The sequence below is a fragment of the Carettochelys insculpta genome, chromosome 9 (assembly GCF_033958435.1).
Source record: "Carettochelys insculpta isolate YL-2023 chromosome 9, ASM3395843v1, whole genome shotgun sequence".
Classification (NCBI taxonomy): Eukaryota; Metazoa; Chordata; order Testudines; family Carettochelyidae; genus Carettochelys; species Carettochelys insculpta.
The window spans coordinates 56,777,952-57,354,667 of NC_134145.1; the positions used below are offsets into that span (position 1 = coordinate 56,777,952).

Below are 576,716 nucleotides of genomic sequence, written 5' to 3' on the forward strand. Positions count from 1 at the left end.
CGTGCACGCGTCCCTACCATTCACAAGGTTCAGAAGGGATTGCTGGTGGGAAAGGGTCTTGCAAAACACCAGGGCGAGCCAATGCCACCCTGCATGGTGAAAGGCAATGAGAAATGGTGGCCCATGAAAAGAGTGGCAAGTTCTCCTGGCTGTGCCCAAGCATCGGGGCCTTGGTCCGGACTGGGAGATCTACAGGAGTCAGAGTTCAAACTCTAGACATTTGTTTTGGCGACTGTCCTGAAGCTGAACCAGGTGCTGCTGCCTCCTCAGGCCAGGCTGTAGGGATGGGCTCCTCCTGCCTATGGCTCTTCATGGCCAGAAGCTTCTTCACGCAGCCAGTTCTCTCTCTCCTTCCTCCTGCACTCCAGGGACGGATACCAGAGCATAAGGCTTTCCTGGCTCAGAGGCACCTTGGGGTGACGCTGGCCTCAAACCGTATGGTCATGAGGCAAACGTCAGCAAATGGCCAAACCGAGTCTGACCAGCTGCACCCAAGGTGCCTGTGTTCAGCTCAGCAGAGTCATAGGCAGCTGGTGCTGGCAGGCTTGCCTTCCCTCCCACACCCCCCAACCTGTCAGGCCAAGCCCTACTACCCACAGCCAGACATGCCCAGTCCAGAGAGCCTTCTCAAAGGTCTCAAGGGTTCTCAATGGAAGGTGTGTTGTAACAGCCTGGCGGGAGGTTGTTGCGGATCTCCTCCAGGTTCCTAATGTCTGCCAGGATCTCATTAATGCTTCTCTCCAGGGTCTGGAGCCGAAGCCTCTGCAGATTGGCTGTTGTCTCCAGCTCGGCCATCTGCTCTTTCAATCGGCTCTTCTGTGTCCTGGCCGTAACAAGGTTGAGTTCAAGCGTTCTCAGGGCCTGCTCATCCACAACATCCACCCGATCTGTTTCCAAGGAGGAAGATAAAGAGAAGAAAGCAATGAACAGATGCTGGGAACTGGGTCTTTCCAAGCACACCTGCTCCTTCATCTCACACTCCAGCTCTTGCCTAGGCCAAATGACTTTTTAAAAAATGCATGACAAAGACTCAGAGTGGGGGACACAACACAAAACAGGAGAGAAAGAGGAAGCTGGGAAATACTGGGAGTTCATTTCTTTATCCTTGGGTGACATTCTTCACAATCTCTGCTCAGGAGGTCACTATTCAACAGGTACTAAACTGTTAAATTCCTCTCGGCTTGTGTGGGGTGGAGGGAAGTTTGGGTCTGAAATCAAGACCACGCCTAGCAATGAGGCACATCAGGGAGGTAGAGACGAACGTTGGCCACACAGTGGGGGCACCGGACTGGAACTCAGGAGATCAGTATTCAGTCACGGAGCCCTGGCGGCTCTGGTGGGTGTGTCCTTAGCACAGCTCAGCCGTGCCTCTGCTACCACAGCCAGGCTGCTATTTTTATTCGCAACAAGCTCACAGACCAACTGCAAGTATGTGACATGGGTGAGACACCCCTACCTCCTAATGGAGATACAGAGCCCCCGTTGTACAATTAGGTAACCAAGGCAAATACTTCCCATCTCCCGCCCTTTGTCATGTGTGTTTAAATGATGAGCAGGGCAGAAACTACCTCCCAGCACACAGGGACAGGCCAGATCCGGCCCACCAAGCCTTTTGGTTTAGCCTGCAGCCTGCCCTTCCCACCGCAGCCTGAGGTGGCTCAGAACGGCTGGCGGCTCCTTCTAGGCCTTGCGCGCCCATTGCGAGGGAAAGGGGATGAGCCTGCACCTGCCCCCAGCCCAGTCATCGCAGCTCCCATTGGCTGGAAAGAGAATGGTAGCTGGATGGATTCTCCAGCTGTTTTGAGCAGCCTGGAGCCTGCCTCAGGGTCTCCCAGGGCTGCTGGCCAGGATCCCCCTAGGTAAGTGACTCCTGGCCAGCCCCTCCATCCCCACAGCACCCCAGCTCCTCCCACACCCCAACTCCCTGCCCCAGGTCACCACCCAAACCCTCTGCATCCCCCCAGGTCACAAGTCACTCCTAGACCCCAAACCCCCTCCTATACCCTTCAGCCAGGTCAGCATCCTCTCTCCTACACCCACACCCAGCCCCCAACCCAGCTCCCCAATCCCCTGCCCCAGGTCACCACCCATACCCTCTACACCAGGGATTCCCCACCTATGGGTCACAATCCAACCTATGGGTCACGAGCCAACCTACAGGTCACATTTAGATTTGTTAAGCGTGGCCAGCGGGGCAGCTCCAAGCTGCATGTGGCTGTTAAAGAAGTCTGCGGTTTCTTAACCCTGCTGCCTCCAGCAACTACCAACAGAGGTAGCTGCAACCTTCTGTCACTAGAGATAGCAATTAACTTATGCCTAGGTGCTGAAAGCTCAACACTTGAGTTAATTGGTTTTAACGACTGTTACCTGCTGGGAGCAGGAGGGCTGGGGGTCCAGGTGAAGAGGCTGGGGGAGGGAAGGGAGTGTCAAAGTCTGGGGGCTGTTTGGAGCTGTGGGGGGGGTCTAAGGCTGGGGGCTGTTTGGGGCTGTGGGGGGGGTCTAAGGCTGGGGGTCTAAGGCTGGGGACTGTGGGGGGGTCTAAGGCTGGGGGCTGTTTGGGGCTGTCGGGGGAGGTCTAAGGCTGGGGGCTCTTTGGGGGGGGTGCTGGTGGCTTGGGGTTATTTTGTGTTCAGCCCCAGGAATATTTAAAAAGTGCCTTGTGGCCCCCAGTTAAAAAAAGTTGCCCCTTCCCCCCCCCGCTCCTTACACATGACAAAGGCTGCTTCTGTCTCTCTCTTATTGGCCGTGATCCCAGGCAAGCCACTTAATGGTCTCTGGCAGTAATTTTTGTCCACCCTCCCCCCAGCTTCTCTCTTTCCCCCTTTTGCCCCCCTCATCTATGTAGCTGATTTCTCAGTTTCCATTTTTTGTTTGTGATTCCCCCCCCCCCCCCGCAGCCCCTCCAGCATCTCAGTGGGGAGTCTAAGCTGGGGGCAGTGGGGAGCAGTTTGAGGATGAGTCTGTCCCCTACTGCAACTCAGATGAAGTATAATAATAAAATAATAAACTATAATAAATAGATGGTGTTATTATTTTATGAATGTATTTTCCCTATTTTATGGAATAGCCATTAATATATACATGTGAGTGGGCACGATTTAATATTCTTGTCTCAGGCACAAAATTAGTTAGTTATGGCACTTTTCCCGGCCCCCCTCCTCCTGTTTTTGAATTGCTTTGGGTCATCAAGGCTACGTCTACACGTGCACGGTACATCGAAATAGTCTATTTCGATGACTAACGTCTACATGTCCTCCAGGGCTGGCAATGTCGACGTTCAACTTCGACGTTGGGCAGCACCACATCGAAATAGGCGCTGCGAGGGAACGTCTACATGCCAAAGTAGCGCACATCGAAATAAGGGTGCCAGGCACAGCTGCAGACAGGTCACAGGGCGGACTCAACAGCAAGCCGCTCCCTTAAAGGGCCCCTCCCAGACACAGTTGCACTAAACAATGCAAGATCCACAGAGCCGACAACTGGTTGCAGACCCTGTGCATGCAGCATGAATCCCCAGCTGCAGCAGCAGCCCGAAGCCCTGGGCTAAGGGCTGCTGCACACGGTGACCATAGAGCCCCGCAGGGGCTGGAGAGAGAGCGTCTCTCAACCCCTCAGCTGATGGCCGCCATGGCGGACCCCGCTATTTCGATGTTGCGGGACGCGGATCGGCTACACGTGCCCTACTTCGACGTTCAACTTCGAGGTAGTGCGCTATTCCCATCCCCTCATGGGGTTAGCGACTTCGACGTCTCGCCGCCTAACGTCGATTTCAACTTCGAAATAGCGCCCAACACGTGTAGCCGTGACGGACGCTATTTCGAAGTTGGCACTGCTACTTCAAAGTAACGTGCACGTGTAGACACGGCCCAAGTCTTCCTGAATTGTCAAAATGGAAAGGGTTGGGACCTCCAGCTCTGCACCCTCCTCCTGCACTTCTGCCCCAGGTCACCCAAACACCCTGTGAGAACCCACACCCTCTCCTGCACCCCAGTCCCCTACCCCAAGCTCCCTTCTGCAGCTCCCGACCTCCACCCCAGACCCTGACCCCCTAGGAAAATGTAGCCCTGTAGCCCACCCCCGTCTAGAAGGAGGTGGTTACACACTCACCCATCAGCTGTAGAACATCTTCCAGAGCACGCAGTGTCTCTTGGACAGCCGCCCCAGCACTACGAGCACTGGCGTGGACGCCCTGCGCCTCCTGAGCAGTCTAAGGGAGGCAAGAGCAAGCCAGTCAGAGCCAACCGCCTGAGCCAGTCAGAGCCAGACACCTCCTTGGGGGTCACCCCAGGAGGTCGGCAGTTGCCTTGAAGGCAAAGGGATGGGAACACACTTTCTGTGCAGCAGAGGCATCCGCAGTAATCTCCTGTTCCTTCCTTGTGAGCTCCCTCTGTGCTGCTCTGGCCTCGTCCAGTAACACTGCAACTCCCTTCTCCAGCGCCAGGGCCCTGTCGGCCGTCCTGTTGGCTTCCAGCTTCATCCGCGTTAACTCCTAGGGAAGCAAAGGCAGCCAGAGTAGGAGACACCTGAGAGGCACAAAGGCCCACGAGGATTCATTCATGAGAGAACAGTGGCACCATATGCCCTAGTGGTTGACTTTTGGACGTGCTATGCACCCACGACTGTCACTGAGGTCAGTGGGAGCAGCTGGTCCTTGGCACCTCTGAAAGTCAGCCAGAGCTGAACGGGCGGAATGACGACCTAGTTCACAAGCCGGTTTGATGGGCCCATCAGGCCCAAGTCGGATCAGAGTTACCCACTTGCATCACCATCGTGTTCTTTTCCCAACTAGTTTCATTTCCTTTCAGCCGAGCTTTGTAGCTGCTCTTGGAATGCCCCCTCTCTGACACACGCCGCGGAATTACTCCAGGCCCGTGAATTACTCCGTGTGACGTCAGGCACCTCTACGCTGGAGCTGCAAGGGGCAATTCCCAGCGGGGTGGGACATATGGGCACTATTTCTCCCCAAGCTCGCGCACTAACATTAGCAGTGCAGCCACAGCACCTGGGTACTCTCTCTTCCCGCCTCCTACATAGGTGCCTCAAGGGGCTGGCTGAGCTAGGCCTTACGCCTTCCACCTGCAGAGCGGTCTTCTCCTTAGAGGCTGAACCTGCAGCACTGGTGCCAGACCAGCACCATACAAAACCTTCCCCTCCACAGTGGGGGCTCAGCCGTGTGTATTACCTATCAGGACACTTCCAGGATACACGCAAGTAACTGGCCCTCTTCATGTTGACCAAGATCTGAGCTGGACTTAAGGTTTGAGTCTAAGCCAGAAAGAAAATGGCTGCTCAGTGCCCCTTCTCCATTTATGTCCATCACTCCCCCTCCTTACGCCTGCCATTCCCCAGAGCTCTGCCCCTGACCTGCTGGATACCAGCGGTGAGCTCCTTTGCGTCGCTGGCCATGCCTCTGGCTGTCTTTGCATTTGTCGCTGCACTGCCCAGGGCTCCTTCTGCTCGGCTAGTCTTATCTCCGGCGTTCTTGACCATACTGCTGATGAGAGGGAGTCTTCTCATGGCTTCTTCGGCTTCTCTTCTCCTACCATCTACCTGCAGGTGAAAGTCTAAAATGGAAAATACACAGCCTGGTCAGATCCCAGAGGGGAGAGAAGGACGTTCCTGGGAGGCCAGGCTGGGGTTTGTTGAAGGAGCAGCAAACAAGAGAGTCCTGGATGCAGAACTCCCAAAAGATTGGCAGCCCTGGAACTGCTTATCCCATGGACGAATGCTTTCAGCTAGAGATTGAGAAAATATCCGAGGGGGCCAAATTGGAGAGAAAGGCTCCTCATATCTGAAGTTACAGTGCGGGAGATGGAGGTTGGATATTAGGAAAAACTATTTCCCCAGGAGGGTGGTGAAACACTGGAATGTGTTAACCAGAGAGGTGGTGGAATCTCCATCCCTAGAGGTTTTTAAATCCAGCTTGACAAAGCCCTGGCTGGGATGATTTACTTGGAATTGGCCCTGCTTTGAGTTGGACTCAATGACCTGCTCAGGTCCCTTCCCACCGTATGACTCTATGATCCCCTCCGTGTCACACAGCCATGGGGCTGTTGAAATGCTCAGGCAGCGCCTAGAACAGTCCTTTACCCTCTGATGCTGGGAGGACGCTACATTGGAACAGGCCGTGATGGTCGCCGGCTGGCGAAAGAGCAATGTGGAGCTTGCAGAGCAATTGCTTGGAACCAGGGCCCGCTGCTGAACACAGACTCACCTCTGAGATTCCTCAAGATGAGTTCCACTTCATAAAAAGTGGCATTGCCGGCGCTCAGGGCCTGCTGTGCGCTGCTCTTGGCAAGGGTGGCACGGGACAAAAGCTGACTGGAAGCCTGTAATGAGCCAGGAGGGACCCAAGGAGACAGCAGATCAAGCAGAGTGCATGGGAGTCCGTACAGACCACACGGACGACAGCTCCGTCAGGGTCCCTGCTGCCAAGGGGGGATGGCGTCTCTTACCAGTCTCTTCCCTTCCCCGCTCTGTAACAACTGCCTGATTTCTTCCTCCCAGCTGGCTGAGTTGCTTTGCAGGCGCCTGTATTCTGCCATGTACGTCTCCACCAAGCCCATGAAGGTGTCTGCCTTCTGCCTGAGCTGGTTCACCTCCTCCTGAAACACCAAGGAAAGGAGAGCTTGTGCTGATCACAGGTACCCAGTACTAGGGTGACCATATTTTCTTACGCTGAGTACGGGACACCTGGTAAAATGGCTCTTATTCAAGCCCGTTCACTGGCAGTTCATCAGAACCAGGATCAGTCCATCAGAACTAGGCATTACAAAGGTTCAAATTAACGTTAGTTGACTGGGCCACTGCTAAAAAGAAATACTCTGTAGCTGGCGTCTTGATTGACTTTCTGTAAGGCTAGCGCAGGGGCGGTGACGCATACCCACTCCTGTACGCCTCTTACATGGGGGTGGAGGTGACCGACCATCCTGACCCACCCTCCAGTGCTCTGCACCCTTCATGCCTGGCTGGACTGCTGAGATGGACCCACCTCCCCCGTACCACATCTTCCTCAGACAACCAGTGAGAGGCAGGGTAGGTCATAGACTCCCCTCCCCAGATTTGCATCGGGGGTCGCAGGAGAACATGACCAGGAGCCGCCCTTTGGCGCTGTGTGTGAGGGAGGAGAGGGGAGCTGCTTCCAGCTGAAGCGAGTGGGGATGGAGGTAGGGATGACCTGGCCCATGTTTTTCCAGAGCATCACGCCCTCCCTCACTCCTGCTCCCTAGGGCTAGAAGCACCTTGTCCCTTCCTGCCTGCGCAGTGTAGAAAGGCAACAAACGCCTCCAAGCTGCTACTGGCCACCCACCTAACCCAGCCACCTCCTGGCTACAACGTGAGCAGGACCCGGTTAACACACTGTGCACCAGGGTACCCGACTGCTGGAGCATCAGCAATGAGAGGTGGCTCAGCAGGGGAGGATGCCCAGGGGACAGAGCAGCCCTGCAGTCCCTGGGGCAGGACCTAAGGCTGGGGCAGTGCCTGAAGAGGGTGCTAAGTGCCCCAGCCTGGGGACCTACAAGGTCGAGATGCCAACAGGCTGGAAGTAGCTTCCTCCCATCACTGCAGAGCTTAGCTGAGGGGCAGAGACGCTTCCTCATGCCAGCGCTGGGTGGGGCTTTGGCACACGGAGGGCTTGGCTCCTCCTGGCCGGCGTCCTGAGCCGTTGGGGCTTGAGCTTTTCCTGGTGCCGGCCTAGCTAGAGGCAGCGTGGGGAGGAAGGAGCTGGCCAGCCAGGCTGCTAGAGAGCTGCATGAGCCGCCCTGCCGCAGGTTCTCCACGCCGCGCTGTGGGGAGCGGCAGGGCTGTGGTGGGGGTGACAGACATGACAGGGACGGGGGGAGAATGTAAAGGGCAGGAGAGAGGACAGGTGCCAGCCATGGTCTGCCCGCACTCGCCAGTCACCGCAGCAAGCACTCAGCACGGGCTGCAAAGGGGGTGGGGGGGACCTGCAGCCCAGCAGGGGGAGCAGCCAGCCCCACACACTGAAGCGTTGTCTGACCCACTAATCCTCCTTGTCAGCCTCTGGACCAGCAGGTGGCTGGGCTGCTGGTGAGCGAGGCAGCAACAGTGGGCGAGAAGAGACAGAAAACGGGGAAATCCGCCTGGTTTTTAGATGCCGGGACACCTGCGGGAGGCCTAAATACAGGACTAGCCCTTTAAAAGCGGGACAGCTGGTCCCCGGCACCGACTGGCTGCTGGTCTCACTGGGTGGAAAGGGCCGTGTGATTTGCAGGGTGATAGCAGGCCCTGCTCCTCTGCAGCCTGCGGGACCAGCGAGCAGGGGTGAGGATCCACCACAGTGAGCCTCGTGATGGGCAAAGACAGAGGGGGAGGCGGGTTAAAGGGGCCGGCGGGGGGCTTGCTATAGGAGGTGTGTGTGCTCCCAGCCCTACACCCCACTGGCCTGGGACTGCTTCAGCCCTGAGCTCACTGCCTCACTGCCTTCTACATCCCACCCCACCCCACCTCCTGCCCTGAGCCTCCTGCGCTTCACCTCACAGGTAAGTTTCTTGCAGATACTGTCCTGTTGCAGCTTCTGCCCCAGGGGGGTGTGATATGACAATACCTGTAAGAAATTTCCAATACTTTCCCCCCTGCTTTCCAGCCACTGTGCTCATGGGAGGAAAGGAGACGGGGACCAAGGGGAAAGACGAGCGAGGTGAGAGGAACGTTATCGGCTCCTTCCCAGCAGGACACTGGGAAGGCCGAGGGGGCAGCAGGAAGGTGATTTGCATCTATAAGTGCTCCGAGTTCTCTGGGGTCCAGGACAGGAGAAGTCCTCACCTGGAAGGACCCGACGTTGATCTTTGATAGGCGAGACACGAAGCTGAGGAGCTGCAGGCTGCCCTGATAGGCCTTGTCTGCTTCCAGGGCAGATCTGCTGGCGTCGGCCTCCAGCTCTTGGGCCAGTAATTTGGTTTCTTCATATCTGCAGAGAAGAAAAAAGAAAAGCACCATAATCTGTAACACCCACTCACATGTAACAGCCTGTGAGACAGACCAGCTCCTCACTGCTCAGCCATTTACCTCAGCTCCGTAGCCTGCAAGCTGGTTGGGGCCTCCATCTTTGCAAAGCATCACCTCCGCTTCCCACACCGAAGAAATTCTGTGTGTTTAACACAGCCACCCCCAACCCCGTCAACCCTGCGTCACAAGCTCCTTCCAGTCACAGCTCACCCGTTGGCCAGGTGTTTCGAAAGCGACAAAAATGGATGGGCTGACAAAATCATGAGATGCCTTAAAGGAGCCTGAATTTCAGAGGTGGGTGCTCAGGTCTCTCTATAAAACAGGGCCCTTTAAGGTGCTGCAAGTTGGGCACCCAAAATCAACACTGGCTTTGAAAATCCTGCTCATCCCACTGTGATGTTTCCCTACAGGTTGGTCCCCTCAATCCCGAACCAGCTGTGCAGCTCTTCTCTGTTGCTGCTACCACTTGTCAACACACAAACCGCTGCAGCTGCTTCAGTGAAGATGCTACCTACGTCAATGGGAGGGGTTCTCCCATCCGCAAAGGTCAGCAGAAGGCAGCAGCGTGGTTGACACCAGAATTCTCCCATCAGGCCAGGGCTGCGTACGCCAGGCTTAGGCAGTGGCAGATTAACATAAGGGCAAAAGGAATAGTTGCCTAAGGGCCCGCAGGGAAGAGGGCCCCCACTTCCATTTTGTTGAAACAATTTGCTTTAATGGAACAAAAGAAATGTGTCACGTTGTTCTTCTTTTAAAAGTACCTGACGCGTAATTTTATTCAGCATCATGAGTAAGAATAAGCATGAATAAATTTTAAAGCATAAATACAGATGTCACATTAACATTTTAATATATGGGTGTGGGGGTCCTTGACTGTGTTGTCCCAGGGCCCCACTGGATTTTAACCTGCCCCGGACTTAGGTGGTTTCACTGTGTCGAATTTGGAGCAACGTAGTTATACCAATCTAATTCCCTCTTAACAAGCAGGGCTATGTCTGAAACAGACCAAAACCAGCTCCGGTGGAAACCCATTGACTCCGGTGGATTGTCTGCCCAAGGAACAAAATTGGCCCCTCAAGTTTAAGGAAATTGTACACCCTCAACATCCCATAAGGAGGATAATCTCTCCTCCTCCCGCCATGGGAGCCAAAGTCATAAATGTGCTGTGAACCTACTTCCTCAGCAGCTCTTGCATGGAGTTTGATAGGATGCCTCCTCCACTCACAGCTGAGCGCACCAGCTGCAGGGCCTGTCCCGAGTCGTCCACCGCCGCCCTGGCTGCCTGTTCAATGGTATTGGCTAACTGCATGTGGCTGGAAGACAGAAGGGGTCCCATGAGACTTGGGCCTCCAAGGGTTGCCTCCCTGCCTCTAGCCACTGGTCTCCTCATTTTATTCAGGTGGGTCATCCTGAAAGCCGTTGTAACCGGGTCAGGCCCAGGGTATGGGAAAGAGAAGGTGGGTGCAGTGGTGTCTTTTATTTAACGCATATAACAGCCAGCCACAAAGCGGCCTTGGAAGCTTGGCTCACCTCCAACAACCATGCGTTCAGTAAAAGAAACCACCTCACCTACCTCGTCTCCGGGGCCTTCCGGGAAACAGGGAGAGAGCAGAAAGGGCATCTCATCCCTGCAGAATATGAGCTTCTTGGCAGTGGGGTTTATTCTTTGTGCATCTGTTCACAGTCACTGGGCACTGAAGCAGAGGTTGTCCTGGCCCAGAACAGGGGTGCGCAAAGCGGGCGTGGGGCGTGTAATTTCATCAGGGGGGCACAGTGCAATCGGCTGCTCCGGCTTATCCACCTCATTATTAGTATCCAAATGTGTTGCTGTGTTTGTATAGTTATATTCACATGTATACACCCATGAATACGCTCACCCCTTGCTAGACAAGCACAACTGGCTCCCAGCTTTCTGCTTGCAGGCGAAAACTTGTAAGAGGGACACTACATTCCCATCAAAATACGTGCAAAGGTCTCTGATTGGTCCCTAGTGCTCCTAACTCGGTGAAGGAGCGGCAGCAGGTGATGCTGCTTTTGAAAGGTAAGTGAACCTTGGATTATGGGGGGTGGGGGCGGGTTTGGAGAGGGTTAAAGCCTGGGGGCAGTTTGCGGCCACGCGTGGGAGGAAGGGTTAAAACCTGGTGGCAGCTCCAGTGGTGGAGATGGCAGCTCATTCCTTCATGCTGCAGCAGCTGTAGCTGTGGGGGGTGCAGCAGGTTGGGGGGTTCAGGGACCAGGACAGGGTGGGTGTTGGGAGTGAGCCTGGCCAGGGGGTGTGCAGGGAGTCATGGGCCGGGAGGGTGTTGGGGGAAGGCCAGGCCCGGGGATGCGCAGTGAATTGCAGGCCGGGGGTGCCGGAAGCAGGCTGGGTGAATCTCCCCACGTCCCAGCCAGGGACCCCCGGCTGGCTCATATAAGCGGGGGAAGTCCACACATTTTGCAAACAAAGGTAGAGATGTACTTCCCTCCTTTTAGTGAGTACTCGTAAGTCACACACTCATTAAACAAGGGATGAGTGTAAAGCTTTTACCTTCTACAGACTTGTTTTCTTACCCGGGCCAAAAGAGTTCTTTTTTTTTTTTATATGAACATAACCGAAATTTCCATCGGTTTGGATTACATCAGACAGGTTGGGGGATCCTGCTCACTGCAGGGACAAAAATCAGGGCCTGACATAAAGCTACCTCGCCTGCCAGTTGGATCCAGCGATCAGCTCACCTGTTTGCTAGTCTGGCAGCTTCTTGCGCCAGCATCAAAAACCTGTTGGCCCCACCAGGGAGATTGGAAGCTGGAATGTTCTGCAGAGACAGAGAAGTTAATTGCACCCTCACCGCCCGCTGAGCGCACGCTCGCTCTGGTTTGATGCTGGCAGGAGGGAGGGATTGATGATGGTTGGCGGGAGGTAAGAAAGAACGCATCGCGCCAATGCATCTCCCAAAGCACCCTCGCCAGCTGTTCCGGCCTGCAGGCACCCAGGCAAGAGCAATGTTAAGAAGCCCCAGTCATGCAGCCAGGGTCGGGCCACAGCTCCCCTGACTTCTGCACCCACAACGTTATTTTCACTGTGCTTGCAGCCTCCCTGCAACAAAACTGAAGGAGGCTATGGAGAAGGAGGACCCCTCCTCCCACCCTTCTTCAGGGTACATCTCCACGGCTCACAGCAGCCTGGGGCTCAGAGCTCCAGCCCGCAGAGGTGGCTTCACCCCATGGCACTGCAAAGAGCTGTGTAGCCGCTGGAGCTCAGGGAGATAGGGGCCGGGGATTTGGAGAGCTTCCTGAGCTCGCATCAGGTGCTGAGAGACCACCCTGGAGAGCAGGAAGTCAGTGGATGAGGATCACACTGGCCCTTGCAGCAGTGGAACAGGGCATATATGGGGCTGAACTCACCAGCCCATTCAGGGTCACTTTGCTTTGCTCCAGGTCCAAATGGGCCTTCTCGAGCAACCTCCTCGTGTCCTGCACCTGGGCCTGGTACCTACGCCCCAGGGCCTGCAGCCTCTCCACAGTTGCACTGATGCCGGCCAAGCGGCTCTGGTAGCTGGAGTCTTGTCCCGCCATTTTGGACAGCCGGCTCTCCAGGGACATGTCAGCGGCTGACAAGAGAGACCCAGAGAGGGTTACTGGGCTGCTGGTGAGCCACTGGATACCAGACTGGAACCGAGCACCACCCCACAGATAGCTCAATGGAGGGAAAGGTAGCTCGGATGTGCTACAGTCAGGCTGTCCTAGAGCGTCCCTCCACCCCCACACTGTACGAGCTCTCCTGTCCCGACTCTATATCAACAGATGGGGGGGACACTGTCCCAGAATGTCCCCTACCCGCACACCGTACTGTCAGTCAGGGGCTGTCCCAGAGCGTCCTGCCATCCCTACACCGTACTGTCAGTCAGGGGCTGTCCCAGAGCGTCCTGCCATCCCTACACCGTACTGTCAGTCAGGGGCTGTCCCAGAGCGTCCTCCCATCCCTACACCGTACTGTCAGTCAGGGGCTGTCCCAGAGCGTCCTCCCATCCCTACACCGTACTGTCAGTCAGGGGCTGTCCCAGAGCGTCCTCCCATCCCTACACCGTACTGTCAGTCAGGGGCTGTCCCAGAGCGCCTTCTGTCTCCAAACTGCACCAAGAGGCGGAGGTTTGTCAGGCGCGTGCGCGCGCGCACACACACACACACGCACACACACACACACACACCTCTCCATAGTCAGGGATGGGGAGAGGGAAAAGCCTATCCCAGAATTCCATCTCTGGAGTGCGTTATTCAGAGCTACAGCCCTGGCCCTGCACTCCAGGGTCCCTGCACTGCCTGCATTCAGCCTCCAGGAACCCCGCTGCTGTCCCCCCAGGTCCCATCCCCGGGGAGGTGCAGGCCATTACCTTGTAAACTCAGAGCTTCTCTCAGGATTTCTCGCAGGGTCTCCTCAGTCAGTTGCATTTTCCTTTCCAGCTCCTCACTGGCCCCTGCCACACTGCCAGGCTGCAGCTGAGACACCAGCACCTCCAGCTGGTGCAGCTGTGTCAAGTACTGATCCACCTGGAAGCAAGCCAGAGAACTATGGGTTACAGAGGCCGAGAAACAAAGACTTGGGCCAGGTCTGCTGGCAGCAGGAGGTGGGAGGAAGAGTCACCTCCGGAGCAGTGAGGCCAGCAAATCAGGAATGTTGCCTGGAGGAAAAGTCCTTTCCATGAATGCGAATCCTGGTCAGAGCGCCAGGTTAACAGCCCTGGTGGCTGAAATCCTCCATTACTGGACCAGGCAGCGTCAGCTCCCCACACACAGCCTGGGCAAAGTGCTGCAAACTTTTCCCAGCTGGAGCATAACTAGTAGCAGGAGAATAAGCAAGCCTCTGCGGCTATCACCTCCCAGGCAGTCCTTGACCTGTTTCTGGAAACCATCCCCAAGGACATCACCCAGGGCCCGTCAGGACCATGGTGCTAGGGATGTGAACATTGGCCCTCTGGAGACCAAGCAGGCCACCAACAGCTTCCTGAGAGTACTAACATCTGGTCATGAGAGCAGGAAAGTAGCGAATCCTGAAACCTGAGCAGGAGGTTGGAATGACAGTGAATGTGTTCTGCTCCAAGGGGAGGGAAGTCCCAGGTTCCTTAACGTCATCCCCTCATAGCAGCACCCACAGGGAGGTGCTAGGTCCTAGAAGGACCTCATCTTTTCCTAGTAAGCTGGAAGTTCAAGAGGTGGAAAGAGTACCAGACACTACAGACCCCAGATCTGCACTGAGCTGTTTCTTGGAGAGAAGAATCTCTATTTCTGGGCCTAGCTGAGGTGTTGGGGCAGGGCAGGTGGTTAATCTCCTTTGTATCTGGAAAAGTGAGTTTGCTGAACCTTATCTGTGGATTCGCCTTGACAGCTCCTGGGTTTGATCTCTGGCAGGAAGGCAAAGGAATGAGTGCAGGGGGAGGAGAGGTAATTTTTGCTGAAATCTTGTGCTGGAGACGTGACGGCGGGCAGAGCAGGCAGATCATTCCAGCTCATATACCAGGGTGAGGGGCACCTAGCTATCAGATGGAGAATCTTACCTGTGTTTTCACATGGCTGTAGCAGGCCGGGCAGTGTGTGTTCTCACAGTTGGGCCCCATGAATCCTGGCTTGCAAACACAGCTCCCGTCGCTTCGGCACGTCAGAGGGTCAGAACCCAGCGAGTTGCAATTGCAGGCTGCAGAGAAAGCAAAGCAGCCATAAATCAGAGCAACACTGAGAACTAACGAGCCCAAGGGAACACAGTGGCTCTCATAACACATGCCTGTCCTCACCAGAGCATCTCTCCCTCTTTCTCCCATGTCTTCCACTTCTGCTTCTGCCGAGTTCTTCAAAGGGCCATAACTAACTACGTCCGCAGCGACCTGTCTGCCCACCTCCCATTCTGGGCTCAGGAGAGGCCAATGAATGAAACTCAGTCCTACTGCCAGAGTCCCCGAGCACTGACAGCATCCAGCTACCTAACACTCTCCTGTTTGAATTCAAGACACTGCCCTGCTGTCCCTCAGAAAACAGAGCTAGCAGGGCTGGCTCTCAGCACTGCAGCATCTCCACCTGCCCCCACGCTCTGCTACAGCAACCAATCCCCACTCTCACACCAGGTCAGGGATCTCTGATCTGGGGGGGGTTCCTGTTGAACCCAAACCCTGGAAGCCAGCTGTCAGATCAGTGAGACCAATGCTTAACTTGACACTACTCAAAGGCGTCTCAGGCAACGTTCCCTCTCGGGTTTCCACCCATGGGCAGAATAAATTTTGTTACGTGTACCCAGGCATGCGTGGATGTGCACCACCAGGAGAAACATACACTGCTGGCTTTGAGCGCTCTGCTAATCATATGGGTGCATTTCTCTCTCTCGTGAGTGGCTGCCCAAGGGCTCAGCTTGCAGGGAACATTGGTCTTGGGTCCTGGCTCCTCCCAGATTTCTGCAGAGGGTTATCCAGCACCTTCTCGGAGGCTTTAACCCAGCTGGTACTGACATGCCCCGCCTTGGTACTCTCTCTCTCTCTCTCTCTCTCTCACAGGAGTTCACTCACAGGCCCAGGCTCTCCAGCACACACTCCAGCCTACGCTCCTACCTTGACACTTCTCTGCTGGGTTGGGGGCCAAGGGGTTCCCATAGAACCCCTCCTGGCACTGCTCACAGGAGAAGCCAGCCGTGTTGTAGAGACATTTCCGGCATTCACCCGTCAGCCGGTCACAGTTCCCCACAGCACTGGGGTCTATGTTCCCACTACACTGGCAAGGCCGGCAGGACCTCACGGGACCGTTTTCTCCCAAGGGGTCTCCAAAATAGCCATCTGCACAGAGTTCACAGTTCACACCTGGGGGAGACAAACAAGACAGAGGCTGGTTACCCTCCAGAACTAGAGGGCCCTGAAACAGCAGCCAATGCCCAGCAACTGCTCCCCTGTCCTCAGAGTCAAGCAACACAGGCACTCGGCGTTCCTGGGATCTACGAGACAATGAATTTCCCAGACTCGGTGTGGGGAACTCGTTCTCCTCGAGCAGTTAGGAGAAGCCAAGTTAACTCCATGGAGCGTCTGACCCAAAACAGCCCAGAAAGCAAATCACTGTCCATCCCAGCTGCCGGGCCGGAGGACAGTCCATCCCCAGGGAAATGCAGGCCAGGCAGCGGTACCTTGAAAGGGAGCCAGTTCTGGCCCACTAGCTCACAACACTGGGAGCTACTCTTGTGTCTGTCTTGACCCAGGGACTTCCTCTCTCTGTGCTTCTGCCTCCCTCCCGCCCCCTTTGCCAGTCTTGTCTTTCTGTCTCTCCCTGGGTGTGTACCACCCCTGCCCAGCGGGGGCCTGATTGCACCTGGAGCTGTTGCACGCTACTGGGGATGACAGAGAGACAAAGCAGGGCACCGATGGGGCTGTACAGACATGACCACGCTGCAGCCCGCGCAGCCTCACTCCGTACGAGCCAGGGACATTCCTGGCGAAGACATGTCAGAAAGGAAACTGCCTGCTGGCCGGTAGGAGACTGGAAGTGTCACAGGCCACAGGCGGGCTCGAACCTGGGAGCTCTGGAGCTTCGTGCAGGAGTGTCTCCAGTTTGAGTTAAAAGCCACCTGGCTCTCAGCGAAGGGTCTAGAGGAGGCTCCTTCTTTCTCTCTGTAAGTGGTCTCAGTGTCACTGCCTGGGACAGTGATCCACACCCCTGGCATGCGGGTTACAGAAGGACCCTGAAAAGGAAACAAATCTCCACGTAACCCAGAGGAAGGACATTACCAGTGGCTCCTGGAGGGCAGTTACTGCACACGATCTCCTGGCTCCCTGGCACCACTGAGCAGCCCTGGCCATTTGGGCAGCGGCAGGGCTGGCAGCTCTGTGGCTTCCAAGGATCACTGTAGAAACCCAATGGGCAGCTGTCACCGGGGTCCGGGGTCTCATCTCCCGCGTAACAGTCTCCTGGGAAAGACAGGAGAAGGTGTCACGACAGCCAGTGCGGCTTGAGCTGGACGTGGCTCCGGTAGTCTGGTTCAGGCTGCAACAGCCTGGCACTGCCACTCTACATGTGAGAAAAAGAACCTTCCTCCTAGCCCCAGGCCACCTCCTGCCATCTGCATCGCCCCATGTGAGTCAGCTCATGCCTGTAACCAAGCACAAGACCCAGCTAAGACACTTCCTCCTAACCCAACTCAGCCACCTGTATCCTGGTGCCATGCGTTATAACTTGGCAGCCCCTCTGCAGCATTTGAGAACCTTGGCACCATTCTCCTCCAGCATTCAACAAAATCCTTTGGAACTTGGGGCAATGTTTACTTGCCCGGTTCTCTTAAGAGGTCCCATGTCTAGACAGGTCTCTAGGGGGCAGACCCTCAGGCTATTTAACTGTACACCCAGCCCCAAGAATGACTAAATAGTCAGCATTCTGCTTCTAGACTGGAGGCAGAACACTGCACGGAGTACAAGACGCTGCTGATAAAGACACATGCATGTGTGCCGGTCTTTATAACGCTGGGCAGCATTCTCCAGAATCCAGCACTTTTTGCTGGCACCCAGCACCTTCCCCATCACCCAGTTTTATCCTCTGCAGCCTCAGGATGGAAGCGGGTTGGGAAAAGGGAATTCCTGGCATTGCAAAGTGGGCTTGCATTCCGAATCAGAACGAAGAGCCACGATTTGAAATCGTCCAGTTCAGGCCAGTTGAAATGCACCATTTCGATGGTGGGAGGCGGGGGAAATGATAACTCTCTGATAAAGTAAGAAAGCTGTGGTTTTATGGTTTCAATAGATTTCATGGGGATATTCTGCAGTATATTTTGCAATGTATTTCTATTGCAGGATTAAATGCAGGTACAGCTGACATACTATTCGAATTCATGTTTTAATATCACGCAGGTTGCAAATTTCTTATCCGGCACCCTCATCCAGCAACATCCCTGGTCTGCCCCAAGCTGCCCAGAGTCGGGCTAGCTGACGAGATGCTCCCACTGGTGGCAGGGAGCCCTAGGGGGAACCCAGTTGGGGTCAGGGACCCCCACTGTGGGGAATCTCCCCAGGCATCCTGCGGACAGGGATCTGGTGGTGGCTGGGAGACGTGCCCCTGCCTGCTCTCAGGTGAGCCTGGAGGCCTGATCTCTCCTGGTTCATACCCCTCGTTCACTCAGGTCCCGAGGGAGCCAGGCCAGGGAGGTACACCCTGTGTTAGGAGAGCGTAACTGACATAGGGCAAAGCCCAGCTGAGTAGCCCTGATAGGGACAAATGAAATATTTCAACATCAAAACAAAACAAGATTTTCCCTGCCGAGAACATAACCAAAATTGAGAGGGTCCCGCACAACATTAAGGTTCTGGCAAAACCTCCTTTTTCCCCTGACACAAAACTGTCCTGTCTACACTCCTGGGACCAGTTCTCCTGCCGGCACAACTGTCCCCTGACTGATACCCCTGGCACCTGTCACACAGGACTCTTCCCTGTCCCAGCTCTGCCCACAGAGTGGAGGCCCCTCTCTCGGCTGTCCTCGATGGTGGTTTTCCTTACCAGTGTCTGGATCGCAGTTGCCTGCCCCCTGGCAGTCACACAGCACACAAGTGCTGAAAGGCCCAAGGTTGGCAGAGTCTCTCTTGTACCCAAGAGCACACTGTTCGCAGAACTGCCCCTGGTAGCCAGCAGGGCACGTGCATTGTTCCACCCAGGAAGCCAGGGCTCCAGAGCTTGGCTGTGCAGAAACCAGGGTGACGTTATCGATGTACCCAGTGCCTGATGGAGGAGATGACACATTACATTGCCAGCCAGCGGCTGCATCCTGAACCCCTTCCCAGGGCTGTGATGACAGACCGGAAAGTAGCAGGTGATTCTGTGCACGCTGCTCTTCTATTCAGAGAATGTGTGCGGTGGTTAGATGAAGAGCTGGGATAAAAGAGTCTCCGAGTCCCAGCTCTGCCACTGACTCATCACATGGCCTTGGGCAAGTCACATCCCCACCCACACTCTGTGCCTCAGTTTCCCCAGCCTGAAGTAGCGTGCCTTATTTACCCCCCTCAAGGAGATGCTGTTAGGCTTCATGTTTATACAGTGCTTTGGAGAGGACAAGAGCTATGGGAGGTTCTCCCCAGACCCCAACCCTCCCCCCACACTCACTGTATTCTCCATATGTGGCTCGGATCCGAAGGGCCGTCAGATTGCCGAGGAGCCTGCGATACTCAAAGTAACTCAGCGCGGGGCTCCATCCGCTGCTTGGCCGCTCATCCAGTCTGAAAGTCAGGAGGGAAACAAAATTAAAGATCTCCAGGCGGTCGCTCTCTTGCAATGCCCCCCAACCAGGAAGAACCTGAGCACTGAAGTTCAGCCCCCTACAGAGTGTAACTGACATAGGGTTGCCCTGATAGGGAGCCCTGTTCTTCCTCCTTACCTACCACTCCCTGGGACTTTGAGGCAAGAAGAAGGGAGAGCTGATACACTTGCACCCTGGAATCAACCCCTCAGCCTCTCTTGCTTGCAGAGGGCCCAGGGCCCCACTGACCAAGCACCAGGCCTCCTGGCCTCCTTAGGGATGGATGGACTCATGCACCGGGGACTGAAATGCAGCCTGTCCTGGCTGTGAAGGCTCCTTTGCACCACTGCACTGGGAATTGACTAGGTGAGGGTGGGCCTGGCAGCAGGACAACCTGGGAACCTCAGCAAATCTGGCACGCGGTGGTCCCGAGAGCAGCTGCTCTACAGCCTGGGAGGGTGAGCTTGCCCCCAGCATCCTCCTGCTTTACCTTAACGTGTACGTCTTCCTGATGCCACAGGGCAGTGTCTTCCCATAAGGCAGGAGGGGGGCGGTCACTCGGAGGCCAGCTCCTTCCAGGACCACATCCCGGGGAGAAGGACGACGACCCCCTCGGTCCACGCGATAATCGAAGGACAGAGTCTGGCCGTAGCTCACCAGCTGGTTCCCGAGGAACTTGGCTGTGAGAGGAGATAGGAGACCCAGAGGGAGAAGGTAAAAGGGTCAAACCCTCTCAAGAGGAAGTCTCAATTTCTGGAGCCAGCTCCAGACACAAGGAGTCTCTAGCTCCCCAGACACCTGCATTTTGGAAGGTTCCAATATTTCATCTATTCTGATCACCCCCACCAGCCTGAGTGATGGGGACCCAGAAACGTTCCGGCAAAATTGATGGAGCAATTAAATACCTCTGTGTCTAGTGATAGCCCAAAGAATGGAAGTCACTGCCCAAGTCACTCCAGCGGCCCAGTGCAACCCCCAGGCTGTGGTACAGAGCATCCCAAACTCCCTTGCATCTGACAACACTCCCCGCCCCCCACCAAATGTGGTTCCCAGGCCAGTCAGGGCTGCTGAGGCCCCACACGCCAGGTCCCGCTGGTGCACAAGGGCATGCCAGAGCCAGGCGCAGTTGGGAAAGGAACAGCCAGAAACCCACGTCTTCTCAGTACAAGCATCAAACTCCTTCTTCCTTTCAAAAACCACCTCCCCGCACAGTGGCCTGCACCTGGGGTCATGGAAAAGGGCCGACCCCCTCATCTGTCACTCAGTATGAAATAACCAATCACAGCACCAGGAAGCCAGCAGGTGGCGAAGACTGAGCAGGCCTGTGTTACTTTCTGCTGGTTTTCTAATGAGATTGCCCAGCCCTGAGTGGGTGTGAGCACCACAGCGCAAAGGGGAGGGGTCTGTCTGCAGGACCGCTTCTGTGCCACTGTGTAACCCACACGCCTAGGTGTGGTCACTGTCCCATGGAGTGGCACCTAGCCCAGTTACGCAGAGAAAGAACAAGTCTCCACTAACAGCCTTAGCTCAGCGCCAGCTGGCTTTTAGCTCAAACATACAGGCTCCTGCACTAAGCGCCAGAGGTCCCAGGTTCCAGTCTGCCTGTGGGCGGTTACACCCCAGTCTGTGCAATACACTGAGAACAGCTTCATGCTCCGTTTCTTTGTCTGTTGCTGCTCCCCGAGGTGTGTCTCCCCACCGCGCTCCCTTCCGTACCCGGCGCCGTGAAATAGATGGGTTCCGATCTCCTGGCTGTGACGTACGCGTGCCGATGGCGAGAAGACCACTGGAGCTGTACAGGTGACCCGTCCATGCCCGTGCCTCTCCAGCCCTCGGCATCTAGAAGGCAAAATGAAGCCGTTTGCAGCCAGGAAACGAGCGCAGAGGAAAGGCTGTTTGTAGGACTCAGCAGTCGGGTCAGTCAGGGTCAATCAAGTCTGCCCTGCACACGACCACACTCCCTTGCCACAGCCCAGGGCGGCATTCTTAGGACTACCCACTTCCTGTATGAGTTGTGTGTCAGTGACCACCTTGATAACCATCACCAGCCCAGTTCTCTGTACACTAGCTGCCTGTTCCCGGGGATATCCTGACTGACTCGGGGATCACCTGCCGAGGAGGAGGAGGTTGTGTGTGTCCTACCGGCTGGTGTGTCCTCCTATCATCTGTAAATCAGCCCATGAGTAAATGCTCCAAGGGAAGCTTGGGCAGCTCTGAGGTCACAGCTGATAGCCACATGGTGCTCTGACGAGCTCAAAGGGAGCACACGACTGAATTAGAAACCGCTCCAAATAAATTGCTCCGACTAGTGAATGAGATCCCGCCCTGTGGCCGATCCCTGGCGGGTGCAAACCTATAAAGCAGGCTGACGCCAGCTGGGGACCCAGCCCACGGATTCTTTTAAGAAGACTGGCTGTCAGCGTTCCCTGTACTCTGAGCACCTGGGGGGCTGCCCAAGAGAGATTCAGGTGCTGCCCAACTGATTAGCAGAGTGCCCACTGGTACCCGCATGGTTTTCTACTGGTGGTGCACATCCACCCACGCCTTGGTGCACGTGACAAAATGCATTCCATGCCTGCATGGAAAAGATCAGACGGCACGACGCCGGCTGCCCTCCCCGCACACGGTGATTCATCTCTGAGAGGTGACAATGGCAGCCGTGAGCAGAAACGTGAATATCTGCACAGGTCAAGTGCTGCTCTCCATGCACTTCAGGAAAGGTAAACACAGCCACAAAGTTCCCCCAGCACGCCATGGACTGCAGAGCGCTAGCTGGCCAGAAGGGAGGCTGAGTGGTCACTGAGAAATGTCACTGTGGCATAGTAGGCTGAGCCATGGGGGTGGATATCAGTTTCTCCATCCCCAGCAGGGAACATCCTGGAAAAGGAAAGCCCCCACAGGCTGGGGAGCAGGAGGTAACAGTGCCACAGCCCCCCAGCAGGCAAGCACTCGGGGAAGCTAACGCAATCACACAAGGACCAAAACAAACAAGCAGTCATGTAGCACTTTAAAAACTAACAAAATAACGCGTTGGGGGATGAGCTTTCCTGGGATAGACCCATTTCTTCAGATCTGGAAATTCACAAGACCAGCGGGTCATCAATACGGAGATCGGTGGCAGACCTGGATAAAACTGCTGGGTGTAGTAACTTCCTTTTGTTCAGGCTAAATTGACAGAGCAATTAAATACCTCTTTGTGCAGTGATAGCTGAAAGAACTGAAGCCACCGCCCAAGGCACTGGGCGATGTCTGAGCAAGAAGGCATATGGCTCTAGTCGTTTCCTTTGGAACAGATTGCAAGTACGGGAATGAGGCTTCAGTTGGTTACAGCTGTGAGTGTGTGTGTGTGTGTGAGCGGAAAAGAGCCACGGACAGCGAGAGGTTTTACCTTGCTGGAAGGTGGATGTGATTTTATGGACGTTGTAATTTTCTGCACTGGCACAGGTGGCGGAGTGGCCATAACAGAAGCACTGAGAACATCCCTCGGGGTTTTTGGCATCCAGATTGTAGTAGCCCTGCTTGCACCTGCCAAAGAAATTGCACCAGTCCACTGGGCTTTAGGGCACATTTCACATCAGCACAGAGCGTCCGCGCGCCAGTTTGCCTGCTGTACGGGGTGAGCCTCCCCATGAACACCGAGACCCAGCCAGCGTCAGCCACTCGCTGGCCACCCGAAAGCTGATGGTGCAGAGCGCAGCTGGCAGAGGTGACAGCTTTTGTGCTCAGGAACACCCCAGCTGCAGAGAAAATATTTCACTCACAGTCACAGCTCCTCCATCGCCACCCGCCCCCTGCTCCAACCAGTCACTGGGTGAACAGCTGCAAGCAAGCCACCGTGAGCTCCCTTCCCAGAGGCCCGGTGGAAGCAGAGATGGGCGGATGCTCTTGGCTGTACATTAAAGAGCTCAAGACTCCTGCCGCCCAGCAAGGGTCACACCTACCCCTCTGCAACCAGGGCCAGAATTTCTAAAGCATGCGCTGGGTGCTGGGCTCTCTGGCCCCCATCATGGGTGCCGAGCACTTGCAAAAACCTGGCTCCCGAGCAAAGGCTCCTTATAAACAAGTGTCCGCCACCGCTGGGGCAGATTTGCCCACCAGCCCCTGCCCTTCTCTGTCCTGGGCTAAGGAACAGCTTTGAAGCACCGCACGAGCCCCAGGAATGTACTGCACCAGGGCTGGGGTGGATCTTGCTATGCGGCAGCACCTGCCTGGACTTGGCTCAGCTCCAAAGGGCCGGGAGTAATAACAGCTCCTTGCTGGGTGTGAGATAGCGCAACGGGCTTTGAAGAGCTCATCTACAGGCACTTTGTTCCCCTTGCACCCCCCCACCGTACACACACGAGGGAGAGGGAGTTCTTAGGCTCTGCTGCTAAGGCAGTGCGTTACTCTGGCAGGGGATGCTGTTGGGGTGCCCCAGGATACTCTGTGACCTGGGGCAGAGAGACGCTGGGCGCCTTCCCCCAGAGAAGGCCGGGGGAAAGCACAGAAGGCTTCGGCCCTGGGGCAGCCCTTTGGAGGTCGAAGGTCTGGCCCAACAGCTGAGGGCCAAGCTCTGGGAAACCCAGGGGGTGACAGGCTTTGGGACTAGGAGTCACACTCCATGGAAATGGCTCCTGGGCCACACGGTAATGGGCAGAGCCCTTCGGGTCCCCGGTCTGCCCTTTAAGCCCTGCTCTGTGGAAAGGAATGACACCAAACTGGAACCGACCTCTGCCCCATGGGCTGGTAGGGATTTTATTCCCCTCGTGTTGCGCGTGTCGCCTCCTGTTTCCCCAGGCACAGCATCGTTGCATCGTTGCAGCTGGGAATGTCAGTGTGGTGTTTTCTGATGTGCACACAATGACCCTGTGCTCTTTGTAACCTCGGCACCCAGATGACACTTCCCCCCCCTCACCCTCCGAAACAGGACAAAGGCAGGAGGAGGGGCTGGCTGGTTTGAATTGGAACTGGGCAGGTGGGGAGAGAGCAGTCTTGGCTGACTTGAGAGGGAGAAAGGAGGGCCAGGCCTCTCCCCGAGCTGGATTACACTGGCAGCTTCTGATCTCTGCGCTGACAAGCCTGTTCTACGCTGGGTCGAGCTCACCTAATAACCCTGCTGTTCTCCTGCTGAATGGGAGTCACGGCTGACTGCGGGTGGGGTGCAGGGCCTGGGGACCCCCCCAACGCTGGGACAACTTACCTGTCACATCGCTCTCCTGCGACATTTGCCTTGCAGACGCAGCGACCTGAGTCACAATGCCCCATGCTGCCGGCCGGATCGCAGTCACATGCAACGCTACTGAGAAGGAAAGAAAGCGTCTCAGGCTGATTCCACTTCAGCCCAATAACCACCTTCGTCACATGCCAACAGCTCAGTGTACACAGCCAGGGAGCAGTCTGGCCTGGTTAGCCCATCATGGACAGGGACTGTATGAGGTGACGTACTGAGAACCCAGGAAGTGCCATACGGCAGTGGTTCTCTGCCTTACCGCGGCTAGCTGGGTCCCACCATGCACCTGCCTCCCCAGCCATCCCCGCTTGGTAATACAGCAAATGCTCTAGAAGCACGATTTCAATTTGTGCTTAACTCGCATTAATGGGAGTGAAGTACAAATCGAAACACACACACACACACACACACACACACACACACACCTTCCACCCCTAGCTGGGAGAAACCGCAGCACCAGCAGCTGTGTGCCCCCCAACTGGAAGAAGCTGGGGGCCTTGTAGCTGCCCCCCTTTCCCCAGCTAGGGGCATTCCAGGGATGTCCCCAACCCCCCTGCAATTTACGTGAAATTCGATTTACGTGGAGGTTGCCCAGGACACGACCTCTGCGTAAATCGAGGGATTACTGCACTGACACAGCAGGGTGGTCATTGTTCCCGATACTTGTTCTCGACATGGAGGTTATGAACTCTCCACCTTGGATCAGAGCTGAGGTCCTGCACTCTGTCTCTGAGAGGAGCCAGCACAAAACAAGAGAGAAAAGTGCAGGAAACCCCATAAGGACAATTCTGCCTTACCCTGCCCATAGTGGTAGTTTCTTCTGAGCTCCTGTCTCTTGCAGTCTGGCTTGTGCGCAGAAGCAAGAACCATTATGTCCCCGTTTTATTTATTTGCAGTATGGTACACGTTGAACCTCTCTCGCCCAATACCTTCAGGACCCGACTGGTGCCAAACAAGAGTATTTGCCGGACCAGGGGAGGTCAATATTGTCTAGCAGCATTACCAACACTTCCACTGCTTACTGGGCTCTTAGAAGACATTTGCGGGTAAATTACAACTAAATAACATTCAGAGACAGGACTGGTGGATGGAAACAAACCTTATGAGACCACGGGAAACTTGGCCACACCCGTGGTAAATACTCGTCCAGCCAAGTAAACTCATGCTGGATTACAGATGTTGCCAGAAGAGAGTGCTGGATTAGAGAGGTTCAACCTGTAGTGCCTTAGGGCTCTGCTCGGAACTGCTGCTCCGTTATGCTGAATGTGATACAGAAAATGAATGGCCGTTTCTACACAGGCCACTTTCTTCGAAAGTGCCATGGTAATACACAGCCCGAAATATGCTAATGAGGCACAGATGCAAATTTCCTGTGCCTCATTAGCATAAGGTCACGTGATTTGGAGTCTGGAAGACCGTTCTTCCGGACTCCAAAACGCCATTTAGAAGCGCGGCCCCAGGGGAGCTTCCAGAAGGAAGTCCTTCTTCCGGAGGCCTCTTCTTCCCGAAAATTTTTGGGAAGAAGGGGCCTCCAGAAGAAGGACTTCCTTCCGGAAGATCCCCTGGGGACTGCGCTTCTAAACGGCATTTTGGAGTCCAGAAGAATGGTCTTCCAGACTCCAAATCATGTGACTGTATGCTAATGAGGCACGGGGAATTTGCATCTGCGCCTCATTAGCATATTTTGGGCCGTGTGTTACCATGTGTTTTATTTATTTACTGCTGCTGTTCATCTTCTCCGTAGGCAAATAACTAACTACCCTTGTTCTGAACACTTAAATTTGTGGCCTCTGCAACCTTGTGGGGCGGGGGGGGGGGGGTGAGTTCCGCAGGTTAAGGTGCACTGTGTCTAAATCTCTCTTTCCATCAGATGTGTGTGTGTTGTCCTAGAGGTTTCAGTACACCAGACGGAGCTGAATAAACAAGTGCTGGACATGGGCCTCCAGAGGCTGTGAAGATCGGGGATGTTTCTCTTCTGGGAGGAGACCTGTTAGGCCGTGAGCTCTGCATGGAGGTGGACTGGAGTGTTATTACTCAGCACCTCACTTTCTGTCCTCCTGGCCAGCATGATGACTTCTAGCACGGCTATGATGTAAGGGAGAGAGGCCTTCGCCCCCATATCCCGTCACCAGAAAGGGGAAGTGCAGCTACCACACCGTGCTACCCATGCAGACTGCCCAGAAATAAACTATCTCCAGTCTCCACACAGCTCTGGAGAGGACAGTCCGGCCTGCAGAGCTCATATCAGGTACTTACGCCTCTGGTCTGCCTGCCTGGCACCCAGCCTCTGAGAAGGAGTGGAATCCCGGCTGGCAGCTGTCACATTTATCGCCCCTCACCCCAGGTTTGCAGCTGCACCGGCCATAGTTGTCACACTGCAGGCCGAGAGAGCCTGTGGGAGCGGGAGATGGAGAGAATTCAAGAGCCTCGCCACCACAGCGCTGGTGTGGGTCAAGCACACCCCTGAAGGAATTTAACACTGACGGGGGCCACAAGGAATAATATGAGTGGGGGGAAAAGAATCTCATGTGAGGCAAAGCTCACTGTCCTATTGCAGGAGCAGCTCAACTGACTGACTCTCCAATCTTCAGAGGTTCAAAAGGTGGAATGCTGAGGGGGTCTTTGGCTCCACTCAAGGTGCCTGCAGGGCTCAGGGTTCAGTTCCCCCTTCCTGCTGGGCAAAGGTGCCTACGCCTCACCTCATTGCAAGGCAGAAGTCAGGTGCTCCACCCCAGGCCTGGTAGGTGGAGAATGGGAGGAGATGGGAGTCACCATGAGCTGTGCTTTAAACATAAAAGAGCGGTAGGTGGCACCCAAGCTGCAGCTTGGCCACTCCTGGCCTACTGTCAAGCCATTTCCCCCCCCAATGGGGGATCTCCAAGATAGGCCACTGACGGCAGGTGTTTCGTATTAATAGGGCCATTGCCCTTACTGCTAAACCAGCCCACGAGGAGAGCCCTGCAAATCTGCGGACAGCCGCAGACCATGTTTGCAGATCACCGATCAGATGCCAGGACAATTGTGCACCTGTGGAGGGCGCTGACCGTGAGGTCACAGCGTGGGCCTGTGACATTAGTTCTGCTGTGGAAACGGTTACCACACCCACACAGATGATGATGGCATCTGGCAAAGGATAAACCAAGGTAGCAGATGATGGATTCTTATGGGATAAAGATTCCCTGTCCCTACAATAACCCTACTTACACCACATAGCCTGAGGGAAGCCCAGAATCATATCACAACTGGTTTAAACTGGTATAATTCCAGTGACTTCAGTGCAGCTGGACCAAGTTACATCAGATGAGGATCTGGACCAGGATCACTGACCAAGCTTCACCAGATGATGTCAAATCACACCATCTTCTTGAACTGGCTTTCTCTATCCCCAGCCAAGCCCCTGCCCTGCCTGCTTGAGCAACTGGGAGATAGACCAGAGAGGTGGTGGAATCTCCCTCCCTAGAGGTTTTTTACATCCGTCTGGACAGAGCTGTAACTGGGATGCTTTCGTTGGGATTGGTCCTGCTTTGAGCGGGGGTTGTACTTGACGCCCTTCTGAGATCTCTTCCAACCCTAGGATTCTATGACTACCATAGAGAAGGGCTGCTGGATATGAAAGAGTTTACTGTACTTGTAAACCACTATCATGTTCCCTCTCAGGCTTCTCTTTTCTAAACAAAACAAGCCCAATTCATTCCGTCTTCCCTCATCCTGACAGTCGTTCATGGCTCATTAAAAATGATACTGAGAGCGTTTCGCTTAGTGCAGATGGTAAAGAGAAGAGGGAATAATAAAAACAGTAGCTCTGATCTCGGCCTGGTAGACATCCTGCTGTCTTGTGTGCTCATTGAAGGCCAGGCCTGGCCTGGATCCAAGCCCTGAAGCTTTCCATCAGATCTATGTTCTTCCTGACATTTCCAAAGGGGGATGAACTTGCTTGACTCACTGAATAGCAATGTAACACAGGGTGATATGTTTTTTCATTAAGGTTAAGAGCCTTATAAGGCCGAGCTGGTCTCATTCAATCCTCCTCTCTCCATCTGGAGCATGTTAATCCAGGGCGTGGCCTAGATTCAGATTCAGGTTTTAACCACAAAGTTCGGCAAACTAAGCATGATGTGAACAATGAATTCGTGCCTTCTAAGTGCTCACGTTGGGGTGACTACTTTGCTAAGGGCAGGTCTCTGGAGCACAGAGTCATGGAACGCTAGAACTGGAAGGGAGCTCAAGAAGTCATCAGATCCAGTCTCCTGCCCTCAGGGCTGGAGCAGGCACCATCTAAGACCATCTCTGATTGATGTTTATCTAACAGACTCAGGCAAGGGCTATTTGGGATCCTCAACAAGATTTCTCCACCTCTGCTGGACCTGAATGGCAGAAGTTCATTTGTTCTATTGACTTGCCTGGGGCTGGCTGGGATGAATTAATTTAGGGTCTTTGCTACCAGTGAGCCGTGCCCATAGAACGCCTTGTGCTGGCCTGCAGAGTTCCCGTATCATATTATTAAAATGTTAGAAGGGAAAGGCACTGCCGGGGGTACAGCCAGTGCAAGACACAGCCTGCTGAGATAGGTGGGACCCGCCCCACCTCCCGCTCTCTCCATAACGGGGCACTGAGGGTGTTGTTACTGCAGCGAGGCTGTACTGGATATGTGGAAAGATTTCAGCAGCAGAGCACTGTGCAGAGTTGATGAAAACTACGACTTCGACACCGTGAGCATCCCAGCAGCATCCGGACGCGCAGAGCTTTCCGGTGGCTGGAGGAAAATTAGAAACTGAGCCACCACACCCTGCAGCCACAGCTCCTTTCCACAGGGATGAGCCTAAGGCCTCGGCCCAGGTGTTGCATCCGGGCTCACCCCTCCGGCCTGACATCATGCAGGAGAGGCAGCAGGGCACATTTTTGTGACCAGACGCTCCGGGTCACAGCATCATTCAGGCGTGGCCCAGCCATACTTCAAACCAAATCGCGCTGCCACCCTGGGTGCCAGGCTGCAGTTCCACACAGCGTGGGAGCCCTCCCAAAGGGCAAGCCCTGGGCAGGCTGTCCCTTCTTCCCACGACCTGGCCAGCGCTGGCCACAGCAGACAGAGCTTGGGAGAGACATGGCTAAGGCCCCAGTCAGCTTCATCTGCCAGAATCAGGCAGGGACCATTTTAATTGGCACCTACAAAACAGCTGTTTGATTGGCTCACTTCTAATCCAGCTGAGGCTCCTTTGTGTCTCTCAAACTCCCATCCCCGCCACCTCCTCCCATGTCCCCACCTCGCTGCTCCGGTACCTGTGGGGTCGCAGTTACAGGGCAGACAGGCCTCTCCATCCCGCCTGTGATAGAACTCCTCCTTGCACCTCTCGCAGTGAGCGCCATCGGTGTTGTCAATGCAATTGAGGCAACGGTATCCATTGCCTGTTTCTCGGAGCAGGTCCCTGTCAAAGAGGCACTGGCCAGACTTCCCGTTGCAGTCACAGACTGAAAGAACAGAAGACATGGTTGTGACAGGGCAGACCACACTGTCTATGGGAATCTGACATAACTGCAACGTGCTTTATGCAAGATACTTCACCTGAGCTCATTGAAGGGCTGAGATATATTGAATCTGATTATCTCTTTTGCATGCATGAACCATTTTTGCAGATCAAGATAGGAACCTCGAACTACATGTCTGTCATTGCTGATTTGCTGCTTTGGGTCACACCAACTGTTCACACTTCAGGGCTGTGATGACCCATTAGCAAGATTTCCTGAGGATGTGAGGGATGGCTTGTGTATTATGGACACAGGGGGTCTTGCAGACACATGTGACCATGTCACCTGATGCTGGGATCCAACTTAGAGGCTGTATTTTTCTACAGGAGCAGAGGGAAAGTTTTGACTGAACACAAAGGAGTCTCTCACCTTTACAGCACTTTTTTTTGAGGGTGGGGGAGAGATGCAGATAACCCAGGTGATCAGTTCACCCTGGTACCCCACCCCAGACAAGTGCTGGAAACAACTTAACTGGAGGAAAGACCTGTGCCCAGGCTAGAAAGGTGTCTGCAGTGTGACAATTATTAGAACAACTTTGCGGGTGAGATACGACAAGTAACTAGTTTCTTTAGCATACAGTAGAACCTTGAAATATGCACACTCTAGTTGCATGACTCAAAGGTTAACACAACTGAGTTGGAGGGAGCTGGTGCCTGGCTCCAGGCTGCCTGCCACTCCGGGGAGCTGGGGAACCGACCCTTGCACCAGTGGTCAGTTGTCAGTTGCTGCACTGGTCAATTTCCCTGCTCCTGTCAATGGCAGTCTGACACTGGGCTGCCACCACTGACCCAAATGGGGAAACTGCTCCTGTCAGGGACAGAGAGAGTCAGGCTGCCGCTCCTCACAAGAGTGGTTTCCCTGCTCCTGTCAGGCTGCAGCCCTGACAGGAGCAGTACCTTGACTCTTGGCTGCCACCACTGGGAGGAGCTGGGAAACTGACCAGCACAGTAGCTGGTCAGTTTCCCTTCTCCTGTGAGCAGGGGGGGCAGCCCAGAGCCAGGCTTTCTGCCTGCCACTCACAGGAGACAGGAAACTGACCAGCACCTCTGCACTGGTCGGTTTCCTGGCTCCCCCCAAGTTATGTGAAATTCAACTTGTGCAGGGCTGTGCAAGAACACAACCTTTGCCTAAGTCAGGGGGTCAACTGTATGAAGCTTACCTTGAGAGTTCTGTTTTATTTTGCTTAATAACCCTACGTTCTACTGCAGGATCTCTTTTATTTCCACTGCAATCTGACCTTTTATCGGTGCTTTTTTGGTGCTGATACTTGCCCGTACTGAGTACTGGCACCTTGGCAGCCCCAGCTGCAAGATTGGCTGGCCAGGGGGAAGGAGAAGGGGAAACCAGCTGAGTACCAACTCCTTTTTTTAAACACAAAAAAGCACGGCCTTTTATATTTAATAAACTCACTTTTATTAATAAACCCCATGTAAATAATTGGTACCTGGGATGGGAAGAGCCTGTACACATTTCTCTTTGGCTATGTCTCCACCGCAGAATTTTTCAGAGAGAACTTATTTCAATGCTCTGCCATCAAAATAAGTTACTTCTGAAAAGAGCAGTTGCACGGCGAGACCATTTCGAAATGGCGCGTTCCCGCCAGACAGCCCAATTTGGAAATAAGAGCAAGAATGGACAGCCTCCCAGGAGGCCAGTTAAGTCCTAATGGCTTCTGCTTAGTACACACTGAGCCCATTTGGAAACTGAAAGGGGAGGAGGTTGGTGAAAGTCGTTGATTTTGGTGGAGTTACTATTTCGAGTTAAAGGCACTGTTATGACTGAACAACAAGCTGTGTAGTGTGGAGGCAAAGGCTGGTGGCATGTTTTGTCTTTCTGCAAAAAGGGTTTTTTTCCTTTAAAAAAAAAAAAAAAGCGTAGAGAAGCCCTTTGAGAAAGGAGGCAAATTTTATGAGCTTATACAGTACAGATCTCGATACAGCAAATGATGGATTCATACATGGTTTAGCTTCCAGAAAGGCTCTGTACTTCCAGTCTGGGCAAATTTCTCACATTGGACTGCTTAAAGTGTGTGTCTGCAGCCCGGAGGATGTGTCTGTGCTGATGCAGGCTGGAGAGCAGAGGTCAGCAAGACAGAGTTACAAGGTGTCCAGGCTCAGTGGGGTCTCAGTACATCAGGTGGCAGTCCCACAGGGGTCCTGACCTGTCACGATGGCCACAGTTAAACCGAAGGCCCTTGGGAGCACTTACACAGAAGCGGCCACATTTGGGAGTTTTCACAGGCAAACCTCTGGCCGATGAAGGACTCCAGACAGCGAGTGGGTATCAAAGCCCTCTGCTCAGTCCAAAACAGGCACGGCATGGGCAGTGCAAGGTCCCACTAACATCCCTCAACCTTCCTGACTCTCTGTGCTGCAGAGGATAATCTGCAGAGGGTTGAGAGGCAGGTGCACCAGCCAGGGCTCAGGGCTTCATCCCCGACAGACACCTCCTGCAGATCTGAAGGCCACACACCCCCCCTTCCCCACAGGGCAGAAGCCCCTAGCCCCAGACCCCTGCTGCAGGGCAGAAGCCCTGAGCTCCCTTGCCCCAGCCTGGGAGCTGCACTTTCCCTGCAAAACAGCTGCATGTATCTTGTGAGCTGTGATTTGACCACCTTGGTTTGTGCGGGGTTCTTTGGTGATATGAACTCCCAGAACTGCGCTGAGGCTGCTGTAGGTTTTCTTCAGAAAGCAAGTAGTAGCCTGACACCTCCCAGCGCTTACGCTACAGGGCGCTCTTGGTTTGGGATCTCATCTTATTGAACAGAAATATCCTCCCTGTCAATTTCTAGGGGCTGTATTGGAACACACAGAGGCTGAGCCACCGTGAACCAGGGGAGCTCCTCGGAGCTGTGCAGGTTTATACCAGCTGAGGTGTCCCCTACCCTCCAGTCTTCCTGAAACAAGCCTGAGAGAGAGCAAAGGGGATTAGTATTTAGGGCAGAGGAGAAATGAATTTAAATGAGTGACTCTCGTGTGTCTGAAATATTTCCACTGTGTGAACCGCAGGGAGAACGTTGTTATTTATAGTGAAAAAAGAGGGGGAATGGCAGAAATACGGCCAGCACAAAGCCACCGGAAACAGAACGTGGTGCGGCGTTTTTTCCGTGTTACCTGGGGAGAAGCGTCAGCCGGGAAGGACCCAAGCCACAGAGGAAAGAGAAGCAAAGGAAAGAACGCAGCACACTGGACAGAACAACACTCGGCCAGCTGGGAATCCGTCACCCTGCAGCCATGAAGTCAGGCTCCGACTGTGCCCAGGCCCAGCCAACGGAATGAGCTCTCCCAAACGCACGCGCGCGGCGGCACAGCTGTCTCTTCACTGACACTGGACCCGGGGATGGCCACAGAGACGACTGCCCCGGCGGCTGTGGTGTCCCTGGGAACAGCTTGCAGATCGGCCACGGCTGCTAGGCAGGGCCTGCTGCTGCAGGGGGAGTGGTGGCTGCCACAGGAGACTGAGCGGAAGAGGGTCCCACTGGCAGGTGTCAGAGGAGCGTGTTGGTTAAACAAGGAGAGATGCGTCCCCTGGGTAAGGACAGCTGGGAAGACCGGTGTGTGCAGAAATCCCCACCTGCCCTCCCACGCCTGGCAGCCTCCAAAAGCTCCTGCAACCAGAGAGTGGTGGGAGGAATCCCAGGCACCCCAGCAGCAGCAGTGGTACATTTGGCCCAGTGGGCTGCCAGCCCCCGCCCCAGGTTCAACCACGACACTGGAATTCCAACCCCCCTCCAAGACACCTGCGCCCATAGGGAAAACCCTGCCGGGATCTGCTGACGCTGCCAGGCCACCACGAGCTGGGCTCCCTGAAGCCAGCACTCGGCCCAAAACTGCTGCCAGCACACTGAGACCAGCCCCCCCATGCCCAGCTCCCTGGAGGCCTGCGCTCCACACCCGCTACTGAGAGTTTTCTCCAGCGGCCAGGGAGGAGAACTGCTCCCCAACCTTTCTGCAGCTCCCCCAGCCTCCACTAGGGGCAGAAAGATTGTGCTGAATCCATGGTCCATGCGACCTGGAACCCCCGGTGCTGGCTTGCAGCTGCCACAGGCCGGGCAAAGGGAGAAGGCACCCTGACAGCAGGCCTGGTGAGAGCGAGGGGGAAGCTGCAGCCTGGGAAATCCAGTGCAGCTTCATCCCCAGCCAGGGCTGCTGCAGCATGAGAGATCGGTAAGCCAGGGAACATCTGATACCGAACACAGCAATTGCTGGCAAACCCTCTGTAGCAAGGTAAAAGGGCAGCTCCCTGACTCAATGCAAAACCCCTTCAGGCCCAGCAATCTCCTCAACCAAGCAGAACAAGCCAGACCCCCAGAGGTACAAAGCGCCTTCTTCCCCTCTGCAGTCTCTGAAGAGCGGCTGCTGCTGTAACCACAGGCAGACTCGAACCTGGGACCTCTGGAGCTTAGCGGAGGAGCCTGTCCAGTGTGTGCTAAAAGCCAGCGGTCCCTCAGCTCTGGCTCCAGAGGAGACTCGCTCTCTCTCTCGGTAAGTGGTCTAGGTGCCACGGCCTGTGACAGGGAGCCACACCCATAGGCGTGTTGGTTACACTGACATCACCTGAAACATGTCTGTAACTGTACGTGATTTCACATGTCATTGCCTGTCTCCCTTCACGCTGCTGCTGCGTGTCTCCGTTCTCCGTGACCCCTTCAGAACCAGATGCCGGAGTCAGATGGGCTTCCTGCTGAGATCTCTTGCAAATCTGTGCTCACTGTCAGAGCCACATCTACCTGCCACTTCCACACACTCCCCGCTTGTGGCTCTCTCTGTGAGTAACTCCCATGGACTTCCAGGCTTGAACACTCATCCCCCCCGCCACCAGACCCAAACCCTGCCAGATGGGCTGGGTCTGGCTGGGCATGTTCAGTAATAACAGTTAAGCATCTCGCTGGCACAGACTGACAAGTCCGCCCGTCACACTCTGGCTGGCTCGCCCTAACAAAGCCCTCCTGCTGGCTGCGACCAAGCCATCGTGCAAGTGAACAGCACGGTGAAAGCAGAGGGAAGTTCAGCCGTGCTTATTGGGGTCTTCAGCCACGGCTTTACTTCTAACTGTTGCCAGCAGAACTGCGTCCACAAGTGTTGGCTCCAGGGCTGCTCCAGGGCTGGAGCACAGACAGAAAAAATATTAGCGGGTGCTTAGTGTCTACTGCCTGCCTGGTGCCCCACCCATCAACTCCTCCACCTCCCTGCCAGCACCCACTGACTGCCGAGAGCAGCTGATTCAGGGTGGTGCATGAGGCCAGGAGGTGGGGAAGAGCAGGGATGGGGGCAGAACTGGGCGGGGGCAGGACCTGGGATACTGTGAGGGGTTAACGATATAATTGGAGCTACAAACTGGAAGGGACCTCAGGAGGTCATCTAGTCCAGTCCCCTGCCCTCTTGGCAGGACCGAGCCACATCCCTGACATCTACTTGCCCCAATCCCTAAGTGGCCTGCTCAAGGATTGAGCTCACCACCCTGGGTTTAGCAAGCAACCCCCCTCGCAGAGATGGCACAGGACTGGTTGCACTGTACTTTCCCTGCTCTGGTGGGGCTGGAATAAGCTATTGGGACACGCACAGCTTGACCAGTATCAGCTGCACCCACGCCACCGCTTTGTGTTGAACTGTGGTGTAAAGTTTTGGCCTCAGGCTGCACTAATAGCCCTGGGACTATCCCACCTCATAGGGGCCCAGATCCCAGGCACCAGCCCAAACATCTGCACTCCTTACCCTGAGCCCCCAAGTCACCAGCCACAGGCGTCTGACTGCAGCACAGACACGCCCCAAGAGGATGCGGCTGGGGTGGGGGAACGTGCTCACAAGTGTGTGAAAAGGACAAGCAGGGGACAGGGGCTTGGAGGAGGAGAAGGCCAAGGAGGAGCCTGTGAGCACAGCAGGACCCAGGAGAAAGCCAGAGAGAGCGTAGGGGGTTGGGTCCTGGGCATGAGCTAAACCAGCTCCTTGTGTTGCTGGTTCCGTCGGCGTTCGGAGAGGCAGGACTTGGTACGGCCGCACATTGCCCCGTCTTTGGCTGCGCGTTTCGTCGGTGAACAAAACTGCACCACAGAAAAACGTCGGACGGTCTGCGTCTCCTTGCACAAGTAGAACGTCGCAGGGCCCCGCAGGCCAACGAGCCGTTCAGGTTGAAAAGGGGAAGCGGTATTAAGGGAGGTCAGCAGGCTGCCTTGGGAGTCAGCATCCCACCCCCACGGCTCTCCGGGGTGCTGACCGAGTGGTCCGCGATGAATGTATTTCACATCGGTGATTTCCAGGAGGAGCCGAGGCAGAGTTTCATGCTGCCAGATGAGGCCTCTGGTGACCTGGACCTGCCCTTCCTACGCGCATCGCTCTGGCTGGAGCGGGACAAACCCAGGGCCGGGGAGACGCGACAGACTCGTCACCCTTGTCTGGCTTCCAAGCAACAGCCGCAGAGCTGGTGGAGCATCCCAGGCCTCTGCTGGCAAAGGCCTGAGTCTGGGCTCCGGAAACACACACCTCACAGGTGGAAAGAAGCCCCCAGTTCCCATTCCCACACCTAAACTTCACAGGGGAAGCCCCAGGGAGCGGAGCCACTGGCTAGTGTCAGCTGCACAGAGCTCTGTGTAGCTCATGGCCCTCAGCCCAGCAGGTCGCTCCTCCACCCAGCACAGCAAGATGAATCTGTCTGGGGGCTCAGCCTTTGCCAGCCAGCACCCAAATCCAATCCGCTCCTCTGGCCTCTGCCCCTCCCTCCAGCCCACCCATCCATATCCAGCACTCAGCTGGACCACCACCTATGAAAACCTCCCTCACCCGCTAACAATGAGAGCGCCTCTGATCCAGGACCAAACGCTCCCCACGTGAAGGGGCAATGAGGGCTGCTGAGCCTCACACGTCTGACTTTACTTAAAGGCCATGGTGACATGACCCCGGATGATTGACCCAGAGGTTCAATCTTCCAGGGTGCAATTTTGCGCATCTGGTAGGGACGCGTGAAATCAACCTATCAGGGGTTGGCAGTTGACCCCTGTACTCTTCATGTGCCATGAGGTGCAAGAGAGGTCAACGGGAGACACTCTTCCCACTGGCCTTCTTCAGTGAGGATGGCCAGTTAAATGGATTGCAGATATGTCTATTCTAGCTATGCAATTGCCGTTGCCATCAAAGCTTGTGCTCCAAAATATCTGTTAGTCTATAAGGTGCCACAGGACTTCTCGTTGTTTTTGGAGGTACAGACTAACATGGCTGCCTCTCTGATACTTGTCACTTGCGTAGTGTAGACATAACCTTATGGTCCTGATCCATCCAAGGATGTTTCTCCCACCAGAAACGCTTGAGAACCAGCCTTTAATAGATACAAAGTGCAGGTAGCTGAGATCTCCCTCTTTGGCCCCAGTACCCACAGGGGCACGGGCAAATGTCACTGCCTAGAAATCCCCAGCCAGCAACAAAAGAGGCACGAGCCACACGTGACAAACGACTGGCACCATCACATATAATTGCACGTGGAAAAACGAGTGCCACCCTAGTGCCCAGTGCGTTATAAACATGACAAGCATGCCAGCCGCCACTGAACGGCACACTGCACTGCTCTGTCAGGCGCCTGCCTACAACGCAACTTACACGTCTATTGCAAGAGGTTTTGTTGAGCATTTTGAAAAACCAGCATGTGACTGTCTGCAGCCCAGCGAGATTTCATATTTAGCTATTTTGATTTAAATAGACCGGTTATAAACAAAAGAGGCAAGCACGTTAACTGTGAGAACATGGCTGGTTGACGAATGCAGGAGAAGGTGCCAATAACATTAACATCAAGCTACCTTTGATTAACTGATTCAGGAAGTTTGCTGTCGATTAATTACACTCAATACAAGTCTGTCAATAATTTGCTACTGGTTGTCACTTTATAGCAACTACAGTGATTGGTTCAAAGTCCATATATACCGAACATCTCACTGTTCTGTTTCACTTACTGCAAGAAAAAGAAAGTGAGGATGATGGTTTATTCGGAGATTTTGTTTCATCTATAGTTACGTTTCTTATAATAATCTGATTAGTTCTGCCCCTTAAATGAATCTGATGTGTTTTTCGCAAAACAGGTCGTTTTTCAGTCCTTCTTTCTTTACTTTTTCCATCGTCTCTTGGTGCATCTAATTCACATTAAAATAATTAAAATTACAGACCCGTGCTTCCAAGCCAATGAGTCAATATACTCACAGATGTTGCCATCCTACTGACAACGTTAAGCATCTCTCTATAAACAGTCTTAGGCTTGGTCTGCTTGAGACTTTAGAGTGCGGTGCAGACATGCACTTCTAGCTACAGCAATTGCGGTAACTAGAATCAATGTACCTGCAATCAACTGTAAGGTCTGTCCTCACTGAGGGAGGTCCATAGCAACGTTACTTCTATCCACCTCCCTTATTTCTTGCATAAGCAGGAGTATGGGGGTTGACTGCGGACCTCAAAGAGCTCAGGTTCACGCGCCTTTACCAGATGCACGAAATCGAATTCTGGAAGATCCACCGTGCCCTCAGTGGCGTGTCATTCCAGACAACGTGTGTTCAAGTCAGACACTGTCACACCATTGTATATCAGATATAGTAACAGCAATGCAGCCACAAAATCAGTCCGCCTTGCATCGTCCAGAAAGATCCTACCAATGTCAGTATATGTCTTGTAACCCTACACGCAAGTAGACTGCAGTGTAGCAAAGTGAACCCATTAAAATCACCTGTTCAAACTTGTATAGGTATACAACCAGCATCATCGTGCAAAATCTCTCATAACATAGAAAATTGCTAGTGGTGTCGTGGCACGACCGGTAACTACACAGAGTCACGTGCAAGCTGGGAACACTGGCTGTGCAGATACGGTCTAACATGAAACAGTTTGAAAGGCAAATCTCCCCGAGATCTCGATTCTGTGTTACGAAAACGAAAAAGCACGCTTCGCCCAGGTCTGGCGCTGGCTGAGCTGCAACTGCTTTGAGCTGCTAGATTAAGACAATATAGTGTAAAGAGCACGGTCAGGCCCCAATTTCTCTAATAAAGAAAGCAACAGAATAGTTACCCGCCAGCTTGTTATTTAAAAAGGGCTCCTGGGCTCGCTCTGGTCAGCATTTGCCTGTCTGAGTTCCTTCCAAGGAAATACCAATATAAGTTGAACCTGTCATCCAGCACTCTCAGGACCTGCCCAGTGCCAGACAAGAGCATTTGCCAGAGGACGGGAGGTCAATATTTTCTAGCACATTACCAACACTTCCACTGCTTACTGGGCTCTTAGGGGTAAATTAGAACTAAATCACAGCACAGAACACTGAGAGCCAGGACTGGGGGTTGGAAACAAACTTATGGGACTGCGGGAAACTCAGCCACACCCATGATAAGAGGTTGTTCAGCTAATTAAAATCATGCCAGGTAACGGAGTTTGCAGGACGCGAGTGCGCCGGATCAGAGAGGTTCGACCTGTAGTAGTATCTAATGTTTACTCCCCATTAAAGCAGCATGGCTCTCATCCACCAGTGCCTCTGAAAAGGCCCAGAAGGAGGGGAGACAGGTCTCACCTGAGGGCTCTTTAGCATTTAAGGTCACTGAGTCCCCCTCACTTAGCGCTGATTTTTTTTTGTAGTTTTGAGTGGAGTCAGTTTCCTAAACGAAGGCCGGCAGATGTAATCATATCAGACTCACCTTCTCTTCCGTTGGTACCAACGGCTGCAGGCAGGAAGAGAGACACACTGAGACAGCTCAGGGTGAGCAGCCAGGGCAAAGTCATTTCTGAGGGCCCTGGGCAGCCCCCGAAGGTGTGTGAACACACTACACAGCAGATCAAAACACGGGCGGCCTGCGGGGAGCTTGCAGCTGGCTTAAGAGTGTGCTTTGCTTTCTCTTCCCCAGTGATTTTATCAGCTCCTTTCCCTGAGACACTCCCGAGAGGTATGTCTCAGTCTGACTCACCTCCCCTGGTGAGCAAGGGAAAGCCCAGCCCATAGGAAGCAGACGCACACACACCCAGCTTGCATAGGTGTCCTACACCAGCCAAAACAACAGCAGGCACCCAGGGAAGAGGGCGATCTGGAGGGACACAGACTTCAGCAGCACCAGCTTCCTCCCGGTCACTGCCAGCTGGAGCTCCGATCCTCAGCAGAAGCCCCACAGAATTAAATCAAAGCTGCTGTAGATGCTGGAAATCTTGCGCTGTAGTCAAGCCTGTGGCTGAATCAAGAGGGCTCAGTCTCAGTCACTGTCCTGTCTTTGGGATGTTCTTCAGGAACTAATCAGTCCCACGGGTCTCTCAGTCACTTCCAGAGGCTCCGGTCGAGCTCACGCTCCCATTGTGCAAGGTGCTGTACAGACGCACTGGGAGCAAGCATCCCTGACCGAAGAGACTGCACGCAAAACAGATGACCCAAAGGGCACGGAGAGGTCAGGTTCTGTTCTGCAAGCCATGGGGCCAACCCCAATTTCTAATTCAGATAATTAATGTTTACGTCTCCTTCCGAACCTCTCAAGCTGCCCGCCAGCCTCTGACAGCGTAAATCCCTGGTGCTGGTGCTATGCTATGCAGTTCCTCTCCAGGAGACCAGGAGCAGCAACCCACATGATGTCACTGCCCGGCTGGAGTGCCCCTTGGCCACAATTCCCTGACGCTGCTCTCAAGTGAGCTTTTATTAGATTTGTTGTCCCCTTTAACACCACAGAGCTTAGCACAAACAACAAACCCAACTCACCAAGTTGCTGATGGCAGGTGGATTTCGGCCACCCAGGACAGCTTTATCTGATGGGTTTTAAAAGGGGAGGGATATAAACAGTCCTAAAGTGGTCATTAACAGATAGCTCTTGCCGAACTGTCTCGCGGCTCAGTCACTCATTTGGTGAAATGTATTCAGTATGGAGATATACATGTCTCATAGAGCCGGAAGGGACCTCCAGAGGCCATTGAGTCCGGTCCCCTACCCTGGCAGAACCAGCACACTCCCTAACAGGTTTTTATTTATTTTTTGTGTGTGTCTATTGGCCCCAGACTCCTAAATGGCTTCCTCCAGGATTGAACTCTCAACCCTGGGTTTAAAAGGCCAGTGCCTGACCCACTGAAGATTCCTCATGCGCTGCAAAATACCCTATTTCCGCCACTACTTCCTCCACCCAGCTACAGAGCCAGTGTAACACCATCCACCTGCCAAGACGGAACTGACCCCTGCAGTGCATTTTCAATTGCCTGGTATAGCTTTAAACACCCCTACCAAAGGGGCTTCTGAGATGGGAATAACCCAGCTCCTTGTCAGGAAGCATTTTCTGATATTTAACCAACACTTTGGCAGGTCAATACTGAAGGAGAAAGCCAGCGTAGGAGATGCAATTCCAGCTATGGGAACGGCGTAACTGGAGCAGACATATCTGAAGCAGAATTTCTGCAGCATCCCCACAGTTGGGGGAGTTGGGAAACTCTCCCATCGACTTCCCCTACTCCTCACGACTCCTGTGGAGTATGAGGGTCAACAGGAATATGATCAGTAGTCGATTTAGCATGTCCCTACTAGACCTGCTAAATTGATCCCCAAGAAATCGATCTCCCATTAAGTGTAGACATGCCCCCTAAGTCACATTTCTCCTCCCTGTCCCCCTTTCCCAACACTCTACCCACTTTCTCTCCTTCCTTGGGGTTTACCTCCTTCTTACACTAGCTGGACACATCCCTCCCTCTTACTCATCATTCATGCTTATTTACTTAATCTTTACTCATCCATCTTTTCCCACCAGGACTAAGTCATTATGTCTGGGATCCTGGCATTCAACGAGCGCAACACACTAACCAACAGATAAGGTTTTAAACCCTTGTTTTCCAGGCAAGCCATTTAATGTGGGCCTGGAAGAAATGAAAATACACAACACGCTATTTATACAGACCCTAACCTCGGACAGCGCTGTTGGGAGACAGTCTTAATAAGCAACATGGAAAAGAGTTTCGCCTCTGCTTTGTTACCGGCTGGGGAACTGTAAAAGGAAAACGATCTCTGATATCAGCTGCAAAGTGTGCGCTCTCTTCCCCTGCCCCTTACTCTCTTCATGGCCTGTGATACACAGGAAGTATAACTGAATAGTCCCTTCTGGCCTTTGGCTGTCTTTGCAAGGATCTTCTTTATTTAAAACTAGCAGCCAAATCCCCAGCAGACTCTATAGGTTTGGCTTAAACATTCGTACTCCAGGAGGAGCATTGGGCATCTACCAAGTCTCCTCCATCTCACTCTGCCTCGGGACAAAATTTCTAGCTGGCCCCAGGAGTATCCCAGCTGTTTTCCTTCATCTCAGTTGATCTCCATGTTGCCTGAGGTCTATACGTTCGATCTTTTGAGCTGTGCCTACACGTGCACGCTACTTTGAAGTAGCGGCACTAACTTCGAAATAGCGCCCGTCGCGGCTACACGTGTCGGGCGCTATTTCGCAGTTAACTTCGACGTTAGGCGGCGAGACGTCGAAGTCGCTAACCTCATGAGGGGATCGGAATAGTGCCCTACTTCGACGTTCAACGTCGAAGTGTGGACCGTGTAGACGATCAGTGTCCCGCAATGTCGAAATTGTGGGGTCCTCCATGGCAGCCATCAGCTGGGGGGTTGAGAGACGCTGTCTCTCCAGCCCGTGCGGGGCTCTATGGTCACCGTGTGCAGCAGCCCTTAGCCCAGGGCTTCTGGCTGCTGCTGCTGCAGCGGGGGATTCATGCTGCATGCACAGGGTCTGCAACCAGTTGTCGGCTCTGTGGATCTTGTGCTGTTTAGTGCAAGTGTGTCTGGGAGGGGCCCTTTAAGGGAGTGGCTTGCTGTTGAGTCCGCCCTGTGACCCTGTCTGCAGCTGTGCCTGGCACCCTTATTTCAATGTGTGCTACTGTGGCGTGTAGACGTTCCCTCGCTGCGCCTATTTCGATGTGGTGCTGCGCAACGTCGATGTTGAACATCGACGTTGCCAGCCCTGGAGGACGTGTAGACGTTATTCATCGAAATAGCCTATTTCAATGTCACCACATTGAAATAGGCTACTTCGATGTAGGCTTCACATGTAGACGTAGCCATATAATTGTGTCTTGAGCTCATTGAATGCCAGGATCCCAGACATCATGATTTCATGTACCGCAGGCAGACAACAGGAGCGGGGGAGGGAGGGAGATGCCCTGATGACAGACGTTCCTGCAGTATCAGGGAATTGATTAGACGGAGAGATACCCAGTTTGTCCTCATAGGAAACCTCTCTACTGTATTGGCCATCTGAGCGTTATACAACGATACTATTCCACATGCTGCTGCCAGGTCATAACTCCCCTGGGGAAAGAGGGGAATGAAGAACTAAGTTTGTGTCATGAAAGAACTGGAGCTGTGCTGCAGAAACGTCCGAGGCTGTAGTTTGACCTGGCATTTGCATTGTTACTGTATGAATGGACTGGCTTAGTTCAATAGGGGGCTGTAAGGAAAATTAAGAGAACGGGAAGAAAAATAGCCCAAGATAAGCCACTTTGCAGCAACTGCTTAAAAACACAATGTCAGAACTAAGGAGGCCCCCTCAGGAAGACCAGAAGGTCTAAAGGACAATTGCTAAATACAAAAAGAAAGATGCTGTGGGGAGCTAGGGAAGGAGTTTGGAGAGGGGGGTGTTTGGGGAAACCATTTGTCATTGCATAAACAGTCCAGTTAATGTACACAGCAGAAGGGCGTTGCTGGCCCATGAGGGCATAGATCACATTAGCTGATGGGTGGGTGAACGACCCTCTGAAGGCAGTTTTCTGCTCTCTGAGCAACATCTACAACCCTGGGAGCACTAAGTGGCACCTGGCCTAGGGGTCCTGTAGGTCAGCTATAAGCCCAGCAACTTCCTTGTGGCTGGCATGTGAGATCTCTAGTGAGATCCAGTAGCCGTCTGGCAGCCATAATCATTGCAAAACGAATGTGAACAAATATTATTTCTCCTTCTTGTACGGCATATCGCCGACTGGACAAGCACCAGCTGCTAATTAAATGATTGCCGAAACCTCCAGGCGGGAGACCCCAAGGAACCAAACAATCAGCCTAATACCCAAGGGTTAGTTTGGTACCACAGGTAACGCAAAGCAAACCACAGCTTCTTCCAGCCAAGGGGCAAAGGGACTGCCTGAGCGGACAATCACAGTCACATCTGGCTGCAAATCGCTGGAAGGGCTCTGGGTGAGCATTGGGCAAAGACAAAAAAGGATTTAGTTAAGTCAGTCGAGGTTGTAGAACGGGCGGGCGTAACAACTTTCTTTTACAGCCACCCAGCTCTTTCCAGTACTTCTACTTGCTTCCACTAGACTCTCTGTACTTTGCTACACAAACGCCCTTGTTTAAACGCACAGAAGTGCTGGGCGTTCAGCAGAGCAGTGATTTATGGGAGACAGTGACACGACAGGGAGGCGGCCAGGGTGTCGTAAAAGCACAGGAATGTCCAAGAGCATGACTGCCTCCCTACTCAGCCCCAGGGACACCTTTCTTTGTGCTATGGTTCAAGTCGAAATCCACTGCCTCAGGGCTGGGGCTGATCACTCAGGAGCCGTGCCCTCCCAGGCAGCTCCAGTGAGCAAGCTGGCTCGGCTAGACTGCAGCTGAGGCGTCAGCAGTGCCAGGACGTACAGTCATGCCCGGCCTTGCCTCGCCTACGCCCTGCCTGGCGGCCACAAAGCACGCACAGGTAAGTGAGATAAGGGAGGAATCTGTTTCCTTTCTTCTGCCGCTCCTTCATTCGTCTCTCGTCCCCGCCGGATGGCCAAGGAATTCTCAGACCTCATTCCTGACAGCTGTCACTTGCCCCTGCAACTCCAGGCCGCTTTCTGCCAGCTTCCACCATGGGGGATCTCTGGAGGATGCTACTGATTGGTCACAGCTGTACAACGCTCAGGTGGGGCTACATGCATGAAGTATGGCAGTGGCAGGCGCAACTGGGGTATGGCCAATCAGCCCCCAGCCCAGTCCTGCTTGTGCCATGAAGCTGCTTGTGGGACCCCAGGTCCTCACCACCAGCCAGCTCACATTCACCATCAACAGCTGCCCAATGGCTGCCCCCCAAAGGAATCCTCTTCCAGCCGGCAGGATAAAGGAGCAGAGCCGGGCTCCCCAGATCCCCTTCCCCTGTCCTGATGAGAACCCGCTGAGGTACCAGCCCAGGGCACTGGGTCTTGGAGGTCTCCTGCACTCCCACAAGAGCAGCTCTTTGGAGCCCCGAGCTCCCTCAGACAAGCTTCACACCCTGCCAGACATCTCTGCCATCAGAAGCAGCCTAAGTCAACCAGCTCGTCTTACCTCAGCACAAGGACCTCATAACACCACCTCCGGCCAATGCCGGTAATACATTGCCATCGGCTTTGCCTCATTGACTCACTGCTGCCAGGCCACCTGTCCTAATCCTCCCCTCCCTCACCTACAACCCTCTGCCCTCGCAGCCCCTCTGGTCCCCTGTGGCATACTCCTGTCCCTTTCCCGTTACACTCATTCCTCAGGCAAGTGTAACCACCCCACCGGCAGACTCGAACCTGGGACCTCTGGAGCTTAGTGCACTACAGTTTGAGCAAAAGGCTGGCTGGCTCAGCTAAGGCTGTAGAGAAGAGTCAGTCTCTCTCTGTAAGCAGTCCCAGTGCCATTACACGGGACAGTATACCACACCGTCGGAACGGTGCTACAGGACGGCTTTTTTATTGTGAAGCTACAGACTAACGTGGCTCCCTCTCAGACACCGACACGGCTTTCACACCACCACGCAACAGTACGTGCGCCAAACGCAAAGTGGAACCACCAAGCACTCCAGTAGAGAGACCCCAGAGCTATCCTAGTAGCGCAAGGGGCAGACAATGGAGCAGGACAGATTTCCCTTAAAGAGACGGAGTGGCTTGTCTCAGGGCACTTACCCAGCAGCAGTGAGAACACACACAGAGTGACCCTCACATACACATTGCAGCATATAATCTGTGTCACAAAGTATCTTTCACTCCCCCACACCCTGTCTCTTTCTGTAGCCTCCAGCCCCACCGCTGCTGGGCGGGTGGGGGGCCCAGAGCCAGCCCACAACCAGTGCCAGAATTCATGGAGTGGCCCTTCTGTGAAAATTACCGCCCACCCCTCAACCAGATGATCATGGTCCCTTCCTAAAGGGTTTAGAGTCCATGAAACATACGAATGCATGGAAGCTGGGGAGATTGGAGCTGAAGTTTTCTCACCACTGATCACGGTGGAAGTCCCTTTGAAGAGTCCAGGGAGTGTCAGGGTCACTGCAACTTCCTATTCTGTAAAAACCAAATTTTAAACATCAGAACCAAACTTCCCCTTTAGCCCAGAGGAGGGTGTTGTCCTTGCAGCTCAGAGTCACTTCTCCAGTCCAGGCTGAGCAGACCTGACCTTCACAGTACGCACAAAAACACACCCCTTATCCTCCCCTAGGTGGTGATCACCCCCACTCACTCAGCCAGCTGCATGGGGGAGCTGACAGATTTGCTGGGAAAGGCACGGGGGTGGCTCTGCTCTCCTGGAAGGGGCTGGGCCTCAGCTTCCAGCTGTCCACTCTGCCTGGAGTGTGCTGTGCCCACCCCCTTCCATAGCCAGCCCTCAGAGCCACCCGGAGGGTATCGTGTGACACTCTGGTGGTGATTTAAAGGGCCTGGGGCTCCCGTCACCCCCCATACCGCAGTAGTGGGCACAGGAACCCTGCCAGGCCTTTGGGGAGTTGTCCTCTTTACCTCCCCAGCCCCAATGGCAGGCTTGCAGACACGTGGTATATACTTACCCTTCAATGGCAAGGAAGAAACTGCTTTTATTTTTCACTAAAAGAACTAAAATTCTTTCATATGCCCCATGAGAGAAAGAACTGTCACCAGTCACGTGTGACTGACTTTGGGGATTTGATTTCTAAACTTAGATGCTTTGTTTGAACCATGGCCAGGACAGGATTTTTGTTGCTGGCAGAGACATGTCTTGAAGAAGGATGCCTCTGTAACAAGAAAGCCCTCCTCTCTGCCCCTTGAGGGGAGCAACCACACTGGCATGTTTTCAACTTCATAAAAGAGCCTTGTAATGAGGAAGGATGAGAGAAGAGGAAGTAAAGATGTAAAGGGAACACTGAGATGGGAAAGCCTCTCTCTCTCTTGCAGGAAGATGGCGTAGTTCGTTCAGAAGTAACTACCTCCTGAAGTTCCACGAGAATCAATGGAGTGGGAAAATGTACTTTGTTACAGCCGGATTGCATGGGCAAGTTCCCTGCCCCACTGTTGTAATTTACAGGAAAGGGCTAAATCTCTCCTCAGCTTGTCATAAATAGAAATTCAAAGCAAGTTTTTCCTTTCTTTTTCTTTTTTCCAAATAAAAGTTTGAACACTTAAATTTCAGCGAGGGATAGAAAGATTTGAGGTCTTTTATAATAGGAGCTGAAGTATTTTACGTGGCTTTAGAAAGATTGATTTTGTTCTCTTAGCAGTAAAATTAGTCTCTGAATTCCATTTTACAGCAGACCCTCACAGCTACGAGCACCTCGAAAACACAGGCTGTTTGTAACTGGAATGTTTGGAACGCCGAACAAAATGTTATGGTTGTTCTTTTGAAAGTTTACAACTCAACATTGACTTAGTACAACTTAGAAACTTTAACATGCAGAAGACAATGCTGCTTTCCTTCTATTTTTAAGTAGTTTACATTTAAGATGGCACTGAATTTGTTTTTATTTGTTTGGTGTCCGCTGCTGCCTGATTACTTATTTCCATTTCCAAATAAGGTGTGGTCGATTGGTCAGTTCGTAACTCTGTTGTTAGTGACTCATACGTTAATTGACTTTTTTGAGGGAGGGTTGTTAAGTAACAAGACACTCATTTTTGTAGGATTTGCAGGATCTAAGGTTTTTGCAGGTGAGAGTGGGTGTAGCTATTACAGGGCTGGGCAGGATTGAAAAAGGTGTCCCATGCAGGGCTTTACCATCTATGTTCAAACCAAAAGTACATCTATACTACCTAGTAGATCGACCCAGTCAGGGTCGATCTTCCAGGGTTCTATTTCATGTGCCTAGTGGAGACACTCTCGCAAGGAGTAAGGGAGGCCAACAATAAGTCAATCTCAGCTACGCAATTGCTGTAGCTCAATTGTGTATCTACAATCAACTTCAAAGTCTACTGTGGACCTGGCCCAAAGCAAGGCCAGCTGAGGTACACAGTTCATACATGAACTAGCACTCATTGTCTTGCAAAGTTCTGAGAAGGTTAACATCCATCCATCAATTCCCATGACACCAAAAAGTCATCTGTCATGATTCTGATCCTAAGGTGAGATCTCTTCACTGCTACACATTCTGAGAGACGATTTAGGGGAAGTCCTTTCACAGCAGCTAAACCAAAACAAACTCGGCAGAAAAAGAAGGGGCCGTACCGCGACCCACATATTAAACTCATGAACCTTCAAAAGGCCAACCTTACACGCCAAGTTACCACGCACTTCCCCCAAATAAAGAACACTCAAAGAAACTCACAGTATGAGGGGTTACAAATATTCAGACTTTAATATAAATAAGAAATACTGTTTTATACATAAAAAACTGCAAGAGTTGCGCTTGTTCACCGCCCGAGACAGCAAGACCACAGATTAAAGCAAAAGCTGAAATGAAGGCACATATGGAGAAGGCCACAGGCAAGAATAAAACGAGGGAACTGTCGTGTGTTCCCTGTCACAACCAGCATTCTACCAGCAGCCTTCTTGTCATCACATTAGGCAAAGAAATAACTGGACCTATACAATGAGATATTGGGGCTGTAATGCAGTAGTGTAGTAAGAGGTTGCTTATAAAGATCTTTTTTTAAAAAATAAAAATCTGTTAAAAACAGCTTAAGAAAAAGTGAAAAGCCAGAAACCTTAGGCCTGAGATCAGCCAGGGCATGGTACTGCATCTTCGTATCTGGTCTTCCCACAGCCTTGGCAGAGAGGTGACATGGTTAGAAGGCAGCCACAGGACTGGAACAAGCCAGCCAGGAAATACTGATAGGAAAGTCCTGCAACTCCAACAGCGAAGGCAACTCTCCTTCACTGGCAGCTTAGGGGCATTTCCAGGCAGGGGAATTCCAAGTCAGTTTTTGGTGAATTTGTAACAAACTCTCGGTAAGAAGCAGGAGATGCGAGGGCTGGCGGGAACTGCTCTCCCCTGCCCAGCAGCATGATCAGAGCCCCAAACCGAACTCTCACTTCTAGCACGGATAGGAAGGCTATGGAGTCAGCTCTTAAACCTCCGCTGGGCCCATCAGAGTGCGACAAGACCCAGGAGCAAACCCACAACCATCACTACCAATAGTCAGAGACTAAAGGTAACTGGTCTCTGATGAGTTATACACGTCAGAGTCCTTTTGGGGGGGGGGGGGGGGTGGGCTGCGCTTGACTCTGGAAGAGAGGCTGGGTGCCCCATCATTGGACTGCATACACAGGCAAGCCGGTTATTGTTAATACCACAGAATACAGATACTGTAAACACAAGGGAGAGAAGAGAGCAGGAGACTGGCCAGGGGAGATGCCAGACCCTGAAGGAATAATAAATGGCTGAGATATATGGTGCATTTGAGGAGAACAGACTGTGTCATTCTGGAAAGAGGACTGAGTATATTTACACACACACACACACACACAAAAGATAAGACTTCCTCGCTCTATAATCATGATAAAACAAACAGACACAGAACAAAAAAAAATCCCACATTCACACAAAAATATCAATTTGAAATAATTAATAGCACCAGTGTGTGTCAGATAACAATTTCTTCCCCGCTACGCAAACGTACAAAGTTGCATAGTGTTTAAGGATAGATATATATATGGATCTCAGAGGCAGGGGGTGTCAGACTGATCTAATGGGAAAACTCAAGGGGGAGGAGTTAAAGGCATCTCCTCCCCCACCCTAATAAGGTAGCTCAGCTAGGTGGGAGCAGGTGACATTGATTTGGACAGAAATTCCCAAGTGGCAGCTGTGTGAAATAATGCGAGTGCTGGACATCTGCCACCAGAGCAAGGTCTGAGCAATCTGTGCTGCAGCATTTTAGGAAGAGTGGGAGATCAGCAGGAAAATGGGGATAGGATGGGTTTTGACTTGGACAAAGACAACCCTGGTATTGTAGTGTAAAACACCATCCCCTGACAGCAACAGGGTGGAGAGACAGACCCTTACCGCTCTATATTAATAGACACTTGTGTTCTACATGAAGACATCAGCTTCATATGCAGACAGGTTAACTGGTATGAGCTCTCTGCTTTCTTCTTCACAAAGATCTTAGTGGCTTTTAAAATATCTTACTCTCTCTGTAACCCTGGAAGTTCTCTTTTCAGACTCCTGCTGACTATTGTGGAGATCAGAACGGATCACCTGCAAGCTTCCTACCTGGAGGAGTAGATTACGCAGCTGTTCACAGACAGGAAAGAACATTTCTGTTTTACAGGCCAACAGACCTATCACCCCGTTCCTCTCCCTTTCCTCCCACAAGCTCTTCTCAGAGGCTGTATATCTTTCTCAGTAGAGGGATATATTGCACTCCAGAAAGATGCTAAACCATTTGGTAGATGGCTACCAAAATTTTTGATTGGCCATTCATTTACATAGATTATTGTAAAAGGGGCAAGAGATTAGTGTTTTTATGAGTGCAGCTATACTGGCCATTATAATAATACTTTGATAGCCACCCTTTCCTTCATTGAAACAGCAAACTCCAAGACTAAGGCAGTTTTAAGGTGTGAGGGAGAAGAGGAGAAAAACAAGAGCTAGCTTGCCCCACTATACACTGGCTCACGTGGTCGTTTCTGCACCACAGTAAGAGTAGTCCAAAACATTTCACATCCTTGTGCAAATCAAAGGGAAGCAAGAATGAGAGAGGGGCAGAATGGAGTGTTGAGAAAGAGAAAAGTTATTTTAATAAACCCCTTTGATGCCCAAAAATGGATATTTAATTTGATTCTCTTTAAAACTTCACGACTTTTCCTGATTTGGAAAGAAACAGCAACTGTGAGCAGTGGAGAGCTGGGGATTTGAAGAAGGTAATCTGTGTGTTAAGGCACTCCATAGCCAAACAACTGCTCCACCAGTCACGGGGGGAAGGCCTCCACCCCACCCCCAGCACACCCTTAGGGTTTCTCAATGGACGGGGTGTTGAAACAGCCAGACGGCAAGGTCTTCTTGATGTCTTCCAGGTTGCTAATGTCCTTCAGGATATCCTCAATGTCCCTGTTGTAGGCCTGTATGGCTTCGTCCTGCCGCCTGGCTGCATCCTCCAGTTCAGTCACTTTCCGGTCCAAATCACTGTCTTTCATCTGATCTTTGGCTGAGTTCAGGGTGCCCTCAATCTCATTCAGTTTGTTCAAGTCCACTGGGTCCAGTTTCCCTAGAAAACCAGCAACATACACAATGAATTCCACTAACACTTCATGAGACTGTTGGCTGCTCAAAAGCATTTACCGAGGAGAGTGCAAATTATGGATTAATACTGTGGAACCTCCTTATGGTGAAATATCTGTTTTCACAAAACACTAACACGAATGGGAATTGCCACTGGGACTTTCAATTCTGTGAAACAAATCCAGGCTACACTTTGCAAGGTGGAGTTTCAGGTTAAGTGGGTTCATCTGTATTTGGGTGCAGACACAACACTTACCTGAACCCACTATGAATAAACAGGAAGTGTACCACCCAGTCTAGATAGTGCTTGGGTGACAGCTGATTTAAAAACCATTCTAGCTCACTTCATACCTGTAGGTCAGTTCTTCCACTTTGTACCAGTTCAGGACCCCTCTCTCTGTTTTTAATAATACATTTTAAATATTTCTTTGACATCAGCTATAAAAAGACAAACTCCATCTTCCACATTCTTAACACAAGCTTCGCTACCATAGCTTATCAGGTTAAGAGATCCCTATGAATTGCGCAGCTGTGCAATATACAGTTAATTACTCTCTACTAACTCTACAATGCACTTCTACGTGTGTTGCTGGGCAAGGGCTTTGTAAACATAGGAGGGATTTAGCGAATCCTGGCAAGTCTCAGGATGTAGCAGAACATGTATTGTCAATAGACAATCTTCTGCCGAGACATTAATGGCAGTGGAACTCCATGGTGGGGAGTAAGGAGGAAGAAGAGGGTTTAATGAGACAGAAAAATACTTTCCGTTGTAATTAACTAAAATCTTGTAACCTTCAGAAATCTGAAGTGGGAAGGAGACTTTTTTGGATTGGGGGCCACATAGAAATGAGATGCAAAATAAAACAGAATAAAGAATAAAATAAATCCCATAAAATCCTCGCTGACGTGGCCCCTGACTGAGACACCTCCATTCTGTCATGGGTTCAGGGTTCAGTGTGTGGGAGGGGGCTGCTGGGGAGCAGGTGTGCGGTCTGGATAGGAGGGTGGATTCAGGAGCAGGCTGGGGGTGGGTGGTTGGGAGCTGGGTGAGAGAAAGGGTGCAGTAGCAGGCTGGGGGAGCGGGGTGGGAGGTAAGGTGCAGACGTGGGCTGGGGGGTTCAGGAGCAGGCTGGGGGTGGGCGGTTGGGAGCTGGCGGGTTCAGGAGCAGGCTGGGGGTGGGCGGTTGGGAGCTGGCGGGTTCAGGAGCAGGCTGGGGGTGGGCGGTTGGGAGCTGGGTGAGAGAAAGGGTGCAGTAGCAGGCTGGGGTTGGGGGAGCGGGGTGGGGGGTTCAGGAGCAGGCTGGGGGTGGGCGGTTGGGAGCTGGGTGAGAGAAAGGGTGCAGTAGCAGGCTGGGGTTGGGGGAGTGGGCTGGCGGGTTCAGGAGCAGGCTGGGGGTGGGCGGTTGGGAGCTGGGTGAGAGAAAGGGTGCAGTAGCAGGCTGGGGTTGGGGGAGTGGGCTGGGGGGTTCAGGAGCAGGTTGGGGTTGGGGGAGCGGGGTGGGGGGTTCAGGAGCAGGCTGGGGGTGGGCGGTTGGGAGCTGGGTGAGAGAAAGGGTGCAGTAGCAGGCTGGGGGAGCGGGGTGGGAGGTAAGGTGCAGAAGTGGGCTGGGGGGTGCAGTAGCAGGCTGGGGTTGGGGGGGCGGGCTGGGGGGTTCAGGAGCAGGCTGGGGGTGGGCGGTTGGGAGCTGGGTGAGAGAAAGGGTGCAGTAGCAGGTTGGGGGAGCGGGGTGGGAGGTAAGGTGCAGACGTGGGCTGGGGGGTTCAGGAGCAGGCTGGGGGTGGGCGGTTGGGAGCTGGCGGGTTCAGGAGCAGGCTGGAGGTCAGAGGTCGGGGTGGGAGGGAGGTGCAGGAGGAGGGGACAGGAGTGCCGGGCAATGCGGCGGGTGGAGTGCTACCTCTGTGTGCTGCCGCTGCTGCTGCTCCCTCCCCCAGCTGAGGGAACAGCAGCAGGGAAAAAAGCATCCTGGGGAAGTTTTTCTACCCACTCCCAGGCACCATTCCACTGCTCTGACTGGCTGGAACTGTAGCCAATCAGAGTGCCTGGGGGGAGGGAGGAAGGAAACACAGTGTCCAGGAAGCGCTGCACCTACCCCGTCATGGGCATGATCAGTGGCAGCAGAGGCTGCAGCACAGCTGCTCCCTGCCCGGCAGAGCCTGCGGGCTTGGCCTGGCCACGGCTTGCTTGGTCTGGCTCAGGGCTCCCCACTCCGCCACAGGCCAGATGCTGGGGAGGGGAGCCTTGAGCCTCGGGGTTGGACGCAGGGAAGCCGCAGTCTGGATTTGGGACAGAGGCTGGGGCTTCCCAGCTCTAAAGCCAGCTGATGCTCTTCTCTAAGCTTGAATCTCCATCACAGAGACCCTGGCGGTTGTACCCTTCGTAGGGGACTGTGGCCGAGAGAGAAGAGGGTGAGGAAGGGACGACCTGGATCTCTCTCATGCCTTCATTTTCACAGCAGCTTTTCTATTCCTCTTTCCCTGAAGGAGCCAGCACATGCTTGTCAAAAGGGCTCTAGATTCCTCCAAGCAGCAACATTAAGACCGTAAACTTATTTATCCGAACAAGAGCTAGAAGACTTTTCATCATTTCCCTGTTTTCCTCCCCTGCTGGAAGACCATCACTCTGGAGACCAACATGTATTTAAGTCTCCAAAGGCAGAAAGAAACAACCTGAGCAGAGGAAATGAAAGAGGATAGAACTCCAGCCTTCTTTAGACCGTCTTCAGCGCTTTAAGGGCCAACAGTCTGACACTGTGAAACAAAGTCACATCCACAATACTCACACAAAGCAGCAATGAACACAGCACACTACACAATGAGCCTTTGAGGTTAACCTGCAAAATACTGATTCAGAAATAAATAATTTAGGGGGCCATTAGATTCCTGGCACAAGAGTTTCAGGTGAACAGAAAACCTAATCCAATCACTACTTTCTTCCAGGTTCTGCAATAAAACAACACTGAAGAACAAGGCATAAGTATTAGAAGCAGAATTCTGTGAGAAGTGTGGAGAATTAAATTAGATGCATACTTAGCTGGTCCAAAAGGCCATTAATCATGGTGAGTAAGCTGGCAACAGAGGTCTTCGCTTTTCTTGCATTGTCATCTGCCTCTTGGGCGGCCTGAGAAGCCTGGAAGAAAAAAAAAATGGGTGTAAATGCAATGAAGTCAGAGAGGTCAGGATCAGAATGGATTTGCCTTTCCCCATCTTAGAGCTTCCCAACCCAGTGCTTGCCATCCTAGAGCACGCAACTTGCCCAACAAGGATACAAACAGCCAGCCTCGTACGTCTCTGAACATTGTTTTGCATTCCTGACTCCTCTGTCTAGGACAATAGCCCCTAATACAATTTTCGATCTGTGGATCGAGAGAGAGAGAGAGAGAGAGAGAGAGAGAGCGCGCACATGTGCACGTACAGAGCAGGAATTAAATTGCTTTGTCTTTCCATGGGAAACACTAATAATGAAGGAGGCTTGCACTGGACAGCAGAGATCACATTGGGCTACAATCACTCTTTCATTTACACATCAGGGAAGTCTTAGGTCATCAATGCGGTTTCCCAGCTATCAAAACACGGCAGTGCTCTGCAGTTAAAAGCTACAAGATGCATTACATTCTAATCTGCTTCCCCCCACCATTCACTTACAAACCTAAGTAAAAAAAAGGTCACGAAATGTACCGAGACCCAACCCAAAAGTGTTTGGAACAGGACAGTACATTGGATACCATGAATGACAAAGCAAAGATGCCCTGTCTCACCACTGACACCTGTATCTGTAGCAATGAGAGGTTAGGTATAAGGCTAAAGGCCGAGGACAACAGTCAATGCTTTGTTAACATACCGCAAAGCTAAATGCCTCAAGCCGGAACAAAAGTAGGTTAAAGAAACCTGAGCTAGGTAGATTCTGCCCAAAGAAATACAACAAGAGACAGAGCTGATAAGTCGCAGGGCCTAAAAGCACAGAAAAACACCTAAAAGCACCCAGAGCTAGGCACTTAGTGATACACATAAACACATCCTGCTTAGTAACTTACACTCCCCATAGATAACAGCTTAGCACCAGGTACATTCCCAACCAAGTTCAGGAACAGGTCGTAAAGACAGCATGATGGATAGTGTTGTTTTGATGGTATCACCATTATCCTCCAAGTTAATGGGTAGATCTAGTTACATTAAGGGGTGTCAATGTATTACAATAAGGGGGGTGTACCTGGATACCTAACTTGTATATGCCTGTGTATAAAGGTGTGTGTAACAGGGGCTGCAACGAGCAACCTAGGGGATGACGGAGCCTCCTTGCTGTCAACTGAGTCGCGTCCACTGTCACAGCGTATGCATCTACCAGTGTAAACGGTTGAGTCATATTGGAGACTCATGAGGGTGTTGGAGACCATACGTCAACGACAGTAAACCTGGCTCCAGTGCCTTTGTTCCTCGCTTGATTTGTGGGTCTTGGGGTCTCTCCGAGGTCCGCAGTGTTGGCTAACCGGGAGTCTATGCTACTGTCCAAAGACAGCGCATGCACATGGCCAAAGTAGTTAACATCAACGGGAGCAGACTGGACGTTCGAGCACCGTGCAGGCAGGGACGCCTGACTACACTGGTGACCCAGACTGCCAATCTGGTGAGTAAGCAAGCTGTGCTCTGTAGGAATCGTGATAAACATGACTGAAAACTCGGAGCGAGGGAATCCCTATATAACCCCTCCCTTAAAATCCCCACAGTGTTTGATGAAATATGGACCCACTGGATTGCCAGACTGGGGTGGGGGGGAGGGCGGGGGCACCCTTATGAAAGTGGGGATACCAGGACTGGCACATGTAAAGCAATGACAGAAACTGAAGCTCTAAAGAATAGCAGCAAAAACAGAAAGTACAGAACTTTGCAAATGCTGGAACAGGCAGTGTGATACCTTAAACAACATACTACTCTACCTGCCTCCAAGGCGAAGGGAAAGATCAGAGAGAGAAAGGAGGTAACATCCTCGATAAATCACTAGAAAGTGCTAAGCCTGCAGACAGGGCAGCAAACATTCCAAAGAGATAACATTTTCCTCCTTGAAGTGATTGAAAACAGCTGTTAAGAACTTGAAAAAAAAGAAATGTGCCATCCCCCTGTTATACAACAGGCTGCTTATGTTTTTAAAATGCTGGTAGAGATGGGACAGAAGTTAATACAGGCAGCCTTAGCCAAAGTAAAAAACTGAACATGGGACAACTGTAATGGATGCTGCACTGGGGAGATGTGGGATGGAACCCCTATCCTAAAAGATGCATTGGATGATTATCCGGTAGTCGACACTGTACAAATTCAGTGCATAACAGGAACAAATCAAACCAACGATGTTAAAGAGATACCTCTTCAGGTTGGTGCCCATACCATTCTGGAGAAGTATGCTGTTTCTGGGAGAGAAATTTAATTGGAGCAGAAACTGTTAAACAATTGGGAATAATACTAGATTTTCCAAATTCGTGTATTAGACAGACTACCATGGAACCAAAAGAAGTATCTAAAATTACCCTAATCCCCATGGAACTTGCTACTCCAACTGCAAAAGCAATAAAATTGAAAACAACCCCACCTCCATTGGAATGTCTGAGCAGTAAACACCTTAGAATACCAAACTGGTGTAAACCCCAGTAACATGAAAAAGGGATGTGTCCCCATATCTTAAGTAACATTCCATATCCCTGAAAGCTAAAGAGTCACTGAAACAAGTCATTAAAAATTGAAAAAATGAAAACTAATCCCCGGTGTTCAGCACCTAACATGGCACCTATTTGGCTAGTCATAAAAAAAGATGGAACATGAAAATTAACCATTCACTACAAAGGGTTAAAAAAACCCATGAAGCGGGGAGCTGCTGTAATAGCACTCCCTGAAAGAAAGTGCTTCACAGTGCTTGATATGGCAAATGGATTTCGCAGTCTCTCTCTAAATCCAGAGTCCTGGTATTAAACAGCTTTTGTATTTCAGGGTGTGCAATACTTCTGGAACATTTTGCCTATGAAGTACTATGACACACACAGAATCTTTCACAATGTTGTAAAAATATGCTGGAAAAGAAAGAATTGTTGCAGACAGGAAAAATAGAGTAGTATGTGAATAATATCTCGGTGGTCAGTGAAACAGAGCAAAATTAAACTTCTAAACTGTTGTCAAAAGTATGGTGCAAAATTTAACCCATCTCACTTAAAAAAAAAAAGCCCTATTGCATACTATAGCAGAAACTTAATGGCTCTTAAAAATAAATTGAGACTCTGTAAACAACTTGCTACCTATTGGACACTACAAAAAGCCTAAAACCACATTATGTATTACAATAAAAAAAAAATTGCATGTGGCTACACAATCTCATAGGAGACAGAAGCATTTGTTTTTTATTTTCACAGGTATTTACCAGCCTGGCAATGCATGTTGTCCAATGCAGTTTGGGTTATCCAATACAAAGGGACTCTGATACAATGCAGATTAACCCAACCTATGAAGTGGTCCAGAATTTATAAACTGAGACCTTACCACCTACCACTACGACACAGATGGCAAGCCAAACCCATCCAGCTGGAACTGTTTTTCAGTTGGTATGTAAAGCAAAAAGACGACAACAAGAAGAACATATCCACAAAGTCATGCCACCTGATCTAAACAGTGCCTAAGACGGGACAGTTGCAAATACGAAAAATTCCTGGACAAAATGTAACAGAGGAAGAATCATTAAAGAACTGACTTTACTAAAAGTACACAGGAAACATACGTTTGTTGCTGGGTGTTACATTATGTTCTTAATTGTGATTCATGTGTTTTTATTGTTGTTGTTATTGTTGTTTTGTTTTTGCTTGATTGTTTGTTTTTTTACTGTTATCTTATAGACAGGTTCCAGTAATAACTCTAAACTTCACACACCTCCTAAACAGACATACATAAAATTACGCAGCTACAAAATTGGCCACAAATATTGTACCATACAGCCATCATAAAGCATGTACAGGAACAAGGAATACATAATATTAATTCCAAAGTTTTTACAAGTACCTAAATTTTACAGAATGCCTCAATTACATCATGAGGATGGTAAACGTGTACCTCACGACGACCATCCCTAAATGGATGGATGCAGAAGCCGGTTGCAAACAGTGTGGGACTGTGGTAAATAACACATATGTACAACATTTTCCCTCTGTGTGTTTAGCCACAGACACTGGCCTCGATCTAAATCAGGCTTAGTGCATTAAACATAAGGGATGGTGGCCGTGTGAATGCTATTCTACGATTAATACTAATACCAGAAAAGGCTGGGTTCTCATGGTACACAAGGAATTAGTACAAGAGGTGGTACGAATACAAGATATAGTCTGTGCCCTTGGATACTCAAATTTTTTTTGTATACATGTATTGCTACTAATACTGAATTTTGTGTACCGGTTACCAGTACAATTCAAATTGGTTCTCATGCGTTTTGGCCATCAAGCAGTGTTAACACTGCTACTAAAATGCTCTTCCTCCCTATAAAACGTTACAGCTGGATAAACAATTTTCTAGCCCAGCAAAGGAGGGCCGAATATCTCATAGCCACACTCACATCTCCTATACCTAGTTACACAGCAATATCCTACGCATATTACCTAAGCCCCTGTAACAGTCTATATCCTTATATAACCAGTTACAAGCATTTATGGGCACTTATTTTCACAGCGAAGAGCTTTGTCCTCAAAGACCCATAAGAGCCAAAGCCATCTCATGTTATCAAATGCATTTACCCCACCTTGTGGTTATGGTCCCAGGCCTAACATTCCCAGGTCCATCATAAGGGACTAATCAAAACAGGCAAAAAAAAAAAAAAATCCGACCATCAGTCACACAAGGGAATGTGCACATTTTGGGACAGATGGGGCATGAGTGCATGGATGGGGGAAGAACGGTGTGTTCATGACAGTGTTTAGCCCACTGGGTTACCTTTCAGTCTATGCATTATGCTTTTCCGGGGTGATGGGTAAACATCCTCCCCATAAAAAGACAAAAAGTGGGTGAAAGTAGCAAAGAGAGGCTTGGTGTTAGGCTAAAGGCCAAGGACAACAGTCAATGCTTTGTTAACATACTGCAAAGCTAAACGCCTCAAGCCTGAACAACAGTAGGTTAAAGAAAAACTGGGCTAGGTAGATTCTGCCCACAGGAATGCAGCAAGAGACAGAGCTGATAAGTCACAGGGCCTGAAAGCAAAGAAAAACACCTAAAAGCACCCAGAGCTAGGCACTTAGTGATACACATAAACACATCCTGCTTGGTAACATGCACTCCCCATACACTCCCAATAGATAACAGCTTAGCACCAGGTACATTCCCAACCAAGTTCAGGAACACATCGTAAAGACAGCATGATGGATAGTGTTGTTTTGATGGTACCACCATTATCCCCCAAGTTAATGGGTAGATCTAGTTACATTAAGGGGTGTCAATGTATTACAACAAGGGGGGTGTACCTGGATACCTAACTTGTATACGCCTGTGTATAAAGGTGTGTGTAACAGGGGCTGCAACGAGCAACCTAGGGGATGACGGAGCCCCCTTGCCATCAACTGAGTCGCGGCCATTTTCACGGCGCATGCATGTACCAGTGTAAACGGTTGAGTCATATTGGAGACTCATGAGGGTGTTGGAGACCATATGTCAACGACAAAAAACCTGGCACCAGTGCCTTTGTACCTCGCTTGATTTGTAATTCTTGGGGGCTCTCTGAGGTCCACAGTGTTGGCTGACTGGGGGTCTACACTGTTATCCAAAGAGAGCACGCACACGGCCAAAGTGATTCACATCAATGGGAGCAGATTGGATGTCCGAGCACCGTTCCAGTAGAGTCTCCCAACTACAGTATCAACTCTTCTGAATATCCCACCCACTGCATTCAGCTCCCAGAATATCTCACCATGCCTGCCATCATCATATCCTGATCAGCCTCCTCCTGCTTCCTCTTCAGCTCCTTCTCTGCAGCTTGCAGCTGTTTCAGCATATCATCCACTTCTTTGTCCAGCTTTGTCGCATCGGAAAAAGCCTTGTCGGCCTCAGACTTTGTACTAGCAGCATTCTAAGGACAATGTAGATAAAATTTATGAAAGGGTGGAATATGCAAGATACAAAAGAAAATTCTTCACCTCTTCCTTTTGTCCACAACATCCCAAAGGGCAAGAGTGTCTGTTGTTTGAGGCATTCTCTGACGGGAGGAAACCTCACCCATACAATTCAGGAGAAGATTTTATACCAGCTAGTCTCAGTGCCTGGAATTTACACAGTGGGTCACCAAGGCCATGCTAGCGCACTACGGGTATGTCTACACTACAGAGTTATTCTAGAATAGCTTATTCCAGAGTTATTATTCCAAAATAACATAATCCAGAATAATGTGACTACACCACAGGGAATCCCCAAATTAGCAAATCTTATTTCGAAAGAGTGTGTCCACACACAAGACAGCCTATTTCAGATTAGAACCCCTACACCAGCTTTGTTTCAAAATATGCTCTTTTGAAATAGTTTATTTCGAAATAGAACCTATTCCGTCTCCACAGCCCCTATTTTGAAATACTTATTTCAAATAGGTGCTATTCCTCATACAATGAGGTTTTCCAAATTAGAAATAATACATCTGATATTTTGAAATAATTTCACCAAGTTATTTCGCAATAGCAGCCATTATCTCAAACTAACTGTGTTGTGTAGACACATCCTATGGGCTTAACACAATTCAGTAAGTTCGTAGTCCCCTCAGGACACATGGGAGCAGAAAGAAGGCTCCTCCTACCACCCTCACACTGTTAATTTCACTGTTTCATAAAGAGTCCTATGACAGTCTCACCTTCTGGACAGAATTAGCAATTTTCTCAGCATCATCTGCTTTGCTCTTGGCTTCCCTGGCGTCGTCAGCAGCATTACCAAGCGCCAGCTCTGCTTGCCTTGTCTTGTTATTGGCCTCAGCAATGGTTCGGGTAATGGCAGGAATCTTCTTCAGTGCCCCCTCAGCAGCTGTCTTGTTATCATTCACACGCTTGTCAAAATCTGGTTTAAAAGAGAGGGGGGAAAAAGAAAAAAAAATCAGCCACTGGTTGGCTCCCTGATCTACAGGATACTTGCCAGGCCAAGGAAACTCAGCCAGCAGCCTGATCTATGCTACTTCTATATGGAGGGGAGAAAAAATGAGAGGAGATGGGGTAAACAGACCAATGTCTTTGAAGGGAGTGCTGTGGTTTCTGTTCCTGCACTGACATGCGGGTGGTACCACTGGCATTAACCCAGGATGTTCTGATTGACTGCACAGGCAATCAGGGCACAATTTAAGATATAGGAATAGCGGATTATATTTATTGGTGGCTTTCTGCCTCCTAGCAAATGCAGTGCTCCAAGCTTCCAGAGCATGACGACTGCTGATCGGGGGGCAGAGGCACAGTATGCAGAACACACAGTGATGCTAAATTTTAAGAAATGGAGACTAGCAGTGTCGGCTGATGGTCACTGTTGACCAAAATGCCAGTTTCCAATGGTGAGAACTTACAACACACAGCTCCTAACCCAGCCTGCCTGAAGGAGAAGCCCGATCACTATACAAGCCAGTTTCCAACGGTGAGAACTTACAACACACAGCTCCTAACCCAGCCTGCCTGAAGGAGAAGCCCGATCACTATACAAGCCATGTACACAAGTCTCTCTCATACCTCTCAGGTTACTGAGAATGTCATTGGCTTCCTGCAGTGTGTCCCTTCCCTTCTTGGCAGCTTCTTCAGCTAGAGCTTTGGCAGCATCAGCTCGGGCCAGCAGCTGGTCAGCTGTCTAGAGAGATACAACCTAGGTCAGCAGAGTCTCCTCTTCTGTATGACTTTATCTACCCATACCCTAAATATGGCATCCCAGTGGCCCAGCAAACCCCAGCCCGGTACAAAAGGCGGCACTTGGCACTGAAGTTCCCTGAAAGCAGTGAGGCTGTGCAGCTGCTCCAATGCAAGCGTTTGGGGCTGCTGAGGCCGAGAGAAAGGCGCACTCATGCAGCTACAGCAGGGGGCTGCCATGGCCGGGGAGAGACACCTTCTCAGAGCCTCCACCCTCCCTTTGCCTGGCAGTATGGACCTACTATAGCCAGACGACACGTCTCAGAGGCGCTGCCACGGCCAGCAGAGCTGGAGCTGCTGCAGTGAGAAAGGACTGCGTGGAGCTCTCTCCTATGGCGCAGCCTGTACCCAAATCTCCTCATTTCCATCCTCATCCCAGATCCCACATCCCCAGCCTTCACCCCTGAACCCCCAATCTCTGCCCAAACCGAGTCCCCTTCTGCACCCCAAACCTCTCCTCCCTGGCCCCAACACAGAGCCTGCACCCCCAGGCAGAGCTCTCATGGCCCCCAGTCCTGAGCTACCTTCCACCCCTAGCCCCCATCCCTGCCAAAAATGGTCCACGCGCAGAATGAATGTTGTTACACGCACCAATATGGAGGAAATGTATTTCACTTCATCTCCATATTGGTGCACATAACAAATTAGAGGGAACACTGCTCAGCACCAAAGGTAGACTATGCTGCTTCTGCAACCACAGAACGCAGTTCCTTGAGGCGTACCCATCCATGATCACTTCACAGAGCAAGCTGCCGCCCTTGCCCTCCTGTGAGGATCAGACCGCCGCTGCATTGTTTTATCTTGTGTTCACCCACTCCACCCACCTTCATGTCCACAAAACCACTTATTAGCAGCAGCAGAACAATTGTACCTCTCAGATCTGCTCTGTAGTTTGCTTCCTTAGGGTCACTTCAGGAAGCAAGAGCCTGTGCACTGCAGAACTAACCTGTTGTTCAGTCCTTCCTTTCTCCAAGAGGTTCCTTACTTCCAGTTCCTTCCCTTTCATGTCTTCTCTCAAGTCCTCATAATCCTTCAACTTCCTGTCAATGAGCTGACCCAGCTCCTCCGCTTCCTTCTTGATCTTGTTTGCCTCAGTCTGTATGTGGAGATTGGAAACAAAACCAGCTTCTGTGAACATAACAGAACTTCTTAGCAGGGAGAGAGATACACTGTGTGCTTTCTAGTATGCAAAAGAGACAGAAGCTGCAGTTAGACTCCTAGTACTCTGCTATTACTAATTTATGGTCAAAAATTCCTAACAGGATCAGGGCCTCGCTGTGTTAAATGCAACACGGGACACAGAGAGAGAGAGGGAGAGATCCTGTGCAAGGAAGCTTACATCAAACTCTCTTCTAGTGGGAAGTGGGGGAGAGAATAGTTTAGGGGGCTCAGCATTAGGTCACAGATTCTTGCAACCTCAGAAAGTAGGTTCAGATCACACCAGAGGCTGACTGTCTTTCAGCCTTTGGAATGGAGAAACATGCAGCTTCCTGCGTGTGCACCTCTCCGATGAGGGCTCACGTGTTAAGGACTTGACTCTTCCATGCAGACGAAAATGACATGGCACTTAAACATGCACATTTGCTTCAGTATTGCTTGCAACACTCTAAACAAGGCATTATTAATTGATCACATCAGTTCAGGTTTGCTGCCAGTGTTCTTTGAACATGCTGTACGTGTTGCTTGACTCAAGATACCTCTAGGCCCGTGGTGTCCACAACAGGCAGACTGGTGAGATTAGCATAAATCTGCAGGGCCTTATTCCCAGCTTCCTCTGCCTCTGCAAGCACCTTGTTAGCCTGCTTCTCTAGGTCTCGAGAAATGTTCTTTGCTTGATTATACCTAAAAAGACAACAGAACATCCCATTAACCTATGATTTCATTCTCTTTCTGAATCAGCGTCTGAGGGACAAAACTCGCACGGTGAAAGTGAAAACAGAAGCTGATATAGGGAACACATGTGAAACTTACTGCTTAAAAGCAGGTGCTTCCCCACCAGCCAACGTATCGAGGACATCTTGTTGTAAGCACCATCCCTTCCCCACTCAAACCCAAGGGAGAGTAAAGTAATAGGCTTTTTATTACTGACTCACTTCCTGTTGAGCTCATCTATGTCATTTGCAGTTTGGTTCTCTCCTGCGAGAGTCTTCAACAGCAATGTATAGGCTTCTGTAGCTGTATCGTTTGCTGCCTTTGCTATGCGCACAATGTCGTCAGCTTCTTGTCTGTGTCTGGGTAATATTACAGACGGAAAACAATCCAATTAGAATTACCAACCAATTTTATTCTCGTCTACCCATTCCCCTTCCTCTCCCAGTAGCACAGTTAGGGTGCTAATAAAGAGGGGCTGTATCCTCAACCTACTGCCCCTGAGGGCAGTTGCAGGGTACTGCTATGATTTTACATTTCTACAGAATTGCATTTAGGCTGAAGGTTGCCCTCATCAGTAATACGCTGCTGCAGCTCTGGTGCTTACAGGTCCCAGAATGCAATGCCCCATCGCTGGTCTAAGCAGATGCAGCTTCATATTGCACAAAAGGAGGCTCACTCTATTTCAGGCCAACTTAGGTTAGCCTTCTATTTCTGAGCAGGGGCCCACACTGCCCTCAATAAGGCAAAACTCAACCGCCTTACCTTTACACTAGTACTTTATATGGACATTGGGCCTTACCGTTCAGCCAATTTACGAGCCTCTTCTGCCAAGAGAGTCATGTTGTTGGGGTCACCACTTGAGTCTGGCGGAGTAATGGACTGAAAGCAAAATCAAACATCCTTTAAAAAGTTTTTCTTCCTCTTTTGTTGCTTGTCCTTTCAATTATTCAGTCATGACTTATAGACTTACTGTGACTTTAAAACTAAAAAGCATTTCCTTTCATCTAGCAATATTTTTCTTGTTGGTTTGTTCAAGACACACTAGCAAAACTTATCCTCAGATTTATGAGGTTAAACACACAAGGTCACAATCCAAACTCAGTGGTAGTTTGTTACGAGAGACACGAGGGAGAAATATACTCTGAACACAAATAAGTTTATTCTATAAACAAAAATGGAAAACGCTACATTAGGGAGTTCACTTCATCTCACGCCTTCACAAAGCACTCACCACATTGGCAACGGCCACCTTCGCCCTCTCAAGCATATTAGAAGCTACTTCAATCAGCTCCTCGGTGCTCTCCACCCGCTCTCGGGCTTGGCTGGCAAGGCCTTCAGTCTCCTGCACTGTATTTTGGATGTTCTGTAGTCGGCCAAGTTGGCTTGCCAGAGTGCTGTTAATTTCCTTGAGACGATCCATCAGGCCCTGATCCACGTCTGAGGCAAGCGACAAAAAAGGGAAGAAGAAAAATTACACAGGGAGCATGGGCTGCAGAAATAAAATACTCGGTAAGTTGCTGCTGTCTGCAACATGTTGGTAGGTTAATCCCTTGTTGAAAGAGGGCGAGAAGAGCCTTTTAATGAAAGGGTAATCAGTTGAAGATCCAAGTTATTGTGAGAATGTGCACAAAACCCACAAGAAACGAAGACGCCACCACCTACTAACGCTCCTGTTGGATATTAAGCAATTCTGAATGCAAGACCTGGCACATAAAGAGGGTGGGGAGCTGCTTTTCAAATGAATTATGTTAAGCTCATGTTTTTTCTACCCAAGTGTTGGATCTGGACTCTGCAATGGCACAGGAGGTAGAAACCTCTGCATGACCTCCCCAAACCCTGCCCTTACTCTAAAGCTCGTAAGTAAGATGCTATTACAGTTCCCGAAACAGCGACACATCTTATGACTATACTAGAATACCAAAACACAACAGGGACACCTAAGGAGAAAGTTAGCTTAATGAGGTTTCAGGATTTTTAAACCAGACTGTTAGTACTACCTTAATAGTCTGTCCTTTAAACACACAAGTACACATTCTATGCACAGAGAGATTAATTTTAAAAAACGAGAGCAACACGAAGGCTGAGCAACCAAATACAAACTAACAAAAGTCCTTGAGAAAATCCCAGAGTTAAGGTTTCTTTAGCAATTTTCCCATGGCCACATTACACATCCTGTAGGTCATCATGTCAACATAAAACAAGTTTTAATTTATTAAACAACATTCAGGTAGAAAAAACGAGAGAAAATATTATGTGCACACGAAGTGTTCAAATTAACACAGTTGCAGGGAATTCACAGGTTATTTTGAGTACATGATCTCTCAACTTTAGGGGTGAGGTAACAGTTTTTAAGTTTAATTACCACTTTCTTTATTTCAGAGAGAACAAAAGCAAACCCCTCAGAGTTCACCTTGCTATTGAGGTTGGACCTCCCTGGTCTGGCACCCTCAGAACGTGAGTTGTTCCAAACTGGGGATTTTGACAGACTGGGGAGGTCAATGCTCCTTGGCTCCCCTCCATACTATTCAGCCACCAGTCCAGGCCACCAGTCTGCACTTTAGGCCCTGCATGCAGCCACTGGTTCCCCTGCCACCAGCACTGCTAGAGTTTCCCAGCCCCAGCTGGGGGTCCCAGCTGAGGCTTCCTGGCTGCCACCAGCTCCCTATTCCCTACTGTCAACTTGCCAGCTTGGGGTCTTCCCAGCCCTGGCTGTGGCTCTGTTCCTGGCCCCCGTCACCAGCTTACCAGCCCTGGCTGCATCTCACTCCATGGCCGCTATCGCCAGGTCTCTGCCACCTTCCCAGCCTTGGCTGCGGCTCACCAGCCTCCACCAGTTTCCTAACCCTGGCCACGGCTCTTTAGCCACCACTGGCTCCTGGCCCCAGCCATGGCTCCCCAGCTGCTGCCAGCTTCTCAGCACCCAGCGGCCTCTGCCACTGGTCCAGCTGCAGTACCAACAATATCCTGGCCATTGCCGCCCTGGCCAGAGCACCCAGACACCAGGCTCACAGTTGATCCCTGCTCCAGGCCACCAGGGCTCTCTGGTCCTGCAACATCCATCCCCAAGTACATCCTGAGCATGTTTTGAAATGGTCATGTCTCCTGAAGCAAACTACATGGCAACAAGAAACAGCTTTACTCCCCTAAGTGACAAGGAATATTCCACAAATTATTAGCTCCATGACACCCTTTGTCTGATCAGTTCAGCCTACCTTTGCTCTTCTGTGCATCTCGGAGCAAGTCCATGACATCCCTCTCTGCCTCCTTCAGTCTATCCTCAAAGGCCTGATCAGTCACGGTTTCATCTCCTGTACCGAGATTCGCTATAAGATCTTCCAGTTCCTGCAACCTCTCACGTTGTTCTGCCACCTAAGAGAGGAAACAGAAATAAACAGCCTCCTGTAGCCCTCCAAAAGCTGACACACAAAGTAACTGTCAGTCGTTTCAGCTTCCAGCAGGTGTCGCTCAGACACAGTGTGGGAATCTCCACGCAAGTGCATCTAGATCCATGTCCATCTCTCTCCCCTAAGAGCTCAGCCCAGCAAGCAGCAGAGAGGTATGCTACTTGGTGTTCGCCAGTAATAGGAGACAAGCGGGGCTTACACTGCAGGCCTTACCTTATCTCTAACCAGTCTATAGCATGCAGGACACTCTTGACAGCCAGGCCAGGACCGATTGTAGAAATAATTCTCTTCACACTGGTCACAACGGATCCCCACAAACCCTTCCTTGCACTCACAGCGACCATCCTCCTTGCACTGTAGGGAGTGAGAGCCCTCGGTGTCACAGTCACACGCTGCATGGAAGTTAAAACATGGGACTTAGATTGGCTGGGAGAAAGAGACAGGCCAAGAACTGCTCTGAAAGAACAGTAGTCAGACACCAGCATACAGTTCAAGGCCTGACACCTCTGTACATTGTATCAGTTAAAGCACAAGATGCAACTTCTTAGTCAATGTCTACAGTAGGGAAAGTAAGTCGATGGCAGATACGCAATTCTAGAAGCAGCAATTGCATAGCTAGAATTGAGGTACCTGCAATCGACTTGTCCGGCCATCACCGAAGAAAGTCAGCTGGAGTTTTTCCCCTCAACGTCCCTTACTCCTCCTGTCTCAGGAGGGGTCCAGGGGCCGATGCTGACCCCTGACAGGTCCATTTCACACATCCCTACCAGACATGCAAAATCAAACCCTGAGGGGGTTGACCTGCTGGGGTAGTTTAGCCATAGCCTTAATCTGTGACACTATTCACTCATGAAAGCTCATGCTCTAAACTTTTCTGTTAGTCTATAAGGTGCCACAGGACCCTTCGTTGCTCTACAGATCCAGACTAACACGGCTACCCCTCCAATATTCACACCAGACTCTACTTACTACCTTTGCCAATGCCTCACAAGCTGTGCTTTCTGTATCAGTCCATCTCATTAGACTGAGCTGCAAATAGCTAATTTTCCCTCACGGTAACAAGGAAGTCAGAAAGATTTAGAAGGAGCCCTATATTTGTGTCCCATTTACACTCTTCTTCTCAGGACTGAGTCAGCAACTTAGGGCCACATTCCAGGGTACAGACGTAGGAGCTTAGAGAGCAGAAAACAGAAACTGTTCTGGAAAAACACTCAGAGCAAGTGTTTACGCCAAAGACAAGCAGATGTCTACAAGTAAACGCAATCAGAGCCCCTGAGACAGAAGAAACAAACACTTACAAATAAATCAAGATGCAAACACTCCCCTGAGACCAGGTCTCACCTAGTGTCCAGGATGTGGACGCAATAAGACAGCTCATTTGTCATGTTAAACACGGGGCTGGGTGAAGGGAGAAAGCAGGAGCGGACAGGTCAGGAGCAAGGAGAAAATGGAGACACAGTGCTGGTTTCCGCTTCTCCTCCTCCCTCACCACTTACGTTTGCAGCCTTCAGGGCCGAAGCCGAAGTGGTTGACCTCACATTTCTCACAGCGCTGCCCAGTGATGCCTGGCTGACACTCACACTGCCCTGTTTGTATGTCACAATGGCCATCGGTGGAGCCCAGTGGATGGCAGTCGCACCTGTTGGAGGAGACTGTATTTCAAGTGACAACAAAAAAACCACAGCGAAACCAAGACGCTGCACTTGCATGTTTGATGCGAGGCTCTCTCAGGTCCTGCGCAGCCTCACAGCTCCCATGTGAAGTGGTACTGCTGCGTCTTTCTCACGGATGGGGAAAGCAAGGCACAGAGACTGAACTGTGCAAAATCATGCAGGGACTGAGCTAGGAGTGGGACCCAGAACTCCCACCTACCAGCCTTGTCCCATAATCACAAAATGGTTTCTATTTATAAATTACCCTTCTCCATAGAACCCTCCATGCCTAGTCCTCACCTCGCCTACCATCGTTTGCAGAAAACCCCTTCCATCTGTTATGGATGCTGAAATAAGGGCTCAACACAGATCCTGCAGAAAACACACTGCCACAGCCACAGGGCACCCTCACCTGTCACAGCCACGCCCACTCTGTAGGTTGTAGAAGCCAGGGTCACAGGCACTACAGTCCCTCTCAGTCACGTGCGGCAGGCACTCACACTGCCCAGTTACTTGATTGCAGCTTTTTTGCTGGTTCACTGTGCCATAAGGATTACAACTGCAAGCTGCAAGAGAGGGAAACGGGGACAAGTTCCCAGTAATTAGCTGAATGCTATCACTGTAAGTGTCGGTAGACCGGAGCCTCCAAATGTGGTATGTGGCACGTGAACGCAAACGGTAGGTTGGACCTCTTTACACAAGCAGGGCCCACACTGTGTCAGACCACTGAACAGGACTACAGCAAAGGTGTTGCAAGCCATACGCACCAGTGCAGCATAAAATCTCCCAATGCAGTTGGGCAGGTCTGCAGGCAGCACTAAAATCAGAGTTCTGATGTTCAGCCCATTATGATGTCAGGTTTGTGGGGCCAAACTAGGCACTCCTTCCAATGATGTACCAGTTAGACAAAGAGGGGGCTGCGGTAGCCATGACAATGGGTCTGATTTTCACACTTGAAAAGCTGAGAAAGGCACTTACCCTTGCATTTAACCTCAGGGCTGGAGGCTAACGGGCTCCCAAAGAACCCATCCTTGCACCGATCACAATAGAAGCCAGCTGTGTTATAGATGCACTTCAGGCATTCCCCTGTCAAGCGGTTACAGTTCCCCACGGCATTGGGATCAATGTTGTCGCTGCACTGACAGAGACGACAAAGCCTGGCAGGGCCATTTTCACCAAGCGGGTCTCCAAAATAACCGTCGTCACACAGCTCACATCTTTTACCTGGGAGTATGACAAATGTGTGTCATCAGCCAGCAGTTACAAGGAAACCTGTATTTCCCAGCAGCCCCTCGTGCACGGTGCTCTCTCAACACGTTTTAGCAGGAAGATCTTGGGCTTTAGAAAACCACAACTGAGGACTGAATCACACCCTTCAAGACTTAGAGCTACCTTTGCATTTTCAGCTAAAGGTGATTTATAAGCCTCTGTGTCACTCCAGAACACACTGATTTGTTCTTAAGAAATATGCCAATGAGACAGAAAAGCACTCCTTTCCGCGATTGATTTTTCTCAATGTTCCATACACTTTAAACATCTAAAACAGTGTTTCTCAACCTTTTTGATATCAGGGACTGCCTTGATGCCTTCCTAAACAGTGCCAGGGTGATCTCAGGGACCAGCACTGGTCCATGGATCAGTTTTTGAGAAACACTGGACTAGAAAGCCACCAATTTTGCAATCTACATGTCTTGTCAACATTTGGCTCTTTAACATCACTCCTCCAACCTGTTTCAGATTTCACACACTAGTTAAGCTAGACACCAGCACAAACTAACTTCCAAAATATAAAATACAAAAATTGACACCCCCCCACCCTTAAATTCATTCATTGAAACAACGCAGATTGTCTAAAGCAAGACGACCCACCAGGCACTTCCATTACAGAGGCTGTGAAACTGCAACAAGGACAGAAGACTGCACACAGTATATGGCCCTGTGGTAACTCTGGTTCCTTCCCCTAGGCAGTTATCAATACACAGCTCAGATCCCTGACTTCCAAGAGAAGCACCTACAAACTCTTTCTCCAGTTAGGCTAGGTCTACACTGCAGCATTAAGTCAATTTTGAAGCAATTAGTTCAATTTTACAATGTCATTGTCCTCACTGCAAATACCATTAGGTCAATTTTAAGGAGCACTAAGGTCAACACTCTTACATTGACCATCTGAGATGGCTTCATGCCACATTTGATTTTAAGAGGTTGAAATAAGTCTAGTGTAGAAACAGTGTTCTTTAAATTGATTTTATTGGCCTCCAAAGGTGTCCAACAGGTATTCCACAATGCCCCACAGTTGTCCCTTCTGGCCGCTTTCACCTCCACTGCTCTCAAGGTACACAGGAAGTAGGTAACAGGAAGCCCAGAAATTTGAATTAATTTTCTTCCCTGACCAGTGTGGCTAGCGCACCTCAGGAGCCATCCATCGCATTGCATCTAGACACATCATGCCATCATGAGCACTCAGGATTCTTCTGATATGAGTTTGCAGGTCACAAGAGAGCTCCAGCATGCAACCATAGAATCATAGAAGAGTAGGACTGGAAGGGATCTCGAGGGGCCATTGAGTCCAGCCCCCTGCCCTCATGGCAGGACCAAGCACTTTCTAGACCATCCCTGAAATCTCTGGATCACATAAGAACATAAGAATGGCCATACTGGGTCAGACCAAAGGTCCATCCAGCCCAGTATCCCGTCTGCCGACAGTGGCCAATGCCAGGTGCCCCAGAGAAGGAGAACAGAAGACAATGATCAAGTGATTTATCTCCTGCCATCCATCTCCTGCCCTTGTACTGAAGGCTAGGGCACCATAGTTTACCCCTGGCTAATAGCCATTTATGGACCTAACCTGCAAAAATTTATCGAGCTCTTTTTTAAACCCTAATAGAGTCCTGGCCTTCACAGCCTCCTCCTTTTATATCTTTATCGTCCAAGGGCCCCACTGCTTTTTTAGCGGGCTTCCTGTTTCTAATGTATTTAAAAAACATTTTACTATCATTTTTTGAAGTTTTGGCTAGCTGTTCCTCAAAATCTTTTTTGGCTTTTCTTACTACATTATGACACTTAATTTGGGAGTGTTTATGTTCCTTTCTATTTTCCTCATTAGGATTTGACTTCCACTTTTTAAAAGCTGCCCTTTTCTCTCTCACTGCCTTTTTAACATGGCTGTTAAGCCATGGTGGTTCTTTGTTACGTCTCTTACTGTGTTTTTTTATTTGGGGTATACATTTAAGTTGGGCCTCTAGTATGGTGTCTTTAAACAGTTTCCATGCAGCTTCCAGGGATTTTAGTTTAGTTACCCTACCTTTTAGTTTCTGTTTAACTAGCTTCCTCATTTTAGTGTAATTCCCCTTTTTGAAATTAAATGCCAGAGTGTTTGACCGCTGCGGTGTTCTTCCCAACACAGGAATATTAAAAGTTATTATATTGTGGCCACTATTTCCAAGCGGTCCAGTAACAGTTACCTCTTGGACCAGATCCTGCGTTCCAGTCAGGACTAGATCGAGAATTGACTCTCCCCTTGTGAGTTCCTGTACTAGCTGCTCCAAGAAGCAGTCATTTAAGGCATAAAGAAATTTAATCTCTGAATCCCATCCTTAGGTGACATGCACCCAATCAATATGGGGATAATTGAAATCTCCTATTATGACTGTGTTTTTTATTGTGATAGCCTCTTTAATCTCCCTTAACATTTCAGCATCACTATCACTGTCCTGGTTAGGTTATCGGTAATATATTCCTAATGCCATATTCATATTAGAGGAATTAATTGTTATCCATAATGATTCTATGGAACATTTTGATTCCTTTAGGATTTTTGTTTCATCCGATCCTATATTATCCTTCACATATGGTACCACTCTGCCACCCGCACGACCTGTTCTGTCTTTCTGATATAATTTATATCCCGGTATGATAGTGTCCCACTGACTGTCCTCATTCCACCATGTTTCTGTGATGCCTATTATGTCAACTTCCTCCTTTGATATGAGGTACTCCAGTTCACCCATCTTATTAGACAGACTCCTAGCATTTGTGTAAAATGCTCATTTCTGTTTGGGGAGAGGAATCAGTGCTGAGCAAACTGCGAGTCAGCAAGCGAAATGTGGACATTTATAAAAAGATTTTGCACGGCATGATCACAAAAGATTAGTACCAGGAGGCTCAACAATGCCAGGAAAGTGAAAGTGCTCTGGCAGAACTATCAAAGTCCAAGAAGCCAAAGGGCGATCTGGGTCATCTTCCAAGACGTGCCAGTACTACGAGCAGCTGGACACCATTCTTAGGAGGGACTCAACCATGGTTCTCAAACTTAACTGAGACTCATCAGGAGGCTGTACTCAGCGCTCCTTTGGGAGCCAAGAGGAGCTGAGCAGAGAGGGGGAGCAGGAGGCAGAGGCTGATGAAGAGGACGATGAAAACAGTCATCAGCAGACACCCGATGAAGTTTCTCCTCCCAGCCTGGAGCTCTTCATCACCCTCAATCTCAAGCCAGTCCTCTCATCATCGACATCTGAATCTTTGGGGCCCAGTAATGGTTCCTCTGTTGAGTATTTTTTTTTTAGAATGCTACAAGTGGGTTGCGGCTGGGTTGGGGTATAGATTTACTTTTGTGGAGCACATTTTTTAAAATGCTACAAGCAGGTTGTGGCAGATGAGGTGGCTCTATGCCCCTCAGAACAGCTTGTAAATATTTCTGGGGATGGAGCACTTATCCTTTTTGGAGCTCTCCATAAAGATCTCAGCCAGGTACTCTTATTTTTTGCACGAGATTTTTGTGGAAGCCTGACTTACTGCAGCTCCCATGATAGCACACCTTGCCATGCCAGGGAACCACTAAGTAATCTGGTACCATGTCACCACACAACATTCTGGAAAATTTTCCAGCCCTGTGCTCACACAGTATGAGCATATTTTCTTTTTCACACTATCGTTCTTAGGAGACTGATGTCTTTTTTGGAAATCTAGAAGAAGCACGGGAATTTTGATAAGAGTTTTTCGCACTGCTCCCAGGCCATTTAAATTTCCCAGGACTGCCCTGCCACATCACGTCTGGCAGGCTCTCTTGGCCTTCTCCCTTCCTATCATGCTGCTGGCTTTTTTCTCTGCACAGGACTGATGAGGACCCGCCAAGAAAGGTTTTTTCCACAGTTTACAGTTTAAAGGAAGTGCCCCCTTGACCCCCCCAACCTGCCATGCAGCTGTAAAGATCAACCCCTCCTCCACCACATGGCTGCCGGGCTGTGCTGGCCCTGCTCCTGGACACAGCCTGTCCAGTGTGGGCTTTCCTTGCTTTAAATGGTTTTTTCCCTGCACAGGATTGATGAGAAGCCAGCAAGAAACGTTTTTCCCCGCACTTTCCAGGAATGACCCCCACCCGCCTGCCATGAATCCAGCGAGCTCCAACCACCTTCCCCACCCCACACTTTACAGGGCTTTGATTTAACCCCCCTCTCCTGACTTCTTAAGTCAGCAACATCTTATTATGTCTGCAATGAGACAGCCTGGATAAACAATAGCTTGTTTTACACAGGTTGATTCATTGTCATCCTTAAGAAGCCAAAAGTGGCCTTGGAAACCAAAAGTTGCAGTGATTTGTCAAAGAGAGACACATTCATCCTATATGGGTAACACTTTGTGTTACATTTTCAAATGATATCTAACTTTTGAGCTTCCCTTTCTTCAGCAGGCAGCTTCAATGGGGGAGACAAGTCTGCCATGACTAGGAGAAAGAAAAGATCAAAACGGCCTTATCCTGCAGCAGCTGGAGAAGGCTGATGGAGAGAGCGAGAGTCGCTCCTAACCATGAGTGGATACTGCAGTGGCAGCAGAGCATTGTGCAGTGTTGCCAAAGCATGCTCAAGTACAGGAAAGAGAACTTGGCAGAGCTCCCGACTGCTGTCAGGGAACAAACTGAGGTCCTCCGTTCCATACTGAAGCTGAAGAGGGACACCCAATGCAGGACACATTATATGAACGCCACACCCTGCTGCCCAGGCTACCCTCAATATACCTCAACACCCCCCCTATTCCCAGTCAGGGATCCCAAACATGGGGGCTGGGGCACCAAGGACAGTCTCCCGCTCCATCCCCATGACTTCTCCCCACTGCAAAAGGCTATTCCACCACACGTGACATTCCTTTTTCCTACCTCTTAACCCTCACTGCCAAATGAAAATATTCTTTTTTGTGAAAACTACAGTGTCATTGATTGCTTCACATGGGGTGGGGTGCAGTTATAGATGCTTTCATAAAGGTTAAGCGCACATCGTTGTGGGGGGGTGAGGATGGCATCACAATAGTTTGACTCATGTGGCGGTCTGCTCATTCATAAAGCCATCAGAGCCTCCTTGGCTGTGGCTGCCTCTGCATTGAGAATGCCCTTGTGGGAGGCTGCGAATAACCCTTGCTCGTGGCATCTGCTTCTGCAATCCAAGCTGGCATGAAATTCTCTCCCTTTCATTCACAAATGTTATGGAGAATAAAGCACACTGCAACCACGGTGGGGACGCTGGTTCCGGAAGCGTCTAAACAGGTCAAAAGTCTTCTGAATCTGTCTTTTAAATGGCCAAAGGCACACTTCACCACCGTTCTGCACTTGCTCAGTCTGTAGGCTGAAGCACTTCTGACTGCAGTTGAAGGTGCCTGTGTATGGCTTCATGAACCAAGGAAGCAGAGGGTAAGCAGGGCTGCCCAGTATCACTATGGGAATCTCCACATCACCAGTTTTGATTCTTCTGGTTTGGGAAGAAAGTCCCATTGAGGAGCTTTCTGTGCAGACCTGAATTTCTAAAGATGTGTACTCCTGTACTTTTCCCAACCATCCCATGTTGATGTTGGTGAAACGACCTTTGGGATCCATCAACACCTACAATATTATGGAGAAGTACCCCTTGCAGTTAAGTCCAGGTGGTCCAGGGCCAGGCTGAAGATGTGCAGACCATCCATCACCCCACCGCAGTTAGGAAACCCCATGCCAGCAAAGCCACCCAATATGTGCTGGACATTTCCCAAAGTCACAGTCTTCTGCATCAGACAGTGAAAGATTGCACTGGCTACTGTACATCTGCCTACCCCAAATTGATTTGCCACTGACAGGCAGCTGTTGGGCATTGCCATCCTCCACAGTGCAACTGCCATTCGCTTGTGAACTGTCGAAGCAGGTCTCATTCTGGTTTCGCTGTGCTTCAGGAGGGAGGACAGAATATCACAAAGTTCCATGAAAGTGGCTTGTGCATGCAGAAGTTCTGCATCCATTTCTTGTCATCCCAAGCCTCCAAAATGATGTGGTCCCACCAGTGAGTGCTGGTTTCATGTCTCCCGAAATGGTGCTCTACTGTAAGCAATGCATCCAGCAGTTCTGCATTCCTAGTCTCCAGTTTGTCAATTTCATCATCTGAATCATCCTCTTCCTCCTCAGCCAACTCATCCTCCTGCTGACTTTGTCTAAATAAATACTCCATGACACTTCAGGAAGTGGCCATAACACACTGTGCAACAGCTAGAAGCAGCTGAGGATCCATGCTAGCAGCATTAGCTGGGGCAGGGGCAGGCTTTGGGAAAACAGCCTGAAAAAATGGCAAAAAAATCACTTGGGCTGGCTGTTTGTTTTCCAACAGCAGAGGGGCTAGGTGCTTTGCATTCTGGGATGATGACAGACACCCACAAGCACTTGCAGCCCACTTTTTTCCATAAGCCACTGGCACAAAACCCCAGAATGCAACAGGCACTGTGGGTTAGGTATCCACAATGCATTGCTCACGCACTCAAATGTAGGTAAGGCAACGGAGATATGCTAAGTCGACTTTCTGAACATTTGTGGACACTCAACTTTGATTTTATAAAATATAGCTTTGAAAAGTAACTTGATTAAATTCAACTTTATTTCGTAGTGTAGACATAGCCTGACACCCTCACAATAACTCCTTGAACAAAAGAGCTCTGGTATTGACCCCCACTCCTTTACACCACTACTTCACATAGTCCTCCTAGGTTGTTTAATGGTGGCTCTAATCCATCAAACCCCTTAAGACAGGGATGGAAACCACAGGTTTGCCAAACAGAGAAGCTGCTTCCCCCACACAAAGTTAAAACTTTTGCTTTCACCTGCAAACATGTTGTTCTCTTCCATCATGGCAAAATCACTTACCAGCAGGGGCACTTAGGGAGGGAGGGAGGCAAGAGGAGCAAACCCAAGAGGTTGGGCACTGACGCACAGGCCTGCCACATGTGGCAGTGATAAATAAGGATAAGCCTGAATCTTCAAGGCAATCTGGATCTAGATCTGAACTTAGCCAATAACAAAACAGAATTAAAAAATATCTGCTGCATGTCTCTGCAACTCCTCAAGCTGATCTTTATATGGTATATTCTTGTGTATGACCAAACACAGCAAATTAGTGCAAGGACTGAGACAGCTATCTAGCCATGTAAAAGAGGCATCTACTTTTGACTCCCTGGTGTCGAGCCTAAGTTCTACTGAAAGCCTGCCACTCTGAGTTATCGTTATGGACAAGAAGGGCTTTATTTAAAAAGGTTTACGCCATCATCTACTTTAAGTTCTACTATCTAAAATTAGAGCAACGAAGGGTCCTGTGGCACCTTATAGACTAACAGAAAAGTTTAGAGCATGAGCTTTCGTGAGTTAACTCACTTCTTCAGATGCTTCAGAAGTGAGTTAACTCACGAAAGCTCATGCTCTAAACTTTTCTGTTAGTCTATAAGGTGCCACAGGACCCTTCGTTGCTCTACAGATCCAGACTAACACGGCTACCCCTCTGATACTATCTACAATTAGACACATATCTGCTGACACACATTTGTTTCAGGCTGCAAAAAATAATATGGACTTCTACAAAAGTTGACCTGCCCTGACGAAGTACTGCAGCCTGTGACTACATAGGCAGAACCAACCTGCTGCACAAACCAGTCTCTACCAGTCTGGCAGATGGAAGACATGCCCTCTAATGTTATCCTGATTTGAACAGAAATATTTAATAGCTCTCATGCCTGTCCCATTTTCCTCCCAGCTCCACGATTACCAGTGCCCAGTGTTAGAAATTATCCTGGTTTTGTGTCTCAAATATTTTCAGACTTTGCTCACTCTAAATCTCAGCATCTTCATTCAGGAAAGAGAAAAACCTCTGGCTTTTTTTTCAGTTCATCAGAATCCCAAGAATTATGGCAACAGAGATCCTGAATAGTTACCAAGCTTTCTGCTACGGAAAAAAGGAACCACAACACACAGAAGTGATCAGTTCTGCTTGTCTCCCTTCACTGTGCAAAGCAGCAGGCCATGTGTAAGAAGGCCCTCTGTGGTCAGGTCTGAATAAGAAACAATACCTGTGGTACCAGCAGGACAGTTGGTGCATACCACCTCCTGAGTCTTCGGCACTACGGCACAGCTGGAGCCCCCTGGACACGGACACGGCTGACAGTCTGAGGAACTGCCTGTAGTTGCATCTCCGTAATAGCCATCACTGCATTTCTCACAGTTAAGGCCTGCAGTGTTATCTCTGCAGTTGCAAGCACCTGTGGTGGGGGGAGGTTTAATTTGCAGGTGGGGAGGAGGGAATGGCAGGGGAGAGAAAAATACCAGAACATGCTTTTAATATTGTTCCAGTCATTATCCCCATCCCATCCCTCACACAGAAAGAACAACAAAAATAAATAAATAAATAAACCCAGATCTCCTCCTGCTGCTTCCTCTCCCCATCTTCCTCCTTACCAGTCTCTGGGTCACAGCTCTCACTGTGCCCATTGCAGGTACACAGCACACACAGACTGTACGGCCCAAGGCTAGGTGTCTCTCTCCTGTAACCTGGGGCACAGTGCTCGCAGAATTGACCATGGTAGCCTGCCGGACACGTGCAGCTCTCCACCCAGGTCGCAGGTGTTCCAGGCTCAGGACGAGCGCTCACAATAGTGACATCATCCAGGTATCCAGCATCTGGAAAGAGATTGGGCAGAGAAGAAGTTAATTATCCCCACATGACAAATGGTCTGGTGTGAGCCCGATACAGTATATTTACACACAGAGAGAGAGAGGCCACTCAGTGTCAGAGATGTGGCTGCTGTTACTACAACAGGAAAGTCACCAGATGCTTTGGTTATGTGAGAAGAATGCCACGTAACCCAGAGAAAATGAAGGCCAGAAAGCAGAGTAGGCAGTTCCCTAAGCATGAGATACATGGGTACGCAGAGAAGGCAACTTGCCAAACAGTTGGCATGCAAGACATAGCTGGGTACAAAGAACATAATTTGTGTCAATACATTTTGGCAGTAAAAATCATGTCTTATGTGGTTCCAGTCAGAAACCAAGCATGGTTCCTAACCTTCCCTGTTACAGGGACAGACAAACCCTCGTGATGCTTTAAAATGTGTGCATGGATTCTTGTCCAGACCCAGTTTCTTACAGTAACAGAAAGAAGAAACTACAAAGACATCCCTGTGCCCACTCTCTTTTGGGCTTTTCTCCTCCAGACTCCCCTCCCCACAGTACCGTAAGTCGACTTCCCTTAGTAATACCACTGAGGCAGAGTTCTACGTCAGGTGTAAATGATTATGATTAACAATATCCTATGCTGATGTAAGGTTTTTGCTCTAATGTAGTGGATCTAGAACTACAAACAGAACCGCGGCTACCTGGGGATATTAGCTGCAACTGGAATTCTCCTGAGATAAGTCACACCACACATTGACTACTCTGTTTGATTATCAGCGCATTCCTCTTGTGTAAAAAAAAAATCACTTAAAATTCTTATAACTTCCAGTTCTTCCTTCAGTTCATACTTCTTATTTTAATCAATTTGTTTTAGCATGAAAAAATCTCTCAGCAGTATTCCAGGCCGCTAGTGTTTGGTCCCTAATCAGAGACAGTTCCCAGAGCCCCTCTTCACACACAACTCCCAGTCAAGCGTAAACAATGGTCTCCATCAGTTTTGTGTCTTCCTGTATCTCTCTTCTTTATGTTACAAGTGTAATAGCAGTAGAGTGGGAGCCACACAGCTATTAAAAAAATCCTGGCATCTCTGCTGCCACCTCCTCCAGACTTCTGAGGCACATCTGAGCTATACCCAGATTTTCACTAACCGGGTCTGTACGCAGCTGGCTGTTCCATGATAAAAATTCTGAAGTCATTAAACAAATAAAAGCCCAAAGGAACAGAGACAGCGGATCCTTGACCTCCTACAAGGAATTCATATCACAGTGGCACCAGGTACCCTGCAGGTGGCCCACAAAGCAAGATGTCACTCACGAGGTAGACCGAGGAAAAATATGAGTCACGGACTGCCAAAAAAACCAGCCTTAGGTATTTATAATTAGGCTCTGAGATACTCTGGGCACTGTCATTCTGCAGCAGTGAGACAATCTGCTCCTCTCCCATACACAGCTGTTGTGGAAACCGCCCCATGCCTCATCCCGACACCCACTTTCCCCAGCAGCAGAATGACTCACTTCTCTCACTGTACGTCCCACGGATCTTGACAGAAGTCAAGTTGTAAAGCAGCTTCTGAAACTCGAATGCGGTGAGAGAAGGCCTCCATGGGTAATCTGTTGCTTCATGGAGCCTGTCAAGAAGAGGCATGTGTCATTTTCTAGGCTTACAGTTTTCACTTGCTGATGGCTGTGCTCTTCCAATGGACCATTTGAGCAATTATATGCTGTTACAACACATTTAGCATGTACCTATGTAGTACTAGGAGGCCAGGTGCACTGCATTCATCTGATGGCAAGATTATGAATTTCATTTTGAAAAAACACCAACATTAAGAGTACTGGTTTTCTCACTGTGTCTCTGAGAACTGTTCACCCCAGGTTAGATTCCTGTTACAGCAATTACTTCCCCTCCTCCCCTGTCAACCCTGATTCTTCCCAGGCTACAGGGAAAACTTCCTCACCTGAAGGCATACTTCACCGTGTTCTCGCTGGGATAAGAGTTGCCCTGAGCAATAAGAGGCACAGATACTCTAAGCCCAGCCCCTTCAAGCACCAGGTCCTCTGCAGAAAGACGAGTGTCCCGCCTATCCACCCGAAAGGAGAAAGTCAGATTTTGAGCATAACTCAAAACCTGGTTGCCCAAAAACTTGCCTGAAACAAAACAAAAACCACACGTGATGAGGGAAGAAAGTGAAGAGTTGATATATGGTAGCATGGTGAGCTTTTACAGAGAACTCTGTGCCTGAGTCTGCTTACCAGGTGCAATGAAATAGATGGGGAAATAACTGTCTGAAATAACAGAGATGTCCTCAGTCACAGCACTCCACTGGAGTAAAACTTCAGAGCCATCTCGCTGCTCAGCATGCCACTCCTCCTCTCCTGAAATAGAGACATACAAGAGGAAATGCTCCATAAAGGCATAATATCGCACCATGCACTTATCACTGTGTGTGGCCCCAGGAATTTTTAACTTACATTTTAAGCAATAGTGCTAACCTGTGTTAGAAAGCTGCGTGCCATTGTCCCCCCCGCTTACAAAGAGAAATCACTACACTGCCAGTTCAAACCCGGAATTTATAAGAGCTAACAATTAAAACAACAAGAAGCATTCAGAAATCACATTTGGCCAAAAAACACATAGAACTCAAAACCTAAAACTTTTGGCTAGGTTCTGAAAATGAGGAAATGGCTTCTCCTAACTGCTGGTGCTCTGCATAGAGAGAAGTGTTTATATCCTCAGTACACACACATACAAATATTTTACACCTGGATACCTGAAGTCAAGCCTATAAATCCATTTTTGGACACAAATAAAAATTGTCTGACGTTCGAAGATGCTGAACACGGCAACTCCCATTGACTTTAATGTGTGTTGTGGGTACCCAGCACTTCTGACGGTAAAGCTATATATTTAGGTACCTGAAGTTTGACTGCTTTGGCAGCAGTAATCCCGCACAGGTAAAGAGGAAGAGACGGAGAAGAAAAGAGTTAAATTTTAGATTAAAGTCTACAGCACAGCCTTGAAGCCGAGGGAAGATTTGTCTTTACCAGTCCGGAAATTGGAGACGATGTTGTAGACACTGTAGCCAACGGCATTGGTGCAGACTGAGGAGTGACCAAAACAGAAGCAAGGGGTACAGCCCCTTGGATTGGCTGCATCCAGATTGAAAAACCCAGGTTTACATCTGAAAATGAGCACGAGAAAGAACTTTTTTCTTCATCTTTTCTCAAAACACACAATGACAAAAAACACTTCTGAGACACATGCAACAGAGCTATTGAAAGGGCAACTTACCTCTCACAGTGGAATCCCTCCACGTTGTCCTTGCAGGTACATCGCCCTGTTTCAATACTGCAGTCATCTGTGCTGCCAGCAGGATTGCACGAACACCGCCTAATGGAGCGAGTGGAGAGGAATGAGAAACCCATTACGAACTGCGTAGAGAACCAAGAAGAGAAGAAAGCATACAAGAAAACTCACTTTCCCCTCTCTTCAGTAGCAGCTCCTTTAACCAGCTACTTGAACTACAGGAAAAGAATCCCCTACCTGCACCCAGCCTCTGAGAGGGAGTGGAATCCTGGCTGACATCGGTCACATTTATCTCCCATCACACCGGGCTTGCAGCTGCACCGGCCATAGTTATCACACTGGGTGCTAAGAGAGCCTGTGGGAAACAGGAGAAAAAAAAGGAACTTTAACCGAGTGTGTGATTATATTAGCTGTTGCAGATCCAACTGTGTGCTGCGAGAGCTTTTGGGGGATACATAGGGAGAGGGAACAGAACAGTGATGTCTCTCTCCAAGGTCTAGAATGAAAACTTGCCAAGAGCCTATGGGCAGAATCTGATTTACATGAGTGTTCATAAAAGCATAACCCCGTGACATCACTCAAATGGCATCTTTACATCTGTGCACCCAAAATAAAGCTGAGCTGACCTTGCCTTTGTTTTGCTTCCCCTTCCCTCTCTCCCCTCTTCCACGTCTATTCTCCTTTTCTCCTCAGACCATTTTTGCTCTTCTTTCCTTTGGGTTTTCCCACTTCTGTTTCTTCCATTCACCCAGTTCTCTCTGCAGCTCCAGTTTATGCCATGCCTTCTCATTAGCCTTCCCTCAGTTCAGCTCTCTCTGTCCTCTCTCTCACCCTACTGTTCCCAAGTTCCTTCTCTCTCCCCAGTAGCCTTCAGTTCACCCTTTGCATGGGTAACTCCTGACCAGTTCCTTTCACACACAGATTTTCTTCCTTGGTACACTCACTTCTCTGCCTTCTCCAGTCCCACCCAAGTCTACAAGTGCTGCTACCTCACATCCAGATGATACCCAATGCGCTTCCTCTCCTAGGCCATGTTCCGGGGTAGACTGTCTATATGTAGGTGGTCTTTTGTCAGTCAGCCTGGGCTCTCTCCACCTTTCCTGCACTGTGAGATAGACTCTTGAGCATGGGCAGCTCTCCACAGTCAGCTTTTTCTTTTGCTATCTGTGTCAGGAAGAGGGGTCATAAAGGACACTGTGCTGGAATAGCTCATCCTCCTCCTCCTCCCCATCAGGAGGCAAAATGACAAGAGCACTGAGAAGGAACTCTTGGACTCGCATACCAGGTCACATTGGTAAACTTTAAATGCTAAGAAACTGCTTTTCATTACACTGGCAGAATCTGAATGTCAAACCAACAGTATTGCAGAGGATTAGCAGAGGGACACGTGACCTCTGAGATTCCAAAACAAGTGTCATATTTTTAGCAAGGAGCTGTCTTAATGCTAAACTTCATAAAATTGCATTTGAATGATAATTTCAAGCTTAATTTTCCTTGTGAGAGGCGCAAGCATGCTCCCTGAACTTGGCTGTGAAAACACAGTTTACTCAGCTACTTTAATTCTTTGAAGAGAGAATGTTTTCTCCCAACCATTTGTTTGGCCAGCAGTTTGGGAAAGGCTGGTGTTCTACTGGCTAGTGAGTTAACAAATACGTAAAATACCACACATTTTCATGTATAAAAAGGAATAGTTTCTGCCTTCCCCGTCAGGCTACACCAAAAGGATGCGACAACAGCAAGTGAAACAATTATAAGAGGATTAAAGCAGACAGAATAATTAAAACGAACCTTTCCCATATACAGTCAAAGTTCAAACTCCCTGTGTGATTCAATCTGTAATTATTTATGAGAACAGGATAAAAATATCCTAAATCAGCCCCACACACTTTTAATATACACGGAATGCCAGCATATCCTGGGCTACAAATCAAGAACTTAGTATTAAGTTATGAAGACGCTTGTAATTTGCCTCTACATACCTGAGCAATCACTTCTCTTCCCACATCCCTGCACTGGCATTTACAGTTGGTCTGACCTAATCTTATGTCAGAGGTTGGCAATAATTTTTGACGGGTGGTGGGATGGGGGATGGCACACACATCAAGAATTTGGTAAACAGTCGAAGACCACATTCTTCCATGACACTAACAGGGATGATGTGCGTCTGGGATGGAGATTGGGAGCAGGAGAGAGCTCAGGGTAGGGGACTGAGGTGCAGGAGAGGATTCTGACCTGGACAAGAGGTGTGGGGGTGCAGGATCTGGGAGAGGGTTGTGACTTAGGGCAGAGGGGCAGGGATTTGGGTTGTGACTTAAGGCAGGGAGGGTGGTATGACCTGGGGTAGGGGATTACGGTGCAGGAAGGGGTATGGGTGCAGAAGAGGATTCTGACCTGGAGGATGTAGGAGGGGTGCAAGATCTGGTAGGGGATTGTGACTGGGGCAGGGGTGCAGACACTTGAGCTGTGGCCTAAGGCAAGAGGGGGTTGTGACCTGGGGTACAGCGGGAGTATGGTTGCAGGAGAGGATTCTGATCTGGAGGAGGGGTGTAGGAGTGTGTGCAGCATCTGGAAGGAACTGTGAGTTGCAGCCAAAGGGTTTGGTTTGTGACCTAGGGCAGGGATTTGGGAGTGCAAGAGGGGGTGGGGTGCCAAGTGCAGCCTCTGACCAGGAGGCACTTGTGTTAGGATGCTCGTCAGCAGCCCCGTGGGACCCCCCACACAGGCTCACTGCCTGCTGCACCCCTGCATGCTGCTCAAAGTGGCTGGCTACACAGTCTCTGCACACTACGTACCCTTGGCAGAGGGCCTCTGTGCATTGCCTGCCCTGTAAGCCTGGGTCAGGAAGCTCCCATTGGCTGATTTCTGGTGTGGGATGAAGGAACATGGCAAGCACAAGGCCCCACAGCTGATCTCTTTGAGCAGCATGCAGGATCATGGCTCGAGACTTCCACTGGGCTATGGGCTGGCAGCAGGCCGGGTTTGGTTGTTTAGCTGGGCAGATCCAGCTACGGACCATATTTTGCCTATCCCATTTTATGGTAAGGCCCAGCAGGAATCTACAGGAGGAGGCAGAGAAGAAAAAGGCATGGTGTGCCTTTTGTGGTTAAGAGTTTCTTGAATGCAGAAATCACTTCCTGGAGTTCATAGGGAGATTAGTCCCTCCACATGGACTCAAGGCAACTAGTCAAGGTCTGTGACAGACCTAATTTACTTCAGGTGGTATACTTTGGACCAACTCTTAATGTGCACTGCTTTTTCTTTTCCCCATTCCTCCTCTTACTTGTGGGACTGGTCCCTGTACAGGTCGAATAACTTGCCTGACTACTATTAAGTTTGTTCTTACGACAATTTTTTCTTTAAAAAAAAGAATCCAGATGAGTATTTTGACTTTCCTTTAAAATATTTTTTTTAAAGTTAGTTTGGTTCAAATTTATGGAGCTTTCACACACTACCATATGTCTTATTTCATTCACTCTTTAATAAAATAAGATACTCAAACTGTTGCTTTTGCATACCCAGAAGATCTGAAAGAATTCTGCTGGACTACAACAGCTCCAAAGTTTTACTCCAGGATGTGTCCAGGGCCCCACCCTGTGATACACAGTAAACGCCCTAGAATGCATTTGAAAAAGCAACTCCTGTACACGCAAAAAGAATCTACTAAACTCTATTATCTTGGTTGCTGCACATTTTTCTTGAAGCAATCACATCAAAAGATGAGCCAGGGACTTAAAAAGTTGAAGTTGAAATCCTATGAAATACTTGAAAGTAGTTTCTCTTTTAAACAATTCACAGAAGGGCAGATTCTGCCTTTCCACCTACCAACAGGGTTACAGTTACATGGTCGACATCCTTCCTCACTTCCAAGGCGGTAGAAGTTTTCCCGGCACCTTTCACAGTTGGCCCCATCAGTGTTATCCAAGCAGCCAATGCAGTGACCACCATGGCCCGTGGAACGGTACAGTTCAGCATCAAAGTAACACTCCCGTGATCGCCCATTGCAGTTACAAGCTGTGGGGAAAAAGCAAAAGTTTCAGTCAGTTCACACTCACATAATCCAGAACTCTATTCTGGCAACATCCATAGTCCAGCATGACTTTAGTTAGCTGGATGACCACTTATCATGGGCGTGGACAAGTCTCCTGTGGTCCCACAAAGTTTGTTTACAGCCACCAGTCCTGGCTCTCAGTGCTCTGTGCTGTTATTTAGCTCTAATTTACTACTAAATGTCTTTTACAAGCCCAGCAAGCAGTGGAAGTGTTGTTAACGTACGAGACAATAATGACCTCCTGTGGGCGGGCAAATTCTCTTGTTCGGCACTTATCAGGTCCCAAGAGTGCCGGATGAGAGAGGTTCAACCTCTACGTCAGGGATTTCCAACCTATGGCTCACCATTAGATTTTCTAAGGGTTGTCAGCTGAGCTGCATGTGGCTCTTTAAGGAGACATTTGTGACTGCTGCTGCTGCCACTCACTCCTCTGGCTCCAAGTCCCTGTCCTGACACAATGCAATGGAACTCAACTTCATTTGTTTAGTGGCCAGCAAGAAGGATCCAGCAGTTAAACCAATTAAATTGAGCCCCATTTCAGTGCAGCAGGGCAGGGAACTACTCGTGCTTCAGGCGGGGGAAGGGAGTAGGAGAGGTGGGGGGAGCTGCAAAGAGGAGGCAGAAGCAGTGGTGGCCCGGTGAAGGAGAAGAAGGGGGGCAGCAGTAATGCTTGTGTGAGGTAAGTGGAGGGGCTGTGAGGGGCTTATGCCTGGGGCAGAGGGGTAGTTTGGGGCTGCAAGGGGTTTAAGCCTGGGCGTGGGGGGATGGATGGTTTGGGGCTTCAAAGGGTTTAAGCCTGGGGGTGGGGGGGATGGTTTGGGGCTGCGAGGGGTTTAAGCCTGGGGGCAAAGGGGCAAATAAAGAATTATATTTTTTCCCCCAGGGGAGAACCTCCCCTCCCCAATTCTGAATTGCCTTGGGTCACAAAGTCTTACTGAACTGTCAAAATGGGTCACCATCTTGAAAAGGCTGGGAACCGCTGCTCTACATACATTACTATATCAGACTGCAATGCAACAAACCAGAATGAGTCAGGAATTAGTCTGGGGTGAAGGAAAAGCAGACAACAACGATGAGTCAGAGGGGCTGTGTTAGTGTGTAACAGTGATGTAGCTACTGGTGGCACATGTAGACTTAATCAACGAAGACAGATAGAAGCTAAACAACTCAACTCTTACTCTCATGATCAATGAAAGCAGCAGCAGAGGCCAGAAGTATATGGTTTCCTTCCCTCTGCTAGCTGGAAGGTGTTAATCTTAAATACTCTGCTGAAAAAACACACTGCTCTGTATACATGTCATGAGGGACATTACAGTTTCTACATGCACTCCCTGACCAGCTGGGCTACAGCTTTCCACCCTTCAGGCTGCCTTCCCACACACTCATGCTGTCCCAGGCACACAAAACAATGAGGAAAGATAACAGTGACAAAAGCCTTCCAGAAAGGTCCCCGAGAAAAGTTTCTTCTCCCCCTTGTGCAGACAGATTTCAAACTCCCTATGTCTAGAGAGTGAGGGGGAACAAGACAGCGGTTTTACTGGGCTGCCAAATCAAATCACACTACTTATCTCAACCGCTGGGACCTTTTAATAACCAAAACACGGCCAGACAGAAAGCAGGTTCTCTGTTGGACTGTCTTCCACCATTGTGCCGCACCCCTCCCCTCAAACTACAGTAAAAGCTCTTATCCAGTCCTCAACTAATGGATATTTCTGATATCTTCCAACATAAATCTTCAATCTAGTAACCAGGGCTACGTCTACACGTGAAGCCTACTTCGAAGTAGCTTATTTCGATGTAGCAACATCGAAATAGCCTATTTCGATGAATAACGTCTACACGTCCTCCAGGGCTGGCAACGTCGATGTTCAACTTCGACGTTGCGCAGCACCACATTGAAATAGGCGCAGCGAGGGAACGTCTACACGCCAAAGTAGCACACATCGAAATAAGGGTGCCAGGCACAGCTGCAGACAGGGTCACAGGGCGGACTCAACAGCAAGCCGCTCCCTTAAAGGGCCCCTCCCAGACACAGTTGCACTAAACAACGCAAGATCCACAGAGCCGACAACTGGTTGCAGACCCTGTGCATGCAGCATGGATCCCCAGCTGCGGCAGCAGCAGCCAGAAGCCCTGGGCTAAGGGCTGCTGCACACGATGACCATAGAGCCCTGCAGGGGCTGGAGAGAGAGCGTCTCTCAACCCCTCAGCTGATGGCCGCCATGGCGGACCCCACAATTTCGATGTTGCGGGACTCGCAACTACTACACGGTCCCTACTTCGACGTTGAACGTCAAAGTAGGGCGCTATTCCTATCCCCTCATGGGGTTAGCGGCTTCGACGTCTCGCCGCCTAACGTTGATGTTAACTTCGAAATAGCGCCCGACACGTGTAGCCGTGACGGGCGCTATTTCGAAGTTAGTGCCGCTACTTCGAAGTAGTGTGCACGTGTAGACACGGCTCAGGACTAGTATAACCATCCAACACACTATGCAGTTCCATATTCTGTATCTGTTTTTATGTAAGAGAGACAGAAGACAAGTAACCAAGGGATTTATTCAAAACAGCAGCTTCCAGGGTGTGTCACAGGGTCATTACAGAGTTAGCCTAAGCCTTGCCTTCTACACCAGGGGTCTACACAAGGGGTGAGCAACCTTTCCCAGGCAGAGTGCCAAATTTTGACCTTTTGACCTCCATGTACTGTGGGAGTGCTGCTGATACTTTTTAAAGTCACTAATAGTCCTACTTAAAAACAGTTTCATTAATAAATAAATTAAGGTGCAGAGCTTTACTATATAGGTGCTGGTTGGAAGCATTAGCTGGTCTTTTGTTAATCCACATGTGGCATAGCTTTGAACAAACTCCTGGCTGCATGGCGGAGCTCCTGCCTCACACGCCAATGAAACTCTGCTCACGTGCCACTCTTGGCACTGGTGCCGGGAATTGCTGGCCCCTGTTCTACACCAACCAACTGATGCTGATAATGATGACCCTGACACACTGCAAGATTCCAACGTACCTTCTGAATCATCAGCTAAACTATACTGAACGTAATTTAATCTTAGTGTTAAGTGTATTCTAAGTGATCTGGGTATATGTCATACTTTGCCACAGTCATAAGAGAATCCGCTGCATAGAAAACTTAAGCGCTTCAAAAAACTATCCACTCTACAGTGCAGTATTATGACTAGATTGGTGAGTACCTGTATACTATTTTATACTTAATTAATTTGATCATACAGTAGGATCTCAACATTCGCAAGGGTTCTGTGTTCAGAACCCTCACAAATGTTGATCTTCTCGAATGTGGGGGCAGGGGGTGGTGGCTTGGAGCGACAAGGAAGCGGTGGCTGCCACAGGCGCGCCTGCCCTGGGAAGCAGCAGCCTCAAGCACCTGTTCGTGAATAAATGAACTCACAAACATTAAGTTTGCAAATGTGGGGACCTTACTGTATTCAAATTCTTTGAAAATGGTTATTCCATTGGCCAAGTACAATTCTCAGTTAAACGGCACATCCCATTCTTCCATCATGTCAGATTACAGAGTCTTTACTGTACGACGAGCAACGGCTCCTAACCGGAGACCACACAAGTTAGCTTACTTTTAAGAGTGACATCAGAATCACTGCACCTTTGTAACAGCCTGGATCTGAATGAACTCAGAGTACTCTGGAGATCAAGAACTGTGACTGGAAAGTGAAAAGGTCACTGAATACTGGTTGAACTCTTCAGTTACAAGACTACTGCATTCATCAGGACCTAAAGTATACAGTACACCAGAAACAATCCCACTTCTTCTGTCCTCTAAAGCCCTCTCACCACCACATCCATGTGATTTTGTGGTACGCAGCTACTGTATGCAGCAATTCTACTCTCCAGCAGGACTGCAAGAAAACATGCTGTTAAGGATCTGTCAGTGACACTGGTGAGATTCCATAAGTAACAGAAAGAGAGCCGGGCTAGTCTATTACTATCAAAATAAAAGCAGTCCAGTAGCTCTTTAAAGACTAACAAAATAGTTTATTAGGTGATGAGCATTCATGGGGCTATCCCATGAATGCTCATCACCTAATAAACTATTTTGTTAGTCTTTAAAGTGCTACTGGACTGCTTTTCTGTTTTGGTGAGACTCATAGCAACCCTGTGAGGTACTTCTACTGCTAATCACCAAGATTCAGCCTTCAGATATCATTGTGCACTCTATTTCCAGAAGCAATCAAGAGAGAGCTGTGTCATTTATCGTGTTTATTAAGAATCATGAGACACTTGGGTATATTTCTTTGCGTTCTCCTGAGGAAGAACAGTATAAAAATCTCTGTTAGAGTGAGATGACTTATGCTGAACCATGCAGGACCAGAAACAATTCACTCTTCCAGAAAAGAGACTCCTTGTGGGTAGGACTTAAATGCACCCCTAAAACAAAGTATCAGCCTATTTAAATACATTGCTGGCTCAGTTCCACTCTGGGTTTGCTCAGCCAGTTGTATTTTTATATTAGACTGAGGTAAAGTCCTCGGCTTGTTTGCATAGCGCTTAACACAATGGTACCTGAATCCTTACTGGGGATCCAATGTGGTGCCACAATACAAAAACATACAACATACCTGGATTAATAGATTCTGACACTAAAAGGTCTTGGGCTCATATGTTATATTTCCATTACATTCTGGATAATCAAATGAGGTGTCTTACGTTTTAGTTCTGTCTCAATACAAGAGGGAGGCCTCATGAGTCTGGTCCTTTTCCTATGGAAATTTGGGGTTTCACTGTGATAGGGTCTCTCCACAAACTTCCACATTATTCAAATGCTTCGCTTAAAACTATCAACTTTGTAGGGGCTGAGTAGTTTCCAAACGTTATAGACAAGACTTCCAAAAGCATCTAAGTGACTCATAGACACCAGTCCCAGTGATGAAGGGAGAATTTTCTGTAATATTTTATAATGCCTATGCGTACCTGAGTTTACCCATGCTTTGTCTTGCTACGCAGTGGGTCAAAAGAGGGTTAAATTTGCTTTTGGGGCAGAGCAGGAGACAAGGCTGTTAGTGTGATGAATGCATCCTTAAGCAAACAGCTGCAGCCTGCTAGAAATAACCCCTATCAACGGAGAATCTGCAAAAAAGACAATAGCAACCCCATGGCCAACACACTGCCACCTAAGAACCAACAACAAAGAGGAGGAAGGCTTTCTCCCTCCTCTAGGCAGGGAAGCAGAGCAGAGGCCCCGGCTCTAGGACAAGGGACCAATAGGTATCAGAATACAAGGTTAAGAGTTAGCTTTTAGAGGGTCTCACCATAAACTGACAAAGAGCCAGAAATGGAGTCCACAACAGGCTGGTTAGCTTTTTGCACAGGCTTGGCCAGGACGCATTGCAGCTTAACCTCTGCCCCTCTTTGCTGACCTAAGGACTTTCAGATTCACTGTGCCAGGTGACTAATAATTTCTCCTCTGTTTTGAAGAGGCTGTCTGGTGTTGCTGCAAATACTAAGTCTCAGATCTGCAAATACTGAAAGCATGGTGCCCTGGCGGAGTGCAGGAGAATCCTCCTGCAGGAATCCGCCTTGGGTGAGTTCCCTGCAAGAAGTAATGGAAAGAAAGGGTCACTGGTGCCTGAAGATCCAGTCTTGAAGGCCACAGGCATGTCCCCATGGAACTGCATGGACCAAATGCCACAGAACCACGACAGATCCAGGGAAAGTCAATGAGAGACTTGGGCTCTTAAGTCATTTCACTGCTTTTGAAAATCCCACCTATCTCATGTGCTGTAACTACACTGAGCAGTTATGCAAACACTCATAGGCATAAAAGCGTTCAGCAGCTGTTTAACGTGTGGACTCTAGTGTGGACAGAGTAAGAAAGGAATTTGAGAATGGACAGGGGGAGGAGAAAGGGAGAGACTGAAGAGTATTACAAAGACTTGCGGTTGTCTGACACTTGCAGTATAAGCAGTGGAATATACCACCGAAAGCTTTTTCTTGCATGAAGCCACTTACACAAACATTCATTGGCGCTTTCTGCTGTTGCTCTCCTCCACGGCCGATCGTTGTAAAAGGGAAGGCACCTCTCACAGTCCACCCCAAAGGTGTTGTGTTTGCAGTTACACGACAGCTTTCCAAACTCATTCTTCACACACTCGCTTGCGTGGCCATTACACTTGCACCTGCAGAACAGGATAAATGAATACACGGACTTCAGCCATGATACCTCTTAAGCTCCCGAGGTCCAGGCCAATATCGAGACATCTTCAGCCCCAGAGCAGGCCAGTACCCAAGAGACTGAAGACTCTGGGAAGCCTGGTAATTCCCCTAAAATATGAAAGAACGTTGGAGGAAAACTTGACCTAAATGTCTGGCAAGGATCACTCTAGTTTTTATCGCAGATCTAAAATTCGTAAGTCAATTAAAACGAAAACGACCATCACCACAAGCATAACATCAGTTGTGATCATTTTTAATATTAACATGAAATCAGTTTAGTTTCAGTTTGGTCTACGATCACGTCAGTGAATACAAACTAAAACACAACTGGCAACGATAATGCAAACGAGTCTTAGATCTTGGCAGAAGTGCTGTGTATACTACTAAAAGATAATGTCCCTATGATATAGCTATTTACTTTTGACACAAGTGAAACAGCTCTTTCAAGCTATTCAGTACAGTCTTGGTTAAGCATGATTACAGGCTTCATAAAACACATTTCACTGTGCTTCTGGGACTATGTATAATTAATGTCCTTAAAGCAGTCTAATGATTAAAGCACTACACCAATATAAAGGTGGTTTTTTTTAAACTAGTAAAGATTTGCTCACCTGCCACCCACAGCAAAATCAGAAATTGCATAGTAATATGACTTCAGAACTTTTGGATCATTAAAAACTTCATCTCCAAAGGTGTTCAGACGATTAAGGGTCACTCGGATGTCAGTAGCCGTTACCCATTCCTAATGGAGATAAAACCCCCACCAAAAGGAGAATCAAGCCATGATGCAAAAAGCTCACTAAATTCACTATTGCATCCTTGTCATTAGCACTAGTTTTCACATAAAAATAGGGTTGCTATCAAAAGTCACTCTTGAGGACCACCCAAACGATCTTCGCTACTAAGCTCCTGAAAGCCTGACCTAAAATTTGCAGTTTGGATGTTTTCTCCTTGCAAACCCCATTTAAATACATTTTCTGGATTCCTTTACAAACTCTACATGCCTTCTCCAGTCTTTTACTACTACATGCTAAGCAGTAGGAAATATCTTGAGGAAAAAAGAGAACAAAATACAAGTATGTGTGCTTGCAAAACTGCACAAATCTAATGAACACAGTTCCCTTCCAAAACAGCCCAGCAAGAGTGGAAAACAAATCTTAGAGTACAATAAATTTGCAGCCAAACATCTCCAGACAAAAAGGCACAGATGCACACATCTGTCTGGGAGAGGGAGAAGAAACATGCTTTTTTCCCCAAGTAACTCAGAATATGCAAATACAGATCAGGCAACCGCAGTTTCTAATCTCAATCTATTTTCCTCCGTGAACTGCTGGGCTGTCCACTGTATCCACCTCCTAACCTACCAGCATATCAGAGATGCAGATTTAGTTTCTAGCAGGGTTTCCATAGTGCATAGATAACGTGATCTTGCATGCCTCTTATTTAATTCCTATCCACATACCTGTAACACAGGACTGTTGTCAAAGTTGTAGGCACTGGGCCGCCCCTCTAATGTTGAAAAAGCAACATTGCCGCCTGTGAGTGGAGAGATGTCACTGAACTCATCTGTACAGAGTGCCTGCTGTTCATCCTCCCCAGTCCGGATAAAGCCTCGGTTCAATTTCTGGTAAGTCTTCTCGCAGGACCCACTGTAGTACTGGTAAGGCACCCAGGGCCCATCTTCTCTTGTGCGTTTGTAGATGGCAAAGCTCTCAGGTCGGCTGGTGTGAAATTTCAGGCGTACATATGTGATGTCAAAGGCCTTTCCTGCAGACAAAACAAATCAAATATCCCGGAGATGAGACTCAAATGGTTCATATGAGAAAGAGAGAGAGTTAGTTCTGTACACTGTATTTTGTTCTTTTAAACAGGGTGGTACCAACCCTGTCATGAGTAATGAAATATAACATTCAAGACAAAGTCCTCGTGAAAATCTCACCTCTGGGAGAACACACAAAAAGGCAAGTTCAAATGTCACCAAAGCAGATCTGTGAGAGCCATGAGTTCCATCTGCTTGATAGCTTTGTGCTGCACTTCTGAACATTAATCTAATTTCTATATTATACCATACTAAACATCAGACCACAGTGCCTCAAAACTCATGTGACCTCCAGACACATAAATGGTTGCCTACCAAGGCCGAGCAACATTCACATTTGTTTTCATGGGCGTCTGAAGAACTGCAGCAAAGTCTGATAAAACAAAAAATCTTAATGTCTCAGGATTAACTACATCTTAATTTTGTGGGTTATAAAATCTAGTCTAGTTATGAATCCCAGACTAACCACTGACAAATATTAATGAGTCCAAAGAGAGCAACTAGTTCACAAAACCCATTCCTGAAACCTACTGTCACTTAGAAATCAGGAGTTAATTGATTGTTATTTAGAAAAGAGGAGGTCAATGCTTTCAACATTGTTCTCTTGCAGCATGCACCTACATAGCACAGGGGTGGGATGCTGCTGAATTTGAAAGGGAGCGTCCGGGCTGGCACACATGGTACAGTGTCTAGAAGGAGTTGTGGGTGCTGGCTCACAGCTGGGGCAGGGGCTTGAAGTGCACGAAGGGGTATGAGGTGCTGGCTCCAAGCAGCTGTGTAGAATGCAAGCTCAGGGGTAGGGCAGAGATTTGTGGTGAGTGAGGGGGCACCATCTACTTTGGGCACAGCCCTGGCCCCACACCACTCCTGGAAGAGACCAATGTGCCCCTGGGGTCCCTGGAGGGGGGCACATAGCTCTGTCTGCCTCCCCTCTCTTCAGGCACAGCCTCCACAATTCTCATTGGTCACAGTTCCCTGCTCCCCAGGCTGGTGCCGGCAGGCTGGAGCAGAATGCAGATACCTCTGCTCCCTCCCCGCCAGACCGTGGGAGTGGGCTGGCCACTTCTGGAAAGGGCTTTGAACCGGGGAAGGCAGCAGCTTGCCTTAGTGGACAACAGAGATGGACAGGGGGCTGCACTAGGGTACATGTGAACCTTCCTTGGCTCATGGGCCTTGCAGTGAAGAACACTTATCTAGCACATACTGAAGAACCTGCCCTGCCTCACCCCACTTCCTGTGCACTTAAAAAGCTCATCCCCTGGGAAGCACAGAAGATCCTGGACAACAAGCTCAGAGTCTCTGAAAACACTTTTTTCAAATTAAGGATAATTTAGGGATTTACAAATGAAAGCTGCTGCTCTTCCTTTTGCCACCTTTTTCCCCTTCACCCCCCAGTAAAATGACCTTCCCACCCCGTACTTATCTCCCAACGGGTCTGTGCCAATCAGCAAATAATCCTCCCTAACGGATTCTTTCCGGTGACCGGAACATCCACCCCCACAGTGCACACATGAGCCACCCAGGGGATTCACACTTCTCAACGTTCTGCCACATTCCTTGCTTTGGTCTATGGCATTCCTGCCCTGTACCGAAGATGAAGTGCAGATGTTTCAGCGAATGCCATTAGAACAGAACACTCCAAACGGACTAATACTCTCTCCACTAAGAGCTACAGGGTGTGAAGGTGGCAAAACAGAACAATAGGAATCCAGCCTTCGTTCACCCTTTGCCAAGTCAAGAGATTCTGTGGAAACCTCCTACGTGGAGAAACATTTTTAACTGCTCCATGTCTCTGGGGGTGGGGGGTGAGAAATCCTTTCTCCACTGGAAATGCAGTCAGGAGCTGGACTGTTCAGAAACATAAGTACTTTTGTTAACACAGTTGTAAGGAATTTCAGCCAAGCCTTGAAACTTCCACCACTCCACAGTGCAGCTTTAGAGGACAATAGTTACTGTATGCGTTGGCTCCTGTTCCCCAGCCCGGGTTCCAAGCAGAGAAAAATGGAGTTTATCAATGGTCTGTCCACAAATGAAAGAACTGTTTCTCTACTACTCAGCCACTAGAGAATGGGCTATAGTATGGGCTCGCTTGCCCTGCCACTGAGAACATCACCACCTCTGTGAATCTGCACACAACAAACAATGGTTAGTAGCAGAGAAGTGGCAGTTATTCGTCAGTGCTCTAAACAGTTAAAGTGATAGGGACCATTAAAATACTTCAATCACCTTCCTCACTGATGAACAAATCCTGGAGCTAAATATATGCTGGGTTTTGAATTAACTGCAAACCGACAGCTACCACATAGAAAACTTAAAGCTACACACATTAAAACACACAAAAGGAGTTTAGATAGGCGGTATTAGACATATTTTGTCCACAAATACTCTTGGATGTTCAATCTATGCTCTCCAGATATATACTACCTTTTACCATCAACTCCATCTCTGATACCTCTCCAAAACTATTGCTCAACAAAGCAGTACAGTAACCCCTCAAGAAGCGTGATGCAGATTTACACTTAACTCGCATTAACCTCCAGGATGCAACCTCGGCGTAAATCGAGGGATTACTGTATTTGTGGTAACCACGGATCCTGTCTTTAGAATGGAAACTCTGAAATGGTTTTAACTGATTGAGACAATAGATATCCTAGGCCTTATCTCCATCTGCTTTTGCACTGTTTTAACTTGAGATCTCTCTAAATCACATTTAGTTATATTAAATTAATGCCTGGTCCATGCCTTCACTTCCAGGCTACTCAGGAACGTGAAAACTTTTGCACTTTGAGCACTGTGGTACACTGACCTAGCCCTTATAGGGAATTGTGTCACTCAACTTACTGACCTGCCAAAGAGGTGATTAACTACAGCCACAGGCAAATGCCTCCTGCTAATGTATGAAACATCTACACCAGGGATGGTGAATATATGTTGCATCCTGCTCTTGAGGCACAAGGCTTGGGGCTTCTCCCATCGCCCTGCTGTAGCGGTGCGAGATAGTGCTAGAATTAGGCTGGAATGGCAGCATGTACCAGCTTCACCTGGGGAAGTGAGAGTTCTGAGCCAACCCAGTAGGCTCTGCAGGGAAGAGTGCCTCTGTGTGCTACATGGAAGTGTTCCCTGCAGGCACTGCACCCCAGTCACTTCCACTGGCCAGCTTCCTTGCAGCATGCAGAGCCACACAGAACACAAGTTCTCCTCCCAGCTCTCACCAAGCTGAATGCCATCCCCTAACCCCTCCCGCCCAGATTCCTCACACCTACCTGCTTTGGCACCTCTTCTTCCAGGCCCCATTCTCCTATCTCCAGCCCGCTCCTGCACCCTTCCTCCCACCCAGTCACCTCAACTCCAACACATTCCTGCTGCCCCATCCCTGTCCCCAGACCACTTCTTTGTCCTAATTCCTGCCCATACCTCGCACTCCCTCCAGTCCACTCACCAGCAGCCTGCTCCCATGCACTGAACCCCTCATTTCTGGCTCCACCTTGAGATTGGGGGCCCTACCTGTAAGGGTGGGTTTTTTGCTTCTTACTTGCATGGGGCTCCCAACGGATTTTTCTGTGGGTCAGTGGTCCCAACACAAAAAATGTTCCCCCCCCTTGATTTACATTATGGTGTGAAAGACACCTAGCTACAGTTATAGCTGTAGTGCAGACATACCCTGAGTAGCCACCAGTTTAAGAACATCTTATTTCTTCACTTTAAATTAAAAAGCTAGTAACTTCAGCCGAATCAAAATAATCCTGTCTGAAATGAAAAAGGCTGAGAGGACAAACTCATTTCCATCAATTTAACTAAAGTGTTTTGGTTTTGGTTTTTATATCTTACCACAAGTTAAACCCCAGCATCTTTCTTACACAGATAACCACTGTAGGCTGCTAGTGACTCCAGAAATGTTTTTTGCTTCTGACATTCTGAGAGAAACCAGGCATTTCATAAATGCAGTCCTCCTCTCACATTACCCGGCGGATCACTTCCGCTCGCTGAAGAGAGGCAAATACACCAACGAAATGGAGAGCTTGGAGACTCCAGTTTCTAAGGTGAAGCATCTCAGTTAAAGCAATGAGGGGTCCTGTGGCACCTTACAGACTAACAGAAATGTATGAGCATAAGCTTTCGTGGGCAAAGACCCACTTCGTCAGATGCAGGTAGTGGAAATTTGCAGAGGCAGGTATAAATAGGCAGGCCAGAGCAAGGCTGGAGACAATGAGGTTAACTCAGTCAGGGAGGGTGAGGCCTACTACCAGCAGTTGATCTGGAGGTGTGAACACCAAGAAAGGAGAAACTGCTTTTGTATTTAGCTAGACTTGCTCTGGCCTGCCTATTTATACCTGCCTCTGCAAATTTCCACTACCTGCATCTGACGAAGTGGGTCTTTGCCCACAAAAGCTTATTTCTGTTAGCCTATAAGGTGCCACAGGACCCCACGTTGCTTTTGCAGATCCAGACTAACACGGCTACCCCTCTGATACTTGACATCTCAATTAAAGCTTTTTTATCAGCATCAGTGCCAACAAGAGCACACACAGCAGTAGTCACCCATGCGCAACAGAATCAGACAGAAGGGAATGCAAATATTTGATCATTTGTTGTGTCTCAAACCAAAACATTGCCTTTTAAAGTAAGCACTAAAGTAATGGATTTTGAAGAAAGTAATTGAGCATCAATAGAACTTCTCATGTACCCTTACATTTTAAGGAAGATCACATTATGGGCTTAGAATATACTGAACACCTAAGTAATCTTGCTTACTCCAAAATATGAACACAACCAATCTACTGACTTAATGAATAACACCAAGAAAGCGCCATGAAAGGGTGCTCTTAAAACAGAAGACTATAGCTAGTTTGACCTGACCATAAAGGTCTTCATTTCAAACGTCAAAAGCCTGTGTAGATATACATCAAAATAAAATAAAACTGCAATACAGGATAAAAAAGGAATGAGACTCCTGCAGACTTTGTACCAGAGAGAAAGCGAAGAAATAAGTGAACGCAGTACTTTCTGGTATCAGTCTTAAAGGCATACACGTTTTTTTGAAAGCCAACATAAAACTTCAAAATGTATTTCTACAAAATGATATCTAATTGTGGTCGCAACCAGAGGACACCATCATGCTAGACACTGTGTCCACAAACAACAAAAACAACAATTCTTACACCATGGTGTTTACAATCTAAACAAACTATCTGTGACCCAAAGCGGTAGGCATGGGATTGAAAGGCAAGTCAACACCTGACTTCTTATTCCTGTTCTGCTACTGATACATTGGTAGTTTTCAGTAGGTCACTTAAACTGTCTTTTATTACATATGCAAAACCCAGGAATAACCCTGATGCCACAATTTAAACTGTGCTCATACAAGCTAGAACCTATAAGGTGTCGATAACCAGATCCTGATTAATGTTATCCAATTCATTCTCTCCTCAGTGCAAAGTTCCAGAAAGACACATGCAAGCAGCTTCTTTCTCTATCACATCTATTTTCTATTAACTTGAATGGCTATTCTATACAAAACTGCTGCCAGAACTTGTGCGATCTAGCAAGAGTGAAATAATTAGCAATGTCATAAGTGCACAGAGCGTATCTGGAATACTACAGATAGGCAACCGAAAGGAAGACCACAATACCTTGATGTTGATCTGGGGAAAGTGTGGTATTTGATGAGGAGAAAACGAGAATTGCTTAAGCATAAAGTAGTCTGGTTTAACTCAGGTTTTCTACTTCTGCCAAGCGCCTATATTTCAGACAATCAATTCCAAAAACAATACTCATAAAAAAATAAGTGCTTCAAAGTAACCAGACATTTGAGATACTTTGTTCTTTGGATTATTTCTTGAAAATCAATTTTACAAGATTCCAACATTGGTTCAGAATCTGGTCACCAGGCCAAAGATGCCTGAAATCCTTCAACAGGCCTAAAGGCAAGAAAGCCAAGATGGATTCTTACCCTTTTGAGCCGAGGCTGCAAAACCTGGAAATAAGCCTCACCACATTCAGCTACAGGAAGAACTTAATGGGACCTGCATGTGGAACTCACAGGACTATCAAGATTCATGAGGCAAAGAAACCAAGAGCTCTTTTAGGAGTAAAGTGAAATAAAACAAGCAAGAACACAACACAATTGAGGTCTGTCCAAAGAAACTAAAAACTTCAGACACAATGTTGAAAATGCCTCACTCCTTTCATTTGGATACACCTATGACATCACAGGGACCAGGAGAATCAAGTTCTCCTACACTATTACATTCCCCTTGCACCGAATAAAAGCAATATTCAGCCACCATCAAAAAGATTATTTCTGGTGGCAACAGAGAAGAAAGGAAAGTGATATTTGAAAAGAATACTGAGAATGAAGGAGAGTGGAATTCTGTGTTGAGATGAAAATCAAAAATAAAATGCTCTAATGAGCTTAGCTTGCAGCCAATACTTCCCAAAAAAAACTTACAAGATCCACAGCAGAGATCTTCTAAAGTGAAACAAATCTGCCATGTGGAATAGCCATGTTTCTGTAATTTGCCAAAAGGTTCCCTTTTCCTCACACTCTTACTACTCCCCTTTCCCACGTACTCAGAGGGCTAGCTGTGTTAGTCTGAAGCTTCACAAACAACAAGCAGTCCTGTTGTACCTTAGAGACTCTCAAATTTATTTATTAGGTAAGGAGCATTCATAAGTAAGACCAACTTACTCATGAAAGTTCATTACCTAATAAATAAATGTGTTCGTTTTTAAGATGTAACAGGACTGCTTGTTATTTCCTCGTACTGTTTCCTAAAGACTGCAAACAGACATCTAAAAAAATCTAGCTGCAAAGTATGCAAATAACCACCCAGTAGGTGCTAAGATGTTTTGTATAGTTACATACTGGTCTTAGGAGTAAGATCACATTTCCCAGTTCCACCCATTATTCCAAGGGAGTATACAGAACTTATAAACTATTCTACACACTGAAGAGACCAGGTGAAAAGAAACCATTTATTCCACAGGAAGAGTACAACACTGTGCTTGTCTTCACCAGAACATTTGATGATTTTATAACATTCCTTTGAGGAGTCACACTAATTAACATATTCTTTAACTGGACTCTGGAGTCAGTGTACACTGAAGGGGTATTTAACAATGCGTAAAAGTGGTCCTGGAAAAATCCTGTTGGAACTACCCAGTTTCCCGAGGACCTGATGATGTGATGTTAAGACACACTTCTCCCTCTTTACATTGACTGCAAAGGTGTGCTAAACATGACTCCCCAGGGCTGTATTCTAACTTTATTTAATGATCTAGTGAAGTCTTTTCTGTGATAACTAATTTACATCATGTTATTACTAAACTAAGATCTTTCAATAATAATGTAGGGCACTGGAAAGAGGCTTTAACTTCAACTTAAGAAAACCCTAGCCTGTGCCAGGTGCCTTTAATAATACTAGACTGGAGCAAAGGTGTTTGATTTCTAGCTAGGGGTGTGAGCATTCACTGTGCAGGAAGAATGTCAGCTGTTCATTAAAGAAGATCACTGAAGTGTGAGACCACATATGGTGGAGGAGGAGGACTGGCTAATAATTAGGTGTGCACCACCATGGAAAATGCAAGGAAAGCCCTTAAACGGGCTTGGATATCAGAAAGTGTTAACACCTATCTTCTAAAAATTAGGTCTCCTTGAGGTGTCCAGATGTCAAACAAACCTATAAACATTAGTCATTTTTGAAAATGTAGGCCCAAGGTGAATAAAAATATCTGTATTGAAAGAGTGAACAAACACACAGGCCTCGTCTACATCAGTTAGGTTGATGTCATGCAGCCCATGTAGACCTAACTCTAAGCATCCACACTACAATAGTGCTCCTCCCCCAACAATGTAAGTCATCCACTACAGTGAATTAATAACTGCACCTCCATGAGAGGTGCAACGCTTAACTTGATGTAGCTAGGTTGACACAGTCTCAGTATGGACACTGCATGGTTTACATAGGTGATTCCAGCTATCAGCCCTAGGTAGTGAGGCCCGGATGCTCAGCAACTCATAATGCCCCACACTGACAGCTGAACTGGTGCAAGCACTCTTGGTGAGGATGCACACTGGCAACAGAAGCTGCTAGTGTGGACATGCAAAACCAATTTAATTACTGCAGTGGCTGTGTAGCAACATAAATTGACATAATTTTGAAATGCAGATCTGCTCATAAGTCTAGTTTTGCAACTCTCAACTCAACCACAGCCCCCAATTCTTATGCTTAAACAAATGAAGACAGATGCCATAATGAAAGGAGACATCTAAAAACTTACGTTAAAAATAAAATTAGTTCTGTTTAGCTCATTCCTGTAGCCATTTCTTGTAAGGATTTGCGACTTGCCCCAGAGTTGCAATTGCATCTCCTTTAATTCATCTGAAAGAGATTTCTCACTCTCTTCAAAACAACTCATTTTCCCTGAGGGTACAAGGAGTCTTAAAACTGCCCTATGGAATCTGAGCTACACTATTCAAACATGGTGGGAGCAGGACCTGGGCTAAACAAGGTATAACTAATGTCTCTAAACAATTTAAGAGACCAATAGCAGTTTTAACATTCCAAATGCCAAAAAGCCTTTAAAAAAAAAAAAAAAAGCTTTATTTCAAATCTCCATGGAGGTGAGTGGATTCCCCTCTTTGGGCATACGAATAAAGCAACAAGATTAGCATTGGATAAAAGGAGGGCTGTGTTCATTTCATAAAAAATGAAATTCTTCAACTGCAGGCATATGCTGACACAGACTGCCATGAACCAGAGCTTTGAACCCCTGAATCATCATTAGAGACATTGTACATGTAGTCTTTTACTCTCTAAGTGCAAAATTGAGGAGTGTTTGAAGATAATGGAAATATGCAACTAGTTTTGTGGGTATTCAGATAGGGCACTACTCAGAGAACGTTTCCACAAACAGACTCCCAAAACAATATTACCATGGAAGAGTAAGTAGTAACAAACCTCTACCACCATTTAAGGGATTGAACGTGGTTATCAGCACTTAAAAGGTGATGAGAAGGAAAATTTTGGCCAGCCCCCTAGAATAGCAGCAGTGATATCAGGAAATGCAACATGCTGAAAACTGCAAATATGGAATGGAAAATGCAAACAGATGCTATTAGATCTTTTAAAAGACTCTCACTTGTATTCAGAGTTAGAAATACTTACACACAAAAGGCCTCCTTGTACCCTGACTCTTCAGAATGGATGGATAATTCACATCATGAAAACATCCCGCCAGCTGGCACTCTTGCTACAAGTGCTCAGTTGTGACCAGATGCCTTTACGAGATAAGTATAGACTACCATTCTCTTCTATTACCGATCCACTCATCCTCACCATGCCATACTTTGAAAAATCAGTTTCCTTTTACTCTTCCTGCATACTGCAATGTGTCCTCCTGGTAGATCCAATGCTTTCGCTAAACGCTTCTAATGGGAGAAAGGGTGAGAAGGATGTACTTCAAATAAAACTGGACACCTTTAATGATTTAGAAAGACAGTTCATGCCTAAGATTCAGGCCCAAATCAATATGAATTTCTTCAAAATACAAAGGCTATGCCACCACTCCTCCCGTCTGAGAACCTGACATATATACCTTCCCCTTCCCCACCCTCTGCAAAAGCCAACCCCTTACAAATCTATCACACCACACATTCTTTTAATCAGAACGTGCTCTACTCCAGATCCTCTATAAGAATATATGCCAATCCACAATAGAATGTCTCTCTACCTTTTTGTTTACCTACTGGATTCCAGCCAAAATACTTTTTTCTTTCCTTTGATCTGCTGCCAACAACCTGAAAACACAACCCACTTCAACAGGAATTCCCTCAGGAGCTGGATCTTGTTGGACATAAACAAAAGGCAACCGAGTCAGTCAAAGTCTTCCTGACCAGAATCCTGTCACGGTGACTATCTGAACTGCTTACTTTTTAGAAACAATTAATTGTTAAGGCAATATATTTTAGCACAGATGGGACAGAGAGGTGCAAGAGAGTTCCTACTGCTACCTCTAAGACCAGAACAGTGCAACCAGATTCTGCATGCATCCAGCTAGTAGATCAACCTTCAGCACAGAAAGGCTGATTTCTACAGTGGGAGGGGAAAGGAAATAACTCTCCGTGGCTGTCTACACTTGCTGTTCATGGAGGCTTACCTCCCCACTTCCCCAAAACACAAAGTTTTGCGATGGCAAATGCATATTAACACTGCTTTGTCAGCAGGAGTCTGTTCTGCTGACAAAGCAAAACCCCCTTGTTAAGAGTGGAAACAGTAATTACGCACACTAGCTATGTCTACACTAGAGCGATCTGTCAACAGCAATTACTGTCAGAAGATATCTTCTGACAAAACTTCTATGAACAGATCGCAGCCACACACAAAAGCAGATCACTCCATCGATGCACACTGTCAACAGGGCAGACAACTGGAAGCACAGCGCAAAGGGCTACCAGGTGACCCAGAAGCCCTGTCTTTGGACAGAGGGCTCCCCAGAGCATCCACATGGCTTTTTTGTTGACACGTTCTGTCGAGAAAGGTGTTCTGCCTCATGGTGTCCTGCCTGCCGGCCGACAAAAGTGGCACATTCTGTCGATTTACAGTCGACAGAACATATTTTTATTGTGGATGCTCCATGAATTTTGTTGACAAAACGCTCTAGTATAGATGTAGCTACTGAGTTGTAGTGATAGGGCTGTGTCAACACAGCCTTGTCACTAAAAACTGCATAATATAGCCATATCCCATGTTCACTGAATCCCAGGTGACACTACTACACCAATGAAAAGGGACCTGACTCTAGTCTCTTGAACACCATAATTTTACAACAGCTTTAGTACCAAGACTTACAAAAAGCCATATATGTAAACAATCTTCCTGCAAACATATCCTTAAAATATTCTAATTATTAACATCTTCAGTACTGATAATGAAGGTCTGGAACATTGGTCAGTCAACTCAAAACAGGCCTGGACTGATTCAATGGAATAAAAATTTAATGAAATCAGTGAGGCATCGGGAGCTGAAAAATTTAACTGTAAAGAATAAATATGTTACAGGGGAGCTGGTAATGGGACACCTCTGATCACCAGCTCAGTTCTGTCCCACAACAGTAGAGGTAATACAGTGGCTTACTATCCAGCTGCTGCTAATCCAGCACCTTTCACTGATGTCTAAATTAAACAAACAGTAAGAGTTTATTTTAGATGTACTGACCCAGAAGGAAGAGAGGCTGCACGCAGCATAATTTATGCCGCTTAGGTATAGAGCAGAACTAGGAAGGGACTGTTCCAATGCCATGTCTACACTAGGAGAGCTTTGCTATATAGATCTGCTAGCAAGGTGCTCCTAAAGTAATGGCAGCTCATACCAACAAAGCTGCATTTAATCAGCATATTTCAGCCTTGAATGAAAAACTTATCCTGGCAGAAGTGCAGTTTTTAACTCATATAATTGTCTCTATACTAGTAGATGCTGCTGCCCCAGATACTTTGGTCAAGGACTACACCTCTTTGAACTGAGAAATGTAGGTGGGTCTGCAGACATCTGTAGCGTAGACCAGTGGTTCTCAACCTTTCTAGACTATAGAACCTCCTTCAGAACTCTAAAGTGTAAGGGATGCTGTCAAGGACTTAGGCCTAGGATTTCATGGGGCTCTCTGTGACGTGTGGCTCCAAGCAAATGCTCTGCTTGCCACCCTACTAACACTGGCCTGGCACTTCCAACACCCATAAACCTGCTCTGTGATCCCCAGGCTGAGAAACACTGGGACATACACTTGGAAAACTTTTGTATATCCCAGGGGTATATGAATCCCTAGTTGAGAACCTCTTGTATAGATATACTCTAGAACAATGTAATTTGTGCAGAGGGAGAGCTGGTATTGATTCAGAAAAGCCAAAAGCCAAAATCTTAACTAAAAGATATGAGTCTGCTCTACACTAAGTATCAAGACAGTAACCAACCAGCACTGGGAGAGACCACCATCCACTAATGATTCATTGTATACCTGACTGAGGAAGAGGGAAGGGAAGGGAAGGAAAGGGAAAGGACATGTGAGAGAGTGCTCATGTTAACCAGCTTGAGTTTATTCACATGACAAAGTTTTTTTTAAAAGGCAGATTTATCAAAAATATGAATAAGGCAGACAGGAAACAACTCAAAAGCAAGCAAGTCAGAGTCATTTTCTTAGAGTGCCACTGACATACACGTCCCCACTTCAATTCATATCTAAAGGAAGAGATCTCTTCATTGTCTCTGTGATCTACTGGTAGAACACAAGCAGGATTGAGTTGTGCACAACATTCAGTCACATCAACCTACTTTCTGCACTGACATAAACTTCGACTAATTGAGATTACAGCCTTTATGGGTGACCTCTCAAGCCAGATCTGAGGCTGTGTTGACTTCGGAGAGTCAAATGCTGCTCCTTTCTAGAACCAGTTGTATACAAAACCAAACGCAGCGGAAACATGGCAATTCCACTTTTCTGGGGAAGAGGCCCATGATGAAAACACTCTTTCATGCCATCTCCACAGCATGCCGCTCTGCCTTTCCTTGGGGGACAAGAAGAAGTTTAAGGGTCTCACAACATGGGCACAACAGAATGGGGAAAAGCAGAGATAAAACCAGCGTATCAGATAAACCAAACACCACCATCTCAGGTGTGCGCAGGGGCACTAGCTGCTGCAATATAAACTAGAGAGCAACTACTTCACACAGAGGTGTTTGGTGATGTTAGTGCATCCCTTTCCAAACTTCAGCATCTCAGATTCAATGCACAAAGGCTCAGGCGTTGTGCAGGGGAAGTAGCATTTTGAGTAAGAGAGATGTGATGTGCTATTCAGTCCCAACAAGGTGCAAAGCAGGGATTCCCAGCCTCTGGGTCCTGACCCAAACATGGGCTGCCGTTAGATTTGGTAAGGATCACTGGCTAGGCAGCTGTGAGCCGCATGCAGCTCTTTAAGGAGCCACTTTCGGCTCCGGACACTGCCGCCTGACTCTTCCTCCGGCTCCCCGTCCCTGCCCTGTCACGCTGAAATGGAACTCGATTTAATTGATCTAACAGCCAGCAGGAGGGATCCAGCTGTTAAACCAATTAAACTGAGTCCCATTTCATTACCTGCAGTGCAGGGTAGAAGGCTGCCTGCACTGCAGGTGGGTGAAGGGCGTGGGAGGGCTGGGGAGAGACATGCAGAGGAGGTGTGAGCAGTGGCCCAGTGAAGGAGCAGTTGGGGGAAGCAGCAGAGCTTGTGTGAAGTGGGGGCGTGCGGTTTGGGGCTGTGAGGGGTTTAAGCCTGGGGAGTAGAGGGGTGGTTGGGGGCTGTGAGGGGTTTAAGAACACTCCCACCCCCGGGTCTGAATTGCCTTGGGTCACCACAAAGTCTTACTGGATTGTTAAAATGGGTCACCATTTTGAAAAGGTTGGAAACTGCTCATGCAAACACAAACCAAATGCTCACAATTTAAAGTGTCAACTTTAACACTGGCACTAATGATGGCAACATACAGTATTTTGGGAGATAGGGCACTGGTTGTGAAAGTACCATCTGTTTTCAAATTAACTCCAAAGTCTGTTTTCAAATTAACTCCAAAGTTAGCTCTGCAAACTACTGGATACATTTGTCTTGGAAATGTGTGCGCACTTCACCTTCCAGACAGATATGCTAAATTATTGACTAACTGCCATGTTCTGGTTCAGTATGGATGTTAAAAAAAGAAATTGGAAATACTTCCACTGTTATTTCCCTGAATTTTATTCCGGATCACCACCACCACTGAATTAGCAGAATTAATGTGAGCATCTCTCCCTCTTTCTTGTTCTGACTACATCTCTCCTCCAGAGCACATGCACACAAAAGCAGTTTCTCCACACCTCAGACAACATGGAGAACATCTATGGAGACTGAAGGACAACAACTAGGGTACTCCTAGGGTCAGTTAGAAGTTTTGTCCCAAGACAGAGTGAAGTGGAGGAGACTTGATGACCGATGCTCCACCCGGAGTAAAAGGATTTAAGTAAGTAGTAGCAGTATTCCCCCTGCCCACTCCCCCTTTTGCTCTTAATCGTCCCTCAATTCTGCTCTTTTCTCCCTGCGCCCAACTTCACCCATCACTCCTTAAGTTTGACTTCATCTGTCTCTACTTTGATCCTACAATTCCCCCGCTCCCCGCCAGTCAGAAATATAGTGGGATTGTACAGTAGGACTGTATCTCACTTCCTCAAGCCTTGGTACAAAATTCAGCATCCCTTACTCAAGGCTACAACATAACTAGAGCACAGAGCTGAACAATCAGGCACAAGACTTCTGGATAGAATAAACAGTGAGTGGAGCAGGGATGGTGGTACTTTATGCTCTAATGCTGCCAATGGGAAGGAAAAGAGCAGTTTAAGATACTGGAACTCCAGGATTATGGCTGCATCCCTGCCCATAAGCCACACAGAAAAGTAAGTGGCTAGGTCAGTACTGTATATAAGGGTTGAATCTCTCTGATCCAGAATTGTCTCATCTGGCAACATCTGTAATACGGCATGATTTTAGTTATTCAGATGACCACTTATCATGGTTGTGGCCAAGTTTGCCACAGTCCCATAAAGTTTGTTTCCAGCCACCAGTCTTGGCTCTCAGCGTTCCATGCTGTTATTTAGCTGTAATTTACCTCTAAATGTCTTCTAATAGCCCTGTAAGCAGTCAAAGTGTTGGTAATGTGCTAGAAAATACTGATCTCTAATGGTCCGGAACATTCTCTTGTCTGGCACCGGTCAGGTTCAAGGGTGCCAGACAAGAGAGGTTCAACCAGTATTGAAAAAATTAGGAGTTTACTTCAAATTGGTTAACTTCTGCAAATTTTCAATTTGTGTAACATACTCAGCATTCTATCGGAACGAACTAGGATGTTTCCCTTCATTAGGATGAAGGGACCACTGGTGAGCCCACAATAATTTTGAGAGGAGAAGGTCATTCCATTCCCTAGAAAACAAAGCTGGGGGAGGGGGTGTCACACCATTAGCAGATGATGGGACACAAGAAGGGTGTACATACACAATTCACACCAGACTTGAAGTACCAAGGGTTGGTCAGAGAGGCCGATATTTGTCAGGCAGAATGCTGAATTAAGGACACTTTCTACTCACTTTCAATGGGAGTCCAGGGGTCAGTTAGAGAGTTCATCCCATTTTCCAAAATGAATGACAAAATAACGCTCCCCTCAACATACCCTGTCTGAATAAAATGGATTTTAATGGGCCACAGTCTATGAGATAATCTTTCTGGCCATGCTCTTGCACTGATAGTTAGAGTGCTTTGAGATACTTTAAGCTTTGAAGGAGGAAAAAAAAAAAAAAAAACAAACTAGCCTGCTTTCTACATGGGGCACTAGCAGAAGATAGACAAACAAATTCCATTCCAATTTGAGTGGAAGCATTCAATGAAATATCATTTAATGGAAAATAAGTGCATTATGAAACATTTATTAATTAACTTTAATTTCTAATGCCTGCCCAAAGGGCTTCGAAATGCAACCGTCATTGCAAAGAGAAAAGAGGAGGCCTGAAGAAAACAAAGTCTGCACAGGTCACCACCAAAACACAAAACACCCAAGCCTGCAACACTTCACTAAAGATAATTAGCAGGTGGCCTTTCACCCATATAACTTAACAGGTTGAATTTTCGAAGCGTTCTGCTTTTATGCAGAGAAGGAAGAAGGAAAAGTTTAGGACTCTGGGAATTAGCATGGCCTTTAGCACAGTGGAACTAAACTGAATTCCCATCAGACCTATTAGCTCATACATTCTTCCAAACAACCCAGAACAAAGACACTATTCACATGTGCACGTAGGCGGTTTAGGACAGCAGAGGACTGTGTAGTGCATTATTGCATGATGATCCAACATTGATAAATCATTATGGGTGTATACTGCAGCCCTACTTCCAATAAAAATGCTTATTTCCCCTGCACAGGCTGAAGGCAATGCAACATTGAAGAAGTTTACATTTGCCCCATCTCAGGCAGGGACAGAAGAGCCACATGCTTCATATCAGAGGGTGCAGGCAGATGATTTGAAGGCCAGGAAGTGATGACTAATACAGAAAACTAAGAGAAGCCACCTCTTCGTTTCCTTATTGTTTGAACAGCTTTTACATAAAGATCCCACATTTTGAGTCACCTAGATAGTCAAGAGCCATCAGATAAATACTATTCTGCACCAGAAACCCTTACTTCCTTTCTCAATCCAGAGGGCAAATACTGACTTTAAAGGGATTTCACATTACATAGCGGTACATCTTCCTACTTTACAGAAAATCAGGAATCCAAGTTCTACTTTTACAAGGCTCGCTATTCCCATCACATATCCAGGTCGCAAACCATACCACTTCTAGTATACAATGATCAATAGGTGTGGGTGCAAGCTTGGTGCATCACTCAGCTGAAACTGCAGGTGACCATAAAAAGAACAAACTGCTCCTCCATTTAAAGGTGACACCTATAAATGCACACCAACAAAAAAAAAAGAGGTGAGCTTCTTTTCAATGTGGTTACTTAAAAAAGTGGAAAGGTTATCTTTGTAAAATGATACCATTCTGAAAATTAAAGAGGAACATGCCTTTTGTTTTAGTCTCTCAGAATTAAAAGATCGTATGTAGGACAATGAAACAAAGAGCTGTACTTCTTTTGTTACTGGCATTCTGCAAAGAGAACAACTAGTTTCTTATTTTAAAAAATCATGCCACCTTTAAAAGTAACATCTGAAGCCAGTTGCACATTTAAACTTGCCTGAGGAAAGTTGGTAGCATATGCACAAGGCTTAACTGCTTGGAATACTCAAACCTTAAGACAGAGATATCACTCAGTCATATCTAGAGCAAAGATAAAATGACAATCGCTGCACCCCACGAAGGACCAAAACTCACTGGCACCATACCACAGGAATTTCATTAGACAGTTATTAATGGAATTATGAAATACAGTGCTACTCTCTCCACTGTCATCCCTGGGGCCACATCAACCCTCTTATAAACACACACCACATACAGATTCCTTGTTCCTTAGAACATCTGTAAAGGCACCCTACAACCACCAGACAAAATTTCTTCATAGCTTTAAGCTTTATTTCACAGCATCAGAATGGGAATTATTTTAAATGACTTACTAAACCGTCTCAAACCAAGTTAGATTAAAGTGTCTTTATGAGAGATTTAAAAAAAATAAAAACATGGAGAAAACTAAATACTCTCAAGATTGTATTCCAGAATTTCTTGGGTGTGGAGGCAGAGAGAGAAAGAACTTGGAGGAAAAGAGGAGCTCAATTCTGTTACAAAATGATTAATGTTATTATTCAGATTTTAGAAGTGGCTGATGTCAGAAAAGTCAATGTGATGGCTTCTCCAGCTACCGATACCTGTCTGCTTTGCAAATATATATTATTTTCTAACAGTAAAAATGCAGTTCACTAGAGCATAGTAGATATTTGTACAGTTCTCTACAACACCCTAAAGAGTTTGGTGAGCACTGCAAAATAGCTATGTTATTGTCCTTGTCCTTCAAAAAACAAGAGCATCTGTTGATTGAGGGTTTAAAGTCAGAAAAGACAATTAGATTATCTAGTCTAATCCCATCTGACCACAAGTTATTAAATTTCATCACGTTACTTCTGTACCGAGCTCAATTTATTTCTGGCTAAAGCATTTCTTCTTGAAAGGAGACTAATCTTGATTTGACGATCTCAAGAGATGGAGAATCCACTCTTTGGTTTCAACAATTAAATCATCCTCACTGACAAAAATGTGCGTGTTACATAAGAACATAAGAATGGCCATACTGGGTCAGACCAAAGGTCCATCCAGCCCAGCATCCCATCTGCCGACGGTGGCCAATGCCAGGTGCCCCAGAGAAGGAGAACAGAAGACAATGATCAAGTGATTTATCTCCTGCCATCCATCTCCTGCCCTTGTTCTGAAGGCTAGGGCACCATACTTTATCCCTGGCTAATAGCCATTTATGGACCTAACCTGCAAAAATTTATCAAGCTCTTTTTTAAACCCTAATAGAGTCCTGGCCTTCACAGCCTCCTCGGGCAAGGAGTTCCACAGGTTGACTGTGCGCTGTGTGAAGAAAAATTTCCTTTTATTAGTTTTGAACCTACTACCCATCAATTTCATTTGGTGTCCCCTAGTTCTTGTATTATGGGAAAAGGTAAATAATTTTTCTATATTCACTTTCTCCACACCATTCATGATTTTATATACCTCTATCATATCGCCCCTCAATCGCCTCTTTTCCAAACTGAAAAGTCCCAGTCTCTCTAGCCTCTCCCCATATGGGACCCGTTCCAAGCCCCTAATCATCTTAGTCGCCCTTTTCTGAACCTTTTCTAATGCCAATATATCTTTTTTGAGGTGAGGAGACCACATCTGCACGCAGTACTCAAGATGTGGGCGTACCATAGTTTTATATAGGGGAAGTATGATATCTTTTGTCTTATTATCGATCCCTTTTTTAATAATTCCTAACATCCTATTTGCCTTACTAACTGCCGCTGCACACTGCGTGGATGTCTTCAGAGAACTATCCACTATTATTTCCAATTTGAATTGTGTGGCTTCAGCTTGCAGGTGTTAGTCTCTGTAATTCCTTCCTCAGCTACATTAAGGCTACATCTACACTACAAAATAAATTTGAAATTATACCGATTTTGTAACAGTGGATTTTATAAATTCAAATCTCACTATCCTCACCTCCCCACATGCTCCTCACAAAGTCAACTTATTGCTGCCGCATTCAACTGCAAACATTGATTGTTGCAGCAGTGCAGGGTGGCACCTGTCCGACAGTTCCCTCATCTCTGTAGCATTCTGGGTATGTTTGCTGGTATTTGACATCTTCCCACATTGCATTGCTCTCATCCCCCTCCTATGGCAAGCAAACATCCATTTTTCCTGTCAGAAGGAAGAAAAAGTAGGGCATCAACAAAGATGGCAAAATTAACAGAAATCTCTTTCTTCTGCAACTGAATTACCAAGGATTTTATAAAAATCAGCAGGTGTGTGTCTTCTCTTCTGGACATCCATTGTCCCCACTCCCTTGATTAGATCTGATCCCTGAAAATAATACAAGGACAATGCAAGAGTAGATAGTGAAGATATGGAGGGGGGAAGAGTTGCTGAGGGAAGGGTTTTCGGGTTCCCAATTCATTATACAGTGTCTGTGCACAGTCTGTGTTCTCAACTGGCCCTCCAGCCACTCTTCCCTGCGTGGAGGGGTGCAAAGTTAGAAGAAAGAAGACAGAAAAGGCTGGGAAAAAAGATTTTTTGTTTTCTCTCTTTACTATACAGAAATTGTCAACACGGAGGATGGCAGCAATGCCCCAAAAATCTTGGCCACCAGGGGAGACCTCCTCCTAGCAGCAGCAAGCCCCTGAAAATTTTAGCTGCCAGAGCAAACTTCCCCCCAGAGGAAGCTAGCCATGCGGGTCCTTGCTGGCGCAGGAGGTTGGGTGTGTGTTTCAGTGGGGGGCCAGCTGAAGTAATTCCCCCCCGCCCGTGAGGCAAAAAGGCCCCAAAAATCTTAGCTGCTGGGGGATACTCCCCCCCCCCAGCAGTAGAAAGGCCCCAATAATATTTTTGCATGGGGGCCAGATAAAGTAGTCCCCCCATGTGGCAGAAAGGCCCTGAAAATCTTAGCCACCGGTGGAGGCTTTCCACCTCCAACAGCCCACAAGCCCCTGAACTTCCTTCCCACTCTTGGAGCCCTAAGCACACACAAGCTGGGACATGGTATTTCCTGGCAGCATGGTCAGCAACGAATGGCAGGCAAGTCCTTTTATTGGGTCGGGGGCTACCCACGTGATATAGCCGAGCACAGGGAAAGACCCTGACTGCGTGGTTCCTGTGCGGGAGTGCTGGGGTGGTGGTGCACACAACTATAAACAGCTGAGAAGAAGATTCTCGGCCTCTTATGCAAACACAACCCCCACAATAGCCTTGCTACCACGTGGTCTGATGGGGCAGCCACTGGTGCCACGCAGTGCAGAAAAAAATACCAAGTGTGGAGACGGAACCACAAACTCTGTGCTGGGGCAATCTGTAATGGGTAGATGTCCTCACAGTGCTAATAGCGAAGAAAGACAGACTTTTCTCAGTCTCTCATATAAACATGTGCCCAAAGCCACAGGTTTCCTGGTCCTGATTTGAAATTCACAGTCTTTCTGTCACCTAATTTCTGAGCACCTGGAGAGCAGTGGCCAGAGCGTCAATCTTGACGCTATACCCAGCAAGTACCGACAATATTATGATATCGATATTAGTGCTCCCTAAATCCAGCTAATGGTATTTACAGTGAAGACAGTCGTGGTAATATTGAGCAACCTGCCTCAAATTCAAATTTACCTCACAGTGTAGACATAGCCTAAGGCTGCGTCTACACTGCATTCCCCTTTTGGAGGAGGAATGCAAATAAGGGAGACTGAAAATGCAAATGAAGCACTGATTCACAAATCTCACACCTCATTTGCATAATCTCTTCTGATTTTCAGAAGAGACTTTTCCGAAAACAAAAACAGCCATGTAGATGGGGTTCCTTCAGAGAAAAAAACTGTTTTCGAAAGCACCCAAAGCCTTTTCCAGAAATGTGATCGTGTGAGATTATGCAAATGTATATTGGACAGACTGGGCAAACTCTTTGCCAAAGAATGAATGAACACAGAGCAGACATCAGGAATCCCAACACACATAAACCAGTCAGTGAACATTTCAATGGAGTGGGCCATTCTGTTAAAGACCTGAGAATTTGCGTCTTAGAACAAAGAGACTTTAAGAACAGATTACATAGAGAAAGTTGTGAACTGGAATTCATATTCAAATTCAACACATTAACATGTGGTATGAACAGAGACAACAATCACCTCACGCATTACAATGAAGCGGGTCTTTGCCCATGAAAGCATATGCTCCAAAATATCTGTTAGTCTATAAGGTGCCACAAGACTTCTTGTTGTTCCCTTCCTCTGACGCTCGTAATTATCTCAGGCAGGACACTTAATATCTCCCACCCCTCAGCCACCTCCTCCAGTACTATGTACTTGATTTGTCAGTTTTTGTCGTCTTTTTTTTTTGGACCTCTGAACTTACAAAAGTCAGTCTGTACTGGAAATGAGATTGAGTTGATGAAGAGAGTCTGTCCCACAAAACCTCATCATTGAATAAATCATTTTGTTAGTCTTTAAAGTACTACATTTCTGCTGTTCTATAATTTGATTTATGGTCACTTTCTCCCAAGCTGCCCTCCACTTTCAAAGTCTCAATTTCCTCCCTATTTGTTAAAATCAAATCTCGATCTGCTTCCCCCCAGTGACTTTTTCACCTTCTGAAATAAATTGTCATCCATGCAGTCCAAGAACTTTCTGGATAGTCTGCGCCTCACTGTGCTAGTTTCTCAACATATGTCAGGATAGTTGAAGTCCCCCATCACCACCAAATCCAGTAGTTTGGATGATTTTGTTAGTTGTTTAGAAAAAGCCTCATCCACCTCTTCTACTGGCTAGGTAGTCTGTAGTATCCCCCGTAATATGACATCACCCTTGATTTTTTACCTCTTTTAACCTAACCCAGAGACTCTCAACATCTTTGTCTCCTGCATCCAATTCCACCCCGGTCCAGGTATGCATGTTTTTAATATGTGAGGCAACACCTCCTCCTGTTTACCGTGCCTATCCTTCCTGAGTAAATTGTACCCTTCTATGCCAATATTCCAATCATGCATATTATCCCACCAAGTCTCCGTGATACCAATTATGTCATAGTTGTGTTTATTAGGATTTTAAAGTTCTTCCCACTTATTACTCATACTTCTTGCATTTATATCTAGGCATCTAAGATACTGATTTGCTTTTGCCTCCCAGTTCTGCCTGGTCCCCATTTTTTCTCTGTTGTTATAATCCATGATCCCTCCTCTTTCCAATCCAAATCCAAGTCTCCAGGTTTTGTACTTACCTGTGGGCTTTGGTCACCTGTCCCCCATCGAACATAGGTTAAAGCCCTCCTCAATAGGTTAGCGAGTCTTTATCCAAATGCTGCCTTCCCATTCCTCAAAAGGTGAATTCCATCCCTGCTTAGCAGTCCTTCATGGAATAGCATCCCATGATCGAGGAAGCCAGAGTGCTCCTGGCGACACCATCCTCACAGCCAGGCATTTACCTCCAGGATGCACCTGTCTCTGCCTGGATCCCTACCTTTAACAGGAAGGATTGAGGAGAACATCACCTGAGCCCCCAACTCCTTAACCCGTACTCCCAGAGCCCTGTAGTCACACTTGATCTGCCCAAGGTTACACCTTGCAGTATCATTCGTGATGACATGGATGAGTAGCATGGGGTGGTAGTCAACAGGCTGAATAATCCTCAACAGTGTCTCTGTAATGTCTTGGACATAGGCTCCTGGCAGGCAGCTTACCTCCTGGGATGGCATGTCAGGGTGACAGATGGGTGCCTCCGTCCCCCTCAGAAGAGAGTCTCCGACCACCGCTAACCTACATTTCTTCCTTGGAGTGGTGACAGCAGACCTTCCAGCCTTGGGGGTACAAGGCTTCTCTGCTTCTGCTGTAGGGAGTGATTCCTTATCTCCTGTATCTCTGATATCCAGAATGGCACAACAGTTTCCCAGTATCATGGTGGGAGGGTTGGGAGCAGGAGTGGAGCATTGTCTGCTGCCAGTGTTCCCCCTGGATCATTTCCACCTCCACCGATGGTGTGTCAGTACTCTTTTGTGGTGGGACAGCTATCTTAACCTCAGTTGTCTCCACTGGAATAGTGTCCAGGAATTGCTTGTGGATACAGATACTCCTTAGCCTTGCCACCTCCTCCTGTAGCTTTCCCACCTGCTTCCTGAGAGATTCCACCAGAAGACACCTTCCACAAGGGATGGTCCACTCAGCCTGGGCTTCAGTAAGTGGAAATTGCAAGTCACAGTCCTTGCAAAACCACACCAACGTCTGGGTGGAGGCATCCTTGGTCAGGAGGTCTGTCTGACTACAGGCGCAGTGATGGCAGAGGTGTTGCAGGTCTTCCTACCCATAGCGGATCCCCCTCTGTCACATTCCCTGTATCAAAGTCCCTCTTAAAACTCCCCTGTCTGCAGCCCCCTGCCTGCGCCGCTCCTGTGGTTGCTCTGACTCAGGCTTTTTGAAGCTTGCAGACCTAGGTCAGGCCTGCCTCTCCCTAGTCACACAGGGGAAGGCTGATCCTGAGGATGATCAAAGGCAATCAAGGGAACAATGGATCAGACAAGGTTCCAGCCCTCCCTGACACACAAACCCAACTACCACAGACACTGAAACTGCAATCACCCACAATCCAAATTCAAAATTAAAACAGTCAAGCAAACTCTCTCTCACCAAACGCTACTTCACTCACCAGGCAGCCTCTTAAAACTCCACTGTCTTCAGATCCCTGTTTGCTACATACCTACAGGCTACAATCAGATGACTTCTCAATCTTTGATTGAACTCTTTAAGTCTATTCTTGTAAGGCATCTTTTGAATAATTTTGGTGGATCTTGATACTTACTTGAGACAAATGGATTACTAAAAAGCTGCAGTATTATAACCATTTTACAACTAGGGAAGACAGCACAGAGTTCCACAGATATTTCCAAGCTACATAGGGAGACTGCATCTGAGATAGCGATAGAACCCAAAAGGTCTACTCATAGCAACCTACTTTGACAACTAAACGCCATTCTCTTTTTCTCGCTATGAACATAACGTGCCATAATTTAAGATGTCCCAGAAACCTAAAATATATTAGTCAGTGGCAGGTATGAAACATGAGGGAGAGCGCCCTGGTGAGAAGCCCAGAATCCAGAACTCCCTGTTGTGAGACACAATAGAACCGTTGGCGTTACTTGCAGAAAGCAAAAGACAAACATCCAAATTTTGAGCCACTGCACTGCTGCCATAGCAATAAGAGCTAGAAAATTTCCCACATAAAGCAGTTTTGGGAGAATGTGATTATTTTCCTTACTCCACTCACAACTTGAAACCCGCCACTGGAAAATTTTTAGGTGTTTGCAAATGAAAAGAAGTTGAAAACTGTTATATTAGGAAACAGAAGACAGTATGGTCTCTAAAATTTTGCTCTTTTCCTTTGCATCCTTTCCTTTACAGTTGAGTTTCTGCCTACAACCTTCCCCAGGCATCCCCGGTCCACAGATTTACAGAAGCAGAAAGATAGCATGAAGCTATATACTAACATACAGAGTTGTACTGTGAAACTAAAGGCTCTATGGTGAGACGTTTTATTATACACAGTTCTTTCACTTTGAGAATGCACTAATTCTCCTCAGACATTTGAAGTGCTCACGCGTTACTTCTCTCTTGTTCATATGCACACTCACCTCCCTCAACACTTGAGCAACTCCACATAGACCATCATCCTCAAACCACCACCAGTATTACTTTCTTTAACCATTCCCTGAGAAAGCAGGTTTCACAAAGCTACTCTCGGGCTTAGGCTACGCTATGGAGAAACGTCGCAGAAAGATAGGCAAATTGCGACTTTGAGTATCTTTTCCTGCTTTTCTGTCAGGAGGGGCTTCTCTGAAATTTGGCCCATCCACACAGTGCCAAATGTTGGAAAAATACCATCCCTTCTTCCTCGTCAAACAAGGTTTACAGTGATGTGACAGAAGGCATCTGCTTTGCCGGAAGTGTTGTTGGATGTGGCGGGCCTTTTCCGAGAGACTTCTGTTATCCCTGAAAAGGGCTGCAGTCTAGCCCTTGCCTTGGAGAAGAAGTACTTAGGTAAGGTACAAATTCATTTGAGAAAGCAAGCTTGAATCAGTCAGAAATTGTCTCTTTCTAAGTCTTGATCAGACTGTATGGCGGTAAGAAAGTTTCGTGCATAATCTGAACTCACACAATACCTTCCAGCATGTATGACTGTCACTCACATTCAGTTATCATAATCATGTACAGTGGCGCCCCACTATTTATACAGGAAAACAAGACACACATACTGAAAGTATTTGTGAAAATCGCATGTGTGTATAAAAACAAAACAGCACAAGGACATAGAGATGTAGGTGTGCAGATGGACACAACAGATAAAAGAAAGGTAGAAGAATTGAGAGGTATGTTAGCAAAGGAAAGTGACAAATCAAACAGGTTTAGTACACATCTTCCCATGCTGAAAACAACGCACCCGGATTATCTTGGAATCACGCTAGCCAGGAAAAGAATACAGAATTCTACCTATTGGTACTTCAAAGGGAACCTTAATTCCAGGCTTCCCAATGCCTCCAGCTGCGAACAAGGCTTTTGTTTTAATTTTAATTAAGTCCTTTTTGTTTTCTTTCAAGTTAGGGAAAGACTAGAATGGATCTGAAGTAGCTTTACTTCACGCTCCAAAGCACATCTAATTACACCTGTAACAAACCTAAACCAGGGAAGGGTCTGTAGACCACAAATTTTTCTTCTCAGGCCAGAGACTCCCTGCTTGCCTAGGCATAGAGAAAAAGGCCTGGAGCTGACAGATCATACCCTTTGTAAGTCCTTTGTTATGGTTTTGTGCTGAAAATTAGATTCATAGACTGGAAGAGTATGTCACTGCTACCCTCATTGAAAATATTTTAAAAGAGCAAAAGAGGTAGCCATTTTTAAATGAGATCTCATACCTGGAATGCCACTTATGCATCAAATTAATTTCCTCCTAATCAGACCCCAGCGCCCATCGTAATCATTCAGCACCAGTAGCTATCATATAGAAGCCTTTACACCTCAGGCATCTCCTGTGCTGTATTCTCCTATAAGTAAATTACTACGATGAGGACCATCTGGCAGAAAGACACACTGAAGTGTTCTCATCTAGATGCCAGATGAAGAGATCCCAGTTATGCTACTAGGAACTATGCATATCAAAGAGGGACAAAGCCCCTGAATTACTGTAGAATCTATATTTTGTCTGCTTTACTAAAAGTACTTGTATGTACCAAATGCATTGCAGAAGGAACGGAATTTCTTCCAAAGCTCTCCAAGAAACAAACTGCTAGCACTCCTACCATTTACATACTTGTTCCTCGTGGGTAGTGCTCTGGGTACGTAAAAACCTAGATCTTGGTTTTAATAAAAGAGCCTGGAATAGGAACAGCTGCAAAAACACTGCATGAACTGCAGACAGCACAAAATAAAACCCAGTCACTTCGCAGAGAATAGTCTGCCAGCCACTAGGATTATTTTACAGAACCTTCCTAGTTGTGCTACTGTAGCACAGGGCCTCCTATGGCCACTTTTACAACACACATCCCTTTTAAATAGGATCTGAAAGGCAAGAAACAAACCAGAGCACTTGCTAAAGATCTTGGGGTACATGTCCTCCGACATGCTAGACAACACCAGACTGAGAGACTGTTTCATGCCTGTTACGCTTGCAAGTCTAAATTACTTTTGTCAGAAGATTGCCGCCCCATTGGCAATACAGCACAGCTAAGGCAGGCTCCCTGCCTGCCACGTCCCATGCTGCTCCCAGAAATGATCAACATGTCCTCACGGCACTTGTGTGTGTGGGGGGGGTGGGTCTGTTCACCGCCGCTGCCTGTAGGAACTGCCCCCACAGCTCCCACTGGCTAGGAACAGGGAACTATGGCTGATGAGAGCTGTGGGGACAGTGCCTGCAAACGGCAGCAGCACACGGTGTTACCTGCCCTGTATCCCCCATGAGCCACTGCTAGACATGCTGGCCGCTTCCAGGCGCCATGCGGAGGTACAGCAGGCAGGAAGTCTGCCTTAGCCCTGCTGCACTGCCACTTGGAGCCACCCACGGACAGCAGTGCCGGGCCAGGGCACGCACCCACTCCACCCCCACATTCGCGGCCCTCCGCATGTTCTTCTGCCCAGAGGTTGCCCTCACGCCAAAAAAAGGTGTCCACCCCGTTCTAAACAGTCATCCACAGAACAGAAAGCCATGTTATTGATCAATACTTCTGAAGATATAGGCCCAAACTCTCAGGACAAAACTAAGCTACAAATTTCAAGTGACACAAGTTATGTCGATGTACAGCCAATTCAGCGTTTGGGTCAGTTTTGCATGCTCATGCTACCCCCTTCCTCTCGTGTCAGGAGTGCATGGTTTTACCAGAAGCACTTGCACCGATGTAGCTGTCTTTCAGAAACTGTCGCAGGCTGACCACACGGACAGTGACATTTGATGTGAGCAATGCAGTTCCTATGACACTGCCATTAATCAAACTACATCAAGCTAGGAATTATACCTCTCAGAGAGGTGGCATTATGAAGTCAGTATAGTGGGGGAATTGTAACGGTGGGAGCTACATTTTAATGGAGACGCTTACAAAGTTAGATCAATGTAAGCTGTGCTACATCAACCTACCTCTGTAGTACAAACCAGGCCTCAGAGAACCGACCCTCTGTTCAGACTGTCGGAAAAGAGAGAACACCTTAGACACAAACAAAATGTTTCCACCTTTTTGCCTTACACCAGAATGTGAGGGCCCCACAGCCTGTAACAAGCTGCAGCAGTAAATTGCTTGCGTGAATGTGTAACAAATTGTTATCTTATCTAGAAAAGCTTTTTATTTAAAAATATGAATACCTTCTGCTTTATTTATGACTTGAAAATGCCATCTCTAAACCCTAAACATTCCCCTGCTTTAATGTGACCAGAGCACTGTAACACCAACCACAACAATTAATTAAACACCCTATCTCGAAAAGAATGCTCACAGGGAAGTTTAGTTCATGTCATCTCACACCACCCAGGGCAATGGAAACCCCTGATATTCAGACACTATTATTCTATGAGTCTTTAAACTAGGTTCCAAACAAATGGGGATGCAAGACCCTCTAAATCAATACTGCTATGAATATACTATTGTAAAACCTCCAGATTACACTGGAATTCTTTTCAATGAAGCTAGCTGAACACTTCACGTGGATTAGCTTTCAGAAAAGTAAACATCAACAGGAAATTAATTCAGTATAAACTACATAGTTTCCTTGCTTTTCAGATTATTTCTTTTTCCCAAAGATCTTTTTAATATGCATGGACATTGCCTTTTATTCCTTTTGAAGGAGGTATTTGTAAAAGGTTGATATTTTACCTACAAAAAGATTCAGTAATAACAAGTTTAGTATTTGTTGACTTTGCTGGAAGATCTCAAAGCATAGATATCCATTGAATAACAAAAATGTTGGATGAGAAGGGACCTCGAGAAGTCATCAAGACAGTCCTCGGCACTGACCTAATGTTCCATCCTCACTGAAACTGTGAGGGCATGAGTCTTTCATTCTTAATTCTATTCAGTGAAGTAAAACAAGTATTAAAAAGGACAACACTTAAAATTGTCTGGCTAAAATCATTTTGCCTTTCAAATCACTTAACATTAGTCTGAGCTCATGGGATGTCCCCATTGCACTAATCTCCAATCAGGTTCTTATAACCTAGAACAGGTCTACACCAGAAACTTCTGAAACTATACTGTAATGTTTATTAAGAGGACAGTTTCTTTAAAGATTTTTTTATACAATATCAGCCACAAGCCCTAGTGCACACACAGATTTACAAGCAAGTAAGTCCTTTTGCTGGTATAGCTTATTTTGATTGGAGAACTAGTAATTTTGTCCTGGTGCAAAACTTTCTTTAGTGCAAGCCAGGCCCTAAAGAAAACCTGAATTTCTAGTGTAAAAAGCTTGCTGATTTTTTAAAAGCCTTTAAGGTGTCCTTTATATACCACAGAAAAAAAGGGAACAAGTTCATTTTCCCTCTCTGCCAATTACCTTTAAAAAAACCAGAGGTCTAGAAAAAAATATATTAGTTCTTTACTTTGCTCCTTACACTGAATGCCATCCATTGAAAATATGTCCAGTAAATAAGGGCCTACTTGAATTGCAGGATGGTTGCCAAATGAGACTGAGTTGCGGACATTGTAGGGAAAAAAAAATCACAGAAAAGTAATGGTGGACCTCATTATTTAAAGTAATGAAGTCCATTATACTTTTCTGCAATTTCCACAGTTGGCCACCCAAAGCTGAGCATGGCTACCCAGGGCTAACAGTGGGTACTTCAGCACTCAGCCCCAGAGCAGGTGGGGATTCGACCGTCAAAACTAAAAAAATACGACTACGACTGTCAAAAAATATTTCCACTACGACTGTCAAAAAATATTAGTGGAAGACTAATATTGCTGAATCCACAATTTCTACAATACTGCAAATTAAGTAGGGCCTTACCAATAGGTTTCTATTGGTCTTTCAAAACATTCACAAAGCAGCAGCAGAAATAACTGAAACAGAAAGTCAGACTGAGCAAAAAAAGTAAAAAGACAAAATGTGAACTCCTTTTAACGGGCACAGCAAAGTTCACATACCCTGAGCGCTGAGAATATAAACATTTCCTGTTCTGACCAAAGACTGCTTCCTTTTCACAGTCAACTGCGATTCCATCTTGGGCCTAAAAGGTGTTTAACTAATTTTTAATTGAACTTAATCTCTGGAAAGCCAGCACAGGTCACTGGATAGGTTTACTTTTTAAAGGGCACTTCAGTTTTCAAAGACCGTTAAGGAAAACGCTAGTTATTCAGTCATTCCTTAGTCAACAGACCGGACAATAATGCCTTCAAACTTAAACCACATTGACGAACACATCCAAAGCCTCCCCCAAACTAGCTGTGTTTGAAGTGATGCTCATTTCCCCAACCAATTTTCATGAAGCTCATCTTCAAAAGCAGGTGGGAAAGCAACCCAAGGCTGTTCCCAGCCATTTCAAACATGCACCAAGGTCTTAGGGGGAATAAAGCCACCAATGCAAAGATGGTGCTTGGCAAGTGAGAAAAGCAGCGCTCACTAGTTATATTCAAACACAATATGTCACTTCAGAAAGTTTGACTGCTCGGGACTTGCCAAATTATATCCTTCAAAAAAAGCAGAAGTAACCAAAATATATTTTCCTTTATTCTAGAGAGACAAGGAAGGTGACACCAACTTCTGTCAGTGAGAGAGAATCTAGGGAGCCTCTACAGTCTATTCCAGACAACAGACTGCACCTGTGGTCTGGAACCAGACAACAAGCATGTGCGAAAATCCAAGTCAAACCTCACTACTTCTGCAGTACCAAAACAGGCTTTTTACACTTGATCATTCAGGTAGGTGCTGTTTAAAGGAACATTACCAGTGGGTAACCATGCCTTTACAGGCCTAAACTGTAACCACGTGGACCCCCATCTGCAGAACAAAGGAAAATGAACCTACAAACTTTTTCCCATTTGTTTAAATGACACTGTGGTACTTTTAACCAGTCAGTCCAATCTCATTTCCTCTTCTAGGCCCAACAATGGAGATTTTTTCATTTCCCGGGATACCCAGTTAGCATGTATATTCCTACATTGACAGTTAACTCTACTTATAAATTGCAGTTAAATCAAATACCATTAAGAACACACATAAAAAAGCCTTTGAAATAACTCATGTAGCTATGACCTATCTGTAAGACTGTTACAAAGGTAAAAAATTTGGTAAGCTGTAGCTCCTATGTAAGCAGCTAACAGCATCTCATTCTGCAGCACTCACTAAAACCTGTCCATTTACTTCCTTGGAAGCTAACAGCATATCACGTATCTTAGCTTATGCCAGTGTTGCCAGCAACCCTCACAATATGCCCCAACTTCTTTAGCTTTTTTGGTGATGCCGAGTGTCAGAAAACATAAAACACTACAACTGGAAGGGACCTCAAGAGGTCACTGAGTCCAGTCCCCTGACCTCATGGCAGGATCAAGTACTACACAGAGCATCCCTGATAGCCATCTAACCAACCTGCTCTTAAATATCTCCAGTGATGGAGATTCCACAAACTTCCTAGGCAATTTATTCCAACTTTTAACCACCCTGACGGGAAGTTTTTCCTAATGTCCAACTTTAAACTCCCTTGCTGCAGTTAAAGCCCATTGCTTCTTCTCCTATCCTTAGAGGCCAACAACAAAAATTTTCTCACTCTTCCTTCTAACGCTCTTTTAGGTACTTGTAAACTGCTATGTCCCCTCTCAGTCTTCTCTTGTCTAAACTAAACAAACCCAGTTCTTTCAACCTTCTCTCACAATTCATGTTCTCGTGAGGTTTAATCATTCTTCCTGCTCTTCTCTGGCCCTTCTCCAACTTCTCCACGTTTCTTGAAATTTGGGGCCCAAAAATGTTAACAATACTCCAACTGAGGCCTAATCAGTGCAGAGTACAGAAGAAGAATGACTTGATGTACAGTTACCACCTCATTTCTCCATGAAAACTCAATAAATAACTCCAGTTTTATTTTCCTATTTCCGAGGAGCGGCAGTCAGTGGGAGCCACAGAGATGGTTCCTGAAGGCAGAGCCTGCTCCCAGGACTGGCATGGGGCCAGGGCAGGCAGGGAGTCTGCCTTAGTCCCGCTGCACCACTAATAGGCAACTACCTCAGGTAAGCAGTGCCCAAAGTCCTCACCCACTCCCAACCCCACCATCTCAGCCCTGAGTCCCCTCCTGCACCCAAACTTCCTCCCAAAACCTGCAATCCAACCCCTTGCCCCAGCCCTGAACCCCCTGGTGCATCCACTCTCTTTCCCAGAATCCACACCTCCTTCCTCAACCCAACCCCTGCTTAGGGCTCTGCCTCTAAATCCCTCAGTCTCAGTCCAGAGCCAGCACCTCCTCCCACACTCCAACCTTCTATCCCAGCTAGGTAAGAAATGAGCAAAAGTGGAAGACAGCGAGCTGGGGAGGAAGGGATGATGAGTGAACACTGCAGGCCCTAAGGGGAGGTGCAGATCAAGGGTGTTTAGATTTGTGCGACTGGACAACTGGCAACTCTAAATGCAAAACAGGTATCATCATTATTTGTCATACATGAAAAGAGATTTAAAAAGGGGAATGGCAATTTGTCAGCACTAGACCAGACCAAAAAATACACATGGAAACCAACCATAATGTCCTGAATGGGAAGGGCTGCACATGTATGTTCCGTCCAGAAGACTGCCAAGCTGATTACAAACAAGATCTGCCACATCTGTTCCATTTGCTTGCTTAGTGCCTGGACAGACTGATAAAGCACAAACTGTACTATTATTTTTGTTTGCCTTCAGTTTGTTTGTTTTTTTAAATCACAGCTGCAGTTAGAAGTCTCTCTCTCTCTCTCTCTCACCACGGAAACCCCATTGGGCAATGGATTGCAGAACACCACATAAATTATATTACTCTCTTCCAGCATCATGTGGTGGTATTGCACATGTTCCAAAACTGCTGGTTATCCCAGATCCCACCCATCAATTCACAAAGTCAAAACCTTCAAAGTAAAATTCCAAGATTTGTTTTCAGGCAAAATACAAATATCAAGCATGACCAGCTGCAGGCCTTTTCCCTGTGCCCCAAGAACACAGATTCCCAGGATTATATAGCTAACTGCATGTGCTCCATAAAGCCCACCTGCAAAAGCTTACAGACCCCTCCAAAACACAAGAATTGCACTACCACTCCAGCAACGAAGGGTCGTGTGGCACCTTATAGACTAACAGAAAAGTTTTGAGCATGAGCTTTCATGAGCACAGACTCACTCCATCAGATGCTGGTCTTGGAAATCTGCAGGGCCAGGTATAAATAAGGCAGAGCAAGGCTGGGGATAACAAGGTTAGCTCAGTCAGGAAGGGTGAGGCTTACTACCAGCAGTTGATCTGGAGGTGTGAACACCAAGGGAGGGGAAGCTGCTTTTGTATTTAGCTAGCCATTCGCAGTCTTTGTTTAAGCCTGAGCTGCGGGCGTCGAATTTGCAGATGAATTGTAGCTCAGCAATTTCTCTTTGGAGTCTGGTCCTGAATTTTTTTTGCTGTAGGATAGCTACTTTTAAGTCTGCTAGTGTGTGGCCTGCGAGATTGAAGTGCTCTCCTACAGGTTTTTGTATATTGCCATTTCTGATATCTGATTTGTGTGCGTTTATTGTTTTACGTAGAGACTGTCCAGCTTGTCCGATGTATATAGCAGAGGGGAATTGCTGGCACATGATGGCATAAATTATATTGGTAGATGTGCAGCTGAATGAACCCACGATGGTGCGGCTGATCTGGTTAGGTCCTGTAATGGTGTTGCTGGTGTAGATATGTGGGCAGAGCTGGCAATGAGGTTTGTTGCATGGATAGGTCCCTGAGTTACGAGTGACTGTGGTGCGGTGTATAGTTGCTGGTTAGGATTTGCTTCAGGTTGGCAGGTTGTCTGTGGGCAAGGACTGGTCTGCCTCCCAAGGCCTGTGAAAGTGGGGGAGTATACCACTCCAGACCACTTGCCCAGCTTCTCTAGTATTTGGTCAATTTCAGAGGACAACATGTCTTTGCCAAACAGGGTATCAGCAATACTACCAAAGAGGAAATTTTTCTGGCTGTTAGGAGCTGGTCTATGCCCCTGAAATGTGGGGAATGCGGATTTATATCACTGTTAATCTATTAATGTGTCTTGGAAGTTCTCATTAGCCCTAAAATTGCTTATGCCTTTTACATATTTTCCTACATCTACACTTACAGGCTTACATTGGCAAAACTCTACTAATACAGCTGAGCTGCGTAAGAGACTTCATGCAGCTACATTATGCTGAAGGGAGAAACGTCTTCCCTCACCCTAATAAAATCACCTCAATGAGTGGCACTGGCTATGCTGGAAGAGGAAACTCTCCCACTGATATAGTGTTGTACCATTAGAGCTTGTACAGGCAAAACTTATGTTGCTGGGTTTTTTTTCCACTCCCCAAGTGACAAAAGTTTTGCTGAAATAAGCGCTTGTGTAGACACTGCCCAAGTTTTTGTCCTCAAATATATTAGGTGCATCCACCCTACAGGTGGGGAACATGACTCCCAGCACAAGTAGACAGACATGCCCTAGCTCTACTCAAGCTAGTATGTTAAAAGTAGCAGTGCCAGTAGGGACACCACATGCAGCGATTTGAGTTAGCTGCCCAAATGCATATCCAGCGAGTCCCAGAAAGTCTGCACTCAGAATAAGTCTACACTTAAAACATTAAAGTGCTGCTGTCCCACTACTCTATGTAAATCAACTAACCACGGAGCATTTGTAACTTGCTCTGTGTGTGTGAGTGTGAGTGTGAGTGTGAGTGTGTGAGAGAGAGAGAAAGAGACCCCAAGCCACACATTCCAGTGCAATAAAGTGGCAATGTAGACTAGCCCTTAGGCTAGCTGTCTGAGCTGCACCCAGATACATTGCTACTTTTAGCACACTAGCTGGAGCAAAGCTGGTGAGTGTGTACACCCCGTTGGCAAGTATGCTATCAGCTGCACCACAGACACACTCACTATGCCACTAAGTTCCACGGCCTAATTATGAGCGTTAATTTTTTTAGCAATTTTTTAGCATTTGTTATGGGAAAATAGACGAGAGTGTCAGACTGACCTCCGTGCTGTCTCTGGTTCACATAAATTGACCTTCTCTTTGCCATCATTTGCAAAAAAACATTATGCATTTTTCATTTCATTTACATTTTTCTCCTGAATTTTCAATCTTGCGTTTCCATGTGTAATTTTTTTCTTTCCCTTCTCCAAACCTTTTCTACTTTCAATATGTCCTTTTGGAAATGGAGTGATAAAAGCACAAGTCTAACAATTTACACAATCCCATGGTATTTTAGGGATTGTGTCCATCCATTTCATGTATGTGTCTATCCATTTCAGATATGCAGTAATTTAAAAAAAAACAAAAAACAAAACTAAGTACCATTATGCACTGCATAGTTGTTTTCATTCACCTGCCTACACTGGCCACAATGCATAGGAAATTTAGAACTTATAATTCACCTGGGTCGCAGCAGTGACAAAAATGTTCTAATCCAGTTTATGTTACAACTGCCACCACTGCTACCACCAGCAGAGCTAGAAGAGTTAAAGTTAATTTAGAATCCTTTCATATGCATGAGGAGTTCAAACAGATCCTTCCAATGCATGCTACTTTGTGCTGGTTTATAGTGATTTATTTGCCAGTGTTGCCTAATAACCTAGCTTTGCCAGGTCTTTTGAAGTTCCTCAATTCTCTCTAATCTTGACTAACATAAAAAATTATAATTTGAACATTTCACCCCTTCTCAGTTCACCTTTTCCAGACCACTAAATATATTAAGCATACCTTCCAGTACAGATCCACAGGGCATTCCACTATTAACTTGTGCCCATGATGGAAACAGACATGAAATGCTTATTTTGTTCCTTTCACAATCAGCTTCATAATATCATTTCAGACCATAACTGACTCTCACGGGGTTTCTATCAAAAGTTTTTTTTGAAAGTCCATGGAAGTTATGTTAACAGATTATCCATCTTGTTTATTCACTGAATTACGATTAGCTGGAGAAACAGAATGTTCCTTTAGTGAAAAAAAACAAAACAAAACAGTGGTTAGTCTTTATACTGCGCTAATTAAGACATGTTATGCCTAGTTTTAAGTTTCCCCACCCCTGGACAAATTTATCTGACGGGATGTTTTATGCTTCACAGCTGCCACGTGCCCTTTGAAAGAATCAGTGACTCAGAAAGCACACACCTTGGGAGGGATTCTCGGCAAAGATGAATTTAAACTATCCTGTATCCAGCACTGGTCCCAGTGCCCAAAGACACATGGACTGAGAAGCTCCAGTCCCATGATGAAGTAGCAGACACAGCTGCTGTCCAAGGAATGTGCTGAACAGTACAAGAAAGGAGACAGTGCTGCAGCCTGTTGAGATGCAAGGAATCTTAAGATACCAGAAGATCCTGTGGCAGGATTCTCTCTCACAGCACTTTGGGGATCTACCAGATGGGGGAACGTTGTCAGGTCTATGCCTAGTTACTACTTTAATACCCCTAAATGTACTAGCTTCTCGTACCCACAAGTGCTTACTGGCGTTACAAGCCTCCGCTGCTTGGGCTAAGAGTGATTTAGGATGGAAGGCATGTTGTACATTAACAAACTGGTTGGGTTTGTCACAATAAGTTAGGGTTAGGACAGTTTTTAATTCACACTCAGGAAGGCTAGAAATAAGATTTAAAACGAAAACAAACAAAAACAAAAAACACCTAAAGCCCCCAAACCACTGCACAATTGGACAGCAAATTCCACAGCTAAGAAATCACGGAATATCTTGGACACTCCCATTTGCCCCACTGTATGTTCTTTTTGCCTGGTTATCCTTTGCCTCTGCATATTCTGCCCCAGATGTTTAGTCTTCTGCTTTCTCGGACACTTCCCCTGCACTTGCAGCTCTGGTCCCACTGGCAGATCCTGGCTCTTCTATTGCTGGAGTTCCCCCCCTGGCACCTGGCAGCTCCAGTGTCCAAGAGCAGTTCTTGTCTCCTCTCCAATAACTCCTAAAAGAGGCAGATAAACAGGCTCCTCTTCTCACGCTTCTTTAATTGCTTTTACAGGCACCCGCATTTTCTTTATAATGAAGAGCTTGAATGCATTGTAGATGTTCCTGGAAGGAAGGAGAGGGTGCAAATACCAACACACTCTGCCGACTCTTTATCAGCTACCGGCAAGTACCTGCAAAATGCAGCCTCAAATGCTGGACTAATTATTGTCCAATGGCTCCAAATGTTAATGCAGGTAAATAGGGATGCAACACTCAGCATCACTCTTACCCATCTCACAGAGCTGGAAGGGACCTTCAGAGGTCATCAAGTCCAGTCCCCTATCCTCAGGGCCTATCACCACCCCCAACAGATTTTTTTTTTTATTTAATCTACTTACCCCAGATCCCTAAATGGCCCCCTCAAGGACTGAGCTCACCACCCTGGGTTTAGCAGGCCAATGCTCAAACCACTGAGCTAACCCTCTACCTATAGTGCTAAATGTATCTGGATTAGCAGACAGGTTTTCCACACACTAAAACAGTTTGTTTTTTAGCTCTATGAGGCTGGGCTTTTAGAAGACCTTTGGAGTAAATTACAGCTAAATAACAGCACAGAACACAGAGAGCCAGGACTGGTGGCTGCAAACAAACGTCACGGAACCATGCAGACTCTTGGCCACAGCTATAATAAGTGGACATCCAGTTAACCAAAATCATGCCGGACGAGAGAGTGCCAGATGAAAAAAGGTAAACCTTTACAACCAAGTTGAAGGCTACGTAATAAGGTGCCAGAAAAATTCTTCAGTGTGAAAAGCAGTGGTGTGTTTGAGAACACTGCCCTTCAGAAGGAGAGCAACAAGTGATGAGATGAAAGGCTGACAAATATCAATCACAGCAATTTAAGAGTGCAATCAGGATTCAAATATCATTCAGACATTTTAACAGGTGGTGAGTTAGCCTGAATTGACAAAATAAAAATGAAAGCAAAGACTTAACAAAAGCAGCATCAAGTTCTGCACAAATCCCAGCCCAAAAAAGGCAGAGAATTTTCAGCCCGCAGCCTTTGAGAACCGTCCTGAATGTTAGGGTGATCCTGTCCTCTAGAATGAGGAATGTAACAACAGCTCAAAGTTCTGCTCTGACTTTCAGAGCACTGCAAGATGTTTACTAAAACAAAGATAAAGCAAGACCTCACTTGAGCTCTTCCTTCCACTCATCATCCTCTTGTCTGCTCTCTAGAGGCAGAAAGAGAGTATCTTCCCACACCCTATTTCATTCAAATATACAAAAAAGGACTATATGAGTGCATTTGTATTGAAACAGATATCCAGTATATTCACTACCCACATTACACTCTGAGATGAGCAAGAGAAACTTTAATCTGACAGAAGCACACAAACTGCAGAGCTAAAGCAAGAAACCATCCGTCCTTCCTCCCTAACTCCCCAATCCCTAGGATGTAGACTGTTCCCTTTAAAATGGGAACAAATCTATCAGATAAACAGCAAAGAGAAGAGATGAATTCTACAATCAGCCTGATCTTTACAAATACAAATATTATGGTTACGCATGAACACTGCCTATTTAAGGTGTAAACATTTTAAAATTCTGCAGCTGTAAATGGAGAGAGATGGCATGGGGCTGTAAACCAACCAGCTAATGACATCATATTTATGATATGAAATGTAGCAAATCGCCTTAGCACAACTCCTCCAGACAGCACCTGTGCAATCTCTCTTTAGCGGCTCTTGCCAAATGCCAGTAAGCATTTGGTTTGTTTCTTTGTAGTTTTCTGCACTACTTAGAAATAAAAGTACAATTTAAGGAATGCTGACCACTCCCCTGCTTTTTCATCTGGTTCAACAGATGACATACTGTGTACCAAGTCTGCGGGTAAGCTTCTGCCCTGCACAGGCCCCTGCATGATCTGTTCTGTTCTGTGCAGAGCCTGCCTTGAACTGCATTACTCGGACATCTCTTCCCAGATCTCTTGTCATCAGTTCACAGCAACAAACCCTGCAAATAACAGAACTCGTCATCTTTCCCATCTACCTTTCAATACCACAAGCCTTCCTCGTCCTTAAGTTCACACTTCGGTGTTGCCCTTGATTCTTTTTCCATTGCCCTGGACATTCAAGGTATCACTATATCCTCCTGCCTTCTTTTTACATGCCCAAATCCATCCTCCCTTTTTCCCATACCTTAACAACAAGATATCTGGACCACTGCAACCTCTGAGCAGAAGGGGACAACCAAGTTGAGACTAAAGAAGTAGATGTAAAGACTCAACAGGGGTAGCAAAGCCTTGAAAACCAAAACAGTTGCCCACTGAAAGTACAGCTACCTAGAAAAGGTCTGCTTCTGAAACATCCCATTCAGATGGCAGAGGCGACTCATATCTCTCAGAGTTATAGTTGCAGTTAGTGTTTACTGCTTTTGCAGATATCCTAAATAGTTTTAACACTATCTTCTTTGCAACCTTGAGGTTTTTTCTTTTAAACAAAAGCTCAAATTCTATTAAATTTTGCAATGGGGAGTAAAAGTCTTCCTAAATTCCACAGCTGTGAAACTGAAACACACATAGGAGCCCTGCATATAGAATCTGTCTCAGAAACAGCAAGAAAACCCAGCTCTGCAGGCAACAGTTTCCTACTGTAACCACATCAGTGGTTTCCAAATTGCAACTTGTTGAATGTTCGTGGGTCTTACAAAGCAGCTGGTCTCACAATCCTGGATCTCCTTAATTTCAGCTGCTCAGCTGCATTAAAAAGCTAAAAATATTACTTTTTCACATAAGCAACTGCTGTAATTGCAAACTGGATGTTATGCGATCACAAGCTGGAAGAGAGATGAAGTGGTTCACACGATCATAACTAAATGTGGACCAGATGAATAGGCCACACTCTCTGTTTAGAAACCTGAGACAGATGCAGTCCATTCTGCAAAGACATCTGGGCACCCCCTGACTAGCAACACTTTCTTCCAAAGCCACTACAGTAGCGTACTTTATTAGCTTATAAGTAATGCTCAATGATCAGGGCCACAGCATTCCAGTTCCTAATTAAGAATTAATAAAAACATGACCACTAAAGTTTTCTTGCCTCACTCAGGCCTGGTCTGCACTAACATAGGCCATCAATCTAATTATGCAATTTCAGCTACATGAGTAACATTGCTGAAGTTGATGTGCTCTAATCTACTTACCACTGTGTCTTTACTGTGGTGTGTCGATGGAAGACGCTCTCCTGCTGACTCTACCTACTCTTCTTGTTCTGATGGAGTACTGGAGTTGACAGGAGAGTGCGGGGCTGTCAATTTATCAAGTCTATACTAGACGCAAGAAAAACTGCTGGATCAATCACTGGCAGTGTAGACAGGGCCTCAGGGTGTAAATGGACTATGAATAGGTTACCCTACAAACAAACTGAGAACAATTGTGTATTCCTGTGGAGTAAGGGAAACCCTATAAAGGCACACACGCAGGTCCAAATGCATATGGCACAACAGAAAACAATCAAAACCAATTTCTGCAGAATAGATGAATGATCAATCAAATCCATTTGGTCTCTACCACTCAGTCTTCAGGATCCACACCCAGGAGCAAAATTTCAGCACTCTGCCAGTGCTGGATTCTTAAGAAAGCTCTAGTCATCTCTCTGCACAGGTAGCAAGTCTGACTTCAGTTTAATGGCTGTATTTCAAGTCATTAAAAACAGAGGTTCTCTGATTTTCCTCCCTTCCCCAAAGCAACAAACCTCCAGCTCAAACGCTTCCTTTGCGCACTGGTCCTGCGCAATTGAAAAATGGGTTGGGAAATTACTCGCCTTGTGCAGTAAGGATGGTCCTTTGAAATGTGTCCCCATGGGTGCTCCTCTCTGGGTGTCGGTGCGTCCTTGCACTGGTGCATGGAGATTCTTCTACAGCTGTGGTTTCCTATGCCGTGCATGTGCAGTAATGCCTCCTGGTGCTGTCTGGTGTGCACAGGGCACACAACCCACCATTCCTTCTCTACGCTAGCAACTAGAACAGGACGCTCCAAAGCGGAGGAAGGAGGGAAGTGGAGCACCCACACGACACACATCTCAAAGAACCATCGTTAGCACACAAGGTGAGTAACTTACCCTTCAAGTGGTGCCTCCATGGGTGTTCCACTCTGGGGGACGAAAAAGCAGTTCCAACGCTTCGGAGGTGGGTTTGGAGCCGAGTAACAATTACAGTCAACAGAACTGCTTGACCCACTTGAATGGAGGAAGCAATGGAAGAAAAGAGACAGGACACCAGGTTGCCACCTTGCAGATGTCCATAAGGGGTACGTTCTTGTGAAAGGTGGTGGTGGAAGACACAGCCCAGATAAAATGGGCGGTGACAGCACCCTGAAGCTCTCTTCAGCCAAGTGTACAGCAAGTGTGGAAACAAGGTAGAGAGCCACTTGGACAGTCACTGAGACTAAATGGACAGGCCAGTGGATTGCTCTGCGAAGGACAGGAAGAGCAAAGGAGACATGTGCCAAGGCTTTTTGTGATCAGTGTAGAAGGCCAATGCCTGGAAAACAACCAGAGTGTGCCACGCCGCCTACACTGGATCAGAGTGAGGTTTCGCAAACAACGCAAATAAGTGGATAGGCTCATTGATGTGAAATGGAGAGGGAACCTGAAGGAGGAACTTATGATGAGGGTGAAAGTGACTCTATTTTTGGTAAACACTGTATAAGGAGGTTCAGCCATGAAAGTGGAACGGTCCCCAACCCTCCTGGCCAATGTAATGGCAACTAAAAATGATACTTGCACCAAAAAAAATGGAGCCAGGAACACATCACCAAGGGTTCAAAGGGCAGCTTCATGGGGCAGTTGAGTACATGGTTATGACCTGAGATAGGGACTGGAGAATGTGCTGCTGTGAAGGTGTTTTGCAGACCCATCAGAAAATGTTTGGTGACAGGATGGACGAGGAAGGAGATCCCATACTCCGCTCAGTGGAATGCCAGCATGTCGTGACATGCACTCGGATAATACTGAGGGCTAGGCCTGAGTCATGCAGGTGCAGCAGGTAGTTAGAGGAGAACAGGAAGGGGCGTTGTGTGAGGAGGCATAGGATAACTAGCACCCAACCACTGAGAGAACCATGTCCACTTGCAGAGTTACGTGTGGGCTCCTATCTACTATTAATAAGAACAATTTTTAACCCCTCTGAGCATGTAATTTTGGAATTCTGGAGCAATGAAGGAGCCCCATGTGGAGGTGCAGCCTGAACAGATCAGGTAAGTCCTGAGACAGAAGGCGGAGTCAAGGACGAAAGGGACACGGGAGTCGCCACTGACAGCCAGTACAAGTAAGGATACCAAGTTTGTCTTGGCCACACTGAGGATACCAGGATGAGGCGAGCCCAATCCAGTCTGACCTTGACCAGAAGCTTGTGAATAAAGGGAAGGGGAAGAAATGCGTAGAGAAGGAGAGCATCCCATTTGATGGAGAAGACATCCCTGTGGGAGTCTCTCCCCAGACCTGCACTGGAGCAATACTGGTGACACTTGGTTGACTCAGATTGCTAACAGGTCTTTGCTCGGTTGGCCCCAAAGTTGGAACGCTTTCTCAGTGAAGGATCATTTAACGTGGACCATATGAAAACCCAGATGGGCCTCCCCCATCCCACAACAGAGGTACCTCATAACAGAGACATCCGTAGTAAGGGTAACAGATGGGGGTGGTGGGTCCCACCAGCGAGAATGTTGTCTGGACTTGTCCACTGCTGAAGGGAGATGAGAACATGCAGCAGTATGGTCACAATTTTAGACAGCGTGTCTCTGGCCAGGGCATAGCACATGGACAGCCAGGACTGAAGGCACTGCATCTTAAGTCTGGCCAGCTTGACTACGTATGTAGTAGTGGCCATGTGACCCAGCAGCTTGAGGCAAATGTGTACCACGATGGTGGGAGACAGTTGCAGCACCAGGATGAGATCATGTGGTGCCTGGAATCTTTGAAGGGGCCCTGGCAGCAGTAGTGTTTATGTAAGCCCCAATGAATTGTAGGGACTACACGGGTTGAACTGTGGACTTCTCATAGTTTATGTAGATGATCAGGCTTTGCAGGAGGTCTGTGGTGGCTGTCACCGTGCAAAGGACCTCTGGGAATGATGTCCCTTTTATGGAGACAATCATCCAGCAGGAGAAGAGGATGCTCCCATGATGATGCAGGTGGGTGACCATCACCACCAGTTTTGGAGGACACACTTGGTGTGGTGGAGATCCCGAATGAGAGGACCTGGTACTGATAATGGTGGGGCCCCATCATAAAGTGAAAAAATGGATAGTGATGCGGAAATAGGCATCTTGTAGGTTGAGAGCAGAGAACCAGTCATTTTTGTCCCCTGCCAGAATAATGGCTGTGAGAGTCACCATCTTGAACTATCAACACAGATTGTATTTGTTGAGCCGGTTGAGGATGGGCCTCCATTCCTCAGTTTTTCTTCTTTGTTAGGAGTACATGGAGTAAAACGCCCTGCCCCAAAACTCCACGGGGACCGGCTCAATAGCACCCAGACAAAGGAGGTTCTGTACCTCTTGCTTGAGGAGATACTTGTGAGAGGGGTCCCCGAAGAGGGTAGAATACAGGGTCGGGGGTGGGAGTGTAGAGGTAAATGGGATAGAGTACACCCGGGCCATAAGCTCCAGGATCCACTTGTCCAACGTAGCAGGAGCCCAGCAGCAGAAAAAATGGTGTAGACGGTGGTGGAACAGATGGTGCCAATACTGTGTGACAGCTGAAGCAGAAAGATGTCTCAGGCTCCTGATCACACCCTCAAAACTGCTGCGCAGGTTGCTGAGGGTGGGATGCCGTGGGCTGTTGTTGCAGTTGCTGGTGCGGTCTTTGCAGCTGGGATCTGTTCCATTGGTGAGGCCTAAAGCATTGTGGTTGCTGCCAGAACTGCTTCCATGGTCTCTTGACAGGGAGAGTACTGGGACCGCACGAATGGGGGTATACACCTGTAGTGTAAGCATCCTTCATAGAGTGAAGGACCTTGTCAGTCTTCTCTGTGAACAGATAAGTTTTGTCGAAGGGGCGGTTCTCCACCTTCTGCTGCAGATCCTTAGGTATCCCTGAGGGCTGAAGCCATAACATGCGCCTCCTGACCATCGTGGAGGCCGTGACCCTGGCTACCATGTCCTCCATATCCATTGTGGCCTGGAGCGCTGTGCTGGTAATGGTGCGCCCTTCGTGGATTACATTCATGATGGCTGGGCATTGCAGTTTGGAGTAGTTCAGGTGGTTCATAGTCGGCTAGCATGGCTGCATAGTTTGCCACCCGCAGGAGCAACATGCCAGAGGAGTAAAATCTTTGTGTCCCATTATGTCCTACTTCTTACTCATTTCGTCCTGAGGAGTGGAACAAAAGATTTGGTTTTACTGCAGACAGTGTCTAGCACTAGCGAATTTGGCTGCAGATGGGCAAACAGAAACTCTGCATCCTTAGAGGCCACAAAGTATTGTTTGTCGGTCCTCTTGTTAGTGGGAGGAATGGATGCTGGCATCTACCAGATGACATTGGTAGGATCCGTGATGGCCTCTTCCATGGGCATCACAATTCTGGAGGAAGAGGCAGGCCACAGGGTGCAGAGGATTCTGTATTATTTAACTGGCACCTCCTGCAGCTCCTTTTCCTGGGCCTGAGATGCCTGCTGAAATAGCTCCTGGAACACCTATGAGTCGGCTGTAGGGGGAGGTGAAACCAAAAGCACTGCGTCATCTGGTGACGACGAGGAGTGGGGCAGCAGGGATCACCCTCCGAAAGGGAATCCTCAGCCCCAGAGTGCTGTGATGGTGGATACAATCGCTGACGTGGTGGGCTATGGCAACATGGGGCAGTCCCTGGACACTGTGGATGGTGCCAGCAGAGTATTGGAGCAGGGTGACTACACCTGCCAAGGTGACCACTCAGGAGCTGGCTCTTGAGGGTATGAGCAGTGATGTGCAAATCATGGTGGGGGTGGCTGCGGGTAAGCCATGGTAGGTGGTGCATCTTTCCAGTTGGAGTGTGTGGGGTTGGAGTGTTGTGATGAGAAGATGTTCCTGCAGTCAGAATCACCACTTCCTGGGATAGGCAGTTTGGCCCCCAAGCCATGCGAGAAACCTGAGCATCTAGACAACCATGGAGATGTGGGTGGCATCAGGGACACATGGTGTGGTGAGCTGGGCAGTGCTGGGGCTGTGTGCATTCTTGGTGGTGACTCTTCATGGCGCCGCTCAGATGCCATGTTGCGGTCTGGTACCAGGGGCTTCGGCAAAGCAGTATCTCAGTGCTGCTCTGATGTCTTCTCCAGTGCCACGTGAGAATGCGGAGATGCCTTGGCCCTGGACTTGCACAGTGTGGAGTCTGGTCCTTGTGCAAGTGATGTGGAGACTTTTAACCATGCCTCTTGCATTCCAGGTCCAGCACTGAGGGCAGAGTCTTGGTTTTTGAGGACCTCTTATGCCCAGGGATAGAGGCAGCCAAAAGCAGTGGTGCCAATTGTGTCAGAGGTGTCAAATATTGGCGGCTCAGCTCCAAATATGCCACTTCAGCAGTGCCAGCTGTAATGGTGCTGGGGATATCATGGAAGTTTTTTCAACTGGCACAGCCCATTAGGATGGCACCAGAGGCCAGGAATGCGTGGGAGAAGGGCCTGCCTTCATAGATGTGGTGCCAACAAAGGTAGAGGGATATGCAGAGTTCATACCCCTGGTCACCTGTGTCAGTTTTTCAGAAAAGGGCTGCTCTGGGGCCAGTGGTTGGAAGGACTTTTTGTACATACAAGTCTTGAGCCTGTTGGCTCAATCCACCCTGGCGCTTGCTGTAAGGCTGGAGCAATGGGTGCAGGACTGGATTTGGTGCCCCTCATCCAAGCACTTGATGCAGCAGGCATGGCCGCCGGAGTCATGTTGCGTATCGTCTAAAGCCAAGGAAGTCCAGCATGGCAAAGACACAGCAACTATTTCTAGCACTAACTAAACTTCTTTTAAACTCTTTGGTTTTTGTTATTAGAATATCTAACAAGAGAAAGAACTTGGACAAAAGTAGAACAACGCTAAATTAACTAGCTCTTTTTGTCTTTCAGGGAGAGAAAGAAAAGCTTCGTCTGCAGCCGAGGATGGCAGAGAAGGAACAGTGGGGCCCATGCCGCATGCATGCCAAATAGCACAAGGAGATGCTACTGCACATGCACGGCGTGGGAAACCACAGCTACAGAAGAATCTCCAAGAGATGGCGCTCGGTCGCACTGACACCCAGAGTGGAGCACCTATGGGGACACTACTCAAAGAGGAACCAAACTTTACCTACTTTGACTTTTCCCGTTGTTCCCTCTTTGTGATTTTACACAAAACAGTCTCTTTAGGAAATAACTAATAAGCAGGACCAATGCCAGAAGCCCTGGAAGAGAATAAATGTCACTGTTTTCCAGGCCTGGGCCCACCAAGTGCCCCAGTTAAACCCTTGGTTTTGGAACTGCAGAATGCACAGTCTGGGTAGTGAAGAGGAAGCAGCTGCAGCCAGCTAATCTGATGCTGCATAAGAGAGCCAGCAGTGGGAGTGCATCTCCAACACATGGGCTTGTTTCCAAACTGAAGTTCTAGGCATTTTTATTCATCAAGTTAAGAGAGCCCCCTTGGATTTCATAATCAGGAAGGAAAGGAAATTTGGGAAGTCAGAGAGGAAAGTGCTAAATGGAGCTGACTCAGACCATTGTCTAAGGAAACAGTTTTGAAATGTTTAAAGAGGTACTCTGTTTATCTGAAAACAAGTGTACTTCATCAGTTTGTAATCTAGGGGTGCAGGATGATACAGAACAAAACAGATTATCAAGCTATTTCATAAGCATTGTCCAAAATTTCCTGCAAATTAAGGATGCAATAGTAACCTGATGCTCACATCGTCAAGTGCAATTGGATTTCTGTTTGATGCTACAAAGGTTTATTTTATTTTCAACACAAAAAAACATTTCAATCTGTAGCCAAGCATACCTTTTGAAACGGAGAAGGGATAACTGGTTCAGACCAACATTCAAAGTTTGTGAATTTGTTTTTATTCGCATCTTGTTCTCAGATCAAAACCAAGCATGCATGCACATCCATGTCCCCACGTGCCCATGTATAGCTACCCTGTGTATGGATGTCTCTCTCTGTAGGTATAACTTGTTTGTTTGCATGTAGGCTTGGATGTGGGAGACCAGAATTCAGCCCAACTCAAAATGAAGTTTTTCATCCCAGATTGCTCTGAATCAGGGACTCGCTCTCTCACTCAAGCCCAGGGCCCTAACCACCTGGCTAGAGAACCCAGTCCAATCAATCTGTTCAACCCTGCCCAACAAAAACTTTATGGGACCCATTACATCTCTGTGAAACATATCAGCTCTGGTGAAATAGCCCATTTGTGTGCAAGTTCACATTGCTGACAACAGTGGCACCAGCTTTTCTCATTAGGTTACAAAGGAAACATTAGGAAACCCTGTCTCTGTCCCCCCACTCTGTCCCCCCTACCCCCGGAAACAAGTGCAAAGCCCTGTGATCTTTCTACTCATTGCAGCTGCATAGTAAACAGTCTTGTAAATGCAACCAAATGCACCAGCTATAAAAAGCAAGTCTGTATTTGTAATTTATACTATCTCAGCAGGCACAGAAATCAAATCCACCCACTAGAGGTATCCTTCCTGAGAAATTCTCTACTGTACAATGGTGCTTTAAAGGTGCACTAGAGTACACTGCTCTTTAGAAAATATAGAACAGAGTCAATATTTAATGAGGTTACTGTAGCAACACAATGAAATCAAAAAATGTGTTTTCTTACTAAGACTGGGTTGCAGAGGCCCATAAAAGGCACTAAGCTCACTTCTCAGTAGGCTGAGCCTGCATTCCTAATGTGAGAGTCTGACATGACTGAACTACTGTCACACTTTCTTGAGACAGGCTTCATCCGGGAGTTAAGGACCTAGACACAAAATCCAGAAAATTCTGCACAATAACAAGTAACATGAAGAAATCCTCTGCTTTACCATAGCTCACACATGAAAGGTAATCCTAGCATTGTGGAAGCAATGCCAGGAGAAAGGAGGAGGAGGAAGACAGCACCACACAGACTTGTCATGAAACGGCTGTATTCTGTATTCCTAGACAGACTATAGACTATCAAATTTGTCTGCTACTTCCTTGAACCACCTATAAGGAAAAAGCCTAGAAATCAGCTGGTGATTCTAACCTACTCTGTCTCATTTCCACCTAACACTATGGACCACAAGGAGTGTGTCTAAATCAGACTATTTTAAAAGGTATTACAACCAAAATGGAAGACACAAAGCAAAACAACTACTTTAGTTTCAAGGAAGACCTCACAATGATGGTGACATCATTAGCATTCAAAAACTAAAGCAGAAGTCCATTAAATCCACTCCAAGGATTAGGAGCCTTTTAGAAATCACACTTTATGTTCCTGGTTTACACAGAACCTGAGGGGTGCAAGGACAGAAGTTTATGCCAAAAATACACCCAAGATTGCTTCTTTAAAAATATCTCAAGAAAGTGAAAGAGGAAAACACGTCAAAGGCACATTATCAACAGTACTGTCAACATGTAAGTCAGTCTTCAGATAATACATGCTACCATAACAGATAAATTAAACCATCCCACGGATAATAAGAACACACATTGAGTTTAGTAACAGAGAGGTAGCAGTGCTGGTCTGCATTCTAACAAAACAAAATAGCAGTCATGCAGCACTTCAAAGACGAACAAAATGATTTATTAGGTGATGAGCTTTTGTGGGACAGATCCCCTTCTCCAGATTGTGATGTCATGCAGAAACACCACGTTCTCATGCTCTTTTCAGTACACTTCTATTATGTTTATATTATACCCAGGCAACAATTTAGGCAATCTCAGGTGTATTTTTGGCAAAAATATCTTTCCTTGCACCCCACAGGTTCTGTGTAAACCAGCAAAATCAAGCGTGGTTAAAAGCAAACTAACAAATATGCAGGACTAACATATCTGCTCATGACTAGATACCAGAGGTGCTACAACAACAAAAATAGGAAATGAATAATGACACTGAGAAAAAAGGTAAAAAAAAAAAAAAAAAAGTGATAGTTGGTTATTGTCAACTCTAGGATCCCTGTCTTTGAATAAAGCAGGTGTTAAAGACAGTTTAAAACAGGTTAACTGACATGTTAACTAAACATTCATTTTCCTTATCTGGACAAAGTAATGGGGACAAAGGAGATTGAAAAAAAAAAAAATCACCTTCACACACATATACACCATACCAATTCACTTTTCACACTTATGACTAAAGTCAAGCGCATCATCAATTTAAACTCATAAAAAGATAGTCACACTTGACCAGATCAAAAGTCCATCTAGCCCAGGATCCCATCTTACAGCAAGATCAATGCCTGGTACTTCATTTGGAGGCAACAAAATGGGTAATCAGTGGAGCCCTTCAAATCTGTGGGTATCCAATTTTATACCCATGAATGCAGATGTCAGTTCTTCTGCTGATCACAGCGTAGATGCAGATACAAATTTTGTATCCACACAGGACTCTGGCAGGAAAAGACAGGCAGGCAGCTGTGAAGAATCGTAGTACTGATCTCCACCTGGCCTGGACAGGAAGATGTGGGGGAGGGACAAGGGTCAAGTAGAGAGTCCACTGTGGCTCCCTAGAGCTGTCCAGCCAGCTCTTACTGTAACTGGGTGGCATCTCTGAGCCACCCCTATAGCCTGAGGCAGGCTAGGGAGAGCCTGAGTCCCACTACCTGCCCTGGCTAGGGAACCCAAGCAGCACCTGTGCAGCTCCACGATTTCTTCCCATCCCCCAGCCAGGACAGCATGGAGCCCAACTGGGGGGCTGCAGTGAACTCTCCACCTACCCATAGTAGATGCATGCATGTGAGACAGCAGTCCTTAAAGTGCTACGTTTCTGCTGTCTTCTGTTGCATGTTTGGGGAACAGGGAAAAATCCTTCTCTGATGCTTTCAAATGTCCCCCTGCCTGACACTCAGCCCCAGGTGATTGCCCCCACATGCCTCCCATTCACAAGATGATTGGGATGGCCCGCAGAAGCTCAGGGACTGGAGCAGCCACCTCAGTTCCTCCTATGGATGGGACAGCACTGCTTGTTGCCTATTCCCAGCTTCTGGCAGAGGCTAGGAATACCACCCTTCACATCCTGGCTAACAGCCGTTATAGACCTATCCTCCACGACCATATCCAGTCTTTTTAAACCTTGCTATTGCCTTGGCCTTCACAACATCCTTTGGCAAAGAGTTCCACAAGCTGACCAATCTGGGTTTATATCTTCCTATCTCAGGAGGATGGGTCAGTTCTCATAGGTCTCAGGAAAAAATGGAAAGATGGGAAGAGCCAGTTAAGCTCTTTCAAAAGCAGGACAGCCTATTGATTAGATTACTTTGTTCTCTCACATGATCTTGTCTGTGTGTGATTTAAAACTGGCAGACAGGACTGATCATCAGTAATTGTAACAAAAAGAATATTACTCAAGTGCAAAGTTATGAAACAAAATAGTTTATCTGGAAAGAAGAGCTCATGCCTAAAATGGACCTCAATGCAATGTCTTTAGACACCTCCCATTCAGTCCTGGCAATTCCTATTTCTGGACATCCTTGCTTCAGGAAGCAGTACTGTGATTAGGATACAAACATCTCGAAACAGTTATGAGTAACAGACAGATTGTTTCCCAATTTTCCTTTTGGGCTGTTGGCCCAGCAAGGCCGAGAGACAACAAATAAAAGCACTTTATTTTTGAATGTTTGGGAAAAAGAGAGAAAAATCCTACTCCGATGCTTTGAAATGTCTCTGAATAATCCCCAAAATTAATGGTAGAGAATTTAGTTTGGTGAAGAGAGGCAGGTAAGAGTCCTAGCCTACAGTTAAATGGATCTCATTCACAGGGAGCACTGCTCCTTTAAGACAAGGTTTGCACACAGGAACTGAAATCCCAGAACAGATCCTGCCTGACTAATTTCACTACCAATTGTTTCTCCCTGCAATCTAAAATATTTTACTCACATCTAAGATGTCCTCTTTAAGGGTAACTTATTAATTTCCAATGAATAAGCTACCTGAACAGCTCTGAGAGGATGGCCCTGGACTTCAATACAAACTTCTACCAATATAGTTACACCAACAAAGAGTGAAGTGATGCGATTTACATAACTATACCTATAACTGTGCCTTTCCTGATATCATTTATTTCCACTGGGGGTGAGGGGTCAGGGCAGAGGCTGGAATAAGCCACACAAGCAAAACCTACATCTACTCTAGAAGCACTTCACTGAACAAATGGTCTCTCTACCCACTATCCTGTCTTCTGACAGTGGTCCATACCAAATCCTTCAGAAGGAATGAACAGAACAGAGCAATTATAGATAGAGTGGACCTGTTGTCCATTCTCACTTTCAGCAGTCAGAAGCAGAGGGACACGGTTCATGAGGCTGCACCCCTGCACCTATTGGTTAATAACCACTGAAGGGCCTGTCCTCTGTGAACTTATCTAATTATTTTTCAACCCAGTTATCCTTCTGACCTTCATAACATCCCTTGACAAGTTCTGCAGGTTGACTGTGCATTTGTCAAGAAGTACTTCTCTTCATGTGTGCTTTAAACCTGGGGTTTGCTCATTTGAGTGACTCTTCATTCTTGTGTAACGTGAATGGGAAACCAATACTTCATCATTGGCTTTCTCCACACCATTTGCGGGTTTTCCGGAGCTCTACCACATCCCTTGTTACTGATCTCTTTCCTAATATGAGTAATCCCACGTCTTTTTAGTCTCTCCTCAGGTGGAAGCTTCTCTGTATTTCTTCTCATTTTAAATGTATTTATTTATTTAGATGGGACAACTGGAACTGCACATAGTCTTCAAGGTGTGGGTATGCTGTGATTTTATAGAATGGCTTATGGTATTTTTCTGTCTGATTATCAATCCCTTTCTTAAGGATTCCTAACCTTTGTTAGCTTGTTTGACTGCCACTGCACACAGAGCAGATTCTTCAGTGAAACCCCTGGACTTAACTAACACTGCACAATAGTGAGTAAGCAATATGTAACAGCAGAAATTAAACTATTGACATTATCAAATATAAAAGACAAGCACACAAACAATAAATGCAAATCTAATATTTATACTAGTTATAGCTGTCACTTACATAATCTTTTTCATTACAACCTTTTATGTTCATTTCAGCTCCACTGCACTCCTGGAAAGTATCCACTCTGTCCTTTTACCAAAGGAGAAACCAAAATAGTTGTAAGCTGCCTAAGGCTATACAGTAAGTCAATGGCAAAACTGGAAATCGCACCTATATTTAGATGCCCAGGTATATATTTCAGACAGTAGACAGCACACCCTCTGGCTAGCTAAAACTATTTTGAAAAGACCACAGGACAGAGAGAAAGAAAGTGTTTGAATTATAAACACAAGAGGTGGGGGAGAGAAAGCTTGTTAAGTTGGTAAGTTACATTCAAGAGAAAAAGGGAGGAAAAAGGAAGGCTGAAATATTATGAATTGTACAACTTCTGCCCTGCCTCACCACCAAACACTATGAAGAGAGAGAGCAAAAAGAAACATTTAAAAAACCTATAGGATCCAATTAAAATATGTCTCCTATTCTCTCTGGATACCCAACTTTAGAGCCAGAGTTGATAACTGTTTTCTGTACATCAAAGCAAAAAAGAGATTAGTACAGATTTCCATGCTGGTAAAGAACTGCAGATAGGAAGCAACACTGAAAGATGCGGGTTTGCAAGAAAATAATAAAATAACCACAAATCAGAAATAGAGTCTAGCACATGAGGACCAGAATACATCACAGGCAGTCAATTATTTTTGTCAAGGTCTGAATTTCTTTTATCAGCTTATTGTCAAGGTCCAGACTTCAGAAACATTTTCCACATCACAATAATTATGGTAATTATAAGTAAACAAAACTATTCAAAGGCATCTGCTAGTCCAGATATAGCTTTTAGTCCACCTATTGACAACCTCTGCACACAAACCCACCAACTCAGCCACCTCTAGTTTCAAGACCTGCAGAATATGGAGGAGAAATTGGAGTAGAATGCACAACTAATTGTGGGATGAGGTTTCATCAAAAAGGCAGAGGAAGGAAACCACAAATCTTTTCAAGAACTAGGACTGGGAGGCTGTAATGTGTCCACTAATCTTACATATTATTTATCAGTGTAAGACAAAACTACCAAACTTGGTCCTAAATTTAGCATAGAAATACTGTGACCCATATCACTGAACATTTTGTAAGTTACATTAAAGAGAGAAATGAAAATCCTAAAAAGGTTTTATAAGCAGCACGCCATTCATTTATAGCTAAAAAAGTTAAGAGTATCAGAAAAATATTTCCTCCTTGACAAAAGTTAATCAGTGTAATTATTTTTAGAAAATGAGGGTCACTCACGCTGCAATTAAAAGAGTGCTCTTGAGTAACATGAAAGTGGTGTGTAAATCCAGAACTATTTTTAGTGACCTTTTTGGAGGTTAAGGTGCTCAAAGCTGAAACAAGGAGGCAATAAGTTATTCCAAATATATTTTACTCATAAGTCTCAAAATCATGATCGGGCAATTCCCCCGCTACCACAATATTCCAGTGTAAATACAGAGCATCCTTAGTCACATACCACTGAAACAAATGAAACCTGAAGCTTCACTCTGTAGTTTAGGCCAGAGAAAGAGCAAATAAGTGCTTGTTTTCTTACTAATGTTGAAGTTATGCCATTCTAGCTTGTAATTAGAAACTTTCCATATTACAATTATTTGCCCACTGAGTTGAGAAGATAACTGCTATCCAGGCTGTATCCCCATCTTCCAGCCAATGCCTGCAGCAATACTTCCTGCGGTTTCTTTTTTTACGTGGCACCAAGAAACCTATTTGGAGACTTTCCTGTATGAAATGACATTGTGTAGACTACATTGCTCAGTTCCCAATTCCTCAAAGTCACCTGCCAGCTTTGTCACTCCATCTGGAAATCTGAGCTTGCTCTGCACCTGTACTGCTGGTACTGAGGCTTTCGTTTTTATCATCCTAGAAAAGCTCCTTCCTCTCCTTCACATTTCCCTTCTTAGGATCTGCACTCCTAGTTCTTTCATCTGCCTAGTGAGCCTAAGCTATTAAAAGGTGGGGGCTTATTACTTTATTGCTTCAATCCCAGCTTTTTTTTTTGAAAAGGGATTCATCATCCAGCCACAGCTTGTTATACAAACCTCTGAGGCTTGTGTATGGTCTTATATAGAGTGCTCAGGGGATTTTCACTTTACTTCGTAAAAATTTTCTTCTAACCACTAAAGAGGAGATCGCTATGTGCGGTCTAGAAAAAAATTAAGTCCAATTATAGCCCTCTATAGATTGCGAAGGGCAATAAAGCAAGCTCTCAACAAGACAAACAACATTCATGAACCCAGAAACTACAGGCTCTGCCATAGAGAAATGTGACAGTGAATGAGGCAATACATAATTAAATTCTGGAACTTGTAGGCAGTTGGAGTGACAGGGGTGGGGGGGCCAGTAACAGTTCTGAGAAGAGAGTAAGATCTGATCTTATTGATAAACCATACACAAGGATCATCATCACTTTTTATTAGTTCCTAACTACTTTGCAAATTACATTGATAAGCAATAAGTGTACTAGAAGGCTGTGTCTACACTTGCATTCCTCTTTTGAAAGATGTATGCAAATGAGATAAATCAAAAATACAAATGATGCACATATTTGCATCCTGGGCAACTCATTTGCATATTATTTCGAAATAGCTTCTTTCGAAAGAAGAAAACCAGTGTAGAAGCTGTTCTTTCGAAAGTAAACCCCATCTCTGAAAGAATCCTTCTTCCCATAAAAAAAAGGGAAGAAGGATTCTTTCAAAGATGAGGTTTACTTTCAAAAGAGCAGCGTCCACACTGGTTTTCTTCTCTCAAAAGAAATTATTTCAAAATAACAATATGCAAAAGAATATGCAGATCTGCACCTTATTTGCCTTTTTAATTTAACTCACTTGCATACCTCTTTCAAAAGAGGAATGCAAGTGTAGACGCAGCCGAAGTGAAACAAGCAAAAGGTCCTGCATACCATGTAGTAAACTGACCATGATTCTGCAGGAAGGCCCCTAATTTCTGTTAAATCCACTCCAGGAAACAAATTCTGTGGTCATTTCAGGTAAGAGAGGTAAAGTTTTTTTACTGATAAGAATAAGCAGAGTCTCCTTTGTATTATTTTATATTACATATTGGAGAGTTCATACACTTTCATATTTAAACTGTTATTCTGTACAAGTTGCTGAAGATTTTGACAGACATTAGGGAAGAGTGGGGGCTTAGAAGAATGCATGGGAAGAAGTGTCTGATTGTGAGTAATGTATTAGCTGGGTATTTGTATTAAACTAACCAGCAGAATAACCAGAGGAGGTAAGTACTTCTGGGAGGAATTTTTGGGTGGGTGAAGAGGACCACTTTGTCCTTGTAAAAGGTTGAACACAGTGATTTGGATATCAGCGCACTGAAATATTCCACCCTTCATACCTAGGTGATTGACAGAAGGAAAGCTACTTTCATTGGCAAGTGCAACAAAGAGCAGGTGGCTATCGGCTCAAAGCGTTCACCGATTAGGGCCCTGAAGCCCAAAATGAGGTCCCATGCAGGCCCTGATTCTTTTGATTGTGTCTCCCTCTCACACCACCACCTTCCTGCCAATGTTATGAAGTTTTTTTTGTGTTTTTGAGTAAGTGTTTGTTGCAGGTTGCCTACTTTTACGAGGGACCTGAGGTGTGCAGTGCAGCTCTTGATCCACCTGCCCACCAGGAAGGATGTGTGACGATAAAGGCGGCAGATGGCTGGGTGGAGGATGGACCCATTCTGTTGGGTTCAGAGTGAGAAGACAGGAGGAAGACAATATGGGAGACATCCGGACAACTGTAAAGGTTCAGAGAAGCAGGTCTGGGCCAGCTGGGTGCTAGTGGTATAACCCGGCCCTTGTCCCGCTTTATCTTGACCATGATTCTCTGAATCACAGGGGTCAGTGGGGAATGCACACACTGAAGGTGCATTCCATGTGATGTTGAATGCATCCCCCAGTGAACTAAAGTCAAATCCGTGTCCGGAGCAATAGTGGAGACAGCATGTGTTGGCCCTTGTAGCAAACAGAGACATCGTTGGAACCCCCATCTGCGGCAGATGGTGGATCTGTTGATTTCCCACTCATGACTGGGAGGGAAATTGTGGCTGAGGTCATCCGCAGATTGAAGAATAGTGTTCTGGTCACAGCTGTTGTCTGTTAGTTCTGAGCTAAGGGGTGACCCCTTATTAGGCTGTTGTCTAGGTAGGGAAAGATGGTTACTCCCTGAGACATGCAGCGACCAATGCCAGGGCCTTTGAGAAACCCATCAGTACTGTGCGTAGCTCAAAGGGCAGCACCCTATACTGGAAGTGCCGTTTTGCCATCACAAATCTGTGCGATGGGTGGACAGTGACATGCAAATAAGTATCCTGTAGGTTGAGAGTGGACAGCCAATCCCCCTTCTGTAGTGCAGGGAGGATCATGGCTAACATTACAATCTTGAATCTTTGACAAAGAACATACTGGTTTAGATTTCTGAGATCTAGTATGAGTCTCCAACCTCCTATTTTCTCCCGTGTGAGGAAGAAGCATGAATAGAAGACCCTTCCCCTCTGCTCAGAGGGTAACTCTTCTATGGCTCCCAACTGTAGAAGAAGTTGTGCGGCTTGCACAAGGACAGACTGATGAGAAGGGTGCCTGACGTACAATCACAAAGACCCACTTGGCGGTAGCGATCGCTCGCCATGAAGGACAGAATGCTGCTAGCCATGAGCCGAAGGTGGTATGTGGCTCATCCTGGAGCCCATCAGCTGTGTGGCTGTCCGACAATGGATCTAACGTTCAAAACAATTGATGAGGCAGCCTGTGTGACTAAACTGTCTATCTTGTTTATTTTTGCAGCCACATTTTGGATGCTGAGAGTAAGCAAGATGACCCATGAAAGGATCGAGACATTCCGGAGGAAGATTCTCAATGGTGTTTGGACCTCTCTGCAAACACCCAGACAGTTGTTGGCAGGACACACGCGCATTACCACTGCAGATGCCAGAGACCAAGTGGTAGTGTCTGCTCTACTCAGAGCTGACTGTAAAACTGTTCATAAAATGAGGGAGACCTCTCTCGTGAGGGCTTTGTATTGAGTTTTTTATATTTTTTTAAACTGTTTCAGTAAAGGTTGTGAAACTGGTCAACAGCATGGTGTGTGTATTTTGCAAGCAATGCCTCGTAATTGCTGATGCCAAATTGTAGGCTGGCCGATGAATAGGACTTTTTTCACACACACACCCAGGGGCGGGGCGAGCCCTCTCCTCCTGTCTCCCTTTCGGTAAAGCACTCCTTAACCCAAGGGAGGGCAGCCGCGTGGGTGCAGCTTGTCAATTTTTCTGCAGGATCTCCCAAGGTGTTGGGCATTTGTTAGCTGTGTCTACACGTGCACGCTACTTCGAAGTAGCGGCACTAACTTCGAAATAGCGCCCGTTGCGGCTACACGCGTCGGGCGCTATTTTGAAGTTAACTTTGATGTTAGGTGGCGAGACGTCGAAGTTGCTAACCTCATGAGGGGATCGGAATAGCACCCTACTTCGACGTTCAACGTCGAAGTAGGGACCGTGTAGACGATCCGCGTCCCGCAACGTCGAAATTGTGGGGTCCTCCATGGCAGCCTTCAGCTGGGGGGTTGAGAGACGCTGTCTCTCCAGCCCGTGTGGGGCTCCATGGTCACCGTGTGCAGCAGCCCTTAGCCCAGGGCTTCTGGCTGCTGCTGCTGCAGCGGGGGATTCATGCTGCATGCACAGGGTCTGCAACTCGTTGTCGGCTCTGTGGATCTTGTGCTGTTTAGTGCAAGTGTGTCTGGGAGGGGCCCTTTACGGGAGCGGCTGGCTGTTGAGTCCGCCCTGTGACCCTGTCTGCAGCTGTGCCTGGCACCCTTATTTCAATGTGTGCTACTGTGGCGTGTAGACATTCCCTCGCTGCGCCTATTTCGATGTGGTGCTGCGCAACGTTGATGTTGAACAGTGACGTTGCCAGCCCTGGAGGACGTGTAGACGTTATTCATCGAAATAGCCTATTTCGATGTCGCCACATCGAAATAGGCTACTTCGATGTAGGCTTCACGTGTAGACGTAGCCGTTAGCTCCAGGGGGTTTCCACTTATCTCCAGGGCTTGGCCCCATCGAAGCACTGCCAGAGATCTCAACCCCCTGTGGGCTATGCCCGAGTGGGGAGTTGTTGCAGTCAGTTGGTGTGAGTGTCCGTTCTATCTGTCAGATCTGGTGTTGTTGCCTTCTCGCTCTCCTGGATCATCCAGTCAGCTTCCGTAAAAGAATAAATGCACACAAATCAGGTATCAGAAATGACAATATACAAAAACCCGTAGGAGAGCACTTCAATCACCCGGGCCACACAGTAGCAGACTTAAAAGTAGCTATCCTACAGCAAAAAAAAATTCAGGACCAGACTCCAAAGAGAAATTGCTGAGCTACAATTCATCTGCAAATTCAACACCCTCAGCTCAGGCTTAAACAAAGACTGTGAATGGCTGGCTAAATACAAAAGCAGCTTCTCCTCCCTTGGCGTTCACACCTCCAGATCAACTGCTGGTAGTAAGCCTCACCCTTCCTGACTGAGCTAACCTTGTTATCCCCACTCTTGCTCTGGCTTATTTATACCTGGCCCTGCAGATTTCCAAGACCAGCATCTGATGGAGTGAGTCTGTGCTCATGAAAGCTCATGCTCAAAACTTTTCTGTTAGTCTATAAGGTGCCACAGGACCCTTCGTTGCTGTTACAGATCCAGACTAACACGGCTACCCCTCCGATAGTTTGCTACAGCATGGGCAGCTGTCTGTGTTGTGGTGAGGACCCAGACACTGCACGCAGGGAAGTGGCTGTCAGACAGACGTTGAAACTGAAAAGCAACAAGTGGAGCACTTTTCAAAACACTGGCAAACCAGGCATGAGTGAAAGGAACTAGCCTGGCTGCGCTGTGGAAAGGAGGTGTTCAGACCAACTGGAGCCGCTCATTATCTGCTTCTTTTAAGTAGCTGTTTCAGTCTGCGACTGAAAATGACAGTCCGCAAGTGACACTTTTAAAACCGAGGGAGCAGGCAGAGTGAAAATGATTCGAGTAGCTATGCTGTGAAGCAGAACCGTGCTGCAGCTGCTTGAAAGAAACCGCATTTGCAGCTTTTCTCTGCCGTTCCTTGAAGGTTAAGTTAATCATTTGATTTTACAATTTTTCTTGCTTGCTTTTTCCCCAGGTGACTGAGGGAGGGACTGCTGCTGCGACTGAAGCCAGTGGTGATCAGAGCAGAACCGCGCAACTGGCTGCCCACGCATGTGCAGTAAGTGTCACAGGTGTCTCATGCCTGTGGCCTGCACCCGTGGACAGCTGAGGGAGAGACATGGCTACGTATAAATCTATGGCCAGTGGGCACAAAGGCACTGATGCACCTCAAAGAAGAATCTGAAGTTATGTTCAATTTCAAATCTAGGCAGTTTGAGAAAGCGAGACCTGATCTACACTTAAAATTTAGGATGACAGAGCTACAGTTTCAAGGGCCTGAAAAACCGACTCGCCTTAGCGTCACCACTGTGCCAACCTAACTCCAACGTAGACATAGCTAAGCTGACATAAGAATGCTTCTGGTAAACTAGCTAACAGTGTTCAGGAAAGATGAAGCTCCTATTGGGACAGAAAAACCCAAACCATTGCTATAGTCTGCATTTATCCTTTGGTGTTACAGAGACACATAGCTAAGCCACTCTAGCACCCGCAGGCTAGACCTGGTATTGATCACTAAAAAGAATGCGTCAGTGCAGATGCTATGTTTTCACTAATGCTGGGATCTATACTCCAGAGATTAGTGCATTGGGGTGGGGGGAGGGTTGGGCAGTCAATTTACAGGGTTTAGTGAAGACCTACCAAATCAACAGCAGATCGCTTTTCAGTCAACACCAGTACTCTACTCCATAAGTCAATGGGAGAGAGTGTCTACCATCAACTCAGTGTGGTGTAAACACTGCAGTAAGTTAACTCAAGGTACATTGACTCCAGCTAAGCTAGTCTTTTAGCTGGAGTTGCGTACCTTAGATTACGCTACCGGAGTAAGTCAGCCACAGCCACAAGACCCTTGAGTCTTAATTGTAATTTACTGTTGTTCCAGGCAACACCTCAGATTGCTACAAAAAAGACTAGAAAAGAAAAATATATTTCAGTTTACTTTTTGCATTTGACAGCACTTTGTATATTATTAATTTCAGTTTCCTCTGTATTCTCAAGCTAGTGCGTTCTCCCAGTTTGTGTTGGTTCTGCACACAGCAGCAGGTGCAGCAAAATTTTATTAAACAAAAAATGTAACTGTAAACCCACAAAACTTGGCAGGGGGTCTCAGAGCAGGTGTACTTCCAGAAACTACTTTTAACTCTTTGCTTTCCACACAATAGTCTTTTAACAAGTGGGGAAAAAACCAAAAACACACAACTCATCAGGAATCCTAAATCCATTTTAATAGAACAGGTAAATGTTATTGCCATAGTTAATGTAAAAAAAAAAAAAAAAAAAAAAAAAAGTATGTCTTGTGGGAGAGGCTGCTAGTCTCCGGTAGCTTAACAGTCACCCAAAAGTTTCTTGGTAGTCAGATCATGTAACTGGCAATGATCTAGTATAACTTAAACCAATATTAATATCTAATATCACTTTAGTTCAATATGGAAGATAACAGCCCCTAAATGTCACAGTATGTTCACATGCCTGTAAACAAGCCTTCATATGCTCACTTTTTACTGCAAAACCAAACAGCAGAATTATGCTCTGATGTTCAGGCAATACACTTTTAATCTTAACACATTTGCAAAGTTGATGTACCATAAGGAAACCATATGTACAACATTAAAATATGTAAAATACTGGAGCCTCAAATCTCTCACTCCCCCAACAGGAAGGAAGTGTTGAGAGAAGTTCAAAATCCCATAACTAGAAACACAGCAACCACTGTGTGGCTTAGCTGCTCCAGTGACTTACAAAGCTAAACGGGAAGCCAAACCCACTTCAGAAGCTTTCAGGCTTCATAAAAAAAAAGAGGCAGAGACAATTCTCAGTCCCAGGGGAAAAAAAAAAAAAGAAAGAAAAAGAGGAAGCTACATTAGAAGATTCCTTTGCAAATTCATATCAAAACTAAGTTTTTGATAATATTTCTTTTTAAGTAATACTTACTTAAACACACAGGCCCACCTTTTGCTTTCTGCCACACCCAGGTATGCATCTACCACAAGAAAAAAAAAAGTCACCTAGCTTTATATTGCGTCAGCTCCCGCTCCCTAAATGCCCTCTCCTCACAGACCTCGAAACTCTACTGAAGGTAAGTAGGTAACGTTCTTGCCTCCTGCACAGCTAAGGCATGTAATGGATAATGGCCAGGCAGAAAGGCTGTTCAGTGCAGCACTGGATTCCTTTAAAGAACAAGTACCGGGGAAGGAATTTCTGCCATGCTGCATATTCAGATAAAAAATGTGTAGCTCAAGGGGTTTTCTTGTTCATCATCCATTACTAAATGGGCGGGGCATATACCAAAAGAAGACTGCAGAAAAGCTCTCTGGTATTCCACACTGCTTAGTATATACCCCCCAAAGGGCTCAAAGATTATTTTAAGCAGGCAAGTGGAAGTTACATATACATTCTCAGGACAAAGGAAGATAATAGCAAATTGGCTGTACATAAGAAGAATTATCAGGCAGTAATCCAGTTCCCTTTTCCAAAACTAGAAATAAGATATCATAAATTTTTTTTAAAAAAAAGTTACTCTTGAAAACATTTTCTGGGCTTAACTACCTCATTGGAAGATGAGCTCTGCAAATTTACCAGCGGCAAACGAGTTGCAGGGAATGCATACCCAATACCCACAGACTATACACATGCCAAGTTTAAATCCAAAGGAATGGGATTTAATAAAAGTGCTGACAACCTTAGAATAGACAACCTGCAATTGTAACAATTCTGTAGTAACTGTTCTGTTAACTAAGAGGGAAAATTGGGTACTAGAGCAGACAGATGGAAGCAGAAGATATCTTCTATCAGTGCATTTAACTCCCTTACATACAGAACAGACTCCTCTATTGGAGTACATACCACCCATCGCTAGAGAAAATCCAAATCCATGGTAGGTGTCACAGTTTTAACAAAACAACAAAATACAGTTTTCAAATTTGGATACACAAATTAGGTCACACACAATTTGACATCTGAGCATCTTGTTAGAAAACTGGTCTCAGAGTTAGGGATGTAAAATCCCATTTAATTGGTTAACTTAACATTTAACTGGTTAACCAATGAAAGGGGTTGGGGAGCAGCCTTCCTGATGCAGACGAGGGCTACTCCAGCCAGGCAGTGCGCTGGGATCAGGGCTGCTCTGGCTCACCTGGAGCATGCCTGCCCACAGCACTACCATGGGTGCAATCATGCCAGCATAGTTGGAGCAGACCCTGCCCACAGTGGCCCAACCCATGGGCAGGGGGGCTACTCTGTCATGGCTGGATTGCCCCCCTCCCAGGGTGGCCATGCAGGCTAGAGCAACCCCTTGCCCATGACAGGCAGAGGTGGGGTGGGTGGGGAATCTAGTCTCTACCGATTAACCATAACTGGTTAGGATGAGGCTTACTGGTTAACCTTTAACATCCCTAATCCGACTATCACGTCATCTTCACGTATACCCCTTCTTTCAAAAAAAATGTTCACTTTGATTTTCCAACTTAATTTCAATTAAAAAACAGCCTCCAAATCTCCAAAACACTTTTTGGAGGAGAAAGTCAGACTGGTGGTCATGTTATCTGGGAAGAGAGGGTGTGGATGAATAAGGGAATTTTCACAGAATATAAAGAGCTGGGAAGTGTTACCTACTAGGTATACTGCAGAACTTGAAACCAAGGTTCCTACATTCTTTCCCTAGCACTTCTACGGAATTGCTTTCCTTCCCATACTTAGACAATTACTTAAACTGCCTCAGACTTAATTACCCCAGTTGTAAAAAATGTGACTAAAATAGAGTTGGCTTCCTCAAAGAAATATTGTGAGGTTGCATGCGTGTATAATCTTGAAGATTCTTACATAGAAAGGGTATGTTTTGCTGTCTTGCTGCCCCCCTTGTAATATTTTAAACACTGTTAAGAATCTAAATTTTACAAGCACCAAGTTATATTAACCATTTTTCTGGACCAAAGGAAAGGAGAGAAAGAAAAGGGAATTACATTAGGACAGCGATGTGTGAGACAAACAAGTCAACATCCCTTCACTCTAACACACTGAAGGACAAGATTAAAGCGGTACCGTACATAATATTGCAATTAATATATCGTACCTACTTTCATTTAGAGATATTCAATTTTATGCACTTTGTAATTTTATGAACTAGTCAATCTTGAACGAGATCTCAAAAAAGGGATTTTATTGTATTCACTTTCTGACTGCTAATTCAGAAGATCAGACATAAATAGCTTCTCTTAACTGAATGGGAGTTCTCTTGCTTATAATAAAAAACCCACATTTTTCAAGATAAGAAGAAGAGACTATTGAACTAATAGTTTTATAATTTCCTGAGTATATGTTCTTTCCATTAGTGAAGCTGCTTCTGTGCTTTGAGGAAGTAATAAGCAATTCTGTCCCAGACAGTGCTTCATCTCTCTGGTCATTAACTCACCTATAATCTGGCTCCATTCCCTATAAGGCAATTATGTGACACCTGCTCTACAGGTTCAGGTCCTCCACACCAAGGTATTAGGGGAAAGGCAGATATGCAAGCCAAGTGGTCTTAACATGCCCCTCAAAGGTGTGTGAAATTTTGAAATTTAAAACATTCCTACTATTGCTCTTACTACCTTAGATTGAATTAAAGTGTACCTTTAAATAAAGATATCCATAGTGAGATTCTCATTCTTTATGGGCCGTAGAGAAATCTGAATTATTTTCATTTCTTTTCCAAGGATAGCCAGCAACCACTGCATAACTTTGATGAGGAACTGCTACATTTATGAACACCCTTCTTGGAAGCACCTCTCTTCACTCCAAAATAATTTAACAGACCTTAATGCCTTCTGCTTAAGTTTTCATGATGAAAATTACTCTCAAATACAGGTCTGCCCCACAGCACGCCCCTTCCTCCCTCCCTCCCCCCCCATGGGAGAAATTAGAATCAACAAGTTCAGTGGCAATATTTTAGATAAACGCATTCCTTTTGCTTTGAAATTGCTGGCAGATGCAGCCAAAGGAGGTAATTCTACAAATTCACGGCTAGCTATCTACATTCAGCTGGAGAACCACATGATTAGTTTGTACTTAGGACTATCATTAAACAAGTTTCTTCAACATGTTAGGACATGCACCCTCCCCTGGAGAAAGGTATAGAGCAAGCTTTGCTGAGTTATGCCAATTATGCATGGGAGTATTTATTTCAGATCCACAATCAAGTCTCCACACTTTCTCTCTCCATGTCCAACGTCATCCAGAAAAACAGAGAATCATCTTCTGGAAGGTTTCTTCCTGAAAGCTGCATGTGGCGTCCTCAATGCCTTGACAGATTTGCTGTGATGGGAACTGAGGAAACTACAGCATCCGGATGTAAGAACACACAGGGATGCCTGGGCAGAACAGCTGTGTGTTTGCAAGAAGGACAAAAAGCAGTGGGGCTGCCAGCATTGTTGTGAATTTGAAAGACACTTACTATTTAGTTAGACACTGTTTAAACTTTCTGCTACATGGTGCTAATGACAGAGATTAACAACCCACAACTATTCATCCTGCTGAATGACCTCCCTTCACAAAAACACTTTCTTTATATTAGCATTCAAAACTATGCTCACCCATGGGATTATAACATTCAAAACCTTTTTCTACTGCCTAGTATTATCTTCCAATTAATATGCACTTTCACAAAAATCTGTATATAGCTCGCCAAAAGAAATAGGAAGGCTCAATTACTTAGATGCATGTGCCAGAGTGACAATGTTGTGCAAGGAATCCCACAGAATACATATACCTAATCTAGTGATGGGGAGAATAAATAAATAAATAAATAAATGGGAGCAGGGGAGAATTTAAAAAAAAAAAAAAAAGAGAGAGAGATGATGTAGTTCGAGAACCCAACTTACAAAATAAGTAAGAGGAGTTACATGCCTGTTACAAAACATACGTGTGTGTGGTTTTTAAAATCAGTTTGATCTGACGACTGGGAGAATTAGGATGTAGTCTCAAAGATCAAAATTAAAAACCTAGTCAAATACTGGTATAATACACATCTTATTTAGTGGGAGATAGTTTGATTAGCCAGAAAATATTGTAAGGTGCCACTGACCTAAACTACTTACATCCATTTCAGAGCTGACTTGGTCTTTGGCATGTACACAACTTTGCAAGGACTGTAAACAAACTTTCAGCCTTTAACAGCAATTCCTATTCCATAAACAGATATGACTGCAGCTGCATCACAGCTGTTCCAAAATTTTCAGATTCCATTGTTGGGTGCTACGAATTAGTACTGAAACGTGATTTGACTCCAGAATCTATAAACTGTAACGGGTACAAAGATTCCTTAAATGTGAATAACTCCAGAGTCCCGCGTCTGTAAAGTATAAGCCTTCACTATTCCTGTTCCTGCTTCATCTTCACAGAACTGAAGCATGTGAATTGGACATCTTTGATTCATGGTGTCTTCAGATACTCTTTCCCAACATTACGTATGTATTTTTTAAAATCACAGGCAGCCAGGCTTTGTTAATGTATTTGGAGATGAGCTGAGACTATATTAGTGGATCCCAAAAACAAAATAGCAACCAAAAATCAATGTGTTATTTCCTAGGATGTTGTGATCACTCTAGAATATGTAGAACTCAGTAAAGAATGGGTAGAAGAGCTTTGAAAAATGAAATTGTAATGAATTTAGGACCAATGCCAGCAAGGATCATGTAAAGCAATCATATACCTACATTTTGCAGAGGTGAACTGAAATGCAGCGAGATTAATGCCCAGTATCATACAGAAGCCCGTGGGAATACAACTGGAAGATCTCCATGATGGAGTAATATATTGACAGTATGACAGCTTAAAGCAACAAATTCACACTGAGCCAAGTACTTATCCACAAATCCATCAGCACAGAGTCTCAAGCAGAATGAAAGCCAAGGAAAATTCTCCATCCTCCAACAAAGTACATTTTCAAGACACACATACCACTGTAGTCACTTTCAGCAAGTTTTTTGTAATAGGACACAATCTCAAATCCCAATTTCAGCAACTACAAACATTTGAAATCATGAGGTGTTATTCCTGGCTTTAAAAAAACAGTAATAGACAAGAACATCAAATATTATTTATCACACCTAGACACTTCTGGTCTATACTCCTCTAGATCATTCCTTCCTTCCCAGGGCACTTGTCATTATTTGACACACCAATCTGGTACAAAAAGCTCCAGACTTGCAACCTGGCAAGGCTATACGCACTACATCCAGTGGCCATAGCTTTCAGAAGTCCAAAAACCTACCTGTAATGTCCTGCTTTCACTTAGACTTAGAGAAAGTTACTAAAAACAAAAAAGAAATCATTATGTACAAGCCCTGTAACCATTACACAAACATGCCCCCCACACCTTCTTAACAGAGTTAAACCTCTTCCCTCTTATCAGAAAGTCAAAGAGAAGCTCATAAAAAACTATTCCTGCAAAACTAACTTGCAAAACACCAATATGCTATTCACTATGGGACTGCTGTGTTGCATGCTCTATTCTGGTTGTGTAGAACCTCTGTTGTCCGTGAAAGGGAATCTCCCACCTATCTCCCAGAAGAAGTTCACATTTCAGAAGGAGAGTCAAACACAGTGAGAGAGCAAGCCCCTCTGAGTGTGAGAAAGAGGCAGTGTATACATACAAATAAATGTATGTATAATCAGTCTGCTTAGAAAACAGAAGAGCACTGACTTGTGTAATGCCTATAATTTAATCAGTTAACTGATGCCTGCAGAACACTGACGGAGTGGAGGAGACAGGGCTCTGAACAGAAATCCCACAGTCCTAAACTTTCCTTCCCAGCCCAGCCAGAACTGTTGCTAAAAGAGGAGTGGAAAATACAAAAAGTTGGGGAAGAGATCATTAGCCTTCAGTTAGTAGATGCTATGAACTTTTATTTGTATCTTTTAGTTGAACTTTTCTCTCAAAAGTCAGGTTTTTATTTCTAAAGCCATAGTGATTTATTCTGAGATATTTTAAAAAGAACCCATCTGAGCAGCTTTATACCAACTGAACTTTTCTGGCCCGGAATGCTCTTGCTGGGCAACATCCATAATCTGGCATGCTTTTATTTAGCTGGATGTCCGCTTATCACGCATGTGGCCAAGTTTCCTACAATCCCATGAAGTTTGTTTACAGCCACCAGTCCTGTCCTGTGCTGTTCTTTAGCTGTAATTTACTACTAAATGTCTTCGAAGAGCCTAGTAAGCAGTGGAAATGTTGGTAATCCTGCTAGACAATATTGACCTCCCGCGGCTTGGAAAATTCTCTCATCCGGCACCAGTCAGGTCCCAAAGGTGCTAGTTTAGAGAAGTTCAACCTGTATATTGGTTTCCATGTCTTCATCAACAGTAGTTTATCAAGGTGAAAAGGTGCTGAATGGAAAACCACAGGGCATGGTATTCAATACAGTATTATTATGTATCTTCATTAGAGATTCCAGAGCAAGACTGGCTAAACAGAATATTTACAAAATTCACAGAAGATATTACATTGGGAGGAGTTACAAATACCATTGAAGATAGAGAGAATACGAAGGGACTCTGATGTATTAGAAATGTGGTCAAAATGGAAGCCAACAGATTTAGAGAAAACAATATGAAATAGATACTCAGTAGAAAGGAAGACCTCTGGAAAGCATTACAGGTGAAAATTAGTAACCGTTATGGTGGAAAGAATACAATGGAGTTACAAGTAAAATTACAACTAAAACACATCTTCAAAAATCAGTTCAAAGGAACCATAAACACCAAGTATCAGAGAGGGAGCCGTATTAGTCTGTAGCTTCGAGAACAACAGGAAGTCTTGTGGCACCTCATAGACTAACAGATATCTATACATATCTATACATCTGTTAGTCTATAAGGTGCCACAAGATTTCTTGTTGTTCTATAAACACCAAATGCGTTTCTGGCACTCTATCTAGAAGCCTCAATTGGACCACAAGCATTGGGACACTTATATCCCAGTTATATTTTACCCTAATTTACTAACATGAATCCTCCACTTTAACTCTATTGTAGTCTTTTTTGTCTAGGAATTAGACATAAGCATCACTTAAGATACTGCAGCAGAAATAATAACCGTACAGTGTGACAAAGAGACAGATCTTTCCTGACTGGCTCACGTGATCTACAAATTGTGATTCTCAATGCAGTGAGTCTTTTGTCTTCCTCCTCATCCTTCTGATTGCTGACATGGGTGAAGGTGAGGGATTTTTCCTATTTTGTCCCCAATGAAGTGCCCCAGTGCTCAACTCAGTTATTGTTCATGCCATTCACAAGAATCAGCTAAATAATTGTAAACAAGAGGCCTCCAGAAGGAGAACGTCCTAGACCACGGTTTCCCAAACTAAGGGGAATGCCCCCCGCCCCGGGGGGACATGCGGTGATCCAGCCCCCCCACGTTACTCCCTCCACCCGAAGAAAGATCTGGCCTTTGCTTCCAGCTCTCAGCCCCTGCCATTTTAAGTGGGTGACCCAGTGCAGCTGCTATTAAAAGCAGACAGCTGGCAAAGACCCACGTGGAGGTAGCTGCCTTCTGCATATGAGAGTGAGTGTGTTTTGGTGGGGAGGAGCAGGAGGATGGGGTTACATGTGGGGCTGGGGGTGCCTGGCTTTGTAGGAGGGCAGGGGAGGGGCTCAGGTGGGCAGCTCACAGGGCTTGTGGGGTTCGGGCGGCTGGTCAGCTTCTGGGCCTCAGGTGGCTGGCCCCAGCAAAGCAGGGCTTGGGTGCTGGCCCCAGCAGCATGGGGCTTGGGTGGCTGGTGGTCAGGTGGACGCCTGGCCCCAGTGGCTGGCAGGTAGGCGAGCGGGTGGCTGGCTCCAGCAGTGTGGGGCTCAGGCAGGCAGCTGTGGCAGTGCAGGTCTCAGACAGGCAGGTGGCTGGCATGGGCAGCTCTTGAGGCTGGCATGGGGCTCGGGCAGCTGGCCAGCTGGAGGTGCACCAGGCAACCACAAGGGGCCAAGAAAAACTATTTGTGCTTCTTTTAATTTTAAATAACATTTTTATAATCAAGATTTCGTGTTTATTTTAAATTACACATTTTTTTTTGTTGTTAATGGGGGGTTGGGTGATGGTAAGGAAGAGGTGGGGGGTGTGAAGGTTTCTCAAAAATCTAAAGGGGGGCATGATGCTGAAAAGTTTGGGAACCACTGTCCTGGAGAGAGGAGAACTAGGCAGCAAAAGCCTGTGAGGAGAAGGGATTGGGGTGATACAACAACCAAGAGATATGCCAAGGAGTAGAAAGAAGGGTACCAGCACATCAAGAGCAGGCACAAGAACAGAGATTGGGAAGCAAAACATCCTCGGCACAGGGGCAGAAGAGATGGGAGGGGAGAAAACAAAGGGCAAAAGACAAAGAGGAGCAAGAGACTTACCACGTTATGGCCAGTTAAATTCCAAAATATTTCCCAATTACTTTTCCGTTAAGCAATAGCTAAGAGTGCTGGATTGCAAATCGGATAGTTATTCAGTAGTTAAAATGGGGGAACCTATGAAATGCTCTCTCTGTTATAATGAGCACAATAAAAGAGTTGGAGAATCTCTGTGATAAAGCACATACAACAGCTGGAAGCCACTGTTTGACGTAACAGAAGATAGCCGGTAATTGCACTAAACTGCACTCAGTAATTGTCACAGCCAGAAGAGAGTACTGGATAAGTAATAGCGAGATATGGTAGGGTTCCCAGGCATAAAATGATAAACTCAAACCAAGCAGGAAGAGGAGTACAACACCATTATACTTAACCACAATGTAGTGGGGGGGGGGGGAGATAGGGATATTGAAATTTAATCTGTTAACCAATAAGCCTCACCCTAAATGAGCAACAATTACTGGTTATGGTTAACCAGTATAGGCTGGAGCAGCCTCTCACCTGTTGCAGACAGGGGGCTGCTCCAGACCAGCAGGGGCATTGTGGGCAAGAGCGTTCCAACCAGGCTGGAGTATCCCCGTGTGTGGCGGCCCTGGGGCTGGGGAGGAAGGAGCAAGTGGGGAGCAGCTGAGCTGGAGTGACCCCCTGCCACACAGGGGAACTGATTAGGACGGGGTGGAGCGGCCCCACCTCTAGTGCGCCTGGGGCTGCCGAAGATGGGAACCACTCCGCCCAGGCCAGAGTGCCCCTGCCTGTGGGGCTCCCAGGACAGGTAGCTGAAGACGGGGGCTACTCTGGGTGCACTAGAGTGCCTTGGGCATGGACCCTGTGGTGTGAAGAATATTACTTGAAGTTCTCCATGAAAGCTTCCAGAAATACTCATCTATAAAATAAACCCCTTCTCCTTCACAGAGATCCAGAATTCATGACCTAGCATTTAGACCGATTCCCTGCACACTGGCTCATGTGCAGAACACTCAGTAACAGCTAACGTTTGGAAACTATTTCCAAAAGAATAGTGAACTCCTCCACTGACAGTCCTGAATATGGCTGCACATGGGTCAGAACTACAGGCATTAACACTACTTAAAGCATTTATTTGATGCCTCTCCCATACAGTATCTGAGAAAGGTAGCAACACAGAAACAAGAAGAACTTGCTGGGCTGTAGCCTTGCACTGTGGAATGGCTGTGCTCCCTTTAACTCTTCGAGCCTCGGTTTTCCATTGCAATGCTTTGTCAGTGACAAGCAGAAACCATCTCCAAACAGTGAGATCACTCAGCACAATGGCCTACAGTAAAACCCCTATGTACATGATTTCAACTTGCGCCTTACTTGGAAACAGACCTGGGAAACAGCTGTTGCACTGTTCAGCTTCCTGGCTCCCAGGGGTGGCAGGGAGCAGGGAAACTGACCAGCACACTAGTGCTGGTCAGTTTCCTAGCTCCTGCAAGGAGGGGAGCTGTGAGGCAGGCTGCTGCCTGGTTAGCAGCTCCCAGCCAGTCCCAGGAGCCTGGAAACTGACCAGCACAGCAGCATTGGTCAGTTTCCGAGCTCCCCTGACTTGCGCTAAACTCGACTTACACATGGTTGCCCAGGAATGTAACCCACATGTAAGTTGGGAGTTTACTGCATTGAGCCCCACACCCAGATAAACTGCATGAATGTTCCCAGAAGCACTCATGAATCACAAAGAGAAAGGCACTGTCTAACCTCTTCCAGCATTGAACCTCAGGAATATACCATCTAATTTATTAATAGACTCACCACTCCACCAACAGAAAGCAGTTATATACCATATTCTTGAGGGAATTTTGCACCACTATGGTATGTAGAATTCTACAGAATTCCTTGCTTCCCCTGCAGATTTTTGGACTGACACTTGGGGCTGGGAATGGGTTCTGCTAAATTCTTTAAAGTTTAAAAGGGTACTGTGGCAAAATAAAATTGGGCAACGCTGCTTTAATCCACATGTTTGGAGAACAGAAGTGCAGGCACATCTGCTGGACTTTGTTGACTCCCAGGGCAAGATTGAGCAATTCTCTTGGCTCAGCCTCACACAGATGAGTCACTGAATTGTGGCTCCATTGATGGACGATGGCTGTTGATGGTTGTTTTGGATCTGTGGAGCTAATATCTGGCTGATTCCCCCAATTACCATATGGTTTACTGACGACCAAACAGCAATCTCTTAATTTCACACACACTTCTTATACATATTTAGATAGATCAGTGACTTTCCACTGATCACAACCTTTCCCTGAACGCCTCACCTCACAGTACATGCTTTATGTTAAGATCACAATTATAGCTACATAAGGGATATGTGGGTCACAGGGTGCTCTTCCAAAGCAGAGGTATATCACACTTTACCACAGTTTCAAACCGAAATGCTAACCATCACAAAGCAATAAAGAATCTTCTAAAAACACATTACATAAACACATGATATTTTTAGAGAGTCATGAGGTGGAGGAGAGTAAGGAGAGCAGGGATTCTTTACAGAGGAGATAATTTTTTTCAATTTAAATAATCAATGCTAAATTTCTCATTTAAAAAGTAAGTTACAATTAACAGAGGTGTTAGTTTAGACATTGCCTTAAAGACAGAGAGACAATATATATAAGAAAGGATGGAGGCAACCTAGAAAAGAACAATGGAGTGGACTAGAAAGAAAAAGGGAAGACATTATTCAACTTACACACAGTTTCCTATCCCCCCCCGGCAACTTTTAACAAAGAAAAACTATCATGGTTTGTGGGCGTAAGAAAAACCCCATCTTGCAATATTTTAAAGAAATTCATTCCCTGGGTAAAAGAGGAAAATGTGTTAAATGTAAGCAGTGCAAAGAGAGACAGGGTCTAGTTGCAAGAATGAAACATAAGGAAAAGTGCTTATTGAGAGACAATTATGTGGATGAAGATATGGATATGGCTGAATGGAACAACTAGTTAGGAACTTAAATAATTCACTTTGCAATGCATCATTCTTCAAAACTGCCTCAATGCCACATGTGTGATTTGACACGTAAATTCCCAACCTGTTTACTCTTTCGGATGTTGCAAGAAAAAAAAAAGTTTAGTTTAGCTAATCCTTATGGCTTGTTTAATTAGTTAACTATGTTTAGAATTTACCACTCAAGTATACAATACAGAAAGCTGCTTTAAGAGAAGTTAGAATTGCCAGTTGCCATCGAGTGGCATTTTAGTTTATATTACATAATAAAAATACATGCCTCTTATTTTGGAACATTATGGCCATAGACCATAATGGTGACATCATAAGTCTCTTCCCTATTTTACTTCAGCAAAATTCAGCTTTTACGGGGAACCCCATTCCATATTTTTCCTCAAAAAACCAGAACTACCAATTAGTTCCAAATGGGGCTTACTTCAAAATTAAGTGCACTCTAAGCACAGTCAGTCTGCGCTTTTGTGGTAATTTGCAGAGATGTCAACAGATTAAAAAAATTAATCATGATTAATTACACTGTTAAACAACAATAAGAACACTATCTACTCCTGAAGCCCTGTGGGAAGCGCACGGGGTCTGGGGTGGGGATAGGGGGTCTGTTTGCATGAAGATCCAGGACTCACCCCCGCACCCTGAGGTTTCTCAGGAGAAGGGAGCGTCTCCTAGCAGCATGGAGCAGAGCCCCAGCAATAGCTCATAAGAGCACTTAAATAAAGCGCTCAGGCCACCCACAGCCGGAGACCTGCACAACCTCTGCTCACAGCAGCCGTGAGAGGAAGGGAAAGTGCCCACCCCAGGGAGCTACCCCCCAGCTCTCCCACCGGGCCCTGTACTTCTTACTATAGAGCTATTCCAGATGGCCTGGCCCAGCCCTAAGCTCTGCTGCATGAAACTCGGCATGTCATCCATGATGGTGGTGAGTGGGCAGGGAAAGAGGTGACTCTGGGGCAGGTGGGGAACAAGACACACAGACCCCAAGAAGCAGGAGGCCAGGCCACTCAACTGCATGAATGCACGGAGCACATGGTCCCACATAACCCAGTGCCCTCTCACCTTGAGCCCAGAGGGCAGGCCCCCAATTCCCTGCAGAGGCTCAGCTTCCCCAGCCCTTGCAAATAGTCTCTAGAACACCATGGAGCACATGGCCCCACAAACCCCAGCAGCCCACCTGCTTGAGCCCAGAGGGCATGCCTCCCTCTCCACGCAGGGGCTCAGGAGCTGCTCATGCTGGTTTCCCTTCATCTGTGATTAATGTGTGTTAATTTTTAACACACCAATTCTGCCCTGTGTTAATCGCAGGGGTTAACGTGCGTTGACAGCCCTAGTCATTTGATTTAAATAAATTTTTGGTGCTTTAAATTAGTGATCTGTATCACTGATATAAATCAATCCCCCTTGAAATTTATTTAAAAAAAATCAAAGTTCTTCCATTTCTTCTTCCCAGACTCATTTTTTTAACATGACTGTCCTTCTTACAGATTTCACAGTGCAAAATTCATTGTCTGTTTTATTTTACTTCATGAGTATTTAACTCAGCACAGCACGCAACGGTGATAATGCCTGTTTACATAACATGAAACTACGGCAGATCCCAGGAAAAGCAGCAATTTAATACTACAGAACTCCAGTACTGTTCTCAATTAAATCAGTGACATTTCTGCAACTAACAGCTCTCCAATCTCCTAGTACAAGAAAAGTCAAATTTTCGGCTGTCAGGTCAGCCCTACTGTTAACTTTGCCAATCTAGAAATTATGCTAAAGAGATTAATTGGACTACAACAACAAGACAAAAACAATTAGATGCTTAAAGACAAAGGCATTTTCAAGGTTTCTTCACACATCCACACCCTTTACTGACTGTAGACTTCAAAGTTACCATTTATATTGGTCAAAGGAAAGGATGGCCTTGGTTTTGTTTGTTAAAAGAAGTTGCCTCTCATATTTGATGAAAGAAATGCACAACATCAGTACTTAGTATAAGCATCACAGCTCAAACAAAATAGTTTCTCCAAGTGGGAAGCCTGATATAATGAATCCATGAAATCCTTGCTGTTCACTGGGTAAACTGCATTGAAGCTACATTAGAATCCTAGTCAGCTGTCAACTGAAGCAGAAATTGTTTCTCTTACTTTTGTTACAGTTTGCTGGTATCTCCTCAAAACTCTTACGTCAACCATCCATACTGCTTTTATTACCACATCTACTTAATTAAAAAAGCGCTGTAAGCAGTTTCATTTAAAGCTGCTCCTTTCCATTGCTTTAGTCACTCCAATGTTAAAATATACCCGCCTAAACCTCATACAGAGAGCTGTGCATTCAAGTATTTCTCTTCCCCACAACCCGCCCCTATATCCCACCTTTGAATGTGCTGATTACTTTTCAGCACATGGAGGAAACTGTGTAGATGAAAACTTTTCATAAAAATATAGCATATAAAGAAAGAATGCCATAACTTCTGGTGTGATTTTGGGCAAGTCCGATGGCAGGGCTACACCAGATGTGCTGCCCTAGGGTAACCAAATTTATCCAGTTTCACTGAAGATCTTTAATGCAAATACATATCAACAATTTTAAGCTTTGCTTAGAATCAACTTAGCTTAATCTGTTAACTATTTTAACTCACCCTCTAATTTAAAACTGAATGTAATCTAACTGCATGCCACAGCTGAGGTAACCATACAACAGTTTCTTTAGTTACAGGGAAGTTGCTTACCTAAGTCCATTAACATCCGTGAGCCATAATACTGTGGTGATGAGCATGACTGAAAAGCTTACAAATAAAACAAAATTTGTATACAGACAGTCGGAGAAGGAACTGTCTCAGACAGTGTGGTACAGCACTATCACAATAGGGCTATAAGCCTGGATGAATCTTTTGGCGCTTATCACAACAGAAATACAGTATACTTCTGACTATCCAAATAGCCCGAGGGACACCGATTTTATTTATTCAGATAAGCAGGAGGTCAGATAATTGAGAAGGCAGAGGCCATTCAGCAGTGGAGTGCAGTCTTCCCTGTAAGCTGAGCTCTTGAGCAGCCACCCAGGAGAGATTCAAATGACATCTAACAGACTAGCAGAGCACCCATAGCTAGCAGCGTTTCTACTGGTGAAACTCTGTCCCTGGCCAGGCTGCTGGCAAGGCACCAACCCCATGGGTGTCAGCTCCACCTCTGGCCCTGCCAGGGTTCTGCGAGCACCAGGTTCAGCCCCAGCCAGGCTGCCGGCGTAGCCCCAGCCCCACAGGCACTGGGTTCAACCTTAACCAAGCTGCTGCTGCAGCCCCAGCGGCTGCTGCCTCCAGCCAGGGACACCAACCCTGTCGGGATCTCTAATTAGCCTTCCTACCCAGGGTCTCTGGTCCAGTAATGTTCGTGGTCCAGGACCATAGATGTTGCCAGACCAGAGAATACAGGTTCTCAGGTACCCAAGTACCCCTGACAGGTGCTGAACGAGAGAATTTGTTGGACCATGCTCAGTATCAACCAGTATAGGGTGGGCAAACTGGAGGGGGGCATGAAATTTCAAAAGCGGGGGGGCGCAGCATTATCAGCTCCTCCCTCTGTCTCACAGGCGTCCTCCCTTGCCCTCCCACAGCCTCTGTAAGCTCAACTGCCTTGTGCAGCACTTGCCTGGCTCTGCAGTCCCTGCCATCAGCAGAGGGCCGGCCTCATTTCTGGTTCCCTGCCCCTCAGGGGGTCCTGCGCACTCTCCCTGCAGCATCTCTGGGCTAGACTGACCTGTGTTGCCAGCCCTCCTGCCCCCTAGGGGTCCACTGTCCCCTGGGAGCGCTGGAATCATTTCCGCTCTCTCAGACCGAGCAAGCTGGGAGGCATGTATGGCAGAGGCATCTGAGTGGGGGTAAGGGTTAAGGTGACCATCCGTCCCATATTAGGCAGGATAGTCCCATATTTGGGACACCAAAAAGCCATCCCTACTTATTTTTTCAAAAGAGACTAATCATCCCGTATTTGGGCCCTCCCCCCGCTGGCTTTTCTCGCCAGCAGCCGTGCAGGCACAGCTGCTGGCCAGAGAGCACTAGGTCACTTCCCTGAGCCTTAGGGAAGTGTGGGTGGCTGCTGCTTTCCTGGGCTTCCTGGGGAGTGCTGGGGGCTGCCGCTTTCCCAGGCTCCCAGAGAGCGCTGGCTGTTGCTGCCTCCATGCCGGCTCCCCAAGGCTTGGTGGAACTGGGAGGAGCCACCCCTCCCTGTCCCCTATTTGGGACAGGGAGATATAGTTGCTCTCTAGTAAGATGTGTGCTTTTACTGAGACAATCCCTTTGTTCAGCTTCCCAAGAGTATTCAGCTTTTTTTCTTTTTAAGTGCAATTATGTTGCTCTTTTATTTTGTTCTTTTGTTTATCTTTGCCCAGGAGGGTGGGGGGGGGGGGTAAAAGCAGGCTCTTTAAAGAGTAGGGAGATGTGGGGTCCCCCCCGCAACCCCCAAGCTGGACAGAGGGTGGGACAGGCTCTTGAAACAGCAAGTTTTTAATATATAAAAAACACTCTCTCATTAAAAAGAAAGTTTACATATAATATATAAAGCACTCTACATCTCATTAAAAATTCTGAAATACATTACTGTTTTTACGCATGGTGTCAAATTTCAGAGGGGTAGCCGTGTTAGTCTGGATCTGTAACAGCAACTAAGGGTCCTGTGGCACCTTATAGACTAACAGAAAAGTTTTGAGCATGAGCTTTAGTGAGCACAGACTCACTTCATCAGATGCTGGTCTTGGAACTCTGCAGGGCCAGGTATATTGCTCTGGCTTATTTATACCTGGCCCTGCAGATTTCCAAGACCAGCATCTGATGAAGTGAGTCTGTGCTCACGAAAGCTCATGCTCAAAACTTTTCTGTTAGTCTATAAGGTGCCACAGGACCCTTCATTGCTGTTTTTATGCATGTGTATTTGCATTTATATGCTGAGTAATACTGTTTTTACAACCTACATACTTATTTTCTTATATGTGCTGAAAGGATTTTGGTTTTTTTTTCACATGAACATAACTGAAATTTCCATTGGTTTGGATTTTATTAGACAGGTTGGGAGACCCTAGCTAAATGCAGGGATAAAAAGGGGGGCCCCGGCATAAAAAGTTTGCTCACCCCACTCTAGCACATTACCAATATTTTCACTGCTTAGAAAGCTCTTAGAAGACATTTAGGGGCAAACTACAGCTAAACAACAACACACAATACGGAGAGCCAGGACTGGTGGCTGCAAACAAGCTTTATGGGGTCACACCCATTATAAGTGGTCATTTGGCTAACTATATTCATAATGGAATAAATACGTTGCCCCAGAGTGTGTGCCAGACGAGAGAGGTTCAAACTGTTGTTCAATTCAACATGCCAACAGTTACACTCTCATGCATCTGACAAAGTAAGCTCCAGCCCATCAAAGCTCATGCCCAAATACAATTACTACTCTTTAAGATGTCACAGCTCTCCTCATTGTTTTTGCTGAACAGACTAACACAGCTACCCTTCTGAAATGCTCATAACTGCTTTTAAACTAATGACAGGGCACAAACCCTGGTTCTGAGCATATGTAAGTCTGTGCCAAATTATACTTAGAGTAGCTTTACAGTGCCAAGATTGTAGCTCCATCTCTTGCACCACCCCAATGTCTGCCTTTGCTCCAACTCTCCCTGCCCAGGCCCTATGCATTCTCTACCTCCCGCATGCCTCCCAGGGCCTGCCCCCTGCCCCGAGGCTTCACCTGCCCACCATTCATACTGCTCAGCCTCCCTCTTACCTATTATGTGGGTCATCAGAGAGAAGAGGCAGAGCTAGGGTTGGACCATCAGTGAAGGAGCAGAGCAAAGGCAGGGACATTGGGAAAGATCTGGTGTGGAGTGGGGAGAGGACCTTCAGGAGGAATACAGGCTGGACTGTGGCCTAGATGCCAGCAGAGGGAAGTTCACCATGTCCTGTTTAGAGACTTTGCCTCTTGTAGCCTCTTATACCCCTCACCCATGATTTGTAGGATTGGAGTCTGAGAACGTACACAATATTTCACTTTACAGACATCAGACTGTCAGGAGGTATAACACTCAAAGTTAAGAATAATGGTCTCAATTCTGCTTTTGTACTTTCTTCTGCGGCAATTTAAGAATTGAGGTCAGCTGCAGATTTGAAATTTCTGTCTTGTCAGTTTGTGCTGAGATTACTATTTTATTTATACTGTTTGAGACCCAATCACGCTACTCATTTTCGTGAGACGTTTTAATTAAGATGCAATTTGTATTGCAATTTGCCACTATCAGGAGAAACTGGCAACTCAAGGCTTTAAGAAACCTCTCTCTCTCTCTCTCTTTGGGGAGCTTGCAAGGGAATAAAATCTACCTCTTTACCTACTACATGAAGCAACATTTGTATTGGCAAACTAAGAAATCTGAACAGCAAACGACAGCTAATATTACAAACTATAAACACAACAGCTTTAAGGTGTCAGATCCAATAATAAATCCCAACAGCAATTCATAGTAAGCACCACAAATAGCAGCTATTTGGTACAGCAAAATGCCACACAATCCCAACTCTCTCCATCCTAAAATAAGCGTTCAGCCATGCATAGTATTTCCAATTGCCTCCTGTAGTGGCACCAGGGTCCCAAGAAAGGAGCAGGAGAAAGGAATTAGAGCAAATATAGAAACCGTTAAAGGTTCTGTGGGTGGTGAAGGAAATAAACAGCTTTAAAGCAACTTTATATAACTGCACTGAACAACTGCTGGCCATTAAAAAGCCGATCTTTTAACTACTCATGTTGAAACCTGCAAAACGTAAATCAAGCCTTTGTGAGACTAACTAAAATAGAGTCCCCTCAGGGCTCCACAAATACCACAGTGAAGTCACTGAAGTGCTCAGCAAGCCATTCCCAGACCTTCATTTAACAAAGTCTCCACAGGATTTTCTGACAAATTGCATAGTATGTGTCAATTCTCTCAGATGAGAGATTTCTTCCAGATTAAATACTATTTACTTCTTTGACAAAACACCTCCTACATAACAGGTAGATTATAGGTCCAACTGATACCTACTAAAGCAGAGAAATTCACATTAAAGAGGCAAAATTGTGCAACTCAACACACTGCACTTGCATATTTGAGGTAAATGTAACCCCACACTAAAACAGTTGTTAGTCACTTTCAGTTTCATATCACTGCTTTACTTCATAGGTGAAGCACATTTATCTAGCATTTGGTTAAAAGAAATGATGTGAGGGCCAAGACCTTGGCTCTCAAGCTTCCAACTCAAGTGATTTATAGACAAGTTAACTCTACAATACCCAGGTTGTTTAAAACTGAAAATGACTGATCTTCAAATATATTAGCAATAGGAGGCACAACTATTCCCAGATAAAAGACACTTGTACCCTTAAAGATGCAAGAACCTTCTTAAGATAAGGGAAAAGATACAAGTCCCCAATGGGTGGCAAAAGAATGACTAAAAATACTGAGGTAAAAGCCATATTACAGCTAAGATTTCACATCTCAAAGTGAGAAAATTCAAAGACTACAGCAACAATTTCTAAACCACCACCAAAAGCAGTAGGTAGCAGATAGCAATCGTATGATCTTTTGATTGTGGCTTCCACAACAACCCTGAGGTTTGAATGTTACAGCTTTGGCATCTAGTATTTCAGCTATTCTATTAGGCTAATTTAGCTGCTTGTGCATTCAGTTGTCTTTGGTATTTATTTCATAAGAAAAAACATAAGCGTCAATACACAGACTTAAGTTTTTAGTAAGGTAAATGGGTCAAATGCCAACTGGAATCTCAAACGTGTTCCAAAAATAAAAATTAAAAATGGTTGTCTCAGGCTTGCGTAAATTGAGTTTAAATCAAGTTGTGTTGTATATGCGGAAGGACAAGCTGCTGATCCGTATTTAAATATCCTGTCAGCAATGAATGAGTAGCAACTCCAACCTCAGGCTGAACGTGAAAACTGGCTTCATGCCTAGCTTCCCTTGTAAATGCCTTCAAATGGCAATCATGGCCCAAACTGTAGTTCAAGGAGCGAGCATACGTAATCAGTGATGGTTACGTTCCTCAAAATAAAATTCATGGCACCACTAGCTGAGTAGTCAAAAGGAAAATGTAGTAACAGAGTGGGACTGTACAAAAATAATTATTGCTTCTAATAGGCACTGCTATTTACCAGGAAATGGAGGCATGCTGTTATATTTCAGTCTTGCATCGAATACATTGGAAAGCTAGGCACTGTTTGTCTATGCCAAGGGTGGGTAATAATTTTTCCATGGGGGGGCCCTCCTAGATTTTGGCAAGTAGTCAAAGGCCGCATTCTTCTATGGAGAAGATGTAGGCTGGGACAGAGGCTGAGTGCAGAAGGTGGTTGAGACCTGCAGCAGATGACTGAAGTGCAGGAGAGGATTCGAACCTGGGGATTACAGGAGGGGGTGCAGGGTCTGGGAAAGAGGTGGGGTGGGGGCCATTCCAGAGACAGTCTATGGTAGGGAGGTGCTTATGTAAGCTGCTCGCAGTCAGCAGCACTCTCAGGCAAGCCCCTGGGCAGCCTCTGACCATTCCCTTTGATTCTCTACACTGAGGAGGAAGCCTCCCTACCGCACGCTAAATGTCTTAGTTGCTATTGGCAGGAAACCAGCCAATGGGAGCTGACAGAGGCACCATGTGAGGGTCACATGCACATACCCACAGCATCAGGGCCCCCCTGCACTCACACTCACCATCTGTGCCACACCACTTCCAGTGAGTGTGGGGGCAACTCCAGGCTGTCCCCCAAGCAGCATAGACTGAAAGCAATATAAGCTTCCTAAGCCTGCGCTACTCTCCAGCAGCATCACTCCGGGGGGGGGCGGGGGGGGGGGAAGGAAATACCCTGCACTCATCGTAAGTGGCACGGCACTTCCACAGAATGAGGTGGCCTAGAGCAGACTGGAGGAGGCAGAGCAGAGGTGAGACAAGGAAGGAGCAAGGAAAGGAGCAGGAGAGCAGGACCATGTGGCTGGTGGCCCCTGCCCTTCCCCAGAATCTGAGCTGAAAAATTGTGCTGCACCGCCTCCCCTTGCCCAAAAGCAATAAGCTCTCAGCCTCCATTGGCCGGTTTTGTCTGCCCCCACCCCCCAGCAAAATCAGCTGTCACTGGCTGGTTACAATGGGAGCTGAGAGATTTTGCTGGGATTGGGGGCAACATTCAAAGCTCTCCCCACTCTGCAGCCATAGGAGTAGCCGTGGGCCAGATTAAAAGCCTTGGTGGCCTACATCCAGCCCGCAAGTTGCATCTTGCCCATCCTGCTCTATGCTATGCATTTCAGCCAGGATTGTAAAGTGTCACATTATCTCTAAATGGATTTGTCTCTACAAACAAGGTAATTAATACACAGTTAACCGTGGTGCTAAACAATTGCACCCTTAGCAAGGACAGAGAACTTAATTGTGCCCATGAAAAGTATATAAACAAGCTTCTCCAAGTTGTGTGTGTGACAAGTCACAGGAAACACATCACCATGCTCCTGGTGCCACTCTTCGTGCATGTCATTTGGGCGCTACTGCTTGTTGAGATAGTGCAAGATAATAACCCAAACTGTCCCAGATTGCATCGGTGGTGACGCAGAGGACAGTAGTGCTTCAATTTACCCGAGGGTTACATTCCCATGCATGCTCGCTTACCTCGAATTTCCTGTAAGTCAGGGGTGGTGGTGGTGGAGGTATTTTCCCCTGGAGGAACACGCATTCTGCAGCTGGGGAAGCAGCAGGAGCACCTAGACCTCCTTTTGACAGGTAAGTCCTGGGTTTGGGAAGGCGGCTGGGGAAGGTGAAGCCTGGTGGTGGGTTGGGGGTGTGGGAGGGGTTAAGCCTGGGGTGGGTTAGGGATGCAGGGGGTGGGGGTGGGGTTGAGATGGAGCAATGCTGGCGGGGGGGGACAGCTGAACCAGGGCAGGAGGGTTGAGCGAGAGCCACGCTCCGGGGCGGTGAGCTGGAGCCATGCTCAGGGGTGAGCCAGTGGGGGGGTCTGAATGGAAGCCTTGCACATTGGGGTGGTGAGCTGGATCCGTGCCCAGGGGATTTGAACCATGGTGGAGGGGGGTTGAGCTGGAGCCCCGCATTGGGGGGGCGGGGTTTGAACTGGAGCCACGAGTGGAAAGGGGAGGTGAGCTGGAGTCACACATTTGAAGTTTGAAACAAAGCGGGGGGGGGGGGGGGGGGGGGGAGCTGAGCCAGAGCCATGAGTGGGGGTGGTGATCCGGAGCTGTGCCCAGGTGGTGGACCGGTGGGTGGGTTGAACTGAAGCTGTGCGTGAGGGGTGGTGAGCTGCAGCCGGAGTCAGGTGCAAGGGTGAGCAGGGGGTTGAACTGGGGCCAGAGGGAGCGAGATTTGAGTTGAGCTTAACCTCATGTTAATGAGAGTTAAGTGCAACTTGAAATTGTGCATTTTGAGGGTTTACTGTATTGTGTACCTGATTACAAAAACCAGGGTGAAGTTATAATGTAGGCAGGGACTCTACTGCTTTAAGTACCGACCAACGTGCTGTAAGTGCTGCCTCCTTATTAGAAGGTTCAAAAGGTTCTGTGACAGATGGAAAAAGTAAGAGTGTATGAACAAAGTGAAGTGACAGTAGCAGCAAGACCCCAGGGGAGAAAGCAACAAGGATCAGTGTGGGAAAGTTAGTAGGAAGCTGGGTAACTGGAGCAGGTCCAGGAGACGGAAGATTAAGGGAAAGAGAAGAAAAGGGGAGAGAAGACTGGAGGGGAAATGAGAGTACAGGAAGATAGGCACAGTGAGAAGTTCCCCTGAAAAAGATACGTGAACACAGTGTTCTCTCAGCACTGAGACAACACAGAAGGACTCAGCTGCTGCCCAACCTTACTAGCTTATGTAGCACTTTGAAGACTACGTGACTGCTGTTTTGGTTTGGTTTGTTAGAATACAGACTAACATGGCTTCCGCTCTGTTACTTTAGCTTAAATATAAATGAATCTCAGCACTCAGTTTCTTTTCTTGCTCCCTCAGTAAAATAAACTCTTTCTTTAAAGGAACTAATTATATCTTAGGTGTTCATATAAACTGGCTCAGTGGCAACATTAACAGCAATTAAGTACTAATTAATGTAGGTAGGAAATAAGGAATGCAGATAATGATTTCAAGAGAGAATCATAATCAGATGGATTGGTTTTACCCAACCTTTTCATTGCTATCACTTTAAAAGGAAAAAGTACTCCCACACCATCTCTTTCTAACATCCATCCCATTTTTCAATTGAAAATTAATGGTAGCTTAGGTATAACCTTGATCAAGTCATGATCATTTATAATGTGAAAGCAAAATAAATTCCAGACAAGTAATCTATATACTTGGTGTTTTAGCAGTGCCATTTTCAGAAAACTGAAAACAATTATGAGCCAGTTTCACTGGGAGGAAAAAAAATGGTCAGAAAAATGTAAATGATAATTGGGAATAATTTGTTAACTTCTTGGCTTACTAGGTGCCCACAAGGTCAATCCTATAATTGACAGAGAATCTACTGGTTTTTCAAAATTACCTGGTTTAGAAGGAAAGTGAAGGAAGTTATAAAAATAATATGCAACAAATGGAAGAAAGAGAATGAATATAAATTAGGAGTTAGAAATTGTAGAAAAATAAGGCAAGCAAAAGGACACCAAGGAACAGCTATGTCCAGCAGAGTTGAGGACAAAGCAGAGCAGTTTCAAAAATATATTAGGAACAAAAATAATCCTGACAGTGATATTGTTTCATGAGTAGATGGAAGCAGTAAAACCAGTAACACTGAACAGACAAAAGTTAAGTTAAACCCATGAACCCCAAGTGGGACATAGGTCATCCACAAGGCTCCTCCACCTGGTTCTCTCTTGGGCAATGTCTTCAATCTAGCCCCATGAACATCCCAGTTCTTGTGCTTCCGTGACTGTAGATCTCCTCCATGTTATTAGGGGTCTTCCTCAGTTGCTTTTCCCCCAAGGATTCCATTTTAGGGCATGTCAAACAATGCTGGATGGGGATTTCCTCAAAGTATGTCCGAGCCATCCCCATTTTCTCCTTTTTATTTGGATCACCACTGGCTCTTGGCCTGTTCGGGTCCGCAGATGTTCATTTGAACAGACAAAAGTATTCAATATATATTTCTGTTGTGTATTTGGGGAAAAAACAGATGTAGTTTCACCATAAGGCAATAACACACCTTTCATCCCACGAAGAATATGAGAGGATGTTAAATATAAGCTGTTAACATTAGACATTTTTAAATCAGCCGTTTCAGGCAAAACTCATCCAAGAATTTTAAAACTGGCTAAGGAGCTACTGGGCCATTAATACTCATTTTCATCAAGTCCTGCAGTTGTGGGGAAATTCCAGCAGAGTGGAAGAAAGCAAATGCTGTGCCAATTTTTAAAAAGGGTATACAGGATAACCTGAGTGATTATATGCCTCTCAGTCTGACCTCAATCCCAGCCAAGATGGAGTGACTAATATGAAACTCTATTATTAAAGGATGGTAATATAATTAATGCAAATCAACATGGATTTAGGGAAAACAGATCCTCTCCAACTAACCTGAGATTGTTTTCTTTTTTATGAGATTACAAGCTCTGTTGACAAAATGTAACAGTGTTGACCTAACAGACTTAGACTTCTATGTGACTTGGTACCACATGACATTTTGAATTATACAAAATAAACATAGTTTGCCTTATATGGATTAAAAACTTGTGAATTGATAGGGTCTCAAAATATAATTGTAAACGTGAAATCATCAAATTGGGGTGTCTCTAGGGCGATCACACAGGGATCTGTGAAGAGCTGTATATTATTTAACATTATCATCTGTGACCTGAAAGAAAACATAAAATCATCTCGAATAAAGTTTCCAGATGACACACAAATTGGGGAAGTGGTAAATAAAGAAGAGATGGGTTACTGATTCAGAGAAAACTGGATCACTTTGTAAACTGAGTGCAAGCAAACAATATATGTTTTAATACAGCTAAATACATATGCCCATCAGCCAATAAACCACACAAGCTATCAAGCTATACCTAAAGAAGGGGGGATTTTATCCTGGGAAGCTATGACTCTAAAACACACTTACAGGGTTGTAACAGAGAGGAAGCCGTGCTAGTTTATGCACTATCAAAACAAAAAGCAGTCAAGCAGCCCTTTAAAGACTAGCAAAATAGTTTATTAGGTGAGCTTTCGTGAGACAGACCCACTTCTTCAGACCAGAACAGACTCAATATTTACACGTTGTGGTGGACATTCAGCCAAACACGAGCTCCCAGCATGACACTGTAGCCAAAAGAGCTAATGCAGTCCTGGGATGCATGAACAGGGAAACCTCAAGTACGGCTTGAGAATTTTTACCTTCCACACATACTCACTGCTGGAAGCTCCTGTGGTCAGAATTAAAGAAGGATGATGATAAACTGAAGAGTCAAAGAAAACCCACAAGAATGACTGAAGGATGACTTTTAAAGGGTAACCTCTGAGGCACACACATGAAGCAATAGGCTTAAATTGCAGCAAAGGAGGTTTAGGCTGGATATAGGAAAAAATCCTATCAGGGTGGTTAACCACTGGAATCAATTGCCTAGGGAGGTTGTGGAAACTCCATGACTGTAACATTATTAGACAAACATCTGTCAGCGATGGTCTAGATCAGGGTTTCCCAAACAATGAGTTGGGACCCAAACATAGGTCAAGATTACATTTCAAAAGGGTCCCTGGCTGGGTTGGGCAGCTCTACAGGTGGCTATTAAGAAGCCAGTCACACTCCTTAATTGGTTATCAACTTCTTAATTGGATTAACAGCCATCAGGCAAAACAAAGCAGCAAAAATGTAGCACTATAAAGACTACCAAAATTATTTATTTGGTGATGACCTTTCATGAGACAGACCCACTTCTTCAGGCAGTTAAGCAAATAAATTACATTGCGAACCATTTCAGGGGCACAGCAGAGAAGTGTATACCTGAGGAGCAGCGCCCAGCTCATGTATGGTGGGTGCCCCAGTCTGAGTTTGGGAAGGAGAACAGAATTGATCAGCTCCCTGGCTTCCAATATCTGCAGGAGATGGGGTCCCCGCAGCTGACACTGCCAGCTAGGGCTCTGCACCCCAGCTGGCCTCCAGCCTCACGGGTCCTTTGCCTCCCCTCGCTCCCTCCAGCCTGCGAGTAACTCCTAGCCCCTGAATGTGACTCTCCTAGCCCCCTCTAGCTGGAGTGTGACTCCCCTATCCCCCTGCAGTCCCTGAGTGAGACACCCTTAGCCCCCTTCAGAGGATAGGAGTCACTCAGGCTGAGTATGACTCCCCTAGCCCCCCCCAGCCTCTGAGTGACTCCCCTAGCCCCCTGCAGCCCGAGTGACTCACCCTTGGAACCCTTCAGCCTGAGTGACTCCCAGCCTGAGTGTGACTCCCCAAGACCCCTCCAGCCTCTGAGTGTGACTACCCTAGCCCCTTCTAGCCTCCTCCAGCCCGAGTGTGACTCCCCTAGCGCCCTGCAGTCCGAGTGACCTCTAGCCCGAGTGTGACTCCCCTAGTTCCCTGCAGCCCGTGTGACTCTTAGCTCCTGAGTGTGACTCCCCTAGGACCCTCTAGACCCCTCCAGACCTTCAGTGCAACTCCCCTAGCCCCCTCTAGACCCCTCCAGCCCGAGTGTGACCCCCTCACATTCTCCAGCCCAAGTGTGACTACCCTGGCCCCCACAGTCCCCTTCAGCACAAGTGACTCCCCTAGCCCCCTGCAGCCCAAGTGTGACTCCCCAAACCTGACTGTGGGGTTTAAGCCAGGAGAAGCAGTTTGGGGACGAGTGTCTTTCCACCACCACAACTCTGACTAACTATAGTATATGCAGTGTTGTTATTTTATTAATATATTTCCCCTTTCTATGAAAAAACTATTATGAATAGATAAACATGAGGGGGCACAACTTTATATTCTTGCCTCAGGCACAAAATTAGCTAGTTATGGCTCTGCTCTCCCCCTTCTTCGCCCCCTCCCCCATTTTTGCATTGCCGCAGATCACCAAGTCTTCCTGAATTGTCAAAATGGGTCCCTGTGTGGAAAAAGTTGGCAACCGCTGGTCTAGATAATGCTTAGTCCTGCAATGAATGTAGGGGACTAGATTAGATCACCTCTAGAGGTCCCTTCCAGTCTCAGATGCAATGAGGAAAACATGACAGATCCAAAAAGACTGATCTATTTAGCTTAACAAAGATAACATTATGGGGTGACTTCATTAGAGTTTATGAGTAGCTACAGAGAAAACACATTTAAGAAAATGGGTTTTCACTCTAGCATGATCCAACGAATGGAATTCAAGCTAGATATATTCTGACTAGAAGTAAGGTAAGTTGTTAAAAAGAAACAGTGACAGTTATCAACCCCTGGACAATTTATCTCCATCAGTGACAATGTCCTTTTAAACGATGTGCTCTAGGAATTATTTTAGGAAAGTTCTATGGCTTATGCTGTACAATTCATCTGACTAAATGATCACTCTGGTGCCTCCTGGCCTTGGAATCTATGACTGTGACTGTGGTACCAAATAAACAATTTTTTAATTTACAAATTAACCACTGAAAAATAAAAACATGTTTTATATTGAGATTTGCATCCCAAACCGTGCTATGTACTACAGTGTACAAACTGTTATCATACCTGGTGCCTCCTCTCCCCTGCAGGCTCATTATTAAATGCTTACCAGGCTGCATTGCACTCTAGAGCAGGAGTGACCAGTGGGGAGCAAGTGAAATTTCATAAGAAGGGAGCAGCATGATTGGTGGCTGGGGCTCACACTCACCTATCTCATTAAACATGTTGAAATGAGTTACTGGTTTTTATGTACATGCATCCACATTTATATACTGATTAATCAAGTTTTTATATTCTACCTACTTATTTTCTTACACATGCGGAAAGGGTTTTTTTTGTTTTTCATCTGAACATAACCAAAATGTCCCCATTTGCATCCCATTAGACTGGTTGGGTCCTGACTGGGCCCCACTAACAGCAGGGATGAAAAGTGGGGCCTGACATAACAAGATTGCTAACCCCAGCTCTAAAGAACTCTGCCTCTGAGAAAAGAAATCTGAAGGGAGCATGCAATCACTCCTGTCATGCACAGACAGTGGCCGTGTCTACACTAGCCCCAAACTTTGAAATGGCCACGCAAATGGCCATTTCGAAGTTTACTAATGAAGCGCTGAAATGCATATTCAGTGCTTCATTAGCATGCGGGCGGCCGCGGCACTTCGAAATTGACGCGCCTTGCCACCGCGCAGCTCGTCCCGACAGGGCTCGTTTTCAAAAGGACCCCACCTACTTTGAAGTCCCCTTATTCCCATCAGCTGAATGGCCATTTGCGTGGCCATTTCGAAGTTTGGGGCTAGTGTAGACGTAGCCAGTATGTGGAATTCATGTGAGGATGAGTGGTAAAGGTGCTTTGAAATCATCTTTGCATTTTAGGTTGAAATTGTCTTACCTGGTTTCTACAGTTACAGTACAATGAGCCAGAGATACACAGTTTGATGCTTACAATTTAGCTATTTATAAACAAAATTTCTACCACCATGTCAGGACATACTGAAGACTCAGTCTACAGCAAGGTTACTGCTCTTCAAACTTTTAAGTTAATTCTAACCGAAAAACAAGAAAATTAAAAGAAAAAAGAACCTGCAAGAGAAACTTGAAATTAATGTTCAATCTCAACAATAACTATTTTACAACACTTCCCCAACAACATATTTTAAGGATAAACTGTTTTTAAGAAAGAAGACATTTAACAAGAGTTTCTTGGATGTGCTGTATATTTATAGATTCCAAGACCAGAACAGCGCACTGAGATCATAGTCTAACTTACTGTATAACACTGGTCAGGCGACTTCCCCAAAATAATTCCTTTTGAAATGCACATGTAATGTTTTGTATTAGAGCATCTGTATTTAGACACACTTCACCTTGATTGTCCTTGGAAATGTGTGTTAAACTACAGTAAAACCCCAAGTTATGTGGGGGTTGTGTTCCTCACAACCCCCAGGTAACTCAAATTTTGCATAGGTCGGGGGAGAGGCACCCCTCCCTTCTCCTCTGAGCCCCTGGGAGCCTGGAGCGAGGCGCAGCAGCGCCTAGTCACTTTCCAGGCACCTGCTCAGCCGCAGAGAGCCAGGAGTCAGGCGCTGCTACACCTGGCTCCTAGCTCCCTGGGGCTGAGGGGCTTCTCCCTGCCCGCCTCCCTCCTCTCCCTTCCCTCCTCCTCCAAGCCCCCAGAATCCAGGCATAGCAGCACCTGGTCAGTTTCCTGGGTCTCCGCTCAGGAGCTGGGAAACTGACCAGGTGTTACTGCACCTGCCTCTGGCTCCCTGGGGGCTCAAAGGAAGAAGAGGGGAGGAGGTGGAGGGAAAGCCCTTCAGCCCCAGGGGAGCCTGGCGTAGCAGCACCTGGTCAGTTTCTTGGTTCCCCGCTACTTGAGGGAGCCAGCGGCTCCCGGCGGCTGAGTGGCTTTTTCTCCTCTACCCTCCTCCCAGCAGCGGCATGCCTCTGGCTCCCCCCAGCTGGGGAAAGCCGGGGCAATCCGCAGGCCTGCTCCTTTCAGCTCTCCAGCACTTAGAGCCTTCAGCAGAGTACTGAAAGGAGCACCATTGTGGCTTTCCCCTGGCTTCCTCCAACTGGAGCCTAGGATTTTGACATTTGCATGAATACGATTAACGCATATATCAAAATCGCATAAAGAGGGGGTTTACTGCATTTATGACAATCAATCTGCTCCCTCTTGTATTTAGAGCGACACGCTGAGTACATTTCCTAGATCTGAAAGATTTATCCTATCTCAGTGAAGAGCTCCATGTAATCCCAAAAGTTTGCCTCTGTCGCAAACACAAGTTTGTCCAATAAAAGATATCCGCTTTCCCACTTTGTCTCTAATACAGCTACACCAACACAGCATGCAGATAGTGTGCACAGAGGGATGTTCATATGACAGTGGTAATGACCAGCATGAAATGTCTATGAAATCTAATGCTGACTTGATACAAAGGCTGACACAGAAAAGTTGAGAAAGCAAAGATACTGTTGTAGGAAGAGGATTTCTTTTTGATAAACGTCATGAATAAAAACTCTAGACAATGTATAAAAATAAAAAAAAAATAACTACATGAAATTGTAATACCCTTAATAATCAACATCTTCCTTCTATTAACTGTATCTGAATTGAGCCATCTGCACATCAGGGGTGTCCAATACGTTTGTCACTCGCCACATGCAGCGAATAGGACACCGCTTTGTGGCAATGCAGCTCTTGGAGCCTTCAAATGCAGCTCCTCCTGAGAGCTGCATGTGAGGAGCACCATTGGCCCACGCCAGGCATGTGCCCCACTGCTTGGTGGGAGAAGCACATGGCAGCCGCTCCAGTGAGTCAACGGCATTGAATTAGAATGGGGAGGCAAGGGGAGCCTGGCTCTGGAGGAGGGGAAGGGCATTTATTTAGAAGGGGGTTGGGAATGTCTGGCTCTAGGGGAGAGGGACATTTATTTAGATGGGGGGGGTGAATGTGGCAAATATGGAAAGACAACAATCAACAAGTGTAGTGATCTTTGAATTCCTATTGGATACCACTGCTATACAATAAAACCCATTACTAAATGCAACTCTATGGCCGTGTCTACACTAGCCAAAAACTTCGAAATGGCCATTTCAAAGTTTACTAATGAAGCACTGAAATACATATTCAGCGCCTCATTAGCATGCGGGCAGCCACGGCACTTCGAAATTGACACGGCTCGCCGCCACGTGGCCCTTCTAGATGGGGCTCCTTTTCGAAAGGACCCCAGCTACTTCGAAGTCCCCTTATTCCCACGTGCTCACAGGAATAAGGGTACTTCAAAATAGCTGGGGTCCTTTCGAAAAGTAGCCCCGTCTAGAAGAGCCGCACGGCTGCGAGCCGCATCAATTTCGAAGTGCCGTGGCTGCCCGCATGCTAATGAGGCGCTGAATATGTATTTCAGCGCTTCATTAGTAAACCTCGAAATGGCCATTTGCATGGCTATTTCGAAGTTTTTGGCTAGTGTAGACATAGCCTATGAGATTGGGTTTTTTGGCCCTTGTGGTAGTTCCCTGCATAAAAGTGCAATTAATACAAAGGAACACTTGGAAGACAGTGACATTTTAGTGGCCACTGCAACAAGTCAATGCCTTTCCTGGGGGACCATTAGTACAGGACACACTACAGTGAACTGTATGTGCATGTCCTTGAATGCAAGATATTTAAAAACACAGTATTTATTAATTTGGGGACATGAGAATTTTTAAAAGTATTGTGATCCTTCCATTTTGAAATTGCAAAAAGAATGATAAAACATGAAATGACTAACTTATGTGGGAGAAGTTTGATCAACCTAGACATTTACCCTCATTCAACCCTATGACTGTTAAAACAGAAGATTTTAAACTAAGTCTTCCTTTAAGTTACTCGAGCACCAAACAATATCTGAACCATTTAATAAAACACACACACACACACACTTCCCTTTCCCACTTTCCTGCACACCAAGACTGATTCAGGTGTTTAAGCTATTTGAGTGAAATTTCAAAAGGATAAAGAGTTTGCTTCTAGGCTGAAACCAAGCTTAAGAAGTTTTAGTTTGAAGATAGTCAACTGAGTGTTCTCAAAAAAAAATTAATTTAAAAAAGGACACCCTGTTGCTGAATGCTTAGATTTAATTTCCAGTTTCCTCTTTTAATTGACAAGAAACATCACCTTAGTAAAATATTTGTATATCATCCTCAGCACACTTGGGCTAGAGCCACATGATTGTAGAAGACTGCCCCCCTCGCAGTTGATCTGGGGTTTCCATTTCGTAGCACTTTGTAGGGTCAAAGTCAATCCCGGAACTCTTCATTAGCAGGGAGGAATAAGGAAGGTCAACAGGAGAAATGCTCCCGTCCATCCGCACTCCTCCTTGTAGACAGACATCAAAGTCATCATCATCATAAACAACCATGGGCTCAGTGCCCGTTGGTGTCTGATGCCTCCGTCGCTATTTCCTCCCATACTTCCCTGTCCTGTGCAGAGTGGCTTAGCTTCTGTAGACTAGCTCTGCACCAATCTACTATATCATCTACCCATTCTCTGTGGGGTCTGCCTCTCCTATTCAAACTGTCCATTATGCTGAATATGACCGCTGATAAGTTGATTTTAGCTATGCATTTGCATAGCTAAAACTGAATATGGGGGGGGTCAACTTCTATGTCTAGTGTCGACGTAGGCTTGGAGTCATATAGGACCTAATCACTAAAGAGCTTTTCAGACCACACTTACTTCAGTCACTATTGAAGAAGTTATGTCACATTTTAGTGAACCTCACTTTTTTCAAATAAACTTTACTACTTCCTGTTGCTTTTTTCACGAGTCAAAGAGCAATTTTTTGAATTTTATGGTGCTAGATCTCCCAGAGTAACAGACAGCACTCTTACCACATGGAAGCTTGTTCAACATGAACAAAAAGTAGAATTACTTAACCTCACCCAGAATCCTTAGCAGTCACCCACTCCCTTTAAAGCAACAGAATAGTGAGCACATGAGTACAGAGAAAAATACAAAATGTTTACTGCAGGAAGTATTTATTCTATATCCTTTGTTTTTCTAGTCAACCTTTACCTTTTTAAATTTCAAGTCTGAGGTCTACAAGCTGATCCTACTTTGTGCATAAAGAATGAAGACAGTTATTGCTCTGAGATACTGGAAGCAGAGATTTACTGAAAACCCATTTAAGCATTTCTTTCAAGCACAAAGAGATCTGAATCTACAGATTAACTGGCAAGCATTTAGCTTTGCTGATCTTTAAGCACTTTCCTAGTTTTCACTTAGGATTTGTTTATACAGATCTATCAATTTATGCATGCAAAAATTGCCAAAACTTCACATGGTTTCATTTTAAAAATGCAACCCAGAGGCACAAAAAGGATTTCTAGCATGGAGGTAGAACATTTGCTAAGAAGATTCCATTCAATTAAAATCCAAAATCAGTTAGCACACTCAAATAACAAGGAGTCCTATGGCACTTTACAGACCAACAAACATATTTAGGCATAAGCTTTCATGGGATGCGATTCATTTTGTTTGATGCCTTATACTACATAAGCTCCATCCCACACAAACTCAGGTCCAAATAAATTTGTTAGTCTTTAAGGTGCCAAAAGATTCCTCCTTGTTTCTGCTGAAACAGACAAAACACAGTCACCCCTCTGAAAGTAAACATACCTTTTGACACAAACCAAAGAAAGGAAGACTCCAAAGATGTTAGATAGCCTGCCTGTATACAGCCTAAGTCACTAGCAGGAATTTATTACCAGCTGGGGCAGACACATTTACCTTTGTTTCCTGTATGATGGGATAAAACTTTGTGGCCCTTAATTAAATTTGAATATCACAAAGCAGCAAGTTAACCTCGTGACAGAAAATTCTTTGAAGTGCCAGATATGCACACGCTAATAGTACAATATTATGCTCGGTCCGATCCATCCCTCTCCTCCCTCCTTCTTCCAGTTTAGTCAGTTTTGATCAGTTTTCATTTTTTCCCTTTTCTTCAGTATGACTAATCTGTTCACTGGATGGGAATGGGCATAAGTTGCCATGGAGATCGCCAAGTTTCAACACAAAAGTTAAGGGGCAACTGGCCCTCATCACATTATCTCAGGGAAAACTCAGACAGGGTCCTTATTAGCAGGCAACAAGGAAAGAATAAGGGTAGGACAAAGTTTCTGACAGGCTGGGGTAGGTCCATTAGATTAGAAGGGGTGGTACTAAAGAGGAAGCAGAGTCCTTGTTTGGGAAAAGAAAAAGAAATCATGCAACTCTACTACAGGAAACAGGGAGTAACAGCTCTTCTTAGTTTAGGACAGGCAATCAGAAGGAAAAAAATAGATTTCTTATTTAGGAATTATGTTGAGAGAGGCTGGTCCGCATACTCAGAAGAGAATCTACCACTGGATATTTTGGGAAAAGAGAAGAGAAATAATGAAGCCTCTGGTCATGCAGGAAAAAGAAAGGACAATAAGGGCTTTCTGATGATTTAGGTACAAGACGGTTATGCAGGAGATGGCAAAAGCAGCAGTGCATACAGGTGAGTCTTTTCCTGCTGCAGGATGCAAAGGGAACAGTAGTGTTCATCCACCACAGGGACCTCCACACAAAGTAGTGAGAAGCGGCCGACTAAATAGGAGTGCTTAGGTAAAGAGTTACCATTCGTTTCAGTTTTTACTGAGGTTCTAGGAACCAGACACCCTGGGAGGGTTAAACTGTCCTATTCCCAGCACTCCTCCTCCTCTCCCAACCCCACCTCTGCTCTTCAGTGAGCAGCCTGACATGCAAAGCTGCATCCCTCCATCCTGCCCAGGGAGCTGCACCCCAGCGGCGCAGGCAGCAGGGAAGAAGGGGGGGGGGGGGGCAAAAGTACAACTGCTTTCACTTGTGGGTACTTGAGTACAACTACCTGGGACGCCCGTGCAACACTGTTACTCAAGTACTTTTTCCAGCCGGGCACTGGTAACTTGTACGTCAGCACCCATTCAAACACATACACCCCCCAGCAGCCGCATTTTTGCTCAAGTAACTTTTGGGGTGCTTTCCCCACCTCTGCCGAGCAGTGAGGGGGGCCCCAGAGCGGCGGGCGGGTGGGCGGGCGGACTGGAGGACGACTCCCTCCCGGGAGCGGGGTGGCCGTGACTTACCCAGATGCAGGGTGAGGTTGATGGCGCTGGGGTACTGCACCCCCGCCAGCATGGTCTGGCTCTGCCACCAGGTGGTGTCGGCCTGGTTGTAGTCGGTGAGGAAGGCGGCGCCGTGCTGCAGGTGGGGCTGCGAGGCGTCGCACAGGTGGCAGGACTTGGTGACCCCGGTCACGCCGGTCTGCACGCAGTACTCCTCGGCCGGCGAGCCGCACGTGTTGGTGGCCACCACGGTCACGTTGAAGGCGGCGTTGACGAACTCGGGCATGCAGCGCTGCGGCCGCCCGCTCGCCTCGTCCGTGCACTCGTCCATGGCGGCGGCGCAGCGCCTGGCCAGCGCCAGCAGCAGCAGCAAGGGCAGCGCCCCGCGACCCATCCTCGCCCGGCGCGCGACGCCGCAGTCGCCGCCGCCGCCCGAGCGGCTCGCGCCGAGAGCGGACTAGGGCGCGAGAGCCGGCGGCGGTTGGGCGGGCGCGCGCGCGCGAGCGGGCTGGCGGGCTGGCTGCGGAGAGCTGCAGCCCAGGGCAGCGAACGCTCGGGCGGCTCCCGCTGCTCTGCGGCGGTTCGGGCAGACGGGGAGCGGGCCCGGCCGGAGGAGGAGCAGGCGGCGCAAGGGGGTGGGGGCTGGGCGCGCGGTGCACGCTGGGAGACGGCCGGGGCAGGGGGACTTGGGTCTCCGGAGCGCTGGGTTGTTGCCGTGGTGACCCCTCCCCACCCCGCCGTCCTCGGGCGGGCCAATGGCGACCCGACGGAGCCGGGACGGGGTGGAAGCGGCGCAACCCCCAGACCGTGTCTCGACGGGGGGCTGCAGCCGGGAGAGCCCGCAGCACAGACCGGGGGCGGGGGGCTGCAGTCCCACCCGGGATCCGCCTCCCAGCCCGAGGTGGTGCCGCCCCGGGCAGCGTTACCACGGCCCGGGGAAAGCAAACAGCGACCAGACGCTCCCGCCGGGTGCGAACGGCCCTCTCTGCACCGCACCCCGCGGCTGAGCCCGGCGGGGGGGGTCCAGCTGCACCCCACGAACAAGCCGCTCCAGCGGGGCCCCAGGCTGCTGCAGAGACCCTCCCACTAGACCAGCGTCTGCCACCAGCCGGCCCCCTTCTGCTGCCGCTTAGCAAGGTGCTCTCTGGGCCCAGGCTCCCTTGCTCTCCGTGGGGCCCAGGCTGGCAGATCACACCTAATGTCAGACGATCACAGGATTTAAGGATCACTATGAGAATGACCAGGACAGACTTCGATCCAGGGTTGTTGTAGCTATGCCTGTGGCAGGCTAGGAAAGAGAGGAGTGGGGGAGTGAGGTGAAATCTTGAGGACCACCTTCTGGTGTGAGAGACAGGCTGTTGAGCCACACACAGCTCTTCCTCAAATCTGGGAAACTTACTCGGCCAGTCACAGCTAAACACAAGATGGAGTGGATTTAACTTTTGACACTAACTCTCCCGGACCTACAGAAGACCTCCCTGTAAGCAGGAAAGGTGGTCTCTCTCACCCCCAGAAGCTGGCAATAAGTCCTTGCTTCCCATTCCCGCTGTTACCTTTCTGGCACAAAAAAATATTTGGTCTGATGTAAATTTATACTATCATTAGGATAAATCAGTGATAATTCCACCAAAGCACCCAGCTACCTAGAGGTGTCAAGTTACGAAAAAAAGAAGTAAAAAAGCAGTAGGTAGATTTGTAACTAGATTTCATTAGAAAGCTGACTGATTCTCACTCCCAAGCTCCTGGAAAGTAAAACAAAATCCCAGTGTGCTTTCAGATTTTTTAGAGTTAAGTCTCATTGGCAACGAGTAACTGACTTAAAAATCTAGACAAAATTTAAGTTTCTTTATGTAAATAGCTTTAAGTATGTTTCCTGGCATATTTTTACAAAATTTTCATGTTTGTCTCCCTTAAGTAGTGCAAACATCTACTCATGCAAAATTGCAGTCGCAAATCAAGTTTTTTTTCCACTTTGGCTTTTGTAAGAGATAGTAAAAATTTAAAGAGATTAATATTATAAAATGTATAAAACTTGGCTTCTTGGTTAATGAAGCCAGTGCAAAAGCATTGAAAATGACCCACACATTCCTGTTATTCCTTCCACTCTCCTAGTAACCTAGGATGCTAAATCTTAAACTGAAACTTCAGGATATTCTGTCCCAGAAGCTACCAGATGAGTCAGAGTGATACTAATAATGTATGATTCAGCAGGATGTTGGAATGTAGATAATGGGAGTATTTTAAAGGGAATCTACAAGTAACAAAGTAAACAGTCTGGCTAAATTTTACAGTTAGTATTCTGTACCCAAGGGAAAATGTATTCCATTCCCAGCCTCTTTATTTCCTCCCTTATCCCCGTACCAAAAAAAGACTAAAGTGAAATGAAGCTTAACAGCAGGAAATACCTCAAATGCATTTTAAAGCAGCTAAAGCCATCAAGCTTTTAGGGGCCTGAACTCACCCTTATTTATATGATTTATTAAACTTGTATTAGTCTCCCTCACGTGTTACTTGAAACTCCACACAGTGACAGGATTTCTGCTTGCAGGAGTAACTGTACTTTACTGAATTTTACCAGGGTATTGGACATCCAAAAATTTATTGTTAAGGAGAGCAGGGGTGGGGGAGGTGGAACTACACTAGTGCTCCAATCTTGTCCAGCAAATACTACTTTCATAAGAGGGGCGGGGCACAGCACGATCGGCTGCTGAGTCTCAGGTTCATCCATAACATTGAAAATGTTGAACTAGGTTACAATTTTTATGTATGTGTATTCACGTTTATATACCCATTAATAAAGTTTTTACATTTCTAAGTGCTTATTTTCATACACATGCCAAAGGGTTTTTTTCATATGAACAGAAGCAACATTTCCATCAGTCTGGCTTACATTAGACAGGCTTGGGGGGGGCCTGCTAATTGCAGGGATGAAAAGTGGAGACTTGTAAATAGTTTGCTCGCCCTGGCTCTAAATGATCATAAAGAATTGCAGGATTATATGTTTGATTGTCAAATTGCTGCATTCTCTTCCTCTTTTGAAAATTACAAAAAACTCATCCTCCTGGACATTATCCTGTCTGAACCCAGATCTCTGTAGTGCATGGAAACATCAGCTCTGCAAGACCTGGCTACAGACTAGGTTCTGATTTATTGCTCTTAACAATGAGACAGCTATCACAATAGGATCTCCCTGCAACTTTTCAGATTCAGGAATGCAGACAACTCTTGTGTAAAACCAGATCTCCTGCTATGTAGGAAAATGGTATTTCTTTAGAGATTTGTTTAGTAAACAGGAAACATCACTCAACTAGATATGATCTGGTTCACAATGGAAAAAACCTGACTTTCTGTATATCACATTTATACTTCATTGCCATGTCTGCTGTGGGGTGAGATGCTAGATCTCTCATGCCAATGCCATGTTAATGTTGCAAATATTCCAGCAGTATTAGTTTCCCCAACATAGTACCATGTGTATTTCAGTGTAATATACTTGTCTTTTGTTAGTTAAAATGAGAATATTGATTTTTATATCAATTATTTGGGTGTAACAGCATGAACGAAGGCCTAGATTGTGCTTGGCCCTGCACAAGTGTCCAAAAGAGGAAAGATATAAGATATCCATGTATAGGAACTGATTCTGGCTAGTACTGCAAGCCTCCAGGTATAAAATAGAAACATGGGAAATACTCAAGGTTTAGTGAGCATGATAATAACACACACACCACAAAATCATAAAAAAGTGACAAATTGTGAACATCAGCCTCAAGGTGTAACAAAATACTGTGACTGTCTTTGTGGCTAAAATGCATTTTTTACTACAGATTAATAATACAATAGTTATACCGCTGTAAAAGCCTAATGGAGACAAGACACTAGTTCTACCAAGATGTAAATTAAGCGAGGCCAGCTCTTGTTTGGGCACCAATTGTGGGAAGATGATAGAGCAGTTCCATGGGCCGCCACTGTAGGAATCACAGAGTTGCCTCTCATTTACCCTGGGACTTCTTGTGTCTTCAATGCCAACATCGGGGGAACAAACATCTGAACTATAGTTTTCAAGTTTGATATATTGTTGTGCTAAATAAGCAAAACCATAAAATAGACATATTAAAATAGTCAGTTTAGATTAAATCAGGTTAGCATCAGGGTGATTAAATCATATCAGATCAACCCACAGTTCGTTATAAACTTTGAGGCTGGGTCTACACTACAACTAAATATCAATCTGGGTATCTGTAATTACATATTTACTGATTTGGGTCACACTCACTGCTGACACCTCAGCAACAATGAAAGTGGTCACAGTGCTTTTGGCCTATCGGCAAGAGACAATGAACTGTAAAATATCTTATCCTTCCTGGGAACCTGTGGGTCAGGTGGTGAAGAGTGGCTGCAGGACATGATCATGTCACCTGATTCTGGAACCCATCTTGACTCCTGTACTTTTTCATGAGGAGAAGGTCAAACCTGAAATAAAGGACTCTCACCTTCTCCAAATCCTATTTAAGGGTGGAAAATGAGGAAATCCCAATCATCTTTTCTCCTCAGCTACCTTGCCCAAGATGTGTGTTGAAAACTAGGTGTACGTCTATACGACTTAGTTTTAGTGACAAGCCTTATCGCTAAAAGTCACCATGTGTGAACACTATCTGTTGGCACTTTTGCCAACAAAATGCTTCCAACCCCAAAGAGCAGCTTTTGCTTTGTTATCATGAGAGTGCCCTTGCGGACAAAGGAGCATTTACATACAACTTTGTCGTTCATGGGGGGAGGGGCGAAGCACCCATGAATGGCAAAAGTTTTGTTCGAATGCAAGTGTAGACATAACCTAAGACCCAACTTGTGAGAAGGAACTGGGCCCAGGCTGGACCTGTGAAGATTATTAGAATCACATTTAGGGTAAAATGATTCATGTAACCAGTTTCTTTAGGGTATTAGGCTTAGGTTGTGTTTGATTATTTTTCTAAGTTACCTACTTTGTTTTGTATGCTACCTCTTATGACTACTTAAACGCTATTTCTTTATATTTAAAAGCACGTGAATAATTACTACCTGGGGGAGCTAGGAACTTCTGCATCTCTCTCTTTACTTTGAGAACAAGGGCAATATTCATGAGCTTATACATTGTACAGAAATCTATACTGTAAGACAGATTTGTTTAGGGTTCAGTTCCTGGAGGGGTGGTGTACTCGAATACTGAGAAAAAGTCTCACACTGTACTGTGTTCAGTTTGTGTCTGCAGCCTTGGGAAAGTGGTCCTGTCCCTGCATCTCAGCTGAACTAGATTGGAGAGCTAAGCTGGACAAGACAATTTTACTGGGTGCCCAGTCTGTCAGGGGAAGCAGGCTCTGTGGGGTCTCAGCAGATCAGGTGACAGTCCCAAAGATCATAGTAATAGCCACTCTTTTCTGTCCTTCTTTCGAGTATAGTGTTACATGAAACATTGTACTGTGATCCAAGATGATATAGTAACAGAGAGGTAGCTGTGTTACTCTGTATTCTAACAAAACAAAACAAAACAAAAAAACGAGCAGTAATGTAGCACTTTAAAGACTAACAAAATTATTTATTCAGTGATGAGCTTTCGTGGGACAGACCCACTTCATCAGACCGATTTCATTTCCACTACAGACTGACAGACGACCAAAAAGAAAAATAATTGCAATAAAAACTGACAAATCAAATAGGATATCAGGAAGGGGGGGAGGGGATGTTAATTGTCCTGCCTGAGATAATTACGAGCATCAAATGCAGGGTAGCAGTCCTTGTAATGCGTGAGGTAGTTGATGTCTCTGTTCATACCACATGTGACTGTGTTGAATTTGAATATGTACTCTAGCTCAGAAATCCCGTGCTTTAATTTGTTGTTAAATTCTCTGTGTTGCAGGACACGAATTCTCAGGTCTTTAACAGAATGGCTCACTCCAGTGAAGTGTTCACTGACAGGCAGACATGGCCAGAAACCAATGGTCACGGGAGCAGGAAGCAAAGATTTCAAGTCAAAGGTCACAAGCAAGAAAACAGTGACTTCTACCTTTCATTTAGTTTATTTAAAATTGGTGGTTTGGCTTTTGACTTCCCTTGGAATGTTTTCCCATGTTTTTCCAGGTTACTTGAGGTGAATCACCACTACCTTCTCACAGCAGGAGGGAGCCCTGTCTGTGTCCAAAAGGGAATTCTCTCCAGTCATTAGCATTCAACCATGAGCTCCTTGAGCTCCACTCTTTCCCCTTGCAGGGTAGCAATCCCAGTTTGTTATGTTTGAGTGCCAGTCCTTTATCCCTCAGACACTTACAATGTGTGATTGTTCTGCTGCCTCCATGGAAGCGGAGCACTGCAGTTCACTGGTTTTGCTGCAGTTCAGTATGCATAACACAAGGCACTTAATTTTGAAGTTTAATAAAGTTTAACTGTCTAAAATAGAGATTGAAATAAAAGCAAATATAAGGGTTTGGAAATTAGGTTACAAGTAAAATAATGTAAAAAAAGTATAGCCTATAGTTATAAGTTACTTTCAAATCAGGTATTTCTCTAATAATTCATCTTTACAGTGCTTATTCCGCTCAGAAAGCTGGGCTCCTCCACAACAGAATCAGTCTTGTCCCCTCGCCTCTTCTTTATACAGTTACAAATCTCCATGGATGTCAGGACGTCACCCATTGAGATTTTCCTGGGGTTCTATTGTCTATGTATGCTCAAAGGTTGCATTTTCCTCAGACAGTAAACAAAGTGTTGTCTCCAGGGATGTCCATTGTTCTCAACTCCAACACTGCACTAGTCCTAAGACCCCACCTTGCCTCAGGAGACAGGCCTCTCTTCAGTAATTCTGCAAGCTACTGTTCTTTGTTTAATATGCTTAGGAACTAATTACCCTACAAGCATCGAGAACAACAAGAAGTCTTGTGGCACCTTATAGACGAACAGAAATTTTGGAGCATAAGCTTTCGTGGGCGAAAGATGCATCTGATGAAGCAGGTCTTTGCCCACGAAAGCTTATGCTCCAAAATTTCTGTTCGTCTATAAGGTGCCACAAAACTTCTTGTTGTTCTGGAAACTACAGACTAACACGGCTACCTCTCCAATACTTGTCACCATACAAACATTGTGCAGTAGCAATGACACTCAGGTAGTTCTTAGCTCTCAGCAGAGATTACACATGAACCCCTTTGGTGAAATAATGAAGATGGGTTGACAAAGGGACAGTATACCTACTTGGTCGTGTATGGGTCATATTCCTTCTTTAGAAATTCTTTGGCAGAATGGGGCACTGTTCTGAAATTCATGGCATCATCCAGTCAGATTTGATAGGGTCATTATTATGCAAACCAAGAATGTCCCCAATCCAGTAATTTGGGGCTTGGACAATGGGGCCAACAGCCTCATCAGGTCCCTGGGCAAGGGCTCTGCTCTGTGCTCCAAAAAGGATGGGGCCAAGGGTGGAAGGGAGGGGGCAGAGGGCAGCAAGTCCTCAGCACCACACATACTGCAATGCCATCCCCCCTTCCCCAGCCCCCAGCACTGCCCTGAGTGTGCCATGCAGTGCTCCAGCAGTCATTTAAAGGACCTGGTGTTCCAGTTGCCACAGCAGGAGCTGCACTGAGGGGGAGCCCCCAGCTCATTTTTAATCACCAGGCCCTAGGGCAACTATTCTATCTGCTCCCCTCCCCCCTGTGTCCCCATCAGTGGGCCTGGAAAAATCAATAGATCCAAAAATAAATGAGTCAGCCAGCCACTCCATAGGTATTTTGAGACATATGAGATCATGGGTTAATTCTGCAGATAAAATCTCATCCTACAGAGTCCCAACTCAAAATAATTAAAAAAAATGCAAAGTTAGCAAAAAGATGGAACTGAAGTACCAGGCAAACAATTCTATATCCACTCAGCCATGTACAAACAAGAACTCTTCTTGCTCTACAGACAGAAGCTTATAACTTTAAATCAAGATCAGATGACCTTCATATGTTCTACTTCAAATGGCAATTAACTCAGGGAAATCCTGTGGGGATCAGACTGCATGACCAGAACAGTCCTTTCTGGCCTTATAACCATGAGCTTCCTTCCTCATATTTGGTATTAATCAGCTCAAGATTGAACAGCATTTTTGATGCACAGAATTGGGGTACAAGGCTAGATATTAACTTTGTCAGAACCAGAAGTCCTTTCTTTACAAATCTGTAACATTGCAATTCAAGTATTTATTTTAAAGCCTATTTGCCTCACAAATGATAAAACCACACTAATTTGTAAATCTCCCTGACTGAAGCAAGCTACAGCAAGAGAAAAACCAACAGTGTTTGGGGCATTCTTTTCATTTAGTCTAAATATAGATTCATATATTTTTAATGGACTTGCAAAGGAAATTAGTTAAAAAGTTGGGCCATTTTTAGTTATAAAGTGACGATGCTGAGAATAGCCATATTGCTAGCCAAAATTACAAAATATAATTCCGGATATGTTGCTTAGTCCCTCTGTGCATGATTCAGAAAAATTTTCTACACCCAAACAGGCTACAGAATAAAACTCTAAAAAGAAGTGCTTGAATCATGCTAATTATTCGTAAGTGGAAATGTAAGACATGACACAAAAGACAAGAGCCCTTAACAGGATTTGCATGATTTTCTGCAGTGAAAGGTTAACACTGATGTCTTTTTATTGTTCCTGTTTTCAGCATTAATCTGAAATTCTTTTTTCTAGAGCATACGTAAAATGCTTTTAAGCACTATCTGTCTCCCTCTCTCTATCTATATTTATAGTAAAATATGAGTTCTTCTCAAGCTCTTTCCAAAACAGGGCAATGGAGGGGTGTGACTTTCATTCTGTTAGGAAGATATGCCAATAGCTCTCTCAAACAGCAAGTAAGGCAGGATGTTAACCTGAGAATTTCCCTATTGTCTTCTGCTCACTATTGGTCTGCCCTTTGTAGAAATGGTTGTCAGAGCTGCAGTCCCCTGCTGCTAGTCAGCATTCAGCCAGTGGATTTTCTCCCATCATTCTAAGGAAAGATTTTGTGTTGCTGATACCAGATGTCATGTTTCGTCTTGTAAACCAAATGTCTTGCCCCTCCCTGAACAGACACACAATTTCATCCCAACACTAATAAATTCTGAGGCATAGTTGTGTGTGTGTTTAGAGAAAGGTCAAAATAGTTCAGTCGGATACATGGTGCCATGAAAGATTAATCATAACTTTAAACACAAAGCCTGCCTTAAGCATGTCTTCAAATAAGCAAATATCACATATCAGTTGTGCAAACCAGTTTAGCTGACAGATACATTCCATACTAAACAACACATAGTAACAATGTAACAACTCTGCTTAACTAAGTGAAAAGTGAAGTAAATCCAGGAATTACAAGAATAACCATCTGCCTGAAGCCGTATCAACTAATGCCACATACCACACAATCATTTGACTATGTCTGGAAACTATCTTGCTCTTGATAGGCTGTGTCTACACTTGCCTTCCTCTTTCAAAAGAGGCATGGAAATGAGGGAAATCAAACATGAAAATGAGGTACAGATTTACATATCTGGTGCCTCATTTGCATATCCTTCTTTCAAAAGAGCTTGTGATGCAGCCACTGGAGTACTCCGTTAGTTAAAAGCCAAGACTGGCTATTCACTAACCACCAAGTATTAAGCAAATGTAAAGTGTAAAAAGAAACAGAGAAAAAAACCCCAAAAGAAGAAAAGGAGGATATGAAGAACAATGTAAAAACTACGGACAAACTACTTTTTTGGTTAAAAATGACGTTGCTATCCATCAGCTTTCAGGAATCTAGGGTATGCCAAAGCCAGCAACCCAAGCTGATTTGTGGATTTTGGAAAAGACTTTCTAAAAGAAGGCAATATTTTGTTCTTTTTTGAAAGAGAGTAATAAAATGTTCCCAGACACAATGCTGACAGTAATTTAAAATTACAGGATGGCAACCAGTTCAGTTCACCCCATCTACCACCATCTTCCAAGCAACAGCTCAAACCAAATACTAATACCCATACACCTGGCCTATACCTCAAACATCTTACCACTCAGAGAACAGATTGAACAGTATGCCCTAAGATTCAACCAACCTAGGTGCTCAAGAATCCTAGCAATCTTACAGAGAATGTCCTGCCAGCCACCCTTTCTGTATTTTATTGAGATGGATAAAGCATGAATGTCTATTTGTGTACCAAATGCAAATACATATGTCAAAAGAAGGGACGGCACTTCAGTGTCTCAGTTTAAAATGTGAGGATAACATGTTCCTATGTCATATGATCGTTCATTAATGAAAGTCTGTAGAGAACTTTAAGATCTTCTGTGGAAAGGAGCTTTTGAAATGCATATTATTCTTAAAAGTATGTACAAGTAAGACTAAATTAAAAAGTCAGTGACAGATCAGCCCACTTGCTTATAATCATGCTGATCATTTTAGGAGAGACAAAGTACAACTATAAAAGGTCACTTGGAGTGGACAGTCCTGTATTGGGAAACAAAAAGTTTCCAGCAGCATGGTTTATACCATTCTCTTCTCTGTCTAGCATATTCAGCAAAGGAAATGAATGTGGTAGTGGGAGATGAAGCCACATTCTGCTATGCCCTCCATCCTGTGGAGACTTCCCACAGCCTACTCTATCCTTCTCAATGGACACAATCATAACAACAGTAATTGCAGCAGACACCCACACACAATCCAGCCAATAAATTAAACAGAGACAGGGAAAGAAATCTAGCCCATCCTTGTTTAGAAAGTCTCCAGCAATCACAGCAAAAGGATAAAGACTTGGAAAGTTTGAGTGGCAATATGCAGATGTTCTCACAAGTGCATTTGAAAACCACATCTCAAACATGAGGAAACTCCTTTAAATACTCTCTCAATTAAAAACCATCCCCCATAACCTAGTTGTATTTCTTCTTTCCTCCTAACTGAATACTGTATTTTGTGAAGTGAAACAGAGTATGTGAGGCTAGATCCGCAGCTGATGTAAGTTTGAATAGGTTTCTCAGAGTCACTGGGGCTATGCTCATTTAAAGCAGTGGAGGATCTCACACCCTACATCTTGCTTAGTAACTGAAGTTAATTTGCCCAAGCAGCTCTGTGTCATGAGGGCTATGATTAGAATCCAGTTCTCACAAACTGGGTGGAACTTCAGACTTATCAGAAAACATACTGATAAAAAGATTATTTGATTTTTCCAAGCACTGGCATAAAGGCACACCTGAAACAGGAGCCAAAACTCTCAGAGCAGAGGCATATTGAATTTTAACTTAGAAAATAAACACAAACTGAAAATGAATTAAGTATTGATATCTAAACTCTTTCCGTATGCAGTGCAGAAACTACATGGTGTATGTAATACACATTAAAGTTAGCATAGTGGTTTCAAGTCACCGCATTTATATGGGTCAGCCACTTCTAAAGTAATCTTGGGCCTTTGACTGCCCTGCAGCGAGCATGTGCAAGCCTGGCAAATTCACGTCTGGAATGTCAGTGCAAATTTTCCCCTAACTCAGGGGTACACTTTAGATCTACCAAGAATAGTAATAATTGTTATAGATCAAAGAACAATTTTAGCTGCTTAATATGCATACACCAAGATTTTGTGAGAGCATAAAGTTAAGTGTACTCCTATAGATAAACTACAGAAGGAACCTGATGGCTGTACAAACATAAAATAATCTATAAAATTTGCTCTAAGTGTGATTTTGTAGATTACACAAAGTCAATCTCCACAATAACCACTGGTATGTGATAAAATTTCTGTGTTCCTTTTAATAAGCTAGCATCTGCTTCTTGCCAAATGATGTACACTCCAGAGACATGGAGACTTAAACTGGTTGCTTAATGGAATGGGTTTCATGGGTATTCTGAGTTTCTTTTTAGAACCTCCCTCTGTTGGAGGAATGGATTAAAAAGACTAACAATAGGATATGCAGCCTTTTACCTTTAGGTCCTTGGTTTAGATACAACCCACCTTGGATGTGATCAAATGTGAGTACTGATGGTGTAGGTGTAATAATTGAGAGTTTCAATCTTCCTGTTCAACAAACATTCATATTATAAATTCTCAATCACGGTATAGTGGGACTACGTGGAACCTTCACTGGCAATCTCAGCAGAGGCACAAAGTTTTTGATAGGACTTGAAATTGCCCACGTTCTATTGTTTATTTCTATTTAAATTAAATAATGAGCAAAAAAAAATCTGTAAATCAAACCAAGATATTGTGCATGTCCCTGGAGAATGTGTGCTAAAAATGTTATTAAACTTTTAGGGCCAAACTGTGGAATATGCAATTTAGGAGGTGTGGCACAAAAGGAATGCAAGCAGAAAGAATGCAAAGGTGACTTTAAACCACCTTTATTCAGCTAATTCTGAGTTATTCTACATCCTATTGTTATACAGCAGTCTTTCAGGGCTGCTCCCTGTGGGCCACTGCAGTGACACACAATCTCCAGGCACAGGTCTGCCTTAATTATTACTCTCCCTTCAACTCAATATGAAATTCCCTCTGCCAGAGGGCCTCCTATGGGGATGGTAAGGAATTCCTAAGAGTGTATTTTGCATCCCTTGAGCAGTCCCTTTACTGTACAGTATACCAGTGCAAAGGGTTGCAGAGCAGGGGAGAATTTTCTTATGCATATGCAAAATTGAATGAAACTTTTGAACTTACAATTTAGACTCTGGTTGTTGTCTTTGTCACTAACCTACTTTCATGCCCAGAGGAAAAAAACGTTAAAATCCCCAAGTGCAAGAAGACCATGTCACAGAAGTAGGAGAGTTTAATCCTTCTAGCAGGGTTCACTGACATACACCCAACTATAGAAACATTCCTCTCATACTTTTACATTTACATTAGTGGGTGGGTGAGGTTCTCACTATAAAGACCAGAGACTGTTTACACAGCTCTATTTGTAAAATGGTTGAGAACTGTTCTCTCTTGATGTATAAAGTTGTGTGAAGGCCTTTTGCATGCATTACCCCAGGCTATTTGATAAGGGATTGATAATCCATTCTGTTTACACTAATTAAGAAGTATTCTCAGTAGACCAGAGGTACCTAACTTCCAACCCTGCTAATATAAACAAGTGTGAAGGATGGTCTTTGGACACTACATTGAGTAGCTGTGTAAAAGAACCCAGGCTTTCTGATCATGCTGCTCTTTAAACCAAATAAAGAATTTTTTAAATTTTTATTAGAATTGCACTAGGGTGTTGGCTCAGTGTTTCATTAGATGAAGAGAAAACAAGAGATACTGATGGTGACAAAAGTTAGAGATGAAGCAGTTGGAGTTGATAAAGATAAGAGAAAGCAACATTCTTAAAGGGGCACCTGGTTACCATAAATAGGTTTAAACATTTTTCTTTTTGTAGTTACTGTTTTCCATCTGTTTAATTTCAATTTTATTTTGTAAATGTTCAGTCTTGAATATTATTTCATATTAACCTGGAGGCTCTCAACCTTTCCAGACAACAGTGCCCCTTTCAGGAGTCTGATTTGTCTTGCATACCCACCAAATTTCACCTCACTTAGGCTGCGTCTACACTAGCCAGCTACTTCGAAGTAGCCAGCACAACATTGAAATAGCACGTGTCGCGTCTACACGTGCCGTGTGCTACTTCGACGTTCAAATCGACGTTAAGCGGCAAGATGTCGAAATTGCTATTCCCATCAGAAGATGGGAATAGTGCCCTACTTCGACGTTGAACATCGAAGTAGGGTGTGTGTAGATGATCCGTGTCCCGCTACTTCAAAAAAGGGGGGTCCGCCATGGCGGCAATCAGCTGAGGGGTTGAGACGTGCTGGCCAGCCCCTGCAGGGCTCTATGATCTCTGCGCCCAGCAGTTCTTAAAGCCGCACGGACCTGGAAACCCCGTAGCAGGAAGCTGACACCATGCATACAGCAGCCGTGCCACGCCACGAGGTGTCCCTGAACAGCCCAGAGGGACACCATGGCAGCCAGCCAGCCTCCTGAGCGCCCCCAGATCTCCCCCTCCGGGCCATCCCAGGGATCCCAGGCATCCAGCCGGTGGGGTAGGAAGCGGGGCCCCTCCTGGACTGACCCTGAGCTCTGTGACCTGCTGGGGCTCTGGGGTGAGGAGGAGGTGCTACACATCATGGGGAGCACGCGGCGGAACGCGGAGACATTCGCCCAGCTGGCCGAGGGCCTGGCTGCCTGGGGTCACCCTGCCCGCACTCCTGACCATGTCAGGAGTAAGGTCAAGGAGTTGCGGCAGGGTTACGCCCTGGCCCGGGACTCAGCCAGCTGGTCTGGGGCTGCCCCCACCGCTTGCCCCTATTACCGGGAGCTCATGGCTCTCCTGGGCCTCCGGGGCACCTCCTCCCCACCAGCCACCCTTGACACCACGGCCGATGAGCCCCAGCTGGTCTCGGAGCCAGGGTCAGGTCCAGAGGCCAGCCCTGCCCCCACCCCAGGGCTAGAGCTGGGACCCTCCACCCCAGCCACCGAGTGGTCCAGCGAGGACGGGGAGCTCGTGCTGGACATCCCATCCCGCAGCTCCAGCCAGGTGTCCGCTATATGGGCATCTCATGATCCTGGCAGTGCACCATCAGGTACGTACCCCACAGGGCACAGACCCCCTGAGCATGGGGCAGGGGCATCACTTGAACAGGGGCCCCACACATCCCCACAACACCCCAGCCTGCCATGGCGTGGGCACACCACGGTGCAGGGACGGTGCCACAGCCACCATTACCCAGCAGCACCTCCACCCATGGACATTGCCGTGCCCCACCCCCGGTGGGAGGGGAGAGGGGCAGACCACTGGAAGGGGCCACCCACAGGATCACTGCACGCACTAATGGGGGATGGACTGGGGGGGGGGCACAGGCCCCTGGGGGAATGCGGGGGGTGGGCCACGGGTCAAGGCTGGGTACTCGCGGCCTCCCTTCCCCTTTTCCCCCTATTTCTGCAGCCACACCATCCGTGGTCCCAGACAGCGCTCCGAGACCACCGGAACACCAACGCCTGGGGTCACCGCCTGCCCCGGGACGGGCCCACCCCTGCTGGGGCCACCGCAGCACCACATATGACCCCAACGTGTCTGTGGCCTTCTGGCGCCAGGCGGACCTCATGGAGCGGAGCCTCCAATTCGAGGAGCGGGAGGCCACCTGGCCCCGGGAGGCCTGGCGGGAGTTTATGGCCACCTTCAACTGGGTGGCCAACACCTTTGAGGAGCTGGTGGCCTGTCTGGCCCCCTCCCCAATGTCCTCCGTGCTGCCCTCCCAGCCGCCCTGCCTGCTGATGTCCCGCCTGCTGCCCCGCCTAATGTCCCAACTGCTGCCCCGCCTAATGTCCCACCTGCTGCCCCACCCACCAGCTCCTCAGGGCAGGAGCCACCCGGGGCCAAGTACCCGCCTTGGCCATACCTCCCCGTCCTCCTGGCCCCCAGCCGGACTCACCAGGGACCCCGGCTGAGAGGGGGACCGGCCAGCCGAATGCAGTGGGGCTCACGCCCTTCCACCCCTGCCCCAGAATGATGGGCCGATGTGTGGCCTGCCCACGTCTCCCCCCTGTTCATAGTTGTCCCCACCCTGTATATAGTTATTTATAGTTGACCCCCCCGTACATAGTTTATTAGAGATGTCCCCACTTGTATATAGTTATTTTCATTGAATCTGTTTTATTTGCTAATATTATATGCCGAAAAGAGGCAACATCTTTGTTCCTGTAAATAATGATAGTTTTATTTTTCCAAAAACCTGTGTCCAATGTGCTTTTGGTGAGGGTGGGGTATGGGTGCTGGGGTGGGGTGCAGGGATGGCCGGGGGGTCGCTCACTGGGCCCCCTGGTCAAAGTACTTCCTTAGGGCCTCCTGGACCTGGACCCCATCCTGGTGGGCCTGGTGGCTCGGGGCGGCGGCTGGCTGGGGGTAGGCTGTTGCGGCCTCCTGTGCCCAGCCCTTTACAAAGGCCTCTCCCTTGCTTTCCATCAGGTTGTGGAGTGTGCAGCAGGCCCCCACAACCTGGGGGATGTTTGGGAGGCCCAGGCCTAGGCGTGCCAGGAGGCAACGCCAGCGGCCTTTCAGGCGCCCAAAGGCTCACTCGACCACTTATCGGCCATGGTTGAGTCGGGCGTTGTAGCGCTCCTGGCTATCAGTGAGGTGGCCTGTATAGGGCCGCATAAGCCAGGGCTGGAGGGGGTATGCCGCATCCCCCACAAGGCAGAGGGGTACGGTGGTGGTATCCCCCAGAGGGATCTCCCTCTGGGGGATGTAGGTCCCCGCCTGCAGTCAGCAGCATAGTCCTGAATTCTGGAAAACACGGGCGTCATAGGTAGAGCCGGGCCAGCCCATGTAGATGTCCTGGAAGTGGCCACGGCTGTCGACTATGGCCTGTAGGACTACAGAGTGGTAGCCCTTCCTGTTGATGTAGCGGCCACCACTGTGGTCTGGGGCGTGGATGGGATGTGGGTCACATCAAGGGCTCCAAAGCAGTTGGGGAATCCCATGGCGGCGAATCCCTCGACGGCCGTGTCCAGGTCCCCAACTCAGATGACCCTCTTTAGCAGCAGGGCATTGAGTGCACGCACCACCTGTGGGGAGGGAACATGGGTGCCTGTGAGGGTTTGCAGAGTGTGAACCCCCTTCACCCAGAGGGTTCAGCCCCAGGCCTCCTTACCTCCATGAGGACAGCCCCAACTGTGGCCTTTCCCACTCCAAACTGCTGTCTCACAGAGCGGTAGCTGTCTGGAGTGGCCAGCTTCTAGACAGCTATTGCCACCCTCTTCTCGACGGTGAGGGTGCACTGCATCCGGGTGCTGTGGTGCCTGAGTGCGGGGGTGAGCCACTGGCAGAGCTCCATGAAGGTCTGCTGGCTCATGCGGAAGTTCCGCAGCCACTGGTCATCATTCCATTCCCCCATAACCAGGTGCTCCCACTGCTCGGTGCTGGAGGGCTAGCTCCAGAGTCGGCGGGGCACCTGGCGGGGGTGGGAAGAGGGCCCAATGGTTGGGAGCATCTCCTGGTGCTCCTGGGGAGGGCTCCCATTCCAGAAGCTGCTGGGCGGCTGCCCAGGCAGCATCTAGAAGGGGACCTGCTCCGCGGGAGGCAGCTTGTAGGGCTTCTAGCTGCTGCTGGACGTCCATGTCTGTGGGCTCGAGGTCTGCGAGGCTTGTATGACCAAGGCAGGGCTGCTTGTGCGGTGCAGGCCGAGCACGTCTGGGAGGGTCCCTTTAAGGGAGCGGCTTGCAGCTGCCCCGGAAGGGCTAGTATGCTCTGTGACCTGTCCATGGGCTTTCCTGGCCCCTTATTTCAAAAGAGGGGGCCTGTGTGTGTGGACGCTCCGCGTTTCCTTCTGGGGCGGCTCTTTTCGATGTTCCCCAGTGCTACTTCGATGTTGAATGTCAACGTTGCCAGCCCTGGAGGACGTGTAGATGATAATCATTGAAGTAGCCTATTTCGATGTTCTTACTTCAAAACAGGCTACTTCGACGTAGTGTCCTAGTGTAGACGTAGCCTTAAAAGTACTTGCTTATAAAATCAGCCATAAAAATACAGACTTGTCAGAGCATGCTATTACTGTAAAATTGCTTACCTTTCTCATGTTTACCATATTATAAAATAAAATAAATAGAAATATAAATATTGAACTTACATTTCACAGTATAGTTTAAGAGAGGTAGCCATGTTAGTCTATCTTCACAAAACAAAAAAGGCAGTTCTCTAGTACCTTAAAGACTAACATCATTTATTAAGTGATGAGCTTTTGTGAGACAGACACACTTCTTCAGATCTGGAGAATCCTGAAGATTGCTCATCACCTAATAAATAACATTGTTAGTCTTTAAGATGCTATAGGACTGCTTTTTTATTTCACTCTATAGTATAAAGAGCAGCATAAAGTCGGTATATGCAATTTTAATTTACAGTAACTTCACCAATGCTTTTTATGCAGCCTGTTGTAAAACTAGGCAAATATCTAGATGAGATGATGTACTCCTTGGAAGACCTGTGCATAACTCCAACAGTACACATACCCAGAGCTGAGAGCTACTGTGCTAACTTAACATTGCTAAAAAAGAGATCATAAGTAAGCTGATGTGTTGGTGTAACAGCACCCTCTCTAGCCAAGCAGAGAACTGCGCCCGAGTTCACTCAGTCTGGCAGAACTGTCAGTCAATTCATTGGGGGTCTTAAAATCTCTTCTGTTCTTAAATTCCTCAAAAGACTGGTAGGGTAATGCAAGCAGCTAAATGCACTGAGTTCCAGCTCAGACTCTGTAACATAGACAAGCTGAACCAGACTTGACGTGAAGGGCACTGGCTCTTAATATAGACAGAACAAAATTTAAAAAAACTGATAGATTTCTCATGGTTCTTGCTGATTGGTCCAAGGGTGAGCCATTATTGTCCCAGAGAGTAGCAAAATTAACAACTTAATGTATAGTGCAGTGCTACTCCTCCAGAGGGATACCACTCCCAGGACCACCGAAAGCACACTCCACAAGGGCTGTGGCAACGTCAGCGGCCTTCCTTCAGGGGGTTCCTCTCCACAACATTTTCAAAGCAGCTACGTGGTCTTCTCACAACACGTTCGTGAAACATTATGCAATTCAACACTGATAGACGGGGGGTGCTGCTCTTGCATCATCAGTGCTATCATCAGACGGTGACTCCTGCCCTCCTTCTGCACTTAGAGGGTACTGCTACACAGTCACCTGATGGGGAACACTCATGGGGACCACTCAAAGAAGAAAGTGAAGTTACTCATCTTGGTGCAGTAACTGTCATTCTTCGCGATGCGTGTCCCATGGGTGCTCCACAATCCCTCCTCCTCCCTGCTTCAGAGTCTCTCTTTCAGATCTTTCAGGCTCCAGGGTGGCCTCCAGAAACTGGCAGGAGCCGCATCACACGTGTGACCAAAAAGGCATGAATGGCGAGAGGCTGCAGCTGCGCATGCGCAGTTCAGCTGACTACAGCTCTAGAAAGTTTTCTGTTCTGTGGCACCAGGATGAGCCATGCCTGATGTGGAGCACCCATGGGTACACACGTCTCGAAGAACGACAATTAATGCACCAATGTGAGTAACTTCGGTTTAAAAAGGGACCCTGATGACCAGTGCTGAGAGTGCCATCAAAATTCTGGTTAGCACTGGACTGACAGGCTCCCTACCTGACTCCCTGGAAGTGGTGACATGTCCCTAGGCTTCTAGGAGGAGGCAAGGCCAGGGGCTCTGCGTATTGCCCCCACTTCTTGAGCCAACTCTACAGCTCTCATTGGTCAGTAACCATGGCCAGTGGAAACTGTGGTGGTATCACCTGTGGATAGAGGCAATGAGGGACAAGTTGCTGGGAAGACCTCTTGAAGGTGAGAGCTAGCCAAACCCCCCACACCTCACCACCTCCATCTACTGCCCCAACCGTAAACCCCTTCCCACACTTAAACTCCTTCCCAGAGCCTGCCTTCTGCACCACCTCCTGCATCCCAACTCCCTGGCCCAGGCCAGACCCCCTCCTGCAGTCCAAACCCATCATCCCTGGCCATAACCCAAAGCCTACACTCCAACCCTCTGCCTCAGCCTAGAACCCTGACTCTCCCTACCTTGAACCCTTCATTTCTGACCTCACCCCAGTGTCTGCACCCTGAGCTGGAGCCCTCACCCCTCTTGGATGCCAACCAGCACGGTGAGCTTGAGCAAATGAGGGCTGGAGAGAAAGAACAACAAAGGGAGGAAGGTTGGAGCGAGCAGGTGAAGGGACTTGAGGAAGTGACAACGCATGGGTGTTCAATTTTGTGTGATTAGACATTTTGTGTGACTAGAAAGTTGGCATTCCCTACCTCCACAAGCAGCAGTTCTTGGGCTACCCCCTTTCCCAGCACCAGCCACACTCTGGAGCCCATCCTAACCCAGAGACTCCCATCGCCCTCAGCAAGATTAAATCTTAGCCTCAGGTATAAGTCTAAGACTAAGCCTATTGGAGACCATAACATCTTACTCTTTTTCATTACTCTCAATAAATTAGCAATTTAAAATATTTAACCCTTTTTGAGATTACCTGCAAATATTTGACCAATGTCTGACTGGTCAATTGATCAACCATTTTTGGATTGGACAAATGCCCAGCCATGGTCTGTCAGCCTTCTTCTCTTTGCCGGGTGCAACTCGTGGGGGAGTCACCGACAGCACATTATTGACAGCCTCTCCTGGCATCATAATTCACAGTAGCCAGGAGAAGCCATGTTGGGAAAGTCCTTCTCAACCCCTGTAGCCAAGAGATAAAGCATGCTCAGTCCAGAATGAATCTTCAGATAATTTAGCTGCCAAACTCTAAAAAGGTAGCGACTGAGCCTGATTGAACTGCTGTTTTCAGAGGCTCATAACACAGCCAAGTTTGAGTAGATTTTTACAAGGACAATAAAAAGTATTTCTTTGATACCAAAACATACAGGTATTAGAATTTTTCAGTTAAGTAGTTATACCAGTTCATAACAACATAGTTTTGTCTAATCCCAAAAACAACAGAACAATTTTTAGCAGAAAATTTCCCAAATAATTCAAACCAAGGAAGACACTTGGCTTGGAAATTTTCAACCCAAATAATTAATGGTTTGGAAAATGTATTAGCAACAGGGTCTGTGGCAGATTCAGTCTTGCTCCTGGGCCCCAGCCCCTTGTTCTGCTCACAGTCCCACAGGTAACATGGGGTTCAGACTGCAGTACCCATGTACACTGGCCACAGTTTAGACTTCTGTCACGTGGCTGAAGGGGGCTGGGTAGGGGCTCCCTAGTCTGCCTGGGTTGGGCAAGTAGTCCTCCCCAGCCTTCAGCTGCCCCTGGTGGTCACCTGGGGGGAGAAGAGTCCAAACACTCCCTGTGAGAACCCTCCACCTCCCCTGCTGTCTATGGCAATACTGGCATTCTTCTCCTTAACACTATAACTTTCTCTCACTTGCACCTTCTCTGTTATCATCTCACTCCAACATCCTCTTCTACTCTCTTTCTCCCAGCATGGATGGATTTTTAAGCAGTCCGGTGGCGGCCTCAAGTGAGCTCAGCTGGCCGTAATTGATTTATAGCAGCCCCCTCTCCTCTGCTTCCATAGGTCAGCTGTTCCTTGCTGCCCTGAAGTAACCCTCTGCTAATCAGCCAGGCTATGTCTGCTTGTATAGTGCTGCCTCTTTCCCCTTCTAAACTAGCACTCTAATCTGACCCTGTCATAGGTATTATGAAGGAAAATGTTAGGCAAATTCATCCACAGGCGTCACTAATAATTTTGCTTATAGTCAAAGAAAGTATGTAAATTTTGGTTCTAATAAAGAGGTGTAATTTAGTAGTGTGATCTTAACTTGTAGCATTATGACCCTGATGCTTACTATCTCTGGAGCCTTGGACAAGACTCCATAAACTTGAACTTTGTCTTTATTTTCCTATCTGTGAAATAAGACATGCTACTATTACCTACACTTAGGTCTCAGATATTATGCCCTAGAACTATTCTGTCATCTTGGACAAATCAGTTCACTTCTCTGTTATCTATCCTCTCTCTTCTGACAGTAAACTTTTCAAGGACTGTTTTTTGGTTCTCTGTGCCTTAAATATTGAGTCTGTTCTGGTCTGGCTATGGTCTGAAGAAGTGGGTCTGTCCCACGAAAGCTCACCTAATAAACTATTTTGCTAGTCTTTAAAGTGCTACTTGACTGCTTTTTGTTTTGATAGTGTATAGACTAGCACGGCTTCCTCTCTGTCTCTCTTACTATATGTTTTTATAGTACATAACACAAATTTATCTTGACTGAGGCCTCTACAAATTTCAATACTAACACAGGTTGAACCTCTCTAATCTCGCACTCTCTCATCCAGCACATCCATAATCCAGCATGATTTTAATTAGCCAGATGTTCTCATATCATGGGTGTGGTCCCATAAACAACATTCCCGTGGTCCCATAAAATTTATTTACAGCTACCAGTCCTGGCTCTCAGTGTTCTGTGTTGTTATTTAGCTGCAATTTACCCCTCAATGTCTTCTATATATGGCCCCTTTTCATCTCGAGAGACAAGTGGTTAGCAGCGGCAGTGAGGATCTATGGGCAATGTTTGAGTCTGCAGCTTCTCTCATGGCTTATCCATCCAGTATTGAATTTGCACAGTCGATTGCAATAACCATATGTCAGTCTACTTCCGAATTCTTGAGTCTGAGAACTTTTCCTTCTAAGACGAAGTTCTTTTGCATGGTTTGCACATATACTATCGAAGGATGATGTGCCCTGTCGTAGCAATCATCGCCAGGTATTTCAATCTGATGATGTAGATTCCCAGGATTTTGCATCAATGTTGAACTTTTTCATGGCGATTTTGCATGTATCCTTGAATCTAAGCTTTGCTCTCACTCTTGTTCTCAACCCACATGACAGCTCACCAAAGAGGATTTCTTTCGGAAGATGTTCGTCACTCATTCTTCTCACATGACCAAGCCATCATAGTCTTCTGCTGTTGAGGATCACTGTGAGGCTGGGTATGCCAGATCTTGACAGGACATCTGAATTTAAAACTTTATCTTGCCACACTGATATACATAACTCTGCGGAGGTAGCGAAGATGGAAGCTGTTCAGTTTTTATTCCTGATTCAAGTAGGTGGTCCACGCCTCATAGCAGGATACTCAATACACATGCCTGGTAGATTAGTATCTTTGTTTTCACTGTCAGCTTAGCATTGTTCCATGCACATTTTGTAAGTCTGCCAATAATAGTACCCGCCTTCCCGATTCTGATGTACAGTTCTTCATCCATGGATAGGCTTTTGGTGACAGTAGATCCAAGGTATTGGAACTGTTGGACCACATCTAATGGGATGTTACCCAGAATGACATGGGGCGCTGAGGTTTACCTTGAGTGAATATAACTGTTTTCTTCATGCTTATGTCAAGGGAAAACAATTAGCGATCAGTGACTGTAGCATGTCTTCATAGTGAGTGATGAGAGCTGCATCATCTGCGAAGAGGAGTTCCCTAATGAGGATTTTCTTGACTTTAGTTTTGGCTTTGAGTCTTGCCAGGTTGTAGAGAGACCCATCTAATCTTGTGTGGAAAAATACATCACTGCGTGAGTTTTGAAATGTGCAATTTAGTAGAACGGAGAAGAATATGCTGAAGAGGGCAGAGGCAAGAACACACCCTGTTTGACTCTGCTGTTCATTGCAAACAGTTCCAATGTAGACCCATCATATTGCACTGTTGCTTTCATGTTTTTGTGGAAGGATGTTATGAGCTTGAGTAGTGTTACTGGGCAGCCAATCTTGGTTAATATGCTGTAGAAATGTCTTCCAAGAGCCCAAAAAACAATACAAGTGTTGATAATGCTGCCAGACAATATTGACCTCCTGTTGTCTGGCAAATTCTCTCATTTGGCACCAGTCAGGTCCTGAGGGTGCCAGACAAGAGAAGTTTAACCTTTATAAAGTTACACAGTTATTCCAAGTTCTTTCCTGTTTTGTATTTTCCTGTCTTGTCTGATCTTCACTTATGAACTCTTTTGGGTAGATCTGTTTTCATTCTGTGCTTACTTAAGCCATGGCTGAGCTCTTTGTCAGGGCCTACTAAAGAAAGAGAAAGTGGTAGCATGGTCCAGGTGGTCCCTTCTACTTCTGTAGAAGACCCAGCTCTGGTGAGTAGCTGAATGAGTCCCAGCTCCATGACATCATTCCTTCTTGGTTTGCCTTGACCCAGTAGAAGCCTCTTCATGGACTGGGGAAGGAGCTCTAAGCATAAGGAGGACTTCAATCTGTGAGTGCAAAGGAATGCAGTCAAAGGCATGGTTGCCCTCCATGACCCTCAACCCCTACTGATGATCCCAGAACAAAATAACATTGATTTTATTAACATTCAATTATTTGTTAAACTGATTGGCATCCAGGGATGGATCCCATGGAAGCATGTCTCTTACAGGGTTATGTTTCTATGAGACTTGAGGAGTTATCTGAAGTAGAAGACTGCCATATGGCTGGTTCTTTCATCTTTGGCTCTCCCAGGATCTGGGAATTTAAGAGACCATTCTCATTCTGCAGGGGCTAAGTGGCTAATATTCTGCACTGTGAAGGAATAATGTGTTGGAAATGCCATGTGTGGAAACCCCCAGAAATTCCTGTCTCCATGTGTGTTTTTACTAAGACAATTTGTCCTCAACTTTAACATGAAAAGTGCTATGTGAATGCTAAGTAACAATAATAATTATAATTAAGAGTGGAGAAAAATCAATATGTGTCAAATGGAAAAGGATAACAGTTTTAGGTAAGCAAATAACAACATAACCAGACAAAACAATGCATACAAGAAGATTCACCTTCTGTTCCATGCTACAGAAAACCACAGTAAAATCTTTCTTGTAGTAAGGAAGAATCTTGTGTGCAAAACTGGATTTCAGTGAGTTTGGCCTCTGAAGGCATTTTCACGATATATCTTTCAACCTCTGCTTGTAAAATAGAATACACAAGAAAAAATTAGAAAAAATAATTCCTCAGAATATTTACATTCAGAATCGCCTAGAGCCTTTTTTTTTTCATTTTGCTGTCACATGAGAAAATGTTTAAAGGTCTTTTGCCTCCCTTTATCCCACCTGGGTGGAATGGTCTTACTGACACAAATCTCAAATACAGATGTATGGTGATTTGCAACAAATAAATTCCACTCTTTTAGATAGACAAGTACAGGACAGTAAGAAAAATGTAGCTATTTGCTCTTCATAAGTTGACTTCACATGGCTAGGTCTTACTTTAAGTAACATCTGGATATTCACACATGAAGTCCAGGATGACTAAGGATGGACAAATGCATGATTGATATCTTAATTATTCCCCTGAAGTACATTATTATACTAGACAGCTAACATTTTTCCTGTACTGATCCCAAATACTCTCTAACAAAATGTCCTTCCAGATGGCAGTGTGAGACAGCAGATGTTCTTGCACAATGTTTCACTCATCTTTCCCTAACAGCATTGCCAATTTATTTAGCTTCAAGAGTGTAAACATAAGTGAGTCCAATGAGGAAATTGTTCATTAAACAGGAGAATGTCAGATAATCCCAGAAAGTTCTCATTCTACATTACAACTTCAGATAAGGCTGAGTTTTAAAGCATCATCAATTTCTGAAGTGCCAATAGAAAAGGGATAGTCAAAATACTACACCGTATGTCAAACACAACCCATAAGCTGTCTCAATCCCTAGAACACCATTGTGGGCTGCTCTTGGTTTTCAAAGATTTCTGATATGGGGAGATGAAAAATCCAGAAAATATTTATCGAGAAGCAGAGATGCCTAACAGGGAGCACCCTGACATTTGTGGGTTCTGAAATATAGATGTTGCTAGGTCTCCACATGCTTCGTTTGCATTGAAGAGATGACTGTAGGCTGGGAAGGAATGTCTGGAAACTGCCACCATACTTTGGTGGTGCTGAAACAGTATGTGCCATGTCCCACAGGTGATGGCACACTGAGCCTTGGCACCTCATAAACCACTTGGCTGAGGCTGTGGTGGAGAAGGACCCCAACAGGCTGCAGCATGCTTGGACTTGGTGTTGCAGTCTTCCCCAGAGGGACGCTAGTGAGCCACGTAGCCTTGTTGGCTCAACACCTCTGGCTACTAACATCACTCATACGCTTCAGGGCAGCTGAGCCGCATCCAGACCACACTCCCAGCAGCTAGAAGGGCCATGGAAGGGGAGGGCCCACGTTCAGGCTCTCATCCGTGGTAGGGAGGCAAGAAGAGAGCAGGAGCCTGAGCTCGGTGCCTCAACGCCGAGAGTCCCCAGATCGGGAACGTGGGCCTCAAAGCAGACCCGAGGTAACCCCAACCCCGGCCACGCGCCTGCCTCAGCCCGCCCGCGGTTAGCGTGCAGGGAAGCGCACAGGAGGCGGGGTCTTGTCAACGGTCGGTGGTCACGAGCCCGGTCCCCCATTGGCTGGGTGTCCCGCGCCGGCCACCCATTGGCTGTAGTTCGGGCCCGGCGGGTAACGGCCTAGGGCTGCGAGGCGCGTGGCTGCCTGAAGTGATGGCCTCGAGCGGCCCCGAGGAAGAGGCGGCCGCGGTGGACCCGCCCTCGGGTGAGAGCTCCCGCTCATGGGCCGCCGAGCCCTCGTCAGCTGCGGGGCCGAGCCAGCGGCCGCTCCTTCCCAGCCCAGGCGAAGAAGAGGTGGAGGCCGACCCGTTGCCGGCCCTGTACCCGTCCCACCTGGGGGCCGTCCCGGGGCGGGACAAGGTGGCCTTGTACTGCGACAAGCTGCTGCGGGGCTGCAAGGTAAGGGATGGGGCGCGCTCGCAGGCCGCCGGAAGGGGCGAGGCGCTCTCGGGCGGCGCAGCTCCTGCGATGTCCCAGCGAGACGAGCCACATAACTGCCGCGGGGAGGCGAAGAGAGTGGGGAGCGCAGGCGGAACAAGCGGGGAGGCGGTGGACGATGGAGAAGGCAGGAGTCAGCAAGGGGGGCCAGCCTGACGGTTAGAGAGCCCCGTGCAGAGTGCCGTGGCCTTTACCGGCCGCAGTCTTCTGGTCCTGCTAGCGCCTGTCATCTGAGGCAGGCAGGATGGGGGGCAATCTCTTCTGGTGGACCAGAGAGACGAGTGTGACAGATTATATGGGTCCCAAAGAGGGGTTCTGTGTGGTTTGAATTTCTGACCCAACAGAATTCGGGCCAATAGAAAATACTGTGATATCCACCATGTCTTTTATATGGGTTATTCACTGTGTCAGGGTAGTTCGGTGTTTCTCAACTTTTTTTTTTATATAGTACCCCTTAAAAAAAAGAGTACCCCCAGATTGCTCCCTAAAGGTACACATTCCCCCAGTTGAGAAATTTGGATCGAAGGTAATTTGAGGTCTTGAAACAAGTGCCATTCAACCTTTCCAGATTGCTGTACCATTTTCAGGAGTCCGATTTGTTTTGAATACCGCCAAATTACACCTCACTTAAGCACTACTTACTTACAAAAACATGCAAAAATTTCATAGAAGACTATTACTGAAAACTTGCTGACTTTCTACTGTCTCATTATTGGAACAGAAATATTGTACCTATATTTCAGTGTATGGCATATAAAGGAGTAGAAACAAGTCATTGTCTCTGGACTTTTCAGTTGTATTGACTTTACTGGTGTGTTTTTTTATATAGCCTGTTGTAAAACAGGACAAATCTCTAGATGAGTTGATGAACCCCCTTGAAGACCTCAGTGTATTACCAGGGAACTACATATCACTGGTTGAAAAACACTGGCATAGTTTAAAGTGGGCTTAGTGCAAGAAGCAGTTGGGATTTTCTCTCTGTGTAAAATAAATTGCCCACCTGAGGGAAAAGTAGAACACCTTACAGATGTAAAATAACCTCTCTGCCCTAAACTGTGCCATGTATCACTCAACTGGTGTTTATTTAAAAATAAAAAAGGGTGGTGGTTCATAGTTGTGTACAGAGCCTTAATCTTCCTATGTATTTTAATGTTCTGGTAAATTACCCTTCAGAATATTGAAGCCTTGACAGAATTAATCAAAAAGCTATTCAGTGATCCTTACCTGTGCTGTTTTGAGAAACTAATACAGTAGTCCCTTCAATTATGTAACAGTTGCGTTCCCACACACCCTCGCATAACTCAAATTTCGTGTGCGCATGCGTGGGGGGGGCAGCTTCCCCCCGCACCCCCCGGGGTGGAGTGGACGTTCTGCAGCTGGGGAAGCTGCAGGAGCACCTGGAGCTGCTTTTGAAAGGTAAGTCCTAGGACTGGGGGGCAGTTGGGGAGGGTTAAGCCTGGTGGTGGGTTGGCACTGTAAGAGGGGGTGGGGGGGTTAGTCCTGGGGTGGGTTAGGGCTTGAGGGGGGTATGGGGGTGGAATTGAGCACACTGCATAGGAGGGCCAGGCGCAAGGGGATGGTGAGCTGGAGCTGTGTGGCCCTGCAGGGGGGTGGTGAGCCAGGGCCATGTGGGGGATTGAACCGGGGCCGCGTGGGGTGGGGTGAGCTGTAGCAATGCGGGGGGGGGGGGGGGTTGAACCGGGTCTGGGGGTAGCGGGATTTTGAGTTGCTCTTATTAACATTAATGCAAATTGCTTATTTCGAGGGATTAGTGTACCTCCTTCCTTAGTTATAATGTCTATCTCTGATAAACTGGAAAGCTATATAAAACATCCTCTTTCTTTCAAGAGTAGCAGTGTATTAAAATTTAGGAATTTGGTTATTATTTATCAACACATTCACTCACTACAGTCCACTTTACAGTAATGAAATAATAGAACTCTATTTAATTTAACAATGTCAATTAACTTTTTAAAGTATTTCCCCCAACTCTTTTGCTTGTTTTCCTTTCCCCCATTCTCTTTCCTTGTCTTCTGCTCTTGGAGTGATGTATCACATTCTCTGAATTAATGTGTTTTATAGTAATTTATTTTTAATTAAGAGTGTAATGCCTTTAAGAGAGTGAGAATTTCTTCTTTGTTCATGTAATAGGCAGAAGATGCCAATGAAGCCATGAGTAAATATCTTTTGGAAAAACTGAATATGAAAGAAAAATGGCTTGGAGTCTGGAAGACCAATCCAGAACTCTTCTTCATTAATTCTGAAGATGTCCCTATACCTTTTGTTGGAATACTTGTTGAGGTAATTTCCTTTTTTATTTTATTTCACTCTCATTACTTGTCATTAAAATAAAACATTAGGTTTTTAAAGTTCCATAGAAAAATAAAAAAGCAGTCAAGTAGCACTTTAAAGACCAACAAAATAATGTATTATTATTATTAATAATGATATTAATAACAACAACAACAAATAAATTATTTTGTTGGTCTTTAAAGTGCTACTTGACTGCGTTTTTTTGTTTTGATAGTGTATAGACTAGCACGGCTCTCTCTCTGTTACTATAGAAAAATAAGCGAGGCTCATAGCATCTTGCCCACCACTTAATTTTTTTCAAATTTTTCTAGAAGTTCTTTAACATCTGTGGTTTCAGATCTCTATCCAGAGATCGGTATTTAACTGTTCAGGTACTTCTTGCTCTTGGAATGAGATATGTTCACTAAAATTTTTAAGTGCAGAAGATGACATGCTTTGAACTCCTCCCCCGAACCTTGCATGAGCCAGCCACAGGCAGCCCTGAGCTGCAACAGAGGGTAGCCAGAAGAAGAATCCAGCACTCCAAGTGAATTGCCTCTCTCTTCCCTCCTCATGTGGTTGACAGCGCTGCCAGAGCTTTAAAACCTCGGAGTTGTAGTTTTCCTCTGATATCAGCTTGACAAATTTCAAATTTGTAGCCCATGCTATTGAGATACTTTGAAGTATTCAAAAATAAATAAATTTTTAATTCTCGTCTTTTTCCCTCCAATCTTTGGTTCAGCTACTTCTGAGAACTTTTGTTCAGATTTAAAAGTCTTTTTTTTTTTAAACCAGACCTGGAAAATTTCAGCCTGAAAAGTTGTCAAAGTTAAAGACAACTCAAAAAGGTTATTTAACATGGAAATGCTTCACATTAATATTGTTTAGGCAACCTTGAATATATGAGGATGAAAACATAAAACAAACAGAAATTGCAGAGCTACTGCTTAGAACTGACAGAATGTGACATTTGATTTAGTTTTAAATACCAGCTCTTACAGCTGTGTTTTCTAAATTAAAAATAATTTCATAATTTTCTGTTTACCTATTCTGTAGCAAACAAATCATTTTCTTAGATTCAAACTACTGCTTTTAGGTAAAATTAAAGGAAGATGTCATTTTTCTCTAATTATTTTTAGTTTTCTAAAATGGACCAGTTCTACATGTGTCACTCCCATGAAAGTTAATATGAACTTTGTATGTAACATGCTAACAAAAATAGACAATGTTTAAAAATTGTTTGTGTTTCTTTGTCATATCTTAGGTTACCTGCAAACCACCTCAGAGCACCTCATCTCACTTGAAAGCTTCTGTATCTGTTGCTAAACCATTTTCCTCAAATATTGCAAATATTCCAAGAGAGCTTATTGATAATGTTTTGGATGAAATGGACCATTGTGTACCTCTTCTGGAAGTCTACCCTGTTGAGGGGCAGGATAGATTAGTCTTTGATATTGCTCAGGCTTTGGATGTTGTGAGGTATTTCACTATTTCTCCTATACTTTAGCTATATAGATAGGCTAAAATGTTGACTGAAGAACTGTACCTAAAACACAGAAGGATTAAACGGATTTACTTTGCTTCACTAATAGCATAAGAGTATTCACAAAGTGGGTTTAAAATGCAATAATGGTGGAAAAAGTATTTTGATGAAGTCCAGTTAATGCCCCCCAAAAAGCCGTTGCAATTTGATTGGATTTATTTAGCCCAGGAGTGAATAGCTCCTGAACTCTTTACCTTTTTCTAACTTGAAAGGTGTTAACTCTTTTATCTTAATGTGTTTGATATATTCAAGGTTTGTGGCACAGTAAATTAAGTAATGTCATTCAGGAATTTTCTGATAAAATTATTTTCTTTAGAACAGGTTAATCTGCAGAAACCAAAACTGTTTGCAGAAATGGATCTTTTTCAATTGTTCATTTCAACTTGAAAATATTTTGCCATTTCCTTCTAACTTAACAATGTAGTGTCACCAAGTTGGACATGTTTATGGAACTGATTGCCTAATGCTCCAGTTTTTTCTCTGCTCAAAGGACTTGGAGAATCCCCTAGGACTGAACACTAAGCAGGCATTTGTTCCATTGTGCACGTCTTACTCTGCAGTAAGGGAAAAGTGTGTGTAGACTCTCTGCTGGCTACTTTGATGTAGTGCCAATCTTCAAAGTTAGTTCCTAGTGTATATGCAGCCTTACAGTTTTTTCATAGGTGATCCCACTTCTCCTTTAAATGTTCAGACATATGGCCATTTCCTTGGCAGAACAGCACTGTGGCTTTTTTAAGTAATTTTGTAGTATAGCTACGTGGACTTCAGTAAATTCCTGAATCATTTTGAAACAGATGTTTTGTCTATTTTAAACAGCTTTTGGACAATAGTTCCCACAGGTTCTCTTTTGGCTTTCTTTCATTAAAATTTTCACATGTTGAAAGGAGGAAGGAGACAACTAAAACAAACAAAATAAACCCATTCTCAAATAACTTTTTTTTTCCTTGTGGTTTATTCTTGATGGTTCAAGTTTTCCTCCTGTTTATGTAGATACGTCTTATTGGCTAGTTGCAATGGATTACTGAGCACCAGGTGCCCATAATGAAGAAAGGTCAAATTTATTTACTTTCGTGTCTCTTTACCTTCTCTGGAGTGACCATCCAGTATTCTGTGAGATTTTTTTTCTAGGTTGTCCCCTAATTTGCATCAGTTTCCAGATGGAGGGCAAATGTCTAAGTTCTTCCTTTTCTCTCTGTGGAATACTTTTGCAGAGAGATGGAGTCTTATGATTCCCTCATATTAGTATCTTCCTTTGGTGTAAGTGGTTTCTTCCATTTCCCTGGGTTATAACTGGAATTCCTAATTTATCATTTTAGTATGAGTAGTTGGCTGGGGAGTTACAGGGCAATCACTTCTCTTATCAGCCTTAATTGCTAGCACTACATTAAAAAGCTAGTGGATTATTTTTATTTTATTATGAAGGTTTTTTTTTCTAATTCTTCAGGCTTGGAAGATGAGGAAGAATAGCCTAATTATAACAGATCATGGAGCACTAGGTGCCCATTTCAAAGAAGAAAAATGAAGGATATGTAACAATTTTATCTTTTGGACAGCTGTAAGCAAACATATATGGGTGAACTTACAGATGCACTATTGAGGTTTTTAACTAAGGCCACTGGTGAAGCAAAGTGAGAACTCAAATTACAGTAATTTTTTTAGATTTTTTTCAGATATTTTTGCTGGGAAATAAAATTTTTGGTGGTGCAGCTTTTTGTGAAGAGAAAATGTTTTTCATAATTCGAAGTCACTATAGTTAAAACTCACAAGTTTGATTGGCAAAACAAATGTGACATTTTTTTTTCTTGCTTCTCAAGAACGAATGTGGTGGCAGTATCATAATGCCAGTATATCTTTTAGGTTTTTCTACGATTTCCTCTGGAGGGACTGGGATGAAGATGAAAGTTGTGAGAGCTATGCAGCACTGATAGAAGAGAGAATTAAACTGTAAGTGTATTAACCTCAGAAAGGGAGTAAGGGTTTTGTGTGAGATTTTTGTTCAAGAAGGTTTGAGAGGGCCTCACTTTCTCAGGTCCACTCATAGTCCTTCAGGACACTACTCATCCTGTCATTGGGTCTCCAACAGTCAGTTATCACTTCCCAGAGATGCTGCATTGGTGCTTTTTGCCTTACAGCTAAGGCATACCTGAGTCCTACCCCTTTTGGGGTAATAAAAGCCAAAAATGAAGGAACACTAGGAACTAAAAACCAGGGTCATTGAAGGAATCTTCAGCAGGATCCTGCCTTTCTATTCAGGGCACATCTTCATGCAGCCAGGCCCTTTGGTCAGTCTTCCTGAGCCTGGTCATCTCATCTTTTTGTAGGCTCATCCAGACAGCAAGCTGAAGCCAAACTTGCCTCAGCAAGGGAGAAGCAAAGCCCTGCTGCCTTTTGGGTCAGCCCACACTGAGCTGGGACTCCTTTTAATTCCTCTCACCATAGCTGATAATCTCCCGCAGGTATAGCAACATGGGGCCAGTTGGGTCCAGAGTTGTTCATTAACCCCCTCATCAGGATGGGGCCTGTGAGAAATCCTCTATGACAAAAATATAGCTTCTTATTCTTGTTTTCACAGTTGGTGTGATATTGAGAATGGGACTATTCCTACTCCAATTGGTCAACGTTTTAGAAAAAATCTGGAGAAGTATAAAAACATTCATTTGGAATTGATTCAGTTCCAAAGTAACATTAAGGAAGAACCTACAGCAGAAGAAGCTATTGAATGCTGGAAAAAATACTATGAATTAGTAATGCTATGTGGCTTGCTGAAGATATGGGAAGACCTTCGCCTCAGGTAGCCTCTATCAGTAGTAGTTCTCAAAGCTGTCGATTGTGCCCCTAGTCTTTGTGTCTGTAGTTATTTGTGGCCCCTGCCACACAAGTACATTTACATCTGCTCAGCTCTGGAGGCAGAACAGAGAGCAGTGACCTGGCCAGGCACCCACCTCTGAAGGCAGCACCATCAGTAGTACAGAAGTAAGGGTGGCAATATGAAGGTGATGAAATTTGTCAAATATCACTCCAACACGTGTCCTCCCAGGGCTGATAACTGGAGCTTTGCCATTGCCTCCAAGTGAAGGGTTGGTGTGGGAGGAGTGAAGAGAGCCCATGCTAGATCCTGGGGAGAGACTGGAGGTGAGATGAGCCCTGGGATGGCTGGCCTCCCGCTGTTCTCTTTATCCTCTCTCTTTGCCTCCTGGTGTGCACAGCCCTTCTATACAAGCCTGAGCCACCTAGAGCTGGTAAATGGAACTATTTAAAAAAATGCACACAGCTTGCTCCCCGACACAATTTTGGGTGCACCTTATGGTTTGAGAGTAATATAGTTAATGCTTGAGGTCCTATAACAAAATCCATTGTAAACATTGGAATTCCGTGGTTGTTCTTTCTAAATTTTAACAGACATTATAATTAATTAGAGTGTTAGGTAAACTATGCATTAGAAAAAGTTTCCTGCTAGTTGCTGATATTGAGGTATCCTCCCTAGTGGAGTTATTACATTAACTGATCGCTATTTACTGTCTGCTTGTTAGAAGTGTCAGTTAATTTTGGGTGCTGAACTTGAGAAGCCTGAAGTGTGGTTTTTTTTTGGTTTGGTTTTTGTTTTGTTTTTTTGTGTGTTGGTTTGATTTTTACTACTTACCATTTTAAAGGTTTTTCTTTATATATTGTAAAGACAGTGGCCATTGATTTCAGTTGCAGTTATATGTGCTCAGCACTTAATGGGAATGAACCCACATCTGTCTCAAACCAGCCACTTAAAAATGAAGAATGAACAGTTAGAGGCCACCTGTGAAAAATTTTCTTTAAGTGGCAAGCTTGAGTCAATAGGAACTCTGTGGCAGAGTCAGGAATAATATTCAGTTCCCATAATGGCATTCAGATGCCTTAATGATAAGATAATATTTCTCATCCTGTAGTTTTCTGCCTCATTCATTATACATCTTCCAACTTACCTGCAACAAATGAGACAGCAGCCCTACAACAATCTCATTCAGGAAACAACCTTGATCGATTCCTACAGCACAGTATGTCCTGTTATCTGAAGGAGCTAGGAGTTCTGTGAGGAAAAAAAATAACACATTTAAATTCTTTTTGACAACGTGCACAAGGAGACTGAATTAACATTTGCACAGCAAAACTCAATTTTAACATTTTCTAATATCTGAGTGCTTGAGTTAACAACATTACTGCTAGTTTAATGTCATTTTTAATATAAAGTATTCTTAAGCTTAAATTTTAAAAAGATTCTATCATGGGGGAACATTTGATTCCTGCCAATAGGTCAAGAGCATATTTGGGATCTTTTGGATCATGGCACATCTCTCTGTCACTTGAGCTAACAATAATTGATATCAGCAAGATAAAAGATAAACGGCTTTCTGTGGGACTACACTAGATGGGGATTAGAGATGTATACTTTTAGTGGGTTTCACAGGGATTTACTTGACAGCAAAATAATGTTGAGACTTTGGAATAATGGATTTAGTTCCAGGTTCTGATGGGAAGTGTGGTTTAGTGGTTCCAGACACTTCAGCTCCTGCTTTTTTTCCCATCAGGGATGCCTATCCCTCTCCATCATCTGTTTCAGTCCTGCTTCTAATCCTCCTTCTCCCTGCTCTGCATCTCTTGAGGATTTAAGTTCTCATTGTTTTATAAAACAGAAGTGGTTTATTATGGGAGTTACTGAGGGAGGAAAAAGTATGATGCATAGATAATTTTGAAGAGTCCCTTTTCTATTCATAACCACAGTTAAAGGCGTGCTTACATTTTGTAAAAATGCATGAGGATTTTTTTGGGAGCGGGGAGGTAAGTTTTTATCTGAACACTACATTTGCTCATTTTGGTGGGGATTGGCTTTTAGTAAACCCTCAAGCTATGCGGGGGTTGCATTTCTGCAACCCCTGTGTAACTCGAATTTTCGTGCAACTTGAGGAGAGACAGGAACCAGGCTGCCACCTGGTTCCTGGCTCCCCTAGGCTTGCAGGAGCTGGGAAACTGACTAGCCCAGCAGGGCTGGTCAGTGTCCTGGCTCCCAGAGTGGCAGGGAGCTGGGAACTAGGAAGCAGCCTGGTTCCCATCTCCCCACTACTTGTGGGACCCAAGAAACTGACCAGCTGGTCAGTTTCCCAGGTCCCACAAGCAGTGGGGATTTGGAAACTAGGCAGCAGCCTGGCTCCCAGCTCCCTTCTGCTTGCTGTGAGGGGAGGCTGAGCAGGGCAGCAGCCTTGTTCAGTTTCCTGGTTCCAGCTAGTGGAGTGGAGCTGGGAACCAGGGGCAGCCTGGCTCCCCTCCACTCCTTGGAGGCAGGAAACTAACCAGGGCTGCTGCCCTGCTCAGTTTCCTGGCTCTGCAAGCAGAGGGGAGCCAGGCTGCTGCCTGGTTCCCAGCTTCCTGCCAGTCCAGGGACCAGGAAACCGTTCCTGTCAGGGGCAGCAAGAGTCAGGCTGCTGCTCCAACAGGAGCGGTTTCCCGCTCCTGTCGGGGCAGCAGTCATGTTAACTCAAGATGTGCAACTTGATTTTGCGTATCTCTAGGGTTTACTCTACTAAGAAAATTATGTTGCAACAAAAGATGGAATCAAACTGTTGATCTTGCTTAGAAAATTACTTTTAAAAATGTCTTAAAATATTTTTGACTGGCCAGTACTGGTCAGTACTTTTTGAATGGATTACACTGGAACAGTGTTTAAATATACTTGTGTTTAGGAGTTTTTTTAATGGTTTTTGTTTGTTTTGAAACATGGGTCAGAGACCAGAACCCTAAAGACAAATTCGTGACATACATTCGTTTATAGGATTTTGAAGATGGCAGATAAGTGACTTGTCTCAACAAATTTGAAAATACCAAATGGCCTCTTTCTGCATATTTTGCATTTAACACTGTGACAGTTTTCTGGTCCTGGAGATGTCTGGTATGTTTGTCATGGATGAAGATGATGTTTAAATACATGTATCTGCAATAAATTCAGCAACCTTTTTTTTTTAAGGTGAACTATTTTACATACTGTCAGAAATGCTTTGTCTAAAAATATATAGATTTTTCTCTAAATTACAGAGCTCACGGACCTCTGACACCAAGGATACTGAGGCGGAGGAGAGGATACAGAGATGATGAGAAACTTGTAACTCACATTGTAGCTAAAACAATGACAGCAGAAATGGTGAGGAAGACTTTGATTATATTTTTGTGAGTCAGAAGGATTAAATATGCTATACAAAGCCAAGGCCAAATGATTTAGAGGATAGTAGTAACAAAGCTGCCTTAAAAGAGATTGTTTTCAGAAGTGACCGCTAAACTTCTACTTTCTGTTCTAACTGAAGTGGTCACATAGAATCTTCTCTCAGTGCATGGAGTGATAGAGAACATAAATCTCTAATCGGTAATCAGTCCCTTAGTCTGAAATGGTCTGTTGGTGTGTTCAAACCCACTCAGGTAGCTTGCTAGTGAGAAACTTTGTTGTCAAAACTCCTCATACATGAGTGATAGAATCATGAACTCGAGAGGTCATCAAGTTCAGACCCCTTCTCTTGTGGCAGGACCAAGCACCATCTAACTTAGTGTTTCTTAAACTTTTTGAGACCACAGAACACCAAACAAAAATAATCCTCCCCACTCCTGTCCATAGGATGGCTGGATTGGCTGCCACAGGCCCCCCCAAAAAGCACAGGGCCTAAGATGGCTGCCCAGTTCATCCAATGAACTCTGCATATGCTCTGTCTTGGACAATGAGCTGTACTCTCTAATCTCCCTTCCCCTTCCTCTCAAGCTCTCATAGACTGTCTGCTTGGTATGAACACATGAGGGTTGAGTTTCCCTCACTCAATACTCTGTTCTGAGCAACTCCTACCTCCAATGAAGAGTTGGACCAAGAAGGAACAGCAGTGATGGGAGTCTCCACAGCAACCTGCAATAGGTGCATTCTTCCTTGGTCTCCACGTGGGCTGAAGATTTTCTTCTTGCAACACAACTTGGAAGGGGAGCTACTGGTGGGGATCAGCTGCTACTGTTTAGCGAACTGACTCCAAACATGCAGGCTACTCTGTATTGAGCAGCTAATTCCAAAGTCAAGGTGGAAGGAGCAAGAGGGGGCTGGGTATGGAACAGTCTCATGGAGGAAAAAGTTTAGTTATGGAAAAGATGGCAGCTTGGATGAAAGGCCCGTATTCATTTTTCCACACCATTTATGCTGCTCTGTGCAGTCAGGCAAGCTCAAGGCTGTTCCACAGGGGATTGGAATGGGCAGAAAGGTGGGACTCCACATCCAACATGCAATCCTTCATGCAAAATGAACTCTGCAAAGGTAAATGAGAATGTGAGAAACAGAACAGTGCTGCAGATTTCAAAAGATTGGCTGTTAATTCAGAAGTTTCATGGTTTTTTGTTTTGCCTTAACTCTGTAGTTGCTACTCCCTCTGTCCTGTACAGGTTAAGGATTTTTCTGTTAACACACTGCTTCAACAACATGATGATTTAAACATGGCTTTGGATAGCTGTTACAGTGGTGATAATGTGGTCATTCCCCCTGGCGAATATAAGGCTGCTAAGCTCTCCATGTTAACCGAGGATATTGTTATTCAAGGTCAGCAATGCGTTCTGCTTACTTCTATCTTTATGTGTTGTAACTGTATAAAGCAGCCCTTCAGATAAGCAATTATTACAAGTTAAATAGAGGGTGAAGAAGGGAACTCACTGTGACTGAAACTGAAAACGTGACAGAATAAGTTATGCTAGTCACCCTAAAATAAAATACTGTGTAGCTGAATGCAGTATATAAGGAATTCAGTGACATTCGTTAAGAATCTACTGATATAGTGGTCTTGTTGGTAAATGGCAGCCTCCCTAGTTAACAAATGAATAGGGAAGTAGTAAATGGGATGACAAACTTTTTATATCCATTTTTTGACGTTAGCAGCTATTATTTTTTCCTTCAGGTTACTTAACCAAGAAGAAACAGAGAAGTAAAACCAAAACTCAATAATTAGTGCCAAAGTATATGTTCCTCTTCTGAAAGCCCTCTGAAAAAATTTCCTTGCTTGACCAACACAATAGTATTGATGCATTTAATAACTGGTTTAATAAGACTTTGTGGCCCTCATTTTTAATGAGGTGTAAACTGGTCCATCAATCATGCATATATAGTTTAGTGCAAATGTGAAGTTTCAGGCACAAATTAAGTTCACATGTCTGTGAATTGCAGGTGTAATGATACATTTGAAAATCTAAATTCTGTCATGTACACCGGCAGCTGATTTCAGGTGCAGAATTTAAGGTCTAGATCCTTTATTGTTTTTGACATTTAATAGGTTTTTCACTCTTCGGTACCCTTAACATTATATTTTTAAAATACTCTCCATCTCATCTTTCAACATCTTAATGGCATCTTAAAGTGATGTACCCGGAAGTACACTTTTTCATTTTTGTAAGCCCCTACATCAGAAGGTATTTGAGATCCAAGTCACTCCATAACTTGATGGATTTTCATTATTGTCACACTTGAATAAACAGTTAGTCAATAGCACTTGGTAAACTTATTTGGCAACAATCCAGGTGAACTCAAACTTCCTTTTGTATCCCAGTCATGGACACTGAGTTCTAAACTTCCATTTAACCTTCCAGAATATTCCTAAGCTGGTTTCTCTTAAATCTAGTTTAGTTAGGCCTTCCCGCCAGGAGTGTTTATTTAAAATTGATGAGAAACTAAAGAGTCTAGTAAATGTTCCTCGCATGGCACACCCAAACTGGATCTGTAACTTTGTGTCATGCTGTCTGAGTATTTGTCTCCCCAGATCTCCAAAATGGTAGCCTTCATCCCTAACCATCTCTGCTTTGCTTGCGTTAGGTGAACAAATGTATCCCTGCTACATGAACATACACACCCTTAGCTCATGCTGATATGACTTTGTCCATGAGAAAGACAATTAAGGCTATTGTTTACAGCAAATTGTTGGCATAAATTATGTTGCTTGGGGGTGTGAATAAATAATTCTTCTGAATGAGAGAAGTTACATTGACATAAGTGCCATTGTGAACAACCCCGTGTCACTGGAAGAGCTTCTCTTGCTTAGCAAAGCTTCTGCTACTCATGGACTGGAGCAGTTAAGCTAATGGTAAAGCTCTCTCTCTGTTGACTTAAGAGTGGCTACAGTAGTGATTTTACAGTAGTATGGCTGCACCTCTCAAAACTCTTAGCGTAACCATGCCCTTAATGTTAGCTGTTTTATGCCTTTTCCTTTGGGTAGATTGTGTGCATTTGTTTTAATTCCAGAGTACCAGAAGGGCACTTTGCCTTAATGGGATTTATACCACAGTATAACCAGATTCTATCACCTTTCCTTCAATGTGTTTGAGATTCTACTTATGAATGTAATGGCCACTTACGAATAATGTAACCATCACTAGCTTGTGAGAATAAAACATGTACTACAATATCAAATATTCTGCCTAAATAGTGAACTCTAATGATCACCAACAGGCAATCTCTTGCATTCAAACACTTCAATACATTGTTTCAACAAATCTGTTGATCCTTATTTGCTAAAGACTAGTGTTACTGTATAGATAGAACTATGTAATTTAAAATGCAAGATAGAATGATATATCGTGGTCAGTAATAAACTCAGAATAAGTAACTAAAGAAGTTAAAGGTTCTTTTGAAATGGCCTTGGCCTATTCCTAACTTGAAATCTGTGGCCGAACTTTTGGACCTTTCTGCAAATCATTTTGCTTCTGTTGTGGCTATATCAGTGTTGTCTCATAACACCAAGTGTTCACAGCACGGACGGCAAAAGACTATCCAGACTGTCTTCTCAGTTCATTTACTTATGCAGTTAGCTGAAGATAGTAGGGCCTTCTTTCTTTGCTTTGAATGAATGATTGGCTTCTGTTGTTTTCATCCCACACTTAGTGTTGCATTTGGTAAATCTGTTGTTCCCTTGAACATTTTTTTATTTTTGATTTATTGTTAAAATTTTTTGATTCCAGCTGATCACACCTCCAAAGATCCTGACAATAAAGGTGGATTTAAGCAGTGTGTGTCATTTCCTTCCTGGTTCATTAAAGCAGATATGCATTTGCTGTTTGTAGTAAGCCTGTTCGGCAGATGGCTGCACACTGTGTGCAGGGCCTTCAAATCTTAGGTTTGCACCAGTAGGCAGCAGAGGTTTTGTGCTGTCCTCATCAGGGAGGCTTTAAAAGCTCAGACTCTGGTTCTGATGTTGAATCAGCTGTCCTGTGAAAGAATAGAGTAGACCTCTTTCAGTCTCAAAGCCATAAAAACAAGGAATAAATTCCACAATAAAAATCAGTTCAGAACAGATCACGGTCCATAACTTAAGACTATGACTTCTCTGAGTATTGAAGTCTGAAGTGCAAATAACATCAGCTCTGACCTGTGAACCTTTGATATAGAGGTAGATGTATTAAGAAACCTGCTGATGTAGGTTCTTCATTGGTGCCTAAAGAAACCTGGCAGAAAAGGAGGTATCTAGTGGTGTTGGAAGCAAAATACACACTAAATGTGGATCATATAGGAGCTCTGCTGAATATTTAAATCCTTAGGACCTCTGCTGCATGCTTCAGTCCTCAAGACTCTCCATTGGTGGAACTTCATAAAACAGGTAGAAGGAAGTTTCGTTTCTGTGGACACATTGCAGAAGCTGACTGTGGGAGATCTACCTCTGGATCCGTTTTCTAGAATGGAGCAGAAGGGGATTCTACAATTTCTATTGCTACTAACTACATGGGTGATGCTCACTTGTTAGCAAACTGCACTGCAGCTGTATATTGCATTACTGAATAGAGTTCCCTGAATTTATCTCCACCGTGCTACTGATTTCTCCATATCATCAGAACCTTTGTGTTTTGAGCAGTGACTTACAGAACTGAGATTGAGGAAAGCATAGTAGTATTCTGCTATTTCCAGCTGTCATTTTACCAGCATGTGAAATTTGTTTCTCATTGAGAAGTCCTGGTTCAGGACAGCATGGCACATGCAAATAAACAGATCTGGTGAGGGAACAAATTTGGATAAATAATAGCAAGTTATTTGTTGTAATTCATCTGGTACTTAAGTCAGGGAGAAATACTAATTTAACACAAACATTGTAACCATTGACCAAACAGCAAAAAGGTATTCTCTGCTATTGAATAGTGTGGAAAAGTATAAACAGTACTTTTCTTTTTTCAACTAGGAGCCGGAAGGCCAGAAGAAATTGTGATTGTTTCGGAGCCTACTCATGAAAGCTTTGTGGTATCTAGAGCTCAAAATGCGAAACTAATGAACCTTACTTTAGTACAACAAGGGACTGTTGATGGTATTGTGGTGGTTGAAGCTGGTCACATGACTTTAGCAAACTGTGTATTGAAATGTGAAGGAACTGGAGTCTGTGTGCTTACTGGAGCTTCTCTGACTATTACAAACAGTGAGATTACTGGAGCTCAGGTACTGACTCTGCTTGCCTAGCAAAAATAAATCTAATACACAAGCAAGTATAAAATGTTAGTGTACATACTGAAGCTGTTTTTTGAAAACAGGACAAATACTGTTACATTGAAAGTGGAAATACCTCAAGTTGAAATTTGGTTTTGAAAACTTAGGTGTAATTTTCAGTTAACTTCCAATTAGCTGTAGCAAATTTGTTCTCAGCTTTTCAGGGTAGCAACCTTGTTTTTATTTGTGGTAACTAGGGTAGAGTGCCATCCTCACTTATGGAATTAGTGTTAGCTGGGATTTTACTGAGTACTTATTAAACAAGAATGTGATGTAGAGACTAAAATACATCCCTGAAGATGTAATTTTAAAGCAGTAAATGCTAAGCAATGAATAGTAAATGTTTCCACTCTACCCTTTATTCCATAATTGCATAGCTTTAGGGATTTTGTCACTACAAGAATCTGCAGTGTTCCAATTTTGACATCATATATTCATGAGAAATTGAAAAAGCACTTTTTATGTACTTGACTGTACTTTGCTATTCTCATAGCAATTCTTTCTTTGAGAATTAATTTTTTGTTTTAATGTACAGGGTGCTGGTGTTGAGCTGCACCCAGGAAGTACAGCCATTTTGGAGGGTAACAAAATTCACCATTGCAATAATTTCAAAACCAGTGAGACTTCACAGGGTACCCTAGGTGGAATTAATATAAAGGTAAATGTGTTTAGCAGTTGTGACTTGCACTTCTAAAAAGTAGTAGCTGTTCTGTTGCAAATGTAGTAGTTAGAGGAAGTTAATGAACTGAGGAACGTGTTTATTCTAAAAATGGCATTTCTTCAGTTAAAATTTCAAACTTCAGAATCCAGTGGCTGAATCCTTGTCTTCAGCCATGAATGTGGAATTTCATGACTCCCATTAGGCAATCATTAGCGTCCCACTTCATTTCTCAGCTTCTTAGCCACACATAGCAGTTACTGATACGCTGTGTGCCAGGGCTCTGACTGAGTCATTTGGTACCTAGGAGAGGTGATGGTGCAAGGACTGGAGCAGAGAGGAAGGTGGGGGCACTGGTCATATGCCCCTGCCCCATTCCCTACTCCACCCCATACCTTGTCCCCTCCCACCCTTGCTCTTCCTAAGCTGCTCCCCACCCACCTGCTCGGCTCTGCCCATGCCCCTTTCTGTCCACCCCTGCTCTGCCTGTGACCAGCCATTCCCCTGCCTGTGCTCCTGATGCATGTGGGCCAGTTGCTCCCACTCTCCTGCAGCAGAACAGACTAGCAGCAGCATGAGCTAGGAAGCTCACACTGCTCATCCTGCGCTGCTCCAGGAGAGACCCCAGCACTCACTTGAAGTAGTGTGGCACTTATGGTAAGTGCAGGGGAATGGTAAGTGCAGGGGAATTGACACTGGGGTGTTTGTGGCCCCCAGTGCATTGCCTATGGCTGGTATCTTCTGTGATGGTTGGAAGGAATCCCCTGTCCAGATTTCTCGGGAACTGGCCAAGCATTCTTTCGTCTGAGGCAACAGCATTGGGGAAGAAGGCAGTTCCAAGATCTACCATAGTATTACACAAAGATAGAAAATTAAAAACTTGCATTGTGTAACAGATACTTTTAGTAATAGCCAGGGATGGGTCTCGAGAATAAAGAAAAATTCACAGAAGCCTGTCCCGTCTGACTAATTTGGTAGTCACTGAGACAATTACAATATGACTATTGCTGTAGAAGTAAAAATAAATCTGTAAGTAATAAGTGAACAAGGAAATCTTGTAAAATTTGATGTTTAAATTCTCAACAAAACAGTTTTTCACACTGTACTCTTCAGCATCTGTACTAATGATTTGAACATGGTGAATGGATTGCAAACTAATAGTTACACTTTGTGAAAGTTACTTAAATATAGTAACAGTAGGATGTGGGATGCTTCAAAGGATGTGAGGTGTAATTTCAGTAGATTAAATCTGTTTTACTACTAAAAATCAGTATTTTTAGAAGATAATATATTTGCTGAGTCTCTTCAGTTTGGATTATATTACTCCTAATAGTTATGAGACAGACTACACAATGGCTACGTCTACACTTACTAAACTTTGAAATGGACATGCTAATGGTCAAATCGAAGAATACTAATGAGGTGCTGAAATGCATATTCAGCGCCTTATTAGCATGCTGCCGGCTGCGGCACGTGGCTCGTCTACACGGGGGTCCTTTTCTAAAGGACCCCACCAACATCGAAATTGCCTTATTCCTTTCCAAAGGATGCCCCCTGTAGACGAGCCTCATTAGTATTTTTCGATTTGGCCATTAGCATGCCCATTTTGAAGTTTTTAGTAAGCGTAGACAGGGCCGTTATGAATAAGGTATTGCCATTGAGAGAGGAATACCTAGAATTATCAAGCAAACCGAGTTTCTTTTGAATGTGAACAACACAAGCATTATTTTATGCAATGTTTAATTGTGTAAAAATACAGTGCACCCTTAAACTAGTTTTTTTTTTTTTTTTTGAATCCTTAACAGGTTGTTCCTGTCCCTAAACTGAAAATGAAAAATAATCACATTTATAACAACCATGGCTATGGAGTGACCATCCTTCACCCTATGGACCATCTCTCTACTACAGGGGGGATACTGGAATTTACTGCATCAGGAGATGCAGAGGAAGATACACTTTCCAAACTAATGCATGAATTGAGCCTAGAGATGCATAGTAACACGCTAGATGATGCCAAAGGTCTCAGCATAGTTAACAGTTAAACATGCATTTGATGTATGTTTTGGTGTATAACAATTGTTTGACTAAAGCAACAGTTCTCTATGTTGAAGATTTAATTTTACATGCTTCTTTGAATTAGTTATGGAAAATGAATGGAGTTACACATAGTGCACTTTGCTAACTTTTAGAGCATCTAACTGTAATACACATATTCCATCCTGGGTAACATTGTGGTTCCTTTGACCTACTAGTCTAAATCGGCAAGGGGTATTTTTCCTCTCAGCAAACCAGGAAAGGTCATTTTATAACATTGAACAACAGCCTGTGTATGCAGATAGTCCGAATCCCTGTTTCTTTGGTGTTCTTACGAGTATACCTCCCCTGGCAACCACACGAGCACTAACATAAGAACATCCTTGCATAGTCATGATCTAGACCTACTCTGAGAAGAATTAGACAGCTTTGACTAAAATGATAGTGCTAATTTATTTGCATTGAGCCTTCTTTTGTGGTTACTATCAGTAGAGCAGGGGAAACCTCTTACCTGGTAATTTTGTAGCAAACTCTTCCACAGTTCTGCTACATATGGACTATTCCCTGATTGAAGTTTGCAGAGGCATTGCAAAGCTGTGCTAGTTGCATGCCCTTCTCCAGTCTGCTCTCAGATGATTAATTTTAAAACTGTGTAGAAAATCTTGTAAAAGTACTTAGTAGCAATAAATAACTGCAGTGCCAAATACCTATGCACTTCATGAATGGAATGTGGAGATTCCTGTGCAGCAGACCAGGAAGCCCAGTAGCTGAAGCTGCTGGTGGACTCATGCACTGGTCCAGCATGAGCATCAGCTCCTGAATCTTCTGAGTTATCATTGACAGAGCAGTATTGCTAAAATCTTCGCAAGGGAACCCAGAATTTTTCTTTGTTTATCACAAGTGTGTGTATTGTGACATTTAGAATATGGACCATGGCACTATATGATGTGGAACAGGGCTTATCTAGAAACAGTGAATACACTGGGATCTGGGTCTGACCATGATTAAGACTAGCATTTTTAGTAAGCCATTATCATTCAACAACTTTGTTGGACTGGTCATGTGGTCCGAATGTCTGATCAGCGCCTCCCAGAGCAGATTGTTTTCCAAGTTGAACAAAAGACAGATGAATGTTGGGGGCCAGGGGAAGCTATTCAAAGAGATGCTGGAAGAACACATGAGAAGTGTGGCATTGGTGTTGACGCTTGGGAGAAACTTGCCCAGAACTGTTCCCAGTGGGGAGCGGTTATCGGCAAAGGGGTGGTGCAATTTGAGAGGTCCCCACTGCAGTGCAGACAAGGCGATGTAGAGAAGGAGGAAAGAGCAGCAAAAACTGCCCCATGCACCTCCAACAGCTACCAGCATCTGCCCCCTTCCAAGATAAGACTTGCGGCTCCAGAATTGGGCTGGCTAGCCATCAACAGACTCACAAATAGGATGGTATGAAGATATCCTACTCTATCAGTTGTCCACCAAGAGAGGAGACATAATTGATGCAGGAGAAGAAAAAGTCTGCTTGCTAATGCTCCAATATGAAAGTATGTGTAAAGATTGGTAGAAGCGAACCAACACAGTGCTGGGTGGAGGCAAGATCAGGTTAAGAAGGGTGTACCTAGCACAGGCTATACTATAGCTTTTAACTGACTCTGGAACCATCAGACAGGAGTTGGGGGAGACTGAGCAGCAGAAAGATGTACTATACAGGATTTTTTTCCAAAACACAGATTATGTTCTCAGAGTAAGACAATTTAAATTTCATTTTCATTGCCTATCCTTTGAGTCAAGCCCAAGTTACGGCATCAGTGGTGATTAGCAAGAAATCAGTCCCTTGCCTTCTCCAATCTTGCTAAAACAGGAATAAGAACTTCCTATCACTATTAACAAGAGAACCTAGAGGGAATTCTTCACAGTATTCAGATATCACTTAAGCTCAGTATGTGAGAGGACAGTGTGCAAAATCTGTGTTCTTCCTGGACTACACATAGTTTGGTTTAAACTCTGTGTGTTTTTATATACTGATCTAATTACAAAAAGTTTCCTGTACTTCTGTTTCAGCATACATCTGCAATAATCTAGTACCTTAGGCTACATTATCCTGTATACTAAGATAGAGGACAATAAAAATAGGAAGAAAGGAGCAGCATACAGTAAACTAGGGGAAAAATAAGAGTGGATAGTTGGAAATGGATAGTCTTCAAACAACGTTACCAGTTTGTTGCTTCCAGCCCAGGTGGATAATTACTGAACTCTGCCATAATCTAAAGATTTCTGAGACTAATACGAGGGGAAGGCTTTTTCCTTTAGGATTGAATTCCTAAAACCAGAGATGGAAGCAAGGGGAAGGTTATGTTACTCAAGTTGTGTTCATAGCTCTTTGAGACAGTACCTGATTACGAGCATGAGATATTTATCCCATGTTCTCTAGCCTTGGCTGTATTCATTAGCACCCAGATACACCTCAGAGTTTGCTGGATTCTCCATGCCTGTCCCTCCAAGTTGGAGTTTAGCTCCCCCTTGCAGCTGGTCAGATACTGCTGGACTCAACCTTTGTTCTTACTCATGGTGCTAAAACGCTGCCACAGTTGGTAGAATGGGAAGATGATAAATCCTCCAGTCATACAATAATTATTTTACTGTTAAAGTGTTAACATACCAAGATATCTGCTTCGATTAATGGGTTTTTCATGCCTCTGGGTTAATTTCAGAATCTGCAGACATCTCTACAGCAACCTCCAACAACTTTCTTGGGAAACTCCTGAATCTGGGTGAGAAAGGTAGAGTTACTAGGTAGAGCTCCTTGTAGCCCAATGGAGCACATACTAGTAGAGCGTTGGGCAACTTAGGCCAGCAAGTAGCCCATCTTCATCTCAGGAGGCTGCAAGACTGTTGTAACCAAGGTGGTCTCCCAGGATAGAGTAGTTATGCTAACTGCTTTTGTACCTAGAATTTGCAGGATGTGCTCATTAAACTGTAGTAGTGCTTTGATTGGATGGCACCTCATTTCGCATGCCCTTGCTTTAGTCACTACATGGATAGAAACAAGGGGAATCTGGCAATTCTGTGCATGGGCAATAGTAAATGAAATTTCTTGCAGGCTCAACTGAGAACCCTGATGGGCCACAGTTTGCCCTAGTAGCCTGTCAGCAGACAACTAAATGCATGTACATCTGCAATAAAAGATCATTGCATCCTCTGGCACTGCATAAGGGCCTGTTTGCACAGTGCATTCTAAAGCAAAGGAAGAGATTCCCCACACATCAGCTTTTCAGGTTATTGACTTGAAAAGTCATACCCAGTTGTTTCTATGTTCACGAATCATTAAGCGTTCAAGACCAAATCATCACAGAATCCTTGAAGTGGAAGGAAATGTGAGAGGCCATCAGGTCCAGTGCCCTGCATTTCTGGCAGGACCAATTTATCCAAATATATTATCTAAAGATAAGGCAGTACAATACCCAAGAGACATACATACCTTCCTAGGAAGCAAAGTCTTGCAGCCTGTTCACCTTGTTGCAGAGCTGTACTTCAAAAACCTGCATTTCAGTTAGTAGCAATGATTTACAAGTTAGAACTCTTTACGCATCACTTTTGTGAACTCACCAGTTTATGCCAGCTTTGTCCTTAGTATCTTCCTGTACTTTTCCATATTTTTTGGATTGTTACACTCTGAGTTAATGAGCTAGGAAATTGCTTCCTATTTTCTAATGTCAATGCCTAAATTGGCTTTGCAAGGTGTAGTAGGATACTGGAGTGAACAGAATGGTGGGAAGAGCACAATACTTAAGGAAACTTTCCAACATGCAGATACAGTATTACATTAATGTTGTGTTGATAATACCTGTTAGTGTAGGTTTATTCACATCTAACCATACATACTAACAAAATCCTGTGATTTCAAGCCTCTGTTTCTGTCCATTCAGTGTAATTGTGGCCTTGAATCAGCAACAACCAAGCTCTTGCAATTCTGAATAATTGTCGATGTCTGCTTCACATGTACATTTATATCCTGGAGATAATAAAGAGCAGTTTCTCCCAAATTTCTCATAACCCATAGAGAGAAGCTAAGCCTAAAAGTGAGACACATGCTCACGTCCAGAACCCAATCATAATTCAGAAACAAAAACATGTTAAGTCTTGTAAACAGAACACTTTATTAAGAACAAAGTATACAGACTGTGGGACTCAGAATTTTACATAATATCACCACTAGTTCTGAACAATGGATTTCAAGTTGCAGTGAACAGGTAGAATGACTGACATTCTGTATTAGAATCAAAGAAATTCCTAAAGGAAACATGCACATTTTTGTAGCGTATAAGACAGACTCCAATTGATTTCAATAACCACCACGGCCCCTTCCTTGGCCTCCATACCCACCTCCATAATTACCTCTATTCCCACCACCCTGATACCCTCTATATCCCCCACCCGAACCACGATACCCTCCACCACCACCTCGATACCCCCCACCACCTCTATAACCTCCCCCAGAACCACCCTGGTATCCTCTTCCTCCAGAACCACCCTGGTATCCTCTTCCTCCAGAACCGCCTCGGTATGAGTTATATCCGCCACCATAGCCTCCACCTCTATAGCCAGAGCCACGCTGGTTAACTCCCCATCCTCTGTGTCCACCACCATTGTCGTATCGAGCCATTTTGGGTGGACGAGGACCATCTCCAAACCTAGGAAAGAAAAGTTAAGAAAAAATTAAAACACCTACAATTATATAAGGCTTCACTGTTTTCCTTACCAAAGTTGAGAATTTAAAAAATATAAAACTTCCACTTCTCTCATGCAGTACAACAGTGTCCTCAAATCCCATCACCAGCTCAGACATCTGTTCCCTGTAAAAGCTTCAGAAAAGAGCAGTCTGGAGTGCAAAGTGCTGGGCTCCCTATTTTGCGATATGTTAAAAAAAAAAAGGCAGCTGGTCCCTAATTTTAATGAGTTCCCTAACCTCTATACAGTTGAGTGTTCCTCCCGTTGTTAAACTACATACCTCAGAAATAAGGAGTGAACCAGGTTATCAGAGGCAGGGATTATAATGGGATGAGTCAGGTGGACATATTAAGACTCTTTTCAATTGTTTATTATTTATCAAAGTTTCATTATGGGGCTGAAGTTTTCCATGACAGCCACTTGCTTCAGGCTGAATTTCAAACAAGGTGGCTCAGCTCTTCCCATCTGAGGCTACTGCTAAGACTGCTCTAATGATACACAGAAAGTAGTTTCTCTTCTGCTTCTATAACAGGATCATGAAAATTAAGGTCTCTGGGGTCATTAACTTTTAGCCCTGTAAATTCACAGAGCATTTGAGAAAATGATGGGAAAGGGCCTGCAGGAGAAGGAAGAGAGGACTAGAAATAAGATGCATGTGGCAAAAGAAACATGTGGGGGTGGGGAGGAGAAGAAAGCGTCAGCCTGTTCCTCAGAGTAGAAAGGATACTGACACAGGAAGCCCCCATTCTTACAAAGCCTGCAGTACTAGGCCTGACACTGAACAGAGAAAAGATTCTTTGTTGAAACTTTCATGTGTATACATCAGAGCACTGCAGTTCCCTTTCCCCTATACACAGCCATGTTCAACAGTGGTACTGAAAAGCACAAATGGATAATATATTACGAGAAGTAGTGATACTGGAGTGTACTGAGACCAACTATTTTCAGATTTTTTTTTAAACAGTGCAGAAGTGCTTCTTGCAGTGCTGACTGAGCAACATAGGTAATTCACAATGATTTAGGAGCCTGGAGCACTTTGATATCCATCATTATTTATACAACCTGGATGAGAAACTTCGGCACCCAATCTCTACAAGAGAAATCCCAATCCTGAGGTGTACTTTGCCCACACTGAATATGTCTAATTATGTTAGTTTTTTACTCTTTAGCCAGCCATTAGGACCAACGGAAATCCTACCATCACACAGAGCACTTAAAAATGATGTACTGATCTCTTCAAGAAAATTTTTTATGGTAAAGTGGAGAAATCAAACACTAACAACAAAATACATTTCTCTTGACTGCAGCTGAACCAGCTCCAACTGCAGCTCCAGAGATTTGGGAAAAGTCATCTTTACAGCTAAAATCTGTTCTGCATAGCAAGCAGTACAAATTGATGTGAGAGGCATAAAACTGCAGGCAGGCAATCTCAATACCCTTAAGTGGGTGGAATCACACGTGCTCAGCGTATGTAAAATTCAGTAGACTAATCAATGCCCACTACTGCAAATCCAAATTAACTTGGCAGCTTCCAGAATCTTCAGACCATATGATAGACACCAGGGAACCACACCGCCCTCTTAGATTACAGCTAGTATATTCCAAATTTGACAGTAGGGTTAATTAGCTTGCTCAAATGCTTAATACCAAGATCAGATTTCTGATCTGAAGTTTATTGCAGGCCCGTGAAATGATTACTCTCTGCAATGGTAAGCACTCTGTGCATACTAAGTTGCTATAGTTTAAACATACTCAAGTGTTTGGTAAGACTTCTACTTCAAGGCCTAAGGGCTATGTTATTTCAATTTCCAGAAGTTACCATGTCTGCCCCCAGCCTCTCTTTTTTTATAATTCTGCTAGTAATGAGTGGGTGACATATGTGGTTGTAGGAAGGAATTACAGTCAGTGTACTTTGAATTGCTTGTATGTCATATGCATTTCCCCAAATCATGCATGAACAGAGCAACCTCTTCTCAATTCATCTGTGAAACAGAGCATGCACTAGGATCTTCCAGGTCACAGGGCAACCAATCAACACCAAACCTCATTAACTCATATAGGAGCCACTGTTTTACCCTGCTTTCCTCCTTCTCTGTCAACCTTCACCTACACTCCTTGCACAGTCGCTTATGATTAAGACATGATTAGCTGAAAACAATCAATATAAAAAGCTGATCACTTCCTATCTACATCAGACAGCCTGCTTCCAAGCTAAAACCCACAACAGGAGCTCCTGCTGGCATAAAAGTGACACATTTTGACCTTTGGAATGTTTGGACATTGCAGGTTACCAGGAATGTTCTTTTCCTACTCAAAGGATCCAGCTGTATACGTGAATGGATCAAGCTAACCTGGTGTTGCCAGCCATAAGGTTGATACCAGCCGCTGAAGGCCGGGAGATTTGGCGAATGACATTCAGCATTCTCTCATTCACAGGGTCCAGCTGGCTAATGATTTCAGGATCTTTAGTTACTTCAACAACGAGAGCTTCCATTGCTGCACGCAGGGCTGTGACACAGGCAGCTGCATCATGAGACAGCCGCAGTTTAATCCTAGAGCAGGAAAAACCATTTCAAAATTAAGACCTCTCTAGATATAGAGCTGCACAGGCTACAGGAGACAGGCCATAAAGAACAAGATATTTACTGCATCTTGTACCATCTCAGAAAATATAACTTCAGCACTAGGAGTATGGGTAACAGCCTAACAATGGGAAGTGATGCTGGCTAGAACCAGAAAAGTGTGATTGGCAATATATGAGATTCCCCAGCAGAGAGAAAGCAGGAACTAATTAGAACAGTGGCTAGGCATGAATCTCACTTTGAAGATTGGGAAAAGACACTTACTTGCCAAAGGTCACAGGAAGTCAGTAGCAGAGCCAGCACTCCTGACCAAATCCTGTGTCTTAACAAGGAGGTTCTTTCCTCCTAAATGTCTAGGAGGTGGCGACCTGAATTCTATACCACCTCTAATTTAAATCTCATCAGGATAAGTAGTTTTTGTGGAATTCAGCCAATGCCGCACGTTTTCAATTTAGGAACATAATTTATAAAACAGGAGCTGCCAAAATAAGCTGTTCCCCTGTCCTCACACAAAGCAACAATAATACTCTGATGAATTTCATCTGTTACTGCACAGCCTGACCTACATTTCCCATTCCAAACATACTTATATAGAAAGGTTACCAGCTGTTTCTGCTCATAATTATCCACGATCAACTAGGAAGCTCATACCAGTCATCCACAAGAATGATCTCTCCATCAGATAAGACTTTCTTGGAAGCAAACAGAAGCAGCTGCAGCGGGCTCACCAAAGTCATTCCTTTGGCAGAGATAGCTCGTGTTCGGATCTGCAGGTAGAAGAGGAACATGGGTTCCTATTCCAAGAACTGTAAGACACTGGTTTCCTTCCAGGGACCATGGAAGTTAGCAGAATTTATTTTTAACAAGATAACCCCTGGGAGACTTGTCTTAAGTGCTGGAATAAACACAGAGCTTGTCATACCAGGACAGATGCTCTGAATCCAGCTTTGGTCCATTGAAACAAATTAATTGCAATTTAAAAGCTATTCAGTTGTCAGCATGAAATGAATTTTGTGGTCTCAATGCAATTCCTAAGGTACAGGTGTCACTTCAGAGAAACCACCTCAAGTTTTGTCAATCTTAGCACAATACCCCAGGCATAGGATAAAAAACTCTCCCCTCACCCAAAAGAGGGTCCATACAACAGGTCTGGGATGCTGCACTTTTGCAGGGCACTGTAGGGGAAGCTTGGACAGGTCAGGGATCCATATGATTACGGTGATCACCCAACTGTCCCACAGTTACAGGTTTGTAAATTGCTGCATAGCTGTGCTAAGAACCCAGGCTTGTGCTTACATAAGCGAAGACCTGAATTTCTGTACTTGTGAGGAGCATCTTCAAACTATCATCTGAACATAAACCAATTCAGTGTCATCTGCCCCACTCTGCAGATGGCGGTTCCAACTGTGAACTGCCCCCACTCATTTCAATGGTGTGTCAGCAAGCTCAATTATCGCTAGAGATCAGTGATATGTGTATCAATAGCCAGTATTGACAGATAGCATGGCAGATATTGGAGTGGAGTACAATGAGGCAGCCCGATGTTATCTAGGGTTGCTAGAATGAAGGCAGCAAGAAACTCATGCCTGCAGCCTCCCAAATCTATAATTCTCTCAGCCTCCTCTTTTTGTGCAGGAGTAAAACCAAGATGGAATCCCCTCCCCAGCACCAAAAAGCTCAAATTCTGGGCAACTATCAGAGGGGTAGCTGTGTTAAGTCTGGATCTGCATCTGACGAAGTGGGTCCTTGCCCACGAAAGCTTATGCTCATACATTTCTGTTAGTCTATAAGGTACCACAGGACCCCTCGTAGATTCTGGGCAACAAAACCCAAGCCACTTCCCCTCACCTTCCTGGGTACCATAAAGCATAGCTGCTATCCCCTGTTCAGCTCCTTAAATGTCTATCATGCCTCTTGACTATCTATAAAGCAGTTACTTGTCAATACAAAAATATGCTGCACGCCAAGGACCTCAGCATTCGGGGACCACGCACAATTAATCTAAAATAAATGAACACTGAATTCTGAACCAAATGACCTCACACAGGGAGCAGAAAGGGGACAAAACTTATTCCAGTACTTCCTGCCATGCACGAGAGTCTTGGTATACAGGATTGCAGGGCTGTCCACCCACCAGGTTTCATTAGCTCTATTGTTTTCTTAATAAAATTTAAGAGTGCCTAAAAAGCTCCTGAAGTTAAGCAATTAGAATGGGGATAAAATTTGGTAATCTTCTCAAAGTAGTATTTCAGGGTTCTTACCTTTTCACCAAAAACAAAGAAAGGAGAGGGATACTTCATGTCTTGGCTGCTAAAAGGGCAGTTGACAGAAGATTTGTGGATAAGTGCATTGCGCCCCTCAGTAGTCAGAATTTTTCTCTTCTCCTTGTGGTAGCAGACATTGGGGTATACACCAAAAGCAAGCAGGGAGATCACAACATCTAGATTGTTATCTGGTCCAGTATTGTTAAATATCTGAGTCATCAAACACTCTGTCGACAAAGCAGAAAACAGGCTACTTTCCAGACCTTGCACAGTACAGTGCAATTAAGTCATTCAGGATCTTTGATCTGAAGGTCTACTGACTCAACTATTGATTTAGGTACTGTTTCTCAAGACATCTTTGTATGCAGAAAAAGGCTTAGCCATGCCACCTTTACAGACTTGTATTTGTAACCAGTAAACTGAACACATTTTCTATTATTCAATGAGAATATTGTGCTACGTATTGTAATATTGCCATTGCTTAATAGAAACTCAAAGTTAAATCTGACTATAAACTAAAGTACTAGGTAGTGAGGATCTGAGCAGAAGCCCAGAAAACCACACAGCGCAAAAGGCAACGTTCAGATACATGAGACAGCGAGAGAGAGAGACACTCTGTGTGTGTGAGAGAGAGGGAGAGAGAGAGAGAGAGAGAGAGAGAGATGATGATACGGCCAGAGTGACGCCCTTGGGATAATGCAACAGCTGCGTTGAGCAATTTTGGGAAAGCAGTCTCTAGCTCTTCTCACCCAGAAGGAATATCACTGCAATATGGAACACATACGTGGGAGATAAGAGGCAGATGAGAAATAGGAGAAGCAAAGCAAAACCATGCAGGTGAATCTGGAGAGACAACCACTAGTTAAAAGTTCAAATTCCACACGACCCCACCCTCTAGAATTTATCACCACAGCTATCATAAGTTTACAGGATCTTTAGGGCTTCTCTACACCGTGCATTAGTTCACACTAGATGGGTGAAAGTTATGCTGTGCAGTAGGGTGGTGCACACTGATTTGCCAACAGGGACACTGCTGGAATGTATTAAGTCCCCTGGTGCCCATTAATGTAGTCCCAGGGCACACACTAATCCAGTATAGACAAGTCCTTAGGCTATGTCTACACTTGGGTTTTGTCGACAAAACTTGTGGAGCATCTACACACGAAATGTGTTTTGTCGACAGAAACAGTTGACAAAAAACTCATGTAGATGTTCTGGAGGGAGACCTTTTGTCAACAGAACAAACTGAAAGATCAATCTGCTTTTGTATGTAGATGTGATCTGTCAAGAGAAGTTCTGTTGGAACATCTCTTCCGACAAACGCTTCTAGTGAAGATGTAGCCCATGACTGCTCTCTGCTAGGAGAAGACAGAATGCATACAGCAGCACTCAGCAAATTCACTATGGGCATACCTTTATTATTCACCTTTGTTGGGTTATTAACCAGCTAACAGTTTCCAACCCATACCTCCACTCTCAAAGACTGAAGAGAACACACAAACGCCTGCTATTACCTTCCGGAAAGCCAGAGTTGATAAGAATCTCTTTAAGCTGGACTTTGGCTTCCCAAGTCATCCTGAGCGTAGCCATGTTGAGCCTCTTGTGTTCACAGAATCGTATTTCTGCTTCTTCACCGCCCATTCTAAAAATGAAAGTCACCAAAGGCTCAAAAAGATCTGTACAAGAGATAAACAAGTGCCACAAACAGACTCTCCACCAGCTATTTGGCTTTCTAGGCAGATCAGATAATTAGCTGCCCACCCCTCAACTTCCACCAAGCTGTACTTTAAGCCAACATACCTTGCGTCATCCCATGCCTGGAAGACTGAAAGCAAAGCTACATGATCTGAAAACCTGTTCCCAGCAAAGTTCCTATGGACGTAGCCCAGCCGTTTGCCCTCACTGATGAAAGGCTCAGGGAAGCAGGTGGCAGCTGAGATAGTACACACAGCATCGCCAACACTGAAACAGAAACCACAGAAGTATTTGATTGGGTTTGTTCCTAGTCCTGTTGCCTGCAGCTGTTACAAGCCAGTTGACATGAGTAAAGACTTCCTGCTTAAGGACACAGGCCCCATCACTTCAGTACTCATTCCCTCAGACTTCTTTACAGCAGCTCTTCCCAGAGAAGAGACATGAATTAGATCAAATGCCAGGAGCTGGAATTTCACACCCATAAATAGTGGGCCTCTTCCTCTCCCCCATCCAGTCTCAATTCTGTTCACCACCTCCTTCCAGATAATGATTAAAACTGACATCCTCATACCTCCATTGATGAATATTCAGTCCCATGGTTCTTTCCACTCTTGTCTCTTGAACACAAATGGTTCACATCACCCCATCTGTAGTTCAGTCCAAATCTCACAAATGTTCCATTCCCCCACCCTTTCATAAATATTCAGCCTCTATTGGTGCCATTCAGTTCCTCCCTAGGTCATGAATATTTGGCTCCTCACTCCCAATGATGCTATTTGTCTCCTAGTCTCATGAATATTCAATTCCCTTCCTCCTCTCCACCCCCCAGAGGGCCACTGACAGCCCATCTGGATATATCATTTTACCCTGCTAGGTGGAGGCTTGCTGTCTGTTCTTCAATCTTCAAGATGGCAGAGAAACCACTGATACCAAGGAACTTACTAGAAAATGCAGCCCATTATCATCATCTTGCCGAGACGAGGTTCAATGGGGAGTTTAGCAAGGATTCTCCCAAGGGGCGTCAGCTCATCATTAGAGTCCAGGGCATCCAGCTCTGAAACAGAATGATTAACTTATCAGCAAAGGTAGCGCTGACAGTTGCCTAGTCAAACCAAGGATTTAATCAGCTGTTGTATAGGATTACTTAAGTTGTTAAAAATTCTCAGTGTTCACCCAAAGCGTTCTGAAGAAACAAGTATGAAACTGCTGAACTACTACCTGTGCCAGAAAACTGTTGCTTATATCAGCCTCCATAACCAGACAGAGAACAGCTAATATACTGCCGATTTTCAAAAAAACCAAAGGCTCTAAGGTTATCTGTCAAATACAGCACCAAGCAAGTAAGTTGAAACTACAATAAAAGGACAGAACTAAAAGACACAGATAACATGTTACCACGGGGAAGAATCAATATACTAGAAGCCATGTTATCTGGCACCTGGTGACTGGCATACACACTGGCCTTCCCTGCCAGAGCTGGCAGCAGCACCCCACCCTCACCCAAACACCTGCCTGTCTACCCGGAAAATGTGATTATCGAGCAATTTCCATTCCCCACATATGCCAGATAGTCAAGCTTCTACTGTGCAACTTTTGTAAAGGGAAATCATGCCTTACCAATCAGAATTCTTGAGTGTATGAACAAACAAGAGTCAAAATAGCCTACTTGAACTTTCAGAAAGAATTTGACAAGTTCCCTCACCAAAATCTCTTAAGTAAACTAAGCAGTCACAGGACCAGAATAAAGCCCTCTTACAGATCAAGAACTTATTAAAAGATAAGAAATAGCTAGTTTTCCAATGGAGAGATGCAAATAAAGTCTGTCTACGTAACAGTACTGAAACTTGTGTTGTGCAACACTCATAAGTAAAACCCTGCAAATCCACAGGTATCTGCATCAGAAGTTCATTTTTGCAGATATGGATAGTGATCTATTCATAAGCAATCTGGAAAAAGGGCATCGACAGTCAGGTGGTAAAATCTGATCCTCGGCTACGCAAGATAGTTAAATCCAAATATGACTGCAAAGAGTTACAAAAAGGGATTTCACAAAACTGGGTGAACAGGCTGTAACATGGCAGGTGAAGTCCATAAATGCGAAGTAAGGCACAATGGGAAAAAATAGTCTCAATTATACGTAAAGTGATGGAGTCTAACTTAGTATTTACCACTCCAAAAAGAACAACCCATCAACTACCTTGGAAATCACCATAGCTACTTCTCTGACAGCATACACTCAGCATGCAGAGATAGTTAAAAAAATGTGGGGAAACCTTAGGAAATGGATAGATTAATAAAACAGATATTTTCATAACACCATTGTACAAATTCATGGGTGTATGCAAACCTTGAATACTATGTGCAGTTTTGATCACCACCTCTCAAGAAGGATATTAGAACTGGCAGACACTCTGTTACTGACACCCCAGCAATCTTATACTTCCACAGCAATAAAATGTTAAAGAACATTAGAGAGTTTTATAATTAAGCATAAAAGAGGACCTACCAAGGGGAAAACTAATGCAGGCATGCCCTTTCGTGCTTCTTTACAATGTAAAGAGGAATCCCTGTGTGCATTTTGTTACTAAAAATGTTTTTCTACTTGTTTTTGTCACATTACAAATTCAGGTCTTGTCCATCTGGGAAGAGTCCACAATTAACTACAGAAGCAAAGAAATTTTGCTAACACAACCGTCTAGAGACTGCAAGCTGAGCAAATGAAAAATGAAGAATTTTTTAAAATCAATCATACTGTCTCTAACTCGTTTTTTTAATGCTTATTCATTAATCATTTGCATTCAACATTTTGGAGAAAGGATCTCTCAGATTCAGCTACCCAAAATGCTGAGACATCCAGGAGGTCCTGCAGTCAACTCAGGAACAACCAATTTGATATTCATGACGATTCCTATGGTTAAAAGAAAATCTATATTTAAAAAAAAACATTTTCTGTAGTCTGTCCACTTAATAAAGCAGCAAAATAATGCCAGCTTTTCGCAGCTCAACAAAATCATTAAAATGTGAGCTAGGGATATATGTCTGCAAGCACATTTTTGCAAACCTTGGTATCTGAAACATTTACTGTTATGTTTCAGGCAGGAAGCAGTGCTGATCTGTTTCAGCAAAAACAACAAGGAATCCTGTGGCACTTTAAAGGCTAACACACATTCATTAGGATATTTTGTTAGTCTTTCAAGTCCCACCGGACTCCCTGTTATGTTAATGTTAGTGAATTAAAAAAGGCCTTGGAGCGGAAACAGGTAGGTAACCTGAATGTATACTTAAATGTACAAAGCACTGCATAAATGCCTAACACTTTGCAAATATTAACTAATAAATCACACAAAACTTCAGCTTGTGTCCTGGCTAGTTCCTTGAAGAATCTGGTCTAAAATTTCTAGGGATGAGGACTGGGACTCAGGAAGAGAACCTAGTTCTCCCATCAGATTTGCTGAGCATCTGTCTGTCCCTCACCTGTCCCATTTGTAAAGTGATTAAACAACGACTTGTTTGTTGGGATACTGTGAGGCTTAAGTCATTGTTTGTGAAGTGATTCAAGATCCTGAAATAGAAAGTATAAAAATGCAAAATAATGACAGAATCTAGATCAGTCTTTTTCTGAACCAGTCTCCCAAATGTTCTAATGTGGTGGACTCAGTCACATCTCAGAGGAGCCTCACAGATAAAGATTAGCAGTACTCAGCTTTATAAGATGCCTGTAAAATGTAACACAACAATCCTGAAGCTAGGAAGTCAACTAGAGAAAAAGATTGCTTTACTTACAGCACTTCTCCAATTGCACAAACTCACTGCTGGCCTAAAATGAATCCCAGAGCCACAAAGGGGTCTCCAGACATCAGGTCCTTCTAGCCAAAAAGAAACACCCATGCATCTAAACATATAACCTCTATTTACAACAGACCCTGACACCCTCATCCATACAAAGCTTGATGTGTCTAAGCTCCCTCTAAGTTGCACGATTGCATAGCAGACTATTAGCTACTGAGCACGCAGGTGTCCCTTTCTCCTGCAGCCCCACTGCTCAAGCCCCCGGCTGTGGAGCCCTGGCTACTCCTGGGACCCGCTCCTGCTGTACAGACCATACAGGAGGGAAGTGCTCATGTTAGGTTGTCTCCCCCTCCTCCGTATCAGCTTCTGGGGGGAGAGAAAGAGAATGCATGTGCCTGGGGTGGAGGCATAGGGAGAAGAGAGTAGAACATGGACAGGAACGGAAGTGCTGAATGCTGACCTAGTCTGTTACACACACCTTCCAACACACACTTCTCTCACAGTGCTATTTTAGTTTTTTGACTGCTCTAGGCATTTCACAATTGTTACTACTTCCACTTAAATTTAATTCTCAGTTGTGAGTTCTAAAATGCCTGACCTGTCCCGGCTCGAGGAATTACCCCTCAAGTATTAAATCTAGGCTTGTTTGTTTCTACTCATGGTGCACGTCTGCTCTTGTCTCAATGTGGTGCCCATAAAATTCATTCCACACATTAAAATGGACCTCTGTGGGTTTGCTAACAGAAGGAACCTTGTGGCCCTGGAGTGGTACCTCTGAGTGTGTGCTCTGCTTCAATCACTGCATCCAGAGGTGGTGGTTCTATCGCTTTAGCCAAGAACTGTCCAATCCCGCCTAGTCGCAGAAGTTTGATGCTCAAAGCAATTTCATGCAGTGGTGTTCGGAACATTTCAGGGGTCATGTGAGTTTCAAGTCTAAAAACAATGAGGGAAGTACAAAAAAAAAAGTCAACCATATGGACACACACATTTAATCCCCAGTTCAGGTCACCCCATCGAGTGCAACCTAGCTTCCTATGTGAGTATATTCAGTCAGCCACCCTATCAATCCACCATTAGTGTCTTCCTGGAACCCACACTGATGAACTGTACTTATCTTCAGTAATTCACATTTCCCTTCCAGATGGAACAGTCTTTCTCTCATCTCCTTGCCCCTCTACAACCACCCACGAATGTTAGAACAAGTCTTCCATTCCTCAGCCCAGTCAATTACTTCCAGATTGCCTCATATTACCACTACCATGATGACAGCTTCCACCACGCCGGCTACTTTATCACTCTAAATCCCAATACCGTCTGCTGGTCACTGGTTCAACTGGGTTAACAAACAGGAGTGCTCTTACTGGTGTGACACAGTGAGGCCATGGGAGAAAGTACAAGAGGGAAAAGCAGGGCTGTTTTGAACAGGCAATCAGACAAGAGTGGGAGCAGCTGGGGAGAAGGTGGCCCGAAATCAAATGGGGCCAGCTGGACCCATTTAAGACTGCCTTTAAAAAAACCTAGGAGAGCATAGGAGGTGAGTAGAGAAAGATAAGAAGAGTTTTGGAAACAGCAGAGGGGTGGAGTAGGTACCTTGAGGAGGTACTTGGGGAAATTGTCTGGGGAAGTGGCCCAGGGAGAAGAGGTGGGGTATCAAGGGCGAGGGGAGACATTCCCCACTGGTAGCATCCATACAGGGTCCCTGGGCTGGAACCTGAAACGACTGGACATGGACGGGTTCCCCCCAGACCACCACCCCATCCTAACAAGGGAAACAGCATCCTTGTCAGGGGGTGGGGTGTCAGTGAACTGACTAGAGGCCCCTGGCCCATGAATGAGACTAACCCTACCACAATGGAAAGAGGCCAATTATTTCTAGCAGCCTGGACGCATGGTAGGGATGGAGCTCCCTACTTCCAGACACACTGCCCTCAATCTTTTTGCCTTACAGATCACAGCTCAAATCAAATAGGAACGACCTGAGATGATGAACGGTTCATATCCTGTGTGATGTTTGGAATACTTCTCAAATTAACATAGCCCCATTCATCTGTACCTCTTACCCCCTGCTTTCGGAGGTCAAACTCTCTCTCCCTCCTTCTAGGCTTCATGAGGTTAGGCTTACACAGTGTGCAAGGCCAGACCATTGCGATCACCTAGTCTTAGCTCTTGCACAACAATTCATTGTCCATATCATTTAGAAATGCATCCAATCTTGATCTTAAAATGCCAGACAGGGAGGACCCACTACAACATTTGGCAAATTGTTCCAAGGGCTAACTACTCCCACTGGTAAAAAATTGTGTCATATTTCCAGTCTTCAGATGTCCGGCTTCAACGTCCATGGACCGGCTCACGTTCTCTCTCTGCTAGACTGAAGAGTCCCTTATTCAGTATTTGCCCCCCACACAGCTGCCTATCCAATAATTAAGTCACCTCTTAAACATTGTTAATTTCACATTTTTCTCCCTGAGTCTACCTCTGTAAAGCATGTTTTCTAAACCTTTAATCATTCTTGTGGCTCTTCTCCGAACCTTCTCCAATCAATCAATCAGCATCCTTCATAAAACGACATCAGAACTGTACACAATATTCCAGCAGCAGTTGTACCAGTGCCAAACCCAGAGGGAAAACACCTTCTGCTTCTACTAGTGATTCCTGTTCAGGCAAGGACTGCATTAGCCCAGGAGTGGGCAAAATGTGGCCTGAAGGCCAAATCCGTCCCGCTTAGCATGTCTATCCAGCCAGCTCAGCTGATTAGCGCAATGTGCATACTTCACAGCTAGCAACATGTGTTCAACTGTCCTTCCTCCCACCTTGCCCAGTCCAGCAGCTGGCTGCTCCTAGGTCCCTTCAACTAGCTGTGCCAGGGTCAGGGTGGAGGTGTGGACAAAGAGAGGGCTGAACTCAGGGCATCACTGCCTCTATACCCAATCTCTGCAGAGCAGACGTTGAAGAAAGGGACGCATAATGGAGCTGCTCCAGCCTGAAGTGCAGCAAGTGACCGAATGCCAGTTTTAAGACTGTTTCTAAGATTTCTCTAGCAGCCAGCTCTCTCCTCTTACACACACACTCATCCCCACCATATATCCCATCTCTACAGAGAGAGGGAGGTGGCGACACAGGATAGCATCCCCTGTCTTAAGAGATTTAAACTTGGCGTCTCTCAAATTTTTGCAGCAGCAGCCAGCGCTCACAGCCTCTCTCTCTCCCCCCCATGGAGCCAGTCTCTGATGACTTAAACAAATTTGTAGAGGCCCTCCTGAAAATTACTGCCTAACGCTGCATTAGCCTTCTCAGCCACAGCTTTGCTCTGGGAGTTCACGTTCACTTCATTATCCTGGGAAACAGTGACCGAAAAAGATTTGGGGGTCATGGTGGACAGAGTGCCCCATCCTGCAAGTCTGTCCTCCATTCTTTATTCTCAGATGGATACATGCAGCCTATTAAAACCCTTACTGTTTGCTTGTGCCTCATTTATCACGCAATCCAGTTCACTCTGCCAGTGGCCTGTTCCCTTCATTATTCCTCAGTCCATGTCATCCCCAAATATTGTACTTTCATCCAAGTCATTGGCAAAGAATGGTTTTAAATAGCAGTGGTCAAGAACCAATCCCTGTGGGACCCTACCAGAAATACACAAGTCAATCTCCCACTTACAGTTCTTCCATTTAAGCAGAGTAATTCCAGGGATTCCACTTTCTCTGTGATGAGCTGAACCTAAAGTCTCACATAAGACCACATGATGTCTTCAGCAGCATGCAACTACACTTGAACCTCTTTATTCCAGCAGCCCTGGGAAACTTGGTTCCTGGGGGCACACATGGCTGTGTCCCCTGCTGCTCCCAGGCACTGCACCTCACTATGGGAGCTATATCTAAAAGCCTCAGGTGGGACAGCTCTGTACTGCCACTCCCACCTGCTCCCAGGGAAGGTGAGGAAACAGGATCCCCTTCCCTACCAAGGCTGAACACCAATTAGGGACACCTGGAGTTCAGAGGCTCAAGTTTAGTTTACTGCCAAAAGTTCCTTATCAAATAAAGATAATGTTATGCTATAATATGTAGCAAAATATTTAATTCTACAAAGGCTTCAGGAATGTTATTACATGCTGCTTCAAAACCAGAGATTTGCTAACACCAATTTCTGTAAACATACTGCTATCTGGCAGCTGTTGTCCAGGGGAATGGGTGTACTGTGATGTTCAGCTGTGTAAGCCCATGCAGCTGGCAGTGAGGGTTTCTTTAGCAGATAGGAATGACAAAGGGTTAGTCTCAATAGGTTGGGAATAATGAGCAGCTGGAAGTGGGAGAAAGTAGCAGCAAAAGTTGAGAAAAAGAATGACTGTCTGCCTCCCTCTCTCCTCCTCATCTGTTTCTCCCTATCTTCCACACCAGCTGCCCTCTATGGGAAAAAGTAGGGTCCCAGTACTTCTCCACACAAGCTCCCACTTTTTGGATTGGTAGGATCAAGGTGACTTTTGTGGCATCTCACCCTAGAATCCCTTCCTTTTCTTCTCAATCACTGGGGCCTCTAAGTTTCACTGGGTGAAGCAGGGGTCTCTTTCTCCCTAGTCATTCTATCAGACTGCTGGGCCATACTTTGTCCAGCACTGTGAGGAGATAAGGGAAAAGCAGTGGATGTGGTATACCTAGACTGTAGGAAGGCTGTGCCTAAACTATGAGATAAAATCAAATTTAAGGCAGTTCGCTCGATTTACCATGGGACTCTTCACTGTAAAGACAATTAGTTCAATTTTGGGTGCACTTAATTTTGAGATTACAAAACTGCAGTTACCTGACGGGTATAGCGTAAGCTCAAATTCAGAAGGCTTACTGAAGGCCAGTGTGGAAGCGCCACATCTTAAAAGCAAATTTTTAGCCTCCAGAGGTGTCCTGTATGTAACCCATAATGCCCTGCTCAGGGTTCTGCTCTGCCCACTGCTCCCCAGTAATAGGAAGAGCCTGAATTTCCAAGCAGGAGCAGCAAGCCTTTGGCTGTGGCTCATGTTAGTTTGAGAGCCTGAGAAATGGCTTCCTTCTTTCTATGCTGTTAGCAGGGTGCATGCATCTATCCATTCAAACTGCCCCCGCAGGGAGTTCACAGCTCTGTACAATTGCTATTTTTTTCTGTGCTGCCTGGTGCCAGCCCCTGCCCCACCGCACCACATGGCAATAAGGCTGTGCTGGGGGTCGTGCTTGCCTAACACTCTGAGAAACTTCTTCTCAGCAGTTTACATTTGTGTGCAAATCCCCTTCTCTCCCTCACAAGCATGACACAGTCTGGGTCTTTCCTGAGCTTTGCCACATCACATGGGTAGACCCTGACGCAATAAAAGGATGTGCTTGCTGTTAGGTGCTGACAATGCTGCCAGTCGCGTGGGAAAGACAGGACTTTGCTGCTGCTGTGGGGAGGTCTCCCCTGGCAGTTCAGATACTGGGGGCTTTGCTGCCACTGTGGTGGATGTCTCCCCCAGTGGTTAAGATACTGGGGGCTTTGCTGCTGCCGTGGGGAAGGAAGAGCTCACCTGGTCATCCACTGAGCCTCTCCCCCTTGGCGCACACCTGGGCTTGCTGCTGCTGCTGGTGAAAAGTCTCCACTGGCAGCTAACGGGCTCAACTGGTCATCCAGTGACACCCCACTCTTTGGCCTATACCTGGGCCAGCTGCTGCTGCTGGGGAGAAGTTTCCCCTGGCAACTAAGGGGCTTGCTGCTGCCGTGGAGAAGGATCAGCTCAACTGGTCATCCAGCGACACCCCATTGGCCCATGCCTGAGCTTGCTGCCACCAGGGAAAAAACCAACAATTTTTTTTCCTGCACAATCTGGGACCTGCATTAAGACTCTCCACAACACAAAACACAGTGTATGGGGAAACCAAAAATTCTCTCTTCCTACATTTTTCTCGATGTAGGGAACATTCCGGGCCCCTGTGTTATTTTCAGGGATAACACTTCTGCAGTGAAGGGAGGTGGAATACTGAGTGGACGGCCAGCTGGGAACACAGTCATTGCATGGAAGCCTTACAGTGCACAGGAAAGCCAAAAACCCTTTCCTTTAACAACAATGTATGGAGAAACCAAAAATTCTTTCTTCCTACATTCTTCCCCCTGCATTATTTTCAGGGATCACATTTCTGCAGTGATGGGAGGTGTGATGGATGGCCAGCTGAGAATACAGTCACTGTACCCATGTTGGCAATACAGTGTAAGGAGAAACCAAAAATTCTTTCTTCCTACATTCTTCTAAACGTAACAAGAAACATTCCACGCCCCTGTATTATTTTCAGGGATCACATCTCGGCAATGATGGGAGATGGGATGGATGGCCAGTCGAGAAGACAGTTGCTGCATCCATGTTGGCAATGTAATGAGTGAAAAAGCCAAAATTCTCTCTTCTAATTTTGAGTGTCTTCTGCATTTATTTCCAGGGATCGACATATTTTCCGGGATCGGGAGCAGAATGATGAAAATGAAATGGAAAAAGATGATTTCAAGACCAGCAAGCATACTCAGAATGCTCTGGGGATGAGGGAACTACGGGATAGCTTCCCACAATGCACCACTGCAACAGTCGATGTTAGCCAGTGTGCGTGGGGCAGCAATGACTTGACTTTGTGGGAAGCATGGTGTGAAGTGAGGATGGTCAAAACTGAACTAATAAATGACAGAACTAGAAAACTGATTTAAATGAATTTGAATTTCTCATAGGGTACATGCAGCCGAAGGCATTTGCTACAGTCTCGTATGATCTTCTTATAAATAAACTAAGCAAATACAACTTAGATGGGGCTACTATAAGGTGGGAACATAACTACTGGATAACCTGTTCTCAGAGTAGTTATTAATGGTTTGCAGTCATGCTGGAAGGGCATAACAAGTGAGGTTCCACAGGGGTCTGTTTTGGGACCAGTTCTATTCAATATCTTTATCAGTGATTTAGATATTGGCATAGAGAGTATGCTTGTTAAATTTTCAGATGATATCAAGTCGAGAGGGATTGCAACTGCTTTGGAGGATAGGGTCATAATTCAAAATGATCTGGACAAACTGGAGAAATGGTCTGAGATAAACAGGATGAAGTTTAATAAGGACAAATGCAAAGTACTCCACTTAGGAAGGAACAATCACCTTCATACATACAGAAGGTGAAGCGACTGCCTTTGAAAGAGTACCACAGAAAGGGATCTAGGGGGTCATAGTGGACCACAAGCTAAATATGAGTCAGCAGTGTGACACTATTACAAATATGATTTTCGGATGCATTGACAGGAGTGTTGTGAGCAAGACATACGAGGTCATTCTTGCACTCTACTAAATGTTGATTAGGCCTCAACTGGAGTAGTGTGTCCAGTTCTGGGCACCCCATTTCAAGAATGATGTGGAAAAATTGGGGAAGGTCCAGAGAAGAGCAACAAGAATGATTAAAGGTCTAGAGAACATGAGCTAAGGGAAGACTGAAAGAACTGGGCTTGTTTAGTTTAGAAAAGGGAAGACTTAAAGAGGATATGATAGTGGTTTTCAAAGCACCTAGAAGAAGGTTACAAGGAAGAGGAAGAAAAATTATTTTCCTTGGCCTTGGCTAGGACAAGAAGCAATGGGCTTAAACTGCAGCAAAGGTGGTTTAGGTTGGCCATTAAGAATAAAATTGCCTACAGAGGTTTTGGAATCTCCATCACTGGAGATATTTAAGAGCAGGTTAGACAGACATCTATCGGGGATGGCCTCTCTGGAGAGTGCATGGTCCTGCAGTGAAGCCAGGGAACTGGACTCAATGACCTTGCGAAGTCCCTTCCAGTTCTAGTGTTCTATGATTGCTCCTGAAATGATATATCACACAATTTCCTTGCTCTCTATGGCAGTTTTCTAAGGGACCCAAAAATTCTGGAGAGGGAACTGAAGCACAGTTGAGGAAATGCAACAGTTCATGGCAGTCTTATTCCCACAATTATGGGTTAATTGGTGCCCTCTGCTTGCACTGTAATACATGTAGCATTCCCAAACATTCTTTTATCCCAAAGGTCACAGCCTCACCTCTCAAAACGAGCTCTGCTGCAGAGGTGGAAACAAAATCCAGCCCGCACTCTGCCAGCACGCCCTTTCCGTTGCTCAAGGTTAGTTTTAGATGCCCAGACTGTGGCATAGTTTGTCATATTGTTATGAGCAGTGAACAGCTTCACCTTTTGCCTGTAAAAGTAGTAAAGATGACAAACATAAAACATTATGGAAGCAGGTCTGTATTATATCATTTAATACAGAGAAAAGTTAACTGTACTAGTCTTTCTGCTTAAGCCTAGTGCCCCCACTCACTGCATCAGAACCCATATTTCCTGCACTGCTCCCAAATATTTAAATCTCATTTCAAAGCTCTATCACAATCAGTGATTTGTGACTACAATGTGCTCAAAGTGTATACAGCAAGTCAGTGCGCATAACAGACCAACACAGGAAGGTTTAATACTCCTCTAACGGCCATACAATGAGACTGCAATACCAAATCATTCATTTGGAAGAGAGAATACAGGAATCCCTCAACACCCATAAGTACCACCAGCATGCTATTCAACTGAAAAAAGCACAATTTACAGATACAACAATATGCTTGTTGAACTATACAGGTTACTTGGAATGAGGTCGCGAACCTAAATCTTGGGGCTACAGCAATACAAGTATGACATGTTCCAAAACTGCTCAGCATTACAGCAAAAACTGTGTAAAATCAAAATCTGGATTGAGACTCACTTGCAAGAATCTATAACATAGACAACATCATTGATGGTAATGCTAGTCTCAGCAATGTTGGTGGATAAAATCACCTATGAAAACAGGAAAATTGTATTAGGATACATGTATTGTAATAAGGAGCCAGAGATGATCTGTAAAATAATCTGCAGAATGTCAGCATTAAAAAATCCCTTTCCTCAAAAGCTCAAGACCAAGCAAACATACTACATTCTGCTCCTACGCATTGTATAGTCTCTTACCTTGGTCACACCAGCAGGAACTGGATCAAACACTCTGCGTTGTTCATCTCGAGGAATTTGTGAATGCAGGGGAAGAATTCTGTACCGGTGGCTTCCTACAGCATGAACACATGGAGGTCAAAGAACTAGAACTGTACGTACCAGAGATAAAAGTTCAACTCCCTCTTATCCATCCACTTCACACATAACTCAAACCCAGCTCCCAACCTGTGCACGTGCGCACACCCACACACACACACACAGCACATTCATTCCACTCATCTTTACTTTCATCCAATAACTGATCTGAAAGAAGGACAGGGGGCAGGAAATAACTGAAAGCTGTTTGTACCAAAGTGTGGATTCATTTCCAGATGCTTTTGCATGGTATATATCAGATTCCAGCCAGGCAAGAAGACAAGAACAGCTCCAGGAACATTCAGAGTCTCAATGTATTTTAGCAAGGCCTCAATGAGCTCAAAAGGAGTTTCCTTCTCATTCAACTGGGCCATACAACGTTTTGTTTCTGGACCATATTCATCACTACATATAAGATTACAGTTGGCCTGCAGATGTAGAGAACAAAATAAACACCTTTAAACAGTTGGCATTCCGAAACTAAATTAACCAATTAAATCTCCATTAGGATAGAGTAGTAATTACAACATCAAATGCTTTTCTGTAAACAAACACCAATTTGCAGGTTTGAAAAAAAGTGTGTATTTATTTTAAGAAGATGGTCAATTGGCAATCAAGTCAGTTTTAAATAAAGGAGTAAGTAGTAATTTCAGGTTCTACATCATTACCAAGCTCGGCCAAAACCCTGACAATTTTTTGTGACTTTACAATTAAGCTTCTTCCTACTTAAGTGTCTTTCTTTCCTCCATTTCTGTAGGAAAGACTGTCAGTGCGAGGTGGGGAATACTAGCGAGTATATAGGTGTAAACCTAGAAACAGACCATATAACTACATACAATGGTCTCAAATAAATAAAGTAACACTCAAAGAAAAGTTTTCCCCTCAGTTTTAGGGATTCTGGTCATTACAAGTAACAGTAAAAACATTTCTTTCAGAACTGTACTTTAAGTTGACTCTCTTTAAAACATACCAAACAGGAATACTGGATAATAAAGCATGTACTGTAGACAGGAATTTATTGTATACCACTGGTCTGTAATCTAACACTGCTCTTGTGTCCCGATTAGTTACTCTTGCTCACCCATTAGTCTTTGTATAATAAAGGAACAATACTTTCCTGAAACACTGCAAATGTTTAACCTTCCACAAGAATCTGGAAGATTTTACTGTGCACTGTTATAGTTTAGCCTGGTTAAACTGTACTCTTAACAGGTCAAACGCCTCATGGATGTCCACGTAAGAAAGGAGTACAGCAATACATGCATTACATTGGTATACTGGTTCCAGCCAGCATTCATTTAATTAACACATAAAATACCCAACCTACATCATCGTCTTCAGCACCTTCTTCATCTTTGTCTTTCTTCTTCTTATCCTTTACTGGAGGAACAAACTGAGTCATCTGAATACAGTCCTCCAGAAAATACTCTGCAGAAACAGACTCAGCAAGTTAGTATACAGGCTGTCCATCAACCAGTCACATAACCTTCATTAAAGGGACATTTTACACTACAGCTCTACTGAAGCCTTTTCTAAGCACAGCCATAGAGTTCTGGAAGAGCAGGCCAAGGCCTCAGAGTCTGAAGCTAATGCTGGGGAACAGTGCTTAATGACAGCCTAACTCCTCAATTTAGCCAAAGAATAGGTACAATAACTTGCAGTAGCACTGCAAACTTCCCCACAGGGTCCCACCAGTATTCCTCACCTGCCCATTCAGGATCTTCCCATATATTTCCTACAGCAGACTTTACATTGTGTCATACAGACAGGTTAATTCAAGCCAACAGGCATACACATCACATAGGAACAACTCATTTTTAAAATCACTGTAACTATTTAACCTTCTAAGAAAAACTGAAAAATTCCACTCTACAGTACTTAATGTTCTCTAGCTTCTTTTCCAGCATGAAGACCAGATCTCAGGGTACGCTGTGATTCCCGTGAACCGTGTAAGTTTTGACCCCTTTATTATATGAAAGACTGAAAAGAAAATGAAGAAGAGCAACTACTCAACATATATGCTCATCTAGTGTTTTACCTTGGACTGGATAGGTTCTACCATAGACCTCAATGATGGGGCAATTGAAGAAGTATTCACAGAACATACTGGTATCAATGGTAGCAGACATAAGAATAACTCTGATTTCAGGATACGCCTCAACTACATCTCTCAGGACCACCATGAGGAAGTCAGTCTGCATACAAAGAAAAAAGGACTGTTAACCAACTAAGCAAGAATGTTTCATGAATAAGTCACATTGCCAAGGCTGCCAGTTAGGGTTACTGAAGAAATTAAAATTTTTATCAATCAATAAGTAACTATGTAATATTCTATTCACATTAATAGCACTTATGTTGCCTTCTACCAAAGAACGTTTTTCAGAAGTTAGTTTAATTTGAAACAGCTACCGTACGGGAAAATTAAACTCCATATTCTCCATTTTGTCCTACCAGTCTCTTCTGGAGCTCCTCCTTAAAGTGGTTTTGATTTCCATATGAACACACACAGAGCTGTTGGTTTGCATCAAAGAGCCCTCTGCACTTCCAATTCTAGTTTCCAGTCCATTTTAAAAAGAACATCTAAAAACAGACCTGACCAGCTGCTGTAGTTCTATACACTAGCATGTTCTACAATCACGAAAGGGAAGAGAGATATTTGATGCGGCACTATTTGTGATCCATACCATGAATCATAGAATACTAGGACTGGAAGGGACCTAGAGAGGTCATCGAGTCCAGCCCCCTGTCCTCATGGCAGGACCAAGTACTGTCTAGACCATCCTTCACAGACATGTATCTAACCTGTTCTTAAATATCTCCAGCGATGGAGATTCCACAACCTCTCTTGGCAATTTATTCCAGTGTTTGACCACCCTGACAGTTAGGAATTTTTTCCTAATGTCCAACCTAAACCTCCCTTGCTGCAGTTTGAGCCTACTGTTTCTTGTTCTAGCCTCAGAGGCCAAGAAGAACAAGCTTTCTCCCTCCTCTTTATGACACCATTTTAGATACCTGAAAACTGTTATCATGTTCCCCCTCAATCTTCATTTTTCCAACTAAACAAGGCCATTTCTTTCAGCCTTTCTTCATAGACCATGTTCTCTAGACCTTTGATCATTCTTGTTGTTCTTTTCTGGACCCTTTCCGATTTCTTCACATCTTTCTTGAAATGCAGTTCCTGGAACTGGACACAATACTCCAACTAAGGCCTAATCAACGCAGAGAGCAGAACAATGACTTCTTGTGTCTTGCTCACAACATACCTGTTAATGCATCCCAGAATCATGTTTGCTTTTTTTTCCAAACAGCATCACACTGTTGACTCATATTTAGCTTGTGGTCCACTATAACCCCTTGATCTCTTTCTGCCATACTGGTTCCTAGACAGTTGCTTCCCATTCTGTATGTGTGAAACTGATTGTTACTTCCTAAGTGCAGCACTTTGCATTTGTCATTATTAAACTTCATCCTGTTTACCTCAGACCATTTCTCCAATTTGTCCAGATTATTTTGAATTTTGACTCTATCCTCCAAAGCAGTTGTAACCCCTCCTAGCTTGGTATCATCTGCAAACTTAATAAGCGCACTTTCTATGCGAATATCTAAACAGTTGATGAAGATATTGAACAGAACCGGTCCCAAAACAGACCCCTGCAGAACCGCACTTGTTATGCTTTTCCAGCAGGATTGAGAACCAGTAATAACTACTCTCTGAGTACGGTTATCCAGCCAGTTTTGCACCCACCCATCATATATCAGTTTAAATTCAGCTTATCTGTTTATAGTGCCCTGCATTTAGACAACCTCAATTTAAAAGAAGACCAATTCAATGCAAAAATTCAAATATTCAATACAATACATGCCACTAATAACACCTCTCCTAGCAGAAAAGGTGAATCTCACCCATGGACTGGATATCACAAACACATGCTTTCCCTTGCAGAGGATGACAGTACAGATGAGAAATCAAACTTTGACAGCCTGGACTTTAATCATGTTGCAAGATTCAACTCACTGATATGGCAAGCTGAAAGATACAAATCATGACTGCTTCTCTAATTCTGGCTGCCTCTTGCAGCTAGTTCTAGAACCCATAAGGAAAGAGACTATTTAGTTGTAAGTGTGATACAGGATCTGATCCAAGAGTAAATACAGCTGACCAGCTTAGTAATAGCAACCACAATGTAATTATCCTTATGCTTAGTAGGGCAGGAGAAGGTCCACAAGGGAAGTGAGTCCAAAGAAATTCACCACAGGAGCGTTTAACTTCAACAAGTGGAACACCACAAAAATTAGGAGGCTAATTAAACAAACTAGAAGAAAGAGTCAAAGACTCAAATGCTTGCAAGCAACAGGGAAACACCACAGACACTCAAACTTATGTACAGCCCAAACAAAAATTCAGAGGACTTAAACACCACCACGGCTAAAACAGAGTAATAGAGATGACTAGAGACAAAAAGGCATCCTTTAAAAATTGGAAGTCAAATCATACCAAGGAAAACAGAAACGAACAAGCTCTGGCAAGGTCAAGTATAATTAGTTAGGCAGCCAGAAAAATAAATTTGTAGAGCAATTAGAGAAAGGAAAAAAATAATGCAGCTCTATTTAAGCACATCAGAAGCAGGAAAGCTGCTAAACAATCAGTGGGTCACTGAACAGTCAAGGTGTTAAAGGAACATCCATGGAAGACAATGCCATTGCAGAACGGCTAAATGAATTCTGTGCATCAGTTTCCACTGCAGAGCCCATGAGAGAGAGACCCCTACCTGAGCTATTCTTTAGGTGACAGATCTCAAGAACTATACCAGATTGAGGTGTCGTCAGAGGAGTTTCTGACACAAACTGATTACATTTGAACAGTAATAGCCATCAGGACCAGATGGTATTCACTCAGGAATTGTGAAGTAATTTACACATGAAATTACAAAATTACTAATTGTGGTATGTGACCTATTGATTAAATCATAGCTAATGTGATGACAATTTTTCTAAAAGGTTCAGAGACAATCCTGGCAGCCACCGTTCATTACCTGACTTGAGTACTAAGCAAATGGGCTGAAAACTACAGAAAATAACAGAATTCTCAGACTCAAAACACAACTTCTGCATAGCAAAATCATACTCAGTATTTATTACAATTCTTTGAAGGCACCAGCAAGCCTGATCCAGGGGGTACAGTGTACTTAAACTTTCAGAGAGCATTTCACAAGGTCCCACAAAGGCTTAAAGCAAAGTTAAGTGTCATGAGATAAAGGAAAGGTTCTCTAGTGGATCAGAATAACTGGTTAAAGTATCGAAAACAAGAGGTAGGAATGTTTACCCAGTTTTCACAGGAAAGGGGTTAAGTAGCACGGTTCCCTCAAGGATCTCTATTGAGGCCTGCACTGTTCAGCATATTCATAAGAGAGCCTGAAAAGGGTAAACAGTGCAGTGGCAAAAATCTGCCAACACAAAAGTACTCTGGATGTTAAGTCCAAACAGACTGCAAAGAGTTAAAGGCTCTCAAAACCAGGGGACTGAGAAATAAAACAGCAAATGAAATGGAGAGTTGATAAATGCCAAGAAAAGCACACTAGTAAACGATAACAGCCACACATACAAAGTAGAATCTAAGTGTTAGCACTCAAGAAAAATCATGGACTCTTTGTGGATAGTTTTCTGAAAACATGCAATCAATTTGCAGGGGCAGTCAAAGTTCCCCATTAGGGAAGGGATAGACATGAGACCGAACATTATGTCACTATATAAAAACTCAGTATACAAATACACCAGAGTATATGAACACTGTGCAGTTCTGGTTGCCCCCTAGCAAAAAATAAAACAAACCAGAACTGGAAAAGGGAGAGAAAAGGGCAGGAAGTCCTGTGGCACCTTATAGACTAACAGATATTCTGGAGCATAAGCTTTCGTGGGCAAAGACTCACTTCATCAGATGCATGAGTGGGGGATGGGTTTCCAGAGGGGCATTTAAAGAGTGGGGTCCCAGTAAAAGGGAGGGCCAGAGCTGACCAGGTCTATTCAGCAAGGTGGAAATGGCCCATTATCAAAAAAGATACCCCACTCGAAAATACAGACTAACACAGCTATCTCTCTGATACATCGATAGGTCTAAGACATTAAAGAAGACAACCCCATATGCTTGGTGTCCCTAACCCCTACTAGAAGCAGGGACTGGATGACTGCGGGTGGATCACTTGATAAACTGCCCTATTCACCCCATCTAAATTAACTGGCACCAGCCACTGTCAGAAGATAGGATAATAGGCCAGACGGACCAATGGTCTGATCCACTCTGGCCACTATTATGAAAAAGGCAGAAAGATTTAAAAATGAGAGTTTAATTAATTAATTGCGAACAAATTTAGTACAGTACCCCCACTTTTATATTAAATGCTGCTCATTTTACAATGCCTACAAGTTTTCAATTTGCCACAGATTTCTGTACTGAAGACAAATGGCACTGTGGTTGTCAACTTGATCACTGAAGCTTAAAGTCTCACATTTAAGTGGCATATTACTGTAGGTAAGAAAAAGGAAGAGAAGGGCAACATTTCAGTCTTTCCAATCTTCACTCGTGTTCAGCACTCAATCATGTTGTACAAAGCATACTTGCACGACAGCACTCTATTTGCTAGAAAAAGCCAAAAGGGGCAGGAGAAAGTCCTACCAACACTTATAAATGCAAGCAAGAAGATACTGTGAAAACCTGATCTCCAGTTGGAAACATCTACTATTTCAACAAGTACAACTTGAACCTCTCTCATCCGGCACCCGTGGGACCTGACTGGTGCTAAATGAGAGAACTTGCCAGACCACAGCAGGTCAATATCATCTAGAACATTACCAACACTTCCACTGCTTATTGGGTTCTTGAGAATAAATTTAAGGGTAAATTAGAGCTAAATAACAGCACAGTATACAGAGCCAGGCTAATGGTTATAAACACTTAACTGGACCACAGAAAACTTGGCCACACCTATGGTAAGAGATCAACTGGCTAACTAAAATCATGCTGCCTTAGGAATACTGGCAGCCAAGATAGCTCTGGATTTGAGAGGTTCAACGTGTACTACAACTGAGGACAATTACAGGAGACTCAAACCCATATACAATTTTGTAAAGTGTATAACTCCCTTTCACATAAGACAGAAATACATACACAACATTCAAAGTAAATAGTAAGCAAATACCAAAAGACTTGGCAGTAGTCAAAAACAAGTAAAGCAATCCAGAACTCCAGCTTAGTAACTCACATTGATGTCTCTCTCATGGATCTCATCCACAATAACATGACTAATTCCACGGATCCCAGCCTCCAACTTCCTTAGGAGGACACCTTAAAAAGGAATTTCACATTAATGGGGCTAGTAACTGGATGTTAAGATGGATCGCAGTAGTTCAAACATTTATAACAAAACCTTTCCCAAGCTTTTATGAGGGTTGCCAATAACAGATTATATCAACAACTGTGCACAACAGTCCAAAACACACGCTCTAAACCCTGCATTTACGTGTGTGTTGAGGGCAGTGATCCAAGTTTTGAGATTAGAGAGACCACCTTCTCCTCACCCACCACTTCCCTCTACCTAAAATTCATGTAAAAGGAAGAAGTGGCTACTCCTCATCTCACTTGAGGGAACATTGTGGATATGATACCTGATCTGCATTCATTCTCAAACCTCCAATGAGACTACCAACCAAACTGAACTGGCATATTTTCCTTTCCCTAAATGGAGAAAAGTTTACTGAGCAGGTGAACTTGCCATTTTCGTTCATGATACTCCCTGAGAACAAGAACTGTTTTCCCACTGTCCTCATTGCTACTACTGCAGGACAGCTATACTCATTCAAATATTATGTTGGTTGAGTACACAGCAATACAGACCTACAGTGCAGAACATCACACTTGCATGGGGGCGAGGAAGCACAGATTCAAATCGTACACTATATCCACAGCTTTGCCCAGGTTCTTCTCCTCTCTCATAGGATACACGCTCTGCCACAGAAACTGCACTGATCCTCCTGGGCTGAGATATGAAACATTTTTTTCATAGGGTAAAGATGAAGTTGCAGGCAACTGCAAAATTTGCACAATTGGGTACAGAGAGGTAAGATGGGGAAGCTAGCTGTTCCCTTTTCCCAAACTTTAATGCTGCAGGATAGTTAAAGAAAAATCTCAATGGCAAGCACCAAAAAAGGCGAGCACTACAGTCCAAACTTTAAAAGTATACCCTTAAGTATTTACGAAAGTAAATTACTAACAACAGTGGCTTCAGCCATGTATAATTTGGGCAGTAATGTTAAACTAGCTCTGTACAGCTCTGCCAGGCCACCTCAGAATATTTTTATCCTAAAATGACCCTGCTGCGCAATGTGGATAAACAAAAGTTAGAATGCAAGTCAACAGCTGCTTCTAAGGGACAGTATCACATTGCAGATACTGCAAGATGCAAAATACTACTGAGCTGGGGAGTGATGGAGAAAACCAAACCATCAAAGGTGAGAGCTCAGTGTTCTCCTTCAAAAATGGTTAGTCCTGGATAAGGCACCTGATTTGCATAAGCCTCCATATTCCTTATCTGCTGGATTCCATTCTTTCGGATAACCAAAAGGCCTGTCTTGCCCCAACAGGGACATTCTCAGTATCAGAAATGAATGCACTAAATATACAAGTGCAAAGTGTTTTGGTGCTCTCCATAAAGATTATTTCAAGTCTTCTCAGACATCCACTGCACCACAAAATATTATTACACAGACACATGTCGCAAGTAATGAATTTAGCATCATCAGTATAGCAGATGCTTTCACAACTGCCTATAACGTGGTTTGGTTTTTTCGGCCTTGTTGAACTGTTCTAATTACATGAAAATTTAATAGCATTTATTGTAACCCACCATGAAACTGTATAGTTTTAATTCATAATGTGTTACTCACTTGTGTCACTACAATGTTGCATTCTGCAGCTTTGCCATTTCTGATGTATTCATCCAAAATGTACTGTGGCACCTGTGTGGTTTTACCACAACCTGTAGCACCACGAATGACAACAACAGGACTGTGATGGATTGCATCAAGTATTTCATCTTCAAATTTCCTCACAGGCAGTGTTTCCCTCTCTTGTAGGATCTGAAAGAGTCCCAGATTTTTACTGTAATATTCAGCAACCTGACCCATTCTGCTCCCGCCCTTGCAAACCAGGGTCTCTACTCCACATTAGTGGTATCTGTGAACCTGTGAGATCCTTTCTTCCAAAACCCATTCTCAAAATTGTGCAATAACATATTACAACAACCATTCCTGCAGCAGCAGTGCCCCATCCCTCTGAAAGTACATGCCAGCACTCCCCAATACAACCCACATCATAAAGAGCTGTCTGTTGCACTCACAGAAAGCAGCAACTCTAGAGCTAGGGTGAAGAAAATTACAGTAAGCACGGCTTCTGCAAACTCATCAGCAGCAGACTTACTCTCTTCAACTCTTCATCCTGCTCTAGACGGTATATGAGATCATTTTTCAAGTCCATGCTTATCTGCTCTGGAGAGGCCTGGAAAGAATGCAACGGGTTAAGCGATCCATTGTAAAGACATATATGTACATACATGTGTGTGTGTGTGTGTGTGTGCGCGCACGCACACACACACACACACACACACACACACACTATAATTTATTAAAAAATGAAAATAAGCTTATTATTAAATTAGTGTGTTTTAAGTGGTACTAGCAACATGTTATGAAAATAACCTTAACTCTGACCCATTACCAGTATACTTTGTCATTCAACTAATCAGTATTAAGTTGTACGTGCAAATCTAAAACTACAAAGATGCAGTTTGAACAAACCAGGTGTACATCATCAATATCACTTTGACAGTCCATTACCAGAAGACATGAAATTTCTGCCACTTCCAAAGAGAGGGTATGGCAAGGATGGACCAGAAGTTTGGAGAAGTATTTACCACAAAGACTACATGCAGTTATCCTTTACAGTATTACAATTCCATGGCTGTGTCTACACGTGCCCCAAACTTCGAAATGGCCATGCAAATGGCCATTTCGAAGTTTACTAATGAAGCGCTGAAATGCATATTCAGCACTTCATTAGCATGCGGGCGGCAGCCGCGCTTCGAAATTGACGCTCCTTGCCGCCGTGCGGCGCGTCCAGACGGGGCTCCTTTTCGAAAGGACGCCGCCTACTTCGAAGTCCCCTTATTCCCATGAGCTCATGGGAATAAGGGGACTTCGAAGTAGGCAGCATCCTTTCGAAAAGGAGCCCTGTCTGGACGCGCAGCGCGGCGGCAAGGAGCGTCAATTTCGAAGCGCAGCTGCCGCCCGCATGCTAATGAAGCGCTGAATATGCATTTCAGCGCTTCATTAGTAAACTTCGAAATGGCCATTTGCATGGCCATTTCGAAGTTTGGGGCACGTGTAGACACAGCCCATATGAAAGCTGATGCATAGGACAATAGATTATTTCCTCTCATACTACAAAAACAAAATCAAGGAAGCTCGAAGAAGTTCATCAGCAGAGATCCTCTGACACATTGCGCCAAGATGCAGCTTGGATGCAACTTTGGATGTTAGAATATTAAAAAAGATGAAAAGGGACTCATTTATAGTAAGCGATCCTATGGAAAAGTATACTGCAAAGAGGTCTAATTTTGTAAACTGTGATATTGAGGACTTAGCTGTACCTTCTAACCAGTGATGGATGAAGAAAACAGACAATTCTGAAAGGAACAGGATCTAGTTCTGTGAGCTAGCCTACCATTTATTTACCCTTCCAGACAGCATGCTGGTGGTTAGAAATCTTAAGCATCCAAAACAGCCTAAGAAAGTTAGTTTTCCCAGAAGAAATCTCTGCTTTAGGCCTGTACTGTACTTTGACTGAATGGAAAAACTGTACATCATGGAACTCATGAAGTAATGGCGGTATGGATGATGCATGTGAAAGATTAGTCATTCTGCACCAAAAAGGGCAGGATGCAGTAAAAATCTTAGCTGAACTACCACCTTCAACACTTTTGCTACTAAGGGATCAATTAATCTCTTGCAAAAAGACAGCTGCACTCTAGCAAGCAAATCTTGCTTGTGATATGAAGTATATGTTCAATTTGCAGTATCATTCAAGATCTTACGGGCAAACATTTCAGACTTGCATATAAAACTGCTTGTTGCTGGGGCCGTGTTTTGAAAACCAATGCAATAATTGTTTCAGCCAAGCAAGCAAAGCTCAGGAACTGCAGAGAGAGAGAGTATTAACATTTTTAATTTTGAAAACAGGATCAAAAAAATAGGACACCCACTCTTGCCCTGGGTATTCCTATTTTGACCAGATTATGTTGATACTTAAGTCAAGCCAGCAGCATCTGCCAAGCCACCATTCCATTTTCTTTTCTATTCCATATCACTGTTCGCTATGTGGCTAGAAGCCAGGGAAAAGCAGAATGGTAAGGAAGTGAAAGCTGTTGGAGCAGTTTCTCCTTTCAAGAACAGGATACTTGGTGATTGAAAAAACAGGCTGAGAAATGAAATTTAAAGAAGCGTATATGTTTGCCTTAATGTCCAACGAACAGAGCACACAATGGGCTGCTGTCAAACCCAAAACCCATTAAGCCAATCCAAGAAGTCCCATGGATGTACCAGAACTTTCTGCAGAAATCTGGAAAAATGCATTCACAAGTTCCAGGAACAGGACGATATGAACAGATCCATTCTAAGAAGCTGCCTCAGACTTACATATGCCAGAGGACCCTCATCAATATTGCAGCTGGTCCAAGGGTTCCAGTTTGACTGAGGGGGTGACCATGGGACAACTCCCATTTGATTCTGTCTCACAGATGGTTCAAAGTGAGCCAGCTTTCCAATATTGAGCGAAACTGGACAGCCTGGATCTTCAGGCTACAAGATGATAAAAATATTAAGAAATGTTTAATTAAACTGGTAAGACTGATGGGAGAAAAAACACAATGGAACTCAGTGTTTGAACCATACACCCACCTGTGGCACGATCTCAAGAGAAAGTTCATGTATGATGCTATTCAGCTGATTTTCCAAATCAGGAGAGATCATCACTTCATAAGGCTCCACCTGTGAAATTAAAAACAAACAAAAAAGTAGATATCCACAAAGAAGTCTTAGCACAAGAAAGAACACCACAGGAGAATAACACTGAAAAGCTACGAGTGTTCTAAGAAAAGAAGGTAAAAAGGGAAACTTGTCAGCTCAAAAGACAAAATTTATTAAAGGTACTTTTCGTACCAAGAGTAAGTACAACAGAAAACCCTCTGGGGAATGTTTTCAAAAACAGGTTTTTGTTCTTGTTTAAATGAACAAAGACACCTCTTTCGGTGTTAAAATACTGCAATATTGCTAATGGCAAAGAATCTGAAACTGACTTATCCCGATAAGTTAAATTAAGTTGAAAAATAACGCTTTTTGATTAATTTTACCATTCTGGAGTGTGACCACAGATAAAACAAAAAGTTTATTTTTCAATATGCCCGCATACCTTTTGGTTGCTCTAGGCGCACAATCATACTCATCTTTCCCCAGAGCAAAATCAATCCCTGGTCCTGGATATCAGAAAATTGCACTAGCTTCCCAGGTGTTATAAACACTGAGCAAATGCAAAGAGAATCAAATTTACATCAGTTCTCTGCTCCTTCTAGCTTAGAAGAACGGCATCTGCCTCTCCTATAGGTGACTCACAGTTTCTCCTTCCTTCTTCTTTGTCTGCCCAGTGTAGGGCTCAATGACACCAAGATGGTAGAGCTGTCTGACCAGGGACAAAGCACAGGATTGTGCTGCCAGTTTTTTATTTGATCCATGCTCACGAGCAAAGATTCCTGTAACACACAAACATTAACATTCACAAACATTTGTTCATTTAATGATTCATGTTGTCGGTGTGGGTAGAAAGCCTTAGTGAAAGAAAGCCATATAAGGGTCGTGTCTACACTAGCCCCAAACTTCGAAATGGCCACGCAAATAGCCATTTCGAAGTTTACTAATGAAGCGCTGAAATGCATATTCAGCGCTTCATTAGCATGCGGGCGGTTGCGGCACTTCGAAATTGATGCGCCACGCCGCCGCATGGCTCGTCCCAACGGGGCTCCTTTTCGAAAGGACCCCGGCTACTTTGAAGTCCCCTTATTCCCATCAGCTCATGGGAATAAGGGGACTTAGCAGGCGGGGTCCTTTCGAAAAGGAGCCCCGTCGGGACAAGCCGCGCAGCGGCAAGGCGCATCAATTTTGAAGTGCCGCGGCCGCCCGCATGCTAATGAAGCGCTGAATATGCATTTCAGCGCTTCATTAGTAAAATTCGAAATGGCCATTTGCGTGGCCATTTCGAAGTTTGGGGCTAGTGTAGACATAGCCAAGGTGAGTTTAGTGACTACTTAGAAGCAGGTTTCAGCAATCATCTGTACAGAGAAGAGGGATCCCAACTCCATCCAAGCTGTAACCAACACAAGTAAATTCACATACAGTAGGATCTTAACATTCATGAGGGTTCCACGTTAAGAAGCCTCGCGAATGTTGAATTTCACAAATATGGCTCCTGCCCGGGGGCAAGGGACAGCTCGTTCCATGTCCCAGAGCCAGAGGCAGCTGCCTGTGCTCTGTGCCCCAGGGAAAGCAGCCGCTTGGCCACTCGTGAATAACTGAATTTGCGAACATTACGAACGCAAATCTTGAGACCCTACTGTACAATATTCATGAAGGTTTACTTTAAAAGCCTTCAGCCTCCACGGCTAAGAGGGCTTTTTTACAACATTTGTTAAAGCCAGGACTCCCTTACAGTAGTCATATGGACCAGGCTATACCACAGGACCATTTGCAATTTCAAAGTACAAGCCTATAAATCCAGTAGAGACTTGACACTTGTATCATTTGTGCCTTCAAACACCTGACAGTTTGGTCATTCTCAGCCACAGCAGTACAATTTTACCACTTTATGGTTATAACTATGTAGATCTCGTTGTAAGTTCAAATCACAAGAATTCTAGTATCTTTAATAAAACCACCATTTTCTAACTACCTGTTTCGAAACTGTTGTTATTTTTGTTGCCCCCCTGTTCTCTCACCCAGGGTCCATCTTCCTCCATCCTTGTCCTGTATCTCTCTAGTCTGGATCTCTGATTACATACTTTACCTGAGCAATGCGGCTTCCTGAATGTTCCTGTTTCTGGCTCTCTGCTTGCTTTGGACATTATTGCAATACAAAGCAGAGGCCAGCCCATCAAAATAATTTCTAAAAGCAATAATTCAAGCTGTGCAATAACATGAGACCCCATTTTGCCACAAAAGGTGATTGTATTCACCTTGTTATGCTGCATCTAAATTCTACTATCTTATAATAATCCCCCATGTGTGGGCCTCAGTTTCTTTCGCACTAATATACGGCAATATTGAGATGGTTATGGGAATACTGGTGTGATAGCCTCCCTTGCATGTTCACAATGGCTGAAGCCCTTCGTAACCTGAGCCTAGGAGTTGGTGTGATCAGGTGACACCTTTTATCCATGAAACAGGACAAAGCCTGACTGAGGGGCATGGGGGTGCTGGACCAGGAGCTGGGAGTGGTGCAGTCTCCCTTGCCTTGGGAGGCAGAAGGATTAGGGCCCAGGATCAGGTCCCCTCCTCTCCCAAAGCTGGATTGTACTGACTGCTTCTGGTTATTGTCACCACAAGTCTGTTCTACCTTGTGATCCCCACTGACTAAAAAACCTTCTATTCTACCTACTGGCTGAAAGTCACATCTGACTGGGGATGGCTGTGCAGGGCTCATTGACTGTCCCACCCCAATAAACACACGTTTTAGTGACACTTGCATCTCTGTGGTGGCTGAAAGCCAAGAACCTTAACCTACTTCACCAATCAGATATGGATATCTGAAACCACCACATACTACAGAGCCAGTTAACACATACCATCCCCATACTGTGTACAAAGGAACAGCCTATGTGTTTAATGAATTAGCATCTAAAAGGTTTACTGGTGAAAAAAAGTAAAAACATTTCCTTAACAGTAGTCAATGGTGAGAATTCACATTATTTAGCAAGCTGCTTCATGAGGGATATTAGAGAACCTGCATGAGTGCATAAATGCATGAAATACCCTCCCAACTATTGTTGCATATACTTATAATTATTCTTATGTTTGCTAATATGAGATCCATTATTAACCAGACAGGAAGAAAAGGACACTTACTTCTGCCCAGCTGCTTGACATAAATGGTCATTTCTGCAATAAAGCTCCTGTAACACACAAAGAGAGATATTCAAGGCTTTAATTCCAGAGAGGGCCTGAACCCGACATTTCCAAAGATGGCCAGGCTTTCCAACTGTTTAGACAAAGCTCATCAATACTCATTTATAAACAATTCTTTCCTCTTCAATTCTAGAAGGAAGCATTAACCTTAACGTGCGGTTTTGCTCTGAAAAACCTTGTACACAGACACCTGCTCAATGCTCCCTCTGTTTTCTGAGCAGTAGATTCACATTTCAACTAATGACTAAAGTAAAAATCTCATGCTTTTAGTTCCATAAAGCTAATGAAGTTAAGTAAACTGTACTCTAATTTGATCATGGATCAATTATTCCAGTTGCAGATCCAGATTCTTCCTTTACTTGTACCCTTTGCAACTTGACAGCTAATAGGCAACACTGCCCAAACAGTGTTTGGACTGACATACTTGCAAAAAAAATACAGCTAAACTTTTGAACTCAAGAGTGACATTGAAGGATTGGCAATTGGAAAACACACACATCCGGTAATTTGATTAAGTCTGACCTGGCCTTATGAACATGGAAATCCATGAGAGCCCTTTACAGAGTTACATTTCAAGAGAACCTTAAAGAAACCGAAAGCACAAGACAGAACTATATAAGCCAGAAAGAGGACAGACTTGGGGGGATACATATCTTCACTTGTTTACTTCAGCATCAAGGTTTATATGTTTGGATACAAGAACAGGCTCATTCCATGCTTGAAATGAAGTGGTGAAGTGAGAGAAAATAGGCAGAGTTGCCTTAGCATTGTGGTCAACTACTCTGGTAACAAGAGTGCTATAGACAATACTGTCTACGGCAACTGAAATCTAAACTCATCTGTTTGGACAGGGATACACACATTAGAACTATCAGGAAGCCCTCATTTTCATGTGTTCTGGTTTTGCTTCCAGTCAGAATACACACAACCTGCTATCCATATGGCAAACTCATTAAAAAGATTACTGGTACATTGATTAAGGCTGTGATTTTTCAAAGATGCATAAGGGAGTAAGACACCCAAATTCCATTGAAATTCAATGGGTATTGGGCACCTACCTCAAGTTTTGCTTTGAAAAAAAAATCATAGAACCAGTGTGTGTTTGAAGGGTAGAAATTAAAACCATGCTGTTACAACTTTGGGTTTAAACTTGCAAATATGATCCAACGTGTTTGGGCTCTAAGAGATGCAGTTCCTTTCTGAAAACTATGCCTCTGGTACTTCCACTGCTGCAGGCAGAACCTTGCAGCTAGGACACAGCCTTGATTTCTCGCTGTAAATAAAACAGAGGTTAGGTGAGGCTTTAAGTTCAATGTTAGAATCCTTCCTGCACCACCAATGAACTGACCTTCACGCACAGCGGCTTCATGAGTCAAAGGCCACTGGCTCTCAGGGATACAACAGCCACCCTTTCATTAATGACACCGATGCCAGTATGTTTCTCAGCCAGGCTTATAGTCAGCACCCAATCTCATTCTCCTCCACCTAAGGGGGGAACAGCGACACCAGAAATCAGTTTACAATAGACTCCCATGTGATTGCTTAGTACGGCCTAAGCAGAAGCACATGTGTGAATGAGCACAGATCTCTGGTGTCGCCGTCTGCTACCCTTTTCAGCATGGAACAAAAGCAGCAATGCTGTACCCAGACTGCGAGTGGAGCCCCAACAAGTTAAAAATCTCACCCCATCATTTGCTAAAATACTCATTTTACAGTCTGTGCACTCCTTGTACATTGTTCATTGTACATTCCTGCAATTCAAAACAATCTCTCCTGATCCCAATTTATGCTATCAAGCACACGTACTCAGTTTTGAAGGGACAGTGACACAAAATTCACTGAAGATACAGTAGGGTCTGAACGTTTGCAAGGGTTCCGTGTTTAGAATCCTTGCGACTGCTGATTTTTTGCAAATACTGGGAGTGCCCAGAGCCCTGGGGAAAGTGGCAGCTGCCAGTGCTCCTGCCCAGGGCCTCAGGGGAAGCAGACACTTAGCCACTTGTGAATAACTGAATTCGTGAACATTAAGTTTGCAAATCGTGAGACTCTACTGTACATATTTCTTTTTTAAAATTCCTCATCTTTGGAAGAAGAGTAAAACTACTCAATATAACACATGCCATTAACAATTGGAACTAGGAAGATACAGGCAGACTTGGAAGGATTAGCCTTTTAATGATAAGTATTAGCAAGCTGAAAGTTCATTACTATTAATAATTAAAATTTGCAAGTGAAGCAAAGAAAATGCTGTTTACGAAGATAATTTTCTTCGTATCTTTTGTCATACTATACTGACAATGTGTTTGGTTTCTAAAACTTCAATTTTAATTGAAGTACACAGGGAGACTCAGAAACAACTGTCAGGCACTCCCATCATTTTGAACAACTGAACACTTAAAATACAGATTACCCTCCAAAACTATAACAAAAATGAAAACTGAATTCTGCCAAGTCTGGTGATTAATAGTGTTTCATCAAAATACTATCACCCCACCTATGCAATCCAGAGATATAGTATAATTACTTCTCAGCTTCTACTATATACATATCAGAAGAATTCACCTGATATGTAAATTTATTCCTGGCCTCTAATATTAAAATAGACCTAAAGAGTCAGTTCTCTCCCCAAATCCCCTTTCTTTCCAACATGCTGATCCACACGAGAGTAATCCATATGAGCCTTCCTGGGAGTAATAAATACTACACCCTGGAATGCTCTCTGGAAGAACAGCAAGCAGGCTGAGAAACATACTAGCTCTAACCACTACCCCCTCTTTTCCTCAACTGCAAGGATTATAACGTCTCCACCCACAAAAGACTCATACTGCCACACAAACTAGCCAGTAACCTGAAGATTACAGAAGAAAAACTCTTCTGAAAAAAGCTCAGAACATCAATCTGGTATGGTAACAGAAAGGTAGCCGTGTTAGTCTGTATTCTAACAAAACAAAACAGCAGTAATGTAGCACTTTAAAGACTAACAAAATAATTAGGTGATGAGCTTTCGTGGGACAGAAAGATCTGACGAAGTGGGTCTGTTCCAAGAAAGCCCATCATCGAATAAAATTATTTTTTCAGTCTTTAAAGTGCTACATTTCTGCTGCCTTGTTTTGCTGGAGTACAGACTAATGCGGCTACTTCTCCGGTACTATTCATTAGTACACACTTAATCCTCGCCCAGTTGTTTGAAGGAATACCCTGAAACTTGAATAGAAGTGAACTGATTTGAAGATATGGCAATACAAGGTTTAACATGGATATCCAGACTGTCTTGATGTTGAACGTACAGGCTACGTCTACACTTGCATTCCTCTTTCAAAAGAGATATGCAAAAGAGAGAAATCAAAAATGCAAATTAAGTACAGATTTACACATCCGTCACCTCATTTGCATATTCTTATTTTGAAAGAGCTTCTTTTGAAAGAAGGAAACTAGTGTAGAAACTGCTACTTCGAAAGCAAACCCCATCTTCGAAAGAATCCTTTTTTTCATAAAAAAAGGGAAGAAGGGTTTTTTGAACATGGGGTTTACTTTCGAAAGAGCAGTGTCTACACTGCTTTTCTTCTTTCGAAAGAAGCCCTTTCCAAAGAAGAATATGCAAATAAGGTGCCAGCTATGTAAATCTGCACCTCATTTACATTTTCGATTTCCCTCATTTGCATACTTCTTTTGAAAAAGGAACACAAGTGTAGACACAGCCATGTGTTCATGTATTTGAAAAATATTATAAAAATTTCCATCATAATAGGAATTAGAGAGATACACCAGAGTTCCTGGCATTCTTCTCCGAGTAGGTGAAGGGATATTGGCATCAAAGAACACAAAAATCCAGCTGTTTCTCCTGAAAACAGAATAATCTTTAGAGAACATATCTGGGAAGGCAAAAGGAACAGAGGCTTTCAAAAGGCTTACTTATTTATACAGAACTGATATGTATGAAAAATAGTGTTTCTTACTATGAAGAGATTTTAGTATGATAGAAAACAGACTGCCTGACACTAAGTTTTACATTTTTGAAAAAGTGGGCCCCAACTTTGGATGACAACTCAAAACCGAATTTTCCTACAGAATGGAAATAATTCCATTTTAGAAAAAATGAAATAGAATTTTTCAGTTTGCTGCCTCACTCACCAGGGAACTGAGCAGCCTGTGATCCTGACCTGTTGGCAGGACACAAGGCTGTCTAGCCTTTCTGATCTGTCAAACATTTCAATGAAATCAACACATTCCCACAGAACAGCAGCATATTCCATCTCTAGAAGTAACAGTAAGTATCCATCAGATACCTTTCCTGTTTAACATAATTTAAACATTACACATTGTTTCCTTAAAGCATTTTCCAGTGAACGACAAATTATCTGCTGCTTGGATAATCTCCTAGCAATTTAAGACCTCCCCAGTTATCCAGTTTGTAGCAATATTACCACTATAAAGTGCAAAACAAAAGGCATTTCCTGAAGCAAGTGCCAAAACCATCAGGCGATTATTTCTCCACGCTGTCATCCATATCCCAATACAAAGGATCTCCTCCCAATCCCAGAGAAAATCCAGACACAGAGTCACCATTGTTATAAGCACACTGGTTAGAACACCACAAACCCAAAACACGCTTTTTATAGTCAACTGAGAAGAGAAAAAAGGAACAGCTGAAAATTAAAGCGAGGCACAATCCCTCTTCCTAGAGACTACAGTTCATTGCCTTTTTAAGTACCCATACTTCCCACACAGGGTTGAAAAACATTACAAACTAAATCCATACAATGGCCCGCTAAAGATTCCTCTTGCCCAAAAATGTTTTTAACCTTCGTTATAGAAGGATATGAGTGAAGCTTGCAAACCTGTTGTGATCAGGCCCCACTTGAGTGTATTTATATTCTCCCTGGACCTTCTCCTTTTGGAAAAACTGGTTCAGACGCGCCTTGGCATTCTCCAAGGTCCAATTTCCATGAAGACCAGCATTTAAATCCACTTCTTCTGACTCCAAGGTCTAACAGTGAAAACAATTTAAAAGTACTGGCTTCAATGGTAAAGTTTTGTTGCACATATGTTTAAACCAAAATTAAACTCGTTTCCTGAGTAACTTGGCAGCGTGTCACAGAACAGTCAGGAATTTTTCACAACAAATCTAAATGTCTTTAGTATCTCAAGATTGTTGTCTCATACTACTAACGTTCATACTACTCTGTGCCACCTAACTGCAGAATATTTTTAGGTGCAATGAGGCACGTGCATCACCAGCAGAAACAAAAAAACCTAGCTGTAGGCACTCTGCTAATCAGCTGGGTGGCATAGGAATCTCTCCTGAGTAGTGTGCTCTCACACAGTTTAAGGGAACACTGCATACTGCCACCGTGAAGTCTGTAGAAACAATATATATGTTGATACAGGGACAATCTTACAACTGTACCCAGAACTATTCTGTTACTAAAATCTACAAGCCTGGCTGCAAACTCTAATCAATAAATAAAGGGGGATGGAAAATACTTTTATCAGAGTTAAAGTAGAATTAGACAGGTTAACTTACAGCCTGTGCCTCCTGCTCCTCCTTTCTTGAATAGTAATCCTTCAGATTGGCTCCACGATCCCACTGAGCCCCACCATAGCCAGGGCTTCCAACTCCAGCAGCTGCACCACCACCTAGAGGACAGGAAAAGTTAATTCCTCTCCCAACAAATGTGAGATAAATGCTAAAAAGTCCGTGCTGTGAGGTGCAAAGAAAAATCTGAAGATCTCTGAGAGATGCCTCAGAAATATTCAATTATGTTCAATTTGTTTCTTTATGAACACAGAGAGAGAGAGAATTATTCCAAGTCTTACCTGTTTCACTCTGCAGTGCCAAATGCGGAGGAAGTGGCCCACCCAGAGTAGAAGCACGTTCACCGGGTTCTCCCCCTGCTCCAGGCACTACTCCATCTGGAGCATCAGCAGCTCCTGGCTGTGGAAGGGTGACAGACTATGAACGGCAATGCCACCAACTTCATATAGAATAGCAGCAGCCATATACTTTTAAAATAACTTACAACACTACTAGCAGATTTACCCAGAATTGTCAGGGTCCTGAACTAATTTTTTTTTTGGAGGGGGGTGATAAGAAGAGGGAAGAAATAAAAGGAAAATGTACATGTATTATTTAAATGACTATTTTTTAAGAATACCGTATTAAGGTTAATTTTTATTTTGGATTTCCTAAAAAAGGGATTTGTAAAGAAATTAAACAAATTTTAACATGGGAATTCCATCAAGTGTATTTTTCGTCTTCATCCTTCTAAACGCTTATCATTTGCAAGGGGTACAGTCATTTTGGATTCCAATACATTTTCTTCTAGTTTTCAAACCTTAAGAATTGAGTTAGTTGTGCCAAAACAAAGCACTCCTACAAATTTCTCTGTTTTCTCTCTTTTCTGTAAACTTTGAGACACAATCACAATTTAGGTTCATCCTATTTTTTGGCTCAACCTGGTTCAGTCATTTTCAACATCCACTGAATTATGGTAATTTTGAAGACTGTACTTGAGTTTGAGAGTCTTTTTATTTTACGAAAAGCAATTCTACTCCAGGCACATCTTGTTTTTCTGGCGCAACTAAACCCTTATGCTGTTTTAAGTTATGACAAAAGAAAACTGTATACCAAATTGTGAGGTCCTAGCTCTTACCATTCAGAAGGAATTCGTGTTCAAACAAACTCTCAAATATATAGATATATATTTCACAGAACTGGAAAGGACCTTGGGAGTTTGTCAAGTCCAGTCCCCTGCCCTCTTGGCAGGACCAAGCACCATTGAACTTTTTTTTTTTTTTGTTTGTTAAAAGTTCAAATGTATAGATTAGAGAAGTTACAAGAGATCAATTCTTGCAATATACTCCAGTATAGCTGAACTAAGAACATCCCTTGCACTTGTAAACCATAGCCATTCACTGTAGCATCATGTCCCACATGCCTGAGGTTACAGAAGTTGATGAAAGCTGTTATATTTTTAGCTAGAGTGATTTATCCTTCCAGGAGCTACATTTAGATCGAGAGGTACCAAGTTCAATCTACACTACTAACAGCAGCAGCACAACATTACAAGTTACCTCCTGAATAAATCAAACTTGCTCTCCTATATGGGAGGGAGACAAAGACACTTACCCCCAAAGCAGGAATTTCTTCACTCTTGATTTGATTCAACCGAACTAAGTAATTAAGGAAGTCCCTAGCAGCATTGCTCTGTGCATCTTTCTTGTTTGTGGAATTTCCCATTCCAGTGTAGTTAAAACCTTCCACCCGAACCTACAACAAAAAACAAAAAACAAAACTGACTCTAACAATCAATGCATGTAAAAGTGTTCACAACATCAAAACCTCATCCTCTGAATACCCAGTCGATTCCAATGGACTTTTAAACAACACAATCTCAGCTGCTTATCTTCATTTGCCTCCTTCTGGGTCCTCAGGTAGGTGAGCAGCATCTTCCTCACATCTTACAGGTGAGTCTCAATCTGAAGGACTACTATTCAAGTGCTAGAAGCTTTTAATTTATTTATTTATTTATATTTAAAATTAAAATTTATTACATTTATGTAATATGTATTTAATTTAAAGACAAAGGCTGTGCCCCTACCTCATACCCACTCATCCTTACTTTTTTTCCACCTATGGGGGCAATAAGGTCGGCCATACTGGGTCAGACCAAAGGTCCATCTTACTTCTTATCCTGTCTTCTGACAGTGGTCAATGCCAGGTAACTCAGAGAAATAAGCAAAACATGGAATCATCAAGCGATCCATCACCTACTACCCATTTCCAGCTTCTGAATAATACAGGCTAGGGCCAGGGTCAGCAACCTGTGGCTCTTTAAGGTGCCACTTGCGGCTCTGAGTGCTGCCACTGCTGACTCCCCATGTGCCTCCAGAGGCAGCTACTGCTTAAACGAAATTTATTTATTTAAAAATAAATTCCATTTAAGCGGTGGCAGCTCCAGAGCCGCTGACCAGTCAAGGGCAGTAGGTAGCCTGGAAGTGAAAGCTGGCCAGAAGGGAGCTGCCTCATGCAGGTGGAAGTTAGACTGCAGGAGCATAGGCGTGGCCGAGCCTGCCCCTGCAGGAGCCACACGGCCCACCAAGAAGGCGGCAGGGAGCAACGTAAGAGCTGCGTGCACTGAAGCAAGTTAATTCTGGGGTGGGGCTTAGAGGGGTTAAGCCTGAGGGCAGGTTTGTTGGATGGGGAGGTAAAGCATAGGGATGGGGGCAGGTTTGCAGGCTGAGCCAGATACAGCCTGGAGATGGGGGTAACAACTTTCTAACCGGCAGAAATAATTGTGTGCACTGTTATTAAAGTAGGGGTGATAAAAAATATGGTTTGATGTTATTTATTAAGTACTGTCTCATGCATAGCAACTCGTGAAATATTGATTTTGTAACAATTTGCAAAAACAGTTCTTCTTGAGATTTCGGTAGCAGACCCCTGCAACTGAGGGATACCATTCCTACCCATCCTGACTAATATCCATTGATGAACCTATCTATCCTCCATGTAGTTATCTAGTCCTTAAAGTCTTGAGTGTTGCAACATCCTCCAGCAAGGAGCTCCACAAGTTGACTGTGAGTGGTGTGAACAAATACTTCCTTTTGTTTCTTTTAAACCAGTTACTTATTTTTATTTGGCAACCCCCTAGTTTATGCGCACATGCATCTGATGAAGCAGCTGTTTGCCCACAAAAGCTTATGCTCCAAAAATACCTGTTAGTCTATATGATGCCACAGGACTTCCTGTTGTTCTTGAAGACACAGATTAACATGGCTACCTCTCCGATACTTGAAAACGAGTGAATTTTGCAGGGTGGAGGATAAAACAATGCAAGGGACATGGGCATAAATGCCCTGCTCCTGGAGGCCGAGTCGAGCCGGGCTCCCACCTGCCAGCCCCAGAAGGGGAAGGGACAGCTCAGGGGTCTGTACACTGGCCTGCTCAACCCAGAGTTGTGAGCTCAATCCTTGAGGGGCTATTTGGGGCAACGGTGCTCGGTCCCCCTGGGAGGGCGGGGTGTGGACTCGGTGAACTCTGAAGGCCCCTTCCAGCTCTTTGAGCCAGGTAGAGGAAGCAGCACAGTGACCCTGGAGCCGCTGCTCCTGGCCTAGGGTGGGGGGGGAAGGTGGGCTTGAGCCCTAAGGGGTGACAGCAGCGGGCGCCCCCAAACATCCGTGACTGGCCCCTTAGTTCGGCCCGGCCCCGCACCTCACACATGAACTTCTGGCGGTTCTTGTTGCCCACGGCGCGGATCTCGTAGGTCGGCGTCACCTTCCTCTTGCCGCACCAGGCGTACAGGAAGTTCTTCACGTCCCCCATGGCGCCGGCCCTGCGGGGACAGCGCGGCCTTTAGCGCCGGAGGGGAGGGCAGCACGGGGAGCGGCGCATGCGCAGAAACAAAACACACCAACCTCCCCCCCACACACACTCCCGCGTCCCCTTCTTTTGACCCAGCCCCGCCCCTACCGCGCACGCGCACCCTCGCCGTTCCTTCACGGGGCCCCGTCTGCCGGGTCCGGCCGCGCTCCCGTACTTCTAACCTCCACTCTGCTGCGGCAGCGGCCGAGCGAGCACACAGAAGGGGGCGAAACACGTCGCTCGTCGAACCCCACAAAATGGCGGTTGCGGCGCGCATGCGCATAAGGTATCAGCAACCCCCCTCCCCTCCTCGAGGGAGCAGCGCCCCCAGCGGGCGTAGGGCGGCGTCACAGGCAGGCCTGGGCCCCTCTCGCCGCTCTGTCAGCCGCGGGAGCTGCCTGGGCGGGCACCGCTCGGTGTTGGTTGCCAACTGTCCCTGACCGGGCACCCCCTCGAAGCAGTGGCGTCCGGTCGGACTGAGAGGGCAGCGCGGCAGTAGCTGCCCACCCAGCGGGTGCTTCTGGGGGTTGGCTCGGCTCGTAACTAAGGCGAGCGGGACTAACGGCCACCTCTGGCCCAGGCCCGGCGCTCTCCTGCCCCTGCCGGGGATGGGCGCTTAGGGCGCCCAGCGTGGTTCGCCTGCAAAGCCCAGGAAGACCCCGCGCTGAGGGCGGCCGGGCTCGTCTGTATCCGCCAAACCCAGGGGGGCTCCTGTGGCACCTGTCAGACGTGGGCAAAGCGATCCAAGTGCTCATCCTCTCAGAGGCAGCGTCACCCACGTACCCAGGTGGTTGGCAGGAGGGATTGAACCTGCGACTTGTGCCCACCCACGAGCGAAAGGCAGCTGGCTCTCAGCTGAGGCTGTAGCGCCCAGACTTCCCTCTCCCACATACCTGCTCTCACTGCCTGTGGAGTTACAAAGGCTTCTCAGCTCCTCAAGGGAGTCTCCCCCCACTAAAGGTGCCTTTTGTTAATCTGTAAATTAGGTTTGCGACACCTTTTATCATTTCTGTTCCCCTGCGGATCCTTTCCAAAATGCACACGCCTTTCCTACACGGTGCTGCTCAGACTTGGACACCCGACCCTGCAGGACGCCTTGTCTTACAATAGTCCGCTTACTAGATCCCAGAATATTAGCTTTTTCACAAATGCCTCAGTTCTTGATTCGTTCAGTTTTTGATCCACTACAATCCGAGATCCTTCATAGAAGTTCTTTCCCCTAGACAAGTATCACAGAGGTAGCTGTGTTAGTCCGTATCTTCAAAAACAAGAAGTCGTCCTGTGGCACCTTATAGACTGACATTTTGGAGCACATCTTTCATAGGCAAAGACCTGCTTTGCCTACAGAAGCTTATCCCCTAGACAGTTACTCATTTTATAGCAGTGCAGTTGATTTATTTTCCTTCCTAATTAAAGTACTAATTTTGCTCTTGCCTTTAGTTAAGATTTGTTAAAGCCACATGAAAGCCAAGAACCCTTCCCACTGACTTCCTGAAAGACCAAATGGAAGGTAATAAAATACACTGCAGTTTGGAAGAGCGTGCAGGTAAAAATGCAACTGAAAGCAAGTTGAGGCAGGAAGAGGTTTTTCCCTTATTTCAGGCCTAAAGAATATTAGCTCTTGATGTTACTGGCACATCTATAATGAAACTTCATTCATGCAAGACATACCATTGACTTAAGGAGGGTTATTCATTCATTCATTTGTCCCATGCTGATTAGCGTAGGCGATCATGGCCCTCCACCCCTGTCTATTACAAGTACTCTGGAGCATCTCCACAGTACTGTGGCAATACAACCATGAAGTGATACTATCCAATATTTTCTCACGTTGTCTACCTTGTCCTCGCTTTCCATTATACTTTCCTATTGTCACTAAATTTTCAAGTGCAGACTTTCTAATTATATGGCCTGTAAATTTTGTCTGCCTTGTTCTTATCCTATTTAACAGTGTTCTTTTGCTGTTGGCTTCATTTAAGACAGACTCATTCGTCCTTTTGATCGTCCATGAGATGCACAACACCCTCCTTAAAAACCACATTTCTGTAGCTTCAACATACTTCTCAACTTGTTTACTCATAGTCCATGATTCACATCCATACATGAGGACTGGTTCTACATAACATCACAACACTCTTTTTCTAATCTCCAATGATAAAGATCTGTTTCTGAGAATGCTTCTCATTTTCTGAAATGCTGCTTTCGCTTGAGGGATTCTGCATTTCACTTTAGTTAAACACCTACCATCGGTGGTGATATAGGATCCTAAGTACTTGAATTTAGTCACTTGACAAAGAACTGTTCCATTTGCTAGTACCTCACATGTTGGCAGTACCTTCGTCTTCATAATAACCATTACTTCCGTCTTCGAGATGTTCAGCTTGAGTCCCTTCAGCTCGCTTTCTTTATTGACAACGTTAGCCACTTCCTGAAGATCTTTTTCACTTTCTGCTATTAAAACAGTATCATCTGCATACCTCAGGTTGTTGATGTTACATCCTCCAATGTTTAATCCTGGCAGACCTTCTATTTTGCACATTATTCTTTCACTGTACAAGTTAAAGAGATCAGATGAAAGAACACAACCTTGTTTCACTCCTCGTTTTATCTTCACATATCTACTAATTTTTTTTCCAGTCCAGATGGCTTCTGTCTGTTCCCAGTAGATGTTTTTAATTATTCTCAAATCCTTCCCATCTACATCCAGTTCTTCCAACAGTTTCATAATTTCTTCATGTTTTACTGTCGAACGCTTTGTCATAGTCGATGAAGCACAAATATATGTCCTTTTGAACTTCCAGTGCTCTTTTGATTAATGACCTTAAAATGTAGATTGTGTTACCACTACCTCTCGATTTTATTCTTATAAATAAAAGGTTTAGAAATTCTCTCATATCAGCTAAAACAATGCCAGGTGCTGATTGCTATAGTGGTCATGTCCCGGTGGTAGGCAAATTGAGAGTAAAATTAAAGAAAATTCAAAATACTGTAAGAAGCATCAAACTTGATCTGAAAGTGTTCCAAACAGATAGAAAAGTTCGAGATCGATTTGCTTTAGCAGTCAAAAGTAGATTCAGCACCTTAAGAGACCTAACTGATATGAACAGACAATGGGAATTATTAAAAGAATGCATTGTTACATCTGTGGATGAAAACATTGCAAGAAATAAAACTGTTATTAAGAAGTGGATGACTGAGGAAATTTTGCAAATCATGGAAGAAAGAAGAGTAAAGAAAAAGAAATCTTCTGAATATGAAAAGTTGAACAAAGAAATAAAGTTAAAATGTGCAGCTGCAAAGGAGACCTGGTTAAATGAACAGTGTAAGATAACTGAAACAGCAACATAGAAGTGAAACAAAAGAGATGCATACGCAAATCCAGGAAGTAACAGGAAGAAAAACATGTTCATCATCTGGCTGTCTGAAGTCGAAGGATGGTAGTATAATAATGGAAAAGGATAAAATTTTGGAATGGTGGTCAGAATACCTTTCAGAACTCTATGATGATGAGAGAGTGGAAAAGTTGAGTCCCTCTAAGAATGCAGATGCTCCACCTATACTCAAGGAAGAAGTAAGAAAAGCTTTGAAATGCATGAAAACAGGAAAAGCGCCTGGTCTGGACAAACTCATGAGTGAGATGTTTGAAGCCTTAGAAGACTTTGGTATTGACACAATTACAAAACTCTTAAATGATATTTACAGTACAGGGCACATCCCACAAGACTTACCAAAATCTGTTTTTATTGCCTTGCCAAAGAAACCATGTGCAACTGAATGTGAACAGTGTAGGACAATCAATCTCACAAGTCACATGACCAAAATTCTTTTGAAGATTATTATGAACCGGATTCGAAATCAAATACAGTCTGAGATCTCTGATGAACAATGTGGATTTGTGAAAGACAGAGGTACTGGTAATGCCATCTACATTTTAAGGTCATTTTAAGGAGGATTATGTACATGGGTAAGATGATGCATGTGCTAAAGTGCCTGCATAATCTGTCTCTAAAATAATCTTCCTGAAGGAGCGTGAGAGGAAGGGGAAGATATAACTGAATTATGCAAGACAAGAAAACAGCCCCCTCCCATCCATCTACAGCCACCCCTTCAAAAGCATTTTTTCCAAAGAAGAAATAGAGGCACATTTTTAAAGAATGATTTTATGAGCATCGTAAGAAAATATACAAGAATTTCATTAAACTGCTAAATAATTTTTCAGAAGGAAACTGTTTAATATCAGGAGATTTGTATAAACACACCAAAACTCCATTAAAATTTCAGACCAAAATACTGGAATAATTTGGGTCTGCTAGAAAAGTTATTCAATTGAAGCGCTTATGTTTAAATGCATTATATAACTATGTATTAAAATAGTAAAACAGTGTATTATGTGCACAGCACTGAAAAGTGACAGAGGAGCTCTCCTCTGAATTAAATGGAACTATAAAAACATCACAGTAAGCAAAAGTTTTAATAAAAGCACAGCAGAATTCTCCAAAAACAGCTGAATCTGGGAGTGTGCACATTCTTTGTTCTTCCTACGATTTTTGTCATACTACCGGATTCCTTTTACTCACTGGTAAAAATGGAGTTTTTGCAGATTTTACATAACAGCTGCACTAAAATACCATCCAAAAGGTCTCAGATGTCCTCCAGGCCATTCAGATAAACAGAATTCACCTATATGGTAAAGTGAACTTTGGATAAGGATAAAGGAAAGAAAGCAAGACATAGGCTAGCAAGACCATCTTTCATAAGAAGCCACTTATAAATTCCCTGATGGAAATCTTGAGTCAGCGTCCTCCCCAAGGAGAATGCTTCAAGTGTAATGAATCACAAAGGCAGAGGCCTCAAACTTTCAGATCAATATTAATAGCAGATCAAATGGAGATACAGTTAGGGAATATCTTCTTCAGTTTGGCTATTGCTTTCTCAATAAAATCTTCAGAGGCTCTCAGGAGTGGAAGCCGTGGAGGACCCATTGGAATCCCTGAGACAACAGCCACAATTGCTTTAGTCTGTGCTACACCAAAACCTAGGCAGACAAAAGAAAAAGTAGGTTACTTTAATATCACATAAATACAAGGCAGTCCCTAGGAGAGCTCTAAAATCCTAGCCACCCTATTATTCTATCTTTTGTGAAACCCAGGAATGTGGGTAATTAGCAAGTGATATTTGCAAATAGAAAACAGTGATAATACTCATCTGGTGTTACAGTACAAGCCATACTTATCTATCCATATTTTCCTCCAAAATGCCCCAAGTACAGTATTTCCTTGTAGTGCGTGCTTATGCTCTGGAAAGTGACTCATTTCCCATACTTGTTTTTCTGGGACTTCCGGATCAAATTAGGGTCATCTTCATAAACAAAACATATCATCTAAGTGTATGTTTACACTTGCACTTGATCAACAAAATTCCCCCCCACCACACCAAATGACAAAGTTTTGCCGCGGCAAGTGAACCTGTGAACCATTCTGCTGTTCACAAAGCAACCCCCCCAGTTGGCGTAGAAATATTTTGTCAACAAAAGTGCTGACAAACAGCATACACAACAGCTGATTTTTAGTGACAAGGCCATGTTCGCTCTAATTTTTCCATCTATGTGCACCAACAATTCAGGAACCAAGAGCAAAACCATAACCTTTGTACTTTACATACAGTTCCAGAAGGAACACAGATTTTGTCGCTAGAATTTAGTGAGTTCTTTTGATTATGTGGAACACAGAAGGCATTCAACTCTTCCCTCAAAGTGGTGCTACATCTGCAATTTACTAGGAGAAAACCTGTATTTTTTCCCAGTGCAGTTGATAGATGCAGTTTTGAAAATACAAGGAATGTAGGCCTCTGATGTAAAATTCACACTTTGTTACACAGTTGTTTTTCTGATAAGTGAATTTTTAGATTCATGGGCTTGATTGTCCTCTCACTTTACACTGCTGATCTCTGTATAACTCCACTCACTTGAATGGAGTTACTCTAAAGTTACACCAGTAGAAGGGAGAGGAGAATCAGGCCCCTTGTGCTTTGTCATCAGTGTACTTTATTATCATGTCTAGGATTGAGCACACTCTGTAACTGACACAGGAAGTGGACTTAGGAAGAAAAATGGACAGAGTCCAGATAAATATCAGGGATAGAACAAAAACAGGAGATGGGGTTGGGAAAGAGGTTGATGTTTGTTTGTTCGATGCTGGAGAGCCTGAAGGAAGAAGGGAAGTGCCACCCTCAGACTCTGAACTTTCAACTGCTGCTAAGCAATAATTGCAGGTGTGATATCTCCCTCGTGTGACATCTTTCCAAAGGGAGCGTCTCAGGTTGCAGAGACCTGGAAGCTTCAGGGAAGCACATGAATTTTCAGTCCCTATTTTACAGCACAGTAAGGAAGGAAAATATTGCAGCACCTACCTAGTTTGCCCACAAAACTGAGAAATTCTCCAGTACAGAACTAGAAGAGAAACAGATTTTTTTTTTGTTTTGTTTACTACTTTCAAGATGTTTAACAGCTCTGGATGTTTGTACAACAATTATGTTACACTGTGGTTTTTGTTTTTTTTTTTGTTAAAAAAAGAGGAGCCAGTACTGCCTCCCCCCCGACCCCGGCGCAATCCTGCGGCTGGGGCTGCTGAGGTGCCAGTATTCAGTACTGGCACAAAAAAAGCACAGGTATTACAAGACATAACAAAGGGAAAGCCCCCAATAACTTGGCATTCCTTTATAAGTAATCAGCATACTCTATACGAACAGTAGAAAATCACCATAGATGCCCCTGACCAATGAATCACTTCCACTCAGGACACTCTTGTCGTTCAACTTTGTCCCTTAACACAAAAGTCTGAGGAAACTGGTGCACCACACCCTTGTGGACTTGTAGAAAGGAAGTCCATTACGGAAGAGAGGGCCCTTTGTGGAACAGGGCCCCACCCTCCTGCCCTCAGTCCCTCCCTTTTAAAACAAATGTGGAGGGGTGTCCCCACCCAGGGGCGAAAGTAACTTAAATTTCTTAAAGGTACTGTCATATTACAGCCCCACGACAAGAAGTAAAAACTGAAAGGGAACGTTTTGTTTCTAGTGAATGTAAAATATATGTAATTAAAGTGATAAATCTGATTTTCTGTTATGAATACAGTGTCATTGCTATAAGGCTTTTTAAAAAAAAAAAAATTGTGATCTTGCCACGTAGCAAACAAAGCCCTGGGATGCACACGCTCAGGGCAGGGGGCTGGTGTGCATGTGGAAGCAGCATGTGGCTCAGGACATGGGTTGGGGAGCGGGGTACCAGGGACTGAAGGGTGTGGGGGGTCTCAGGACTGGTGGTTGGAGAGTGTGCGTAGGGTTAGAGGGGGAGCGCAACTCAGAGGGTGCACGTATGGAGGAGTGCGTAGAGAAGGACAAGGGCCTGAGGGAGCTGTACTTGGTGACCTTTCCCCACACAGATCCTGTTCCTGGCCAAATGGGAACCGTGGAGGCTGCATACATCCACAAACAAGGCAGTGCACAAAGCCCTCCGCGGCTGCATGAACAGGCCTGCACTGGTTCCAGGTGCAGCGTGAGGCCAGCAGGAGAGGCGAGGAGCCCCACACTGCTGGCAGGAGCTGGTGGGAGCCCAGCTGGGAGCATGCCCACCTCCACCTGCAGCGCTGGGGCCAGTCAAGCACCGAAGCAACCAGCCTGGCTCCCAGCCCATGTGAGGACAGCACAGCAGCTGGTTTCCTGCCTTGCTGACACTGGCTTGGAAAAGCAGCCTCAGATGCCTCCAAATCCCCTGCAGGAGTGGGAGCTCTACTTCTAGCTCCCCATCCCAGCATTACCTGGAAAAACATTATCTAGCATCAGGGCAATCCCCAGCCATACACAGAGTACACATCTGCATAGGGCACCACTAAATTTGGGGCACCACTGTGTGCCAAATTAAGTTGTGCCCTATGCTGTATATACCTAGTGATGGCTTACTGAAGCAGCCCCAATCCCCCACCCTCTAGCACCTGCTCCATCTCCTTGTCCAGGTAGCCCAATCTTATGCCCCTTGCTTCGCCTCCCGGCCTGAGTGGTCCAATCCTCATGGTTAACTAGGAAGTAATACACACAGCCACCCATGAATGGTTCTGTCTATCCCTGCTAGGGGCCTCAGATACGTCACCCATACCCTGTGCTCAATATTTTCAAAACAACTGACATAGCTAAAATAACCATCCTGGTACCTATTCTTCACCCACTGTTGGGCAAAAAGCAAACAGTGCAGTATCTGCCATATCCGTATCTGAAGCAAAATTGACCAGTGTCCAAGAAATCCAAAGGTATGTCTACACAGCAAAGTTATTTCGAAATAACTATTCCAGCCTCTACACAACCGATTAATTGTTGGTTAGCTTATTCTGAAATAATTGAAAAACTTAATTCCATAAGGAATAGTGCCTATTTCAAAATAAGACAGAGTGGCTATGTCTACACTAGCCAAAAACTTCAAAATTGCCATGCAAGTGGCCATTTCGAAGTTTACTAATGAAGCGCTGAAATACATATTCAGCGCCTCATTAGCATGCGGGCAGCCACGGCACTTCGAAATTGACGCGGCTCGCCGCCGTGCAGCTTGTCCAGACAGGGCTCCTTTTCGAAACGACCCCGCCTACTTCGAAGTCCCCTTATTCCCATCTGCTCATAGGAATAAGGGGACTTCGAAGTAGCCAGGGTCCTCTTGAAAATGAGCCCTGTCTGGACGAGCCACGTGGTGGCAAGCCGCATCAATTTCGAAGTGCTGCGGCCGCCCGCATGCTAATGAGACGCTGAATATGTATTTCAGCGCTTCATTAGTAAACTTCAAAATGGCTATTTGCATGGCAATTTCAAAGTTTTTGGCTCGTGTAGACACAGCCAGTACGTTCAATGGCTCTATTTTGAAATAGGCTCTATTGTGTGTAGACACTATTTCAAAATACCTAAATGTTCCTTCAAAATGCATTTATGTATGTAGCAGCATTATTTCAAAATAAGCTGTTCTGGAATAGCTCTTCTGGAACAGCTTATTTTGAAACAGGGATGCAAAGTCCCCCAAAGCAACTGATGAGGGAGGGACAAGGAACTGTCAAGACTTGTTAAAAAGTGGGTGGAGTGAACAATGACGTATGCGGATTGGTTGTAAAGAAGGTGGTGGCCGCTACTCCTTAAAACAGATTGAGCCTAGAGCAATCTAGATGGAGAGTATTTGAACGGTTATCAACAAGGGGTGCTCAGCATGGGGAACACATGAGGCAAGCCACACTAGTCAACAGATAGGTGTGTGCACAGGAAGGGAGGTTGAAGGCATCTAAGTAATAAGAACATTGTTTGGAAATGGGGCAAGAGGAGTCTGGAACAGGCTGTGTGGAAGCCAAAATGTATAAGTGCATGTATGTGACTGGGGTAAACAAACAGACTTGGCTGGGCTAGACTGTTTAGGAGGGAAGAGATGGACAGTGTCCATTGCACATGGGTGTGAGGGATGAAGGTGAGGTTACACAAAGGGAAGAAACATGAGCTGTGCCTTAGCTAGTTAAAATAGCTGGATTTGTGCCTGGACAGGTATAAGAAATGGGTAGCCACGTACCCGACAGACAGACTGTGTGGGTGTGAACCTGGTGCTAAAGAGAGATTACTTTTCTGGATGTGGCAGTGGAAAATGATAGGGAACAAATGATGCCCAGGGAACAAGAAGTTTAGATGAGTGGAGAGAGAACCCTCCAATTGTGACCAGGTGAGGATGTCATACCTGATACTGTTGTGCTGATGTGAGGTCTTGCTTTGCAAAAGCCTCCAGCATCAAGTTGTTTTCTTTGCCCAGGTAGTTGTATGTGCTATCAAAAAAATCCAAAGTAGACAAAATTATGCAAAGGGGTGCTTAGAACAGCCACTGCAACCAGAGCAAACAAGAAGCCCCAGACTTTCGAGTGGAATATATTATTTTCAGAACTAATCATTCCAGTCTAGCAGCTTCTGTGGTCTGAAACACATTGTGTATAGCTGAGTAGAAGCATGACTGCTCCCAACGAAATAGTTATAATTAAAGGTTCTCTTCCCATCATACGTTACAAATGGCATTGTTTTTCCAAGAACGAAAAGATCCCTTAGCTGTTTTGAGGAACAAGCACACTTTGTTTCCTTGTCACTTGTATAATTTATGTCTTATATACACAAACTCCACTGCCGTACACTAACTCTTTTACACCTCCTCAGTGGAGGAAGAACAGTAGTCTAGTGCTTAAGCGCTCACCTGGATCTACACATTCATTTGCCACATGACTTTTCATTGTTTTTGCTAAACAGACTAACACAGCTACCCTTCTGAAACCCATCAGCTGGACCTAGGTTCAATTCCCTTCTCCACCATGGATTTTCCTCAAGCTCATCCAGGAACTCTTAGCTTCTGAGCTTCTCTCCCCATCTGTAAAGAGCGTAGTAATCCAACCCTGAATCACTGTAACATTATGGGTTCATTTATCTTCATTAAAGACTGTGTTTTGGAGGATAGGGTCATAATTCAAAATGATCTGGACAACCTGGAAAAATGGTCTGAGGCAAATAGGACAAATATAAAATACCCCAATTAGGAAGGAACAATCAGTTTCACATATACAGAATGAGAAGCAACTCTTTAGGAAGCAGTACTGCAGAAAGGGATCTCAGGGTCACGGTGGACCACAAGCTAAATATGAGTCAACAGTGTTACTCAGCTGCAAAATAATTTAATATGATTCTGAGATGCATTAACAGGAGTGTGGTGAGCAAGACACGGGAAGTCATTATTTTGCTCTACTCTGCACTGATAAAGCCTCAGTTGTAGTATTGTGTCCAGTTCTGGGCACTACGTTTCAAGAAAAATGTGGAGAAATTGGGGAAGGTCCAGAGGAGAGCAATAAGAATGATTAAAGGTTTAGAGAACATGAGCTATGAGGGAAGACTGAAAGAATTGGGCTTGTTTAGTTTAGAAAAGAGAAGACTGAAAGAAGCACATGATGGTTGTTTTCAAATACTTAAAAAAAACATTTGAGGCAGAGGGAGAAAAATGGCTCTCCCTGGTCTCTGAGGATATCACAAGAAACAATTGGTTTAAATTGCAGCAAGGAAGGCTTAAGTTGGACATTAGGATAAACTTCCTAACTGTCAGGGTGGTTAAACACTGGAATAAATTGCCTATGGACGTTGTGGAATTTCCGTCACTGGAGGTATTTAAGAGCAGGTTAGATAAATGCCTATCAGGGATGGTCTAGAGACTCCGGACTGTGCTTGGTCCTGCTGTGAGGTCAGGGAACGGGACCTGATGACCTCTCATGGTCCCTTCCAGTTCTAGTGTTCTGTGAGTCTATAACTGTGAGGCACTCAAAGTACTACAGTAACAGGGTCCATACAATTACAGTACAGAGACAGATGGTGGTAAATGTAGCAACAAATGGGTCAGAAATGCAAAAAGACTGACCTTCCAATTGCTCCAGATGCTCCTACCACCAGTGCGCTCAACAGTTGCTAGTTTGTGAGATGGAAAAAAAGCAAAAACAAAGCATAAGCAGTAAAACTCACAGTCCTGAACACAGCTAGAACTCAATGTTGCACTGGTAGTAATAGTGCAGGTTGGAACCAGGATATATCTTAGTCTAAGACACATGGCTTCTACAGGAGATCATTAAAAGTGCAGCCCCTTACCTCATCCACCCCATAGAGTAGATCAAACTTCTCTTTGTTGTTCTTCACACACTGTGCAAAGTCCTGGAGGTCTGTGTCACTGAACTTCACCCCCTGGAAGGTGGGGATATGTGTTTTTATCCCATCCAGCAGCTCCTCAACACAAACTGCACAGAACAACAATCTCACGTCAAGAAACACATCTCAGGCATATGAAAGACAACCTGGGTCTTCTCACACAAAGGTCAACATCGTCACTCAAGCCTTACAGGTCATTTGAGCAGAATCTGGTTCCCTCTCTATTCCCTTACTCTAAACAAGCGGAGACACACCTGTTGCTTTCCAACATGTCCTTTATGGTTTACAGTAAGAGCTTCATTACTTAAATAGCACTAAAGGAACAAGTAAAATAACTCTGGAACATAAGAAGAGAGGCACAGATGCACTTCAGGTGAAATGTACCATTGATATAGAATTCTTATCACCCTCCTCCCATTCACACCTACTCCTGTGCTTATTGACAATAAGCAAGGTCATCCTGGGGAGTCATCGACATTTAAGTTGAAAAGCTTCTCTAATTCTACAGCATTTTTCCCATTAATTATTTCCTGGCTTGTGCGTTGTTACACGGCAGTAATTTCATATCTAGCAGATGTCTTACTTCCTTCTTGCGTATTCATCAGTTCAGAAACAGAAACATAGATGGATAAGCAGTTCAGAAAAACTGGCAGCTACAATTTAAGAAGAAACAAATACATTCAAAGAGGCCACGATCTGCTGCTTAGAGCAAGGGAGTCAAAAAACAAGTTCAGTTCTTAGCTGTCCTTCTTACTACCCATGGGCTTGTCTACATTAGAAAGATGTACTGTGGCTGAATGTGATTAGTACGTCAATTAGCTAACCAGGACAATGCCGTCAGTATTGAGCAGCACAAGTGGAGGACATCGCTGTCAGCTAGCTGTGGTAAAAGTTGCTAAAAGCAGGGGCTGAATCAGCATGACTTCATTTTATAGACGAATAGGAGCAGAGGGCTGGATGGGACCCCCAGAAGTCATCCAGTCCAGCTGCCTACACTGAGGCAGAAACAAAGAAACATAAAACATTCCTGGCAAGTGTTTGTCTAACTTGTTCTTAACAACCTCCAATGGTGGGGGTTTCATAACCTCCCTGGGAAGCCTAACTCTGAACTTAACTACTCTTAGAGTTAGAAAGTTGCAACATCTAACCTAAATCTCCCTTACTGAAGAATACACCCATTACTTCTATTCCTACCTTCACTGGAAAAGGAGAACAATTTATCACAGTCACCTTGGCAACAGCCCTTAATATACTTCAGATGTTATCAGAGCCCCCTTTTCCCCCTACCCTCATCTTCTTTTCCCAAGACTAAACATGTCCAGTTGTTTAATCTTTCCTCAGAGGACAGGTTTTCTAAACCTTTAGTATTTTTGTTGTTTTCTTCTGTATTATCTTGTAAAAGTGTGATGCCCAGAACTGGATGCAGCAGTATTCCAACTGAGGCCTCAGCAGTGCAAGGTAGACAAGGACAATTACCTCCCAGGTCTTACGTACAAATACCCCTGGTAACACACCTCAGAATTACATTAGTTCTTTTTGCAACTGTATCACTTTGTTGACTCATTAAATTTGCAACCCAGCTCCTTTTCAGCTGTACTACCACCTAGCTAGTTATTCCCCATTTTGTCCTTGGGCAGCTGTACTTTGCACTTCACTGAATTTCATCTTGTTGATTTTAGACCAATTCTCCCATTTGTCAAGGTTGTTTTGAATTCTGCTCCTGTCCTCCAAAGTGCTTGCAATCCCTCCCAGCTTGGCCTTCTCTGCAAATTTTATCAGCACTCTTTCAATTTCGTTATTTACATCGCTAATAAAGATATTGACTAGTGCCAGACTCAGGACTGATCCCACTGAGAACCCACTAGATAGCCTAGATTCACCAATTGTTTTCTGAATGAATCCCTGGAATGGGGAAAATCTGTATTTCTTAGGAGTGAGAGTTATTGAATGAGCAATACTTACTCTTTACACCCGTTAAAGGAGGAATGTGATAATAATAAAATGGAATGCCAGGGGCTTCAGAGGCAACTTCCCGTAAGAAAGCAACGAGCGTGTCTGAAAGAGGCAGAGAAAGAAGGCAATCATGCTCTGAGGGAAGAAAGCCACCCACACAAAGGGGAATGCAGGGACACAGATGTATCAAAAAGCCTGCCTCTATCTCTTCTGCAATTAATAGGGGTAGGACATAGGACCAGTGTATTAACCTTTGAATACTTTGTGAGTCCCCTACTGTTTCTCACTGTCTAGGTTTCAGAAACCAGCGATGCAGCGGTAACGAGGTCTTGAATGGTGTATCAGGTTAGTAAACATCATTTCAAACCCTCTGGGCTAGGGCAGTTCCTTCATATTATGTGGGTTGTATAAAAAGCAAGAGACACCAACAGGTTATTTCATTTTGGGCTAATTCAATGGATGGATAACAGGCATTATGGTCAGATAAGGTCAGACTTGTGCAAGCTTCTTCCCACACATCTCTAACATTTAGACTCAGTTCTGATCTGCAACTCATGAGTACTATGCACTAGCCCTGGTTAATGAACTCCTGTGCTTAAGCAGAGACAGTCAAATATGCCAATTTAATGTATGCAATTTGGTATGTCCAATGGGGATCAATGGGAGATCATCAATTAGTTTTCCTAATGGCCAAGACTAAATACAAAGTCAGTTTGTGATGGGGAGATGTTAGAGCATCAGCTACCAATATCATGAAGCACCACTCCCCTCTCTTTGCAGGGGGGCTGCACCTCATGTTTGTACAGCTCCAAGCATACTGTGGCATTCACTCAACGTTATTTCCAAAAATAGTTTCCAAATGAATGCCTGCATGACAGCGAGTAGGATGACATTCTGAACCAGAGCAGCAGAGGTTAAAGGAGGAGCCTGTAACATAGGGCTTATGCTAAAGCTCAAGAACTGCCCTTTCAGAAGAATCCCCAACACTTCAAGGAGGAATATAACCAATATCAAGGAAGTTTTATCATTGAGGAAACATACAGCAAAGATCCAGATGCTGTGACCAACTACAGACACATTACAGCCACAGACCTCTAAAAAGCCTGGGCTACCTTTACCATACATAGAAAAAGGGTCTCTGTGGATGTGATGGCCACAGAGATCTCTACTCACCTTTGTTTGTGGGCTTTAAAAAAAAAGGGGCCATTGCTGCGATCCCACTGGCTCCTATTGAAGCGGCATGTTTAGCCTGGATCGGAAAGAACAGAACATGTCAAAGGTGCATCACTGCATGAGTTTCTATCATGCTTGTGGTGAAGAACCACACCGATCCATCCCACAGCTATGAATTAAACCTTAAGAAGCAAGTTGTACATTACAGAACAAGTTCAGCCCTGAAGTCAATGGGAGTTGACTAGTCAATGGCCAGCCTGTGCCAGGTATGATGATGCCCTTCTATCAACATAATGCACCGCCTCTGTTCCTGAACAAAACACAGATCATCTCTGCCTGATTAATAGATGGTCCCCTGCCCTTACAGCTCTCATCTCCCAAGAACAGGTTAGCATCACTGACCCCACTGTACACACCGGCAGATGGAAACTGGTGAAGTGACTTGGTGAAGTCACGTAGGAAGTAAAGGGAAAAAGCCAGGAACAGAACTCTGCTTTCTGGCACCATCAGGTTCTTCAAGAATTTTTCCTTCCTTCAGCTTCTACACGCCTTTAAGACTCTCAGAGCCCTGAAGAAGTGGCCAGCACCATCTGGGCTTGAGACCACATATAGGGATGAAAGAGCACACATACGCATGCCAGCAGGGGCCCATTAACAGACTGAGTGAGGGGATGGGTGAGAGAATGGAAGCACCTTAAGAAACAGAAAAGGAGAAGAGGAAATGAGGGGTGGACGTCGTGGGAGTGGCAGGGAAGTAATAACGGGGGAGATATCGAGCAGCCATGTTACTAGTGCCTGTGCTTTAGCCTAACTAGCTTTTTCCAGCATACAACATAGGCTAGTGTGGAGGGGTTTTTTTTTGTCCAGGACAGCAGTACAACAAGAGCTGATTCTATGTTCAGATTGCCACCCTTTCTCCAGGAGCTTTTAACATTTTTAAACCCATTTTAACAGCAGATCCTGCATCCTGTATGCCTGCCTGGTGGACCGTTAAATGGTACCTGACAATTATGCCACTGGATATGTCAGGGATGCAGCAACGTGCCCGCATGACAGACTGATGCAATGTCATGACATGAGCTCACCCCTTAGGAGAAAGACTCAGTTCAAAAGCCTCCACTTGTGAAACCTTCCCAAGCCCAGAGTGCCGTGAAGAGGAGCCCAGATGGCTTCTCCAGTTAATCAAATCAAGAGAGCCTCGCAATCTCAGGGCAGCCTGAAGTTCATCGTAATGTGACCCATAGCAAAGTAATTAATACAATACAAGATTGTCATTAATTATGTTCCTGGGATGAATGGGGTCAAAGTGAGGGGTGTCAGGTCTCATTTGGAAGGTTCCTCCCCAACCTAACATGGTGGGGGAGAATAAAACTTTTAATATATTCCGGGTTTGTGCAGCACCTAGTGCCAGAGGGCTCCTCAGTCCATGTCAGGGCATCCCAGACCTTCCAGCAATACAAATACATAATAAATTCTGCACAAGCTAGCTGAGCCACCAGGAGATACAAGGGCTGTGTCTACACGTGCCCCAAACTTCGAAATGGCCATGCAAATGGCCATTTCGAAGTTTACTAATGAAGCGCTGAAATGCATATTCAGCGCTTCATCAGCATGCGGGCGGCAGCAGCGCTTCGAAATTGACGCGCCTTGCCGCCGCGCGGCGCATCCAGACGGGGCTCCTTTTCGAAAGCACGCCACCTACTTCGAAGTCCCCTTATTCCCGTGAGCTCATGGGAATAAGGGGACTTCGAAGAAGGCAGCATCCTTTCGAAAAGGAGTCCCGTCTGGACGCGCCGCGCGGCGGCAAGGAGCGTCAATTTCGAAGCGCGGCTGCCGCCCGCATGCTAATGAAGCGCTGAATATGCATTTCAGCACTTCATTAGTAAACTTCGAAATGGCCATTTGCATGGCCATTTCGAAGTTTGGGGCACGTGTAGACGTAGCCAAGGAGAGCAAGCCAGCTGCATGTGACTGCATGCTCAGAGACTCAGAATATGACTACGCTGCAATACAATATACATGGGCTGTCTTGGGTCAACTGACAAAGGCTCACTAGGCTTGGACTGAGGGGCTGTGAAACTGTGGTACAGACGTTCAGGCTTGGACTGGAGCCCTGGGCTCTGGGGCCCTTTGGGGTTGAAAGGTCTGAAAATCCAGGTGCCAGCCCAAGCTAAAAACCCTCTACAATGTAGTTTTATATCCCACAGCCCAAGCTCTGTAAGCCGAAGTCAGCTGATCCCAGCCAGTGTTTTATTACCATGTAGATGTACCCTCAGGGTCCCCCAGGACTGAAAGCATGAACGAGAAAGAGATTAGTAAGCACATAAACTCTGCAGAAGGGAGCCCACCCAGCCGTACAGTTATGGAAAGACAAAGGAAGGGATCTAAGAAAAAATTTACACACACACCAGCTCCTTTGCCTCAGGTAGACTTAATGCTCCCACGTGAATGATCACATGATCCAACCTGCATGAGAGAAAAAGTGAAAGGTTGCTGTTTGGTTTGTGGGAATTGAAATGTGTGGAAAGATGCTGGATGGACAGCCTGGGGAACTGAATTTTGTCCTCTAGCTGGCCACACAGCAGATCCTTCACTGGAGTGGATAAAAACTAAAAGGATCTAAAAACAAAGTGACTACAGCAAAAAGTTCAGCAGCACATCCAAGGCTTCCCCACAGTTCCGTCCCTAACCCACAGGTCTCTACACTCTGAACTGACAATCTTCCTCAGTTCTCTCAGGTCCTCCTCCCCAGAGCTGCTGCATGCTGGCCAAATGATCTTTTTGAAACGGTGGGCTTGATTCCCCACCGTGTAATCTCTTCTCCTATGGAAATGGCCATCATTCTGATCCATAGCATGGGATACTATTTTGCATCAGTAGAAATGAATGGACCCAGTGCCAGGCTGCAGAGAATCTGTCCTACTGTGTGCGGCAAGCTTAGAGACAGAGGTAATTTTAAAAGTGCTCATTTTTCAGGGGAAATTTCAAGCCCCCCCTACATTCCTTCTACTTTCAATAGGATTTGGGGGTTAAAAAATGTAAAGACCCAAATCCAAAATTTTTTTTTTTTTTTTACTGAAACTTGAACCAAAAATGTACCAAAATACCTCTAATTAGGGAGAAAAAACCCACGATTTTGTTTCCCTTTTTTGCCCCTTCCAACAAAAGCCCAAAAAATTTAAAGCCAAAAGAAAATTTTCAGGGAAAGCTTTTTCCTCCTCTGTCATTTGTTTCGTCCCTTTCATTGTCCATGTTCTCCACTCTTTAAACGTATAGCTACACTAAGAACAATGTCCATCTCAGATATGCAATTTTAGCTATGTCATTAGTGTAGCTTGAATCAAAATATCAGAATCAACTTTCTGCCCTGGTGTAGTTCAGCGCTCCTCAGGCTCACGCTGACGTCCCTTACTCCAAGCGATAGCATGGAGTGCAGGGATTGACAGCCGAGCCCAGAGAGATCAATTTTTCAGAGTCTTCACACACATGGCAAAAATCAAACTCCAGGAGATTGACCACAGCATGTCAATTGTCCAGTAAGTATCGATCAGCCCTAATTCACTTTCAACATGGACATGAGAGACAGCGCAAAGGCAAGCAGTAAGAATATGCAAAACATCCAAGAAGAGGGAAGATCCAGTGACTGGAGTTGTAACGTGGGACTCAGAAGATACTGCATCAATTTCTTGCTTTGCCACAGGTTGCCTGTGTGGCGCTGGGCAAGTCACTTAGTGGTTCTGTGCTTTGGTTCCCCATTTGTACAATGGGGTAAATAGCAGTGCCCTGTTCCCCAGGGATGTTGAAAGATAAATACATACAAAGATTACAAGACTCTCATAGCTGGTGTTTAGGCAGCGTTGCTGCATAACAGTAATAAAGAGATGGTCTCATTTTCACATCCCTTATTACTTTCACTTCCCCCAACTTAAACAACAGGAAGAGGTATTTTCAAAAACTGCTTCTCTTCCAAATGCCCCTGTAAGCAATAGGAAGAGGAGGCATCCCAGAGGCCTCCCCTTCTATGTTGTATGGAGGGGGTCGACTATGCACTGATGACTAAGCCAAATATTTCTACAGTCACTTAATTTGAAAATATCAGCAACATCTTGACAAAACAGCCAGGAAATGAAAATAGGGGAAACAATGAGAAGCTGCAGCACTGGCTTAGATAAGCAGGAACTTTTATGTGACTAGAAAGGTTTCTCTACAGCTACTCACTCATCTTTTCCTTTGGACACCCAACAGCTTGCCAGCTGCTTCCTCTCTGGGATGCTGAGTGACAGCCCTTCTCCTGTTGTGCCATTCACTGTTTTATGCAGAAAACAACACACACTAAGATCTGGCTGAATATGGATTCTGGTAGACTGCTACTGATGTGTAATCACAGAAATGAAATAGATACGGTGTAGCTGTAAACAGGCATTGAAGTGCATACAGGGGTTTGGTTTGCCGGGTGTGTATGTGTGTGTGTGTAAGGCCTAAAGCACTGGAAATGTTAAATGCCCTCCTAGGGCAACACAATCAGGAAAGGAAGAAACCATTGGACGAGGACAATGACTTTGAAGCTCATTTAAATTTTTAGCAAAGAGCAAATACATCTCTCTCATACCAATGTTGTCTATCAGGTGACCCACATCCTGCCCAATTGCGTGGATAAAAGTTTCAGAGGGGGAGCCATGTTAGCCTGTTTCAGATGGATGTATATACTGTTTTCACATAGATATAGTTGTTCAGATGGATCTTTTCTGTGGCTGCTTTGATCCTTCTTAATGTCCTAATGTGGTGGTGTCTAGTTGTCTCTTGGCTTCCTTTCCCATTCCAGTAACATTCCCCTTGTCTGCTTTACCCTGCTCATAACTGGGAGTTTGAGCAAAAATAGATTCCTGAAGTTTAGATTATAATCTTTTCCACCTAAGTGCACACATTTTTAAGGCTCCCATCATCATCCCCATATTCTACTGCATCACAGCTCTTGGCTGAGAAGCATAAATTGTTGCCAAAGACTTACCAAAAACATTCTTCACACCCTGCTTTGTTACAAGATACTCCACATATTGCTCAATCACAGAGAGGTTAATTTCTCTGAAAAGGAAAAAAATAAAAGGAGAAGACAAATTACGTGGTGTGTACAGAATTGCTGACCAAGTTCAAGATTGAACCGGTTTCTCTCCAAAATCCTAGGAGGGTCAGGAGTATGAAATCTAGCTTTAAAAAACCTGCCCACTTTCTGAAGCGTGGGGACTTCAGTGCATAAAACTTCTGAACAGCATATTTGGGGCTGAAAATGCCGTATTAAAAAGTGCCGTGTATGTGATACCTAAACTGGGCTTCTCACAGTACTATATTCACAGAACTATCAGACGCAGCTCTCCAGCTATCAGAGCCACAGCACTCTGTGCTCTATTACTGCTACGCTGTATTAATGCCTTTTTAAAGGTGAAGACTTGAAAAATATTAGAGAATTTGTGTGAAGTTTATATGATTGTCTCTTAACCACTGCCCTTCTGAGCACCCACCAGGCTGTCTCTGACTTCTGGGAAGAACTACAGCAGTGGTTGCCAAACTTTTCAGCATCAGGATGCCCTTTTGATTTTTGAGAAACCCTCACCCCCCCCCTCACCTCTTCTTTGCCATCATCCAACCCCGCCTTTAACACAAAATTCAATTCGTAATTTAAAATAAACACAAAAACTTAAGATACAAATGTTCTTTAAAATTAAAAATAAGCACAAAAGTTTTTCTTGGCCCCTAGGGGGGTACCTGGTACAGCCCCAGCTGGCCAGCTGCCTGAGCCCCGGGCCAGCCGCCAGAGGTGCCAGCACCAGCTGCCCCCTCACCTGAGACCTGCACTGCCAGAGTCGCCTGCCTAAGCGTGCACCGCCAGGGCCAGCCACTCACCCACCAGCCACTCGAGCCCTGTGCTGCTGCAGCCAGCCGCCCGCCCACCAGCTGTGGGCCAGTTGCCTGAACCACCCACCCAAGCCCCACGCTGTCCAGGCTGGCCTCCCGCCCGCCAGCCCAAGCCCCACATCGCTGAGGCCAGCTATCCGCTTGCCAGCCCCAGCTGCCCAATCCCCACACTGCTGGGGCAGCCACCCAAATGCCAGCCCGAGCTGCCCAAGACCACACTGCTGGGGCCAGCTGCCTACCTGCCAGCCCGAGCCGCTTGAGCCCTGCAATGCTGGGGCCAGCCACCCAAGCTCCACGAATCCTGCAAGCCAGCAAGCTGCCCGAGCCCCATAAGCTGCCCAGCCGAGCCCGTCCCCTCCCCTCCCACACAGCCAGGCACCACCAGCCCCCCACTCTTACCCCATCCCTATCCCCTCACCTTAGCCAGGCGCCACCAGCCCCTCATTTAACCCCATCCTCCTCCTCCTCCCTCCCAACCTATACTCATTCACCTTTGCATGTGGGTCTTCACCAGCTGCCTCCTTTTTATAGAGGCTGTGCCAGGTCACGCACGCCAAATGGCAGAGGCTGAGAGCCAGAAGCAAAGGCCGGCTCTTTCTTCAGGTAGAGGGAATGATGGTGGGGGGCTGTTTCCCCCAGTTTGGAAACCGTGAACTACAGTAACTAAGGAACATGAGATGAGCTTGGAATAAAGTGTGGCTAGAAAAGGGTACCAAGCTCAGTTGGGTGTTACTGACAGGTTTGAAACGACTAGGCTTCCACACATCAAAATCACCAGTCCCTGGCAAGGATCACTCAGACCTACAGAGGATGAACTGGATTGTAGGCAATTTATTGAGGGTTTTGAGACAAGCTCCCCGCCTGTCTTCTCTGTTCAAACATTACTATCTTATGATGCCTTAAGATGGCAGATCTCACCGAAGAATGATGGGTAACTATTATTTTGACAGAGTCTCCTGTGTGTACTCGCAGTCAGATCTGCTCACTACAGTGGCAAGGAGATAACCAAATCCTTAGCTGATGTAAATTAAAAAAAAAAATAGGCAGTCCAGTAGCACTTTAAAGACTAACAAAATATTTTATTAGCTGACATAAATTAGCATCAGCTGATGATTCAGTCTAGACATATACAATTTACACGGAGTCTCAGCTAACCCACATATTTTCACTATTCTTTACTGCTGCTTGCCCTGCAGAACCTCACCCAAGGATTGTATGCTAAATACTAATCTAACAAAACAAAGTAGCAGAAATGTAGCACTTTAAAGACTAACAAAATGATTTATTCGGTGATGGGCTTTTGTGGGACAGACCCACTTCATCAGGATCTGGCACCAGGTCCATTCATTTCTACTGGTGCAAAATCAGGATCTGATGAGCTTTCATGGGACAGACCCACTCCATCAGATCCTGATTTTGCACCAGTAGAAATGAATGGACCTGGTGCCAGATCCTGATGAAGTGGGTCTGTCCCACGAAAGCTCATCACCGAATAAATCATTTTGTTAGTCTTTAAAGTGCTACATTTCTGCTGCTTTGTTCTGTTGGAGTACAGATGAACACAGCTACCTCTCTGTTACTATTCTAAATACTAGTCTGTCACACCTGTGCAAAACAAAGGGTTTGACCTGTATCACTCAGAGGGATATTTGCTCTGTGGAATGTATGAGGGTCACCTAGAAGCTGAGAAACAAACAATTCATTGCCTGGAATCCAGGCTTCATCTGCAAAAAGAGTACTTAAAAACTATCATTTGATTTTTTAAATGTTAAGAGGCCAAATACAGAAATCACAGAGACAGAGCCTGTGATTCAGAGCTAGTCAAACAGTGGTGACCTTAAAGAAATATTTTTATTACAATTTTGACTTTTTGAAAAATGCTGACCAGCTCTACCGTGATCTATTTCTGCCATCACAGAACTAAACTAAGATCAGAGGTGAGCTCCGGTGTTCTTAATCAACATTTCCCTTACCCACTCCATCTCTCTGAAGTCTATAGTGTGTTACATGGTTGCCACTCCCTGCATATCATTGATACGTTACATACCTGGAATTTGTGGAGCACTAAGACATCATTTAGGGTGAAAACCCCAGGGTAAAATATTACAAGAAAGTTTCCCTCCTACCATTTAAGCCCTTTAAGGGATGGAGTGGCACGTGGTCATAGCTCTGCCACAGTAGAGACACAAACCAAGACCCTCTGTCCTTAGGTGCTGACTTCCCTTGTAGCTTGGGGGGGGGGAGCTCGACCCCACCTCAACTCCCCACTCCACCCCTTCCTCCATGACCCACCTATTGCACTGCACCCACTGATTTTTCTTCATGGATGCTCCAGCTCTGGAGTGCCCATAGAGTTGGTGCCTACAGCTCTGTTCCAGCCACTTACACCTCTGCTTCTGAAAACGCTTTATGGATTTTTTTTCCTGCCATATGAAAATACAGTGACTCATTTCCAGAAGCTCTGCTATGCTCAGATTACTACACATTGTGGTATAAGGAGAATTCATGGGAGAGGTAATACTCTTGGGCTAAGAGCCCAAAGAACCTGAGCTCCTGATTCACTCTCAGAGGAGGGGGAAAAACAGCTTTCACAAACAAGATGAAATAGTAATGCTGTTGGTCAACCACTCAGTTCACCACACTGGAGAGTGACTCACAACGCTGACTGTCCCTGGTAAACTGCTGAGCCAGACAACATGTGCAATCACAGCATCTCTCTTTCACAGACCAACTCTCTGCTTCAGATTTTAAATTAGCCACCATCAGAACCTTTTTAGTCATTCTAAATTACACAGCTAACGCGCCAATCTCAGAGAAGCACATGGGGCCTGAGTCTCCCTTACGTGAAGCTCACTTTACCCCAGTCTCTGACAGCATTAAGGGGACTTAAAAAATCCTCTGTACAGGAAGCCTCTCTAGCAAGCATAGAGTCGGCAGAAAGGGGTCTTTACCAGCACATCTGTAGGGTGAGCTAGGGAGAGCATGGCCAGAGAACACAGTGGTGTGTGTACACACACACACACACACACACACACACACACACACACACACACACACACACACACACACACACACACACACACACACACACACACACACACACACACACACACACACACATCTCTCTCTCTCTCTCCACCCCCCCACCCCAAAACCTTGCCTGTCCCCTCTCCCCCTCAAGGCACCAGTGTTGCTGGCCTCTTGCATGCAGAGTCTGGGCTCTCACCATAAGGGGCAGGTATGGAGTCAACTGATGCTCCTCAGGTAACTGCTCCCAGGTCCCCTGAGAAGAAACTGAAGCCAGCCACACTCCCCTGTTCCTTTGTGTCCTCAAGGCCCACGGCGGGAGTGCCCATTTCAGCAGTCTTAACTCAAGTCAAAGAGGTGTGGGATATCAATTTTTTTAATAAAATGCATTTTTAAGTGTATGTATATACATACATGGATATGTATTTATAGGCCAAAAGCTGTCACTGTTCTATCAAGATGTGAACATAATCCCAGCGTCACCACATCACAGTATACTTCTGATTTTGAGATGTTCGTTTAATTCTTTCTTTTTATTCACCCTCCTGCTTCCTGACCAATTGTATGTTGCTATAATCTGTTTGGTCTTTTCTGGTGACTAGACGGTGAAGCTCTTTTAAGAGGGGAAGCGCTAAGAACACCCTCCAGACACTCTAGAAATACAGGCTATTATTGTATTAATAGTAAGTATATAGTATTACGTACTAAGAACTAAGCAGTCTGACCTTAATAGCTGCAGGATGCAGACTGTCGAATGGCGTCTGGTGGGTGTTACGTGGTTCTTTCTCTTTGCTTCGGCGAAAAGAGAAAGGGCAGTTTTCATTTCACTTGTGATAAAAAGAATACTTAGGGTTGGATTCCATATCTACACCCTCTCAATAATTCCAGATCAGATCCATGCAGTTCACAAGTAGAAAGGACTAGAGTAGCAAATATTAATACTAACATAGCACTTTTCAAAACTAGATCCCAAAACACTTGTCAGAGACAGATAAGGTTGAGCAACTCCATTTTAAACAGCATAACCAACTTGTGGGTTTTTTCCTTTCCTGAGAATCTCCTAAGTAAGCTATGACCATAAAACTAACCTCTGCTCCCCATATTGCACACTAAGAAAGGGGATTAGTCAAGCAAAAGCCATTACAAGCCTTCATAAGTCTTCCTGGGATGTTCTAACTTTGTTAGAAAGTTAACTTTAAAAAAAAAAAGTAGTTGCAGAAAACCAAGCAGGAAAATATAAGCTTCTAGGATAAAAGTTAACACTACATTCATTTAGGGACCTGTCAATTCGACAGTAACCTCCTTGGTAGTGAGAAGTAATATTTACCCAGTTGAAGTCATCGGAGTGACGGTAGCTGCCACCAGACCCTGCAACTTCTTTGGGGATGCCATTGAGCTGTTGGGAGAAGTCAGAAAAAGACCAAAAAATTCCTTTTGACTAGGGAAATATAGAGTAAATTCTGCTAATTCCAAAGGTCGACTGGCAAAGTCTGGAACAAATGGACTTTGTATGTTTCGTTACAGAAAAAACAGACTGTGCAGTTTTCTTAAGACATGTGCAGACACAGTTACTGTAGCAGGCAAGATGTAAGCATAATATTGGTAGCATCTGGTACAGGTCAAGCCCAAACACAGTTTTTCTTTGTATTTCCTGTTTTGACATGTGCATCACTTATTAAAACATTCACCTTTGGGCTATACAGTATTTATGTCTGGGTCTCTGCTTGAAGGAACAATTTCTAGAAGCAAAATCTCTTACACCATTTTTGAGGTACTGCAAGCAGTGGAAAACGTGTGTCAAACAATATAAGGAAAAAATATGAACACTTTTTAATCAAATGAGCTAAGCCATGAAACTTTAAAGGTGGTGTGAATATAATCCTGGCAGAGCTCTATATACTTTCTGCTAAGTTTGGAGATGGTGGGAAATTAAGCAATTCAGACTGATCAGTTCTACTTCTCTTGACAAGTTTAACCACCACTTTCACTATTGTTATTCCACACACAGCCAGCCTCATCATCATCCTCTCTCCTCTCCTGGAAAGGTTGGGAAAAGGAGAATTCTCCTGTAGGTGGATGGTATAATCTCCACTTTGGTATACCACCCCTTTCCAAGCCGTTGTCTTTCCTGCCACCTCCTCTTCCCTCTGCTACTGCTTCCAACTTTGCTATACTTCATTACACTGCTGCTACTTGGCACTCTTGAGCAGTAATAGAGGCAGCCAGAGCGCTGTGTCTGAGGGAGGGTTGGTTCATGGGTTTTTGGTACCCTAGGGGAACTATGGCTTTACTCTTACCCCATTCAGACAGAGGAAAATGAGATGTTGCTGAGCACGCAATGACACCATAGTAACATAAATCGGGTACATTTTATTGTATCATTTCAACGTTCACTTAGTATTATTTTAAAAATTAAACAGAAGGCCAGAATTTCTATTATCATCAAACATTACCGCAATTAGAATGGAAAGGAATCTACACATGAAGTGGTATTTATTAACACTAGCAGTCAGGTACTAGCAGAAAATCAGGCTTTACTCTTACTCCGATGGTAATAGTCTACAGTAAATATCCAATCTTAATCTTACAAGTACTTGTGATTCTCCTTTTACAATCTCATTAAAACCTCTTAGCGCAGTTTTCAAGTCCAACACAATACAAATTCTTCATGGGCAAGGCATTGTGGAGATCGCAGCTTGTTAAGTGCTGGAGGTCACGGCTGACCTTCCCTAAGCCAGCAACACTGACTCAACTGTGTAATTGGCCAACATTAGGCTACTGAGAGTGACTGACTGGACAAACCCAGCTCTGCCATGCCCATGGAGTTGGTGCCCACAACCCTGTCTCAGCCACTTACACCTCTGCTGCTGAAGACGTTTTATGGATTTTTTTTCCTGCCATATGAAAATACAGTGGCTCATTTCCAGAAGCTCTATTATGCTCAGATTACCATACATTGTAGTAAAAGGAGAATTAATGGTGGAGGGAACACTCTTGGGCTAAGAGCCCAAAGAACCTGAGCTCTTGATTCGCTCTCTACCAGAGGGGGAAAAAACAGCTTTCCCAAACAAGATGAAGTAGACAATGTTGTTTGTCAACCACTCAGTTCACCACCCTGGAGACACGTATCAGCGAGGTAGCCATGTTAGCCTGTATCTTCGAGAACAACAAGAAGTCTTGTGGCACCTTATAGACTAACATATTTTGGAGCATAAGCTTTTGTGGGCAAAGACCCGCTTTGTCAGATGCATGGGTCTGGGGGGGCTTCAGAGGGATACTTAAAGAGGGGGGGGCCCAGTAAAAGGGAGGGCCAGAGCTGACAAGGTCTATTCTGTCAAGATGGAAAAGGCCCATTATCAGTAGTATATATGAAGAGAGGAAAAAACAGGTCAGATAAACTGCTGAGCCAGACACGCGCATCTCTCTTTCACAGACCAACTCTCTACTTCAGATTTTAAATTAGCCACCATTAGAACCTTTTTAGTCATTCTAAGCTACACAGCTAACGTGCCAATCTGAGTGGCAAACGGGGCCTGAGTCTCCCTTACATGAAGGATCAGAGAGGTAGCTGTATTTGTAGCTTTGAGAACAACAAGAAGTCCTGTGGCTCCTTATAGACTAACATACTTTGGAGCATCAGCTTTCGTGAACAAAGACCCGCTTCACCAGATGCATGAGTGTGTGTGGGTGGGGGAATGGTTTCAGAGGGGTATTTAAAGAGTGGTGTCCCAGTAAAAGGGAGAGCCAGAGATGACAAGGTCTATTCAGCAAGGTGGAAATGGCCCAGTATTGATAGTACTTATCAAAAGAGGAAAAAACAAGTCAGATCAGACGGGGATGTGAGCCTTTGTCAGCATCTAACGGGGAGATATGAACACCCAGAGCAGAGAAACTGCCTTTGTAAGCTGCGAGCCACTCCCAGTCTCTGTTTAATCCATGGTTAATGGAGTCAAATTTGCAAATAAATTGCAGCTCAGAGATTTCTCTCTCCATTTGATTTTTGAAATTTTTTTGTTTCAGGACTGTCACCCTTAAATCTGCCACTGAGTGTCCAGGGAGATTGACGTGTTCTCCCACAGGCTTCTATACATTACTGTTCCTGATGCTTGATTTATGTCCATTTATTCTTTTATGGAGAGAGTGTCCAGTTCGGCCTTACACCACTCTCTGTAGACCCCTGGAGATCCACAAGGGTATTGCAGAAGGTCCATGAAAAAAAATAAAATATAAATAAAAATGATCATAGAAAATATGTTTTAAATCAATTCCAAAGTTACAAACAATTCTTACTTTTAAATTAAATATCTTCCAATAATGCTACCAATGGCTGTCCGAAAATTTGCGCTGGGGTTTCATTTTTCATTGAATGCAGTGTACATGGAGGCTAGAATTGGCTTTGATGAGGGTCTGCAAACTGTTTGGGGAGGATGATGGGGGGTCTAAAACGATGGGGGGGTGACGATGAACAGTCGGGGGGGTGAATGGGTGTCTGCAAACGGTCTGGGGTGATTGGGGGTTCGCAAGCGGTCTGGGGGGTGCTCGTGAACGGTTTCGGAGGGGTGACTGGGCGGTCCGAACTAGTGAAAAGGTTGGGAACCCCTGGGCTAGGCACAAAGGCAAGGCTGGATTCATAGACTGCTGGGCTGGGCAGCCCCGCACAGCTGCGGGGAACCAAGGGCTGACGCTTGCGAACAGGCGGAGTTGTCTATCGTAGGCTGCAGCCGCTGCCCCGCCGACCAGCATCCCCCTGAGCCTTGCAGGGCGGGGGGGCACCAGCCCGGCTCAGGCGCCCACCCCGCGCCCCAGCGCCGCCGATCTCTGTGCGCCCCATTCCCAGCACTCAGCCAGTCCCCCCGCCCCCAAATCCGAGTCGGCTGCCACCGCCCCCCACGGCCGGAGTCTGTGGGTCTGTCCGCCGGGCCGGCGTCCGTCTGTCCTCACCTGCGGAGCAGCGGGGTTCAGCTGCCGGTCACACTCCGCCCCCCGCAGCAGCGGCGGCTCCCGGCTGGGGACTGAGCATGTCTGGAAGTCCCGGCCCTGCACATGCTCCCTAGGCGTCTGCTCCCCGCCGAGCTGCGGCCTCTGCTGCCCATGGGGAGGGAAAGACAGACGGACGGGCCCAGCCAGCCCCCATCCCTTTCACGCTTGCAGAGATCGGGTTTCCCCTGCGCATCAGCTGCCCCGTGCCGGCTGCTGCTGTTTGGGTGCCCGAACTCTGTGTTTCCATAAGAAGGGCCACACTGGGTCACACCCCAGGTCCAGAGAGCAGTGTCCTGTCTTCTGCCCGTGACCAAGCCCAGGTGCCCCAGAGGGAGTGAACAGACAGGGAATCAGTGAGTTGGGCAAATGAAATTCAGTGTAGATATATATAAAGTAACGTACATTGGAAAAAATAACGCCACATACAATACGATGCAGACTAGTAGTAGGCATCCTTCAGTCTGCATAAACTGTGGATCACGCCCTTTATAGTTGCAATTGAGGACTTTATTTACAGTGTCTACTGTGACTATGAAGACCCACACGAGAGTGACTGTCCTTGCTGCGTCTCTTGCAGATGTGGTGGGTGACTGGCAAGTCCTTATTGTGCTTTCTGTGCACTCGCTTCTCCTCTGCTAGCTGTCTGATCCTCATCTCACCCTTATGAAGGCCCTTGTGTAACCCCTGCCTCCATCTGCTGCGGTCATCTGCTAGTTCTTCCCAGTTGTCCAGCTCAATGTCTACCTCTCTGAGGTCTCTCTTGCAGACATCTTTGTAGCGCAACTGGGGGCGTCCGGGAGGTCTTTTGCCAGAGGCTAGCTCACCATACAGGATGTCTTTTGGAATCCTTCCATCATTCATCCTGTGGACATGGCCAAGCCAGCGGAGCCGACGCTGCCTGAGGAGGGTGTTCATGGTTGGGATTCCAGCTTGCTCGAGAACGGCGGTGTTGGTCACTTTGTCCTTCCATGATATTCCAAGGATGCGCCTGAGGCAGCGCAAGTGGAAGGCTTTCAGCCTCTTTTCCTGGCGAGCATACAGGGTCCAAGTCTCGCTGCCATAAAGGAGGGTGCTGAAGATGCAGGCTCTGTAGACTTGCATTTTGGTGTGAGTGTACAACTTGTTGTTATTCCACACTCTCTTGCTGAGTCTGGACAGAGTTGTGGTCGCTTTTCCAATCCTCTGTTTAGCTCAGTGTCCAACGACAGGGTGTCAGTGATGGTGGACCCGAGGTACACGAACTCGTGGACGACCTCTAACGTATAGTTGTCAATGCTGATTGATGGGGATTCAGCAACATCCTGACTGAGTACGTTTGTCTTCTTTAGGCTGATGGTAAGCCCAAAGTCCTTGCACGCTTTGGAGTAATTTAGCTACAACTAATGGGGTAAGAGTTCCTTGGGTTATGGTGGATAGTTCTCTGAAAACATCCACACACTGCCCAGTGGCAGTCAAAAAGCAAATAGGATTTAGGACTGTTAGGATGTTTAAACTGCAGCAAGGGAGGTTTAGGTTGGACATTAGGAAAAAGTTCCTAACGGTCAGGGTTGTCAAACAGTGGAATAAATTGCCAAGGGAGGTTGTGGGATCTCCATCACTGGAGATATTTAAGAACAGGTTAGATAGATGTCTGTCAGGGATGGTTTAGACAGTACTTGGTCCTGCCATTGGGTCAGGGGGCTGGACTCGATGGAATCTCGAGGTCCCTTCCAGTCCTAGTATTCTATGAATTATTTAAAAAAGGAAAGAAAATAAGACAAAGAATATCTTCCTGCTCCGATATAAAATTATGGTCTGCCCACATGTTGAATACTGCATACAGATGTGGTCTCCTCACCGCAAAAAAGATATTTTGGCATTAGAAAAGGGCAACTAAAATGATTAGAGGTTTGGAATGGGTCCCGTATGAGGAGAGGCTAAAGAAACTGGGACTTTTCAGTTTAGAAACTAGACTGAGGGGGGATGTGATAGAGGTTTATAAAATCATGAGTGGTGTGGAGAGGGTGAATAAAGAAAAGTTATCTACTTGTGCCCGTAGTGTACGAACCAGGGGATACCAAATGAAATTAATGGGTAGCAGGTTTAAAACTGGGAAAGTTCTTTTCCACACAGCACACAGTCAACCTGCGGAACTCCTTGCCAGAGGAGGCTGTGAAGGCTACGGCTATAAGAGAGTTCAAAGAAGAGGTAGATAAATTCATGGAGGTTAGGTCCATAAAAGGCTATTAAACAGGGGGTAGGAATAGTGTCCCTGGCCTCTGTTTGTCAGAGATTGGAGATGGATGGCAGGAGACAAGTCGCTTGATCGTTGTCTTTGGTCCCCCCCCCGGGGCACCGGCACTGGCCATTGTTGGCAGACAGGATATTGAGCTAGATGGATCTTTGGTCTGACCAAGTAATGGCCATTTTTATGTTCTTATGTGATCCTTCTGAGGCTAGGGACACCATTCCCACCCATCCTGGCTAATAGGCATTGAAGGACCTAAGCTCTATGAATGTATCTTTTTTTAAACCTTGTTTAAGTCCTGGTCTTCACATCATTGCGCCTGATGAAGTGGGTCTTTGCCTATGAAAGCTTATGCTCCAATATCTGTTAGCCTGTAAGGTGCCACAGGACTTCTTGTTTTTGCAGGTATAGACTAACACAGACACTTCTCTGATACAACATCCTCTGGCAAGGAGTTCCACAGGTCCACTGCGCACAGCATGAAGAAAAACTTCCTTTGTTAGTTTTAAATGGGTTACCCATTCATTTCATTTGGTGACCCCTAGTTCTTATGGGAACAAGTGAATAACTCTTCTTTATTCACCTTTTTCCATACCTGTCATGATTTTATAGGTCTTTATCATATCCCCCCCTTAGTCCCCTCTTTTCTAAATGGAAAAATCCCAAGCTTTTTAATCTCTCTTCAGATGGGACTGATTCCAAACCCCTAATCCTTTTTGTTGCTCTTTTCTGAATCTTTTTCTATAGCAAGCTATCTTTTTCTGAGATGATATGACTGCACCTGTATGCAGTATTCACGTATTCAAGGATCTAATATAGATTTATATAGTGGAAAGGAGATATTCTCTATTTTATTCTCTATCCCTCCCGCTATCCCCATTTAATCTCTTTTTTAATGATTCAATGCCTTAGCACGTCTGAATTACTTATGGAAGAAGGCTTCAAGTCTCACAAAGGACTAATATGGAGTCTCCAATTCTGCAGGTTTTGCCTGAGAATTAGGGCTTATATCCATGAGTCCTGAACAGGAAATCTGTGGGGCTTGGTGTATTTTTGGACAGGCCTCCATTCCCTTTTGTTCCTCCTCTCGCCGTCTTTTTAAAAAAAATAACCCAAAACTGACGTGCGGTTTCTAGGGTACTACTGTCACGCACACAGATTCCCAGTTTCATCTAGTGCTCTCTAACTGAGCTCAGTTGGAATAAGGGGTTAATTGAAAAGGGGTTGACTGAAAAAGGGGGTTAACGAAAAGGCATTAACTAAAAAAGGGGTTAACTAAAAAGGGGTCCCCTGTAGTGGGTCTGCCTGCAGCCCTCCTGTCAGTACTGACATACAAACACACAACACCCTGTCCTGTAGAACACAGAGGTTCAGCGGGACACGCTTCCCAGCTGAGGCAGCTTGCTTTCAGAACTTGCCAGTCATTGGGCCGGAGCCCTTTCAGGGGTCCTGGGGCACCTATGCCTCAGCCTTACACGTGGCCCTTACAGGCTCATGAACTAAAACATAAACACCCCACGATGCACAATTAAGGGTACCTTTCCCTCTGACCACCAGTGAAGTTACTGGGTAAAAGAATGGATATGGGTGACGAACAAATAACGAGACGTAGACAAATTTACCACAAGCAATAGTTTTTACTTATGCAATTGAGTAGGTATAAAGATAAAACAATAAACTGTTGCATTATGTAGCTAGAGCTATACTTACACAGGTTTCTTCGCAGTACCGATAGGTATTTGTGCACTACTCTACCTATCTCATGAGCAGGTGGGGGGGCAGCGTAGGGTGATCAGCCCTTGGCGCAAGCGACACTTGGCTTCTCCAGGGCATCGGGAGTCCCCCCTTGGGGGTTGCTGTTATGCTCCTTTATAGGACTTTTGATGTCACTACTTCCTGGGGTAGTGCATGCCTGTACACCGATCATCCTACAATACGCTCGCTTTTTTCCTTATATATGAGGGGAGGAGCATTTGAACACATTTCACTTGGTTCCTTATTTGGGATGTGTAGTGGGGAGGGCTCACCAGTTTTAGCTTGATCACTACGTTCATTGCATCGTGTTGCTGACTACTGCTTCTCCAGGCTCCGTACCACATGTGGTCAAAGAGGCCCCCCCACCCCTTACTTCCCTTTTTTCTTGTCTTGTCTTTCCCATTTCCCTTAACCGAGGTTAAAAGTAGCGCGCATGAGCCATGCACCCGAGGCTGGTCCTGCTGATATGGCCTGACTGACTTTTGACAAAAACAAAAACAATGAATTGCCTATGTGGTTTTGGAAGTCCCTCCTAGACTTTGCAGGGCACCTTTTTGTCATAGACACATATGTATTTTTGGTGCCATCTGCCATTTTGGGGAAAATAATAGTGACATTTCATATGCTTTAGCCTCACTGGAAACATTAAAATAAATGAATATAGACTGCCTGAACTTCCTGATTTTTAATAGGTAATATGCTGTGTATGAACGTATAGGTTGGACCTCTCTAGTTGGCACCCTTGGGCCCTGACTGGTGCTGAAGGAGAGAATTTGCTGAACCACAGGAAATCAGTGATGTTTAGCAGCATTAGCAACACTTCCACTGCTTACTGGGTTCTCAGAAGACATTTAGGGGTAAATTACAGCTAAATAACGGCACAGAACACTGAAAGCCAGGACTGGTGGCTGGAAATAAACTTTATGGGACTGCAGGAAACTTGTCTGCACTCATGTGGCCAGCTGGCTAACTGGCTAACTAAGTGGCCAGCTGGCTAACGAAAATCATGCTAGATTACGGATGTTGCTGGATGAGAGAGTGATGGGCTAGAGAGGTTCAGCCTGTAGTAAGATTCTAAACAATGGCTGTTAAATAATTGCAAGAGCCAGCAAATAGTAGTGAGTGACAGAGAAAAAAAAATAACCTTAGAATGAGTTACTCTGAACTAGGCTTGCCGGTTTTACAGCCACTTTTCAGACGCATACCAGAATGTTTTTGTTCTTGTTTTTGTTTTTTTTAAATATAAAATAATGGAAAGGAAAAAAGGCTAAGAAAGAAAGAACAGTGCCTAATCCCACAGATTTTCACCAGCCAAATGGCAGAATTTCCTGTTCTGGAAGTTTGCAACAACCCAAATTTCCACATTGGCTAAACCAATTGCAAGATAATTTTAAACGCTGTGACCTTTTTGTGGAATTGTACACCATAAAATATTTTGTGGAATTGTACATCGTAAAATATTAAATTCCATTATGTTTTCCCAGACCTAGTCTGAAGATTTATTTCTTACTTCGTGGCCTTTTTTGGAATTACTTATTGAAACATATTACAGTGAACTCTATCATATCTGGCGTTCTATTATCCAGAACTCTCAAATAACCAGCATTTTAAGCATAAGTAAATAATACTTTTAACCATAAGTAAGTAATACAGCAAATCCAGTATAAGTTTAGTGTACAGTATTACTGTTGTTGCTAAATTAAGTACTCTGCATACATTTTTGTTTGTTTCTTAATATCTAATCTTGTTTTTCTTTAGTGGTATGCATTGCTAGGTAAACCGCTCTGATTAGCCAGAATATTTGAATATCCAGCAACTTTCTGATCCCAGGGCTGCCATTTCTGAAAGAGTTTACTGTATAAAGATAAATTCAAGTAAAATGCTAACAAGAAGGAGCATGCGTGTAGACTTATCAAGGTTTTTGTAAAATCTATGCACATTTTGCAACAAGACGTATATTTAAGTCTTTGTTTAAATCATAAATAAAATTCATACTACTTGCATATTATTTCATACACAAATCACCTTAAGAATATACTTAAAATAGTTTAAAAACAGTAAGGCATCTCTGCCTATGGCCCCAGTAACAGAAAGATAGCCGTGTTAGTCTATATTCTATCAAAACAAAAAGGCAGTCCAGTAGCACTTTAAAGACTAACAAAATAATTTATTAGGTGAGCTTCTGTGGGACAGACCCACTTCTTTAGACCATACCCATACCAGAACAGACTCAATATTTAAGGCACAGTGAACCAAAATTCATTATCAAGGTAGACAAATCAGAAAAAGAGTAATCACGGTGGGCAAATCAGAAGAGTGGAGGCGGGGGAGAAGTCAAGAGTCAGATAAAGCAAAGTATGTAAAAGAATCCTTATAATGGCCCAGGTAATTGCCGACTCGGTTCAAACCACGTGTTAATGTGTCAAATTTGAATATAAAAGAGAACTCTGCACTTTCTCTCTGCAGGCGGTCATTAAAGTTCCCTTTCAGCAAAACACAGACTTTCAGGTCATTAACAGAATGGCCCACTCCATTAAAGTGCTGGCTGACAGGCTTGTGAATTGAGAGTTTTCTGATGTCTGTTTTGTGTCCATTTATTCTTTGTTGAAGAGTTTGCCATTTGTCTTATGGTCCCCAAACTTTTCATGGTCATGCCCCTCCCTCAAACAGAACCAGGGCTGGGAGCAGGCCATCTGGGGGTGTACAGGGAGTGCATGGATGGGGGAAGGAGACTACATCAGCAACTGGGGGGTGGGTCTGGGGCCAAGAACAGAGCCATGGCTGGAGTGAAACAGTGGCCATGGACCAAGGTTGGAGGCAAAAGTAAAGCTGGGGGTGGAGTGAGGCTGGGTGGTGGTCCCTCCTGGTGGGGGTGACCCAGGCCCTGCCATTCACCCCCCATCAAATATTCCTCCAGGCCACCACGCCTCATCTATGTCAACAGTCCTAGACAACGAGGATATCAGAGGAAATTAGCTACTCTTACTGCTAATTTACATGCAACAATTTTTGAGGGGGTGATAAGTCTGCAGAGATGGTAGATTACTTGGCCCGACAGCCACAGCCCTTCACACCTTGATTTGCTACCTATAATCCTCAATATGGTCTCCCCATTGCAACCCAGAACCAGCATCCCCTCTAATTTTTTCTAACCGGGGCAGAATAAATTTTCTTAGGCACACTGTGGCATGAGTGGATGTGCACCACCAATAGCAATACAGGCTGGGGTCTGTGGGCGCTCTGCTAATCAGCTGGGCGGCACTTGACTCTTTCCTGGGTGTGTGCCCAAGTGTTCGGATTACAGGGAACACCACCCACAATCAGTGTTCCTGCAGATCTTTTCCATCCTTGTAGAGATTTTTCCATCCATGTGCAGAATACATTTTTATGTGCACCAAGGTGTGTGCAAATGTGCACCACCTGTGGAAACACAGACCCAGCTGCGGGGTACGGCTAATCAGCTGGTCAGCATTTGATTTGCTCCTGAGTGGACACACAAGCACACAGCTCACAGGCCAACTTTCCACAGCCCCAGATATAGTCACTGGCAGAACCACCACAATCAGCACATGCAATAACCCAAACATGCATAACCGCTCACCAGAGGATGCATCCCTCATTCACAAATCAACACAGATCTCCTAGGACAGCATGCACACTCACCCCAACCTCTCCCACAGCATACAGGAAGCTTTGCAGAGCAGGAAAGGGGCAGGGCCTGTGGCACGAAGGGATTACCTGGGCCCTACACCTGGGGCACTTCGGGGGGGTTGCCCTAGACTGTGCCCCCATCTCGGGATGGCCAGCGGCCCAGTGTGTCCTTCAAGCCAGCTCCCTGCCTGCCATGGCCTGCATGCCTCTCAGAGCAGCCAGCTGTGAGGCCATGTGCTTTCTGCACGCTGGACACCTTTTCCAGACAGGGAAGCCATTCTGTATGTTACCAGCACTGCAACGACAGTCCAGGCAGCTCCCACTGGCTGGTTTCCAGGGCTGGGGTAGCATTCAGAGCACCCCTCTCCCCCGGGCACACAGAGTACACAAGGTCCCTTCAGCTGGCCACTTTGAGCAGCATGCAGGGCAGGCAGGGAGCCTGCCAAGGCTCTTGCTGCACAATCAATTGGATCTAGTGGTTTCATGGTCCGGATCTGGCCTGCAGGCTGCATTTTGCATGCCCCTGCTCTGTAGCAGTGGGAGAGAACTCTTCTGTCAGCTTAAACAACCCACCTGCAGGAGCACAGAATCTATGCTCTCCTCGGCCTTTGAGGACAAGATGAGAAGCAATGGGCTTAAACCGCAGCAAGGGAGGTTTAGGTTGGGTATTAGGGAAAACTGCGTAACTGTAAGGGCAGTTAAACACTGGAATAAATTGCCTAAGGAAGTTGTGGAATCTCCATCGCTGGAGATATTTAAGAGCAGGTTAGACAGACATCTATCAGGAATGGTCTAGAGGGTGCTGAGTCCTGCTGTGAGGGCAGGGGACTGGACTCAATGACACCTCAAGGTCCCTTCCAGTTCTAGTGTTCTATGATTAAATACTACTTAGTGATTCATTAGTTAAACAACATTTGCATACAAAATGAATGAGAGAACTCTGATACTTGCAGCAGGCTGATCCGCTATGCGAGGAACCAGAACTTCCCAGGAAATTGACTTGCTGTAAAAAATAAACCACTAGGTGTCACTTCCTTTACACACTATTTCTACCCCAAATCTGTTAATGTGAAAGGATGAGAAATGGGGAAAAGGAGAACACCTTACCAAAAGGTTCTGTTATTTTTTTCAGAGTATATATGTGTGGATTGTACTCAGATTATATTTTTATTACTGTTTCCCAGAGATGGGGGAACTGAGAATACAATTCAGTAATTTACAGGTAAATGACACAAGAATGAGACATTATGCTGCAAAAATCAAGCATTACAAATACAGGAAATTCAGCGTTCAGGAACAGAAGCAGATTTCGGCTAAGTTATGGAAACACACGGTTGAGAATTATCAGTCCTCAATCCTGCCTTCTAACTATGGCAGGAGAGAAAGTCATGGAAAAAACAATCACAACCTCCATGGTTTTTGTTTCTCATCCGTAAAACAGGGATAGGATTTACAGTGTATCTAGAGAAGACAAAGGAGACTCTTTGGAGAGGAGCCATCTTATACTGTCTGTTCAGTGCCCAACACAATGGGGCCCTGATCTGGGTTATTTCCTCTGGTATCTCTGAGTTACAAATGAACAGTAATAAACACTAATCTAAATCATTAGTTGGTGACAGCTGAGGATGCACTGGGAACAGAACACAAAATCTCAGAAGCATGGAATTATGGGAAAATCCTGGTAGTGGGGCAAGGAAGAGGTTAGCACCTACAGATCCATAATGAACAGTTAAGAATCCTGTTCCAGACCTGATTAAAAGAATACTGAGATAATAATTTCTTCCAATATTGAGGTCCAGTCCCAGTTCAGGAGAGCAGATTGGACTGGGAGAGACCTCTTATCCCAAATGGCTCACTCTCTTCCCAGTCCCTTCCTCTCAAGTGTTCTCTGATGCCTTGATCCAAACAGGAACCAAAAGGGAATTACAGCAAGAGTCACAATTATAGCTTCTGTGGATGTTGACGTAAAGTCTTTTATCAAAAATACGACCAGATTAAAAGGAAGACAAATCAAAGAAAAAAAATTACAAAGCACTTGAGAACTAAGTCCAGCCCCTTAAACACATCAATATTGATGATGCTTTTTCCAAGATCATTCCTAAGAGTTGCAAATACAGCTGTTTGGAGTGTAAATAATGGACTTTTTATTCTCATGCATCAGGCAACTCCGTGTCATGTATTCAAATAGGAACCTGCATAAGCAGGGATCTGCTGTCCCCAAAGGGTATCGTTTTTGATTTTCTACAGTCAGGTTGTGTCTATGCTGGCATTCCTCTTTTGAAAGAGGCATGAAAATGAGAGAGATAAAAAATGCAAAAAAGGTGCAGATTTACATATCTGGCACTTCATTTGCATATTCTTCTTTCAAAATAGCTTCTTGGCCCTGCCGCCACCAGGAGTAGAGGTTTGCAGAAATTTTGGTGGTGCCCAGAGCCCAAGCCCCCTTCCACATCCAAACTCCCCCACCCACCTACTTAAGACTTAAGGAGGAAGTTTGTTTAGCAGGCTTCCTGCTTCTGATGTAATTAAAATGTTGCTATTATGTTTTGAGTTTTTGGCTAGCTGCTCATCAAATTGTTTTTTGCCTTCCTAATTGTATTTTTATACTACATTTGACAAAGATCATGTTTCTTTCTATAGGATTTAACTTCCACTTTTTAAACAATGCCCTTTTATTTCTCACAGCTTCTTTTGGTTGGTTATTAAGCCACAGTTGCACTATTGTTTTTTTTTTTTTGGGCGTATACATGTAAGTTGAGCCTCTGTTATGGTGTCTTTGAAAAGTTTCCACGAAGCTTACAGAGACTTCTCTTTTGACACAACTTTTTAATTTCTGTTTAGCTAACCTCCTCATTTTCTGTTGTTCATCTTTTTGAAATCAAATGTTGTGGTGTTGGACTGCTGTGGCATTTTTCCCACCACAGGGATGTTAAACTTAATTAATTCACTGTTTCGAAGTAGTCCATCTATCTTCACCTCCTGGACCAGATCCTGTGTTTCATTTAGGACTAAATCAAGAATTGCTTCTCCTTTTGTGGATTCTAGAATAGGGGTGTTACGGAGCAAGTAGGTGACAAAATTCCTGTTGGTTATTTGGTTAACTGCCTCCTCCAGCCTGCTGTTCTGCTTTGAAAAGACTGAGTCAGCACATAGGCTGGCTCAGCTTCTGTCCCTGCCATGGGTCTTTCTCCCTTCTGCCTTCCAGGTTGCTCCAAATAAATGCTTGAAAGCCTGCATGCTTAGTTTTGCTGAAGTCTGTTTTCTACTGAAGTCTGTTTCCCCACAGTACTGCAGGATCCGGTTCACTAATAAAAAGTGCTGTAGCAAACAGTCAAAGCATGTAGTTAAATACAGCAAACCCTAGAGATATGCAAAAGAAAGTTGCATGTGTCTCGGGTTAACACGACTGCTACCCCAACAGGAATGGGAAACCACTTCTGTCGGGGTGACAGCTGCGAGCCAGGCTTCTGTCCCTGACAGGAAGAACAGGGAAACTACTCCTGTCAGGGGTGGCAGCCTGACTCTTGGCTGTCACCCTGACAGGAGCGGTTTTCTGGTCCCTGGAATGGAGGGGAGCTGAGAATCAGGCAACAGCTTGGCTCCCAGCTCTGTTCTGCTTGCAGAGCCGGGAAACTGACCAGGGCAGCAGCCCTGGTCAGTTTCCTGGCTCCCATCACTCTGGGAGCCAGAAAACTGACCAGTCTCCCTTCAACTTGTGTGAAAATTTGAGTTATGTGAGGGTTGCAGGAATGTAATCCCCACATAACTTGAGGGTTTACTGTACCAATGTGTGTCCCTCCTGGAATATGACTCTCTGGATCAACTTGTCATGCTACAGGTTCAGCCCATACACTGAAAAGTGAAAAGCTGTGTTTTACTCCATCTCTGTCTTTTGTTTTTCTCTCCACACCATTCGGTTGCACCATATCAGTGTCAAATACCGCTGAACACCATCCTCAATTCATTAGCAGCTTAATTGGCATTGAAGAAAAAATAATGTAATTGGGTGCTTGACTTAGTCATGCATGAAAGTCTATAGACACACTAGGGAGGAAAAAGTGAATCACAGATTTAATAAATACCTTGGAAACTGTTTCTTGAGGCAAACAGATTTATTAATTGCTATTCTTATAATAAATAATGACTACATGTACTTTAGAGCCTGTTATGAATGGCTAAACAGTAATGTGTCATGATACCATTACCAAGAACCCACACATGCCTGTCACAAAATTTTGCCAATATTTGACATTAGAGTTGAATGCTGAACAGCATCAGCTATACATTGAATGGAAATTTTTCAGCCAGCTGTAATCATTTGCTGGAAAATCAAGTTTTTCATTAAATGAACATTTTCACAGCACGCATCTGCTTTCTTCAAAAAATTTACAAATTTTAGTTTGAAAACCAGTCACTCAAACTTCTTCTGAACACTTGCAGCTGAAAAACATTTTGTTTTCACACAAAGTCAACATTTTCCAGTAAAACCAAACCTGTTTTCATTTTCATCCTTTTTTGCTGGAACCACCCTCACCTGCCCTCCCCTCAATTTTCTGACCAGCTCTAGTATTCAGACTGTGGTATGGGTCACTGGGAGGTCTCCATTAATAACTGATGGGCGTGATATCATAGCGGCACACATCTGAAAAAACACACATGACCTCAGTATTGGTGCACCAGACAAAACTCACTCCATCCATGGATAAAAAAATCGTAGAGAGAATAGTGCCTCACACTCCAACACCCTGCCTCCTGAAGGCCCCTCCTCCTCCACTTCAACCAACACTTAAATTTCTTACAGGCACTGATTTACCACAGCAGCTCCCCAAGGGCAGGGTTACGATGGAAGAGGTGGAAAAAGGTACTCCAAAAGTTACTTGAGTAAAAGTGCAGCTGCTTTAACTTCTGGATACTTGAGTACTGTCTAGATATGACACATGCTTGTGTACTTTTTCCTCAAGTAGTTTTCCAGAGGGACACTGGGGATGTGTACTTAAGTACATTCTTCCCCCTCCCCACAAGCTGCTACACTTTTACTCAGATCATTTTGGGGGTACTTTTTCCACCTCTGCCTGTAAGAAATTAGTTGCTTTCCCCCCATGCTTATGAATAAATACAAAGGATTGGAAGGAAGTGCCACTCCTAGTATTTCTCTAAGGATTTGAGAGTATAAACATCACCTCCATGACATGCACTGAAGGTACTCAAGTTTGAGAGACTCTGCTACCCTCAGAAATCTAAGAAAGTAAATAGGAGCTAAGATTACTTTCACATTGGAAGAGGATAGCACAGGAGACATACAGCTATAGAGTGGCTGGCTGTTTAGAGCAAGGAGATTTTTTGTTTCTGCACAGTAACCGGTAGCAAAGGTGTTCTGGGAAAAAAGTTCTTGGAATTAAAAAGTGCATTTGCCATCCTGATGACGAATCAACATTTCTGGGTAACAGTCTGGGCCCTGCCTGGTAATCTGACCCAGCCCACTGTAAAGGAAAGAGTGGCTCAGACAAGTGCCAAGTGGAACTAAATGGAAGAATAGACACCCTGTGCTGGGATACAGTCATTCCCCCCAAAATTGTAGAGCTGGGGGGAAAAATCAGGAAAGGTTTAAGTGTGGGGTGACAGTATGTTTGTTTATCAGCAACAGGAAAAGAGTCCCAGCAGGTGGTCACCCTGTGGTGCTGCTGCTCTTACACGGAAGCATTCCTAGATAGAGCAAAGAATAGCTAGCCTAGAGGAAGGAGGAGGAGAGAAAAGAGTAAAGTAGCTTTTCAATCAGTGTGGCTGTGAGTGGGGGGAGGGGGACACCTCAGAGAAACAGCAGAGCCAGAGATGCATAAATAAAGTGTCCTACATTCCTCACACTCCTGGGTAGAGGGGAGGCAGGAGCCAATGTCCTGCAGTGGGAGGGTTCTTGGTGGTGATGGGGGTAGCTGCTGTCCTCCCTACATCCTACGCCCAAATGATACCCCTGGTCTTGAGCACCTGTACAAGGCCAGACAGAATAGGCCAGACTTTCGAGTGCTAACAGCAATGTGTACAACCCTAATCTACCCTGGATTGTGGGTGCAAATCTCTATTGAAACCCCCAGTTCAATGTGATTGGAAAGCAGGCTCAGTTCCCTCCTAGGGCCAGCGTTGGCACCAGCTGCCTGTAGGAGGCTGAGCAGGGAAAACAGGCTAAACGTGAACGGGGAAGTGTATTGCCACACCAGTACAGTACACATGGCTCCTCCTGGGCATTCTGGCTGTGTCCAGCACGACAGGGTGTACCAAGAGCAGGACACAGGATAGAATTATTAGCCAATCTAGTTTACAAAGAGAGTCGTAGGAGGGGCCAGCCAATCTGAGCCATTGCAAATTCCACTGAACCCTCTTCTACCACCAATGGTCCCACTGGGGCTTCTGAGCCTCTTTCCCACCATCTGAAGAACTGGCAGTGCTTTTTTTGTGCCAGTACTGAGTACGGGCACCTCTGCAGCTCCAGCGATGAGACTGGCTGGGAGGGGGTTGGGCAGGGAGCCGGCTGAGTACTGGCTCCTCTTTTTTTTTCCTACAAAAAAGGCACTGATAATTGGAATCACGTTATCTGCCCAGCTCTGTGTAGTGCTTTGGTATATACAATTACTGTGAGAGGAGACAGATAATAGATGGCTCTAATGGCCTGAAATCCATCTTTTGGGAAAAGCTTTCATTTCTTTCCTGCGCCCTGTATTCTCGGTCAGTCTGTCTGCAAATTTCACTCATTGTGATGAATTTATCATTTTTTAACAGTGACAGTATATAATTTTAAAGCCCTTTCACTGCAATTTTCTTTTCTTCTTTCTCACACACTCTCTGTTTTCCTGTGGTAGCTCTCTCTGACACAACGAGAAGTGACAAGCTATAATTTGCTTTTCTGCTTTAGTTTCTAGTTATATCAATAAAGGAGACTAGCTCTAGAGACTTCCTGAGGTTAGGCAGTGACTCACTCAGAATACCGTGTGTATACATAGATCCACTGTAGTATCTCCTATTCCAGGAAAGACAAACCCAATAACAACGCTTTATGTAGGTAAAGTGTGTAGCTAGGCATTAGAGTGTTCAGGGATGTGATCCCATGATGGAAGAAGGATGCTCTGGTGAAAAGCCCCTCAGGAACAGGTTTGGGGGTACGCAAGCAAGAGCCTAAAAAGTGAGCAGTCCCAGGAACAAAGGAGAGTGCAGACCTGTTTTGCTGATGTTTGTCACTGATATCTGGGAGGGCTTTAGGGATGTAGGCTTCACCCACAGGCACAGTTAGGTTGCAGACCCAGCTGTGAGGAGAAGGTGAAGGTCTGTGAGTTCCTGAAGTGAGTGACTCCTTCAAGGGAGGGGGAAGAATAACTCAGTGCTTTGTGCCTTGGCCTACTAAACCCAGAGTTGTGAGATTAAGCCTTGAGGAGGCCATTTAGGATCTGAGGCACATAGAGTTTAAAAAAAGTCTATTACCAGAGAGGAGGATAGTGGTGACCAACCCTAATTACTATCTAGTGGCCCTTTTACTGCAGGCCTGAGTCTTGTTGGGGTGATACCTGCTCCCCCCAGAGCTAAAAAGATGGTGAATGTGCCAAGGGAGAGGGCTTCACCAGGACCAGCAGGGACTCACCCTCTGCAGTTCCATACCATGGTTTTTCAGTATTCCAAATAGCAGGGAGGGTGGTCCAAACAGAAAATGCTCTTCTCATTACGGAGAGTTGCCACAGGTCTAATGTGAGCGGTTGCCAAAGAACAGGAGGACAAGTAAAGGGGGCAACATGAAGCACCTACTCATCCTGGTAAAGCGTTAGGAACCTACAGCTGAAAATTGGTACATTCAGGCTAACCATGATTATTAACACAGAAACAACTTGCACTAAAACAAGCAGATTTGTATTTCCATGTAACTTGGCCAATTTGGCTGACAAATGAGATGGAGACCCAAAGCATGTTTCTTGCAGAGGTTATGGAGAGAGTGCAAACAGTGGAATGGTAGGGGTACCCTCGGCTCTGCAGATAGGAGTATTATTTGTAGTATTCACTGTCCAGCAGCCCCAGTCATGGAGCAGGGCCCCACTATGCAAGGTGTGGTACAAACCAAAGATAGGGAGACCCAAGTAACAGTATTACCGTGAGGATCCCATTATCTAGACCTCATCCTCTTTATTTTTTAACCTGTATATTTTTGTGGGTGAACTTGTTGCTGGGGACAAGTGCTGTATTGACAGCACAGAGGTTCAGGCTCTGTCTGCATCCTCAGAACAGGCAGCCACTGGCTGAACTTCCCTTGTCAGTATGCTATCTGAATCCTGGAGGAACCACCTGTACGGAAAAGAGTAGTTCAGTCTCTGCTGCCTGTTTAATCTTTAGCCTCCCTGAGACTCTCCAGTGGTGCTTCCTTCATGTGGCCACTTGTACACCAGGAAGGAGAGAGAGAACACCAAATGCATTTCACGCAGCCCTTTCAAAGAATTGTGACATGCTTATTATTTGCTATGCAGTAGTCCTTGGTGGCCTCACTGTGCAAGGGGCTGTACAACCACGCACTAAGACTTTCCTTGCCCCAAAGAACTCACAGCCCAAAGAAACTAGACTGTTATAAGACGGACAAAGGAAGCACTGCACTTCCATTTTACAGCTGGGAGCCTGAGGCGCACTGACACTAAGGGCTAGCCCTACGTCATGCCTGGAGATGGTGGCAGGGGTAGAAATGGAATGCAGATTTCCTGAATCCTAGTCCAGAGTTTTAGCCACAAGCTCTGAGCAACTCATCCCTGATACTATAATCTGGACCTTATAGGATCAAATTCTCCCTTGTGCAAGAACCTTTGCTGATCTCAGTGAACTGTATCTCTTTAAACCAGGCCTGAACTGGACTGTTTTGTATCCAGGCTGTTGGTGTTCAATAAAATAACCTAACAATAATTGTTGCTTGATATGGCTACTTTTTTAAAACTGTGTGCCTAACTTCCCTATGGACCTCTGACAATTTCATCTGTGAAATTTACATTCTCATCTCTTAAAACCGCTCCAAAAGTCTCTGCATTAAATGTACTTTTGGGACCTATAATTTAACGTGGAGCCACTCCTCCCCTTTGCTTAGACTCATTTCCTTACGCTCTTTAATGGGGCCACATGTGTCTGGGAGAAAACTCACGGGTGTTTTAAAGCTGAAGTGAGACCGAAGCGTAAGAGCTGTGCTTTGCGGCAATACTTAGTTGCCACTTAGTCTGACATCAACATTCCCATTTCCCGGGCTATGACACTGTAACGTTCACTGCTCATTATCTGAGCATCATTAGAGCTTCTATATTTGTGGTTGTTGGAGCAGTGTGTCATGCCTGTCTCTTTGCCGTCCTGCATGCTTAGGGACTCTCGTAAAATCTAAGATTCCGTTTTAAGAGGGAAAAAGTAAAAAACCCTTCACGCCCCACAAGAGAAGTAGAGTTTTGGCTCAGGGTGAATTTCAGTCGCACTTCCTCAGAGTGTAGTTTCCAAGTGCTAGAAAAATAATCATGATACCCCATGTTTATAGAGCCACTTTCACCTCCAAGCACTTGTAAACTGAGCTACTTATATGGTCCCTATCTGCATCTGAGCATCTCATAGTCTTTAACGCATCTTTCCCCCATTGCCCCTCTGAGATAGGGCAGTGCTATCCTCTGCCTTGTAAAGAGGAAAAACAGAGCCACAGAGAGAGGGAAAGTGATATGCAAGGTCCCATGTGCCCTGGGCATGTCTCTGCTACAGCAGCCCAGCATCCGATAGCAAACTTCAGGGCACTGTATCCATTGCTGACTCAGTGGGAAGAGTGCCACCGATTATTGATCGTGTCCATTATGGTAGCGCATTAGGGCCAGACAATGATGAGACCTCACTGGGCCAGACAATGGGAAAATTAATAAGTAGTCCCTGCCCTGAAGAGCTAAAGATCTAAATAGACAAGAGAGGCACAAGCTGGGATGAAAGGTCTAACACCAGTGACCTAAATCAACCACTCCTGTAATGGGCTAAGAGTGCCTTATTCTGAAATAGCTGTGAGGGCAGTAAACAACTTGTCTAGGCAGGTTTAGTGATGCAGGCTCAGCTTAGCGGAAAAGGAAGGGAGGTTGGGTAAGGGGGACAGGGTGCCACCTAGTGATCCCAACTGTATTTGGTTGGGAACACGAAATCTTCCCTTCAAAGCTCTAGGACCGAAGAGGATTCTGGGGCAAACCAACCCTTCTTTGTTCCCATAACGAAAGAACTAGGGGCTAACCAAAGGAGATGAATGGGTAGCCGGTTTAAAGCGAACAGAAGACCGTTTTTCTTCATGCAGTGCAGAGTAAGCTTGCGGAACTCCTTGCCAGTGGAGGTTGTGAGGACCAGGGCTTTAGCAGTGTTCAGGAAAAGAACTAGATAAATAATGGAAGATAGGTATGGGATAGTTAGGAATGGTGTCCCTTTCCTCTGTTTGTCAGAGACTGGAAATGGATGACAGGAGAGGGATCACTTGATTACCTGTTCTGTCTACTCCCTCTGGGGCACCTTGCATTGGCCACTGTCGGAAGACAGGGTACTGGGCTAGATGGACCTTTGCTCTGACCCAATATGGGTGTTCTTATGTTCAACCAGCCCACCAATCCCCCTTCCAGCAGCATCTGGACTTTCCTTGGAAATCTCCTGTCTAGATCCTGGCTCAACTCATTCTGTTAAGCATGTGAGGCCACAGCAGAAGGCACCATGGTTGCAGTTTTACTTGTCATCACATGAGACCTATTGTAATTCCAATAGTACAGGAAGAAGGAGGAAAAATCTAAATAGCAAGTCCAAGTTCTGCCTTTTTTGGACTAGAAAAGGAGAAGACAATAGAAGCTGTGTCTAATCCATCTGGACTGGAGGCTGCATTGTTTCTGTATCAGTGCCTCACTGTGGAAAGGTTCCTCAGGCCTGGAACAAGTCTTATCCGACTGATCAAAATATTAATTTCCAGCACCAGTTCATGTTACAAATGGCAGTGTTCCCAAGCTACCAGCTCTGTGTTTGTGATAAGATGTTGCTCTGAGGCAAAGGAGAATTGGTAGGTTCCACCTCAGAACTTTGCCTCTTTTAAAGAATGGTAATAACAGAAATATCCTGACATTGCTTATTTGGGAAATTATGCACAAATTAGAGTTTTGGCTATTTTAGTAAGTGGCCTGACCCTCAAACCAACCACAGACCCAAAGGACTTATTTCATGGCCCTGCTTCACTGTTGAACTGCGTTCCTCCTCGCAAGCTTCAGATGGTGGCATTTAGCATTAAGCTTTGTTAGGGCTTGTTTACAGGGTGAATTATTACAGAATAGCTCCTCCTCACTAACTCCGTGCATGGGCACTCCTATTCCAGTGTATTGAGTTATCTCAGAATAAGGCACTCTTATCCCATTACAGGAGTGGTTGATTTAGGTCCTGTGGGCTGCAATGTGCAGAGAGCCGACAAGCCGTCAGATGCTTGCTTTGAGATTCAAAAATTAATAAATGCAGAAGTTTACCGATATAAACCGTTCTATTCATGGAGTCAACAGCCTTTTTTATCGGCTTCATATGTGATGATGCTGGAAAACCGTGTAGTTGTAGCCATGCTGGCCCCAGGATATGAGAGACACAACCTTTTATTGGACCAACTTCTGTCTGTGAGAGGGAAAAGCTTTCGAGCACTCAGAGCTCTGCTTCAGAGCTGGGAAAGGTGAATAAGCCATAAATAAAGTGGTTTGTTAAATAATCTAGAACCCACTAAACCTTCCCCCACTTTTTTTTTTTTTTGCTCTATGACTGCAGAGGTTAATCGGACATTCTACCTTGTATAGTCCCTGCTAATACAGGCTAGCTACTTATGCTAACCTGTTCGTTCCCCTTCTGTTTAGCTGTGACAGTTTGGAGGACTTTCCCAGATGTGGAGAAGAGCCCTGCGTGGCCTGAAAATGTGTCTCTCTAACACGGAAGCTGGTCCAGTAAAAGAAAAGACTTCATCCACCTTGTCTCTTGGGAAAGGCATTGAAGAAGAAAAAGAGGCATGCCTTTACATGCCATTGAAACACACTGGCGCACATACTGGTCTTGAGACAGGCAGGGATCATAACAAAGGCTCTGGCCTTCTCCGGTAAATCTAATTTCCCTCCTGAGCAAGGACAGGCACAATGCTTGCTTGCTGACGTTTCCTGCCATTCTCCTAGACCTCTGTGAAGCTTTCAATCCCGTGGACTCCTCTGTCCTCCTGGGCCACCTCTAAGGCAGTTGTGTCTTTCCTTCCTGACCAGTGATGCTTCTACCTAAAAACAGTTCTTTCCCCATCTCTGGCAGTAATTGCTGCTGATCGCACCTCTCTGGAGTTGAACAATATCTTCTTCTTGCCTTATGTACTTGAAGGCTGGTGAGTTTCAGCTCTCCGTGTTTTGACCTCGTAATGACTTTCCTCCTCTGTCTCTCGATTGACTAAGCAAGTGTCCTCACCTCAGCTTTCTCCAACTGAGCCCCTCCTAAGCAAATAGACTTCTTATGTGCGAAAGGGACTTTGTCAAACAGAAATCAGTCTTTTCAGTTTCTACCCTCTACTGGAATTTAGGGGAGCAGGATTCTGTGTGTAGGATGATGGGCAGAGCGGTCACTTGCCTGGCATGTGTTGAAAGCTGGCCAGATTTCTTGTCCTCCCCCTGACATTTTAAGAATCTCTAGACAACAGATATTATGTGGCAGTGACATTGCTTGTCTCAGAAAGTAACACATCGGTGCTGACTGCATCCCAAAGTGGAGATTGTGGGTCCCCTTCTGCTCCTGTTGAAGTTAACAGCACCTTTGTCATTTGCTTCAATGGGAGCAAGATCAACCCCGTGTTTGTTTTGATTGATCCTTTTTTCTGCCCTCCACTTGCTAGTTTGCTCTTTCTCTAGAAAGCCTTGTGCTCAAATTCTCTGCTGATAAAGCCTGTGCCCCCCGGGTAGATGCTGCCCTGGTTTCCAAAATAATGCACTCACAGAGGGAGCTAATTAAATCTCACTGCAGAGATGTTCATTCAGAAATCACGTCAGAGCCTCCATTTCCCCCCCAGACACCGCGTTCTTGTCAGTCTGTGGCTGAAACTTAGACATGCCACTCTTTTTATTCGAGGATATATTATTTATTTGAGGGTATATTATTTAAAGTACATGGAAAACAGTGGGCCATTATATTTTTTCAGCATACAATAAAGACATGGCAGTTCTACCAACGTGAGCATCATTATGGAAGCTGGTTTTGCTAGGTTGATCAAATTGTGCATTTCCATATTCCGTAGTGTTTTATTTCCTTTTTCATTTATTTTTCATTATTATAAGTATTTGTATTATAGCAGCACCTGGAGGCCCCAACCGAAATCAGAGCCCCATTTGCATGAGGCCCAGTGTAAAGAAAGTGAAAGTTCTGCCCCAAAAGGCAGAAGAAATCCTAGATTGACCAAGCAACTTTGCTCTGAGATGTGAAAAGTTTTGGCCCTGAGCAACATGGATAGGTTGACAGAAGAATTCTTCCATTGACCTACATCTCTCTTCCTGGAGAGATGGACTAAGGATGTAGATGGAGAAACCTGTGCATTGCCCCACCTATAGACGGGCCAAAAAGGTGCAAAAAAGGAAGTACTATTAAGTCCACTTTACAGATGGCGAACTGAAGCATAGATTGATTGAGTGGCTCAACCAAGGTCACGCGGAAGGGCATCAGCGGCAGAGCCAGGAACTGGATCCTGATCTACTCGTCAGCAGTGCAATGCCTTAACCGCAAGCTAATCCTCTCTCTCTTTCCCGAGCTGCTTGGCTATTTGGCAGCGGCCAGCTTTGTATACGTTTTAGGCTTCCATTGCTGATTTGCAATCTCAGCTTTAACTCCAGCCGTGCACTCGTGTTTGAGATTCTGTACGGCCTTCTGATGTCCATATAATAAACTGACTTAACCTTTCATTTCCTCACCTATACAGGTAGGCAGCAGTTGAGCTCCTGACTTGCCTCTGGCCAAGAACACTCCTGCCTGAGGCCTGTGAGGGTGAATTTGGAGTACGTTTTTTAACTGGATTTCATTTTATTTTCAACATGGATTCTGGTTTAAGGGAGACTCCATCTTGGTTCTTATTTCCAATATGGATTCCATGTCAGGCCCCATCTTGGAAGATGGCTGCTGGCGCTGAGTCACCTTCTCCCCTCAGAAAAGGGCAGGAAACCTAAGGCTGGAAAAAGGTTGGGTCCCTTGACCAGAATCTGCCTGGAGATAAGCCCCTATAAAAGGCGGTGGAGCAATTACCTCAGGGCTCTCTCACTCTGATGCCCGTCAGCAGTGTAAGCAGGAGATTCAGAGGACGCCCCTGGTGGCTATGACAACACTGATATACTGTGAAGCTTTGTAGGCCAGTGGAATCTAGTAGCTAGGGCCAGCAGTTATACAGTGTCGGGTCTCGTAGGCCAGCGTAACCCCCATTTAATTTTAGTTGAATAGTGGTGAGGGAAGTCAGTCAAACATAAGCACAGGCCTGTCATTTCTTCTTCAGCATTTCCCCGTGCAGAACGCTGCTTCAAGGAAAGAGGAGCTAAAGAAAAAAGAAAGACGCGGACGTAGACTCTACCCAGCCCAGGCGTTGTGCTGTTCCTGACCGTCATTCCTTCCTTTCCTCTCCCTGCGGTCACCAGCCAGACCTGAGCTGTTCCGTCAGCCTTCAGGCCTGTGGAAGGGAGCGGGAAGAAGGGGATGGAAAACATCCTCACCTGTATGTAGTTTGTATATCAGGACAACTGGAATTCTAATAATTAGCTTATTGTTTGCTCCTCATTAAACCAATCTGTTACTGTTTGTTCTTCCTTGATTGTGTTGTGGTTAATGCACAGTGACGAGATATGGCAAGGGCATCCGAACTTGTATTTCAGGGTACGATTCATTTTCTGCCCCACTGTCAATGGAACAGGCCCCTTGCCCATCCTCCTTTCCCCACTGGACTCCAGAGCTCTCCCCCCCACCCCCCCCATCATCAGCCTCTCCTTAGTCCCAGAACACTGGATGGGCTGCACATAGTCCCCACTCCCAGATGGCTGGTGAATGTTATGAAGCCCCCCCCCGCAGGCCCTGAGCACCAGATGAGCAACATAGCCCATAGCTCCAGCATTCCCCACCCTCCTGAACACAGGCCAGGCAGCCCCTGAGCACTGGTGATTCACACTGGATCTGTAAGTCATTAGAGAGGTGCTGTGACTCTTTTTTTAAATCTGCAGAGTTTTGTGGCAGAGAAAAAAAAAACAGTAATGGAAAAATCTCATGATTAAAAATACCCCAAACTCAGAGATTTGTTGTGTAACAATGACTGGGGAAGGTTATGCAAATCTTCCCATGTGAACACTCAGCAGAATGTTCTGGTGAGCCGTCTTTGGATGACATTTGAACCGGGGGCTAAAGCTCGCAAAGGAATAGAGATGACCAGTCTGCAGGGGAAGAGTTGTCTTTCCTGCATTGTTACTCTGGATTTGGCAGCTCTTTTGGCATGACCAGAGGACTTTGTCCATCTCTGACAGAGAACTTCAGACTGAAAACTGGAACTAGGCAAGCCTTGTGTAACTCACTCACCCCACATGGATTAGAACAGACATAGTTCCAAGGAAATGGACGTTCTGACGATTCCGAGCAGGGATATGAGTTATAATCGGGAAAAAAAATCCTGCTATCAGCAGAATTGATGGAATTAACCAGAAACTTGTAAACTCCACAGGAATGCTGACAGGAAGAGGAAAAAGCTGCAATTGTTCAGATGAAAAACTGGCTTCAGCCCCAAAGCAAAGCTGAGTCAAAGGTTCCTTCTGCCTTGTTTCCTCAAGCGAAATATTCCATTGAGGCTCTTCTTCAGCAAAACACGCGTGTGCCAAAAAGGGACAATCCTGTGCTTAAAATGAAATGTGCTTCAGCACTTAGCTGAACTGGGTGGGTGTTGCATGGGGGAAGGCTGGCCCATGGTGTGGGATGTTACATTCAGATTTGCTGGATCCAAAGCTAGGCTCAGACAGTTGTTTTGGCTCTGAATTATGAGAATTTTATAGTGCAGAACTCAGAGGAGATTAGCTACAGAGTGAATCAGATGCCCCCCATTTTTTTTTGAAGACTCTTTCTCAGGCCAGTTTGAAATAGGAAGTATTAGCTATTTTCAAGGGAAAGAGGGTTGCAGAGGTGCCCTCCCTCATTTGGACCTGATGCAGAGGTCTCTGAAGCAAACAGGAGTCTTTCCATTGGCTTCAATGGGTTTGGGAAAAGGGCCCGTAGAATAAGGAGTTTTACTGGAATCGATAGGGGCACAGATCCACAGCAAGCATAATTCGGTACGGCTCCACTGACGTCACTGAAGGTATGCCGATTTGCACAAGCGTCTGGCTCAGCATTGCTAAAGCGAGAAAGAACTATAATGAACCCATTCTGCATGGACAATACACATGTCAGACTCTGCAGAAGGGAATCCTTTCCTGGAGACAAGCGTTGACAAAGTCTCCAACTTGTTATCTCACTGACAAGCTCGAAACTTATTTCAGCCGGTGGATGAGAAGGGCAATGGGAACACAGGGTCTCAATCTTAATGCAGACTTCAGAGGGGACAATTTGAGTGACTCTGCTTTATAGCTTTAAATTAAGTCTGTCTCACACAGTGTCAGGCCTACTGAAAAGAAGTCCTGGCCAGCCACCACATGAGCCACACTCACCGGCAGGTGTGGGATTGGCAGAGACTCGCTTTTGTGTTTCTTTTGTTGCGTTACAGGAGGGCAACAGGGCTTCAGAATAACTATGAATATGGAAGTGGACCGCACTTTCTTCCATCGTTAGTAGTAGGCATCCTTCAGTCTGCATAGACTATGGATCGCGCCCTTTATAGTTTCAGTTGAGGACTTTATTTACAGCGTCTACTGTGACTATGAAGACCCACACGAGAGTGACAGTCCTTGCTGCGTCTCTTGCAGATGTGGTAGGTGTCTGGCAAGTCCTTAGTGTGCTTTCTGTGCGCTCGCTTCTCCTCTGCTAGCTGTCTGATCCTCATCTCGCCCTTCTGAAGACCCTTGTGTAACCCCTGCCTCCATCTGCTGCGGTCATCTGCTAGTTCTTCCCAGTTGTCCAGCTCGATGTCTACCTCTCTGAGGTCTCTCTTGCAGACATCTTTGTAGCGCAACTGGGGGCGTCCGGGAGGTCTTTTGCCAGAGGCTAGCTCACCATACAGGATGTCTTTTGGAATCCTTCCATCATTCATCCTGTGGACATGGCCAAGCCAGCGGAGCCGACGCTGCCTGAGGAGGGTGTGCATGGTTGGGATTCCAGCTTGCTCGAGGACGGCGGTGTTGGTCACTCTGTCCTTCCATGATATTCCAAGGATGCGCCTGAGGCAGCGCAAGTGGAAGACGTTCAGCCTCTTTTCCTGGCGGGCATACAGGGTCCAAGTCTCGCTGCCATAAAGGAGGGTGCTGAGGATGCAGGCTCTGTAGACTTGCATCGTCAGGCTGGAGGATTAATAATTGAGCCTTTAGTCCCGCAGAAAAACACAACCAAACTGCAAGTGGAGCTTTCAACGGCATTACACCACCTGTCTGCTGCGAAGGAGCACAGGGGATTAGAACTCCAGGAGCTATAGCTGCCCTGAGTTAGATCAGCAAAGACTGTGTATGAATTAATTAGTGAAAACAGCTGCCGACAGGGACAAGCTAGACAAGAAGGAGGGTGCTTGTACTCACTGAAAAAAGATCAGTGAGTGGGTGTTTTCAGTCCTGAAAGCCGGTGAGCTAGGGAATGAACACACAAATGGGTTTGGAGTTCCTGAGAGAAGTCCCTCCATCTCAGCTTTCTTCTCACTATGGTAACAACAACGTTCTCCATCGAGGTAATGCTTTAACTCTGGAGCTACAAACAACACAGGCCGTGTCTACACGAGCCCCAAACTTCGAAATGGCCGCGCAAATGGCCATTTTGAAGTTTACTAATGAAGCTCTGAAATGCATATTCAGCGCTTCATTAGCATGCAGGCGGCAGCGGCGCTTCGAAATTGACACGCCTCACCGCCGCACGGCTCGTCCCGATGGGGCTCCTTTTCAAAAGGACCCCCCCTACTTCGAAGTTCCCTTATACCCATCTGCTCATAGGAATAAGGGGACTTCGAAGTAGGCGGGTACTTTCGAAAAGGAGGCCCGTGGGGACGAGACGCGCGGTGGCGAGGCGTGTCAATTTCGAAGTGCTGCGGCCGCCTGCATGCTAATGAAGCGCTGAATATGCATTTCAGCGCTTCATTAGTAAACTTCGAAATGGCCATTTGCGTGGCCATTTTGAAGTTTGGGGCTCGTGTAGACATAGCCCTTGTGGTCTATACAGCTTCAAGCCTGCTGACAGCACTTAACACAATGGACAACAATAAATATAGGTAGCAATACTGAAACAGTCATGTGTGAAGGGCGAAGTGTGTCAATCAAATGCATAATAGGAGTGTGTGCGGCGAGGGAGGGATAAGTATATGGAAAAATTGACCAAGGACAGAGGATGAAGATAGGTGAGCCTTAGGGCAAGGGAAGCAAGGTGGTGCTTAGAGTCCCATTCTCCACTTAACAGCACCTACTGACCAATGGCCGAGCCCCCACTGGGCTGTTTCTAGATGGAGAAGATTAAACTTCTCACCTTGTAGAGATGATCTAAAGTCCGTTGAAGTCAATGGAAAGTCTCTTGTTCATTGAGAATAGAAAGGGCATTAGTTATTAAGACCTCATCTGAAAGACCTACCTCCAACAAACCACATGGACCTCAATTTATCTCTTGAGCAGAAAAGAAAAGTTGAGTTGCTTCCACTGTGTTTGGATCGAGGACTGTAAAGGTTAGTCCCATGCAAGAGTTGCCCCCAGGAGAATTCCCCTTTGGTAATGGAGGCCTGGTTGCGTTCACACATGTATGTCTGCCCTCCTCCTTCCCACCAAAATATTCGTCGGTTTAGGCAGTTGAGTTGTTCTGCTTTTCAGACCAGCAGACCAGTTAAACTGGGGCAATGGCCATGTGGATGTACACTGCAGAAACAATGCTTATACCATGGAATTACCTCCTTTGCTCTGTATTGCGTCTGCTGTTCTCCATATAGCCATGGAATTGGGATTTGGAACTAAAAATATAATTAATTGTGTCCGGCAACAGGTTAAATCATAAGGTAGAAATTATTCATGGAAAAGACTTATTAATCATTTCTTCCCACATTTAGCGGTGCTGGATATCACCTTACACCATAGTCTCTCTTTCCCCAGACCAGTGGGGCTCTAGTGATGCCCTTGGCAGAAATACAGCACCATTTTCAAGAGCCTGAGAGAGTATCTGACTTCTCTACCCCTGAATTAAGTGGGACAAACCTTCCGTTACCCCAAATTCCTTCTGCTCTACTCTACAAACATCTCGTTTCTGCAGCCTGCTGTGTAGATCATTGTTTATCTCCACATGAATCATGCAACCACGTCTGCTTTACGTCATGATGTGTCACCGCAGAGGGCCAGTGAGGGGAAGACAAAGATGACCATTCGGAGGAGTTTCCCATAAGTCACTTGGGGCTGATAAAGGCTGAGGCTAAAGCAGGCAAACAGAAAAGTCTAACCACACCCTACCTTTACACCTTTGCTTTGCAAACACTGTCACCGTTCCTGGGCCTTTCCAGCATACTTTGTATTGATTTGCTGGGTCACAGAGATCGGCTCGCTGTGCTGTGTTGTGGCATTTCAGTCCACAAGCACTGCTTGTAAAAAGGCAGGTTTATCATTCTCCTTGACAGATCCAGCTGTGTTTACTTAAAAAGAGTAAAATCATTTCTAGAGGGATCCGCAATCCATAATCTATTTCCCTTCAGATAGTCTCTCCTGGATCCTCTATTAATAGGCCTTTGGGGCGTGGATGGGATTTTATTTGTTGTCAAGCAGTTGCTGTGGTTGCCAGGTAACGGCGCTTCCTGCAGCACATATCAAAAGCCAGCTCATGGAAATGGCCGGCTGTGCTGCTTTGATCAGTGATTCATGGACAGGTAAAAAGGGAGCATAATAGGCAAGGCCACAGCGGAAGGAAATGCATCCATAAAATTAAACAGGGGCACCGAATTCCCTCTCAAGCCAGGAACAAGAGACATGCGCTTCATGTTGGTAATGGTTGACCGGATTCTATTAATAACTACAGACTGCAGTCGGGGATGCTTATTTTTTCCTGCTGCTCATTGTTGACAGGAGGCAGCCTATGGCTCTTTTCAGAGGAATGTTCTGCAATTTCCTATTTCAAATTTGGTTAGCTCTGAAATATATAAACAGCTGCCTCTCCTCAATTCCCCTTCCTCGTGAAAAGCCACATGTTCTTGGGAATGAGCTCCCAGCCACGAGAGAGAAACCCTCAGGGCTAACAACAGACATTTTTAGTGCAACAAAGATGGTAAATTTGGGATCTTTGGGGTCTCTTTCTGCAACCTGGTCCATGCAGGCAGACACTTGTGCCTGGATGGAGCTCAGCATGAGAGCAGGGATCCAAGCAACTGAGCAATTTGCAAGCCTGAGGCCCCTGGTTGGATATTGTATAGAAAACTGTTCCAACGTGTTTATTTCTGTGGGGTTTTATTGATCATACTATAAAACCAGACAATGTTTATAAGGCTGTCTCTGCTGCTAAGCTGTCTCTATACATGTCAAATAAAAGAATATTTTGCATTTACTACCACCTAGCCTTGGATGTTCTCACAGCCCTTTGGAAATGTTAAAGAAAAATAACCTCAGAAGAATGCTGTGAGATGGAGACAGAGTAATGATGGCACTTCAAGTTCAAGTCAAATATATTCAAACATAGCCTTAAGATTCTAGATACCTCAGTTTTTCTCCACTGCACTGCCACAGAGATGGAGCGTCCACATCTTCCAGTGAAACCATCCATGCTGAAGCCAATGGGATCAAGTGCTCAGAAGAAGCTTTTTAAAATCAGGCCTCAGATACTGGAATATCACTCAACGGGCACTCAATATCACAGGCTACATCTAAAAATTATGGCCATAGTCACATGCCCAAAAATTGGAGAGGAAATCAGCAGCCCGGCTAAGAATCACATAGAAGACCCTGGAGTCCCAATCCTGTACTGTAGACCACCAATGTTCCCTTTAATCTTTTCTATCTATGTGCAGAATAATCTTTCATGTGCACCAAGGCATGTATGAATGTGCACCACCAGGAGAAGCAAAAAAAAAAAAAACTAGCTGTGCATTTTCTGCTACTCAGCTGGGCAGCATTTGACTCTCTCCTATGTGGCTGCACAGTTTATAGGGAACATTGTCCACCCTTCCCTGGTATCCTTGGGGCTAAGCTATGGGTGTCCATATACTTTAGTACCTGTAGTTGTTGGCACTCACTTGACTTTTGACATTCCTAGTGTGTGAAGGGGAAGCTGGTCTTGAAGGTCTGGATGGAGGCAAATATCATGATGTAATATAGCGTTAGTGTATATCACAGAAAAAATAGCATGAGAGAAGAGGTGGGGAAATTTATATTATCCTCAGGGTTTAGGAAATCCCAAGGAAAAGTCTGAGTGGGTTTTCCTAACTTTTCCTCTACAAGTAAAACATTTGTTTTCACCCTCATTACTACCGGACTGTTTCTAATAATAAAAAATCAAGACCATCATCCTATTCTTAAAACAACCACTCGCTCTTTCTCTGAAGAGGGGCATTTGGTACGGGATAAATCTCTGCCCCATATGATTTTGACGTGGGGTCTTCATCCCATGCCCAGTTCTTAGGTTTTGTCTGAAAGCTGCTGCCATATATACTGATTGTTCATGGAGATGAGTAGAGTCTTGCGCAGATAGAAAGTTGGCACCTGCACCTCTTTCTCCAAAAATGAGCGGTGGATTTCCACATCAGATATCAGTGGATTTCTCTTCTCTTGTCTGTAATATAATGTGGGTAGCTGCAAATTCGCAGGGTTCTAGGTACAAAATTTGAATCCATATCCATATCTGCAAAAATGAGCCACAGATATCCACCTCCACATCTGCAGATGTGGCCACCTGCAGATATAAAGTGGATATCTGGGGGTTTGCAGAGCCCTAGTTTTGAGTTTTCTTTCCTGGAAAGGACCAACAGGAAATCTTTGTCTTCTCTCTACATCCAGCTAATTTCCAGAAAGGTATTAAACTGCTGGTCTCAGGAGGAAGTACACTGGGTTCAGCATATCAGGAAAGAAAACTGTGCAGAGACAACACCAGGGAGCTGACACACAAGGTACTGATTTCAGTGTTGGCTGTTGTGTTCTTTGGGTGTTTGGTATTCAGATTCCGACCCTGTCTGTTTAGGAACATGCTTGGAGTTTTGACATTCCTGTGGCTACCACACAACAGAACTATGTCAGAATGTCTTGATATCAGTATTGTGCTGTCTAGGATTCCTTCCAACAATGAGTGCTTATCTCAGGTCAGACTGTCAGAAAACAAAGGAAGACACTCCAAAGTGGTGGTGATTTCCATAATCAGATTTCCCCAAATCACTAACAAGTGTGAAACTCTGGATCATTCTGCTGGTCTTACCATGGAGTTCCCTTAGACTCTCCAGCTTATCTCGCCACTCAGACAATGCGAACTTTTATTATACAAAGATTATATAAGCCAAAAGTTGCACCACATTGTTAGTCTGGATCGCAAAGGATCAATCACTTACTCCAGATCAATTTGACCTCTGGATCTTATCCCAAAAACAAAGCTGACAGCCAATGCTCTGGTAAAGTATTTAAAGATTTATTAGCTAAGAAAAAGAAATGGAAGTTATTGAGAGGTTAAAGGAGGTAAAATATAAATTACAGGCAAATCAGTTTGTAACTCCAGATGTTGGCAGTGATGTAATAAACTGCCGATCTCCACAAAGTCTTTTCAGGGAACTCAGATGTTTCTGGAGATCTTCTCTTTGCATTTGGCATCTTCCAAACAGTCAGAAATAAAGAACCTTCCTTTAAAGCAATACTTAATAGCTTCTTCTCTGGACAACAATCTGATAAGTGTTTTGCTTTGAAGTTAGCATGCTTCTTCATTTACATTTTCAAGGCTCCATTTGCACTTGATGGGTAATTTAGACTATGGCTACATTATCAAATTAAGTTATGTTGACACTTGACAGTCCTCCACTGCTGTAATTAAAGTGCTCAGGCACATCCATCCAACACTCCTTGTGATGGTGGCATGCTCTCACTGTTGGTGCTGTTGCATTGACAGAGCAGTGCATGATGGGAAGCTGTTCTACAGTCGGCTCAGCAGGTGAACAATAACTATTGTAAAAACAAAAAGCAGTCAAGTAGCACTTTAAAGACTAGCAAAATAGTTTATTAGGTGAGCTTTCATGGGACAGACCCACTTCTTCAGACCATGGTCTGGATATGGTCTGAAGAACTGGGTCTGTCCCACGAAAGCTCACCTAATAAACTATTTTGCTAGTCTTTAAAGTGCTACTTGACTGCTTTTTGTTTTGATAGTGTATAGACTAGCACGGCTTCATCTCTGTTACTAATAACTGTTGTATGTGCCTTTGGCAGATTAAAGGGTCACTGGTGCTGCCTTTTTGCCAGGTTAGAACTTAAAGACAAAAATATTCCCATGGTCAGTCAGACAAACACTGTCCCCCCAAAACACCACTTTATATACCGGTACAAACAAATCACACCTCACTGCTTACATATCCGGTTGCCACCCTCTGACGTTGTCAAGTTACCACCCATCACCCTGTACCTCAAGGTTTTATTAGATCAGCTCTATCCATCATACTGTCATTTTAGACCCTTTCCTGAGCCTGGGCCTGTATCTGTGAGATGTTGACACCAAGGTCTTTTTAATGAGCTGGAGATACCCTGTGATTTCAACTTATGACAGGGACCAATTAGTGTTCTGCATCTGACCAATGACCAATTAGTGTTTTGCACTCTTAGCCCTGTCTGAGCTAAGTTCTGTTAGAGAGGCCAGCCTCTTGCTCACGGCTTAGCTTTGCTTTTTGTTAGTAATGTTTTATCCACTGTTAGCTAGGCCTCAGATTAGACCTGTGCTGCATGGGCTTAGACTTTCACCTTACTACGACCATCAGGTATAGGAGACCCATAGCGACTTTTTAAGAACATTTTAATTTAAATCTATGCCAACATTTCTGTTACCTAGAAGGGGCCTGACAATGAAGAACACCTTTTTGCAATGAGATCCTCACAGGTGGGTGTTTGTCATTGTGAAACACGTCCCTGATAGTGGAATGCGTGGGGTACTGCAGTGGCCCGGGACCATGTGAGGCGTGAGGAATGGAAGGCAGTTCTGTATAGGCTGTAGGGAGAGGTGATCATGGGTGTGTTCTATCTGCAGCCCAATAAAGGACCTCACCTTGTCTATGTGGTCCTCTCTAGCAGCTGTATCATCCACTCCTGCCTGTTTCCCCTTCTGGCTAGCCATGCTCAGCTTTTCACTGATAGCCTCTGCGCAAGATCTTTGCTCACTATTAGCAGCATCAGACTTTCACAGCACGTCTCTGAATATGGCTTCCTTACGCCTCCTGACGTGTCTTTTTAGCAGACACAGGCATGCAGGAGGAGATTCCCAGGAAATAATAGACAGAATCACTATTGTGAGTGCACACCAAGACTTGATTCATGCAAATTACATACGTCACTTTCCCAGGGCAAGCTCACAGCACAGTAAGAGCCCTAGCCATCATGAGTTAGGCATGGGGGAGGGTGTTAGATGGGACAAAGCGTGGAAGGATCTCAGAAGGGGATTATTACAAGTGCCTATGGACACTATTCTGAATACTGACACTGTTTTCAACAGTGATAGAAGCCGACATCTTGCTCCTGAGAATAACTGAGGCTGCCAGGATGCAGCTCCTGTGTACATGCAGACTGGGTCCATATACTGCATTGCTGATTGATGCCACCAAGTTTCCTATCCAGCGGGAGAGAAAAAGGCAACTCTCCCAAAGAATCTTTGGCAAAGGATTTTAAAGTACCTTTGTGAAAGCGTCCTTGAGTTCATTAGGGAAGATCCTCTTGGACATCCTTTTTCTAGCTACACAGGGTAATGAAAAACAGATGCATACTGTACAGTGGTACTGTTGGTTATTTCTATGCCACTTCTACCAGGGGGCAGGGGGGGTGGATGACCATGTCTTCTCATTTCTCTCTGCAGTATCAGAACTCAATAAGTACATACTGGACCTCCCCTCTCCTGCATTATGTGCACCAGAGCTAGATGGCTGGGACTGACTAGGCACCCCCAGGTAATAACCAAATCCTGGCTTACCATGCCCCGGGCGACCCTATTCCTTGTCCCCCATCCTCCTCTAACTCCACTTCCTCATTCACCACTTTTTCCCGGAGGTTCACACTGCTGGGTGCTGCTATGAGCTCCTGGATTATCACCAGACTCTTGGCAGTTGAGGCGGGGTGGCTGCCAAGGATGACACGTAGCTTTTTGTAGAAGTGGTATGTTTAGATGTGCACCAGACCAACAGGCTTCCCTTGCCCTCTGGTCTGCCTCTTTCAGTTCCTTGATCTGGTTAAGGCACTGCTGAATATCCCACTCATATCTCTTCTGCACCATGCCAACATCAATCTGCCCATAGGCATCAAAGTTCCAATGGGTGGAGTGGAGCTGTAACTGCACAGCCTCCTACCCCTACAGACGCAGCTTATCCAAACTCTCTGGTGTACTCCAGGCATGAGTGTGTTTGCTGCAGGGAGTTGCCACGTCAGTGGGGAAGATGCTATGTGAGCAGTCCCATGGTGAGCAAACAGGAAGAATTTCTGGGGCTTCAAAGGAGAGGGGTTCACGCCTATGTACCTGTCTGCAGGGCAGTAGAGCTCAAAGTGGTGACCTCAGTGTTCACAATGGACATTGTGGGGCACATCCTGGAGGTCAATTAGGGTGATATATAAACAGCACAGGGTCTACACTTAGAATGCCTCACTTTAACTTAGTTGTGAAAAGCTCTGTGCCTCTCCTTCAGGTGATTTCATTATGTCAGTGAGAGTTAAAGAGGCAGGAGCAGCATTGATTGCAATCTACACACCTTCAATGTTTTGTCAATGGCAGCTGACGTTTGTTGACAAAAATGCATGGGGTAGCTGAGGCCTTAGTTACAGGGAGATGCTGGAATGTAACAGCAAACAATAATTTTTCATTAGTTACGAAGTCCATACATTCAACCCATAAAATATCTTCTCATCTTAAAACTAACACACACTCTGATGTAGGATTATCTAATTACAAGGACATAATGTAATGTGACAGCAATCAATAGGTTGTAAGGAAGTGAAATCAATACTATTAGCATTTCTTCTGACCTATATTAACACACAAGTGAATTGTCCTGATTGCACTACAATGCCTCATGCACCCTTTGATTTCTATTAGCTTACGAGTGCATTAGTTTGAATGCATACTCGTAAATTTAACAGTTCTTCGATATTCACAGACGAGTAAACTGATTTGTAGCCCTGCCTGAGCAGGTCTGTCAGCATCACGGTCAGTTATTCTATTGTGCTAAAGTCTCGGCTCTTAAGATATCAAAAGATGCACAATAAAAAGTGCCAATGAGTGCCCTTGGAGCAGTAGGCTGAAACAGGGTGTGATGATCTTTGAGACAGACTGAACTGAAAGATGTTATTGTGTTAAACCATTGATTGTCATTTTAGGTTCTAGTGCTCATGGACGTTCAGTTCCTCTCACCTTGGTTACCAAACCACTGGGGCAACACAAACAGACTATTTCCTGGCACACAACGCAGGTAAAATCACAATGGCCTGTCTCCGAAGCTGAACTGGTAGGTAAGAAAATGTCACATAGGCTATACATTATACATTATCCGATCCAATTAAAGATACTGGCTCTCACATTCAATGGGTTAGGGCTCAATTAACTACCTAAAGGCCCTTTTCCCTCTTCCTCACCTCTCCAAGAATATGGTGATCAACAGAGACAACGTAGCTATAAGACACAGCTGATATAGTCCTCAGACCTGACCAAGCTGTACCCAGCAGAAGCCTGAGGGAGAAGGTGCAGTATACTGTTGCCAGAGTGTATAAAAATCAAAGTTTATTTTAAATCAGTTTTTTAAAATGTAAATTGGATTTCTATTTACATTTTTATTTTAATCATAAACCCATTTAAATTAAAATTGAAACTATGACAACCTATGTCTAGGCCTTAATGTACTATAATCTATTAATATCATTGGCGTTATATAAAACTATTCAAACAGTACATGTTTGCTGCTGAAGTTTGGAAGAAAGAACCATTCAGCTGGTGGAAGTCACTGCTAAGCATCTGAAAACAGGCTTTGTTGAAGTGTAAACCAGCTTTGGACAGCAGGAGCCTCTTCTGCAGATTCAAAGGGAATATTTTCTTCATTTCAGCTTTTACAGTTCCAACTTCCACCTCTGAAAGCCAGAGGTGGAGCTCCCTGGGACTGGAGCTGTAGCCCCCTGCCTGTGCTGTGTCAGTGCAAGGCTGGAGACCGAGTCCCCCACTTGTCCCGTGAAGCTGGAGTCTCCTGGCTGCTGTGTGGCAGCTTGGGGTGGGCTGTAGCCCTGTGGCCAACCCAGAGAGTGTGATACTGGGGCCAGAGTCCCCCAGGATCATGAAGTTGGGGCCATGCCAGCCCCCGGAAGTGGAGGGCCACTTAGCAGCAGAAGCCCTGGACCTCCAAGGTCTGGAAAATTCTCTTGTTCAGACCCATCAGGTCCTAACTATGCCAACCAAAAAGGTGCAACCTGAGGTTCAGTTCAGTGATGAGTTTATGCTAACTTGAGAAACCAGTTAGGAGCTGAAAAAGCAGGAAAGCTTGTTTTTCTCTTCCAAACTGCATGTAAAAATTAAGCGCGAGAGCGTGAGATCTACTAGTTCTAAACCCCTGAGGGACATGGTGATCACAAAGAATCAGTTCAGGAAATGCCTCTAAGGGGCCATTATGCAACTGGTGATGACCAGAGTGCAAAGCAATCTGCTTGTGTCTCTTCTCACTCTTTATATGCCCAAGCAGGCCAGTCCCGTGTCATTTAAGGTTTCCTCTTCACTCCTTTGGAATCTTCAGCAAGCTATTTCAGCTAAGTTCCCAGGCCCTTCACAGCCGCTAGAAACAGGGTCAGAACCTGCCCACATGCTCTAATGAAGAGTATACAGCTGGAATGTTCTTCCATAGGTGATTTGGTGAGACATGATTTCCATCTTACAGAGTACAATGTAAAACTCACCTGTTCATGCAAGCCTTTCCTGAATTAAGCCAGCAACCTTCTGGCTGATGAACTCCCTCTCCCTCTTAAATACCTCCAGAACAAAAGAGATCCTATGGTTTTGAGATACATCCTTACCAAAGAGAATATACCCAGGTCACTGCAGCTTAATGTCTTAGTATATGATGCCATAGAAATTGGCACAGGCAGAGAAATTAGATAGGCTACTACAATACCTGTACATCTCCTGGCCTACAGCACATGGGCAAAGCCAGCAGGTTCCTGGAACAGAGACGGGTGACATGCTGACGGGTTCCTGACACATACAGATGCCAACAGTTACGGGCACATAACACGGCTGCAATGCCAACAGGCTTCTGATGCACAACCGAGATTCTCCAACAAGTTTCTGATGCAAAGCTGGACAGTGTTGTGGGAGAAGGGGGGAAAAGGAGAGGAGGGTTTTCTTTGGGTACAGGGAGACATGTATTTTCAGTGGCCTAAAAGCATTCTGTGCAATGGAAACTAGAAACGGACTCTCTTGTCCACCTAAATTCTCCCTGCTAACTAGCCAATCACTCTGCTCAGACCCTGAACTGGCTTCCAGTGTCCAAGGATGGCAAACATACACCCAATGGCAACCACCTCATACACAGACGCACACGGTTGGTGCAACAGCCTTCTTCCCACTGCCAGCTCTCTCTGGCTCCTCTGTGGCACAGCATGCATCCCCATTGAGGTGAGCCTCTTCAGAGAATTGTCCTTGAGCTGCTTCAGGCACAACCATGTCCTTTAATACCTGCCAGTGATGGGATTTCTGTCAGGTGCATACCTGGTGAATAATACACACTGCCTTTCTCTTGACGTGAGTCAGCCTGGCAGCAGTATAGAGCAGCTGCGTGGAATGATTGGATGACATTAACCTAGCCTTATTTCATGAATAGGGAGAGAGATGAATGAAGGCCTTGGGGTTTTATTCTCCAGCTCCAGTGAGTGTTCATCTTTGAACGTAAGCCATTATCTAACAGCAAGAGGTGGCTGAGGTCGTTCTGCTGAAAGCAGTGCTTTCATCACAGCTCTTTGAGCGTCTCTGGCTCATACCTTTGTAACCTCGTCCTCCTACTTTAGCTTTTTCTGGATGCTGTTAGGAGTGAGGGGAGACAAGGACATCTCTACCAGGCATTGAGCTGTCAGGAGACAGGGAAACCTCCTGGCAAGAACATGGGCAGAGCATCAGCTCACTGGGATGTTCTCACAGGGGGTTAAGTCATCATTGACCATTACCATGGGGGATCCTCCTAGCACACTTTGCACCCTTTTTCTCCCTGTAGGAAGTGCTGTTTGATGATTAGTGTTGGGGATTGAGGTGGGAGCCAGGATTCCTGGCTTCAATTCTTGTCTCTGCCTGTGTGAAGAAAGGTGAGAGTGCACCTAGCCCGTCAATGAGAAGTGAGTGATGGGCTTTGCTGGGCTGAGTGAGAGCAGGGAGAAGGAGTTAGTGACACTCCCAAGGGCCCTGGCCACTCACTCCACATGTCTTGCTGACCATTTTGGGGGCTGCACTGGCCTGTTCTATGTCCCCCTGGTACACAGCACTTTGGGTTCCCTGTGGAAGAATTTTCTGCCAGAGTGGGCCCACTCTCTGGATTTTGCTGAATTCTGTAACAGATGAGCAGCAAAGTTTGAGTTCTCTCAGTCAAGCCTGGAACATGATTTTCTAAGCATGCTACCTATAAGCCATGGCTCAATAGTTATATCTGTGGGAGAGGAGGTCGTCTCAGCCAATATTACAAAGGACAGCCTGGTTCTAAATCCAGTACCTTGAATATTGGGGCCAAACCACTTGGCCTCGTGAGTTCTTAGTTCCTGCCTGACTACTTCCCAGCTCACACTATCTGTTAACACAGCAGAAACATACAAATGCTGTAGGCTGTAGGCTTTTATTATGGAGCATCAGACATTTCCCAGATGCTGTTTAGTAACACAGGAACTAAGCACAAAAAACAACAACAGAGGGGGCTGTCCCATGTTCAGAACCATATGTTGCAAAGTAGGATTATTTTTAAAAAAAAAAGAAAAGACACCTCTGAAATAAATTTTTGAATCACAGTGGGAGGAACAGTGAGAATGGCTAGAGAACAGCACATATATATTATATAATTTATAAGGATTTCAAGGATCTCACTAACCCTAATTAAGGTGGAGTAATAGGAGGGGTCGGCCTGTCATCATGAAAGCATGAGTTGTCGAGCTGGGGGAAAGGTAAATTCCCCAGAAGTGTTTTTTCCCCCAAGGGCATTTTGCATAAAGGTATTTTAATTAGCAGGAGTTTTGGCGAGAGACCGCCCCCAAATACAAAGGCTCTTTTTCTTCAAGAGAATTAGTTATTTTATAGCAAGGGTCAGCAACCCCCTGCACAGGTGCTGAGAATGGCATGAGAACGAATTTTCATTCGCACGCAAGGCGGGAGCTCAGCCCTGCCCCTCTTCCCCCATGCAGCTGGAAGCTTGCTCAAAGCCAGGCCGCCTGTGGATTAACAAAAAACCAGCTAATGCTTCCAACCAGCACCTAAACGGTAAAGCTCTGCACCTTTATTTATTTATTAATGAAGCTGTTGTAAGTAGGACTATGAGCGACTTTAAAAGGTATCACCAGCTCTCAGACTGTACATAGAGGTCGAAAGGTCAAATTTTGGCACTCGGCCGCTCAGAAAGGTGGGTTTTTTCATGCCGAGGGGAACGCTCTCGCCCATCAACATAACGGGACTTCACCAGATGTGCAGCAGCACGGCCGTTACAGTGGTACAGCTGTGTTGCTAGCAGTGTACGTGCCAAACCTATTCGGCATCTCTGACTCTGTGGCTTACACTCCATCTCTGCGTCCTGATGCAGCCTTGGGTGGGCTAGACTTCACCGCCCTTCTCTAGCACCTAAAGATACCCCACTCTCACAGCCACACGGTACTGGAAACCCAGAGTTCAGTGTGAAAGGAATTTCAGCAAGGACTGCCCGGTGCCTGCCTCCCTACATTCAAGTTCCAAAAGAAACTAAAGAAACGAGTTTAATTAAATAACTTTATAAAAATCATATGAAGAAACAAATAATCTAATCCTTACAACAGAACACAGCTATTTAATAACCCAGAGACCATGTCCATAGTTACAGTAAACGTAAGTGGAAAGGAAACCAGAAGCAAAATTGGGACAGTTTGTCCCACGGAAACTCAGTAAGAAAAGAAGAGGAGGTCCCACAAGCTTAGATTTAGCTCCCTAAAGGCTCATTTTGTGCCCTGATCATCAAATCTGCCTCATATACTGAGTCTGAACCATCTCTCCACTTGCTTGTAGGGAATCCTCAGCTGAAGTCCAGGCAGCCTCTTAGAATCATAGAATACTAGGACTGCAAGGGACCTCGAGAGGCCATCGAGTCCAGCCCCCTGCCCCAATGGCAGGACCAAGTACTGTCTACACCATGGGTGTACAACCTTTTGGCTTGCCTGGGCTGCATTGAGTGAAGAGGTATTGTCTTGGGCCGCATATAAAATATATAATATAGTTAATGTATATAAATCACATAATAATGTTAAAAGTTTACGATCTTGTGGGGGCCGCATTACTAGCTGTAGAGGGCCACATGTGGCCTGCAGGCCGCGGGTTGGACACGCCTGGTCTAAACCATCCCTGATAGACATCTATCTAACCTGTTCTTAAACATCTCCAGTGATAGAGATCCCACAACCTCCCTTGGCAATTCGTTCCAGTGTTTGACCACCCTGACAGTTAGGAACTTTTTCCTAATGTCCAACCTAAACCTCCCTTGCTGCAGTTTAAGCCCATTGCCTCTTGTTCTATCCTCAGAGGCCAAGGAGAAGTGCTGTACGTCACTGCTAGGCAGACAGCTCACTGATTAAACTGGCCAGTTAACTCATAAGCAAAGAGGCTTAAAGAAAGCCTGTTGCAAAGTCCCGCTCTCTGCTCCTGGCTCCTCTTCTCCCAGCTCACACAGGCCTTAGAGAACCATCTGCCCTGCCTGCTTGCTCATGAAATCTGACCCCAAAGTACTGGACCCAACTCCAGAAACTTCTGGGTGGAGTGGTAAATACGCCCAGCAACAGTAACGCTCGACTCACTCTGACCTTCCGCTACAGGGGTCTCTTAAAGAGATAGCTCCCTATTAGGTACATGGGTTACACTGACAAATCCTTGACCCAATTCCAGTGGGAGGGAATAATTATCATGTTTAGGAGGAGATTAGAGCAGCTGAGTCTGCTTTCCAGGAGCAAGGCAATTGTGAGCGTTTTCTGGGGCTAGAATCCATAGGGGAGAACTCCACAGCCAGGGAAGCTGCTAATCCCTCTCTGGGCGCAGTCCAGGTGTCTGACTTTGAATTAAGACTTTGCTTTTGTTTACGCACAAGGGATTTATGCATTTTATGTACGCAACAGCTACTGCCGAAGATGTCTTTCTCAGCAGACAAAGGCCCTGAGAGTAAAGCCACTCTGCGTGGCCTTGAAATGTATTCATCCATTATTCCAGTGGTATATGCTCCTGCAGCGTTTAAAGCTCTACTCACAGATACAAAGACCCAGCCATTGGTAATACGCATTCAGCCAGGCTTCCACATTTGGGTTACTATAATCCCAGAGAAAATAAAGGCCCCAGAGACACTAACACAGAAGGCCTCTATCCTCAGCCGAAAGTGCCTCAGAGCCAGTTCTCTATGGTACAGGGTGATGAATGTGCAGTCATCAGATCTTTTCACAAAGCAGAGTGAATAAAAGTGCTTCAGCCATTAGCCCGGAGCCCATATTTCTCTCTCCTCAGAGCTATCGCCTTTGCTGCGACTTTTCACACTTACAGAAATACGGCCTATTTTTTACCCTGAATTAACATCTTGCTCTCTAAGTTTAGGCTTTCACACACACATAAAACAAACTGCCTGATTTCTCACACACAGCTGGAACCTTGGCTCACATGGGATGAACTGTTCTGTTCCTGCAATTATAAAGCATTCAGAGTTTGTGACTGACAGATGGGGTTCAGTCTGTCCTATGAGCGGCTCCAATACCACTGCAGCCTGTGAAGTTCGGTGCATCATGGTGTAATCCTCTGTGGAGACAAGCCATCTACCCCTAGTCTCCTCTGTTTGACTGAGGGCCCAAAACCAATCTTGTAACCGTGCTCTGAGAGGAGGCAGGTGGTCCTATGCTTATATGCTCTACCCAGTGGGTGGATGGCTGCACGGCTAGGGAGACATAGCAGATGGTTGTGCACTCGAGAAAAGAGACAGCTATAAAAGAAACTTGGTGTAACGTGCAATGGGAAAAAAGTGATCAAATACCTGGAGAAAATGTGGACAGTGAATGTTGCTTTAGAGCTCTGGGGGAGAAATCTTGGGCAGCACTACTGCAGGCTTATAGCTCATGGAAGTAAAGGCACATCGCTTTAGCCCCTAAGGTCACAGATTCAATCCCACCTGCCGATGAACCAGGGACTATCAGTTTTGAGAGGGGGGATTTGAGCACTGATCTGTTAAACACAGGGTTGTGAGTTCAATCCTCGAGTGGGCCATTTAGAGATCTGGGGCAAATAGGTTAAAAAACATCTGTGGGGATGGTGGTAGGCCCTGCTGTGAGGGCTGGGGATTAGACTTGATGACCTCTCAAGGTGCCTTCCAGTTCTGTGAGATAGATAGGATGATTTATAATCAAAGCAGAACCTACAGCTGCTGACCAGGACAGAGACCATAATTCATTGGAATCACAGATACTTTTTCCTGCTCTGGCCTAAGGGTGTGGGTTTGGTACGCCATTTATCAACATGGCTCCCAGTTTCACATAAGGTCTAGTCATTGGAGTTGGTAATGCCTGACCTGTTCAGATTTGCCTGGGGTTCAGTTTCTGCACCTGGGGACTTTGTTTGACATTTGCCCCGTCTAGTCATGTGTCTGGCTGGCGAACTGAGCTCAAATTCATATCCAAACCTTGATTTTGAATCAGTTTTTGGCAAACCTTTTGCATAGTCTTAATAGTTATCCCTATACCTGTTCTGGGAGGAGCTGCTTTCTATAGTCTTTGAAGCTCAGCCTGAAAGAGGAAGGGTAACATTGTGCAGAATTCAGCAACCTTTCAGTATAGCTGTCTTTCCTCAGCTCACTTGGTCTCTGGTCTGCACGGAGCCGCCTCTGCCATGTTCAGGCTGGGCTCATCTCCACGTCTCCTTCCCTCAGACAGTGGGTTCTTAGGTAGAGGGAGCTGTCTTGATAAGTTCTTCCTACCTCTCCCACTTAGGTTGCCAAAGGCTGGGTCTGGATGATAGAGGGTGGATCATTCAGAATTGCCTTGTTCTGTTCATTCCCTCTGTGAGGGTTCTATCCCCACTCTGACACTCCCAGCACAGAAAGTGGGGGCTTGCAAAAACTTAAAACACCTTGCCTATACACAGGCTTTATTTCAAAGCTTCCCAAGGTCACAGATACCCTGGAGGGTAGAGCTGCCATCACCCCAGTCCTTGGAGACCCCTTAAACCCAAGCAGACACACTGCACAATGCACCCTGTGGGGAAAAACTCCAGCTCCGTTCTCCCCTTTACAGAGGGCTTGAGAACAAAGCAAGCTGTAACTTGATAAGGCGCGTACCTAGACACAAACCCTACTTAGGACACAGTTATCAGATCAATTGTTTAAAACAGTAATTTATTCACAAAACAAAAGAAAATAAACCGCATCGGTTATAGCACAGGGAGTATTTCCCTGGGATTCAGCTTAAAAGTTAGAGGGGAAAATCAAGTCATTTAATCAAAGCAAAAAAAAAAACAAACCAACAGAAACAGCCAGTCCAACCACATTCAAAATAACCATAACCTGATCACGTTGAAATAAACATTTTCCTTCTACTTACACCCCTATGGCTATCTATGGGATTCATTTCAATTGCCTGGGAGACATCCTTCTCCTTCGGTCTTCTCTTTGCCTCCCCAGCAGACAAAAGCCCCCTTAAACTGCAATTGTTCACAGTTCAAAAAAGTCATTCCACTCCCATTGGCTCACCTGGGCTCAAATTACCTCAGGAAGAGATTAACCCCTTCCCTGCACTCATTCTTGACACCCTCTGAAGCATCTGACACTGTTGAAAGATGGGACACTGAGCTAGCTGGAGCGCTGGTCTGATCCAGTATGGCTGTTCTTATAGGGTAACCACTATCCCAGGTTTTCCTGAGATCACCCCCTTTTGGAAGTATTCATGTCAGGACACTTGTAAGTCATCCAAGGCCATAAAGTCCTGTCTGTTGTCTAGCAACACACCACGCCACATACAAATTTGATCAAAGCTGTGCATGAAGGAAAGGAGGGGTAAGGTGCCGAGCCCGAAACGGGAAGGGTCACATTGTGCTCTGTCCAGCAGCCTTTCAGTATAGCCCTCTTTCCTCAGATCTCCTGGCCTCACCACCCCGCTCCTCTGTGCCCAGTCACCCTGCTCTGCCTGTCCCTAGAGTGCGACTACAGGCTGTACCTTCAATTCAAGAACAGGCTCAACCAGGCCATAGGGGTGAAGGATCCTGCCTCATGGAGGGAATAGAGACCACACAGAAAAGACCCCAGCTTCATAGTTACCACCTAGGCTTTAAGTCACCCTCTCACCTCCAACCCTGCCTCTGCTTCTGAAAAGTCTCGGGTTTTTGCACTTCAGGTGGCAGCCCTACCTCCAGAACTCCCTCTGTCTCTTGCAGGAAGGGGGCTGACCCCAGAGTGCTAACCCCTGGATTTCCCTTTCTCATATGCAGTGATTGCTTCCTAATTTCTGTCATCGTGCCCAAGTCTCTCTCTGACACCCTGCGATGGAGCTGTACTGCCATGCATTGATGGATGCCTTGCTACTATTTCCCCTTTCTTTCTGCTGGGCAAAACCCTACCCCCAGAACCACACTGGAGTAGCAGGGCTTGGTGTGGGAAGCTCCATGGAGCTGGAAAGAGACACCTCCCCCACCTCCCCTATCTCTTAAGGGACAGGGAAGCTGCTGTGTAGCTGCTACAGCAGCCCCCGCAGGTTGCATTAGCTGTGATGCAGGAGATACGGCACATAGACTGAATTCAGTGTCTCTGACCTTGCCTCTCACCTTACCCACTCCTGTCCCCAAATTCCGCAGCCTGGAAAAGAGGAAAGATCGTCCAGTGAAGCTCTAGGTGGACTCCCAAAATCTTCACCTCTGGGCAACAGATTCACAGTGATTCTTCTGCAAGTAGGACTCTCCCCAGCTAGGGATCACAGGTCAAGAGCTGCCTGGTTTTGTTTTAAAACATTAATTATAGTTCCTGTGTTGTCTGCCTTCTGTGATTGTTCTCTCCCATATCCACAAGGAAGCCACGTCCCTGTGGCTGGATAACTATGCCCTGAAGCACAACGATAGCCTTGTCATTAAGGCATTTGACTGTGACCCAAGAGGGCCGAGAGACCTCTTTTTTGCCCTGCTGTAGATTACTGTGTGACCTCAGTGAGTTTTTATTGAACCACATCATTGATTATTATTAATGGCAGCCAGAAAACTGAATCCCTGACTGCCTTTTTGCAAACTTAGGGCTCAGCCTGGCAACTGGATGCAGGTGACTGAGCGGGGGAGGGAAATCCCTGCCGGCGTGTATGAGACACACACAACCATCTCACCCATTTCTTTTTATCTCTGAGGGTAAATCAAGTGTACAAAGCCAGGTCCACCCCCGCCAGGCATCACAGGAGCAAATCTGAATAAACTGGAATAAGGGTGGAATTTTAGGCAAAAGTACCTAAAGGAGATAGGTGCACAAGACTCACTTACTTTCCAGAGAACTTGTGTTCCTAAGTTGTCATGAAAACCCCACCCTGAGCACTCCGAGAGGTGGGAATACTGGGGAGGATTACAGCAGGACGCTCAGGCCCCTGGAAGTCTGGAGACCATTGCTGGAGGAGCATTGAGCCCATGACCAGACAGATGGCATTACACACATCCCATTGCAGTTGTCTATGGCAGCAGCCAAAGAACAGGAAATACACCCAACTCCTCGGTGTCCCACTCAATCCCTTTGATCCCATGGTGGTATGACCCAGCCAAATGGGCCCTAGACAGCTGCCGAAAGGTATCTGGCCCTGGTTTGCTTCTGGTTGTCTCCAGGGCACACCTCTGCAGCCAGGGTAGCTCCAGCGCATCGCCTGTTCTTCCGCCACGTGCAGGCTGTCTCTTTGCTTTATCTGTACGAGAACCGAAAAGTCAAGGAAAAAGCAAATCTAGAAGTATGAGCAGAACCAGCCACTTTCTTATAACAATCTCTACGTCTCAGCCACAGCACAGCCCTTTCCTTTGCAGGTTAAATATGCAGTATATTTAACCAGGTGAGTCTTAAACCTCCTTTCTTCCTGTTTTCCGGTGATCTCCAGGGAATCATTCTGCCCTCCCCTTTCCCTCCAGCATATGCAGAAACAAGTGAATTCTGGGGAACAAGCCTTAGGCAGCAGCCACTGCACTGGAATAATGAGGGCTAGACAGGCTGTGCCATCCTGCACAAGTCTCTGTGTGTCTCTAGCCACTGTGTGTGTATGCATCTGCGAGAGCGTCCTCTGTCTCTGTCTTCTCCCCCTTCTCCCTCCTTCATAACCCCCTCCTCCTTCCACCAGCTCTTGTTCTTTTCATGAGATGCAGAGCTAGGAAGCTGGAAGAGTGGCATGTTGCTGCGGTTATTCGAGAGGTAACTGTGGTCAGACTGGCTCCCTGATGTACCAGGAGGCTGCAGACCCTGTTATTCGGCGCCTCGACGGGCCATGCCCATCAAGCACCTGCCAAAACCACATAGCCACCAGCATGCTGACAGCGGCAAGACAGGTAAGACCTAGGAGTTTGTTGTTGTATAGGGAAGCTTCCGGGAAAGGCCTCTGCATGACTGGGCTCCGGGCCTCTTGGATCTCCGCTCTTGGCGGTGACTTTTTCTTTATTCTAGCCTCGATCCCTGTGGGGAGCCATGGGCCTACAAAGGGGTGCGGGAGAGATCTGCTTTGACTGTCACCCCAGTTAATGTCACCATACTGCTTCTGTTGGTATGCAAATTTTTCTGAGAGCTCTTATGACTGGTCTAAAAAGTACAAGCACCGTTTCTAATTAGTAATTGCTGCAAGAGCTGTGTATTCCCTCCGACTACCCCACTCCACACCTCACCAGAAAAACCTACCAGGGCCCATATGAAAGGCTGGAATTCAGGGTCTTGATGTGCTATCTGTTCCAAATGGATTAGCTGTGGCCTTTTTTACACTGCTAGAATAACAATAATATATCCTGGTAGCTATAGTGACGAGGTCTTTGCTATATTTTTAGTTTCATTCATATTTTGTTTTGCAAGGATGGATCATATTTTCTTTTAAATACTCGGGATCCAAGTTATTCATGCCCTGGTGACTAACACCCGTGATTAACACCACTGCTCGGTTAATTAAAAAGTAAACTAAATGGAGTGAGAGGCGAATGTGTCAGAGGTGACAGAACTACACCCAGGGATGGATGTAGTGAAAATGTGAAGATGGTAGGAGAGCTGGGGTAGGGAGAGAGAGAGAGAGAGAGAGAGCGAGCGGTGGGATCTAGTCCAGCAGAGCTGTCTTTATCCGCCATACCGGCTGTGGGATAACTACTACTAGGGTACACTCTGTTGTAGCACTCGCCATATTGTTGTTGTATGTGTGGGGTAATCTGGTAAATTAAAGTGGTTGTGAAATAAGAGGGACCAGTAGCACTGAAGTCTATACAAGCATCTCAACATGGCTTCCTGTCACGTCACCTCACCCCTTCCCCATATTAATCTTGCTTTTGTAGCGCCAGGCACCCAGCTGACACAGCTTAACTAATGCACCTCAGTTCTGACAAGCAGGAACCCTGCTGTTCTGTACAGAAACCCTGCGCCCCTCCCTCACTGCCCCCTACCCCCACTTAGCAGCAGGCTTCTTTTTCCACCTCAAGGCCTATTCGAAACAGAGACAGATAATGTTGGCTAATAGTCCGTGGAAATAGCTGGGGCAGTAGCCTTGAAAGCTTTCTACCCAACTCTGGGGGTGCTTCTCTCTTGTTAGGGCTGGACTAGCACATGCAAATGTTTCAAATCATCTCTCTGCCAGTGCATCTCAGCCCAGAGCTGTGCTAGTCCAACCTTCTGAGCAGAGACAGGAGCTGAATGGCGTGGTAGTGCTTTCGGTTTTTTGAGGAGAAGGATCTCCTGGAGGACAGGGCGAGCCCTTCTGGCGCACAAGGTTGGAGCAGTATTCTCCATGGATGGAAGATGACACACTGTGGTCTAAATCCAGCGCAGCACTTAAACTGAATAATGGCAGCTGCCAACTGATGGGGTTAAGTCTTTGCTGGATTGGGAGTGAGTCTACCGTGCCACCTGGCACCTCTGAGGAGTAGTCAACAGCCATAAGCACTCTACAGAGGGGGGCTCGTGTGCCCTGTGGGTTGGATAAGAGCATGTGGACGTAGCTGCCCTCCCTATTAATTGGATTTCTAATTGCACTTTGCTTCGGGCTGTCACTTCCAGGTGTCAGGCGGAACTGGGGCATTTGGTGAACCGGCTACAGGTTGAACCACTCAAATCCAGAACCCTCTCGTCAGGCAACATCCATAATCCAGCATGATTTTGGTTAGCTGGATGACCGCTTATCATGGATGTGGCCAAGTTTCCCGTGGTCCCATAATGTTTGTTTCCAGCCACCAGGCCTGGTTCTCAGTGTTCTGTGCCGTTGTTTAGCTCTAATTTACCCCTAAATGTCTTATAAGAGCCCAGTAAGCAGTGGAAGCATTGGTAAGGCTGCTAGACAATACTGACCTCCTGTGATCCGGCAAATTCTCATATCTGGCACTGGTCAGGTCCCGAGGGTGCCAAATTAGAAAGGTTCGACCTGTAATTGATAAGGTGTGCAGTGTAATTATGCCCTTCTCCAGAAAGCTGCAGGTCAGTTACAGTCCCCTGAATTGTTTGTAAGTACCAAGTTCACTTGCAGCTTCCAGCAAATCCCACTCTCTGGTGTGTATCGACTGTCACAGCACAGGTAAAAAAGTGCAGTACTTTTTGTTTCTGCTCCCTCATCCAGCAGCTCTACCAGATGTAACTTCCCCTTATAATTTGTTTTAATTTGTACATGCTCAGCGAGGGTCTATCAGAGTTTCCAGGATAAACCTCATTGTATAGGGGGCCATGCCAGTCACAGTGTAGTTACTGCCATACTGACATCAGCAGCAGCAGTGAGGTTGACAGCCGGGAGGCCTGTCAGACACTGAACAGACCACTGTCAGGAGAAATATTTTCTGCATCTCTGCTCTGCACATACCAATATCTTCTCCAAAATGCACACGCACCCTCGTCATGCTTAAAAGGAACCTTGGGAGCTCTGTCCCAGTGCAAACGCCCCATGGCCTTACTTGCTGCTGCGTGGTTGATTTTGCCTGGAGGAACCAGTGAGACCGAACCCTGAACATGCAGGCTGTGGTCAGGAGCCATCGAGCAGTTAGAGGGTTTTGCTCTGCTGCATCAATCACAGCATGAGGCCTGAGACGAGACCAGGAGATGCTTTTGTCATTGGCGCAGGGGAGGAATTTAAATAGCTGGCAGGCTTGTGCTGAGCACAGAAAGACAAACCTAAGGCTCATATTTTAAGTATCTCGTATTTGTGTTTTGTAACATGGGTTCTTATTTTCACAGAAGTCTATAGCCCTGTGCTCTCCTACCTCCCTTCTCAGCACAGGAAGAGTCTCAGTATTTCCCCTCTCCAGTATGGGCTCCCAGTGTCTCACTCGCCTTCCCCAGCTCAATATTTGAGTTTCACACCCTCTCCTAGGCTTGGTCCACACTAGACCTTACAGTTGACTGCAGATACACAATTCTAGCTACTGGCATTGCATAGCTAGAATCAACATATCTGCGGGTGACTGTAAGGTCTGTCCTCACTGAAGGAAGTTGACGGGAGTGTTTCTCCCATCAACCTCCCTTACTCCTCGCAGGAGCAGGAGTACAGGGGGTCGACTGTGGACCCCAGAGAGATCGATTTCCTCCATCTTGACCAGTTGTGTGAAATCAAGCTCTGGGAGATTGACCCATTAAGTCCCCCATTAGGGGTTGATTTCCCAGAGTTCGATTTTGCATGTCTGGTAAAGACCATCATGGGTCGATCTCCTGTTAAGTGTAGACATAAAGGAGTAGAAGCAGCCAACAGCTGTGTCTACACGTGCACGCTACTTCGAAGTAGCGGCACTAACTTCGAAATAGTGCCCGTCGCGGCTACACGCGTCGGGCGCTATTTCGAAGTTAACTTCGACGTTAGGTGGCGAGACATCGAAGTCGCTAACCTCATGAGGGGATCGGAATAGCACCCTACTTCGACGTTCAACGTCGAAGTAGGGACCGTGTGGACGATCCGCGTCCCGCAACGTCGAAATTGCCGGGTCCTCCATGGCGGCCATCAGCTGGGGGGTTGAGAGATGCTCTCTCTCCAGCCCCTGCAGGGCTCTATGGTCACCGTGTGCAGCAGCCCTTAGCCCAGGGCTTCTGGCTGCTGCTGCGGCAGCTGGGGATCCATGCTGCAGGCACAGGGTCTGCAACCAGTTGTCGGCTCTGTGGATCTTGTGTTGTTTAGTGCAACTGTGTCTGGGAGGGGCCCTTTAAGGGAGCGGCTTGCTGTTGAGTCTGCCCTGTGACCCTGTCTGCAGCTGTGCCTGGCACCCTTATTTCGGTGTGTGCTACTTTGGCGTGTAGACGTTCCCTCGCAGCACCTATTTCGATGTGGTGCCGCGCAACGTCGAAGTTGAACATCGACGTTGCCAGCCCTGGAGGACGTGTAGACGTTATTCATCGAAATAGCCTATTTTGATGTTGCTACATCGAAATAAGCTATTTCAATGTTGGCTTCACGTGTAGACGTAGCCAACCAGTTACAAAACTTTAAACTAGATCTTCAGTTGTTTTCTTACCACGTTAGTATTGTTGGGAGCTGGGTTAAACCTTGTTGCCATGCTGCCTTCTAGAATAAATGCGGTGCCCGTAACCACAGAAGTAGCCCTCAGAATGCAGACAGCCTGTGGAGAAGCCGAAGCTTATGGCCCAAAGGCTTTTTTAAATGCTGGGCTAGTGCATGAACTGGTACAATGGCTTTTGTGGGTGTGTGAGAGAGCGGAGCAGAGAGAGACAGAAGTGGCCAGGAGCCAGAAAGCAAAGCAGACAATAACAGAAGCACCAGCAATGGGGGTGTGTGAGAGAGAGCTGAGAGACAATGCTGTTTTGGGGTGCAGACTGCTGGCTGGAAAAGCAGGTTCAGAACAGAAAGTAAAGAAACTGCCTCCTGCTGTTTAGCCACCTTTACACTAACAAGTTCTTTCAGCAAATCCGGCTCTTTTTCAAAAGAACATGAGGATCGTCCCCACACACATGTGCTCGTTTGCTCCGAAGTCAAAAGAACGCAGCTCTCCTTCCGGAAGCCGCCTTCCATGCCCGGATCAGGAAGAGCGCCTCCTTTTGAAAGCTTCTTTCAAAAATAAAAAAAAGACAAGAGTGCCGAGATGCCCCACGGGCCCTTCTTTCAAGAGAGCGATCCTCATGGCACTGGATTTTTCGATCCCCGGCCCATTCTTTCCAAAGGGTGGGGGGCTGTGTGGATGCTCTCTCTTTTGTGTGTGGACACGCTCTTTCAAAAGAAGATCTTCTGGGAAATGGACACATGGCCTTTGTGTCCTGCTGTGCTCAGTGAAACAGGACTCGATGTATAATCTTTGTAAATAAACAAAATTGCACCACCACCATCAGGTTCTCCTTCTAGTGGAAACAGGCTGCAGGGCCACGAACTTTGGCTATGCATGCCAGTCCAAAGGAATATCAAAATAGATCCTACATGGTGGGGTTCCAATAGGACCCTTCACAACACATTATACAGCACCTTTTTATTTAGCGTTGTAATTAAACGTCCTGGCAACAGGAGGGTTAATTTCAGGCTGCAAGGGTGTGTGCAGTGAAGTGCGCTTCATCCTAACCCCAAAACAACATGGCGCTGCTCCAACAGGAATCTCTCAGACTTCTCAGGTCTATACTAGACCTTAAAGGTGATCCTAGATACGCCCTTCCAACTATGGCAATTGCGTAGCTGCAATCAACTTATCTACGATCAACTTATCTGGCCATCCTCACTACGGGAGCTCGATGGAAGAAACTCTCCTGTCGACCTCCCTTACTCCTCGTGAGAATGAGGGGGGTCAACCACTGACCCCTGATAGTTCGATTTTGCGCATCCCCTCTTGGTGCATGAAATCGAACCCCAGAAGGTTGACCCTGACCCGGTCGATCTCCTGGGAAATGTAGATGGTTTAGACATCAGCCTCTCAGAGTGATTCCTTGGGCCCTAATCCTGAACTGGGGCTGAGAAGGGCTCAGCTCCACTCTAGAAGCGGGATTAAAGAATGCATTAAACTATGCTGGAATTCCCTTGATTCCAGGTCCCCCCCCACATATCAGTTTAGTTCCTGGGTATGTTGAAAAGCCCCATGTGGGAGGCAGGGTGCCCTAGGAGCAATTATGGTATCTCTGCACTGCCCAAAGTCTCCACTATGGGGTGAGAATCCCCCCGGGACCAGTTGAGATGGTTTTAGGACAGTGACACAAAGCTGCAAATGGCAAGGTAATGAGGGAGCAGAGAGTGGCTCGGGGTCAACATTATAGCTAATTTTTTTCCATCTGTAGGTGGAATAAATTTTATTATGTGCACTAAGGCATGCATGGATGTGCACCACCAATAGAGGCACAGGCTGCCAGCTGTGGTTGCTCTGCTAATCAGCTGGGTGCACCTGAATCTCTCCTGAGTGACTGCGCAAGGGCTCAGCTTACAGGGCAGCCCTGTCAGGGGTGCAAGTGGGAGGGAAGCCAAGAGAAAAGGAGAAAGGAAAGGTTAGGGGCAGCAGAAAAGTGAGTTGAAAAAGGGAAAGTAAAATAAACCAGAGAGGCAGAGAAAAGGAGGAAAAGATAAAGCAAAAATATCCAAACAGTAACATCACTTTTGGCTACTCAGCAACTCAGTTCCCACAGTTTAGACTTCCTTGGGCTGTGTCTGTTCCAGGGCTTTCCCTCCAGGTCAAAACTACCTGTTCCTTTTAACCTGCCCTCTATCCAAGCCCAAAGCTCTCAGTTGTCTGTTACTCATGGCAGAAATGAGAACAGGACCCAAGGGTGCAGCAGCCTTGGCTTGAGCCCTCATTAGGCCGAATGCTTTGTGGCTAGGACCAGCAGGGCAGTGCTGTGATACCACAATCAGTGCAAGCTACTCCTGGAGTACAAGCCCTCAGGCTCTTGTGAGCTCTTCTCTGAGATCAAAGAGGCCAGAGAGACTAACTAAAATTTAATCATGGGTGACTTTAGCTGCCTGGATATAAGTTGATCAAATGTCACCGTGGAACAAGGTTTCGAGATGCTATTTCTTGGTGTCTTGAAAAAGCGCCTCTGGGGACAGCTAGTTGGAGCTCACGCAATAGTAAAGGCCACTTGTCACTGGCTCCTAAACAGGGCAGGGGACAGAGAAGTAACGGTTGATACGTTGTGAGGTAATAACGCCGACAGTCTGATTAAATTTAACATCCTCAGAGAAAGGATTGTAGAAAAAAGTGGCTTTAGAAGACTTTAGAAAGGGAGGTTTCAATAATACACGCCAGCGGCGAAGGCCTTAACGTTAGAAGCAAGGTGAGGAATTTAGTCTTCTTAAAATCCGCAGGGGGGCTCGTTCAGCAGACTGGAACGGAGACAAGCCAAGGCACAAAGACCCGTAAGCAAACGAAAAACAAAACAAGCACAGCCACAGACACCCCTGCTTCTAAACCAGAAGGGGGAAAAGCGTGTTTAAATAGCCAGGTGCAAGAGATTATTTCAGTCAAAAAGGAACGGTGGACCTGTAGCCCGAATAGAGAAGTTCACTGACTCAATCAACTCTCCTGTTTATTTTGCTTTCCCTTCTTCAACACCCTCCTGTAATACAGGAGCTTTCTCTGGGCACGGCTGAGAGGTCAAACTAGGGCAAATTGCTTAAAACAGGGCTATTTACATCCCAAGACTGGATGTATAGTCCTCCACTATAGGGCACACCAAACCAGTCATAAAGAGCACCTCTGTTCCTAAACTGGCCAGTAAGAAGTCAAACAAGTAATTCCCTGGCACACTCGAGCCTCCCTTGTGCCATAACTGGTATCGCTCCTTACACAGATGAGAGGCTATGTAAACCAATCTCACCAAATGTGAACAGGTTCTTCCAGTCCCAAAAGACTGGCCACATTTCCAGGTCAATGTATACTTAGATCCTACCCAAGAGCAGGCTGTGCCAGTCCTTTAGAATCTAAAATTTAAAAGTTTATTTATAAAAAGAAAGAACGAAGAGGGTAAGAATAAAATTGTTAAGGCAATCAAATTATGTGCATCAATCACAAAGTTCTTGATGCAGGCTTGCAGCAGTGGTGGAATAGCTGCCATCTTAAAAGTCTCTGGAGTCCCTCCTGTGTTAGGATGGGTCAGCAGTCCTTCCGAGCTCACTTCATAGCAGAGTTGCTCCTGAGGGGTTGAGCTGGATTGAAGACAAAAGATGAAGGAACTTCAGGGTCCCCTTTACATCCTTGCCCCTTTATATCCATTGTTCCTCCCTGTGTGGAGGCAGGTCCAAAATGGAGCCTGTCACATGAGCAGGTCACCTATCCATGTCCTTTTTTGGGCAATCTTCCATGACCAGTCTTCTGGGCTACACATCCACAGCCAAATTCCTGAGATGTGATTGGAATCCGTTGCTGCTTTACCTGGCTAGGAATCCTTTCACAATAGGTTGCCACGCCTCCTATTGAGGTCTCCTGTAGACTACAATTTCAACTGCAAGCCCAGAGGCCGTATGTATAACTCCACATATAAAAATGATACAGACACATAAGCAGCACGAACAGATTTAGTGAATCACCAGCTTTCATTAGCCACCTCACTTGGCACAGCTGGCACGAGATTTGGTGCAAACCTAGAACAAGAATTGCAATAGTTTTTTGCATAGTCACTTTAAAATGCAATAACGTCACACCTCCCGACTGCCAGTAAGAGCCATACCTTCCCTGCCTAACTGGACCGGATGCCATCCACAAGGCTTTCTGCAAGGCCTCTGAGCTGAGTGCTGCTCTGTCTTCACTCAGTGAGAGGAGGTACATGGGAGAGGCACGTTTAATCTTAAATTTAGGAGATGTACTCAGCTTGCCCTGGGCAAAGCCTTAGTGACATAAAGGGAGGCAGGGGGCCGCTTGAGCTTATAGAAGGTGCAGAGGTCCCTGAAGGAAAGAGCTTGGTGACAGATTAGGTGGTTGAGCTGGTAAATGACCTTCTGCCCTGTCCAGTGTCCATAAGAGCTTCCTGATAACCTCATCTCAATACCACACATTTATGTTTTGGGCACTTGCTGGGTCATGAGAAAATTGCTGTAAAAATTTCTTAAAGGGATTTAAAATGCTGGATGGTGTTCAAATTTAATATTTCAATGGCTGTTTTATTAAAAGCTTTTAAATAGAAGCCAGTGTAGTACTGCGAAAACAAAATCACAAGGGCCATTTTAGGAGGAATTTGCTATAAACGCTTCTCCTACCTCACAGAGGCTTTCTAAAATATTACACAGTAAAAGATAATTCTCTTTATCTTCAATTTAATTACATTTTACATGGTGTATGCATCAACCCAGTGCATTTTGTTTGTTCCAGATTAACTCAACCATAACCCAGGCAAGTAATGGAGAGGCATATTGGTTTCCAGGGTTATTCTGTGGCTGCCCAATAACCCACTTTACCCCAAGAAGTGGATGCATTAACGGTCCTGACCTCGTGACTCATTTAGGCTTTGTCCTCTGCTCTATTACACCACTGTTGTCACTGTAGTTACCATGATATAAAACTGATGTAACAGAGAGGATCCGCATGCTATAATCTCCAAATTCGCTATGCATCTGGGACTGGTGGCCCGTGTTCCCTTTAAGTTTTTCCATACAAGGGCAAAATAAATTTTGTTTTCCTGAGCTTCTTGCAATGGTGCTTTGCATTTGGCTTGGATTTTGGACAAAGGCTCATGCTCACTCTTAGTTTGAACAAATTCTCTCACCTTATCAGCCCCATTCTCACACTATGACTTTCACAGCCTCTGACGCTGGATGACAAGGGACTGATGCCAGCCATCACATTCATTTTGTTCCTGGCTCCTGATAAACTGAGGCCTAATCAATCAGCATCATCATAGCCTGGAACATTGAGTACTGAGTGGAGAATAGATAAATCATTTCACTGAGAAGTACAGGTCCTGAAGGAATAGTTCCAAGATGGAAACCTAGTACTGCTCTTACACTGGGTTAAATAATTTTTGTATCTTTCATAAATCTCTTCTCAGTAGAAATTGCCTATGTAACCATATGAGGTCTCAGGACATGCTTCACCTGGGACCAAAAAGAACACAACCCCAGAAGTCTTTAGTACAAGAGAGGGGCAGGTGAGGCTTTAAATAGAATAGCTGCTCCAGATGATGGTGGGCAGGAGAAGTAAAACAGCATATTTGTGTGGCCAAGGCGGACGTGGCATATTTTCTGATGATACCAGTTAGGATCCATGTTAAAGGAGTGGCCTGTGTTGTAGAAGGAAGCGTGATGAGACCAGGCCACCGCAGAAGTTAGGCAAAAAGACTTGTTTAATCTCCTAGCATGGGATTTGAATGAGGAGGACAAGGGCCACTGACTTTCAAGTCAGTTAGGTTATGTCTACACTAGGCAAAGTAAGATGACTGCAGATACGCAATTCTAGCTACCACAGTTGCGTAGCTAGAATCGACATATCTGCGCTCGGCTTACTTGGCCATCCCTACTGAACTAGGTCAAAAGGAGAGTTTCTCCCATTGACCTCCCTTACTCCTCACGCCTGGTGAGGAGTAAGAGGGCCAACCGTGACCCCTGAGAGGTCGATTTAGAATGTCCCTTGCAGACCTTCAAAATCAAACCCCGGAAGATCAACCCTGAGTGTGTTGACCTTCCGAGCTAGTGTAGGCATAGCCTTAGTTGCTTTAGAAAATGCTTCCCCTGATATATCACTTCTGCCAATTCAGGCCTGGGGCACCAGGATGGAAGAGCCCACCACGGTATTTGAGAGAAAGGGGAATTTGGATCTGCAGCAAGGGAAGAGGGGAGAGAGCAAACAAAGTGAGGCCCTGGTGGCTCTGTGTGGGAGGGCAGCGAATCTGGGTTGTGAGGGAGAGTCAGGTGAGAAGTGGAATGACAGAATGTGAGATAACAGCAGGTCTGCATGGGACTGGAGAGGAAATTCACATCTGTAGCCTGCCGGGGGAATTTTTTCACTGGCTCTGCATTTATCACATTACGTCCAATAAGGAGCCTTCCTTGCCTCTTAATAGCTTTGGTTTGGTTCTGATGACAACAGGACTCTTTAATTAAACTCTTCACTGGTACCTTTTCCGCCAGCAGCATCTGTGGGAAGATCTCTATGACCTCTGATCTGAAAGCAGTGACCTGTCCCAAACTCCGAGGAGTCTTTTTTTACAGCAATGCAGGTTGAGGCTTTATTTCAACTTTGTCAGGGTAACAACACTTGAGAATATTTACAGGGGGAGGCCAGCTGAATTCTCCCTGTGAACAGTTCTCATAGACAGAATACACCAAGCGGTGGCTTGTTTTAATGCGATAGAATCTAAGGGATTTGTGAGTAGGTTAAAGAGGAGGAGGATGAAGGATGCAACAGAATGTTTTGATCAGGTGGGCTCTTCTGAAATCCCACCAATGAGATGTGCGCTCCGGCTCTGCAGTGTTAGTGTGGCTAAGCCTCAGTCTGCTGGATTAGGCTGCTGTACTGTTTACTGGATGTGACACAGACAGGAGAGCGGCTTTCAGCTGTGCTGCTGCTTTGAGAAAGTGGGGAGGGGGAGGTGTGTCTGAGGGTGACTTACGGCCTCTTAAGAGACTGCTCTATTCTCTCCGTAGAGCCTCTCCGATCACACAATTGGCAAAGATCCACAGCCTGTGAGGACAAGTCAAAGACAGTGAGTATCTTTTCCCTGTCTTTCCCTGTTCATCTGTCATGCCTTATCCATGCTCAATTCATCTGGCTTTCTCTGTGTAGTGACGGATGGTCTCAGTTTCTTGCAGTTTCTTTGGAATCTCTGCTCAGCCATTTTAAACCTCAGTATTGTTGGGTTTCTTCTTTGGCTTCATTATTCTTGTCCTGGGGTGACTCTACAATGTTATCTTGCTGAAGTTGGGGGCCACACTCCAAACAAACTCCTCTTCCTCTGCCCCCAGATAGCACCCTCCAAACATGCGCTGGAAGACGCTGGCATTTCCCTGCTGCCCTGGAGTTCTGTTATTGGGCAGGGCATGGTGAACATGTTTGGGGGAACGATCCAGATGTAGTACCCAGAGGCACTGAGACCTGATACCTCATTACTCTACAGCCTTGGCTGAAAGCCAGCCAGCCTTTAGCTTGTGCGTACAGCATAGGGCTTTAGCCCCTGTGATTGCAAGTTCAATCCCTAGTGCTGGCAACCTGGGGGTGTTGGTGTTACAAAGGGAAGGCTTCCTAATGGAACCAGTTTTGCAGAGCCACAGATTGGATTTGTTAGGGTGTAGCCAGTTGGCTGTGCCTACACCTGACAGAAGTACTGGTGGGTTTAAGAAACTGGGGAAGGGAGAGATAAGCAGAGCCTCAGGCTTGCCCTTGTTAGCAATCTTGAGTCATGACAGCAGTGAAGAGAGGTCAGATAGATGTTCACCAGTGGTTAGCTGTGGCATCAGCAAGAAGGGTGGCTGAGACACAGGGAAGGGACCATTGGAAACCATGGTGAAAGACTGCGGGACGTTGGGATGGAAGAGTCATAAACCAGGGTGAGCCCAGAAAAGCAGGGTGCATTTCCATGGGAGAACTCAGGTGGATGAATGGGTGGGGTTGGGTGGCTCCCCAGTTCTGTCCTCTCCGACCTGAGCCAGCATAACAATGGGGAAGAGAAATCCTGGCTACTGGACACCAGGAGATCATGTGCTCCAGTTTCACGTGTGAGGAAGACTGTGTTGATGAGGAAATTCAAAGCAGCTTAGAGAATTATAGGGATTCATTTCAGCTAAAACACAGTGGAAGGCGGTCAGGGTGGTGATTAGGGAAATGCACTTGCTGGTATGTCAGGCAATCCCTGCTCCATTAGTTTAGTGGGAGAAGAGGCTTGAACGTAATCAGGTTTCAGAGATGGTTGCTGCATTTGGCAGCAGTAACCCTGGGAATTGTTCAGGCCCCAGAGGGGGTGGGGACCCCTCCTTGCCGTCGCATGACCAGATCTCATCTCTCTTCTTCTCCTTTGTCTCCTGCTTGGATGCTATGCTTGGGCAAGAGGATAGGGAAATTATCACTGGCCTCTCCTCTTTCCGTTGATCAGCAGTGCTGCCAGCTATGGGCCCTGGGGCAAGATGGAAAGCGGCACAGTCTTCATGTCCCAGAAGGGGCGGAGCCAATTGCAGAAGGGGTGGAGCCAATAATAGAAGGAGCGGGGCCATGGCCCGACAGCTCTGAGCACTGCCCAGACCACGGTCCCCCTCCCCAGTCTCTCATAGCCTCATGCAAGCCAGGGCACTGCGACAGTGTCATTTCCAAGGGGCCCAGAGCTCTGGCCACCATCACTACCAAAGCAGTAGTGGTGGCCAGAGCTCCAGGCTGCTTTGGAACGTCGGGCCTGGGGGCAACTGCCCCCTTTTGGCAGGCCTACTCCTGATCACTAGCAAGCAATTATATTGTGCACACTCAGGACGGCTGACAAGGGCGGGCACTGGGGGCAGTTGCCCCTGGGCCTCTTTGAAATGCCACATGGCACTGTGACACTGCTCCATGTGCAGGTCTGAACATGGGTGGGAACCCCAGGGCTGACTGCCCTATACCCTGCCCCTTCTGGGCATGGAGCCAGGTTCCCCTCCCACCTTGCCCCTGGGCCTGCGGTGGCTGTCAGCACTGCTGTGCACATTGGAGAGACAATATCGACACATTCGGTGTCCCATCAACCTCTTGCCTGGTGGAACCTGGCCTTCCTTGCTGGAATAAGATTCAGTCAGAAGCCAGCACAGTTCCTGTCCTCTTTTCTTCCTCCTTCTCCTCAGCCATTCACAGAGGACACAGGCTCCAAGAGTCCAACTGATTAGCTGCTTTGATACTGGGTGTGAATGTTTGAGCCTGTGATGGTTAAAAGACCAGCACCTACAGAAGCATGAAGCCCTCATTAGTTGCAGTGCCAGCCTCCTTCCTACCTGTGATGCCTGGCTAGTAACATCAACCGTGACTAAGGGGGATGACGGGGCAAGAGGTAGTTTGGTCTCAGCCAGGTCAGTCCTGAGCTGAGCCCTTGAGCAAAGGCTGCCAGTTGCATTGAAAGATCCATACTGTTGTGTCAACTCAGTGGTGTGCTGAGACCACCCAACTCACTTCACTTAGAACCGAAGCTGAACGGGAACCTTGGTTCTGGGAAGTAGAGGTGTAATTTTCTGCTATGACCAACCCTCAACCCTTCATGGTTTCCACTGAGACGCCAACATGCCCTTCTAGGAAGCAAGAGGATTAGATGGGTTGACAACAGCTGCCCCTCCTTGTACCGAGGATTCTGTGATTTTAAGGGACAGGAGGTGAAGCAGTAAATCCCTCCTTTCTGTAATCTTATCTCCTGCAAACAACACTGACTGCCTTATGAGTCAGCCAATTGTAGAGTTAACTGTTACTGGAAGCCTGTATGGATGCCTTACTGACTCCATGGCGGTAACAGAAAAGAAATGATCCATTCTATGCTCTTTCCCACCCTGTTATTGTCTGATTAGCCTTTGAGTTCATTCCAGTGTACCTCTTCCCCTCCTGACCCTCCTTTGCCCCTCCATTTCCCATGGGTTCTTTCTTCTCCACCTGCATCTTTTCTTGGGCATCAAAACCTTAGGCTCAAATTCAACATTCCATTAGGAACAAGACCCTTCTCTTGCAGCAGCGTCTCTGTCTTTCATGGCCTGTTATTCCATGCTGCAGTCCCTTGATCTCAGACAACAGAGACATTTAGCCAGCGTTGCGGTGATCTGTGTTGCACCTCTGCTGAGCCATCCACGAGCCTTTGCTGGAACAGGCATTGCAGGAAGGATGGAAGTTGGGGGTGTCAGGAGGAAAAGGCATCAAAAAGCTCATAAATTAGACTCAACATAAGGGCCTGAATGAAATAGGTTGGAATCCTCAACAGAGCTGATTGACGGCAGTTTAGAGGGACCATTTCTCCATCAATGTGTACAGCTCTTGTGGAATTTTGTCTTGAGAGCTTAGGTCACATGTCCCTGTTTTGATGCTGTCCAACAATTCCTGTAACTAAAGATTGAAATATTTTGCAATAATTAATGCTGCAAGCTGTGCATATTAAGCCAGGGAGAAAATCATTGCATTTCATTTGCTCTAAAGTTTTATTAAAACATGCAGAATAGGAACTATCTGAGAGTGATGGAGGAAAAAAATTGGGCAGGAGGCAAATTGGCTCAGGGATTGACAATAATGTTTCTGGAAAATATATATATCTATATTGGAATGGAAAAATGTTGTGCTTCCCCTAGCAGCTGGAGAGATTTAGCAATTTGTTTGGCAGAAGAGTTTAAAGAGGAGGGTCCTTCCAGGTCAGAGTTAGGTTCAGTACTGGAAGCGTATGGACTGAATTATTGAATTCTCCATTTTGCATCCCCAGGAGAAGGTGCACTCATTTAGTGTTGGGAAAATCCATTAGCAGAGATTTTTTGAAGTTGGAAAGGGGAGAACAGGTTGAATCTCTCTAGTTTGGCACCATCAGGATCTGACTGGGGCTGAACAAGGTAATTTGCTGGACCACAGGAGATCAGTATTTTCTAGCGTATGACCAACAGTTCAATTGCTTACTGTGCTCTTAGAAGACATTTAGGGGTAAATCACAGCTAAATAACAGCACAGAACACTGAGAGCCAGGACTGGTAGCTGTAAACAAACATTATGGGACCATGGGAGACTTGGCCACATCCATGATAAGTGGTCATCCGACTAACTAAAATCATGCCAGATTAGGGATGTTGCTGGACTAGAGACTTCTGGATTAGAGGGGTCCAGTCTGTGTTGGATTATGTTTTTCTTGCTCTTTTAAACCCTGTTGTAAAACTATTAACTACTATTTATTTGTTTGAAAGGGAACAGTGTCTATATAGTATTGTCCCCAGGCAGTGGAAGTTGCCCTCACCTTCCTGTTTGACGGCTCTGCAGCCGAGCTTTCTCAATCCGATTGCTATGTAATAATTGTGTGTCGGGGTTTTGTCTCCTGCCCCACTGTATGGGTGGGGATGGTCATGAGGTGAGAAGGGGTGAAATCCATGGAACAGGTTTTAGAGAGCAAAGGATACCATGAATCCTTGCACAGATGAATCTGTAGAGGATGAACTCTATCTCTAGTCAGCTAGGCCTGGTCACTCTGAATTTGCAGACCCCATCCAGAAAACGGCTGTGTTAGAGCGTCTCAGAGATAACTAGTGTGGGGATCCTAGGGATGCACCAGCCAAGTGCCTTCTGCTCTGCCCTATCCCCGCCCACCTCTCCTCGTGGCAGTACCACGCCACTTCCAGCTGATGCAAGGGCAGCTTCCCACTTCCCATGGAGGGGCGTGGCCTAGGAATAGCGCTTTTGGGCCGCACCACAGCAGGGGAGGGGTGGGACTGCCCCCATATTCATCAGAAGCAGCGCTTCCAGTGAGTGTGGGGAACGACAACACCTACGGAGGGTCATTTGCCGAACCCACCTTTGCCCTCTGATCCTGTATGCCCCACTATCTGCAAGTGCTGGTGGTGTTAGGAGGAGAAGCAGTGGGTTTAAATTGCAGCAAGGGAAGTGTCGGTTGGACACAAAAAAAATCTGAACAGTCAGAAATTCAAGAGCAACAAGGCATTTGAATACTAGGCAGTCCTTAATAAATAACATGAAACCAGACTTTTTGTAGCCCATATTTTAGCAACAGCACACACAATGATTTGTAAGGTGATATATGTGTAATACCAACAGACCCGGGTTGCCAGCCCCAGGGATAGAAGCTGTGAGCATAGGGTCTAAAGCCCTGCACTCTACCACATGAGCTAAACACCAGCTGGCTCTCAGCCAAGGTGGTAGAGCAGAGACTTGACTCACCCCAGATGAGGTCTCAGTGCCTCTGGGTACTACAGATGTTTACTGCAGGATATTCACAAACTTTTTACATATTCTATTTCCTCACACTATTTGTACCACTATCTTCCTATCTTTCAGTCCAGAACCTTCTCTCTCTGGAGGATGCTAGACTGTGAACAAACTGTTTTTTGTTTTTGAAATCACTGTACAGCTGCTCTAACACTTTGATAAAGCATTGCCTTATATATTCACCATCTGTGTACGACTTTCCTCCTTTCCACAATTTCTTGAGGTGCCACAAAACTAGCCACAGTTATGATACTTGGTGATTTCATCCATTTAGTGAACATCTTCTTACTTTGCTTTGCTTTGGTTTTTTTCTCACATCTCCAGCTGGATACTGTTTGGCAAAAGTAGCAAGTTTTTTGAGAAAATGCCTCTCCAGACTGCCTATTTTGTTGTTGACAAATTTCTCATTATAAGTGAGACATAAAGGGAGCCTAGCTGAACTTGATATAAATGTGAAGGATTGGATCCATTCCGTTTGAAAGTCTCTGTTTTCATCTTCGATTTTTCCTCCTTTTTGAAGCCATTCCAACCCCGCTGTAATTCTGCCAATTTTACTTCATGTTTAATTTCAGTTTTCTTTCTTAAAATGCATGCTGCCCTTCACAGCAGGAATGCCACAAGCTACTTTTCCTTTTCAAAATCAGGATAAAGTATCATCTCTCACAATGCACTGTGCATATTAAAGGAGGAGTTATTCAACATTTTGAAATCATGTACCGTTTGCTATTTAGAGTTGTTCTTTGCTGGGCTTTTAGGCATTTACTGTTTATTGAAAATAATCAGGAGGGTTTTTTTTATTTTGCAAGTAAGGCGTTGGGAGCCACAAAAAAAGTCCTAAAAGAGCTACATGCGGCTTTGGAGCTGCAGGTTGCAGAGCCCTGTGGTAGATGGCGGTTGGTTCTGCGATGGTTGCAAGGACCCAGACTCAGTGACTTCTCGAGGTTTCTTTCAGTTGTAGTACAGTATGATTCTTTGACTTGTGCTATCCTTGCACTGGTGAAAAGTAGTGACTGATTTCTGGCACAGCTTCCCAGTTACCCCTTCTGTCTGCCAGAGGAGAGTGCCACAGGAAACCATTCCAAGCCCATGGCCTTTCACACGGATTCACCATTCTCATCTCTTGTCTTGCGCACTAAAAACCAAGCGCTTTAATTCCTATAAACTCTATTCTGGTCTTTCAGTCCTATGTGCCCAAACAAAAAGCCATCCTACATATCTCTCAGCCTTTACTGCAGATGTTTGGTTAAAGCCTGAGAATCTCTGCATGGTGCAGGGACCTCATTAGTTACAAAGTCACTGAGATTTTGCATTATGCAACTTGTAATTGTCACTTTCTCTGGTTCTCCCCTGCCTGCATCCCACTCCCCCACTGATTACAGGAACAGAGGGATGAGAACTCGCCTGGGTTGCCTGTCTCACAAATCAGACTCTTGCAATGACTTCACGGCCATTCTTCTGGATAAGCCCAACCGAGCTCTGAAGTGAGTATAGATACCCAATTCTCCTTTCATTCCTATCTGTATTTCCTTCCTTCTGTCGGACGGTATAGGCTTTGAACCCTAATCTCTGCAACTGGAGATGGATTTACCACTGAAGATCCCTGAAAAATAATTAAGTTAATCATTTGAGAGCAAGCAATGAAAAATCCCCAAATGTTTGGAGACCTGCTTTTCCCAAAGGAAAATCTAAGGAATTTGAAACAGCACCGGCTCTGTTAGAAAAGACTTGTATCCTGAATACATTGGAAGCAGATTCTTAGACAGAAAATGCAAACAATCTCCCAATACAAATGGGAGTTGTTTGCATTTATCCAAGGACAGAATTTGGCCCATTGTTATTGCAAGTCTAAATATGAACAGTTACCTCTGTATAGTAAGGCATCAACCGCTTCGATCCCTGGCCCTATTATGCACTACAATGCTGGAAGCATTTAACTGATTATACTAAGTCCTATTAAACAAAATGAAAACCAAAACAGCGTTCTCCAGATCAAGAAGTGGGTCTGTCCCACGAAAGCTCATCACCTAGTAAAGAATATTGTTAGTCTTTGAGGTGCTACAGGACGGCTTTTTTGTTTTGTGAACATTCAGACTAACACAGAGACTGTCCTGTTAGTAATGTCAAGAACAAAACAGCTTTATTGAATGTATCCAATTTGCATTAAGGCCTAGCTAAGACAACTAATCTCCTGCTGTCCTCTCCCCGCCCTCAGCCACAAAGGGTCCTGTCTCAGCATGCACTAGGACTTGAGTAAAATTTGGGATTAATTCATCATCAATTGCCTCTACTTTGGTTGATACACAGTCCTCATCTAAAACAGGGGGTGTTCTGATCCAGCCCTTCCCAAGCAAGTTGCAGCGGAAGGTGGCTGCCTGCAGTAGCCTATTTGTCATGGTCCTTTCCTTTCTTTCAGAAGATTATCAACAGAAGAAGCCACAAGATGGGCAGATTCCTTTGACAGTCTCTTGTCCCATAAATGTGAGTAGAAGCCCGGTTGTACCTCTACCCTCTTTCACAAAATTTACTGTAGGTCAAACGTGAGTTTTAGATGGCACAAGACCCCACAGCGCATCTCCACATAACTATTTTCACCACCCATGGTTAAGGTATCAGGGCGATAGCGTAAGAACATGCTGTGTGCGAGTGTCTACTATAACAATTCTCTACAATTGGTGGGCCATGGCCCGGCGGTGTGCTGGGAAGCCGCACTTAGGGTGCCTCAGATCCACGTGCCAGGGAGGGCCATCCGCAGCTCTGCATGCGTGCCCCACCGCTCTGTGGGAGAGGCACATGGTGACAGTGGCGGTGGCGGCTCTGGTGAGTCGTTGACATCAAGGTAGAGTGGGAGGGGGGAGCTGGGGTGCCTGGCTCTGGGGGAGGGATGGGGGATTGGGTTATAGGGGCAAACTGGGGGTGTCTGGCTCTGGGGGAAGGGTGGAGGATTGGGCTAGAGTTGGGGGCTGGAAGTGCCTGGCTCTGGGGGAGGAGAAGGAGATTGAGTTATATATATTGGGTATGCTATGAAATTATGATGAGTGCTGAAGTGTGCCACGAGGTGATTAAGATTGCTGAGCACTGTACTACAACACTAACATACACCACGGCTGAAATTTTCACCTCCCCCATCCCCGGGGATCTGTTCGCCCAATTCCCATTAATGTTAGTGGGAAATCCAGTGGGTATTCAAAATCCCTGTATGACTTTGAACTTTCCAGTCCACCACAAACTAAAAATATTTTCCTGTTACTTGGTATAGCTTATAGTTAAACATGCAAGTTTGGTTTCTGCAAACACAAAGCCTCCAGAACCATTTGGTCATCACACTTTGTACCACTAAACAGAGCAATCATTTCAGTTCTGGTCCTAAAATTGTTATTTTGCTCCATGCGACACATCCTACTGGGAAGCTACTGAGTGCCAATATCATGGAATGTCACCTGGGACTGTACCCTTTAACAAACAATGTGTTAACATTAGCAATGTATGTACAACGGCAGATTTCCATTACAGAGTGAAACAAGGGGGCAAAGTGAGATTGTGGGAGGAGTGTAAACTAAAACGGAGAGGAAGTATGCGGTGAAGGCTTACATTTCAGGAAGGAAGGGGGCAGATTCCTGATTTGCTTAGCCTGACTTTTTTTTTGTTTTTGCCTGAGCACTATTAAAATCCCTGTGTTTTCAGTGGGGAATAAACTGAGGTCTGTAAACTGCATTGAGATCCATGAATGAAAAGATGCAATATTATTTGACCAACAATAATCACCAAAAATATTATTTTTGCAACAACAAGGGAGAAAATTGGGGGGAAATTCAACTTTTTAAAAGCTCTCTTTTTGGTCAAAACATAAAATACCATGGAAAACTTTTGTCACTATCCGATGGTTTTTTGCCTCTCTCTAATTTTGTCAGAGTCCTATGTTAGACTGAGCCTAAGTTAGGATATTAGGAAAGGTAAGGTGTGTGTATACATGAGCATGCTTCTTTTATAAAAGCTACAGAGATCAGCATTTATTTGCAGCTACCACCTGGAGGTAGTTGAGATCCATGTTACATCTAATCTTTCCCATCTGTGTGCAGAATAAATTTTTATGTGCACCAAGGCACTTGGAAATGTGCACCACCAGGAGAAACAGAAAACCAAGCTGTGGGGACACTGCAATTAGCTGGGTAGCATTTGACTCTTTCCTGAGTGGCTGCACAACCACACGGGGTATTCTTGTGCAATTATTTAGCTGTGATTTATCCCTAAATGTCTTCTAAGAGCCCAGTAAGCAGTGGAAGTGTTGAAAATGTGCTAGAAAATATGGACGTCCTGTGGTCTGGCAAATTCTCTCATTCAGCACCCATCAGGTTCCATGGGTGCCAAACTAGAGAGGTTCAACCTGTACCAGCTTTCTCCTGTACCTAGAATTGTAACAGAGAGATAGCTGTGCTAGTCTGTATACTATCAAAACAAAAAGCAGACAAGTAGCACTTTAAAGACTAACAATAATCACCTAAAAGAACAAAAAGCAGTCAAGTAGCACTTTAAAGACTAGCAAAATAGTTTATTAGGTGAGCTTTCGTGGGACAGACCCACTTCTTCAGACCATAGCCAGACCAGAACAGACTCAATATTTAAGGCACAGAGAACCAAAAACAGTAAGCAAGGAGGACAAATCAGAAAAATCACCTAACACGTTGTTTTGTTAGTCTTTAAAGTACTACTGGACTGCTTTTTTGTTTTGCTAGAATAGTAAGTTGTGGTAACTATATGGCATGTGATAACAAAAGCTGAGTTCCTTATAATGGCTCCTGTAGATTGAATAGTGAGATATCTGTTACGTAATAAGACACACACCCCCGCCCCTTGGCCCTTACAAGTTTTGTACTCCATGTCTCCGGAAGGGCCAGTGTGAGGGTCAAAACCGTCTCTCAGTTAAATTGATACAAATTGGAAGCGAGTCCATTGAAGTCTGTTCTGTTACTCTAGAGTTAGACCAGTGTAAGCCAGAGCAGTGCTTCACCCACTGATGTTTGGATGGAAGCAATAGCTTGTGGCACTCATAGGTATTTTCATAACTGTATTAAATACAGGCCATAAAACTGTCTCTGATCCATCCTGGATGCAGACAGTAGCTTCAGTTAGCTGCATTTCCCAACCCCATCAAGACGCACTCGTGAACAAACATTGTGCAAATGTCAGATAAAGAAGCCCTGTGTCATCTCTCGCCTTTCTGTATGACTGTCTCCAGTGAACATTTTCACCTAACTGCCTACAGCTAGTGCCAAAAAGGGAGAGGATGCGTTCAGTCACATTTCCCTATGAGTGCCTGTATGAACAGTATTTGGTAGTGTAATATCAGCTCATACTCTAGGGCATAAGCTGTTCTCCAGCTGGGCTCAGGAAGTTTTTGATTTGCTTTCTAGTGGTACGCAGGTATCACATTTTCTCTGACACATCTGGCATGCCCCATTTCTTCACTAGATTGGCTACCAGTCTGTTCTGGAAATGCCTGTGTAAATTTCAGAAGGATTAAAATTTACTTATAGTTTGCTAATTCACTTGGAATAATGTGGATGGCTCCCAATTTTTACACCAGTTAAACCTAGTATGAGATTTTGGGTTTCTTTGGACCAAACAAATCCTTGTTGTAATGGTGTGTTATGCCCTAAGTCAGTGTTTCCCAAACTAATTCGGCCACGTAACGCTTTTGGGCTGAGAATATATTGAGAGAACACATACGTGCTGGTCGGGGTGTGTGTTTGTGAAGGGTTTCATACTGAAAAATTGCCACACATACTGCTCAAAAGTTGATTTAAAAGTTTTTTTTAGATTTCTTTTATTTTACAAAGAACAAAAACTAACAAGAGAAAATCATCAGAATGAATAACTAATGTTCTTCTGATAGGAGGATGTTTAGCAGACCTGTAATTAAGTATAACAATTAAAATTTAAGTACAAACCTAAAACAAAACATGAGTATAACAGCCAAAAGAAGGATGGTTAGTGTCATTCTTTTGTACAAAAATAAAGAACAATATTGTTTAAAAAAGGATCGCCTTCCGTTAAAGCTCAGGATCGATTTTCTGGGGTTCAATTTTGCATGCTGAGCAAGGATGCACAAAATCAAACGATCAAGGGTGGATGGCTGACCCCTGTACTCCTCAATCTTGTAGCACTAAGGAAGGTAGATAGGAGAGTTCATCCCATCAACCTCCCCCAGCGAGGAAGGCAGGTAAGTCGATTGCAGATAAGTCGATTCCAGCTACACAATTGCCGTAGCTGGAATTGTGTATCTACAAGGCTACGTCTACACGTGAAGCCTACATCGAAATAGGCTATTTCGATGAATAACGTCTACACGTCCTCCAGGGCTGGCAATGTCAATGTTCAACTTCGACGTTGCGCGGCACCACATCGAAATAGGCGCTGCGAGGGAACGTCTACACGCCAAAGTAGCACACATCGAAATAAGGGTGCCAGGCACAGCTGCAGACACGGTCACAGGGCGGACTCAACAGCAAGCCGCTCCCTTAAAGGGCCCCTCCCAGACACAGTTGCACTATATAACACAAGATACACAGAGCCTACAACTGGTTGCAGACCCTGTGCCTGCAGCATGGATCCCCAGCTGCCGCAGCAGCAGCCAGAAGCCCTGGGCTAAGGGCTGCTGCCCACGGTGACCATAGAGCCCCGCAGGGGCTGGAGAGAGAGCATCTCTCAACCCGCCAGCTGATGGCCGCCATGGAGGACCCGGCAATTTCGACGTTGCGGGACGCGGATCGTCTACACGGTCCCTACTTCGACATTGAACGTTGAACGTCGAAGTAGGGCGCTATTCTGATCCCCTCATGAGGTTAGCGACTTCGACGTCTCGCCGCCTAACGTTGAAGTTAACTTCGAAATAGCGCCCGACGCGTGTAGCCGCAACGGGCGCTATTTCGAAGTTAGTGCCGCTACTTCGAAGTAGCGTGCACGTGTAGACACAGCTCAATTGACTTTAAATCTAGCGTAGACCTGGCCTCAGATCAAAGGGTGGAATTAAATGTTACCAAAGTGATATAATCTTGAATCCTTCATAATAAGTCAATGGGTATAGCCCTGGTAAGGAGGCTGACGTTCACAGAGAGTCATATTACAGTATCTTTTTCCGAACTCCCGAAGCTGTTGTTGCTACTCACAATGAGACTACAAAAAGGCTGCAGGTGGAGACATTACCCAAAGGCCTCTAACAAAGCACCACATACTCTCTGGGTATAATATCCGCTCATTTACCTTTGCAAAATATCCACTGACGTAGGAGAGCCTGCTGTCTGCGGCATTTTAGTGAATTTTTTGTGACAGGTGATCTCAACGCAATGCTTTCAGGAGAGGGGCTCCCGAGTGGAGTCTTGGAAGACCTTAGAGAGAAGATAATACGTTTCCAATAACATCTGGTTCCACAATGACACCAGATTGTAAGAAAATCCACCTTTTCTTTTTTAGGTGTGCGTGAGGGGGACGTGTGTCTCTAATCGCAGTCTTGATCAGGCAGCGTGTTATTTTCTTAAATAATATTCAATGTTTTCTTCCTGGACCTGATTCCTCTCTGCACCAGCGTGGGGGCTAGCATAGGGATGGATGCTTTTCCTATTCTGGGGTTGCTGCCGTGCACCCCACCTCCAGTGCAGGTGAAGGAGTCCTGCAGAGCATCTGGCTTTGTGCGCTGGCTGCTAGAGCCCCCATGGGACGTGCAGTATCTGAGGAAAGGCCTCGACATTGAAACCCTGAGCCATGGCCCCTCCTGCATTGCAGTCCTTGCACACTGCTGCTTCTTGTGGGGCCAAGGGGGTATAGAACGAATGGTGTCACCTCTTCGCTTGCTGCAGAGTTCGACTGCACCAGGAGTATTCCTGGCAGCTTGCACAGAAGGAAGCTTCGGGCTGTGCAGATGCCCCTCTGTAGGCCAGCTGTGCTGTTATAAAGGGGTCATAGGTCACCCAGAAATCAGTCCCACGTCTCTAGGGATGCCTGGCTGGGCAGTGCCCTGTTGGGTAAAGGGAATGGAACGAGTCCAACTGTCGAGAGTGCAGGTCCTATACATGAGCATTGACACTGGCAAGAGCTCAAGAAAGATCAAGGCAGCTCAACGCTTGGGTGTCCATCCCACACGGCTCTGCAGCAGGCGTCTGTCTTCAGCATACACCTGGGGACGCAGTGTGCGGCTCTGCCGCCGTCACTCTAACACTGCTTCACGGGAACTCACGCCACCCGGAGGCTCAGTTTTGTTGCCACTGTCAGGTAAACAACTTCCTGGAGTGGATCCACCTGATATTCCCTCAGCTTAGGTGTCTTATCCACTGCACTGGCCCATGGAACAGCCTTCTCCCAGGCCGGCTCTATCTCTTCAAGCCAGGAGCAACTGTTCTGATGGGACAGCCCTCAAGCTCTTGAATTGCTATTAACTCCTCATTTGCCAGGGACAGGACAACGTACAGCAATGTGTAGTTTTCCCTTCCTAAAAAGCAAGCAGTGAGGGGAAAGCGTCAGGGCAGTGTGATGGCCAGGGAAGGGGATTCTGTCGTCTAAGAGACACGCTCTTGGTACGTTTAACAAGCAGCGGAAACGACTTTAGTGGGCTTTTCTCGAACATCTTTTCCCAGTTCACACCGTTAAGGCTAACAGTGGCTCCTGTGAGACTGGAGCTCCTTCTGGCCTGGAGAGAGTGGATGTGCAGTGAATGACACGAGAACAGCCTCTCTCTCTTCCTCATGCCCGGGAGACACGGTCTGGCCAGCCAGATGGAGATTGCTTTTGACAGTATGCCGGTGGAGATGCAGCCAATGGCGTGTCTTGCGCTGCGTCGCTCACGGAGCTGGGCACATGGCTTTGGCATTTGTACAATATCCAGCAGGACAAACTGTCCTCAAACCTCTGTCTGTTTGCAGCAGTCAGACATGGAAAAACCTTCACATACATTTGCTTTTAAGTTCGGTGATGGTTATTTCCTCCCTGCTTCCTCGTTGTGATTTCTGCGCTGTTCTGATGTATATTATCCGTCTTCTGCCTTTTCTTGGCTCTTCTTCCCACAGATCCATGGGAAAACCCCATTCTCCTTCCAGGTCTTTTTGTGCCTGAACAGCGCCGTACCAGCTTTGTGCTACTGACATGAGCCTAAATTAATTGAAGCAAAACTAGGGTTAGAAAATTTCCTGTTCCTTCACCTCATTCAGCATCAGCAGGGCAGTATTAAGACCCCCTAAGTCCTTTTTGAAAATGAAACAGTCATTGTAGTGCTAATTGTGGCAACACCCCCGTATCTTGAAAAATCTCCGCCTGTGCCCGTGTAACCTAGGTTAAGCACCAGTCACATGTACGGCCTGAAATGCAAACATCACCTAAATAATCATTTTCTGAGTCATTGCAGGGGCTCTTTTGCATACTTGGCGTAATCTAATTCTTGACTCTCCACCCGCCCCTGTCCCTCTACTCTCTGATTTGCTCACCTTGATCATTTTTTTTCTGATTTGTCCACCCTGATTACTGTTTTTGGTTCTCTGTGCCTTAAATATTGAGTCTGTTCTGGTCTGGCTATGGTCTGAAGAAGTGGGTCTGTTCCACGAAAGCTCACCTAGTAAATTATTTTGTTAGTCTTTAATGTGCTACTTTACTGCTTTTTTGTTCTAAATAATCATGTACTTGCTCACTTCAGCATGGTGGTGCTTGGAGATCAAATAGTCTGCATGAAGGATTTAAGCATTGAGTGTTGGATCTTCTCTAGCTGTTGAGGACTTGGCTTAGTTGCCGCTCATCATTCACTAGCCAGTAATAACAACCTTTACTGCTTTACTACATCTACTCACCATGCTCTTAGGGAATGAACACAAAGCTGGTTGTGAGGAACTTTTTGAGTTCTGACCACACGTGCCTTTTACTGATCGTGAGAAAATCCATGCACCTTCTTGCTTTCCTGCCCCCCATCTATAATAGGATGGTAAAACAAAAAAGCAGTCAGGTAGCACCTCAAAGACCAACAAAATAATGTATCAGGTGATGAGCTTTCATGGGGCAGACCCGCTTCTTCTGATCTGGAGATAGTGCTGTAGTGGAAGTAGTGCTGAGAGTGCATTGGTAGGGCGATTATATAACAGAGAGATACAGACAAAAAGTAGGAAGGTAGCAATAATACTCAGGTGAACTGCAGGGATGAATGACTGCTAGTAGAGACAGGCCCACTGACAGGAGGACAAAGAGGACTATTGTCTCCCAGGCCCAGGCGTTTCAAAGTAGCTTGGAGCTCTGTCTGCTGCTGCTGCCAGAGTAGCCGTGGCAGTGGCCAGAGCTCTGGGTCCTTCTGTGTTAGTTTTAAACTGTGTAACCAGGAAGAGGTGACAAATAGCTTTTTTTTTTTTTTCTTCTGACAGCACGTAAAAAATAGCTCTCTCTGTCACCTGTAAATTAAGCCAGCACAATGGAAACCCCATTTGCGTGGGAACGCTGTAGGAAATACAGGTTGATGGAGGGATATGAAACAAAAAGGGAGAGAACAGGCAACAGGGGAGGAAAGTCTTGTGTGTTGACACACTTCCAGGGGTGTCTGCACTGAAAGTGGAGGGGAAACGGACGCCTTTCTTATCCATCACTGAGGAAGCAAAAAGGACTGCAGTTTTCTTCTGTTCATAAAATTTGAACCGCGTGTTAGTGATGCGTTGTTGGGAGGCCTCAGGTGAGAAGTTTATAAGACCAGGATTTTAACCTGTGAGAGTAAAATTCAGACTGTCAGAAACATATACCTGTTCTTTTGCATATCACCTGTTCCTGTTATCCTTGCTCACTCCGCCTTCAATCTCACTGGTTGGAAGGGTATGGTGTGTTTTCGCGGTAGGTTACAGTGCTGAGCTGTGTACTCTGTGTTCCTCCAGGGGCAACTCGTGTGGTAATTTCTGTGAGTACCCAGTGATGGGAGCTGAGTACTAGAGGGGAAGGCTGGCAGAGGGACCCAGGAGCTGGTGAACGTCTGTCATTACGCTGCATCAAGAAGGCCAGATCTGTGGAGGCCTAGAAGTCGGTGCTTGTCAATGGTCAGAGGCTGTTGGTTTCAAAGAACTGAGGTACAGCGAAACGACTTCATGCTAAGGGTTGGTGATGGTTAGACACCTTGTGGGAGCAACAGAGTCACGACGTGTATCGGTCCCATACAGGTGAATGGCGGAAATCAGCCGGAGACTGGAGGAAAAAGAGAAAGAGCCGGGCAGCCCTTGGCTCTGAAGTGCCTCGCAACAAAGTCCTCTCCAGTCGGATCATCTCCAGCCTCCCAAACAATTCAGAGCAAGCCCAGTTGTCTGATCTAATGCCGGGGTGGAGAACCTATGGCCCACGGGCCGGATCTGGCCTCTGGCTTAATTTGATCTGGCTCAGGGCAAGTCTCTGTGCCATGGGCTGGGAGCCCTGAGCCGCAAAGCCTCCCCATGGGGTGGAGCACAAGTAGCAGCTCACCCCACTGTGAGCGAGGAGTGGTGGGATTATGGGATTTTGTGTCTTGCTTGGGAGCAGGTGAATAGTGTGTGTGTGTGTGTGTGTGTATATGTGTGTGCACGTGCACACGCACACGCGGGGGAGGGGTTTGCTTGTGCGTGGCCCCTGACAGATTTGTCTGTGGGTCAGTGGCTCCCCACGCCTGATCTAAGGGCTTTCTCCACCTCCAGAGAGCTCAGGTGCAGCCTGTGGAGACCTAGGATCATTCTGAATCGTTTGGGAGGCAGGAGGTGATCAGACCTGAGAGGGCTTTCTTGGGAGGGACTTCAGAACCTGTGCGTGGCCTACCACCAGAGACAAGCCGCCTTGATTCGAAGTCTCTCCTGCCTACAGTCTTGAGCAAAGGAGCCAGAGCCAGGCGGGGAACAAAGACAGAAGATAGCCCAGGCGCGGGTGAGAGGAAGGAGAGCAGAAGGACAGAGTGAAAAAAGGGGACTGGCAAGAGACCTGCAGGAGCTGGAGGGGGAGGGACAGGAAGGGGAATAATTTATGGAGAGGCACGTGGTGGGGAGGAGACGTTGGCGAGACGGGCAGGAGATGAAATACAACAGGAAGAGAACGTCTGCTCCTCGTGCCCTACTCCTTTCGACATTTATTTGGACATTCGGAGCCACTGATGAAAGTCAGAACAGGAGCGAGCTCTGCAGAGACCGACCGGCTCCCAGCTGCTGCCCCAGGTCCCTGGCTATTCCAGGCTGCTCTCTGAGGCGAGGCCGAAGCCGAGGTCTTTCTCGCTGTGTCAGTCGTGAGCGAGCCTTTCCTTCAACCAGACGGCAGGCGCGGCTCATCATCTCTCCTGGCCAGGCGTCTGCTCGTGGAGAGTGACGCGTGTCAAGGCTCAGGATGTCAAAAAGCAGAGGGGGAATGAAGACGCAGGAAGAGAGGCAGGATGTCTAGAAACAAAGCACACGGCTCTTCACGGTCACTGTAAAAAGCTTCAGCAGGACAGCTGCTAACCAGCCATGGGCTGTTTAGGGACAAACGCTGCAGGAACCAGGTCCGTACGAGGAGTTGGATGGCACCGGGATCGGCTGTTCTGTTCCCTCAGACTCCAGTCTCTGCCAGCCTGTCTGACACATCCCTGCAGCAGAGATTCCCCAATCTGCTCCTGTGTTTTCACCTTCCCACTCAGACCAGACCTCCCCAGGAAGGACGCTGGGTCACATTCTGGCACTGCAGACTTGGAGAGGGGAAACATCTCCCTCAGGCACCTGGAGCTGTAGCTCTGCAGTCCCTTACATGCACACCGCAGCATGCAGTGTTAGCAGCACAGCTTTGAGAGCCACAAAAAGCCCTTGTTTTGCTCCTGACACAGGACCTTGCTGAGACGACGCTGTGACGGGTTGGGAAGGATTCCCTTGGGACTGTCACCTGATGTGCCAGGAAGCCATTAAGTCTGCTTGCCCGGACAGCCTGGACACCCTTTCACCCTGTCCTGGTGAACTGAGCTCTCCAGCCTGCGTCAGCACAGAGACAGGGAAAGCCCCCTCCCCCTCGGCTGCAGATACAGACTAAAAACAACACAGCGTGAGACCTTTTCCCAGAACTCAAGTACACAGCTTCTCTGGGAGCTGAAGCCCAGATAAATCTGTCTTATGCTGTCTAGAGATCCCTACAGCATAAGCTCATGAAATTTGCCCTTTCTTGGTGTAAAGAGAGATCTGCACAGACTCCTTGCTACCCCTCTGGTGCCTGGGTAACAATTAGTTATGCTGGGTTTATTAAACAAAAGTGATGTTGTTAAGTACAAAAGATAGGATTTAAGGGGTTCTAGGAAGTAGCAGATAGAACAAAGTGAGTAACTGAGTAAAAGAAACACTCAAGCTAAGTTTAATACACTAAAGAAACTGGTTACATGTAATACCTCACCCTCAAAGTTGTTCTACTAATCTTCACAGACCAGACATCCTTCCATCTTGGGGCCCAATCCCTTCCCCCAGTTCCTTCTTAGGTGTTTCCAGCAGTCATCTTAGCCGGGGTGGCCAGGGAGAACTCATCACCTGGATTACCTCACTCTCTACCCATCAATAGGATTTGCCTAAGGCAGGAATCTTCCATCTCCCAAACCTGGGCCCTCCCTCCTTCTTGTGGAAAAGTGCAGAATCCAAGATGGATTCCAGCATCAGGTGACATGGTCACAGCCTGTTGCAGAGCCAGCGGCCATTTCTTACTGGCTGATCCTCCCACTTAAAGAGAAACCAAGTTCTCATACTGTTCATTGTCTCTTGCTAACGGGCCACTAACTCTGTGTCTGGCTTCTTCATTGTTGTACCTGATGGGCTGGTAATAGGCTTTTCCCAACACGGATGGGTAAATCTTCAGTTAATATTCCCAACTTCAGATACAGAAATGATACCCATGTACACATAGGATAAACACATTCAGTGTATCATAAACGTCCCAATGACATCTCACATGAAGCATCTCACAAAAAACATATTCCAATTATGTCATATTCATGTTCATGAGCATCTTTCCAGAAAGAATATGGAATGCTCTCTCACGCATCTTTCCCTCTCTCTGAATGGTAATGAGACTAAGAACTACACGACAAAGAGTTGATGTGATACGACTACAGCTGAGCAGCGACTCCATGTGTTGATAATCTCACATTAGCTATTTAAATGGAAGCCCTTTCACCCCATCCTTCCTAAAACCATTCCCAGCTGCTTGTGGGGAGCAGACATGAAGTTACAGGAAGACCTAAGGCACTTAGATGAAACCAGTAGGACTGACAGCCACTGCTGGCTCTGGGCCAAGGTCGGTGTAAGGGGTGGAGCCTCAGGTGGAAGGGGCGTGGCCAAGGGCAGTCAGCCCTCAGTGCCACCCAGGCTGCAGGGGTGTGCCAAGCCCTTAGGTCCTGAAACCACAGTGTCAGAGACTGGGAAGGGTACAGGACCTAAGAACAGTCTTACTGGGTTAGACCAGTGGTCCAGTTAGCCCAGTATCCTGTCTTCAAATACACTGGTTGGCACCAGAAGACACAAATCTTGCCAGGAGCGGGGTGGCTGAGGCAAAGGCTGCTAAGGAGGGACCACAGGAGAGCTCCCTTAAGGGCAGAGCTGGGGCCTGGGGTTCTGCCTCTCAGAGATGGTAACTGGTTGTCTCCTGGACTCTGGCCAGGGAAGGGGAATCTGAGGGCAGGGTCTCTCTTTTCTCTTGGTGGGGTAAGAGCTGTAGGCTGCAGCCTCTGTCACTTTCCACCTCTGCCCATGGGAAGAGGGGTAGGGTGAAACCGCAGGGGGTAGATCTTTCTGGGAGGGAAAAGAACCTGAAAGAGAGCTCCCAGCTTGGAAAATCCATGCAAGAAGGGTTAGCGCCCCTTCACCACCACAGCCAGGCACCAGAAACTCCTGCTGCTCCCAGTTTCGATGGTGGGCCTGACACCTCCATACTTCACCAGTCCAGGAGGAAGAAGCTCCCTGTCCCACAAAAGTTTTAGAGACAAACTTGGGCAGGGATGCTGGCCAGGAAGGATTCCTGTCACAAACTCTTTCATGGCCCAGCCTTACAGGAGAACTCAGAAGCTGGGCTTCCAGAGGGGAAAATTTAGCTTGCCAAAAGTGGGTGGAGTCATACTGATTTCAATTCTGCTTATGCCAGAGCCGAACCGGATCCTGTACCTGCAGAGAAAGTGAATCCAGTGGCTCTGTCCAAGTGTGCCGTTTTTTATAAACTTGCTGAAGCACGGAAATCAGAACGCTCCGATTTCCTCGCCACATCTTCAGAAGCAGAACTGGAGCTAGCTGGGACTGGTGTCAAAGTTGCACAATTTCTAACCATTAAAGGAGATAAAAGCTCTTGGACCAGCTAGCTTGAGAGGTGGCGAGCATGCCCTGTTCCTTCCTTTTCCTTTTTGTTGTTGTTGTTATGGTTAGAAATTCTAAGAGACTGCCTGTGTATAATTAAAGAGATAAAAATGCGTCAAGGTAATAAACCAAAGTAACGAAAAGCCCAGGTATTATAAAAGAAAGACAAGTTCGTATTTTATGAACAGTTTTACCTCGTGACAAGTGTTTTGTTATGGAGATACACATCTCATAGAGCTGGAAGGGACCTTGGGAGGTCATTGAGTCCAGTCCCCTGCTCTCTTGGCAGGAGCTAGCACCCTCCCTTTTTTCAAAAAAAACCCAAAACTATTTGTCCTGGATTCGAAAATGGCCCCCTTAAAGATTGAACCCACAACCCTGGGTTTAGCAGGCTAATGGTCAAGCCACTGAGCTATCCCTCCCACCTTTACAAAATGAGGTACCAATGACTATATGGCAAGCAGAATGTATCATTTGAGCCTGGGAATTTCAAAGGACTTTCTAGGAGTTAGAGCCTCAAATTCCTGTGAAATTCTCTCTAAATTCCTAGCAAAACACTGATTACAAAACAACACAGAAGGGGGGCCTCCATGGGAGCAGTGTTCCCTGTAAGCCAGGGGTCAGCAACTCCCAGCATGCAAGCCAAGAGTGGCACGCAAGTGGATTTTCATCACCAGACAAGGTGGAAATTCAGCCCTGCCCTTGTTCCCCCATGCAGCCGGGAGCTTGCTCAAAGCCTGTGGAGTAACAGAGGACCAGCTAATGCTGCCAACCACCACCTAAATGGTAAAGCTCTGCACCTTAATGTATTTATTAATGAACCTGTTGTAAGTAGGACTATTAGTGACTTTAAAAAGTATCAGCAGCTCCCAGACAGTACATAGAGGTTGAAAGGTCAAATTTTGGCACTCCGCATCGGAAAGGGAGCCGGCCCCTTCTATAAGCTATAAATTTGTGCAGCTACTCAGGAGAGATTCAAACGCGAGCTGGTTAGCACAACTCCCAAAGCTGTTTTTTCGGTTTCTGCTAGTGGTGCACATTCCCACATGTCCCAGTGCACATAAAATTTATTCCACAAATGGATGAAAAAAATGAGTGGGAATATTGCACCAGCGCGTTTTGTACCTGTGTACGAGTAATCAGCCCTGCTGTTGGTAAACTTCAGATCATCACTTAAGCCTTTTGATGCTGATGGCAGGGATTTTGAAACAAATGAGAGTCATATTTTTTGGGGAAGAGCAGACGGGGGGATTTGTGGTAAAGAGACCTTAACTGGCCTGACGTTGTTTCCTTTCTTCCATAAATCCAATGTTTACTGCTTGCAGATGGGGTGGCCGCGTTCCGCGCCTTCCTGAAGACCGAGTTCAGCGAAGAGAACCTGGAGTTCTGGCTGGCGTGTGAGGAGTTCAAAAAGACCCGGTCAACAGCCAAGCTGGCATCCAAGGCGCTCAGGATCTTTGAGGAATTCATTGATGTGCAAGCACCTCGAGAGGTTGGTGAACATGTGAACCTTGGTGGGGATTAATCTAAGAGACAGGTTTTGTGGGGAAACTTCCTTGGCAAGGGGAAGGAAAGGTAGGTTGGGTATTCAGTGCTGGTTGCTGGGGAGGGACACAAGGGGAGGACTGACCATGGGACCAACCTCCCAGGACTCCCCCCTGCGTGTGGGGGAGGGTCATCCCAAGGAAGTTGTGGGATCTTGGATGACCCCCCCACACACTCCCACCCACTCCACTTCCTCCTCCAAGTCCCTACTCCTGCTCTGCCCCACTCGAACCCTTTCCCCAAGCTCCATGCCCGTTGCACCCCCCGCCACCCACTCCCATTCCAGCCCTTCCCCCAAAGGCCCTGTTCCTGAGCGATGCAGCCTGGGGGGACTAGCAGGGGTTGGGCCCCACCTGGACTCATTGGCAGTGGCAGGAAGCAGACCGATTTGGCCCCAGCCCGCTCCACCCCACTCCCCGCTGACAGCCATGTCATTCTGCTTCCTGCCCCGATGAGGGCAGCGGAGAGGTCCGCCCTTTCCCACCAGCCCCCTCCTCTGAATCATGTGGCTGGGAGCTGGGGAAGGGAATGACCTGGTGCTGGGTTGCTCTGCCTCCTGCCCTGCTAGCGAGTGGGGGGGAGGACTTACGCCAACTAAGGTAGCAAATATGGACCATGACTTATTATGAATCCCTCCCTCTCCTGCCCCCAGAGGTGATGCTTTCGTGTTACCAGTCACAGCTGTGATAAACATAGACGCTTAACGACATAAATCAGAGGTACTCTATGAAATCCTTGTTGTTGTCTTCTTCCCTAGGTGAACATCGACTTCCAAACACGGGAGGTGACGAGGAGCAATGTGCAGGAACCCTCACTGTCTTGCTTTGACCAGGCCCAGGGGAAAGTCCACAGCCTCATGGAGAAAGACTCTTACCCTAGGTTTCTGAGATCCAAAATTTACACAGACCTGCTGACCCAAACCCAGAGGAGGCTCAGCTAGAGCAGGGATGGGACCATCAGAAACCATAAGCTTCCAGTGGCAGCCAAAACCATTTCCAAATGTGAAACGTCATTGGTGTTAAAAACGCAGTGGTAAAGGAGGAAGGGGAGAAAGGGACGGGGAGCCTCTTTCAGAATGGGACCCAAAGGGCTCTTTGAGCTGGTGCGCATGTTTGGTTAGTGGTGGCACCTTGCAGTTTCTGGCCTACTCAGGATCAGAAATATGTCCTCTGTGGTGCCCAGGGTCATCTGTCAAGAAGGCGGGTCTCCCAAAACTTACTACACTGGTTAATTGTGTAAATAATACTGACATGAACTTCCAGCCTTCCAGACCTTTTCCTGACGCTCACCTATCCCACACATTTGGAGGGGACACCAAGGGCAGTCATGAAATGAGTGTAACCATCCAAAGCTGGGACTCCAAGCTAATGATCATAGGGCTGCTATAGCTACAGACCTTGAGTGGTACTCCTAGGGTAGAACTGACCAACCAAGTCATCTCTTTCTTCCGTTTTTGTTGCCGATGGTGTGATGTCAGCCACGACCCTGTGGCACCCCCTTCTGACCTGATTATGCCCCCAACTATAAAGTCCTTTTCTTTTGGGGAGGGAAGCGGAATGTTATTTTCACTTACATTGTCAAGGAGGCAACATTTCCTCCCCCGGGGGCCAAACCAAAAGCCCTGACTGGAAGTGGTTCCTGTTGCACCCTACAATTGTTATGATTTAATGATTGATTTGTATTGTGCTAGCACAGAGGAGCCCCGAGCCTGGAGCAGGGCCATTGTTCTAGTCTCTGTAGCAAAACCAAAAGATGCTTCTTGCCCCAGAAGAACTCAGTGGTCATGGATGGCAACATGTCCTGCTCCATCCTGCAAATTCCTAACCAGGGAGGGGACCGCAAGACAGATCTGTTGTGTGAGAACACACATTTCATGCATTGCATTTGGGCACAACAAGAAGCAGTAATAGCAAAGGGATTTGTGTGTAATGTAGCACACTACACACAATGCTTAAAAATAGTCTCGGTTCTGGCCTCAGGTAGCAAGTGATAATGTTGACACTGAAGTGACTTTTCTTTTTTGTCCAGGGGCTGCTTTTATTTATTGATTCCTAACTGTGTGAGCAGTGTTGGACAAACAAATATGGAGACACCATCCCTCTTCTGGAAAGAGGGAAGATGGTGGAAACATGTCATGTGCGGACTGAGAGTCCAGTCTGGAAAAGTATTTTCCATATTTTTGTTGCATAGCTTGAAAAAAGCTTCCACACAGGCATCAGCTGTGTCGCACAACCACCAGGTTGTGCGTAAATGTGTAATAGACTCCAATGTCTATGTTTAGGGTAGTCCATGGGTTGGCTATCCCAGTAAGACTGGAGTAAAACTTTGGTGCAACATGGAGTAAACAGGCTGGACTGGAGTCTAAAGCTACACACGGCATAGCAGGAAACAGCTGTTGCACCTCCCTGCACGAGGGTAGGACAGCTTGCAAGTGGTGCTGTTCACGAGGGGTTGCTGGATGCCCAGTCTCTGTTCCGTAGCTGTCATGTGGTTTCTCTCATTCGGATGAGGGGTCTTATTAGGGCAGCACTGTTATGTTCCTAAAATGTCTTCCCGGTCCTAGCTCTAGAATGCGAACACTGGGTGGAATTGACACCTGGACTGAATGGGAAGGTGAGAGAGGGAGCAGATCTGTGTTTAGGTGCTGTGTGGGGCTTGGCTGTGCTGAGCAAGAGTTCACTGGCCGGCCATTGTTCTGGCCAACAGGCAAAGTTTTGCACTGTGGCAACCCTTGGGGTATTTATGGTTCACGATCACAATGAGGGTGCAGGGCATGGCTGTCTCTTTTCAGAGTCATTTCAGCAGGGCAGAGTTCTCAGCCACCAGAGGCTGTATGCTGTAAAGGCAAATGATCTTTTCTAAGGGAAAGTGACCTTTCAGCCTCGGGCAGGGCTGTTACTCTAAACCTGCAATTCTGTACTGTGCATTCTTCTGTCCATTTCCTGGGAGACGGACCTTCTCATAGGTCAATTTTCATTCTGCTGGGGGGCTATCAGAAAGGGCATTGAGCCCTAGGAGCTGAGACCCATTAATTAAAGATGTGCTTCATGTCTGAATTGTAAAATAAAAGGCAGGGACTCCAACACAGGCTTTCAGGTTTGCAAGGTGCATGGGACTGAGGTTGCACCCAAATGCACGTCCCATGGGATGACCCCTCTCTCTATTTTCTTTAAAAGTATTTCTAGAATCTATCATGAAGGCCCTTAGCCAAAACATTTAGTCAGTCTCACAAATGACAATGGGGAGACATCTATCTCGGGGACCTTGTGCGATGCAGTAGAAGGCATCAAAGACTGATTAAATTATTCCTCCCTCATTCTTGGGCTATATTTGTATCCTACTAAACAATTAAATCATGTATACATCCTGCAGACGTAAGATAAAAGTGCAAGATGAAAATCACTCAGATGCTGGGGAAAATGTGCTCACATCACCCCATAGGGCTCGTGGAACATTCTCAGTGTGTTTTCTGTGCAGCTGGAGGCACACACCAAGAGAGAGATACTGACGAATTGGGGTGAACTCCTCTCTCTCTGACACGTCAACCATGGCACCCTCATTTAGGGCCATGCTCTGTCTTCAGATGCAGGGAGCGCCCGCTGAATTTAGTTGAAGCCAATGGGAGCAGGATGCACAGAATTGGCTCCTTAACGAGAAAGTGTCTGGGTGGCTCTTTACACGAACGTGAACTGGCGCGTGAAACCAATGATGCTACAGCCTTGGGAATGGTGAACACACTCTTCAGCATGACAGGATGGGCTTTATCGTGGCTTTCAGGGACTGGTTGAAAGGTCTTAGCTGCGTTCAGTGATTCTATGGCCTGGGCCAGTGACCACACTGCAAAGGTTGTGAAGGCAGAGGAGGGCTATATATATTTTCTCTCTTTTATATGAATCCCCATTTTGTGGTTGTGAATGCAAGGGGTGCGCATGTGCCCAACTCTGACTGTGTTTTTTTCTAAGTGTGGAATCACAAACGTAGGATTATAAGTGACCTTGGTAGATCATCTACTCCAAGGCTCTGCACTGAGGAAGGATTAAGTATTTTCTAGACCATCCCTGACAAGTCTTTGTCTAATTTGTTCTTAAAAGGCTCCGTGAAAACCTGTTGTGCAACTATAGAGTGTTACAAAGCGCCGCAGAACCTTCCTCCATCCAAAATAAATAATGGCTGAGCTCTCAAACTAGCACAAGCCAGGGAACTCAGAGCCCAAGCTGCCCCTCCAGCCTTCAGTCTCCTCGCTACCCCTAACTACTGCAGCACATACGAGTATGCAAGTACCACAAGAGAAGGGCGTCATTGTTACATTACACTCTCCCCCTTTTAGTGGGATTGTCTGACAGTTTAGGGGAAAGTTGTGTAATTCTTTCCCCGTTAGCTCTCTGTGTGAGTTGCCTAAAATGTGCTGGTGTGCCCAGGACCTTCGCTTGGTTCTCCTGCTCATGTGTCCCATAGGAGACCCTGGAAGATGGAGCGCTTTGTGTTCTGTTTGGTATCCTTCCATTGATGCTTGTTGCAGTAGAGTAGAACACAGGGAGAGCTGAGTTTGGATCTCTTTGGTCAGAAGAACAGGACAAGTACAACTTGACAGAAGAGGGTTGGGAGGCAATTTTAAGGGCATTGTCTCCTGCCAGCTAGAAGGGGTGAGGCAGCTGATTGTCCATTTAACAAGACAGTCTCTGGCTGAATGATTTTACCTGATAGAAGCTGCAGGCCCCCACTCCTTTGCTCCTACCTCCCCATACATACTAAATGATCGGGGTCAAGCTGTGGAATATTTGACTCTGCTGCAGAGTTTGGAACAGACAGGTCGTCTGGCCAGGTTAGTGCCCGTCCCATGCTAAGGACTTCCTGACGTGTGCTCAGTAAGGTTTTCCCCAGCACTGGGGCTCTGGAATGCCTAACAAGGTATTCTACAGCCACTGAAAAGTGGGAACAATTTCCCAACGTCTCCCAAAGGATCAATATTTGGCTGACAAGCAAATATACCTCCATTGGCCCAGCAGGGGGTTCTCCTACCAGCCACCACCTCTGGAAGCCAGTGGTGAATTGAATCCTAAATTCTCTTTAAAACCCACCAAAGTATGCTGAGGTAGCCAACGCCCCTCAAAAACATCCCCTCTTCCTCCATATCCATGACCTGGTGTACTGCTCTTAGTGGGTGAGACATGTTCAGAGACCATATTGCTATGTAGATAATGTGGACTTTGTTGATTCAGACAGTAAATTTAGCACAAGTTCCCCCCTCTGCCCCCACATGTCATGTTCAATCCTCTTGAGCCAATGTCAGAGCATGTCCCTTATGAGATGAATCCAGCAGATATAATAAAGGGAAATCCTGCATCTGCAATCATCAGTTATTTTTCTGAATGTTCTTGTGTGTGCTCTCTAGAAAACAGCCTAATGATATAAAGTCTTTTTTTAAATGCAAGAAATTAGCATCAGTGGCTGTGTTTTATGCCATATCTCGGCCTGAACTGAATTAAAATAGGCAAGTTATGTAATCTCCTCCTGGAAAACCAATAAAGAAAACGGTGATTTAGTCTCAGCCTTTGCCAGCCTATAGGGATAAATCCTCGACGATATATATATCCTGCCTTTGCTTCCACTCTTACTGATGTTAAAGGGGCAGCAACAACTTAACCGCCCTTCCATCTGAAAAATTTTTACCCAGCATCGTTACACTGTAGCCTGCTCTAATTCAAAGGCGCAGGAGGAAAACACTTTCCACCTTTGCATTTGACAGCACTTTGCATAAGATACTGTTTTCTATTTCCCCTGAACAGCTTGTCAGTTTGTGAGGCTCTCTGATAACAAGGGGGAAAAGCGCCTGTTTTTAAGAAGAAGAAAATGCAATTTTAAAGTTACTAAATTTCCAAGTGGCAGGGGTAGAAACTGCAACTGCTTTGAACCTTTTCCCCTTATTAACCAGCAGTGAAGTTGTCTATGCCCCTTTAAAGGTAAACAGCGCTCTGCTGGGTCATGGAGTCACAGAACACTAGAACTGGAAGGGACCTTGAGAGGTCATCGAGTTCAGTCCCCTGCCCCCATGGGAGGACCAAGTACCACCTAGACCATCCCTGACAGGTGTCAATCTAACCTGCTCTTTAATATCTCCAGTGCTGGAGACTCCACAACCTCCCTAGGCAATTTATTCTGGTGTTTAGCCACACTGGCAGTTAGGAAGTTTTTCCTGATGTTTAATCTAAACCTCTCTTGCCGGAGTTTAAGCTTCTTGTCCTGTCCTCAGAGGCCAAGGAGAACAATTTTCCTCCCTCCTCCTTGTAACCCTCTTTTAAGTACTTGAAAACCGCTATCGTGTGCCCTCTCGGTCTTCTCTTTCCTGAACTACATCAGCCCAGTTCTTTCAGCCTTCCCTTGTAGCTCATAGCTTCTACCACACTGGGAATTATGACAGGATGGACTTGATTACCTTGGGGTCTGTCCACACTACAGCCTCTTTGGCATGGCAGCTGGGCCATGGTAGGAAGAACCCGAAGTCAGCCGTCACGTGGGGCCCAAGGCAGCACGCTGACAGCGAGGCCCAGTTGGTGGGCATCCTGGTGCTATTTTCAGTTGGAAAGCATGACCCTGAAGGCACGAGGCCCAAGGCAACTGCCTTGCTCACCTCGTCTAAGGCCAGGCTTGGAAGACTCTGCACAATGGTGCTTCAACAACAGAAGGCGTTTTTCTACCAGTGCGGTTAATTCTCCTCTTTGAGAGGCAGATGGCTAGATTGATGAAAGAATCCTTCCTTTGACTGCTTCTCCATGGTGGCTCAGGTCGCCCTATCTATGCCACTCTGGGAGCAAATTTTTTCAGAGCCCCTAAGCAATGGCATTAGAGAGACCTAAGTTTTAAGAGCAGGCTAGGCCTGAGTGTTGAAGGAACGTATGTGTGAGTGCATCTGTGCAAATGTGTTGGACTTTAGATATAAGTTATTTAACGTTTCCCAGTATATAATCGTTCCTGTGAGTTAGAGGGTGAATGTTAGAGTAGGACGATACGGAAAGGGTGTAAGGTGAGCTGTTGGCCTTTCTTGGCAGCGTACGTAAGACTGGCTAGTAATGGGAGATGTGAAGTTCTGCCAGGCTTCCCATGGCCCGTCACAGCGCATGCACCAAACTGAGCTGGATGTTCACTGATAGAGAAACAAAACGGAAATGTTTACAGCCTAAGCGCAATATCAGAGCACGCCTCATGCCGGTGCCTGAACGTGTATCTCTGTCTCCCCTCCCTCTAGGCCTCTCACTCGTCCCTCTTAACCTTCTCTCACGTTCCTCAGGCCTGTCCCTGCTAACCTCTTGCTTCTTGCTTATCTCTGCACGTGTCCTATGTTCTTGCAAAGCTGTCCCTATGTTCCTCCTGTCCGCAGGTACCTTCCCCTCTTCCCACCAACCTCTCAGCCGTCGCTCAGGCCCATTACTTCCTGCTTCTCATCATGCTCGTCTCCTGTTTTCACACGCCTGCTCATGATGCCTCACGTCCCCCAGGTACCTGCCGGCTGTCTTTTCACATCTTTCCAGCATCACTACCGACAGCGGCGTGTCGCTGTCACCTGGCTTTACACACCAATGGCCCATTGTCTCGTGCCAGGACCTTGTGGTGGGGAACAGTTGCACGTATTAGAACTATGTTCCCTTTCGCCTCTTGTGCTGGACCCATAACACTCATCATTGACCTGGTACAGGCAGAATAAATTTTGTTCTGTGCAACAAGTGACATGCAGATGTGCACCCACTTGCTGCTGGGGTGAGCGTGCTGCTGATCAGCTGGCTGGCACCTGAATCTCTGCTAGGCAGCCGCCCCAGTGCTCAGCATTCAGGGAACACTGCGCCCAAGTCATGTTTGCTGACGGAGTGTGGCAAAGTGAGGCGGGTGAGGCTGGTGCTGTCATTACTCTGGTTTTCCTACTAGATTAGGAGTCAATAAAGGCTTCACTGGGATTATTGCCGTGTTCCTCTTAGCTGCCCAGTTTCAAAACAGATGAGTGGCTCATATTGCTCCATCAAAGTGGTTTGGTTTTGCTTTGCACCTCCTCATGGTTTTATTAGAAAGCTGCACCTCTGGTTCAAGGCTCTGTGATAAACTCAGCTGATGCTCAGGAGTGGGGAGGTGTGTGTGGAAGGGTGAGAGGGGAAGGAGGAAGAGAACTGTGGAGCTGAGAGTCCAGTCACCAAACAAATGAACCACTGGTGCAGAAAAGCCCCTAAGAGGAGGCAGGGCATTGGTGGCTGTTTTTGGGAGAATTCACAGCTCAAGGTGTCATAGAGGACTTGGCTCTGGTGTCACTCTAGTCACTGCGTCACACTTGTGGTCCTTCTCTGTCTGGTTGGAAGCCTGGCTGGCTGGTTTGCACACACACGGGCTGTGGTTCAATTCCCAGCTTATCTTCCTCTTGGGTATTCACAGTACAGTTTGCTAAGCTGGAGCGTTATTGGCTCACTGGGCAGCTCTTGTATCCCAGCACTCTTTTTATTTATGCAACAGAGTGGATTTCCCAGGGGGATTTCCAGTCATGAGAGCAGGGAGAGTATTGCACTGGATGGAACTGGCTTCCTCAAGCACTGTGAGCCTTATGTCATCTCTCTTCGCAATCAGAAGAGGGACCTGGGTTTTCATTTTTCCTTGTGTCAAAGCCATCAAACAGAGCTGCACCCTTCATTAAACGCATCAGAAGCTAGGGTGCCAGTGAAAACACTGAATGGGGAGGGAAAGGGAACTTTCCATACCAGCTGGTATTACTCAATTTGGTAATTAGGAGCCAGCCTGAGTAGCATGCAAGCTAAGGTGACCTCCTAACCTCACATGCTTCCAGGAACCAGACATTTCACATGGTTCAGAAGGGACTCTTTCAGCCTGAGCTTAGGGATGAGTGAACTGAATCCCTGTACATCTTGACTTGGAGGCTAGCTCCTTTAAGACCCTGTCTGTTCTGTGGTCCTCTTTTAATTATATTCTTATGCCACGATCATCACCATAGGCTCTCCAATAAGAAGCCATCCTGTAGCGCCTTAGAGACAAACAATTGTATTAGCTCATGAATAAAATCCACTTCCTCAGATGGAAATACAGAATCCAGGGTTTAAAAAGCAGGGAGCAGGGCAGGGGTGGGAGGGGGATGAAGTTACTTGTCACTAGCAGTACCAGTTAATGGAGCAAATTAAGTTGGATGAGTCTCATTCCGGTGTACATCAAAGGTGGGGACATTACCCTTGTAATGCATATACGCCAGTTAAGATTTCTATTTAGGCCAAGGTTAAAGGTGTTAAACTTGTAGACGAATTCCAATTCAGATGGCTCCCTCCGTAAGCGTGCGGCAAAATTATTTTGTAGAAGAATGGCTACTTTTAAAATCTATTAGTGAATGTCCTGGGAGGTTAAAATGATCGTCCTTGTTATTTGTGAAACTACAGACTAACGTGGCTCCCCCTTGAGACTTTTTACCATAGTATCTGCACACCAAAGTTGTTGCGAGCAGAGCTTCAACTGCAGTTTGGACAGGACCCAGAAGCTGACCTCTATAGATCCTTCCTATTCGCCGTGCAAGTTTAAGATGAAGGCAGTGGTTAGGGTTTTGCATCTGAAGTTACCTCTACGTTAGCTGCTCTTGTTTGAAAGAGTCACTTACGCCCAACAGGCTGGTATCAACTCATCTGCTGTATGAGATGTTTGGCTGATGACGTCTTTGTCATAATCACTGACATGTCATTACCATGTAAAGTGGAATATTGTCATTCACCTTTACTGTAGCAAATACTGTGAGGATGTAATAAACACAAACTGAAAACAATAATGTTTCCTCTGTGCCTGTGGGTTTGCTTCTGACTTCATTCACATTCAGGAGGAGAAGAGCTCTTGCATGGCTTAATCTGTCTGCTCGGTAACTTCCGTGCAAACTGCTGCTGTGGGAGCCACTCTGACAGGAAGCCTGAGTCGTCTAGAGAACAGCATGGAGTCAGAGTTGGCTCGTGCGTGGCTGGAGAAAGGCGCTGCTTCTGCTGGCTCTGTGGACAATCCTGTGCCACCAAATAGCAACGTTGAACTCATTAAGAAGGCAGACATGGAAGGTATTGGTGAGGTGGTCGCAAGGGAAACTGATAAGAGCCTCTGCAGAAGCTCCTTCAGACATACAACCAATATGGCTGCATATCTCATCCCCTTGTCCATAACAACTCCCCAGCCCACTGGCCGCAGGTCTGAATCTGACAGTGATAGGAAGATGATGGATGGGTGGGAGCTGTGGGACTGACCTGGTGTTGGGGCCACTCTTCTGAGGGATTGGAGGAAGAGAGACCTGAAAGAAACTGCTGCCTCTCTCAAGCTCTTCTCTTCCTGAGATTTGACCAGTCCCTGAAAGTCTCAGCACCCTCATGGCAGCAGCAAACTCTTCTGTACAGCCCCATCTCGTGGTACAGCCACCTAGAGCTAATCATGTTGGCAGAGAAGAGGTGGAGGAGAGGGACAAAGATGCTGGCATCAGAGGGAACGTAGGGAAAGCAAGGGATGATGTGGGGTATTCCCTCAGGCTCCGCTGAGGTCCATGCTCACAGTTGAAGAAGACGACAGAGCCTGCTATGTCTACTCTTGTCATCAGCTTCAGAGACTCTGCCTGGTGTCCATGGCAAAAATATATCACGAGGGAATCAGCTTTCTTTTAGAAGAATAATGCAAATGATTCCCCAGATGACATCTGGTGCCCGAGTCTGCAGACGGGTTAACCTGGGTCTAGACTGAAAAGGGTGAGCCTCTGCTTTAGCTTAGCTCCCGCAGGGCAGATGGAAGGCAGCATGGAGGAAACATCAGCCGAGGCAGTAAGCGTCGGGACTTGAGCTGTGCCTGAGACCAGCAGTGGGTCTCCTTTCCCATGCCTGTTGTACATGTTCTGGGAGCAGAGGAAACCAGGGCCTGGGAAGTTATTACAGTAGATAACGCAGTTGACGCAATGTGTCAGCATGAGGTTGAAGGAAAGCATCAGTGCAGGGGATGCTTCCAAAGTCAGGGAATTCACATATGAAGTGATGACAGATTTTCTCCCTTTCCCTTCTGGGAAGAAAGTTAGTTTTGCCTCATGGATAATCGGGTTTAAGTAACACCCAACATGGATGCGTTGGATTGGAGGGCGTGTGCGGGGAGGGTAAGCTGTAAATACAATGTTTCTTGGTTTTAGTAAGTATTTTGATGCAGTTTCACATGATACTTATTGGTCCTGGTTTGAGCAGGAGGTTGGACTTGATGACCTCCTGAGGTCTCTTCCAACCATGTGATTCTATGACATTCTCAGAAACTAGGGCAACATAGTCTAGATGAAATTACTAGAAGTGAGGTACAAAACTGGTTGAAAGACTATACTCAAAAACTAGTTATCAGCAGTTTGCTGTCAAAGTGGTTTCAAGGGTTGTCATAGCCGGGGGTGGTAGTGGGGATAAGTTCCCACTATCTATAAAATGCTCCCATGGCGTGCGTCTCCAATAGCCTCTGACAACTGAAGTCCAGCTCCTGGCCTTCACGTGTGGCTTAGTTTCTAAGCTCGGCGAAACTGCACTGACAGGAGAAGGGGCGAAGGCAGGTGACTGGTGCCTTCAAACCAGTTGCTTTGAGCAGATGGGGCTCGTCAGCCTGGGAAGGCCGCCCACCTAGGAGAAGGGAACTGATTGAAAACCTTCACTGCCTTGCGGTGATACTTAGTCATGGGAAAGGCTTCGGGAGTAAACCCCAAGGAAAAATCCAGAGATGGAGCCCCTAAGGCAGTTTGAGGTTGCGCTCAATCTCACTCTGGCAGCTCCTGCGACGACATTGGTGCCAAGCTGTACTGGCTTTTGCCTTTCCCTTGGATTACATCAATGGCATGGAGAGGGGGAACCTGCTGCTGGGCATCAGCTGGTTCTTCAAACTTACATGCCCAGGCTTGCGCCCTGGAGGGGACACTCCGGCATCGCTTTCTGAGCGGTGACACAACACGGGAAGCAGCAGCTGCCAAAGTGAGGGGGACATATTTAGTGCATTCACACAGGGATCTGTCCTGGGTCTAGTACATTTCATTATTTTCAGTAATGACTTAGTTCAAAAAATTGAAAGTGTGTTTCTTCTGGAGTAGAGAGTGTGTTTCTAAAATTTGAAGTAGACACCAAACAGGGTGCAAGCGTTTTGGAGGACAGGATTAGAATACAAAATGACCTTGCAAATTAATGAGATGTGATTCGTCAAAGAGGAGTGCAAAGGACTACACTAAAGCAGGAAAACTCAAATGCACAACTGCAGACTGCAGAATAACTGGCTAAGCAGTAAGGCAGCAGAAAAAAAGGGGGGGGTACAGTAATCCCTCAATTTACATGGAGGTTGCATCCCGGGCAACCTCTGCATAAAGCAAATTTTGTGTAAACTGATGGGGGAGGGGGTTGGGAGGAACCCCAGAATTCCCCTGGCTGCGGGGAGGGGGCAGCTGGAGCCTCTGCAGAGCTCTGCTGCTCCCCGACTTCTGCCAGCTGGGGGGCACACAGCTGCTTGTGCCGTGGTTTATCCCAGCTGGGGGCTGGAGGTGGGGAAGGTTTGGATTTGCACTGCAGTCACATAAATGCACGTTAAGTACAAATCAAAATCGTGCTTCTCGAGGCTTTGCTGTATAGTAAATCACAAACTGAATGTGTCGACAAGTTGATATAATTGGGAAAAAGGCTGATATCATGTTGGGCGTTTTAACAAAGGAGACAGATGTAATACACGGGCTGTAATTGCCCTGCTCTAATCAGAACCGGGGAGGCCTCAGCTGGAGATGGGTGTCCAATTCTGGGTGCCACACTTCAGGAAAGAGCAACGCTTTTTTCCTAGAAAAAAGGGTGGCACAGCTCAAGTCTGATGGTTCCTCATAGGGATTAGGGTGTTCACTTTTCATGCCCCGGTCCCCATACTGCAGTGGAGTGGTGGGAGCTCCTGTCTGGGACCAGTGGGGGCTCCTGCCCCAGCCCCTGCCCTGTTGTGGGACGGGCGGTGAACATGTTTCTGGTAATCTAATGGAAAAAGGTGCCGGAACGCCATTTTGGTGCATCCCGCCAGGAAAAAACAAAACAAAACAAAACAAAACAAAAACCTGTAAAAGAGGTGGACAAATGGTGAGAGTCCAGAGGAGAGCAACAAACACAATAAAGGTTTAGTATCAGAGAGGTGGCCGTGTTAGTCTGTATCTTCAAGAACAACAAGAAGTCCTGTGGCACCTTATAGACTAACAGATATTTTGAAGCATAAGCTTTCGTGGGCAAAGACCCCCTTTGTCAGATGCATGAGTGGGTGGGGGGAAGGGGATTCAGAGCAGTATTTAAAGAGGGGGGTCCCAGTAAAAGGGAGGGTCAGAGCTGACAAGGTCTATTCAGTCGAGGTGGAAAAGGACCGTTATCAGCAGTATGTATCAAAAGAGGAAAAAACAAGTCACATCAGACAGGGGGATGTGGCCCATTGTCAGAGTCTAATGTTGAGCTGTTAACACCCATGGCAGAGAAGCTGCTTTTGTAAGGTGCCAGACACTTCCAGTCTCTGTTTAATCCTTGGTTGATGGAGTCAAATTTGCAAATCACCTGCCGCTCAGAGATTTCTCTCTCCCCCATGTCTCCTTGCCTCAGGCCTCCTTGCCTGTCCACGCCCCCTGTCACCTTGCCTCAGGCCTGTGGTGGCAGTTGGCCCTGCAGAACTAATCTATGAGGAAAGGTTAAAAAACCTGAGCATGTTTTGGCCTGAGAACAGAAGACTGAAGGGGGACCTGACAGTTATAAACTGAGTGGTGATCCTTTTTTTCCTCCATGTCCATGGAAAGACGAGAAATAATCAGCTTACTCTGAAACGAGGGAGATTTCAGCAAGTGATTAGGAACATTCTTCTAACTCAAGGGTAACTCTGGAGCAGGCTCCCAAGAAAGGTTTGGAATCCCTGTCAAAGGAGGTTTTTCAGAACAGGTGGGACAAACATCCATCCAGAATGGTCTAAATACACATGGTCCTGCCTCCACACAGGAGTCTAGACTAGATGACCTTTTGAGGCTCCTCAGCAGCTCTGTGTCTGTGATTCAATCGGCAGATGGCTCCTTATCATAAGCAGTGCTGGGATAGGCTGGGTCACTAGTCAAAGGTAAATCTGGGGGCCCTTTCCAGCCACAAGAAGACCCATCTATGAAGTGAGGACTGCAACACAGGCACCTGCTTCTTGAGCCACATAGAAATCTCCCAATTACAGGAGAAGGCGGGTGTGGGACACCTGTGGGCAGAGCCAGACAAAGTTATTTTTTCCAGGTGTTCCTCTGGTGGATGTGGTACGTAAGCTGCCTGTTGTTTTGCAGATAGCAGCCAGCAGTGGTGATGTGTTCAGAGAGCCAACTACCTTTAGTGGATCATTAATTCAGCGAGGGATGGATTGGATTGGCTTTGTTACAGGCAGCACGTCTGGGTCCCGAGTGTTTCACACAATCAGGCTGCCCTCTGTGCAGAAGGATGTCATGGATGTCCCCCTATGCTAACTATTTATGCCATTGAAATGATTATGATGCACTGTTATTTTTAGTAGCACTGGCGATATGTTAGCATTTACAAAACAATGTGTATTGTTCACTGCACGGGAGAGCTTGTAAAACAAAAAATGAGCAATCTGGTAGTCCCTTAAAGACTAACAATTTATGTATTAGATCAGGGTGCCCAAAGTGGGGTGTGAAATTTCATAAAGGGGGCGCAGCATGATTGGCTGCTGGTCTCAGGCTCATCCGCCTCATTAAAAATGTTGAAATTTGACTGTTTTTATGTACATGCGTTCACATGTATATACCAATAAGTCCAGTTTTTACATCGTACAGACTTATTTTCTTACACATGCTGAAAGGTTTTGTTTTCAGATGAACCTAGCTGAAATTTCTGGCTGTTTAGATTATATTAGATAGGTTGTGAGATCCTGCTAATTGCAGGGACAAAAAGTGGGGCCTGGCATAAAAAATTTGCTCACCTCTGTATTAGGTAATGAGCTGTCGTGAGTGATGATGCAGTGGGTCTTACCCAGGAAAGCTCATTACCAATAAATAAAACTGTTAAGTCTTGAAGTGGCTACAGGATTGCTTGTTTTCATGAAGCTACAGACTGACATGGCCACCCCTCTGAGACCAAGATAAAAAATGGGTAGGCAAGCACCCTACAGGAAGGGATAGAATAGGGGAGTGCCCAAGGTGGGAACTGGCCTGGGTAATGCAATGTTTGAAGAGCCCAGCAAGGAGTTCTTTTCTTTTTTCGGTAAGATGCTGATTCCCTCCAAGCCCCACCAGCCAGCTTCTTGCGCGTGTCTCGGTACGTGCTTGTCTTCTGGAGTACTCCATTTGAGCATGTAGATACAGTAAATTCTTTTTTATCCAGCATTTGAGTAACCGGAATGCTCAAACAGCCGGCATAACTCACAGCTGAGTAGCCCTGGGCAGTGGACACTGGGCGGGAGAGTGCAGAAGCGGTGTCCTGGCTGCAGTTTGTGCATTACTGAGTGTGCAAGGCCCGACCCACCCCTCGAGAGGCCCAGCCCACTCAGCACCCACCCTGCGTCCCTCCGTGCTGTGGGTGTGCAGCCAGCAGGCTCCTCTGCTCTCCCATCTGGTGTCCGCCGCCCGGAGTGGGTCTCTGTGTGGTGCGGCAAGGTGAACCCCCTGTGGTCCCCACCAGCAAGATGGGGCACTGGAGTTCTATTCGTTTTGTGCTGCAACCAAACCTTTCCCATCCTACCTCCAAACACATACACACATACAAACAAAATCCATCACATGCAGTTTCCCCACTACATAGAATCATAAAATAGAATCATAGAACACTAGGACTGGAAGGGACCTTGAGAGGCCATTGAATCCAGCCCCCTGCCCCAATGGCAGGACCAAGAACTGTCTAAACCATCCCTGACAGACATCTATCATACATACATACCAATAAAAAACATGTTATAACTTTAGGATTTAGACCATGTAAGTTATTCTCTAGAATGATAGCTGTGGATAGCCAGTCCTGGGGTGTGGGAGCCAGTGCTGGGGTACAGAGGAGGCTGAACTTTGTTACTGGGGAGCACTGACCCCCACCTCTGCCTCCCCCAGCTGCTCTCTGTTAACCAGAATATTTGGCTATCCGGCAACCTCCCAGTTCCTGAGCTGCTGGATATGAAAGGGTTTACTCCAGTGGTCTTGCAGACCAGCTCAGGGAACGTGTTTTATGCATAGAGGATGGCAAGGAAGAAACCACAGAGTCCTGTGGGAGCGGAAGGTAAATGGGCAAACAAGAGAGCTGTTATGAGCAGAGCTAAAGGTGGCTAATACAGAGGGGCAGAGTTGCAAAGGGCTGACGTGAGACAAGGCAATAGAATGAGGCATCAATGGAGGGATACAAGGGGACTGGGGTGTGGGCAGCAGTTTGTGTGTGCTGAAGGTGGGCAGGGTGAGTATCAAAGAGGCAGAGGCTCCGACAATCCAGACAGGCGATTCCAAGGGCCTGAATGAGAGAGGTAGCTGGTGAGGTGGAGCGGAACTTGGAAATAATTTGGAAGCAGCAGCATTAAGGTTGGTGGTTTGGGGCTGGGGGTGGGCAGTTAAAGATGGCCCCAGGACTATGGGCTTGAGTGATGGGGTGGATAGTGGCGACTGCAAAGGGGAGAAGGTTTCAGAGGGAACATGTGGACTTGGTTTCATCATTTGAGGCAACTGGAAAGAAAAAGGAGCTAGGGCGAGATGCAGGATTGAATGGATAGAAGACAATCAATGGTGGACAGCTGTGTGATGGGTTGAGTCACAGAAATCCCCTTGGGTTGTTCCCGGTTGTGCATAGCATGCCACTGACACCCACCTTCCTGTCCTCTCGGGCTCCTCACCACCCTGTCTTGCTGGGCCAGAAGTTCTGGTCTCCCCCAGCTTTTCACTGAGTTGGGGTTACCTCCCCTCCCAGCCATACCTTGCAGAACAACACAGATGCTGAACTACCCAGGAAACCAACCCCCAAATGGGACCAAACCCTCAAATCAATCTGTGTTACTCTGTGCAAGAATTTTACACAGAAAGAGCTTATTAGTTTGCTCCCTTTAGCAACCAATGAGAGATATGCACAGTGGTTGCACCTGCCTCGCCCAAGTAACAATTACTTACACTGGGCTTCAGAATAAACAAAAATATGTGATTAAGTATAAAAATTAGGATTTAAGTGGTGGCAAGTGAAAACGGACAGCTCAAAGTAAGTTACTAAATTAAAATAAACAAAAAAGCCAGCTAATTTTAATATACTAAGAAGCTTATTACGTGCAAATTCTTACCCTAAAAAGTTAATGTTCTCTCAAGTAATATGCTTCAGTTCAGAGCTGATCTTTACCCTGGCCTTGGTCTACAGCTTTTTTCAGACTTCTTTGTTGCCAGGTAGCTTCTTAGGGTGGGCCAGGAAGTTTCAAAGGCCAGCTAAAGACAACGGACTGATGGCTTCCCATTGTTTAAACAAACTTTCCCCTAGGGCAGGAACCTTTTGTTCTGCTGCCGTTGCCCCCTATCCCCATGGAAAAATATCAGGTTCAAGGTGGACTGCAGGACCAGGTGACATGGTCATATATCTTTCTAGGACCAACCACAGTTTGGGCTTATAGGACAAACAAGACCATTCACAGGTCTTTGGTTTGAGTATTGAGTCATTAAGTTTCCAGAGCATCACATGTGGCCATCATTAGCACATTCAGAATTATAAACAGATCCACACTTCTTACTTCCAGCTTCACATACAAGAATGATATGTGCACAAAAATATGATATACACATCAATTTTAATGTTACAATCTGCTGAATGTTATATGAGGTATTTAGGACAAAGCATCTTTGGGTTATGCATATTCATAAGCCAATTTCATAAAGCATGGGGTGGCCATGACAGATTGCAAATTATTGGCATCAAGATGGTAAGAGAGCCATGGCGTGATCTAGAGAAAGGGGATAAATGGAGAAGAGAAGGGAGTCAAGGAAAAAAAACATCTGGGATCAGTGGGAGGAAGAAGAAAGAGGACATGCCAGGCCCGAGACTCTAAATAGTCTCTACGATTCGACATGCAGGTCTTGTCTATACCACGGGGAAGATTGACCCATTTAGGATCAATCTTCCAGAGTTCAGTTGAGTGCACCTGGTAGAGACATGCAAAATTGAACTCTCTGGGGTCAGCCATCAACCCCTTTACTCCGCGATATCGTGAGGAGTAAGGGAGGTCGATGGGAGAGTTTCTCCCAACAACCTCCCTCTGGGTAGACAGCCAGGTAAGTCGATTGCAGATGTTAATCTTAGCTATGCAATTGCCATAGCTAGAATTGCTTATCTGCAATTGACTTAACTCCCTAGTGTAGACTAAGCCTGACTTTGCTCACAGAGCCCCAGGCATTAGTCATACTTGTTATTCTGTTCCCATAGGGTGTGATTTTTTATTAGGGCTGAACTTCTGTTTTCATCTGGAGTCATTACAAAGGAGCTGCTCTATCCCCTGTTCAATCTCAAACTTTCACCTTCCTTTCCTGATTCCCTGACCTCCTCCCTTCTTTGTTTTTCCTCTGGGTTCCTGAGTCACCTCTCTGAATCTGTCTCTGAACCAAATTTCTCCCTCCCACTTGGGCACATTCAGTAGCAGAATTTGACCTTTAGTATGCCCATCTCTAGTCTAAGCTAAGCCATTTAGCCATCATCTTCTTTGTGTGCTCTACAGCATTTTTCAAGAGCAGTTCCCTGGAATGAAGTGACAAGATTAAAAAAATCCTGCCACCGGCTCCGTGCAGGCTTATGCTCAGACGCTAGATCAAGCGAGAGCTAGCGGGGAAGATAGCAGCCGTCTTTGAAAAGCTCATTTGTAATTCTAATTTTTTATTTAAATAATCTCCTTCTGCTCCGCTACAGATTTCCAGAGCAGCAGTCTCCATTTTGGGTGCATGCAGCTACAGCGTGTGCTTTTGTTTTGAATCAGTTAAATGACCCAGAAAGTGGCCGTTTCCAGGCGATGCCGAGGGACCCTTCTTCCACAGCAGCTGCCGCAGAACAAGAGCCGCCCATGCATTTGGGTGGGAGCAGGGCTCATCACTGTATTAAGAACAGATCTCAATTTCAGGCTTCCAGAGCCAGTTGGAGCTGGGGAAAAGATGAGTGGAGGTCAGAATGGGACTGAGTGGAGCTATTTGATTATTCATGGGCTACTTACTTGCACTGGCTTGTCCTTGTGTAGTGAAAAATAAAATCCTGTAACTTAAAACAGGAGGGGAAGAAGTCACACCTGAGCCCCTGAGAACATCTCTGAGCACTCTGTTGGGACCTGGCTCATCTTTGCACTGCTGCCTCTGAGCTCTGAGCCAGGGCTGAATGCCTCTTGCTCTGGGCACAAGACCAGAAATCAGCTCTTAAGCACTCCAGCTGGCAGCTGATGCAGCCTCCAGGACTCAGGTCTGGAGCTCTCCAAGCAGCTTTAGCTCTGCTCTGTGCAGCCAAGAGGCAGGTCCGTGAGCTGCTGTTACCTTAGAGCACTGTGCCACAGCGATATAGCTCCAGCTGCCCATGTGCCTTGTGGGCAGTGTTCCCGGTCAGCTGAACACTTGGGTGGCTGCCCAGGAGAGATTCAGGTGCCGTCCAGCTGAATAGCAGAGCACCCAGAGCCACCCTCAGCTGGCAGCCTGGGTTTCTATTGGTGGTGCACGGCTGCACACAGCAAAATCTATTCTGATCATGGATGGGAAAAATGAGAGGGAATGTCACTTGTGGGATGGGTTTCTGCTACTGAGCAGCAGCATGAAGACTGCAAGCAGCAGCTCCGAGACTTGTGCTACCCAGGGGCTTCCAGTGTAGGTTGAAACGGTGTTCCAGTGACTTGCCCAAAGAAGAACAGGAATAACCTACATGTCACAGCATCCCACTGCTGCATCTTACAGGGTCACAAGGTCTCCAGCATCCCAGTGACAGAAGCAATGCCCTGGCTGTGCCTACTTAGAAGCCCACTCAGGGGTCAGTGAACACGTGGCCAGTTGGAGACATGTGTCTGTACCCTCATAGGTGACATGTGGTAGCACTCGGGAGATGCACTGCTCCTCCAAGCCTTTGTGTCATGGAGTGGGGGGGGTCCCCAGGCCCTGCACCCCAACCATAGTCAGAGGTGACACTCATTCAGCAGGGAGAACAGAAGGGTTCTTAGGAGATGGACACAGTGTAGAACAGACCTGTCAGCACAGAAACCAGAAACAGGTCAGTCCAATCCATACTGGGGAGAGGAGGCCCAGCTGGGGGTCCCTGAACCGGGGTGCTGGCCCTCCTTCCTCTCTCTCCAGCCAGACGAGACTGCCCTACTCCCCCACTGCCCAGTTCAAATTCAAACCAGTCAGGCCTCTCCTCCCTCCTTTGTCCTGTTTCCTGGTGAAGAAAGATGTCACCTGGTTGCCTAGGTTACAAAGATCAGGCAGCACCTGGCCTAGTGTTAGAAGTCATCACACCAAAACTCCCTGGACATTATGCAGTGAAGCTGTGCCTAGGGAAACTGAGGCACACGCCTCTGGTTACTACAGGACAGTGGGAAACATAGGCAACCTAACCAGGGGAATAAAATCCTCATGCGCCCCACTGTGTCATATCTTGCCTAAATTTGGATTGCTAAATGGGGTGCCTCCTCATGCCCCCTCCCTGTTCCTCTGGGGGGTCCTCCCTGCACCATCTCCTGCCTCAGGCACCAGCTGCTTACGTGTACACTCCGTGGCTGAAAGTCAGACTGGCTGGAGAAGATGGAAAACATCTACCAAAGGAGTCCAGGTGACCTGCTCAAATTCAGGTGAGGCAAGAGGAGGACAATGTAGAAATGCAAGTGCAACCCACACACCTAGGGGTGTGGTTCATTGTGCCATGGAGTTGCACCTAGACCCCTCACAGGGAGAAATAATGAGTCTCCTCTACAGCCTTTGCTGGGAGCTAGTGAGCTGCTAACTCAAGCTGTAAAGTCTCCTGCACTAAGTTCTAGAGGTCACAGCGTCAAGTCTGCTGAGGGGTGGTTACCCTAGAATCTAACCGGCTGTGGTAGGGGCCTGTTCTTCTCTTACCACATGTGCCCTCCCTCACCTCCATGCCTTCCTGTCCCCCAGGATCCCACTGCAGCTCCAGGTACCTCTTTTCCTAATCCTTCCTCAAGCCCTCTGCTTTCACCTTGCTTTCCAAGGCTGGCTCCCTTTCTGCAGCTACCTGTGCCTACTATTTGTCTTGCCTCTGCCTGCATTTAAAAGTGATCCCAAATTCTGAGTCATTTATATTGCGACACGCATGATTTCTTTCAACCCTTTTCCCTCCCCTCTCTCTGTTATCTTTGAGTTCAGTGTTTCTCCAATTTTATACCGGCAGCACTTTGAGTCAGGGTCATGCCTGGGTTAAGCTCTGTGCTGCTCCATACAAAGGTATGACATTGGGTTCATGTTTATTATCGATAATTAATGGAAATCAGCAGAGCTCATGGCTTGGAAAGCAAATGTTCAACTTGCAGGTGAACGAGTCCACTTGTTCAATGCATAGGGAGAACCGCTATAAACAGCAAAGGGTGCACCTAAGACTATGTCTACACTCGCCTGGAAGATTGACCTGCTCAGGGGTCTGGTGGGGACATGCAAAATCGTCCTCTCAGGGGTTACGGTCGACCCTTGTACTCCTCGCGAGTAAGGGAGGAGTAAGAGAGGGCAACAGGAGAAACTCTCCCATCACTCTTGTTCAGTAAGCACACCCAAGTACGCCAAGAGCAGACACATCGATTCTAGCTACGCAATTGCCAGAGCTAGAATTGTGTATCTGCAGCTGACTTACTTTGCCTAGTGTAGACATCGCCTCAGTGGCTTCCCCTCCCCTTTCTCAATACATTTAAATTCATCCTCACTTTCAGACATAACTTGCCTCTCACTCACCCATCCACTCTCATCTATTTCCATGTCCCCCTCGTCTCCTGCATGCACCCACGCTGCATGATCAACCACCCCTCCTGTACCCTTCTCCCATTCCTGTCCACGCACTTTCTTCCATGAAAACCTCGATGCCCACACTCCCTTCTCGCTCCTGCTCCACCATGACTCCACCCTTTGCTACAAGGACCTTCTAAAAACACACTTGTGCAAAAAAAGTGTCCTTGGGGGGGAAATTTCCACAAGTGCCCAAGGGAATTAGGGGCATCCATCCTAATGAAACTCAGTGGGACTTGTGCACCTAAATCACTTAGGTGCTTCTGAAAATCAACTCCGGAAACCCTAGTCTTCCTCAGAATGCAGCACCGTGGACGTTACAAGATCTTTTACAGGAAGAGTCTAGATAAAAAGTCATTACACTAATAAACGGTACCACATGCTTCCTCACTTGAACTGGTGATTTTTTTTTTTTACACACACACACGACCATCACCAATATATATACACTGTTTGTTTAGTTCAGAGTTTTGGTTCCAGCACATAGGGTCAGATCTTTAGCTAACGTGATCTGTGCAGATCATAATGCGTGCTATTGCAGATCTACATTAGCTGAGAAAGTAGCTTTTAAAAGACAGAGGCTTATTTAACCTGTATCTGAATAATTCAAACTTCATCCAACCCCACTGTGCAGAATCAAAGGTGCACACTCACAAAATTTTCCATACCTCCCACTTCCAGATGGCCAGGAAATATCATAAGAATGATGCCTCTCTCTGGGCTTGTTTTCAGCCACAGCTCAAAAACATAGAAAATTATGGAAATGAAACATTAAAGGAGTTCAGGATTAAACATCCTCTTTGGGATACAGCCTGAGCTGAGTGATGAGTTTTACACTAACCGAGTCAAGGCAGAGTTACAAGGAAGGAATTCATCCAGAGAAATTGCAACATAACATAAACTTTGCGTTTCCAATCCGTTATTGATAAGGGGCATTTAAGAATAGAGCTGTGATAGAACTGCTAGCAAAATTAAGCAAGAAACTTGTCCCTAAATTAGACATAGATGGGCAAAAAACGTAAGTGTGCACTCACAAACAATCAGCCTAAAAAGATTATCACATAATGACAAATGGTTTTGTACCGTAAATTGCTGCACTTAAAATATCTCACACTGCACAAGGCTGCTTCCTTAAGCCAAGTCTCTGCTTATTGTCAGATGTAAGGTACAAGTAAGCAGAGCCCTGTCAGGATATAAAATTTGTGTCCCTATCCAATCCACAAACATAGTCCATGGAGATAAAGCAGATATCTTCTGATTTACAAGGCTCTGTAAGAAAGAAAGCGTGAGAGCTGCTTTTTATTAGCTACATTTGTGGCAGAGGGTTGCTAACCACACCTCTCCTGTAATCCACATTAATTGTCTGCTTTGTCTACAGCTTTTGACAGAACACTCAGATTTGATATGTTGATGCTCCAACTGGCGCTCATAGTTGATGTGTAAAATAAAAATTAATAAAGCCAAGTGGCGATTTAAAAGCCCAAACATGGGATTTCTACCTTCTATTCATGCCCGTATTTCAAAACTCAGTGGTCATATGCACATCCAAGAAGTTGCATTTGAAAGAGAGAAAAACTAATCCTACAGCAGCCAGAAGACAAATAATTTGGAGCTGGAAAATAAAACCAACAACACGGACATGAAGATGGGTCAGATACCTTGTAGACACTGTTCTGATGGAATTGGTGTTCTCCAGAAATCTGGGCCCCATTCATAGAATTGCGTATCTGCAATTGACTTTAATGTCTAGTGTAGACTTGGCCTGAGCGTGCTGGCAATGCAGCACCTTCTCGGGAAGATGCATTTCTGGATGGAGATAGGAGGATGGGGTGAGTTAATGGCACAATGGGGAGATGTGACCTGCCCCAGCCAGAGCGACAATATTTCTAGGCAGGGTTGTGTTGGGGGAGTTGCTAGTGTTAAAGGGCAGACCCACAACTGAGCGGTACAGGGCGGCCTGGTTGACCAGGCTGAATGAAATAGTAGCCAACGCTCACACATCCCACGAGTTACTCGTCTATGCCAGTTGCTTTTCTCCCATGCACTTGATCCGGGTGTGTGGGTGCAGTGCAGCCGGTGACGTGCGACAGAACTTGGGGAGATGCCATCCCAGAGCCTGGAGTGCAAGCTCCTCTCAGGCCAGGAGAAAAACTCTCCCCTGTTCCAAGCTTTGTCCACTAAACCCTTGGCAAGGGTGTGGGGGTTGGATGATCTCTGTCAGGCGGCTTTCCATGAGCCAGAGTGACAGCTCTGAAATCCAAAGTCTTTGTGGAAATTTCCATCTGGTGCTTCCCTCTGCCGCCTCCTCTCCTTGACTGTGCCCAGCACCAGGGGCAGGACTGGCTGGCTGCACTGGGTGACACCCTGCAGTTTTGGAAATTTTCTTGTCTCCTGTCTGAGAAACAATAAACACTGGTCACAAACAGAAAGAGCCTGCACGGGGAGGAGGTGACACTGATTTTTGGAGATAGCTACCTGGTGTCCTTGCTAATAAGCTGCCCCACCCCCCGCCGCAATTAAAGTTAACGGAAACACATTCCCAGTCCCCACCCAGGAGACTGCAAAATGCAAACAGCTGAGCAGGGGGCAACGGGGAACAGAGAAACACATCTTCCCTTCTCCCTCTCATTGCATTAGCACAATGTTATACTGGGCTTGTGCAGTGGTATCAAAGCAGCAGTTTCAATAGCAGCCCGTGGCGGTCCCAACACATTAACTGTCATAATGGACTTCTGACTGCAGCAGAAAGGCCATGTGTGACCTCACAGTTTAGCTCTGTCTAGCTGTGATAAATACTCAGCTTCCTGGCTTCAGGTGGTTTACTGGGAACATTGAACCCTCTTAAGGACTTCCTAGAACATGAAGGAGAGTTTGCAGAGGGTATCAAATACGCATGCTGCAAACCTGTAGGTAGGAACCCAGGTATGGCCATTTCCTTCCCTTCCTTCCGCCTGTCCACTTTCAGTCACACTGTCTCACACACACACCGGACCCTAAACTCACACACATCGATATCCTTCCAGTTTAAAAGAGGGGGAAACGCTGTAGCCATGAGGGCTCTACGGTTATGCAGGGCGGTGTCTACCATTCATAAGCAAAGCCCCTGAGATACATGGAGAGGCACAATACAGGCAAGCACAGGAAAATCTTACACAATAAACAAACAGGTTCTTTTCATAACACACAGGTGCATAAGAATCATGCATATACGCCCCCTTCCCCTCACTCACACACACACACATCCACTAAAATACACGAATTGATACTATCACAAAAGTAACACCCATTCTCCTCAGATTCTATATGCGCACACACTCACAGTTCCACAGCCGAAGCTGGAGACATACTGGAAGAGTATCCACAAACTTTTGGGCACATAAAACTGGTAAGTTTGAGTCAACAGGTTAGCTGTAATCACTCAAGAGAGAGATCTTGGAGTCACTGTGGATAGTTCTCCAAAAACATCCACTCAGTGTGCTGCAGCAGTCAAAAAAAGCGGACAGAATGCTAGGGATCATTAAAAACGGACAGAATATAAGACAGAGAATAACTTATTGTCTCTATGTAAATCCATGGTGTGCCCACATCTTAAATATTGTATATAAATGTGATGACCTCATCTGACAAAAGATATCTTGGCACTGGAAAAGGTTCAGAAAAGGGCAACAGAAATGATTAGGGGTGTGGAATGGGTCCTATATGAAGAAAGATTATAAAGACTGGGACTTTTCATCTTAGAAAAAGGGAGTTTAAAGTGGGATATGATAGAGGTCTATAAAACCATGACTGGTGTGGAAAAAGGAAATAAGGACAAGTTATTTACTTGTTCCCACAACATAAGAACTAGGGGTCACCAATGAAATAAATGGGTAGCAGGTTTCAGACTAAAAGGAAATTTTTCATCACACAGCACATTTTAGGCCTGTGGAGCTCCTTGCCAGAGGAGGTTGTGAAGACCAGGACTTCAACAGGGTTCAAAAAAGAGTTAGATAAATTCATGGAGGTTTGGTCCATCAATGGCTATTAGCCGGGGAAGACAGGAATGGTGTCCCCAGCCTCTGTTTGCCAGAGGTTGGAAATGGATGACAGGGGAGTGACCACTTTGGCGATTACCTGTTCTGTTCACTCCCTCTGGAGCATCTGGCACTGGCCTCTGTCTGAAGACAGGACACTGGGCTAGATGGACCTTTGGTCTGACCTAGTGTGGCTGTTCCTATGTATTTCCAAGTCCTTCTTTTTTGATGTCTGTGAACACTAAACCGAGCTAGGTTTTGTGCAACAAATGTTTGGGGGGAATCGTATACACACACTGTGTAATATAAACCTTACAGGCACATCCCATTAGGGAGCTGAAGAATGCCATCGGCCTAATTTTTCGGAAGGCTTGTTGCTTAAAATTTTAGTTAAATCCAAAGGGAGCGATGCGTGCTCACAGGGCATGAAAATCAGGCCCTATATAACTTCAGTGATCAATCAGCTAATGGGATACTTGGAACTATCAAGGTGAAATGTGTTTGCACAAGCTGCTTCTCAAAGAATTGTCAATAGTGAAGAAGCTTCTAAAGATCCATCAGTCAGTGGGCAATTGGTTTGTAGAAAAATGTCCTGCTGCAAACATTTTCACCATCTCTTTACACAGTCACATGACCCCCCGCCCCGGCTTTCCCAACACTCCCCTAAACATCAGAATGCAACCACTAATATACTCCGGGCTACCCCAGGATGTGCATACAGGGAGTTAGACTAGATTACCTGCAGGCCCTTCTAACCCTATGGCTCTGGGTCAATGACACACAGACATCCTCCTCCAACTGCACATGCACACACCTGAACATATCCATCACCCATAGGCAGACTCAGCTACTGCCATGCACACACACACACACACAGAGACCTCATCGCAGCAGACCAAGCATGAACAAACCCTGAGAAGCAGCCCGTGCCTTGTGCACACACGACACGTGTAGGCACATAATCCGTGCTCCTAGGAGAGCCTGAGACAGCCCACGTGCCTTGAGGTTTCGCTATATGTCTGCAGCAGCAGCAGCCTTTCCTGCTGGAAGAAGCTGGATGTTTTCTCCTTGTGCAGCTGAGCAGAACAGGGAGGAAACAGAAAGAAACATGCAGCTTGTGGAGGAGGACAAGCATCACGGACTGAGGGCAGGTGGGCTTTTTTTAAGCTTCTCTTTCTTCTTGTTGCTGTTCGAGACGCAGTAAAAAGGGAATACAAAAAGCCCTGCAGCCAGATCCCCATCGTTTCCAATGCATAGCCAGGCAAACGCCACATGGCATCCTTCACATATCTATGCCTCCTTTTCCTTTGTACTCCTTGAAACAGACAGGGAAACCCATATGCAAAGAGAAACATAAGAAATCATCCCAGCTCCAGGCCCAGCTTTAAGGCACAGGGAATACGTTAACATCTCTACTGCTGAAGAAAAAAATCTTTAAACAAGTTCATTGAAGAGTAAAGAAAGCCTTGGGGCAGAGAAAGGTGGGTCTCTGGTTAAAGCACTGGTTTAGGGCTCAGAAGAGCTTCACTCAGTTCTTGACTCTGTGACAAATGTTCTGCCCTGGACAAGTCTCTTCACTGTAGGTTTCCAAAGGTGCCTAGTAGACTTAGATGCCTCATTGTCACTAAATTTCAACTCTCAGGCTAGGGTGACTAGATATTAGGGGCTCTGTCTTATAATCATAGAACACTAGAACTGGGAGGGACCTTGAGAGGTCATCGAGTCCAGTCCCCTGCCCTCATGGCAGGACCAAGTACCATCTAGACCATCCCTGATAGGTGTCTGTCTAACCTGCTTTTAAATATCTCCAGTGGTGGAAATTCCACAACCTCCCTAGGCAATTTATTCCAGTGTTTAACCACCCTGACAGGTAGGAAGTTTTTTCTAATGTCCAACCTAAACCTCCCTTGCTTCTTGTTCTATCCTCAGAGGCCAAGGGGAACAATTTTCCTCCCTCCTCCTTTTACATTCTTGCAAAACTCTAACATGTCCCCTCTCAGTCTTCTCTTTTCTAACCTAAACACGCCAGTTCTTTCAATCTTCCCTCATAGCTCACGTTCTCTAGACTGTTAATCATTCTTGTTGCTCTTCTCTAGACCTTCTCCAATTTCTTCATATCTTTCTTAAGTGTGGTGCTCAAAACTGGACACAATACTCCAATTGAGGCCTAATATAACTATCCCTTTCCCATCTAAAAAAGTCCCAATTTTTCACATTACTTAACCCAGCATTAAACTCCCTGTGGCTCAGTTTCCCATCTGTAACACGAGGGCAGCACTACTACCCAACTTCGACAGGGCACTCCGAGGAGAAATTCTGCAGTGTTTGTGAGATTCATGGCTACTACACAGATGGCCAAGAATACCTATCAAGAGTTCACCCTATTGTGTTTGCTACGCACCTATCATCATCAACAACCATGGGCTCAGCGCCCATTGGTATCTGATGCCTCTCTCACTGTTTACTTCCATCTTTCTCTTCCCATTGCAGAGTGGCCTAGTTTCTGTAGACTAGCTCTGTACCAATTTATTATATCATTTACCCATATTCTGCGGGGTCTACCTCTCTTCAACAGAAACTCTTTTGAAAGAAGAATAAGCAAATGAGGTGCCAGATATGTAAATCAGCACCTCATTTGCATATTTGGTTTCCCTCATTTGCGTGTCTCTTTCAAAAGAGGAATGCAAGTTTAGATGCAGCTACTGAGTGCAGTGTCTTATAAGTGAAGGATCTTCATCAAATTCTTGTGCCCCTGTGAAATGGAGTCCAGAACAGGACATGGTCTATGGTACATACAAAGGGCAAGAGTCTCTGGTATGCTCTGGGTATTTTCAGCTGTCCCAGTGATCCAAAGCAGCTCTAAACCCAATATAACAGACCAGTGAAGCAACCCATCTCCGCCCATGAATCTGACCCCTGATTAATACTTCATTGTTTCTAATGTTTCTGGGATCACACTCCAATTCTACTATTCCTCTGCTGGACAGACAGGCATAGCTCAGAGGATGAAAACATGCTTCATAGGTGTGGCTAAAGCAGCTTATATGAGCTGCTGCCCTGAGTTTGTCGCAGCAGGGAGATGGAAATCTCCCTCACACTGCTTCACTGCCGCCACAGATCAAGTAGTCTAACATGAATGGCTGTTGCAGCAGGTGCAGCCCATGGACAGATGAGAGGAGGTTTGTCAGCTTTTGTAGAAAGTGGCCAACCTAGGATGGGCCCACAGTGGCCAAGGGGCTGGTTGAGAGACAGGCAGGAGGATCAGAATCACCACTCACAGGTGTGAGTAAGAGCTGTGATATTATCAACGCTGATGCACAGAGAACGTAACCAAACAAGGGAACTTCAAAGAGTTAATATCCCAAAGCTGTCATCAGGGAGACTGTAGGACAAGCAGGAGCAAGTGCCACTCAGCGGAGAGGTTTGTGCTGTGTTGTGCGTCTGTCACGTTCGTCTGCGTCAGGGGTTTTACACCTTCCTCTTGCCTCTGGAACCACTCACAGCTTGAGACACAGCCTGGGTATAGCAATGGCCTCCTATCCACCCATCTAGCCTCCCCTCTTCCCTACTGATCTCTATCTTCTGCCTGTCTGCAGGGCTCTCTTGCTTCTTTTCTCTCTCTACAGCACTGTCAACAGCAGCACCACCAGGCACAGGAGATGGTGCAGTAAGCAGCAGGATGCTGCTGAGAGCCACACCTCTGTCAGAAGCTGATTTTACTTTGCATTCCGCTGCTGCGGGGGAGCCTTTGGCATCGCTGTGGAGGAAGAGGTGTTCTGCTCAGACTAGCCTCCCACATGCCTCAGCTCATGGGGCGGGGGCCTCTTAGAACAGATAGGAAGAGTCTCGATCCAGATCTCCCTCTTGTTCTGCATTGGCCATTTCCCTGTGGTGTTGCTATAGTTCAGCATCATGGTTAAAACATGGTTTGGTCCTAATTATGAAGGTGAGATTAAAACCATGTGATGACACTTTGAGGGAACTAGCAGGTATTAGTACTGGGGGCTGGGGGATGAGGACACACAACAGGATGCTTCTTTGACCTTCTTTCTACTTCTTCGCCCCCTTCTTTTCTCATTCTCTTCTGTCTTTATCCCCTGCTGGTTCTTTCTTTCCCCTCCTGCTGTTTCATTCTCTTTGCTCTTCTCTCCTATTCAGATTCTTACCGTGCCTATGCTGCGGCGATATTCTTCCCCTTATTCTGTACTTCTCCCCTCTTCTTTTCTCCTTCTCGCCCTTCGCCAGATGCAGAGCAGAAAGAAACAGAATCTACAGCTTTGCTGCTGCTGCAGCAGACACATTGAACTGTAACAGCGACCTGGGTACGATAAGGTTGTCCTTCCACGCTGGTTCAAAGCAGAGAAGAGACACGACCCTGCTTTAACAAATGATCCATTGAGTTGTACCACTGACAATTTTGCCCTGTTGACAATGCAGGGTAGACTCTGGGCCACGTTCTGGCTGCTTTGCACTGTTCTGGAGCAGGACCTCTCTGGGGTGTGGAGGGGCCTGGGCCACTCCCAGTTTTTCAGGCCCCTCGCCATCACAAAAATAAAAAAAAGGCAACACAGACAAACAAAATAAGGCACCCCCCCAAAAAAAAGAAGAGTGAGGCATAATTTGAATATTTTTGAATTTAACAAGTGCTTTTCTATCCTTTTTCTGTGCAAACACACTAATTATTGAGGGATGTGCATGAAAATGAGTTGCAAAACTTATCAGATGCCAAAAAATTAAGACGTGTCTACATTGGAGGCCCCCTTTGAGCTTGAGGCCAAAGCCAAATGGCCCTCCTGCCCTCCCCCACCCCATTGGCCCTGCTCTGGAGAATGTAAGTTATTTAAATTGGGCTTACTTATTAACAGTGCTTTTTTTTTTGTGCCGGTACTTGCCAGTGCCGAGTACTGGCACCTCAGCAGCCCCAGCCATGGGACTGGCTGGGGATGGGGGTCTGGGAGGTGACTGAGTACCAGCACCTCTGTTGGCTTTTTTATTTAATGAAAAAGGCTCTGCTTATCTATACCTGAATGATGCAGAAGTGCTGGAGCGTACTGGTGAACCTGGCCCACTGTGTATACCCTGTGACTGGCGTTCTCCCAACACACCTGCGTGTGTAGTACAGACAGGACTCAAGTGATCTGCAGCTGGAGGTTCTTAGCAGATAATTGCTATGCTTTTCACACACTGTTTTATTTTAAGAAAAAAAGAACAGCTTCCTATTCTCCCGACACCACTAGCTGCACAGCAGCTTTATTTCAAGGCAGGGAGTCCAGGGCTGGCAGCGATGCTAGGGGCTTCTGATGTTCACATTGGTGGTAACCTTCATGGGTAGACATCAGTCTGTTCTTTCTGTTCTCTGGGAAGAGGTTAGGGTTGTGATGTTCAAGGACAGCTCTGATTCTCCCCCCACCACTTCCCTCTGTTAACGCACACAAAAGAAACCCACCTAAACCATCACCATCTTTTCTCATTACTATCAGAGCTTTTGGTTGGCCAGAGGCTGGAGTTATGTGTGGCTAATCCCCTTCTGTCCCTCCCACTTCCCTTGCGATATAAAGCAGAGCTCCCAGGCCACGCTTCTAGGCTACAGCAGCTGTTTCCTGCTTTCTGTTCTGGTGACTAGGACTAAATCTGTTGTCAGCTATCTGCCCTCCTGCCGGCACCGTTCTCAAGATGTGCCGGGGTTTAGCTGCATTTTCCACTACCTGCTTGGAAAGGTAAGAGTGGCTTTGAAATATTCTGCGATCTAACGGACTAGCAGATAAAGAAATATTAGATTCGGTACAAGACTTTCTAGCTCCTGTTACATAGGCAATGCTGGCGTCCTTGCAAAACTGAGACACAAACTGTATTTAAATCTTAGCCAGGAATGATTCGTGTGTTATAGTACCAGGGAGGAGGGGAATGTAAGGGGAAGAGATTCGAAGAGGGAGTGTTGATTTTAAATTTTTTCAGTAAGATTTGTCTTTCAAACACAGAACTTGCTTTGCCTGACATCAGCTGCACTATTCCTGCAAACCTATTTAAAATGAACAGTGACTGTGGGTGCAGCATCCTGTGCTACTTGTTTGGCACTGATGTGTTGATTTCTATAACCTTTCTCTGAGACCCCCTGTATGAGCGGCAGTAAATGAGGAACCCCGTTCCTAGGGGTGGTGCTCTAGGGAGAAGGTGAGCTAGCCGGCGGCTGTCTCAGCATCATCACAAAGATGCACCGGAGGGGCGGTGTCTCAATACTGTCTCTGTGCCATCGCAGAGATGCAGCTGCGGCAGTACCGTCGCAGCGATGGGTCAGTGGTACTGCAGGGATGCCCCAGCACAGGGCTGTCTGCAAGGCATGCTGGAAGCAGGACAGGATACTGTCTCAGCACTGCTCTTGAGAAGAGAGCCGTTCCTTTTTCCCCGCCTCAGGACTCCAGAGCAGAAGGGAAAACGACTGAGGATAAGAGGGTCCGGCCAGAGAGCAGAGATCGACTAACAGACACTAGAGAGGAAATGAAGCCAGAGGGATAATGACAGGGTCAGATTAACATAGCAAACCCCTCCCGCCCACAGGCTCCACGTGTATACAGAAAACGTGATCTCCCCTACATGAGCTACTGAGAGTTTTCTTGCTGCTTCTGGTGGCTGGGGGCAGGACTGGAGAAGGAAGGTTTTAATTCACAAATAGGAGCACAAGACCTAAAGAGAACAATGGGCCAAACCCAGATCAGAAGCAAGGGGCTGAACCTTCGCTCAAACACTGGAATAAATTGCCAAGGGAGGTTGTGGGGTCTCCATCTCTGGAGATATTTAAGAACAGGTTTGATAAATGTCTGTGACGGATGGTCTAGACAGTACTTGGTCCTGCCATGAGGACAGGGGGCTGGACTCAATGACCTCTCAAGGTCCCTTCCAGTCCTAGCATTCCGGGATTCTATGATTCAAGTCAATGGAGCCAGGCCTGTTTGAACTGGTGTTTAATTTGTCCTTGCGCCTCCAGGCTGGGTTTAGAAAGCCTGCTAGGTAGTTACCTAGCACCATGAGGTGTTTTTCTGCAAGGCTATACGGCCCAAAAACAGGCCTTCGCTTGGTGCGATGGACACACACCTCTGCCCCCTTGTGGCCGTACCTTGCCTCTGAGTCTCTCTTCACAAAACAGACATCAAAACACTCCAGATCCACAAACCAGTTAGTCAACATTTTAATGGAATGGGGCATTCTGTCAATGACCTCAAGGTACGTGTTTTACTGAAAAGAAATTATCGCTCCTTTGTAGAAAGGGAAGTGGAGGAACTGACATTTATATTCAAATTCGGAACATTAACACATGGTTTAAATCGTGATGGGAACTTTCTGAGTCACTGTAGGGGCTCGTCTGCATACTTAACTCAATCTAATTCTTGATCTTTCCCCCCACCCCTCCACTCTCTGATTTGCTCACCTTGATTATCTTTTTCTGATTTGTCCTCCTTGCTTACTGCTTTTGGTTCTCTGTGTCTTAAATATTGAGTCTGTTCTGGTCTGGCTATGGTCTGAAGAAGCGGGTCTGTCCCACGAAAGCTCACCTAATAAACTATTTTGCTAGTCTTTAAAGTGCTACTTGACTGCTTTTTGTTTCCATACTCATCTGTTCTTCTTCTGTCTTCCTGACAGAGCCAAACACCTCAAAACTCGCTTAGCGATCCTGCTTCATAAACCAGAGTTGGGACATGAGGCTGGGAGCATCAGCAAATCTGAGCAGGGCACCAAATCAAGGTAAGCCAAGCCTGCTATCTCCCAGCCCCACCTGAGCCCAGGTCCCCAGAGGGAGAGAGAGCACGGTGGCAGAACACTGTAACAAGAGCGAGTTATATAGGTCCCCACAGAGTGCCTGGGATTGGATCATGTGCCTGCCCCTCTCCATCTGAGGAAGAAAGCACATCAGTTCAGCAGAGCTCACAGCTCTCCATCGACTAAGCCCCACCCCGAAATTATCAGAGGGGGATGTTTATTACCCCACTCCACCCATAATAAAACCAGCCCCGGCAACAGGTGACTAGCAAGTGGCATGGGGAACTCAGTGTGTGTCCCAGCTTCAAGGCAGGACAATAGAGTGGACTCGGTTACTGGAGTCTCCCAGTCTGCTGGGGAATTTGTCTGTGGACTGAAGTCCACCCTCGAGCCAGGACCCTCACTCTTTGAAGGGAAACTCTTTGCCAGAACATAATACCAGCTGAAAAGGGCTCTTTGGAATACCTATATGAAAAAAAAAACCCTAGTAACACTATGGGGTTAAAATCTGGTAAGTCATCTGTGCAAGTAAGAGAGTGAGAAAGAAAGAGAAAAAGGAAGGAGAAGACCTCAAATTGCTGGGTCTCTTACTTTAGTTTTCTATGGAGTGATGTTACCCTGGCCTAGTCCCCTTTCTTTCCCTAAATGTGATAGCCTCGGCTCTGGAGCATCTGGCCAGACTGAGCCCTTGGTAGAGTTTGTTTCCATAAAGCAAGGCTTATGTTTTACTTTTCCTCTCCAGAAACTCCGCAGAGGAAGCACTAGAATGGAAGAAGTCCTTTGACCACCTCTTGAAGAGTAAAAGTAAGTCTGAGTCTCTCGTACAACAGCACGAGCGGGAAGCCCACAATGATTGAGTGGGCAGGGAGACGAAGGCTTAGTCTACACTAGGCAGGTAAGTCAAATTGCAGATACGCATCTCTAGCTCCAGCAATTATGTAGCTAGAACCGATGTATCTGCAATCGACTTATCTGACCTGTCCTACCAGGCATGCAAAATCGAACCCTGGAAGATTGACCCTGAGTGGGCTGATCTTCCGGGTAATGGAGACATGGCCTAAGGGCTAACTGTAGGCATCAGTTCAGCATAATCAGTAATGTTTGCCCATTCCCAGACTAGAATAAAAGGAAGGGCGGTCTTTAGGAACTACTTCCTTCCCCTGCCTGAGAGTATTGCTTTGATGCAACGAGGACAGTGGAGTGGTTGGATAACTGTACAAACAAGCTAGGCAAAACCCAACCAGAATTGCTGGTTGCCAAGACTCAGTTCTCTCCTTGGCACAGAGACGTTGCATCACAATGCCATGTCTTGTTGTCGGGGCATAAGTACCATGCTGATGTTGGGTCAGTGAAATGCTGAACAGTGTCACATTGCCTGGAAAAAAACCTGGATTGTAAATTATCCTGTGGGCTAAGGTTATTACCCATCTCAGTCTCAATGCAGAGGCAGTGGAGACCCATAAAAACTGATATGGTTCAATAACTTTGGGCTTAGGAGCAACATGCCCTTTAATCATTTCTAACCACGTGCAGAATAAATTCTTCCATGTGCAAATGCGCACCACCAGTCGAAACAAAAACCTAGCGGTGGGCGCTCTGCTAATCAGCTGGGCAGCATTTGAATCAATCCTGAGTGGCCACACAAGCGCACAGCTTACAGGGAACAGTGGTTATAAGGCAATGCAGAATATTCTTAGAGAGGGAGAATTCGACCCCTTCCCTCCGGAAGGAAGTTCCCAGCACCGGAGCGGTTCTGATTCTGTGTGGATGGCAGGACAGATGTAGTCAGAAAATATTACTGACATTAAAGAAATTTAGTCCACAGTTGAGAGGCCTTTCTGTACTGATAGTCTGAATCAAGGAACACAACCCAAACTTTGCCACCCATTTTGGTTAACAAGTCCATTCAGAGGTCTGACTTCAGACTCTGCTGAACATGGAGCATGAGCATGTGTGCATTTCTGTATTGCTTGCGACTCATTCCCTGCACAAATGCACCAAGAAGGAGGAGAAATAGAGTCACTGTGCTCAGATACTTGTTGGGGGCTTATAAATACCCTAAAGCAATGTTTCTTAAACTATGTTCTGTGAACAACTCACAGGTGTGCCACGAGCATCTGGAAAAATACACTGATGGTCTATATTTTCTGTTATTAAAACCAGATACAATGTTACTTCTTCATTGCTCTGACACCTGATCAAATTCCTTCATTTTGTTTTTGTTGTGCATATTGCTGTTTGGGGTTTTTTGTTTTTTTTTTTTTTCCCCAAAGAAAATTTTCATCTGTGTTCCGCATAAAAAACATTATTGTTTGGTGTTCTGTGATCTCAAAAAGTTCAAGAAACACTGCCCTAGATAGATCAGAGATCTGCTTCCAAAGCCACAGGCAATACACCCTGGAGAACCATTATAGAAGGTCAGACACGCTGAACATTCTAGAAACACTCTGTGCGCCCTGTTTCATGCTTGTCTGTGGGAAAGTGAATTTCTGGAACCCAGAGGCCAATAAACAGTATGAGAATGGCTGAATCTGTCCAGGGAGAAGTGGAATTTTGTTACATCATGGTCTAGACTTCCAGAGATACACTATTCAATAATGCTAATTTGCTCAATAAGCAAGATGTATTTTAAAGCATGGCAGAATTCCTTATCTCCAAAGCTGTAGGAAGATGTTTCCTTTTTCCCTACTTCCATCCCTATTATCTGTTTTTCCTTCTCCTTCACAGACGGGGTGGCCGCATTTCATGCCTTCCTGAAGACTGAGTTCAGCGAGGAGAACCTAGAGTTTTGGCTGGCTTGTGAAGAGTTCAAAAAGTCCCGGTCAAAATCTAAATTGTCCTCCAAGGCCCACAGGATCTTTCTGGAGTTCGTTCAAAATGAAGCACCTAGAGAGGTCAGAGTGGTTTCCAGCTTTGTGTTTGATGGTTTGGCCATGGAACAGAGAACTGGTTTCACAGATTTAACTTAACTCCCCAACACTAATGTGCTTCCCCTGCTAATGCAATGAGAAAATTAGTTCCCAGACACCAAGTGCTGTCTTCAGCAGGGTCAACAGTCACTGTGGGCCTTAGAGCAAGGCAGGAGGGGAGCCCAGCTCTGCTCCCTAGGAGGGGCGGGGCCAAGGGTGGAAGGGGTGGGGCCTAGAGCAATCAGCTCTCAGTGCCGCCACTGGTCCTTCCCACTGACTCCCTCACAGCTATATGCAGTGGCAAAGCAGTGCTGTTATAGTGCTTCAAAAGGGGCTGGAACAACACCCCCGCCTTAGCCCCCCTCCATCGTCAGCAGGCTTGGCTGTCTTACTACAGAAAGTGCACCATGGGGTTTCCCAGAAGACCATAAATGATGTTTCCTGCCATAGCCCTGTTTTATTTATGGAGAGAGCTCATTTCCCCCTCCGTGTGGTAATGCTCCAACACCAAAAGAACATGTGTGTCCTCCCTTTCCTCACAGGTGAATATGGACCATGAAACCAGAGAAATAACCCGGAAGAACCTGTCAGCTGCCACTTCTTCTTGTTTCGACGCCGCACAGGCAAAAACTCGCACCTTGATGGAGAAGGACTCTTATCCCCGGTTCCTGAAATCCACCTCCTACCTGGACTTGACAGAGCAAGCCTCCAGCCATAGCAGCAAGTTGCTGCACACCTGATCCAAGACACCTGCACAGCCACAAACTGGGGGGGGGTGGAGGGGAAAAGCCACACAGGGAGAGCAGAGGAGGCAGGTGCCTGAGAAGTGGTGACTGAGGCGGAAAGAACTCTGAGCAGTGGGGTTTCAGCTAAACTCCTGGGGTTTGACCATCAGGATCCCAGGAAATCAAATGCTTCCATGTACCCCCACCCAGGATGTACTGAGGAGCACCTGTCCCGTCCCACCCCTGGAAGGAGAGGTGATGTAAAGAAAAACATTGGGGGAGAGAACATGGGTGGATGGTTGCTTATATGCAAGCAGGCACTTTAGTGGTGGGCATTGCAGGGGGTGTGCAAGCAGAGAGTTGCACTACAAGCAGACAGAGAGAACAGCTGGATCGGAGCGGTAGGTCCCAGTGAAAATGGGTCAGATTCAATTCCCCCCTAAACTGTCCATCATCTGACATGGCCCTTTGCACACATGGGTCTGTATGCACACAAGGAAGCCTCAGTCCGACCTCAGGACCCTGCCTCTATGCAGACAAGCTACAAATGATACACAAGGCACGGGAGTTTGCAATTTTCACAAAGCTGGGGCCATTAATCCCACTCTCATTCGCATATTTTTGCATCTGCTGGACTCGCCAGCATCTCAAATCAGAAAGATGCTGGCACAACTTTGGGTTTTCAGCCCCGAGAATCCTGCATCGGCTTTGTTTTGATTGAGAGAGATTTCAGGTCCATCTCTGACCTCTTCCATGCATGCGCCAACAGATCCTTTACACCTCCTTCCAATAAGACATCAGCATAGCATGGACATTTTCCTCCAACAGACTGCAAGAACTCATATTTTGGTCCTCTGCATTGTTATACAGTCTTGGGTTGCACAGTCCACTTTTAATATTGTTATTGATATAGGTTTGTATATGGGCTGGCACTTTACAAAATACATTCTTTGGAGAAGCTTTTGCCCGTAAGCCCTTACAACCAAAATTGGATTTATTATAGCTAGCAGAGTCCTTAGATATCATGGTGACAAGCATGCCATGAAAACCCCAAGAGTGTTAGATAGCTAGAACTTCAATAAGCAAAGGACACAAGAGTGGCAACACCTGGAGTCCTGATTAGGTTTCCAGAAGACATGGACAAGGGCAGATGGAGGAAGCTTGGTAGATGAGTTGGGAACTGAAGAATTATGTTTAAAAAGACCTGAAGGGTCAAATTTTTAAAAGGCAACTCACTCCCTTCAATTTTTATCACCTGCAAAATGTGCCCTTTGGTGAGTGACTGTGTAGGGGCTCCTCTTTTTAGATGTCTTCTTCAGATACCAGATTTCCCCTACAGCCATGTCTCCCTCTTCTGCCTCAGGTACCAAGAAAGGAGTCCTGCAGAATATAGATTAGAAAGACTGTGCAGAGAAGAGATCTGTCTTCTCTTCACCAGGCTAATGGAATTTGTGTTCCTCCTGCCTGTGCCTATGAAGAATAGGAAAATAGGTCCTTGAATGCAAAGTGGAAGAAGAAATATGGAGATTTCCCTTGGGTTTTAATCTGGGCTTAAGTCTGAGTCTTTAAGTTTGGGGTGAAATCACTAGGCAGACTTCTGAGCCAGTTACTTGCATTTAGTGATCAGCACAAAGCAGAGTTCTGTGAGATGAGGCTGAGCTTAAAGCAGTGAAAGTGGTCGGGAGAACACATTTAACCAGAAGCTGCCACCCAACACTCCTCCAACGGGCTTGTAGAACATTTCATGTGCTGAGACTTCTGGCACACGGCTTGGTTTTCTGAATCCCACGCTGATTAGGTATTTGCAGATCCACTTGCTAGATTAGAGAGTTACTCAGCCACTGAGGGTGCAGCTACCCTGCTGCTAGCAGAGCTATAAGCAGTAGTGTAGACCCGGCTCAGGCCTTTTCAGCACTGTCTCATTGAAAACTTGCCTTGAGCAAACTTTCCTAGTAAGACAGCAGCATAGTGCAATCAACCCACAGCAGGTTGTTAACAGGAACCAAATCCTGAGGTCCTCACTCAGTTGTTACTCATTTTATACCCATTTTACATCCTCTTGACTTCTATGAGCATTGGCTGAGTAAGAACAGAGAATATGCCTTGGTTCACTGGACAATCATTGATGTCCTCCTGTTGCAGTTTGTCTGTTCAATGCTTTGAAGAATTTCAATAACTACTGGCTGGGCTCTCCTTCATCCTCCCCCCACTCCCTTCCCATTCTACCTCTGAGTCTTTGTGGGTTCTGTCTGGGTTCTCAGGAGACTCTAGCTGCTTTAATATTTATTATTTATTTTCACAACTGGAACTAATTTCATAATGCTATTGAGGTACACACTGATGTCATTGCATGGCTCACACAATGTCATGACGATTATCAGAAAATAAAACAAAAGAAACAGACTGTTTCCTTATTGGCTTTGTATCTAAATTACACTTTGTTCGCCTTGTGTATTGGTGATCGTGTCTTATGCGTTGTCATTTGTAGTGACGCTGTACGTGGGTTGCATGTCACCCACAATGTTGTTTGAAACTTTTACACTATCAGAAGTTGACACACTAAAGAAACGGAAGGTGGAGGGGGCAAAAATCTGCGTAAGAGGGCTGGCGTAGGTCAGAGAAATTAACCAGTTTACTAAGGTTAAGAACATTCGTTAATAATATGTAGCAATGATATAGCACTTTTCTTCTTCAAAGCACTTTACAAATATTGACAAGTCACATATGAGATTTTTAAAGAGCACCACTATTCCCATTTAACACATGGGGGAAATCAAAGCAGGAAAAAGTAAGGAAACTCCCCAAGGTCAAAGGGAGGTGGGGGCAAAGAGAGAATTTTAAAACTCTGAAGTCCCAGCTGCTAATCCTGTGCTAACACCACAAGACCACACTGCTCCTAATTAAAAATTTCCTTCTCCAGCAGCTGTTTCTTTAATATCTACTGCTTTTACCACAAAAAGCCCTTTAACTATAAGTGAACGGAATTGTGATACATTAAGAAATTGGACAATGGTTCTCAGAATTTTTGGCCCACCCTGTTCAACGCAAACTTTTCTGCAGACGACCAGCCAACGACCCAGGATGACGAAATGCATTTGTTAATCTCTAAACACCTTAAATACTCAGTTATTCATATTTGTCTACTAGAGCATCAAAACATAGATATGCAGCTGTTCTGTGGGACGACGTGGCTGGAGATCCAGGGTGGGATCCCTACTGTAGGGTTGGAGGGAGCAAGTCCCATGCCCATGGACCACCTGTAAGATGGTTGCGGACCACGCTTTGAGAGCCACTGAAATAAGACCATTTCTTCTCTATTCTAACTCTTCGCTGCTGCTGTCAAGTGCCTAGTTGAGGTACAAATTTCTGAGGGGTAGCCAAGTTAGTCTGTATCTTCAAAAGAACAAGAAGTCCTGTGGCACCTTATAGACTAACATATTTTGGAGCATAAGCTTTCATGGGCAAAGACCCGCTTCATCAGTTGAGGTACAGATTTTTTTTTTAAATCTCTTTTTTAAATTAAATGTCTTTTCCTTAGTGAGCTGGATAAACTAGATCCACTGTACCCGGCTAGTGGCTTGTTTTATGCATAGTAGGAAAGAAGTTAGATATGTTCAGAAAGTGCTTGTTCGGTTACGCAGCAAGGAAAGGGTCAATGCACTTTCAATAAAACAGAGTTAAAGCAGAAATAAAAACCACACTTTGACTTCTTTTTTAAGGAAAGCTATTTACTAAAAAGTAACTGTTTTTCGTGATACTCATTAAAGCTTAACCTGAAGCTGAGTTATTGTAGCAAATTTTTAAATAGAGCAATTTATGTTACCAGGAAGAAAACATTTAAGAAGCAATAAATCTTTTCAAGACCCTGAAGAATAATCTCTAAAAGTAGAGAGAGTGGTTCAGTGAAAAATCTATTTTCAATTACTGTCAGTGGAGTTTTTCTAAATTTACACTACTATAAACAAAGCAAAATTAGACCTTAGATGAGCAATACTCAGGCAAAAACTAAAGGTTGGCTGACAGCTCTTTTTACATATTAGGTACAGGTTGAACCTCTCTAATCCAGAACATTCTCATCTCACTCATCTGTTTATCATGGGTGTGGCCAAATTTCTCATGGTCCCATAAAGTTTGTTTCCAGCCACCAGTCCTGGCTTTCAGTGTTCTGTGCTGCTATTTAGTTGTAATTTACCCCTCAATGGCTACGTCTACACATGAAGCCAACATCGAAATAGGCTATTTCGATGAATAACGTCTACACGTCCTCCAGGGCTGGCAACGTCGATGTTCAACTTCGACGTTGCGCGGCACCACATCGAAATAGGCGCTGCGAGGGAATGTCTACACGCCAAAGTAGCACACATCGAAATAAGGGTGCCAGGCACAGCTGCAGACACGGTCACAGGGCGGACTCAACAGCAAGCCGCTCCCTTAAAGGGCCCCTCCCAGACACAGTTGCACTAAACACCACAAGATCCACAGAGCCTACAACTGGTTGCAGACCCTGTGCCTGCAGCATGGATCCCCAGCTGCCGCAGCAGCAGCCAGAAGCCCTGGGCTAAGGGCTGCTGCCCACAGTGACCATAGAGCCCCGCAGGGGCTGGAGAGAGAGCATCTCTCAACCCCTCAGCTGATGGCCGCCATGGCGGACCCCGCTGTTTCGAAGTTGCGGGACACGCAACGACTACACGGTCCCTACTTCGACGTTGAACGTCGAAGTAGGGCGCTATTCCTATCCCCTCATGGGGTTAGCGACTTCGACATCTCGCCGCCTAACGTCGAAGTTAACTTCGAAATAGCACCCGGCGCGTGTAGCCGTGACGGGCGCTATTTCGAAGTTAGTGTCGCTACTTCAAAGTAGCGTGCACGTGTAGACACGGCTAATGTCTTCTAAGAGCCAGGTAAGCAGTGGAAGTGTTGGTAATGTGCTAGATAATACTGACCTCCTGCAGCCCAGCAAATTCTCTCACCTGGCACAGGTCAGGTTTCAAAGGTGCCAGATGAGAGAGGTTCAACCTGTAGTTACGGACAAATTTGCTAATGGAAAATAGTCAATGGACTTACACACCCACTTATGCCAGCAGTGAATCTGACTCTTTTCTTTAAAATAAATGGGGTCAAAAATCCATCCCTGATGAGAGTTCAGGAAAATGCTTGGACTAGGAGCAATTGGGTCACTGACAAACAACGCTGACCACTACTGCTGAAACCATATCATCAAGTTTGCAGTATGATTTCACATCACTGTTCTAGCAAAGACTCTCTGGAATAGGGCCTGAGCGGTAAACTCACAGAAACCATGCTGGAGCTCTGCAAGTAATAACCATGGGTACAGCCTTCACTAGTCAAACTGAGTCTTTGTTTGATTAGAGCTTTGAAACACAAAAAGTGCTTGAGAAATGTAATCAAAACCCTTATGTTCCCATTTTCTTATTTAGACATGGTTATGTTTGTTTCCAATGAAGTACAACAGTATTTTCTGAGGGAAAAGGCTGTGAATTTGGAATCAGAAAACAAGATTTGGTCCTGTAGGTTTAAAAACTCAGAAACAAATTCAGATCTCAGAATCAGGGGCACCCTCCCACCCCCCAAAACAACTCTCACCTCACCCCTCTGTGTTTGGGATTCCCATGGGAACCCTTATTTAGTGCTTTTCAAAGTCACAAATGGGTGTGACTGTTCCTGGGAACTGTATTATCACATTCACCTTCTCTAAGGCACGAGAAAGTGGTTGTTCAATTTTTGCCTCCAAGGAAAAAGTCCCTGTAATTCCCCACATTTGCACTACATTTTGCTGCCCTGAGCTGTGCACACTCAGGTCCCTTTGACAGACAGCTTCTGTGACTCACACCCACCCTCTGTTCCCATTCAGCCCTCCCCGACTTCACTCCCATTCCCAGTGCTAGCCAGCTTTCCTCTGCCATCTCTGGCCCAGAACCTTCTTGGTTGGATAATACAATTAAAGAGCTGGAAAATGATCTTGGACACATATGTCAATAAATGAGACATCAGAAACCCCACAGTCAACATTAGCAAGTATTCTACTAGGGAAGAGCCCCAAAAATTTGGGGCCTGAGGATGGCCAGAGGTCCTGTTCCTCCCCAGGCTCTGAGACTTTTACCAGAGCAATTAATCCCCCCAACAGACCCCCCATCTTCTCATATTGTTTGCTTACTTTGAGGAGGAGCAGAAAAAGAGCAAAGCTACCCATCACTGCCAGCTGTGAGACAGAGCCCCCCCAGCATTCTCCCTTATAGCATTCAGTGGGATAGTGCCTAGCCCACATATCTTCACCATCTTTTCTGGGCAACATATGCCTCTTTCTCTGCCCTTCCAAGAGTCCCCCTCTAACTTCCTTTTTTCTATCTGCCCTATGCAACCAGAACCCCATCTTTTCCATGCTACAGCCTCTTGCCACTGCCCTTGAATGTGTGCCCACCTTTCATTATTCCTAGTCCAGCAGCATGCAAACTACACTAGCCCCTACCCACATCATCTGAAAAAGCCCAAAAGGAAGGAAGAAAAGCAGAGCATATAAACTTCACCCCCCCCTGCTGCCAATTGCCTGTCTTTATAGCCCAAACCCAGCTGTTCCACCTCAGCTGGGCTGCCTCTTTCAGTCAGGGGATTACCTGTCCACCTGATCCTGCTCAGCTGTGGCTTGCTGGGTTAATTAGTTCTCTTCTTAGTCTTTCTTAACCCTTTCCGGGCAAATGTGGGTTGCACACCCCATCACAAGATCTTGGTGTTGCTGCTAAAGTCCAGTCCCATTCTATGAAGACAAAACAACACCCCACCCCACCCCAGCCCCTCGCAGAGGAGAGAGTAAAGAACAGCAAAGATAGAAAATGCATCTTCTGACTAAGCATGAGATCTGTAGGTGCACCCATTTTGATTCTGGTATCTCTCCATTACTTTCACTGGTATAAAGGGAGGAGACGGAAGCTAGTATAATAGAGAAATATTTCTCAGACCACTGGTGCCAGAAAGCAGGCATTCAGTGTGCTGAAAGGGGCTCTGGGCTGAGGCAGTAGATTAGGATGTGCATAGGAGTATAAGGGCTCTGGTTGCGGGTGCACCGTCTAAGTTTTGGGGTGTGGGAATTGGCAGGGTACAATCTGTTTTGCTGTCATGTATCTTATTTAGACCATTGCAGTGTCATAAACAGAATTTCAGCAACACAATGCGACTTTTCCCCTTTTTATTACATCAGTCAATTCTGTTAAATATGCTTCACCCAGCACACAGTCAACCTGTGGAACTCCTTGCCAGAAGATGTTGCGAAGACCAGGACTTTAACAGGGTTTTAAAAAGAACTGGATACATTAATGGAGGTTAGGTCCATCCATACTAATTCGCCAGGATGAGCAGGAACGGTGTCCTCTAGCCTCTGTTTGTCAGAGGCTGGAAATGGGTGACAGAGTAGGGCTCACTTGACAATTACATGTTCTGTTCATTCCCCTGTGACACCTGGCATTGGCCACTGTTGGAAGACAGGATACTGGGCAAGATGAACCTTGGTCTGACCTGGTGTGGTTGTTCTTACATAAAAGAGGGGTGGTTAACTCAAGTGGGAGACAGCTCAGTAGCTCAACCCAGGGGTGTAAGCTCAATCCTTGAGGGGGCTATTTAGGGCTCTGGAGCAAATAGATTCAAACAAACAAAAATCTGTCAGGGTGGTGATAGGTGAGGCAGGGGATCTGGACTCAAGGACCTCACAATGTCTTTTCTTGGTCTCTATTACTATTGTTCAGGGAGAACTCAGCGGTTTGGGGCTTGGCCTGCTAAACCCAGGGTTGCGAGCTCAAGCCTTGAGGGGACCACCCAGGAATCTGGGACAAATAGATTAAAAAAAACAAAACAATTGTTGGGGATGGTGATAGGTCCTGCTGTGAATGCAGAGAAGTGGATTCCCTGACATCACAAGGTCCTCTCCAGTTATATGTTACCTTTCCTCAAGGAGTGAGGTATAGCTTGGTGGTGTAAAGCAGTGGCATACTAAACCCAGGCTTGTGAGGTCAATCCTTGAAGGGGGCCTTTTGGGATCTGTGGCAAATGGGTTAAAAAAAAAAAAGTAGGGGTTAGGGATGCTTAGCCCTGCCAAGAAGGCAGGGGACTGTAGTCAAAGACCTCCCAAAGTCCCTTCTGACTCCATGATATGTGTATCTTCATATATATTTAGCATAAGTAACAGAGAGAAAGCTGGGCTAGTCTATATACTATCAAAACAAAAAAGCAGTAAAGTAGCACTTTAAAGAAGAGCAAAATAGTTTATTAGGTGGTGAGCTTTTGTGGGACAGACCCACTTCTTCAGACCATAGCCATACCAGAACAGACTCAATATTTAAGGCACATAGAACCAAAAATAGTAATCAAGGTGGACAAAGCAGAACAAAAATTATCAAGGTGAGCAAACCAGAGAGTATCCTGATCCACAAACTGGTCAGCCGACATTTTAATGGAGCGGGCCACTCTGTTAATGACTTCAGAGTTTGCGTGTTACTGAAGAAGGATTTTCACACTACTTTGGAAAGAGAGGCTGCTGAACTCTCTTTTATATTCAAATTCAACACACTAACACCTGGTTTGAACCGGGATGCAAATTTTCTGGGTCATTATAGGGACTCTTTTGCAAACTTGGCTTGACCTATTTCTTGACTCCCGCCCCCACCCCTCTACTCTCTGATTTGCTCACCTTGATCATTTTTTTTTCTGATTTGTCAACTTTGATTACTATCTTTGGGGCTCTGTGCCGTGAATATTGAGTCTGTTCTGGTCTGGCTCTGGTCTGAAGAAGTGGGTCTGTCCCACGAACGCTCACCACCTCATAAATTACGTTGTTGGTCTTTGAAGTGCTACCGGCCTGCTTTTTTTTGCTGCGATATTTAGCACTGGAATGCGTTAACTAGGGCGGTGGTGGAATCTCCATCCCTGGAGGTTCTGAAGCCCCAGCTTGACAGAGTCGCGGCTGGGATGACTTAGCTGCGGTTGAGGCTGCTTGGGGCAGGGGCTGGACTGGATGACCTCTCGAGGCCCCTTCCAGCTCTGCGATTCCATGAGGGCAGGGGGGCTGGACTCCGCCATCTCCCACGGTCCCTTCCCGTTCAGTCTCCATATAGACCAGAACTGAAGCAAACACCATAAAGACAACGACTACAATGGGCAAAGGGCCACCTCGCAGCCCGACGCGTGGATCTCGGCGGTGCCGCGCCCTGCCTCACGCCGGGCTGGGGTGACTCTTTCAGGGGCAGCGAGCAGGGGCTGAATTCCCACGGGCCTTACCCGCGCGGTTGGCTTCACCGCCCGGGGGGCGGGCTCTGAAGCGTCTTCTGGCTCGGGGGTGGGAACAGGGGGTAACGCCGCAACCGCGGGGACGAGGGACCCCGCTCGGCCGAGCCGCCAGATGGGCGGCAACGGGAAGTAAAAGCGCCGGGCCCAGCAGGCCGCCATTTCCCCCTCGGGGAGCCTTCCGCCGCCGCCCGAGGCAGGTAAGGACGGAGCGGCCGCGGCCCCGGCCCCTTCCCCGCGCGGGGCGAGCAGCGGCGGCGGAGCGAGAACGCTCCACTCCCCCCCCGCTCCCGGTGCAAAGGGTCCGGCCGCGCGGCCGCCTCTGCTCCCCCCTCCCACCGGCGGTGAGCCGGCGCCGCCCGCCCTGCCGGTCAGGCCGCAGGGGGAGAGGGCAGAGGAGGGCTGGGGCGCTGGCGAGGGGGTGCCGCACGGGCGGTGGGGGCCGCCGCCTTCCCAAAGTGCCTCATCTGGGGCCGCCCCTGCTCCGCCCGGAGACCCCCCCCCCGGCGCCCTCCTGCAGCGCTGGGGCCGCACTCTGCTGGGGGCGGGGGGGAGGTTGGGCAGAGACCAGGGGGCGGCGGGGCCTTCCCCCAAGCGGTGGGGTCAGCCACCACCCATCAGGAGCTGATTTAAAGGAGCGGTCCTGCCGCAGCGACAGCGACAGCAAGAATCGAATGGAGGGAGAAATCTCGGAGCTGCAATTCATTTGCAAATTCCGCTCCATCAACCAAGGATTAAACAGGGACTGGGAGTGGCTGGCTGGCCCCTTACAAAACCAGTTTCTCTGTGCTGGAAGTTCACGGCTCCCCCTTAGAACCTGGCAGTGGGTCACATCCCCCCTGAGTGGTCTGACTGTTTTTTCTTCTCTCTCGATCAAATGGGCCATTTCCACCCTGGCTGAATAGACCTTGTCAGCTCTGCCCCCCCCAGTCCACTCATGCATCTGACGAAGTGGGTCTTTGCCCATGAAAACTTATGCTCCAAAATATCTGTTAGTGTATAAGGTGCCACTGGACTTCTTGTTATACGCATAACTCAGTAATAGTTTCTCTAACAAGGTTGTAGCTTTTTTTGGTGGGGTGTTTTACTGTTTGTCGCAGAGGGTGTAGAAAATAAGCATGGCAAAGTAACTCAAATGTGCAAATTGTCTCAAGGGAGCCATGCTTATCTGTAGCTCAACAAAAAACAAACAGGCCTGTAGCACTGTAAAGACTAGTTATAATAATAGGTGCTACAGGCCTGCTTGTTTTTTGCAAATGTGTAAGTAACTCAAATGTTATAAAATTACCTTTCAACAATCCTGGAAGTGACTTTACTCATTTGGTTTTAAGAAAAGAAAATGAAATGCATGAAGTTTTATGCATTAAATTTTTCCTGTAATCGAGACTTTGTAATTTGTGCCAGTTTCCTCCTAAGAGAGTTCTGTCTGACCCACAAATAAGTGCCCAGAAGGAGCTAGTTCGTGTTAAAATTAGTTACAACTGTCAGCTTTCACAGTTTGGCTGAATTTTCATTTTTCTGTAATAGTTATGTAACCTTTCTTTAAAGGGGAAAAGGGGTTATAACATTTGCAGCGTGGTTTCTTTTTCAAGTCAGATCAACAACAAAACATTAACTGAAATGAAATGCACTTTGATCCTGAATAACAAGCAGTCCTGTGGTACCGTAGAGATGTATACATTTATTAGGTCATGAACTTTTGTGGGTAAAACCCACTTCCTCAGATGGAAACACAGTGGAAAAACAGAATCTGGGGTTTATATAGCCGGTGGAGGGCGATAAGAAAAGGGGAAGTTACTTGTCACTAGTAGGACCAGTTAATGAAGCAAATTAAGTTGGATATGTCTCATTCCTATGAGTATCAAAGGTGGGGAGATTGTCCTGGTAATGCCTAAGCCAGTTGAGATTTCTATTCAGGCCAAGGTTAAAGGTGTTAAATTGTAAGGAAATTCTCCCTCTGAAATCTAGTGGTAAAATTCTTTTGTATAAGAATGGTTCCTTTTAAATCCATTACTCCGTGTGTGTGTAGCAATGTTAGTTAGGCCTGTCAGTGATACCAGACCCTAAATTACCTCCTGATTGACCCCAGAAAATGAGGCTGTCAGTGATACCAGACCCTAAATTACCTCCTGATTGACCCCAGAAAATGAGGAAAGGGTCAAGAAAGTTTCATGGAGAAATCACAAAACAAAGCAAGCAGTCCTGTAGCACCTTAAAGACTAACAAGTGTATTTATTTATTAGGAGTGGGTCTTTTCCACAAAAGCTCATTACCTAATAAATAACATAGTTAGTCTTTAAAGTGCTACAGGACTGCTTGCTTTGTTTTGTGAAGATACAGACTACCATTGCTACCCCTCTGAGACTGTGTCTACGCTACAAAAATACCATCAAAGTTGCTTACTTTGAAGCACAACTTTGAAGTAAGCAACTTCGAAGCTGATCATCTACACACACCCTACTTCTAACTTAAAACTTCGAAGCAGGGCACTACTCCATTCCCAGGAATGGAGTAAGGGCTTCGAAGTTGGGCTCCCTGCTTCAAAGTAAGGGAAAATATGTGTAGACTTTCTGCTGGCTACTTTGAAGTAGTGCTGTACTTCAGAATAAGTTCCTGTTGTAGATGCACTCTAAGACTGATGGGGAAATGTGTGCTTATCACTGAACAGAAGGTTGGCAGTTGTAGCGTTGGATATCTTGTCTAATATTGCTTTCTCATTGTTCTCTTCACTGAGCCAAAGGCCATAGCCTCCTGTCCAAAACTAAGGGATATGTGTATATTTAGCCTCTCCAACAAAGAACAAGAAGCACCAAGTATTTGATGCATGTGTTGAAGGCAATGTGCATTTTGCAGCATGTTGACCCTAAAAGGTACCCATGTTTTCTATGGCATTATGTAGTGCTAACTTCTGTGGTGAACTGAGAATTCTGAAGCAGCATCTGGAACACTGAAAAGTTACAGAGAAGCACAGCTGCTGGGTCTTTCTAATGCACTCATTGGTGGTGAATAATTCAAGTTAAAATTTCAGTGTTTGATTCCTGAGTCAGCATCCTGTGAAGGTAAGTTCACACTCCTAAAGCTGCATGCAGATGCACAATGATAACAACACTGCATCCATTTCTGTTCAGATTGGCAAGGTAACTTGATTTTTTGAAAATTAAAAGCTTGAAATCACCTGCCTTCTTGTGCACAGAGAGTACTTCTGTGGGAACTGCAGAATGCACAGAGCCAAACTTACATAATTCAGGTACCCTCAACAATACCTTAGAATGAAGAGTAAATTGGGCTACACAAACACTCTTTGGGAGGAGTATCTTTTCCCAGCTGATGAGCACACCCAAGAGTTATTACCATGTGCTCACTTCAAGGTACAAACTACTCTTTTCCCGTTTACCAATTCATTTATATTGTCAGTTTGTGCCGATCAGAAACTCAGAACCAAAATAGCAATGACCTTTCCATGTGGACACACAGAACATCTGATAAAATCCTCCTTCCCACACACACACTCTGAAACCAATCTGGTGTAACCTTTCGTTTCCCATCTCTTGCAGCTCCACAGACTATTACTTACCAAACCTAATTGTAGAATCTTAAGAATTAGTAAACAGATCCAGACTAACACGGCTACCCCTCCGATACTAAACAGGGTTGTTTTCTCTCTTTGCTCATTAGGCATAAAATTGGAATATGGGGCACTTGGAGCAGGCTAGTGCTGGGGCACTTCATCAGCAAAACTCCATTTGTGTCCCTACAACAAAGGCAGTAACCAATCCGTGTCTTCCGTCTTAAAAGGAGAGCCCAAGGAATACAATCTGTCGAGGAATCTCCCTTTGAAAGGGACAGAATACGAGCAGAACCACTGATCTGAATAGTCATGGAGGCAGCTAGTAACAGCCAGGAGGAAGTCTCGACCTCCAGAAACAAAACAGCTGAGGACAAAGCTGCTCTGCTGAACAGCGCTGTTCAAAACCGTTCCATCGAGAGAGTCCGTCAGCTGTTGGAGGAAGGCGTGGATGTCAATTCCACAGTAGCAGGTGGTTGGACCCCTTTGCACAGCGCCGTGCAGACGGAGCAGGAGGAGATCATTAAACTTTTGCTGGAGCAGGGGGCTGATCCATGTGCTAGGAAGAATAATGGTGCCACTCCCTTTATTGTAGCAGGGATAGTAGGAAATGTGAGCCTCTTAGAGCTGTTCCTTTCCAAGGGGTCAGATATCAATGAACATGATAACAATGGGTTCACAGCGTTTATGGAGGCTGCTTGGTATGGGAAGGTAGAGGCCTTAAGATTCTTGCATAGTAGGAAGGCAAATATTAATTTGGGGAGGGTGGTTAATGAGGAGAAGAGGGCACTGAATAAAGGGGGGGTAACAGGCCTGATGGATGCTGCCAGAGAGGGCCACTTCTCAGCAGTAGAAGTTCTTGTCAATGAGATGAAGGCTGACGTGAACATCTGTGACAACCAGGACAGGAATGCTTTAATCCATGCCTTCCTGCCAAGTGAGAACAAAGAAAGGGAGTCAGTTGCCCCAATTGTTCGTTGCCTGCTGGACCATGGTGTCGATGTGAACAGAAGAGATGAACATGGGAAAACTACCCTCATCCTGGCAGTTGAAGTTCAGAGTCCGGATTTGGTGAAAGCTGTACTAGAGAAAAATGAAGTTGACATCAATGATGCTGACAGAGAGGGCAAAACTGCACTGATGAGAGCTGTAGAGAAAAATCATTATGAAATAGCAAAGATTCTGTGTGAAGGGGGAGCAAGAACTGATCTTGGGGACCTTATTCAGATCGCCAGTCGGAAATACAATAAGAAAATGGCAGATCTTCTTCACCAATATGGTGCCAAGGCCTGTCCAGATCAACCTCAAGATTGGGAACCCACCAGCAAGCGCTGGGGATGGCAGCTGAAGGAGCTCTACAACATGTATCGTCCTATGATTGGAAAGCTTAAGATCTTCATACATAATGATTTCAGGATTCAGAGAACCTCCCAAGGGGGCATCTATCTGGGACTCTGTGATGGGAAAGAGGTGGCTGTGAAGATATTCCGCCTTGGCACAGAAATGGCGAAACAAGAGAAAATATGCCTTGATGAATGTCGGACCCACAACCATTTTATAAATCTTTTTGGTGCTGAGGAAAAGAAAAGCTGCCTCTATCTGTGCCTCTCACTCTGTGAAAAGAACCTTGAAGAGCACCTGAGCACATCAGATACGGAAGTGGAATGTAAGGATGTTCTGAAGACCCTCTTTGAAGCTGTTCAAAAACTACATGAGCTTGGATTTGGACACCAGGATCTACACCCACGCAACATTTTGATAGGTTAGCTTATGTGTTCTTTCCATTCTTACTTTAGTCCTTTGTTGACCACAGTTGAGAATGTGGGACCTTATGTGCCCCTGGGGGAATTCTGCACCTCTCTCCATGCACAACATTAATGTCCATTGCAAATTTCACTGCTTCTTTGTGGAAAAACTAAAAATGGCTTCTGAAGGGGAAACAAAGGGAAGCTGCAAGAGTGATCGCATCGCTTGGGGCATCCGGAGTAGCTGTTGGAGAGGTAATTCTACCTGTGCAAGACTTAGCTCCTCTTTTCCTGCGAGGAACAGCTGGGTCTGGGTCAGACATGTCCCCAGAAATCCCCCATGGCTTCAGGAAGCTCCATACCCTCCCTGCCCTTGTTTCCTGCCTATATTGCACCTCAGCTGCAGTGGGTGGGGTCAGTGTAGGGGCATCTTTTCTCCTGTCCACCCTACCTCATGCATCTGCATCCCCACACACATCCAGACGACCCTGAGGAGCTTCACATGCCCCCAACACCAGAACCCCTCCCATGCAAGCTTCACCCCCTGCCTCTGCTTCTCCCATCCTCATCAGTTCTCGGCTGCAGGAGGTGGGGGCACTGCAGGGGAATCCCATGTGCATTTGGACCAGATCACCCTGTTGAGCTTTGCCCCTCTCCCTTAGAACATCTGCCACACCGAACCCTTCCCTGGCCATCCTGACCCTTGTGCCTAGACCAACCTCTGCTGAGCTCCCCCTCTCCCCACACTCAACCCTCACCTTGCCGAACTCCACCTCTCCTGCTCCTGATTCACCCTGAGGGGCCCCGGCCAGCTGCACCTAGAACCCCATTCAGCTGCACTCAGGCCCTCACCCCACACAGCCCCACTCCCCCAGTAAGCCCCTACAGCCTTCACCTAGACACCCCATGCAGAGTCGCATTGCCTCTGCACCCAAAACCCCTCAAAGAGTCTCCCACCCCCAGCTAGCCCTACACAGTACCCTATTCCCCCCCCCACACTAACGCCCTCCTCACTTGGATCCTGGCAGAATGAGCCTGTCTGCTCCATGCCGTGATCAAGGGCCAGGGTTGGGTCTTGAGGCACCACTTTGTTCCTCTCATGTGTTATCTTGATGTGCCCGGCATGGAGGGGACAGGTTCCTGGGGTGTTTCTGGAGTAGGTGCAGCCTCATTGTTGAGTGCATGCAGGCTTTTGAACTTGTGTGTGGAATTTTTATTTCCCAGGTGCAAAATTTTAAATTTTTGACCTAGAATTCCCTCGGGTGTAATTACAGAGGTGACCGTATATTTCAGCGAGATGGAGCTCTTTATTTACGGAGAGGCTGTTTGAACTAGTGTGCATACATTACAGCAGCCCTAAGTATCCCATTAGTTTTGCTCTCCTGCTGAGAGATCAGGTCATCCCAGTGAACAACCTACCAAAGAGCTCTAGGGTCACAGGAGAAATCCAGCCAGATACTAGAGAAAAAGAGCACAGCAAAAGCATACACAGACAACAGGCTTAATTGCTGCTGTTATTTTGTCAGATGCTGTTGGAAAAGTTCGCCTAGCGGATTTTGATAAGAGCAAAAGATTGAACGAAGGAGAGAGGGATATTATAATCGAAGACCTGAAGGTAACTTCTTGTAAAGCCAATATTATTTTTCAGTCTACTCCTCACCAGTGTTCCCTCTTATTTTTTTTTCATCCAGAGGTGGAATAACTTTTGTTGTGTGCACCAAAGCACATGGGTGTGCACCACCAATAGAAACACATGCTCTGTGGGTGCTCTGCTATTCAGCTGTGTGGCACCTGAAACTCTCCAGGAGTTAGCTCAGCTAAAAGGGATCACTGTTCCTCACACCCCTTCCATCTTTTACTCTCTTCTTTCTGTTCACTTATTTTCTTTGCTTTTGGGGGACAAATCAGCTGATGGTCCTACATATTCAAAAGGAAAAGTGTAACAGAATGGTTTCTGGAAATTCTCATTGTACGAGAGACAATGGTGCAAGAAGCAACAGTGATTATGGATGAAGTTTTTATTTCTGACCCCTGAAAGTCACTGACTGATTTTGCACTATGCTTTCAGCATGGTGGGCTCTCTAATACAAACATTTTATTAAGTGAGTGCTGCTGTACACATCCACACATGCCTGCCTCACACCCAGAGTGCTGATTTTGGAAGATAGGGTAGGTGTACATAGCAAAGTTATTTCGAAATAACAGACGTTATTCCAAAATAACTATCCTAGCGTCTACACAACTCAGCTGCTGTTTTGAAATAATTTTGAAATAGCGGTTGGCTTATTTTGAAATTGGTAAACCTCATTGTACGAAGAATAGCCCCTATTTTGAAATAGCTGTTTTGAGATAGGTGCTGTTAAGACAGGGGATAGAGCCTATTTCAAAATAAGCCATTGTGCGTCCTATGGCTCGATTTCGAAACAGGCTCTGTGTGTAGACGCTGTGTTTCAAAATAGCTAAGCGCTAGTTCAGAATGCATTTTTGTGTGTAGTAGCGTTATTTTGAGATAAACTATTCTGGAAGAGCTTATTTCGAAATAAGGCTGCTGTGTAGACGTACAAGCGGTTTCTATGTCTGTTTCTCTTTGGTGGGAAGTTGCATGGCTTGGAGTGAAACGTCATTTGTTCTCACACTTAGGCGCTCGGAAGGCTGGTCCTGTATGTTGTAACAATGGGTAAAGTCCCCTTTGAGGAAAACGATAGACAGGATTTTTCTGCGAGCTGTCCAGAGGGCATACAGGACTATGCGGAGACTACAGACCTCATGGAAAGTCTGATCTCCCCTGATGAAGGAAGTCCAGTTGAGAACCTGCTGAAAGATTTGCTCCAACATCCCTTTTTCTGGAGCAAGCAGATGTAAGTGCTGAGTTTGAAAATCACAGACCCTCAAAACAGCAGGTGTACCTGCTCCCCTATTCTGCCCGGAATCAGTGCAATAAACAATCCCCAATGCGCTTTTGGTTCCACAGCAGGTACAGGTTCCTGAGAGACGTTGGGAACGAGGAGGATATCAAAACCCGTAACACCAAGAGCCACAACAACAACAGTGAGATTCTGAGCGCCTTAAATGGTGATGAGCTGCACCCTTTCCAGCAGTGGACTGAGCAGGTAGGCTGTTTTGCTGTGGACACAGAAGGGAAAAGCTTTTCTAATAGGACTTACAGGCCCCATTTTAAATTTAAACTGGAAACGTAACTCAAGCCGTATCCAGATGAGCTGAGGACAAAATCTAAACAAATCTAGGAGATTTAACAAGGACTTTCCCCAGCTGCTGGAGTAGTGCATGAAGCTTCCAGAGAGTGGTCTGTTGAAATTGCCCTGAACACTCGCTGCTTAAGTTGTGGGAAGCCTTTTAAACAGAGAAGACAGCTTGAGTAATTTGCCCTGTGTTGGCCTACAGGTGTGAGGGTGAGTGACATGGGCTGGCAAGGGAGGAGAGAGGAGGGAACTTGGGAAAACACCCTTGCATTTGGAAGGTGCTTGATTACAATGAGTACAGTGTAGGCCTGGTTTACTCTTAAAAGTTTTATCTGGGTCAATAACTGTCAGGTGGGGCTATTTTGAGCTGATATACTGGTGTGAGCCCTAGTGCAGACAAAGTTACATCATATGTGGGGGAAGGGGTAGCTCAATGGTTAGAGCATTGGCCTTGTAAACCCACGGTTGTGAGCTCACTTGAGGGGTCCTTTCAAGGGTCTGGGGCAGGTTAGATTAAAAAAAAATCTGCCAGGGATGGTGATGGGTCCTGCTGTGAGTGCAGGGGACTGGACTTGATGACCTCTCAAGGTCTCTCCTATTTCTGTGAGGCAGGTGTATCTCCATGTTTCAAGTATAAAGGTGCCTTATTCAGACACAGCCTATTTTGCTTCCAGAACTGGAAAAAGCTGTACACTAGACACCCAAGTTACGCAAGGGTTGTGTTCCTGGGCAACCTCGCATAACTCAAATTTTGCACAAGTCGGAGGAGTTGGGAACCAGCCAGGAGCCAGGCTGCTACCAGGTTCCCAGCTCCCCACCACTCCCAGGGGGCAGTGTTCCCACTCCTGTCAGTGGTGGGGAGCTGGCATATGGCATCCTGGAGCCAGGCGCCAGCTTGGCGCCACTCAAAGTCACGTTAACCTGAGATACACACAAGTCAAATTTGCGTCTCTCAGGCTTCTATTATATTCATAGAGGGCTGTTGATGGAGAGAATAATAACTCAGGGGTTGTGAGTTCAATCTTTGTTGGGACCTCACATGTATTTCATGATAACAGCTTTCAAGTGTCTGGGGGTAGGTTAGATAAATGTTGGTAAGTGATGATATAGATGGTGCAAGGTCCTGCCAGTGAGTGCAGGGGCTGGACTTGATGATCTTTTCAGGTCCCTTCCAGTTCTATGCTACAAGGCATTTTTTGATACTTATAACTGTCTCCAGCAAGGGGGTAGGTTGCTGCTTTAATTATACCAACATAGTTAAAGTGGCAAAATGTTCTCATCTAGTTAAGCCTCTAGGCAGCTTTCACTTATTTAACAAATTAATTAATGTATGAAGACTAATATATGCAGCCATCCCAGGCCCCAGGTGGCTCACAATTTCAGCACAGTTTAAAAAAACCAAACAAACAAACCAGAGCTTCCCAGTGTAGCACCCACATCCTCTGCCCCACTTCTGTGCCTTTCAGACCTCTAGTGTGGTGTAGACAGGATGGAGGGCTATTGTAATGGAAAAAGAAAACATTCCCCTTGCACCTAGAGCTATCCAGGTGGCATAAAAATAATGTAGCCAGCTCTGTGACACCTGGTTCCTAGCCTCCTGGGAGTAAGGCGTATTCCTGGAATATAAATGGGGGTGGGGGGAAGGGAAGTCTGACCTCTGTCACTCTTCAGACAGTACTGTTGTTAATATGGACTTTCCCAACCCAGAGGAACTCAGACACCCCTAAAGACTGAGCATTAAATCATGGTGACAGCCATCCTAATTGTGCCCTTCTGTCTCGGCCTTGCTTTTCCCCAAGCGTCTGTGTGAGGAGAAGGGCATTTGGGAAAGAGATGCATTGTGCCCAGGTCTCAGCAAACCGAGAGGGGAAGCAAATTCCAGACCCAGGCCCTTACTGGTAAATGTCCTGCCATCAGCCCTCTTCTGTTGAAATCCAGCTGGAGTGGCTCTGCTAGTCTCAGCTGTGGCAGTGTAGCACAGGGAGCATGGAGGGGTGATGGAATGGCCCACCCCTTGAAGGGCCAGGAGGCCTGAGTGCCAGTCAGCTCTGTTCAGTTAGTCCCAGCTGTTTGACTTGAGAGGAGGAAAGCCCAGTGGCCGAGGGCTGTCTGGAAAGGAGAGCAGACAGATGGCTCCTATGTGAGGGACAGAAGTCTGGTTGAGGACCAGGACGTGTCTGAGAACGTAGTTGGCAAGAGCTGTTTGTAACTGAGTGGGACTGGACTGAGTTGTTGGGTTGACCAGGGCCCAAAGAATCCTGAGACAGCCCATTGCAGCTGTGACAACCTATAAGAATGGGGGCTGGAGGCTGAAGTTTCCTGTGCTTTGAGTTGTTGTCCTTTGTCTAAAGGACTCTTTTACCTCAAAGGGGTTGAACTCACTAAGGGGTCTATGCCAGAGGGCCTAGCTCAGTGATGGGCAACCTAATTAGCGAGTGGGCCGCACGGATGGCCCTCCTTCATCTCAGTGGGCTGCAAGGTTGTCATAGCCAAAACGGTCTCTGGGGATTGGGTTGTTTTGCTAACTGTGCTTGTGCACCTAGCATTTGCGGGGTGTGCCGACTGAACCGTAGCAGCGCTTTGGTTGGCTGCGGGGGGGAGCACATGGCTCTCACAGTCAGCACTGTGTACAACCAGCACGCGCCACACTTCACATGCCCTTGCTTCACTTGTGTGCCACTTTAGTAATACCGTAGGGGACAGTCTATGCAGACAGAAACCAGCAGAATCTGGCAATCCTGCGCACGGCCAATGATAGACCAATTGTCTTGTGGGCCCCACGTGGAATGGGCCACAGGTTGCCCACCACTGTCCTAGTTAGCTCTGGTACTGCAATAGGCTGAAAAGCCTGGTGGGGAAGCTGAAGCAGAGCTGGGGCAGGGCCACATGGCCCTGGCAGGGGTGCTCTGGATGGTAAGTCTTGCCCAGGAGAACTCTCAAATTTTTTGAGACTTTTAACGGCTGAAATTAGCACCTCGAACTGATGCCAGCTGGAAACTCACATGCAGCCTGTGAAACTCTCAGAATCCTGGTATTACGTGCTATTGGGATGTTCTGCTTGGTAAGCCGCTGCCTGTGCCAAGCCGTCTCTAGACGTGGTCACGTGCAAAGTACATCGCCGCAGTGGGTCATCAAGGTACCAAAGGCCTGAGTGTGTGCAGCAGGGCTTGGATTGCACAGATAAGGCTACATACACCATACACATACACCTCTGAGGGCAAAACACTTTCTGATAGCTAGAACCCCCATAGAGAGGTTAGTCCTTAATGTGCCTTAAACCAAGACAATGTTGATTCAACCCAAGAATTTAAAGGACCTGGTATCACATCACTCCGCATTGTCAGTGTCAATGTGCAGGGAAGGGAGGAGACTTACACTTCTCCCACTCCATATACCCTTTTCACAGGTTCTTCCTGATATTGCTTTCCGAGTGCCCTCTGCACTGGAGTGGGGTACGCTTCCTATCATCTGGAGAAAGTAAAGGTTTCACTATGTTCACACATGCCTCCATTGCCTTTACAGATAGGAAAGCCCCAGAGATGCAGCCCTTAGTCATAAAAACACAAATGAAGATTTGTGGCGTTTCTAACTACACATTTATCTAAAATAACTATAACCATTAATATATTGTTCACCAGCAGCAAATGCTTTTCTATAAACTGAGAAGGTTCTTTTCTTTTAAGTTGTCCTCTGAATTTTTCCCAGCTTTCTTAAAATTTCCTTTCTGAATTGGGCTGAAACATCATGTATTTTGTCTTCGCCCATTAACGTTTCTGTTTTGCAGACCTGAGAAAAATCAGGGTATCCACGGTTGTGTTGCGTGCCTGTGAAAGAGTTGACTTTCTGTTTTTTTATAAGGCTCTTTTATTTTCCCTTTGCATGCAGAGTACAAAAACAACAACAAAAATAGATAAAAACAGACATTTTGTATGTTGAATAACCACAGAGAGGTAGCTGTGTTAGTCTGTATCTTCACAAAACAAAAAAAGCAGTCATGTAGCCCTTTAAAGACTAACAACATAATTTTTTAGGTGATGAGCTTTCATGAGAGAGACCCACTTCTTCAGATTTGGAAATTCCAGATCTTATATGTTGGTAAACATTCATTTTAATATAAGTTCCATAAGATATTGCTCCATCTGTGAGAAATTTATATGTGCATGGTAATTCTGTAGGGGTTGATCACGGCAGCCGGGAGAAATGTTGAATGTTGGTACATTTGAATGGGTGGGATAATTAAAATGATCAAGGGGCTGGAGCACATGACCTAGGAGGAAAGGCTGAGGGATTTGGGCTTATCTAGTTTGCAGAAGAGAAGAGTGAGGGGTGATTTGATAGCAGCCTTCAACTTCCTGAAAGGGGGGCTCCAAAGAGGATGGAGAGCAGCTGCTCTCAATAGTAACTGATGGCAGAACAAGGAGCAATGGCCTCAAGTTACAGTACCTGAGGCCCCTTCCAGCCCCAGGATTCTGGGACTCTAATGCAGAGTGCTTGTTTCAGATTGACACGTTGGTTCTGGACTGTATGTGCAACCCCTTCAACAACAACAGGAACCAGAGCAAGAACAAGCAGAAGAAGAAAAGCTATGAAAACTGTGTCACAGACCTGCTGAAGTTCATCAGGAACATGGGCGAGCACTTTGGTGAGAAGGACAGAACGTAAGTGATTGTTTCACAGTCCATGCCAGGGGTGAGCAGTCCCAAGGAAGCTTTGTCTGTTTTTAAAAGGCTGTGAGTCAGAGAAGAACAGGAATACCTCTGTCAGAAAAGCAGGCTCCCATTCTAAGAGGGCAGAGATGCTCAGGGTGTGGGGGAAAGATAGTTTCCCAGGACCTCAGCATGTTACAATCTAAAACACGGGTTGGGAACAAAACCAATCAATCAACCAACCAAACAAAAAAGACGACACTCCCTTCATTCTCCTCACACACCAGCCCCAGAGCCGAGGGGGGACATGGCTAGATTTTGTAGGTGCCCCAGGTCTGGGGTTCGGCCAAAAATGAGGGGTTCAGTGTGGGAGGGAGCTGCCTGGAAGCGGGCTTGTGGTGTGGCGTCTGTGTGGCAGTGGGATGCAGGGGCAGGCTGTGAGTGGAGGGTCTGGTGGGAGGGGATGCAGGAGCAGGCTGTGGGTGCGTGGTCTGGGTGACAGGGGGCACTTACCTGAAGCAGCTCCTTGGGGGGCACACATGACTCTGTGTCCCCAGCCACTCCCAGGCACCACCCTCTGCTTATCTGATTGGCCTCAGGGGCTGCATTGCAGACTGTGAGCAATGGGGTTTCCCCACCCTTCAACTAAATCATGTCCAGGCTGTGAAGGATCACTCCTCCAGCAGCACATTGCTCTGTAGCTGCACAGATAACTTTATGTGGATGCAGTGTATTGTGTTGTGCCAGTCACAATGCTAAGTGCCAGGCTGGGGTAAACCTGAGATAACCCCACACTCACCCCCCCACCAAAGGCACTTTAAACAATCAGGATGCTTCTGGAAACTAGCTTTTGCTTCCAAATCATCACTGCGGTCACCTATTGATCAACAGCTGTTATGTGGTGTTGCTTACCAGGCATCTGTAGAGATGCCAGAAGGATGGAGATTCTCCCATCACTCACTGGGGAAGAATCAGAGTAGCTCTGCTTAGGGTAGCACAAAGAATCACGGGATACGATTCTATACAGAGGGGGGAGAGAACATAGTAACTCATGCCAGCTTTGCTGTGTAGCTGCAGTGCTCACACCTTGTCTAGGCTAATCCAGGGCCCAGTCGCCTGCATTGTTTCTGCAGTGAAGACACGCCCTGTTAAAGTGCTTTAATGGTTGGACTGCATGGTGATTTTGGAAATAATGAGATAAATGGTTCCTCATCCAGAGCGGGGACAACAGCCAACCCAGGCCCAGCGGCAAGGTGGAAGGGGGGCCCAGCTCCCTGCCCTCAGAAGGGGCAGGGCCTAGGGCAGCGAGCCCCCCACCCTTCTCTGCTCCCTCAGAGCTGCACACACAGTGGTGATGTAGTGCTGCCACAGCATTTCAAAGGGGCCCAGAGCTCCAGGCCCTGGGGCAGCTGTCCCTTTTGCCCTGCCTCCCGTCAGTGGGCCTGCTCATCCATGAAGAGATTAGTCCAATGGGATGGAGAAATAGAAGGATAATGGCAGGGTTACCATATTTGACCTTTCAGAGAAGAGGATGCCCCTGAGTGTCAGTATATCAGTATCTGCCTACTCACGATGTATTAAAGTGTAATAGACTATCTTGTGCACTAATACATCGTGAGTTGGGAGATACTGGTACAGATAAACTCCCTCTCTGGGGTGTCTTCTTTTTTGAAAGTTCAGATACGGTAACCCTAATAGGGGGAGAGGCTGGAAAAGGCAGAAAGTGTCAGATCAGGGAAATAATGGATATTAATGGTTTCTGGGAAATTCTCTCTTGTTTTCAGAAAGCTGCTGAAATGGTTTTCACTCAGTAGGAAAAGAAATGGGGAAATCTGACCATTTGATCTGATTGTTTTGACACTTATTAGCAAGGCAGGTTTCCCAAGTTAAAAAGTCAATTGTTCTTCTCTTTCAGGGTCAAAGAAATAATCAAGGAGCCCTCGGAGTATTTCCTGAACCTATTCCCAGAACTCACAGTTTATGTCTACAAGCGCTTACTCAGCATAAAGCATCATAGATGTTTTCCAGGACCTCAGAGTCTTTCTCAGCTGTAGCATGTTTTATTGCTTAGGTTATATTGTTGAATCCCTTTCACTAGTTTCCTTTCAGCACCATTTTGTTCAGCTGCTCGAAATTGTCCTACAACGAGGGGAAGGGGATGGGCAAAGGATATTGGAATTTCAATTAATGCTAAAGCAATCTGCAGTAAAGATGCAAGGTATGAGGGAGGTCATGGGGAGACAAATACATGAAGAACAGGAAGAACTGAGCGCTAGAATTGTAATCTGGTGGTCTGGGGAGAGGCTAAACCAATATCAGAGACAAAGGGCAAGCTGGTGTCCCACCCAAATGACTGCAAAACCGATGGGCCTTATTAACTATAAAGAGAGAAAGTATATGTGAGAGAGTCAGAAATGGCTCTAGCAAAAATAAAGATAAAACGCTGTGTAATGCTACCGCGGAGAAAACTTTTCAAAGGACTAAAACCACAGACAGCAGAGGCAAAAAGCCTGAGCGACCTCTTTCTCTCTCTCTCTCTGCCTACCCATGTCATTCTCTACACCTGAGAAGACAAAGGGAACAGCCATTGGACTATGGAGAGGTTGGTAAGTAATGCTCCTGGAAGCATGTGATGGGTTGCATGGATCTAATTAGTTTGTTCATTTTAGCATTTGTTTTCTTTGTCTTTTAACCCTTTCGGACGGCGCTGCCTTAGTCCTCGAGCCCCCACCTTCCCTCTTCAGAAAACAGGTATGTGTCCCCATCTGTTCTGGTCCTTTGGCAGAAAGGTGGGGCTTAATTTTTTATGGCCACTGCCTCTGAAAGATGCCGCTACACTCTAGGCTGTGGAGTAGCTGTGTCGCCCCTTCACTCACAAACAGCCTGCCACGTGTGAGTTAGTCTGGGGTATGTTAGCGTGTCCTCTGGAATTTAAATACACTGGATTATATAGAACAGTAAAAGAAGTGTATAGTTTGTACCTCCCTTGTCCTGCACCCTCAGGACCTGGGTGGTCCTGAATGAGAGGATTTGCTGGATGAAGGGGGAGGTCAGGCCGGCTGCCAGTGAGGGGGGTGCATTCCTGCAGGGCTCCCCACCAGTGTTGCTGGGTTTCCCCTCATCCAACAGGGGTTCCTGCAGCTGTGGGTCTGCCAGTGGGGTTGTGCACCCCAGTTGGCTCCTAGGCTGTGGGGGTCCACAGCTGGAACTGCTAGAGGGCAGCTAAAATGCAATTAATGATAGTCTAAGTTAACTATGTTCTATTGAAAGCAAAGTTTTTTCTCACCACACTCTCAACAGTGTCACTGGCCAGACTTCTCAGGACCATCTCTTGCGGTTAATGGCTGTTTCCTTTGTCCCTTCTTGTGCAATGAATTGATGGACAGGGAGAGAGGAGGAGGGGCTTCCTTGAGCATTTAATCCTCCTTTGTAGTGAATGAGTCCCTTTGTGGAAAACGTTTCCAGTTGAGATGCAGGTGACAGAGTGCCTATTGAAGGATATTCCCGGCTGGTTTTCCTACCTGTTTGAACTCTCTGTCTCCCTTCCTGCTTGATGATTCTGTTTCCTGTTTAAATGTAAATTCAGATATTCCTTCGTTTGAGCCAGAGTTGTTTGTCCACCACAGTTTGGAACACGTGTTAATTATATAACTTCACATACAGCCTTGCCACACATTTTATTAGGATAGTATTGACCAGCAAATTCTGGATCTTCAAATGGTGCCTTACAAGGGTTGGTTTGTACAGAGATTATTCCAGTAGGGTTTATGGTGCGACCACGGGGTGCATTCTGTGACACTGCTATCCTGTACCTGGCTCTGTGTTTGCCATCACCCTTGGCCTACCTCTCACCTGAGGGGCAGTCCTTTTGTTCCCAGGGCAGGTCTTCTGAGGGGGCACAATGGGGCAGTTGTACTGGGACCCAGCATTTCAAAGGGGACTGGAGTTCTGGCTGCCACCACTGCAGCAGTGGTGGCCAGAGCTCTTCACCTCTTTGAAACACCATGGCAACCATGCTCCGCCATGCCGCACAACTCTGGGGAAAGTGGGCTAGTGCCATGGTCTGCGCAGCGCTCAGGGCTGACTGCCCTAGGTCCTGCCCCTTCCATCCTTGGCCCCACCTCTTCCAGGGGCACACAGCTGTTTGCTCCTCCCACCTTCCCCCAAGACCCACTATGGCAGGTGGCTCTGCTGTCCGTGGGGCCTGCCCATTCATCTCAATTATCAAATAGGCTGGCCTTACGTTTACTCCACACTTTCTACGTGAAAGCATAAAAGACTACTTGCCGTGAGGGGAGCCCAGACGTCTGTGCTAGTGCTGGCTCCTTAATCTCTCTTCCCCAGAGAGCAGCTTTCCAGCTCTCCCTTGACATCTGTCTTTGTAGTAGGGCATGAAAACTAGCTAAACTGGGCCTTTCTCGTTTACACGGGATCAGTATAAATGCAGGAATTTGGGTAACAGCTGGGTGAGTGACAGGCCCAGGCATACAGTCATATAATTGTTTCATAAGCAGCTGTTTCGCTAGATGTTGTAGAAACATTTGCAGGCTGTATTTAATGCATCTCATCAGTAATCTCGTTAGTTTTCATTGTAATGCTACATTTTTATGAGATCCTACTACTATTTCTATGTAATATGGAAACCAGGGTGTTGATCTTGCAAAATCTTATGATTGTAAGTAATCCTGAACCGTTTGAGTAGTCTCAAAGGAGGTACTAGGTGGGGTAAGTATTAATTATGTAAGTAAAGCTCTGCATGGACAGGCTGCAGATTCAGAGCAGCTGGTGAAGCTTTGATGCGTGGGGGGCTGACAGAAGCGAATATATTTTCCTGTATGTATTCACAATACACATACCAATGCTTATGACACTTATGACATCTAATCTATGCTCTTAAATGCCTGCAGGGTTCCTTTGCTCTTTCATCTGTCCCTGCTTTGCCCCCTCTCTGTTGTACATAGTTACTGGATTTGTTTGTCTTTTACATGGAGATTTTTGTCATCATTATCCTGGATACAGAACTAAATCTGAATAAACTCAGCTGGACAATCAGTTCGTATTGCACCTGAAGGTGAATAAAGTACAATCAATGTAGATCTCTGCACAGGAGAGTTAGTGATAGGTGGGTAGGTTAAAAGACCATGTGACTGTTCTGGGGAATTGGACAGCACCTACCTGCTAGCGTCCTCAACCAGCTCTCCTGCGCAGCCTCCTTCCATGGTTGTCTGCTCATCTGTGAGAGTTTTGGGCACCCCAGTGGCAGGAGTCCTGGCCAACCCAGTGTGGCCAGGCCAGCCTCCTAGGTGCCAGAAGAGCCTCCAGAAGCATTTCCTGCCTTTTGAGGACACCCCAAAGCAGCAACATCTGGAGGCGGCAGCCGCACCCACACTGGCTGCAGACATGCAGGGGGAGCCAGAATCTGCCAGGAAGAGGAGGAGGAGAGAGTGAAAGAGGAGCCCTCGGGGTGGGAGGGTAGTGACCTGGTCCTGAACCTCCTGGTGAGGGGAGGCAGAAGGGTTGAGGGGAGCAGAGGGGCCTGATCTGGACGACCTGAGCCCCAGGCACAAGAAGAAGGAAAAGCACAAGTAGGAGGCTTTGGAGGGGGAGCCTGGTTTGTCTCAAGGCATGTGGGGTGGGCGCATTCCAGCCCTGTCCCCCCGCTGTCCCCTGGGGTGTCTGCCTGCTGCAGAGAAGGGAATGCCAGCGTCGCATGGGACACCTCACACTGCCAGCCTGTAGTGCCAGTGTGCCTTCTTGAGCATGCACTGCATCGGGCCCCAGGCTCCATCAGGGTCATCCAGTGGTGCCAGCACAGTGCCTGCTGCCATGGGAACAAGGGGAAGGCCTTGGTGACTCCCAGCCGAGCAGGGCCTCTTCTGCGCCCTGGCCAGTGAGTGTGCAGCCAGGCTGCCCTGGCACACCTGGGGTGTGTGGTGGGCCCTGGCTGATCCCTGCGGGCTGCAGTCTGGGCGGAGGCTGCATCCTGCTGCGGCTGTAGGGAGCTCTATTGCATCTCTGCCTTCAGTTATAAATGAAGTACGTGGGTGTGGGGATGAGGAGAGAGGAGGAAAAGACCATAAGGAAGTCAATGAATTCCTTTCTAAGACACTGTAAGAGAAGCGAAACTGAAACCCACTGCTCAGCCTGCTGGCCTGGGAAGGAGAAGGAGTCCGAGTGACTGGTACATACACAGTGTGCTCAGGGCAGAGAGAGGGAGCCAAGGAGAGATGTCTGGGTCTCCCTGTGGGAAGGCTGTTGCCCGGGTGACCCCTGTCCTTTTGTAGTGAGGAAATGTTTGCTGTCTGTGGCAATTTCTGTGTCTTCTGAGATGTCTGTGGTGCTGTACTAAATGGAGGGGCAGGGGAGAGGCGCTTTGGGGTGGTCGAAAGCCGGCCTCAGGTTTAGCCTGGCTGTGTTACAAAGGCAAGGCGTGCTAGACAAGGCATAAGCGGAGGAGTGATTAAATACAGGAAGATTGTGATTCCTTTTCCCAAGGCAATGAGCTGGGCCACCGCGCAGGTATTTCCAGAGAAGATGCACACTGCCTACGCCAGCAGCACTGTGCTCCCTCTCTCAGCTTCCTGCCACTGCTTCCACCGCCAGTCCTCTGTGAAAGCCAGTGACACCTGAAACTGGAGAGGCAAGGCCAATCCCACCCCGCTCAAGAAAGCTTTGCCAGCAGGACAAGTGTTAAAATGAGACTGCACCTGAGAGCTGGGAGCCAGCTACATCCTAGTGTGTTCAAGGTCTGATCACCTACTTCCGTTAGTCTTTACTGCCCATCCCTGAGGGGTTCACAGGGTTCTCTATAGCTTGACATTGGACATTTATATTTTCCCACATCAATCCTTAGTGCCTTACTGTTGCTGGTAGTTGAAGGAGTTCCTCTTACATTCCTGCCTATTTCAGCCATTGCAGTGGCAGGGGCTTCTCTTTTAGGATAGTCTTTGTCACACAGGTTGTCTCAAGAGGGGCTGGGTGGACTTGCCATTCTGTCTGTTGAGAAGGAAGTAGCATCAAACCTGGATTGCCATGATCTGATAGCAGAGTTTGTTGCAAGGACGTCAAGGAAGATGGATTTCGGTGTATGAGTGGTGTGAACACTGATGATGATCAGGGAGTTTTTATATACAGGTTGCATCTCTCAAATCTGGGACACACTTGTCTGGCAACATCCGTGATCCTGCATCTCTAAACCAGAAGTACAGCAGGGCCAATGATAGGCTGTGAAAGGACCAGTGATGGTTTCTGGTCTGGGCAGGGCTCCCTGATCAAGGGTTAGTGTTCCTATGCTTAGACCACATGGATTTATGGTAGCCCAATGGTTAGGGCTCCCCATCCTAGGGCCAGGGGTCCTACTGGTAAGGCTCGCTGCCCTAGTAATAGTGTTCATATGGCTAGGGTTTTCCAATCTAAGGCTAGGGCTCCCTTGAGTAGGCCAGTTGTAGTTACAGATAGTGGTTCTCAAACCTTTTGGCTTGCAGCCCACCCAGCTCAGTGCAGATCTGTCTGTGGACCACCATCCAACCACCCATGATGACCAAATGCATTTGCCTTTCTGTACATACCTCAAATATTAAATTGCTCATGTTAGTGTACGAGAGCATAAAAACATAGATACACAGCTATAACATAAAGGGGGGCTGAAGGTCTGGAGAGCCAGGTTGGACTCCCCACTGTAAGTGGGAGGGGAAGCCCAGAGCCCATGGCCCACCTGTGAGATCATCACGGCCCATAGGCCACACTTTGAGAACCACTGCTGTAGAGTTATGGCTTCTATGGGTAGAGATCCTGGCACTAGGGTTAGGGTTCCTATGGTTAGGGCTTCTCTGCCTTTTATTATGGTTCTGACTGAACGGGTTCCCAGCACAGGGGTTGTGGTTTGTATGGGTAGGCTCTTGGCATGAGGGTAGGTTAGGGTAGGGTTCTGTGGGTTGGTTTCCCTCTCCCAGGGTTAGGGTTCCTATCAGTAAAGCTCTCCCTCCTGTGACTAGGGTTCCTTTGTGTAGACCATTTGAAGTTAGGGTTTCTGTGGGTAAGACTCCTTGTCCTTGGGTTAGGGTTCTATGGGCCGGTCTCTCCATCCTATGGTTAGTGTTTTTAGGATATGACTTCCCACACTAGGGTTAGGGCTCCCATGGGTTGATCTCTCTCTTCCCCCTTCACCTCCCCAGAATTAGAGTTGCAATTCAGAGGCCACTCAGAGTTAGTGTTTTCATTACTTTGGGGAGGACTCCCCAACCTGGGTTAGGATTTCCATGAGTAGGCCAGTTGGCCTTTAAATTAGGGTTCCTATGTTTAGGGCTCTCCACTTAGAGATTCAGGTTCCTGTGGGCAGGCATGGCTTTAGGGGTGGGACTCATAGGGGTAGGGCTCTCTGCCTTTGGTGTGAGGTTCTGATGTGTCTTGCTACACTACCTCAGATTAGGGTGCCTATGGGGAGGACACTTGAATTTATGGTTGGGGTGCTATGGGTAGGCTACTAGGAATAACGGTTAGGATTGCTATGAGTAGGGGTTCCTACTCTTGTGTTTGGGTTCCTATGGGTAGGGCTGCATGTATTAGGGTTGGGATTCCCTGCTGTAGTGTTTGGTTCCCTATGGGTAACACACTTTGAATTAGGAGTAGGGTTTCTGGCTCTCTGCCCCAGAGTTAGGGTTCCTATGTGTAGGCATCCTTGCTGTGGGACTAGGTTTCCTAAGCATAGGCCTCTTTGAGTTAGGTTTAAGGTCCCTGTGGGTAGAGCTCTTCACCTTAAGGTTAGAGTTTGTTTGGGTTGGGGTCTTTGCCCCAGGGGATTCCTGTGAACTGGGCACTTGGAGTCAGGATTAGTGTTCCCATGGATAGGGCTTCCTGCCTATGGGTTAGGGTCCCTGCGGGTAGGACTCCCTTCCACAGAGTCAAAGTTCTTAGAGTTAGGGTTTGAGATGTTAGGAGTCTCGCTGCCATTGAGTACACTCGTGTCTCAAACGCTCCCTTGATTGATTAATTGATCTACCCATTTAGGGGGTTATGGAATAACACATCTTGGTGCACAGTAGATTCTTTCTTCTTTGGATTTGGTCACTAATCCCGGTAAAGAAAATTAGTTTAACAATATTCACTTTAGTCCCTCGGAAAACACAATCTTCTCTTCCTTTCCTATGAAGTCATCGTAATCCTTGAGTGCAGGAAAGGGAAATAAGGTGGCGCTGGTACCAACGAGCACTTACTGCAACTGTAATCTCTTGGATTAATTTAACAGCAGATGCTATTTTTTTTCTGTGAACCAAGTGAAGGAGGTGAAGAAAGCTCATGAGGGAACCTTCAGGACTATACAGAAAAGCGCTGTATGCTGCTCTTTTCAAAGGCGTATATGGATTCCTGCCCTTCTTCCCAGCTGGAGTGTATGGGAAACACATTTTGGTCTAAAAACGCCTCATGAAAGGGACAAAGAGGAGCAAAAGGGAACTGATGCTGATTTAGCTTTCATCGAGGCCACCAGCAACAGCCAGCCAGAGGCACCAAACAGCTGCAGAAATGAACCACCAGCAGCTAAAGTATTTCAGTTACATGATGCTGTCAAACAAGGCTCAGTAGAGAGAGTCCGGCAGCTGTTGGAGGAAGGTGCAGGTGTTAATTCCAAGGTAGACGGTGGTTGGACACCTCTGCACAGTGCGGTGCAGGCTGATCAGGAGGAGCTGGTTGACCTGCTGGAGCAGGGTGCTGATCCACATGCCAGAAAGGACAATGGTGCCACTCCCTTTATTACAGCAGGCATTGTGGGGAATGTGAACCTTTTGCAACTCTTCCTCTCTAAGGGGTCGGAAATCACTGAGCATGATAACAATGGCTTCACAGCCTTTATGGAGGCTGCTTGGTACGGGAAGGAGAAGGCCTTGAAATTTTTGTCTGAGAATTTCTCAGATGTGAAGGAGAGGGAGAGGTCTGTGAATCTGGACTGGGCAGTCAGTACGCAGCAAAGACAAGTGCACAAAGGCGGGGAAATGGCTCTGATGGACGCTGCCAGGGAAGGCTTTGTCTCCGCTGTGCAAACCCTTGTGAAGGAGATGGGAACCGATGTGCACGCCTGTGACAGCCTTGGCAGGAATGCTCTGATCCATGCATTACGGCTGCCTCGGAAGAGGAACGCCAGACTCAGCCAAAACAAGAATACGGACCAGATCGTCTCCTTTCTGTTGGGCTGTGGCGCTGATGTTACCAGAAGAGATGAAAATGGGAAGACTTCACTCATCCTGGCTGCGGAGAGGCAAAGTCAGGATCTAGTGGAACTGTTACTGAAGACGGGTAATGTTGACCTTAACGCCATGAGCAACGATGGCAAAACAGCCCTGAAGATGGCCGTGGAGTACGCCCATGAGGAAATCGCAAGGCTGCTATGTGAGAACGGAGCCAGGGTAGATTGCAGTGACATTGATGTGGCCAAAAGGAGCTACAACAATGAAATGGTGACGCTGCTGCTCAAATACGGTGCCACAGCTGCTACTAGGCAGCCTCCGAAAGCGTGGGCACCTACCAGCAAACGCTGGGGAGAGCAGCTACGGCGCCTGCACAGCATCAGTTCCCCTCAGATCGGAAAACTCAACATCCAGTTTGATGAGCGCTACCATATTGAGAGCACCTCCGAAGGAGGCATCTGTCTGGGCTTCTATGTGGGGAAAGAGGTGGCTGTGAAGAGATTCCTTTTCGGCAGCACCAAGGCGAAACGAGAAGCCAGGTGCCTCGCTCACTGCCATAGCAACAGGCATATGGTAAAACTTCATGGGACTGAGACTCATGACAACTGCCAGCTTTTCTGCCTCTCCCTCTGTGAGAGGAACCTGAAGGATCAGCTGAGCAGCTCTGCAGAGGAAGTGAGGACTCACCACATCCTCAGGACACTCTTGGAAGCAGTGAGAGACCTGCACGCTTTGGAACTGGGCCACGGGGCCTGCGCCCACAGAACATTTTGATAGGTTCGTGTGTTTTCCCTTTGGTTCCATTCGATCTTGCAGCCCAGCTGGGTGGGAAATTCTAGAAAGGAAGGTGTTGTAGATGATTCAAACCCAGTGACTTGCATGGTGTGTGTTTTCACAACAAGGGTGCTATTGCATATGCGTACAAGAATGTGTAGTATGTGTAAGCATGATGGCAAAGATATTGTGTGTGTCAGACAGACACAAGGGGAACGGAAACCTGAGTGCAGTAGCAACAAAGCCTGTAGTTCATCAGCTTTACCATCGTATGGAGGGATCAGGGGACAAAGAGTTAATTCAGCCATAGAGTAGAAAGGTGGAACACCGCGCAAAAGCTGGTCATTTACTATTACCAAATCATGTTGCTTTCCTAGATGCAGATGGTAAAGTTCTCCTTGCAGATTTTGATAAGAGTCGCAGCTTTGCTGAAGGTCAACAGGATCTTATAATCAAAGAAGACTTAGAGGTACTTTTCCCTGAACCCCAATATCGTGGTTACAGTTTTTCAACTTTTTTCCCTTTTTGTTTTTAACTAGTCTCGTTGGCTCTGCTAATTTCCTGGGTGGCGAGATCTTAGCCTTCTCTGTTCAGACAAGAATAACAGGCAGTTATGCCTTTTGAGCCACGAGATTAGCTAACATTTGGGGTCTTGTCGGTTGGTTCTGTTAGGAGAAGTAGTAAATTAGCGAGCCAGTTATTTCTTTGATGCAATCCTGTTTATTGAGAAGGAACGCACATAAAGTCCTGTTTCCCTGAACACAAAAGAAATCAAAGAGCGGGCAACAGTTTATTTCCATAGTTCCAAGCCTTTCACCAAACCAGCGCTGTGCTCCAAAGGCTGTCTCTTAGTTTATGTCAGGCTGCAAGTGTATCTTTAACTGTGCCTTGATTGCCTTCTCTGTCTGCTTTTTTGGATTCTTCCTCAGCCTTGCCAAACAAGTCCATCTGCAACAGACAACTCCCCTCAAAACTTCTCTTCCCGTGTAGCTCAGTTTCTGACCTGATCTGCATAGCTGGTGTTTTGAGTAGTGGTTTCAGCTATCTGTCCCATGAAGGCACTTGATGATTTCTTACATGTATACTGAAGGAAGGGCAGTGGTTACCCAATACACAATACAGTTTAATGGTGACTGCAGGCTCATACACAGAAATAGACAACTCAGAAAGTCAGAGTATTGTTCAGAAGAAATCAGTTTGGCTTCTGATGGCCATCAGCCAGTCAGATGGCTTGATTTCTCAGACATTCCAGAGCTAAATAAATAAATACAGGTGTAAGAAGGGATTCCATAGAAATAATTGATTGTTCTGTCACTTCTGATAAGGGACTTTCTTAATCTTTCAATTTAGATATGCTAAAATAATGGTGTATCAGAAACAGCCAGGAAATCCAAAGGTTGGAGCCCTGTTGTGGCTCTGCAATTTAGTTTTTTAGATACAGCCAAGTTTTCCTGGCTAGACTGATATCTTCTGATATTTCCCCTCTCCCTTACCCCCTTTTTTTTAAAATAATTATACCGTTTTCACTGCCATGCCAGTCAACTGGAGCCGTGCAGGCAAAGAGGTTTGGAGGACGAAGCTGCTTTTTCCAGTGGGAGGCAGGAGATGAAACATAAGTGCATTGGTGGAACAATATATGTGAAAATCTTTCAACCCAAACAACCCTCGCTTTGCTTTTCACAGATGGAGACAATCTGGCGTGTGGTCTTTTCTATGTATTTTGTTTGCAGTTTATTTTAAACTTGATCTACAAAGACAGCAGCCGTTAGGACCTGACACCACCAGAATGCAACAGCAGATGGGCAGTTTGACTAGGACTTGGCCAGCTTTTTGCAGTCAGTAAGCAGCTGACATAGCTCCTAGGAAAATGGAATTTGTAATAGGAAAATGGAATTTGTAATAGAAAAGGTTATTTTCCCCTATGGAAACAAAACCTTTGGGCATTACCAAAGGTGAACCTTGAAGACTTTTTCCTCTAAACTATTGTAAGTTGCTGATTACAGTTTGCAGTAATCCCCAGGTGAGCAAACTTTTTACATTGGGCCCTACTTTTCATCCCTGCAGTTAGCCCCCACTCCACCCCAAACTGTCTGATGTCATCCAAACGAGCAGAAATTTCAGTTCTGTTCATATTGGGTGAAAAAATCCCATTTGACATATTCAAAAAAATAAGTATATCAAAACTTTATTGATTGATATATAAATGTGAATACACATACATAAAAGTAGGTATCAGAGGGGTAGCCATGCTAGTCTGTATCCACAAAAACAACGAGACGTCCTGTGGGACCTTATAGACTAACAGAGTTTTTGAAGCATAAGCTTTCGTGGGCAAACTTGTTGCATCTGACAGAGCAGGTCTTTGCCCACGAAAGTTTATGCTCTAATAAATCTGTTAGTGTATAAGGCGCCCCAGGACTTCTCGTTGTTTTGATAAAAACAGGAACATATTTCAACATTTTTTAATGAGACGGATGAACCTGAGATCCAGCAGCTGACCGTTCCGCACCGCCCCCTTGTGAAATTTCACACACCCCTGTGGGGACCTGCCCCCCACTTTTGGCACCCCTGCAAATAGTCAGACAGGAGGGTCTCGGCTATTCTAATTGAAAAGGCCACCATGTTCTAAGCTGCAACTGGGCGTGGTATGCCATAATACATTTATTAGTGGTCATTTACAATGAAGCAGATAAAAATTGGCTGTAAAACTATAGCTAACTTAATTTTTAGGTTTTTTTTATTGTAGATCAACGTGTTGCCACCTATTGAAAGTTTATAAAAATGTTGCAACCTCTTTGCATTTACTTGAAAAGTAAAGATAAAAAAGTACCAATTTATAATAAGACTACATAATTTATTTGTGTATGTGTGAGAGAGACTGACAGAAAATACTTGATTTTCAAAGGGAAGGGTATATTGTGAGTGGTGGAGCGAGATTTTATTTGCTTTAGATTATAACAAAACATTTCAATGCCTCCTGACACCTCTGGTTTCCTTTCAGGAATCCCTGGGGATGCAACCTACCCATTGAGAAAAGACAAAACTTTTGAAAGACAAGTGGTTTCCTTATATTACATGCACAGTAAAGGGAGAGTAACAGATACTTAAAATAGCCCATCGGTTCCAATCCTGTTTATTTCAGTGACATCACTCCTTGTGTGTGAAGTTATGTACGTGTGTTCACTTTTGCAGGATTTAGGGGAATACAGCAGAGGCAACGTAGTTCATCCAAGTCCCAAGCAGAAAAGAGACATTATATTTAAAAAAAAAAAATCAAAGGTTGCTAAACATCAACAATTTATTTAACAACTATATCACTTACAAAACCCAAACCTTTAACAGTGAAGATGTGCATAGCTAAAACATCATAAAATATTACACCCACACAATAAACATAAGCACATTATACTTACTTAGTCTCAGGAAGTGTACATTTCATTATACTCCAACTCTCTTAACTTAGATCCATGGAGTTCATTATTTTACATGTAGCATTTAAATAAAAACAAAAACAAAAAATGCCAGCCTTGATTTCAGCTTTGATTTCAGGATCTAAAGTAGCTTCTTTTAAGGGATATTGCTAAGTGGAGGATATATTTTTTTGGTAAACAGCCTGTACCTGCTAGTTCTTGAGAATAGCAGAACAAAAAGTGTTTCACCCACTGGGTGAGCCAACTGGGGAGGTGAGGCCCTAGGGCCTGGCAATTCAAAGGGGCCAAGGGCTCTGGCCACCGCTGCTGCCACAGTGGCACCAGCAGCAACTGGAATACCAGGCCCAGAGCTCCAGGTTGTGTGCGCCAAGCAGCAATGGTTGGAGGGGTGGCGTGTTCTGGCTGCCCTAGGCCCTGCCCCTTCTGCCGTTGGCCCCCTCCCTGCCAGGAGCATGTATTCCTAGATGAACGTGGAACTGAATCTAAGCACATTATGTGCTCAGTCCTGCTGTTTCTGAACTCGAGGGGAACAGGATCGCACCCTGTATTCTCTCCTGCTGCCATGATAATTTTAGAACTTGGTTTCTTGATGTTGGAGGGTTTGGGTCTGGAAGTGAAATATTCTGATGCTTGGTCTCCTGCTCAGGCACTTGGAAAGTTGGTCCTGTATGTTGTCACAAGGGGTGAGGTCTCTTTTAATGGGCCTGATGGAGAGGATGTGGCAGCAAGCTGTCCAATGGATATTCAAGGTCATTTGGAGATTAAAGATTTCATAAGAAGTCTGGCCTCACCCAGTGGAGGAAACACAGCCCAGTTAGGGGACTTGATCCACCATCCCTTCTTCTGCAGCCGTGAGAGGTAAGTATCATTAACAACAGTTCCACGGTCTCAAGCAATAGATATAATAGCTGCAATGCTCCTGCCATGACCTTCCAACTCTGGGCCTACAGCCAAGCTACCATTGAAGATTGACCCACTCAGGGTTGATCTTATGGGGTTTTATCTCATGCATACAAGAAACAACGCTTTCCAGAGTCAAAGTCGCAGTTGGCGTGCTAAAACTGCATATCAGTGGTTGACTTATGTCTGCTGTAGACATAAATGTGCCCTCATGATGATCCTGACTCACCTTCTACTGTACAGCAGGGAAACGTGCTTGAAGGCCATCCCTTCCTCTTTCTCAATTCCACAGCCGGTTTGAGTTTCTTGTGAATGTTGGGAATCACCCAGACATTGAAAAAAACAGAACTAGCAGCCAGATTGTGAGAGCTTTGAATGGCAAGAAAGCAACAACTGAGTGGCACTTCAACCAGTGGACTAAGAAGGTAAGCGTTAACCAGCTAGTTATAGATTGAGAATAATCCTCCAAATAGGCTTCTTACTGTGTGCTGTTTTCTCTGTATCTTTGTTGTATTTTGGAAACGTTTTAGGACAAGGCTCATTGCCAATTTGTGCCTTACACAGTACACCTCTGGCATTTACGTAACAAAATAAATAATATAGGCAGCTTGTTCTGGGAAAGATTTCCCTGAAGAATGATAGGCTGGGCCGGCCCTTATTCTGGATCAAGATTAATTTTGTTTTCTCTCTCCTTGGTAACGTCATCCTTTCTAATTGATGGTTGGTTGGACTACTACCTGCATTCAGTCTGTTCTCAGTCTGCTCCTGTTCTTTGTTTACCAGACCTTCAAAGAATGGAGACCTGTTGCTGGTGGCAAGGTTGAAGGAATCCATAAATGCTTTTTATGATCCAACCTGCCCATTGCAAAGTGAACGGAAGCCCTCTTGCTGAAGCTTGTTTGATTTAGTGATCAAAAGCAGCTAATGGCCAACCAAGGGACTGGGAAGAATGAAACGATACAAAATCAAGGCATTGTCCAATATATTTATTTTCCAGTGCTGTGGCATTTTATTATCAGTGGTTTCCTGTGCAAAATGGAATCTGAATTGGTTTATCAAATTGCTAATACACATTTGATATATAAAATATATTTGAGGTATTTTCTACTTAACAAAATACATTGTGTGCCAGTAGATATTGTCATTTCATATTTTATATATCTGCAAGCTTCATCAGTTTTGTACCTTTTCAAGTATACTTTTGACCGTTTTTCACTCCCAACCCACTCCTCCCCTCCATGCACACACATTATGCAGGTTGCCTACTCAAGTGCTCAGAAATCAGAAGATGATGAAATTAAGGCTAGGCAGTTAGTGATAATTATTTATGTCTGTATTAAAGTAGTGCCTTGCAGCCTGCGCCAAGATTAAGGACCCATCGTGTTAGGTGATGCATACAAATACAGTAAGGGATAGTCCTTGCTATCAGGAACTCTTAGTCTAAATAGATGAGAGAAGAGAGAAAGGGCTGAGAGAAAAGAAGTGTAATTTTCCTTTTACAAATGGAGACTGGAAGCACAGAGAGATTCAGAGGGACTCTGTCACACAGGACATCTGCTGGAAATGTGAATCCAGAACAAGATCTCCTGAGCCCCAGCCCAGCGCTTTAACTATAAAACCATCCTTCCTCTCACTCTGCCTCCTGGTGCAACATACATCAAGGTATGTAGTGATTGGGCTCCTTAGGGCCTGATCCAATGCCCATAAGCGTCAAAAGGAGCCTTTGCATGGGAGTCAGATGGTTGGATCAAGTCCTCACTGCATAACTTACAAGATGCACCTTTCAAAGTTCTAGGGATTAAAAAACTGTGTTTGTATGACGTGAGGAGTAGTATATAATGTAATTAGAATCTCTGAGTCAAATTCTGAACTTTGTTGCATGAACTAAGTCCTGGATGTTATGCACTATTTCTAGGGGCAGTTAAGCTTGCATCTGTAACCTTAACTGTGGCACGTCCTGATTTTTGATGGAATTCCTATGGTTTGAAAGGAAAGCGGATCCACAACCTGGAAGAATTTGGACCGCCAGAACTCTCTATGCTTTATAAGATGTACAATGCCTGAGTACCTGAGGCTAGCTCTACGTTAGACCTTAAAGTCGATTGTAGATACTCAATTCCAGCCTTGGCAATTGTGTAGCTGGAATTGACTCATCCACAGTCTACTTACTTGCCTGTCCTCACTGAAGGGGGTCGATGGGAGAAACTATCATGTCAGCCTCCCTTATGCCTCATGAGATTGAGGCGTACAGGGCTCGACCCTGACAGTTAAATTTTGTACCTCCCCACTAGGGAGATCGATCCCTGGAAGATCGACCTTGACCAGGTCAATCTACTGGGTAGTGTAGATGTACCTACCCTCAGTCAGTTGGGTGAAGGCCTGCGTGTGGAACAATCAGTTGATGGTGTTCAGCAACTGTGCACTCACTGAGGCCTTTATATAAGTTGCTTTGTGTAGCAGCCATCTACAACACTCCAGTCAGTCTCTGGACAGACATAACAGTCTGCTTGCAGGAAGAAGCTTGCCCCATCGGTGCCTCAATCCATAACTTGCATGCTCACGCAGCATCTACGCTAGCCGTGTGTGCATGCAGTGCTGCATGCCTGCATTTAGAGCTCTGCTAATGGTGGCTAGTCCCCTACCCCGTACTCGTACAAAGCACCAGGCACGTGCAAACTGAGAGTTCCAGATCCTGCAAAATTCTGCAGAAACAAAAACATAAGTCATTCGAGATATTTCTCTATTTGCTTCCAGCTAATTTTCTGTTTTCTTTGAGCTAGCCCTTTTAGCTCTAAGGGGTTGCACGATTTAGCATTTTTTTTTAGTGGCAGGGAAGGTTCTTAATTTTTTTTTACCTGTTCCTAACAGCTGGACTGTTTATGCTCATACTGTGAAAAAATAAAAACAGCCCAATTCATCCCCAGACAGACGCTGAATCTGGAACATTTTAGGTGGAGAAATAAAAAGTTTTGGAGAGCTCTGAGGAACTCACAGCAGGGGGGTTATAATGGAAACAATTGTACAACCTTTGCTGCTGTCACCATAAAATAGGTGCAGCCAGTTCTGCTGAGAATATGAAAAATAATGAGATAGCAACTATGTTTCCCACATGGGAGATCACCGTAGCCAGGAGACAAGTTGGAGGAGGAGAATATTTTCTGTCGTATGGGAACCTCATGGAGCGACTGATCTCTTATGGATCATTTTTCAGATTGATCAATGTGTTCTGGCAAATACGACCTTAGAAAGGAAACGCCCCTATAAAGACTGCGTCACTGACCTTTTGAGGTTCATCAGAAATGTGGAGGCGCACTATGGTGGAAAACTGCAAAAGTAAATGCTCATCTTGGGACTGAGCTCACAGATGAAGATAGACTGGAGAGGCTGTGAAGGACACTGGGTGGGAGGGGTTCCTTTTGCACCTCCAACATTACAAAAAAAAAACCCAAAACACAACTTCAAGAGCATTTTGCAAGTCAACTTTGAAAACTAGTGGCCAAATCCTGCCTCCAACTTCCATCTGAGGGAAATTATATTTTTCTCCCAGGGTAGATGAACAAGGGTGAGAAAGGAAGATGCCACAGATCAGGGAGAGCAGGGACCTAAGTTTCTTCCTGAGAAACCCTCTCAAGCCCGATGAAACTGGCACAAGCAAAAAGTGGGAAAACCGACCTCTTGTATTCCGCTCGGTGAGCTGGGATGCTCCACGTAAAATCAACTGTTGTTCCATTCTAGGTTCAAGGAAAAAATGCAGAACCCAGCACAGTACTTTGTTGACCGGTTTCCAGATCTGGTGTGTTATGCCTATGAGTGTGTGCGCCATGTGGATGGAGGTTGGTGGGATTTAATTATCTATCCATTAAATACCTCCAGTTTGGGGAACTCAAACTAATCAGCCTGTTTTCATATCTGAACAACACAAGCAAGCTCTGCCATTCTAGATACACTCCTCTCAAACCACTTTAGGGGGCTTGAACTGGGCATCTTCAGAGCTAAATGCTGGGGTTGCGACCCTTTGAGCTAAAGCTCTCTACCTGGGGTTGTAACAGACTTTATCCTTGGTGGCAGGGTTCCCTCTAATCTTTCCCACCCATGGATGGCATAAATTTTGATGTGCGCCAAAGTAAGTGCACATGCGCACTGCCGGTAGAAATACATGGTGCTGGCTGCTGTCAGCTGGGAGAGCTCTGCTAATTAGCTGGTCGGCGCCTGAATGTCTCCTGGGTGGCTGCCCAAGCGCTCAGCTTACAGGGAACACTGCTTTGTGGATCAGACAAGAAGAGGATCTGCAGCACTTATCAGGGCTCCCCACAGAGTAATCCTCATGTAACCAGGCCTAGGGGCATTAGGAGCTTTTTTGTTCACTCCTGAGCGGCGCTAGGTCTCAGCTAACAGAGTGGAATTCAAAGGTGGACAAACCTTTTGGCCCAAGGGCCACATCTTGGTATGAAAATTGTATGGAGGGCCATAAATGGTCCCCAGATTGGAGGCTGGGCTGCAGGAGGGGCTGAGGGCTCCAGCTGGGAGTGCAAGCTCTGGGATGGGGCCACAGATGAGGAGTTCAGGGGACAGGAGGGTGCTCCAACTGGGACCAAGGGGACTGGAGGGCAGGAAGGGACTCTCAGCTGTGGCAGAGGGTTGGGTGCACGGGGGTGAGCACTCCGGCTGGGGGTGCAGCAGTAAGGTCAGGCTGGGAATGAGGGACTTGGAGTGCAGGGCGGGGTTGCAGGGGGATCCGGGCTGGGGCTGGGGCTGGGGCTGGGGCTGGTGGGGGTGAGGGGACTCAGGGGTGCAGGACCTGGGCAGCACTTTCCTGAAGCACCTCCTGAAAGCAGCACTCCACCCTCACCCCCCGGCTCCCAGGCATGTTGCCCCCCCTCAGACTCCACCCCCTCCCAAGCTTTAGTTCCCCCTGGTTTCCCATACTTGCAGGAGCTGTATGGAGCTGCTTCACACAAGGAGCAGAGCAAGGCAAGTCCCCGCCCTGTTCTCCAGAGGGAGCTTGAGGGCTGGATAAAAAGGGTCCAGCTGTGGCTGCTGGGATGTAATTTGCCTTCTCCTGGTGTAAATGCCCTGGGCCCAGAAGTTCTCTTGCATCTGCCAAGAGGGGGCTGAGAATGAGAGCAGGAGATGGATCACAGCCTGCGGTCAGAGTCTGACGGAGCTCGCCATGGAGGTTGCTTTGCTCTTGTGCTTAGAAGCAGACAGAAAGGCACTAGGAAGCCATCTAGTGAATAGGACCTTTTATTCTCCACCCTGGCTCGCGTCTGAACAGAAGGTGACTCTGTGCCTGTGCGAGGTGTGTGTGTGTGTGTGTGGTGCCCGGCTTGTGTGAAGCTCAAGTCCTTTTTTCACCCATTGCATCGTCTACGAATAACATCCGAGCATTGGGCTTCCTGCTGTCTCTGTGGAGAGGAAAGGCACTTTATACCACATGCTGCAGTGACCTCTGGGCTGTTAACAAGTGAGAAGGACAGTGGGGTTGGACAGTCAGAGATTCTGGCCATCTCTGGAGCTGCACTAGTGTAGGACAAAGAGGCTTGAAAGGGCAGTTAGCCTAGCAACAACGCAGCTTGCCCTGGCTTCAAGCAGTCAAAAGCTCCCCGCAATGCAAATTGCAGCTTGTGCCAGCACACACGAGGGGTTTGCGCTGGTGTGCTACCTTGCTGGCTGGTGGCCATGAGTCAGCATATCCCCAGAGTGGAAGAGGTCTTATGGAGAGGCCAGATTCTCCTGCACTGAGGCACAGAGCGGTACCCCTTACTTCATGTAAGTGGTTGGAAGAGCTCCCTCTGAGAACTGGGACAAGAGGCGTACACCTGGGGAATTGCTACACCCAAGCTGCAGACCCTTTAATTATTATGTATTTGTGCTATGGAAGTGCTTAATAGCCCCAGTCCTGGACAAACACAGAACATAAGGACAGCCCCGGCCCTGAGGAGCTTGGCATCTCAAGCTGAGGCAACGGGGGCGACAAATAGACAGGGAAGTACAAGGAAACAATGAGATAGTATTGTCTAAATAGACTGGACAGTGCCAGTCTGGGGGAAGGGGTCTTACAGCCAAATACAGCGATCAACAGGAGGGCCGAAGATGTCATGTTCATCCCACGATGGGGCAAGGGGGCGGACTGACGTAGCAGGGGATCAGTCTGATGCAGGGAGAGACGAGTGGGGATTGAAGGAGGCCGGACAGGGGAGGGGTGTGTCAGAGGGACAGGTGTGGACTGAAGGGGAGGTGATGGTACTGTGGGGAGGGTTGGTGCAAACAGGTGTTCAGGGCAGAGCAGGGAAAGCCAGGACTAGCTGCAGTTTTGACTGCGATGCCCGGAGCTCCCTGCTTTGGTTGTTTGTGCCCTGCTGGTTGGAGTCTCTGGCTGGCTGCTCTCTGCAGTTGTCCCTCAAGTACAGGGGGGGCAGGTCCCCCTGGGTCCTAGCGCCTAAACCTCTGTCCCCCTCTCCTGGTGGCTGTCATCAGTAGTGGCTTTTTGTTTGCTTCCACTTACGTCTTTATGGGGGAAGGGGCCAGGAGTTAAAAAATGTATTGAAGGCAGAAGATGCCATCGTTGTCCACAGCCAAGGAGTACGAGCTCAGATGTCGTGCAGCCACCTGGATCTAGCAAAGCACCTATTGCCAGAACTGCCACGACCTCTGATAATTTAGTAGAGGCCTCCCACCACAGCCCTGCTAGTGCACCTCAGTCCTGACCTGCCACGCCACCGAGCCTTCAGGGAGGGAGCAGGGAGAGACCGTTGCTCTCACATAAACAGTGAAAGTGAGGCTGGATTAAGCTGACTTTTTAGAAGCATCTTGAAGTTGTAGCCTGAAGGGAAAAGAACAAGAACGCCAGGCAGTGACAATCCAAGATGGGCGAGGGACCAGAGGGTGCCCACCCTGTGCTAGAAAAATGCACGGGCCAAGCTGAGCAGCCAAGAATCCCATCCACCCCTCGTGCATATGACACAAACGCTGTGGTGAGCACAGTCATTTCCTCACGGGAGAACAAGTTCCAATGTCTCCTATTAGTCCCTCTTGGCCCTTGGTCCATGAGCAGGTGTCCATACATGGTATTGCTCAGCCCATGGCTGTTTAGCTGTCAGCTAGGCTTAGCCCTATGTTCTCCTCTGGAGTTAGATTTCAGGTTGGTCCAAGGGCACCTAACCAGAAGCAGTGAAGTGGAAAGCCTGACCATCAGGGACGCTATCCCAAGGACGAGGTCTCTTGGATGGGGTGTAATTTCACAAGCCTGCCCCCATGGGCCAAGTGGAATGGAAGCGGGCAAAGCCCTGGAGAGCAGGCCGTCTCTCCTTTGCTGCCAGGATCAGTTGCAGGGTTCCCAGTCCAGCGTGTTAGACGCAGACAAGCCTTTTCTGGGGGAAGGGGTCCATTCCACGCCCACACTGATGAATTAGCTGGATGTCGTGGCTGACTTGGGGGCCAGGCATTTGGCACCAAAGCCCACCTGTAAGAATCTAAGTCACTGCTCATTCTCCACCATCTGTGCCAGGGCAGAAAGGGGCATGAAATAAGTTACCCCCACTTTTGTGCAGTCCCCGTCAGCAGGAGTTGCTTTCCTCAATCTTCATTGGGCTTGGGGTGGGCTGGGGGCAGAGAGCTGGCACTACCCCCAGTCTGTACTCAGCCTGGGAAGCAAGTGATCTCCCCACTCGGGCTGGGCCGGCACCATAGGAGAGGAGGTCTCCCAGTCCCTACCTACCCGATCTGTTGGGTCAAGCAGACTCCAGAAGTGGCCTTTTTCCAGGAGAGACTTCCCAACGAAGCTGAGACAAAACCCAGGAGAACTTTCCATCACGTGCTGAAAATGACCTTCCAGCCACTCCACACCAGCAACCCACAACATGTGAACATCTAAGCGGAGGGGCTGACTTTGAAAAGTGCTGCGGGGGGGGGGGGGGAGCTTGACCCTCGCCTTTGCCCTAGGCCCTGCCCCCACAGGCCCTGTCCCCACCCCACCCTTTCTCCCAAGGTTCCACCCCAACCTGCCTTTCCTGCCCAGTTCCAGCCCCTCCCACAGTTATGCCTTGTCTTCCCTCCCCCCAGCCTCCTAAATGCCAGAAAACAGCAGGAGGCCCAGGGAGAGAGAGGGAAGCTGATATGGGAGTGACTGATGAGTGCTCAGGCCCCACCAATTCCGCACCCCCCCAGTGCTCCACCCCCCGAGCTCCCACAAAATCAGTGTCTGTGCATCTGAGCGTCTTTTCTCCTGGGCTGATCAGAAGGTGAATGCAAGAAGAACGGCATTCCTAACTTCTCAGGGTAAAGAGATTGGCAGGGGGACGTGGTGCCCCCAAGGTGTCCTGCAACAGCTTTGCAGGTGGGGACAGGAAAAGCTCTTGTGACAAGAGCTTCATTTCCCAGACTCCTTCCTCTGCCCCAGGCACTTGGTTCCCAGGTCAGAGAGCCTCAGGGACAAAGCTACTTACACTTTGGCTCTGTAGAAGAATCCTCTTCCTCCCGAGGTTGTGGTAGGAGCAGCTGGATCCCCTTGAGCAGTGTGAATCTAATGATCGGGTGGTCCTCTAGGGAAAGGGGAGGCAAAACACCATACCACAGTGACTGCTCCAGCCTTGGGAACTTCCTCTAATGCACATCCAATGGATCTCCTGCCTCTGCCCTGCCACCCAGCTGCTCCCACACAGCTTCACGGCCCTCTGCAGCTCCCTTTGTCTGGATGGGCAGCCAGGGTTGCATCCTCCTCCCTTACCCATATTCAGCCACTGGGCTTTCTTGCTAACGAGATGTGACACAGTGTGATGGAGTGGGGGGAGTGCATGTGTGAGTCAGGCTGGATGTCTGAGGCAAACAGCAGCTCCCAGTGGCTAAGCATGACCCTGGGGCTACAACTGGCAGGTAACACCTCTGCCTGAACAAAGAGGAGGGAGGAGCTGAGCTGGATTTTGAATGGGGGGCGGCAGTTAGAGGCTAGGAAAAGGGAGAGCTGGAAGACAGCCAGGGAGGAGGGGGAAAGCTACACCCCAGAGGGGCACCCCTCGGGGTCTTCTCCCCAGGAAGGGTTGGAAGGACTGTCCCTGGCTGCTATGCTGTCGCTTCTGTGAGAAACTGGGCCTCTGTTGTCTAATAAACCTTCTGTTGTACCTGCTGAGTGAGAGTCACTCCTGCCAGCGGACGGGGTGCAGTGCAGGGGGACCCCTGAACCCCATCACACACAGACACACATCTTTGGGCATAAAGGGGAAGGAAACAGCTCAGGGTCATCCAACAAGCATCTCATCTGATGATGGTGCAGCCCGTTCTCCTGGAACATTAGGCAAAGTCGATGGAACAAGGTGAGAGAATGTTGTGCCTCTTGTCCTAGGATCTGCTGCAGCTGTGGCAATTGACAGGGTAGGAGCTCCTGACTCTCCCACCATACAGGTCCTGAAGGACAGGAGGCAGGGCCTTGTGCTTAGCCCGGTGTTGTTCAAAGGTGGTTTGTTGTGTGGATGGAGGGGGAAGGAGGAAGGTGGTACATACAGTCATAGAGGCATACACAGCTTTTCACAGCTGCACAGTTCAACACTTTGCCATGTGTACACAGCAACATCTGTAGTCCGAGGCATACATGCAGCCAGTCAGCTGGTGTGGGGACAAGATGTCATTTGAATTTCTCCCTCCCTGAATTAGAGATTTAAAGTTTTGTATTATTTTTTTCAAGGTTTCCTAAAGAAGATCCTTCACCATATTCTCAAAGACTACAATCCCAGCTGAGACATCCCTTTGAGCACCTGAAGCTACCGGAGCCTCTGCTGATGATGACACAAGAAGGTACCTTTGGCCAGGTGGAATTAAAATGCGAGTCTGTTCCGTGGGAATTTCCCAGAAAAAGAGGCATGGGGGCAGGGTTGGGCAGAGAGAGAACTTTAAAATACACATACGCTGTGCTTATACTTTTGGTGAGCTTTGCTCTGTGCTGCTGCTTCTTTGCTGTGAATGTAATCCCGGAAATAAATGAAAGTAAATAAAAGTGTGATCAATACATTCATTTAGGCACTAGTCATTTTAGAGTTTTTGTTTTTTTTTTAAAAAGCTATTTCACCCCAGCCCATGGGTAACCTGACTGAGTAGAAACAATGAGTCCTGTGGCACCTTGTAAACTAAGGGTATGTCTATATAGCAAAGTTATTTGGAAATGACAGACATTATTTCGACATAACTATCCTAGTGTCTATGCAATGCAACCGCTAATTGAAAATAATTTCAAAATAGCAGCTGGCTTATTTTTAAATTGGTAAATAAATCTTATTCTACAAGGAACAGCTCCTGTTTTGAAATGGTTATTTCAAAATAGGTGCTGTTAAGACAAGAAATAGTGCATATTTTGAAATAAGCCATAGTGTGTCTAATGGCTCCATTTCGAAACAGGCAGTATGTGTATAGGGCTGCATCTGCACTGACCCTCCCTTTCAGAAGGGGCATGTAAATGCAGCAGATAAAAATGCTAATGAGGCACTGATATGAATTGTCAGTCTCATTTGCATAATAACGGCCACTCGCTGCATCGACAGTGCTGCTTTCGAAATGCAAACTAGCTGTGTAGGTGGGGTTCCTTTGAAAGGAAGCCTCACTTGCGAAAGCACCCTTCTCAATTTTGTTCAGGAAGGAGAGTGCTTTCGAAAGCGGGCCTTCCTTTCATAGGAACCCCACTTACATGGCTGTTTTGGCTTTTGAAGCAGAGTGGCCACTATTATGTAAATGAGGTGATGAATATTCATATCAGTGCCTCATTAGCATTTTCAATCTGCTGCATTTACATGCCCCTTCCTAAAGGGAAGGGAAGCGTAGATGCAGCTCAGATGCTGTATTTTGAAATAGCTAAGTGCTATTTCAAAATGCATTTTTGCATATGGCAATGTTATCTCAAAATAAGCTATTCCAGAAGCTTTGGGCAGAAGCTTTCATGGGTAAAAACAACTCCATCAGATGCACAGAGTGGAAGTCACAGAAATGTCTATATCTATATTTGTGTGTGTGCATGCGATGGACCCTCCCCACCAATGCTTTATGAAAATTGGCTTATGAATATAAAAATGCATACCCCATAAATATTTTGGGTAACATGCCTCATGTAACCTATCAATTTTAATGCTACAATCTGTGGATCATTATATTCTGTTTTGGTGCATGTTTATGTGAAGTTAGAAATATGAAATGTAGGCCTATTTATAGTTTTAAATGTGCTAATGACAGCAGTTATTCCTGCTTGAGAACTCTAATGACTGGGTAATCAACTTAATAACTTGTAAACAGTCTTGTTTGTCTTGTAAGTTTAGAAGGTGGTTGGTGCTAGAAAGATGTGACCATGCCACCTGGTACTGAAAGTCATTTTGATCCAGTGTTTTTCCATGGGATTGGGGGTTATAGTGCAAAGGTTTCTTTCTGTATGAAAGAGTCTATTAAGCAAAAGGAAGCTATAAAGTTTAGTCTTCAGCCTGTTTTGCAATCTGTCTGACACACGACAAGATGAAACAACAAGCTAGGAAAGGCTGTTGACCTAGATCAGATGAAAAGAACAGCTCTGGTCTGATGATTTTACATCACACAAGAGCTGCCCGTTAAGGTAAGAATCTGTAGGCAATAAGTCTCTTAGGCTATGTCTACACTAGCCCAAAACTTCAAAATGGCCATGCAAATGACCATTTCGAAGTTTACTAATGAAGCGCTGAAATACATATTCACTGCCTCATTAGAATGCCGGCAGCCGCGGCACTTCGAAATTGATGCGGCTCGCAGCTGCGCAGATCGTCCAGACGGGGATCCTTTTCCAAAGGACCCCAGCAACTTCGAAATCCCCTTATTCCTATTTACTGTTAGGAATAAGGGGTTTCGAAGTTGCTAGTGTCCTTTCGAAAAGGAGCCCCATCTGGATGAGCCGCACGGCTGCAAGCCGCGTCAATTTCGAAGTGCCGCGGCTTCTGGCATTCCAATGAGGCACTGAATATGTATTTCAGCACTTCATTAGTAAACTTCAAAATGGCCATTTGCATGGCCATTTTGAAGTTTTGGGCTAGTGTAGACGCAGCCTTAGAGAAGTTACAACTAGTTATGTGGGTTTTTTTTTTTCGTTTCTGTAAGTAACTTAGCTTTGATCTGTCTGTTTTCACTTATAAGCACTTAAATCCTACTGTTTATGGATACTTAACAATTCTTTTGTTTATGATCAAGCCCAGGGTAAGTAATCATTACCTGGGATGAGAACCACTGTACATATCTCCCTTAAATGAAAGGGAGTTTATCTGATGAGCCATCTCTGTGCAAAACTTATGTACAGAGCAAGATGGATATATTTGGGGGTTTGATCCCTTTTGGGGGTTGGTTTCCTGGGTGCTGTGCCCTAGAGCTGCATTCTCCCAGAGCTGAAGTAAATCAGTGTCTGCATTGCTCTTCTAGGGGGGCAGTTACCCCAAGTCTGTGCCTTGGCTGTGGGGAGACCAGAGGATCTGGCGCAGCAGGACAAGATGGTAGAGAGCTCCAGAGAGAAAGAAGGCAGATATCAGTGGCATGGTCACCCTACCAGGGAATGTTCCCAAGGGTCTTCTGTGTTAGCAGTCTGTCTCAATATGCACCAGCACATCAAAAGGAGGGAGTTACTTACCAAGTGTAGGATCAGCATTAGCAAGTCAACTCACTCAGGGTGGATGTGACTCATTCCCAGCAGCTGCTGGGGTCGTGTGAATACCAAGAGTGAGAAATTGCCTTTGCAGTGAGATAACCATTCTATGTTTTATTCAGACCTAATCTGATTGCATTAAATTTGCAAATGAATTGCAGCTCTGCTGTTCCTCTGTGTAGTTTGGATTTGAAGGGTTTTTTTTTTTTTTTTTTTTTTTTTGGTTTTTTTGGTTTTGTTTTTCGTAAAAGATGGCTACTTTTAAATCTGTGATGGAGTGTCCAGAGAGATTAAAGTGATCTACATTTTTTTTTTATATTCCACCATCAGGGGCTCATCTACCCACACATCTACTAAAGTGATATATTCCATCATGTGCCAGCAATGCCCCTCTGCCATGTACGTTGGCCAAACTGAACAGTCTCTGCCCCAAATGGTAAATGGACACATATCAGACATCAAGAAAGTCATTCTAAGTGCTCAATTCAGCCTGGGTGTAATGCCCCTGAGATCAGCAAAGTTACAGGAGAGTGGAATCACTCCTCCATTTTCTTTCATCTCAGAACCTGACTCAGAGACAAATTTGCAAACCAAAATTTGTTCGGTTTAAATTGTGTGTTGAAGGGTTAAAGTTTTGGAGGGACACAGTATTAGGAATCTACCATATTTATTTACAGCAATGAAGGGTCCTGTGGCACCTTATAAACTAACAGAAAAGTTTTGAGCATGAGCTTTCGTGAGCACAGACTCACTTCATCAGATGCTGGACCAGCATCTGATGAAGTGAGTCTGTGCTCACGAAAGCTCATGCTCAAAACTTTTCTGTTAGTCTATAAGGTGCCACAGGACCCTTCGTTGCTGTTACAGTTCCAGACTAACACGGCTACCCCTCCAACACTTGATACCATATTTATTGTGAAGGAAGAGCATTTGATGGACATCACCCTGCTGTGACTTTCTGAATTCAGCAGCAAACGTACAATTACGGGACTTACTACTGAGAGGGATTTCCTGTGCTGTCTAGGAAGGCGTGAAGAGAGAGGCTCAAGCAGTCTGAGATCACCATGCTGATTGAAATGATCTCCTGCATCGGATGGTAGAAACTGCCATGCCTGATCAAGATTAATCCATCAATTCTGTGCTTCTGCTTCAGTTACAATATCTGTATCAATATGAAAGTCTCCGGGATGCCTGTGTGGCCCCGTACCTGGAGGAAGATTCCTTCCTGATTAAGTTTATACCATCAAGCACGACAGTTGCCTAATATATGCAAACTCACCAAATAAAATTGCTTTAATATCAAACTTCGCCTCTCCTCATACAGGAATCGCTGATGAGTCACCAATGGAGGCATTAGAGGCTAGCCAAGGCAGAGAGGACTATCGTGCAACGTATGTGGCATGGCACACATCAAAGAAAGACGGACAGTGAGGAAGAGGCAATCTCAGCTTACCCCCACTGAAAATACCGGATGGCCTTGGCTGTGTCTTAGCAGGGAGTGGAGAGAAAGATTTTTTGATCTTCGGGTACCTGCGGAAGGACTCCGTGGCCTTCTGGTTACAGTACCTGTACGGGAAATATGAAGGTCAAGGACAGACGGCAAATCAAGTCTCACACCCCTGAGTAATACAGCCCGCAAGCATGTCGCCTTTGGGCTTGTATTTTCTTTGGAAGGAGGGAAAGCGAGAGAGTGCCTGACCCCCACCTCCAGACCCCCCCTTGCCCAGCTGGAAAGCGAGGGATTTTCACCTTTTCCAGAAGTGCATCAGAACGGGGAAGACGTTGAGCAAAGCGACATGATAGAGGCTGCGATCCAGAACCCCTTTGGAAGCTAAATTCCGGATTAAATCTTTCTGTCCCTCAGAAATGTTCACCTGGTCACAGAACAGAGACCACTTCACAGTGGGGTGAGAGGCATGGGTGGCATCCCTGTTGGACTGCAGAAAGAAATACCCCGAGTAACCTCCCACTTCCTCCCCTGTTCCTGGTACAGCCTGGTGCAAAGGTCTCCAAGCAGGTGCTCTGGTTATTTACTGGCTAATTAGCTAAAAGGCAGAGGCTTCCCCTTTCTGCCCTTGCCCTCTCCAGGCTTTTAAGAGAGATTTAAAGGAGAGGTGGTTAGCGAAGCAGTGTGCCATGCCGAGAAATGGGGAAGGAGCAAATTTGTGGTTTCTGGTGTAGACAGACCAAAAGGCTCTTCTGTACTGACTGTTAAGCCAGCCACTGTGTCCCAACCATGACCCATGTCTAGTCGGTCACTGGGTCGCCATGCCTCTGTCTCTCTGGATTTCCAATCACCATCAGCGATGAGAGTGGGTTTGGTGACGATGGACACCGAGCTGAGGCTCATAATTTACTTTGCACAATGGCATTAGCATTGCATGGTGCTTCACTGGCACAGATTGATACGTGGGTCCCATTATTAAGCCCTCCACACCAGACGCGCCCCAGTCCACAAGGCTCTGAGGGGAAGACGTGCAGGCCCCAGACCTCCCTGGCAGTGCGCGTATGGGGTGTGGTACAGTGTCCTACCCGCAACTTAGGAGGGACTTCAGAATTCAGGAAGAGTTTGGTGATTGTGGCCACTTTGCTCTTAAGGAAGGCAATGTCCTTCTCGGTGTACATCCCGCAGGCTGCCAGCACGGCAGCTGAATCAGCCAGGTGACAAAACCTGCCAGGACAAAATGAAAGGGGCCATCTAAGAGAGGCGTGATGGGAGTGGCCATCTGCTCAGACTCTGATCCAACACATGGCTGTGAGCAGAGATTTGCTGGGCCACGTGAGGGGATTTAGATACCCACTTCCCACGCACATGCCTCTGCCCTGTGGTGCATGGCTTCCTCCAAAGAGGGGGTGACAGGCTGTGTACTCCACACTGGTGCAGAAAAGGTTAGGTGGAGCCAGAGGGCAGCATGTGCCTTCAGTCGCACCTAGAGGATGGGCCAGATTCAACTGAAGATGAAACCCAGCTGGGGAGGAGCTTGGGGTTCTGTTGAGGTGAAGAAGCTTCAGAGCGAGGGGCAGACCTCTGCAGTCCCCTCTGGTCAACTGCTAGAACTGTGGTCCAGGCAGCAGAAGAAAGATGAATCCCAAGGGTGGAGGCAGGGGAGTGGGCCAGGAGAGACTCTGGGAAGTCAGAGCAGGGAGCATTCCCTCTGTGGGGAGCCCTGACAGGAACTGGGTTTCCAGGGGGAAGCTCTGGGAGGTACTGCTCACCACCAGAAAGGGAAGGAACCTTGCAGAGCCCAGAAAGGGGCAGGAGGGAAACCGAGGTAGGAAGCTCTCCAATGATATGCATGGGGGGGCTGCCCTTGTCTGCTTTCATGGGGTCTCCGAGTAGAGGGAGACCCTGGGTTCACCTCTTAGCTACAGAAGAAAGTGGCATGAACCCCCGCATACAAGGATTAAGGATTCTGAGAACCCCTGCGACAAGGGAGTTAAAGGGGGCCCAGAGTCAGGCCCTAAGGATATCCCACTGGTATTTATAGGACTTTCTGCTACCCCGGAAGGGGTGGGACTGGATGTGGCCTGGCCGGAGGGCTGAGCCACCAAAAGAGGCAAACCACACCTCGTCTGGAGCAGCTGTCTTGCGTGGGCACCAGACCAAAGCCTGCTAGGCCACATCCAGCCATGAGGGAGCACGCCGGGGTGAGTCACTCTGTGCCAGAGTGGGCTGGGGGATAGCGCAGAGGTTCCCAGATACTTTCACAGGGGTGACAGCTGAGAGATTGTCTTCTGGATCCCACCCCGCCCATTTGCCCTCGTGACGTCCCAGTGGCAGTCCCTCCAGTGTGAAAATACTGAATGCCAAACCAGGAGCAACGGTGAAACCAGCTCACTCACCACAGAGCACCAGCCAGTGCTAAGCAGGCTACCAGTGGTGCCCGGATCACAGCTGGGCTAACAAAATGTGGGATACAGGCAGCATGGCTTGACTGGTCCCCCCTTAAACAACCTCCTGCCCTGGAGCCATGTGGCTCGTGTCACCGCCCTTGGCCGGGAGAGTGAAAGCGAGCTCTCTTCAGCGGCCCATTCCCGCCACTCCTCGATCAGCTACCAGGTGTCCCAGCAGAGTTTGCAACACCAGGTGCTCGTTCACACCAAGACTCCCTTCTGGCTGTGCAAAAAGAGCCGCCTTCATGCACCTGAGTACAGGTGCTGCATGTCGGTGGTCACTGGGGCGCCCGGCACGCTAGAGTACAGGGCTGCTCTGTCTGAACCAGCCCACCCAGCCAGGGATTTCATCCTTGCAAGGCAGGAGGAACAGAAGGGTGTTTGGGACAAGGCGGGCAGGCTTACTTGTCAATCTCCAGGTAAAAATGGAGGTCGTTCACCAGGAAGTTGACGGTGATGTGCCGCTGATTAGAAAGCCGGCGCTTCACCAGTATCACCTCCACGTCCTCTCCTGAGCTGCCCGCTGGTATGGCCTGGCGGGAGCTAGCCACAGCAGTGCTACTGCGCAGGGAGCTACTGGGCAAGTCTGAATGAGGACAAGGGAACGCCTGAGCACTTCATCTCCCTCAGACTGCCAGGACCCAGACATTGGGCACGAGGCAAGTGGTGACTTTTAACCAACACGGGATTCATTTCCTCAGCACGAATAACATTTCCCAGCCCCTCACGCCCAGAATTGCTGCTGTGAATAACTTATCCGGCATACCCAAGATCAGTCCTCCCAGGGCAGGGTGAGACAGAGAGGCACACGTGGACCTGAAATGAAGTGTGGATGAAACCCACTAGCAGTGGTCCAGTTGGCTCTGTCTCACGCGCAGTGTCTCTCGATCAACTTACATCGCACATCAGGCAGTGCTAAGTGCTGGCTGGGGGACAATGGGCACGGTGCTCTCCAGGTGGTGCTGAAGGTGGCCTCAGCCCCACCCCTTCCACCTTAGGCCCCGCCCCTTCGAGGATCACAGAGCTGCCCCTCCACCTTGCTCAGGAGTCAGCTCACCTGCTCACGTGGGTGCTCAAATAGCATGAGCCACATAAACCGCCACTGAGTGGCCAGCAGCTGCAGAGTTGCACAGCCAGGTGCTAACTTCTTGCTGGGTGGGAGCAGATTCAGAACAGCTGCTCCCCCTCTCTCCGCACCAACTGGTATCCTGGCCTCCAGCACAGGACAGCCGGTAACAAAATACAGGGGACAAGCCGGCAGGTTTCTGCTATTACCTTCCCCAGAGTCTGCTCACCCCAGGAGGTAACAGCGGGAGGAGAGTCAGCAGGGTGTGGACGTACTTTCCTTTTGATTGACAAGCTCCCTCCGGAGAAAGTCCTCGAAGTCTCGGCGGGGTTTCCATTTGCTCATCTCCCTCCGGAACTTGCAGATGCTCCTGATGAAGGCCTGAAGCACGAGCCACACTCTCTTCTGTGAGCGAAGCGCATGGAGAGTGTCAGGGTATGTTCAGCTCTGGAGCCGGGGCGGATGAAGAACAGGTGGGGCCCTGGGACATCAGCCGCAAAGGGCCCCCCAATATACTAAAATATCACTGTAACGTCATTGTTTATGCTTTACAGTCTATCCATGATGCATAGTAAAATTGCACTTCATTTTAAAATAAGAATGACGTGAGCTGTTCTTCTGTTCCATTAAACAAAATGGAGTTATGGAGCCCTGGGGGTCTTCATGCCTGGGGGCTCTGGGGCAACAGCCCCTTTTGCCCCTATTGTTAAGCTGCCACTGCCTGGAGCAGCTGGTTATGAGAGAGGAAGCTAGTCAGGAAGCAGAGACAGCAGTTAACTACAGGCCTGATGGGAATGCAGATGCCTTCAGACTAATTATCCTCATGATTCCTGGGGGATCTGTGCATGGAGGGCTCCTTGCCCAGGCAAACCCACCACTATCAACTGACCCTGCCGAGCCATCGTCCTTGCATCTCAATGTCACTGGCCTTGAAGTCAGAGCCCCGTGGGGGTAGGAAGGGGGCGTTGTTACTCCCTGGTGAAAGTCAATGGGACTCTGTGGGGGCACAGGGGTCTATTGTGCAATGAGCTTACAGCCTGGGGGCTGCTGACAGTAACTCTCTTGGGACAACGTTGCTCTGCAGGCTCATGTGACACCCCCCTGCCTGGGCCCTCGATACACTCCCATCAACACGGTCACAGAAAAAAGCAGCCCCCTGCCCCAGCCCTCCGGTCTGTGCTCTGGGACCTAGTTGGGGTATCAGTAAGCAGAGCGCAGCAACATTCCCTCTACTCTTTCCCATCCAAGTGCGAAATAATTTTATGCGCACTGAGGCATGTGCGGATATGCACAACCAGTAGAAACGAAAAGCCTAGCAGTGGGCCGTCTGCTAACCAGGTGGGCAGCATTTGAATCTCTCCTGAGTGGTCGCACAAGCACCCAGCTCACAGGGGTCACTGGGTGCTAGCCATCCTTACTTACCAGCTTGTCCTTTATGAAGGACCCCCTCCCCTGCCTCGGTGCCAAGTGAGTGTCGAAATCTTCACCCCCGGGATACAAGTCTTGGTACATCTTAAACCTGCCGGAATGGAGAGTGTTAGACTGGGGGGGCCAGTCAGTCACTGAAACAATGGACTTGCACACTCAGGGGAGACTGGTGTGAAGACAGAGTCAGGGAGGACAGAGGTGGTGGTGGGATCGGTCCCAGAACGCTGGATAACTCAGGATATCACTTCTGTCACTGCAGTGAAACCTGGTGTGTGAAACCTGGTGACAAGTATCAGAGAGGTAGCCATGTTAGTTTGTAGCTTTGAGAACAACAAAAAGTCTTGTGGCACCTTGTAGACTAACAGATATTTTGGAGCATAAGCTTTCGTGGGCAAAGACCCGCTTCATCAGATGCATGAGTGGGGGGGGTGGTGGTTTCAGAGGTGTATTTAAAGAGTGAGGTTCCAGTAAAAGGGAGGACCAGAGCTGACAAGGTCTATTCAGAAAGGTGGAAATGGCCCAGTATCAACGCTATTTATCAAAAGAGGAAAAAAGTCAGATCAGACAGGGGTATGTGAGACTTTGTCAGCATCTAATGGGGAGCTATTAACACCCAAAGCAGAGAAATTGTCTTTGTAAGCTGTGAGCCACTCCCAGTCTCTGTTTAATCCATGGTTAATGGAGTCAAATTTACAAATAAATTGCAGCTCAGAGATTTCTCTCTCCATTTGATTTCTGAATTTTTTTGTTTCAGAACCATCACCCTTATATCTGCCACTGAGTGTCCAGGGAGATTGAAATGCTCTCCCACAGGCTTCTGTACGTTACCATTCCTGATGTCTGATTTATGTCCATTTATTCTTTTACGGAGAGACTGTCCAGTTTGGCCAATGTAAATTGCAGTGGGGCATTGCTGGTGAGTTGCTCTTCTTGGGTGGCTCACACCCCAGCAATGCAGGGGCCATCTCAGCCTGTACCATATCGGAATTCACAGACTTACGTGTGTATGAAAAGTTATGAGCCACACCTTTCTGCAGGTAAAGGCGAGAGCTGTGCTGGTGTGTGGAAGCAGTCAGCCCTTCGGATGGGGCAGCCCAGCAAAACATGTATTGAAACCATTGCCTTTTTAAGGATGTGAAGAATTAAGGAGGTTGAGAAATGGGAAATAAGCCAGCGCTGTGGGGTACCCTCATGATGGAGGGGAGCTGTGTAAAAGCTCCAGGAAGCTTTAGAGCCATGCCACAGCCTCTCAGGAAGTGTGATGGGACATACGCCCCACACAAGGCCAGAACAGGCTAAAAGGGGCCAGTTAACCTCTTAGGCTGCATTGGATGAATTCTAGTGGAAGAGGATGCCCTGGTGGGCATCGGCAGTTTGGGCTAGAGTAGTGCCGGGAAGCTGAGAGCCAGAAGGGGCTGCAGGAAGGGCCTGAAAGGCTGCTTGGCATGGCATGAACTCACACTGTAGAGAGAAGGAGAGCTGGCTGGGGCACAGAGGAGCTCTAGGGGGAGGCTCGGGCTGGTAAACTCAGAGGTGGGCCAGGAGTTAGAGAAGTGAACTAGGAAGGAGCCCAAGGAAACAGAAACAGGGTCAGAAATGGAAGAGCAACGAAGGGTCCTGTGGCACCTTATAGACTAACAGAAAAGTTTTGAGCATGAGCTTTTGTGAGCACAGACTCACAACAGACTCTGGTTGCTAGGTCTAGGGTCCCTGGGCTGGAGGTCGGAGCAGTGGACAGGCCGAGGTACCCCCCTCCAGCCACTGGGGATATGGCTCTGGCTCTGGACTTGGCCTGAAAGGCTGCTTGACATGGCAAGCAGACAGTTTGTCCAATGGGACTTTAGTACCCCAGAAGGGGAGGACCAAATAGTGGCCTGGCTGTAAACCAAGTCTCAAAGACAAAGCACCCCAAGTCCCAAAGAGATAGGCCCGTGTGCAAGCAACTGAGGGAAAAGAAGAGACAGAATCCCTGACCCAGCTGCAAGGAAACACCCCTGGGGAGAGTGTATCCCACTGCAGTGAAACAAGCCAGGGCTACTCACCATTTTTCTTCCATTGCCTTCAGGACAAAGCCCTGTGCTGAGAATAGCATGGAGCTGGTGACCAGGCTGGCCTTGCGTATAGCTCTGATGATGGAAGCTTGGCACTGCAGGAGTTCCTCTAGAAAAGACACATAGTCACCGGCTGTCATTGGCACCAGACATCCCACCATTGCAGGGGTCTTCTGAGTTGTCCATGAATTGCTCCCCCTCACATTCACAAGGTCCAGGGCCTTCATCAGCATGTCTGACATCACTATCCCCTCTGTGGCTACGTCTACACTCCAGAGATCTTTTGAAAGAAGCTCTGTCTGGAAGACCTCGTTCGAAAGAGAGCATCCACACAGCCCCCGATCTTTCGAAAGAATCGCCAGGGATTGAAAAACAAGGCCACTCTTTTGAAAGAAGGGCCCTGCAGAATGTCTATATGTTTTCTTTTGAAAGAAGCTTCCGAAAGGGGGGACGCTCTTCCTGTAACAGGAAAAGAGGAGGGATTCTGAAAGGAGCACCACATTCTTTCTATTTACTTTTGAAAGGATGCTTTTTGTGCTTACATGCTCCATAGGCTCTTTCGAAAGAGCTTACTAGCCTAGAGGCAGCCTGTCCCTTTTCTGCAATACATTTCCCCTTTTACTACATCACTTTTTAACCCAGGAAGAATCTGCAGGCCACATAGGTACTACGGCACCTCATACGCTTTTCAAGTGACAAAACAGACCTGAAAACCTCTAAAGAAGAGCGGCAAAGAAGACTAATTTCCTCCCCTGCTAGAATCACCGAGTGAGATTCTGTGCAGGCAGGCAAACTAACTAAGCTTAGTGGTGTCATCTGGGAATCTGCATGGCCATGGAGCCAGGAAGCTCAGTTGAAAATTAGAGACCCTGCAGAGCAGATGCCACACTTGTGTGCTTTGTCTGAGAGCCAGCAAAGCCTGTGGCACACTGCCAGCGGGATCTAAATCTTGCTACAAGGTCCCTGGATTTGGCAACCCTGGGGCAGAGCAGACTGGAAATGCCAAAGCTCTGGGTGTGTCTACACTTGCGTTCCTCTTTTGAAAGAGGCACGCAAATGAGGTAAATTGAAAATGCAAATGATGCATAAATTTGCATATTATCAACTCATTTGCATATTCTAATTTCAAAAGAGCCTCTTTTGAAAGAAGAAAGCCAGTGTAGACGCTGCTCGTTCGAAAGTAAACCCCATATTCGAAAGAATCTTTCTTCCCGTTAAATAAAGGGAAGAAGGATTCTTTCGAAGGTGGGGTTTACTTTCAAAAGAGCAGCATCTACACTGGCTTTCTTCTTTTGAAAGAAGCTCTTTTGAAATCAGAGTATGCAAATGAGTTGTTAAATATGCAAATTTACATCTCATCTACTTTTTTGATTTACCTCATTTGCATACCTCTTTCGAAAGAGGAATGCAAGTGTGGGCACACCCTCTGTCTGCACTGAAGCCCTCTTGTGCTGTAGGAGTGGTACAGCTGCACCTTAAGCCAACCCTACGGGGGGCAGCTTAGGATGCTCACAGTGGTCGAGCATCCTCACCGATGTGTGTTGCAATGGCTCTGGCTCTGCACCATCATTATGGGTCAGGGCATCAAAGGCAACACCACACAGGCTGGGCACCCACTGAAACAAAGCACTCCCCTTCCGTGCCACTGCCAAAAGCCACAGGGCGAGACTGTGTCTTGGACAATGTGGCTCCCCAGACGAATCAGGGAGAGCATCAGCACCTCCACAGCCTTGCCTGTGTCCATGTGCTCCCCACACTGGAGCAAGCGCTGGTGGTGAGGTGGTGCGGGGGCTTGTCCTACTTTGCCGTGGGCATGGCCCAGCCACAAATTACTATTTGCCTCCCACTCCTGAGCAATAACAAAGTGAGCTGTGCCTGTGGCACAGTGTCTCACAGGCCCCTCCTGAGGTGGTGAGTTTGGAGAGGAACCACTCCACCATGGACTGTCCCATTCCCTCGTAACCTCCTGGATCAAGGTTGCCTTCCCAGGCAGCTCAGCTCTGGGGAGGAGGGAGTCTGCATACCGGCACGCACTTTGTTGTGGAAGAAATTCTTGAGGATGCTGCTGATCAACGCTCTCTGAGCCTTGGGGTTGGACTCGGCATTGAGCTTCTCCACTGCCAGCCAGAAGAGCAGTGGGGCTTCGGCGTTGTGTTGTTTGAGGAACTGCTTGAAATACTCCAGGTGGAGTGGGTTGTGGAGGACTTCCATGAGATACCTGGTGGTGGGGAGGCTCCAGGTGAGGAGGCAGCACTCGGGCAGGACACTGATGGTGCCGGTGAGAGAGTGGAAAGCTCGGGGACCTGATGACGGCACTGGCAAAGTACGTCTTCCCCATGACAAGGGAAGGCAGATGTGTGCCTCCCCTGCAGCTCCCTGAGAACCATGGATCAGCCTCTTGCCCAAACCATCCTCCTAGTCCTTCGCTGCAGGTGAGCCCATGCATGGGTCAAGAGCTGATGCCCAAGGCAGCAAATGAGCCAAATATCAACCTGGGCTACACCAGCTGAAGTCCAGAAGCCAATGGAGTCATTCTGGATTTATGCTGGTGTAAAGGACAGCAGGATCTGACCAAATGGCTCTGGGGCTGCCATCCGTCACAGAAGATCCCAACCAGAGAACTAAGCTGGGAGCAAGATTATTCTCACTAGACTTCAGCTGTGCACTGGAAGGATTCTGCCCCAGCAGCCTTGCAACCCACTCAGGGTCAGCAGCAGCAGCCGAGCCATTTACTGGCCCTTGTGCTGGAGGGATATCCACTCAGCAGGGCCCTGGAGTAGACAGGTGAGAGAAATAAATACAGGTGGGGTAGAGGGTGCTTCCTGAATGATGTGGAACAGCGCCCCCTGCTGGGTGACTCGGAGCCATTCTGCCCTCCAGGATGAAGCAGATGTTTCATGCGCAAGGAGGTGAGGTGTGAGATTGCATATGGTGTGTGGGAGAGTGTTGTGGGGGGGGGAAGAGATACAGAGTTTCTTCCCTTCCTCCTCTGCCCAGATCCCAGCTTCATCAAAGTTCCTGTCTGATAGAGCCTCACTCTCGGCGGCAGGTGAGACTGGTTCCACAGGAAGCTGAATCAAAGGGCAGGTGTTTGGAAGCAGAGCGCGTGGAGGTGGTAGGAAGGAGGAAAGCTCCATGACACAGGGTGCTGTACCTGGGTCTTAGAGAGGGCTTCCTGGCCAGGAGGGCCCCCCTTTTCAGCAGGGACAGACCTATCTTGCTCGGGCGAACACTCTTCCTCTCTTCATGTTCAAGGTCGAATGCTGTTAGAGGAAGAGAATCAGGTCTGCAGTTTCTGGGGCAGTGTCTCAGTGAGCACAGACTGACTCAGCCGCCAGGTGGAAGAACCCAGAGGACTCTGGGTAATATCCAAATCCACCATGACAACAAGGTTATGAAGCCAGCCCAGAAGATCCTGGGCTGTGGGATTTCATCACCCGAATTACGGCCAGGTTTCTTTGGGGATGGCTACTGACAAGCCCTCATTCTCCCTGAACTCAAGGAGAAGGTGCTGGAGTGCCAGCCTTCCTTGGGGGGACCAGGACTATCCTCTCCCTACTGCTTCTGGAGGTGATCTCCTGGCCCCTAGGAGGCTCTCCTAAGGCTCATCCTCTCAGGGTGCCCTCCATACTCAGTCCTGCAAGCTTGTGCCTACTATGCACTGCCCATGAGTTTGTTTTCAGTCTGCTCTGGGTCTAGCTTCCCATAAACACTCACCAAGGGAGGGAAACATGCGGCGGAAGAGCTCGTAGTCCTCACTTAAAATCTCTACAGCCATTGATGGGTTCCTGAAGGTCAGCTCCTCGAACGTCATGCTCCTGTAGTCTGACCGGGCAGAGAGAAGAGGGGACAGGAATCACTCATTCAGCCCACAGTTACCAATCAGCTTGGAGGAGTAACTCATGGGGTTATACAGTGCTAGTCTCTTTTCCCCCCTCCATTTCTTCTCTCTCCTGCTCCCTGGACTCGCCCTCTGTTGTGGTGAGCCATGAGTGGGATAGCTAGTCCACAGAACCTGCGGGGATCGCCAAAACTGCTTTACAGTGATCATAACAATGAATACTGCTTTGCTCTTTCCAAGCATTGCTGAAGAGTCAGCTCCCCTCCCGTGCAGGCTGGGTGTGGCTGTTCCCATCGTGCAAAGGGGGTTGATGAAGTACGGAGAAATGAAATGGCCACACAGTGAACTAACTTAACCCCAGACTCTATAACAGCTTTCACCAGCAAAGACCCTTGTGCCTAGCTCTTGGCAGCAGAGTCCACTCGGGTTGAGAGTGCCGCGCTGCCAGGGTGACCACCGACAGGTGGACTGGAATGTGGGACCTTTGGAGCTTGCTGCAGGAGCCTCTACAGTTTCAGCTAAAAACCAGATGCCTCTCAAGTAAGGCTGCAGAGGACACTCAGTCTTTCTCTCTGTGAGTGGTCTACATGGGCCAGTGAACCACACCCTTACTTGGTGTGTGGGCTACACCACAACCTCCCCTGAACTGGGATGGGGGCAGCAAGGCAATCCAAGGTGGTGGTGTGCGGACAAGGCTGTTGGTCAGAAGTTTCAGTGAATTCTTGCTACAGCTTTGACCCACGCTATGGCCCAGGCTGGTGGAGAGAGGCAGAGTTGACTCAAAGATGGGATTACAATCCCTGACTTCAAAACGCTTCTCTCCTTCTGTACTTTCCGAGGCATATTGTATGGGTTCCCCTTCCATACCTTGAGACGCCCTGTGCACAGTATGTTTTGCCAGCCCATATTACTTGCCATTGTCTGCCATCTCCTGGTCCCACAAAATAGCATGTGTCGTTTTCTCCACTCTTTGTGGAGAAAGGCTTTAAAAAAAGACTATGCAAAAAGACCAAACAGTTTTGCCCCGTTTTTCTCACGCATCGGTGGTGGTGATTTTTTTTTCTTAATTTTTCCGGGAGGCTGAGACCGTGCCTGGAAAATTTCAGCTCAAGGCGGCTCTAAGCAACAGAGCACATCCATAAAGGCAGACGAAATGTCGCCGACACTTTCAAGACATTTTTCTCAAAAAAAAAGAAAAATTGTCATCAGTATTTTAACACTGGAAACTGCCTGGGAGAACAGCCACTACTTTTGCGAAATGATGTCGTCAGCTGTTTAAGAAAAATTCTAACCAGTAAGCAGCTGAAGAAAGTCCGCTAGAGGGAAAACACTTTTTCCAGATTATTTATAGGTGCCACTTTAACCCTGCCTACATTTTAGCCTCTATCTAGCTTGATGGGTGCTTCCCTCTCAAGTGATTGTGCCCGAGCCCCGGAAGAGAGTCCTTTTACCTATCTTGCGCACAACCGGCTCCAGTCCGACCTGGATGGACCCCCCTCTCATGAGATCCTGAGTGGCCATGAATCTCCAGTGCTCCTCAGAGAGTGTCTCGAAGTCCCTCACGCCATACAAGGCTTGGCTCAGAGCCAGGGATTCACTGATCCGTTTGGCCAGCAGGAGGTGTTCTTCTTTTTTACAAGTCTCCTCTTCTCCGCCAGGCTTCTGGGTCCTGCTTCTCTGAGACTAGGAGCGAAAAGTGGAGAATTATTTCCCAGAGCCCAGACAACATGCTAGAAATTGCTGCACTTGACCCAACAGGTGCTGGTGCTGGAGGGTTATATTGTAGTAGTCTACAGAGGCTTGTCGTACTAGCTGCTGCACAAAGCAACAGTCCTTGACTCCAAATGCTTATAATATAGATGTGCAAAAGAAACAACGAGTGGGAGAAAAGACATGCTATGAATGCCATGTCTTATGTGGGAAACTGAGGCACAGAAAAAGCCACGTGATTTGTCTCAGGTCACAAGTGGCAGAGGCAGGAATTGAACCCACATCTGTGGTGTCCCATGCCTTCAACTCAAGGCCAACTTTCTCATCTCTCATGTAGAGGCAGCCCTCAAGATGCAGCTCATTGTATAATTACGGGGAGGACAAGGTAGAGGACATTCCTTCCAGATACCAACTGATTACCAAGGTGTGCCCAGAAGCATGAGCCTTTGAAATGTCATCTAGTTTAGCATATCCAGCAGGTAACATAGAAAAGACATGTGTCATTCAGATATTGGCACATTCACGGCATTTTATTTACTCGTGGAACAAAATGTGCTACGGGGAGAGAAACAACCCTCCTGATCTGCATCCATTCCCATGACTTCTCAAAGCACCGCATGATAGCATGTCTGCCCACCCTTACACCGGTGGGACCTTGCTGGCTTCAGAAGTTCTCCCGGAGCAGCATCTTTCTCCTCCCCCATGCAGCCAACTGCCATCCTTCTGGGCCTGCTGCCGGCTGTGGATTTGGCCTCTGAATTGTTAAGTGAGCCATATGCATGCTTCACAAGGCAGCAGGATTAGAATGTCCTTCACCTGAAAATGTTAAGACCTGCCTACAAAGTACGTGGTCTGTCTCTGGTACAACTCCACCAACTTCCATGGACAAAGTCCAGATGGGTCATTCCTTGCAGACATCAGGGGGCTTTAGCACCTGTTGAAGGGCTAGTGACACTGAGAGGTAATTTGCAATGCTTAACAACTTGGCTGATGAATTAATTTACAGCCATTACAATCAACTGTATATTTTAGAAACTTTGCATGTCTGTCCATCCCTCTGTGTGTTTGTTCAAGAACTCCTCCTAAATTGTAAGAGCAAACCGTCCACCTTTCAGTCCAACCGTCTGCCCTCGCAGCCTTGTCTTACCACAAAACGGAGAAATGTTTCGTCGTCCTCAGCAAGAAAGTCCTCAAAGAAGAAGCTGAGTCTCTGTGGAGGAGACAAGGACAGGCTTTGTAAGCAGGTGCTCGCCACATCTGTTAGCAGAGCTCTGTTAGCTTCGAAACACCAGCGCTGGGAATAGGGTCGAGGTGCAGGCTCCGGGAGGGAGATGGGTAAAGGAGGGAGTGTGGTGTGCAGGTTCTGGATGGACTTTGGGTGTGGGGGTGCTCTGGGCTACAGCAGGGGGTTGAATTGCAGGAAAGGGTGCAGGGTGTGGGTTCTGGGCAGGGTGTTTGGGAGTGAGCTCTGGGCAGGGGCAGAGGGTTGCAGTGCAGGATTTAGTGCTTACCTGGGGCAGTTCCCAAAGGTGACTAGCACACTCCTTCAGGGAGTCTCTACCAGCCACTGCCCACCATCTCCACCCCTGCAGCTACCAGTGGCCACAGTTCTCAGCCAATGGGGGCTTGAGAGTCAGCACTTATGGCAGCAGCAGTATATGGAGACCCCTCTCATTCCCAGTGGCCACATGAACATACCAGCTGCTTCCAGGAACAGTGCAGCCTGAGGCCAGGCAAGAAGCATGCATTAGCTCTGCTGCACTGTCAGGGTGGAGGATGCAGCGGGGGGCTTCAGGGCCCCTTTAAATCTCCTGGGCCCCTGGACAATTGCTCCGCCTCCAGCCTGTCAGTGGGCCAGGCTTTCAGTCACAGGCCTGCATCACACTGAGAACAGCAGCCGCCATAGGAAAGGCCCCTTTACCCATTTCCTAAGCTATCCAGTCCCCGGGCTCACCCATCAATACGGGACGTGCACACAGCTTGTTGAGCTCCCCACCAACCTCTGCCTGGTCCACTGAGCGAAGACCTTGGAATCTGACCATGTGGAAGGTCATTATTCACAAAAGGCAGCGCTACCGCTTCCAAACAGAGAGTAACATCCTGCGGGGTTTGGATTCCTGGCCAGACAGCGCATGGCACAGCACGCGCCAGCTGCTCCCTGCTCACTTCTCTGCCTTGCCTCTGCACTGCAGCACTGTCCTTACAGGCCCTATGCTGCTTTCACAGGTCCACATTCAGGGCTCGCAGACCAGCAGCTGCTCATCTGAGTGCTCCTTTTGCTGCTTGTAAGTGTAAATCAGGCTGTCCAGGCACAAGAGTTGTGTATGTAAACTGTGTGAGCAACCTATGGGCGCAAACCTTTGAAAATGTGGCCTTTCGGGTCTGGGAATTACCCTGTACTAGCTTGGAATGTCTGGTTCAGAGTTTGACCATCTATAGTAGGACCTCAGAAGTCAGAAGCTCAAGCTGCTGTATTTGCACCCAATACGTCCCATGCAAATTGTAAAGGGACAGTCGGGCACTGAAGTACTCTGTTTTGCAAGGTTACAGAAATGTCAACCACATTTCCTGGCATGAGCATTGGGGGTAGCATTTCCTACCTTGCAAATCTCCTCCTGTGCTTTTAATATCCAAGGAAGGACCTCTCCGGAAGGCAGAAGATCTTGCAGGTTCCTCAGAGTGTTTGGCTTCAGGGGAAGGTAGTGGCAGTTACTCTCCGTTAAGTAGATCTCACATATCCTTTCACCCATCAAATGGCGCAGGAGGAAGCTGCCCCCTTTGCTGGAGCTCAGCACCATGCGCAGAAAATCCTCCAGATCGTGCCACAGATCCAGAAGATGAGTCTCCACGGCATAGTCCTTGCTCCTCAAGAACTCCCTGAAGGGGCGGCCTGCGCAGCTGTCGGCGTTGAGTGCCCAAGGGAGGAAATCCAAAGAAGAAGAGGACTTGATGATCTTTTTTAGGGCCAGCAGTGAAGGCGGCTGGGCAATGGGTGTAGGAGCATGTAGGTCCGAGAGGCTTCTCCTCTTGCCAATCTCCTCCAGCTGAAGAGGCAGCTGGGTGTTCTGACTGGGTGTTTTGAAAGAAGGGGCCTCTCCTTTTCCCATGCTGCTACCACCCAGCTCCGGATGCTCTGCCTGCACAGATGTCTTTCCCAGGGCCTTCTCTTTCGGAGGTGGCTGCTTCGTGGCTGGCAGACTAGCTGCACTCCAGTCAGAGCCTGGCTGCCCTTCAGGCTCCAGCCCTCGGCTCTGGTGTTTCTCTGTTTCTCTAGCTTGTCTTCCACACGTTACGAGATCCCAGATCTGCTCCTTGGCTTTCCTGCTGGAGTACGGCTCTGACGTAGCCCGGCTCTGCCTGATGCTGATTGTGCGTGCTGGAGACGCCATTTTCTCCTGCAAGCTCTCCTGCAATGAACGCTTCTGGTACTCCTGCAGCAAAGGCCAGCACTCCTCCACCTTCTCTATGCTCAGCTTGCAGTGAATGTAGAAGTTAGGGAGCCAGTAGCTCTGGATCTTAAACAGGGCCACTTTCTGCATCTCGCTCAGCACCTCCCGCCTGGTGCTGATGTGCTGGGGGTGCCAGCCGGAGATCTTCAGCAGCGACACTGAAAAAGGCATGGAGAATAGCAAAGGGTGTCAGAGCCCACTGGAGTCACTGGCTGTCTCTCCGCAGACTCACTAGGCTTCAGAACGCACCCGCAGGGGCAGGCTGTTGAGAAGTGAGGCGTAAAAGGGACAGGGGAGAGCAGGGTCCCAGAGAGCGTGCAGTGATTCACACCTACTGGACACGTTGTCCTTGGGCTCCCGGTTCCTACATGGTCGCAAGCTGTGCGTGCACAGAGCTGTGGCCCAGGTGAGTCTCATTGTAATGACTTTTGAAAAAAAAAATCTCATTTTTGATTGTGGTTCATCTCTCCCAGGACACGGCAGCAACAGGCACTGTGGCCATTGGTGTAGTCATGCAGTGTGGCAGTCAGCCTGTGAAATAGGTCATGGCTTCCTGCCACAAGCTGTGGTTTAACGCAAGGGGAAATAATAGCAATAATAATGCTTTGCTTTGCACAGGTTGCACCTCCCTTGTTTGGCATCCTCAGGACCTGACCAGTCCCCAAACAGGGGAATATACCAATGAAGGGAGGTCTACCTGCCTCCCCCTTCCTGCTGCCCCTCCTTGATGGTGGCTCAGTGCCCCACTGGCCCCCACTGTCTCCATCCTCCCCACCCCCACATCTTGAGCCCCATGCCACCCCCTTACCTCCAGCTCAGCCTGTACTGGCCCTGATCCCAGATGTGTGACTGGGCTGCTGGCTATGGCCCTAGCTTCCTGGCCTACAAAGGCTGGTTCCAGCCCGAGCTCAGCTGGTGGTGTGGCTCTGGTCCTGGGGCACCAGCTTTAGCCCTGGCCAGGCTGCCAGTGTGCCCTGGCCTCCTGGCACTGGCCCCAGTAAAGAAGCCCCGCCAGGCTCCTCTGTTACCAGTCTGACAGCCAGGGCTCTCTTCCTGCTGGACCAACCAGAGAAATCTGGTTTTGGGAGGTGGAACCTGTAGAAAAATGTAACCCACAGAACTCAAAGTACTTTACACACAAAGGTAAGAACCCGTTACTGTCTCCTGTTTTTAGAGAGGGTAGTACAGGTCCAAGGACTAGTAGTTAAGTAACTTGGCCTAGATCACACAGTGAGTCAGTGGCAGAGCCTGCAACAAAGTGACTGATTTTAGCTCACTGTTTGCCTCACTAGACTGCCCCAGATGGGGTCCAGTGGCAGGGTTCTAACCCCAGCAGAGCTTTCTATGAGTTAACATCTGTCTTCGGTTAGCTTGACTACTGTCACAAATGTGTGCAGGGAAGGCGTTAATCTCCTGAAGTAACCTGAATCCCAGGTGAGCCAGTGGGAGTGAAGTAGCTTTCTTTAAACTTAGAACAATTGCAGCTTTCTGGGGCTTTTCTTTTCTGTGGATCAGAAGAGAGGAAGTCTGGGGAGAATATGTCTCCCAGACAAATTGGAATAAATATCACAAATATCCTGACTGTCTCTAGATTAGCCATAGAAATGTAAGTAAAAGGGAAATGCATAATCAGATTATGGTTATTTTAAATTTGGTTGGACTGACTGCTCTGGTTTTCTCTTTTGTGTTGTTGTTTGACACAACGCTTTTCCCTCCTGTAACTTTCAAGCTACCTCCCAAGGGAAATAGCTTTCTCTGTTTACAACCCATGATTTACTTTCTCTTGTTTTGCGAATAAATCACTATTTTGTAAGCAAACAAAGCTGATACCTGTGCCTGAGAAGGATCTGTCTATGTGCCTTTTGGCCACATAGCTATCAAGTTACAGCTTGCTGTACTCAAGCGCTCAGAGGAGGGGAGAATGGGGTTGGAGTTTTCCCCACAAGGGGGCATTCCCCATTGTGCCTGCCTGTAAAAGAGCTAGGGTAGTGGCAGCTACCTTCCAGAGCCAAAGAAGTCTGAGACTCTGGGAAGTTTCAAAGTAAAGCCTGTGTATAGGCAAGGTGTTTTGCAGTTTCTGCGGGGCCCCACTTTCTGAACTTGAAGTGTGGAGTGAGGAAAGGATTCTTGACAGCTGTGGTGCTAGTTTGGACGTGGGCTGCACAAGCCTTCACCCCGGCTGAAGTAGGATAACTCCCTCAAAAGGTTGCCAGGAGCAGTCAGCCTCTGGTTTTTCTCACGCTTGTGTTTACTGTCTCTGCTCCACCACTTCAGCTCTGCCCTGGAAAAACTCCCCTCCCTGGGGAAAGGAAATGGATTTCGTTTCCATCTCCTGCCAATTCTGGTCTCTGTCATTGCTCCTCAAATCTGAGCAGGTGGAGGGACATCTGTCTGTGGAGGGATTTGGCCACATTGATCACTGAGTGCTGGTCTCCCTGGACCTATGAGATCCTTCACCAACTGATATTACTGATCATTCTGCAAGGTGGACCTGTACAAACAGACTCTATGCTTATCAACCCCCTAGCAGTAAATACAGCCCCATATTTCCACCCCTAGCCCCACAATCCCAGCATGGGGTGCTGGACATAACCAGGAAGTGCACAGCCACCAATTCTCCTTACCGATGGCCGTGCTGCAGAGGGTGACCACTGTGGACCCCTCCTGCAAATGGGTGGCCTTCAGCACCTGGAACAGAGACAGGTAGAGATCTCGCTGTGCAACATCTGTCTCGTCGATCTCCAAGAGCCTTTCTACAGCAAGCCAGAACTTCGTCAGCTCTTCCCCTGCAGGGCAGGTGCACGGCGCATGGGTTAAGGGTGGGGACAGAAAGAGAAAGTGGGGAAAGCAAATGGAAGAAAAGGGCTTAGGAGATAGTCCCTGAAAACACTGCTGAGGAGCCAGGCAGGTGCTATTCTAACAGGGTGGCAGGAAAGGCCTTGGAGCAGCTGTAAGAGGGTACAGCATAGAGATGGGCAAGGACTGCATATTCCAGCTCCAACCCATGCCCCGAACTTGGCGGCGTTTGGATCTGGGGTTCTTGTTCATCTTCATCTTCAGCAGATCATGCTGTTACCCATAGTCCTATTCTGCCTCTATCTCACACAGGTGTGGATGCACCTGGAGCTAGGGGTGTGATTCCCAGCTTGTGTAGGCACACGCCTGGAGCTTGGGGTGTGATTCCCAGCTTGTGTAGGCATACACCTGGAGCTAGGGGTGTGATTCCCAGCTTGTGTAGCCATACACCGGGAGCTAGGGGTGTGATTCCCAGCTTGCATAGGCATACACACAGTAGCTGTCATTGAGCTCCCAGTACTAAAAACAGTGCAGTACCCAGAGCAGTCTGGGCAGCGGGACACAGCAGTGTGGGCTAGCTGCCCTGATTACAAAGCTCCCAAGCCCCTTTGCTGGCTGCTGCTGCCTGTGCTGGCATGGCTACACTACTGTGTTCAGACAGAGCTAGTAGGGATATGTCTAAACAAGCTGGAAACCAAACCCCTAGCTCCAAGTGTAGAGTAGGGCCAGGTCTACACTACCAGAGAAAGTCGACCTAAGATACACAACTCCAGCTATAAGAGTAGTTTAGCTGGAGTGGATGTACCTTAGGTTGAATTTTGGCAGCGTCCCCACTGTGGGAGGTCAATGGGAGCAACTCTACCATCAACTTCCCTTACTTCTTATGACATGGTGGAGTAGCAGGGTCAACAGGGATGCCATCAGTAGTTGATTTAGCAGGTCCTTACTAGGCCTGCTAAATCAAACCCTGGAGGATCAATCTCCGGAGCATCGATCTCTGGGTAAGTGAAGACAAGCCCTTAGCCAGTGTCCATCTCGTCCTTCCTATATGTGGCTTAACATTACATATGCCAATGTCCAGATTCCAGATTCAGATGTCCATTCTGCCCAAATGGATCTATAGGGAAGTAGAGGGCTGCACACAAGAAGCGCTCAGTAATCACCTGCCATTCCTTGGATGAAGGAACGAAAGCGCCACATTCCCCTGCTGCCGCTAATGCACTTTTCGAGCAGCCACTGGTCTGCACTCTTCCATTTCAGCAGCTCGGCTGCAAGAGAAAGTGAAAGATGCCACCTCAGAAAGTTCTTGCACATGTGCAGACATGTCCTAGCAGAAAGCTGAACAGACTCCACTAGAATCCTTCCATTCATTTCCATTTGCTTCTGCTGGAGGACCAGTGGAACCGGGAACCAGCTGGCCAATGGGCCCTGTCCCAGTTCCAAATCCTAGTTGCCAGCTGGAATAAACAAGAGCCAGTTGCAAATGCTCAGCTGGAATTCCCTCTAGGAATACCCAACACATGAGCCTACAGACAGGTAAAGCCATATACATACCCTCCAGCCCTGCTACCCCCTTTCCCTGAGTCTTCCAGTCTCCCCCTTTTCCATCTCTTATCTCAACTGGGGCTTCTGCTTACATTAAGAAGAGGTTGCAAGCAAAAAACCTGAGAGGCAGAGAAAAGGTTAAAGTGGCATCACCTTTGCTTCTGGTGACTTTATAATACAAGATGAACCCAGCTCACCCTTCTTCACAGCTCTTCTGCCAGGGACATTCCAACTCTAAGCTTTTGTTGAACTACATGGACCAAGTATATCCCCAGCATAACCCAGCTTAGCTAGGTGTCTAGACCTTGCCCTGCTAGAGCCACTCAGGGGTTAATAGACAGAGCAGCTACTTCCCCACCTGCAGGGAATTATTTGACCAGCAACAGTTGGGATAAAAGGTTGGAGCCCAGGCAGCGAGAGCCTGCTGCCTGGGGAGCCCTGCCCCAGCTGAAAGGAACTGGAGCCTCCCAGGAGAAAATGGTGGAATGAGCTGGTCTGTGAGAGGGGCCTGGAGGTTGACAGAGGTAGGAAGTGGCTGAAGGAAGCAGCTCTGACCCGCTTGGTATAGAGTCCCTGGGTGGGAGCCCAGAGGAGAAGGAGGCCCAGGGTTCCCCTCCCTGGTGATGAGAAAACCTGCCCGATGCAAGGGAACAACTTGTGATCACAGTATGGGGCTGAACGCTTGGCATGAGGTCATCGTACCATTGGTGTGTTAAGCTCTCTATTCCCCCCAGAGGGGGTGGGACTATAAGCAATGTGTCTGGAGAGCTGTGTTAGGAGTAGAGGCAAATCACCACTGGCACAGGGTGGCCATCAACAAGGGTCACCAGTGACAGAGGCTGCTACGCACAGTTATTAGAGCTGCACGGGCTGGTCGGAGGCCTTTCTAGATAAAATCAAGATCACACCACTGTGCAAGCTGAGAGTAGCCGAGGAACTGCCAGACGAACTGCCAGCCAACCCTCTCTGTCTCATATCTGCCTGCAGAGAGGTGCTTGCATAGTAGAAAAAATATGATCTACTTATGACCAAACTGAGCACATTTGACCTGAAATCGTCGAACACGTTCAATTCCTCAAGAGTTGAGGCCAGATGGACCCTTTGTATCTGGTCTGAATTTCCAACTATCACAGGCCAGAGCGTTCCCAGTGATTCCTGCAGCCTGCCACCCACAAGCCAAACAGCCTCTTACTCTCCCCATCTTGAAGACTCCCAGACTGAGAAGTCACCAGGTGTGAGTTGCTACAAAAAGCAATGCCCCTTTTCAGCCCTTTCCCACCGGTTGCCAATATTCCCCCCTACATAAATGAAACCACCATTGTATAAGCACAATGTTCCGGTACGTGTCACCAACTCCTCAAACCGCAGTCCCCACCACCAGAGGTGAGCATCCCACCTGCACGGAGCCCAGGGCACAACCCTGGTGACATGTCAAATCCTGCCCTGCATTAGAAAGTTTGTGCTCAAGGTCCCCTCTGCCCACCTGCCTCCTTGGATCGAATGAAGCTGAGAAGCTCCTGGCACAGAATGTAATGAAGACACAGGTTCGTCTTGCAGAAGTGCGGCAGCCGGTACTTGTCCATCCACGTCATTAAGCCTTTGTAACTTGGCACCTGAATTCCCCCACATACAAAGAATAAGACTGTGAGGAATGATCTATCCATCATGTAACTCCACTGACTTCATTAATTGAGAACCTCTTAAGGCAAAGGGCCTGTAGGACTTCCAGGACTCAAGCTTGGCAGAACTCATTTTTCATGACCTTTCAGGATAATGAACATTTGGGTGGACATAAACCCCAGTAATCCTATTGGGGTTACACCCCAGGAGGAGGGAGATTTGCTACCCATCAGAGAAACCAATGGGTGGAAGAGGTGGTGATGCAACTGCAGTGTGGGGGATGCAGGCTTCCCAGTGAGAATGGCAGGAATCAAAGCACATCACAAGCAAGCTTGTAGCAGTAAAGAGGCAAGACCTCACAGGAGATGGTTTAGGTGAATCCTCCTCCTGGGTTTACAGACAGCAATACCCTGTCTAAGGATGGAACGTGCTGGACAATGCACTGTTCAACAAAATTTCAACAAAACTTCTGCACTTGGGGCCTGATCCTACCCTACAGCCCCCAAAGTCAACGGCAGTCTTTCAACCCCATAGAACTTCTCCACGACCAGGGCCTTGGTCACTCCTGCTCCTAATTGTACCCAGGGTTTGAAAAGAACAGGATCCCCCATGTTAAAACACTGACCTGACTAAAGACGAGGAGGGGACGGAAGCGAAGGAGCATCACCCCTGGAAATCTTAAACCCTCGTTATTCTGCCCATGCCTAGCATTGTCCTTCCCTGACCGCCCCTCTCCCTTTCAGTGGAGAAGCTCTCAGCTTGCTACTGCATGCTGAGAAGGTTATTGCCTCACCAGGTTGCATGGTAACTCTGGCCACAGGAACCACTGGCAAGTGTCGGCCATATAAATGGGTGTCTGGCCAAAGACCTACAAAGAAAGAACAGGGGAGACGTGAGAGAGACTAGGGTGTGGAGGGGGGCTGACTAGCAGAATCAGCAATGCGTACTGGAAAAGCTGTCTTTCCCAGAGACAATCGTCCCCTCTTATCTCTGCCAAGTCACACAGAGTTCTTCCAGCCTTTCTCAGTAAGCAGATGTACTCCTCATGCAAACTTATTAATCCTAAATGAACCAACTGGTTAAAGCAGAAGTGACTCATCCCTCTTCTAGTCCTGGTTCTCAGTCTGTGGGCTGCTAGCTAGTCCGATTGCAGGGGGCTTGGGCAACCTCGTGCTGTACTTGGATTGAGGAAAGGAATGCTGGGAGCCGAACCCAGGCCGTCCGAGGCCTAGCCCTCAAGTGCATGCTTTCTGTTCTGTGAGCGCTGGCCTGCTAGGCCCGAACAAACTCCAGGGTGGCAGGGAAGTTAAGAAAGGGATCACTAGTCCCCACCAGCTGTGTGGCACACCACAGCCTGCCTCAGCTGCAAGAGTCTGACTGAAGGCAGGTATAATGGGAGCTGCGTCAATGCCTTTCCGTTCCCCATCTAACCTTACAGAGAGTGCCTCCCAGTAAACAGGGCAGGCAGCTGGGGCTCATAGGCTACGTCTACACGTCCACGCTACATTGAAATAGCGTCTACACGTCCTCCAGGGCTGGCAACGTCGACATTCAACGTCGACGTTGGGCAGCACCACATCGAAATAGGCGCTGCGAGGGAATGTCTACACGCCAAAGTAGCACACATCGAAATAAGGGTGCCAGGAACAGCTGCAGACAGGGTCACAGGGTGGACTCAACAGCAAGCCTCTCCCTTAAAGGGCCCCCCCAGACACACTTGCACTAAACAGCACAAGATACACAGAGCCGACAACTAGTTGCAGACCCTGTGCAGGCAGCATGGATCCCCAGCTGCAGCAGCAGCAGCCAGAAGCCCTGGGCTAAGGGCTGCTGCACACGGTGACCATAGAGCCCTGCAGGGGCTGGAGAGAGAGCGTCTCTCAACCCCTCAGCTGATGGCCGCCATGGAGGACCCCGCTATTTCGATGTTGCGGGATGCGGATCGTCTACACGTTCCCTACTTCGACGTTGAACGTCGAAGTAGGGCGCTATTCCCATCCCCTCATGGGGTTAGCGACTTTGACGTCTCGCTGCCTAACGTCGAAGTTAACTTCGAAATAGCGCCCAACACGTGTAGCCGTGACGGGCGCTATTTCGAAGTTGGCGCCACTACTTCGAAGTAGCGTGCACGTGTAGACATGGCTATAATCAGCCTGCTGCAAAGGGCCAATCAGACACTTCCTGCCAGTGAAGGTCTTCTGGCTCTCTATAAAAGGCTTCTCCCCAGGTGGAAGGGGGAAGGAGTTGAGAGGTGCACCCAGGAAGGAAGGACTGAGGTTCAGAAGAGACAAGCAGCCCAGCCAGGTACATGGGGAAGGTGCTAGAGGAAAGCGTTGGGAAACGTGGCCCAGGGAAAAGCTGCTGCATTTGGGGCAGGCAAAAAGCCCCATCAGCGGCCTCTCATCTACAGTCCCTGGGCTGGAACCAAGAGTAGAGGGTGGACCTGGGCTACCACCACCCTTCCCCTGGAGAGCTGCCCTAGTGGCAGGACAGGAGCGTCCAAACCTTCAGAAGGGGGCTTGCTTTCCCTCCACCCTACCCCACCCCACCCCACTTGGGACTTGCCTCTGATGAGGACGGCTTGGTAATTGGAAACCCTTAGCTCTTGAAAGACCCAAGGCAGCAAAAGGGCCACTGTGACGGAGTCTCTAAGGCACACGAGAAAATCTACCAAGAAGCACAGAACTCCTCGGGGGCCGGCAAGAGCCTTGTCACAGCCCTCACGCTATTTTACCTCTCCTAAGGCAACACCTCCAGCAGCGCGGCACCAGCCTGAGTCCAAACGTCCACGCCACAGGTCAGCAACCTCTCGGCTGTGGAGTGCTGAAGCCTGACCTTTTCACCTCTATGTGTGCTCTGAGTGCCGGTGATACTTTTCAAAGTCACTAATAGTCCTGCTTACAACAGCTTCGTTAATAAATAAATTAAGGTGCAGAGCTTTACTGTTGAGGTGGCAGTCGGTAGCGTTAGCTGGTCTCTTGTTAATGCATAGGCAGCGTGACTTTGAGCAAGCTCCTAGCTGCCTGGGGGAGGAGGAGCGGAGCTGAGCTTCCACCATGCGTGCCAATGAAAATCAGCTTGGGTGCCACTCTTGGCACTCATGTCAGGGGTGGTTGACCCCTGGTCTACACAACTGGGTTTTTCAGCCCTGCATTCTCTCAGCCTAAATCAGTTGACCTGGGCTTTGAAACACATACCAAGGGCTTTGATTGCTCTGAAGACATACTCCAGGGAACTCCCGGTGCTGGAAGTGATGAGGTTGGTTCTTTATTTTTCACGCCTTTCCAATCAGTGTTGAATCATTGTCCAAACAGGCTGTGGTGCCGGCAGGCTGAGTGTCAGCTCTTGCCATGGCTGCAGGCATTAGCTAAGAACTGACAAACTCATAGCTGGAGACCAGACCCATTTACATTAGTGTTAACATTGCTCAAAACAGGTATTTATCTTGTATGCATGTATTTCATGTTGAGGCTCTCTCTATGTCTGTAAGCTGTTGAAGGCAATGTTCTAATTTGTAATGTCTGTATTTTGTGCTATAAAGAAATAGGAAAGTTTTGCTTTGTGACTTCGAAATTCTTTTCTTTAAACTTGTTTAGTGATATGAAAATGTTTCTCCCTCACCCATTAAGGCTTGTCCCAGAGTATCAGAATCAGTTGGGCCATCAAAGAACTTCACAATAGAAAGGATTGTTGTAGCATCTTGGAAAGGCAATGTGCAAAGCCCATCCTGTGGAGATGGAGGCTGAATGAAATAAATTTTTCCTTTTGAAAATTTGTCATTTCTTTGAACTTTTCAAGGGGCCACACACCTCCAACTGTGACAGAGACCTTCATGGGCCCTAGGTCTACCATGGAAGAGATCTTGAATTGCCAAAGCTCCATGTCTTTGTCATCTTTAGGATTTAGACTGGAATTTATTTTGTGTGTGTGTGTGTAATATATTGCTTGCTTTAACCTGTAAATAATGTTCTCTTTTCCCACCTAGTTCATCAACTTTTAAACCGTTGTATTACAGGACTGGCTTACGGGTATTGTCTTTGGAGTGAAATCTAAAATCCAGGTTGATCTGGGGTAAGTAACTGGTCTCTTTGGACTGGGAACAACCTGAATATTTGTTGTTGGCGGTGGGTTTTTTGGTAGAAGGGACCGTTTTTCACTAAGTCCTGCTTACGTGAGTGGTAGGATGGACTGAAGGATCTAAGGGGATTGTCTATGATTCTATGGCTTGGTTCCCAACCTTTTCACTCCCACCAATCACCCCTCCCCAAACAATTTGTGGATTCCCATCAAAGCCAATTCTAGCCACTATATACACCTCATTCAATGAAAAAGGAAATGTAAATAATTAACATGTAGACATTCCACTTGTGGATGCTTCATTCTGCTCATCAGACTCCTTTGTCATCAGCAAGCCTGATTTCAGCCGCAGACCCATGTTGAATGTATGGCTAATGTGTGTATGCTTCTAACCCCTGCGAGCGTTTCGTCACACAAAGGCACCACAACATAGTCTTTTTTTGACTGCAATTAATAACATTACTGGGAGATATTTATTGTAACTTTGCAATTTATTTAAAACTTATTTTCTATGGTCGCTTTTATTTATCTGTCATTTATTTTCACAGACCCCCTGCATTACCCTGGTGAACACGTAGGGGTCCACAGACTCCAGGTTGGGAACCAATGGACTAGAGCGGGTAAGGGGATTGTCTATGGTAAGACTGGTAGTGAGCCAGGCATTCACATTTGTTACTGGCTTGGTGAAATCTAATTACAGAACACAGCACTGGTGCGGGGAGTCTGTCCTGCTTTTGACAGACTGTCCTGATGTAGGCACTTCTCGTTCTGAGCCACTCTAGAAAGTGTGGGCAGCAGGCATGCAGGCAAACTGGGCAGTTATTCCATGCGTGCTGCCCAAAATCCTGCTTGTGTAACTACATTTTGCCCATATAACAACTCCCTGAAGTTTCGAAAATGACTCATAAAGGTGTATGTCTATGGAGCAGGTGCAGGGACAGCTACCAGAGCAGTGCTGGCCTGACATTCACAGGGTACCCTAAGACCAGAGGTGAAAGTAAGTGGGTACCCTCTAGTACTCAGCTTCAGCAAGAGCTGGCTCAGCTGTGGCAAAAGCCAGCAGGGACCTGGGTTGTGACAGGACAGTACATATAAGAAATTTTGTTACTTCCACGCCTGCATGCTCACAAGAGGGAAAGAAGAATACTCTTGGGTCTAGAAAGAGTGCGGAGCTAAACTGTAAGATGGAAACTTACAGGGAGATTCAGGAACGTGTTGAAAAAATCTACGAAGACTTCATCTTCCAGCAGAACCACCAGCTCCATGGAGGCTATCGTTGCTAGGGTGGGAGAAGAGAAAGGGTTACCCTGGTTTTGTTACAGAGAAGGAACCAAAAATGGAATTGTAAACACTAAATTCCTTTTAAAGTCCATTGTTAAGAAACACAACAGGCAGAGCCTCTTTAATAGATTTGATTCCCTTGACACTGAAAACTCTGAGGACACACACAGGTTTGGGACGGGTGGACAAGTTCCCTCACATACACTGTGAAACAATTCCTGCCACAGCTCAAGTTAGTGAGGTGCTCAGAACCCTGGGATGTGCCTCAGAATATCACAGCACCTGACCTGAATTACAGCAGTGCCAATGTGGATACAGCTGTCGCTAAGTCAGCTGATGGGGGGGCAGAGGTGGAAGGGGGCAGTTTCTCTGGGGGCCCAAAATTTCAAAGGGGCCCAGAGCTTTGGTGACTGGAGCTCCAGACCCCTTTGAAGTGCCTGGGCGGGGAGGCCCAGCACTGTGGTGTGACCTGTGCTATGGGCTGATTGTCCTGGGGCCTGCCGCTTCTGCTCTGGGTCCCACCTCTTCCCTGCCCAGGCTCCCTTCCCACCTCGCCCAGGGCCTGCCTGACTGTGGCTCTAAGCCCGCCATGTTCACACACTACTGCAGAGATATTTGTACACAATATGCCTTGTGAGGAAGCATTTGTATCCTAATGGCAGGTCTATAGTAGTCTATAAAATCAGGAATGGCGCGGAGCAGTAAATACGGCAGTGTTATTTACCCCATTGTATAACACCAGAATGGGCAGTCACACAATGAAATTAATAGGCATGAAGTACTTCCTGTATGTTTTAAGCGTCTTCACACAATGCACAGTCAAGATGTGAAATTTATTGCCTGGGGATGATGTGAAGGCCAAAATGTTCAGTCATGAATTAGATAAATTCATGTGCGATGGCTCCATCAATGGTTACTGGTCAAGGATGGTCCCCTGACCAAGCTCTGAGTGTCCCTAAACCTCCAATTGTGAGAGGCTGGGAGTGGACAAGAGGGAGGGTGGATAAAATGGTCTGTTTGTTCCATATGAAGCATCTCGCTCCACCTACAGTTGGAAAATCCTCTCAGCAGGGCAGTCGTGTTAGTCTGTAGCTTCATAGATAATAAGTTGTCCTGTAGCATCTTCAAGACTAACAATTCTATTAATTAGGTAATGAGCTTTTGTGGGTAAGACCCTCTGCATCAGATTTTGGAGCAAAAATGAGATATACATGGGGACGTATATGTAGCAGGGAGGGGGAGAAGGAAAAAAAGGGGGAAGTCACCTGTCTTTAATAAGACCTGTGGAAGGAGTAAGTTAAGTGGGATAGGTGCTATCAAAGGATAGGAAATTGCCCTGTCAGTGTGTAAGATAACTGAGATCTCTGTTAAGCCCCGGGTTAAATATATCAAGCTTGCAAGTGAATTCCAATTCAGGTGTCTCCTCTGTAATTTAGAGATAACAATATTGCTACTTTAAGGTCCATTATTGTAAGTCCTGGGAGGTTAAAGTGTTCCCTTATAAGTTTAGGTGTATTCTAGCTCCTGACATGAGATTTATGTCCATTCATCCTTTGACACAGGGACTGTCCAGTTTGTGCTATGTACATGGCAGTGGGGCATTGCTGGCACATGATGGTATATCTCACGTTAGTGGATGTGCAGGTGCCTCAGCCCCGATGGTGTGGCTGATGTGGTTAGGACCAGTGATGGTGTCTCTCTGTGGACAGAGCTGGCAAGAGGGTTTGTTGAAGGAATAGGTTCCTGCATTAGTGGTATGGTGTGTGGCTGCGAGTACTATCTTGAGGTTGGGCAGCTGTCTGTTGGAGAGAACAGGCATGTGAGAGTGAGGGATCCTGTGCCAGTATAGGTTGTAGATCGTTAATAATTCCCTGGAAGGTTTTACGCTAGCGGTTCCCAACCTTTTCAAGACAGTGACCCATTTTGATAATCCAGTACAGAACACCACTGGTCATCGCCTACAGCCCTCAGCTTAAACCAGGGATTCCCAATCTATGTGTCACAACTCTAACAGGGGTCGTCGCCATTAGATTTTCTAAGGGTCGCTGGCTGGGTGGCAAAGTCTTACTGCTTCCTTCTTCCACCTGCAGCGCAGGCAGTTGCCTGCCCTGCCATGCTGAAACAGGATTCAATTTAATTGGTTTAAGTGCAGGATCCCTCCTGCTGGTCATTAAAACAGTTAAATTGAGTTCCATTTCAGCATGGCAAGGCAGGGGCTGGGAGCTGGAGGAGTGAGCAGCAGGAGCTGCAAATGGCTCCTTAAAGAGCCACATGTGGCTTGGAGCCACCCAGCCAGCGACCCAGTCAGCTTCTGGAATTCAGTTTCATGCGCCTGGTGGAGACATGTGAAATCAAACTATCTGGGGTCAGCACTTGACCCCTGTGCACCTTGATTTCGTGGGGAGTAGGAGAGGTGGATGGGAGAGTCTCTCTTCCATTGACCTCCATCTGTGAAGGCAGCCAGGTGAGTTGATTGCAGATAAGCCGACTCTAGCTGCGCAATTGCCACAGTTAGAATTGCTTGTCTGCAATCAACATACATGCCTAGTGTAGCTCAAACCTTGGCTCATTCAGCACGTCTGTGACAGAGGCAGGAACAAAACCTAGCCTAACTCACCAGTCTTGCTCATGTTTCCCCATCTGTGAGATCTGTCCTGTTGCTGCTGCTCCAGGAGATTCTAGGGAGAGTCGCCCCTTTGTGATGCGTGAAGGATCGCTGCTCTGCAGGGTTCCGCACTGCACCGGGCACCAGCTAGTGATGGTGCCGTGCTACCCTGAATAGGGGGTACTGTGGAGGTCCATATGCATTATCCCCTCATTGGTTCAAGATCAGATCTGACCATCATTTCTTGCCTAACTCCAAGCCCTAGAACCATACCTTGGGCACCTCACAGTCAAGCTGGGGACTTTCCTTCTGAAGCCTCATTCCCTGTAAGAAAGAGTCTTCAGACTGAATGTAGGCCCTTAGTGACCTCTGCTCAGGCTCCATCATGCCTTGCTGCCATGGAATAGTGCCGGGAGTATGCACAGTAATCCAATTAACTCCCCCTCATGGGGAAAGCTGGTGGAGGCAGCTGAAGGCAGGTCCCAGCAGGGCAGGGAGATAAAACACGAGTGCCAGGGCAGCTGAAGAAGGGTGAATTCCACGGCAGGAATGCTGAATCCTGTGGCAACTTGGAGAAATGCCATATTCCATGGCCATCTCATTGTGGAATTACAGTGAGGGTGAATCTGGCCCATGGCTGCGATTGGATTTCTGCCCTTTGCTGGGAACAAGAACTAGCAGGCAGGCTCCAGTTTTGCAGGTCCCCTTCTGGTAGTTTGGCAAAAGCTAGGATAAGATACCAATCTCACAGTTTGTTATCAACAGGGCCCTCCAAACCATCTGAGGTTCCCCCCATCTTTGATATGGTATAGACATAAAGCCGCAGGCACGTTCTCTCTTGCATACCACATCCATACAATTTCTTTCTAACACACAGGGTCAACATGTAGTCCCTGAGATTATCCAAGGTCTTGGCTGAGCTTTGAAGCACAGTAGAGTTTTGACTAAATAAACCTTACTATGCCGTGAAACAGAGCACATACCTGCTGAGAATCTGTGACTTCATGTAAAAATGTAGGCCAGGATGTTACCCTGACAATGCTATGTGTTGAAACCTCTTTGGTCGGTCACTTTCTAATCTGGCAACAGCTATAATCCAGCATGATTTTAGTTAGCTGGATGTCCATTTATCGTGGAGGTGGCCAAGTTTCCCATGGTCCCATAAAGATTGTTGACAGCCACCAGTCCTGGATCTCACTGTTCTGTGCTATTATTTAGCTGTAATTTACACCCCCCCATGTCTTCTAAGAGTGCAGTAAGCAGTGGAAGTGTTGGTAATGTGCTAGACAATATTAACCTACCATGGTCTGGCAAATTGTCTTGTTGGGCACTCGTCAGGTCCCATGGGTGCCAGACTAGGCTACGTCTACACTCCAGCAATCCTTCAAAAGGAGATCTTCTGAAAAAACTTCTTTTGAAAGATCGTGTCCACACACAATAACGCGGGATGAAAGACCGATCTGCTTTTTCGATAGAGATCCCCTGCTCTTTCAAAAGAATGGGCCAGGGACCAAAAAATCCAGCACCCTGAGCATGACTCTTTCAAAAAAAGGGCCTGTGGATCATCTTTTTTTTCAAAAGAAGCTTTCGAAAGGAGGTGGTCTGGGAGCGGAAGACGACTTCCAGAAGAAGAGCTGCGTTTTTTTGATTTCAGATCTAAAGAGCACATGTTGCATGTGGACGTTCCTCGGGACAGATTTTCGGGAAGAACTTGCTAGTGTAGACGCAGCCCTAGGGAGTTGATAGTTCAGCCAGTCGTTTCTAACGCCCCACTGCAATTTGTGTTCCGTGACAGCAGGTGTCACTGTCAGATTAGAAATACTAAACTCACCACTTTCTGGAATTGTGTTTTGATTCTTGGCATCATATTACACTGGATATACCAAAGATGGGAAATTATGAATGTCAGGTTGTTCCTTTCAGGTCTGGCTTACTATCCTTGTCCTCTCAGAGACAGATATAGCAATAGCCTCCAGGCTTACACACATGGAAAGTCAGTGCCTCTAGAGACAGCACCTAGTGGTGTGAGCATGAGCCTGAGGGTCAGGAACTCCAGCGTCTTCATCCCGATTCCAGTGATGCTGACTTGTTCTGTCACCTCTAGCGAGTGGTTTTATCTCTTTGTATCCTCTCAGGCCACGTCTACCGTAAAAACTTCGGTCAACACAAGTGAGGTTGTCATCGAGTCACCGCAGTTTCTGTTGTGTTTGTACATGTGACGCCTTGTGCTGGTGCTGCACAGACTCAACAGGAGTGCTTGTATTGGTGCACAGTGGAGTGCCCTGGGGGTAGGTATTCCAGGGTGTGCCCACACAGCAAAGTTATTTCAGAATAACGGCCGCTATTCCAAAAGAACTTGGTGAGCATCTATGCAGCAAAACCACGATCTTGAAATAATTTCAACATAACAGGTGGCTTATTCCCAGTTCTGTGAACCTCATTCTACAAGGAATAGCGCCTCTTCCAAAAGAGAGATTTCAAAATAGGGGCTGTACAGGCAGGGAATAGAGGCTATTTCAAAAGAAGCTATGCTGGAATAGTAACAGAGAGGGAGCCGTGCTAGTCTGTAGACTATCAAAACAAAAAAGCAGCCAAGTAGCACTTTAAAGACTAACAAAATAATTTATTAGGTGAGCTTTCGTGGGACAGACCCACTTCTTCAGATCAGTTTATTCCCAAATAGCACTGCTGTGTAGACATAGTATTCCATATTAGAAATAGGCTCTATTGTGTGTGGACACACTTTTTTGGAATAAGGTTTGCTTATTTCAGGGCTTCCCTATAGCATGGATGTGTTATATCGGAATAGTTTATTTTGGAATAACAACTCCGGCATAAACTATTCTGGAATAACTCTGTAGTGTAGACATACCCCCAGTGTGCAATCTGTTTTCTAGCACACTAGCTTTTGGATCATTTTGGTATTGCACGACGGGGATGAAGTAAGTCCTGCTGGATGACAAAGAGCAAGGAATCAACTTCCCAGCGTACTTCTGTCTCCATCCCATCATGTCTTATAGTCCATTATTTTTGTGCCTTTTTAAAAAATCCCACAAGCTTTTATGACCCTTCTCGCTGTTCACCATCTCTAACGGAAGCATGGAGCCGGCACAGCTCTGCCTTATCATCATGAGCACAGGATACACCATCCTCTGACATTTGCCAGAGCTGTACGAAAACTGAATTGTCTGCGAATGCGACGATTTCATGTGGACAGATTGCAGTGGGCCATCGTGAGAACCAGTTTGAGGTTGTTGGTGGCATCAAAGGAGCAGCTGCAGATGGCGTGGTACCGCTTCCGGGCTGGAGAAACGGCCACGGGTGCGTGGAATCCCACTGTAATGTAGGCTGGGGTTGAGGAGTCATGGCTGCAGAACTTTCAGGTACACAAGGCCGCGCTCCCCTCAGCCCTCAGATGCTGGGATACCAAGAGGAGAGCTGCGCTGTGAGTGGAGAAGCAAGTGGCAATTGCACTGCAGACATTTGCCATGCTGGATTGCTACTGGTCAGTGGGAAACGCATCCTGGAGGTGGAAAATCCACTTCAGGCGCGGTCATCATGCAGGTGTGGGAGCCAGTATTGTCTCTCGCTATGCAGGCCAGCGACTCTCAGCCGGGCACAGGGGTTGGCTCCACCGCAAAGGGATTCCCAAACTGCGGCAGTAGCTTGCACCCATATCCAGGGGCAGTGGGTAAACTCCCCGCTTCTGGGAGGCTAGACTGCTGGGCCTGCCTCTGCTCTGGCTCCCACCACCCATGGAGGGGCAGGGGCAGGGCCAGAGGGAGCCCTTGTTGTTGCAGTGCCAAGCCCCGTAATCCCCTAGGTAGTGTTGCTTGGGGGAGGGGGTAGAGGAGGGGCACGCCTGGGAAGGGGGGTAGCCTGGAGTGTGGCAGGCTTGCGGAGCTGCCTCAAGACCTGCCCGCCCCTTGGGACAGCCCTGTCTGGCTTCCCGCCCCTTACAAGCCCCCCACAGCTGAACAGCTGGCCCCAGTTCCTGACTGAGCTGCCTCGCCCGCCTGCCACACCGGCACAGCCGCGCTTGCTCGCTGTGGCCCTCCTCGCGCTCCTGCCCCAGAGGAGGAGTAGCGCGGTGAGCAGCAGAGACCTGCAGCCGAGGGAGGTGGAATGCAGGCAGGTAGGCCATAACCACAGGTGATGGGCACCTCAGCGGGGCGACCGTCCCTCCCATTTTGGGCAGGGCAGCCCCATGTTTCGGGTGTCAGAAAGGCGTCCTGACTTATTTTACCCAAGGGGCTAATTGCCCCGTATTGGGTGCCCTGCTGGCACTCAGGCACAGCTGCTGGCTGGAGAATACATACGCACATGCTCTCCGGCCACACCAGAGGGAGCCAGCAGGGGCCCTGCACAGGCAGAGGTATGTTGGGTTGCAGGGGCAGCTGGTGCTGGCTGTCTCCTCCTTCCCAGCTCCCCAAGGTGTGGGGAAGCCAGGATACCCCTCCCGCTGCTCTGGCAGGGGAGGCAGAGGGTGCCAGGCACTGCAGGGTGCACCAGCTGCTTTCTCCAGCTCTGCACTGCCCGGCAGCCCCATGAGCTGCTCAGGGCTTGGAAAGACCGGCACCCAGCCTGACGCAGAGTGAGGGCCATGCACTGCCCGGGTGTCCCTGAAGCCAGGGCCAGGGTCTTTCCCGCAGGGGCAGCTGTGGGGCTGACATGCCCAGCCCAGCTCAGCCCACCCTGCACATGGGCAGTAGGCAGCTCTGTCCTGGGTGCAGCGCCTGGCTGAGCTGCCAGGCTCTCAGAAGCTGGCAGGGGCGCCCGGACCCCCAAAGCCTGTGAGCTGTGTGGCAGGGAGGTGCAGGCAAAAGCAACAGAACCCCGAGCCTGTCTGATGGGCCTGGGGTGGGGCACGGGTGGGGCACGGGGGTCTCCTCAGGCTCTGGCGAGTCTGCGAGGGGACTAGCAACCCCCGCCCCCGGCACCCTGACATGGGACCGATCCTCCTGGGCAGGGCAGCGCTGCTGTGAGCTTCCCAGGAGCAGTGATGGGCCCCTGCTTATGCACTCCAGGCACCCCATGGGATCCGGCCACTGGAGCACACAGTGAGTGTCCCTCACCTGGCTGGGATCCCTCAGCTTCTCCTGGCCCCTGGGGAGCAGCTGCTCGCGGCCCCCTCCCTGTTGTGCTCTGGCCACCCTGCACAGCAGCCCCTTGCCCAACCTTCATCCACAACTCAGGCTGGTCAGACAGCTGGGGAGCCACCCCCACCCCCATATCTCCCTGTCCTGTATTTGGGATAGGGAGATATGGTCACCCTACACCTCAGGGGTGGGACAGAGCCACTGTGGCCCAGTTGTCTGGCAGCATGGCAGTGTGCCAGTGAAATCTGAGTCTTCCTTGGCCTATTGTACCCCCCACACATGTGTGTGTCTTTATTTTGGCAACAGGCGACCATGCCAGAAAGCCCATCAAGGGAGAGGGCTATTTTTCTGTAGCCGCGCACGCACTGGTGGCTGGTCAGGGAAGGTCCATGATGTGCGTGTCTTTAAGAACGCGGGACAGTTGAGGAAGTCACAAGCAAGGATGTTCCTTCCGGACAAGAAGATTACCATTGGCCACATTGAAATGCCAGGAGTGATCCCAAGTGACTCAGCCTGTCCCTGTCCCATGAAGCTGTACACTGGTCACCTCAAGAGCATCAAGGAACGATTCAGCTGCTGGAGCAGCAGCTACAGAATGACAGTCAAATGTGCTTTTGATAGACTGAGGGGCCATTGGTGCTAATTACTCCCAAGAGTGGATCCTAGGGGAGAAAAAAAAACCATCCCGATGCTTATATCTGCCAGCTGCGTCCTGCATATCCTCTGCGAAGCAAAGTGGGGGAAGGTGCTGCTGGGAGGGAGGTGGAGCAGGTGTCTGCTGAGTTTGAACAGCCAGACGGGAGGGCTATTGGACGAGCTACCTGGTTCAGAGAGGTTTTGAATGAGCCCTTTAACAGTGAGCCACCGTACTGGATTGTTATGCCCTGTGCTTGCCTATGCCTGCTGTTCTGGGGCCAATTAGGAGCTGAGTAGTGCTTGACTATAACACTGCCAATACAGTGGTTAATTTTGCAGTGCTTGCTGTCTATTTATGATGATTACACTGTGTTTTTAACTGAGCTTACAAGCTGTGTCATGTTGTACAGTGATGAGTGGGTGCTTTCAACACTGCTAGGCACGCTGCAGCATATGTTATGAACTAATAAAGATTAATTATTTTCCAAATACAAATTTTATTCAGTAAGAAAAGCCCTGCAAAGAGAAATCTGTGCAGCGTAAAATGAAATGCATGTAAAACTTGTATTAATAGAATGGAATTTAACTGGCAAGAACATTCATGTGCATTTTCCTTGCTCATACAGCAGCCATGGCTTGCATGGGTCAATGTATTTGACACTGTGGTTGCCCCTAATGTCCTGGGGGATGGAGTGGTAAGAGTAGGGATGTGGCTTCTGATGCCACATGGAAATTGGGGGGATGGGGTGTCAAAGGGTGTGCAATGGAACTCTCCATGCATGCCAAAGGGACTCTTGAATCTGTAGTTCCCCAAAAGTCTGCAGCATCCATATTTGCTGCCAGAGAAGCCTCCTTATGTCCTGGTGCCTCTCTTCTCCTCTTCCTGCTGAGACACCTGGGCCTTTCTCCTGTCAGCTCCTTCCTCCTCCAGCCTGTCTGCTGTGTCCCCCCAGCACCCCTCCCCCAGCTCCTTTGTTCCTGGTGTGATGCAGAGCTGGCTGGCAGGATCTCACTGAACATGGCACCCTGATTCATCTTCTTTCACCTCTTTATCTGCCTCCAGCATTCCACTGGGGTGGTGGTGGGGAACCCCCCCAGGGCACAATGGCGGCAACCACAAGTAAAGCATCCAGAGTTACCTCTGTCAACAGGAGAGTGAAAGTTAAAATCCAGAACTCCCTTCTCTTGCTCCCCTGAAGTTTGCAATAAGATGGGTGTAGTGACGTACCTGCTTCAGAGAGCTTGTGCATGGTGCCACCGCACCAGCTGGGGTGAGTGGTACACACCGAGGGAAGGGAAGGCAGGAGGGAATTGCTCGGTGGCCTCAAATTCTGAGCGTAAGGCACTGGCATTGAATACTGGCACCGTTTTCCATAGGCAGTGGTGACTCAGCTGCTATCTCAGAGAGGGACAAAGTTCCCCATCCTCCTCTTCCTCTGCTTTCTCTTCACAGAATCATAGCACTGGAATGAACCCCAAGAAGTCATCAAGTCCAGTCCCCAGCACTCATGGCAGTACCAAGGATCATCGAGACCAAAGGTGCCCAACTATGGCCCTCTGGCTGCTGCGTCGCTCTGAGATGGAGGGCCACACAGGTAGCCCACTCCCTATTTTAGGTTGCCCACTGCTGGTCTAGACCATCCCTGACAGGTGTTTATCTAACCTGCTCTAAAAAATCTCCAGTGATACAGATTCCACAACCGCCCAAGGCAATCCAGTGCTTAAACATCCAGAAACTGAGGAGGTTTTTCCTAATATCCTTGCTGTTCCTGCCCGAGGCCTGTAGCTCGGGATTCTTCTGGTGCTGTGGGAGAGAGGGGTGGGGTCTCCACCATGCCTGATGTAAAATTCTTGGTAAAGGGAGCAGGTCTGCAGCTTGGCATTGGGTCGACTATTGGCCTCCTGCTGTTCCAGTCAAAGTTGCATGACTTTCATCCAGTACTGCTGCTGGTCCCTGTTGCAACCCTTCTCCAGCATCCCCCATGCAACCTGCTCAGAGATGCCTACTTTTCTACATCTGGTATTACCAGATTTGCCAGTTGCTCTGGGATATGCTCATTTATTTGAGGTTATGAGGGGGAGAGAGAGGTGAATAAGTCCATCAGTGCGCTGCTTGTGTTACTAGTGTTCATAAGGAGCTTTACTTTTCCTGCAAGATCCAGGATTAGAGTTCTTCCTGCCCTGGACTCAAGTGAACACACACGCTGCCAGAGCTTTTCTGAGAGGACCAATTAATCAGCACTTACAGCTTATACGTCCCTGTACTCAGTGGCTGGGTTGCACAACAGTTCCAGTCTGTGTCCTTATGTGCCCTTGGACTCAGTGGCTGGGTTAAACAGCACCTTCACCTGCCACCCTCATCTGCCACCGAGGTTCAGCACCCCCTCCTGCCTCCCACTTTCACAGCACAACCGCTCTACTGGTAACCCACTCAATGTCCTCGCCTTCTAAGTGAATCTGAACCTCCTTCAGAGAAGTCCGAGGTTGTAGAACCAAATGTTTTTTGTTGATCCAATTTTAAACGTGAAGTCCTGAAACTGGGGCTCTTAAATGTCCAGGCTGGTGATCAGACAGTTGAAATTTAAAGGGTTTTTTTTTGTACACTGACTTCTAGTGCATACATTCTGGGCTTGTGGAGTCCTTCCGAAATGGAAGTGTGCCCATGGAATTTGAACAAAATGCTTGGCATGAGCTCGTCACAGTGTGTTCCCTGCAATGGGATTAGTCATTATGGGGGACCTTGCTGAATCAGGTCACATTCAGCGTAAGGCCAGTTTAGCAGTTCCTAGTTTACAAGGAATGGTGCGATATTTATGCCTGAGGGTGTAATTAGAGACCGCTGCAGTTCTTCTCTAGGAAGTGGAGGCGTCTGGATGCCAGCAACAATGATGACCGGTAAAGGCAGGGTTGGTTCCCAAACTGCAGAAAAAAACAGGAAGATCTTGCACCTTTCCCCATCTGGGAGGCTGTCGCTGGTGGCTGGTGAAAGCCCCTTTCAAGACCACAGTGGTTTACAGAATGGGATAGACTCTGCGGTGGTCTTGGTTTCATAGCAAAATGTGTGTGACTCTCCAGTAGCAACCTATGTATGATTAGCTACACTTTCCCAGGGGCAACTCGAGGAGTTACCCACAGCGTGGAACTGACAGCAACGCGGCAGGGATAAGGGGTTGCTCCCACTCCCGTACAATCCATGCATGTGGCACAGCAATTTGACTTCCTGGGCTCTAGCTGGCAGGCACCTCCACAGGCTCAGAGGGATCACAGGTCCAATGTAGAGCTTAGGCAGCATCAGACTCAAATACTCATGACTAGCACATTGCAGGGGCAACAGTGGGATGTCATCGCTCAGATTCAGGATCTGGGAGGGGGCAGAAAAGAGACAAAAAAATTCCCACACTCCCCTCTATATACCGGGCGAATCTAGGACCAGTATTACAGAGTGAACATAAAACAGTGACCTACATAAAGATGGCCATAATAAGGCGGCCCAAATTTCTCTGGCCTTTTCCTGCCTTAATCTAAGGGTGGACACTGACGAGCCCATCTAATGTATATTTTCCAAGGGCCCCAAGCCTAGCTTCCTGCTAGCCAAGAAGAGTGGTTGGCAGGATGGAGAAGATAGTTGTACTAATCTTTGTAGGCCTGGTGGTTTACTCTCGCCCTCTGTGAGCTGGGAGAAATGAAACCATTTTCACCAGGGTTTCTACTTGATCAGCTCTGGGACTCTCCTGATTCACAATAAAGCAGGGACCCTCCCTGGGGTGTGTCCAAGAGGGCTCTTTTGCTGAAAACTTGCTGTACATCAGTGGTTGGCCTAAGTCTTGTCCGGGTTTTGCTGTGCTCGGCCTCACAGGATGGCCACTTGCTTGTGTAATGCAGCTATTGTATTTACCAAAGTTTGCACCCATTCATCTGTTGCCACCTTTCCTTCCCAGGCACTGAGCAGTTCCACACCCAGCCACCAACTTCCTGGCATATGAATTTTGCCTTCCGATCATAACATCAAAGGGAGTGTACCCAGGTATTGCGTTAGAGCCTCTAAGAGCCATTAAAATGATTGGTAGTTTTTCACCCCAGTCCCTTCCTGACCCTCCTTCATTGGCGTTGGCCAGGCAGAGCTGATCTCCAAAGCAACCTGGAGGAGGCACCATTGAGCAGTCAGTCAAACACCCCCCCCACCAACACACGTGCACAGTTTGGCCAACGCCAGGCGGCTTCCATCGAGCTCACTCGGCTGTATTGTGGTGAATCACATGGGGGTGTCACAAAGCTTAATGAGTCAGCTTTGGCGAAGAGCTGTGACATCTGCGATGTGCAAATGCAAAATGTTACACAGCCAGGCTCACACCAGGAAACCACGGCAGGGCATCCACCATCTGGCACTGAAGTAGTGAAAACATCTACCTACAAATAAAAGACCAACACCAAAAAACAGAACAAAACAAAACACATTCTGGGACAGCTTCTCCGGTCTGTTAGATTCTCTTTGTGCATGTGACCGAGTGGACTTGGACTGACTAATGGAGAATTCCCTGTGCAAGGAAGCTAGTGGCTGGAATAGAACTGGCAGAGCCAGGGGCCTCTTCCAGCATGGGCTGGCAGCAGGGAGGGACAGGGCAGAATGCAGATAGGCCATAGTATAACTTCCTAAGAAGGACCTTCTGTCACTGATCTGAATCAGAGCTGCCTTTGCCATGCCAATTCCATGCGATGCTTCAGTCCTGGGCGGTGGAGCTCAGACTACAAGCCTCCTGCCACCCCTCAGGCTTCAGTCTCCACTGCTGCAGTCCTGCAGTAGTTTTTGCAGACAACCGCAGTGCAATGAAGTGTGAGAACCATTGATCTCAAGCGGTGGTCAGCAACCTTTCCGACGTGGAGTGCTGAAATTCGACCTTATGACCTCCATGCACTGGTGATGCCTTTCAAAGTCACTAATGATCCTACTTGCAACAGCTAGGTGGTGGTTGGAAGCATGAGCTGGTATTTTGCTACTCCACAGGTGACATGGCTTTGAGCAAGCTCCTGGGTGCATGGGCGAGGAGGGGCAGGGCTGAGCTCCTGCCTCACATGCTGATGAAAATCGCCTTGTGTGCTAGGGGTTGCTGGCCCCTGATCTAAATTGTGGATGAAGATACCGAGCACCATTCAGGCTCTCTTCTGAAACTGATGTAGAAGCCAGAGTCCCACCCTAGCTAGTGGTGTCATGTCATTTTTCCAAGGCACCCTGGCGGTGGCACCTCTGTCCTCTAAGCTAATTAATTAGAATTAGCCCTGTTCTGCTTCATTCCTGCCCAGACTCTTGTGATGGGCCACTCTGGAAGGAGGGCTGCTAATGTGGCCGGATGGCCAGGTAGGTGTAGTGTTTGAGGAGACAGAGGAATAGTGTGAGTGGGTCAGGGGGACACGTGCGTTGTGCCTCAGCCTGGACCACGGCAGAAGGTGAAAATCCCAGTTCCCATGGGGAGTCTTGTTATCATCACCCTGGAGAGCATTGACACTGAAAACCTGGCACTCCCACCCCGATAGGTAGCTCCACAAGGGCCATTTTGGTAACAACCCAATTCCCAGCCAGTCATCAGAATGCTCCTTTCTTTCTTCAGCACCACCCAGCTAGAAAGCCCTGATAGCAAGAGAGCTGCTCCAATGCATGGGCCATCCCTTGGCACCAGCATTCATGTCAGCCCAAGGAGAGGACACATAGGCTGAGAGATCGGTTTTGGACCCAGTGCTTTCGGTTTACGATTTTCAAAGCCCTCTTCTACGGCCTGATCCAACGTCTATTGAATCAGAAGGGGACTTCCCATTTACTTCAGTGGGATTGGTTCCAGCCCCTTGCATTGTTGAGGTACACCTAGCACAGGTCAAGTCATTGTCACAGTTACCAACGTTCACACAATGGACCACGAGTGGGGCCCTTGGCTTGCCACAGCACATGTTGCGAAAGCACAGCTGACTCACAGCACGTTCTGATTCAGTCACCTCACGGGGGTGTGACTCAGCCAGGATTTCTGCTTTCTCGGTGAACAGAATATTTCTTGCCACCCATTCACTTTTCCCCATGTCCCTGGAAGGTGCTGGAAGCCAAAACATTGGGGACTTCTTAACTGAGAGAATGGGGCTTGTTTAGTTTAGAAAAGAGAAGACTGAGAAGGGACAGGTCAGCAGTTTTTAAGTACCTAAACGAGAGAAGGGAGAAAAATTGCTCTCCTGGGCCACTGAGGATAGGACAAGAAGCAATGGGGTCACACTACAGCAAGGGAGGTTTAGGTTGGACATTAGGAAAAACTTCCGAACAGGGTGGTTAAACACTGGAATAAATTACCTAGGGAGGCTACAGATTCTCCATCACTAGAGATATTTAAGAGCAGGTTAGGTAGACCCCTATCAGGGATGGTCTAGACAGTGCTGGGTCCTGCCATGAGGGCAGGGGACTGGACTTGATGACCTTTCGAGGTCCCTTCCAGTTCTAGTGTTCTGTGATTCCTCAGCTGCCACAGGAGGCCGGGTGATGCATATCCCTCCGCTGTCAGGAGGCTCAGGAAGGGACGGGCAAGTGCCTTCAACCAGAGCCACATCGAACGATGCTTCGGAACCGAAGCTGCCAGGCCCTGTCCCAGTTGTGGAGGGAGCCCCAGTGCTGGCATGTGGTGTGATGCAAATGGTCCGTGCCACCTCACCATGGGAGGTCATCAGAATAACATCTCCTGCTGTCAGAGTAGATCAGCCCCCTCCTGGCCCTGCCCCAGCCTTGCTCTGCCCCAGCAGAGGAGGCATCCTGGTGTATTTGCAGGGCTGGAGGGCCAGATCTGGCCATGGGACTCTGTGCCTCCCATCCCACAAGGTGGCTGCGCCGCTCCACTTCCTGCTGGGGAGTGCGGGGCAGTCCGTCCCCTGCCCCAGAGCTGGGGCCGGGCTGCTGCGCTCCCCCGCTGCTGTTGATGAGTGTGTCAGGGAGTGCACACTCCTGATGCCAGTTGCTGGTCCCACAGACCCACTGGTTGTCCCACTGGCTGCTCGTCAGCCCCTCCCGCCTTGGGGGCCCATGGCCCCCCATGCCCCCCGTGCTTCATCCTTGCCCCACAACCCCCTGCCCCAGCCCCCTGCTGAAGCCTGCGCTGCTTCCTATACCCCAGCTGCCTGCCCCAGACTAGAACCCCCTCCTGTGTCTCACACCCCTCCCTTCTAGCCCCACCCCCCAGCCCACACCCACAGCTGGAGCCCGCGCTGTCTCCTGCTTCCCAACCCTCTGCCTCAGCCACGAGCCCTCTCCCACATCCCCAGCCCCACCGCAGACCCCTGCACCCTCAGCCAGTGCCCTCCTCCTCCCCTGCCCCATCCCAGTGAAAGGAGTGAGGGTGGGGGAGAGCAAGTGGTAAAGAGAGAGGGGATTGGCTCAGCAGGGACAGGGCCTCAGGGAAGGGGTGGGGCCTCAGAGGAGGAGCAGGGCAGGGGCGGGGCAAAGGTGTTCGGTTTCATACAACTAGAACATCCGCGCCACTAGCCCGGAATTGACAAGACTAACGCTGCTAAGCAAAGCCTTAACGTCAGCCTCTACAACGGTCACCCCTTTAATTCTCAGCTGTAACACTGCACTGACATAGACGGTTTTGTACTTGCAACCTGCGGAGGAATCCAAATCCAGCTCTCCACCCTCAGCACTTAGATCATCATCTCCCCACCGTCCCCCAGCTTCCCAAGAAGCCCCAGCCCCTCGTTAGCAGTGACAAGCCCACCGCCGGTGTTCTGCCTGCGTGAGCCTCGGACACCTGGGTCTCCTGTAGGCAGACACGCCAGAGGGGTAAAGAAGGAGTGTTCTGTTGCACTTAAAATAATTATCCAGGATCTTTTCATAGAATCCTAGGGCTGGAAGTGACCTCAGGAGATCACTGTGTCCAGCCCCCTGCCTAAAGCAGGATCAACCCCAACTAAATCATCCCAGCCAGGACTTTGTCAAGCCGGGACTTAAAAACCTCCAGAGATGGAGATTCCACCACCTCTCTGGATAACGCATTCCAGTGCTTCACCACCCTCCTGGTGAAAGAGTTTTTCCTCATAACCAACCTACACCTCCCACACTATAACTTGAGACCATTGCTCCTTGTTCTGCCATCCCTCACTACTGAGAACAGCCTCTCTCCATCCCTCTTTAGAGCCCCCCTGCAGGCAGTTGAAGGCTGCTATCAAATCACCCCTCACTCTTCTCTTCTGCAAACTAAATGAGCCCAGATCCCTCAGCCTCTCCTCATTGGTTATGTGCTCCAGACCCCTAATCATTTTCGTTGCCCTCCACTGAACCCGCTCGAATGCATCCACATCCTTTCTATACTAGGGGTCCAGAACTGGATGCAATACTCCAGATGTGACCTCATCAGTGCCAAATAGAGGGAATAATAACTCCTCTAGGTCTGCTGGAAACGCTCCTCCTAATGCACCCCCATATGCCCTTAGCCTTCTTGGCTACACGGGCACACTGTTGACTCCTATCCAGCCTCTCATCCACTGTAATCCCCAGGTCTTTTTCTGCTGCACTGCTACTTAACCAGTCTGTTCCCAGGCTGTACCAATGCTTGAGATTCTTCCATCCGAAGTGCCGGACTCTGCACTTGTCCTTGTTGAACTTCATCAGATTACTTTTGGCCCAATCCTCCAGTTTATCTAGGTCACTCTGGACCCTATCCCTCCCCTCCAACCTATCTACCTGTCCCCCTCGCTTAGTGTCAGAGGGATAAGGCAAAACACCACATTCGTTGGTAATACATATATCCAGCACTGCTTTATCCTGCGCTCACGCGCACAGGCACATGCTGTCTTGTTGTTGTTACCAGCTAGTTGTTCCTTCTAACTTCACCGATCAGGTGAGTTAGATAGAGGAGGGCTGGAGCCAGACTTCTGCTGATCTGGGTCAGTGCTCCGATGTTGACAAGATGAGACATGGGGTCCCACTGCAAGATAGCCTAGATTTATAGCTGCTTCCCTCTCATGCAGATCTATGGTACTCATGCATTAGTTCCCCCATATGCAGAATCTGTGACACCTTCTTCCGAGCGTTGTCTAAATTCTGCCACACATCAAAGAGGGGACTTCCAAAAGAGGCACTCGCTGCTGACTGCCAAGGCCCTGGACATGGCCAGTCTTCTTTTAATGAGCCCATTTCACAGGTCTTCTTGTTCTTGGAGCTGGCTTCCATCCTCTCTCCAACCTGTGGCTGGAGGTGTTTGCCTTTCATGCCTTATCCATTCACACCTCTTTCATTCAGGAGGGCAATCGATAAAGTAAAATGGGAGAGCTCTAGTCTGGTATGAAGAGATTTTCTTTACACAAATGACTTAACACAAAGTTAATAAGAAAATGGTACAGCAGTTAGAAGGTTTCTGTGTAAAAAGATAATACAAGATTATAAGCAAACAGTATAGAGACTTGATACAAGGTTATAAGCAAATGGTACAGAGACTTAATACATATATATATCTATGGCCCCTTTTCCCCTCGAGAGACAGTGGTTAGCAGCAGCGGTGAGGATCTATGGGCAGCGTTTGAGTCTGCAGCTTCACTTGTGGTTGATCCATCCAATATTGGATTTGCCTGGTCGATTGCAATAACCACGTCAGTCTATTTCCGAATTCTGGAGCCTGAGAGCTTTTCCTTCCAAGACGAAGTTCTTTTGCGTGGTTTGCGCATATGCTGTCGAAGGATGATGTGCCCTGTCGTAGCAATCATCGCCAGATATTTCGATCGGATGATGTAGATTCCCAGGATTTTGCATCGATGTTGAATTTTTTCATGGCGTTTTTGCATGTATCCTTGAATCTTACCTTTGGTCTCACTCTTGTTCTCAACCCACACGACAGCTTGCCAAGGAGGATTTCTTCGGGAAGATGTTTGTCACCCATTCTTCTCACATGACTAAGCCATTGTACTCCTCTGCTGTTGAGGATCGCTATGAGGCTGGATATGCCAGGTCTTGACAGGACATCTGCATTTGAAACTTTCTCTTGCCAGTGGATATAAATAATTCTGCGGATGCTGCGAAGATGGAAACTGTTCAGTTTTTTTCTCTTGGTTTGAGTAGGTGGTCCATGCCTCAGATCCATATAGCAGGATACTCAATATACATGCCTGGTAGATTAGAATCTTTGTTTTCTCTGTCAGCTTAGGACTGTTCCATGCTTGTTTCGTAAGTCCGCCAAAAATCGTAGCTGTCTTCCCGATTCTGATGTTCAGTTTTTCATCCCTGGATAGGTTTGTGGTGACAGTAGATCCAAGGTAACAGAATTATTGAACCACACCTAATGGGCTGTTATCCAGAATGACTTAATACAAGGTTATAAGCAAATGACAGAATTTTTTAATTCTCTTTTTACAAGAGGTACGCAAGTGAATTTAAAACTGTGAGGCCTGGGATAAGGTGTTAACCAGGAAGAAGAGACTTCGTGTTGAAGCTTTATTGGCCTACCGAACCGGGGCAAGGTAGGATAGCTGGGATTTCCCTCCTGTTTGCTGTCTTTTTTGAAGGTGAGGAAATAAGACAAAGGAGATGTGCAGAAAGTGTAACGTTTATTTTGGCTCCATCTGGCCCCCTAGTTCCATCTTTGCTTTCAGAGATCACCACGTCCCCACTAGTGTAAGGCATCATTGACACACATAGCAGCTGAGCCTTTCACTGTCAGATGAGTGGTCTGAAAAAAAAACAAAAAAAAGCCACCAACCACCCAAAAGTCTGCCTTGCAGTGCAACCCAGAGACAACTGCTGACCTTTGCTAGTTTGAAAACCGCTTCAAAACCAGCGATTGTCTACCCTTGGCCTGGTCACTTCTTCAAAGCAAGGCCGGCTCCTCTTTCAATATTTATTCATGCGAAAGTAAATTGGGTGTATAGGAATCACAAACCTGCTTCTGGGAATGTCATCAGCCAGATACAGAAATCAAAGAGATAAAGCTCCGCAGCAAGATATGCAAGGTCAGTGCCTGCTGCACCTGTTTAAGCCACCCAGAGCAACAGTGACCTTCTACCTTCTTGGATTCGGTAAACAAATGCAGAGGGCATTCTCCCTGGCGACTGCAGCATCCCTCCTGGGATGGAATCTGCCTCCACTAGCTGAATAATGTAACGGCTTGTTAATAGAAAAATGGGTGCTGCTTTCCTCCATTCCTTATTAGTTTAATTTTCTAAATCCATCTGCTTCCATTATGTTAGGCTTTATTTCCAGGTTCTCTGTCCCTGCAGTCTTAGCTCCATCCCTTTAGGGATGCCTACTTTCCATCGCCCTCTTTAAGCTCTCTTCTGTGCACGGCCCTAAGCTACCCTCTCCCAGTTCCAAAGTACACCACCAAACATCCCCCGTGGTGGCGGTTCTGGGATAAGATGGTAAAGGGGCATGTGCACCGGAGAGTGAAAGGGGGCAGGGTTAAGTTTGCAGTTAGTGTAGAGCTGCGATGGGAAACCTAGGCTAGAGAGTGGGCTGCATGGATGGCCTTCCTTCATCTCAGTGGGCTGTAAGACTGTCATCACCACAATGGTCTCCTGGAGTAGAGTAGTTTTGCTAACTGCGCTTGTGTACCTAGAATTCACAGGGTGCGCCGACTGAACCGTAGCAGCGCTTTGACCGGACACAGAGGGAGCACACGGCTCTCCCAGTCAATATTGTGTGCAAACAGCACGCATCTCCCTTCACTTGCCATTGCTTTACACGCGTATCGCTTGAGTAATAGCGGTAGGAAGAAAAAAAAACTATGTGGACAGAAACCAGAAGAATCTGGCAACCCTGAGCATTGCAAACAAAACATCTCATGGGCCACATACCGAGCCCTGGGGAGCCGCGTGGGACCCACAGGCCCAGGCTGCCTACCAGTGGAGTATAGTCTCAAATGACTGGTAGCTGTGGATTTGGCAAAGGGTGTGCGCATGTAGGTAGAAGCTATGCAATCTTATGTGACTGAACTCTTCATTTCCTTGCTTTTGTTGTGGATTTGTTAAAGCTATAGCAGCCCTAAATGCTGCCCGGCTCAGCTTTTTTGTGTGTTAACAACTGCACCTGCAGTTACATTGGTGTGGATTGAAAATTGTAAGAACTATCAATCTTCATGCTCCAGGATGTAACCTGATGTAATCAGCTGGGTCAGGAAGAAAGTTCTCCCCTCCTTCCACTGTGATATTGCACAGCTTGGTACATTATGAGCGTAGCCTGCCATTTGTTTATTGAAAAAGCCACCCCCGTCCGACATGCAGACACTTAATCCTGCCCTGGGTCCTGCTACAGTCAACAGGCTTGGCCCGGATGCAGATGGAGTCAGCTTTAGGATCAAGGCCAAACTTTGTACACTCCCACTCGGGGCTGGATTTGAATTGCTGCGTTTCACAAAGCCTCCAACTTATGGAGTCATGTTATTATGGACAAAACTCAGTTTTGACTGGAAAAAATGGTAACTTTCTAGCTTTCCTGGCTGCAGAGAAAAGCTTGGAAATGGGAACGCTGAGCTCCAACACCTCAGGAGACACCCTAACAACCAACCGCTTATTATTTTAAATTCTTGTGGGTCTTTTGGCCAATCTTGTGTTCTGGGGCCTGGCTTTGTAATGTTCTGAACATCATGTGGGAGTGGCAACTTCCAATATTTTCAGATGCCCAAAGTTACAGGAGATAGTCAACTGTTCCCCTCAAAGATCTCAAATGGGTAGGTAAAACAGAACAAGCATTTTCCAGCTATCCCACCACCTCGATGCTATATTACAGTGGCTCCTAAGCACGGGGCCGTGAGGGTATTACAGTGGGTCTGTGAAAAAAATATAAGATAAATAAAAATTGTCATTGAAAATAAGTTTAAAATAAATTGCAAAGTTACACTCTATTATTATTTTTAAATTAAATAATCTTCCAATAACGTTACTAACAGATGTCTGAAAATCTACGCTGTCCTTTCCTTTCTCATTGACTGATGTATACATAGTGGATAGAATTGGCTTTGATGGGGTCTGCAAACGGTTTTGGGGGGGTAATTGGGGGTCTGCGCAAGTGACAAGGCTGGGACCCGCTGCTATATGATCTGTCACAAGCTTTACATAAACGTAACATGGGTAGTTATGACGACTTCTCCCCCTTTCCACGGGGGACGTGTTGGTTGTCCTCATCTTCTGCCAGTTCTTGGATGGGCTTCCTCTCTAAAATTAAACGCTGGCAAGAATGAGGGTCCGTGGGGCATGCAAAGGAGAATGAGGAATGACTGGGCTGTGCACCCACAGAAATAAACTGTAACCGGAGGAGCAGCGCACAAGCATGTAAACAAGCGAAATGGAGCTGGCTAAGGCAATGTGTCATTCCCCTGATGTCTCACTGGAGGGCACTGTCTTTATGCTTCCCGGCCAGGCCTTCCTTGTAAACAACTCCTGAATAGTCTAGAGCAGAGTGGCTGGGAGGTGGAAGGAATCCTGAACAGAATGCCGAATGCAGCCCACCACAGGGCTGTTTTCACTGAAAATGTCCGTTCCAACGTGGAACAACCAGCTTCCAATAACAGTAAGCTTCTTAGAAGAAGGAGGGGAAGAATCTCTTCTCTGCTGGAATTACCCCAGGGTCATAGGGGGGTGATCAGAAGATTCCAGGGTATTAAAAACCTCTTCGTGCCTCAACTGATATTTGTAGTTGATTTTCTCTCTCCACCTCCCACCTAGACTTTTGAAGTGAAATCTAGAAAAGCATGAGCTGTAAAATAGATTGAAGGGTGCGGGTGGGGTTATTTGCATCCGTAATCTGAGCTCATTTGCAATTTACAACTTCTATATTTCAGGGGAGCTTAAGCCACCCAAGCTAGTATTTGCCTGAAGCACTGTCACTGCAGACCTGAGGGAAGCAAACATGGTCCAATGCACCTTTAATTACACCCCCCCACCCCACCCTATGTGCTGGGTTGATCTTTCTGCTGCAGTCTGGAGTCCACTTCTGCAGCACGAATGCTTGCTTGGGTGTGGACTGACCCGATCTCTTCCCAACAACAGACATAGAGTCTTTTTTTTTTTTCCCTGGATGACCAAATCTGAACCTGGCCTCTCTCTGTTCAGGGAGAATGTTTCAGTTTACCTGACCCTGGTTTTGGGGCAGGAGTAAAACAGGTCACTGAGCATCATGGTCTGAAAAGTGGCTGTAAAGAGCAAAAATGCATGAAAGCAAGCGGGGAAGGGGGAATTCCGGCAATGCAGTTAAAGCAAGGTTACCTCTCTCCATCTCTCCTGTCTGCTAGCCAGTGTTTGTACCTGCTTAACCCGTAACAGACGGGTGGGGAATCTTTGTTTTCTAGGGATTGCACTGCAGAAGAGCTTTGATTGGCAGCTGCCCATTGTAGGGCCCTACAGGCTTGTGCTGTTAGTGGTGAAGGGTCTGGGATGGGTTCAGATCCTGTTATCAGGTTGGTTGGTTACAGGTTACACTGGATGGGATCTCATGCATCTCTCTTTTGTGTCTACAGCTGAGCCTGGACTTGCCAGGCTGCAGGGAATTGTATGCTGAGGGACAGAAGGGGAGATCAAATCTGGGAATGTGTCCTTGATTCTTCCCCCATGATGTGGAGTTCTAAAGAAACATGATGGGTATCCATTTCTCACACAATTTATGGGGGGGCCAGTATATGGGCATCAGCCTGGGACTCACCTTGGCCAAGTAATGTATTCTTATTGCCCCCAGTATGAGCCAATGTGCAAAACAATTGGTTCCCCGTGTACAAGCTGCTGTCCCTTATCCAAGAAGGAATCAGGCTGCTTGGGCACACGCTGACAACTCCATGGGCTTCAGTAACACTGCCCCACTTGATACCCACTGAGCATCTGGTACCCGCTGACTAGGGCGCGAGGGAGGTGCTGCGCTATCCTATCGGTCGCCCCCTTACTAATGGTGCCCCCTGGAGGCCCGAAGAGCAGGGCAGAGGGGCAGCTCGATTTCCTCTTTGAAACAGGTGGAAGTCGGAGGGCGTGCGAAGCGTGTTTGTGCTGGAGAGCTCGTTTACGGCGATGGGGCGGTGACGTTCAGGGCTCAGCCTTTGTACTGCAGGGTTTGGATTTCTCAGGGGCAAATAAATTCAATTTCCTTCCCTGCCCCCCCGCCGAGGTTATTCTCCGGTGATTCGGTGAGCAGCTCCCATGCACCTTGGGATGGGGGAGGACAGGTAAATTGAATGCAAATGGAGCATCCACGGCATAGCTGCAGCACCCTCTGAATCCTGCTTCTTTTCACTGCTGGAAAGTGGGGAGGGCACAGCTGGGGCTGAGACTGCTCACAGGATGGAAAAATACCGGCCAGCCTTTCTAGCAGGCCGCACCAACTCCAGACCACTGAGAGCGTCCAGCCACCCCCAGGCCGAGGATGTCAGCCTCCCTGAATTCCTCGCCAGGGCTGGCTCCTTCCCCCACCCCCCGCAGCCTGCCTGCACATCTCGGTTATGAAATTAGATACATGTGCACTAAGCTCAGTTGTTTTTGTCTCGCCAGAGCAGGAAAGCTGGGCCCAGTAAACCCCTGGGCTCCTGCAGGGCATCCCAGCCGGGCAGCCTGCCCCGCGCCCTGGGGGGGAGGAGGATGGCTTGTTTTCGTGCGCAGGCCATGAAGTTATATAAAGCAGCAGCAGCTGTGACGGTAAACACGTTGGGAGGCTGCGGGAGCCGCTCTGGCCCGGCTTTCCCAGAACCCGCAAGATACAAACAACCCCCCTCCGCTTTGGAAACCTGGCTCGCAGCGCTCGGGCTGGGGAGGGTCCCCGCATGCCAGGCGAGCGTGGCCCAGGCAGACCCCGGGAGATCTGCGGTGCCTGGAAGCCGGGGGGCGGGCTCAGCTTCGCGGAGTTGCACTGCAAGCCCAGAGCCGCCCCTGCCTCGGCCCACGGCGCGGCTCTCTCACCGGGGGGGCGGGGGGGGGCTTTGTTCTGCACCGGGCACGACGGGATCCGCTGCTGACTGGGGGGGGGGGGGTCGGGCAGCGGGGGCGGCAGCGAGCTCCCAGCAGCGCCGTGCACGCAGCTCTCCTTGCATCTCCTGGGCCCTGCCCAGCAGGAGCCGGCTGGGGTCCCGGGCCCCGCCCCGGCTCCGCCCCCCTCTCTGTCGCTACCGCCGGCTGCCCAATGGCCGCACTCCACGGGCCGCCCAGCCGCTGATCGCGCCGGGCTCCCGGCTGCGGGAAGCCAATGGGACGGCCCGGGGCGGGGGCGGCGCCGGGCAGCCGATAAATGAGCGGGCGGCGAGCACCGGCGGCCAGACTCGAGCATGGTAACGTCGTGGGCTGAATAAGGGAGACCCCCGCCGGCCCGTGCGCCCCGCTCGGCAGCCCAGGTAACCGCGCCGCGCCGCGCCGCGCCGCGCCGAGCGCTGCCCGGTTCCCTCCCGCCCCCCTCCCCGGGATGCTGCTCCCGGGCGGGGGGCGCGGTGTGGGGTCCCTCCCTGAAGCCGCTGTACGGGGCCGCTCCCGGGGGCCGCGGCGCGAGCTGCCCGGCCCAGTGTGGCTGAGTCCTCGCTGCCTCCCAGCCGCTCGGGATCGCCTCGCCCGGGCGCAGCATAGCCGCCGCCTGCCCCGACGCGCCGGCTGCAGGGGGCGCGCCGCGCCGGCCGGCGGAAAGAGGAGGGGGGAAGCTGGGGCGCTCGGGGGCGGAGGAAGCCGCTCAGCGGGCTCCGGGAAGAACCGGGCGCTCAGGCTCCTCGGGAGAGCGGAGCCGGCGCGGGTCCCACGTCTTCGCTCTCCAGCCGGAGGCGTGGGGGGCAGCAGCGGGCCCAGCGGCTGGAAGCGCTTTACCCGCGCTGGCACGGGCGAGAGGCATGCGATGCAGGGGGCGTTAAATGCAGTGACGGCAGGGGGCGTCCAGGGAGGTTTGGGGCCTGGTGTGGGGTGGGGGGTTGTCCACCTTCTGGCCTGTGGTAGGGGAGAGGCAGGCTGGGGGGCTCGTGGGTCTGGCCCACTGTTCCCTGTAGGCTGCACGCTTGGGGGCTGCCCGGCTGATTAACCCAGCAATCGAAGCGGGCAGCGTGTGTCTATTGGCGGGGCACATAACATAACTTCTCCCGCTCATGGATGCAAAACATTAGAGGGACTCCTGAGACCCCCCACCTCTTTCCCAGCTGGAGTCACGGCAGAGCTGCTGCTTTTGCCAAGAAGCACATTAAGGCTGAACAAAACCGTCTCTGTGCCTGTCAGAGGGGTAGCTGCTTCCGAGCAGCGGAGAGGGCTCGCCTTGGCCTGCTGGAACAGGGCTGGCAAGGGCCAGCAGGGCTCCGTCACCCTAGGGACAGCTGTAGTCCTCATCTGGGACAAGAGTACAGTCCAAAACCATTTCTACTCAGAGGGGGGCTTTTGCCCTAACTATGCACAGCCGGGGGCTGCAACAGATGCCCCGTGGTCCCCACTTGCATCCTGGGAATCTGCTATAGCTCTCTGCCTGAGCAGGCGCCCCTGTTTCCTTGCATAGAGGGACTTCCATCCCATCTTTTGCTCCTTAGGATGCTCCGTGGCGGAGGGGTCTCTGACTCTGTGCTGCTCAAAGTTTACTGGCTTTGTCTGGGGCTGTGCTTGGGGGCCTCTCTCCCTCTTCCTCAGCTGCCAGGCTTGTGGAGTTTCACATCAGATGGTCTGGAAATGGAGCTGTCTAGCAAGTGGCCCTTCCTGGATTGGGGAGGGACAGCAGAATGCCCTGTCTCGCCAAACGGGGCAAAAACACTGCTCCAGACCACCGATGGAAAATGGGCTATTGTATGCTCTGAAATTGCATTGGGTGAGGGACAAGCGGACAGTGACCCTGCTCATGTCTGACCTCTTAATGATCAGGCTAGCTTAGAGAGGGAGAAGGCAAAATTTCATCTATGGAGTGACTGGGTCCTGCCCTGGCAGCTGACATGTCTCCGGCAGCCTGCAACTACCATGAGGCCAGATGATTTTGGTAGTTGCTCCCAGCCCACGTCTTTGCACTGCCATATTGATAGACACTGTTTCCTATTTGTCAACCTTGATAATTTTTGGATCTCTGTGCCCATTCTGGTCTGGCTATGATCTGAAGATGTGGGTCTGTCCCACAAAAACTCATCACCTAATAAATAGTTTAGTTAGTCTTTAAAGTGCTACATGACTGCTTTTTTGTTTCCTATAAGGTAACTATTTATAGACTGAAGGCCGGATTCACAACTGGTGTTACCAGCTCTGAGTCTGTCTGGGATATCCCATTATAACTGCATAGAGGGTGATTAATGCGATTATTTTGCTGTCTTCCTTTTGCTGAGCTAGGGAGGTCTCCCACTCGGTCATTTTCTTGCATAGGTGTGTGAGAGCTGCTTCAGGGCACAGACATGTTCACAGCTGGCTTTTTCCTCCCCTCCTGGCAGGACCCCTGTCACTTACCCTGCAGTCATGGCCACCTCTGCCAGCTCCCATCTGAGCAAAGCTATCAAGCAGATGTACATGAAGCTGCCTCAGGGGGAAAAGGTGCAAGCCATGTACATCTGGATCGATGGGACGGGGGAGAACCTGCGTTGCAAAACCCGGACACTGGACCAGGAGCCCAAGAGCCTTGAAGGTAAGAGGCCAGGTGCACAACTGACCCATCCCAACACATGCTGGGACTACAAGCAGTACATGGCCAGTTGCAACTAGTGGGTTTGCAATGTAGGACTTGGTTTGGGTTGAAGTGTCTGACCACAGAGCTGCAACAGGCAGCTGTGCTGTTGGGAAGGTGTCACTCTTTTTTTGGAGCTGGCAGCAGGGGTGTGCCCCCCACGTGAGGGTAGATCTGAAACAGACACATGCAGTGCATTGGGCTCCTTAAACTGTTTGGATTAAGAGCAAGATGTGGGATAGCTCCCACCTTGCTCCTGGGGCATGTTTAGGAAAGGGGACAGGCTAAGCCAGAGGCTGCTCCGTCTGCATCAGGAGGCTCAAGTCCAGATCATCATCCCCTCCTTGTAGGGCAGCGGTGTAAGAAGAGCTGGGAATAGATGTCCCCAGCCTGCCAGCTCTTTACCTGTAATGCTCTTCTGGCCTTGGGGAGATGGCAGAAAGAAAGTGATAAGGAAATAGCTGTATCCAGTGCATCCGAACAAGCAGCTCCAACTGACAGGATAATAGCGTTCGGATTTCTTCGCTTGTTGCCATGACGCTGGCCAGAGGTGGCTGTAAAACAAAAATCTAATTGCCTGTGCACAGTGTTTCTCTTCTCCTCCCCGAGGAAGGGGCCGGGTCTGCTTGTTCGGGGCCCATGGAAAGGGATAAAAATGGGGGCACAGCCAATTCCTTCGCAGTGGCTTCAGATGTGCTCACGCCACAAAAGGTGCACAGGGATCCGGTGAGCCATGCTGAGCTGGACGGGCACAGGCAGGGTGAAGGGGATGTTTGCAAGGGGAGAACATTGGACTAGCCAGTTGATGACCCACATTCAAGCAGCCCTAGGCCTGGTGCATGCTCCTGAGGTACTTCCACTGGCTCTGTGCAGCTGCATCCTTGTGGAGGAGCCTGCTTCAGGGCCATCCAGAGCTCAGGAGACAGTTGAGGACACCGGAGGTCCTCTCCTTCCTTTAGACTTAGAGCAGCTCTCTGATTTTTTCTTTGTTTTGTCTTTGGGAACCTCTCTAGGGCTTCCTGTCTTGCAGCCCACACACTATGGTAAGCAGAAGCGTTCGTCAAGGACGTCTGCAGTGGTATGCGTTGACTTTTACCTTGCAGTTGTCCCAACTTTTTGGGGTTTTGCCCTCCATGGGGAAAGAGCAAAAAGTCATTCCCTCCCCCTGTTTTTCACTTGGAGCAAAATCAGCAGAAATCACTGTGTATGCCATTGTCCTTTCGTGAGCAGGGTACTGCTGAATCAGCTGGTGACCTCATCTCTGCTTATGGAAAGCTGCTAAACTTACGGGGTAAATGTCTCTCCTGCTCCAGATTTACCCGAGTGGAACTTCGATGGCTCTAGCACCTTCCAGTCTGAGGGTTCAAACAGCGACATGTATCTTCTCCCCGCTGCGATGTTTCGGGACCCTTTCCGCAAGGACCCCAACAAGCTGGTTCTCTGTGAGGTCTTCAAGTACAACCGCAAGTCAGCAGGTACGTTGTAATTCCCCCGTCTCCTCCCAAACAATGTCCTAGCCCCATGTTCTCCTGGCTGGCTGCAGTAGTTCTGGGAGGGGAGACAGAATGTTTATTCTGTCTTGGAGTCAATACCTGGAGGGATGACTTCAGAAAAAGAGGTCTTAGACTTTGCTATGAATGCATTAGTGCTCTACAGGACAGAGTAATCCTGCCCTAAAGAACTTAAATATAGAGAAAACAAAATGCCATAGATGACATCCAGGGGAAAAACTCGTGTTGATGGTCTAGTCTGGCCTAGCCCCTCTTCACTGGCAGCACTGAGATGAAGCGTGGTATGGATCAGTGCTTGAGGGAATATTGAAGGCCTCCTAGGGAGGGGAGCACCAATGCAGGGAAGGAGGTGGGGACTGCAAAATCATTCTAGGTGGCAACTGAGAAGAGGGCAAAAGAAGTGAATTGGAGGGGTTATCGCTGACAGAGGGGATCATGTGAACACAAGGGAATAAAAGCCTCTGACATGAGATGCAGGCCTGGACGTGGATGAGTAGCTTCTGTGCATGGTTTCCTGAGCTAAATGCTGACGGAGAACCTTACTGAACCGTACAATGAAGTCAGTAAAATAGCACCACCAACTGACAGGCTATTTAAGGCCAGCTGCCCTACCTACCACTTCAGTCTTACACTAGCTGATGATGGTGGGGACAGAGCAGTCTCTTTGGATCTGAGTTTCTGTGATGCCCTTGGTCTGCATGGGGACAATGAGTCCGTCGTCGTCGTCGTCTCTGCCCGCCCCCCTCCCCTACCCCGATAACCTGCATGGTTGTGGCTTTATCCTGAACATCTTGGCAAGTCCTAGCTTGCAGGGTGGGATGAGAATCTTGAGATGCTCCGGGAGAATCTCTCGCCAGCCTTTGGCACTAATACGCTTTGTGCTTCTCTTCCGTTCTAGAGACAAACCTAAGGCACACTTGTAAACGGATTATGGATATGGTATCCAGCCAGAACCCCTGGTTTGGTATGGAGCAGGAATACACTCTTCTTGGGACAGATGGACATCCGTTTGGCTGGCCGTCCAATGGCTTCCCTGGGCCTCAGGGTAAGCTTCCAGGAGTTAACATTCTGACTTGGTGTTTAAATATATTAGCCCCTAATGAAGGGAGTTAAGTGGAAGTGAGATGGAAGATTCAGTGAACTGCTGAAACCAGATCTCCCAAAAGTACAAGGACAGTGACCAAAAGTCATCTTTTTAGTGACTGTAGGGTGATCTTGTAGACCAGATTCACAGCTGGTGTTCGTTCCGTAAGTTTGCAATTCGTATTACGACTTGGCCAAGGCTTTCAGAAGAGCCCAAGTCCCCCTGGATCTCAGTGGAGTCCTGCTCCTGAGTTTTGTTTTGCTACCCCAGATGAAAGCCTGATGGGTTTTCCCCATGATCTTGTGCCTTGTGAGAATCCTTTCCTCACTACGCTGTCATAAGCTTCCTGAAGACTGTTCCCTTTTTCTTGTGCTCTGTCACCCCAGGCCCGTATTACTGTGGCGTAGGAGCAGACAAAGCCTATGGCAGGGACGTTGTGGAAGCCCACTATCGTGCGTGTCTCTATGCTGGGGTTAAAATTGGAGGAACAAATGCTGAAGTGATGCCTGCCCAGGTAACTACCTCCACTTCCTCTGCCATGGCAATCACCTGCCACTGGCCATGTGTGGAAGCAAACGCAACGAGAGCCCTGCTGCTGCAGTCCGTCTGCACGTTGGAGCTCTGCAAATGTTGAGTGTGGGAGTGTGCAGGGGAGGTGGACAGCATCTTGTGGCAAATGGTTCTTCACCAGACTGACCCCATGGTTCTTTCCCTCTGCTCTCCATAGTGGGAGTTCCAGGTGGGCCCCTGTGAAGGTATTGAGATGGGGGATCACCTCTGGATTGCCCGCTTCATCTTGCATCGGGTGTGCGAAGACTTCGGTGTGATCGTGTCCTTTGATCCCAAACCCATCTCTGGGAATTGGAATGGAGCCGGTTGCCACACCAACTTCAGCACCAAGGCCATGAGGGAGGAAGGAGGCCTCAAGTAAGTAACAGCCGGCCTAGCTGCAGAGCAGCAGTCTGGCAAGCTTAGCTAGGAGCTGAGACGGCCCTTGTTGACTTGCTAGGGGAACAGCACGACTTCTTGCATGTGAGACTTGGCTTGAATACACCAGGTCTTACCTGGTACTGATCTCTTCCCATGGTCGTTGGCGCACCTGGAGGCCATCTACAGCATTCCATGTAAGATGAGGACTTGGGCAGCTGCGCAGAAGAGATTCAGGTGCTGCCTAGCTGATTAGCAGAGCACCCACAGCCAGCGGCATGTATTTCTACTGGGGGGGGGGTGCACATCTGCCTGTGCCCTGGTGCGCCCAGTAAATTTTATTTGGCTCACGAATGGAAGAAGTTAGAGGGAAACCATGATTGTCTGCCAGGAAGCTTATGGGGAAGTTCCCCCAGAAGTGGTCCAGCGCTGGTACAGGTCCACAAGTATTAGCATTGGAAATACAAGTAGACCAGGGTCAGCCCTCCTTACCACCACTGTAACGCTGGATTACTCGCCTCTGTTTAGAAGTCCGTAGTAGGAATTTAGCTGGTGTGAGGCTAAAGGAAGGGGAAATTCTGCTACACTGTAAACAAGGCCAAATATTGGAAATTCAGTTCAGACGAGATAGTTCTTTGATTTGAGACGTCCTTTTTCAGAGACTAGATTATTTGTTTGGTCCCCCCAGCCCAAGTACAGTGGAATTGTGTTGAGGATCAAGTTGGGTGTTTCTCTGCCCACTCCTCCCCTGTCACTTCAGTTGGTGCCTTTGGGTGATCCATACACTTGCAGAACTCATCAGCTTTCTGAGTGAAACATATGTCCAGCCCCAGCCTTCCCTCAGATGCATCCTCAACAGGACTGGTGCATCTCTGCCAAGTTATTAGTTCTAACAGGCACCTCCACAAGCTGTAATGTTCACCTCCAGTAGGAGTCTTACCTGCCTTTGGGGTCCCCCTGCCCCAAAAAACTGGGTGAGCCTCTCCTGTCAAAATAGGAAAAGAAGGGGAAATGCCCAACCTTGCATGCAGGGAACTGGCTGTAGAAGTAGAACTTGAACCTTGTCATGAAGTGTGCTTAAGGAATCTGAAGCCACTGTAGCAACGAGAAGACGGGGGCCCAGAGTTGCTACGACAGGTTGAACCTCTCTAGTCTGGCACCCCTCATCTGGCAACATCTGTTATCTGGTATAATTTTAATTAGCCGGACGATCACTTATCATGGGTGTTGCCAGGTTTCCTGTGGTCCCATGATGTTTGTTTGCAGCCACCAGTCCTGGCTCTGTTCTGTGCTGTTTAGCTGTAATTTACCCCTAAATGTCTTCTAAGAGCTCAGTCAGTGGTGGTTATGTTTCTAGACAAAATTGACCTCCAGTGGTCCAACACACTCTTGTTCCACACTGGCCAGGTCCCCAGGGTGCTGGAGTAGAGGTTCAACCTGTAGCTGAAATGGGAATGCTTGAAGGTGAGGGACTGAAACATGGGGGTTTGGGTGGGAGAAGGCAGGAACTCACCCACTTGGTTAATGTTCTCGTTGGCCATGTAAATAGCAGCATGGCTGATGTTCTCGCCTCGTGCTCAAAGTCCCACCTTCTGTCTCCAGGCATATAGAAGAGGCCATTGAGAAACTCAGCAAGCGGCACCAGTACCATATCCGTGCTTATGACCCGAAAGGGGGGCTGGACAATGCCAGGCGCCTGACAGGCTTCCACGAGACATCCAGCATCCACGAATTCTCTGCTGGCGTGGCCAACCGTGGCGCCAGTATCCGCATCCCCAGGACCGTGGGCCAAGAAAAGAAGGGCTACTTCGAGGACCGCCGGCCCTCTGCCAACTGTGACCCTTACGCTGTGACGGAGGCGCTAGTCCGTACATGTCTTCTCGGTGAAACTGGGGATGAGCCCTTTGAGTACAAGAACTGAGTGGACTGACAGGCACCACCTACCCCCGGACGTCCCTTCTAGATGTAATCCTGAGGGCACAAGTTACCACATTGTTTGTTTGGTGTCCCAGTAACTCCTGTTGTGTTGGGGTGGGGGAGGGAGCGTTTAGTTGTCGCTTTTTCTCTTTGTGGCTCGCCTTTGAGAGGAGGAACGGGCGGTAGAGAAGAACTTTAACCACTGCTTTTTGTCTAATTATCTGTATGTCTGACAGGACCCAGTGGCTTCTGAGGACGGAGGGGAGGACAAAGCTCTAGTGAATGGCCCAAGAGTCTAACTCACATGATAAAACACACACATACAACTAGTTCTTCATAGACCACTTGAACTCGGATTCTGGTTATTGAGGGGAGAAAGGAGCGAGGTGGCTGTGATGGCATCTCAGCCCCTTGCGCACATATACACGTGGTGGGGAAATTTTTCCCCTTCTCTGCTGGTGGGACTTCTGGGCATTGTCTTGCATTCTCTTCTCCCAGCTAAATGCAGGCGCAGGTAGCAGAATTCCTCCTCGTTCTGTCACTGGAAGCCCCTTAATCTCCTGTGTGTAACAGAGTGAAGTAGTATTTTTTTATATTTAAATGTTAAAAACAAAAAAATATAATTTTTTTAAAAGAAAGACGTTCCGATAACTCAGCTAGCTAGAGCAGGCTGGGTTCCTGAGGGTGCGGTTGGAGGTAGAACTTCAGTGCAGGCAGAAGGTAAAGCTAAGGAGCCCAGGAGGGAAGAGTTGTTGTGACTTTCCGCTTTGAAGTGTGGCTTTGCCATTCCCAGCAGGCTGTCAGTTCCACACTTGGAACCAAGCAGTAATGATCGTAACTTAAACTCGCGCTGACGTGAGCTGCAGGCACGTGGCACGGCCGAAGCACAAGGGAGATGTGTGTTTAAATGAGTTGGCTGGTCAACTTAACCATGTTAGCGTGGTGGTTTTATTTTCCAGTGGGATTAGCAGGTCACTAAAGCAAGGCTTTTGATAAAGAAACAAGCTTTCGATTTTAATAACATTTTTAGGGTTTCTAAAGTTGTACAGATTTACAAAGACTGTTGGTGTTACTGTTATGTCCTGGCATACAAACCACCGGCCACCTAGCCAGGACTAATGAGGGGGCTCTGTTCTCCCCCTTGCCAGCCTGCCCCGAAGCTCTCTTGGGAGGCAATGCCTCATAGGTTCAAATGTTCCAGGATTTGGGGTGACGCTGGTATGTGCTGTTGCATTTGGACTTATAGATGGTGGGGGTTTTTTATATAACAACAAAAGAAACTTTAATTCCGACTTCTTCCTCTCGGTGGCTTTATTCCTGTGTTGTGCTGTGGGCTCTTAGCTAGCTGGAGAAATTCCAGCCCAGGTTTCTTCTCTCTCTCCTGGGATCAGGAGGTGAATCTGGGCTCCCCATTCATTTGCTGGTCAAAACTCCACTGTCGGCCTGCAGCAACTCTTGAATTGAGGGTTGTCAGTTGGGGTCAGATGTGGGTTTCATCACAGGACAGTCTTTAATTCCTGAAGACTCAGAATGCTGCTGGTGGGGGCGGGGGGGTGACGGGGAGTCTTCATTTAAAAAGCTCCCCAAAATCTGAAGCCACTTAGGTTAAAAATGGCATTCTACCCAAGTAGCCAACTAGCCTAATTCAGCTCAGTATGACACCCCCTAGAACTGGAAGAGACCTTGAGAGGTGATTGCATCAGCCCCTGCCCTCATGGCAGGACCTATTGCCATCTCGGTCTGGCTTTTTCAGAAGAGGTTAATGCAGGACCCTGGTGCTTATAGCAATGAGCTGTTTATCAGGTTGGCCAAGCAGGAGGCCTAAGTCGTGATCCATGTGTGCACAGTCTCAGATTAATTTATTGCTCCTTTCCTCATTCCAACAGCCAGTTGTGAGGGGAGGGGATGTTCAAAAATGCTGCATGTTGGCTTTCCTCTGCTCCCAGCTTCAGGCTTCCCTGGGGAAGGCCAGGGAGGAGACCTGTTGTGTACCCCCCCCCCCGCAACCTTCCGACACAAACATTTAGCATTCTTTGTTTTCCAGGCTCCTTGTGATGGGCCTCCCCCTCCTGAAACCAGAGTCTAGATGCAGAAAGTGACCTCTGACTCCCACTGCTGGGGTGACTCAGGGCAGCAACCCTTTCCCTAGATGTGCCAGGTAGCCTCCAGTAGGAGATGCCCTCACAGTTACCATAACGTTACTGGAACCGTCCTGTTCATCCATGCAAGGGGCAAGCTGTGCCCATGGCTCTATGGGAGCCCAGATGCCAACAGGTTCCCAAGCATGAAGATAGGCAATACAAGAGCAGGCTGGCTGGGTCTGACTACCTGCTCCTGCCGCAGAGTGGATGAGGAAAATGAGCCAGGACTTTCCTCACACTAGCCATTAAAAGAACCTATTTCTAGACAGCCTCCATACACGAGGCAGAGGGCTGCTGCTCTGACCTCTGCCTCGTTCAAGGCCTGATTTCCCTGGCAATGTGGCGGAAGCTTAGTCGTTACCAGCCCAGGGAACACTGGCTGTCCCAGGGAGGAAAGAGTTCAGGTAAGCATCTCTCTTGGGGGCAGGACTGTGCATGAGGCTGGGCCTTTCACATGCACAGAGGAGAAGTAGGTGTCCACGCTGCCCAAAGGCAAGTGGGTTTCAAGGGGTGTTGACGACTAAACTTGTAGCAGGCTCCTGTGAGAATCCCAGCGGAAGTTCTGCCTGCGAGGTGAACAGGTAACTCCCCTGCAAGCGCTTCTCTGAGCTAAGATGATTCCTGCCTAACCTGTGCCTCGCCTGTTCTCCTGAAACAGCAGAGCAGCTTCCCCTAAACAATACCCCCTATTCATGGCAGCAGCCTTTTGTGGGTGCACAAGCCTCTGCGCTAGTCCCTGGAGTGGAAGTGGGGGGGCCGGGGGCTAGGCTTGGGCCAATGGCAGCCAGAAATGCAGGTTCTAGTCCCAGCTGTGCATATAGTGCCTGGGTGACCTTGGGCCAGGTAGTTTAATCTCTGTCCTTCCTCTTCTGTGCTGGCAACCCAGGCAGCTTGCTTAGTGGTTATGTCTTAAATCATAACCCAGGTCTGTCCTGGATTAGCATATGCTATGGAATAGCATGTTCTTATTAAAGGCCAGTCTGAATCCTGGCTTCTGTATGATCTGCCTACCCTGCAATCATGGGGCTTTGGGCTAGTGTGATATGCTGCCTGTGAATCACTCCCATTTCAAACATGCAGCTACTTCTGGGGTGGAACACATTAGCAACCCACATCCAGACTAAATAATGCACAGGGGCTTTAAGGTGACTGAAACTCTTGATTGTAGTCAGAGATGAGGTAAAATTCCTGTGTTTGTCAAATATGTTGACTGCCCTATAACCAATCCCCAGGGGATCGCCTCTCACACTGACAGGGAGCACCAGCACCATTCTGCCAGGGCTTCCTCCCTGCACCGAGTGGTGTTGGTACAGCTAAGCATTCTCTCCCTCCCTCCCAGCAAACTGCTCAGGGTTTGTTGCAGGCTACGCTCACTTTTGTGTCATCCCCCAGCTCCACCTCTCATGGGAACAACAAAAGGCAGATGTTTGCAATGGGCTATTTACTCTCCAGCAGAGATTCTCCAGGCATAAAGAGAGCATGTGGGCCTCGGTTAGCCCCGGAGTGTGCTGAGGACCCAGGCCCACAGCAGAGGGGCATCTTATGCTAGGGCTAAGTGCAACCTGTTTCCTGCCCCCAATGGCAATTAAGGACTTGAAGCCTTTTTAGTATTTGCAAACAAACCTATGTGAAATTGACATGCTCAAATGCCTTTGAGTGATAGGTACTGATAAAACAATGGCTGGTTCCTCCCCCCCCCACCAAGTCCCTCGCTTCTCAAGTTGTCTAACATGTACTTGTAATTTAGAGAAGTGCTGCATTGTCCTCTGCTGATAGAGGAATTGCAGTGTCTTGCTTTTATTGGACTGAAATTTGACCAGTTGTCATTAAACTATAAATCTGATTGCCACATTTTAAATTCTGACTTATCTATTTTTTGAATTTAAAAACTCCAAGCCTAAACGAACAGATTCTTCACTGACGGGGAGAGAGAAAAAATCTTTTTTTTTCTTTTCCAAAAGCCTCTTCTGTAGCTTAGCTACAGCTTCAATTTTGAGTCTCTTATTACCTCTTAGAGTGCAAAGAGCTCATCTTTTTGTGGCTGGAACTGTTCAAAAGTAAACATTCTTCACCTGAAATCCTTGGAAGCTGGACTTGTGTTTTGTATCAGAGAGGTAGGTGCGTTAGCCTGTGTTTTCAAAAACAGCAAGCAGTCCTGGAGCACTTTACAGGTCTTTGCCCACGAAAGCTTATGCTCCAAAATCTGTTAGTCTATAAGGTGCTGCAGGACTTCTTGTTTTTACTCATGTTTTGATTCCAACACTAAGCTAGTCACCCAGCCTGAAATTAACTTGTTTTATGTTCACATTTAACAGCAATGTTAATACACAGTGGTGCAAGCATCCATTCTTCGTAAAATTAGAAACCTAATTGACTCAATTCAAAGCGTGCTCCAGCATGCCGGTAAAACACTCGGCGTGCAGATGAAAGGTAGTCAGAATGAGGTTACCATCTTTTGGATGTACTTTTCCGTTGCATCCTTTTTTGGGCACAGGGCCTTCTCGAATCTAATTACCAGGCAAAGAAGCATAGGGGCAAGCGTGAAACTTCCAGTGTACCCAGCTCCTTCTGACTCTCTTCTAATACAATCAAAATAAGATTATCCATGTCTCCTCAGAGGTTTGCCTGTGCAAGGGAAGATGATTTAACTGTCGTCATCCTCAGTGCCTCCTTTAATAAACAATCAGGCCAGCTAAATTATTTTCTTTGGGGCCTGGGAATGGATTTTTCCATGCAAACTGCTTTATTATTAGCACTCAGTGCAAGTTTCTGCTGTATCTTTTCCTTTGCATTTTTCAGTGTCCCGATGTGGACCAAACCTCTCTGGCAACTTTTTTCCATGCTACTCTAGAGCTGCTTGAGCTTCATGGAGCTCTTTACATCGGCCTTTATGCCATGCTGCTTCTGTTTCTGTACTCATGACCATGCCTTTCTTCCTGAAATGTGGCCTCTGTGGAGCTAGATCCTTTGGTATGATATTGAAGCAGCTCCAGGAAGCAGTAGTGATTATATCTGAGAACTTGCGAGATGGGGGAGGTTCCAGAGGACTGGAGAAGGTCAGAATGTGTACCTTTCTTTAGAAAGAGGAACACAAAGGACCTGGGGAATGATGGATCAGTCAGCTTCATGTCCGTACCTAGAAAGTTAGCAGAACAAATTATTAAATGATTGGTTCATGACAAATCCATGCTGGCTACTCTTTATCACTCTATTAGCTTCCAGGTGATTATCAGTCAGGCCAAATCAGTCTAATTTCCTCCTCTGACAGGCTTAATAGCCTAGTCCTAGTGGATGGGACTAAAGCTGAAGTTGATCTTCCGGATAGTCAACGCATACCCCAGGCTATGTCTATGTGGGCAGCTTCTGTTGACAAAAGTGGACTTTTGTTGACAAGTCGCTGAGCATCTACACGGTTAAAGTGCTCTGTCGAGAGTTTGTCGACACAACTCAGCTGTTCAGTGGCAGTGTTATACCTCTTCCCGATGAGGTATTATGCCTCTGACAGAGTGCCCATGTAGACAGGGAGGTCTTCTGGTTCCCCAGGCAGCTGTTTGCAGAGCTTCTGGTCAGCTGCCCTGTCAACAGGCGGCAAGGCAGGTCAGGTTGGCTGGCTGCTCTCTGTCAACAGAGCGGCTTGCTCTTCCAAGCTGCTTTTATATGGAGACGTGATCTGTTGTCAGAGGTGCTGCTGAGGTTTCTCTGTCGACAGAGGCTGCCCATGTAGACGCAGCCCTCGAGTCCTGTTGCTGATAGCCCAGGGCCCCAGTGAATGTTCCAACTGGCTGTTGTTTGTAGCATGCAGTACATGGGCAAAGTGGGTGAGATGAGTATTGAGAAGAGCGACTCCCTTTTCCAAGGGCTTACAAGCCAGATAGAAGGGAACAATTCACTAATATCCCCAAATAAAGTTTAACTACTCTCCTTTGAGTAGTGACCAGCACAAAGCTTGGTGCAACTGTTTCTTGAGAGCGCTGGTTGGTGGCTTTGGTTTTTTTGTTTTGTTTAATATGGGTGATGTAACAAAACTCATGGCTTTTAAGCAGGAGACCCTTAAGTCATGGGATTTAGTCTCTGAAATCATGGCTGTGCCAAAACCCACTGCCTAAATTAGGGTCTGTGACATCCAATTTTTTTTTTTGTTAAAATCCTCTAACTGTAATGAAGATCTACACAAAGCTTCCAAGGAAGGCTACATAAGCTGTTCCCCTGCTGAGCTGAAACACAGAGTGTAAATGACGGTTCCTGAAAATGGGAACTGGAAGCAGAATCTTTCATTTCAAATGCATATTAGCAGATTCAAGAGATATAGAACATGAGGGAAGAGAGAAACATCACTGAGCAATATTAGTGATGTTTATTACAGAGTTCAGTATAACTCAACATGTGGTCTAGATCAGTTTAAATTTCCTTCAATAGTAAAAACAACAAGAAGTCAGTACTGTGTCAGTACTGGGCAAATTAGTAGAAACAATAGTAAAGAATAAAATTGTCAGACAGGTAGAGGAACATGATTTGTTGAGCAAAAGTCAACATGGTTTCTGTAAAGGGAAGTTGTCTTACTAGAGTTCTTTGAAGGGATTAACAAGCCTGTGGATGGGGGGAACCAGTAGACATAGTATACTTAGATTTCCAGAAAGCCTTTGACACGGTCCCTCACCAAAGGCTCTTATGTAAATTAGGGGGTCATGGAATAGGAGGAAAGATCCTTTCATGGATTGGGAACTGGTTAAAAGACAGGAAACAAAGGGTAGGAATAAATGGTAAATTTTCACAATGGAAGCGGGTAACTAGTGGCATTCCCCAAGGGTCAGTCCTGGGACCAATCTTGTTCAACTTATTCGTCAATGATCTAGAGAAAGGGGTAAGCAGTGAGGTGGCAAAGTTTGCAGATGACACCAAACTGTTCAGGATAGTCAAAACCAAAGCAGACTGTGAAGCACTTCAAAAAGATCTCAGCAAACTGTGATTGGGCAGCAAAATGGCAAATGAAATTTAATGTGGGTAAGTGTAAGGTAATGCACATTGGGAAAAATAACCCCAATTATACATACAATATGATGGGGGCAAATTTAGCTACAACCGATCAGGAAAGGGATCTTGGAATTATAGTGGATAGTTCTCTGAAAACATCCATGCAGTGTGCAGTGGCAGTCAGTAAAGCAACTAGGATGTTAGGAATAATTAAAAAAGGGATAGAAAATAAGATGAAGAATATCTTACTTCCCCTATATAAAACTATGGTACGCCCACATCTTGTGTACTGTGTGCAGATGTGGTCTCCTCACCTCAAAAAAGATACATTGGTGTTAGAAAAGGTTCAGAAAAGGGCAAATAAAATGATTAAGGGTTTGGAATGGGTCCCATATAAGGAGAGGCCAGAGAGGCTGGGACTTTTCAGTCTAGAAAAGGGGAGGCTGAGGGGCGATATGATAGAGGTATATAAAATCATGAATGGTGCAGAGAAAGTGAATACAGAAAAGTTATTTACTTGTTCCCATAGTATAAGAACTAGAGGACACCAAATGAAATGAATGGGTAGCAGGTTCAAAACTAATAAAAGAAAGTTTTTCTTCACACAGCGCACAGTCAACCTGTGGAACTCCTTGCCAGAGGACGCTATGAAGGCCAGGACTCTAACGGAGTTTAAAAAAGAGCTTGATAAATATTTGGAGGTTAGGTCCATAGATGGCTATTAGCAAGGGGTAAGGTATGGTGACTAGCCTTTTGTCAAAGGCAGGAGATGGATGGCAGGCTACAAATCACTTGATCATTGTCTTCGGTTCACCTCTTCTGGGGTACCTGGCATTGGCTATCGGCAGACAGGATACTGGGCTAGATGGACCTTTGGTCTGACCCAGTATGGCTGTTCTTCTGTTCTTAAGTCCTGCAGCACCTTATAGACTAACAGATATTTTGGAGCATAAGCTTTCATGGGCAAAGACCCGCTTCATCAGATGCATCTGACAAAGTGGGTCTTTGTACCCAAAAGCTTATGCTCCAAAGTATCTGTTAGTCTATAAGGTGCCACAGGACTACTTGTTGTTTTTGAAGATACAGACTAACACGGCTATCTCTCTGGTACTTTTCAATAGCAGCATGACCCACAACTCAAACAGCTGAGTGAACTATTTGTTTTAAATAATACTAGTTGCTAATTTAGCTTTTTTTTTTTTTTTTTCCATTTTGACACAGCAATTTGGCCATGATCCAACCTGGATTTTCTTCACATTTGTTCGTTAGTAGTAACGATTCACCAGATAACCGAGAGAAATAATTTTCAGATTGTCAACTGTTTGCTTTGTATTATTTGTGGTGTATGATTGGTCGCCTAAATCACATGGCACTGTTTTTGTGCAATGATTGGTTGACAAACTTTTTTCAGTAACAGAATACCAAATAGCTAGCATTACCTAACACATTTATAGCCAGTGGCGGAGAGCTCTGCACCCACTCCAGAGACCCGCTCTCACAGCTTGGGAAAGGAGTGTGGTGGCAGGAATGACGACCTTTTAGTTGAAAAACAGGTGACAGGGCCTCAAGTGAGCAGGTTCAATTTCAGCTCTGTCCCAGAGTTGCTGTATGATCCTGGGCAAGTCATTTAACCTCTCTGTGGCTCCCTTCCCATTAAGTAAAATGGAGCTGTTAACTTTTCTTTACTCTCTTATCTATGTAGACTGTACCCTTTCTGGGGAGCGTAGCCTGACCAGTAACATTAGAGGCACAGAGCCTTGGACCTCAGAGGGGCTGTAGTGAGGCAACTACAGAAGAAAGGGGACATGGAGCATTATACTGGAAATGAATCAGCTCCTTGCCCAGAGCAGTCTGTTTGGGTTAATAAAGTTCCACTTGTTCAGCTTCACCTGTGTTCAGCTGTACTCTTAGCAAATGAATCAGGCAAAGGCAGTTTCTTATTCTGTGCGAGTACAGCACCTAGCCCAATGTGCGCTTTCCGTGTCAGACAGCAAGTATTCAAGAGAGTGGCTGTATGTGGGCTGAGGCTCTCCAGCCAGGGGGAAACAGTGGGAGCAGCACCACACCCATTCAGACAACCAGGATCCTTTTCCTCCTCCTCCCTTACTCCCCCCACAATAAAGCAGGTAATCCTGGGAGTAGGAGGAAAACCAGAGAAGTGCCCCCTCACACAGTCATGTCTGCTCACCATCAGAAAGCAGAGGACACTTCTGGAGACTAGGATGGCAAAGGAAAGAAATTAGGAGTGGAACAGGACACAATTTACCCTGGTCCTACCAAAGCAGGTTAGATTCTAGTCTCCTTTATTTGGCACTGGTGCGGCCACACGTGGAGTATTGCATCCAGTTCTGGGCCCCCCAGTATAGAAAGGATGTGGATGCATTGGACCGGGTCCAGTGGAGGGCAACAAAAATGATTCAGGTGCTGGAGTACATGACGTGCAAGGAGAGGCTGAGGGATATGGGCATATTTAGTTTGCAGAAGAGAAGAGTGAGGGGAGATTCGATAGCAGCCTTCAACTTCCTGAAGGGAGGGCTCTAAAGACGATGGAAAGAGGCGATTCTCAGTAGTGACGGGTGCAGTACAAGGAATAACAGTCTCAAGTTATCATGGCAGGGGGCTCTGTTGGATATTAGGAAAAACTACTTCACTGTGAGGGTGGTGAAGCATTGGAATGCGTTACCCAGAGAGGTGGTGGAATCTCCATCCCTAGAGGTTTTAAGTCCCAGACTGACAAAGCCCTGGCTGGGCTGATTTAGTTAGGGTTGGTCCTTCTTTGGGCAGGGGGCTGGACTTGATGACCTCCTCAGCTCTCTTCCAGCCCTAGGATTCTACGCTTCCTAGAGTCATTTGTAACACCACTAGCAAGCTGGTGCCATTTAAGAACCTGAGATGAAATCCTTGCCCCCATTAAAATGAATGGCAGATTGCACTTGGCTTCCAGGGCACCAGGACTTCACTTCAATCAGTTGCTAGTTACACAGCAAGGAAGAACACCAAAGCAGTGAGTCACTGCTCAGAATCCTTCCCTGAAAGGGAGCGAGCATGTCAGTGTAACAGGCAGGGCTAGATGGCAAAGTGCTGAAACTTAAGCTCCTGGGACCTGTTCTTCTGCCAGCTTTTGCCAAACCAGTCTACGATAAGGAGTAATTCGTTAATGGGAAGAAGAGTGGTGGCATCAGAGTGTTCAGGGCATCTATGCTTCCCGTATGTTCTCACTGATTTGAGTTGTAGTTAACCGGGTATGCCATTATCAGTTTCATGCTTTTGGATTTTTATGGCTTTTCATGGCATTGACTGTCCTTATTCCGCTCACTTTACTGTGCTGAACTGGAGAGGCTTATTACTCCACACTGGGGGGTATGTCAGCGCTCAGAAGGTGAGCAGGCTTTAACTGGCTGTTGACGTGCATGGTTTACCAAAAGAGTAAGAGTACCGAGCTCACTTTTCAGCAGTGTATCTATCTGAAAGTGCTTTCCCAAGGGGGTCAGAATGATTAGCTGCATTTTACCTCTGGGGAAACTGAGGCATGGGGCAGTGCTGAGGCACGCCCAAAGTGCAGGCCCTTGGTAGAGCTAGGTCCTGAGATACACTGTAGTGCGCTACCCACTAGACCAGCTGGCCTCTAGGTTGGCCCTTTATATTGTCTGGACCAACTTTCTATTTGGTGAATTGCTCATCTAGAACCTTCTCATAACAAATAGTCTTCATTTTCCTGCGCTCGCCCTACCTCCTAATGTGTAGCTGCCCACCAATGAAAGGTGAAATGATCCTGTATGGCCACAATACAATCTGTTAACTGAGTTTGTAATGTGCCTCAGGAGCTAGCGTGAGGTTTCACTAGGCTGAAGAGCACCTTCTCCTGTTTATCACTTTAGACAGATTTAATTGCACTTCAGCCTGGAGGACTAATTGTCACCGAATAATCTAATTTACGCGTCAAAGTGGGAAATAATGAAAGATGTCCCCCATTACTACTTCACCTCACAGAGCTGGGCAAATGACGCGAGCTTGGTTGGTTGTTTGTGGTGGTGCTAACACTTGTGTTAGCAGCTTTGAGATTAGCTCCATCCTTTATGCTGTGAATTTATTCAGTGAGTTTCCTGGAAGCGTCTGAAAGAGAGGGGCATGCAGATCTAGCTGGGCGCATCCCACGTGCAGTCAACTGACGGGCACTGAAATGTGTCCCATCATCAAGAAGCTGTGGTACTTCTGGGGTGGGGGGAATTGGCGTCAGAGTTTGGTCAAATTCGTGACACTTAAGCTGTGTCTATTCTAGTGCAGAAGATGGACCCACTCAGGGTCAGCCTTCTGGGTTCAGCTGTGTGCATCTGGTAGGGACTGGAATGAGAAGGACTTTTATTGCCAAGAGAATAAAGCAGCATGTCATTTTCACTCTCATCTCTGTACATTTCAGCTGCTCCCACCCAGCGGTCTCAAGGGGTTAACAGCTGTTTCTCAGGCCCTCCTGAGCAAAGGTTCCCTTCCTCTCCAGAGCTCCTTATTGGTCCCCATCCAGGCCCTGTCTCCTCAAAGTGGACCCCTCTAGCCCCTGGGCCAGGGCTAACTTCACGGGTTGCGGGGCCAGAGGGGATATGGCCCAGGTATTCTGAGACAGATGGTGGGCTGAAGGACAGTCACTCACTGCGGAGTCTATCTCCAAATAGCCAGCTGTTCAAAGATACCTTTGAGTGACCTTACCTGGTCATCCTCCTCCTGACCCCATGGGCCAGCAGGCGATCCTGTCACATGGGAGCTTTCCCAGGTGGTGTAGCTCTTGTACTACACCTGGCTGCTTACCTTCTGAAAAGACTATTGCTCAGGGTTTGGCTTTACGTAATATTAAACATATGACTAACTGTAACCCCATATGCAGAAGCCTGGAATAGGGCCAGAGTTCTGCATGGTCTCCACTGCATGTTTCTTTGCCACCTTGGAATATATTGTGCAGTGTTTTGGTATTTCAAATAAACATCACAGCTGTGGTGTGGCATCAGGTTGGCATTGCCTGATATACTGGCTAATGCTCAGAACAGTCCAGGTCAAACCTCTCTAACCCGGCACTCTCTCATCCAGCAACATCTGTAATCTAATATGATTTTACTTAGCCAGACGTCCACTTTTCAAGGGTGTGTCCAAGCTTCCCGTGGTCCCATAAAGTTTGTTCCCAGCCACAAGTCCTGGCTCTCAGTGTTCTGTGCTGTGATTTAGCTATCATTTACCCCAAACATCTTCTAAGACCAGTAAGCAGTGGAAATGTTGGTGATGTGCTGGACAAACTTGACCTCCAGCAAATTCTCTGGCTTGGCATCAGCCAGCTTCCAAGAGTGCCAAAGAGAGGTTCAACCAGTATTTCATTGAGTGGAAAGGCAATGGGGCAGGACTCAAGCGAGTGACTTTATCAGTAGGGCCCTACTGTATTCACAGTCCATTTTGGTCAATTTCATGGTCATAAGCTATTAAAATCATAAATGTTATGATTTCCGCTATTTAGATCAGAAATTCCAGGGCGTTGTGATTGTGGGGATCTTGACCCAAAAAGGAGTTATAGGGGATCACCAGGTTAGTGTGTGTGTGTGTGTGTGTGTCAGGGGCAGGGGGCTTAGGAGGCCTATATGCAGGAATTTTTGATGGTGGGGGAGCTTTTTTGTAAATCTGGACCACAATTTGTTTGAAGACAAAGGAGTTCAAAATAGTCATGCTATGAGTGTACATAAGAGAAGTTAATGAAAAATTTGAGTGGAAATGGTGACTGATAACATGATTTAGTTGTAACATACTAAACCATTATAGAGTAATAAAGGTTTTGTGGAAATTGCCTTCTGGGATCTTGCTGTAATATCCTAGGTGAAAAACAATATTCCCTTGACCCCCCCCCCTTTCCTGTTGCTAGCAGCCCAGGGCATGCTGGGAAATGTAGTTCCTTCCTCGCTGCAGGTCCATTTCTCTAGGCAGAGAGCTGGCAACAGAACGAGAGCTCCCAGGGTGCCTTGGGTTCCCCCATCATGCCCTGCAGGTGCCTGCTGCACAGCGCAGCAGAGAGGAAGTGAGAGCAATTGGACGTGGGAGGGTCTACACACACACACACACACACACACACACACACACACACACACACACACACACACACACACACACACACACACACACACACACACACACACACGGTGTGTACAGGTCTGGTTGCAATAGCACTACCCTTGCTTCTGTGCTGCTACGGCTGGCTGTGCTGCTTTCAGAGCTGGGCAGCTGGAGTGTGGCACCTGCCGCTGGGATCTCAGCTGTGAAGGCAGAGCCACCGGCAGTGACAGCACAGAAGTAAACCAGCAGAAATGTAGCACGTGGAAGACTAACAAAATGATTTATTCGGTGATGAGCTCTCCTGGGACAGAGCCACAGGAGTAAGGATGGCATATGGCCCACCTGTACTTCTGCGTTGCCACCTGAAGACCTGGGTGGTCTTCTATCAACAGCTGCCATAGGAGCTAGGGTTCTAGTCACAAACTTCAACCCTCCCTTGCTGTGATTCTTAAACCACCCCCCCCCAAACCCTTGACAGCAGCTAGGCTGTGGGTTTGCTGTCCCCATTTGTCTGGATCTACAAGAAGGTCAGCTCTAAGGAGCAGGGGCCTCTTGGTTCTGTGTTTGCAGCAGGGTTAGCACCATGGAGTCCTGCTCCCTGGCCAAGCCTGCCAGGTGCGGTGGTAAGACACTTAATAAATACAAATAGCTACTGGGTTGGGTTCCACGCAGAATCCTCAACAGGTCCTAAAAGGGGTGCCCGTTGTTTGCTGTAAATCAGTGGCCTCCGCCCTGGATTGGTGGAGAAGTTAGCCACCTTAAGTGCACTGAAAGAAGCAATCAACCGACTGCAGGAGAGAACATCAACATTAACTTTCAATATGCTGCGCTCTGTTAATACCAGGAAGAGAACGAAGGTTCTAGTATTGGATTTTCCTGTATCCACTGATAGTATGACTTTGGCTTTTGGTAAGCTAGCCAAATAGACAGGGGCTGCTCAGGACTCTTCGTATGGTGAGCATGTCCATGATAACGCTGCCAAAAAAACATTACATTCCTGCCAGGGGGACAGAACAGTTTCAGGTTTCTGTCACCATCTCCACCTTTTATGTAACCCTAGCACCCTTACTGTTCTCCTTCTAGTCTCCAAGGTAAAGCTGTGCAAACTCATGATGGTACAGAACCCAGAACCAGGCTAAGTGGCTTTTGATCTGCAAGGCAATTATTATTTGTCTGCCATGACATCGACAATGTTTCAGGGGCTTCGCAGCTACAGAAGAAATGACCCCCTGTCTCAAGGAGCTCCCAGACGAAGGAAGGATAGATTAAAAGAAATGTAGTTTAAAATATCAGAATAATAAAGGGATTTTCTATCCAGTTAACCAAGATTCACCCTACAGCTCACAGCAGAAAGGGATTTTTAAAAGACAGATGTAAAAAAGAATCCATGGAAACCTTACCCAAAATGCAAACTGAATTCCAGGCAAACACTGAGGTTTGAAAAAATTCAGATAACTTGGACATTTATTTTGGTCTCTGTGCTTTCAAAGCCTGTTAGTGAAAAATGGCTGAGCTACTTCTGATATTTTTAGCCTGAGCAGGAGCAAGAGAGGGCTTGACAACGTTCTGGTTGCGATGATTTAATTAGAGCTGGTCCTGCTTTGGGCAGGGGGCTGATTCAATGTCCTCCTGAGGTCTCGTCCAGCCCTAGGGTTCTATGATTCCAAGATCAGAAGAAGCTGATTGCTCAGCTAAGTTTCTGAACTTACAGGACTCTTCTGATCCACATGTCCAGGGAGTGGTTTATCTCTAGTCAAGAAAGGATGCTGGCAAATCTGACAATGCTTGGCTCATTTTCCGAGTCCCCACACTACCTGGAAGTTGAAGTTCAAGCTGCAGACATGGCTCAGCAGCTGAAAGACATTCACAGAGCACTGATGTGTTGGAAAGACACAAATAGGAAATTCTAAGTTAGCCTAAGACTGAAAAACCTGTAAGGTTTTTATTTATCTTTTTTTTTCCCACTCATCCCCCTGCAATACCCTTGTGTGCCCCAGGTTGGGAACCACTGCAATATATATCTGTTGTAGTCCTCCCAGTCCTGCCCTTTTCTATTGTAGTGGATTGTTTTCATGTGCTGTTGTATGGCTACGTTTCAATAGGCGAGGAGGCACGCACCACAAACCGTGGGCTGTGTCCATGGCTGGTGTGAGAGCAATGCTGATTACACCAGTCGGGCTCTGGCCCAGGGTGTATAAGACTCTTTGGGGACCCTTGGCCCAGTGGTTAGCGCATTGGCCTTGTAAACCCGAGGTGTTGGCTCAGTGCTTGAAGGGGCCATTTAAGGGTCTAGGGCAGGTTAGATTTAAAGGAAAAAAGCCATTGGGGTGGTAATAGGTCCTGCTGTGAGTACACGGGACTGGCCTTGATGACCTTTCAAAGTCCCTTCCAGCTCGAGAGAGAGAGAGAGTGTGTGTGTGTGTTTGTAACACACCTTGCAGATCTCAGACTGCTGACCCACCAGAGATTGCCCCCAGCCAGGCTGTTCGTAGCCCTCGGTGACTTCCCATTAGGACTTGCTCCTAAATGACAGTCCAATAGAAACCGCACATCTTACAGCCCCGGGTTCGACTGCTGCCAGCACGCGTGCCAAGAGCGGCACGGGAGCGGATTTTCATTGGCACGCCAGGGAGCTCAGCCCCGCCCCTCCTCCCCTACGCCGCCTGGAGCCTGCTCAAAGCGTCTGCCGGCCCTTGCTGCCACAGCCCTAGTTCTGTACCCGAAAATGCAAGGGAGCCTCCCTAAAGTGCTTAGCCCGGGTTGAAGGCAGTTAAGGCCCAACTGCCCTCCAAAGGGTTCAGCACTTTGTGCACCCTCCCTTGTATTTTCCTGCGCAGAGCTGAGGCTTTTGCAGCAGCCGGCTTTACGTTGGCTGCAGCTGCTGCAGCAGGAGCTAAGGCGAGAGATTTTTCTGCTGCCTGAAGAGCCGGCTGAGGAATGCGGGTCCATGCTGTGTGCTCACAGGTTAGCAGCAACGGCTGTTATCAGGCAGATACAGGCATTTCCTTCCCTCCTCCTGCCCTTTGGGCAAAACTGTTCCAAAGGGAGCAAAAAGAACTCAGCTGGAAGGAGAGCCCCCCAGAAGTGACAGCTCCCCCTGGGAGAGGGGCTCCTGGTGCACTTACCTGCTGTCACGTTTTGGTTGCTCACAGAAGGGCGAGTTAAAGACAGGATTTTGTTCACTCTTAAGCCCTAGAGCTGTTTAGCATTAGGAGACAGACCATTGCTTCTCCCAGTGCTACTGGGTAAGGCAAACATTTCTGTTTACTCCAGTGGAACTCCTCTTGTGAGTTAGACCTGCCCCTGTGCCAGGGCTGTCTGCATCCCAACGATAGAAATGGTTCCAGCGCCCCTGCAAGGCTCAGCTGGTCCCTCCTCTTAGCACTGGCCTGGCGGCGCTCCCTATTCAAGGGTTGCTCCTGCCTTCCCTCTGCTCCCACCCATGGCTGGGCCCCACGCTTCCACCCACGCTGACTTTGCAGAGACGGGGGCATCTGGTGTTCTCCTGGCCCAGCCTGGGAACAGGGGCTGCGGGGATATGAGGTCCCACCTTGATGATTGTGTTAACCCCCAGGACAGACAGGAAGGATGTATCCCTTGGGTTCAAAGCCAGCTCTCAGCTTGCTTTGTAAGAAATGAAAGACGCACGTCCCCTTCTCAGCTGTAGTTTGATCCTGTTTACTGTTCTGCTCTGCCTTCCAAGTTGCACTGTATGTATTTCCATAGTTTAGCCTTTAAACAGTAAAACTTGGCATCTGAATTTATTTATTAATGGAGCTGTTGTAAGTAGGACTGTTAGAGACTTTGAAAAGTATCACCGGCACTCGGACTGTACGGAGAGGCCAAAAGGTCAAATTTCGGCACTCTGAAGGGTTGCTGACCCCTGGTCTAGTACTTCTATTAACACATCTGAGTGTTTGCCTGGGGGTATAAGCTGTGTCTAGTGTTGCCCAGTGCCTCAGGGCAAGCTCCAGGCCCTGGTTCGGGCTTCAAACACAACTTGTGTTGATTTTCAGCAGCGATGCTGGCGGGAAAGGTAGCAGGTGGTCCTGAGACTGAAGCTGACCCTTTTCTCCAGCCTAGCGGGCCGTGTTTTCCGTTACCGCAGAGACGACTGTTGCATCTCCTCCGCAGCTGGAGGCTTCTAGGAGCTCTTCTGATTTCTCAGGGGCTGGCCCAGCTCCCACTGGAGTTAAGGGCGGCTCTCCCATTGGCTCTGGTGAGCATAGGATTGGTCCCAGCAGTGGTCTGAGAGCTCTGGCAAGCTCAGGGCCAGCTGGCAGAGGCTTTGAACACAATTCCTTTCCCAACACCGCCTTGGTGTGGCAAGGTGTCGTCCCACCGCCAGAGCCTTCTGTACGCTGCAGGAGGGGAGTGTCTCAGACCCCGGGCTCCCGACAGACCCTAAACAGCTATACTGCGATTTTTTAGCCCTGCAGCCTGAGCCTCACAAGCTTGTACTGAACTCTGTAAGGTGCCACAGAGCTACTTGTGTTTGAAGCCTGAGCTGGCTGGCCCAAGCTCTGAGATTCAGCACTGTTGGATGGTATCACACTGTCCATCTATCCTACCTGCACAGGTACAATAACACACCAAGCATCCATCCAGGATAGAGACTTGCAGTGTGCCTGTGTTTTTTTCATTGTGCGTCACGCCTTCAGTGGGGGCCCGCACCATTGTGTGATGGCGTATCTGCTGCCTCCATCCTTCTTTCAGTGCCTCCTGCCCAGTTCCCTTGGCCTTGGATCAGATTCTGGGGTCTGACTGAATTGTACTTAGGGCAAGAAGAGTAATGAGCCTGGGGCCCAAGAGCACGGACCTGCCCCTGGGAATACAGTAGAGCAGGCTGAAGGCTGCTCTAATGTTTGCTGGCTGCTAGTGACCAGAGGTGTCACTCCTCTAGCAAGGGGTCAGCAGAGTGTGGGGAAATCCCAGCATTAGCCTCTTCTCCGAACCCACACTACCCCATAACTATGGCAGGGTGAGGGGTGACCTAGAAGCAGCTGTAGGGCCTTACTACTACTGGGGGATTCAACGTCTGTGGGGGAGAATCCTCCAGTGCAGTGGGGTACTGGCACAAACTGCCTCATGGATACTCAGGCCACCATATTGGAGTTCCCTGAACTTTTATCTAGAACTTGATTGGTGGCACTTTTGGGCTTGACTTTGACTTCCTGTGATCAGTGATGGGTGCACAGTCTGTGTTTTACGCTCTTGCCACAACACTGACATTGTGCTTCTTATCATAGGGTCAGAAGGATGTTACAGGGACAAATGTCCCTCTCAATATCTCAGGGTGGTCAGAGAAACTGAGGCACAGAGCAGTTAGGTGGCCAACCCAGAGTTACCCACTTACGGCAGTTTCTGAGCCAGGAAGAGCACCCAGATCTCCTAACTCCGAATCTCCTGCTCTGGTGTGTTTGAGAGCTCCTGGTGTCTCCTCGTACGTTGGCCTAGCACGTTTGATCATGTCTCCCTTTAATGTGAGCAATTATAAGAGCCTGCCACTTCGCCAGTGCTAAGGAGCGCTCCTGTAGATCAAATGGTAGAGGCTTGTGTTTAGAAGGTCCAGAGTTTTGTCCCTGACAATGACCATGTGCAGACACGGCTCATTCCCCATGGATTTATATTGCTCACCGCTAGCTAGGTACGCTTTTCTTTCTGATGCATTATGTTACGTTGTTTTAGGAGCCTTGGCTCATCAGAATCATATATATTCCAGGGCTGAATGAATATCTCTAACCTCCCTGCCATGTCTGTGGTGGAAAAGGAATATGATTTTGCTGTACCAATGTTTGCGCCGCTTCTCGTATTTGGCATACATGGCGACCCTTGTGATTTGAGTTTATTGGTAGAGATAGTTGTGAAAACATCAACTTTTAAGTGAGTTTCAGCATATTCATGGAAAGTGAATTTTTGACCTGGGAAAATGTATTCCCTCCGCGCCCTCCTCCCCGAACCCGGTGATTCCCAGAGTAACACACCTCCACTTAGAGAAGAGGTGTTCAATTTGACTGGTGACCTCTTCAATACACGTGACTGTTGACAGGCTGGTGTTTTCAGAAAGTGTTCAGGGAATGATTTAACTTCACAATTTTTCTTGACACTCATTCACTATCATCTCTTGAACTATTTGCAAACAGCAAAAAAAAGTCAAAACTAATCAAATTATTCCCATCACTTATTTTCTCTGTTTTTGTTGGTTCGTTGTTACTCTGTGAGAATTGTCTTGGTTCTATTCTTTTTATTCCCCTGCCTAGAGCTTCAGTTTAATTTTATGTGTGAATAATTCCTATGTGCCTCTACAGTCCTACAAGGATATCACGCTGTTCTTACAGAAGCTTACATCTGAGGATCAGCTATTGCTTTACAATGTATTTTTGTATGCAGCCAGGGAGAATTCAGAGGTGAACTGATGAAGCTGCCTGCCACCCCGTCTGTATGTAGAGGATATCCCTTCGCCCGGCCCAGGGGGAACACAGAAGATGTTTAATAGCACACAGCAATGCCACAGAGCAGTGTGGAAGAGGGAATCATAGAATCCTAGGATTGAAAGAGACCTCAGGAGTTCATTGGGTCCAACCCCCTGCTCAAAATAGGACCAGTCCCAACTAAATCAGACCAACCAGAGCTTTGTCAAGCTGGGACTTAAAAACCTCTAGGGGTGGAGATTTCATCACCTCTCTAGGTAACCCACTCCAGTGCTTCACCACCCTCCTGGTGAAAGAGTTTTTCTGAATATCCAACCTACACCTCTCCCTGTGTAACTTCAAACCATTGCTCCTTGTTCTGCCATATGTCACCACTGAGAACAGCCCCTCTCCATCCTCCTTAGAGCCCCCCTTCAGGAAGCTGAAGGCTGCTATCAGATCGCCCCTCACTGTTGTCTTCTGCAAACTAAGTAACCCCAAATCCCTCAGCCTCTCCTTGTAGGTCATGTGCTCCAGCCCACTCATTTTGGTTGCCCTCCGCTGGACCCTCTCCAATGCATCCCCATCCTTTCTATACTCGGGGGCCCAGAATGAACATAAGAACATAAGAACATAAGAATGGCCATACTGGGTCAGACCAAAGGTCCATCAAGCCCAGCATCCCATCTGCCGACGGTGGCCAATGCCAGGCGCCCCAGAGAAGGAGAACAGAAGACAAGTGATTTATCTCCTGCCATCCATCTCCTGCCCTTGTTCTGAAGGCTAGGGCACCATACTTTATCCCTGGCTAATAGCCATTTATGGACCTGACCTGCAAAAATTTATCAAGCTCTTTTTTAAACCCTAATAGAGTCCTGGCCTTCACAGCCGCCTCGGGCAAGGAGTTCCACAGGTTGACTGTGCGCTGTGTGAAGAAAAATTTCCTTTTATTAGTTTTGAACCCACTACCCATCAATTTCATTTGGTGTCCCCTAGTTCTTGTATTATGGGAAAAGGTAAATAATTTTTCTATATTCACTTTCTCCACACCATTCATGATTTTATATACCTCTATCATATCGCCCCTCAATCGCCTCTTTTCCAAACTGAAAAGTCCCAGTCTCTCTAGCCTCTCCCCATATGGGACCCTTTCCAAGCCCCTAATCATCTTAGTCGCCCTTTTCTGAACCTTTTCTAATGCCAATATATCTTTTTTGAGGTGAGGAGACCACATCTGCACGCAGTACTCGAGATGTGGGCGTACCATAGTTTTATATAGGGGAAGTATGATATCTTTTGTCTTATTATCGATCCCTTTTTTAATAATTCCTAACATCCTATTTGCCTTACTAACTGCCGCTGCACACTGCGTGGATGTCTTCAGAGAACTATCCACTATAACTCCAAGATCCCTTTCCTGATCTGTCGTAGCTAAATTTGACCCCATCATGTAGTACGTGTAATTTGGGTTATTTTTTCCAACATGCATTACCTTACACTTACCCACATTAAATTTCATTTGCCATTTTGCTGCCCAATCACTCAGTTTGCTGAGATCTTTTTGTAGTTCTTCACAATCCCTTTTGGTTTTGACTGTCCTGAACAACTTGGTGTCATCTGCAAACTTTGCCACCTCACTGCTTACCTCATTTTCCAGATCATTGATGAACAAGTTGAACAGGATCGGTCCCAGGACTGAGCCCTGGGGAACACCACTAGTTACCCCCCTCCATTGTGAAAATTTACCATTTATTCCCACCCTTTGTTTTCTGTCTTTTAACCAATTCCCGATCCATGAAAGGACCTTTCCTCCTATCCCATGACCACCTAATTTACATAAAAGCCTTTGGTGTGGGACCGTGTCAAAGGCTTTCTGGAAATCTAGGTATATTATGTCCACTGGGTGCCCCTTGTCCGCATGTTTATTAACCCCTTCAAAGAATTCTAATAGATTAGACAGACACGACTTCCCTCTGCAGAAACCATGCTGACTTTTGCCCAACAATTCGTGCTCTTCTATGTGCCTTGCAATTTTACTCTTTACTAGTGTTTCTACTAATTTGCCTGGTACTGATGTTAAACTTATTGGTCTATAATTGCCAGGATCTCCTCTAGAGCCTTTTTTAAATATTGGTGTTATATTGGCCGTCTTCCAGTCATTTGGTACCAAAGTGGATTTAAAGGATAGGTTACAAACCACTGTTAATAACTCCGCAATTTCACATTTGAGTTCTTTCAGAACCCTTGGGTGAATGCCATCTGGTCCTGGAGACTTGTTACTATTCAGCTTATCAATTAATTCCAAAACCTCCTCTAATGTCACTTCAATCTGAGTGAGTTCCTCAGATTTGTCGCCTAAAAAGGCTGGCTCAGATTTAGGAACCTCTGTAACATCTTCAGCCGTGAAGACTGAAGCAAAGAAATCATTTAATCGCTCCGCAATGGCACTGTCTTCCTTGATCGCTCCTTTTATATCTTTATCATCCAAGGGCCCCACTGCTTTTTTAGCAGGCTTCCTGCTTCTAATGTATTTAAAAAACATTTTACTATTGTTTTTTGAATTTTTGGCTAGCTGTTCCTCAAACTCTTTTTTGGCTTTTCTTACTACATTATGACAGTTAATTTGGGAGTGTTTATGTTCCTTTCTATTTTCCTCACTAGGATTTGACTTCCACTTTTTAAAAGCTGCCCTTTTCTCTCTCACTGCCTTTTTAACATGGCTGTTTAGCCATGGTGGTTCTTTGTTAGGTCTCTTACTGTGTTTTTTTATTTGGGGTATACATTTAAGTTGGGCCTCTAGTATGGTGTCTTTAAACAGTTTCCATGCAGCTTCCAGGGATTTTAGTTTAATTACTCTACCTTTTAGTTTCTGTTTAACTAGCTTCCTCATTTTAGTGTAATTCCCCTTTTTGAAATTAAATGCCAGAGTGTTTGACCGCTGCGGTGTTCTTCCCAACACAGGAATATTAAAAGTTATTATATTGTGGTCACTATTTCCAAGCGGTCCAGTAACAGTTACCTCTTGGACCAGATCCTGCGTTCCAGTCAAGACTAGATCGAGAATCGACTCTCCCCTTGTGGGTTCCTGTACTAGCTGCTCCAAGAAGCAGTCATTTAAGGCATCAAGAAATTTAATCTCTGAATCCCGTCCTGAGGTGACATGCACCCAATCAATATGGGGATAATTGAAATCTCCTATTATTACTGTGTTTTTTATTTTGATAGCCTCTCTAATCTCCCTTAACATTTCAGCATCACTATCACTGTCCTGGTTAGGTGGTCGGTAATATATTCCTAATGCCATATTCATATTAGAGGAATGAATTGTTATCCATAATGATTCTATGGAACATTTTGATTCCTTTAGGATTTTTACTTCATTTGATTCTATATTATCCTTCACATATAGTACCACTCCGCCACCCGCACGACCTGTTCTGTCTTTCCGATATAATTTATATCCCGGTATGATAGTGTCCCACTGATTGTCCTCATTCCACCATGTTTCTGAGATGCCTATTATGTCAACTTCCTCCTTTGATATGAGGTACTCCAGTTCACCCATCTTATTAGACAGACTCCTAGCATTAGTGTAAAAGCATGTTAGAAAACTACCACTATTTATATGTCCGCCTTTCACAGACGTGGTGGATTTTTTTATGCACGATTGTTTCACATCTGATCTTGCCCATATATTATTTCCCACGTTCCCTATCTGACTAACTTCTAGGGAATCCCTGTCTATGGAGCCTCGTGTAAGAGAAGTCTCCGTCCGATCCAGGTGCTCCCCCGCACCAATCGGCTTTCCCCCACCTCTTAGTTTAAAAACTGCTCTATGTCCTTTTTAATCTATCAGATCTATCAGATCGCCCCTCACTGTTGTCTTCTGCAAACTAAGTAACCCCAAATCCCTCAGCCTCTCCTTGTAGGTCATGTGCTCCAGCCCACTCATTTTGGTTGCCCTCCGCTGGACCCTCTCCAATGCATCCCCATCCTTTCTATACTCGGGGGCCCAGAATGAAGCATACTGTAACTGCAGGGGGGATTTGGGCAAGCAGGCAGGCTGGTGCTAGCCAGGTCAGAACTGGGCCAAGACATAAGCTCGAATGCCTCCACTTCTCTGAAAGCATCCTGGCCTCTGCACTGGTTACCCATGGTGCAGATCACAGCTTCGTCTCATCCAAAAGACAGCCCCATCAAGAGCTCAGAACTCTGCATTGGATCCACTGGTTCTGTACTGACTTGGGGTTAATCCTGCAGGGTGCCAAGAACCCTCCTCTCCCAGGGATTCCAACAGGCTCTGGCCATGAGAGGATGGAACACCATCTGTACCAGCGCTCCCTGTGAGCTGAGCGCTTAGGGGTTGTCCAGAAGAGAGTCAGGTGCTGCCCATCTGATTAGCACAGTGCTCACCGCCACCTACAGTGAGTAGCCTGTAGGTGGTGCGCATCCGTATGTGCCTTGGTGCATATAACAAAATTTATTCCACTTTGACCAACACAACTTCTTACAACACTTAGTGCTCCATAGTGACTTCTCGGCCACAGGCTGACCTGGCCACACCCCCAGTCCTCCCCCACCCTTTAGCAGGTGAGATCTGCGTACAGGCAGTTTTCAAGCTTTCGGTGTGGGAGCACCTCCCCTATTCTCCCCAGAACCTTAGCTCTCCTGCAGTGGTTTGCCCACACCTGCATACTCCAGCTAGATCCCAAGCTCTGAGAGCAGTGGTAATCCCTTCCCCCCACATATATGAAATAGCCTGTAACACCCTTGGCAAAAGGAAGAGGGAAGTGCTGAGTGACTGGACTAAGAAAAGACCGAATGCAAATTCCCCACCTCCTCGCAGACCAGCAAATGAATAATTAACTTCTGCAGTGAGCATCACCGACATTAACTTGCTTTGTTTGCTAGGACTAGCCCACCCACGGCTGTACTGAGCATGCAAACACAACTGCTCGGGATTTCCTTAACCAGCTGTAGGGCTGAGCACGTTGCCCCTTGCCTGGCTCTGACGGGGGATCTGCCCTCAGTCTGTGGGCTATTCCTTCCATTTCATTGTAAAGCTGGATGGTGTAATGGGAAAAACATCAGGCCCAAAATACACCTGGGCAGCCTGGAAGTTCAGTCAACTCGCCCCCCTGTCTTTTCTGGGCCTGGGAGGCTGATTACATTCCAGGCTGCTGGTGTGGCTGTCTTTTGAAACAGCCCCGAAAACAGCAGTCCTGTCTGCTCTGGGTGGATACCGACATGTGGCTCTGCTCTGCTTGTGCATAGCACAAGGAGTCAAGGTTCGGCAAGCCAGATTACATCTCTTCAACTCCACCATCTTCCACGTCTACACTCCCTTACACCTGTGTGCGCCCACAGTTTTCTGTGTGACAGGACCCACAAGGCTGAGAGCACAATCGGGCCCTGCAACTGGAACTTAATTCCTGATGATGGGCAAGCCAGAATAGGATCTAACTAGCCCGTGTTTTAGAGGGAGCCATGTTAATCTGTTTCAGCAAGGAGGGCAGTGGCGCCTGTGTTGGGGTCAGGCTGGAGGACTAGCTCAGAAGGAGAGAAAGGCAGCACCTGGCTAGTGAACAGAGGGGATCCTCAGGGCAGTGAAGAGCAGCTGACCTGAGGCAGTGGCAGAGAAGGGGCTGCTAAGCTCACTTGAGGTTGCCACAGGACTGTGTGAAAGGCCTCCCCTGCTGGGCCAAGGGGAGGAGGGCAGAAGAGGAAGTTGGAGGTGAGGTGAGGGAGAAGCGTCAGGGAGTGGAAAAGAACTCCAGCATTGCCAGAGACTGCGGGGAGAGGTGAAGAGTTCCCACAGGGAGCATTAGGACACCCCCATCATCCCAGCCCCCTTCAGCTAAGGCTTATAGGGGTAAACTGCAGCTAGGGCATGTAGGGCCCACACTACCCAGGGGACTGTGACCAGAACAAGGGACTGGCCCCCAGGGTGAGGCTGGCCCCGCCACACACCTTAAAGACTAACCTTCTCATGAGGTGCAGCTCACTTCATCAGATGCATGAAGAAAATAAACAGCTAGTAGGGCTGCAGAGATGGACGTGCTACCTCAGAGCTAGTTCAACCAGGGCAGATGTGGATAAGAAAGTGAGCATACCTGAAGTGGAAAATTACTAATTGGAATGAGCGAGCCATTCCCAGTCCTCATTCAGACCCATTCTGATGGTGTCAAATTTGCATCTGAATCCAGATGAGCGGTTTCATGTTGCAACCTGATTTTTGAAGTTTTTTGTGATGGCAACTTTCTGTAACTCTGTGTCTAGGGAGGTTAAAATGTTCTCCCCCTGGTTTTTGTGTGGCACCATTCTTGACATCTGACATGTGTCCATCTCTTCTATTTGCGAAGAGACAATGTGGTTTGTCCAATACACATGGCGCGGGGCTGCTGCTGGCACAGAATGGCATAGACTGTATTAACGGATGTTCAGTGGGGGAACATTCTAACTAGCCCATGCTTCTGTAACTGCGTTGGGTCTGACCGTGGCTAAACGGTGTAAAAACTGATTTGGACAGTGAGGTACATAGCTATAACTTGAAACACACACACAGAGCAGAATTGTGTGGAGACGTTCTTACACCACAGACCCTCACCGTAGGACTTACGTCACTTTTTGAAGAGCTGGGAGTCTGCAGCAGGAACGCAAGATACGTTGGGTGCTGTTTCTTAGGGTTGCATGGTGGGACAGCTACTTCAGACCCTGTACAAGGCTGCTGTGGGGTGAATGGTGGGAACAGAGGCCATTTTGTGATGTGTTGCCCAACGTGCTGTTGGGAATTCCCTACCCATGGTATCCAGTACTCTCATGCGATATTCCACCAGGCGTGTGGGCTGCATAAAGAAGAATTGGCCTGCCATGTAATTCCCATGCAGCCTGGTTTTCTGAAAATATGCCAGGGTACTCGTAGTACCTACTGATTCGATGCAAACTGCAGAGTGGGACAAAAGAGGAGATTTTCAGAAGCACCTGAGAAAAGCCAAAGCCCTTTGGGTCCTACTAAAATCTCCATCTTGGGTGTTTGGAACCTGAAGCTAAGGCAGCAAAAACACCTTCTCATTTACTTATGTTTGTTAAAATGCACCCACCTGGGCATTAGGGGCAAAGTATCATTGCTACAAAGAGACAAGCTGCTGAGTAAGCGGGGGCATTCATTTCATTAAGAAGAGATTTTTCTTCCAAGTGAAGATAATTAGCACAGACCTCAGGTAGTGTTTCTCTGACTTATACGGTGGTGGTGATCTATGGAGAGGGCAGGTGAATGCTTATCTGTGAGGACAGGATCTTTGATAGGGACAAGCAACAAAAGGAGCTGGTGAATCCAATAGTGCTAAGTGTCCAGGCCAGCACACGCACACTGCAGGTAAACCCAAGGGGCCACTCTTTCAAGGATGCTGGTTTAGACGCCAGGCTAAGTGGCTTCTCAAGGGAGCTTCGTCCCCACTGTTGGCAAGCTGGTCCCAGTGATGGAGGCCAGGCACCAGGAAACCTGGCCCAGAGTTCTTTGGAAAGAACAGCTCCCACTAGCAGCCAGTCTATTTCAGGCAGGGTAAATGGGTTGGGATGAAATAAATGCAGACAGAAACCTGCACTTGGAACCCAGACTTCCTTGATTAGATTGAAAAACAACAACTTTTATTGCCGTTTTATACCCTATCAGCTTCCTGATTCGTTTCCGGAGCACTCTTCAGCCCAACACCAGGCCAAAGCATTTTAGGTGGAGTAGGGTTAGCAGCCAAATGCTCCTCTGACCTGAACTTAGCAATTGGCTAATGTTTGCAGGTTGGCCAGCAGCCACAGCACTGCTGGGAACTACACCTTCACCCCAGCCAGCTGAACAAAGTGGCTTGACTGTATCATTACCAACCACCATTCCTGACTGCCATATGGCCTCCAAGCACTCCGTAGTTTCTAACGATCAGGCCATTTTTCAGGCCCAACAAACCCAGTGGGACGATAACTTAGCAGCCGTGAATCTTTCGCCTGTAGAATGCCTGTTCAAGTCCAGCTTGGGACACTAGAGATTTACTGTTCTGTCCAATGAGTTTGGTGTCTCAGTCAGATAAGCATCCAGTACATAAATCTGCTGTGTCCGGTGCTAACTGGTACACATGAGAAGTGTTTCTTAAACTATGTTCCCCAGAACCCAGGTGTTCGGTGCAGGACTCTCGAGTGGGCCACGAGCGTCTGACACTTTTTTTGATCTCATACGCTGATGGCGTCGGCAGTAGAATCCCAAGATATGCGCACCCAAGTAGGCTGTATCTCAGGTTACCGCTACTGTGAGTGGCAGGGAGCTGGCCCCTGGCTCCGGGCTGCCCACCTCTCAGCGGAGCCCAGCAACTGACAAGCGCAGGTGCCAGCTCCACGCAACTCAGAGGCGTGGGAAAACCAACCAGCGCTTCTGTCAGTGGCGGGAGTGGGGTCAGTTTCCTGGCTCCTGGAGTTATGCGAAATCTGACGTCCTCAGGGTTGCGCTAGAACACAACCTCTCTGTAAGTTGGGGGTCTCCTGTATGTTCTGTTATTAAAACCAGATACGTTACGCTACTGCTTCATTGCTAGATATCTGATTACTTCATTTGGTTTTTGCTGTATATTTTGCTTTGTTTGTTTGTGTTTTTGGTCTGCCCCCCGCCCTTTTTTTTTGAAGAAAATGTTCGTAGTTGCTCTGCATAAAAAATATTATTGTTTGGTGTTTTGTGGTCTCAAAAAGTTCAAGAAATGCTTCTCAGGAGTGTCCATCTCATCCAAGCAGCATAGGCATGAGTAAGTGGAGAAGATGCTCTCTTCTTTCTGGGTGGGCCTTTGGTCCCGCAGCCCAAAGACACATGTTCTGTGTGCTGGACCCGTTTGGTGGCTCAACAGAGGGTTCTAAGCATCTAAGACCTCAACCTGCATCTTTCAGCAGCACGAAATGGGCTTAATTAAAAAAAAACCAAACAAACAATAAAGACAAAGAGCTGGCAGGATTTTGAAATCCCTCAGTCCTTTGGGACAGGCCATTTTGGGAGGTGAGGAAAGTGGTGCTGAATGCTTGGGGATGGATCTTTCTCTCTCACAGGGTGTTGATGCTTCATGACTGAGAGGTGGAGATGTACGGTCCCCTTTATTGTACGAGTGTGTCGCCATGGTAACGTGCTTGCAGCCTGGTGCTCGGATGCTGGAACAATTCATGCCGTGCTGGGGGGTGGGGGTGTGTGTATGTGCTGAGAGCCATTGAAGGCAACTGCCAACCCGTGTATTCTGGAAGCCCCCAGGGGTACATGGCGCCCCAGCAGCACTGGCAGTACGTGCTACAACGCCAGTGCCCTGGGGCAGAAGGAGTTAATTGCTGGTCCCAGCTGTTTTCCTGACCCTGTTAAGCAGGCAAAGGGCTTGTCATAGCTGGGGCACCAGACCTGGGGGAGGGAAGAGCCTTATGTTGGACCTTTTACCTAATTTCCTAAGGTTCAGCCCTAGCAACAAGCTCAACCACAGCCTGATTGGAGGCTCCCCCCAGCCCTTCCAACCAGAGGCAATGGGATGAGCTGCCTGCCCTCTGGTTCGGTTCAGCGCGTTCTCCCGTCCCCTGGCTCGGAGCGAGGAGATCAGAGCCCCTCCTCTGGGATGCCGAAGGGAGAAAGTAGCCGGGGTGGCAGTGTGGGAGCTCTGGTGGGGCGGGATGGAGGCGAGGGGCCGTGCCGCTCGCAAATCCTTGAGCCGGGGCTGCAGCTGTATAGCTCCCTGGGTCGCCTCAGACAGTCCCCAGACCCGTCCTGCGGGAAAGCGGGCAGCTGCTTGCAGGTGTGTGTGCGGGGAGGGACGGCACCTCTCCTGCTGTGCCACCGCCGCGCATTCCCTGGCGCCCGCACCGGACGGGGCAGGGGCTGTAGGGGTATGTAGATTTGGGTGGTGCCCAGAACACCCAAGCCCACCCCTTTCTCCCACCCCCGCCAGCTTCCAGCCCGGGGAAAGAGTTTGGGTGCAGGCTCTGGGCTAGGGCAGGGCAGAGCCATCCTGGCTGTAGGACGGTTCAGGGCCACCGCCCCAGGCCCTGCACTTGGGGAGAGCCCTGCGGTGGCCACCTCCACTGCCCTACGGGCGGGGCAGCCTGGGGGGAGTAGCTGGGGGTGCTGGGGAGGGGTGGCAGCAGGAGTTACCCCACTTCCCCGCTCTTGTCCACCGTGCTGCCCTCTCCCAGCCTGCCACCTTCTGCTTCGCTGCAGCAGCAAGAGGCAGAACACCCTGACCCCAAGGTCCTATCACTGGTGAGTGTGGGTGGGGGGGTGTCCCAGCCCCTGCTGCCAGCCCGTGCCAGACCCCCAGGTAATCCCCCAGCTTGTGACACATGGGGAGGGGGCTTGGAAGAGGGAATGGAGCAGACATGGGGCCTGCAGTGGGGGGTTCCGCAGGCCTCTCATGCCTGGGGCACTAGGGGGATTGCTCTGGGCCCTGTGCCCCCCTAGCGATGGCCCTGGGGCAGGAGCTGGGGGTGAAGGCTCTGGAATAGAGTTTTGAGGTGCGGGGGGGGGGAGGGTGCAGAGTGCAGGGAGGGAGTGTGGGGACAGGAGGGGTGGCGGGAGAGGGAGTGGGATGCGTAAGGATGTGGGGGGGAGGAGGTGGATGTGCTGTGCTTTCCTGGGCTGTGGCAGCGGCTTCTGAGGGGGTCTTCACACCCCCACCCACCCCGCCTGCTGCCCCCATACGTTCCCCCTCCCCACCAGCCTTCTGTCACTGCCTACCACTCTGGGGTGAGTTAAAATGACTCAGGAGCCATGATCCCACTCATTTTTTTCCAACCATGTGTCGATTAAATTTTGTTATGGGCGCAAGGAACTTTGGGATGTGCACCACCAATGGAAACCTGCGCTGCCCGCTGTGGGCGCTTGGCGAATCAGCTGGGTGGCAACTGAATCTCTCCTGGGTGGCTGCACAAGTGCACGGCTTACAAGGAATGCTGCTCGGGAGTCCCCGCCGCTTGCTCTGCATGGCTGCCACAGCACTGGGGGGGTGGGGGGCAGTATGCTGCTCCCAGGAGCACTGACACACCCTCGCACCACGGGGGTCTGCAGGCAGCTGTATGGGGCAAGTGCCGCTGGGCCGTTTTAAAGGGGAGGGGAGAGTGCAGGGGTGGCAGGTGGGGCCAGAGCGGGGAGACCGGCTCCAAACTATGCTGGACCTCGGCCCCAGGCCAGGAATGTTCCTGGTGCCCGGCCGCCCACCTTGAGCCCATAAAACTCCCTGCCTGTGCTTGTGAGTGGAACTTAACAAGGTGCTAGAATTTGGGAAAGCAGGGTATTGTGCAGGAAGGGGTCCAGACCACGTGAAAACCTGAATTTTCTCCCCCACCCCCAAGGAGCTTAAAACCTCAGGCCCCTGGTCTTGCACATTCTTTTCTTGTGAGTCGTCCCAGTGGAGTCTTGGAGCAGTAAAAATCTGCAGTGTAAATTAGATACAACTGCAAGAGATGACAATAGACCAAAGGCAGAAGGAGGTTTGTGTGGCAATGAAGGTTAGGAGAGATCATGAGTTACTCTTACTGTTACATATGCGGCTTGTTAGTTCCCCTTTTGGACTGAGTGATTTATTGCCTTTGCTCAAGCTTCAAAGTTGCATCCAGACTGTGTCCTGGCTGGAAAAAAATATAATGTGGCTCTAGTAAGAAAAGAAACCCCATAAAATTTGCATCTTTTTACTCCACAGATTTGCTCTTCAAGCACGTTCTGAGTCACAATGGCACACCTCAATGGTGCATGTGTTTTATTATTGAGTAGCACTGTTCAGCCTGTCAGACAGTGAGCTAGACTCTTCTGACTCATGGAGAACTGATATTAAGACACAATAAACAGGCAGCGACTTGGTAATCGCTTCTCAGAACTAAAATATCCTTGGGGCCGAACGGGTGGACTTTTCAGAAAACTACAAGCATGCGAAAACAGAATTATGAGAAAAACGGGCAGGAATATGAAAAACAGCAGGTGCTGTAATTGCTATTGATTATTCTGGGGTGTGTGGGTGTGTATATATGGAATAGCTTAACTGGTTAAGCAAAACAAAATTTTCTACTGCAGGACTTAGATCCGTCCTGCCTGGTCAAACCTACTGAGGCTGAAAGAAGTTTAATTTCGGTTCATTCTTCTGTGCTAGAATGATGTTCTACCACACGCACAGCCAGTCGCAAGAGCATCGACCTTTGCGGTTATCTTCGTCTTACCTTCGTTTGGCAAAGCGTTTGAGCTGCTCTTAAATTTAAATGAATATACGTTAAAGTGAAGCATGTGCGGAATTACTTTGTAAAACGAGGGCCTCGCTCCTTCCCATCAGGGTGGTCTCTTACAGTAACTTTTTCTTTTTTTTTTTGCCCCCCGCAGCATCCTTTCTGGGCCCGGTTCTTCAAAGTTGGCTGAGTTGATTGTATCAGGGACTTTTCCAGCTGGTAAGTATTAATGCCTGTTACGGTTTCCCTTTTGCAGGGAGGAGGAGGGGGCACATGCTTACAAAGCTCATTAATTCTGCATGCCCTTCTGCACTCCTGACTGCAGGCTGGGAAGGGGAGTCCGGTGTGTGGTAGGGTTTCTCCAGCCTAGCTGGCAATGGGAACTTCCCCCACATCACAGCTGTTGGGACAATGGTTCCCTTCAGAGCTTGCTAATGCTTCCCTTAAATCAACTCGGAGGCAGAGAGTGGTGAACAGTTCAAGGTGCTTCTCATCCTCATCGGCCAGAGGACCAGCGCTGGTTGACTCTGGGTCTGTGGACCTCCGAGCAAGTGATGGGTCTCTTTGAAAACACAGGGTGTCATTAGTCACATCTGCTCAACTTTAGGTTATTTAATAGGGTGACTGTATCTCCCTTTCCCACACACAAGACTGGGAGATATGTGGGCGGGGGGCTCCCCAGCTGTCCAATTGGCCTGAGCTGTGGATGAGGGGACAGGCAGGGGGCTGCTGTGCAGGGTGGCCGGAGCACAGCAGGGAGGGGGCTGTGAGCAGCTGCTCTCCAGGCGGCGGGGAGAAGCTGAGGGACCCCAGCCAGGTGAGGGGTCCCACTCGCTACCAGCCCCCCCAGCAACCACAGCCTCACTGCCGGTTTCCCTGCACCAAACCTGCCCCAGGCCAGGAGAGCCCCGGCCCAGCCCACTGCTCCCTCAGCCCAGACCCAGCAGAGTGGGGACGTGGGGGGCAGCATGAAGCCCAGCGATGCTCACTTCTGCCCCAGTCCGCCATGGCTGCGTCCTGCCTCTGCCGGGAGCTGCCGTTATTCAGCCTCCGGGGCTGCTGAGGGGAGGGGGGATGCCGGTCAGGACTCAGCAGCACCTCCCTGCTCTGCTGGTTGGCTGGGAGCCCCATGCTCCGAGCAGCCCCACCTGCACAAGAGCCCCTGGGTCTGAGGGGGGCTGGGCCCACCGGGTTGGCTGGGTTAGACCCTGTGGAGGGGGACTCAGCCCTGCAGCCACTTCCTCCAGACCTGGTTCTTAAACTAGTGCAGTGGGCTGGCAGGGCAGGCTGGTTGGCTCCCTCTGGTGTGGCTCTCCATGTGCTCCCCGCCAGCAGCCGCGCCTATGTACCAGCAGGGGCCCAAATATGGGGCAAGTAACCCCTTTGCTGAAATCAGTCGGGACGCCTTTCTGGAGCCCGAAATACGGGGCTGTCCTGCCCGAAACGGGACGGATGGTCACCGCACCATTTAGTGGTCAGAAGAGTGTTCCAATAGGTCCAGAAAATGACTAGACCACGTTGTGAATCAAGAGCCTGTGAAAAAAACGCTTCATGGCCTTAGGTCAGGCTGTACTTTTTACAGGTTGTATTTTTGTAAGGGGTTCGTTCTCTTTGGATAGACAGGGAAGAGGGAGCCTTCAAGACGCTGAGTAGGGCTGGCTGAAAATTTGCCATCCAAACTGTCTGAGATGGAAAATTTTGGGGTTGTCTACTAAACAACATGTTTCTTCCCTCCTTCTGCCCCCCAGAAGGGGTCTGTTTTCTGTGGGAAACTGAAAATTGAAAGGCCATATGCAGAAAATGGCAGATTTCTCCTCAACAGAACCCAAAAAGCTTTTGGAAAATTGTGGTGTGGTTTGGTGTGGTTTGATTTGGTTTCCCACCAGAAGGTCAAAACGTTCTGTGGAAACCATGACTCTTCTGACCAGTTCTGGCGCTGAGTCCTCTCAATTCTTTCTTACGTCAGTGGAGGAAGATGGTTCTCAGCACGCTGCAGGACTGAGCCCATAGGCAACGGTGAGGTGCTGGACAAATCTCATTGGTGGAGGTGGTGGCAGCTGCTGTGAAAAGATGATTCCCGGTTTTCCTGATGTTCACAGATCCCAAGTCCTCCTGTGCACTGACGCATGCCTTGAGATTGGGGCATGAGTGAGTGCAAAGACCAGGGTGTAGTCACTGCTGTGTAGATATTAAACTCCAGATTCTGTTCACACAGAGACGTAATCGTGGTTGGTTATAAATGGAGTTAGTCCTGATCTATACTAAAGTAAGCGGCCGCAGAATCTAGCACTGAGGGCCATGTTGTCTGACCCATCACTTATACCCAGATACTGAGAAGCTTCTGTCCATAAAGTATAAAGCTATTTGCACCTTTGAACCACTAGCCTAGTAAAGACATGCTATGGTGTTTCTGGACCAGCATCCAACTTTTTGCTGGAAGTGCCTTGTGAAGTAGGCTTCCCTCTTTCCACACATCCCCATCAAATGCTAAGGGGCTTTGGGTGTCCATCCCTATAAAATAAACGTGCAATGTATTGAATAGGGCCTGACCATGCCTTCGCACAGTCCTTACGCCAAATTTGTACTGGCTCTATTTTGAGGTGTGGTTGCCCTCATTAGTATGAAGCATATGTTGGGAAGGTTTGCAAGGGCTTTGGGGGATGGGGTTGGAAATCAGAAAGATCTGGACAAACTGGAGGAATGGTCTGAGGCAAACAGGATGACGTTCAGGAAGGACAAATGCAAAATACTGCACTTAGAGAGGAACATGCAGTTTCACACATACAAAATGGGAAGGGACTGCTTCAGAAGGAGTACCGCAGAGAGAGATCCAGGAGTCATCGTGGAGCACAAGCTGACCAATAGCATCGTGTTTTTGCAAAAAATGGAAACATGATTCTGGGGTGTGTTAACACCAGTGTTGTGAGAAAGATATGAGAAGTCATTCTTCCTCTCTACTCTGCGCTGATTAGGCCACATCTGGAGTGCTGGGTCCAGTTCTGGGCCCCACATTTGAGGAAAGATGTGGAGAAATTAGAGAGGGTCCAGCAAGGAGCAATTAAAATGATTAAAGGTCGAGAAAATATGACCTAAGAGAGAAGATTAAAAGAACTGGGTTTGTTTCGTTTTGAAAAAGAGATGGCCGAGAAGGAACATGATAGCAGTTTTCAAGTGCCTAAAAAGGTGTTACAAGGAAGAGGTATCAGAGGAGTAGCTGTATTTGCCTGTATCCACAAAAACAACGAGAAGTCTTTTGGCACCTTGTAGACTAACGGATCTATTGGCACATAAGCTTTCATGGGCAAAGACCCACTTCATCAGATGCCTCTGATGAAGTGGGTCTTTGCCCATGAAAGCTTATGTGCCAATAGATCCGTTAGTGTACAAACAGGAGGGAGACACATTATTCTCCTTAGTCTTTGAAAGTAGGATGAGGAGCAATGGGCTTAAACTGCAGCCAAGGAGGTTTAGATGGACATTAGGAAAAATGTCAGAGTGGTTAAACACTGGAATAAATTGCCTAGGAAGGTTGTGGAATCTCCATCACTGGAGATATTTAAGAGCAGGTTAGACAGACACCTATCAGGGATGATCTAGATGGTGCTTGGTCCTGCCTAAGGGCAGAGGACTAAACTTTATGACCTCTTGAGGTCCCTTCCAGTTCCATCAAAACAACAAGCAGTCAAGTAGCACTTTAAAGACTAGCAAAATAGTTTATTAGGTGAGCTTTCATGGGACAGACCCAGTTCTTCAGAGCATAGCCAGACCAGAACAGACTCAATATTTAAGACACAGAGAACCATAAACAGTAAGCAAGGAGGACAAATCAGAAAAAGATAATCAAGGTGAGCAAATCAGAGAGTGGAGGAGTTCGGGGGAAGGTCAAGAATTAGACTGAGCCAAGTATGCAGACGAGCCCCTATAAGCCGTGTCTACACGTGCACACTACTTCGAAGTAGCGGCACTAACTTCGAAATAGCGCCCGTCACAGCTACACGCGCCGGGCGCTATTTCGATGTTAACGTCGACGTTAGGCGGCGAGACGTTGAAGTCGCTAACCCCATGAGGGGATGGGAGTAGCGCCCTACTTCGACGTTCAACGTTGAAGTAGGGACCGTGTAGTCGTTGCGCGTCCCGCAACTTCGAAATAGTGGGGTCCGCCATGGCGGCCATCAGCTGAGGGGTTGAGAGACGCTCTCTCTCCAGCCCCTGCGGGGCTCTGTGGTCACCGAGTGCAGCAGCCCTTAGCCCAGGGCTTCTGGCTGCTGCTGCTGCAGCTGGGGATCCATGCTGCATGCACAGGGTCTGCAACCAGTTGTCGGTTCTGTGTATCTTGTGTTGTTTAGTGCAACTGTGTCTGGGAGGAGCCCTTTAAGGGAGCAGCTTGCTGTTGAGTCCGCCCTGTGACCCTGTCTGCAGCTGTGCCTGGCACCCTTATTTCGATGTGTGCTACTTTGGCGTGTAGACGTTCCCTTGCAGCACCTATTTCGATGTGGTGCTGCGCAATGTCGATGTTGAACATTGACATTGCCAGCCCTGGGGGACGTGTAGACGTTATTCATCGAAATAGCCTATTTCGATGTCGCCACATCAAAATTGGCTACTTCGATGTAGGCTTCACGTGTAGACATAGCCATAGTGACTCAGAAAGTTCCCATCACAATTTAAACCATAGGGGCTCGTCTGCATACTTGGCTCAATCTAATTCTTGACCTTCTCCCCCCACCCCTCCACTCTCTGATTTGCTAACCTTGATTATCTTTTTCTGATTTGTCCTCCTTGCTTACTGTTTTTGGTTCTCTGTGTCTTAAATATTGAGTCTGTTCTGGTCTGGCTATGGTCTGAAGAACTGGGTCTGTCCCACGAAAGCTCACCTAATAAACTATTTTGCTAGTCTTTAAAGTGCTACTTGACTGCTTTTTGTTTTGATAGTGTATAGACTAGCACGGCTTCCTCTCTGTTATCTTCCAGTTCTCGTATTCTGTTCTTCTCATTGAAGTTCTGGTCTAATTGTATGTATTGGCAGTCTCTTAAGGGACCCGTTTCTCATGAGATTTCTAGAACCAGGAGGGTTGACTAGCACTGCTAAGGTTCAGATGGAATTCCTTGTCTTTGAATCCTGGTCTTTTCACCCATCTCTATGACTATGGAAGATAGCAATATCTTGTACAACCCTGACAGTGAGGTTTATGCAGTTGTGGGCCAGGGATTGTATGTATTTTGGGTGTGTGTGAGGAGGAGAAGTGTTAGCTGGAGCCCTCTGGGAACTAAGAATAGTGAGGGATGACTAGGCAAATTCACTCAGCTTGTAACATCTCCTGAGAGATACCACCACCTGGAGGTGCTTGTCTTTATGAATTCAAACTGCATTTTCCAGTGACCACCAGATAAAGAGGAGGCTTTGAGATTAGCCTGAGTTCAAACTGTCTCAAGGTCTTCTTTCTCTTTGACCCTTCTGACCAAAGGTGAGGGCCCAGCCAGAGACAGATGCCTCCTGAAGGTAAATACCTGGCTGTGAAGATGGTCTTTCTTGATCTCAGGATGCCATTCCAGGAAGAAGGACTGCTGAGCAGAGATGGACTCCACCTATCGAGGAAGGGGAAGAGAGTATTTGGACACAGACTGGAGGAGAGCTTTAAACGAGGTTTGATGGGGTCAGGTAAGCCCAAAGGTAAGTCATAAATATGGACCTGGGAGATGGGTCAGAACTTGGGGGAGCGTGAGCTATAATAGCCGGGGTCAAGAAGAGACCAGACACAACTGAGAGGCAAAAATTGCATCAGTGTTTGACTTGTCTGCTACTAATATGAGAAGTTTATGGGGAATAAGCAGGAAGAATTTGAAATGCTAGTAAAGAAACATGACTATGACACAGTTGGCATCACAGGGACTTGGTGGGATAATACACATGACTGGAATCTTGCTATAGGAGGGCACAGCTTGATCAGGAAAGGCAGGCAGGGGAAAAGGCAGAGGGGTGTTGCCTTTTATGTTAAAAACATATATGCTTGGATTGAGGTTGAGACGGAAATAGGAGAGTGACTTGTTGAGAGTCCCTGGATAAGGATAAAGAGGTGAAAACAAAGGTAATATCATG

The 576,716-nt window shown here is 46.8% G+C and overlaps 11 protein-coding genes and 1 long non-coding RNA gene across 24 annotated transcripts; 7 read left to right on the top strand and 5 right to left on the bottom strand.

Moving 5' to 3' along the window:
• Positions 1 to 636: 636 nt before the first annotated feature.
• Positions 637 to 39,661, bottom strand: LAMC2 (laminin subunit gamma 2). Its single transcript, XM_075002821.1, has 23 exons — positions 39,577 to 39,661; positions 29,679 to 29,867; positions 26,658 to 26,793; positions 24,372 to 24,470; positions 22,581 to 22,717; positions 20,909 to 21,031; positions 19,683 to 19,872; positions 19,060 to 19,172; positions 18,460 to 18,678; positions 16,704 to 16,883; positions 15,543 to 15,788; positions 14,505 to 14,641; positions 13,344 to 13,500; positions 12,358 to 12,563; positions 11,689 to 11,768; positions 10,146 to 10,283; positions 8,788 to 8,932; positions 6,456 to 6,605; positions 6,215 to 6,329; positions 5,365 to 5,564; positions 4,331 to 4,489; positions 4,108 to 4,207; positions 637 to 887 (listed from the first exon to the last, which is right to left on the bottom strand). The coding sequence occupies exons 1-23, from the start codon at positions 39,659 to 39,661 to the stop codon at positions 637 to 639; spliced, it is 3,555 nt and encodes a 1,184-aa protein (XP_074858922.1).
• Positions 39,662 to 48,385: 8,724 nt separating this feature from the next.
• LAMC1 (laminin subunit gamma 1) lies at positions 48,386 to 189,768 on the bottom strand. The gene is made up of 28 exons (XM_075003460.1): positions 189,168 to 189,768; positions 94,027 to 94,331; positions 93,176 to 93,306; positions 92,361 to 92,527; positions 86,141 to 86,329; positions 82,556 to 82,673; positions 82,304 to 82,402; positions 82,057 to 82,193; positions 81,265 to 81,387; positions 80,970 to 81,159; positions 80,527 to 80,639; positions 78,797 to 79,018; positions 78,412 to 78,600; positions 70,051 to 70,296; positions 69,485 to 69,638; positions 68,917 to 69,059; positions 67,634 to 67,812; positions 67,229 to 67,385; positions 65,248 to 65,453; positions 64,816 to 64,895; positions 64,238 to 64,375; positions 63,842 to 63,986; positions 63,091 to 63,240; positions 61,974 to 62,088; positions 61,121 to 61,320; positions 60,194 to 60,352; positions 54,304 to 54,403; positions 48,386 to 51,262 (listed from the first exon to the last, which is right to left on the bottom strand). Exons 1-28 carry the CDS (start codon positions 189,538 to 189,540, stop codon positions 51,006 to 51,008), a joined length of 4,785 nt encoding a protein of 1,594 aa, XP_074859561.1. The 5' UTR covers positions 189,541 to 189,768; the 3' UTR covers positions 48,386 to 51,005.
• Positions 188,326 to 234,116, top strand: SHCBP1L (SHC binding and spindle associated 1 like). Of its 2 annotated transcripts, none has more exons than XM_075003462.1 (10): positions 188,326 to 188,560; positions 217,579 to 217,728; positions 218,984 to 219,198; positions 221,120 to 221,206; positions 221,835 to 222,053; positions 225,317 to 225,422; positions 226,688 to 226,841; positions 230,452 to 230,702; positions 231,286 to 231,408; positions 233,214 to 234,116. In XM_075003462.1, the coding sequence occupies exons 2-10, from the start codon at positions 217,600 to 217,602 to the stop codon at positions 233,448 to 233,450; spliced, it is 1,521 nt and encodes a 506-aa protein (XP_074859563.1). In that variant the 5' UTR covers positions 188,326 to 188,560; positions 217,579 to 217,599; the 3' UTR covers positions 233,451 to 234,116. The 2 variants fall into 2 exon arrangements, with proteins under 2 accessions (XP_074859563.1, XP_074859562.1); XM_075003461.1 differs by lacking the exon at positions 188,326 to 188,560 and adding an exon at positions 215,143 to 215,388.
• A 3,458-nt stretch (positions 234,117 to 237,574) lies between these two features.
• DHX9 (DExH-box helicase 9) lies at positions 237,575 to 282,494 on the bottom strand. 5 transcript variants are annotated; one of them, XM_075002381.1, is made up of 28 exons: positions 282,412 to 282,494; positions 282,080 to 282,200; positions 279,995 to 280,135; positions 278,683 to 278,800; positions 278,390 to 278,502; positions 277,704 to 277,852; positions 272,806 to 272,852; positions 270,304 to 270,440; positions 269,593 to 269,682; positions 269,332 to 269,493; positions 267,059 to 267,136; positions 266,527 to 266,718; positions 265,478 to 265,619; positions 264,846 to 264,928; positions 259,628 to 259,784; positions 258,917 to 259,017; positions 257,804 to 258,017; positions 257,473 to 257,567; positions 257,231 to 257,304; positions 256,523 to 256,675; positions 249,267 to 249,427; positions 245,648 to 245,759; positions 244,811 to 244,972; positions 244,525 to 244,652; positions 243,008 to 243,237; positions 241,398 to 241,513; positions 240,516 to 240,716; positions 237,575 to 238,127 (listed from the first exon to the last, which is right to left on the bottom strand). In XM_075002381.1, the coding sequence occupies exons 2-28, from the start codon at positions 282,188 to 282,190 to the stop codon at positions 237,779 to 237,781; spliced, it is 3,816 nt and encodes a 1,271-aa protein (XP_074858482.1). In that variant the 5' UTR covers positions 282,191 to 282,200; positions 282,412 to 282,494; the 3' UTR covers positions 237,575 to 237,778. The 5 variants fall into 5 exon arrangements, with proteins under 5 accessions (XP_074858482.1, XP_074858483.1, XP_074858485.1 ...); XM_075002382.1 differs by having other exon boundaries at positions 282,338 to 282,448; XM_075002384.1 differs by lacking the exon at positions 282,412 to 282,494 and adding an exon at positions 282,351 to 282,369.
• Positions 282,364 to 310,202, top strand: LOC142017484 (uncharacterized). Its single transcript, XR_012646538.1, has 3 exons — positions 282,364 to 282,515; positions 296,207 to 296,257; positions 310,043 to 310,202. It is a non-coding gene; the product is annotated as an uncharacterized LOC142017484 (long non-coding RNA).
• On the bottom strand, positions 286,380 to 311,026 carry NPL (N-acetylneuraminate pyruvate lyase). Of its 3 annotated transcripts, XM_075002387.1 has the most exons (13): positions 310,964 to 311,026; positions 307,350 to 307,418; positions 306,748 to 306,849; positions 302,094 to 302,167; positions 301,304 to 301,391; positions 299,494 to 299,551; positions 297,086 to 297,161; positions 295,922 to 296,014; positions 293,903 to 294,048; positions 293,679 to 293,725; positions 291,975 to 292,059; positions 288,638 to 288,677; positions 286,380 to 287,264 (listed from the first exon to the last, which is right to left on the bottom strand). In XM_075002387.1, the coding sequence occupies exons 2-13, from the start codon at positions 307,412 to 307,414 to the stop codon at positions 287,110 to 287,112; spliced, it is 1,029 nt and encodes a 342-aa protein (XP_074858488.1). In that variant the 5' UTR covers positions 307,415 to 307,418; positions 310,964 to 311,026; the 3' UTR covers positions 286,380 to 287,109. The 3 variants fall into 3 exon arrangements, with proteins under 3 accessions (XP_074858488.1, XP_074858489.1, XP_074858490.1); XM_075002388.1 differs by lacking the exon at positions 306,748 to 306,849; XM_075002389.1 differs by lacking the exon at positions 288,638 to 288,677 and having other exon boundaries at positions 287,118 to 287,264.
• Positions 311,027 to 356,594: 45,568 nt separating this feature from the next.
• On the top strand, positions 356,595 to 390,917 carry RGS8 (regulator of G protein signaling 8). The gene is made up of 6 exons (XM_075002827.1): positions 356,595 to 356,702; positions 367,871 to 367,929; positions 374,507 to 374,608; positions 375,541 to 375,605; positions 389,758 to 389,924; positions 390,735 to 390,917. The coding sequence occupies exons 1-6, from the start codon at positions 356,595 to 356,597 to the stop codon at positions 390,915 to 390,917; spliced, it is 684 nt and encodes a 227-aa protein (XP_074858928.1).
• A 30,633-nt stretch (positions 390,918 to 421,550) lies between these two features.
• On the top strand, positions 421,551 to 429,738 carry RGS16 (regulator of G protein signaling 16). Its single transcript, XM_075002511.1, has 5 exons — positions 421,551 to 421,674; positions 423,593 to 423,694; positions 424,452 to 424,513; positions 426,437 to 426,603; positions 427,161 to 429,738. Exons 1-5 carry the CDS (start codon positions 421,631 to 421,633, stop codon positions 427,356 to 427,358), a joined length of 573 nt encoding a protein of 190 aa, XP_074858612.1. The 5' UTR covers positions 421,551 to 421,630; the 3' UTR covers positions 427,359 to 429,738.
• Positions 429,739 to 436,255: 6,517 nt separating this feature from the next.
• Positions 436,256 to 465,332, top strand: RNASEL (ribonuclease L). 5 transcript variants are annotated; one of them, XR_012646564.1, is made up of 8 exons: positions 436,257 to 436,831; positions 440,307 to 441,958; positions 443,468 to 443,556; positions 444,582 to 444,799; positions 444,913 to 445,051; positions 449,642 to 449,799; positions 451,703 to 452,393; positions 465,314 to 465,332. XR_012646564.1 is itself a non-coding variant. In XM_075002684.1 (8 exons), the coding sequence occupies exons 3-8, from the start codon at positions 440,509 to 440,511 to the stop codon at positions 451,839 to 451,841; spliced, it is 2,193 nt and encodes a 730-aa protein (XP_074858785.1). In that variant the 5' UTR covers positions 436,257 to 436,831; positions 439,531 to 439,690; positions 440,307 to 440,508; the 3' UTR covers positions 451,842 to 454,893. The 5 variants fall into 5 exon arrangements, 3 of the variants coding, with proteins under 3 accessions (XP_074858786.1, XP_074858785.1, XP_074858784.1); XR_012646563.1 differs by lacking the exon at positions 465,314 to 465,332 and adding an exon at positions 452,504 to 454,893; XM_075002684.1 differs by lacking the exon at positions 465,314 to 465,332 and adding an exon at positions 439,531 to 439,690 and having other exon boundaries at positions 451,703 to 454,893.
• Positions 457,493 to 470,076, top strand: LOC142017957 (2-5A-dependent ribonuclease-like). The gene is given in 9 exon segments (XM_075003316.1): positions 457,493 to 457,503; positions 459,035 to 460,713; positions 460,716 to 460,742; positions 461,117 to 461,208; positions 464,817 to 465,028; positions 465,363 to 465,495; positions 468,282 to 468,403; positions 468,806 to 468,903; positions 470,003 to 470,076. Coding segments are annotated over 9 exon segments (2,448 nt in total).
• A 2,707-nt stretch (positions 470,077 to 472,783) lies between these two features.
• RGSL1 (regulator of G protein signaling like 1) lies at positions 472,784 to 532,247 on the bottom strand. Its single transcript, XM_075003317.1, is given in 24 exon segments — positions 472,784 to 472,851; positions 473,515 to 473,610; positions 479,152 to 479,264; positions 479,448 to 479,572; positions 480,231 to 480,369; positions 481,998 to 482,178; positions 482,934 to 483,063; positions 484,081 to 484,177; positions 486,129 to 486,246; positions 488,162 to 488,355; positions 489,292 to 489,400; positions 489,855 to 489,962; positions 491,430 to 491,661; positions 492,836 to 492,898; positions 494,289 to 495,295; positions 497,762 to 498,002; positions 498,426 to 498,432; positions 499,075 to 499,201; positions 500,962 to 501,091; positions 501,892 to 501,966; positions 506,372 to 506,454; positions 530,676 to 530,816; positions 530,906 to 531,565; positions 532,169 to 532,247. Coding segments are annotated over 24 exon segments (4,323 nt in total).
• On the top strand, positions 530,963 to 546,868 carry GLUL (glutamate-ammonia ligase). Of its 2 annotated transcripts, XM_075002327.1 has the most exons (8): positions 530,963 to 531,103; positions 533,138 to 533,328; positions 534,381 to 534,410; positions 534,681 to 534,842; positions 535,777 to 535,923; positions 536,349 to 536,476; positions 536,690 to 536,889; positions 538,492 to 546,868. In XM_075002327.1, the coding sequence occupies exons 2-8, from the start codon at positions 533,163 to 533,165 to the stop codon at positions 538,808 to 538,810; spliced, it is 1,152 nt and encodes a 383-aa protein (XP_074858428.1). In that variant the 5' UTR covers positions 530,963 to 531,103; positions 533,138 to 533,162; the 3' UTR covers positions 538,811 to 546,868. The 2 variants fall into 2 exon arrangements, with proteins under 2 accessions (XP_074858428.1, XP_074858429.1); XM_075002328.1 differs by lacking the exon at positions 534,381 to 534,410.
• The last annotated feature ends 29,848 nt before the right edge of the window (positions 546,869 to 576,716 follow it).

Excerpts from the sequence above, each read along its gene's own strand:
- GLUL (XM_075002327.1), top strand. The coding sequence starts at position 533,163 with ATGGCCACCTCTGCCAGCTCCCATCTGAGCAAAGCTATCAAGCAGATG. Across the intron at positions 534,411-534,680 it reads CTTGCAGCCCACACACTATG|ATTTACCCGAGTGGAACTTC; the intron begins GTAAGCAGAAGC and ends CTCCTGCTCCAG. Across the intron at positions 536,890-538,491 it reads AGGGAGGAAGGAGGCCTCAA|GCATATAGAAGAGGCCATTG; the intron begins GTAAGTAACAGC and ends TTCTGTCTCCAG.
- NPL (XM_075002387.1), bottom strand. The coding sequence starts at position 307,414 with ATGGCATCCCCAAAGAAGTTGCAGGGTCTGGTGGCAGCTACCGTCACT. Across the intron at positions 299,552-301,303 it reads GTGTCCAAAGGAAAAGATGA|GTTGGATCATGTGATCATTC; the intron begins GTGAGTAGCTGT and ends TCTCTCATGCAG. Across the intron at positions 292,060-293,678 it reads GCATCTGGAGCAATTGGAAG|CACATACAACTACCTGGGCA; the intron begins GTCAGTCTTTTT and ends TTTTTTTGATAG.
- RGS16 (XM_075002511.1), top strand. The coding sequence starts at position 421,631 with ATGTGCCGGGGTTTAGCTGCATTTTCCACTACCTGCTTGGAAAG. Across the intron at positions 423,695-424,451 it reads GAGCAGGGCACCAAATCAAG|AAACTCCGCAGAGGAAGCAC; the intron begins GTAAGCCAAGCC and ends TTTCCTCTCCAG. Across the intron at positions 424,514-426,436 it reads CCACCTCTTGAAGAGTAAAA|ACGGGGTGGCCGCATTTCAT; the intron begins GTAAGTCTGAGT and ends TCTCCTTCACAG.
- SHCBP1L (XM_075003461.1), top strand. The coding sequence starts at position 215,143 with ATGGCCTCGAGCGGCCCCGAGGAAGAGGCGGCCGCGGTGGACCCGCCC. Across the intron at positions 215,389-217,578 it reads AGCTGCTGCGGGGCTGCAAG|GCAGAAGATGCCAATGAAGC; the intron begins GTAAGGGATGGG and ends TTCATGTAATAG. Across the intron at positions 217,729-218,983 it reads TTGTTGGAATACTTGTTGAG|GTTACCTGCAAACCACCTCA; the intron begins GTAATTTCCTTT and ends GTCATATCTTAG.
- LAMC2 (XM_075002821.1), bottom strand. The coding sequence starts at position 39,661 with ATGACTTTGCCCTGGCTGCTCACCCTGAGCTGTCTCAGTGTGTCTCTC. Across the intron at positions 18,679-19,059 it reads AGCCACATATGGAGAATACA|GCACTGGGTACATCGATAAC; the intron begins GTGAGTGTGGGG and ends CTCCTCCATCAG. Across the intron at positions 15,789-16,703 it reads CTGCCCTCCAGGAGCCACTG|GTGTGAACTGTGAACTCTGT; the intron begins GTAATGTCCTTC and ends TGTCTCCCCCAG.
- RNASEL (XM_075002684.1), top strand. The coding sequence starts at position 440,509 with ATGGAGGCAGCTAGTAACAGCCAGGAGGAAGTCTCGACCTCCAGAAAC. Across the intron at positions 443,557-444,581 it reads TTATAATCGAAGACCTGAAG|GCGCTCGGAAGGCTGGTCCT; the intron begins GTAACTTCTTGT and ends TCTCACACTTAG. Across the intron at positions 445,052-449,641 it reads TCCAGCAGTGGACTGAGCAG|ATTGACACGTTGGTTCTGGA; the intron begins GTAGGCTGTTTT and ends TGCTTGTTTCAG.
- DHX9 (XM_075002381.1), bottom strand. The coding sequence starts at position 282,190 with ATGGGGGACGTGAAGAACTTCCTGTACGCCTGGTGCGGCAAGAGGAAG. Across the intron at positions 258,018-258,916 it reads AAGGTGCTGAAGACGATGAT|GCCAACTGTAATCTTATATG; the intron begins GTAGGTTGGGTA and ends CTACATCTGCAG. Across the intron at positions 241,514-243,007 it reads TCTTTGTTTTTGGTGAAAAG|ATCCGAACACGAGCTATCTC; the intron begins GTAAGAACCCTG and ends TTCTACCTGCAG.
- LAMC1 (XM_075003460.1), bottom strand. The coding sequence starts at position 189,540 with ATGGGTCGCGGGGCGCTGCCCTTGCTGCTGCTGCTGGCGCTGGCCAGG. Across the intron at positions 86,330-92,360 it reads AAGCGCCAATGAATGTTTGT|CTTGTAACTGCAATGGGCGA; the intron begins GTAAGTGGCTTC and ends TTTTCCCCACAG. Across the intron at positions 78,601-78,796 it reads GAGCTGTGACCCAGAGACTG|GTGCTTGCAACTGCAGAGAT; the intron begins GTAAGGAGGAAG and ends CCCCCACCACAG.
- RGS8 (XM_075002827.1), top strand. The coding sequence starts at position 356,595 with ATGTACCAGGAGGCTGCAGACCCTGTTATTCGGCGCCTCGACGGGCCA. Across the intron at positions 367,930-374,506 it reads GTGAGGACAAGTCAAAGACA|GAACAGAGGGATGAGAACTC; the intron begins GTGAGTATCTTT and ends CACTGATTACAG. Across the intron at positions 374,609-375,540 it reads AAGCCCAACCGAGCTCTGAA|AAGATTATCAACAGAAGAAG; the intron begins GTGAGTATAGAT and ends CCTTTCTTTCAG.